Genomic DNA, 576,716 nt, shown 5'->3' with positions numbered 1-576,716 from the left:
AGGCTCTCCCCTGAGCCACAATCAGTGAGGAAGACAATCGTGCCACAAAGTTTCCCCCACTGGCTTCACCGGGCAGGAACGATGAAAACAGCTGCTCTGACATCTCTCCACCTACAGCCCCCACCAAAGGAGGTGTCGCTAAAATGTAATCAGTGCGCGCTTCCGATGGAGATGGAATGGGAGGTCTATCTGTGGGAGGAAGCCAAAGATTCTCAGGGCTGAGCATTACTTCCCCTGGCAAGTCGGGTGTTCCCTCACCCATACTCACAACGGAGCCTTCAGTCCCAACTGGTTCTGGACCACCAGGCATGAACGATAAATTAGCTGCTGCTCAGGAAAGGGTGGGGGGTAATCAGGGGAAACACTCAAACCTTCCCTTTATGCTTTGACGGCATTTTTGGAGGTAAGTCAGAGGAAAATTTGGAGTGGCAAACACAGCCCACATCACGCTGCCATCTTGATTCCCCCCCACAGTGACAAACCTTTTATATGTATATATATCTATCAATAAGTAGAACCCTCCAGACCAGGAAGATAAATTCTCCCAGACAAGGAAGGAAGATGATCTTCAGCAATGCTTGGAAAAAGTTGGAATGGTGAGAATAGATAAGCCTCACTGGGGATAGGACTGAGTACAATAGACAAAACCAGAAAAATGCATTGCAGGGAAGCCAAAGAAACTGGTCTTGTGGGTGGGTGGAGAGGGGGTGGGAGAAGGCAGATGAGGGGCATGTTTATATTTCAGAATGCTATAAGATAGATCAGGAGAAGTTTATTTTATAGTTGGTATAGCAAATCAGTTTAAGCAACAGGTGCAGCAGCATAATTTCTAACAGATGGCCCAGCAGAAGCAGCAGTTCCAGTAACTAGGACACCAATAGCTGTGAGGTCTAAGGTGCCCTGAGCAAGTGTCTACTGGCTCAACAACAATGGTCTCAAGAAAGAGGTACATTAGATGTGGGTATATTACAGGGCTACAGTAATAGCCAAAATCAAAAGCAACTTCAGAGCAGAACTGATATTCAAAAAAATAGACCATGAAAATGATTCAGAGGCATTTTTTCGAGACTTTTAAATGAGTTGCAAGTCAGAGTCATCGTCCCATGGAAAAAGCAATGAGCAATTAGGTTAGCACTCTACCTAAATGAGGAAGTATAGGCTTTAGACAGCTTTAGTGAAGAGCAGACCATGCTCTATGCTGAAGTGAAAGTGATCTTTCTAGACAGATTGGGGTTAACCAACAAATATCACCAAAGAATATTTCATGGAATGTATATCACCCAGAGAGATAAATTCCAATAAGGACACACAAGTTTGAAAAACATAGCATAGAGCAGTGACTACAACCCTAAACAGAAAAGGTATAACAGCTTTGGGCTTCCAAGAAGACTGAGGTACATGGAGGGACCATGGTTGAAGCCCAGACTTCAGTGAGCAAAATATATACACTGGATAAGGAAAGATACCATACAAGCAGTCATGCTGTACAGCTGGCAGATATCCTTGCAATGTGGCTGGGAATAATTGGGCAGAATGAATGTGCTGCTTTGTCCTTTTCTGTAGTCATCTACAAAGTTTGTATGACATAATAAAAAGATGAAGTAGTACTGTCAGTAGTTAAGTCATATAATATGCACTCACAGAATATAATACCAATAGTCATCGCTTCTTTTTTTCAAAGGTAAGTGATATATCGCTTTGATTTGTCAAAAGTAAGGCGGGTCATCAAATCTAATTAATTAATTAATTAAAGTAGCATTATTCTATGGGTAACAATACTCCAAGTTTAATACAAGCCTTTCTTCACCAATTCATCAGTAGTCAAAGTTCAGAGCCTAGACAACATATACAGAAAGACTTTTTATTTTTAACTGCTTCAAGTAGGTACCCATCCTTAGCTTTAACATACAACTTTGAGAGTTCATCCAAAATATTTCAACACCAAAGATCATTATTATTGTTTTCTTTGTACTATGATGTAATCTCTAGTATTCAGCATCTTATATTTCATTCAATTCTAGTAACTCAGTACAATTTTTACCTGAATAGTGCTGTGTATTTACTCTATGGTTTTGAAGGGGAAATGGACAAAAGACTAGCATATTGCACAAGTATAACAGAAATCTGATTGGCTGGCTGTTATAATAAATGGAAACAGAGAAATGACAGCAGAAAAGATCCAAATGGTCCATCCATTCTTCCCAGTAAGCTTATGATAGTATCTGCTGCGATGTGTAGGTTACTCCATGCTTATCTGTTTCCCAGACCATAAAAATCAAGGTCCTCTTTGGTTGTTGTTTGAATCCAACTCCTTGTTATCCCTGTGCTTATCAGTTTCCCACATCGTAAAAGTCAGGGCCCTCGTTAATTGCTGTTGAATCCAATTCCCCATTATGCCTTGACATTGAATCAGAGAGCAATGTTTGAATTGCATCAAATTATCAGTCTTATTGGTTAAGGGTAGTAACGGCCACATCAGCAAGTTACCCCCCATACTTGTTTCCCCAATCGTAAAATTTGGAGCCCTCATTCGTTGTTGTATGAATCCAATTCCCCTTTTCACCCTGCCGTTGAAGCAGAGAGCAATAATGGAGTTGCATCAACAGTATCAAGGTTTATTGTTAAGGGTAATAACCGCCACACCATCAAATTCCTCCATGCACTCTTTTCTTCATCGCCATCCTTTAGCCTTTAGGGATCCACGGTATTTATCCCATGCCCTTTTGAATTCATTTAGGGGCGGATTTTCAGAGCACTGCTCGCGTAAATCCGCCCGGTTTTGGGCGGATTTACGCGAGCAGGGCCCTGCGCGCCGGGAAGCCTATTTTACATAGGCCTACCGGCGCGCGCAGAGCCCCGGGACTCGCGTAAGTCCCGAGGTTCTCCGAGGGGGGCGTGTCGGGGGCATGTCGGGGGGCGGTCCCGGTCGTCGCGGCGTTTTCGGGCCGTGTCGGCAGCGTTTTGGGGGCGGGTACGGGGGCGTGGCTACGGCCCGGGGGCGTGGCCGCGCTCTCTGTACCCGCCCCCAGGTCGCGGCCCGGCGCGCAGGAGGCCCGCTGGCGTGCGGGGATTTACGCCTCCCTCCAGGAGTCGTAAATCCCCCGACAAAGGTAAGGGGGGGGTTTAGACAGGGCCGGGCGGGTGGGTTAGGTAGGGGAAGGGAGGGGAAGGTGAGGGGAGGGCAAAGGAAAGTTCCCTCCGAGGCCGTTCCGATTTCGGAGCGGCCTCGGAGGGAACGGGGGTAGGCTGCTCGGCTCGGTGCGCGCCGGCTATACAAAATCCATAGCCTTGCGCGCGCCGATCCAGGTTTTTAGCAGATACGCGCGGCTCCGCGCGTATCTACTAAAATCCAGCGTACTTTTGTTTGCGCCTGGAGCGCAAACAAAAGTAGGCTATTCGCGCTCCTTTTAAAATCCGCCCCTTACTGTTTTGGTTTTCACCACCTCCTCCGGAAGGGCATTCCAGGCATCCACTACCCTCTCAGTGAAGAAATATTTTCTGACATTGGTTCTGAGATATCCACCCTGGAGTTTCATTTCGTGACCCCTAGTTTTATTGATTTCTCTCCAACGGAAAAGGTTTGACGTTTGCACATCATTTAAACCTTTCAAGTATCTGAAGGTCTGTATCATATCATATCCCTGCGTCTCCTCTCTTCCAGGGTATACATATTCATATCCTTCAGTCTCTCCTCATAGCTTAGCTCTTTCTTGGTCATATCTTGCAATGTTAATATTTCTTAACACATTCTTATCACACCCAGATTTGTATCTTTTTAGAAAGACCTCACTTTGTTTCGTTATCAAGTAAATTTTATTCTGGCATGAATTTAAACCTGAAATAGTTTATTATGATCTTTAACATCTTGATCTTCAAGAAGATGCCTCCATGGTGTATGTATGTACTGATGATATCGTGCTAAGTGCAGAGAGCAGGGGACAGAGAAAGATCTGGAAAGATGGGTACAATGTATGAAAGAAAGATGACTGAAAATTAGTAGAACAAAAAGACAGCATAATATAGCGGCAACTTTTAGGGACGGTGATGAGATGAAATGTATAAAAACTGGAGAGGAGAAACTGCATACAGCTGAAAAGCGTAAGGCATGTAGAAGCAACAGTAAGTGCAAACAGATCAGACAGAAGACCATGGCTGTACAAGTAAAATGCAGAGAAGAGAGTGATGAGGGAATCACAGCCTGGTTAGAAAGAAAGGCAGATAAGACAGTAATAAGACCAGTATTAGTATATAGAGAAGAAGGTCAGAGTACAAAAGAAAGAAGGTACAAGCAATGTGGGTAACACAAATAAAAATGCTAGACTGGATGCTTAGGGTGACCCCAGAGTCAAGGTCACAAATTTAAAAAGTTAGAAAAAAGTTGAAAAGGGGCAGAGGTAGCTGAGAAAATGAAGGAAAGAAGTTTAGTGTTGCTTGGACATATGGAAAAAGAGATGAAATGCAGGTGGATGGGAAAGGTGCAGAAGAAGGCCTAAGAAAACATAGATCAGTACTATTCACCAAGATATTGAGGCCCATGCTACAACCAAGACAGCTATGCTTGACCAGTGGGTAATACATTTAAGAAAAGAAAAGGTCTTTAAAATCTTCAATTTAAAAAAAGGAAAACTACAAGTACGTTATGGAGTTTGCAGATGTTAAAGCCAAGTCCTCCTTTCCACGGTGAGATGTAATCACCTCACCGTGCGCTAAGATGATAAATTGATTCCACGGGGTAGCTTAATTTGTCTTTTGCCAAAGTCCTGAAATTAAAAAGTATTTCCATTATTTGAAATATTAAAATCATTAGGTGAACATAGCAATGAAATTAACTTTCTACATTTAAGCGCTAATTCAGACCTTGTATGCAGACACAAAGACCATATACAATAGAAGAGCTGTGCACGTTAGAACATGAAAATTGGTCAACTAGTCAAGACAATTTGCTTACGGTTTGAAATGGGACTCAAATGTTTAATGTTCACTGTAAAAGTCCCATGAGGTACAGAGTACAGTCCTATTCAATCTTTTAGAAAAATTCTTAAATGAACAATCTTTAAAGTAAAAAAAAATAATCATCAAATCATGGAACACTGTATATCTATGCTGAATGCTGTTTTACAGTTATAACACTTGGTTGAAAACAGAAATTGATAGGACTGAAAAAGGTTTCCGATTGGCTTATAGCAGGGGACCCCAAACTCAGTTCTTGAGGGCCAGAACCCTGTTATGTTTTCAGGATTTCCACAATGAATATATAGGAGATCTATCTGCATACAATGGATGCAGTGCATGAAAATAAATCTCATGCATAATCATTGTTGAGATCCTGAAAACCCAACTAGGTTGTGGCCCTCAGGGACCACATTTGGGGACCCCTGGCTTAGAGTAGTTGGCAGTTATGAATAAAACAATCTTTATGACTACATGATTTAGCTCTAATTTTTCTAATCACCACCCTTCACATCCATACATCCAGGAAGGAAAAAGCTCTATTAAGCAGCTATCAAGCAAAATGACAGATTCATCATAAAATGTTTAGTAACCATCTTGGAACACCAACTACCCGAATGGAAAAAACGTCTCCCTTTTCTACGTTTCCACATTCTTTTTGGTCATTTTCAGTATTTCAGTTGTTGCACGTTCCGGGTATTTGAGGAGCTACTGGAAATGTTTGGGTCATCTGTGACTTAGAGTTCCATTTTGGAGGTATCTTTATTCCTGCACCAAATGATTTTTTAAAAATCATAGAAATCATTTGTTACACTCATTTCTACCTATAGGAAGCTATGATTTATAGTTTTCAAATGGCAAGGAACAGATGATAAACAAGCTCGGGGAAATTAGAACTTCAGTTGTGATCAGCTCAGAAAGCATGGACCCTACAACAAACACAGCAGCCTGCTAACACACATCTTTTCTGCCAGAGATACATTAGCTTTCTGGGCTCTCTGATGGCAGAACCGAAAAATGCCATTTTCTGATCAAAATAAAAGGCTTAAAACCTCATTTAGCAGTAGGTTTAACTGTAATTAATGTAAATATTAATTGTGATTTTTTAATATACTACTAGCAATGTTTCCATAAAGATCTGTGAGCAACTTTTCTCCTTCATGTTAATGGTCTCAATGTGGATTACTGCAATTTATAATATTTTTGCCCAAACAAAATACCTAAATAATGCACAAAAGTGGAATTATAGTTGCTATTATTTTCACTCTGTAAGGTTCGTTGTTTAAAGTATTGTCAAACAAAATACCTAGCATAAGTTTAAAAATATACACTTCAACAGATTGAGGATCATTTTGTAACAGCCCACATAAGAAAACTCGACAGATGCGCACAAGTAATACCAATTTTCAAAACAACTTAACTTTGAAAATTATCCTATAAAAGCTACCCATGGCACAATTACACTTGTCAATTTGGGCACAGGAAACTTTCAGGAAAAATGTACACTTGTACTTTTGAAATCCAAAAGCATGCACATTAGACCTAACCTCGCCCCCTGGGAACGCTTCCGCTCAGTCCCGACAAACTCATGCACGAACAGGACACGTGCACCTAAGCTTACCCGCATATAAGGTGGGCAATTTTACAACAAGCTCTATCCACTGGAAAAGCACCATTTTGCTGGCAGAAATGCCTTTGAAAATTATCCTCTTTATAAATGGAACAACAAGTAACAATTTGCTCAGTCATAACAAAGTGTAGAGTCTTCTCAGGTGCTTGCAATGCACTTCAAGCACATGTATGGGGCTTTACAGCTGCACAGCCTGCCATGCATTAATGGGCGGGCCCCCCCAGCATGAATATGCGGGTGCCGCGAATAACCAGGTGCCCAATGCATCCATGTGAGCGGCCGCCCCCACCATGCCTGGCCTAATTACCCTGGGTGTGGATAATGGCGACGGCATTATGCTGCTGGTATCACAGGGATCTCCTTCACTGTGGTGCCGCTGCTGCTCCTCTGGGTTGGTCCGGTGTCAGGAGTGATGATGTCATCAAAATGTGCCCTGACACCAAGGCCACCTGATTGGAGCGTAGGAGCACGTGCTGCTGCCACTATCGGGGGGTGGGGGAGAGGGACTGCCGTCAGGAGATTTAAAAACCACCGGCTCCTCTCAGCTCCAAAGCGGAGCTCATTCATGCAGCAATCATGTATGACCAGCTCCATTTCTGCAGGCTGTGGGTTCGAGACCCGCCAGGTGAGTAGTGCTGATTCAGCACTCCCACTTTTTAAATGTAAAAAAAAAAAAAAAGAGTATTCTTTCTTGTTGGGGACTTTTAAGCAGCAGAACATATGGCTGCTCAGCAGGTCCAGCAGGCTCAAAAAATTATAGAGCTGCCGCCACTTTTGCCATTTGTCCCGGTTCCATAGACCACGGTCCTTTAAAAAAAAAATAATAATAATAATTCCTTGTAATTGGCTAAGATTTGGCCGGTACGCATCAGGATCACATCCAATTGTAGGAAGGCGCTGTCAACATTTGTGACAGTTGTCCCTGAGGTCCGACTCCTCGGCTGTGGTCCCAGCACAGTGCGATACAGGGGTTTTAGGCACTCCCGTCCTCGAGGTGACAATAGGTCCGGAACCTTTAGGTCCTGACTCTATGGCCCTCCTGACCACTGGTGTTTCTGACCGGAGGGGAGCTAGAAGCCGACGAAGAGGAGGTAAGGCACCTGGGCCGCCTCGAGGAGCAAAAGTGGTTAAGAAGGGGCCCGTGAAATGAGGGGAAAAGTTCAGAAAGCCCCCAAATGGGAAACAAAATTCAGCTAATTCTGCTAGACAAAGGGGCCAAGGAGGAAAAGCGCAGGGAAGTAGCAGTGGCTGTGTCAGTGCCACAGCTCGTTCCCAATGAAATTAAGGATTAGGTGGTTCTCCAGGCGGTAGTCGTCCCACATATCCTCCCTATTAGGGTGCCGGAAACAGGTGCACAAAATCCTTCCAGCCTTGTAGAACATGGTTTGACACCTTCCTGTGAGCCTAAGGTCAGGAGTAAGCATAGCCCAAGGGAGGCATGTTATAGATCCCCATCCTGGCCGGCTTCCTGCTCACCTTCTGAGTGTTTCCACGAGAGTCTAGATCAACAGGCTATACCAGTGGCCCTCTGACAGTGGTCGCCCCCGCCCCCCCCGCAAAGGATCCAGACAGCTTCATGCATTGAGGGAATAGGCCTTTCTCTGTTGATCCCAGGCCCGGGCAGGAAAAATGACCTTGCTACTATGCAACTGCATTTAGATCTCCACCATTCCCCTACCGGGATTTTTCAACATATCCTAATAGCAGTAAGGAATCCGGAGTGCGCAGTCACTAACTTGACCAATACAGACACAGGCATGGTCACAGGGTACATCCTGCAGCATCCCCTAGCAGCCTGCAGTGGTATGAAGATGGCAACACATGCAGTCAGTGGCAATACTCGTCATCGGAGTGTTCAGCCGTGTCCCATCCCAGCGACGCTGGACGCAGATCCTTGACACCGAATTCACCAGCAAAGATCCCTGCATCGGTGCCGCAGCCTACCGAAGAACAGGGTAAGTCTGACACGCAAACCATAGATACATTTTCTCAAAAGCAGTGCAGAGGCAGGGATCGACGCAAGCATGCGAGGCGCGGGTGGTCTTCGTTTTCCTCAAATGGAGGATCTTCCAGTTTGCCTTCCTCTTCCTCCCAAAGTTCGGGTTCCTCATGTATGGCAAGTCGACTAGACCAAGAGGACGCTGTTCGCCCTGCCGAACTGCCGCAAACGGAACACGAACTTTGGTAATTGGTTCCCAAGTCCCTCAGACATCGCTTCAGGAACAGGCACTACAATGATTTGTTCCAATTTCTGGAGAGAATAGGAAGCAGGGCCAGACTATGCAGAAGAGGAGAAAGGAACTGGAGGCAGCCAAGCCCACACAGAGAGAGATTATAAATTGGGCGCAAGCATTTGCGCAAATGGCTTCAGTGTTGGTGAATGCAGAACCCGCAGCAGAACAGTCTTTGTTCACATTCTTGGACACTGTTCTGGGCGCTTATAAAGAATACAGTGGATTGACATGGCTAAACTACAACAAGGCCTTTCGTGAAAAAATAGCCAGTATGTCTACCATGTCTTGGGGAAAACAGGATTTCAGTCTGTGGCTCACAAAAATGAAGTCTCGGGCATTTGACTCCAAAACGAGTTTGCGGCCCTTTTGCAGCAAGCAGGCATGTGGCGGGCAAGCCAAGCGAATGCAAGGCCCAAGCAGTGCCTGCTGGTAATACAACCAGGGAACCTACTCCACTGGAAATTGTGGATATAAGCAACCCTGCATGCAGTGTGCAGCACCCCCACCAGGCAAACAAATATATGCGTAATGATAAGTAAAGGGCAGGGACAGGTTATCACCCCAACCACTCAAAAGTGGCAGGCAAGCTTCCCTGGTTGGAGCGTTAATCCAATAGAGTAGGGGTGAATACTATACTGAGCGGTTTCCAAGATGGTTTTCTTATTCCAGACTACCAAGTGACAAGTTAGCGAAACCGACCAATCTGGTGACTTCCACCATGCACAGTAGGAAAGTCACGCTGAGGCACATGAGGTCCCTCATAGGCAGCCTAGCCTTTGCTGTACGAGTCATTCCCATGGGTACGAGTCATTCCCATGGGTAGGATCTTCCTGCACTGCCTAATTCAGTCCACAGTAGATCTGATTCGTGACCAACCATCACTTGTGGATTAGCAGGACTATTAGGGAGGACCTGGCTTTATGGTCCTGATTCCACAGGGAGTTTAATGGTGACTCAATGTGACATCCTAGTCCAGTCAGCAGCGATGACCTACAGCTATACCCTGATGCATCAGGAGGCATTGGATTTGGTGTATTTTAGAGGAGCTTGGTGCGCCGTGCAATGGTCAGACTGCTGGACGACATTTGGCCTAACCATGAACCACATTTCTCAAGCTTTTCCCTATCATTGTCTGTGTACATCTGGGGTGAAGAGCTTAGTTGTCAAAGGGTGGTGTTTTGGTGCGACAACTCGGCAGTGGTTCAGTCAATAAACAAACAGACTTCCAAGTATCTCCTGGTAGCAGAGTTGCTGAGGGAATTCGTGTTATGCTGCCTGTGCATGAACATTGTGGTGCGAGCAAAGCATTTTCCTGGAATGTGCAATGAGATAGCGGATTCTCTTTCTTGTTGCAAGTGGCCCCTGTTCAGGAAGCTGGTGCCGCAAGCCGAGTTGAATGGCAGAGAGGTCACAGAACAGCTATGGTCCTTCGGAACTGGACAGCATACGAGATGCTGCGAAGATCAATTGCCCCATCCACATGGAATGCCTACATTCGCAGCTACAACAAAGTGAAGGCATTTCTCATTGCGAACCGGCTGATCTGGTCACCAGGTTCCAGAGGACCTCTTGATTAGCTACATAGTACATGCCAAACAGGAGGGGCTGTCCAGGAACATGGTTCGTTCACAACTTGTGGCTCTAGCGTTCTTTCTCTAAGCTGAAAACAGGCCAGAGGGAGCAGCACAGGGAGCAATATTTTGCTGTTAAAAGGGTAATGCTAGGTTGGTCTAGGGAGTCCCTACCTCGGCACAATGCATAGAGAGCACTGACTCACAACCTGCTGTTACGGCTTTGACACATCCTGCCCTCGCTAGCTACAGACAAGTTTGAGACTACACTCTTCCGGGTCACATTTACGCTGGCATTCTTCGGGGTCTTACGTATTAGCGAGTTCACAGCACCTTCACAGAATGCATCACTGCTACGTAGCCTACTGGTGGAGGTCATCAATGTCTCAAACAGCGCCTTATACCTAAGACTGAGAAGGTCTAAGAATGTCATCACACTAACAGCAGTTACAGGCCTGGTAATATGTCTGGTCGTGGCCCTATACTTAATTCTGTGCTCAAAAGGGAATGGTTTGTTTTGGCGATAAATCTCCATTAAGCTGTTATCAGTTTTTGGCAGTGTTCAAGAAAGCCCTAATGTAGGCAGGGCTTCAGAGTAAATGTTTTGGCACTAACTCATTCTGAATCAGTGCCACTTCCAGTGCTGCCACTGCCGGCATCCCGAAGGATGTTATACAGCAGATGGTTCCCCTGTGCCGGCGCCAGGTCGGATGTGCTCTAACATCTAAGTTCTTCTTTCACTGACAGCTGCAATTCGATGTCATTCTGCCTGGATCATAGGCCACTCATTCATCACGCACACCCGAAAAAGGGCCAGGAGTGTGAAATTTGGGCACGACCTCAGGTTGTCGGGAAAAAGCTGGACAATCAAATGGCTGGGTCAAGTAGGCATACGTTGGCACCAGCTCTGGCCCATGCTGCAGTTGGAAAGAGTGAGTCTGACACCGCCAGATCTCATCATCATACACCTTGGTGGCAACAACTTAGGCAATGGCGTCGGCCTCGCACTGTTGAACATGATCAGGGATGACTTCAGCTGCCTTGCCTCAACCTGGCCGTCCTCAAAAGTTTGCTGGCCTGAAATCATACCTCGTCAAAGGATGATGTACTCTGGATAGTGGGGAAGATACTGAGCAAGTTTAATCGGCAGGTTGCCAAAGCCATCCAGCACTAGAGTGGTTATCATTTGAGACAAGAATGGGTAGACGTATATTGTGTAGAACTGTACTCTCTAGATGGAGTATACTTGTCAAATTTGGGAAATGATCTGTTTCTTCAAGCTAGTCAGAGGGCATTTGGATTGATGCATGAGCCATAGCCATTTAGTTTGGGGGGAGCCAGTCACGAGTGGGCGAAAAGGTTCATCCTTGCCCTCGCATGCCAGGACCCCTGTGGCAATGGAGACCAAGTCCAGGAAAGCCTTAACTCGAGAGGCATTGGTAGGAAGCGGGGAGGTGCCCCTATGGATGAGAGGTGCCTAGGGGCCACCCCTCGGTTTGGCCCTGAATGATCAATGTCGGGCCTGGGGTTCCGGGTCTTATCAGATCGACGGCTGGATACGTGGGGAGGGCTCAGATGGGGCTTGCTGCATGGCAGCCGGGACAAGACTCCCTCTAGTGTTTATGCTCACGACGCCTATCAGGGGAGCTCGCAGGGAGTGAGATCCCTGCAGTTCCACCTGGTCAGAATGAGTCAGCGTTAGCAGCACCTGCCTGGCTGCAATATGTAGGCATTATTGGCAGGATTCAGCACCTAAATTAGACTCCTCTGTGTCACATTTTTCTTGTGTGTTTAATTGGAGGCGTCTGGCTGGGCTGGATGAGGGTGGGATAGAGTCATGAGTATCTGGGCTGCCTGGTTGTCACTTATTCACAAAATGCAGCAGCCATCAATATCCAAGTTTTGCATACATTCAGCTGGCATTGTTTACAAAGGGATGTTGGTTTTGACTTGAACTGTGAGTGTCTTTGACAGAGAGTGTGCTGCCTGAAAGAGCATTATATATCCTGAGAGAGAATGCTTAGAGATACATGATTGTGAAAAACAAACAGTACAGCCCCATAGGCCCAAGTGAATCCCCATAGAACAAAAGGAATCTTATTTATGCATTTAGGGGCGGATTTTAAAAGGAGCGCGAATAGCCTACTTTTGTTTGCGCTCCAGGCGCAAACAAAAGTACGCTGGATTTTAGTAGATACGCGCGGAGCCGCGCGTATCTGCTAAAAGCCTGGATCGGCGCGCGCAAGGCTATGGATTTTGTATAGCCGGCGCGCGCCGAGCCGCGCAGCCTACCCCCGTTCCCTCCGAGGCCGCTCCGAAATCGGAGCGGCCTCGGAGGGAACTTTCCTTTGCCCTCCCCTCACCTTCCCCTCCCTTCCCCTACCTAACCCACCCGCCCGGCCCTGTCTAAACCCCCCCCTTACCTTTGTCGGGGGATTTACGCCTCCCAGAGGGAGGCGTAAATCCCCGCGCGTCAGCGGGCCTCCTGCGCGCCGGGACGCGACCTGGGGGCGGGTCCGGAGGGAGCGGCCACGCCCCCGGGCCCGCCCCCGGAACGCTCCCGACACGCCCCGAAAACGCCGCGCGATTCGGGCCCGCCCCCCGACACGCCCCCTCCGAAAACCCCGGGACTTGCGCGAGTCCCAGGGCTCTGCGCGCGCCGGTAGGCCTATGTAAAATAGGCTTACCGGCGCGCAGGGCCCTGCTCGCGCCGGTAGGCCTATGTAAAATAGGCTTACCGGCGCGCAGGGCCCTGCTCGCGTAAATCCGCCCGGTTTTGGGCGGATTTACGCGAGCAGGGCTCTGAAAATCCGCCCCTTAATGTCTGCTTATTTTTATTTAATTTTTTATAAATAATAGCACATTTTTATTTATTTACTTATTTACTTACTTTTCCTTTGCCAGCAAAGGCATGCTGGTAGAAATTTCATGGTTTATTTATTTTTATTTAGTTTTCATTAAAATCATCAAATACTATTTATTTTTAAGTACTCTCTCTTTTGTGGAGTTTATATTCAGCTGCTCGAATTCAGAGGCGATGTTAGCACATACACTCTTGCCCACTGCTGTGTATATTCTATTGACTGGTCACTGAGGATGCTCTCGTATATTTTATTTATCATCTTGTGACAGGATATGGGCTAGTTGCATAGATTTCATACATTTTAATATGTGATATTTTACAATGTTTTTGTATTTATTCAGAAATTCTACTACATGTAATACAATGGCTTCAAATCATCAAGTGGCCATAAAATAATTCATGCTACAAAATCATAAAATAAATTCATATTTGTTTGTTATTTTATGGACCCTCATAAGCAAAGCATACCGTATGACATATAGTGAATATAGATTTACGAGCGCTTCAAAGAGAGCAAAAGGCCTTTCCAATTAAACCGTGTACACCTGTAAAATTATCAGCCGATGTCTTTTCAACTCCTGCTTGACACTGATTAGCATTTAACAGCGGCAGAAATTGTAACACATTTTGTAGTAATTTTATAACTGTCTGCATTGGTATAAGATCTGCAGGTACTTTCTACTCACGCGCTGTGCGCCAATACTCAAAGGGAAAGAACGGGGTGCATTTTCAGTTTGGAAATTACTCCAGGAATCTTAACTACCCAAATTTACACCTCCTAAGTCGTGCCTGTAATTTTTCCCAGAAAAAAATGAAGTGAATAGTTTTTGAAAATTCTGAAGCACCTGCATAAATGGAAACCCTCTGCACAGCCCAGCCCCAGGAATACCCGCTCACGCTACGAGAAAATTGCACGTGCAGTGGCACTACATGCCTAAGTTAATCCGCACGCAGCGACAGCGGTTTTCTTAAAAGCCTATTTCTGCTGGTAAAACTCTGTTTTCTATGGCTCTGAAAATTTCTCTCCTTGCTTGCATGAAAGCGCAGTGCACGATACAGAAAAACTCCTGCCATTATAGCATGGAATGCACTTGAAGTTAATCAAAGTGGCAATGGCAATACAATATTCAAACCACTCCCCCATTTTGTACCCTCAGGGATAGGGCCCTGCATATTTCAAGGGCAGACCAGAATGCTATCAATCTGCAAGGGGTGCTTACATTCAGCCAGGGCGGTTTACTTTGTATTTTAGCCGTGCACCAAGTAATACATTTCTGTGTGAGATCTAGGATGTGCAACAACCTTCTGATTGAGATAAGGAATGAGCTGAATCCGTTAGTGTTCAGGGGGGAAAAAGGAAAAACCTGGATTTTCCCTATTTGATTCTTAATTTTGGCACCTGATAAGGCTTGCTGGTAATTGTGACTGTAGATGGAGGAGGTTATTGGCTGTAACTACTCTGATGACTGTGGATTGGGGGGAGGGAAGGTTACGTTGCATGTTTTGAAGTTTATTATGAATATTATGAAAAATAGACTGTATATCGTTTTGGGCAATATATTAATCAGGAAGTTAGAAAAGAAATGTTTTATAAATAAATAACCAGCAGAAGTACTTACCTTTTACAGGTAGCCCATAAAAGTACAACTGTAATGCAAACGAGCATTGCGACAACTCCTATGGCAATGAACAACAGGTCGGCAACCGGCATAGCCACTTTGGGAGGCACTGTGGAATACAAAGTGATAATTCCCTCTAGATCAGAAGGTATCATTAAATCATCCTCTTTAGCACATTTTCAAGTTGAAAAAATGTCTACAGTGAAAACAGTTCTAAAGCACATTGCCATGCGAGCTCTATATCAGTACTCCATTGCTACTTTGCTCCTACCATAACGAGCAGATGAGACAGCAACTGGGCAATAAATGAAATTCTAATTAAAATGGAAAAGCAGCAAGGAAATTAGTTATGGTGCACTCTTGACATCATACTTTCTGGCTTCACCAAGACATGCCATCCTTCTAGATAGATACAATTCTCTCAACCACTGATGAAGCATGCAGTGCCAGCAAACATTATAATTTACTGCATGTAGACCATGAAAATATCGCCTGGAAAAAAAAACTTTTGCCAATGGGAAAAAAGGAGCTTCTATTCACCTGTAAAAGCTCCCAAAAAAACATTTATACTGACTACAACACTGAGGTCACAGCAATCGGGAGGTACCATTAGAAGGGGGTTGACATACGATAAATGCCCCAGTTTCAGTACTGTTCTGTTCCTAGCCTACCCAAAATGAATATTTTAAATATCCTATTAGCCAAAGCAAAAAAGCACTAGAAGTTTCTTACATGGACAGTGATTTCTAGACTTAAAAGTAGAGAGCAAAAAAAAAGTCAGAAAACAGTGTTATAGATATGGACCTTTATTGATGCCTTTTAAGGATTAAAAATCTATGGCCAAGAAAGTGATAGTAGATACCTTTTACTTGGCCTTTGAAGGCAGAGGTAATATATGGTTTTGCATTTTTCTTTAGAGAACTATCTCCCAATAATTTTGCTTTATAGACTTAGTGGTCATTTGTCCATTTTAGGTGAAAATAGTGATTAAATCTCTCTTTAGAAAAAAAAGTACTATGGAAGTTTACAGCATATTCAAAGAGAGGCAAAATTATATCAGGTGTTATCCATGTAAAAAGACATTTCTAAATCTTGTATATTAATTTTGATATAATAGCATTAATATTTGAACTACTACAGCACATAGTCTTCTTTGTTTGCATTCTACTTCAAGTTAGGGGGCTTAACCCAACCAAATTATTTTTTTACCTCCAGAGGTTGAATACAATCAAAAACCCAATTAGAAACTGTCATTAAAGCTCATATTCAGGAGATATTTACCAATTATGTTTAAATCTGTTTTATTAATTTTTCAACAACAGTCAATAGTAAAGAAACAAAACTCAGGGACACTGGGTGGCTCTTACCAGTGCTCCAACAGGTACCGAAAACCCCAACTTCCCAGTGTAACCCCCCCCCCCCCCCCCCCCAGAAGGCTACAAAAGAAGAAAACATTTCAAACGGGTCCCAGAGATTCAGTCCCAGAAAAGTCATGCAAAAGCAGGCTCCAAGTCCTATGGGGAAGTGATTGAATGTAGAGATCCCAAGTATTTGTCAATTAAAAAGAAAATAGTCCTTTATGTCCCAAGAAAAATAAGATATTGGGAGCACAAAGGAGGTGTCACCACCATAGATATTCCATTAATATCATCCACACTATTTATAGATGCTTATTCATCCAAATACAGCTGTGCCTGTTATTTGTCTCTAGCAGTCCTCAGACCCAAAGGTTTTTATTTCTACATGAGGACTGCAAAGGTCCAAGCTGGATCACTGCCATGGATGTTACACATACATCCCACTACTTCTTCCCAGAGTAACTTTGGAATTTGAAAAAAAAAAAAAAAATTAAGCATATGGAAAAATAAGAAAACTAGCTGGAACAATCTCACTTCTTTTACTATTTCCTTCATAGCGGTCAGTGATTTTATTTCTTGAAAGAGTCTAGCTAGTCTGTTTCTGGATTTTTGCAGAATATTAATCATAGTACAAGTAAGAAAATATACATAATACAGTATCTATTTTCCTTTGTGAGTTTCCCTACGGTGATTAGATGTGTCCGAGAATTTAACATTCTTCCTCTTAGGTTGACATGTTCTATCAGGCTGCTATGAATAATAACGAAGACATCCTCATTTTCTAAAATTCTTTCTTCTAAAACTGCCAATCTCATCTAGTCTTATCTCCTTTTAAGTCCACTTTGTCTTATACTATCTTTAACAAGTTTCCCTTTGATTAGGCTTTCAACGCTAATCAGTTCTACGGGTTGAAATGACTTTAATTGAAGTGTTTTCTTGCCATTAATATAGTGAGCTAAGCATCACATTCTTCACAGTTGATGCTCTGATAATATATGTGAACAGGATGAGACACTATTCTCTCTCTCTAGCATTAAATAATCTTGTCTTGGTAACAACCTGGCAGAGGAATATTCAATGGAAGTCAATTAAATTCTTTCCATGAATCTTGGGTGAGTGAATTAATCACTAATATTATGGAAAAAAAATAGTACTTTGAAGCAGACCTGTAAAATCATAGATTTAATGCCAGTCTTAGGTTTTGCCTATTATTGCTAGCCATACCTCTGTTTAAAGTCAACTCACTCTGTTGTAATTAGATTGGCTTTAGAATATAGAAGCACATGGCTAAGGTAGAGTAACAATATATCGTCCACAAAGGAGTGCAAAGAACAATAAAGGTCCAATTTTAATCTTCATCAAAATTATTTATTTATTTTAAATGTTCAAAGTCGCCACTCCAACTTTCAAAAACATGCACAATCGAATGACTGTTTCAGGGTCCCCCGACACGGACCCCGTGTTTCGCCCGTAGGCTGCGTCGGGAGGGACAGTCTGTAATTACAATAAAAGCTAAAAGGGAAAAAGAACAATAATACATAAATGTATAAGAGAGGACCAAACTAAGGGTACAAAATGTATCTATTGGTGCCGAGACACATACCTTCAAGACAGCTGTGGAATTCATACAGCTCAAGCAGCGAGGAGGGCGGGCGGCCAGACTAAACACTGCGTTTAAAAGGGGAATTTTGGCGCGATTTGAACCACCAATCAGAACGCAAAAGAGCTTAGCCAATCAAAATGGGACACCACTACATTTACCGAGGAGAACAGTGAAGGAATCAAAAGAATATAGATACATTTAGCTGATTATAAAAAATACTGCCATTCAATCTCATTATTTAATCCTGCTGGATGCAGGCTATTAAGTGTAAAAACCCGAAGAGAACAGAAGTGGATTTTTACACTTAATAGCCTGCATCCAGCAGGATTAAATAATGAGATTGAATGGCAGTATTTTTTATAATCAGCTAAATGTATCTATATTCTTTTGATTCCTTCACTGTTCTCCTCGGTAAATGCTCAGTATGTCCTTTTACTTCCTCCACCACTATTTTTGAACATCCTTCCACGCACAAAAAATTTCCTTTAAGATTTTCAACTACCTGTCAGTCACGAGGAGTAATCTATGTGATTTTGTGTCCCTGCCCGAAACTATATGTAGGAAAAACCACGAGACAGATACGCACACGTATCATTGAACACCGATCCAATATTCGTACTGGTCGTGAAACTGCTCCTGTAGTCTCCCATTGGCAAACAGCTGGACACACTGAGGATGACCTAAGATTCCTTGTGATCGATACGCTTCATCCGCCTAGTCGGGGTGGTAATTTCTCCGAAATGCTTACCCGAAGAGAACAGAAGTGGATTTTTACACTTAATAGCCTGCATCCAGCAGGATTAAATAATGAGATTGAATGGCAGTATTTTTTATAATCAGCTAAATGTATCTATATTCTTTTGATTCCTTCACTGTTCTCCTCGGTAAATGTAGTGGTGTCCCATTTTGATTGGCTAAGCTCTTTTGCGTTCTGATTGGTGGTTCAAATCGCGCCAAAATTCCCCTTTTAAACGCAGTGTTTAGTCTGGCCGCCCGCCCTCCTCGCTGCTTGAGCTGTATGAATTCCACAGCTGTCTTGAAGGTATGTGTCTCGGCACCAATAGATACATTTTGTACCCTTAGTTTGGTCCTCTCTTATACATTTATGTATTATTGTTCTTTTTCCCTTTTAGCTTTTATTGTAATTACAGACTGTCCCTCCCGACGCAGCCTACGGGCGAAACACGGGGTCCGTGTCGGGGGACCCTGAAACAGTCATTCGATTGTGCATGTTTTTGAAAGTTGGAGTGGCGACTTTGAACATTTAAAATAAATAAATAATTTTGATGAAGATTAAAATTGGACCTTTATTGTTCTTTGCACTCCTTTGTGGACGATATATTGATTGTGGAGTGCAACCAGCTCCTTCTCTTATATTTGGATATCTAAGGTAGAGTAACAGCCATGGTTCAGTAAATCTAGCTCTTAGCACAGTGTAGGTTCAGGTCATTTTATTCAACAAGCTGATTATCCAGCAGTTAGGACAATTTTTTTTTTTTGTTTGTTTGTTTTAATATACATTTTAAGGTGTTGGAGCTTTGGTGTGACATTTGCTATACTGACACAGTTGTTTAGTTTTGAAGAGCTGGGGGAGCTCACCAGGCTCAGCAAATTGTCATATCCTGTTGCTTCAATTTATATATTGCTGCTGCTGCACTATGGAATAAGATGAAAGTCTGAAAAAAAAGAAGGCTTGTGTAACAGCAATGAAAAAATCCTTGTATGTTATATTAGTTGGTGTTGTAATGTTTTAGCGGTTTCACCAAAATTGATACTTTTTCTATGGTGCCTTGCATACAGGGAAGCTTATAACTTGTGTCATTACTTAAGGGGATTATGTAATTAAACCTGCACCAAAACCCATGCAAAATGTTTGCAATGATTTTTACTACCATGCAGATTAAAAACATGCAGTCCCGCTCAATGCTATTTACTAATGCTATGCAAATCAAATCAGCACTAAAAATCCGTAGTCAGCTCAAAAAGCACACTACAACCAGCATTAAAACCAGCATGTAGAAAACCACTGTATAAAAGTGATAGTTTGAAAAATGCTGCAGTGTTCCCTATTGGTTGATAGAAGTGACCTAGGCTGACCTATGATGTTCATCTGTTTTCTTGGACAGTCCTTTGTCCATGGAAATAAAAGGCTGCATTTTCCAGGGCCATTTTTTCAGTGGTGGGTGGTGTTAGGCAAGCTCTGGACTAGGCATTGGAGGTTTTCTTGGCGTAGGAACAGTGGCTGTTCATGATTGGTGCTTTGTGATTGCTAAGTGGTGTCTTTTGTGCTGCTTGTTTTTCCCTTACTGTTTCCCCATCTTTTTGACTTTGTCTGTATTCTTGAGTGAATCTGATTGTTGGTCTATGATCGTCTTATTGTCCTCTTTGGTGCTTAGGTTCCTGAAAGAGCAGAGTGGGTGTTTGTGGCTGTGGAAAAAATGGAGCATGACAGAGAGGGCGCTAGTTGAGAAGCGGATGAGCATGACAGGCGGGCGAGTGGTGAGAGAGGATAAAAGGAGTGTGGTGCATGCATAAGTAGAGTGTAGCCAAGGAGGTGAGATGGAGGCAGGAGGAGAATGGCATGCATGAGCCAGAGGGGGCAACTAGAAGGAAGAAGAAAAGAAAATGGGTGAAGGGGTCAGAGGAGGAAGAGGGGGTAGGGGAGTGGATAATGGGAGTAGTGCTCAGGGAGATAGGGTCCAGTCATTATCTGGGAGTGACAAGCAGGCAGGAACAAGCAGCCAGTTGCTGCAGGAGAAGCAACAATGTAATCTGCGCTTCATGCAGGAAAAGAAGGATCTGCAAGAAGCACAGTGCACTCTTCAGGAAGAAGACATCCTCAAAGAACATGAAGATCATATGTTACATCATTGCCAAGGATATTAGCTATCTGTCACAGTGACAACCAGGTCAGGGGACCAGCTGAAGGATTCATGGCGAGACCCCAGGGCAAGTGTCAAGGCCAAGCTATCAGTCATCAAGAGGTCCAAGTGCCGGAGGGGAGGAAGTCCACCATGCAAGCAAGGTGCAACTGACACCAGTGGAGGAGCAGGTCCGCTGGACTCTTCAGCAGGATTACTATGTTGGTGTCCATACTGGTGGTATTCATATGGATGCTGTAGAAGTAAAAGATGAGTATGGCGGGAATGTATCCAAGAGTTGTAAAGGATTGGCTGAGGAGGGTCAGAAGAGTGTAATATTACTTGGCTCTGATATGTCTTTTCTTATTTTCCCCATGTGGTCATCGGTCCATAGCCATGGAGAGGCCAAAGATAATCAGCCAGCACCTCTAGATCCATCCCTAATGTAAACAGCAGAACTACTAACAGTCTGTAGCTGCCAAGCAAGATACTGGCACTCGATACACAAGAAGAAGACAGTCAAACAGTTGAGCTCCACTTCACATGGTCAGGCACATCCATGACAGACATCCTGGATGTACCAACAGGATCACTACTTTCTGGCACTGATGCAATGGCAGAACAGGTAGCTGCAGAACTGTTTGAAAGGCAGGAACTCATCAAGACCAGTGTGATGGCAGGATGAATGGCAATATACCAGGAGATGGAATGCATGAGGAAGGAAATGTGTTGGCTGTGGAGAAAGCCCAGACTGTCTGCAAGGAAGAGCATTACCGCAACCAATGTTTTGGCTGACCGAGTTAGAGCTTCATCAGATGATATTGACTTGTCCATACAGAAAATGAATAGGACCCTTACCCATGTTACCCCAGGAGGAAAACTCATCATCCAACTCTGAAAGCATGGAACGCAGAAGCACCCCACACTGAGCCAGAGGTGGGAACTATGGATGGAGGCCATATCCTCAAGGCAAGTTCCCACCATGCTGAACTGTTTCTGGACCTGACCCTATGCTGGTCCACCAATGACTCCATCTGGACACATCCCAACTCCACATCAGTCCACCAATGACTGTCCCACAGTCAGCTGCCATGCTGAACCACCAATTACAGCTTCAGGAACCAGCTTCCAAGGGAACAGCAACATAACTGCCACACTGGACCACCAATGACTGTTTCTGAACCCACCTTGCCCATGGCAGACCACCAATGACTATTCTGCACCAGTAGGATACAGTGCCCCAGGAAACACCTCTCATTAAGAACAGGAAAAAAGTCAACTGTCAAATGCCATGCCAGACCACTAATGACTGTCTCCAAACCCCATCTGGCCCATTCTGGACCAGCAATGACAGCTTCAGGAACCACCTTCCATGGGAATAACACCACAATCCAGCTTGTGGATCTTAGCTATCAACTGTCATCAGTAAACTGGAGTGGTGGCACTGTATCAAGGATGCTGGTGTCCAGGTGTCTGCTTACAATGGGATGTCAACCATACTGTGGTCTTCACAATTGCCATGAAGGGTTTCCCACTGCACTCACTGTCTTCTTAGGGCCGCATGATAGGAGAGGTTCTACTCTCTAGTGGTGTCATTCCAGGTAAACCTCACTTTGATGCCTCGTTTGAGTCATTGCTCACCCTGCCACTCTAAGCTGCTGAGGGTACTTGATGTAATCCCTGACCCATTTCATCATGGCTCTCAGTACTTTGCTGAAATGCCTTAAAATGTTGACTTTTCCATACCAGTCAACAGCCACTATAGACTGGAAAGAGCCAGTGGTAAGAAAATGCAAGGCTCCACGAAGCTTGACCAAGGTTGGAATGGTATGTCCACAATTGATTAGAGGATCCATATCATCTTCGATTTCTTCATAGAGAGAAAGAAATGTCCTCAAGCTCAATCTATATGTCCTCACCACATCTCTGTCCACTAACCCCAGTAGTGCTGTCTTCAGGTGAGATATGTACTACTTGCTGTTGTGCTCGGAGGTTCGCTGATTAATCTCGCAAACTGCCATTCTCACCTCAATCTCTGGGCTTCTCCATGAGGCAGCAAAACACCACCAGCAAGATGGCATCCTCCAGTGTGGTCCAATGCCATCAGTTCTGCACGAAGGAAGATACCACCATGCCCATCTGGCTGCATATCCTCTTAGGTGCACATGCCTGACCTCCTGCCTTTTAGAGGGCCTGCAGTGGGCAAAACTCCACAGCACCCATTGATGATATCAGACCCCAAGCCCTATAAAGAGCAAAGACTGGCCTTCCCTCACTGCCTCAGTAACAGGTCCCACTACTCCTGGAGTAAACTATGTTGCCTCAGCATCTTGTCTCCAGACAACCTTGTCTTCCATGTTCCTTGCCTGACCCTTCCTACCTATCCATCCTATCTTCTCCTTCAGTCGGATACCTGGTTTGACCTTGGCTTGCCACTGGATGTGTTTGACCACAATTTGTCACTGATCACCACCTGCCATTGGATTCGCTTGACTGCAGCCTGCCACTGACCACCGCCTGCCACCAGATATGCCTGAGTGCTGCTTATCTCTGACCCTGGTATCCAAGGGTGATCAGCTTTGCCATCTGCAGAGACCCTGACCTGCCAGCCCCAGTACCCAAGGAATCAACCTGAGGGGAATGAGGGCTGGTATACGCAAAGCTCCAGTTGGGTCTCTGCTTCTTCCAGGTCCATCTGCCGATGGTGGGAATCTGCAGGGCTCCTCTCTGCAGGTTGCACTAATCCTACTTTGGCCCAAGGGTCCACTAGCACAACATCTGCATACCCTTCTGTGATCTTGAGCCAGGACAGCCTGCTCCTCTGGGACCCTCCTTTCTTCTTCAGCAATAAAGTATTTTCTTTCTCTGTCTTCTTTACTCTAAAGCTTCTGCCATTCTAATTTTTTGGCTCAACCGCAAATGTACCAAACCATCCAAAAAAAGGTATGTAATCCTTGTTTGCCACAGAAAATCTCAGAGAAGCGCCTACACACAGCACCAAAATGGACTGAAATAGCCACCAGAAATGTGATTTAACTTTTACTCCTGCCTTGACTCAGTAATTAAATTTCCTGCATTAAAAAACAAGTGCTAAAATATCTCCCCCTTATCGTGACTCTCTATATTGCTCTGTAAAAGCTGATTCTTCCATTTTTATACGATTTGCATGCACCAGCACCAAACATATTGTGGGTTTTATAGCACAGGTTTTTTTGGTGTTAAAACCCATATTATATGCCTAAGTTCAGCACTAAAAACCCATGTTAAAACCGCAGTAAAAGCCTACGGTATGCTCAGCATGGCCTTACTACATTTTGTGCAGTGCCTACTAGGGACATGCAGCTGAAACATTATCATTTCAGTTATTTCTTCTTCTGGATTTTGTTTTCAATTCTTCTTCCCCCTCCCCCCCCCAAACAGCACAATCCAATCCAGGTTTTCCCTCGCTGCATGCATGGGGCCATCATCCTGACTTTCTTAGGAAAATCTGAATTAAAAGTTCATAGATACGTCATGATTGTGAAAATATGTTAAGTCAATTTTGCTTTACCAATCCTGACAGTGCTCATATCTGAATGCACAAGTCCAGGGTGGTTCAGTAAAAAGAGAGAGTTTAATAATAAGAGAGCCAGAATACAATTGTGAGTAGAAGATAATCAAGAAATTAACCATGCAGAGAAAAACAGCAGCATTCGTGATCGCGCCTTAGAGTCCTGTTAACATAGTTCATACCTTTAATACATTCATGATGACTCCACTCACTCCAGAAGCCATCATCGGCACAGTACATGTTCACTTGTCCTCTCACCCGAGCACAGAACGTATGGTTTAGCTTAGGTTCCAAAAAAGTAAACTCTGTTTCCATTTGGATTGGCATTGACTAAAAAAGAAGAAGTTATAGAAAGCTGGTAAAGTAAATCATATGCTTGCACTTCGTGCCATCAGAGGCGCTCAGCTCTTCCTGGCTGCCAGACAAGCTGGGTTCTCAGGATACCCACAGATGAATAATACCCGAGATATAGTTTCACGTTAGTGGGTCAAAAAGAAAACGGCTCATTCTCAGATTTTCAGACTCAGATGTGCTTGAGAGCCAGAATGATCAAAGATGAAAACTACTGCCTTACAATGGCTTTCCTCCTACTTTTATCTAATGAAAAAAAAGAAGCAAAAGGAATGTTGTTCTATAGCAGGAACACATCCATGGGGATTACAAACAGTAAGGCGCACGGGAAAAGCAAAAGGGAGGTATGCACCTAGCTGAGTATACAGTACACGATTACGGTTACTTTTTTTATGTGTGATCCCTGTCAAAGGCCCTCTTTCGGGGGATAGAACTGTAGAATTGTGAAAGTAACCCTTTAGATTTTGAAATCCCTGGCATCTGCTTTTCATGCAAAATGCAACAACATTAAAAAAAAACAAACCACAAATGTTGAAAACAATTCTAAGAAAATGGTAATGCACCTTGTGTCACCACAGTTTGAGAAGGGCTCCTTAAAGCCAACAGTATACCCTTCAACAAACAATACTGCCGTGTACTTTAAAAGAGAAAAAGAAATTAGTATGTGGAACATTTATGTTCATATCTGATAAAGCAAAAACAAAGAAGAATGACGATAGAGGGCCTTAGCTTCAAAAGGCTTTCTCCTATTCTGTGCTCAAGGCAGAACTTAGATTTTAAAGCCTCGCAGTTGTTTGGCATTAGTATAATTACTGAATAAGATGCAGGGTGAACAATGAACAAAAGAAAGCCTGTTCAATACTCTCATTGCAAGAGCTGAAAGTCAACGGTGGAATTCAAATGAGTCAGGTTTTACTCGGGGCTCAAAGTGAGTGTTTGCAGAAAGCCTTGGGAATCACAGGGAAAGCAGACAAAGGCTATCAACAGACACTAGGATAAAGGATAAAGAAGGTGAGTTTGCTCAACAGGAAGAAGAAAAGAGTGTGAGTGTGTGTGAGTGAGTGTGAGTGTGTGAGTGTGTGTGTGTGCAACACATCACATACAATGAGGGCTCCACAAAAGTAAGCTAATGTCATTTCTGGTGACAGATGAAACCAAACCTTTACAGCTGTATGTTTCGGGGGGGGGGGGGGGGGTGGTATGTCACCAGAACTACTCGATGGAACTGAAAGCCTCATCATCCTTTTTCTATATTTCAATGTAGTACATTTTTTGATCTACACAAGTAAAACATGAGAAATATCACATCAAGATTCCATTGCATTCTGTGCCCGCTGGTAGGGTTTCTCAGCCCTTCTCATGGACGGACACCTACCCAGTCAGGTTTTCAGAATTCCTGCAATGAATAAACATGAAGCAGATTTGCATACACTGGGTCTTCAATATATGCAAATCTATTTCATTCATGTTCACTATGGGAATCTTGAAACCCTGCCTGGTTAGCTGTGCCGCCAGGAGAGGACTGGGAACCACAGGGCCAGGAAGGATTACATTGAAAACTCCAAATATTTAACCAATTCCAGTACCAGAGAAAAATAAAAAGAGAAGGTACTTGGCCTCGATTGAAGCAGTCCCTTACCCTCACCACCACTATAATATGGTGGTTACAAAATGGACCTCTGTATATTTTAATGACATTATAGGTAAAAAGGTGAGAGAATATTGGGTTTTCCACTAATTTAAAAACATTTAGTATCTCTTAGAAATATTGTGACAACAGAAAGTCAAAACGCTTGTTTCGTAATACTGATGGCGTTTGGGCTTATTCATCAAAATACTCACAGGTTTCCATGAATATTCAAGAACTGCATTTATTCTCTGGTCTTTCCTGGTCTGTCTCCAAGGGTTTTATTTATTTTATTTTTTTTTTAAGTTTAATGAATTTATTCAAATAATATATATTTATAGTGCCTTTAAATTTAACACAAATCAGTCCAACATTATAATTTGGGCTTGCAAATACATTATTCAAAAGTTCATCCATCCCTAATCATGAAGTGCATACATGATTTACAAGACTAAGGCCTAGGTGCTAAAAACATAATTATGTCAGGCTTCATTTATAGTGGTCCAAGAAAACAAACCGGTAACCGATCCAAGATGGCTGACAGCAAACAAACACAAAGGTTGAATCGGTATAAAATGGACTTTATTGAATTTATTGGGCAAGATTCAATAAAGTCCATTTTTATACCGATTCAACCTTTGTGTTTGTTCATTTATAGTGGCACACTGTTTTCATTATTTAACACAGGTCCTTCAAGTTCTATCACATACTAAGTATGTGCTCATTTTTATTCATCTCACCAGTCCAGTATGATTTAAGAATTGTGTTTACGATTAAAGTAATGATGCCATAGGAGCAGCATGATGGCTCAGTGGTGTTGCATCATACTATGCAAAGAGCCTAGGTTTGATTCTTGGGCCCGGTTTCTGCTCTTCAGGCTGGCCAGAGCTGCGGTTGCTATGAAGGCAGTATTCACAGTCAATCAAACCTAGTGACCAGACGTGAGATCCACATTAGCTAAGTTTCAGAAGGAATCACCAGGTCATGGCCCCTGGTCAAGACATGTCCCTGTGATGGCGGGATGGAGTTGGAAAGGCAATATTAAAATATAAACGAAAACCTTGAGTTAGTTACAAATGACAGATTCATGGCACCATAGTCTAATAGGCCAGTTGCAATTCAACTGGAAGCCCCTAGGAGCACAGCAGGAAACAAGTGCAGGTATATAAAAAAAAAAAAAATTACAACTCCATTCTTTAAAATGAAATAACTTCCAGAATTGTACCATCTTCAGTTTTATTGAGTTGTGCTAAATAATTTGATTCTATTAGTAACAGTGAAATAATGCAAGTCAAGTTTCATACCTTCCAGGTATCAGCAGCAGCCTTAAATTGAACTTCATACTGTAAACACTGTGGGGGAGCTTCTCCTTCTGGAGGTTTCCATTCAAACACAATTTCATCAGGCTTTGCTAGGGATCTTGCTAATAATAATTGTTCAGGAGCAGGAGGCAGCACTACAAAAGATTCAGGAGAGTATTAGAAATTTGAAATGGAAAATGTACTTGTATATTTTTAAAGTAGCAGAACTTTACAATGGCACGTGCAAAATATGGCTGTCAACATGCATTTCTTCACAATTGGGCAACATTTTCTCCTTTCTTATTATTATTTCATTTGTCTTAGTCGGTAGAACTTTGATAGTGCCATAATGTTCTCTTCATATTTGATGATAGCATCTACAATATTCCCAAAACTCTTTCCCCATCATTTTTTATCCAGCCAGCAGCTACATATTGGAAAAAGCATTGCCCAGCATTTACATTTCAATTTGCCCTTTACACATTGGGGTAGATTTTAAAAGCTTGCGTGCGCACAAGGACATGCGATTTTATAACCTGCGAGCACAGGCATGCGCATGTTATAAAATCGGCGGTTGGCTCGCACAGGGGGGGTGCACAATTGTGCACCTTGCGCGTGTCGAGCCGCACTGCCTTCCTCCATTCCCTTCCCCCTTAACCTAACTTTACCACCCCTTCCCCTAAGCCCTACTCTAACCCCCCCCCCCCCAAATGTTTATCCTAACTTTTGCACTCGCCACTTGCCGGCACGCGAGCCACCAACACAGCGGCAATGGCAGTTGTGTCGGAGGCCTCAGGCCCCGCCCCACCCCTTTAGCAAAGCCCCGGGACCTACACGCGTCCCAGGGCTTTACGCGCATCGCCGGGCCTTTTGAAAATAGTAAATAATGGTAGAAAGACGAAATGGGCCACTCAGTCTGCTCGGTTGTGATAAATGGTAAATGAGCATATAAATTCCCACATTCTACTCAATATCAACTCTCCATCCCTCATATTTTTTTTAACTTGAACTTTCAACCCTTTCTCATCACTGCCCTCCATATCTCTCCCAGGCATCCCCGGGATCTGTTTACTAATAAGTCACAAAGCTATCAAAACAAGTGGGGCCATTGTTCAAAACATTTGGCCTCCCCATACTACCTTAATATACTATTTTCTTCAGAAGTTATCTATTCAAACACCCTGGACAATGCCTTCAACATTTTTGAACTGTGAAAAGCTATAAGATCTTTAATTCATTTTTTTGTTTATTCAAAAGATTTGTTACTTACGCGCTTCAAAGTTCGAGGTGGTGTATAACATAATAAGATTACTAAAACATATACAAGCAAATAAAAATAACATACTAAGGGTTGGATTTTCAAACGTGCGCATGTGAGCTTCCCGGCACGCACATATGGACGCTCCTATTTTCTAACATGCGCGAGCCTGGCCCACGCATGTTAGAAAATCTGTGGGCAGCGTGCACATGTGTGTGCCAGATTTTATAATCCGCTCGCATATGTGCGGGTGGCACGCGCAAGAGGGGAGGAATTTTGCAAATTCCGCGTGGTGACGCATTCCGGCTTTTCCCAGGTTCCCTATCCCCTAACTAACCTCCCTTCCCCTCTCCAATCCCTAAAACCTACTTATTCTTTTTTTTCTTTTTGTTTTATTACTTACTTCAGGGCCCGATCTGAAGTAAGTTGCACATGCTGGGAACCGACCTTCGGGACAGCGATCAATGGCAGTGTCCCAGCCGGCCACTCATCCCACCCAAAACACACACCCCCTTCGAAGAGGCCCGGCACTTATGTGCACACCGACATTTACTTGCATGGCCGGGCCCCTTTAAAGATTCGCCCAGCGTGCAAGGCCCAGCCATGTGCGTAAGCCCCGGAATTTATGTGCATAAGGCTTTTAAAACCCGCCCTTAAATAGACAAGGCAATAGATCTTAGCTTCATCAGCAAAAACAGAAGACCGTGTAGGAGTCACTGGAAAAAACTGATCAGGAGGAGTAGATTTCAAGAAGAGCTCTAAGTAATCAAATTATTTTGACAGATTAAAGGCCTCATTAAAAAGAAAACACTGGAGGGCTTTTTTAAAAGTCTGTGGGTCAACTGTAAAATGCAGATATTCAGGGACAGAAATCCACAACAAAGGCCGAGAAACTAAGAAAGCCGAATCTGTGAGATGAGCCAACTTTCAGGCCAATACAGAAGGGTGTGCTCGGCCGAGAGCATCATTAGCCCCCGTTTGGCTGCGCGTTTTTGATGCACTATTATTACCCCTTATACAGTAAGAGGTAATAGCGCGTGGAAAACGCGGCCAACCCCCCAAAACTGATAGCGCTCATCACATGCAAACGCATGTTGATGATACCTGAAAATGCGATTCCCCCGGTATCTAAAATATTTTATTTGCCGCAGTATAAAAGGGCTTCTGAAACCCAGCAAGGAGATGATCCTATACCATTAGTACCAGTGAGGGAATCAAGTATCGATGTGTCCACTGCTTGAAACTTCTGATATGGAGTTAGCTGTCCCTGCCCCGCTGATTGTAACTTTGACATTGGAACCGGATAAAGACTGGTTATTAAAACTGTATTTTCGTCATAGACTGAACAGTTTTTACAGCTTAAAATTAAAGTTTTTCCAAACGTCTCCAGACAGACCCAGAAAAAGCAGAGACAATTTTTGCTGTTGCAAACACAGGTCCAGCAAGTTGGGGGTGTATTTTTCCTTAAATTTCCATGCAAATGCATGATTAAGTTTCAACATAAGTCATATATTTTTTTATGATCCTCTCCAACTAACCCAGTTTTTGGTAGGGAAAACACAACCTGTTGTTTCTGATGTGAATCCCTAGTCGTAAGCCCAAATGTCATATCTCGTTATATTATGGCTGCTATTTGAGACTATAGCTTTTTTCTTTAATAAGATATTTCTTTAGGTTGTGAGATGGGTCCTCCATTATTGAGGACTAGAGTTTAAAGATTATAGAGAATAAGGGCATTGCCTTAGGGGCAGATTTTCAAAGGCTACGCGCGTAACATGAGAAAATCTGCCCCTGCGCGCCAAGCCTATTTTGCATAGGCTCGGCAGCGCGTGCAAGCCCCGGGATGTGCGTATGTCCTGGGGCTTGCAAAAAGGGGCAGCTCAGGGGTGTGGCTGGAGCAAGGCGGTGGCGGTCTGGAGGAGGGGTCGAATGCTCCAGCACAGGGGTCTGTGCCGGGGCAAGGCACGCCGGCAACCAGCCGGCACGCACAAGTTATGTCTGCCTCGGGCAGACGTGACTTTTGCTGCAAAGGTGGGGGGGGGGGGATTTAGTTAGGGATGGTGGATAGGTTAGATAGGGGAAGGTGGGGGGAGTCCAGAAAAAAAGTTCCCTCCAAGGCCGCTCCGATTTCGGAGCGGCCTTGGAGGGAACAGGGAAAGCCATCGGGGCTCCCCTCAGGCTCAGCGTGCGCATGGTGCACGTGTGCACCCCCTTGCGCACGCCAACCCCGGATTTTATAACATGCGGCAGATTTTTATGAGATGTTTAATATGCGATATATTTAAAAAAAGGGCATATAGGTCTAAGCCATGGTGACATACAATGCAAATAAGATGATTCTAGACTTGATATTAGTACATAAGAACATAAGAACATAAGAATTGCCATACTGGGTCAGACCAAGGGTCCATCAAGCCCAGCATCCTGTTTCCAACAGTGGCCAATCCAAGTCACAAGTACATGGCAAATACCCAAACATTAAATAAATATCAAGCTACTATTCCTTAATAATTAATAGCAGTTTATGGATTTTTCCTCTAGGAACTTATCCAAACCTTATTTAAACCCAGCTACACTAACTGTTGTAACCACATCCTTTGGTAATCAGTTCCAGAGCTTAACTATGCACTGAGTGAAAAACAATTTTCTTTGATTTGTTTTAAATGAGCTACTTGCTAACTTCATGGAGTGCCCGCTAGTCCTCCTATTAGCTGAGAGAATAAATAACCAATTTACATGAACTTGTTCAAGTCCTTTCATGATTTTGCAGACCTCTATCATATCCCCCTCAGTCGTCTCTTCTCCAAACTCAACAGCCCTAACTCTTTAGCCTTACCTCATAGGGCAGCCTTTCCATGCCACTTATTATGGTCGCCCTTCTCCACACTTTCTCCAGTGCAACTGTATCTTTTTTTTTTAGATGCAGCGACCAGAACTGCACATAGTATTCAAGATGCGGTCTCATCATGGAATGGTACTGAGGCATTATGACATCCATTGTTTTATTTGCCATTTCTTTCTTAACAATTCCTAACATTCTGTTTGCTTTTTTGATTGCCACAGCACACTGAGTCTACGATTTCAGTGTATTACCCACTATGACGCCTAGATCTCTTTCCTGGGTGGTAACTCCTAAGATAGAACCTAACATTGTGTAACTACAGAAGTGTTATTTTTCCCTATATGCTTCAGTTTGCACTTGCCCTCGTTAGATTTCATCTGCCATTTGGAAGTCCAATCTTCCAGTCTCGTAAGTTCCTCCTGCAATTTATCACAATTCACTTGAGATTTAACTACTCTGCATAATTTTGTCATCCACAAATTTGATCATCTCACTCATTGTACCCCTTTCCAGATCATTTATAAATATATTAAAAAGCACCAGTCCAAGGACTGATCCCTGAGGCACTCCACTGTTTACCTTTTTCCACTGTGAAAACAAACCATTTAATCCTACTCTCCATTTCCTGCCTTTTAACCAGCTTGCAATCCACAAAAGGACATTGCCTCCTATCCCATGATTTTTTAGTTCTCTTAGAAGCCTCTCATATGGGACTTTATCGAACACCTTCTGAAAATCCAAATATACATCTACCGGTTCACCTATGTCCACATGTTTATTCATCCCTTCAAAAAAATATAGATTTGTGAGGCAAGACTGCTCTTGGGTAAATCCATGCTGGCTATGTCTCATTAAACAATGTCTATCTAAATATTTTGTGATTTTCTTCTTTATAATAGTTTTCACGATTTTTCCCGGCCTTGAAGTCAGGCTCACTGGTCTATAGTTTCCCAGATCAGCCTTGGAGCCCTTTTTAAATATCAGAGTTAGATTGGCCATCTTTCAATCTTCAGGTACAACAGATGATTTTAATGCTAGGTGACAAATTAACTGAAATAGGTCTGAAATTTCAGTTTTTAGTTCTTTAAGAACCCTGGGGTGTGTGCTATCTGGTCCAGGTGATTTGGTGTCCACATGTACCATGACAGCCGGCTCCTCCCCAGCACTGTCTAAAATCCTATCTAGGTGATGTGTGAGGTCTGCCACCTTTACACCAGGTAGGCATGTTACCAGGCAATCCTCATGCCCACCAGCCACCCAGCTGTCTACATTCCTAATAATTGAATCACCAACTATGACGGCCGAACTAACCCTTCCCTCCTGGGAAGTAGCCCTGGGAGACATCCTCAGTGCGAGAGGAGAATGCACTACCTGGAGAGCAGGTTCTTGCTACAGGATCATTTCCTGCTGCACCAGGTTGATGCTCTCCGATCATGAGACCTTCGTCCTCCAAGGCAGCACCAGGACTGCCAGACTGGAGTTGTTTCTTCTTGCTTACTGTGTCCCTGAAGGTCTTATCTATATACCTCTCTGTCTGCCTCAGCTTCTCCAGGTCTTCCACTCTAGCCTCTAGAGATTGGACTTGTTCTTTGAGAAACACGAGCTCTTTTGCATTGGATGCACATGTATAACTTCTCACCGGTGAGTAATAAATCATACATTAACACTCGATGCAAAAGACTGAGACCCCCTCTAGCTGCTTGACTGCTGCCTTCATCTTAAATTTGTTCAGTTCCTAGTTAAGTTTTAGGCTGCTATCAGAGTAGGAATGTGTACAATTAGGGTCCTTTAAATGTATCAATGTATTCACTATATATCTGGTAGTGACCTACAAGAGAATGATTAAACTCTTCATAAGGTGTGAGGAATTTCTGAATTTAAGTTAAAAGGCGGATTTTTATATTTTTTGGGTGTAAAAGTATCATCTGCCTATGAATTAAAGGATGAGCTAGGGGTGGGAGGGTTGGGAAATACAAACACTCAAACTTCAGTTTTTTTGCCTCCCTTTATGACTACCTATTTAATGCAAAACACACAAACTTCTGTTTTTCCCTGCCTTTCTGACTACCTATTTAATGCAAAACTCACAAACATTTGCGTTTTGCCTGCCTTTCTGACTAGCTATTTAAAGCCGCGTTATGGGCTTTTCACATGCGAAAAACGCCTTAACGCATGGTGCGATGCTAATTTGGAAAAAGGGGGGGGGGGGAGAGAGAGAGAGACTAGTTATAAGGCCCTTATAGTAGTTAGGTATTTATACCTCTATATGAAAGTAGTAGTGTAGGGGGGTTAGGGGCCACTGACATTCAGAGTAAGGCATATGAACAGAACAGTACACTCTTGTGAAGATTTGATGTCCTTTGGAGTGAGGAAACTCACACAAAGATTAGATTTGTACAATGTTCATAAGAGTGTACTGTTCTGTTCATACATCTCACTCTGAATGTCAAAGTAGCCCCTAACCCCTACACTACTACCTAAACCTCACCTCGAGTTACTAGGTGGGCCTCATATAGAGGTATTTATACCTCTATATGAGGTATAAATACCTAGCTATATATAGAGGTATTTATACCTCTATATATAGCTAGTCAGTCTCTCTCCCCTCCCTCCCCCCCAGTGGTTGTAGGTAGGAATTGCAACAATTGTGGTACTTACTGCAAAGTGCAAAAAAGTTATCACACTCTGCAGTAATACCTATGCGAAGCACTATGATAACTTATTTATCGCAAAGTGTGCTATTACCATAAAACACACCCCTCTTCCTATCACATGCAATAGTTTGATGAATCCTGGTCTAAATAATATACCCTAATAGTTTATTTCTTCCCAATACTTTTAAGTTTTAAATATTTCCCCAAGCAGTACTTACCGATTCTTTTCAGCCACCAGCATGGTGATCCTCTCCTCGCAATGCTCCCACTAGATTGTGGGTTACTGAGTATGTTTTAACATTTTTAAATCTTCATTTCCGTTACTCAGCAGGATTGCAAAATGTCAGTAAATTCGTATTGTGTATGAACCTGAAGTCTCGTTTTTTTGTCACTTCCCAAATTTTAGTTTTTAAATATCATGCCTCCTCTTAAAATGTCCTAATTGCCTATCAAATTATAAAAATACTATCCAGATTTTCTCAGCAAAAAGTCATTTTTAAGAATTGGAAGATATTGCTCAATTCAGCCTAGCTTGATGGACTCTCTACCTGGGTAACATCAAGCTAAGTGGAGAGAACATTGCACAAATCTCATCTTTGGGTGAGTTTCCTCACTCCGAAGGTCATCAAATCTTCACAAGAGACCACTGTTCTGTTCGTACGTCTCACGTTGAATGTCAAAGTGGCCCCTAACCCCCTACACTAATACCTAAAACTCACCTCGACTTACTAGGTGGGCCTCCCATAGGGATACAAATACCTATCTAGGGAGAAGACATTATGGCTAGTCTCTCTCTCTCTTTCTCTCCCTGACCATTAACAATGGTCCTCCAGTGCAGGAAATACAACAGGTATGGCACTTTGCATAGGTAATTAACACAAATTGCAATAAACTGCATATTAGCATAAAACACACCCTTTTGCTATCGCATCTGATACTTATCACATTTTGATAAATCCAGGCCCAAATACTGTAAATAAATTAGGTAACAGCATTGATAACCAAATCAATAGCATTAATATGTTTTCAGGTACATTTTAATATCTAAATGAAAACTGGACCGTCTTTGAAAAAGCAAAAATATTGATACAGATGAAATTTTTTTACTGTAAGAACATAACAACATGCCATACTGGGTCAGACCAAGGGTCCATCAAGCCCAGCATCCTGTTTCCAACAGTGGCCAATCCAGGCCATAAGAACCTGGCACGTACTTTCACGTGCATCAATTTTCATACATATATAGCAGTCTAGAAAGCTGTAAACATTTTCTTTTACAGGATGTGGTGTAATTTAAACACTGCCTTAAATGCTTAACTTGTTAGGAAAACACTTCTTATAGCAATCCATAAAGCCTTGGCTATATATTTTCTTAATCTATAAAGTGTTACTGTACCTATTTAATAAGAGGGTTATTGAAATGTATATGAATTACAGCAAATGAATGCATTTAGGGCCGGATTTTAAGACATATGCGTGGGCGTACATTTGTGCACGCAACCCAGCGGGCATAAATGTATGCCTGATTTTATAACATGCGTGCGCAGCTGCGCGCATGTTATAAAATCTGGGGCTGGCGCATGCAAGGGGGTGCACACTAGTGCACCTTGAGCACGCTGAGCCCTAGGGGAGCCCCAATGGCTTTCCCTGTTCCCTCCGAGGCCGCTGCGAAATCGGAGCGGCCTCGGAGCGAACTTTCCTTCCACCCCCCCCCCCACCTTCCCCTCCCTTCCCCTGCCTAACCCGCCCCCCAGCCCTACCTTTATTTTATAAGTTGCGCCTGCCTCCGGGCAGGCATAGGTTGCGCGCACCTATTTGAAAATTGGCCTGGCACACGTAGGGCTTTTAAAATCTGCCCCTAAGTTTATAGTAAATTAAACCTCTAAGAAACTGAGGCCAACATGTCTGCAGCTGAAGTGCTAATTCCATCCCTGTGTTATAAGCAGGATAATAGAAAAACTGCAGCCATTACAGTTAAATATTTGATTTCTTAAGTCTCAGTACTGAGCGTCAGATATGTTAAAATATCTGAAGATGCTCAACACAATGCATTTTATTCCATGTTGCAAAGAAGATATCTGGACTGGCTGCAAGGATGTTCAGATCTGTCCAGTGGAGATTTACGCTTGTGCATAATTTTTTGCACACCTCAATTTCACTGAAGTAAAACCTTATTTATTTATTTATTTATTTATTTAGAACTTTTCTATACCGACTTTCCAATAACAGAATTACTGATCAATTCGGTTTACATTTTGAACAATAACAGTGACAAGCAAATGTCTTACAGAGAACAGGAAGAATAACTTGGAAATGAATATATGGGGTTAAACAAAGAAATACAATATACATAGCCTAATATAGGCAGAGGCATATAACTTCTGTGTGGGGTTGTGTATAGCTTTTAAGACTGTCAGGAGGTTGGGAATTGCATTTTGTACTTTTGGGCTGCCAAGGAGTTAAAGTTGAAGAATTCTTTGGGGAATTCTTTGTGATGTTCTATGGAATTCTTTGTGTTTAATTCTTGTTAAACAATACACAGTATTACCATTTCCACTTCACAAGGCCCAACAAGTAGTATATTTTTTTAACAGTGATTTTATGTATTATACAAAATAGCTGCATGTGAAAATATATTCTGGATGTTCTACTTTTATGGACAGATGGTCTTACTCCACAGGTTTCAAATATGTGATGTTTTTATACAGGTAAATAATGCACTCAGCAGATGATTTTTAAGTCCACTTTCATTATAACTGCTTATTCCTGAAAAGCATATTTTCAGGGTATTCATATCTACCATTACCTATATTCTGAAGCTTCAGTAAGGAATATGATGATCTCAGTGGAGTTGACTCTGGTGATCCGGTGACACAGAAAAATATTTCAGTATATGTTACCAGGTCCTGGTTTTGAAAAATGCATCCTACGTTGATCTTGTTAGACTGAGTATAGTTTGCACATGGCATTGCTCGCTCCATCCCATAATACCTGAAACAAATGTTAGTAACACAATTATTTTACAAGTTTTTATCACTGTATCATCTCTATTTTATACTCCAACTAAGTATTTCAGAACTGGATGAAATTCATTCAATGATACTAAGAAAATGAAGTAAAACAGAGGTGCTGTACTCAGTATTTAAGCAATTAAATAGAAAGTGAGAATAGGATGGCAGAAAAGGACCACAAGACCCATTCTAGTCTGTCCAATATGCTTTCTTTTGCAATACGATAGACTAGAGTATCTCTACGTTTCACTTCACTTCTTCACAATTAAAGATCCCCTATTTTATTTTATTTCTTTAGCAAAATCAACGAAGGCTGCTCAAAGCAGTGTATGCATTCGGTGTCCGGAGAAGAGTGCAGAGCATTTTTTGTCTGAAGTCTGTTGATCAGTGGCCTAACATGAACCATTGGAGGATGGTTTGTTTTAGACCATGGCTTAGCTGGCTGAAGAGCCTGATTTTCAATTGGTTACAGAATGCCAAGTACTCATGATTAGTGTCTCTCAGGGAAAGGAGAATAAGTTCTGAATCTGGTTTTCTTCAACTGGATAGAGTTGTTTCCAGGAGGAGCGGGTGTTGCCCTCTCACCTTTTTTTTTGTCAGCTAAGAAGGGCTGATGCCTTGGCTTTTTCAGTTTGAAGATGAGATTATTTTGAATTAGATGCTTAGAGAAATAGGAAGCCAGTAAAGTGAGGCTGTTCCCCTTTTCCTCTTGCCGGAGATGGTTCTAAGTAAAAGCAAAGTCAGTGCAAGGGAATTAGGCGCCCCAGGCAGCCATCGACCTTGCACCTACCCCTGATTCTTACCTATCGGCTGCAATCCCTGTGCTCTTCAGTGCCAGAGGGACGGACACTGCTGATGACCCCAGACCTTCTCCCATGATTTTGAAGCCCCCCCCCCCCCTTCCCCAAGGTGTTAGGCAACTGCCTAATGGCTCCGAGTGAAGACATTTTGTTTTGCCTGAGGTGTGGTAAGTGTCTTTTCAGATAAGAAGATATAAATTGGTACTGATTACATAACTGTTCGTAATCATTTGGTTGGAGAAAGAGCCATAATTGTTTTCCGATGCAGAGGTAAGACCTCCAGGGCTGGACACAATACTTAAGGTGAGTTCTCACTTTCAATCTATAAAGAGCCATTATATGTCCTTTTTCAGTAGGGAAGATTCAAGCTTGGTCATGATCACATATTTTCCCCATATTCAGAAAAGGACATAACTCAGAACCAGGCAACTGTACTATATCCCATTGTAAAGGTGGACATAGCTGCTCTTATGGAAAAAAGGAAATGTTTAGCATGAAACCGCATGATTTCAGAAGCAAGAGTTCTTACCAAACTAACTTTACTAAGTTTTGCAAGAATGTAAGCAACATACATGGCATGGGAATGAAGACCAATGTAGTTGAGCTGGATTTTTCTAACACCTTTGATATAGGAACCCCATGAAAGGCTCATTTTCAAATTACAGAAGCTAGCATTTACAGATGCCAGTGGAACTATCCTGCAACTATTGCCGTAAATCCAAGGCCACAAGAAGGGGCGGAAAATCCGACCCTTCCTGCAATATTTTCTGGTCCTTGTGGAATCACTAGGGGAGTACCAAGTGCCTAGCAGGTCAGGGAGGTGGCAGCTGGCCATCAGCACATTTCCCTCTCCCCACCTCCCTTCAGCAACTGATAGCCTCTCTACCTCTGCATTGATGGAGCCACCAGCAGAAGGGTTTGAATAGCTACGTCTCAGGTGCATCTTCCTCCTCTGCCCCACACACACCTTCAGGGCTGGCTTTTGCGGCTGCACAGGGTGCCCATGCTTTAGGGGAGCACTGCATCCTCCTCCCTCCCACTCCTTTCCATATGATGGCTGCAAGCAGGAGGTTCAGGAATGATGTGCAGGAGGAAGGACGTTTCTGTCTGTGGTGGTAGGTGAAGGATCAGCCTGCATGGAGGAAGGGGAGGAGGAGAAGGGGAGGAGAGAAAAAGGAGGGGTTGTCGCTAGGCAAGTAAGGGGGAGAGAGAGGGAGAGAAGAGGATGCTAGGGGATGAGAGAAAGGGCTGCCGGTCTCTGTGGGAAGGGGAGAAATTGGCACTGGGTAAAAGGGAGGGAGGTTTGTGGGGAGGAGAGATGTGTACACTGTGCCAGAACCACTTCCACCGCTGAAGGAGGGAATGCCGCCAATCAATTTCAGTTTTTGCACAGGGCACTGGTTAACCTAGAGCCAGGTCTGTGCATCTTCTCCTCCTACTGCTGGTCCAATAAGCGTGGATGGGGATACCAATGGGCTAAAGAGAGGCTGGAGGGCATTGGAAGGAGAGATTTGTGAAAGGGGGCTGGGGAATGGGAAGTGTGCGAAAGAGAGACTGGAGAGGTGGGGTTGTGAAAGAGAGGCTGAGGTTTGAAAGGGGTCTGTGGGATTGGCAGGGAGGTTAAGGTATGAAAGACAACTGGGGGAATGGTGATGTGAAAGAAGGGCTGATGAAAGGGGGAGTATAGAAATGGGCTGGGTGAGAGAGGAGTGACAGAGGTGCTAGATTACATGTATATCTAACACCTTTTTTGGGAGCAGTTACTCCCTTCAGGGCACACAACTAATTTATATCTTTGGGGCTTCTCAGGCTAGGAATTCCCCCTCCTCTCGGGGAGGAGGGGGATTCTTTTGATGGGGGTAAGCTCTTGCTTGTGGCTCAATGTTAAAAAGCTCCCAGTATGTGTATAGTCTATTTGTGCTTCCCATGAGGTTAGAGGCTGTAATGAATAGACAGGACCAGGCTCTGGGTGTTAAATAAAAGATATGGGGTGTATTTTTAAAAACAGCGCATGCACGTCCATGTGCTCGCGGTTCCTGACGCGCACATGGACGTGCCGTTTTTATAACATGCACGCACCGGCATGCGCATGTTACAAAGTCTGATGGTCACACGAACATGCACACTGGATTTTAAAATCTGCGCACACATGTGCAGGTGGCCCGCGAATCGCGCATGCAGGAGGGTAGAACTTTTCAATTACACACGGCGACACGATCGGCCTTTTTTCCCAGATCCCTCCCCCAGTCTGCTCTAATTAAGTAGCAGACTGGGAGGGAAACTTCCCTACCCCATTCCTAACCTTCCTTCCTCTTCCCTTCTCCTCCCTACCCCCTAAACCTAATATAACTAGCCCCAAATTTTTTAATTTGGTACTTACTGCTCCTCTGGAGCAGAAGCAATCTCCTTGCTCTGGCCAGCTGCCGGCACGCGCTTCCCCAGGACAGCGTTGAATGGTGCTGTCCGGGCCCGCTCCCCACCCAGACTCCGCCCCCTGGAGAGGCCCTGCACTTCGGCACGTACCGGGGTTTACGCGCGTGGCTGGGCAGAATGTAAGATGCGCTCGGCGTGTGCAAGACCTGGCCACACACGTAAACTCCGAAATTTACGCGCATAGCCCACTTAAAATTTACTTGTTACTGATTGGTAATCATAAATTAAAATCCATTGTCCAGAATTGTGGATTTACATCTGAATGAAGGTACACGTATATTTTTCTTCTTCAGTTAGGTGTCCTTTAATCAGACCTCAGGTAGAGCCTATGGTGATATTTCATGCACTAAATCTCACAACGGCTGTCCAGGAATCCTAGTGGAAGGGTCCCCAACTTTACCGCAAAAATCCTACCTTTGGTCATCTTCTCCTCGGTCATTCTTGAATGCCTTGGTTTCAGGGAGTAACAAGGGGCACACCCATCCTCGGGGAGGCATGGTACCCTGGAGCAGGTCTATGGCGCAGTCGAATGGACTGTGTTCCGGAAGGGTCTCGGCTCTTTCCTTAGAAACTTCATCTGCGAATTTGGCGTACTGAGAGGGCAAAGCCAGGGGGGTCATAGTTAGCGTCACCTCAGGACGTTGTATCATTCAGAGGAAGGTGGTTTGGCAGAGTTGTCCCCAAAGGCCAACTGTAAGGTCTCCCAATCGATGGAGGGGGAATGCCCTTTGTAGCCACGGTAGGGCCCAGAACCACCAGATGGGTTGCCTTCACGAGGATGAGAAAGGAGAGATCGTCTTCATGAGATTTCGGTACGCGGGCACACAGGGGAGGTGATCAGTGTGATCCGGCCAGGCAATGGGTCCCCACGGATAGAGGGGATCATAAGAGGCAGATCTCTGGGTAGCAGGGGCAAGGCCAGGTGCTTAACCATGTCTGACAGGATAAAAGTTCCCTCCGGCGCCGGAGTCAATCAGTGCCAGGGTGGTGAAGGTGCCATTGGACAGGACGAAGGTAACAGGTACTGTGAATTGAGTAGGATTGGCACAGTCCAGGTTCAATTCCCCACTGACAACCTAGGCTCGGGATTTTCCTGGCCTCTCTGGGCACTGCACCAGCATGTGGCCCTTCCCTGCGCAGTAGAGGCAGAGCCCCAACATGCACCTCTGTTGTCTCTCCTCCGGCAAAAGGCGACTCCGGTCTAGCTAACCAGAGGGAGGCGCCATGGGCCAGGAGAAGGAGGGTGCCAGGGGCATGGGCCTGTGAGGCGTCCAAACCTCATGGAGGCACTGCTAGAGACGCCAGTCTATTCGACCGGACAGGTCAATAAGAGCTTCCAAGTCCTCAGAGGTGCCCGAGCAGCCAGTAGAGATGTGCAGCGATACTGCACTTTGGTTCAGGCTTCATTTTTGGCCTGCCGCAGGAAATTTCGTTTTTCACACGGTTCAGGCTTTTTTTTTCAGGGGACACCGATTTTCAGGTTAGTGTGCACTAACTCCTTTTAGCGCGCACTAACATTTTAAAGTTAGCATGCACTAACCCGAAAAATGAATTTTTCCAAAATTTCAGAAAAATTGCATTTGTTTTTCGGTTCTCCTAAACCAGGACGAATTAGACAATTTCATTGAAATTGTCTAATTCGTGAAAAACTAATGCACATTCCTAGCATCCAGCTCATCCTTGATCTTAGAAGACAAACCCTCCAGGAAAATACTCCTCAGGCTGTCCTCTCGCCAGCCCAGCTCAGAAGCCAGGGTACGGAATTCAACCGCATATTCTGCCAAGGTCCTGGAGCCTTGGCGGAGGTGGAGCAGGTCAGAGGCTGCTGTGGTTTACAGACCGGGTTCGTCAAAGATCTGGTTAAAGGTGTGCACAAAGTGCTGTAGATCCTGCAGTAAGGGATCTCCCTGTTCCCACAAGGGGGAGGCCCAGACCAGGGCCTTGCCGTCCAGGAGAGAGAGGATAAAGGTGGTCTTGGTAGTGTCACTGCTGAACTGAGCTGGTTGCAGGGAGAAGTGGTTTAGAAAACCATGACACTGCCTGGGATTGCCAGCATAACGAGGCGGTACTGGAAGATAAAGAGCCACAGTGGAGGCAGGAGGAGTCGGTACCACTGGGTGACCAACATTGATGGAAGAGGAGGTGTCTAACCAGTAACCACGTTACCTGGCACTCAACAGTAGCTGCTAACATGTCCAGACATTGCTGCTGCTGCAACTGCTGGGCTAGGCCAGGAATGGCCTGTAGGCTGGATAGGTCTGCCGGGTCCATGGCCTCAGCAAACTGTTGCAGGAGCATGGACCTCTGAGCCGAGAAGACATTGACACCAGCTATAGGGGGAGCCCCTATAGGCCCTCATCGTCGGGAGGCAGATGCAGGAGAAATGGAGACCCAACTGGACCTTCACCTATACCAACCCATGTTCCCACAGGTTGAGCCCTTGGGTACTGGAGCCAGCAGGACTTAGGAGCGGGTCTCTGGGTGAATACAATTCAATGAAGGCAGAAGACAGCAGCAAAGTCAGATGTACCAGAGGTCAGGGCCGGCAGCGGACAGGAGAATCCAAGGACAGGCCAGAAGTTGGGATAGGGGGCAAAACGGAGAGGCGGTAGGCAGGCAGGAGGTCAGGGCGGCCAGCAGACAAAGCGAAATCCAGGGACGAGCTGAGTCAGGAACCGGGAGAGCATGCTGAGAGAACGAGGAGCTGGAAAGGAAGCAGGGGCAGAACCAAGGTGCGGAGAGGAGCAGGAGCTGGAGCAGGAACACAGGCCAAGGAACCAAAACAGAACCAAGCAGGAATGTAGCAACTAGCACTCACGAGGGAGTTGTTGAGGCAAGAGAGAGATAGCAAGGCAGAGTATTTATACCTGCCTTGCCTGACATCATCAGTCTGGGCCACGGGGACTTCCTTGCCACTGGCCCTTTAAATGAGGGGAGATGGCACGTGCGTGCGCCTGGGAGGACCTTGGACAGCAGCTTCTGCCTTCCCTATGTCAGGAGACATGGGGAAGGCAGAAACAGGCCGTGCCTGCCAAGGTTGGCGTCGGGAACAGAGCAGGGCAGGAGTGAGACTTCTGGACCCTGAGGTGAGGGGAACCTGGTGCGTGGGTCTGCGGCTGGGGTGCCTAACATCATTACTAAAGAGATGTCGTTATTGAACAGTATAAATCCCTGATTAGGCCAAGTTTGGAAGTGTGACATTCAGTTTTGGACACTTGCCCACAAAAAGGATATCCATAAAAAGTACTCCAAACCTCCTACTAATGCATTAGGTATAAGGACTTACATATCCTGTATGTTGAAATATTGTCCAGAGTGGATTTCTTTTTCTTGTAAGAGAAACAATGGAAGGAATTTACTAAGTAACAATGAACTCTACAGGGAGGATTTTTTTTTTTTTTAACTGTTGGTGGGATGATCAATAGGGCATCATGTCATGATAAATGAAAACAGATTTCACATTCTTCATTTAAAAGACAGTGAAATTAAATGAAAACAGATTTCACATTCTTCATTTAAAAGACAGTGAAATTAAATGAAAACAGATTTCACATTCTTCATTTAAAAGACAGTGAAATTATATCTGTTACCACAAAATAAATTGTAAAAGAAAACTGGAAAACATTTTGGAGGAAAAAAGAGAAAGTTTGGGCTCATATCTTTGAAAAGCACTGATCTTGCGCAGATGGAATAGGCCAATCCTCTTTATTTGCCATTATCTGGTATTTTACCATGCTAAGAATTTAGCTAACCTCTATGTTTGGTGTCAGGAAGCAAGATTTTTTTTTTTGCACTGTGCTGCAGAAGGACTATGGATATAGTTTTGATCTTCCTCTGGATTATCACATACAGATAGCTGCTAGGGATGAATTCAGTAAACCTCTGTTCTTTCAAACTAAGGGCCTGATTCACTAAGACTTTTCTGTGTCTATGGAAAAAAAACAAACCTTAGTGAACATGTTGCTAGGTGAAAATGTATGTACAAATTCAGTGAACACCTTAACCAGTAAATAGCAGGCATCAAATCAACTAAATTCTTGTCAACAAGTCTATCCTATCTGCTCCACTCCATTTAGAGCTGTTCATATTCTTCCAGTTCAATTATCCCATTTACATTTAGAGTACTTCTTGTGTGGGTTCTTAAAATGAGACAATTAAAATCTTTCAAGAATGTTCTTTAAAAAAAAAAAGTACTGTAACAGTAACTTAAATAGCAGTCACACTTAGTCTCTCTGTTCCTAACTTCACTCTCTAGCACTGGCAGGACTCAAAAAAAAAAAAAAAAAGAAAAGAAACCACCAGAATTCTAGCTGGTCACAGCGTGAAAAGGACATCTCTCTCCAGCGTTTTTTCTGGTCAAGGTGCTACTTGCATTAGAAAGTAGATCTTCCCTCCTCCAGTCAGTCTGGGGACAGCTGTCATGAATCGGGAAAGCCATGGTACTGAAATGGATTGGTCAAAGTCTGCCGATACCGAGAGCTGCAAAGTCCTCCTCTAGCAGCAAGAACAGCTAAGGGAAACTCAAGCTTAGAAGACAGATGGGGGAGAAAGTCAGGGACAAATTGGGTTCCTTTCCTGAAATCATAATTGCTCTGCTTCTACTAGCGAGTAGAATCACGGCAGTAATGATACAGCACGTCCAACTGGCAGGGATGGCATGATCCGGCAAGGAGACAGAGGAAACAGAAGTCCTAAATGTGTTGCTGGATATATTTCAGCAATAACCCAGCTCTGTCCCAAAAGCCCCCTGTCAGGCAACATGCTGCGTACGTATGTGACAGAACTTGCAGCTGAGGCTTGAGTAGGTGGAATACCTTTGCCACTGCAGATTTACTGCGGCCCTTGAATGAAGCGTATCTTCTTTGGAAGAGGTTTCTGTCATTGTTTTTGACATGATTTTTTCTGCTGCTACTACATTTTCTGCTTGTATATCTCCTACCACAAAGTCCTCTTTTTTGTATGCAATTCAATCTGGTGACAACTATTTCACAGCAAAACAAACATTACTGAATGATCCTGGCCTTGATATACATACATTTTGGTCAGCATATAAGACACTGATGATAAAATGTTGCTGGAATTTTTACCACTGAAGCATATTCTACAATTGCCATAGTTGAGAATTACTGACAAAAAAAATAGGGTAAAATCAACATGTAGGACAAACCATTTGTGCATTGGCAGGAGAAAAACACCATCTGGTAATGTATTCATCTGATAATGTGTTCCTATCTTGTCCACTATTAATTATCTTGAGATACTATTTATCAATACTACTGACTGATACTACTGGTCAGTGACCATTACAGGCACTTGGTAAACAGAAATTTGGAAAAAAAAAATGCTTTCATACAACTCTTCCATCTCTCTTCTCTAATATAGTATCAGAGTCCTTAAATCTTATCCTATATAGCTTTTAGTGCAGATGCTGCTCCATTTTAGTAGATGGTCCTTGTGTTGGACCGATTTTGGGCAATATTGGCAACACTTATGCAATAATTTTTAATATTGCGAGTTAACATGGTTTTATCAGGCCAGAGAACAGACTCCAGGGTGGGCTCTGGCACCAGTCTTTATAAGCTTCTTTATTGTTAAGCAACAGTAAACAAAACAACTTAGCTGGTTTGTGCCCTTCTACAAAATAATTGTAACTTACAGCTCATATTCTCGAAGTTTCTGTCTCTGTCCCTGGGCCTCCCCTCATCCCTATGGCCCTGGTCTCTTATCCCCACTTACAGTGATGCACCCTATCCCAGAATCCCTTACTGGGGTGGGTCCGCTCCACGACCCTCGCGTCCCGGCCCTTACCTCAAAGTTCCAGCTGGGCCACTCGATGCCCAAACTAGCTCCGTGAGCGTCTCCGCGGGGGAGACGCCATTACCCTGGGCTCCTTAGGCGTGCGCGTGCAGTCACGGTGCTGATATAGCCCGTTTCCCGCCAGAGCACGCTCCGCCCCCGTTCCTGATGTCAGACGCCCAGCCCTACTTAAACTCCCCACGGACCCCGCTACAATGCCTTGCAACCGGGTCCCTTGCAGGGCCCTGTTGCCCAGAGACCCAGCGTGTGACTCCTTTGCACGCTATTCCTGCCTGCCTGCCTGGTCTACTTCGTGACTTGCTTGTACTACTAACCTTTGGTTCTTGCCTGCTTTAGCACCTGTCCAGGTTCCTGCCTGGTTTCGCTCTGCCTGTCTTCAGCTTGCTACAGGTTCCTGCCTGGTTCCGCTCTGCCTGTCTTCAGCTTGCTACAGGTTCCTGCCTGGTTCCGCTCTGCCTGTCTTCAGCTTGCTACAGGTTCCTGCCTAGTTCCGCTCTGCCTGTCTTCAGCTTGCTACAGGTCCTGCCTGGTTCCGCTCTGCCTGTCTTCAGCTTGCTACAGGTCCTGCCTGGGTTCCGCTCTTGCCTAGTCTTCAGCTTGCTACAGGTCCTGCCTGGTTTCGCTCTGCCTGTCTTCAGCTTGCTACAGGTTCCTGCCTGGTTCCGCTCTGCCTGTCTTCAGCTTGCTACAGGTTCCTGCCTGGTTCCGCTCTGCCTGTCTTCAGCTTGCTACAGGTTCCTGCCTGGTTCCGCTCTGCCTGTCTTCAGCTTGCTACAGGTCCTGCCTGGTTCCGCTCTGCCTGTCTTCAGCTTGCTACAGGTCCTGCCTGGTTCTGCTCTGCCTGCCTACAGCTTGCTGCAGTCCTTGCCTGGTTTCTCGCTGCCTGACTTCAGCCCGCCGCAGCTCCTGCCAGGTCTCCTTCATCTGCTTCAACACCAGTCTACTCAAGAACCGGACCAGAGATCGCCTAAGTCCCAGCGGCCGGGTCCCCAAGGGCTCCTCCCGGGGGAGTACCAGCTTCCGGGTGAAGCCTACTGTCTGCATCAGCCTGGTCTGCCTACCGGCCTGCTGCCCTGAGACCATAGTCCAACTACCCCAGGTCTCCCGCAGGCCGGCCTAAGGGTCCACTGTCTATCTAAGTCCCCAACACTTAAGGAGAAATGATACAGATAGCTGTACCTGGGCTTTTAAGATGTTCTGAGGGAGTTCCTTACATGTTTCTTCACACAGGCATTGCCCCATTATTATGATTTAGTAAATAGGTTTCTTAATGATCTAAATATTTATACCTGTGATAGAAACATGCAAATACCTCAAAGATATAAATCAGGTACAAGAAGCAAATCTTTTTCAGAAAAAAGAATGTTCTAGAACAAGAGGTCATGGTACAATGTGCGAGAGAATAGGATTCAGTAGCAACAAACATTTATTTACTTAAAGGGTGGTAGATGTATGTGTGGCAGTCAGTTTTATTCTGCTATAATATGATTTGTACCTAATACATGGGACAAGGTGCTAGGTTAAATTTTACAGACCAAAAACCATGTAACTCATGCTAACTACAGAAGGGAATAAAGATGGAAGCTATTTGGATGATATACTGACTATTTATAAATGTACTGGCTGCAGGAAGATAGCAAAAAGAAAACATATTTGCTGAAACTGCAAAGAACTGTCTACAATTCCTGTGTGCATGTAGATCCTGTAAGGCCATTCTCCTGTTTTTTGGGACGTGCAGGTATAATAGTATGTTGGAATTATTTATAAAGTGATGAATTATGAAAAGTATATTGAATGAAGTGTTTACGAATTTTGTGAAATGTTTTAGAAAGCCCTGTGGATAGATGTTGGATACATAAGCAGTGGGAGATTGTTGAAAAACTCTCCTGAAGAAGCCTGAGGGAAGGCGAAACATGTAGAGAGAAGACAAAGAAGGATTAAGAGGATTGACGTTCTTGTAACGCATGAATCAATGTGTAATGCGACTCTTTCTGCTTACAAAACAGATTGGGGTAGATTTTCAGACGAGCGCGAACAGCCTACTTTTGTTTGCGCTCCAGGCGCAAACAAAAGTACGCTGGATTTTAGTAGATACGCGCGTAGTCGCGCGTATCGGCTAAAATCCTGGATCGGCGCGCGCAAGGCTATCGATTTCATATAGCCTGCGCGCGCCGAGCCGTGCAGCCTACCCCCGTTCCCTCCTAGGCCGCTCCGAAATCGGAGCGGCCTAGAAGGGAACTTTCCTTTGCCCTCCCCTCACCTTCCCCTCCCTTCCCCTCCCTAACCCACCCGCCCGGCCCTGTCTAAACCCCCATCCTACCTTTGTCGGGGGATTTACGCCTCCCGGAGGGAGGCGTAAATCCCCGCCGCGCCAGCGGGCCTCCTGCGCGCCGGGCCGCGACCTGGGGGCGGTATGGAGGGCGCGGCCACGCCCCCGGGCCGTAGCCACGCCCCCCGTACCCGCCCCCAAAACGCTGCCGACACGCCCCCCGCAAACGCCGCGCGCTCCGGCCCCGCCCCGACACGCCTCCCGACACGCCCACTCCGAAAACCCCGGGACTTACGCGAGTCCCCGGGGTTCTGCGCGCGCCGGTGAGCCTATGTAAATAGGCTCACCGGCGCGCAGGGCCTGCTCGCGTAAATTCCGCCCGGTTTTGGGCGGATTTACGCGAGCAGGGCTCTGAAATCCGCCCATTGTATCTAATTTGGATAAGTGTTGTGAAAAGATTTGTCTTTGATGTTTAACTTGAATCTCTGAAAATTGAAGAATATAAGGATTAGTGAGATTTGTATGAATGGTATGTAGAGTGTATGGGTTGTGTATGGGTATGATGAAATAGTTTTTAAAAAAATAATATCTATTGTGAGGGGTATTATGTATTAAATGTGGGATGTTTTATGAAATTTTCACCAATAAAGATTGGAAAATGGGATTGATGTCACAATATATTTATTAGTTGTTAATTGGTTTGTGATATATGAATAGTTTGCCAGGATTGGGTATCCTGTCATATGACAGGGCAAAGGTAGCGCCGGCGCCATTTTGGTTCCTGTCCCCCGACGTCACGAGCGCAGGAGATTGCTCCCGGAACCCCGCTGGACCCCCAGGGACTTTTGGCCAGCTTGGGGGGGCCTCCTGATCCCCCACAAGACTTGCCAAAAGTCCAGCGGGGGTCCGGGAGCGACCTCCTGCACACGTTGCCATATTGCAAAATGGCGCCGGCCGTATAGCCGTATTGCAAAATGGCGCCGGCCGTATGGCTGTATGGCCGGCGCCATTTTGCAATACGGCAACGAGTGCAGGAGGTCGCTCCCGGACCCCCGCTGGACTTTTGGCAAGTCTTGTGGGGGTCAGGAGGCCCCCCCAAGCTGGCCAAAAGTCCCTGGGGGTCCGGGAGCGATCTCCTGCGCTCGTGACGTCGGGGGACAGGAACCAAAATGGCGCCGGCAAAGGTGACAGGGCAAAGGTAGCGCCGCCGCCATTTCTATTAACGCAGCCGTGGCCCGAGAGTGGAAGATCACACCGGGACCCCCCCACTGGACTCCAGGTAATTTAAAACATTTTGGGGGGGTTCGGGAGGGTGGGGATTTATTTTAAAGGTCGAGGTGGGTTTTAGGGTTTGTTTTAAGTGTGCCGGTTTTCCCGCCCTCCCCCGATTTACGATTTAAACCGATTTAAAAAAAAACAAAACCGCGACGATCAGATTCCCTCCCCCCCCCCAGCCAAAATCGATCGTTAAGACGATCGATCACACGATTCACATCTCTAATATATATATATGAGAAAGGAGAAAAAAATTTTGCATACCTCCAATCCCTGACAATCTCAGGGTGACTGGAATCTAAAGTTTCCAAGTTAGGAATTATTAGGAAGGGAATGGTGAATAAAATGGAAAATGTCATAATGCCTCTGTATCGCTCCATTGTGAGACCGCACCTTGAATACTGTGTACAATTCTGGTTGCTACATCTCAGAAAAGATATAGTTGCGATGGAGAAGGTACAGAGAAGGGCGATCAAAATGATAAAGGGGATGGAACAGCTCCCCTAAGAGGAAAGACTAAAAAGATTAGGACTGTTCAGCTTGGAGAAGAGACGGCTGAGGGGGGATGTGATAGAGGTGTTTAAAATCATGAGAGCTAGTTACAATGGGTAAATGTGAATCGGTTATTTACTCTTTCGGATAATAGAAGGACTAGGGGGGGTCACTCCATGAAGTTAGCATGTAGCACATTTAAAACTAATCGGGGAAAGTTCTTTTTCACTCAACGCACAATTAAACTCTGGAATTTGTTGCCAGGGGATGTGGTTATTGCAGTTATTGTAGCTGGGTTTAAAAAAGGTTTGGATAAGTTCTTAAAGGAGAAGTCCTTTACCTATTAATCAAGTTGACTTAGAAAATAGCCACTGCTATTACTAGCATCAGTAGCATGGGATAGACTTAGTTTTTGGGTACTTGCCAGGTTCTTGTAGCCTGGATTGGCCACTGTTGGATATAGGATTCTGGGCTTGATGAATCCTTGGTCTGACCCAGTATGGCATGTTCTTATGTTCTTAAGTATGGAGAGCAAGGGATTTTTTTAGCCTTAGTTTTAATTATTGTGTGTTATTTGATGTGTCTGCTGTTTTGAAATATTTTATTGATTAGAAAATAAAAATAAATGTTATATAGTTTTTATCATTGGATGTTCTAATCATCAGCTGCTTTGACATTTATTCTTTTTATGCATATTGTTTTACTATATATTTGATGGTTTATATAAAACTTGATTTTATTGTTTGATGATGAATGGTGATGTTTCTGTTTTTCCATTATTGCACTACATACGGAGTCTTATGGTTTCCAACTAAGTTTTTGTTTGCATGTTTCTAGTTAAACTTTATTGTCTCTTTAATCTATATTTGCTAAGAGTCTGTGCATTCTGCATGTGCAACTCATGTGAGGTATTCTGCTACTGTGTAGGGATCTATAACAGCTTGACTTGTTCTGTTTTCCTAATATCAGGTGTATTGGTGTTTTAGGGCCTGATGTAATATTTGCAATGTTGCATTTTCATAGGTAGGGTTGTTACTGTTTGAATGCTGGCAGTTAGTGCTGTTTTTGTAAGAGAGGTTTACTATGTTGTAATTCAGTTTACTCTTTGCTTTCTGAAGGCCAACACGTTTTACAATAGACCTAATAATATATTGATGCAGGTGCCTTTTTTTGCAAAGTGTTTTTGTTGGTACTATAGCAGTGCATGTAAATAATATACATGCTGTAAGCCAGAGCTTTCCAAACTTTTCATGTTGGTGACACACTTTTTAGACAAACATAATTTCGTGACACAGTAATTCAGTCTACCAGCAAACCAGAAGTTAAAGGTTAAACGAACAAAATGTATTTCAACAATTTATGTATGTTTCCTTAAATATATACATAAATAAAATGTTTCACAACACAACCTATCTCATAATAAATATTTGCAGGCTTCCACTTCCTCCATGCTGATCTCGTACATTGTGAGATCGGCATAGAGAAAGTGCTACTCTTGCACATTCCCAAAGATTACATGTGCCAATCACTAAAAAGTAATTTTTTTTTTTACCTTTGCTGTCTGATCTTAGTTTTCTAATCGGTTGGTCACAGGCTTTTTTTTCCAGCTTTCCTTTCTTGTTTTTTTGCCAATTCCTTTTACAGGGTCTTTTTTTCTATTTCTTTTCTCTCCATCTGTCTTCCCTCAAACACATAATCAGGTTCTCATTCTCACACACATAGGCTCTCACTCACATGCAATCTCACACATCCACAGCTCTCACATGCCTCTCTCTCGTACATACATACGTACTGTCTCTCTCGTGCACATGCTGTCTCACTCTCACACACACAGGCTCTCTCACTCCTACATGCTCTCTTGCTCAAGCACAGGCTCTCACTGGCACATTCTGTCCCTCCGCACGGGTTGCCGAAGGATGGGCTCTTCAGAGGCCCTGATCTTCCCTGGCCGTGACATGGGATCTGCAGCGGCCCTGCTATCGGGTTTCCTCCTCTTCTCGGGCTGCCGCGACGTGGGATCTGCAACGGCCCATTAATGCTGCTCTTCTTCTGTACGCAGCAGATGCTCCTCCTCCTTCCTGCCCACACGGCTCCGGCAACGTTTTTCTTCCAGGGCTGCACAGGCAGGAAGGAGGAGGAGTGAACGTGACCCTTTTCTTCGGGCCGTGGTGATGTAAGCTCCACCACTGCCCGCCGATTTTCCTGCTATAGTTCCCTGCTTCCGCTGGCCCTGTGGACCGGGCGATACACCTCCACACTACAGGCGACACACTAATGTGTCCCGACACACACTTTGGAAAGCTCTGCTGTAAGCAATGTTCCCTTTAAGGATTGGGTTGCTGTGTGCAAAACGTTTTGCTTGTGAGCAAAAATGTTTTGTTTCATTACCCTGTGAGCACTACTTTCTTTGATGCAAAAAGCCTATCAAGTTTATTCTCACAGCAACTCAGTCCTTAGTTGGAACATTGGAGCAGCATGCACACAAACTTTCTTACATATACACACTTACATACTCACTCTCATATTCTCTCTCACATATGTACGCTCATTCTCACAAATACACACACACTCACTTTCATGCTTCTCATTCATTCCCCAGACTCTCATACAAACTCACTCAATTCTCCTACTCTTACACACACACACACACACTTATCTCAGTAACTGCAAACCCATCACTGCCAAAACACTTTGAAAAGTAAAACAAACCCCTGCAAAAAAAAAAAAAAAAAAGCACCTAGAACTTGCCATACCTAACCATTCTAGCACTATCTCAGGACTCAGCCTTATCTATGACACGGCAGCAATGCAAATATTATTCCATGCCCTAGAACATTAATACACCACCTACTGCTCCAAAGCCCCACAGAAAAACTACATACCAGTAGCCATACCGCACCTCAGTCACACATGCAGAACACAGACAGACCCTTACCCAATACATAATAAGGGACTACAAATTAGAAACAGAAACAGGCAGACAAAAATACAATGGAAAGCCCGAGAAAGAGAAACCAGATTCTGAACAGTAGAACACTGAAGAAAGAACAAAATAATATGTAGTGCACATTCCCAAAGATAACATATGCCAATCACTAAAAATTTAATTTTTTTTTTTTTTTACCTTTGTAGTCTGATCTTATTTCTCTAATCGGTTGGTCCCAGCCTTTTTTTTTTTTCCCCATGTTCCCTTTCTGGGTCCTTTCCCAATTCCTTTTACAGGAACTCTTTTTTTTCTCTGTTTCTTCTCTCTCTACCTGTTTCTTCTCTTCCTCTCTCAAACACACACTCAGGCGCTCATTCTCACACGCTGTCTCTGTCTTTCTCTCAAATGCTCTCATACATACAGTCTCCCACTGTTACATGCTGTGGCTTACACACGGCTGTCACTTTCACTTGCTCTCTTTCTCTCATACATATATACCGGTTCTCTCACATACTGTCTCACACTCTCACACACAGGCTCTCACTCTGACTCCCACACAAACATATACCCAGGCAAGCTCCCATTCATTCTCTCACACATACACCCCAGGCAAGCACATATTCATTCTCACACACACACACACACACACCCCCCCAGGCAGGCACCCATTTTTACACAGACCATAGGCAGGCACACACTCTCACATACATACAGATCCCCAAGGCAGGCACCCATTCAGCTCACACACATACACAGACCCCCATAGGCAGGCACCTATTCATTCACACACCCAGGCAAACTCTCATTCATACACATACTTAAGGAAGGCCCCTTCTTTCTTTTGCCAGGAGCCTCTTTCACTCTGCTGCCACTATCACTGCTCTGCATAGCTGTTGGGAAGGAGCCAAATCGCTGCTACTGGAATTGAAGCCTGTGCAGGCCCCACAGTTTTAAAAATCTTCAGGGCTAGCTCTTCCTTCATGCTGATCTTGTGCATTGCGAGATCAGCATAGAGAAAGTGCTACTGTAGCGAGTTTTTAATACTGCAGGGCACCGGGCCAAAGCTTTGGGAGTTTTGTCTGTGCTTCGGGCCATGGTGGGTTGAGCTCCACCATGGCCCTGCCGGTCTTACTGCGCAGGGGTAGAAAAGTTTTGCACAGCCTCCATACAGCTTAGAGGGAACATTGGCTGTAAGTGATATCATCACTTAGAATACTAAATGCTCTTTTTCATGTAAAATCTGTTACTTAATGCATAATGCTTAATTGTGGTGGAAAGGTGGAGCCAGGTAGTTTGTGCAAGGCGGGTTTGTTGGTATTGACCCTTGCCCCAGCCCTGGCTCTCTACAAGAGAAAGCAGGATTCCATCTGGAGCTGTGCTACTTTGGTTTAGTGGCTCTCCCCAGTCTCGGCCAGGGTTTAATTTTCTCTTTTTATAAGCCCAAGGAACATTATGAGTCACTTCTGTTCTCCCCCCCCCCCCCGGAGTAGGTAGGTGGAACAGAGCCTGAGGAATCATAAAAGCAGCAGACCTTGTAGCCTGCAGTCAATGGGAATGCACTAGCGTGGTGGGAGGGTGGCAGAGAAAAGGAGGCAAGGACGTGGGCTTCACAGAAAACAGAGCTTCATGGACCATAAATTCTGGATCAAACTCTCTCCAATCTGCTTTCAATGTAAATTTCAGCTGATATAATATCAGTTTATACATACCAATAATATAATTCATAGTTGGCCTCAGGAGGAAGATTTGTCCCTGGCTGCCAAGTGCATTCTACATATACCCAGTTATAAAAGATACAGCGGAAATTTTTAATTTTTGACTCCAGAGTTCCTGTTAATGACAAAAATTCAGTATTATACATATCAAAAAATGAATACTCTTGCTGTATGAACAGTATCTTGCAACACCATAAATTATATACATAGGTTAATCTGCAGACTCATTAGAAAAGAAGGGGATTGTTAGGTTTGCCTACAATTCATTCTAAGTGGTACACTCAAAAAATCTCTTTTGTTTCTATTTGCTTTCATAGATGTTCAAATAATACCCTACAGATTTATGCAGTTGTTTGGAAGATGTGCACAGACTTTAAAAAGTGTCATTCAAGCCCTTTAATGTATTAATTGGTAATGGTCTAAAGCAAAGGTAGGCAACTCCGACCTCAAGCACTGCAAACAGGCTTGGTTTTCAGGATACCCACAATGAATATGCATGAGAAATATTTGCATACACACTGGATTGAGGACCAGCACAGCCTGTTTGTGGCTTGTGAGGACCAGCATTGCCTGTTTGTGGCTTGTGAGGACCAGCATTGCCTATCCTACTCCAAAGAGAACTCCAGTTTGTGCAAACCATGAAAGTAGATTGTTCAACACATTTATAATTGCTCAGTGTGTAGGGTCTTACACTATGTAAATCAGCATGCACCCAAAACCTGCATTACAAGATAGATAAAAAAAAAATGTGGACCTAGAGGCAGAGGGGTTTCTTTTCTTTGGACCCAGCCTAACTGAAACATTAATATTTCTGTAATAGTCCTATCTCCATGCAGCATGATACTTCTAACCTCTGGCATAGTCAAATATATTAAAGATAGCCGTATGATACAATGCAATGTTTTTGTAGCTTTATATAAATGGGACTTACATTGATGCTGCACCATTGAGGAAAGCTAACTTTTTAAAGTGAATACTATACCAGAGTTTTCCCTTTACCTTCTAATGAAGGCCAGAATGTGGTCTCAATCCATTTGCTCTGCATTTCAGACACATTTGGACAATGCCCCTTTAACAACGTCTGTATCTTTGCCACGGCTCCTGTGTTGAGGTCAAATCCAGCACTATGGTGCAAATTTGTGGTAATCAAAGCCTAGTTTTAAATAAGAATTAAAAAAAAAAGTACACAATGAGAAACTGGAGGGCTCTGTTTTCAAATTTGAGAATAAGCAAATGCCCAAGGCATGGGCTTACATCACACGCTGCTCTCTGCCATTTATGCGCTTATAAGGACACATGTTTAAATTTTAAAAAATACTATTAAAGCTACATTCTTAGCAAAAGGCCCGTGTACTAAAGGTTATTATGCTTGCTAAATTGTGAACTATGGAAACTGACAGTAACTTTCATAGCAGAACACTGGCATGCATTTGCGTATTCGTCAGCCTGCACCCAGGGACACGGCCATTTTATAACATACGCGTGTCTATGTGCGCATGTCATAAAACAGTCTGACTGCGTGCATATTTGCACACAATTTTAAGTGGACATGTGCTTGTGCGCACAAATGCCACATCTACCGCGCAAGTGGGGGAATTTTAAAAGCCACGCATGCTAATGCCATTGACCATTTTCCCAGTGTGTTCCCAGTTCACCCAGTTAAGGGATAGGACTTCCAAACCCCCCTGTTAGCCCCGACCTTTAAAACTCCACTGATCTGCCTAGATTTTTTTGTTTTACTACTTACACACCATCCATAGCAGAAGTAAAGTTTCACAGAAGGGACCCCGGCTCGTGACAGTGCACGTAAGTATTTAAGTGCTATTTCAAGTTTAAATCCAGGAACGCCCATGTCTTGCCCAGATCATGTCCACGTATGCCCCTTTTTTGAACTTTTCATTTGTATGCACAGTGGCAAGTACACACTTATCAGTTGGCTTAAAATCTATTTGATGTGCACCAGCCCAACATATTCACGCATCCCATAACTTTGGCACAAGTTGAGCTTTTAGAATTCACCTCTAAGCTCCTAGAATGTATACTGCACTGGTTTCTGAAGAGACCACACTAGACCTTCCCACTATCTCACTGATGGAAATATACTGGGGACTGAGTTAGTGATGGGCAAAGCCCCTGTCACATTTATTTTAAATATTTATATTCCGCCTTTATTGGCATTGCTGTGCTAGGCGGATTACAGCAGGATGTAAGTCATGATACAATACAAAAAACAATCGCAGTCAAATACAATATAAAATCAATTTTCCTAAAGTTAACCGGATAAGTATAACTGGCTAATCCCATATAATACAGAAATTGGAAGTGATAAAGAGTGACATGCATGCAAGAGTGGAAATATTTCTTATCATCTAGTAATCATAATACAGCATAACATTGAATATTTCAGAACATTCCCCTGACTCAGAATCTTTATTCAAAACATGGTCCCACGTCAGGGATGAAAACATTAAAGAAAGAGTGAAGGGGATAAGCATTGTTTGAATAAATGTTATTTGTAAAAAAAATATATATATACATAAAACAATATTGTGAAATTTGGACTTGATTGTAGGTTTTCAAAATATAGGGGTAGGTTTTCAAAGGGTTACACGCGTAACCCCCGAAAACCTACCCCTGCGTGCGCCAAGCCTATTTTGCATAGGCTCGGTGGTGCGCGCAAGCCCCGGGACGCGAGTATATCCCGGGGCTTTCAAAAATGGGTGGTCCGGGGCGGGGCCGAGTGCTCCAACACAGTGGCCTGTGTTGGAGCATGGTGTGTTGGCAGCTGCCGGCAGGCGTAACACGGCGAAAAAAGGTAGTTGGGATTTAGGTAGGGCTGGGGGGTGGGTTAGATAGGGGAAGGGAGGGGAAAGGTGGGGGGGGGGTGAATCTAAAAAAAGTTCCCTCCAAGGCTCCTCCTATTTCGGAGCGGCCTTGGAGGGAACAGGGAAAACCATCCAGGCTCCCCTTGGACTCAGCGCATGCAAGATGCACAACTGTGCACCCCCTTGCGCGCGCCGACCCTGGGAACATAGGCCCTCAAGGGGCGAGTACCCGATCCCGTCCAACAATCTGAAATCAAGAAGAGAGAGCGGGGCCCCCGAGGAGCAGGTACCCCTAGGTGAGTCTGTAGAGGCAGAGCAGCGGAGAAAGGATTCCCCAAGAGTTGCGAAGAAGGGGTTCCTACCCTTGTCCTTGCTAACTCGAATTGAATTAGCAATCAAAGACCTTTTATGTTGGAAGCGGATGACCATCACTATGAGGGGGACGCCCCCGAGGTTCGCACCCTTGCTGGTACAAAGTCTGGAGCATGCGCGCGCCCTTACGTCATCAGGAATATGGCAGATCCATAGCGTCATGCCAGCCCAGGGATTCCAGGAAGAAAATGGCGAAGAGAAGCCGCGGCCACATCTGTCCGTCAGAGCCGAAGGGAGTCGCCACAAGGTAGAGAGGGTGGAGCGACTGTGCGCATGTATAAAATCGGGTGTACATTGTGCGCGCCGGGTAGTGCGCACAAATGTACCACACGCGCGTAAAATTTAAAATCGGCCCCATAGAGCCTAATGTACCCAGTGCGACAATCCTTTTGATATACTGATATTAACAGGAATCACTATTTACAATGGAATTGATTTATTGGACTTTTCATTTGGGCACACTACAATTAACACATATGCGCATGTAAATGAAGGAGGAACGACATATACAAGTGAAGCTTTAGCAAGCACACACCAAATAGCTTGGTACACGTACATTGATAAGGCCCTAAAATTTAACTCCCACCTCAGAGCAAGTGTTACATTTTTAGCTCAAACGCTATTTCAAGGTTTCAGCTGTTGCATTTGTGCCTATTCTCGCCCCTCGCTCCACTCTCTCTACCTTGTGGCGACTCCGTTCGGCTCTGACGGACAGATGTGGCCGCGGCTTCTCTTCGCCATTTTCCTTCCTGGAATCCCCGGGCTGGCATGACGCTATAGATCCGCCATGTTCCTGATGATTGTAAGGACGCATGCATGCTCCAGACTTTGTACCAGCAAGGGTGCGAACCTCGGGGGCATCCCCCCCGTAGTGATGGTTTCATCCGCTTCCAACATAAAAGGTCTTTGATTGCTAATTCAATTCAAGTTAGCAAGGACAAGGGTAGGAACCCCTTCCTCAGAACTCTTGGGGAATCCTTTCTCCGCTGCTCTGCCTCTACAGGACTCACCTAGGGGTACCCGCTCCTCGGGGGCCCCGCTCTCTCTCTTTTTGATTTCAGATTGTTGGATGGGATCCGGTACTCGCCCCCTCGAGGGCCTAAGTTCCCGAATACTCAGGAAGACTCCTATTGCCTGGAGGCGATCGCAGATGTGAACACAGTGAGTCCTATCACAGACAAGAACCGGTACTCACTCTACGAGGGCCCATGTTCCTAACTCTCAAGACTCCCTTCAGTCCAAGACGTTATTGCAAGTACGGAGATCGTGACATACCATTGCAGATAGGAACCGGAACTCGCTCCACGAGGGCCTATGTTCCTAAATTTCTCCTAGCCTCTCTTCTATTCCAGAAACCATCCCATACACAGTTATTGTGAGTTCTATTTCAGACTGTCTACAGGAACCAGTATTCACCTGCGGCTCCTGTTCCTGAATACTGAAGACTCTCTGTTACATAAGAAGACATTACAGATATCTACAAGTGTGAGTGTATCATCTACCACTGGTTGTATGTCCAGCATACCCTGTCTATTCACTACCTATAGTCTCTCCTTACAGCTCAGCAACTCAGAGATCGTGATTCCAGTATCTGAGGGACTTCAGCCCTGTGGGGCACATCAGCTCACTACTGCCACCTCTGGTGGTTCTACTTCCAGTCTAATAAAGAACTATCTGTGTTTGTCTCAATACTCCAGCCTAGCCGGTGGTCCCTCTCAGGATCTCCACTAGAGGGCGCTGTCATCTGCCCAGGGATTCAGTATTTCTACTACGTGTTACTCCTTACACTAATAGAGCGGTATCATCTTCTGCCACTCTGTGGGATCCAACCCACATCAGACCATATCAGATAGCCTACTCCCCGTAAGGATCATACAGGTTGCTGGCTCCTCTTTCTACAGGAACAAAGCATAATACTTTGCCAACTCCTTCCTTCTGGGGGAGCAAAGCACTAACAGATTACTAACATCTCCTCCTACAGGAGCCAAGCTTATCAGATTGCCAACTCCTCCCCTCAGGAGGAGCTGATCACTATCAGATTGCTCACCTGGCAGGGTGAGCGCTATCAGATTGCTAACTCCATCCTCCTGGCGGGGTGAGCGCTAACATCATCTAACAGCATACATTGGAGGGTACCGATGAAGGAGATGGAGCTGTTAGAGCTGGAAAGGTGGTAGGAGGTGGTGGTGCAGAGGACATGGTGAAGATGAGTAAGAGAGAGGGGGAAAGAAAGGAGGAAAGAACCCAGAAAGGAGAAATTTCAATGCATATAGAAGGACTTCCAAACATTCCACAAGGAATTTGGACAAGGAAACATTTTCCCAAATGCTGCAGTAAAAACTGTATTGAGGTATCCTACAGGAATTTCTTTCTATTACAGCATAGATTCAGTTTAAGATACTCTTCTCTAGTATTTCGGATGTTACAAGGAAAGGGGCCCACTTATTTGAGAGAGAAATTGTCCTGTTAATAGACCTTAGCGTGAGCTGCAATGCAGCCAGGAAGTGTTGTTGGAAATTCCACTTGCCATGCCATTTGTTCCTGTTGTCCTTGATCTCCGTAAACCTGTTAGATAAATACCCAACCTTCCCCCCCCCCCCCCCGAATCCACCCATATCCCCCCCCCCCCTTTGGATACAACCTAATCAAGGCAGACTCTTCTCTATCTCACCCTTCTCCCTACCCCTACTGTCTCCCTGAGTCCCTTGCCTGGGGCACTAAGGTCACAGTGTAATGCTTTGGGCCCCCCTCCCCCACCCTCAACAAGTCTATTACAACAGAATGAGCAGCAAAGATATAACTGTAGAGACTATAGCCATCCGGCAGATATGGGCTCCAGCAGTAATCATCCAATGGTAGCTGTTCTGTCTGCATTGGAAAGGAAGTCATGGGTTTATTTATTTATTTGAGTTTTTTTCTATACCGGCATTCGCGATGGGAATCACATCATGCTGGTTTACAATTAACAAGATGTGACAAAAGGAAAATATTGATAACATTAACAGGTGCTAAAAGAGAGAGTAGCAGTTACAATAAAACAGGGACGTAATACAACTTGGAATGGTGAAGAGGCGATAGTAATTTAACTGAGAGAACGAAACCTGCCAAACCTGGCAAAGATATTGATTACCCTGTAGGGTGGTCAGAGTTTATTAAGGTGAAATATTGGTTCAGTTGGTGTCTGGAAAGGCTTTCATAAATAACCAGGTTTTAAGTCTTTTCCTAAATGTTGGAAGACATGGTTCCTGTCTCAGTTCTGGCGGGATGGAGTTCCACAGAGTGGGTCCTGCTGTGGAGAATGCCCTGTCTCTGAGGGTTATGTGCTGAGAGGTACAAAAGGTACAAAAGCTTAGATTGTAAGCCCTCTGGGGATAGAGAAATACCAACAGTACCTGAATGTAAACCGGTGTGATATCTCAATTGAGATTGAATGTCGGTATATAAAAATAATAAATAAAATAAATAAATAATATGTGGAAAGATGCTCGCTTATTTATTAATAAAGAATCTCCACCACACTTCAGAAGGAGATAATCATAAGAAATAGCAATGGTTCTTAGTTCCAGCAACTTTTGGACTCCCCCATTATGTTGTTGAAAAGGAGAGTTACATAATGATCTATTGTTCGTAGACCAGTCACCAGTTAGAAATATACTCAACGGCTTAATAACAAAAGTGCAAAAACTGAGGAATGATGTGAAGAAAGTATAAACGCTAAGTCTTAACAAAGCGCCACAAGAAGCAGTCCGTGGCCTTGGCATCAGCCACAGTAGAACTTCAACATTAGCTGAGAGGCCTGCAACTCAAGAGCCCGCGCATTCACCTGATAGGCTCTGAAGGAAATGCCGTGCTTCCTCGGGAGTGTTGTAAATATGAATGCGGCCAGAGTGAGTGATACGCAGTTTAGCTGGGTATAATAACGAGAAATGGATCTTTTTTTGGAATAGTTCCATATCGGGGAAAAGGTCTGCCGTAATCTTGCCAGCTTAACCGAATAGTCCTGGAATATCAGTATTTTCAGGTCTTCCATGTGGGGTTGTATACTCTGCCGTACCACTTGCAATATGACTGCCTTCTGGTTGAAGTCTAAGAAGCAGGCAATGACCACATGGGGTCGAGTAGAATTCTCCTGGTGCAAGCCTATCCAATGTGAACGCTCGATATGTATTGGCCTGATCACTTCAGGCAGCTGCAGGGCAGTAGGAAGCCATTTTATAAGGTACTCACGAAGTTCGTTGTCAAGGATCGTTTCAGGAAAGCCGATGAAGCGCAAATTGTTGTGCTGTGAATGATTCTCGAGATTGTCTATTTTATTTCAATCTCAAGTCTGTGAGCCATGCTAGAGGTTGTTGCATTGGTGCTGCACATCTCCATCCTCTAAGGTCGATATGCATTGCTCCATTTTGGTGAGTCTGTGCGCCATCGAGGCAAAGGAACCAGTTAGTTCCTCCAGCTTCGCAAATACTCCTTCAAATTTCCCACCTAATTTGTGGTCAAGGGTTTTTCCACTGCCTCCATTACTGCAGTGATCAGCCTTTCCATTAGGGCTGGTTCCGGCATAGGCTCGGCTTTCCTGTTTGCCATCTTGGAATCTGCGGCTCTGACTTTGTCTCTTTTTTTTTTTCAATAGCCGGCTCGACATAATCATCAAAAAAGCTTCTCGGGTCAGAGAATATACTCGGTACGTTGTATACAGGTGCTAGGCAGGGTCAGATGTGCTGGGGTTCAGCAGGTCAAGGGCTGATCGTGTGTAGACCTGAAGGGAGCTAAGCCAAAATGTGTCTCCCTTCACAGAAGCACATGACCTCTCGTGTTGTTGGAAATTCCAAAAACTAAAACTATGAGGAAATATAGGCTTAGAGCTGGATCCCTTCTAATTGTGGGCCCTATTTTATGGAATAAACTTCCCACTGAGGTTCAGTTGGAATTAAACCAGTTGACATTCTAGAACAGGGGTCAGGAACCTTTTTGGCTGAGAGAGCCATAAACGCCACATATTTTAAAATGTAATTCCATGAGAGCCATACAATATGTTTAAAACTAAATACAAGTAAATATGTGCATTTTATGTAAGATCACACTTTTAATGTACAATAAGTCTCTGAAAATATTACAATAATAGCCTTAACCTTCTTCTAGAATCTAGAAGAAGGTTAAGGCTTGGCATTTTCTGTGCTTGGTCTGGTATAGCTAGGTTTTTGGGTGCATTGCTTTCTCTGTTTTTATACAGGTTTTCAATGGCTTCTAGGTTCTCTTTCTTGTTTTGTTTTATGAAGGATATTTGTTTGCCTGTGTCACATGGAGGAACAGCCTTGTTAAAGCAGCAAGCCATGACCAGGAAAATCAGAGTTCAAATCCTGCTAACTCTCCTTGTGACTTTGGGTAAGTCACTGCACCCTCCAATGCTTGGGTACAATCAAATTGTAAGCCATCTGGTGACAGGAAAATGCTTTCAGTACCTGAATGTAATCCACTTTGAAATGTAACAAAAAGTGGAATGTAAATAAAAAAAATTGTGAATATTTAGAACGGCCTCTGCACTGTATGGAACATGTTATGAAGTCACAGATTCTTGAAGGTCTTCCGCCAGTGAATAAGAAAGAAATCTGTTTCTCATCCACAGAGAGATCTGATCAATCTTTCCACAGTGAAATTTCACCCCCAGATCCAGGAACATCGTCTGATCAACTATTGACACTATTAACTCTATACAAGTATATAAAAGTTACAGTGCTATAGATTAGTGTGCTTGCTAATAGTATTCACTCACTTTTGAAGCTATTGTTAATTGAATGCAGTAAAATATGTGGCACAATACATAGGAAGTGATATTAGCATTTTTTTTAGCACACAAATGCTAAGATATTTTTGGTGCCCGCACACGTTCTGAAGTGGTATTGCATGAGATGGTGACAGCCAGAGAGGTTCAGACAGGTTTGAACAGCAGAATACCATACGCAGAACAGCTAAGTCGGTAAAGCAGGCTGCAAATACTTCAATACTACAAGGTACTGCCATTAACAATACTGTCATGAGTGAGGATCATTTGACAGAGCAGTCCATTGACTACCTTGTGAGAATTAACCCGGTAAGGGAGAGAGGGGGTCTTAATGGATATTCTGTAACTTCATACCTTATCTTTTGAATCTACAAATATCAAACTTTATAATAAAAGCCGCAGGGTTTGTTTGTTTTTTTACTCCGTATTTTGTTTTCACTTTGGTATGTAGTTAATGGGACTGGAGGGAGGAGAGGTCAGCCAACATGTGCCCATGAAAGAGAGTCTCAGGCTAAAATGAATTATGAACATTAGCTTTAAAGATACTGTTGTGTCCGTCGGTTCCCGACGCCCTCCTCACCTCTTTGGCGCCTCCCTCTTCGCCCGAGTGAAGATTGGCTGCCGCGGCATTCCTCTGCCGAGGTCCTCCGGTGTCCCCGGATGGCTCCACGCTGCTAACCGCCATGTTTCCTGGAGGCCTAGGGGCGGGCTGCGCGCGACGCAAGCCCCATCTGAAGTACCGGCGATGGCGCGTACCTCGGGGGTGTCCCCCGAAGATGACGTCACTCGCGACGGATATTTAAGGTCTTAGAATTTGCTAACACATCGAGTTAGCAAGGATAAGGAATGACAACAGATATGGATTCGTACTACCTAAGCTACTCTGCCTCCTCAGACTAACTAGGGGTACCTGCTCCTCGGGGGCCTTGCTCTCTCTCTTACTTTGTAGATTGCAGTCTGGAACCGGTACTCGCTCCTCGAGGGCCCTTGTTCCCGGACTTCTTCGAATTCACTTCTGCCTGGAAGTCAGCACTGCCTACTACATCAGTGAGTTAACCATCGCTCTCTCAGAGCTTTCCCCTGGAACCAGGTACTCGCCCCTCGAGGTCCTATACATTCCAGCTCCTGGGCTTCTATGAGACACTGTGTGAGTGTTACCATCTGGTTCAGTACATGAACTCTGCTTACCCTGCCTACTCACTATATTTCAGTTTCTCTACAGCTCAGCCTCCAGGGATCGCTGTTCCAGCTTCTGAGGGACTTCAGCCCAGCCGGGCATTCCAGCTCACTACTGCCACCTCTGGTGGTTCAGTATACTGTTTAATAAAAGAACTAGTGTATGTCTGTCTCCATACTCTGAGCCTGACCAGTGGTCCCTCTCAGGGTCTTCCCCGGGGGTGTGGTCATCTGCCACTGGTCCAAGGATCCACCCACAACTCTCCTAAATACCACAGATTGCTAACTCCTATCTGATTGCTCCTCCCATCAGATAGTGGTTTCATTACAGATACTGACAAGCTGATTTAGCTAGTTGTACAATTTGATGCTTAGCTGATAATCTACAAAGCATGAAGTGCATGACTTGTTTTTTTCTAGGAAGTATTTCAGCTTCTGTAAACATCTTATTGACTTTAAGGAAGATGTTAAAGCATCTGATAATTATTGGATAATTATTTGGATTCCTTTTTTGGTATTTCAGATTTATTTACTCACCTTTTCCAACTCTGAGCTCAAGGTGAGCCACAATTAATGTACTGTAGTTATTTGGATCAATAGTGACAAATTAAGTATATTTTTTAGGATTAAGTAAATATGATACTTATTCCTTACCTCCCACCTTTGGGAATCAGTGTTCCGATATTGTAATTTGTATCTTACTGTGCAGTCACTCAAATTGCTCAGATTACGTGGAGCTTGCCACTGTATATTCAAATAACCTAAGTATCCAGGATCAACAATCTGAAAATCTTCTGGAGGATTAACTGAAAGAATAAGTGAAAGCAATACAAATGTTTATAAAGAAACACATTTTACACACAAAAAACTTTACTTAATACACCATTAGGAAAGCAAGCTTTCTGGAAAAACAAATGACACTTTTTAAACAAGTCACCTTGAAAATAAATAAAACCCCCAAAAGTTAAACATTACTTAAAGATGTGGGTTTGTTTAGTGGATTCCTGCGAAGTAAGTCTGAATAATGTAATCAAAGCATGAACGTTTTCTACCATTTGTATCTCTGTGGGAAAAATATTTAGCACAGATGGCACATAAGCCTCTTGCCTATTTTTCTAGCCTATCGCAAAGATTTCCCCCAAAGACTTATCAAAGTTTAGATGGACAGCTTTTAGTTATGGCCAAGACAAATGTTATGAAAAGCAGATGGCTAGGCAAGGAAAAACACGTGGATATGATAATCATTTTCTTAGCACTAAATTTCATTGTGATCTACCAATAAAAAAGTATTATCTGAGTGGCCAAAAATTATTATAATGTATTGTCATCTGAGAACAGCCCCAAATATGAGGCATGTAAAGCTCACGTCAGTCCTTTGGGGGAACTATATAAACCCCTCCTGGTGGGTCCTTATAACTATTCTGCTAATCCAGTAAGATAACAATGAATGAATGGCTGACTCATTCCTCCGATTTATTTATTTGTTTATTTATTTATTTAGCCCCATCGTGTGCTGCAAAAACCATTCAGGGATGCCACAGGTCCAGGTCCTACTCAGGTCTGAATGGGGGAAGAAGTTAATCTCCAGGGCCCTTGGCATGGTCACCAAAATAAGAGCAAGGGCATCAAAAGTGGTATTCAAGATAAGGTCTTCACTGCATCCAGTCCAACATCACAAAAATCAACATCAGCATCAAAAACAATGATCAGAGCGGAAAATGGTTTCCTTGTCCTTAGTCAAAAATCCCAGAACGTGGGTCAACTTTTAACTTGTAATCTAAACTTCTCTTCTCTTCTCTTAGCTTCTTTTCACCGCAGCCTTTCCCCTGCAGCTTGGGCAAAAAGTCCAAAACCACACTTCTCTTCACCCTTGGTCTTCCGGTCACTTGGGCAAAAAGAACCTTTGATCCAATCTTTTGGGATAAAGGGGCAGGGCCCTTCCATTTGGACTGATCAATACACAATCTCTCAATCTTTTCAAAATCCAAAAATCACTGAATTACTGGGTTGAGATCCTGAGGGCATCTCCAGGTTCTGTCTCTTCTCCAAAAATCTCCAACTTCTCAATAGCTATCGTGAAATGCTGATGGGATCTCTAGCTCCTTCCTTCTTGCTTCTACAGCCACACCTAACCCTCTAAAAAAAAAAAACCGGGCATGCTCCAAGGGGTGTTATACCCCCAAATAGCCTGTTCCCTAAAAAGGGGGAGTTTTGGCAAGGGTGGGGGGAGATTCAAAAATCTACAAAAACCCTTCCCACTATCTCACTGATGGAAAAATACTGGGGATTAAATTAGTGATGGGCATTGCCATGCTAAACAGATACATAAAACAATCACAGATAAATACAATATAAAACCAATAATCAAAGTTAACCCAAAAAGTTTAATTGGCTAACTTTAGGACAGATGTACGGGCCAACCAGAGTCAGGCAGATAACTTATCCGGCCAACTCCGAATATCAGAGTTAACTCAATAACTTATCTGGTCAAGGCTGGCAATCAGAATTGAATCAGTCCACAGCCACTTTGCCTGAATGGAAATCATTCATCACTGTAGATTTGAATTGTTTCTGGATTAACCTGAAGAATTTTAAAAGCCTGAGTTATAACGGTTTTAATTTGTAAGCTACATTTCTAATATGCTATAACTCACTGAGTGAATCTTGCATTCAAAAAGATGGAAAATAAATACAAGTAAGAAATGATACAAAAGTAAACTTCTTGAAAAGAAAGTGCACGTACCATTTATGTATGTAAAAAGCTTGAAAGAATTGAAGATGCTGGACATTATGGGGTATACCACCATCCCTCACCAAAAATGGCCCACCTAACCTCAAGAAGAGACCGATCTCTAACAGTGGTAGGTCCAACACTCTGGAACAGTCTACCACCTCAAATCAGGCTCGACCCCACAACCCAATCATTCAAAAAGAACCTTAAAACATGGCTCTTCAAAAAAGCATACCCAACAACCACCCATCACCACTACCAACCACACTAAGATAAGCCCTCCTCCCCCACCAGCACACATATCACTCCCCTCCCACAACACCCCTCTCAGAACCGCAAAATTCTACGTTGTGGTCAACCCCACCAACTCAAGTTCTCTTGTTACACATGTTACAAAGTTTTAATGTTCTTCACTACCTCTGTTATAATTTCTAATGACTCTCCACAGCCCAATTGTTTCTCATGTTACAAAGTTTCTCTGTTACTCATTTGTTCCAATTGTTACTCATGTTACAAAGTTTCAATGTAAAATAAGAAGTCTATTAATAGATTCCTCTGTTACTCTGTAAAACGGTGTGACATGTCTAATTGAACATCGGTATAGCAAAAACAAATAAACAAATAAATAAATAAATATTGGGCCGGATTTTAAAAGGGTTACGCACGCCAGGCCTATTTTAAAAAGGCCCAGCGATGTGCGGAAAGCCCCGGGATGTGTGTAAGTCCTGGGTTTTTATACATTTACAAAAGGGGCGGTCCGGGGGCAGGGGGTGAAGGGCCAGAGGCCTCCGACAGAGCACCCATTGCCGCTGTGTCAGAGGATTGCATGCCGGCAGGCTGCCGGCTCACACAACTTGCGCCTGCCCAGAGGCAGGCACAAAAGGTAAAATAAAAATTTTGGAGGGGTGTTAGAGTAGGACTAGGGGGAGGAAAGGTTAGGGGAAGGGGTGGGAAGGTCAGGTTAGGGGGAAGGGATTTCGGAGAAGCCTGGGAGGGAACGGGGGAAGGCAGCACGGCTCGGCGCACACAAAGTGCACAATTGTGTACCCCCTTGCGTGCAACAACCCTTGATTTTATAACTTGCACGCGCCTGCGCAAGTTATAAAATCAGGTGAACATGTGCATGCGCTCCTTTTAAAATCTACCCCAATTATGAGCACTGAATGAACATACTGTATCTAATAAGGAATTTTGTTTCACCATCAACAGACAATATTGCCTAATTCTAAAATTTCTTCTAAAGTTTAGAAGTACTGCCTGCTTCATAGGCTTCTTTAAATTTCCAAATACATTTTGATTAATATTTATCAGAAAATTGCTTTAACAAGACCAGGACAGCAAATTTTACCACTCCAGTTTTCACGATTAGTTAACTGGATATGCATATAACCATCTAAGGGTCTGATTTATGAAGGCTTTTTCCCCATTCTGTGGCTATGGGGAAAATACTCAGTTAATCAGGCCCTTAAATTATCTAGGAGGTTAAGATGAAGCTAATTTACATCTATTGTAAGAAAAAGAATACATGTGTTTCTTTTACCTGATATATATTTAGTTGAAGAACATAGAAGGCACAGTATGATAAGTACAAAGACAGCATAAATGTATTGAATATTCATATTCCCTCAGTATATCAGAATCTTCTCCTAAAAGTTGTAAAATCAAAGAAAATATGGTGCTCAATCCAAGAAAGATATCCTAAAAAAAAACAAAAAACAAGATTGATTAAAATGTGAACTGAAACATGAGTCACAGCAAATAGCCTAAAAGTAAAATAAATACATGTGTAGTCCTGGCTTTAATTTTTAAGTTATTCTATTCTATTCTTGACTTGTACTCCACCTTTCTAATCAAAAAACTGTGCAAAGTGACTGGGAAGTTCAATGTTAAAACAAACAAAAAATCTGTGGAAAAAAGATTTTTCCACTCATTTTTCTCCTCTGTACTATAACAAAGTCATTTTCCACTGATTTTGTTTTTGTTATAACATTGAAATGCCAAGGCAAAATAAAATAAAAACTGACAATGACGGTCCTCTGTGAATGCAGTATGTCAATTGCTTCCTCCGGAAGAGGATATAGCTTTATCCATAGCCTTGCTAACTTGCAATCGCAGATCCGGGGCATCCCATTCACTGTATAGCAAGACCGTGGCAGAAAAATAAAAAGGAAAGGAAGTAGCCGGGCCCCTCAGACCCAACAACCCTGGGTCCAAGGCCCCTAGCCTGGACTCCTCTGGCGGCCCATCTATGCCTAGCTCTCCGAGTATGGCAAGGATAAGAGGAGCCAACTCCTCCCTCCTAAACAGACGGCCCACCTTAGGGTCGTCTCCTTCCACAATGTGAGAGTCTCGTGCTGGATCCTGTGGATGTTGATCAGGGTCTGTATCCACCCCCATCGGAGGCTTGCCCTGTGGGTCCTGGTCCCCTGGGTCCGTATCCTGATCCGTGGAATCAGTGTCGGTCTGATGAGCCCCTGTACGCAAAGGGCACTTAGCTTTGGAGGACCCAGAGACTCTCTTAGACTTCGACCGCTTTCGAGAAAGAAATTTAAGACCACTAGAGGAAGTTTTAACCCCAGCCTGCTGCTTCCCTTCCCTCCTGGCTTTAAAAGCCTTATGGAGAAATAAAATAAACTCCGAGGAGAAGGAGGAAGAGGAGGAGTCAGAAGCCCCTATGAGGCTATCCTCCATTGCAGGTGAGAGAGGCTGTAAAGGTTCACACCCTCCAGGAAACCCTGGCTGAGGAGAGAGAGGAGGTGGGAGAATCCCCTCCCCTATAGCTGCACGAGTCGCTGATCTAAAAGACTCCAAAATGGCTTCCATTCCTGCTGTGCACAGGAACGGATCTGCCTCAGCTGATCTCGGTACAGCTAACACTGAGCAAACTTGAGCAGCCTTGCCTTTAACCATTTTCGTGGTCCGGAGGATCCCTCCCCCCCGGGAAGACATGCCGAGCACAGCCCCTCCCGAGAAAGATGTGCGCAGGCTGAGCTACATGCGCGCACCGGGCCTGAGAAAGCTAAAATAATCGCGGTCCCCCAAGCGCCAGTGACACTGACAGAAAATGAAAGAAAATCAAAACTTTTTTTGTTTGTTTGTTTTAAAGACTTGCCCGGCTGTGGTCCACGGTCCTGATCCGGCGGGGTGGAGTGAACCGGGCTCCCTGGTGTCACACCCAGAGCTGCTAGTTTGAAACAAGAGGGCCCTCGACCCTGTAATGCAGCTGCCTCAACAACCAGTGGGGGATGGTCCCCTCAGGACCTTACAAACCCCCTGGGAGTCTCAGGACAGAAACTGTTCCTTTTTTTTTTTTTTTTTTTTTTTTTTTAAATCAAGTTTTTTTAAATCAAGTAACGTTTTACAGACCGAAAACTCTCTAAAACTCACAGAACTCACTACTCTAACTCCAATGAGCAATCAGCAAAGACTGTAGGCCTTGCACCTCCACCATCTGCTGGAGACAGAGAAATACTGCCGGACTGTAGGTGGCACTAACCTATATAAGGCGGAGTTTTGTTTTGAAAACTTCTCTGTCTCCATCTGCTAGAGGCGGGTAAAACCCAGGAGTCTGGACTAATCCGGGTACGTACAGGGAAGGTCCTCTATGAACAGGACATCATGTTGTAACACAGGAGACACTTTGCTATTTTATTAGTACCCACTGTCCCATATCACACACTAAATCAGAGGAGCAGGAGGAGAAGAGTAAAAAGTTTTAAAAAATTGACTTTAAGTGGACTGCAAAAACACTTTTTTCTATAATTGTTGAAAAAATAAGTCAACATTGATTTGTACTTAAATGTATAAAAACCGTCTGTGCATTCACAGGCTATGAACAAGTACAATACATTCAATAAATAATACAAAAAAAAACTAAATATAAAATAAAATACAAAAAATATAACAAATGCAACCAACAGCTAACATAAATGTATAATAATAAAATTAAAAATAGAGTTTAAATAACAAAATCCCAGGTAATAAAATATCAAAATAAAACTGAGATAAAGAAATTCAGAAGGATCTGAAGCATTTGAAGCTCATATTTAACCTTAAAATCAATTAAAAGTAATTAAACAAAAAGTGTTGCCCATCTTCTTGAAAACTAAATCTTTATCATTTGAGATTTATTCCAGATATCAGGTCCCAAATAAAAGAACACCTTTTTATGTCTCCAGAAGCTGAAACTATTTCAAAGAAGGGATCTCCAAAAGAAGCTCCTAAAAAGGGTGAAGAATTCTACTAAATTATAAAATTATAATTTCTCTGTTAGGCAATGCTCCCATATAAATCTTTCAAAACTGAAAAAAGTCTTAAACTGGATGTGAAAACATACTGGTTACCTGCTGGGATCATTTTGGTCTTTTAACTGCCTACCTAGAATGTAGTAGCTGAAAATATATTTGCCTTTGGTTAAATAATGTAATAGGTACAATACTATGACAACCATAATGATGGCAAGTAGTATGCTACATTTCATGGGTCAATTTTACATTTAAAAAAAAAAATATATATATATATATCAATATTAATGATTCAGGCACAATCACCTTCTCTTCCACCTATAGGAGCTCAGTCCCCTGCAGAACTGTCTCCACAAGGGAGTGCAACCTTCTCTTACTTCTCAGTTGACGCACTAGGTGGAAAGTGGTAGGAGGGAGGGAGAAAACATTACATCAAACAGCATCCTCCTCACTGTTACCAGAGCTCTTCAAGCTGGAACTCTCGCTGCAAAATTTCTGCACTTTTGAACAGGAGAACAAATCCAATCTATCTTGGGTGCTTGCTACTTCTGAGCATGCAATGATTAGGGCACTCGGTATAGAAAACAATCCCACACAGTAAAGGAATTGTTACTGAGGCAATCAGATGTGAAAAAAGTAATGTTCACATTAGTATATATATATGTACATACATGAATTAACACAACCTATTTTCACAAAATGTAATGTAGAATAGAGATGTGAATCGTGTCCTCGATCGTCTTAACGATCGATTTCGGCTGGGAGGGGGAGGGAATCGTATTGTTGCCGTTTGGGTGTGTAAACTATCGTGAAAATCGTTAAAATCGTGAGCCGACCCCCTAAAACCCACCCCCGACCCTTTAAATTAAATCCCCCCCCCCAAATGCTTTAAATTACCTGGGGATCCAGCGGTGGTCCAGAACGGCGGCGGTCCGGAACGGCCCCCTCAATTGAATCCTGTTGTCTTCAGCCGGCGCCATTTTGCCGCGAATCATTTTCCGTACGGAAAATGGCGCCGGCCATACGCGTATGGCCGGCGCCATTTTCCGTACGGAAAACGATTCGCGGCAAGAAATCGCTCCCGGAACCCCGCTGGACTCCCAGGAACTTTTGGCCAGCTTGGGGGGGCCTCCTGACCCCCACAAGACTTGCCAAAAGTCCAGCGGGGGTCCGGAACGACCTCCTGCGTCGAATCGTTTTTGGTCTATGGCCGCCGCCATTTTGCGGCGGCCATTTTGCAAAATGGCGCCGGCTGAAGACAACAGGATTCAATTGAGGGGGCCGTTCCGGACCGCCGCCGTTCTGGACCACCGCTGGATCCCCAGGTAATTTAAAGCATTTGGGGGGGTTCGGGATGGTGGGGGATTTAATTTAAAGGGTCGGGGGTGGGTTTTAGGGGGTTTTAGTGTGCCGGTTTTCCTGCCCTCCCCCTTCCCCCGATTTACGATTTTTTAACGATAAATCGGGGGAATTGGTATTGTATCGTGGCCCTAACGATTTTTGACGATTTAAAATATATCGGACGATATTTTAAATCGTCAAAAAACGATTCACATCCCTAATGTAGAATACTCTGCTAGCAGTGGATTATTTAAATTTGCAATCCTATAATTTTACTGACCTCAGTTCCTTGGCTCTATAGATGAATACCAGTTCAATTTGATTTGTGTGTGCAAAGGTTTTTGCAAATGCAGGCCTACTGTGTCCATTCAGGGATGAAGTTTCAAACAGCAGTGGGGGTAGGGAATGGGCAGTTGCTCCTCTTGCAATTTGCTTGCTTGCTTCTCAGCAACTTTAGTATACCCCCCCTTTATCAAACAAATAATTCGATTAGGGCAAGGCCAGTGTTTCCATTAGGTAAACTAGGTGGTTGCCTAGAGTGCCTCACCTTGAGGGGGTTCAAAATCATGAGAGGCAGCCCAGGGCCACCAGCAAAACCCAGTCCACCAGTGGCTGAAAAGCTTAGGAGCTACTGCCAAGTAGGTAAGTCTCAAGGGCGCCTAATACCCTTACAGCGGCCCTGGATTAGGACCTTCCACAACCTTTTATTAAGAGCTGGTTTAGCCCCTATGGTCAAAGTGCTAGCCAATAATGGCACAGTCCACTTCAGTGTAGGGCTGGGAGCCACATAGCCACTTAGCCAGTCAATGGCAACCTGCCCTGGGTGTCGTGCTCCCCAACAACAATCCCGGTCCACTGAGTTTTTAATTTCTACCTATACTTTGATATGGATTAAAGCTTAGCCTGCAGTAGAAAAGCTACTAGCTAGCTCTCTGCACAGTAATGGCTTCTTTCACTTGAGCAGCTGATGTCTACTCTAAACCATGAGTTCCCATATTTAAGCGAAGGGCCACGTGTGACATTTCAAATCCCTGATGGATGTGGGGTATCCTCTTAGAGTTTTGGTGAGCTGGGGTTGGGTGGAGAGATCTCGCAGAGGAGCAGCAGCAGCAGTATGGACTCCCTCTTCTTCTTCTTCTGCTGCTGCTCTCGGTCAGGTCATGCACAGGTCTCTTTTTTCGCTTTCAATAGGATGGGGTCCTCTGGTGGCCACATGGGCCTCTTCTTTCTTATTCCATTCTCGGGTCCCTTCTCCACTTTCACCGCTGCTGCCCCCACTGGGTATGCTCAGCTGCTCCGTGCAATTGCACGGTTTGTGCACTTGCTAGCACCAGGGGTGGGGGGGGGGGGGGGGGGAGTGAATGGCAAGGTAGTATGTTTGCGACTCCCCCAATACACTCATTTTCTATTTCCCTCTCCTTTTTAACTCTTTTCTTCCACCTCCTCTCCCACTACCATCCCCTCTCCTCCCCTCACTTAAAACTCCTTCCCTTCACACCCCTTCCCTCCTCTCTTCATTCTCCCCTCTCCCCTCCCTTCCTCTCACCCCTCTCTTACTCACCTCCCCTCTCACTCACAGCTCCTTGCCTTTTATCTCCTCTCACTTTTCACTCACACCATCCCTCACCTCGCACTATGCTTCCTCTTCTGCTGGCAGAGGTTGAGGACTCCAGCACTGCAGGTTTCACTGTGCCAATGCATGATACTCCCAGGATTTACCATGCTGGCGTACAGGATTTCTAATAATCACCATGCTACTACACGGGACTTCTGCAGGTAGAAGTTGCTAATCTCATCAACACTGAAGCATTCACCACCACCTCATGGGTATAATATGCCTTGGAGGGGTGGTGGTCCTGGGTTTGGGACCTACTCAGCAGGAGCCCCTCCTTGGGCATGCTTATTCGATTTTTCTGGGTTTGGCACTTACAGAAAAGTAGGGAGGAAGGTGTTAGTTGGAGCTTTTCCCCTCTCTTCACCGCAGCACAACCCCAAAACAGCTGGGATCATAAGCAAGGCAGGCCATAGTTGCAAGTATATACAAGTTTTATTATACTACACAAGGTCAATATTCAAGCGCTACTTAACTGGATAAGTAGGACCTGTCTGGCTAAGTAGCGGCCACCAAATATCCAGCGGCTGCCACTTATCTGGCTAAGAGGCCATTGCAATAAAAAGCACGGAACATGGGCAGTGAAAAGTCAGTGCCCGCTTTCTTAATGTGCGTGTGGTGCCCGCAAGGGGGGGGCACCATGCTATATGCAAATTAGGGGGGGGGTCGCAGCTGCCGGTTACAAAAACAGACGCCGGTAAACTCGGCATCGGTTTTCATAACCAGTCATCTACCAGTGGCATCCGTTTTCATTACTGCTTTTCTGTACTTCTTTTACATGTGCTCAGCTATTAACGCCTGCTCCAGGCAGGCGTTAACACCTGAGAGCTAAATGTGCATCTGAGACACACGCTTTTTTTTTTTTTTTTTAATGCGGAGTGAATGAGTACTAGCCTCATTCACATGCATTTGCATGTATTGAGCGCTATTGCATTCACTTCGCGTCGGACTCGCGTTAAATAGGCGCTAATCCCCCTATTGCGCCCAAGTGCGGGTTATACAGTGCGCTCAGCCGAGCATCGGCCCCCATGTTTATAGCCAGATAACTTGTGGGCAGGCAATGGGCATAATCAAGCAGGTCTAAACTTAGATGGAAATGACTAAGTAGCAATCTATCCAGGAATATTCAGCTGCATAGCCTTGCAGCTGAACATCCCGTCTAAGGCCTGGATTTATCAAAATACGACAGGAAAAAGGGTTTTATGATAATAGGCAGTTTATCGCAAAGTGCACTAATACCTATGCGAAACGCTAAGCTTATCACACTTTGCGATACATTTCAGAATTCTATAGAAATGCATAGAGTCATGAGAGTAGACATTCAAAACATAGCTGGATATTTAAGTTAGCCAGTATTCGGCTAACTTTTGGGGTCATTTATCAAATCGCGTTATGGCGTTTTCGCATGCATTAAGTGCCTTTAACGCATGCGAAAATGCATTTAACGCATGCGATAGCACCATAACGCATGGTGCAAAGCAAATCTGAAAAAGAGGAGGAGTTAGGGGCGGGAGTGGGCTGGGCTCACAGTTTTTCTCACTTCGAAGGTGCTCAAATCTTCACAAGAGAGCACTGTGCTGTTCGTATGTCTCACTTTGAATGTGAAAGTGGCCCCTAACCCCTACACTACTACCCAAACCTCACCTCAAGTTACTAGGTGGGCCTCCCATAGGGATATAAATAAATACCTATCTAGTGTGAGGGCATTATGGCTGAGCTCTCTCTTTCTCTCCCCCCCCCCCCCCCCCCAACCCAATGATCTAAACTGTAGTGCAATAGGTAACATTTAAACCACTGATAGGGATGTGTGAAAATGAGTCAGCTCAAATTAGACAGCCTGGATGAAGTCTGAGAAAAAATATTTAATTATCTGTGATCCGTGGGGAAAATACATCTAATATTTTGCCAGAAATCTTGAATAATTTACTTAGAAATCTGCAGTGGCTTAACTGAAGATTTGAAATTTTACTTCTGCTTTATATACATATTTGTTTCTTGGCCAAGCCAACCAAGAACTATTTGTTTGGACTAGATGGCTTTTTTTTTTTTTTTTAAATCCATATTCATTTCTTATGATGCCCCTGATAGAGTTCAAGGGGGAGCTAAAGAACAATTAGGGATGAAGTTTAGGAATGAAGCAACATATAAAAGCATTACTCACTTACCCGGGGGTCAGATGTACCGAAAGATTTATCTCATTTTGTGTCTACTGGAAAAAAGCTTAGCATTCCTTTCCTATTGTTGAACAGAAAAATTCAAATGGAAGTAGCTCATACTGCCCTGTCTATTTACCATGCCACAGTGCTCGTTAACCTGCCTTATTTGAAACTCTGTTGGCAGTGTGCTCTAAAAAATTGGCAGCCAGACCTGACCCTCCCCCTCCACTGATTAAACTTGTACCTTAAACTTGTTAAAACTCGTTCCCTGGCTTCCCCATTCCCAGGGTCCAGATGGAGCAGGAGCAACCCCCAGTTACTCTTGCCCCTCTGGCATCATAACTCATACTGGCACAGGTTTAAGCGATCGGAAAAAGGAGGGTACTGAGCACTAATAAACTTTTCACCAGTTGTAAGATTGGGCTTGTACTTGAATTATACATACAGGCAGAACTTTATTCCTGTCAGTAGCTGACTGGACTTAGTTTCAATAGGTTTTGGGTTTTTTTTTTACTTCTGCATTAGCCCCTGGAAAATGACAGGAAGAAAGGGCTGGTTTAGCGAGCAGAGTAGCTCTTCTTTGCTCTGTTCTGTCTGCTCCTCTTCCCCCTCCTCCTGATCTCTGCAGGCTGCTTTGTGAGAGGGCAGGGTGTTGAACAGAGCAGGAAGCAGAGGGCTGTTCTATGTAGTGTACTGGCCAATAATTGTGTACACAATCCCAAAGGAGTGCAAAAATACTTATAGGTCCAAGAGTTGTATCATCAAAATATTTATTTTAAACGTTCAAACGGAACCACTCCTTATTTTTAATCCATACATCAATTAATGACTGCTTCAGGGTCCCCCGACACGGACCCCGTGTTTCGCCCGAAGGCTGCGTCGGGAGGGACAGTCGATAAATTTTTAAACAATAGCTTAAAAACAGCTGAGGAGTTCTCACAGCTAAAGCGGTACGCTTTAGCTGTGAGAACTCCTCAGCTGTTTTTAAGCTATTGTTTAAAAATTTATCGACTGTCCCTCCCGACGCAGCCTTCGGGCGAAACACGGGGTCCGTGTCGGGGGACCCTGAAGCAGTCATTAATTGATGTATGGATTAAAAATAAGGAGTGGTTCCGTTTGAACGTTTAAAATAAATATTTTGATGATACAACTCTTGGACCTATAAGTATTTTTGCACTCCTTTGGGATTGTGTATATTAATTTGGAGTGCAGCTTTGCTCCTTCTCTATATTTCAATAATTGTGTACGCCATGACCAGGGAAAGTACAGAACAGCTTCAGAACCTAGCAATTACCCATTCTGGAGCCTGTGATTTTAATTACTATTAGCACTATTGAGTATTTTTCTACTTTATTCTCCTTTTAAACACGTTGAGGCCAATCTTCAAAAATGTTTGCCAATCACAATTCGTGCTTGTAAATGGACGTGTGAAGATTTATGCAAATATTTTATAAACTGTGGGGCAGGTGCCATGCGTTTCTTCCCCAAACCTGCATGGGTATGTTATAGTAAACTTGTATATTCTGAATGCCAGAAAATGCTTACTTTCTCTACCTATTTTATAAACATACGTGTATATATTTTGGGCATGTAAAAATATAAAACGTCTATCAAATAACCCAGATATAAATGCGGGGCATGTATTTTATAAAGTACGCCTGAATACCATTCTCAAAATACTTGGGTACTTCGCTACTTCCCCCAATTCACCCATTGATACTTCTCCAGTTCACCTAGACCTTCTAGCACCTCACTAGTCCCCCGTCCCCCCCCCCAGACCTCCCACCCAAAAAGTGCAGACACTAAATAAGTCCGATTTCAATTGTTCGAGTCCATTAGCAGGTATAAAAATGTTTGGACCAGCTGGGTAACGTACGTGCGTATACCTCTTACAAAATAGCAACTAGCGCACATACTTCTGAAACCCCGCCCAGTAATATGTACACAGCATACTGCAAGAACGCATGTACTCTTGGGGTTTATAAAAAAGCATACGTGCCTGCTTAGGCATATATATATATATATATATATATATATATATATATATATATATATATATATACACATACATACACACACTATTTTTACACACAAAACCCCTTTGAAAATTCACTCCTTTATGTATTACTTTTGTCATGTCAACATAATTTCCCAAACAATAAACCTGAGAAGAGCATTAGTGGAGGAGGGAGAGAGAAAGAAAGAAAAGTACCAGTGGGGAAGGGAGCAGAGAGAGAGAAAAGCTTTCAACCTCCTTCCCCCCACGGGTGCTTTTCCCATTCCAGAGGAGGCGGCAGCGAGGAAATTCGCCTCTCTCTTCTGCTTCCCGCCAGCAGGGGAAGGGGGGGGGCTGAGGGAAATTCTGCTGTGTCTGAACCCTGCAGCCAGGTGCAGCGGGCGGGATTACTGGGGTGGGGAGATGGGGGTTGTGTGCAGGGCACTCATTCCCCTGCCCTTCCCTCTCAGCATGGTCCTGCATCCACATGCTTGCCTTTTTCTTTTTACCACATGGGGTGCACAGTTTCAGCTGTTATTCATTCCAAGTGTCAAATGCCCGCTGCAAAGTACGTGCTGGGCTAGTTCTAGCTCAGGTTCGGAAACCTAGCTCTGCACCACCATCAATTGCTTGGGTCTACGCAAGGGCCAGGCACACAGAGTGATCAAAAGGATTGAAACAGCAAGTTTTTCAGCACAGTGTATATGTACAACCAGCCTAAAGAAACTTCGACCTCTGGTTCAGTTCTCTCTCTCAGGCCTATCCAGTACCGAGCGGTAGGAAGAGCTGCGTTAGTGCCTACGGCACCCGCGGTTACCGCCCGCACAGTGCAGCTCACCTACCGCTCGATCCTGAACTCTAATTTCATGCAAATGCATGCCGCGGCTAATAAGTGCCCGTGAAGCGTTAGGCCCGCGCAACCCATTTTACTGGATAGAGCGCCTATACAGTATCCTGGGTGCGCGGGCCTAAGGCTTCACGCCACACTGGTATCTGTCATTTCAAATGTCATTTGAAATGACAGATACCAGGAAGTTGCTTCGCCGATGTCAGTGTCTGTTCTCCCCTCCTCCCGGAGCAGGGCGCGAAAAGCAGCCTTGCTCCGGGAGGAGGGGAGAATAGACACTGAGATCGGCGAAGCAAAAAAAAAAAAAAACGAAAAAAGCCCCGGCCGCAATCATGGGTGCCGGTCTCCGTGGCAGCCCCAGTCCTCTCCCCTGCTCCAGAAGCCAAAAAAATAAAACGAAAAAAAGCCTCGGCCGTGATCATGGGTGCCGGTCTCCGTGGCAGCCCCAGTCCTCTCCCCTGCTCCCGAAGCCAAAAAAAAAAAAAAGCGAAAAAAACGTTGCAGCCCCCCTCCGATGTCCGGACTGGGGCTGCCACGGAGCTGCAAAGGCGAAGCACAACGGCGACAATTTTGTTTTTTTTCCAAAAGCGACTTACTTTTGGGATCAAGATCCCAAAAGTAAGTCGCTTTTGGACGCCTGCATAACTTACTTTTCTGAAGCCATCAGCAGGAACACGATCTTAGCTCCTCTTAGCTCCTCAAGACAAAGATGGCCTCCTGCACGGGGGAAGCGTACAATTGGCCGCTCAAGACGTGGCGTCACATTCCGTGACGCCAAACGTCGTGACGTCACGTCTTCAGCGGCCAATTGTACGCTTCCCCCCGTGCAGGCGGCCATCTTTGTCTTCGTCGGGAGGAGCTAAGAGGAGCTAAGATCGTGTTCCTGCTGATGGCTTCAGAAAAGTAAGTTGTGCAGGCGTCCAAAAGCGACTTACTTTTGGGATCTTGACAGATCCCAAAAGTAAGTCGCTTTTGGAAAAAAAACAAAATTTTCGCTTTTGGAAAAAAAAACCAAAATTGCTTTTGGTTTTTTTTTTGCTTCCCCGTTGTGTTTCGCCGTTGCAGTCTCCGTGGCAGCCCCCGTCCGGACATCGGAGGGGGGCTGCAACGTTTTTTTCGCTTTTTTTTTTTGGCTTCGGGAGCAGGGGAGAGGACTGGGGCTGCCACGGAGACTGGCACCCATGATCACGGCCGGGGCAGGTGAGCGGGGGCTGGGGGAAAGCTTGCCACCTACCCTTACCCCTGCCTCTACCGCCTGGGTCAGGGTAGGCGGTAAGTTTGCAGGTTAAACGCGCGACAAAACGGCGCGGAAAGATAGCGATAGTTGGGGCGCAGGTTACGGGATGCTAGGGAATAGCTAATTCGCTTGTTTGCATGCAATATCGAGCTAATTCGCTCGTTTGCATGCAATATACATGCCGCGAGCGGAAGGGGTTGCCCGGGGAATTTAGGACATGGTAGGAGTAGGTTAAAGGGGATTCGGGATCGCAGGAAGGGCTAACGCGGCCGGAAACGGAGTAAAAAGCGGCTTAGGAGCAGGGTAAACGCGGCCGCACTTTACAGGATAGACCTGCCTGTTAAGTCTCACACTTAAGGGAGCAGATGGGAGAAAGTAAAAGCAGCAATTCCAAGGTTACTGCTTCCAAAACAGAAATGTTTCTCAATACTGAGGATGGGGAGGACGCGGTTAGTCACGCAGACAGAGATAACCTGCTCCAAAACTATAGTGAGAAAGCGCACCAGTAATACCAGGTGTCAGGGGAAAAAAGTAAAATTAAATCATGTCCTCGGATTGCTGAACCCAAGAGCCACTGTTAAAGCAAACTGCTGCTTATAAAATACAAAAACACTTACACCAAACTAGAGATAACTTGGGCACCACCAGCAACAACTCCTACTCTGCTCCACACTTGAATAAAATTCACCCTGCACTATGAACGTTATTCTGGGCACAAGAACCTTTTTGCTAGCAAGAATCAATGAAGTTACTGTTATAACTCAGTGCTCACTCTGTTAATATGCAAATATTGAGTTTATATGGAAGGATGCTCCTGATTTAGTGCTGGTCTGAGATTTATCATTCTAATTCACTTTGTGTGTCACAATTTTATTACAATCTTGTTATCCACTTTTACTATTTTATTTAGCATTTTACTGTTGCCTGTAAATGCAAGTTGGCCTCAGGGCACTAAAGGAGAAAGGCAGATATAAATTTAGCAGTCTTTTTAGCATTACCCATGTGCAAACATGGATGCACCATGCATTTATATACTTTTCTTTTCTAGTGAAAAGCAGAATCCCATCTCGATTCTACCAGAATCCCACCACGGTTACCTTCTCTTAGCTAGTACAAGAATCCTGCTTCTGCTTATGAAGAAAGTTCAAAGCAACTAAAATGAGTTTTGCTGCAATTGTTTTTTTGTTTTGTTTTGTTTTTTCATTTTAAAGATTACCCTATATATCTGTGCATCGATACATAGGGTTACCAACTTTCAAACGTTAAACTTCCAAACCCTTGGAGATGCTGTTTAATATCTTCACCGACTGGGTTTTCTCACATGCAATTTCCATTGCTACTTTTCGTCATTAGAAAAAAAACAGAAACACAGAATATAATAGCAGATAAGTAGCCCTGTACTCTGCCTAGTTTTTACTTCCTGGTACAGCGCCGAGCTGATTGCTGACTTTCCCCTTGCTTTTGTGCAGGTAATGATCCTGTTTTGGAATAGCAGTTAAGCTACAAACAGGGCCATAGCAGAATTGCAGTTCTTAGAGCTTGTTCCACTTCCCCTGTCTCTCTCTCACAAGAGGCTTTCCCCAGGGCCCAGGTTCTTCACTGGTGGGCGGGAAGGGGGGGAAGGATTTTCTCCGTGAAGACCCTGAGTGGCAGAGGTGGCACGATCTCTTTCACCTGGGGAGGTACACCTTCTTTTGCACTGAGAATGATGCAGATGCCAAATAAACCTTGCACAAAACTCAGTGTCCACAAATAAACCTTACCGACGGCACATTTCACTTGGTTCTTTTCCTAAGATGGCCGTTCGAGTTCTCACTATCTGTGCAAGGGTCTCTTATTACCAGGGCAAGGGACACCCTCACTCTCCAGGGATTGGAAAGTGAGGTTCCCAGATGGGCAGGGGTAATCTTGTTGGGCAGAAAAAACAACTCCAACTGGTTAAAAAAATAAATAAATAAATTTACTATTTCTGCACGGTGAAGACTCCAAGTGGGAGTCCTCCAAAAGATCTTAAACAGGTTTTCCTCACTGTTCTCCAAAAGTCTCTTTCTCAAATGCTTCAATGGAAAAGGATCCACTCAAGAACAAGCAGGTCTCAGATGTTCTTCTTCAGGGTAGGAAGGAGGCAGGAAAACTCTTCTTCCCAGGGCTTTTCACTGGTGGGGAGTCCCCAAATCACCAGAAGGTCCTCTGAGTAGGCCACTACCTTACCTCAGTCCTCCAGGAGGGGGCAGGTCTTCCCTAACCTGGGCCCCCTCACAGGGGAAAGGTTTCCCCATGACCTCTCTCCAGGCAACACCTAGGAGTCTCGCAGGCTTTCTTACAATGAAAATTTCAGCAAAAGCCAACACCACCTGGAATGCAAACGCTAAGAGCCGATCCCCGACCTCCCTCAGAGACACCAGGCTGGAGTGCCTGAACCCCCAAAGGTAGGCCCCAAATATCCAAAAAATGGCAAAGCTCCAACCCCTTCTCTAACTCCAAAAGTTTGACTGCACTGCCCCAAGCTCTCAGGGAGAGCGCTGCCTTTATTATCTCACAAGGGGGGCGGTCATCCCGGGAATGGTGCCTCCCCTAATTTCTAGCCTATTCTGTTCCTAGCTAAAAGGAGTTAACTAGGCGCCTTTTAGTAATGAACCCCAGGGGCTCACCACACTTGTCCCGTTCTTCCTTGTTCTTGCCTCTGTCACCTCCACGGGGAGGCTGTTCCATGCATCTATCAGCCTTTCTGTGAAGAATTATTTTCCCGAGTCTTTCCCTTTGGAGTCTCATGTTATGACCACTAGTTCTAGAAACTTCTTTACTCCCAAAAAAGATTTGCTTTTAGCAGCCTAAAAGCCAAACTACTGTTTTGTAAAATGTTTAGGCCTCAGATTCAATTGTGGATCGAAGCCTGTGTGACACAAAATAGATGTAACATATCACAGAAGGTACAACTTGTTTCCTAATACAATTATTCCTACATCACATAAAGGAAGCATTATTGGCTTTATTAAAAATAAACCATTTATTAATACTTTATTGTATACAAACAACGTTTAATTTAAAAACTGCCCCCCATGCTCCCTCTTATAATCTCATCCACACCTCCACAGCATTCATACCACACTTATCTTAAAAACCGCAATATCCCCCCTCAATGTCCACCCTCAGGCAAGCGCGGCGTTTTTCAGACTGCGTCAGTGAGGAGGGAGCTGTGGAGAGGAGTATAAAGTGGCGCGGAAGACATACGAGGTACGCGTGTTTAGACGTTTAAGGAAGTGAAATGCGTAGAGACGACTGAAGAAGCAGCGAGTATGCTCGGAGTAACGGAAGAAGTTGCGATATTTATGGCGCAACATCCGGTTGGGTGGGGGGGGGGGGGACCGGGTGTTGGAGAGAAATTTAACATACGAAGTCTTGGTTTTGGCAGTTTTCGGGTTTGAGAGGAGATTTGAAAAAAACAAAACACATAGATCCATCAAGTCAATAATGAAGTTGGGGGATTAGGAGAATTTCTGAACAACATGGAATTTAAGTGTATACATGATTGAAGAACATTCGGTAACTGTTAATATCGCAAATGAAGAAGAAATTAATCTAAGAAGCACTGAATGTGGGCAAGATGTGTAAAAAGCTGTGAGATTTAGTCCCCGAGGAAACCTTGGGTGGGCGAAACAAACAGGATCCTATATTGTTGGACATTGAGGGTGGACATTGTGGATATTGAGGGGGGATATTGTGGGTTTTAAGATTATAAGTACGGTATGAATGGGTGTGGATGAGATTATAAGAGGGAGTATGGGGGGCAGTTTTTAAATTAGACATTGTTTGTATACAATAAAGTATTAATAATTGGTTTATTTGTAATAAAGCCAATAATGTTTCCTTTATGTGATGTATAAAATAAATGTATCCAACACATGGAACAAAGTACATGCTGTACTATAGAGTTGCAGGGGAGGATCAGACGCTGAGCTAAAATCGAGTCATTTCCAAATATTTTATCCTTCCCTCTTTTGTTTGTACAATCCCCCCAAAATCTGTACAGTCCAGTAAACATCAGGACAGCTGGCAACCCTATCAATACAGAATCTAAAACTTTTTTTTTTTTTTTTTTAAAGAAACAAGGAATGCTTTAATTGGTTTTTGTTCTGTAACAGATTTCTCTATTTTTCTTTTTCATCTACTAAGATTGAGCCTTGTGCCAGAAGAATGTGTGAGTTCATGTAGATTTATAGCAATGAGTCATCGGAGTAAAGTTTGCATATGCATCGAGTTGTTTTCCTGGAAACAAGAGCATCGCCATTGCTTCTGCAGAAGTGAGTCTAGACAGGAACTCCTAATGGAATATCCAGTTTTACAATGCAAACTGCAAATCAGAACAACAGCACGACACCAACGGCACTGCTTTCTCTGTCAGGACACCCCCTCTGACTGACCTGAAGATTTCCTGTTATGGCGAGTTGCTTCAGAATACCTTCCCTAGAATCAAACGTAGTCTCATTTCTCTTGACCTTGGAAAATCCACACGCTGCTTTCCATGAATCACTTTCAGATGTGTCCATCCTTCATTGAGCATTTTGTAAACCTCCAGCAGAATTCTTCACACTTACTCATCAGGTATTAAGGGGTGGGAATACTGTTAAATGGTTACTATACTTTGCATATTAACAGTAAAATTTGCTTAGAAAGAACACCACCAATAGTGAACAGATCAGGGTTCAATCAATTTGAAGCACTCAGGCAGAAGTTAGCGCAGAACAGAGTTCAGTGGTGGGGAAGGTGCACTACTAACTGAGCTCACATATCTTACCATTCCCATCCACATAAAAATAAAACGTGGGCCCTTATGTTAGCCCACAATTCTCAGTACTACAGGCATTGAAAATCATGAAGAGATACACTTATGCTCAAGGGCTTTTGCCTGTTCTTTAAAACAAAGGTAAATCATGTGTTTCTTTAATTCTGACAATCCCTTTCTTCCGTAAGCTTTACTTTTCCTGTATGCCCATCTGTATGTGACAAGAGGCCATTTTTTTAAGGATGCAAGGGCATCTCAAGATTTACCACAAGTGCGTTTTAAATGGGAAGGTGACAACTAAAGAAGTGAGCATAAAATATAAAGGAATCGGGTATAACGTGTCATCTACAGAGCAGGAGAGGCTTTCTTCACTGTAAGCAGAACAGTACTTTAAAAGTCTGCCCTTCTAAACCATTGATGTTTCATAGCATAGGGATTCATATTTATGAAATTAACCAATGACTGCTTCGTGTAACAAGAAGAGAGTGGACCATACTGGATTTGTTTTGTCCCCAGAGGTATAGACATCCAATAAGCAAATGGGTGAATGTCAGGGATCCTAATATCTACTATTGTAATTCAGCCACTATTTGCATGCTCTCTAAATACTCCACAATTTATTTGGGCAGACCCAAAAACAGAATGCATAGAAGGTGGGCCCGCCAATACACTCCATTCTTAGAATCTCCTCTGCTCCCCAAAGCAGGGTTTCCTCTGTTAACAAAAAAGGAAATGGAACTGTGGAACATAGAGGGGGGAGGAGCTGGAGGAGATGGAGTTTCCAGGTTGAGGCCAGGGCAGGGTGTGGCTTGTGTGAGGGGGTGGGGCCAGGGCTGGCTGTGAACTCTCTCCTAAACACACACACACACAACCTTTCTCCTCGTTATGACAGTGATTCTTCATCCTCAGTCCCCCACCCAGGGTAATAAGCACTAGTGGATGAAGGACATCAGGGGTCACTGGAGGTAAGGGTTACTGAGGTAAGGAGGAGGAAGGTAAAGAGAATGGGGGCCATTTTTTTCTACCCTCCTCCTCCTCCTCTATCCTGGCAATAATAGTTCTCCATCTCAAGCCCCAGTGATTACTCCTGTGGTCCGAAAGCCCCCAAGTCTCTCCCCCACCCAATCCCTGCTGATCCTTGAGCACTTCCCGATGGTCACTAATGCTCCTGCCCCTCCCCCTGGAAAATTATCCTTTTCAGTAACTCTCCTCCTCTCTCTCTCTCTTCTTGGCCAGTAAAGTATAAGCCTCCTCCTTGAGCTGGAATCAGCTGACTATCTTCTGCCTTGGTGGGTAGGGGCAGACTGGCATACAGCACCTGCTCTCCATAGCCTCCTCAGACAGGGTAGGAGAGGACCTGGAATTCAAAAGTGCATCTTGAACTTTACCTCTTTGGGGGGAGAAAGTAAGGGAGCGCCACCATACGATCTCCTTACTCATGCGCTCTTCTCTCGTCCTCACAACCTCCTATCCCTATCCCTCCACTCATTTACTCTCTCTCTGTCCCCCCTCCAATCACTCCACAGACTGCCCTCCCACCTAACTGTCCCTGCGCTCCCCTCACTCACTCTTCCCTCCAGTCTCCTCACTCAGGGGCCGATGTGATACGTTGCAGTAGACCTGCCGCAGGGTTTTGTACGTGGTATTACACGTGTAACCTTTTCTTGGAGGATGGCACAAACCCTAAAGGGCCATAAAAGAATTTATTATACTTGGTTAGGTCCTCAGTTTCTTGCCCCAGATTCTTTTCCCCAAGGGGTGAGTCCTTTTATGTGAGGGGAGGGGGGGGGGGGAGGAAAACCTTTTTGGCCCAGGCAGGGCTGTGAGGTATTCCATAGGTTTGTGTTACCCTTGCTCTTTGGGACAGGGACACTTACAAATCAGGCCAGACTCTATGGAAGGGGTTCTTAAATTAAAGTTTACTTTGACTGAGTTCAAAATAATCAAGAGGGGCAGCAAATAAAATGTCCATTTATATCCAGAGTCCTTAGATTTGCCTGAGCCAGGATTTAATTGATCTCTGCCTCTGTGGATGTTTTGCTCCAGGCAGGGGCTTGAAGCTGGCTTATCCTCCATGGCAGGGAGTGAAAAGTGTCCTAACCGTGACGGATACCCTACCCAGTACCTGAGGTCCAGGAAAAATCCCATCCTCCCACCAAGCAGTGTCTTGTGACCCAGGGGTGGAAACTCCTTTGGGACATCTCCAGATGTCCTATTTTCTTCCTCTGAAATTCTCTTCAAAACAAATGCAGCCTTCCAAGAGGAAAGGCCAGCCACTTAAAGGAGTCCTCCCAGCTTCCAACTTAGGGCAAGGAAGAATGGCAGAAACAGCTTCCTTCCCCTTTTGGTAAAAACAAAAACCAATCTCTGATTAATGCACTTCTCTTCTCTCTCTGCACGGTCACAGCGGCCTCCTCTTGAACTGGGTGAAGAGGCACCCAGCTCCTTCCTGACCCACTGAGCAGGGGATTCTGCCCGTCAGAAGGCCCAGGGCAGAACTGAGAGAAAACTTCAGAAAAACAGCATAAATCTTTCTGCTTCTTTCTCCTTCCTCCAGTCCACTTCTGGGGACCTGGCAGGGCAGTGTCGCTCCTTCTCTGTGCCTAGCCGAGGGCCTAACTTGGAGAACACACGGAAAAACACTCTTTTGAAATCAGATCTATCTTGTCCCACCCTCACAAGAGCTCAGCCCACCCCTGGGAGATCATCCAATCCATAGGCAGCCTCTGGGGGAGGGCCTATGCAGGAATACTGTCTCTGTTTCAGCTGATATAACTCCTAAGGCTGGGGAATTAGGGTCAGATAGCAGCTGACCCAAGGTCCGGTCACACACGCATTTTCCCTCAATAATCTTACATGTGTATGCAATTACGTGGTTAGTGTGGAAAAAACACACACACACAAACCCGCTGTGGCTGATTCAGCGCAAGTCCATGCTAATGCCATGCCAAGAAGGCAATTCGCTATTCATGGGCAATGCAGAGAGCCGCGCTGGAGTTAGTGTGGGATTTTTAAGTGTGTTTTTAGTGCTTGGGTCAGGGCAAAAGTTAAGAGTGAGCACCTGTCTGGAGGTTGAAAAATTAAGCAGCAGAAGCCAGAAGAGGGAGAGGGAACAGGCACAGGTCAGAAATGCTGAATGCTTTTGTAGCCCCTTCCAAATCTTTGCTGTATATCCCCTGCTCACTGGCACCTGCTATTATAGCTTCCATACAGTCTGTGATGGATCATGAAGGGGTCAGGCATTGCTCTACCCACCTTCTGTCCCATTCCCGGACCACTAATTTACCTTATGGTCCCTTAAAGGCTTTCAACTGAGAATCAGTCATGGGTCACCACATTAACGTGGGATTATGCCCGGTTTATTGCATAAGAGCCTTCAGTGCCTGTTGTAGTGTGCAAACCTGCACAGATATGTCTGTTGCGTGGATTTTCTGTGCAGATCTCATTCGCATGCTGTCCCCTTACTACATCCCGCGGAGGCACCCGGTTTTGCTGCATGTGCTAAAAAAAAATATATGCTCTGAAAAACAGCGCCAATTTCACTGTGGGTCTTATTACGTTGGGCCCTCAGTCTTTTGCCCTCCATAATTCCCTCATGCTTCTCCATCCTATTTCCTCACTCAATCTTTTGACCCCCCCCCCCCCCGTATCCCCTCACTCACCTTTGCCCTTCTCTCCACCCTCACTCTACTTCCCTGCGAACCCTTCATTCATTCTTCTCTCCAACCATCCCCTCCTTCACTTTTTTGACCCTTCCCTAATATGATCGCCAGTGGCAAAGATGGCAAAGCCCAGGAAGCCAGCACAGTGAGCAGCAACCTGACACACCCAGCAGTGGCAGAAGCAGTGAGGCTGATGGGTATTCACCTCGTGTCTTTTTCAATCTCGGCCTTTATCTCTCATGGCCTCTTCAACTGTGCCCGGAAATTGCACAAAAATCACGGCCATATGGTTGCTCAGTTCCAACACACTCTGCTCTACCCTGGGAACTGGAGGGCCAGAAATGATATCTGCCACCAGCGGATCTGCTCCATTTCCTCACGGGAACCAGAACTGATTTTCACCACCAGCTCTACTCTGCTTCTTTGGTTTCCAGAAAAAAAAAAAAGGTGGCAGAATGCCATTCTGGGTTGTTCCACCAGAAAGTAAGGCCTGGGTAACAGACACAAAAAGGGGATGAATCAGTACAAGATTGAATCTGTGAGCTCTAGTGCCAGTCATCAAGGCCGTGGCTGAAGCCTTGTTTACTGGTCCTAGGGCTCACAAGTCTTTGCGGGTGTGCTCTATGCTCTGCAGTTTCTGCTTCCCTAGAACTGGAGGGGAGGGGCTGAATTAGGGAGCAGGGTGGCTGTTCTCTGCTCCATCTATTCAAGAGCATGGCATGAAATAGGGAAGCTGGGGAAAAAAAATTCCTGTTTTGAATCTGGTTCTTGCAGCTCTGAAAAAGACAGCAGCACGTCAGTGGAAGGGCCTGTGCACTTATCGTTTGGGAGGACCATTTTGAATAAAAGGTACAGGCACTTTGCACAGACGAAACATTCCAAGCTTATTTCTCACAAATACAGCAGGCCTGTATAAAAAGAGTATGAAGAATGGCGCTTTCCTGTCCACTTTGTCTAAATAAGATGGCTAGGAATAAGTAGTACACAGCACTCTACATCAGAGTCTCCTGCAACAGTGGTTTCCATTCCAACCCTGTCCTGAGGACCCTCAGCCAGTCAGGTTTTCAGGATATTCACAATGAATATGCATGAGATAAAATTTGCATAACATGGCGGGTCCCCAGGACAGGGTTGGGAACCACTGTCCTACTGCATATTATTTCAGCCCAAGGCAGATTTAGAGATGCTGAGAGAGTGCAGCGAGACCTCATCTGCTGAGAGAAGCTGCATGGATGTCTAGCCTCCCATAAGGAGCACCCTCATGGCTTGACCATTGAGGTGAAAGAGATAATTCCTCTATGTTATCTGCAGCAACAAATTTGTATTTCCACTCTAAGGCATGAGGACAGCAAGCTGATTCCCATTGCCCCCCCCATACAGACACAACCAGCCAAGAGCTTTCTCTGGAAGGTGTGTGGTGTTTCAATGTTATGACACAGCTGATGAGACTTTTAGATGTGACCGTGTTTGTCTTCTATTTAAGAGGTTTCTCCATCGAAGGTGCCCCCAGTCATATTTCTCTGTCCCTTCTTTTCTGATGCTATTTTACCCTGGTTTAAATTGTATAGGGGCTCGGTCGCTCTTACAACATTATAAATTATATATCAAATTTCTTGCACATTTCCAGTGTGCAAATGTAAAATAAATATTTGTTTGGTTGTTATATTATTGTCCAATATGCCGCACATTTTTTGTTGTGGTTAAGTTGTATAGGAACAGTCCAGCCTCTCCAGTATTGGAAACATGGAGGACTGCTTCCTCAAATACATAAAAAGGCATGATTAACCAACTAAGTTATGCATGTTATGCCTAGATAACCAAACAGTTCTTCATCAGATGTAGTGATAATAGAGATGTGGTGTGCACTGTAGGCCTGCTCCGGCACCTTTGCATACTACTTCCCTCTGCCCAGTACATAAAACTGAGAGAACACAGTATGAGTCATCAGGCAGTCTTCTTTGTGGAAAATTCAGGCCACAGCTTTATTTAACATAAGAACATGCCATACTGGGTCAGACCAAGGGTCCATCAAGCCCAGCATCCTGTTTCCAACAGTGGCCAAACCAGGTCATAAGAACCTGGCAAGTACCCAAAAACCAAGTCCATTCCATGTTACTGTTGCTAGTAATAGCGGTGGTTATTATCTAAGTCAACTTAATTAACATTCAAGGTACAACATCTTATGAATCCTAACTGACTAACTAAGGTTTGGCTTACAATACATATGTATATAATTCAGTCAAGTAATTGGTTAACCTACATTGTCCCTCGCAGTTGGCCTGCCTGCCCAGCTGCCCTCGACCTGCCAGACCAACCCGGCCAAGACAGGAAGCACATAGCCTGCCAGACGAGCCTGGCTAAGCCTGCTCAATATTATTCTTGTCGCTTGTAACCCAGACCACTTTTTGAGTTACTTATAGGTCTTGCAACAGTCTAGTGCAATTAGGGAAATAATTAGAGAAGTACCCATTCATGAACATCCCTCCCACTAGTGGAGCTGTAATGGATACCCTTGTTCCTGAGGTTTGATAGCAGAACTCTGGAATAGGCTTGGGGGGGGCAGTCTAAGTTGAGAGTTAGAGTGAGTGAGTGAAAGAGGTTGCATTTTCTTAAGTTGGATTTTGGGCCTACCTGAAGCCTCAGAATCCCTCCAAGACCCCTCCAGGATAGGTCAAAGGGGGCTTCTCTGCTGTACTGTCCTCACAAGGTGCAGAGTGGCTTCTCTGGGGCTAATTTTGGGATTTTGATCATTCATTTAAAGGAGACCCGCTGAAGGACTGGGCCTGTTTGAAATCCAAGAAATGGGGAACCCCGGGCTGAAGACATCCAGTGTTTTAGAAAGATCTGTTCAACAAAGGTGGTGACCCGCAGTGGAGTCCTGCAGTTATTTAACTTGGGGAAGAAGATTTGGTTTTCAAGATCTGCCCCTCTTCCTGCCCATCAAGGGGACTGGCAAGAACTGAAGTCTGAAAGGATTCCTATTACCAGGGATCCCATCAGAAGATTTAATCTATTAACTGTGAGTAAAACATCTACACTCACGAGAGGGCAACCATCTGCTATCCACAAAGAGCCCTGAGGGATAGAAACATTAGCTCTCTGACAAGATTGATTTTTGTGCAATCAGGAGAGGTTTCCTGACCGTCCAAGGGGGCCTGGCCCAGAGGGATCACTGCACAATCTAATCCAGAACTGTGGAGGATTCCTGGCTTAATAAAGACTAACGCACAGATAGAGGAGAGAAGGTCTGTAATTAAGAGAGAAACTGCAGAGACTGTGGTGGGTGATTTACCATATTTAATTGTGTCATTCAACAAAACTGTAACAGTAAAGCATTATTTTGGACACTGCCTACGTGGTCCAAGTGAGGATTGTTTTGGCACACAACGCACAGTGCACAGCAGAAAGAGAAAACTCTAGCACAGCTTTACTAGTCAGCCTGTACCGGGACGTGTACCTTGGAATGGAAGGAGAAGTAAAAGCTAGCCAGCATCCCTTCCCCAAAGAACTTACAAATAACTTTATGTCTCTCTCTCCAAACCAGACATACTTTAAGGAGGGGTTACACGTTTTTTGTGCGCAGCCTGCCAGACCAACCTAGCTGCTTTTCCGCTTGTGTCTACTGTTTTTCACAGCCTGCCCGACCGATCCAGCTGCGTGCCTGATTGAGTTGGCTCAAATTATGCACCCTTGTTTGGGCCTATTCCTGGTAGGCCTTAGAGCATTGTTAAGTCCTGTAAATTTGTCCATCTCGCTACTGTCCTGCCCAAACCTGTGATCAGAGTTATCTCCCACATCATCTCCCTCATAGTTTTTCTTATGTTCTTAATTTGTTTCACATGTCTGTTTGTTTCCCCGCATGTTCATTGTACCTATGTTTCATTGTATCCGCCATCTGGCGACAGTTCAGTTTCTTGTAAACTGGTGCGATATGTATCCTATACAGGAGCATCGGTATATAAAAGTTAAAAATAAATAAATAAGTAAATAAATAGTTTATCCCTTAGCTGCGACAACTCGCCTATCTACTCTGCCGAAAAAGGAGGCGGATGAGCGGGTGCTTCCTTCGACCTGTCGCAGAGAAAAGGAAGCTGCTTTCAAAGGGGCCTCCCTTTAAGCCACGGCAAGGCTTTCCCGCCCTTTACCCAGCACATCAGCCGACATGTCAGCAGACATGATCGAGGGCCCTTCCATGCCGGGCCAGCCTCGCAGCCACATTATTGCCTCATGGCCGAGCCCAGTGAGGCTCCTATGTGTTTGCTTCTAAAGGCTACAGCACACAAAGCTTTGAAATTTTTAAAGCCACTGATGGTCATGTTTGCCCTGTAATAAACATTTTTCCTGATGTGCATGAGGTGTGCTGGGCTTTTCCTTACTGAATTCTTGAGATCCAGGGCAAATAAATATTTCAAAAGGAATAAAAATTAAGCAATGTGGAGACTGAAGTACGAACAGGCAATTTTTTGTTTCTTGCCTTTGTGGTCAGCTGGTCTGCCCATTCCTATTAATCAGGATCAGAACTGGATGGGTGCATCAAGGACCCCCCCAGCACCTCCAGGAGAAACTCTGAATGTGACGGAGAAAATGACTTGGCACTCTTCAACACTGTCCATGCTATAAATGGTAACAATTAATTGCAAATATAGGCCTCTAGTTACCCTGATTGACTGTTTAGAGAGGGTACCTGTGTGAAAGAAAGCAAAAAAGTAGACATGGGAGTGTGAGTAGTTGCAGATGTAGAAATGGAGGATGTGTGCGCGAGAAAGTCCAAGGTAGTGAAGGGAGATTTATAAGCCAGATATGGTAATGGGGAGAGGAGGGTGACAGAGAGCCAGAGGTACAGTGGGAATGGTAAGGGTAACATCCAGAGGTAGTGGTTAGGAAGAAGAAGAGTTAGAGAGATAGACACACACACACACGTGCACACAGAGGGGTGATGAGTGTGGTGGGTGTGAGAGTCAGAACAGGTGATGTGGAAGAGCAACTAAGACAGCCATGAAGGGTACTTTGGGGAAGAGAGGAAAGCATGCAAAAGAATGATTGGGGTGAAAGTGAATCAGAGAGTGATGGGGTAACATGAGGGAGGACAATTGGGTGATAGAGTCAGAGCAGGGATCGTGGCGTGAATGAGTCAGACTGCAAGAGTTGGGAGAACATGAAAGGGAGTGAATAAGATGAAATGGTAAGAGTTATGGTTAAGGTAGAGATACAAAGTAGGGATGATGGGGAGTGGTGAGACAGTCAGAAAGGGAGTGGTTGTTGGGGGTAGAAGGGAAGATAACAAGAGACTGGGCAAAAATCCAGAGAAGGGCCTGAGAGGGTGAATGAAAGAGTGAGGGAGTGAAATGTTGGAACAAGGGCAACTGGAGAATGAGAGATGCTGAAGTAAGGATCAGAAGTGTGGAAAAGGAGGGGTGTGATCCAGTAGATAGAGAGGATAAAGAAATGATGATGAGAAATTTAGAGGCACAAGAGGGAGAAATTGAGGAATATGCAATAAATGGGAAAGATTAATATCATAGAATGAAGTAGGAGAGGAAGTAATGAAGACAGGAGAAGAAAAATAGTAAAATGGAAAAAAAGAACCTAGAAGAGGATTTAAAAGGCAGGCAAGAGAAACGCAGAAAAGGAGACAACGCAATTAGGAAAAAAATCCCCACCCAAACAACAAAGGTAGAGAAAAGCATTTCATTTTCAATTTAGTGACTGGAATATGAAACAGTAATCTCGTAGCTGTACGGCTTCTAAATTAAACTGAATTCTCATAGACTGTAATAGATTTTTTAATGGATCAATGTTAAGTATTATCCAAAAATACTGTACATGAACTATAAAGCCCACAGAGATATGAATGTCTCTGATGAAACTTCTGAAGACGGGCCCTATGTGCTTTCAAAACCTCATTTACAATATTATTAGACAATTCTTATAATGACCCAGTAACATATTTCAAGCTGTCAAGATTCTTGTGATTAGAATGTAATTTTCAGTATTATGTTGTTATATGTTTTATCTACCTTTTATATTTTGTTATATGAAGAAAGGTGGAAGAGGGTTAAAATATTTTGTGAAAGCAAGGAGTTTTTCACCACTTGGAACAGAGCTGGCAGTGGTGAGAATCCCTTGATAAGAAACTGGAAACCCATCAATGATGATAAGAATCAATCAGCATGGTGTATCTCCTTGGCTATTCCAGGGCTTTTGCCTGTGGTTGCTGCACATAAGGCCAAGTAGGATCTCATTTTTATTCTCGTTTGTTTTTACAGTATTGTTGTCATGAGAAGGGGCCTTATCAATACTGTTGCGTTTAATTATCAAAATCTCAAGAGGGGGCCCCGTATGGGCGCAGACCTCAATTCTTAAGTACCTAGCAGTGCCTTGGCTTCTACAGCTGGCATATGTCCTTTGAAATGCAAACCAGAAGAACTAGGTAGATTAGATGGACCAATTGGTCTCATCATCTATTATGGTACAATCAGTATCATGTTCTCCTTTTTCATGTAAAATAAATCTGTAATTATAAATACAAAATATGTATTCATATTAATGCACAGTATTAACTTTCAAACGTTTGTCATGAAAGGGGGAATATATGCCACCCTGAAGGTTTGCCTAGGGCACTTAATTCCCTTGCACCAGCCCTGAACAGGTGCAGTGCAAGGGAATTAGAGATGTGCATTTGCTTTCTTTTGCTATTTTACATGCACATGTTTTTGTGCGTGTACAATTGTACTCCCACACAAACTTTTATTTCCACACATAAAATCAATGTTATTTATTTATTTATGGGTTCTTTTAAACCACTAAAGCAGGAACCAGATTTGGTCAAAGTGGTATACATCATTAAAGACATAAAATAAAAACAATAGCTAAAAATAAAATACAATAAAATAGAACAAAATCCTAGCAGAACAGGCAACATAGGCCTGGATTCACTAATGCCGCAAGGCTTAGTGAATCCCGGCACTAACGGGGGCGAAGCGGGGGGCGGTCCTGCGCTAGCCGGCAGCGATCGCACCGCCGTGGTGCGATCACTGCCGGCGTCGCGAAATAGGCAGTGAAAAGGCTCCTTACCTTTTCGCTGTCAGCACCGCCTTCGCGGAGTTGGCCCCGGTGACGCCCCGACGACTCCTCTTCCAGGGCCGACTCCGCCCCAATTTCGCTAGCGCAGGCCTGCGCTAAGCTTTCTAACTATCGCACACTTGCGCTGGTAGCGCAAGCGTGCGATACCCTTAGAAAATAAGGCCCATAGTCATGTAAGACCAATAGTAACAATATAACCCCAACCCCACCAATTACAATGCAAACGGCCTTTACTCTTCTACTGAAATGCAAATAGTTTAAGTCCAATCTCATTACACATGGAACTGCATTCCATAGCTCTGGCCCTATTACAGCAAATATCCGTTTCCGATACACCATCTTTCGTATCTCCTGCCTTGAAGGAATTTGGCATAAGGTTTCATTTATTTTAAATGTATTTTGCACACATAATCAACAAAACAAAAATTTTAAATGCAATAAAATAAACCCAGGAAAACAAAATGAGATGAATAACATTTTTCCCATGCACAACCCTAATATTTAGAGGTGGAAAAGGAGACTTCTATGGAGGGAACGATGACATTTCTTCAGCCAATGGGTGTATGTTATATTATTGTCATACACCCATTTAAGCATTTATAATATTCAGAATGCAGATAATTAGACAGAGCATACTAACAATGAGAAATAACAATAATCAGGAACTCTGTAGCAGAGTGTATGAATGGATTGTTGCTGAGAGAGGATGTGAGTGTATTTGGCTACCTGCTGATACACGGGATTTCTTGAGTGAAATTCTATGTAGCAAGGTCCTTAAATGTCATAATTAAACTATCATAGTAATCATGAAAGTGGATGTCTCTTCCTTGCTCTGCCTTTCACCTTCTCTTTGCTCTCTCCATCCCTCCTTCAGTCTTCATTTTTGAAACTCAGTTTACATGCTGAGTTGCACAACACTGGAATCTTCAACACTTATATTGGTGCAGGGAGTTCAACTATTACCTCAAGAATTGCTCAGATGTTTGCTCAGAGAATACACTCTTCACCTAGTCATGGATTTTTTTTTTGGGGTGGGGGAGGGGAGGGAGGCAGATGGTGGGCTTGGATCCTCCACTCAAGACAGGGAAAACTACAATCCTCATCCTTCTTAACACAAAAAGGAAAGTTCTAGTTAATTTATAGTCTGCAAATAATTCAAATGTAAATTGCTGTCTCCTGGAGTAGTGAATACAGCAGTACTAGATATGGTAAAACTTGTGCGATAAGGTACAAAGTAATGCTGGAATCTGAAAATAGAAATGGATACTAGGGATGTGCATTGGTTTTTTTCATTTGATTTCATTTAGTGTGCACTAAAAAAAATGAAAAAAAAACCCCAAAACAAAAAGTAGGAAAATTTAGAAACAAACCAAATTGAACATTTTTTTGGCTGCATAGCCCTTATGAATGGATACTTATATCAAATTTGTAATATTCATCACTACAAAAAACACATATTACACAGGCACACAAGCATATCAATTTCAGTCATGCTATAGACAGAGTGAAAAAGGGAAAACAAAAACCAGGATTCTCTATATATAATATTGAAAAAAAAAACAAAACCTACTATTTTGCTACAGGCAATAAATAGGGGAAATCATTTTGAAAATATAATTACCAAAAACAAACATGAAAACCCTTTTAGTACCTTTGGCACCTAGTGTTTAATCTAATATTCTCTGCCAATATTATCTTTATGGAGAAACAAGATAAATTATTTCAGTTATTTAATACTTTAAGGAAACATATACAGTATTTATACTTTGCAATATAAACATTACAGCATTGTAATGCATGCATTAAAAAATGCCACTAAGCAATGAGAAACAGAAAGCCTATTCATGTGGAAACAGAGGTTACACATACCAAATTCCCATAGCTGAAAACTCCTAGGGCATGGATGTGAATGAAGAGTAAAGTTGATCTGGTTGACTTTTATTTATAATGCAGAGCAGAAGGTGTGGCTTACTGACTCATTGATACAACACAACAGATTTAGTAATCTGGCTGAAGTTTTACAATTGGGAAAGAGTTGCAGAATGAAACAAGTGTTAAATTGCATTTACACAGATGACAAATATATATTTTCAGCTTTAGGAAATATTTCACCAAAACTGTAATCTGCAACCCAGCATAGAGAGCTCTCCAAAAGCCTTCTGCCTGGCCTAAAATTAGTTGAGCAAAAGCAGACATTTCTAAAGAATCTATGTATTCTGGTTATGTGATGATATACCCCAAGCCTGTTTATACGATTTAGAAATAATTGCCATAATATTGGTAAAGTACTTAAATCGTTTTAAAATATCTCTCCATAGTTTTAAAATATCTTTCCTGTCCTCCAGCTCCCAAGTTTTTCGCTCCCTGTTTGATGTAACTTTTACCTTCTACATAGTTGTTAATTGGTTTCCCCTGTTCTATTGTAAACCGGTACGATAAGACCGCGTCTTGAGGATCGGTATAGTAAAAGAATTTAAATAAATAAATAAATAAATCCTACCTAATAAACGAAGGATGACCGACGTGCCGCAAATGCGCAGTAGAGACCAGCTCTACCGCGCATGTGCGGGCGAGCACGTCGGTCTGAGCCGAAAAAAAATGGCGGCGTCGAGTGGCAGCGGCGTCCGGTGGTAGCGGCGGCGTCGGGAGGCAGCGGCGTTGAGTGGCAGCAGCGGCGGCGGCGGCGGGTGGCAGCGGCGTCGGGAGGCAGCGGCGGCGTTGAGTGGCAGCAACGGCGGTGGCGGGTGGCAGCGGCGGCGGATGGCAGCGGCGGTGGCAGCGGCGGCGGCGGGTGGCAGCGGCGGCGGCGGCAGCGAGGGAGGAGAGAGAGAGGGAGGGACTGACAGAGAGAGGGAGGGACTGAGTGAGAGGGACTGAGTGAAAGGGAGGGAGTGGGACTGAGTGAGAGGGGGGACTGAGTGAGGGGAGGAGAGAGAGAGAGAGAGAGGGGGGGAGGGAGTGGGACAGAGAGAGGGAGGGGGAGGGAGTGGGACAGAGAGAGAGGGAGGGAGGGAGTGGGACAGAGAGAGACAGGGGGGAGGGAGTGGGACAGAGAGGGAGGGGGAGGGAGTAGGACAGAGAGAGAGAGGGAGGGAGTGGGACTGAGGGGGAGGGACTGAGTGTGAGTGAGAGGGAGGGAGAGAGGGGGGAGGGAGTGAGACTGAGGGGGAGGGAGTGGGGACTGAGGGGGAGGGACTGAGGGGGAGGGACTGAGTGTGAGTGTGAGGAGGGAGAGAGGGGGGAGGGAGTGAGTGAGAGGAGAGGGAGGAGTGGGTGAGAGGGAGGGAGGTAGGGGGTGGGTGAAGAGTGAGGGGAGAGAGAATGAGGGGGAGGTGAGAGACAGAGGGATGTAGCCCGTTTTAACGGGCTTAACGGCTGTAAATAAATAAATAACAGTTTTTCAGAAAAAAGAGATATGGTCATTAATCAGTCCTAGGTGTAATAAATAGAACATTTCCTGAAGGAAGAAGGAATTGTTCTTGGAGGTACCTCTGTGGGAATAATTAACTGTAGAGCTCTCTTAATTGAATCATGTTCTCTTTTTCATGTAAAATAAATCTAATTAAAAATGCAGAATTTGTATTCCTATTATTGCTCAATATTAATTTTCTAAAGGCAGATGAATGGTCCAAAAAGCCCAGCATCCTGCCTCCAAAAATGGCTAGTCCAGGCCATTTGGGATAATCCAAAAGATCCTAATAGGAAAGTATACACCCTTAGCGCACATGCCTAGATAGGGATTTGCAGGCAGAAAGAAAAATTGTTTCAGTTTTGTTCTCAAAAAGGAAAATGGTGCTGGCCATACTTGAGATGAACACCAAAGTGATATCACTTTGGAACCATCTGGCAGGCCAGAGGCACAATTTTTAAATAACTTAGAGCCAGAGCAGGAGTGAGTGAGCATTACTCCTGCCTGTGCCTGAATGCAAAACCCCATGGATAAGGTAACTGGGGCCTAGGGAGGTGCCCTGTCCCAGAAAGTTTTAAGGGGTTAGAGAGCCCCAAGAAGGCCCAGCTGGCTAGGGCCGGGCCCCAGTCTGCATTCTTATTGATGAGGATGGGGATAGGGGTTAGAGGGATCTATGGAGCCACAACTGGATAGGCCCGAGCCCCTGTTTGCCAGGAGGGAAGGGGATTAGAGAGCCTCAGGAAGGTCCATTTTCTTGGCTTTATTTTGTTTCTTACCAACAACAAAAATACTACAAAACGTATGTAATGAACTAAAAATGGCCTCACTTGTCTTGTTTTACCCATTTGGGTAAAAAGAATGCAAATCCTTACACCTAAGAACATGCCATACTGGGTCAGACCAAGGGTCCATCAAGCCCAGCATCCTGTTTCCAACAGTGGTCAATCCAGGCCATAAGAACCTGGCAAGTACTAAGTCTATCCCATGCTACTGTTGCTAGAAATAGCAGTGTCTATTTTCTAAGTCAACTTAATTAATAGCAGGTAATGGACTTCTCCTCCAAGAACGTATCCAATCCTTTTTTAAACCCAGCTACACTAACTGCACTAACCGCATCCCCTGGCAACAAATTCCAGACTTTAATTGTGCGTTGAGTGAAAAAGAACTTTCTCCAATTAGTTTTAAATGTGCCACATGCTAACTTCATGGAATGCCCCTTAGTCCTTCTATTATCTGAAAGAGTAAATAACCGATTCACATTTACCTGTTCTAGACCACTCATGATTTTAAACACCTCTATCATATCCCCCCCTCACCCGTCTCTTCTCCAAGCTAAACAGTCCTAATGTTGCGATCCCGGTCGCAGCTCTCGCAACCAGGCTCTTACCTCCCTTGCCTGCCCCATCGATCTGCCGGCCCCTCCAGCGTGATTCTAGTCCTGCACAGGTCTCTCACTGCTACGGCACGAGGGAGATGCCATCGAGATTCGCCCACTGGGTACGCACGTGCGCAGAGAGGCAGCTTTTAAAGCTACAGGTGCGGGAAACCTCGGCCGGCCCCCAGATTGACGTCAGACGCCGGCAGGGTATTTAAACCCAGGCCCTGCTCCAAGAGATCGGCTTGCAACGAGGTTCACTCCTGTGTGAGTATCCAGTTGCCGTTCCTGCTCCATCCTTGATCCAGCTTTTGTTCCTGCTCCAGCCTTGATCCAGCTTCCGTTCCTGATTCAGCCTCCCCTCCTGTTCCAGCCTCCGTTCCAGTCTCAGCCTTGCCAAGCCCTCGGACTGTCTTCTTGGTTCCTGACTCGGGTTTGTCTATTGGTTTTCCTTGACCGCCACCAGCCCTGAACTTAGACCGTCCTTCACGCTGCTGATCCTCCGTTCCGGGAGACCCCTCCTAAGTCCCAGCGGTCCAGGTCCTCATGGGGGCCCCTCCCGGGGGTCCTCGGGCTACCAGGGCAAAGCTCCTGATCGGTCTCCCGGCTCCGTGCCGCCTCCCGGACATTCCATCTCTGCGGAGCCCTCTTCACGATCTGCCTTCACTCTGCACGGCCGGCCCAAGGGTCTACCACCCCAGTCACAACACCTAACCTCTTTAGTCTGCGGTCTCACCATGGAGCGATACAGAGGCATTACGACATTTTCCGTTTTATTCACCATTCCCTTTCTAATAATTCCAACATTCTGTTTGCTTTTTTGACTGCCGCAGCACACTGAACCGATGATTTCAATGTGTTATTCACTATGACGCCTAGATCTCTTTCTTGGGTGGTAGCTCCTAATATGGAACCTAACATTGTGCAACTATAGCATGGGTTATTTTTCCCAATATGCATCACCTTTCACTTATCCACATTAAATTTCATCTGCAATTTGGATGCCCAATTTTCCAGTCTCAGAAAGTCTTCCTGAAATTTATCAAAATCCACTTGTGATTTAACTACTCTAAATAATTTTATATCATCTACAAATTTGATTAACACATTCGTCGTATTCCTTTCTAGATCATTTATAAACATATTGAAAAGCACGGTTCCCAATACAGATCCCTGAGGCACTCCACTGCCCACTCCCTTTCACTGAGAAAATTGTCCATTTAATCCTTCTCTGTTTCCTGTCTTTTAGCCAGTTTGTAATCCACGAAAGGACATTGCCACCTATCCCATGACTTTTTACTTTTCCGAGAAGCTTGTCATGAGGAACTTTGTCAAACACCTTCTGAAAATCCAAATACACTACATCTACCAGTTCACCTATATCTACATGTTTATTAACTCCTTCTAAAAAGTGAAACAAATTTGTGAGGCAAGACTTGCCTTGGGTAAAGCCATGCTGACTTTGTTCCATTAAACCATGTCTTTCTATATGTTCTATGATTTTGATGTTTAGAACACTTTCCACTATTTTTCCTGGCACTGAAGTCAGGCTAACCGGTCTGTAGTTTCCCGGATCACCCCTATAGCCCTTTTTAAATATTGGGGTTACATTAGCCCCCCTCCAGTCTTCAGGTACAATGGATGATTTTATTGATAGGTTACAAATGTTTACTAATAGATCTGAAAGTTCATGTTTTAGTTCTTTCAGAACCCTGGGGTGTATACCATCTGGTCCAGGTGATTTTCTACTCTTCAGTTTGTGAATCATGCCTACCACATCTTCTAGGTTCATATGAAAACCTATAAGCATGCTGGAGAGCTGGCGCATGATAGTTGTCAACCTTCGTATCAAAGATAGCTCTTGATGATGATAAAGCTGGTGATGATTAAAAACATGATTCCTTTTTCTCTAGAAGACCACAGGAATTTTTGTAAATATATTCATATGCTTGACTTGTTACTGACTCACATTTGGTATTAATAAGATACAAGAATGAAAATAGGGACTCTAAAGAAACATCTTTCATATTAATTCAAAATTGCAAAACAATATATTGACTGACAATTACATATGAGCAGTACTTACCGTAACTAGATTTCCTTTGTTCACCTATTAAACAATGAGTAAGCGAACAAGATATGACTCAAGAAAGGTTTGCCTTTCTAATGTATCTTTTCTTTATTTTTTTTTTAATCAAAATTATACGCAAAGACAAGACAAAACAGTTATATCAAGAGATTCAGGGCCAGAAGTAGGGCAAGAAAAAAAAAAAAGAGTTTGATCTCAGCTCTTTTATGTATTTTTAGAACATCCAATTTGTAGAAAAGTGAAAAAAAAAATCCCCAGAAAATACTGTGCAAGCTAAAATTTGTGCAGAAAGCTCTGAGGAACAATTTCCTGACCCTTATATGTAGCTTTGCCCAATAAAAAAAAAATCGCAGAGCACTTTGTGCACACATTTTTGCTTGCACAATGTGGATTTTTCTGCCTTTCTAAAGTTGCTGGAGTTTAAATCCCTTTGACAAAAGACGGCTGTTTCAAAACCAGGCAACAAAAGAAGAATTCCAGGTAAAGGAAGGTAACTGGGCACACCTCATCCCCCTGGGTGACATCCCCTGACTTACCAGGCCTCCTGGCTTTGTGCTGCCATTCAGAGGGGTCAGTGTCCAGACTGGGAGGATCCGCCGTATCCAGTCGCATGGCAAACCTCTCACTCTCCGCAGTAGTCCATGTGGCAGTCTAGACTAGATGGCCACATGTTTACAACACAGTGTCAACATTCGGGCAGCTGGCCAGAGGAACATGAATAGGCCAGCTGCCATGAGAAGGAGGCAGAGCTGGCAGTGTTTAAAAGGAGATAAGTATATCTCATTTCCCCTCTCGGCCCCTGTCCAAATGAACTTCAATTTGCCAGTTCATTTAAAGGGTCAGGCTTCTACATTATCGGAAAAAAAAAAAAAGGTGGGGGGACCTCTCAGTAGCTGTAATGCAATGGTGTACATATTAGGGTCTCTGTGGCCCAGTTCTTAAAGTCAGACCTTTACATTTAAAAGAAATCAGGAAAGTGGGAGGAGAGCAAAGGAGCTGCCTTTACAGCTTCCCCCCACTCCCCTATTCCCATTGGATTGCCCTAACCTCTTCAGCCTTTCCTCATAGGGGAGCTGTTCCATCCCCCTTATCATTTTGGTTGCCCTTCTCTGTACCTTCTCCATCGTAACTATATCTTTTTTGAGATGTGGCGACCAGAATTGTGCACGGTATTCCAGTTGCGGTCTCACCATGGAGCGATAGAGACATTATGACATTTTCCGTTCTATTAACCATTCCCTTCCTAATAATTCCTAACATTCTGTTTGCTTTTTTGACTGCTGCAGCACACTGAGCCGACGATTTTAAAGTATTATCCACTGATGCCTAGATCTTTTTCCTGGGTGGTAGCTCCTAATATGGAACCTAACATCGTGTAACTACAGCAAGGGTTATTTTTCCCTATATGCAACACCTTGCACTTGTCCACATTAAATTTCATCTGCTATTTAGATGCCCAATCTTCCAGTCTTGCAAGGTCCTCCTGTAATGTATCACAGTCCGCTTGTGATTTAACTACTCTGAATAATTTTGTATCATCCGCAAATTTGATAACCTCACTCGTCGTATTCCTTTCCAGATCATTTATATATATATTGAAAAGCACTGGTCCAAGTACAGATCCCTGAAGCACTCCACTGTTTACCCTTTTCCACTGAGAAAATTGACCATTTAATCCTACTCTCTGTTTCCTGTGTTTTAACCAGTTTGTAATCCACGAAACTCAGGAAAAACTCTTCACAAAAATGAAGAAACTCTGGAGTCCTCCTGCAGTGAGTTACCTCAGATCCAGCCCCTTCAGTGTGAGTTGGAAAGCTTTGGGGTCTTCCCTACCCTCGATCTAACTTAATTGCTGGATAGCCCAAAATCCTCCAGCCAGGAGGTTCCAGGGTTCTCACCGAAGGAATCTTCAAAAGTGTCAAAAACATCCAAAATCTCAACCAAAATGTAGAACCAGCACCCAGGAAAGAACCAGTCTCCTTTCCACTAGAGTATTGACCCAGGCTGTGAAACCCAATGCCCAATCAGGGGAACAACTCCTCTTCTCTAACTCCTAACCAAAATGCCACATTGTGAAATGCCGCACACTGCAAAGGGCTGGCCATTCCAGCAACCTCAGTGGAGCTTCTCAATGGGGCACCCCTCCCTCCAGTAGCTCACAGAGTTCAAGACCAGACCCATATTGTGATGATCCCAAAGCATCATCATGTTGGTCAGCTTGTACTCACAGATAGAGAAGTTCTCTCGATGAAATCAGCTCCAAAGATGTGACAAGGAGTCAGCTGTGGTGTTCAACTCAAAAATGTGCTTAAGTTTAAAAAGCAAAATCCATGCAAGCATGGCAAAAATCATAAATAGCATCAGGAAAATCATATTCATAAAAGCCACAGTCATCATCCATGCCACAAGGTCCGACAGCTCCTCTACTCTCCTCTTAACCAATATCCAAGCAAAAACTTTCCTCAAGAAGGGTGGGAAGTTTTTCTTCTTCTGCCAACATGTGCTACAAGGGAACAAAATCCAAAAATACCTCTCATATCAAATGGTACAATATCTCTTTCCAAAATAGCAGCTTCCAGCAGTTTCCACCCTCTGTTGACAGGTCATGGGCAGGCAACCACCAGCCCTTTCCCACAAGGGGGAAAACTGGCCCATGCATCAGGAACTAGTCAAAATGTAGAAAAATCCAAATGTTCAAACACCTCTCGATAGCACTCCACTAGGGATCAGAGACCCACCAAAATCTCCGCTCATGAAAAATCTCCTACTCTACATGGGGTTCTCTCACTGGGGACCTCAAGCAGCTACTCCAACTCTTTGAAACATAGAAGTGACAGCAGAAGAAGACCAAACGGCCCATCCAGTCTGCCCTGCAAGCTTTCACACCTATTTGTTTTCATACTTATCTGTTACTCTGACCGCTGAGGTCAGGGCCCTTATTGGTAACTTTTTGGTTCCAATTCCCTTCCACCCCCACCATCGATGCAGACAGCAGTGCTGGAGCTGCATCTAAGTGAAGTATCTAGCTAACTGGTTTGGGGTAGTAACCGCCGTAATAAGCAAGCTACTCCCACGCTTGTTTACACTGCCTGTGCAATTCAGTCCTTGTCGGTTGTCTGAATATAAATCCTCTTTACTTCATTCCCCCCTGCCGCTGAAGCAGTGAGCTGTGCTGGATATGTATTCCAAGTGAAGTATCAGGCTTAATTGATTTGGGGTAGTAACCGCCGTAACGAGGAAGCTACACCCATGCTTATTTGTTTACCCAGACTATGTAATTCATTCCTTGTTGGTTGATGTCTGAATATACATCATCTTTTCTTCATTCTCCCTGCTGTTGAAGCAAAGAGCTATGCTGGATATGCATTGAAAGTGAAGTATCAGGCTTATTTGGTTTGGGGTAGTAACTGCGGTAACAAGCAAGCTACTCCCCTGCTTTTTTGTGGATGCAAATTCTTTTTTCCACATTTCCTCTTGCCATTGAAGCATAGAGCAATGTTGGAGTCGCATTAACTGTGTGTATGTTTTTTGAATAAGGATATTAATCTCCAGGTAGTAGGGATGTGAATCGTTTTTTGACAATTTAAAAAAATCGTCAGATATTTTTTAAATCGTCAAAAATCGTTAGAGTCGCGATACAATAGAAATTCCCCCGATTTATTGTGAAAAATCATAAATCGGGGGAGGGGGGAAAACCAGCACACCAAAACAACCCCTAAACCCACCCCGACCCTTTAAAACAAATCCCCCACCCTCCCGAACCCCCCAAAATGTTTTAAATTACCTGGTGGTCCAGTGGGGGGATCCCGGCATGATCTCCCGCTCTCGGGCCATCGGCGCCATTTTGGCTGCCACTAATATAAATGGCGCCGATGGCCTAATAAAAAAAACCCACCCCGACCCTTTAAAATTACCCCCTTAGCCTCCCTCACTCTTACGACCCCCCCCCCCCAAACTTTTTACACATACCTGGTGGTCCGGGGAGCCGCGGGGAGCGATCTCCCGTTCCCAGGCCATCGGCTGCGCTAAAAAAAAATGGTGCCAATGGCCCTTTGCCCTTACTATGTGACAGGGCAAAGGTAGTGCCGGCGCCATTTTGAATATTGGCAATACGGCCTGAGTGCAGGAGATCTCTCCCGGACCCCCGCTGGACCCCCAGGGACTTTTGGCCAGCTTGGGGGGGTCTCCTGACCCCCATAAGACTTGCCAAAAGTCCAGTGGGGGTCCGGGAGCGACCTCCTGCACTCGGGCCGTATTGCCAGTATTCAAAATGGCGCCGGCGCTACCTTTGCCCTCAGAATCGCTTTTTTTTTTTTAAACCAATAGAGAGTGGTATCAGAATAGATAGTGCTTTCAATCTCATGGGCTCTTGCCCTTACAGGGCTGCAGCCCCTCTTCTGTGATAACCTCTCTTATTTTTACTCAAACTTAAACTTATCTCTTATGTCAAGTCACAATCGCTTTTCACGTTGGTATTTTCTGGTTCACCCGCCCGACATTGACAATGTTTCGGCGCTCTCCTTGCGCCTGCTTCAGGGGCACTCAACTACTCTCCTACAAAGAAAAAACAATTTTAATGATCCTTTTCTTAATTCAATTTAATTTTTATATGACTAACGCAACGGGACTTACGATTTAGCTCAGCATGACTTCTCCCGACTTTGTCGTACATTCAAATATGGCGCTCAAATGCTATCTTTCTCCTTTTACCGGAAGTCTGCTATTTTGTAGGCATGTCATGAATAATGATCTGTTGACATAAGAGATAAGTTTAAGTTTGAGTAAAAATAAGAGAGGTTATCACATAAGAGATAAGTTAATATATGGTTTAAATGGGTAGGTGAGGTGTGCGTTTTAAACGGGGAATTTTAAATGGGAGGTTTTTGCACAGTAAAACAGAATTAAAGTGAAAAAATGCAACTATAAAAAATAACAAAATAAAAAACACCATATGGGAAGTGGTAAGTGACGTGATCAAACAGTGCTCATACAGGAGAGGGGCTGCAGCCCTGTAAGGGCAAGAGCCCATGAGATTGGAAGCACTACCTATTCTGATACCACTCTCTATTGTTTTTTTTTTAAAGTATCTCACAATAAACATTGGTAAATATAAAATCTGCCAGTTTGCAGTTTTCCTCAAGTCTTTGAATTTATGTTTTAGTATTAATTTGAGGAAGTGAGCCATTAATTTAGTAAATTTCATTTGATTCGGGAAGAATACAAAACCTTATAACCTTGCATAATGCCCAACCACCCCCCTAACCTCCCCCCTCGACCTGCTCCACACACAGATAAGAGTTATACAAACTGGTTAAAAGACAGGAAACAGAGAGTAAGATTAAATGGTCAATTTTCTCAGTTGAAAAGGGTAAATAGTGGCGTGCCTCAGGAATCTATACTTGGACCGCTGCTTTTTAATATATTTATAAATGATCTGGAAAGGGGTACAACGAACATAAGAACATGCCATACTGGGTCAGACCAAGGGTCCATCAAGCCCAGCATCCTGTTTCCAACAGTGGCCAATCCAGGCCATAAGAACCTGGCAAGTACCCAAAAACTAAGTCTATTCCATGTTACCATTGCTAGTAATAGCAGTGGCTATTTTCTAAGTCAACTTAATTAATAGCAGGTAATGGACTTCTCCTCCAAGAACTTATCCAATCCTCTTTTAAACACAGCTATACTAACTGCACTAACCATATCCTCTGGCAATAAATTCCAGAGTTTAATTGTGCGTTGAGCAAAAAAGAACTTTCTCCGATTAGTTTTAAATGTGCCACATGCTAACTTCATGGAGTGCCCGCTAGTCTTTCTATTATCCGAAAGAGTAAATAACCAATTCACATCTACCCGTTCTAGACCTCTCATGATTTTAAACACCTCTATCATATCCCCCGTCAGCTGTGTCTTCTCTAAGCTGAAAAGTCCTAACCTCTTTAGTCTTTCCTCATAGGGTAGCTGTTCCATTCCCCTTATCATTTTGTTAGCCCTTCTCTGTACCTTCTCCATTGCAATTATATATTTTTTGAGATGCGGCTACCAGAATTGCACACAGTATTCAAGGTGCGGTCTCACCATGGAGTGATACAGAGGCATTATGACATTTTCCGTTTTATTCAACATTCCCTTTCTAATAATTCCCAACATTCTGTTTGCTTTTTTGACTGTCACAGCACACTGAACCAACGATTTCAATGTGTTATCCACTATGATGCCTAGATCTCTTTCTTGGGTTGTAGCACCTAATATGGAACCTAACATTGTGTAACTATAGCATGGGTTATTTTTCCCTATATGCATCGCTTTGCACTTATCCACATTAAATTTCATTTGCCATTTTGATGCCCAATTTTCCAGTCTCACAAGGTCTTCCTGCAATTTATCACAATCTGCTTGTGATTTAACTACTCTGAACAATTTTGTATCATCTGCAAATTTGATTATCCCACTCGTCGTATTTCTTTCCAGATCATTTATATATATATTGAAAAGTAAGGGTCCCAATACAGATCCCTGAGGCACTCCACTGCCCACTCCCTTCCACTGAGAAAATTGTCCATTTAATCCTACTCTCTGTTTCCTGTCTTTTAGCCAGTTTGTAATCCACGAAAGGACATCGCCACCTATCCCATGACTTTTTACTTTTCCTAGAAGCCTCTCATGAGGAACTTTGTCAAATTTGATCAAATTTGCGGATGCCACAAAATTATCCAGAGTAGTTAAATCTCGAGCGGATTGTGATGAGTTGCAGGAGGATCTTATGAGACTGGAAGATTGGGCTTCCAAATGGCAGATGAAATTTAACGTAGACAAGTGCAAAGTGATGCCTGTAGGGAAAAATAACCCTTGCTGTAGATACACAATGTTAGGTTCTATCTTAGGAGTTACCACCCAGGAAAGAGATCTAGGCGTCATAGTAGATAGTATTTTGAAATTGTTGGCTCAGTGTGCTGTGGCAATCAAAAAAGCAAACAATGTTAGGAATCATAAGAAGAGAATGGAAAATAAAACGGAAGATGTAATAATGGCTCTGTATCGCTCCATTGTGAGACTGCACCTTGAATACTGTGTGCAGTTCTAGACACCGCATCTCAAAAAGGATATAGCTGCACTGGAGAAAGAGCAGAGAAAGGCAACCAAAATGATAAAGGACATGGAACAGCTGCCCTATGAAGAAAGGCTGAAGAAGTTAGGGCTGTTCTGTTTGGAGAAGAGAAAATTGAGGAGAGATATGATAGTCTACAAAATCATGAAAGGACTTGAACAAGTTAATGTAAATCTGTTATTTATTCTCTCAGATAATAGAAGGATTAGGGGGGCACTCTATGAAGTTAGCAAGTAGTTCATTTAAAACAAATTGAAGAAAATTCTTTTTCACTCAGTGCATAGTTAAGCTCTGGAATTCATTGTCAGAGGATGTGGTTACAGCAATTAGTGTAAATGAGTTTAAAAAAAGGTTTGGATAAGTTCTTAGAGAATAAACTGCTATGACAGCAAGTAATAAGCAATAGTAACTTGTGATCTATCTAATGTTTGGGTACTTGCCAGGTACTTGTGACTTGGAATGGCCACTGTTGGACACAGGATACTGGGCTTGATGGACCCTTGGTCTGACCCAGTATGGCATATCTTACGATATGTACACATACACACCCATCCCAGGCAGCCTTTCATTCACATGCGCAGCTTAATCAGTACTTCTCGAAAAGAACACATTACCCCAATCTTATACTCTCTACATTGGCTCACAATTCAATATAGAATACAATACAACATTCTCTCTATTATACACAACTTGATGTATGATTCCTCCACATGGTTCTGTCTCAACGTTGCATTTATCAACCTAGAAGGAACCTATCTCTGCACAAAAACCTATTACAAGTTCCAACTGTTTGCCTAGCCAGGCTTGATATTACTAGAAGGCGCGCGTTTTCAGTTGCTGGCCCTTCAATCTGGAACTCCATCCCAGATGACTTAAGGCAGGTATCTTCACACAAAGAATTCTTATTTTCTTCAGACAAAGACATTCTTATTTTCAGCAGCTTTCAATTCACTTACTTCTACATAATTTCTCCCATGCTTGTCCTCAGCGCTTAAATAGCACAAACCCGTACCCGTATTGACCATTTTCAGACCTCATGGCACTATGATTGCATACTATGTTATCGATTTTTATTTGCTGCTCATAGGTTAATGTTTTATGTTTTTATGTTATTTTATCTATGCATGTTAGTCAATCTTTAAACCATTTTGACCGATGTATGTTGTAAAAGCAGTATATAAACATTTTTAAATAAAATAAACATACATCCAATTCCAGGCAGCCTCAAATTCACACACACACCCATTCCAGGCAGCCTCCCATTCATTCACACACACACACACACACATCCCAGGCAGCCTCCAATTCTCTCACACACACACACACACATACACCCATCCCAGGCAGCCTCCAATTCATACACACACACACACACCCATCCCAGGCAGCCTCCAATTTACACACACACACACACATCCCAGATAGCCACTCATTCTCTCACACAAACACACACACATTCCAGGCAGCCTCCCATTCACACACACACACACCCATCCCAGACAGCCTCTTATTCTCTCTCACACACACACACATTCCAGGCAGCCTCCCATTCACACACCCCCATCCCAGGCAGCCTCCAGTTCACATACACATCACAGGCAGCCTCATTCACACACACACACACGCAGCCTCTCATTCACACACACACACATGCAGCCTCTCATTCACACACACACACACACACACACACAGACCAGGCAAGTCAGGGTCCATGGGCCATTCCTCCTCTGCTGCTGCTGCCAGCCTGTAGCATCATTATTGGAGAGAGTAGCTGTTTTGCAGCTCTTCCTGCATGCTGGCCCTGTTGTAATTCAACACTCGCGGTGCTAGCACTTCCTTGTATTCACTCGTGAGATGAAAATACAGGAAGTGCTAGCACTGAGAATTACCGCAGGGCCAGCACCCGAGAAGGAGCTGCAGGACGGGCTTCTTCTGCCACCAGCAGGATGGAGCCTGCCGGCAACCACATGAGCTCCCTGCTTCTTTTGCCGCTGGTGGGATGGAGTCCACTGGTGGCCACACGGGCCTCCTGCTTCTTCCACAGCAAGCTGCACAGGCCTCCTGCTTCTTCCACCGCCAGTGGGATCGGGTCCACAGGCAGTAGAACGGGCTTCAACCTGCTCCTGATTCCGTCCTGTCCAATTGCACAGTTTGCACACTCGGTGGCACCGGGCCTGATCTTACCCCCCTTTTGCGGCGAGCTGGTTGCAGCTACCTAGATTATCAAATTGAAAGGGGAAGCTGGAGTAGCCAGCTATTTGCATTCTGTGTGTTCTCCTAAATGTAGTGTTTTGTATACTGCATCTTAATTAAAAGACAATGATCCTGTCTGATGAGCGTCTGAAAAATGAGAGAGAAAATGTAATAAGGAGACTTAAGAGCCTTGAATGCTGTTACTTTGTTCTATTTTCCAGTCTAAATACTGAAAAGATTTGTGCGTAAAAGGGATAGAGAGACTGTATGGGGAACTGAACTGGTGTTAACTAGATTGTTTTGGATTATGAACAATAAAATTTGCATTGGTGGTTATGAGGAAATTACTTAAGAGAAATATAAGGAGAGTTGTTTTGATGTGCTTCTTTTTTGATGTTGGTTTGTAACTAGAACAAACCTAAGGTAAAAAGCTCAGTTGTATAGATTAGTATTCCAGATACTTAGGGCAGTTTAATAGCAGTCCTAGACTAGATCCACCTGGTCTAATAAAAGGATAGAGGGAAAATGCAAGTTTAGAGCACAGGGTCAGCTGATAGCACTAGGGGAGCTACTTATGGCAGTGTCTTAGGCTTAGCGATATGAGGAGAAGGTTTGAGGACCAAGAGAGGTAGCGAGATCTTGCTTGAAGCTTTGATGGCAGTTGATGACCTGGTTGTGCTGGCATAGGCTATCGTCATCTGCGTCAAGACTCCTGAACAGCCCAACAGATGGACTACAATGCACCCCTGCACCTGGAGCTGCTTCACCCAATATAATTATGCAGAAAAATTCCCAATCAAATCTCTAATATCCACATATTTGTCTTATGCTTTTACTCTCTAAAATGAGGCAATTTGTTGAAGTTAGATGTTTGGCAAATTGAAAAAATGCAATTACACAGGACAGCATCTATAAATATAAAGTATGTAGATGCCTTACAGTAATGTAATAGGTATTGCAAGCCATAGCTCTTACAGTCCAGTAGACAGTATTACATTGCATGCTAACTACAGATGATGAAAAAACCTTTCAGCATCACATCTGGGAACCCTACTACTAGAACTCCAGTCCTGGCAAAATATTTTTGCATGTTTTAATCTGCTTAGAATATAGTATAGTGCTTTGGGAATTTCCTGTAGCTTTTCAGATACAGGATGACTTGCTTGTTGTAAAACACTGCAGGGGTTCCTTTAAACAGGCTGGCTGAGCCAATTTGTCTTTGCCATCATCTACCAGAGCTTTTGCAAAAAAAAACAAAAAACTAGAAGCTTGGTTTCTATGAGAAGGAGTTCAGTTAGGGCTCTTCTTGGTTTCATTGAAAATTTGGGGTCTCAGATTAAAATTAGAATTTTTTGGTAATTTATGCTGGTTTTTGATACAATAAAAAGAAGGTCTGTTCAAATTATTGATGTGTGCATTTTTATTATTTTTTTTTTTTTATTGTTTTGGAATTCAAATCCTGCTGCTGCTCCTTGTGACCTTGGGCACGTCATTTCACCCTTCATTGCCGCAGGTACATAGATTGTGAGCCCTCTGGGAACAGAAAAATACCTGCACAGTGTAATCGGCTTTGAAATGGATGACAGGTGGAATGTAAATTAAATAAATACAATAAAACATTGTTTAAAGGGGGGCCATTAAAATTGACTTATGCAGTATTTTATTATACATTTGTTTGTTGTGTTTAATGGCTCTGTATCTGAGGGCCTCCTGGTTTAATACAGGTTATCATATGCAACTAAATAAATGCTACTCTAACATGAGACCAGGTCTTAGAAAACACATTATTTAAACTGCTTCAATGAAGCAAACTACCTATAAAATGTTCACTAGAATATTCTGTCCACTATCCCCATAGTACTTTGAAAAGACCCAGAGGCTACAAAATGATATGAGGTCCATAGTTTGACAAGACCTGGTACTTCATGCCCCCATCTGCCAGGAAATCCCTGATCTCTCCTCAAGTCCTCCTAATACAACACCATAATTGCATTTCAGTTCAACCTATATTTTACCAGGACTTTCTCTTCTGAAAGCCCTGAAGAGTAGTAAATCACCTGGACCGGATCGTATACACCCCAGAGTTCTGAAGGAACTAAAAAATGAAAATTCAGACCTATTAGTAAACATTTGTAACCTATCATTAAAATCATCCATTGTACCTGAAGACTGGAGGATAGCTAATGTAACCCCAATACTTAAAAAGGGCTCCAGGGGCGATCTGGGAAACTACAGACCGGTTAGCCTGACTTCAGTGCCAGGAAAAATAGTGGAAAGTGTTCTAAACATCAAATTCACAGAACATATAAAAAGACATGGTTTAATGGAACAAAGTCAGCATGGCTTCACCCAAGGCAAGTCTTGCCTCACAAATCTGCTTCACTTTTTTGAAGGAGTTGTTAAACATGTGAATAAAGGTGAACCGGTAGATATAGTGTACTTGGATTTTCAGAAGGCATTTGACAAAGTTCCTCATGAGAGGCTTCTAGGAAAAGTAAAGTCATGGCATAGGTGGCGATGTCCTTTCGTGGATTGCAAACTGGCTAAAAGACAGGAAACAGAGAGTAGGATTAAATGGACAATTTTCTCAGTGGAAGGGAGTGGGCAGTGGAGTGCCTCAGGGATCTGTATTGGGACCCTTACTTTTCAATATATTTATAAATGATCTGGAAAGAAATACGATGAGTGAGATAATCAAATTTGCAGATGAAACAAAATTGTTCAGAGTAGTTAAATCACAAGCAGATTGTGATAAATTGCAGGAAGACCTTGTGAGACTGGAAAATTGGGCATCAAAATGGCAGATGAAATTTAATGTGGATAAGTGCAAGGTGATGCATATAGGGGAAAATAACCCATGCTATAGTTACACAATGTTAGGTTCCATATTAGGTGCTACCACCCAAGAAAGAGATCTAGGCGTTATAGTGGATAACACATTGAAATCGTCGGTTCAATGTGCTGCGGCAGTCAAGAAAGCAAACAATGTCTGGAATTATTAGAAAGGGAATGGTGAATAAAACGGAAAATGTCATAATGCCTCTATAATCGCTCCATGATGAGACCGCACCTTGAATACTGTGAACAGTTCTGGTCGCCGCATCTCAAAAAAGATATAATTGCGATGGAGAAAGTACAGAGAAGGGGAATGGAACAGCTCCCCTATGAGGAAAGACTAAAGAGGTTAGGACTTTTCAGCTTGGAGAAGAGACAGCTGAGGGGGGATATGAGAGAGGTTTTTAAAATCATGAAGGTCTAGAATGGGTAGATGTGAATCGGTTATTTACTCTTTCAGATAATAGAAAGACTAGGGGGCACTCCACGAAGGTAGCGTGTGGCACATTTAAAACTAATTGGAGAAAGTTTTTTTTTTACTCAACGCACAATTAAACTCTGGAATTTGTTGCCAGAGGATGTGGTTAGGTGCAGTTAGTATAGCTATGTTTAAAAAAGGATTGAATAAGTTCTTGGAGGAGAAGTCCATTACCTGCTATTAATTGAGTTGACTTAGGAAATAGCCACTGCTATTACTAGCAACAGTAACATGGAATAGACTTAGTTTTTGGGTACTTGCCAGGTTCTTATGGCCTGGATTGATTACTGTTAGAAACAGGATGCTGGGCTTGATGGACCCTTGGTCTGACTCAGTATGGCTTGTTCTTATGTTCTTAAATATTTCAAGATGAAAACATTCTGAGGGCAATAACCCTCAGAATTGCTGCTTAATGTACCATCTGCCTGCTCTTGGGAATTCCTGCAAGCAATGCAGGAATAATTGCCGGCTTTGTAGAATGCCAACATTGAGGGTGGACAATAATCAATGCCCCAATTTTTGTGGGAAAAATGCTGGTTTTGATTATTGCTGTCTTCCCCCCCCCCCCCCCCCCAAAGTCTGATATCTCTTCCTTTGCAGCTACTGCTGTTTTGCGTATTTTTACCTTTCTCTCTCCTGCTTGCTCTACTCTGACCACTGCCTTTCTCATTCATTTCTGACTTGTAGCCACAATGACTCAGAGCTCCATACTGACAAATTCCATTTGTACACCTCTTTGACTTAAATTAAAATGCAAGATATTAGAAAATGTCAATATATAAATAGGAATTTATAGCTTGCTGTATTTTCTACATAGTAGGTTTATCAGGCTGTAATAACATCCTGAAGCAGGCATTAGTATTCTGACAATGTTCTCCTAGTGATCTGTCATTCTGATTTGCACCTGAGCATTTAATTTAATAATTTGGCAATTTCGACATGCTATGTACATATCCTCATATTCCAACTCAGTACTTATATAAATATGTGAAAAAAACTATTTTGTATTGCCACTGCCATATCACATTTCTTCCTCTAAGAAACAAGACGGTAACTTTCAGACCAGTGCGCGGGCATACACTGGCGTGTATGCACTGATGCGTGCCCAGGCACATAGAGATTTTATAACTTGCGCACACATATCTGCGCATGTTATAAAATAGCCTGAGCATGCGTACATGTGCACCTAATTTTACGTGAGCGTGTGCCTATGCATGTAAATCCCATTTCTACCACGCAAGTCAGGGTATTTTAAAAACAGTGCATATCCATGCCATGACCTGTTTCACCAATTCACCCAGTGTTGAGTTAGGTCCTCAAAACCAGCATGATTAATAGTCTGCACTCCCCCAGATCCTTTAAACTGCTTCAAAGTGGCTGGCTTGGGTGGGGTTTTTTGCTTTGTTTGTTTTATTTTTTATGTTTTTTTACAACTCACCCAGTAGAAGGAAACTTCCGTGGCAGTGGGCCTGGGCATGTGGCAGGACATGTAAATATTTCCACACACATCTCTTGGTCATACCCCAAAATGCCCATGCCCCGCCCCTTTTTAAAAGTGAGTGATGTGTGCGTGCACAACAGGAGATATGTGCACATCTGGGCAGGTTTTAAAATTTGGTGGGCATGCATGAGCCTGACTTGCATGTTTGCCGGGCTTTTAAAAATCATCTTGAAGATGAGAAAACACCTTCACAGTTTAATGAAGAGACTGTAATATCTGTTATGCAAAGAACAAAAGGGCAGAAAACAGAGGATGCTAGTGATAATGATATACAAAGCTTCCAAAATGTAAGCAGTGTGGATTACCTCTTGGTACAAGAAAATGACATTGTTTAAAGAGCTCTTCTATGACAGTCCCAACACAATAAATATTTTGCATCTTCTTATTGCAGTTTAGTAATAATCCCCTAACTGATTTCTACATGAAAGGAAAAGCATGAAGTTTCTGCAGTAGTGGATCAGTCCCAAGACCAACAGATTCCAAAGAAAGCAAAGTTACAAAAATAGCTGACAAACTAAACGTGACCTCATTTACTTATCAGTAGCACTTCTGTCCTTGTCAAAGAACATTTTGAGGCTGTGTTAGTTCTCAGAGCAGATAATACTGCAAATCTTAGCAAATTTCCATTGAATGTGTCTATTGTTCTAGTTTCCTTTAACACAGTAATGCACCTTTGTGCAATTTAGGAAGCATAGGTCATCACTTAAAAAATGCTGTTAAATTATAACTTTTACATTAATTAATTATACTACCAGTAATCCCCCTAAACTAACTATATTATGCCTCTTCCTGCAATCAGCTCTCAATACAAACCTTTTTCCTCACAGTCCCTTTTGTCAGCTAAACTTATTCTGGATTCCAATCTCTTTCTCTGACCCCTATATCTCTGGAACAAGCTTCCTCTGGCAACACACCATATCCTCTCTCTCTCAGCTGAATTAACAGTTCTTCAGCGGCATTCCACAGCTCTCCAAAATAACCCATTTCCAACTCTGTGGCCCAGTCCTGTCTCTCTAACAATTGTCATCTCTTGCATGTCTTCTCGTTCTTTCCTCTTTAGACCTCAAGCTTATTACCTCCTGCAGGGCTTTCCAAACATTTAGCCAATGTGACCTCATTTTAGCACTTGAAAATTCACAGGACCGCAGAGGATAACCAAACAACAGATCGATACTGTAACGTGCGGTTGAAGATTTCCTGTCTGTAACGTGCTGGGAGCGCACAATACAGACGAGTAAGGCCATCCAGCGATACAGTCTCCAGTTTCACGCGTCCTTAGCGCTTCCTAAAACAGACGCATAACCCTTTCCGCACGCAGCATGTATATATGTAAATGAACGAATTAGCTGTATAATGAAGGAATTAGCTATTCCCCTCCGATACTGTGACGCGCGCTCAGATTATCTGCTTTGTAACCCACTATTTTGCCGCATCCTTAACCTGTTAGTTTACCACCTACCCTCTACTTGGTGTTAGTGTGGTGTTCGAAAATTAAAACGGGAATAAAGTGTAAAAATGGGGGTAAAACCAAAGGGAGTAAAGTGTAAAAAGTGTAAAAAAGTGTAAAGTGTAAAAAACCATGGACGACCTCCATATTAACATTGCAGCGTAAGTTGTTTATATATATGTATAAATACCTGTCACTTTCCGAATCCCCCAGGCGTGCGGTCATCGAGGTGGCTGCGGGAGCCGGCGGGCGGGTGGGGGCCCGTTCATCCAGGCGGCGGCGGCGGTGGGAGCCGGCGGGCGGGTGGGCGCCCGTTCATCCAGGCGGCGGGAGCCAGCGGGCGGGTGGGCGCCCGTTCGATCCAGGCGGCGGCGGGAGGGTGGGCGCGCGTTTATCCGGGAGCCGGCGGGCGGGTGGGCGTGCATTCACTGCCGGCGGAGGGAGCCGGCGGCGAAAGCGGCCTCCGGCAGCCCCCGCCAGCAGTGAATGAATGCGCGCCTGTGCAACCCGTGCGATTTCGGCGCTCAAGGTGTGACGTCATGACGCTTTGTCATGATGTCAAGAGTGCATTGTCCAGCAACAATCACTACCCTCTCACACTCCCCACATTCCAGCTCATCCACTCTCTCTCAGCCTCCATCATCTCCAGTTAATTTCTCTCAACCTACGCCCCCTCCAGAGGATGTCCTTCAGGGGCGGCTCAAGGTAATCTGCTGCCTGAGGCGAGGGAGGGGTGAGATGGCATTTCTTTCCTCTTTAAGGCACAGCATAGGTTTAATCCAGGCCTGGCGCCACCTTGTGTGCAAACCATGCAATTGCACGAGGCAGCACACCCAGTGGAGCAGCATCGGGAGCAGGGAGAGGCCTGCGTTGTTGCCGGTGGACCTGATCCTACTGGCAGCGGAAGATTTTCGCTTTTTCTGCCACCGGTGGATCAGGTCCACTGGCAGCAGAAAAAGCAGGAAGCAGTTTTGTATCGGGGGGGGGGGGGGGGGGGGGGGGGGGGGGGGGGGGGAGAGCATGTCACTTTGATCGGCAGGGCTGTGGTGCAGCTCAACCATGACCCGAAGAAAAAATCAGTCCAGGTGCCCCTACTCCTTCCTGCACACGCAGCTCCCGGAAGAAAAACGTTTCTGGAGCCATGGAGTGATATAGAGGCAGCATGACATTTTCTGTTTTATTCACCGTTCCCTTCCTAATAATTCCTAACATTCTGTTTGATTTTTGACTGCTGCAGGACACGAGCTGACAATTTCAATGTATTATCCACTATGATGCCTACATCTTTTTCCTGGGTGGTAGCTCCTAATATAGAACCTAACATCGTGTAACTTCTGCATGGGCTATTTTTCCCTATATGCAATACCTTGCACTTGTCCACATTAAATTTCATCTGTCATTTTAATTATTTGATCTTTTATTCAACAGCATTTTTTGAAATATGGTTTTAGTATTATGATTATGTATTTTTTGTCTTGATTTTATTGATTGATGTTTGAGGAATGGTGATGATTCTGTTTTTTCATTGTTGCACTGCATAGAGTATCTGGCTTCTTGCGGTTTCCAGTTCAGTTTTTGTCTGCATGTTTGTATTTCTGCTTTATGGTTGCCCTATTCTGTATTTAGTGAGGGCTGGTTTATGTTCTACATGTGTGACTGAGGTGAGGCATTCTCCTAATAGTTGTGGGGCTTTCAGAGAGTCAAGCCCACACCCAACACACATCGCAATAGGCCTAATAGCATATGGGTTCCAAATGTCTTTTTTGCAGGGTTTTCTGGTTGGCTTCACAGCAGTGCATGTAAATATAATACCCTTGCGCCAGCCATGGGCTCAGGGGGGAGGGGGATGTGTCAGTTTTTAAAGTTTATACCACTGAAGGGAGCTGGGCGGTTTTTTGGGTGATCCCAGTACAGAGAATGAATGGGGGGGGGGGGGGGCAGCAAAAAAGCTAGCACCAGCCCTGGTTAAATCTGGTTAAATCATCAAGAGAGACAAGTTTTGTTTTTTTTTTTTTTTGGGGGGGGGGGGGGGGGGAGAGTGGGTCCCCATGTTATCTGCGCCTTGTGGTTATTTGAAATGCCGGGATGGGGGTAAGGGGTGGGGGAGACAGTGGTCAGGGTTCCCAGAGGAGTGGCAGAGTATCAATGGCAATAATTCTAGGAATCTGGCAACCCTACCCCACTCTCAGGAATCCTCCCCACCTGCTTCCCACTCTTCCTTAGTATTTGCTCCCTGGGAATGTGGGAAACAGGTGAATGGTAGGGTGTGTGGGGGTGCCATACTCTCTCAGGGCTGGAACAAAAGGTGTTAGGTGCCCTAGACCAATCTTGCAACCATGTGCCATCCCCCCTCCTCACGCACAATTAAAATCTATGCATTTATTTTAAAATTTCTTATTAACCAATTCCCTGACACAAACAGGGAGATTCTACATGAAAAAGGATATTCAAAGCACAGTCTTCTGAGGTAAAATTATCACTTACATGTATATTATATTATATTATATATATATATATATAAATCAAAAAAAACCCCCAACGTAATTACGTGGGAGATATCTAGCACCCCTTACATATGATAATCCAATTTAAATACCCCACAAAATTTAAAAATATCAACTTTTTATTAGTGTTTTGACATGCACCTTACAGATATATTAATACAAAATTGTATCACATACATTATTATTACATACATTAAAATATCTAGTTAGTCCAATGAATGTTAGCCCTCAATTTCTCACCTGATTGCTAAACTCAATCTTACCCTCATTGGACTATTATCCTCACTGTAACGTTGTACTTGGTCTCCTGTAAATGAATTCACCACTTAGTTATTAAACAATTTTATCTGCATAGCCTAATTACCACTGCTATGCCCATCAATCTTAACAGAAATTAGTGGCGTATTCCACTAATACGCCACTAATTTCTGTTAAGATTGATGGGCATAGCAGTGGTAATTAGGCTATGCAGATAAAATTGTTTAATAACTAAGTGGTGAATTCATTTACAGGAGACCAAGTACAACGTTACAGTGAGGATAATAGTCCAATGAGGGTAAGATTGAGTTTAGCAATCAGGTGAGAAATTGAGGGCTAACATTCATTGGACTAACTAGATATTTTAATGTATGTAATAATAATGTATGTGATACAATTTTGTATTAATATATCTGTAAGGTGCATGTCAAAACACTAATAAAAAGTTGATATTTTTAAATTTTGTGGGGTATTTAACATAGAAACATAGAAACATAGAAATGACGGCAGAAGAAGACCAAATGGCCCATCTAGTCTGCCCAGCAAGCTTCACACATATTTTCTCTCATACTTATCTGTTTCTCTTAGCTCTTGGTTCTATTTCCCTTCCATCCCCACCTTTAATGTAGAGAGCAGTGATGGAGCTGCATCCAAGTGAAATATCTAGCTTGATTAGTTTGGGGTAGTAGCCGCCGCAATAAGCAAGCTGCACCCATGCTTATTTGTTTTACCCAGACTATGTTATTAGCCCTTATTGGTTGTTTTTCTTCTCCCCTGCCGTTGAAGCAGGGAGCTATGCTGGATATGCGTGACGTATAAGTCTTCTCCCATGCCGTTGAAGCAGAGAGCCATGCTGGATGTGCATCGAAAGTGAAGTATCAGGCCCATTTGGTTTGGGGTAGTAACCGCCGTAACAAGCCAGCTACTCCCCGCTTTGTGAGTGCGAACCCTCTTTTCTTCTCCCCTGCCGTTGAATCAGAGAACTATGCTGTATATGCATTGAAAGTGAAGTATCGGCTTATTTGATTTGGGGTAGTAACCGCCGTAACAAGCCAGCTACTCCCCTCTTTGTGAGTGTGAATCCTTTTTTCCACATTTCCTCTTGCTGTTGAAGCTTAGAGCGATGTTGGAGTCAAGCCTGTGTATGTTTATTTAATAAGGGTATTGACTCCAGGCAGTAGCCATCATTCTGGCGAGTCACCCACTCTTCATTGGCAGCCTCTTGACTTTATGGATCCACAGTGTTTATCCCACGCCCCTTTGAAGTCCTTCACAGTTCTGGTCTTCACCACATCCTCCGGAAGGGCATTCCAGGCATCCACCACCCTCTCCGTGAAGAAATACTTCCTGACATTGGTTCTGAATCTTCCTCCCTGGAGCTTCAAATCGTGACCCCTGGTTCTGCTGATTTTTTTCCTTAGGAAAAGGTTTGTCGTTGTCTTTTGATCATTAACACCTTTCAAGTATCTGAAAGTCTGTATCATATCACCTCTGCTCCTCCTTTCCTCCAGGGTGTACATATTTAGATTCTTCAATCTCTCCTCGTACGTCATCCGATGAAGATCCTCCACCTTCCTGGTCGCCCTTCTCTGTACCGCCTCCATCTTGTCTTTGTCTTTTTGAAGGTACGGTCTCCAGAACTGAACACAGTACTCCAGGTGAGGCCTCACCAAGGACCTGTACAAGGGAATAATCACTTCCCTTTTCTTACTCGATATTCCTCTCTCTATGCAGCCCAGCATTCTTCTGGCTTTAGCTATCGCCTTGTTGCATTGTTTCGCCGACTTCAGATCATTAGACACCATCACCCCAAGGTCCCTCTCCTGCTCCGTGCACATCAGCCTTTCCCCCCCCATTAAATACAGTTCATTTGGATTTCCACTCCCCATATGCATGACTTTGCACTTCTTGGCATTGAATCTCAGCTGCCATATCTTCGACCACTCTTCCAGTTTCCTTAGATCCCGTCTCATTCTCTCCACTCCTTCCGGCGTGTCCACTCTGTTGCAGATCTTAGTGTCATCCGCAAAAAGACAAACCTTACCTTTTATCCCGTCCGCAATGTCGCTCACAAAGATATTGAACAGGACCGGTCCCAACACCGATCCTTGCGGTACACCACTTAAAACCGCTCTCTCTTCAGAGAAGGTTCCATTTACCATCACACATTAAATTGGATTATCATATGTAAGGGGTGCTAGATATCTCCCACGTAATTACGTTGGGGGTTTTTTTGATTAATATATGAGCAGATAGCACTTGAGGAGACGATAGTGCCAAAAGTTTTTTTTGTTTGCTATATATATATATATATATATATATATATATATATGTGCACTGCTGTGGTGCGAACCAGAAAACCTTGCAAAAAAGATAGATGGAGCCCATTTGGCATTCGGCCTATTTTAAAATGCATTGGATGTGGACTTGAAAAGTTTTGAGTAAACAGAATTACTTTAATAATATAGTAAACTTCCCATATTGAACCGAGCTAACAGCCAGCACTCAAGCAATAACAATCCTACAGGCCGATACAGTACAGTGCGCTCCGATGGAGCGCACTGTTAGCCGGCATTTGGACACGCGTTTTCAATGCACTAGCTTTACCCCTTTATTCAGTAAAGGATAATAGCACGTCCAAAATGCGCGTCCAACCCCCCCGAACCTAATAGCGCCCCCAACATGCAAATGCATGTTGATGGCCCTAATAGGTATTCCCACGCGATTCAGTAAGTAAAATGTGCAGCCAAGTCGCACATTTTACTTTCAGAAATTAGCGCTTACCAAAGGTCCAGTTGAAAACTGGACGCTCAATTTTGCCGGCGTCCGGTTTCCGAACCCATGGCTGTCAGCAGGCTCGAGAACAGACGCCGGCAAAATTGAGCGCTGGCTGTCAAACCGCTGACAGCCGCCGCTCCTGTCTGAAAAGAGGCGCTAGGGACGCGCTAGTGTCCCTAGCGCCTCTTTTTACCGCCGGGCCTAATTTAATTAAATGTATTTACTGTATCGCGCGCACAGGAGAGTGGCCTTGGCGTTCGCCTGCTCTCCCGCGACTTTTACTTTATCGGCCCGCTAGCATGAAAAGGCAACACTGTAAATATTACACTAGGCCCTAAAACACCAAAAGGTCCTATAAGGAAAACAGAACAAATCAGGATACTATAGATCCCTACACAGAAATTATAAGCTAGCAGAACACCTCACTCTCACATATGGAATACAGATAGACCCTTGCCAAATACAGAATCGTGAGACCATAAAGTATAAACAGAAATGTGCAGATAAAAACTGAACTGGAAATCGCAACAAGCCAGACTCTGCATGCAGTGCAAAAATAGAATCACCATCCTCATAAAACAAAATCAAGACATATAAAACATCAATCATAACAGTAAATCCATACTAATAAAAAGAATGAGGTCCATTTTCAAAAGCCATTTAGATGGAGAACTTAAAAGCTGGTCCATGTTAGCTATAATATTTCCAGAGCACATACCAGATGTATACAGTACTGTACAGACATACATAATCACAAATACCACTTACCTTGTGTGAATCCATCCTACCCTATTGTGTATGATGTAATATTTGATCTGCTTCCAAACATGCAGGATTCAAGGCAATCACAAAACCGTAAAACCAATGACTTCATAGTACCAAGCTGAATATTACTAATTTTCAAACAATTTAGAGTACACAAATGGAAAGGTTATGCTGTTATATTTATGCTACTTTGAAGATATATTTTAGAAAGGCTGGCAACAAATCATATGAATGAACAAATAAAATAAACTAATGGTTAGTCTGGCAGAAAGTATTTACAGGTTAATTCTGAACTACCGATTATGCTCAAGTGCTGCCATAGCTGTTTTTCTGAACAATACATTTATTTAAAAATAAATATTAATCACCTTCCTAATACATATCTCCCAAGGCAATTTACAACACTTTTCATAGTACAAAAATAAAAACTCATTTTTTTATATTTTAACCCCACCTTTGCTATTAGTACTTTATTTTATTTATGTAACAAAGTATATACTGCATAATTATCCAAACCACAAAAGCAGTTTATAATACAATATTAATATAATATTATGCCCAGGTTGTGAACCCTTGGGCCAACGGGAGGATGGTATACCTGAGGAAGTGGATCTGTAGGTTCTCCCATCGGATGGCAAAGCAGAGCAGAAGATGCGACCAGCTGACCCTCGGCACTGAAGACTGAGGCGACAGTGGAGGCTATGAAGAGTCGTGACATTTGAGGAGCGGAACTGGTCTTCGCCACTGGAAGTCCGCGGTCCCCCCCAGGAGGAGTCCGTAGGGACCTTGACCGCTGGGACTTAGGTGGACCTTTGAGAGGTCAAGGAGTCGAGAGTCGGTGCAAGGGCTAACTGGAGCTTCACCCCTGGAAGCCCGCGGTTCCCCCGGGAGGAGCCCGAAGGGACCCGGGCCGCTGGGACTTAGGTGGGCCCTTTGGAGACGACGGTCCAGAGGAAATCCTAAGTCAAGTGCCAGAGGGTCGTCGCTTACCAGATCGAGGTCTTACACCAAGGGATCGCCGCTTGCCAGTCCGAAGTCACACACCAGGAATCACCGCTTGCCAGTCCGAAGTCACACACCAGGAATCACCGCTAGCCAATCCGAAGTCAGGAACCAGGAACAAGGATCCGAAGCCCAAGAAGACTCACCGAAGCAAGCAGAAACAGCGCTACAAGAGATGTTGCCAAGTCAAGGAATGAGCAGAGGAAGTCTCCTTATATACTTCCTCTGCTCTGGCTCATTGGAATCAGCTGCAGGTAGTTAAAGGATTGAGGTCCCTTTAAATCTTAGAGGGAGGCACGGCCTCGCGCCTAAGATGGCGGCGGCCATCTTGGATTGGGCCGCAGAGGAGAGCTGCCTGATGCCACATGGGAGGAGCAGGGACGGCTCCTGACCTGGCAGCCAACTCAGAGACCCGCGCCGGCGCGTGGGGACAACGAGGACTGACAGCAGGCGTCTCCCCTGATGCTGCCGCGGCGGGTTGCCATCGCGGTAAGGTAGGGGCACGCGGCCACGGGCACCCGCGGAACACAACATATAACCCAAAAATCTATAACAACAAATATAGCCAAAATAAAAACAAATATATAGGCTGTGACACACTGCATGAGAATATCAGACAGGAAAAGGTGCTTCCCACCTATTCACAAAACCATATTCTAGCATGGCTCTTTTGGAAACAAGACCAGTCTTCACAAATTTGTGAAACTTTAAATAATTTAGTTCAGATCATTCACCAACTGGAAGATTGTTATACAAACTAGAGGCCATTGATGAAAATGTTCGACTATAACAACATTTAAGATGTATATTCTGCCCTGAAAAGTGGTCAAAAGACAGTCCTGAGAGGACTTAAGCATACATTCAAGGTATATACCAGGTAATCCTCTCCCATAAATACTTAGGACCATTACCCCTCATGATTTCAAAAGTATAATAAGAAACTTAGGCCGGGATTTTCTGACGACGCACAGCTCTATGAATCGCGAGGTGCAGGGGGGAGAAGCAGGGGGCGGGCCTGCGATAGCCAGCAGCAATCACACCTCCGCAATGCAATCGCTGCCAACTTTTGCACCCAATAGCACCATCTTAAAAGGTGGTGCTATTGGGCGCGAAATTGGAAGCGAAAAGGCTCCTTACCTTTTCGCCATCCACACTGTCTTTGCGGCATCCGCCCGGGTGCTGCCCTGACTCCTCCCCTTCCAGTGGCTACTCCTCCCTGACTCCTCCCCCCTCTAGCTATCGCGTGGGCTAGCTTTAGAGAATAATCCCCTTAAACTCAATTCTTTCAACAATTATCAGTCAAAATAGACCTGACCTAAATCCTATCAGTAACTAAAATGGTTTTATGAACCTTCAAAACCTACACATAGAGCTGAAAGTAAGATTTGAATTGATTTCAATAAAAATATTAGGGATGTGCAGAAGGAAAATATTTTTGTTTCATATTTTCGTTTTGTGGGGACCCAAATTCATTTCATTAGTTTCATAGGGAAAAAAACCAATTTGTTTATTAGTTTCATTTGTTTCCGTTTGCCATTAATGTCAATGTGGGAAGTATTTGCACCCTATTTTTGGCTGCAGAATTGGGGTTCTTATCAATTCAGATGAAACTTCTGTGGAGCAATCATCAGAATGAGAAAAGAGCTCCAAGGTACTTAGACTGTGGCAAAGTGGCACCAAAGTGGCATGAATAGCCTAAGGCACTGTAAAGGGGCAAAGGGGTACGAGGAGTGGCAAGAGTATTTTAACAGAGGTGCAAAGCAGCAGTGAGAGTGTCAAAAACACACCACAGTTTCAAAAGAGAGCACCGATAACAGTTGCATGAGCCCTCGAAGGCAGCATGAAAGGCAAGGTGGCAAGATAAGTGGCATCAACATCCTACAGCACAATGAAGGTGGAACATAGCAAGCAGAAAGGGTGTCAGAAAAAGCCACAAGGCACCGATAAAGGGACAAAGCAGCAAAGAAAGACTAGCACCAACACACTGAGAAACCATGATAAGAGGCAAGAACACCACAAGGACCAGAGTCATCTGGTGTATGGCAGCAAAGCAGAGTGGCACAAAGTTGATAGGGGCAAAACAGGCTGGCAGAGCTGAGGTAGTCAGGTTGCTGTGGGGTTGATAGGTGCAAGACGGGCTTTCAGAGCTGAGGTAGTCAGGTAGTCAGGTCGCTGTGGGGTTGATAGGGGCAACACAGGCTGGCAGAACTGAGGTGTGGGGGGGGTGCTATTCACGGAGCAGGTAGAGATCGGCAGGGCTGCGGGGGATGGTCACAGGCAGAGAAGAAAATCTAGGGGATGGAAAGGGATGAACCTGGGGTGGGGATGTGTGTGTGTGCGTACGTACACCCAAGAGAATGGATTAGCGCCGGGTTTACGTGCTCACGGCAGACTGGCCAGGCTATGGAGCGGGACCCGGGACCGGATGGGGCACACATGGCGTGCCTTACCGTGTGTGCCCGAATGCTCTCACATCCGCTCATTGACCCGCAGGGCGGTGGCCGGCGGTCACTGCATACGCTTCTTTCCTCCTGCCACCCTTGCGCCCCCTCCCCCCCGGGCATTGCTTGAACCCTGTGGAAGGAAAGGTGAAAATCGTAAGGGGGTAATGACAGAGGCCTACAAAATTACCAAGGGACTCACACAGGGGAATGTAAATGGCTTGAGGGACTGGGGGTCACTCCACAAAGCGAGTGTGCAGCTCTTTAAAAAAAAAAAAAAAAAAAACAACAACAAATCGGGGAAATCTAAAGGCTACTAAGAAAGCACTATGAACCAAATGAAACAAACTAATATGATGTTTTATTCATGGGGGATCGCCATGTGTTTCGCGGACCCCGGAATCAAACGAATTGGGACCTATTCGTTGCGGATAACACATTCGTTGAAAATGAATGCACATCCCTAAAAAATATAGTGGCACCTTAATTTTAGTTTCTTACCTAATCAATTCAGAACTGGGTGTGAACTGTAGAATCCATTGTCTTCAACCAACATGGAACACTTTTAAACCTGGTTTAGAATTAGTTTCAAAAGGACTGTATGAAAGTTGCATGAGAAATGTAGTACAGAACAACTGATACTGACTATTCCAGGATTGGCATTAGAACTAGAGATGTGCATTCGTTTATCATGAATTAGGCAATTTTTTTGAAATTGCCTAATTCATGGGTTTGTACGGGGGGAAGGGCACATTTTATTTTTTTTAAATAAAAAACTACCCCAAGCATTAAAATTTACTATAATACAACCCCCCACCCCACCACCACCACCATCCCGATCCCTCCCAAAGACTTACTAACATCCCTGGTGATCCAGCGGGGTCCCGCGAGTGATTTCTCCCTCCGTGCTGTCGGGCGTGCCTCTCATCAAAATGGCGCTGATAGCCTTTGACCTACTATGTCACAGGGGCTACCAGTGCCATTGGTCAGCCCCTGTCACATGGTAGGAGCAATGGATGGCGGCGCCATCTTGTGCTCCTACCATGTGACAGGAGCAAACTGGGAGGAAACTTCCCTACCCACATAACCATACTCCCTCCCTATTCCCCCTCTCCTCCCCACTCCCTAAATCCTTTTGCCTACCTTTTTTTTTTTTATTGCTTACTGCTCCATTGGAGCAGAAGCAACTTGCATGCACTGGCCGACTGCCGGGGTGCACTTCCCTGGGACAGTGACTAATGGCCGCTATCCCAGCTGGCTTCCGCCCCAGCCCTCCCAGACCACACCCCTGGCCCGCCCACTTTTCAGGGCCTGGCAATTATGCACGTATTGTCATTTAAGCATGTGGCTGGGCCCTTTTGAAAATGCGCGCGCCATGCACAGGGCCAGCAACGCGCATAAGTGACAATATTTGCGTGTGTGGCCGATTTAAAAGTCATCCGTAAATGAATAGATCCCAAGCTACTAATCCTTATTGATTAATAGCAGTTAATGGACTTCTGCTCTAGAAACTTATCCAAACCTTTTTTACACCCCGCTACACTAACCTCATGATATGGTTGCTGCCTCAGCAGTGACTTCTTTAGTGTCTTGGCTGTTTCTCCATGCTAGCACTTAGAACCATGTCAAAGGGTGCTACGATTGTTTATGGAATTTTCCTCCAGAAACTTGTCCAAACCCCTTTGAAACCTCGCTATGCTACATTCCTTGACCACATCCTCTGATGACAAATTCTACAGCTTATTTGTATATTGACTGAAGTAATGGTTTTTCGGATTTGTTTTAAAGATGCTGTTAGCGTCATGGAGTGTCCCTTAGTCTTATTATTTGAAGAGATAAATAATCATCTCCTGTTCCACCCCACTCATGATTTTATAAACCTCTTATATCTCCCCCCCCCCCCCCCCCCCCTCTGTCTCTCTCTCCAAGCTGAAGAACCCTAATCTGTTTAACCTTTCTTCATAAGGGAGCCGTTTCATCATCTTTGTAATTTTTTATTGTCCTTATTTTTATCTTTTCTAGTTCTGCTTTATCTTTTTTACATGATCATATCAGAATTGCATACAATTATCAAGGTATGATCTCACCATGAATCAATATAGAGTCATCCTCTGGCAATGAATTCCAGAGCCTAATTATGCATTGAGTAAAAAATAATTTTCTCCAAATTATTTTAAATGAGCTACTTGCTAACTTTATGGAGTGCCCCCTAGTTCTTGTATTATCCGAAAGAGTAAATAAGCAATTCACATTTACTCATTCAAGTCCCTTCATGATTTTGTAGACCTCTCATGTCCCCTTCTCAGCCATCTCTTCTCCAAGCTGAACACCCCTAACCTCTTTAACCTTTCCTTATAGGGAACCTGTTCCATGCCCCTTATCATTTTGGTCGCCCTTCTCAGTACTTTCTCCAGTGCAACTATATCTTTACTGAGATGCGGCAACCAGAATGTGAAAGCTTTGTATCCCACACATACTATCAGTTACTAAAATATTGGCCGGGACAGCCCTCAGACCTTTTCATACGCTTAGGTTAAGATAGCATGATCCACTATAGCAGTTTTTCTTTGCTGTTCATCTGGCAGGGAAATATCCTTTTGCTGGGTTCAAAGGACAAATTTAACAAACTGCTTTCAAAGATAAACACTTCAGGTTTGTTGAAACTGACAAATCAGCAAACACTTATTTAAATTCAACTTCTTTGTTAAGATAAGGAATGTTGAGATAAACCTTCTTGGATCACCTCACCATTCTGTGGAATTTCATTCTATTTCAGATGAAAACAAGAAAATTGCTCACCAAAAAAATTCACAGGAGCTTGAAGAAATAATCTTAGAAATTTGAGGTAGGCTGAAGAGTCAAGTCAATTAAGATAGAATATAATACAAATAGCAGAGACAAAACAGTCAGAATATACCGAGTTACATTCAGTGGTTCTTAACCTTTTTTCTGTCGGAACACACCTAACAGATGATTCTCACATGTGTGACACATTGAACATATGACTGTCATGAGGCTAAATGTAAACATATACTCTTTATCTACAGGATCCACCCTGACCCCCCAATAATGGCTACAGAACAGATCTAGGACATTCCCCGTTCAATTTACCATAAGAACATGACATACTGGGTCAGATCAAGGGTCCATCAAGCCCAGCATCCTGTTTCCAACAGTGGCCAATCCAGGCCATAAGAACCTGGCAAGTACCCCAAAACTAAGTCTATTCTATGTTACTGTTGCTAGTAATAGCAGTGGCTATTTTCTAAGTCAACTTAATTAATAGCAGGTAATGGACTTCTCCAAGAACTTATCCAATACTTTTTTTAAACACAGCTATACTAACTGCACTAACCACATCCTCTGGCAACAAATTCCAGAGTTTAATTGTGCATTGAGTGAGAATGAAAACTAATCAGAGAAAGTTCTATGTGCCACATACTAACTTCATGACGTGCCCCCTAGTCTTTCTATTATCTGAAAGAGTAAATAACTGATTCACATCTACCCGTTCTAGATCTCTCATGATTTTAAACACCTCTATCATATCCCCCCTCATCCGTCTCTTCTCCAAGCTGAAAAGACCTAACCTCTTTCGTCTTTCCTCATAGGGGAGCTGCTCCATTCTCCTTACCATTTTGGTTGCCCTTCTCTGTACCTTCTCCATTGCAATTATATCTTTTTTGAGATGCAGCGACCAGAATTGTACACAGTATTCAAGGTGCAGTCTCACCTTGGAGTGAAACAGAGGCATTATGACATTTTCCGTTTTATTCACCATTCCCTTTCTAATAATTCCCAATATTCTGTTTGCTTTTTTGACTGCTGCAGCACACTGAACCGATGATTTCAATGTGTTATCCATTATGATGCCTAGATCTCTTTCTTGGGTGGTAGCACCTAATATGGAACCTAACATTGTGTAACTATAGCATGGGTTATTTTTCCCTATATGCATCACCTTGCACTTATCTACATTAAATTTCATCTGCCATTTCGATGCCCAATTTTCCAGTCTCAGGAGATCTTCCTGAAATTTATCACAATCTGCTTCTGATTTAACTACTCTGATATTTCTGGTGTTATCTCAGTAACAGCAACATAAACACTCTCTCCTACCAGGTGGTGGGCGGGTTTCATGAGGACTGACATCTTGCTGTCCTTGGAGAACACCTGTCTCGGGTAAGCAACTCTGCTTTCTCCAAGGACAAGCAGGATGGTAGTCCTCACACATGGGTGATTATATAAATACAGGCTGCTCCCAACACAGGCAGCATAGAACAGTTACAACATGTACAACAAGTAGAGCTGCTAGAACCGGGGGAGCAAGCCTACACCCAAGGAAACGGACCAAGGCAGGAAGAGTTGGTTTTTTATGGCTGAAAGATTATAGAGGACCAACTGACCAAAATAACTGTCATGTCGTCAATCCTTGTCCAGACAATAATGAGAGGTGAACATGTGGAGGGAACTCCAGGTCGCCACCCTGCATATCTTGTGAATGGGGACAGCATGCAAGTAAGCCACCAAAACAGACATGGCCCAAACGAAATGAGCCTTGATGTGACCTTCAAGCTGTAGGCCCGCTTGAGAGTAGCAAAAGGAAATACAGTCCGCTAGCCAGTGAGATAAGGTCTGCTTAGATACTGCGACTCCCAACCTGTTTTTGTCAAAGGAGACAAAAAGGTGAGTGGACAGGCCGTGAGGTGTTGTCCATTCCAGGTAAAAGGCCAGGGCCCTTTTACAATCCAGAGTATGCAGTGCACATTCATGTTGAGGGGGATTAATGCCCTCTCAATGTCAATGCACTACCAGTAGTCAGTGCAGCTCCTGTGTCCTTCAATGTGGTTGCCTCTAATGTCGATTTGATAGGCCAGACTTGCCTCTCCTGAAGAGCTTTTCCAAGAGCTTCCACCAGGAATGACATCATCTATGGGTCAACTTCTCACACAGGGAGAAGTCTTCCGCCTGGCAAAGTACACATCTATCATGGGGTAAGTGATTAATATAACCCTTTCACTTAAAACCACTGGCTGCCTTCTCCTTTTGGGGGATCAAGTGAAAAATAAAACTAGGTGAAATCAAACAACTCAAATATGAAGGAAAAACTGTGACCCGATGCCCTGATACTGTGCTCCATGTGATCAACAAAAAAAAAACAAAACAAGAAAACTTACAAACGAGCAATATATATACCTAGGAGAAGGTGTAAAACACGATTGTGGGAACCCTAGAAAAAACTGCTCCTTTGTCTTTGTAAGAACCCTTGACAATAAAAGAGCAAGAGAAAAACAGACTTATGGGATCCATGGAAAAGATGAAATTGAAGGGGTCCTGCACATGCGCAGTGACTTGGGTTGGGCTGCACATGCTTAGTTGGGCGTGCTCGAACCTTTTAGATGTCACCCACCTGAGAGAACTTCCATCCTGCTTCTCCTCAGAGAATTCATTGGATTCCTGGGTTTGATGAACCTGAAGACAAATTCCTGCCTTCACAATTTGTCTGTAGATTTGTCACAGGCATTATACAGGACTATCTCCAGAAAGGATTTATGAGTTGTCTGAGGAGATAAGTGAGAAAGAAGAAAGGGAAAATAGCAAAATGGAGAGGGTTTTTTTTGTTTTACAGTTTGTATTATGAGTACATGTTTTTTCCTCTGTGCATATACATACATATGATGCTTGGAAAGATGTCAACAAAATGTATGTAAATACAGAATATCAATAAGATTTAGTTCCAACAATATGTCAATATTTTACTCTGTTGGATCATTATATTAAGCACTACCGGTTGACTTGATCTTCATTGTTTTACATATAACCTTCATTCCTTATGTGCCACCTTTATTTTTGTTTTTTAGCTTTAGCAAATAAAAGTTTTCAAAGCAACTTATCTTATGATAATTTCTTAATGTATTGAAATCCCAAAGTCCCTTTGTGACAACTCTGCCTATGAAAAGGCAACACTACAAATATTACACCGGGCCCTAAAACACTAATTTGGAAACCAGAACAAGCTAAGCTGCTATAAATGCCTTCACAGCTTTGTCATCCCTTTGGGATTACAAAGCATTAAGAAATTATCATAAGATAAGTTGTTTTAAAAACATTTTCTTTGCAAAACAAAAAAAAAAGTGGCACTGATGATTTTATGAAAAGCAATTAAGATCAAATCAACCGGTACGCTTAATATGATGTCCAATCATAAAAAAACTGACATTTTTGGGACTAAGTCATTGATCTTGTATATTTACATACATTTTATTGACATCTTTCCAAGCATCATTATATGTATGTGTGTGTGTGTGTGTGTATATATATATATATATATATTTTTTTTTTTTTTTTTTTTAAGAGGAATGAGGAGGGGTACAGGAGTAAAAAGCAGGAAGGATGGTGGCAATTTTCCCTTCTGAACTGTGGCATAAAGCAACTCCTCTGTTAAAAAAAACCCCCCCAACAAACAAAAACATGCCAATGGACTGCAACTCTGCCCAGAAACACTCTGAAGGCCTGGCCCCAGTCCCCCCCTCCCTTTTCTATGCCCCCTACCTCACTGTCCATAATCATTTCTTTTTGTCCCGTTCCTCAAGAATTTAAATCATTCCAAAAGGGATAAGTTGAGACTAAAACTGGTGAAATGCATAGCTCCACTTTTCTTTTTGTAAATAATTTGAATCCATCAGAGCATTCCATAAACCTGCTACAGATTAAAGTTTTATTGCTGATGCTTCCCCAAAGTGAAAGTTAGCAAGTGTTGCTTACCTGTAACAGGTGTTCTCACAGGACAGCAAGATGTTAGTCCTCACATATGGGTGACATCATCAGGATGGAGCCCAACCACGGAAAACTTGTCAAAGTTTCCAGAACTTTGACTGGCCCCTACTGGCACTAACCCTGCAGCCAGCAGGGGTCCCCCTTCAGTCTTATTTGATAGCTACAGGCAGTGCCGAAAAAATAAAACAACAAAACATTACGAACCCAACACCGCGGGGCGGCGGGCGGGTTTCGTGAGGACTAACATCCTGCTGTCCTGTGGGAACACCTGTTACAGGTAAGCAACACTTGCTTTCTCACAGGACAAGCAGGATGGTAGTCCTCACATATGGGTGAGTACCGAGCAGAGGATGTCCGAATATGCACCAAATGTACCCAACGGCGTGCAACAGGCACAACAACTGGGGTGGAATTTGGTAGAGGGCATCCTGAACCCCACCGGGCAGGCAGAATGGTGTTGGTACGTCACGTTGGAAATAGGTTATGCAGGACAGATTGTCCGAAGATGGAATCCTGTCTTCCAGCTTTGTCCAAGCAATAGTGGGCTGCGAAAGTGTGGAGAGAGCTCCAGGTGGCAGCCCTGCAAATGTCAGGAAGCGGCACCGATCGTAGGTGTGCTACTGAAGTTGCCATGGCCCTTACAGAGTGTGCTTTAACACGGTCTTGGAAAGGAATGCATGCTTGCTGATAGCAAAAAGATATGCAGTCTGCCAACCAGGAGGAGAGAGTCTGCTTACCCACAGGTTGCCCTAATTTGTTGGGATGGAAAGACTAATAACTGAGTGCTCTTCCTGTGGGCAACTGTATAGTCTAGGTAGAACGCTAGAGCCCGTTTACAGTCAAGGGTATGCAGAGCCTGTTCCCCTGGGTTGGAGTGGGGCCTGGGAAAAAAGATAGGTAGTATGATGGATTGATTAATGTGAAACTCCGAAACTACCTTAGGCAAAAACTTAGGGTGAGTGCATAGTACCGCCTGGTCCTGCAGGAGTTTAGTGTAAGGCGGATAGGTAACTAGGGCCTGTAACTCACTAACCCTGCGAGTTGAAGTGGATAGCCAAAAGGAAAATCACTTTCCATGTGAGATATTTTAGGTCACAGGAGTGAAGAGGTTCGAAGGGTGGTTCATGAGCCGCCCGAGAACCAGGTTAAGGTCCCAAGAAGGGGCCGGAGGACGTAAAGGTGGCTTGATATGGAGCAAGCCTTTAAGAAAACGTGTTACGAGGGGTTGTACCAATATAGGGACATCACCGACACCTTTATGGAAGGTCGGCTACCACACTGACATGCATTCTGATGGAAGAGGTCTTTAGACCTGATTCCGATAAATGACAGAGATAGTCCAAAAACCTTGGGATTGGACAGGAAAAGGGATTGCGAAGAACACCATGATGTATACCTTTCCATTTATAGGGAATAAGACTTTCTTGTGGAAGGCTTCCGCGAAGCAATCAGGACACGAGAAACCGAATCTGAAAGGTTAGGTGGTTGAAAGGATTAACCTTTCAACATCCATGCCGTAAGGGACAAGGCCTGAAGATTGGGATGGCGTAGACATCCGTCGTTCTGAGTGATCAGAAGCGGGTGCATTCCCAAGGGAATGTGCCTGCCGATGGAGATATCTGGAGTATGGGAAACCACACTTGGCGTGGCCAGTGAGGGTGCTATCAGGATCATGGCTCCCTTGTCCTGACGGAGCTTCACGAGAGTCCTAGAGAGAAGAGGAAGTGGAGGGAATGCATAAAGCAGACCGGCTGCCCCGAGAGGGAGAATGCATCTCTGGGCTGAGAGTGCTCGCTCCGAATGAGGGAGCAGTAAGTAATTGTCCACTTTGTGGTTCTGAGGGGGACGCAAAGAGGTCTATTTGGGGATGACCCCATTGCTGGAAGAGAGAGGTCGCTACAGAGGGATTGAGAGACCACTCGTGTGGTTGGAAGACACGACTCAGTTTGTCTGCCAAGACATTGTGCACTCCCGGCAAATAGGTGGCCCTGAGGTACATCGAGTGGGAGAGTGCTTCTGCCCAAATCTGCGCAGCTTCCTGACACAGAAGGAAGGAGCCTGTGCCTCCCTGCTTGTTGATGTACCATATGGCTACCTGGTTGTCTGTCTGAATCAGGATGATGTGATTTGATAGGCAATCCTGAAAGCTCTGAGAGCATATCGCATTGCTCGAAGCTCCAGGAAATTTATCTGGTGTTTGGCTTCCTCTGGAGACCAAGATCCTTGTGTCTGTAGATCGTTCACATGAGCTCCCCACCCGAGGTTGGAAGTGTCGGTGGTGAGAATGAGTTGAGGATTTGGTAGGTGAAAAGGCAGTCCCTGGAGGAGATTGTTCTGATATTTCCACCAGGCGAGAGACAGACGGAGTGCGTCAGTGATGTGGACAATGGTTGACAGAGGCTGAGTCGCTTGAATCCATTGTCACCTCAGAGTCCAATGCATGACTCTCATGGCCAGACGGGCCATTGGTGTGAGATGGACTGAGGACGACATGTGTCCGAGAAGGACAGGAATTGTCGAGCTATTGCTGTATACTGAGACTGCAACTGGTGAGCGAGGGACACGAGGGATTGCACTTGTTGTTGAGGTAGAAAGGCTTTTGCCTGTAAGGTGTTGAAGTCTGCCCCAATGAACGACAAGGTTTGAGATGGGATTAAATAGGATTTCTCATAATTGACAAGAAATCCTAAAGAAATTAGAGTGTGTAGGGTCATATCTAGGGACGATCGAGCAGCCTGCTGGGTTAGGGCCCTGATTAACCAGTTGTCTAGATAGGGGTAGACGTGAACACCTTCTTTCCTGAGAAAGGCTGCGACAACTACGAGACATTTGGTAAAGACTCGTGGTGCTGATGCTAAGCCGAATGGAAGCACCCGGTATTGATAGTGCCTTGGGCCTACTAAAAACCAGAGGTACTTGCGATGAGCTGGAGCTATCGCAATGTGAGTGTATGCGTCCTGGAGGTCCAGAGAGCAGAGCCAGTCTCCTTTTTGTAGAAGAGGTAGAAGCGAGCCCAAGATTACCATCTTGAACTTTTCCTGCTGGAGGTACTTGTTGAGGGCACGTAGGTCCAGAATTGGACAAAGCCCCCCGGATTTTTGGGGGATCAAAAAAGTACCGGGAATAGAACCATTAGGCCTTGTTGCGAAAAGAGGGACGGGTTCTATTGCTCTTAACTGGAGAAGAAGGGAAACCTCCTGCTCCAGAAGGACAAAGTGGTCGGTTACTCTCTACGCTTGTAGAGGTGGTGATTCCGGTGGAAGAGCAAGAAAGTTCAGGTGGTAACCATGAGCAATGATTGCTAGCACCCATTGGTCGGTTGTGATTGATTGCCACATGCCGTGAAAAGTGGCACAATCGACCTCCCACTGGTATGTCTGGCAGAGGAATCAGGCTGCTGCTCTCCAAGGGAAAGTCAAAAACCTGAAGCAGGCCCCGGCTAGGGAGCTGTTTGTGGCTTTTGCTTCCAGGGCTAGCGAGGCTGAGATTTTTGATAAGACCTCGTAACTCGGGACCTTGTTGGTGGAGGATAGTAATTCCTAGGGCCAGAGGCCTCTGACACAGCAGCCATTGCCGCTGTGTTGAAGGATTGTGTGCCAGCAGGCTGCCGGCAGGCGCAAAAGGTAAGAATTTTTTGGCGGGGGTTCGAATAGGGCTGGGAGGGAAAGGTTAGGGGGAGGGAACGAGAGAAGGCAGCATGGCTCAGCGCATGCAAAGTGCACAATTGTACACCCCCTTGCGTGCACCGACCCAATTTTATAACTTGAGCACACGTTATAAAATCAGGCATACGTGTGCGTGTCGGGTAGTGCGCGCACATGTACGTGCCATGCGCACCTTTTAAAATCTACCCCATAGATTCTACTGAGCATTTAGTCTCTTGTATGATCTTTATCCTGTTGGACTCCCTGGACATAAGTGCCACAACCCCACCATGTTGATTCTCCCTATCATTGCAATATAATTTGTACCCTGATATAGCACTGTCCCATTGGCTATCCTCCTTCCACCAGGTCTCAGAGGCTCCCGGCACAGCGGCCATTTGCCGCTGTGCCGGCTGAAGTAAGTTTTAAAAAAAAAAAAAGAAAAAGGTAGGGGAGGGGAGGGTAGGGTAGGGAAGGTGGGGTGGGGGGTAGGGAAGTCCGATTTCGGAGCAGCCTGGGAGGGAACGGAGAAAGGCAGCGCAGCTTGGTGCGCGCAAGGTGCATAATTGTGCACCCCCTTGCGTACGCCGAGCCCTGATTTTATAACATGCGCACGCCTGCTATAAAATTGCGTGTCCATGTGTGCTTGCGCACATGGACGCGCGAGTTTCTATTAAAATCTACCCCTTTGTCTCTCAGATTAGAGCTGGTTCTATGGCATTTGCCAACAGAGAAGTTAGTTCTGGTTTCAGTACAGGTAACTTTTACTAACAAATTGGTATGGAGAGTGGGGAAATGTTGGTGGAAGGGTCTGAAAGTTGAAAAAGAATGATGTTGAGAACCCTGTAGTGATGAAGGCCCACTGGTGATAGAAAAAAATGTAGTTTTCCCACCACTGGAAGGCATTTTCTTTATGGTGTTTTGTTTTTTTTAGTGAAGGTAACCCAGGAGAGCTTATGTCTTCCACTGCTTTGTGAGAAGCCAAATCAATGACACTATTGTGGAAGAGGTCTGAACTCTTTTTTTCAATCTAACATTCTGAAAAACACCTTTATTCAATAAACCTGTGAATACTTGCAGCTATCTAAAATAAAAAAATAAGACTGCAAAGTATAAAGGAATAATATGACCACATAAGAATTTTATGAAACAGTCTGTATTTATACACGGAATATGTACAGAATCTTCTGGTTTCAGACATGTGAGTTTTATCCATGCAAATTTAGTACAAAACTATTTACACAAACAGCAGAATTGTTTTTGAAGAAACATATACAAGTTGGAAGCGCCAGCAATAATGGAAGTCCAGAAAAATAACTTGAGAATACAGTACAAGGTGCTGGGTTTAAAAAATTAAGTAAACAGTTAACAGGATGCAATATGTAAAATGATTTAAAATGCAATATTGAATACATTATCAGATTTACAAATATTTACAGTTTAAGATTCTTTAATTTTTATATGTACTGTAAGTTTCCCTGGTCTCTTTCTCAAGCCTTTTCATACAAGTCCCTATGTAAAAATAAGATCTTCAGTTTTCTATGTATGGTTGTTTAATGAATTTCAGGTCATATCTGCTCAATTTGCTATTTAAAAACAACAACTTTGCATACTTAGTTATTGTATAGTTACAATGGATGAGAAAATTTAGGCTTACTTCCAGAATGGACACAATTAAACTCTGATTTTTGCATTCTACTGCAGTGACTTTCACTGTTGGTCCCAACTGTTATCTAGTTACAATTCCCAACAGCATAACATGGTTTTAAATTTTTTTTTTTAATTTTGACTCATCTCATATTAACATGAAAACAACACAGGAAAATTAACTCTTGAGGCATCAGCAAACTTTGAAGATTAATATATATTAAGAAGCAGCTTGATGCTGCAGAACATTAAAATTCAGACAAAGCTGATATATAAAATTTAAGGGGTCAATTTTCAAAAAATGTCTACTTGGACATGTAAATTTAGGCCTGCAAATCATGCGCTATATTTAGGTGCCTAGTTAGCTACCCAGTGCTGAAAATCAATGCTAAATTCCCAACTTTTTTCCCTACCCTAATTTCACCATGAAAGTCACTCATTTTCACATACCTAAATTTAGTTACCTAGTGAAAATAAGCTCTTAAATTTAGACACTCAGCCCTAGTCAGTTTTCAAGGAGGCAACTTTAGATGCCTGACTCTCAACCCTGACTCAAACCCTTTGAAAATTTACTTGACTTGCAGGGCTTGGTCAACTGTTAATTCTTTCGTCCATTTTCTTTCTGGCACCGATAGGACAGCTGTGACCAACAGATAGCAGAACACTGCTGAGCTTGTTGCTGCAATGTCTATTTAAAAATAATATTTATAGCAAAGTTATTGTTGTAACATATCTGGTATCAACCTTCAAAACAGTACATTTTTATCAAAAAGCACGTCAACATGAAGTGCTCCCTTAATATCATGTTGAAACTGATAGAAAAAAATAGCTTCCAAGGCCCATTAAAGAGTTAATGCATTAATTTTGCCTATATATGAATAAAGTAAGAGAGACATGCTTAATCTACATATATGATTAGAGGCTTACAAATGGCTTAATGAAAATTTACAATAGGGAAGTAATGACAAACATTTGATCATGAATTTATCAATCACATTTCTTAAATTAATTTAGATAAAAATAAACAAGAGGGTACAAAGTAAAAATGGCTTTATGAATTGATATTTCAATGCACTGCTTTGATCATTACATTAAAAAGTATCATAGATGTTACATTATTTGAATTTTTAAAGTTGCAGTAGCAAAACAAGTAGTTCAAATCAGCTACCAGTCAGACCCTTAACAAGATAGCAAAATAATATTACTGTAATTTTTTCATTGCTTCACACCAGGTTATGTTTTCCTCAGGTCCCATTGCTTTTCCAATGAAGTAAAAGGAAGTGGCCAGTCCAGAATTGAGGTTTACAAACAATTCATTTCAGTCATGGTAACAAAAATAAATACAATAAAACTTTAAAAGTTAATGGTTATTTAAAAAGAACATTTAAACAATATACCTTTGTTTGTGATTACTAATGTCTTGCAACTAGTCTGATGACTGAAAGATTGCGCATTACTGTGTGTTTGCTGCTACATGCTTTCTCAATATATACTGTATCATACAGTTCTACTTAATATATTCCATCAGTCTGCATATCAGAGTATTACTATACATTACTTCAGAGCTTAAGAATGTTTCAGCAATGCTAAAAAGCTCTGCATGCACCAAAACTGAGAGGCACGCAATTATGTCTGGTCGGTGCACGCCATGTAGATTTTAAAAGGCTCCCAGTGTGCGCACAAATATGTTGCAAAAAAAGGGGCGGGGTGTGGGCTAGGCGAGGCATGGGCATTTCTGCATGAAATGTGCTAGGGTCCCCTGCTGCGTAACTTTACTACTGCTATGGATGGTGTGTAATAAAATATCAAATTCTAGGCTAGTCAGCAGGGTTTTAAGGGTTGGTGCTAACAGGGTAAAAGGGAGGCTATTTAACTAGGGTGTTAGGAAGTCCTATCCCTTACCTGAACTAGGGAAATTGGTAATTGCATCGGCACACATCTACTAAAACCCCCAGCATTTGTGCACATGTATGCATATACAGTCTATTTTATACCAAGTATGCATATACGTGCGTATGTTATAACATGATCTGCCCTTTAGTATGAGCCAGATACGCACATACATGTACATCTGCGCGCTGGTATCAAAGTTACCGTCCCTGTCTTTTCACACAAAATCACTACACTTTCAAGGGACAAAGTACCATAATTACAAATAAAAAATAGTTTCTGAAGTCACTTAGAAGGAACATCAAAATATTACTTTTGAATTTACTAATGGGGCTGATGGAGCCAGGGCTCTGACTGCCCATGATAATATGCAGGGTTTACTAGGATAGGAGTTTGGGTTCACTGGGGAGGATCCCCTTGCTCCTCTGGGGCATTCAAAACAAGCAGGAGCTGCTTTGGCTTTGTGATTAATGGTGTCCCAGGGGAGCTAGGAAAAGGTAGTCATTCCTTGGGATGGGTATAAAGGGAGGGAGGCCTCTGGTATTTAATCTTTGCATTGTTCCTGGGCTTGGGTTGTTGCAGCTGGAAGGGTAATGCAGATGGATCGTCAAAGCAGGCTGAATAGTGAACTCTGGAGAAATCTGTTTGTATTTGGTGTGATTGGGAGCAGTCACATTACTTTGGGGCTCCTTGCTGGGAGATGATGGGGGCCTCATAGAGAGACAGCTGGCACTGCTGGGTGACTACAGGCTGAGTGGTACATCTTGCTGGGATGTAGTGGATGCCCACCATGGAAAGTCTGGAGGATGTTTGCAATCTGTCATGCTTGGGTATCTTGGGTGTTGTGTTACTAATATAGTTGTGGTCTTCTTGATTCCAAGAATGTTGTGTGGTTGTTCTTTGTTGTGAGTGTAAATACATTTGTTGTAGGAGACTGGGTGCAGGGAGAGGCCTAAAGGCATATTCTCTATTTTAAACTTAAAAAATGAAAGGCAAAATGCCATATTTCTGCTCAATGGGAAGCATTTTTGAGAAAAAGGTTTGGGATATTCCTGAAAACCAAATATGATCACCTACAGAGTTATATATCTCAACAGCATTTTGGTAAATATATTTCATAAAAATGACAACACATTAGTCAAAAGTACTAAATTGCAGCATATACAGATGAGAGATGAATTAGATCATTATATTTCAATAAAATTAATTTTCAATAAAATTTCCAGCTCCACAGTTTTTCCAAAGGTGCTGAAGGTAGATCATGTAAGGCTCTCCCTCTTGCTGCAAAACCTAATAGCATTAGAAAAACTCCATAAGTAGCTAACTTTGGTATGTCTGCCATGTTGTACAGATCTAAAACAATCAAAACCATTGGAACATTTGACACAAACTAAAGCGTAGGAATTGTGTGTTTACTACTGAAGAGTATCATTCCTGAGTGTTCAAAATTACAGTAAATTAGAACACTCTGAAAATTGAAAGAGGACCCTCTTCAAAAAGATTTTCTCTCATGTTTGTTTTTCACAAGACTCATCGGCAAAAAAAAAAATTTGTTCCTAGATAATTCCTAAATTTAAGCAAATTATTTAAGATAGGGCATCTAAGAGAATGCATAATGGTTTCAAATGACATTTTTCTTTCAAGAGCACAGTTAACATAATGCAGCTAAACATCAGAAAAAAGTGTAGACAGCTTCCTCACCTATCTTTTTCTTTCATGAAATCACTGAATAAAATATAGTTTTAACAGTCACCCAAAAAGTTACATTTTTTTGGTTATTTGAAGGATCAAAATGTTTTGAGAACTTATTATACTGTATATAAAATATGGTTTACTTCTTACAGTTGGGAACAATACTTTGTACAATTTGTTAATTGCAATGTTACAAAATTGAACTTTTCCTATAGGAAAATTTCAAGATATTTTTACCGCTCTATAAATGTTCATGTGACATTGTAATATATATACAGTGCAGATAAGAAAACAGAATACAGCTCTGAAACTTTTAACCCAGCTTTTGATCAAGATTTTTTGTCTTAAAAGATTAAAATAAAGGTTTTACAATATTTTTGGAGTCCAGATTAATGGCAGCTAACTTATGTTATTTAATAGAAGCATATCCTGACAGAACATTTTTAATTCTTCAGTTTTTCAATTACACCACATCATCCTACAAAATTCTTCTCTGGACTTGCCATTAAATGGATGGCTTTAAAAACTTATCTTCAGCAGTCCATGATATGCACAAGATAAACATCTGCAGTAACGTCTTCAGCTTAAAATGTGTTATGTAAAATAACAGATAAACATACTACTAGTAATATATAATGCTAAATCATTTTGGATACTTTTCAGCTGCTGACAAGAGAAAACAGTACCTTCTATGTATTGTGCAATATTTGAAGAGTGCATACAGCAAGAACTAAAAATTTGTCCTTTGTCATTAATTTAGAAGAGTTTAGCTCCTCTCCTGCAATTCCTCCAAGCTCCTGAAAGCAGGTAAATGAACTGAGTTGGAATAGGGTCTAACTGGCTCAAGCTGTATGTGTGATGCCATTTGTTACATTGGCGTTACCAATCAATTGCAATGTATGAGTTTGAGACCCTCTTGCTAACATGGCTGCTCCAAGAGCTTTTGAAAATTTACAGGGGGAACTACTTTAAAAGTCAGTAAAATTTCTAATGTAGAAGGCTAATGCTACTTTCATGTATGCTAATGAAACACTGGACATCCTGCATATATAGAATGCAAAGATGACTTAAAGTTGAGCAAACAAACCATATACTGTATACATACCACACATTGAAAATAACAGGACTTGTGTACTTTGTACAAAATGCAAATGTATTTGTTTTAATGAATAACGTTCTGGGACGACCCATGAGTCAAGTTGTACAGTAGAAATGCAATACTGTAAGCCCTATGGTCAGCAAAATTGAATACTTTGAACTAGTTATTATGGTTTCCTCATTAATGTAAAAGAAGATGCCATATACTATCACCAGTGCCTTGATTAAAGAAAAACTATTTGCTTCAGATCAATTGGTTATAAAAGTAAGCAGCTACTGAATCAAATACCTGTTCTCTGTTTGGCACAAAAAGATTTACTTAATTGTGCAACATAACATAAGGTATATAACCAGAGAAAAAACTATAATTTTTGTGTTAGGAAAAACATCCATTTGACTAATTTGTAAGAAACTAATCAGTTCATTCAGAAGAAAAATTAAATTAACATCTTTTTACTTATTAGGTTCAGCATTTAAGGAAACAGAAAACTGCTAAGAAAATATTACTTGGAGGGTTATCATTTTTTAGTTATGTTTAAATATATTCAGATGACAGATAGAGGCTGGCCAATTTGCTCACCAATCCCATAATGTCAAGTTTTTCCAGCAGTAGTTTCAGGCGACATGGTGATCCCTGAATGTAATTAAAAGCTTGCCATCCCTGCTGGTACAAAAACAATGTGCTGTCAAAGAAAAAAAAAGTAAAAACAAAAGATCTGGAAAAACCACAGTTTAAACCTGAGATTTTGGCAATTTTATCAAAACATCGGTGATATTACATCACTAGCTTCCAGAATACTTACTTGTGGTGTTATATTAAGTTTTGCCTTTAAAATAAGATAAAAATATTTTTAAAAAAGAAAATGTTAATATACTAAAAGAGAAGTAATCATGTAAGTAGTTTAACTTAAATAGCATAAATATAATGTATTTACATTATTTTCCAAACATAAATCATTTAGGTAATATAATAGTATAACCAATTAAAAAAACTGTGCAACCAACAAAATTAAAAACATCCAACACCAAAAATATGAGGATTGTTTAAATCCTCACTGATTACTGACCATATAAAAATTATTAAAATATTTTTAAAATGTTCTATTGTATCTATTCTTTTATGTAAAGAACTGGGTTGAAAAAAAGTTTTAAGACTATCAAGAGTCATCAGTTACACAGGCACTTCACATGTAAACAATCTACAACTGAAAATAGTTTGGCACAAACTTAGGCAATTGTGAAATTAAAAAAAAAAATGAAAAGAAATGAAAAATAAAACAAAGTCCAAAGAAAAACTTTTTTTTGTTTCGCATAGTTACTATACATATAGATTCAACTAAATACCAACAATTTTTAAGTGTATAAATTACAGTTTAGAGTGCAATAAATAATCCAGAACTCATTAGTTGAAATTAGTTAAATGTGTTTACATATGATCACACATTCAAATGTTCTTCATTACATTATAGTTTTTGGATATCTGTAAACTTTCTCAAATGACCAAAAGGAACACCTTCCAGTGAGGTTTTTGAAAGAAAAAGTTTTAGGATGTCAATTTTCAAACTTAAAAAAATTAGGCTTATAAATTTAAGTGGTATGATGAAGTACTTGGCTTCCACTGGGAATGGAATTTGGGTACGAACAATATAAATGAAATGTAGTTGTCAGCTTGTTAGTTTGACCTCCAAAGTTCAAGACATCTCTGCATCCTGGCAGAATCTATAAATACTCAAACGTTTTCACTGAAGATTGAGATGTTTGTGATCTTATTGTGATGTAGATGCTGGGTTCCAAAAAGCTGTTCTGAGGCTATTATTTTAAACTGAAGACAGCTGAGATGCTTTAGATGTAGGTAATTCTAGAAGAGCCTGAACTGTAACACCAACCTTCACTAGACCTCTTTCTTCCAAAATATGATGAGGCAAGCAAAGCCTATCCTGGAAAACAAAACCAAAAAGATGTTACGTCCTGTATTACTTTATTTGAATCAGGTACTGCTTGCAACAGTTATTTTCATTATAATCTAAGAATGGATGGTCTAATTAGGAAAACTTGACTTTGGCTCCAAAGTCATTGCAAGCATAACAAAATCTAATTCAATGAGTATAACTTCAAAAATATTAATCTGCTAGTATAAGTTAGACAGAGATGTACAGTAAATATTTTAAATTTCCTCAATAAATATTTTAAATTTCCTCAATGGCAATTTCTGAACTTTAACAAAATTTGAAAGCTCCTGAAAACTATAACTACTGAAAATATATACTGTATGTATGAACTAGTTAAAAGATAGGAAACAGACAGAAGGAATGAATGGTCAGTTTTCTCAATAAAGGAAGGTAAATAGTGGAGTGCGCCAGGGATCTGTTCTGAGATTTGTGCTTTTTAACATATCTACAAATGATCTGGAAAAGAGAACAATGAGTGAGATGATCAAATTTGCGGATGATAGAAAATTATTCTAAAATGTTAAATCAAAAGTGGATAGTGAAAAATTGCAAACTGGGCACCCAAATTGCAGATGAAATTTAATGTGGACAAAAACAAAGTAATACACATATGGGCAGATTTTCAAAGGCTATGCGGTGTAACATATGTGTGTAACCTGAGGAAATCTGCCCCTAGCACGTGCCGAGCCTATTTGCATAGGCTTCCGCAGCACGCGCAAGCTCCGGGACGCGAGTATGTCCCGGGGCTTGCAAAAAAGGGCAGGATCGGGGGCATGTTCGCGGGCGTGGCGCGTTCTGGGGGCGGTCCGGGGGTGCAGCCTGTGTCGGGGGCCTGCACACCAGCAGACATTCGGCGCGCGCAAGTTACGACTGCCCGGAGGTAGGCGTAACTGTCCTGGATAAAGGTTAGGAGGGGGGATTTAGGTAGAGCTGGGGGGGGGTGGGTTAGATAGGGAAGTGGAGGGGAAAGTTGTGGGGGAGGCAGAAGGAAAGTCCCTCCAAGGCCACTCCAATTTCGAGATCGGCCTCGGAGGGAAGGGGCAAGGCACCGCGCAGGGCCTCGTGCACGCAAGGTGCACAAATGTGCATACCCTTGCGCACCGACCCCGGATTTTGAAAGATATGCGCGGCTACGTGCGTATCTATTGAAATCCGGTGTCTTTTGTTTGCGCCTGTGCGCGAACAAAAGTACGCGCTCGCGCTTTTTTTTTTTAAATGTACCCCATAGAGAAAAATAATCCAAACTGTAGTTGTACAAAGTTAGGTTCTACATTTGGAGTCACAACCTAAGAAACCAGATCTAGACATCTTTGTAGACCATATTTTGTAAACTAACGCTCGGTGTGAGGTGGTGATGAGAAGAGCAAACAGAATGTTAGGAATTATTATTAGGAATATAATGGAGAATAAAAACAGAAAATATCCTAATACCCTCTGTATTGCTCCATAATGGGACCACACCTAGAGTACTGTGTGCAATTCTGGTTGCTGCATATCAAAAAATATATAGTGGAACTAGAAAAAATACAGAAAAGGGTGATCAAAATGATAAAGGAAATGGAATGGTTCCCCTATGAAGAAAGGCTAAAGAGGTTAGGGCTCTCTAACAAGGGGAAGAGATGGTTGAGGAGAGATTATGATAGAGGTCGATAAAATCATGAGTGGAGTAGAATTGATAAATACAAATTGATTTACTCTTTCAAAAAATACAAAGGGAGATACTCCATGAGTTACTAAGTAGCACATTTAAAACTAATTGTGGAAAATATTTCTCACTCAATACATAGTTAAGCTCTGGAATTTATTGCCAGAGGACACGATAAAGGCAATAAATATAGCTGGATTTAAAATAGGTTTGGACAAGTTCCTGAAGGAAAAGTTCATAATTAACCAAGTAGACTTGTAGAAAGCCTCTGCTTTCCCTGGGCATGATCATGGAATCTATCTACTATTTGGATCCTGAGAAGTACTTGTGACCTGGATTGGCCACTTTTGGAAACAGAATACTTGGCTCGTTGGATCCTTGGTCTGACCCAGTATGGCAGTTCTTAGCTTTCTTGATGTAGGCACAATATAGCCACAAATCTGACGTATGCCAAGAACCATTTTCTCTGAGCCAAACTAATATGGAAGACTGAAGCAAGGACTTTGGAGTTTCAATTCAATCTTAAGACTCTGAAAATGCAGACATTACAGAAAAGATTGTAAACCTTGTTCAATGAGGCCCCCGCGGGAAATATCTATCTTTTGGCCTATTTGAAGTCAGAACTCCACATGGATTGAACACTAATTATCTTTAAGCATTCCTAAGTCCAAGCAATCACATATTCCAAGATGAACTCTTCACTTCTCAAATCAAAAAAGGAGCATCCTCCAATCTACAGTGAAGTTTGGTCTTCACCAATTTTTATGTACTCTTCCCTGTTCACATGCTATAAAACAGAACCCAGGAACAAGACAGCAAAGGAGCTCCATTATCATCAGCAGGGCCATTAACATCAGCAGATTCTGCCATCATCCTGGGGCCCAGCCAACGAAAGAACATGCCTTAGAGATTAACATTGTCACCTCTGGTACTCAAAAGATCTCTGCCAGCAGACAAACGCTGACAAGAGATCCCTGTTCTGAAATTACTGAGCTGAAGATTCCCATATAGAAACTGCATCTCTGTCGTAACTCCTGTGATCAGCCTACAGACAGCTAATTCTGAAATTCCTATACCTGATTCTGTATTCCTGTCCAGCACTGAGGCTTCTTACACAGAGGGAGAGAGACTGTATCCTGCTTCAATCACTGTCAGTATGATAAGAAAACAGACTAACACAATAGTGCTGGTGGTAATTAGCTAGTAGGATTTGCATATTGGTGAAATCTGTGCATGTTTACAACTGATATATCAGTTGCCATAACTTAGAAACTGTAAAAGTCCAAACATTCAAGGGTATGTACATTTTTGAACAGGACCATTTTATTATTTCCTTACTGCTAAGGGTTGTTTAATGATTAAAACTATTATGCATAACAGAATAGCACAATTTAAAAATAACAGAAGTATTTTGTTTGATCAATTATGTTTTCTTCAAATGCTACATATCTTATAATTTCTGCTAGGGGTATGTAAACTTATGAACACAACTGTATACATTTGCACAATACCTAATCAATTATGTTTAATTGACAAAAACCCATTAACCAAAAATTATTGGATCTTGACAAAGCAATGTATCTGAAGCTGGACCAGAAAATAAATAAAAACTAAGATAGACATTCTTGGGTTGTAGTTTTTCTCCCAAATTGATCAATCATAAATAATCTCTAGGGAGATGTATGCGTGGCCATTGGGAGACCCAAAAACAATTCAAGATATAGCAACGAAACTAAGTTACTAGACACAAATGCTGTGTTGAATATCCAGTTATAATCTATTTCTATTACTTATTCACTGCATGAGCTAGACCAAGTTGCCTGGCATCTCTAAACTATCTTTGTTCTTTTCTAATTCTTGTGGCAAAGACTTAACGTTATCGCATCTTGAAATAAGTATCAAGCACATCAGATATACTTTATTTAGCAGGTATTTAGAACATTACCTTCCATGCATTCTATCTGTATTCTTAGTAGGTGGTGATATCTTTAAACACCAACAAAATAAGCTGCTTTATGCTAGGAACTTTTGAAACTACAAAGATCCCTTCCCTTTAACATTGTGAAAATACATTTCTTCCACACAAAAATCTGCAAACTTGGCTTTTATCATAAAATTAGTATTAGTTGTCTAAGTCTCTGTATAATTGGCAAAGAGATAAAAAAAAAATGTATAGTAGTGAATATATGCAACCTGGAACTTCAGACATTTCATTTGTCCAGGATCCCCACCCCAATTAGTTCTCTAGTTTAGTACACCTTCAGAATGTTTTGTTCATGATCAATGATTTCATAAGCAAAATGTATACTGAAGGAAAAAACGCTACTATAGATCTGAAGGCTCCCAGAGGTGATGAAAAAGGGTATATACACTGAAATAATCATTTATAGGCAGGAATCAGATTAGTTTGGTTTTTTTTTTTTTTGGTTTTTTTTAACAATGAAATACGATTCTGCTATATGGTGTATATAGGATTCTGATTTTTTTGTACGTTTGCTATATTTATATAATATTTTGCATATATCTTGTTCAGTATTATCATGTACAAGACTGGAAATGTACCTCAAGAAAGCACTACATTTTTAATTGATTAAAATATGGTCAATAGATAAAGCAGAGGAAAGCACAAACCTATGTACAGCATTATCTAGGCTTGACGTGAAAATCCCCCCAAAACAAAACAAAAAAAACAATTTAGGGTATTCTATTCAATTCATCAATTTCCTCTCCTTCCCTTGTCATTACCCCTTCCAGATTCCCTGCCCATATCTCCATTCATCTTTTACTCTCTTTTCATGCCATTTTTTCTTTTATATCTTTTTTCTAGCACCATTCTCTCAAAATAAATTTTGTCCTTTCTGTAAACTATTAACTTCCTTTTATCTTTCCCCATTATCTTCTCCCTCTCTCCACATTCTTCTTTTGTTCATTTCCCTAACCTCTCTTCTTGTGTTCTTCTCTCCTCTCTCATGTTTAACCTCCATTGGGCCATGATAAACACAGTGCTTCTAAATCCAACAGCTCCTCCAAGTTCTCATTATGGTTCTTTTCTAAACAGGAAGCAGTTAGGGGAAGGAGAAGAGATTTGAGAACCAGAAAGGCGTGCTCAGTGTGTCCCTGCATTACCAGTTACAAACAATGAACCTGCTGCAGCCCAATAAAGATGAATTGGAGCATAAATGATCCTGCATCAGCTGTGGAGCCTTTCTATGGCAGCTAGTGAGAGAAAATGTACAAGTCTCATCCATCTCTCCTCCTCTCATGGGTTAAAGTTGGTCAAAGGGTGAAAGACTGGTATATACTTTGAGCTATGAAGTAATCTCTTTTTAGCTACTGAAAGCATACTTTATGGAAAACTTCTCTCATGGAATAGATTTCTTGGGCAGAACTGCATAACATTTGCTCATTAGCTTTGAAAGTAAAGATCATTGAAAATTTCTGTCTTGCACTCATGGAATAGATTTTGAAGGATCAAGTATAAATAACTGGGGCTGATAGAAGGGGAAGATCAAGATTACAGATGATTGCAGTATCATCTGGAGTGGACAGGCACATAAGATTAGATCATTTCAGTATGATACAGTGGAAAGCCTATTATGATCTAGTTAGCATGACTAAGCTATGTAGGGATATAATCCCATTACAACTGCTTGCTGGAAATCTATGGAAGGGCTGTATAGAAAGTAGTCTGCTGATATTATTAGCTGTTGATTTTTTGAACCTACATCTATATCTTCCTGGATCCAAAAACTGGCTTTTAAAATAATCTGGTTCTAAGACAAAGATGGGAAACTGATGCATACTATAATATAAAAACTTTTGTTTTATAGTTATGTTTATTCCTCCTAAAAGGCTTTCTATGCAATGATATTGAATTATCAGATTATATGAGTGTCAATAGCATTTATTTATATATTAAATTTATGAATTTCATAACTTTGAGATCACTATGCAATTTACAAAATAAAAAAGAGAAATAAAATTACAACTTACTAACATAATTTACAAACAAATCCATAGTACATAATCCAAACCTATTGCAATAAAGCAGCATAGAACAAAAACAATATATTATAAAACAAAATTAACAGCTAAAATCAAGAAAAAACAGGCTTTTAAAAGTTTTTGGAATCTAGCAAGCTCTGTCGATCTAAGCACCACAAGGAGAATGTTCATAAGTTTAGGACCTGCAATAGAAAAGTCTGGATGTTTCTTGATCTCTAATCTCACTACTCTAGCTTCAGGAACAGCAAGAGAACTGAACTGAGAAGAACGCAAAGGCCTTAGCTGAACATACTGACTCATGCTTTTTTGACAGACATAACAACTGCCCTACTGGGTCAGACTGAGGGCCCTTCAAGACCAAGTATCCTGATGCCAACAGTGGACAATCCAGATCACAGATACCGGACAGATGTGGGGAATCACAAATATAGGCCTAGTTTGTTTCTCTTCTTCCAACCACAAACAATGAATCTGTTGCAGCCTGCTTCATGAAGGGCCATTTCACAGTAGGCTTTAAATATCAACACCAACCATTTAACAGGGAACCAGTGAAGTTTTTTCATCAGAAAAGGCACAGAATCCCTCATTTTAAAACCTAGCTACAGTGTTCTAAATCAATTAAAGGCATTTAAACTGTTTCTACGGTAATTACAAAAAACACTATAATAGTCATTTCTAGTTATAAAACTGAATTACTATCCTCAAATCTTTAGGGGACAGATATAGTCTCATATGCCATATAATCCACAAATGAATAGAAGCAGACTTTACCATTGATGAAATATGAATTTGCAAAGATAAGTCTGAATCATGTCACACCCCCAAATTGTGCAATGCTGAGCTCAATATAAGATCATGGTAATTCTCCAACTCAGACTGAACCCCCCTCTAATAATAACTTGGTGGTCTTAATTTTATGCTTCAGGCTGTTAAGTCTGGTGCTATATTCTGATATTTTTAAAAAACAATCATTAAAGAATAGCAGTTCATCCTTAATTTGAGATTTTATTGGAAACAATTTGAATACTGTCAGCAAGATATATTAAGGCCCAACAACTTCAATAACCTATTCAAAGGAATAATAAAAATTGGAAAAGGGTATGAAATTGAACTTTGAGGGACCACATAAGGGGCCAGCTAAAGAGAACAATATCTCATACTCAAGGAAATCATCAGTTGTCTATTCTGCAAATACGAGAAAAACCATGGGAGCAATGTACCTCTTATTCCCAACACCTTCAACTGACTGATCACAACACATGGCCAACCATATCAAAGGCAATGGAAAAGTCTAATAGAACCAATATCGCCCTTCTTCTGCCATCCAAGATACTATGAAGAATGTCTAACAAAGAGGATAGTACTGTTTCTGTACTAAAATATTCTTGAAAGCCAGACAGATAAGTATCAAGACAATTTATAGAAGATAAAAATAATTTAACTGTGATACAACTACCTTTGCTAAAGTAAAGACTAGAAAGAGGAAGATAATTATCTTCATCTAATGAGTCCAAACCCTCTCTTTTCAGGAGGGCGTTCACCACTGCTCTCAAACAATTTAGGAAAAATTCCCTCCTCTCTCCAATAACGATCCATCTACCCTTTAAAAAAGCCCAGAAGGGCAAACATCCAATTGAGCATAAGCTTAATCCTACCTAAAACTAACTTCAGAGATTTATTTATAAAGCAAAATTGCTTTCCTTGTAATAGGTGTTATCCCAGGACAGCAGGATATAGTCCTCACATATGGGTGACGTCACTGTTTCTAGAAACTTTTGACTGGCATACTAAGCCCACTGAGCATGCCCAGCATGCCATGATCCCTCGAGCCACAGGGGTCTCCCTTCAGTCTCGTGTGTAGCAATAAGTGTTAGCAAAAATAAAATAATAAAACGTATCGGACCCAACTCCGCGGGGTGGCGGGTGGGTTTCGTGAGGACTATATCCTGCTGTCCTGGGATAACACCTATTACAAGGTAAGCAATTTTGCTTTATCCCAGGACAAGCAGGATGCTAATCCTAACATATGGGTGATTAGCAAGCTATAGGCTGAATCATTTTGTAGTGGACCAACAGGGAAGTATTGTTGGAAAAATTGAGGCAGCCTGAAATCACAGCAGGTTGGATGTAGAAGGAGTTGGGATTATACTGGAAACAAGTTCTTTAAGACAGATTGTCCGTAGGCTGAATCTTGTCGTCCTTCTTTGTCCAAACAGTAATGAGCTGCAAAGGTGTGAAGAGAACTCCATGTTGCAGCTTTACATATGGCAGCTATTGGCACTGAACAATAGTGTGCTACTGAGGTTGACATTGCTCTTACTGAATGTGCCTTTACTTGCCCTTGGAGAGGAAGGCCTGCTTTTTCATAGCAGAACTCTATACAATCTGCTAGCCAGTTGGAGAGAGTTTGTTTGCTCACTGCTTTACCTGGTTTGTTTAGATCAAAAGAAACAGAGTTGAGTGGATTTCCTATGGACTAAAGTGCAGTCCAGGTAATATGCAAGTGCACGGTTACAGTCCAAGGTGTGCAAAGCCCTCTCACCTTGGTGAGAGTGAGGCCTTGGGAAGAAACGTGGGCAAAACTATGGACTGATTCAAATGGAATTCCATAACTACCTTGGGAAGGAATTTTGGATGTGTACAGAGTACCACTCGGTCATGCAGGAATTTTGTATAGGGTGAGTATGTGACAAGTGCTTGTAACTCACTAACCCTTCTAGCCAATGTAATGGCTATTAAGAAGATAGTCTTCCATGTGAGAAATTTAACATTGCAGGAATCCATGGGTTCAAAAGGAGAACGCATGAGTCTTATTAATACCACATTAAGGTCCCATTCTGTGGCTGGTGGCCATATTGGGGGTTTTAGGTGAAGCAAACCTCTCATAAATCTACTGACAAGAGGTTGCCCGGATACTGGTGTATCTCCTATTGTATGATGGTAAACTGAGAATACACTTAAGTGTACTCTTACTGACGAGGTCTGGAGACCAGAGTCTGAAAGGTGCCATAGATAGTCTAATAAAGAGGTTGTGGGGCAGCAAAAAGTGTCTATACCTTTTTGTGTGCACCATATGGTAAATCTTTTCCACTTCGAAATATAGTTTTTGTGTGTGGAAGGCTTACGGGAAGCTACAAGCACTTGAGAAACATTAGTTTAAAGATTAAGTGGTTGCAAGATTAAGCTTTCAACATCCAGGCTGTCAGAGATAGGGATTGAAGTTTGGGATGGCGCAACCTGCCCTGATCCTGAGTTATAAGAGTGGGATGTATTCCCAGCTGAATTGGTTCTGTGATCGAGAGGTCGAGAAGTATGGGAAACCACATTTGTCGAGGCCAATACGGGGCTATGAGTATCCTTGACCCCTTGTCCTGTTGTAGCTTCACTAGAGTTTTGGTTATTAGCGGTATCGGGGGATACGTGTATAGAAGACCTGAGTTCCAAGGGCAAGCAAAGGCGTCCTTGGCTGACTGGTGTTTCTGTTTGTGCAGAGAGCAGAATTTGTCCACTTTGTGATTCAGCTCAGATGCAAAGAGGTCTATTGTTGGTTGACCCCACAGTTGAAATAACTTGGTCGCTACTAATGGATCTAGAGACCATTCGTGAGGTTGGAACTGGCGACTGAGGCGATCTGCAACTACGTTGTGAATGCCCACCAGATAAGTGGCCTGGAGAAATATGGAGTGTGTCAGGGCCCAGTCCCAAATCTGTGCGGCTTCTTGACAAAGGAGATACGAGCCCATACCTCCTAGTTTGTTCAAGTACCACATGGCAACTGTGTTGTCCGTTTGCACAAGTACAGATTTGTGTGAAAGGCAGTCCTTGAACGCATGCAGAGCATAACGTATAGCTCGAAGTTCCAGGAAATTTATTTGAAAAGTTGCTTTGAGTGTCGTCCAAGTACCTTGGGTTTGGAGATTGTTTATGTGAGCTCCCTAACTTAAGGTGGATGCATCTGTAGTTAAAGTTATCTGTGGAATTGGTTGTTGAAAGGGTAGGCCCTTACACAAGTTGTCCTTGTTTACCCACCATAGGAGAGATGAACGTAGCTGGTGGGTTATTTGAACTGGAGATGACAGTGGTTGGATGGCTTGTATCCACTGTGATTGTAATGTCCATTGGGTTATTCTCATGGCTAATCTGGCCATAGGAGTGACATGAATTGTGGAGGCCATGTGGCCTAGCAGAATTAGAAACTGATGAGCTGTGGCCTGTTTCTGCAAATGTAGTGAGTTTGCTAATGAGGAAATTGTTTCCACCCGGTCCTCGGGTAAGAAGGCTCTTGATAGTATGGTGTTTAATTCTGCTCCTATGAATTGCAGTAGACAAGACGGAATGAGGTGGGATTTTTGGTAATTGATGAGAAAACCCATCGAGTGGAGCAGATTGATTGTGAGCCTGAGAGAGGCAAGAGCTCCTTGTTGAGACTGACTTCTGATGAGCCAGTCGTCCAGATAGGGAAAAACGTGTACACTTTCCTTGTATAAGTATGCTGCTACTACTGCTAGGCATTTCGTGAAAACTCTGGGTGCTGAGGATAGTCCGAATGGTAGAACCAGATATTGGAAATGCTGATGACCCACCAGGAAATGCAGGAACTTGCGATGAGGAGGGAATATTAGAATGTGAGCGTAAGCGTCTTGTAGATCCAGCGAACAGAGCCAGTCTCCTGCTTGAAGAAGGGGAAGCATGGTGCCTAAGGAGACCATTCTGAATTTCTCTTTTCATAGAAATTTGTTGAGATTTCTAAGGTCTGGTATGGGGCATAGGCCTCCTGTTTTCTTTGGAATGAGGAAATAACGGGAGTAGAATCCTCTGCCTTGCTGAGGCTGGGGAACTGGTTCCACGGCCCTGGCTCTCAGAAGGGTGGATAATTCTGCTTGCAGAAGAGTGATATGGTCGTTGTTTATCCAAAGAGACTTTGGTGGAGAGTCTTTTGGAATTGATAGGAAATTGAGTTGGTAGCCCCATGATATAATGGTGAGTACCCATTGATCTGTTGTTATCCTTGACCAATGGTTGTAATAGGAAACTTGACCTCCTACTGGTATGGTTGGGGTTGTTGAGTTGGCTGCTGTTCTCTGGCTTTGTCTCAAAAACCTGCAGCTGGATCTGTCTGTGGTGGCGGTTGAGGCCTAGCGGTTCTAGGGCTGGGATGGGATCTTTGTTGTGGTCGGGAAGATCTGCCCCGAGGTACTGGTGGATAGTACCTCCGCGGCCTGTAGTATGGCTTCCTTGTATCTTTTCATGGCTGACGGCGTGACACTGTGGAAGAGTCTTGTGGGACAGCAGATAATTGACGCAGTGTCTCTGTATGTTCTTTAAGTTGGGCTACTGCTTCCTGAACTTTTGATCCAAAAAGGTTGTCGCCCACACAAGGTAAATCTACCAACTTGTCTTGGACCTCAGGCCTAAGGTCAGAGGCTTTAAGCCAGGCCCAACGGCGTGACTGATCCAGGTAGCTGCCACTCTTGAGGAAGTTTCGAAACTGTCGTATGCAGCATGAACCTCATGTTTTCCTGCTTCTAATCCTTTATGGATAATTGCATTAGCTGAGTCCTGATATTGCTGAGGCAGGGATTCAGTGAGTTGTTGCATTTGTTTCCAGAGATTTCTCTGGTATTGCATCATGTAAAGTAGGTAAGACACAATCCTGGAATTAAGCATTGATCCTTGGAAGACTTTTCTTCCTAGAGTGTCCAGGAATCTGTGTTCTTTCCCTGGCGAAGTAGATGAATGAGGTTGTACTCTTTTAGATTTTTTCTGAGCCAACTCAACCACTACTGATTGGTGTGGTAGTTGTGCTCTTTGATAGCCAGGGATGTGCTGTACTAGATATGTAGTGTCCATCCTTCTATTTACTGGTGGAACTGAACATGGATGTTCCCACAATCTATGTTGTAGCTCTACCAGGACCTCATGAATAGGCATAGCTAGAACTTCCTTAGGGGGATCTACAAATTGTAGATCCTCTAAGGTTTGCTGTCTCATATCCTCTTCAGACACTAATTTAAAAGGAATAGTGTCTGCCATGTCTTTTATAAAAGTGGTGAAGGATAAGTCCTCTGGGGGTGACTTCTTTCTTCCTTCAGGAGGAGATGGTTCAGACATAAAACTTTCTGACGAGGAATCAGTGTTTCTATCCTCCCAGGAGTCATGTGATGTTTGCTTGGAAGGAGAAGTAGGAGAAGGCCTCGGTGGCATCGATGGTGTAACTGGTCTGGACAGTCCTGAAGGTCCTGGTTGAGGTTCATAGAGTGGGGACATACCAGAAGTAACTCCCATACCTGCTGGTTTAGTAGGGACAGGCTGTATAGCACCGATGAGGCCATCGAGTTTTGTCATTAGTGGTTGTAAAATCGATATATCTGGTTGTATTGGAGTCCCTGGTAGCGGTACAGGCACTGGCATTGGGGACGGCATTGGAAACGGTGATGTCTTGGTGATGGCATTGGCGCTGGTCCAGGCATCGGTGATGGCACAGGCATAGACAATGGTGTCTGCTTCGGTGAGAGCACCAGCATCGGAGGAGTCATCGGTGTTGATGGATGTAAGTCCTGAAGCGCTTCTCACACTACCTGGCGGATGAATCCGCTTAGTTCCTCCGCTATAGCTGATGTAGTTAGAGCAGCTATAGGTGGTGGCAGTGAAGGTGTCATCAAATCTACCATAGGGCCCTGTGGTGGCTCGATGCCTGGCACCTCTAGAGGTGGGGAACGCCTTGGGGTAGCAGGCCTCGGTGACTCTTGTGGACGAGATCTTTTGGCTATTGGTTGTTCTGGTGATAACAGGGCCTCCGGAATTGAAGTGTGCCGATGCCGATGTTTTAAATGATGTTCGGTGGCTTTTTCAAGCCCGGACATTGATTTTGTCTATGCCGCAGATGGGGTCGGTGACAACCGGTCTCCCGAGTCCTCCACTCGACCTTTTCGGATAACTAAGCGTTTCGACGCTCTGGCCAGAGACGAATTAGTCGACGTGAAGGCATTAACTGGATGTGGAAAAGATGTTCCATCTTTTCCTAACGTGCCTTTCTTCCTTTGGCGGTCATTTCCATGCATTTTGGACAGGAAAAAACATCATGGGATTGCCCTAAACATAAGACATACTCAAGGTGTGGATCAGTAATCGACATAGTTTGATTACATTTAGGGCGTTTTTTAAATCCCGTGTCCATAATAACCAAGACAGCCGTTGATGGCTTTCTGACCAAAAAATTTTTAACTCAAATCGAGTCGGAAGAAAGAATTTAACTCACCAGGCTCCTTCTCCGTGATGCTAACTGCAGCGCGGAAAAACGAAGACTGAAGGGAGACCCCTGTGGCTCGAGGGATCATGGCATGCTGGGCATGCTCAGTGGGCTTAGTATGCCAGTCAAAAGTTTCTAGAAACTTTGACAGAAAGTTTTCCATATGTCCTGCTTGTCCTGGGATAAAATTTATAGCCCAATCCACAAATTTCAATAGGTTACAATAAATGGTGAATCAAAAGGCTGAAATTTCTCTCATGTGGCCATCATAGCAATATCTTCTGAAATCTTTCCATTGGATGCATCAGAAAGCTTGGCTATATCCATTTCATCCCTAATCTTCAAAACTTTATGCCCAAATGTGAAGCAACAACATTACAAAGAACGAGCAAAATATCTGCAATAGAGGAAGATTTAACAGAAGAGATCAAATATAACTGCACAAAAGTGCTCTCTAGGTCTATTGCTAGCCGTGTCTAGCTTCTGAAGGATCCTTAGCAGTGTCCACATATTACAATGAGCAAACTTTATACACACATTTCTTAGAGAAGGATTTGGTCTTCTATCAGGTATGTACTAGTCTCCTAACCTCACATTTCATAGATCAAAGCTCAGATAAGCACCACGGGACTAGATTTTTCCCTTTGACTAGAAGCTTATTTTTCCTGGGTGTGATTCTAAGACCAACATAATCATCTTTTCCCAAAGAGAGGAGAACATAAAAGCATCTTTACCTTGATATTCTTCAGGCATTGGATCAAAATACTCATTAAATTCATTAATTGTAGGGAAATTAGTGAACTGATAGACCACCATCTCTTGATTTTTAACCAGCAATAAAATCATCAAAGGTAAAAGGAATTCAATCAAAAATGATCCATCCATGACTTAGGAGACAATATGTCATTAATGGCTCACTTAGAAGTAGACTGATATAAAAGATTAAATCTGGGATATGATCTTTAAAGTGTGTAGAACTAATTAACTGTTTAAATCCTTCTGAGAAAAACAATTTTGAGTCCTCTTTTACAACCTGAATATTGAAATCCCCAAAGACAATTATATCAGAAAAGTCAAAGGAGACTTCTGCAATCAGTGAGTGTTCAACCTGTGCAAATTCCTTATTGGGTACTCAATAAACATACTCTTAAAGGGGAGTTAATTCTAACAAGTAGGAAAACAATCAACTGAAAACATACCTTGCCTTCCTCAGTCTTGGTGCAGATTCACAAACATAACCATCTAGGCAGAGTTGATTACAAACATCCAATTCTTTTACCCAGTATTCAATTATTCCCAAAAAATCTACATTATCAATGATTAAATCCAAAATTATTGTACTTTATTCCTTAGAGTGAACATTAATTAGTGAACTATGAATAGCTTTAGCCAGAGAACCATTTAGCATTGATCTATATCTGTTAGATACCACTTTCCTTTTAACAGATGTGAAGATTATTATGGCTTATAAACTGGTTAAATAAATGCAGCTTAAATTTCCTATAAGCCTTGTGATGAATTACCACAGAAATATTAGACTGTGTTTGTATTATAATGTAAGAAGGGATGGTCTAATTATATTCTGCTAGATATAAGATAATGGCTTTCCACTATAATGACCAAAACCCACTGAAATTAGAATAGCATTCTACTCCATGCCCCTAGAAGAATATAATGCCAACAGCGCTATTAAAAAGTTATTACTAGCTGTTCTACCCTTTATAAATCCAGTTTGGTCCTGAGACACCAGCACCTGAATCATACAATTTAGTATGGAAGCCAAAATTGCAGCCAAACTTTTTGTCTTGGTTTAATAATGATATTGGCTGATAGGCCTCAGGGTACCTCAAAAATCCTTTCCTGGTTTAGGTAGCAATACCACTGTTCAAACATGGCCTTGAGGGGGGCAAGAGTCAGTTTGCCCAAAATTTTATAAAATTCCAGCTCCAAGTCATCTGGATCCAGTGTTTTTGTTAGTTTAAGCTGTTTGGTAGCAAAATTTATTTAATTTTCATGGATAGGTACCTCAAGATCATTCCACTGAGCTTCACTCAACTGAGGAAGACAAATCCCCAAAGAAAAAGGCTGTCTCAGGTGTTCAGAAGGATCACCCACTGAATACAAATTCTTATAATATTTTCCAAAGGCCTCTAATATCGATGTAGTAGTTGTGCAAGATTGAGAATTGTATACTAGACATGTTATTAGACCTTTTGCCTTGGAGCTAGATTTTACCAATCGTGCGAGCAATTTTTCCAATTTATTCCTCCATTAATATAATTTATATTTTTAACAAGTCAAATTCTGTTGTGCTTTAATTGTCAACATTGAATCCAATTCTCTTCTTACCCACAACAGGCTTTCTCTAGAGCAGTGGTTCTCAACCGGTGTGTCGCAACACACCAGTGTGTCGCCAAGATCATGCAGGTGTGTCGCCACACTTCCCGGTCCCTTGCTGACCCAGCTGCTCCCCGGTCCTCCTCCGCCCAGGCTTAAAATGCTGTCAGCCCGGGTGGAGCGTGGCAGAACAGCTGGAGTTAGCGGCACCGGCATGGTCTCTTCTTCCCGGCCCCCCCCCCCCCGCGGCCGGAAGAGGAAGTGGTAAGCATCGGGTGCGTGCGCGGGAAGAAGAGACCATGCTAGTGTAGTCAGCGTCGGCCCGAAGAACAGAAGAGAGGCACGGTTTGAAGAATGTGCAGCGCGGCTCAGAGGAAAATGAAGAAGAACATCAACCCCCGCGGCCGATGGGACTCCTTGCTCCGCAAGGGCTGAAAATGGAGGAGGCTGCTGCTGCCGCTAGTTCCAGGAGGATGGGGGGAGGGAGAGAGAGTGAATGAGCACGCAAGCATGTGTGTTTGAGATCCTGTGAGAGTGAGATAGCATGTATGTGTGTGATTGAGAGCCTGTATATGTGAAAGAGAGTATGTCTGTGACTGAGAACCTGCCTGTGAGAGAGAGCATGAATGTAAGTTTATGATTGGGAACCTGTATGTGTAAGTTTGTGATTGAAAACCTGTTTGTGTGAAAGAGTATGTGTGTATGATTGAGATCCTTTGTGTGTGAGAGAGATCATGAATATGTATGATTAAGAGCCTGTGTGTATAAGTAAGAGAGAGAGTACGTGTGTCTGTGTGTGACTGAGAGCTGGTTTAGGTGAGAGAGCATGTGAGTATGCGATTGAGAGTCTGTGTGTGAGAGAAAAAGATAGCATGTATGTGTGTGATTGAAAGCCTGTGTGTGTAAGCGTGAAAAGATAGACAGCATGTGTGTAAATGTGTAATTAAGAGCCTACAAGTGAGAGAAAAAGCATGTGTATATGTGAGTGACAGAGCATGTGTGTATAGGTGTGAAATTGAGAGCCAGTGTGAGAGAGCGCGCTGGTATGTGACAGAGAGAGGAAAAAGTTCCAAGCAAACCACCCCCTCCTCCTGCTAATTCAACAATCTCAGGACACCTGGATATCAAACATTTTCAGGTATGCAGAGCAAAAAACATTTTTGTATCCTTATTTTTCATTACTGGGTCTTTGTGTCTGCTATTTTGAAATATTTTATTGGTATCTAGAAATTTTTTATATGAGTTTTTAATTATTGGATATTCCACTCATCAGCTGTTTCGAAATCTGTTCTTTTTGTTAGTATGGTTTTACTGCTACTGATTTTATATTTCTTGATTTGTTTTATAAGGATGGGTGGTTTCTTTTTTCCTTTATTACACTGCATACAGAGACTCTGGCTTGTTGCAGTTTCCAATTCAGTTTTTTCTGTATGCTTCTAGTTATGCGTTTTGGTCTCTTTATTCTTTGTTAGGTGAGGATCAGCACATGTGTACGTTAGTTGTACAGTTTATAACCCAACTAGATAGAGATACAGTACTGAAGTTGCATGTTAAACATCAGAAGAGTAATTTCTATGGTCAGTCTATAAGGATCTTTCCGGACATAGTTCGTTCCACTCAATTAAGACGTAAGAATTTTATAACAATGCGATCTGAAGTGCTATCACAAGGAGCACAATTCTATTTAAGATACCCCTGTAAATGTTTAGTTAAACATGGTGATAATAGATATGTTTTCACTCAGCCGGAACAACTAAGAACATATTTAGACACACACTCTTAATAAGCTATGCAATATGGGAAAAGTTATTTTTTGATATGGGATGGAATAAGTAATAAGTGTATATAAATTAGTAAATTTCTATTATGGGATGCTCCTAATTTCTGTTGAACCCAGATTTTCAACCTTTTCTTCACTCAATTTCCTAAGTACAGGATGATAATAAGTAAGGTAATAAATGTTTCTATGATATAAATCTATGTATAAGATTGATGTAACTTATTCATCTATTTTATGTATAAATTGAATAATGCAATAAAAATAAAAAAAAAATAAAAAAGGTCCTTATATGTGAATAAATGGACCTTTGTCCATTGTGAGCAACACATTTTAAAAACTGCAAATTATGTGCGTATATGTGCATGTACAAGTTTAAAAAAATATATAAGGGAAGTGTCAGGAGGCGGGGCCAAAATTTATACATGAAAATCCGTATTTTAAATCCAGTAGCCAGAGTGTGTGGTGAGTTATTAGCCACGCATGTTTACATCTGCGCTTGATGAGGTGTCTGTATAAATATTTGTTTAGGCTTAAAATGATTGGGTGAGGGGTCTGGATCAACTGCAGGCTGAAGAACCAGATGGGTCTGGATGACCTCTAGAAGGACTGGGCAAATTGGTGGCCTAATTAGTAAAACTGGGAATGTCCTTCATGTGAGCATGTTTTATAATCTACTTACCTGCACATATTAAAGCTGATAAAGGCCTAAGTAAGATATGCGAAATACCTGTGCTTGAGTAACTGCTTAAAATTAAGAGCACACATGCACGCAGTAGGTATATTTTAAATCAGATGCGCTCACTATTAAAAATTCCAGCATCTGTGCACTTGTACACTTATATGCGCATGTATGGGGGCCCACACACACTTTTTAAAGTTACCATCCCTGTTTTTTCACAATCTGTAATCACTGAAATCTGATATAGCCCTTATAGCATGACAGGGTTTTAAAACTTCAGTTGATTTAGAAATTATGATTTTATTTAGATAGGAGGGTATTTAGAATGGTTATACAAATGGTGACATAGAAACTGGACTATTGTGCACAGGCCTCCTCGACTCAAGTGGTCCAGAAACAGCTGCTGGAACAAAATAAAAAATAAAAAAAAAAAATTATCAAGATTTGCAAATTTATACAAAAGAAAACCTTTGCACAGAAATTCAAAAGATTAACATTGATAGTGTTTCATAGTTATATCATTCACATTACAATTCAAACAGAACAAAATATGAGTCTTAATCCTATCCTGTACCTCTTCTTACGTAGGTAAAATGGAGAGGAAAGAAATTAAGGAGAATATTAGGAAATCAAATAACACATTAGAATAAAACTGCCTAGATCTTCAGGTATTTTAAATTATAGAACCCCACCTATATCATGCAGGTTGTTGCACCCGAGCTTCAAGAAAAGCCTATAGTTGTTTCGGGCTAAAAAATATATTTGTATTCCCAGAAAGTTTTATAATGCATTTACAGGGATACCTTAAAACATAGGTACCACCTAATGCCAAAACCTCTGAGCGCATGGCAATAAATCTTTTCCTGCGCATTTGCGTGGATTTTGCTAAATCCGGAAAAATCCAGACTTGACCACCCAAGAATAAAGACTTAATATTCTTAAAATAATTCTTCAATAATTAACCCAACATAATTTTCGGAGAAAAAGGTTACAAACCCTGTCATACTATAAGGGCTATATCAGATTTCAGTGATTACAGATTGTGAAAAAACAGGGACGGTAACTTCCATATTAGGTGCTACAACCCAAGAAAGAGATCTAGGCGTCATAGTGAATAACACATTGAAATCGTCGGTTCAGTGTGCTGTGGCAGTCAAAAAAGCAAACAGAATGTTGGGAATTATTAGAAAGGGAATGGTGAATAAAACGGAAAATGTCATAATGCCTCTGTATCGCTCCATGGTGAGACCGCCCTCTTGAATACTGTGTACAATTCTGGTCGCCGCATCTCAAAAAAGATATAATTGCGATGGAGAAGGTACAGAGAAGGGCTACCAAAATAAGGGAAATGGTCTTTCCCTCTTTTAGTTTTTCCTCCCCTATGAGGAAAGACTAAAGAGGTTAGGACTTTTCAGCATGGAGAAGAGACGGCTGAGGGGGGATATGATAGAGATGTTTAAAATTATGAGAGGTCAAGAACGGGTAGATGTGAATCGGTTATTTACTCTTTCGGATAGTAGAAAGACTAGGGGGCACTCCATGAAGTTAGCATGGGGCACATTTAAAACTAATTGGAGAAAGTTATCTTTTACCCAACGCACAATTAAACTCTGGAATTTGTTGCCAGAGGATGTGGTTAGTGCAGTTAGTATAGCTGTGTTTAAAAAAGGATTGGATAAGTTCTTGGAGGAGAAGTCCATTACCTTCTATTAATTAAGTTGACTTAGAAAATAGCCACTGCTCTTTCTAGCAACAGTAACAATGTGGAACTCTGGACTCAAGAAATTCTGAGATGAAGTAATTCTTAGCAATGGTCAAGGCACGGAGAAGGCAGGCGAGGTAGCAATGGTCAAGGCACAGAGAAGGCAGGTGTGGTCAGGCGTAGCAGAGGTCAGACTTGGAGAAGGCAGGCGAGGTCAGGCGTGGAAGAGGTCAGAACCAGGTAGTTGATCCAGTACACAGACGAGACGAACACAAGGAACAGGAACCAGGAATCATAGGAACAAGACAAGTGCAAGGCTACTAGAACAGTTAATATAGCTGTGTTTAAAAAAGGATTGGATAAGTTCTTGGAGGAGAAGTCCATTACCTGCTATTTCACTCAGAGGCTAAATTTAGCCACTCAAAAAGTGTGATACGAGATTCTTGGAGGAAAGTCCATTACCTGCTATTAATTAAGTTGACTTAGAAAATAGCCACTGCTATTACTAGCAATGGTAAGATGGAATAGACTTAATTTTTGGGTACTTGCCAGGTTCTTATGGCCTGGATTGGCCACTGTTGGAAACAGGATGCTGGGCTTGATGGACCCTTGATCTGACCCAGTATGGCATTTTCTTATGTTCTTAACAAAACAGACCTCTCAATTACTTCAACCCCAGAAGTTTCAAGAAAATTGGACAGATTAGACATATCTATCCCTAGATTAGGCAATATAGAGGTGCTTTTTTGAGGTAGGAAGAATATTTTTTTTAATGAAGGAAATTTATCTGGGGCGATTTAAGGATCTCAATCATATAAGTTTTAAAAGTTTGAAACGGTAGCTCTCCCATCACTTTTGGGAAATTGAGAACACTTAAATCTTGCAATTTTTTTACCTCTTTGATTACCTTCTCCATAGCGTTCGTTTGATCCAATTTCTCTTGGTTGTGGTCTAGTTCAAATTTATCCATTCGTCTTGTAACTGTCTCCAGTCTGAAGGCTTGTTCATCAAGCTTCGTCGCATTCCCTGCAACCGAATCCCAAAGGGGTTCGAGTGTTACCACCGCTGGTTTCACAATTCTCCTCGGAGAATTGTGCCAAACTGTTGCCCTTCTCCGGCATCTCTGCCGCTCGATGTTACCGAGAAACTGAGTGCCTCTTCCTCCAAACCTCTCTCTGGGGACTCAGCAAGGACTTGGTTGACTCCTCCCTCTGCTCCGTTGCCAACGGCGCCTCCCGTCTGAACCCGCTCGATAATTTCTCCCATCGGCGTCTCAGCTACCGCTGCCCCGGTTAGTGGAGAAGCCTGCAGCGGTATCCTGGGATCCGGAGGCGTCAGGGATAATTCCCCCGGTGAGTAAAGGGCTCCTTTCCCCTCCACTCCAATGGGGCTAGATGTCCTTGATCCTGAGATTTGGGTCGCATATTGGGATATTAACCGCTGCCCTTCAAGGTTCTCCAAAACGGGAGGAAAAACTCGGATCTTCCCCTTTCTTTTATGAGGCATTTCTCAGTAGAAAACAGCGATTTGAAGAGGCACAAAAACGAAGCAGCTCAACATGAGACCTCTCTGGCAGCCTTCTTGTTTCCTCTCTCCATGGAACAATTTTTATTTGTAACGAAAAGGCGTTCCATTTGGCCCTTTGCAGCACACACTGCACTTGCTACCTATTTGGTTGCATCTTCAATTTAAAATTCTCTGTCCTGTTTTTTTGTTGGGTTTTTTTTTTTTTTTTTTTTGAGTATTGAGATCTGATGGCCCTGGTTATTTGAGGGAAAAGCTGAATTGGTATGGATTGGAGTGCTTGGTGAGATCTAGCTAGTGGGCACTGTTGGAGATCCCCTCCTTTAAAAAAAAGTAAGGTGGATAAATCTTCAGTCTTATGCTTTTTCAGTGGTAGGGCCTACATTATGGAACAGATTGGGGTGGATTTTAAAAGGCCCGCGTGCGCCTATTTTGCATAGGCCGCCGGCGCGCGTAAAGCCCCAGGATGCACATAAGTCCCGGGGCTTTCGAAAAAGGGAGGGAGGGGGCGTGTCCGGGGGCGTGGTCGAGGCCTCCGGAGCAGCCCCCGGGACCGGAGGACGGAGTGGGGCTGCTGGCCGACAGGCGTAACTTTGCCGACAAAGGTAGGGGGGGTTTAGATAGGGCCGGGGGGGGGGTGGGTTAGGTAGGGGAAGGGAGGGGAAGGTGGGGGGGAGGGCGAAGAAAAGTTCCCTCCGAGGCCGCTCCGATTTCGGAGCGGCCTCGGAGGGAACAGGCAGGCCGCGCTGGGCTCGGCGCGCGCAGGTTGCACAAATGTGCACCCCCTTGCGCGCGCCGACCCCGGATTTTATAAAATACGCGCGCCTACGCGTGTATCCTATAAAATCCAGCGTACTTCAAAAGTACGCGATCGCACAAGTATTTAAAATCTGCCCCATTATATTTAGAGCTGAGGTAAAGTGGGTGCTATTTTTCCTTCTGTAAAAAGCTGAAGGCGTGGTGTTTTCTATGGTGAGTTTACTGAGACTTTATTGGCAGTGGCTGGATTGCTAAGAGAAATTTCGGGGATTCCTAGTAGAAAGCAATTTGGCTTGGTTTATTTTCTGTTGTACACTACCCTGGGTGACCTTTAGAAGGCAGAGTGCACAGCATAGAAATTAAAATAAATAAAAACTTAGGAACCTAAAGTAGCTGAAACCAAGGTGGGAGATTGTAAGTTAGGAAATTGTCACTGATTTCCCATGTTAGGCACCTAATGTCTACATTTAAGTGTGTGAATAGTAGGCCTAAAATTAGGTGCCTTAGACAATTTTGCAGCATATAATTTAATTATCTAACTTCAACTCAAATTTTGTCAAAATTTAGGCATCTAAAACTAAGACACCTAGTTCAGGCACTGAAAATAAGCTTGTACATTTCCATGTTTCTAATAAGATTACAAGAACATATCTTTTTCGCTGTTTTATTACCAGATTTTTGATTAAAGGAAGGGCAGGGTGAGAATTTCATTTCTGACTTGTCTCTGCTAGTAAGCTGGCCAGCAGATAAATTTGTGGTTTACTTGCCAAGCATTTATATCCCTATATCCTTAGAACAGGAAGCCAGAATTTGGTTACACTCTGCCTAACTACTTGAAGTATCCTTAACTCCAGATGATAAATTGTGGCTCCCCTCTTTTCCCCCATCCCTGCGCTGATTGGAGCAAAGATGACTGAGTTTGGGGCTCTCCCTTGCTGGTTGTGTGTTCTGGTGCCCTTGGAAGGGAGATTTCAGGCCATGTTACATCAAAGAGACTTGTAGGACATTGAGAACTCAAGACATTGAGGACTCAGGAGCGCACTACTGTACAGTACTATCTGGAAGAACAGCTGTTGTGGCAAATTTCTCTGCTAGCATGTCTGGAGGAGACTTTTACACCAAGAATAGGATATTCTGTCCTCATATATGGGTGATGTTAACAGAGAGCCCAGGTCAGAGCAGTGGCTGTCAAGCTACTAGAGCACTTCACTGAGCATTTGCGAGTTTGTCATGCATCTCAACGTTCATAACTGGCCCCCCTCTTCAGTCTGTTTTTGTCTGCAGAGCCAACGGTTGGAGAATTTTTCACTTTGGTTTCTCAATTCTCTTGAAAGTTTAAAAACTTAGTTTAGCAGTGAGCCTCTCTCAGTTTGGGTTTCTTGCCCTTTTAGTTTCCTTTAGGTTTCTCATTGGTTTTTGAAGCTTTCTTTCTTTTTTTGTGGCAGCAAACATGCACCAATGCATGTGTACTGAGTAGCATCATATGGCCTTTTGTTTTTGAAAACGAGCTATTTGATTTCACTTTGTTCAAGACAGAGAAGGTCAGTGGCTTCCAGAAGTATGCTCAATACAGTCAGATAATGTTGGCAACTAACCCTCATGATATATGCCTGCTTTATCTGGATGCTGGGTATGATATGCTTGGTTGTAACACATATCAGAAGATGTCTTCTAGGAGTCTTTATAATCATCAAGCTTTGTATAGGATGGATAAGTCATTGGGGCCTGGAGCTCACCTACTCTATGTGCCAAAGTGACTGCCATTAAAAAAACCGAAAACTTCCAGGTCAGGTACTTCAGCTCAGAGTCCATTCAAGGCATTAATTTAGGGTTTAATTTTTTTTTTTTTTTTTTAAACAGCCTGCACAATAAAATCAGCAAATGCACATATAAATTGCACCAATTTTCAAAGCAAATTTATGGGGTCATTTATCAATCATGGTCATTACACGATAACGCCATAACGCATGTAATAAATACCGCATCGCAAATTGTGTAGACAAATTTTTCATTTGTATTCAAGTGGGAGGAGTTTGGGTGGAGTAAATGGAAATGAGGGTCAGTTAGCACGGCGTACGATAAAGCACAATGATGCAGGTTTTAACGCTGGAAATAACGACATCTTTTTCTTGTGCATTGTGCCTGCATTAGCTGTGCGTTACTGGCCGAAAATGTTTTTATCACGCATTGCGGTTCGGAGAGGGAAGAGAGGAGAAGAGGGGTGGGAAGTGAGAGAAAAAGCTTCTGTGGAGGCTCATTTATTTCTGAACTTTTTATACCACTGTAAGAAGGGGCATTATGAACTCAGGGTGAGGTTTGGAGGGGGGTGAGTTGAGTTTTGGGGGGCAGTTTTACATACACAGTCATACGTAAAATCTTCACCGATGGTAACTGTGCTGTTTGTACATATGACTGTGCATGTACTCTCTCTCTAGCCAGCAGCCCAAAATGCCAATTGCGATAAAAGCCTATCAGGTAGAAACGCATGAGATGGACTTCTCAAATACCTATGTAATGTGGAACCAGGAAAATTTGCCTAACACCCCCCCCTTTTTTTTTTTTTTTTGTAAATCACAGGTGCTATTTTTGCTATATTTATAGCAAAATGATGAAGCTAGGCCTTAGGGTGTATGTTTGCTTTGAAAACTACCCCACCATAACTATTCGCACACAATTATACCAGATGATTAGTACACGGAACGTTTTCAGGAAAATGTAAGCACATACTTTTAAAAATCCGAAATTATGCTTCTAAGTTCAAACTCTTCGCCAACTCTTTCCCTAGGAATACCTCCAATCAGTCCATGTAAATGAATGCACATACATGCATAATATAACCTGCATATCGAGTGGGCAATTTTATAAACATGCTATTTTAGTGGATAAAACGTTTACCCAAAGAAATGTCTTTGGAAATTACCCTCTTAATGAACAGCTACTACACGGCCTGTCAGCAATAGAAAGTGGAATTCATGAGCCACTAGCACAGAAAGTACAATATATAATAACATTATTTCACTCATACTATTGTTTAACATTTTTCACAAGTGGTGTACATGAGGTCCAAGACTGTCACATGACTATCGGAAGAAGGGAGCCTATGTGGATTCAAAAGTTCATACACAGCAGAGTCTTGGATAGTTCTTATGTTGATACAATGCAAGGTATCACAACCTGCAGAGAATCTAGCTCTCTTTAGGACTAATATGGCTACTAGAATTTTGCATTACAGAATTTTTAGGCAAAAAATATACAGCAAAATAATGTGCCATATATCTAATGTGCATTACTGCTACCTTTAAACTAAAAGCCTGAGAAACAATAAATATAGTAACACTTTTACCTCAGGAGTAATGTACGTATCCATAAATTTCTCAGATTAAATAAAAATGTATGCAACTTAAACACAACAGTAATCTCATTAGAAACATCAAATTATACTACTTTTTAAAACAATTCTAGACCATTCAGATGAGGTACAATAAAGTTAAGACACATTAATATAAAAATGGATGTTACCTGTGGAACACCAAGCTTCTTACAAGCCTCAAGAAAGTTTTCAACATTTCTTCTGCATTTTGCCATACTTAGTTTAGGCTGAAAATAAAACAAAGACTGGTCAATACCCGACAAAGTACATAATTATTTTATTTAAATTCAAATATAATTATTAAAAGTTAGAACTCAGTCTAAAGAATCAGGGAATGCAACATGTGGCTGTGAATTTGCAAGTTTTGGGTGTTCTTCTGTCTCAGTTTATATAGTTCATTTATTGCAACTAAGTCTTTCTAGTTTAGAAATCACAAACTATGTAAAAAAAAATTATAGAAACTATCAGAAAATGAAATTCTTAGCAAATTGTTTTGCTGAGAATCTATGATCAAGCAAGGTATACATTTTGAAATTAATATTCCAAAACTAGAAACTACCAGAAATGATACATTGACTTAAACATCTCCCCCAAAAACAAAATTATCTTATTGATATGATTGCCCCATTTATTCTTGATTTTTCAAATGTTCATTTCTTGTAGCCCACAAGTTATATATAATAGCACAATAAAAACACCATTATTTAACACATCAGAATTCATTTTTTCAACAAATAATTAAAAAAAAAAAATAAAATTTAGAAATCCATAGTAGTTATTCAATGACTTACCACTGCTGGTGATGGAACATGGATACTGGCAACAGACCGTGGCCTTATGTGGTTAGCTAAATGGCACAGTACCACCCCATCCATCAATGCTGCTCCAATGTCATCTGGCAAAATTACCTTTAATCTTGATTCAGATTATCTACAGAGAGGGTAGCAATTTGTCATTTGCTGTTCTAACAACAAATATCTATAATTGTTCCACAAGCTTTTATGATATTAATAACAGATACAACAATGTGACAATATGCTTTATTATAGCTACTATAAGCACTCAACTTTCCACTTCATTGAACAGAATACAGAAGAGGAAATCAATACTTCTTAGATGGAACTGCTCAGGCCTGCCAACAGAAGAACCTAAGGGACTATAGAGTATTTAGTACCTATGAAATAGGGACCTGAGTGCAGATCCCAAATTCTGGACCAGCTTCCTGTATCTCTAGCTAATCAGACATAGAAAGGCTTCTGAACAATTTGTAAGGCAAAAGAATTACACTTATGAAAAAATAAAGGTATCCAAAAAAAGCACATACTATCTCATGAAAAAAAGCTAGATCCTACTCTCTTCATACAGAAAGTAGCTGAAATACTTGGCTTGAAACTGTATATGGGCAAAAACATAGGCAAACAGCACAAAATGGTTTTGTGGTCAGATCCAAATGAACAGAAGTATGACAAGAAAAAAAAAAAGCAAGGGAACTGTAAAATTCCAATTTTGTCCATATTTATTGTTGCAATCATGAATTTTCTTCACTTATTTTTCCAGCCCTAATCACAATCAGCCTCAATTATGCATAATGCTATGTGTCCATTTCTTATACTGAACAGACAGCTGTGTGCTACTTACTACTTATTCCCTGCTGCAGCTGTTTATATTCTTTTGATTTGATGTGTGGCCTCATGACATACTTGTACAGCCACAATAAAAAGAGGCTCAAGGATTTTTCTCTTCATACTTTAGTCCAACTAAGATTACCTGCAACCTTCCATAGCCAAGAAATCAGCTCTCTCAATGCATATACTGTATTTATATACAGAAATAAATGCTTTTCTATGGATAACGTGGTTAATTGGAAAGAGCCAGCACGGCTTTAGGAAAAGTCAAGCCTTACTAACCTAATGGAATTCTTTGAAGGTGTAAATAAGCATGGGGTTAAAGGAGAGCTGATTAATACAGTGTATTTGGATTTCAAGAAGCGTTTGGCAAGGTCCCTCATAAGAGACTTCTCAGTAAACTAAAAAGCCATGGGATAGGAGGCTCTGTCTCAGTGTGGATGGGTAATCAGTTAAAAGACAGGAAACAAAGAGTAGAACTAAATGGTCAGTTTTCCCAGTGGAGAAAGGTGAATAGTGGAATGCCCCAAGGATCTGTCCTGGGACCATTGCTATTCAACTTATTTACCAATGAGCTAGAAAAAGGAGCAACGAGTGACTTGTTCAAATTTGCAGAAGACACAAAAATATTCAAGGCAGTAAAAAAAACACAGGCAGAATATGAGGAACTAAAGAAGGACCCTGTGAGATTGGAGAACTGGGCATCCAAATGGCAGATGAAATGCAACATGGACAAATGCAAAGTGATGCCCATAGAGAAAAATAACCCCAATTTTAGATATATGATGATGGGTTCTGCATTAGGAGTAATCATCTAAGAAAAGAATCAAGGATTCATTGTTGACAATATGTTGAAATCCTCAGCTCAGTGTGAAGCGGTGGACAAAAAGCAAACAGAATGCTAGGAATTATTCGTAAAGGATTGGAGAATGAAAACGAGATAATCATAATGTCTCTGTATAGATCAATGGTGTGGCTGCACCTGAAGTATTGTGTGCAATTCTGGTCACTCCACCTCAAAAAGGATATATAGGAGTTAGAAAAGGTATAGAGAAGGGTGACAAAAATAAAAAGTTGAACAGTTTCCTTATGAAGAAAGACTAAACAGGTTAGGGCTCTTCAGCTTGGAAAAGAGGCAATTGAGGGGGGATTTGATTGCAGTCTACAAAATCATGACTAGAGTAGAGCAAGTAAATAGGGCATGGTTACTTACCCTTTCAAATAGTACTAGGACTAGGGGACACTCCTTTAAGATGACATGTACAAGATTTAAAACAAATTGGAGAAAGTATTTTTTCATTCAACACATAATCAAGCTGTGGAATTCGTTACCAGAGGGCATAGTTGGGTTTAAAAAAAAATGTTTGGACAACTTCTTAGAAGAAAGTTAATAAATACTTAACAACCAGGTTAACTCATAGAGATACACCACTTGTGATAGGGAGTGAACAGGAAGAAAATAAATTTATTTTTAGGGATTGGCTACTGTTGGAGAACGGATGCAGGGCTCAATCGAGCTTTGATCTGACCCAGCAAGGAACTTATGTTCTTAAGATTTTCTGTAAGACTTTGTTCTCTCCAAATAGAACAATAAAGCTCTTCTGTAGTCCAATGTATGAAGAACCTGTTTGCTCTTATGGGCATGTGATTTAGGAAAGAATATTGGCAACACAATGGATTTATTTAAGTGGAACTGAGTGATCATGTTTGGTAAATGTTTAGTATGAGTTTTCAATACTCTTGTGGAAAATTTGGGTATAAGAGGATGAGATTAGGACTTGCAATTCACTTCCTCTTTGGGCACAGGTAATCTTCCAGGAAAGGAATTTGAGGTCTGCTCTCACTGAAAGCTGGAATGGTGTTTTCATAAATTGAGCTAGAACCACACTGAGATCCAAGGAACAGGAACAGGGCCGGTGCAACCCACTGTGCAAGCCATGCACAGAGCAGTAGTGAGTGTAGGGGCTGCTGGTAGACCCCAACCTGCTGGTGGCCAAAGTCAAGAAGAGGTCACTGGGCTGCTGGCGCACCCCAACCCACCAGTGGCCTGTCAGTAAGAGATCATGAGGTCGATGGTGCACCCCATCCACCAAGCAGTTAAAGACTAAAGGAGGCCGCAAGACCAATGGCACCCCTCAATCTGCCAGTGGATGAAGACTAAAGGAGGTCATGGGGCCTCTAGTGGCCAAAAGCTGAAGGAGGCCACAGAGCGGCTAGTGCACCCCACCCGCTTGTGGCTGAAGATTAAAGGATTCCAGTGCCATCAGTACACCCATCCTGTCAGGGGCCTGAGTGAGGAGGAGGCTGGATGACAGACTCTAGGTTAAAGAGAGTGACAGGGAATGTGGGCATGTGCACGTGTATGTGTGATAACCTGTGTATATGAAAGAGAGGGGAACATGTATGCGAGAGTGTAAGAGCATGTGTGTGTGCATGCATGGATGAAAGAGAGAGGAGGCTAATGTGTGTGACCATGTGTGGAGGAGAGAGACTGTGTGTGTGTGTGTGTGTGTGTGTAATACAGAGAGAGAAAGAGCGCATGTGTATGAAGGAGTGAGACTGTTTGTGATAGCTAATGCATATGAGAGAAACAGAATACATATTTGAGAGCATGTGTGTATGACAGAGGGTGCATGTGTGTTTGTGAGAGAGAATCATGTGTATGTGTGTGTGAGAGAAAGAGAACTTGTATATGTGCCTGAGTGGGTGAGGTTGAATATATGCATAAGAACATGTGTGTGCCTCTCCTTCCAACCCCACTAATCCATGACAATCTCATGGGGACTGGAAATAAAAAATTTCCAGATATGGAGAGGGGGGAATTTTTAAAATCCTTATAAGTTAATTGTTGGCTGTTATTAGCTGTGTCTGATGTTTTGAATTATTATGTTTGGGAAATTTTTCAATAATTTATGTGTTTTTAATTATTGGATATTCTATATGTCAGCTGTTTAGAATATTATTTTAATTAGTATGGTTTTATCATTATGATTAATGTATTTATTATATTTCATAATTTTGTTTGTTTTATGAGGAATGGTAATGTCTCTGTTTTTCTATTATGCACTGCATACAAAATCTGGCTTGTTGCAGTTTCCAGTTCATTTTTTGCTGCATATTTCTATTTCTATTTCTTGGTAGGGGTGGCCAGCCTTTCCCATGTAAAGAGCCACAAAACCATAATTTACATAGGCAGAGAGCTGCCATGCTTTTAAGGATGGGTGAGAGATTACATCCAGTCTCTCTCCCTCCGAACATACACACGAAAAAAAAGACCAACCCTCTCTCTCAGATTCATAGACATACATACACATTCTCTCAGAAACAAATTCTGCTGTTGTGCTGCTACTTATGTGCTCATTCAGCAAGTGCTCTCACCCCCGGCCCAATACTGCTGCATTATATAAAGTTCTTGCTTGCTGCTAGGCCTCATCCATCTCAGGTGCAACCGCCTCTTCTTGCCTATCTATAATTAATCCCACCCTTATCCCATGTTGTCATATTTGTAAAAAATCAGTCAGTCCATTATTCGAAAGAAGATCTTTATTGGATGGATATGACCGCAACATATGTTTTAGCATACAACTATTATATTACAAAACAATTACTTACATTCATTCAATTTACAAGACATCAATTACTAAACTATTCTCAATTCCCAGGGGTGACCATGCCCTCACCTACTGAATTTCAATTCGCTAAATGGTCCATAGGATCCTGCTATTGCAATGTAGCACCATTGCAGATACAGGGCCGAAGCTGTGCTCCATTTTCATGCTACAGCAATGTAGCACCATTGGGGGACACAGGGCCTTTGAAGCCTTGCCCCTCAGGCTGTCTTGCATTCGATCCTGATTACCAATGATGTTCTTAGCAGTGCACTGAAGTTCTGCTCTGTAAAAGAGCCATTGCCACTCCTTAAGCATGCCAACACACTTTTGGGTGGTGCGCAGGCCAATCCCAGCCATCAAAGCCGAAGACTTGACAGTCAACTCATCTTGCTGCCACCTACCGATACAACAGAAGAGCAGGGAAACAATGCTACTTGGTATTCTCTACCCAACCAGCTTTCCAGAATTGCACATGCCATGCACTCCAGGTCATGGTCAACCTCCATCACAAGCCCATGGTAGCAACACTTCACTTGCCATGGGAACCTCACCAATCTAGCTGTGGCCATATCTTGCAACCAATGATGCTGCCTAGCACTTTAACAATTCTTAAATGCTCCTGTTCAATATCTTACCCTAACTGCATAATGCTCCAGAGATAGCATCAACCCTCCAAAAACCACAGGAGAATACTGCATTCAACCTATGTGATTGCTTCTATTCTGGAATGTGCTGAATATCGCCATGTACCTGTCATGCCCATTATTCCGAAACCTATGGGGTTTATTACATGGGATGTGCTGTATGCAGTAATAATTGAATGGGAATATGATAGTCCCGAATCACCTCAACTGCTGGGGGTCCATTAAGCTCATTTCTAGAACACAGATGAAAAGTGCTACATTGCCTAGAGTTTGGTCTGGAGATCTTGCCGTAAGAAACGTAAACTAACAAACAAAGTGGTTAAGAAGGTACGAAATCCCACACTGGTAAGAATATATCTGCTCAATTAGAAGGTCTGCAGACCCTGCAGTAAGGAAAATAATAAGCTATCATAAAAGGCAGCATTGGAAATGCCGTGAGGACTTGCAGTAAGTTCAGGGAGATCATGTGCTCATCATATTACATGGTAGGTGACCTCTAACGCATACCAATAATGTGGACTAGAAAAGGGGTGTGCACAATTCACACTGCCATTCGCCTAACAGAACAAGTTGATAAGAACATAAGAAATTGCCATGCTGGGTCAGACCAAGGGTCCATCAAGCCCAGCATCCTGTTTCCAATAGAGGGCAAACCAGGCCACAAGAACCTGGCAATTACCCAAACACTAAGAAGATCCCAAGCTACTGATGCAACTAATAGCAGTGGCTATTCACTAAGTAAACTTGATAAATAGCCGTTAATGGACTTCTCCTCCAAGAACTTATCCAAACCTTTTTTTGAACCCAGCTACACTAACTGCACTAACCACATCCTCTGGCAACAAATTCCAGAGCTTTATTGTGCGTTGAGTGAAAAAGAATTTTCTCCGATTAGTCTTAAATGTGCTACTTGCTAACTTCATGGAATGCCCCATAGTCCTTCTATTATTCGAAAGTGTAAATAATCGATTCACATCTACTCGTTCAAGACCTCTCATGATCTTAAAGACCTCTATCATATCTCCCCTCAGCCGTTTCTTCTCCAAGCTGAACAGCCCTAACCTCTTCAGCCTTTCCTCATAGGGGAGCTGTTCCATCCCCTTTTTAATTTTGGTTGCCCCTTCTCTGTACCTTCTCCATCGCAACTATATCTTTTTTGAGATACGGCAACCAGAATTGTACACAGTATTCAAGGTGCGGTCTCACCATGGAGCGATAAAGCGGCATTATGACATTTTCCGTTTTATTAACCATTCCCTTCCTAATAATTCCTAACATTCTGTTTGCTTTTTTGACTGCTGCAGCACACTGAGCCGACGATTTTAAAGTATTATCCACTATGATGCCTAGATCTTTTTCCTGGGTGGTAGTTCCTAATATGGAACCTAATATTGTGTAACTACAGCAAGCATTATTTTTCCCTATATGCAACACCTTGCACTTGTCCACATTAAATTTCATCTGCCATTTGGATGCCCAATCTTCCAGTCTTGCAAGGTCCTCCTGTAATGTATCACAATCCGCTTGTGATTTAACTACTCTGAATAATTTTGTATCATCTGCAAATTTGATAACCTCACTCATCGTATTCTTTCCAGATTTTATATATATATATATATATATATATATATATATATATATATATATTGAAAAGCACCGGTCCAAGTACAGATCCCTGAGGCACTCCATTGTTTACACTTTTCCACTGAGAAAACCGACCATTTAATCCTACTCTCTGTTTCCTGTCTTTTAACCAGTTTGTAGCCCACAAAAGGACATTGCCTCCTATCCCATGACTTTTTAGTTTTCTTCTTAGAAGCCTCTCATGAGGGACTTTGTCAAACGCCTTCTGAAAATCCAAATACACTACATCTACCGGTTCACCTTTATCCACATGTTTATTAACCCCTTCAAAAAAATGAAGCAGATTTGTTAGGCAAGACTTCCCTTGGGTAAATCCATGTTGACTGTGTTCCATTAAACCATGTCTTTCTATATGCTCTACGATTTTGAACTTGAGAATAGTTTCCACTATTTTTCCCGGCACTGAATTCAGGCTCACTGGTCTATAGTTACCCGGATCGCCCCTGGTGCCTTTTTTAAATATTGGGATTACATTGGCCAGTCTTCAGGTACAATGGATGATTTTAATGATAGGTTACAAATTTTTACTAATAGATCAGAAATTTCATTTTTGAGTTCCTTCAGTACCCTAGGATGCATACCAGGTGATTTGCCACTCTTTAGTTTGTCAATCTGGCCTACTACATCTTCCAGGTTCACAGTGATTTTGTTCAGTTCGTCTGACTCATCACCCCTGAAAACCATCTCAGGAACTGGTATCTTCCCAACATCCTCATTAGTAAACACGGAAGCAAATAATTCATTTAGTCTTTTTGCAATGGCCTTATCTTCCCTAAGAGCATAAGATAGCATCAATGTGCATAAGATAGAATCAATGTGCCACCATCCATGATTACTTCTAAATGCACACTAAGAACTCCCATGTCTGGCAAACCAGGTCATTAGCTGTAGCACATGCTCATGTAACAGAAAAGGAAACTGGTGTGAAAAGAGCTACTACCATTAGCGACTGTCCAAGAACACCTATAACAACACCTGACTAGTTAGTGCCACACCAACCTCATAATGAAGAATAGCTGCCTAAATGCAGTAATCTTTTTCTGCGAAAGGATCAATACCCTACTTGGCCAATTCACTTGGGAACTAGTGATAGGACTAATATGGGCACTAGAAAACAAAATGCCCCAAATGTGATGAACATCCTACAGACCAGAAACTGACTGTGATTTTCATAACATTGCCATTGAAGACTGAACATAAGTGCGTGCTGACTGAAGACTAAGGGACCCTTGTGCTCCTGCCATGGGTGAAATACATCAAGTGAACAGACCCGGAATGCCACCAAATGATCTACTAAAGGAAAGCAAGAACGACCTGCAGAACATGCCAACATGCGAGTGTTGGAGGTGTAACGTCTGAACTGTCCAATATTAATCAGACATTAGCTGAGGAAACAGACGAAAAGCAATAATTGTTCAAAGAAATGCAGATGGTTAGACCTGGAAATATAGTAGCAGTTGAGTGGCATTTTGCAGACCTGTTAAGATAATTGGGGTCGACACAAGCAAAAAGGAGCCACCAAATGAGGCAAGCACCTTAGTAACTGTATGGAAATATTAAAGCATTAAAGCTGTATTAGACAAAGTAGCGAGAAGCATCACTGTGTCACTTCATCCACCTGTACTAATGTGTGTCATCCTATTCAGCCAGAAACATCGGAAAAGTGTAGCCAATCCTACCTGAGATTGTCTACCAGAATAATTACAGAAGGAATATATGATTGACGGCCATGTAGCGCTACTACCACATGATGCTATGGCAAGATGCAGGACAAGGCGTGGAATGCCAGGTTTTGCAGCTGCTGGTTGTAGCTCCTGGGGGATAAAGCTGACCGTTAACTAGAATTGAATTCAGTAAAGTGGAAACAGCTTATCAGGTTATTGCTGGGCCTGTACGGAGGAGCCACAAACCATAGTTGAGCAAGTCACCACCTGTCTGTTACTCAATGGACAAGAAAGAGTTGCTAACCTTCTCCGCTATCATTCCGGCGCAGCTCAAACAGATAAAGCACCGGATGCAAGTTGCTGCCCTTATGTCTGAAGGATGTGTAGGATGAAGACGAACTTGTGAAGCAGGAAAATGTGAATACCTAGCTGTCCTAGCATGACCTAATATTGAAAGAGAAAGGATGACAAAGAAATGTTGCCCTGCAATTGCTTGTGGTGGGATCCTTAGCACAACCTGACCCAAATGTCTGAGATTGATCGGTTATTAACTGGGCGAATGTAGCCAACTATCAAAGAATTGTTCTAGAAAGCTGTATGAGGCCATTTGTTGTCGAATGGCAGATCTAATTTGTCATCGGCTGCCATGTGAAATGTAGAAATAACATAAGAAATTGCCATACTGGGTCAGACCAAGGGTCAATCAAGCCCAGCATCCTGTTTCCAACAGTGGCCAATCCAGGCTACAAGGACCTGGCAAGTACTCAAAAACTAAGTATATCCCATGCTACTGATGCTAGTAATAGCAGTGGCTATTTCTAAGTCAACTTGATTACAAACTAATCCAAACCTTGTTTAAACCCAGGTATACTAACTGCAATAACCACATCCCCTGACAACAAATTCCAGAGTTTAATTTTGCATTGAGTGAAAAAGAACTTTCTCCGATTAGTTTTAAATGTGCCATGTGCTAACTTCATGGAGTGCCCCCTAGTCCTTCTATTATCCGAAAGAGTAAATAACCAATTCACATTTACCTGTTCTAGACCTCTCATGATTTTAAACACCTCTATCGTATCCCTCCTCAGTTGTCTCTTTCTCCAAGCTGAACAGCCCTAACCTCTTTAGTCTTTCCTCAAAGGGGAGCTGTTCCATCCCCTTTATCATTTTGGTCACTCTTCTCTGTACCTTCTCCATTGCAACTATAACTTTTTTGAGATGCAACAGAATTGTACACAATATTCAAGGTGCAGTCTCACCATGGAGCGATACAGAGATATTATGAAATTTTCTGTTTTATTCACCATTCCCTTCCTAATAATTCCTAACATTGTTTGCTTTTTTGATGGCTGCAGCACACTGAACCGATGATTTCAATGTATTATTCACTATGACACCTAGATCTCTTTCCTGGGTGGTAGTTCCTAATATGGAACCTAACATCGTGTAACTACATGGGTTATTTTTCCCTATATGCATCACCTTTCACTTATCCACATTAAATTTCATCTGCCATTTGGATGCCCAATTTTCCAGTCTCATAAGGTCCTTCTGCAATTTAATCACAATCTGCTTGTGATTTAACTACTCTGAATAATTTTGTATAATCTGCAAATTTGATTACCTCACTTGTCGTATTCCTTTCCAGATCATTTATAAATATATTGAAAAGCACGGGTCCCAGTACAGATCCCTGAGGCACTCCACTGCCCACTCCCCTCCACTGAGAAAATTGTCCATTTAATCCTACTCTCTGTTTCCTGCCTTTTAACTAGTTTGTAATCCACGAAAGGGCATCGCCACCAATCTCATTACTTTTTACTTTTCTTAGAAGCCTATCATGAGGAACCTTGTCAAATGCCTTCTGAAAATCCAAATATACTACATCTACTGGTTCACCTTTATCTACATAATCTTGAGATTACTACTGGTATTGAAATTGAGTCAATTCTAAAGAAAATGAAACCAGCTTTCCACCCCACAGACATCTTACCTACTAAAATTCTTCTTTCAATACGTTCTACAATAGCAAAACCTATTGCTAAGATTCTTAACAAATCCATCACCACAGGCATAGTTCCTTCTATACTTAAACATGCTATCATTACTCCAATGATAAAAAAATCTAACCTAGATTCATCTGATCCAGCAAACTTTCGACCAGTATCGAACCTACCCTTCCTTTCAAAGATCATGGAAAGAGTCATCAACAAACAATTAACTGATTATTTAGATGATCATCAAATACTTTTCCCATCCCAATATGGGTTCAGAAAGTACCACAGCACGGAAACACTTTTGATATCACTTTCTGAGGTGCTACTAAAAGCTTTAGATGCTGGCAAATCATACCTCATCGCCCTTCTTGATATATCAGCTGCTTTCGACACGGTGAACCACAACACCCTTATTACCCGTCTTTCTAAAATAGGTATCTCGGGATCGGCTTTACTATGGTTTCAGTCATTCCTGAGCAATAGAACATACAGCGTTAGATGTGGACGAAGTGAATCCAAGCCAAGAAATCTCTCTCAAGGAGTCCCCCAAGGATCTTCTCTCTCCTCCACATTGTTCAATGTTTACCTCTCTAAATTGGGTCTTCAACACTTCATCTATGCAGATGATGTTCAAATACTCATACCCATAACCAGCACAATCACAAATGCACTGAGTACCTGGAAGATAGCCTTATTAGAAATTAAAACAATCCTCACAGACAACCAATTGGCTATAAATACCAATAAAACTGAACTTATCATAATTTTACCTCCAAAAAACACAATACTGATCAACTCTGATATTTCTCAAAACAACTACCCTATTTCACAACAAGTACGCAGCCTTGGTATCATCATTGACAGCAATCTCACGTTTAAAAAATTCATCGCGGATACGGTAAAAAACGGTTTCTTTAAGCTACTCACGCTTAAACGTATTAAATCTCTATTACACCAATATGATTTCCGCACAGTATTACAAGCAACTATTTTATCAAAGATTGATTACTGCAATGCTCTGTTACTAGGTCTACCTAAAGCCACCATTCAACCTTTACAAATGCTGCAAAATGCAGCTGCCCGTATTATCACAGACACAAGCCGCCATGATCACATCACTCCAGCTCTTCAGTCTTTGCACTGGCTACCCGTGGCTTACAGGATAATTTATAAATCTATGCCATTCAAAACAGAGAAATGCATTGGTTCAGAGATCAACTATAATTCAAAACGTCTTCCCGCCCAACGAGATTCCAGAATTTAGCTAAATTAAACATCCCTGCACCCAATCTGACTAAACTCTCTAGTACAAAAGAACGATCTTTCATCATTGCTGGATCAACAATATGGAACACCATGCCCTCTGAATTATGCCAGGAACTCTGTCACAAAAAATTTAAACAAAACCTTAAAACCTGGCTATTTAAAAAAGCCTACTAACAATAATCTGAATCCTCAACTACTCTTCCTAACTTCCACAATCTATCATATATTGTTTATATGCTATTAATACAAAGTTATATACTGTATTGTATTCAAGTTACCATGTTATATTGTAAAGCGCAATGCTGAATTACTGTTTGTATGTAAACCGAGGTGATGTTATTTACGTACCCCGGTATAGAAAAATCTATAAATAAATAAAATAAATAAATAAATACATGTTTATTAACCTCTTCAAAAAATATGAAGCAGATTTGTCAGGCAAGACTTGTCTTGGGTAAAGCCATGCTGACTTTGTTCCATTAAAACCATGTCTTTCTATATGTTCTGTGATTTTGATCTTTAGAACACTTTCCACTATTTTTCCTGGCACTGAAGTCAGGCTAACTGGTCTGGATTGCCCCTGGAGCCCTTTTCAAATATTGGGGTTGCATTAGCCACCCTCCAGTCTTCAGATATAAGGGATGATTTTAATACTAGAGTACAAGGGACGATTTAATGATTTCGCTGTTCTCTGCTGCTTGGAAACATTTTATTTCCATACTGAGCCAGCATATACGTTAACCGAAAGCTTAAAATCCAAGATATACAAACAAAATTGGCTCCAAACCACCTACATCAGCTTATAAAGAGCACTAGACAACTGAAATCTAGATATGGATACATACATACATCCACTAAGTCCTTCCATAAAGTGAATGACAGAAAAAGGAGTCCATGCTGCATACCGAAAAAACTCTGGCTGCAGCTTGAGAATTTTCAATTAAAACCACACATTTTATCTATTAAGACTATATCTTGAATGTTCTTTTTATGTAAAATCTATTATAAATACATACAATTTTATTGCATGTGAAGAGGGCCATTGGGGGGGGGGGGGGGGGGAGGCAGAGACACAAGGCTATAAAGTTAACTTAGGACACCTAATGCCCTTGCATTGGCTCTGATGTAAAATATCCTGGAACCCAGTTCAGTCTCTGACCAGGGCTCATCTCCCACACAGAATTTAGATTTTTTTGTTACTTATTCTTTAATGATTTGTTTTTGAATTTACATATTGATAAGAGTTGGATTTTGTTGGCTGGTTTGAATTTTTCTTGTGCATAATGAATTCCCTAGTATAGGCCATACCGGTCAGCCTTGAGGCTTTGTATTGAGGTTAAAATATTTATTAGTTACAAAATTCAAAGATTCTGCTTTTTAGGTACACTTTGAGAGCAGATTACCAGACAAATGAACTACTTGCCTCCTATTGGCACTTAAGGGAAGAAGTGTCCTAAATTTGCACACCTTAAATCAGGAAGCCTTACTCTAACCTCACCACACCTCTAAACGATATTCAGATATAGTTATTGTAAGGAAAAAAAAGAGAAGTCCATGAATGGTACCATTAGAACCCATGGGGGGCACAGCACATGAATGAGATCGATTTGTGTACAATCAAAGCTGTGTATGCAAATCTCTCTCATGCATAATTCATTGTGGATACTCTGAAAAACCAGGCCTGTTTGTGGCCCTCGAGGACTAGAACTGGCCATCCCTACCAAAGGGGCCAATACAATACTGAGCGCACTGTATAACCCGCAGTGGACACGGGTTGCAGAGGCGCCCACTAATCCCCCTTATGCAATAAGGGGATTAGCGCCTCTACAATGTGCGTCCAATGTGGAGTAAAACTAATAGTGCTCATCACATGCAAATGCATGTAAATGAGCCTATTAGATATTCACTCCTGATGCAAGAAAAAAATGTGCGTCCAGGATGCACATTTTTGTGATCAGAAATTAACGCCTGCCTAGAGCAGGTGTTAATTGCTGAGCACTCCTTGAGCTAGTACAGAAAAGCAGAAAAAACTGCTTTTCTCTACTGCCTCCTAGTTAATATCGCTGTGCTATTAAGTAGGAGAAAAAACATATCTTAATTAACTTTAAATAGTTAAAAAAAAAAACAAAAAAGCGCTGGCAGTCGGGTGCAGGAAACGGACACTCAATTGACAAGTGTCCCTGGCTGTGCGGCATTTAGGAAGACAGATGCAGATAAACTCTGTGTCGGTTTTCCTAACTGGTGGACGGACCACGCTGATCGGGCTCTCGTTAGCAAGGAGGTGCTAGGGGTGCGCAAGACCCTAGTGCCTCCTTGTTAACGTGACCCCTAATTTAAATATTGCATGGCGCCCCCAGGAGGGGAGCCTGAGGGCACATTAAGAAAAGTGGGCACTGACTGTTCAGTGCCTGCTTTCTGTGCAAAATTATTGCATCGGCCCCACAGTGTGAAGTGCTGGAACCTTTCTCCACTGGAAAGCTGTTTTAAATCTAATAAGGAAGCTTGTTTGTGGTCAAAATTGGATTAGATTTTGGTTGTGATTCTTGCCTAGATTTGGGTTGTACTCTTTCCTTAGCATAAAGCCTGCTCTACTATGGGCTGCTGAAAAGGGTAAAGTTTGTTACTTTCTTCTTGAATAGCACTGCTGCTGTAGTGCTGGGGTTGACTTTTTCTACTTGTTTATGGTTGCTGACAGGGTAAGGAGAGCAAACCAGAGAAATGTAATAAGATCCACAGATTCTTTTACTTTTTCTACAAATATCAGCTGTGTATGGAGCAACAAGTTTTTCACAACCATATTCTCTTAGACCTGAAACTTTTTTTCAAAGCTGATTCTGCTACTACAGATTCATGAGATAGTTGCACCTTTTGACGATCAGAACAAGGCTTTAAAGATCCAGCTTCCTTGCTCTTGGCAGCATAGACAAGGACGTTTGCCACACTCCTGTAATACTCTGTAAACTGGAACCACTACTCCTTGTTTTAGGACTTGAATATGTTTTAGAACCTAGAGATCAAATATCTAGTTTGCTATCTCTTCCTGTAAAGTGACTGGAATTACGGTGGCCATTTTCTGAACAAAAGTAAGATATGGCATTCTCAGATGGGAAAGTACTTCTGGGAGACTGTGGTCAGGGATCCAAAAGGAAGACTGATGGACTCATTACCATCAGAACAGAATGAGAGAAGTGTATGATGATTTGACTTTTCTTGTGAGTCATAATATTACAGGAGAGATTTCTGAAGTTGTTCTATTCTTTCAGGAAAGTGAACCATAAGACAGACTGTGATTCAGTTTGCATTCTTTTTATCTGCATTGATATAGTGGAATAGTGGAAGCAATTTCCACATTAGGGGTCACAGATTCCAAAATGGAAGATATTTGTTGCAATTGCGAAGGTGACAACAGAGAATGTGGTACATTAGCAAAATAGTTTTTGATGAATTCAAGCCATATTTTCCTTAGAAAGGGATGATGCTCCTTTATGAGGGGAGGACGATCTATCAAATTCTACAGCTAGAATTGGAATAGACTGTTTTGGCATGAGTAACTTCAAAATGAACTGCCTTTTTTGAATGTCCAGCACAGACACTTGTTTCTTGATACTTAGAAACTGATTGCCACCAACGAGAATACAAAGCCTCTTTCTCGATGGTGCCGGTGAATATCCTGCACTGTAAATAGATGACTCTGAAGGCATCTTTTTTGCATTGATATGTTGTCTGCGCTGACAGGGCCTGCCTTGGCTCTTGTACGTCCCTGTTTGCTTGGGGGAGGAGATGCAAGGGTGCTTGTAATTAGATTTTTCAGAGTTTTGGCACAAGTATGAGAGGATTCTGCCTTTTTTGATACAAGCAAAAAAATCTCATGAATATTTATTATAGAAATCCTGAAGCCCAGAGCTTTTTCCCTGGGCCATGAGGAGAAGAGTTCAAACCTAGTATAATTGATTATATATTTAGGGAACTTATATTACATTACTTCTGAAATTACATTTTCTATGTACTGTTGTATATCTGCCATAGAAATATCAAACTTTCTTCTCCTTTTTCCAAGTTCAAAGTCTCTTGCTGGCACATGAATGCATTTACATTTATAAGTACCAGTCACAGTACCATAATAAATAGCCATAGCACTCACATTACGAAGCTGTTTTATTTGCTCCCTTTCTTCCCTTAAATGTTCCATTTTCCGTCTCATTGTAAATCCAGGATCCACTGTCCCATATTCTTGACGAGATGAACGGCTGAAAGCTGGGAGAAAAAAAATCAAAAACTCTTATGAAATCAAAATGCTGGAATTTAGACATGAACAATGGAAGAATCAGAAAACAGCACTACCAGTGAATAATAAAATACTGGAACAATCAGATACCATAAGGCTTAATTAGCTTGGCTAAGACTTGAGAAAGCAGAGTTGCTTAATTGTAACAAGTGTTCTCCGAGGACAGTAAGATGTTAGTCCTCACACATGGTGATATCATCTGATGGAGCCCCAGTCCGGAACTTTGATCTCAAAGGCTCTAGAACTTTCAAACATGCCCTACTGAGCATGTGCAGCTGTAGTTATCACTCTGCCCTCTAGGCAGTCCCTCAGTCCACTATATAGCTAATACATGGAGAAACCAACGCCTAGGGGAGTCGGGTGGGTTTCATGAAGACTAACATCTTGCTGTCCTCGGAGAACATCTGTAATAGGTAAGCAACTCTGCTTTCTCCGAGGACCAGCAGGAAGGTAGGCCTCACACATGGGTGATTCCCAAGCTATAGGCTATTCAAGCAGGACACCACACAGTGCTGAAAGCACCACCTCTCTCCCTTTTGCCTGTGAGGCAGCCAACCCACAAAGGGGAAAAGAGTTGGGTTCTACAAAGAGAAAACCATAGAAAAGACAGACACAAAAACAAGAAAAACTCCACATCATGGAAAAAATTACAAGCAGGGTTTCGGATCAGTAAATCCTGACAATAACAGTAGGTCTAGAACCCTCCTGGATACAGGAAAAAGTCTAGAGATGTAAACATGAGAAGGACTCTTGGACGAAGACCGCATACGTTTCCTTTGATGTTACAAGACAACCGAAAAACCAACTGGGACCTGAGGGCTCCCTAGAAAGAAACTGCAGTCCACTGGCATCTGAAGGACAGAATGTCTCTGCAGAAGTGTGCCCATGTTTGGCTGATAGGCACAATGGGCAGAAAACCCATCCTGTCTACAGGATAGTTCAGGTGAGCAGGAAGGCACTTTGGGTAACCTAGTGAAGTGAGAAAAGCTAAAGGCAGTACTGGTCAGAACTTGGCAAAAATATAGGGAAAAGTGGTATATCTTTCTCTGCAGGTATATACCAAGATATACCATGAAAGCCCTAGCTTTTCCTCCCCTCCCCTTGACATTCCAACTTCAAGTTGGAAGGAGCAAAGAACACAAGGAGGCAGACCGCTGGACTGCAAGGATAAGAACAAGTCGCTAGGTTGTATATCTCAACCCCAGGCAAATAACTCACTGCTGATTCCAGTAGGGAATTACCCACCGAGATAAAGCCCTCAGTCTGCTTGGAACAGCTGAAACAGAGCGAATCCCCCAGGGGAGAAATCCAGAAACACTCCACCAAGAGACAGGTAGCCAGGGTGCTGCAAGTGCAGACCTCTGTTGAACAGAATTTCTTCACCAGGGAAGGGTCAGTGTGATCTCAGAACAGATTGCCACAAATATGTCTTGGGTATTAATACATCATAGCCATGATAATAAACTTCCCCCAAGGAAGCACGTGGTCCAGTAAATGGAAAAATCGTTGCATGAACCAGGACCCCCCTGTCCGCAGACAGGATTCTCCCTAAAATGGGAAAGTACAGTTTGCAAGCCACTGTAACCAAAGAGCAGCACCTCTGTTGCGGGTCCCTCGTCCTCCAACACCCTCAGCCATGGATATAGCGATAGGTTGAAAGGCATACTTGCCAATTAGATGGACTACAACTTTTCACTGAGGTAGGGTCGCTGAGACGAGAATGACTGGCAATAGTGGTCCTCATCAAAAAATGCCCATTGAACTCAGCAGGTATCAAAGGTGACTCCTGGATGGGAAAAATCCCTAATCTTCACAGGGGAGCTACTCTGGAATGGCTCCCTCATGAAACAGACCTGCCGTGCCTTAGGACAACCAAAGAGCTATCGCTCGACTGGCTCTCGAAGCCCGCAAAGAACCGAGCACAACCACCAGTCAGAAGCATCCATTCTTTAGGACATGGAGAATGAAGGACACCCCTTATAGGGGTGGACAATCAGGCATCCAGAGGGGAACCCATAAGGGTTGCCCTGGAACCCAGTCAAATCTCCCTTTCCTGAAGGTACAGGAAAACAACAGGAATCAGGGCTTCCTGATCCCAAAAAATCTTTCAACTCTCCAGTTGAGTGCTGAGTTACAATCACTGATTGCTGAGGTTCAGAAGTGACCAATCTGCCACTGATAGCTACCATCATTTATTACCATGGGGCAGGCCACCATGGTAATAAATGGAGTTAATTCAGCAAAAACAGTCCAATGACTGCTGCTGCTGTTCCCCAATCCTGGACTACTAAGAAAGGCATTGATTCAAAGAATCAAGGACCCAGTCTGGCAATAACCTGCAAGGGACAGAATCCCAGGGGCTTCCCCACAAAGGGGATTTGTGACCCAGGAAGGGTCAAAAGACCTATTCCTTTTCTGAGGAAGGAGAAAACTCCTGACACTACTCTCCTAGTGTCTACTCCCCTAAGAGTTCGACCAGGAATACAGTTCTAGGTCAGTCCTTTGGCTGTGGTGCACAACCTGTGCTCGCCATGAGGGAAACACACATACACACACTCATATAGTAGAGGGCAACTAGAAGAATAGAGCCCTCCACCTTAAAAGCACACTGACTGGTACTCATACAGTGGTTTCCCATTTTACACACCTACGAACCCTCTCACCGTGCATGTGCATAGAATGCCAGGGCAGAGCAAGGACTGAGTACCATCTGCTAGAGTCACTGGCTGCACGCTACCAAAAAGCAATCACAGAGTGTGTGATGATGCCTTCCTCACCAGTGCTCCCCAGCACTTTGTGTTCCAGAACTGATGAGGATGCTCATACCTTGATGCGACGATGGCAGAAACCTGACATGGCTGAGTACTGCACAGACTAAGAGAATGCCACCTGCCATGGCCTAAGATGCTGGGAGAAGATGCATTGCTGTACCCGACCACACATGCTGCACTCCACTGACACATTAACTCCCAGTGGAGTGACTAGGAACAGTGTGACGATGGCATTCGCAGTACCACTGGGGCTCTCGTTATAGCATGGTAGTGGGTGGTGTTCTATGGCATCAACCCTTTCAGTACCTGATAACGCTCTAAGAGGCTGGAAAAATCCCTTGAAATTATGTCAGGAATGGCTCATCACTGTTTCTCTCATGGAACAGCAGCAGTGAAGCACATGGCGACCGACAGTGCCCATGGTGCTCTATGGTCACATCCTGCGGTATCCAACCACATCTATTGGTGCCCACTGTGGTGATGGTGCCTGTAGGGCCAATAGGACTCACTTTCACCAACGATGGATCATATCAAGGGCACCAAATGATGCTGCGCCATCCCCGGTATAGCGCCCAAGGACATTAAGAACCCCGCGGCACCAATGGTCCGGCGGCAACCAAGGATGCCAGGAGTACCTGCAGGCAGAGGTTCTGTAGCCCCAACATAGCCCTGACACATCTCATGATGCTCAAAGGAACTGATGATTGCCAGTACCATCGAGAGCCCCCACTGCTCACCTGTCCATCTGAGAGCGTTGATGCTGTGAGCTTGATGGTGTCCCTAGCTAGGGTCTATAGCTGATGATACTCACTAGCACTCATTAGCACCAATGGTGCACAAATCCAGGATGGGCCTCTGGTGCCCTGCCCCCCCCCCCCCCCAATCCCAGCAGCTCAGGCCCCTGAGACCATCTATATCCATGTTGCCTGATAGCTGTAGGCCAGTGATGGGACAGCAGGATGCTCCCTGGTGCTCTGACAGGACACTGCAAGGAGCCTTGAGTGGGTGGAGTCCTTGGCACTCTATCCATCCAGAGCCCAAACTTCTGTTGCCCAAGGGCTTCAGTGGCACTTGAGGGTTCTCAGGAGCCCCTTTGGTCGATGACCTCGAGGAGGACCAGGGCGCTCAACAGCGATCCAAGTGCCCCATTAATGGTGCTCGTCCTCGTCGAGAGCAACGAATGCTATTGGTGGCCAACATGCCCGATGGCCTCCATGGCGGCCCCACACTTCATGGCATCAAGGCAGTTCTACAGCGAGATGACATCAAGGCCATGCACCTCAATGGCATAGAGGGTGGCCATGCACGTACCTTGTTGGGATGGAGGGTGTCAATGGCATCGATGGCCTCGATGTTATCGATGATAGCTCCGATGGCATTGAGGGGGCCCATGGTTTTCAATGGCAGTCCTGGTCCCCGACAATAGAGGTCGTGCCACTACTCCGCCACATCAAGGCCCAAGGCGCTCGATGATTCCGGTGCATCGAGACAATGCCTGCGGCACAGAAAGCCCTTGCAGCATTGAGGATGCCCTGACATTTTGATTGTGTCCAGGGTGACCATGGCGCTCAATGGAAGACTTGGTCCTGACATCGACACGTCAGATCAACAGTGTGACCACAGATACACACAGGTAACTGTTACTGGGCATGGCACCGAAGTTGTCTCAGTAAGCTGCTTGCCCAGGCTCCTGCTCACCCTCTCTCTCAAGGACACTGCACTGCCAACACAGGCAAGGAGGAGGGGAGGCTATGTCGTACTGGACTCCTGCCTGTGGAAACTAATTCCTTTGAATGTGGAGAGGATGAACTGCCACCACCACAGGAATGGTGTGGTCCTCGATCTCTTCACTGACAATCTCCATTGATGCCTTTCCACTGGTGAAACGACATGGATTCTGACCGAGTAGAACTCAGACAAGTCCCCAGGCTCAGCAGCCTACATGGATCATCCACAGACTGCATTCAGTCAGTCTGTCAGTACCTGACAAAGGTTCAAAAACAGACAGAGCAAGGAGAGGACAGATACTAAACTTCAGGTGCAGTATTATTTAAGAAGGGATAGCAATACATTGCCAGACTGCACTGTGACTAAGGCCCATCATGTGGGCTGGCAGACAGTGGAAAGAAGAGGAAAAAGGAAAAGAAAATAAAACTACTGAGAGGAAAAGGAAAGAAAAATAGCTGCAGCTCTAGAAAAAATAATTTATAAAAACTGTGATGAGAGAACAAAGCTGAACACCTGGCTCCCGTGACCACTTGGCTCCACGGAAAAAAAGAGACCGACGGACTCTGCCTAGGGGGCAGGATGATAACTAGAGCTGCACATGATCAGTAGGACATGTTTAAAAGTTCTAGAATCTTTTTGATCAAAGGTCCAAGACAAGGGCTCCAACCAATGTCACCCATGTGTGAGGATTAATATCCTACTTGTCCTTGGAGAAAATTGTATTAACATAAATATGTAGTAAAATTCCAGAAAATAATTAGGTTTCTATTTTAGTTGTTTATAAAATGCAAATTTAGGTGTTTATTTTTCAGCTAATTAGGGGTTCTTTGTGGGTACTGAAAAACTGGTATTTATCAGTGTTTTCACAGGGTAGGTACTATTATTGGATTCCTTTCCTGTTTGAAACAAATATATATATTTGTGCAGCTGAGGCACTGTAGGAAAAGCAAAAAAAAAACCAAACCCCCCTAAAAAAACAAAAAATCAGAGTGGTGGATCCAAGGAAAGCAAGAGGAGGGGATAAGAGACTACTATGAGAAGTGGTGTTTTCCAAACACCTTTTAGACCAAAGTCTATTTTATCCAGCATCTGACCTGGGTCACAAGTACCAGGCAAATCCCAAAAAATAGATCCATTTCTTGTTACTCACTCCCAGGGACAGCAATAGCTTTACTTAGTCTATCTGGCTAATACATTTTATGGACTTTTCTTCAAGGAACTTGTCCAAATCTCTCTCAAATCCTGATATGCTAGGCTCCATGACCACATCCTCTGGCAACAGATTCCTCAGCTTGAATGTGTGTTGAGTGAAAAAGGTACTTTCTATAATTTCTTTAAAATCTGCCTGATTGTTAGTTTCACAGAATGTCTTCTTGTTTTAGTATTATATTAAAGGGTAAATAACCATCCTTTATTTACCTGAGTAAGAGAAGAGTGTTAAATATAGAATTGTCAAAAAATATAATTCTCTGCAATGCAGAGTAGCACATTTCCAATCAGATTTACAATGAGTATTTTTATCACAAGTGTTTAGGACAAGTTCAATGAAATCAAGGCTCACAATCCAAAAAGTATTCTGCTCTGGGGAAACACTTGGATGGCACCTACTCTTTTTAGACAAAGAATAACCCCAGATATAATTTAGGGTGTTTTGCAAATTTAAATACGATAAAATTTCAGATTTAATCATGTATCATTTTTATAGAAATACAGCAGATAAAGGACCATACATCCCATTCAGCTGGCCCATCAGGGTTAAAATCCCTTTCTCTCCCTCAAAAAGCCTCTTGAGCTTGTCCCATACTTTCTTGAATTCTGATACTATCGTCTCTGCACCTCCACTGGGAGATTGTTCCATAAATTTACCACTTTTCTGTAAATAAATATTTATTTATATTACTCCTGAGTTTACTCCTTTTCATGCTCATCATATGACCCTTTGTTCCAGAGCCTCCTCTCTGCTGAAAGAGGCCTGCTTCCTATACATTTCATCCTTGTAGATTTTTAAATGCCTATCATATTGTCCCTTCCCTTCCTTTCCTCCAAAGCATGCATGTTTAGCTCCTGTCAACGTATGCTTTATGATGAAGACTGCTTGTCTATTATATTAGCTACCCTCTGGACCAACTCCATTTAGTTTATATCCTTTTGAAGATGTGCTCTCCAGGATCCATACACAGTACTACAAATTAAATCTCACTGGAGACTTCTACAGAGGCAATACCATTTCCTTTTTCTTGCTGTCAGTTCCTCTCCCTATGCACCCAAGCATACTACTGACTTTTGCAATCACCTTAGCTACCTGTTAGGCTACTTTAAAATCATCAGATATGATCACAACCAGATCCTGCTCTTCTTTTGTGCACAAAACTTCACCCCAAGTACAGTATTGCTCCCTTGGATTTTTGCAACCCATATGCATAACCCTGTATTTTTTTTTTAAGCTTAAAACTCTTAGCTGCCAAACTAGTGACTATGGGTTTGATTCACTAAAAATGATTCTCCATAGACACAATATGAGAAAAAGCCTTAGCGAATCATTCCCTAATTGTATTTAGAATATCTACCAACCTTGCTACCCATGATTTTTTTTTTTGGTAAATAGGAACACATTTAAGGAGCTGGCCTGTAATTCTTCTCAACACAATCATGTTGGGAAAGGGGTGTCCAACCTTTCCATGTGAAGGACTACAGTACAGGTTTTTTTCCCACAAGACCTGATTCGCAATTGTCATACAGACATTAATTCAAAGAGCCAAAATTTAGATATTCTTTGTATAATGTAGTGTAAAATATCCTTTACACTACATTATAAAAAGAAGTAGTTTTTCAACTGTGCTTTTGATATATATATATATATATTTATTTATTTTTTTTGAGTAAGGAGGTACCTGTTTGGTTGGTAAAAAAGGATTTCAAGTATCAACATAGAGAGGGCATTTCAGTGATAGTGAGGAGGAGAGGAAGAGAGGACCAAGCATGGAAAGAGTAGAGGGAGAGGGTTAGAAATTTGAAGACCTGGCTGATGATTTCTAAGTTATAAATTATGCTCATTCTAATTTGAAACCAGCAGCAGGAATGTTTGCTTTGTCCTTGGAGTATTTGTCTGTAATGATATTTTCTGTATTATTTTTTTTGTATGTTGTCTTAAACTTTGTTGTACATCACTTTGGAAGATTTTATTGTAAAATCTTGAAAGCAATTTATACATTTTATAAATAAATACTTTTTAGTTTATTATTTTTTTCATTTTAAAGAAATGAAAAACAATATATGGAAAAAAATGCCTGTGCACACAGTCACATTAGGTAATTTTCCTCGGTTTGGTCAGCACTTGTGATTAATAATAGATATACACCCAAGCAGTTGTGAAAGAATGCCTGTGTAGAATACTATTAAACAAACCACAGAGCACTCATTCATTACTGCGCATAAAAAAAATCAATCTCACAAATATGAAGGTAAGATCGTTATTTTTTACTCTCTTATATTGATATCACACTCCCAAATTGTTTGGACTCTTGCATCTTTTCTTATCGAGTACTATATTCATGTAGAGGTTAATATTCAAAACTAAATATTTGAAACATAGAAACATAGAAATGACGGCAGAAGAAGACCAAACGGCCCATCCAGTCTGCCCAGCAAGCTTCACACATTTTTTTTCTCATACTTATCTGTTTCTCTTAGCTCTTTGGTTCTATTTCCCTTCCACCCCCACCATTAATGTAGACAGCAGTGATGGAGCTGCATCCAAGTGAAATATCAAGCTTGATTAGTTAGGGGTAGTAACCGCCGCAATAAGCAAGCTACACCCATGCTTATTTGTTTTACCCAGACTATGTTATTCAGCCCTTATTGGCTGTTTTTCTTCTCCCCTGTTGTTGAAGCAGAGAGCTATGCTGGATAAGCGTGAAAAGAAAATTATTCCTTACCTGCTAATTTTCGTTCCTGTAGTACCATGGATCAGTCCAGACGGTGGGTTATGTCCCCCGTCCAGCAGATGGAGTCAGAACAGAGCTCGAGAGTCCCGCCTGATATACCAGGGCACCCTCTGCCGGAGCTCAGTATCTTGAATAACAAAGCCCAAAAGAGCAAAACAACACAATTTGGATCAAGAGCCCTAACGTAAGGCAACAGGAAGAACAATAAACAGGCACGACCCAAACCAGGTCGAAACAGTCAACTTGTGAGGAGCTGTACAACCCCTATAGAAAATAGGAGCGGAAAAGACAGACTACCTAAACGAATCCGAGCAGGAGCTGAGCATCTCATGGCGGTGGGCGTCTGGACTGATCCATGGTACTACAGGAACGAAAATTAGCAGGTAAGGAATAATTTTCTTTTCCCTGTACGTACCAGGATCAGTCCAGACGGTGGGATGTACCCAAGCTTCCCTAAACCGGGTGGGCCCCTGAGAGCCCTGCTTGGATAACCTGATCGCCAAAGTGCCCAGGAGCCGAAGGTGCCAGGTGTAGCCGATAATGCCTCGCGAAGGTATGCAGCGACTTCCACGTCGCCGCCCGGCAAATTTCTTGCGGAGAGACGGCACGAGACTCCGCCCAAGACGCAGCTTGAGAGCGCGTAGAATGAGCTCTGACGGCCCTAGGCGGATCCCGACCGGCTCCAATATAAGATGCCGAGATGGCATCCTTGATCCAGCGGGCAATGGTCGTCTTCGATGCGGAGGAGCCCTTCTTAGGTCCCGACCAGAGCACAAACAGGTGATCGGAAATCCGGAAGGCATTGGTAACCTCTAGGTAGCGGAGTAAGACCCGCTTGACGTCCAAGTGACGAAGAGACCTCGACTCCTCTGGAGAGAACGCCGGAAGTTCCACCGTCTGATTCATGTGGAATGAAGAGACCACCTTCGGGAGAAAGGAAGGTACAGTACGCGAGATCCCCGCTTCCGAAATGCGAAGGTAAGGCTCCCTGCAGGAAAGAGCCTGCAGCTCCGAGATGCGACGGGCAGAGCATATCGCCACCAGAAAAACAGTCTTCATAGTGAGGTCTTTAAGCGAAACCTCTTGTAGGGGTTCAAAAGGAGCGCTCGCCAGAGCCCTGAGAACCAGGTTAAGACTCCACGACGGACAAGGGTCCCTGACCGGTGGTCGTAGATGTTTGGCCCCCTTCAGGAAGCGGGCGATATCCGCTTGGAGAGGCAGGGAGACCGCCGTCTGTACCAGAACATTCAGGGCCGCTACTTGTACTCGCAGGGAATTGTATGCCAGACCCTTATCCAGTCCGTCCTGCAAAAACTGAAGAATCAGAGGTACCGACGCCTCCGTGGGTCGGGCCCCATGATCGGCACACCAGGCCTCGAAGACCTTCCACACGCGAACATAGGCAACAGAAGTAGAAGGTTTGCGAGCCCGGAGCATCGTGGAGATTACCGCCTCCGGATAGCCTCGGCGGCGGAGGCGGCGCCGTTCAAAAGCCAGGCCGTAAGACAAAAGAGTGCCGCCTGCTCGAAAAATACCGGTCCCTGCTGCAGGAGCCGAGGAAGATGACTCAGACGTATTGGACCGTCCACTGCCATGTGGAGTAGGTCTGCAAACCAAGGGCGACGCGGCCACTCCGGAGCTACGAGAATCACGGGGCCGCTGTGATTCTCTATTCTGCGAAGTACCTTGCCCACTAAGGGCCAGGGAGGAAAAAACATAGAGCAGCTGACCTGCCGGCCACGGCAGAGCTAGAGCATCCGCTCCCTCTGCGCCGCGCTCCCTTCTGCGACTGAAGAAGCGCGGGGCCTTGGCGTTGAGGGCGGTCGCCATCAAGTCTAGTCGCGGCGTTCCCCAGCGTCGAACCAGGAGATCCATCGCCTCGTCGGAAAGGGACCATTCGCCGGGGTCCAACCTCTGTCGACTCAGATAATCCGCCTGGACGTTGTCCACGCCGGCGATGTGGGAGGCCGCAAGCCGAACCAGATGAAGTTCCGCCCATGCCATCAGAAGCGTGGTTTCGGCGGAGACCTGTTCGCTCCTCGTCCCGCCTTGACGATTGATGTAAGCCACCGTGGTTGCGTTGTCCGAAAGAATCCGCACCTCCCGGTTCCGAACCAAGGGGAGGAAACGGTGAAGAGCTAGACGTACAGCTCTGGTCTCCAGACGATTGATTGGCCACTTCGCCTCCTCCGGAGACCACGTCCCCTGTGTGACGCTTCGGTCGCAGACGGCGCCCCACCCCACGAGGCTGGCGTCGGTGGTCACTACTACCCAGGAGGGGACTTCGAGAGAGACGCCGCGGGCCAGGTGAGCCGGGACCAGCCACCACTCCAGACTGTCGCGCGCTGCCTGGGGAAGGGGCAGAATCACCTGATATTCCTGCGACACCGGTTTCCAGCGTGAGAGCAGGGACGCCTGCAGTGGGCGTAGATGTGCAAACGCCCAGGGCACCATGTCGATGGTGGATGCCATCACTCCCAGAAGCTGCAGGTAATTCCAGGCAGTGGGTTCCGACAGGGACGCGAAATGACGCACTTGCTCCCTCAAGGAGAGGGCCTTGTCCGCACGCAGGAAGACCATGCCTTGTTGAGTGTCGAAGGTCGCCCCCAGAAAATCCAAGCGTTGAGATGGAACGAGAGAACTCTTGGGAAGGTTCACAACCCAGCCCAGGGAGCGAAGCATCTCCAAAACTCTGGCCACCGAGGCCTGCCCATGTGAGAACGACTTCGCCCGCACCAGCCAGTCGTCCAGGTAGGGATGCACTAAAATTCCCTCCCGTCGAAGGGCCGCCGCTACCACCACCATGATTTTGGTGAAAGTCCGCGGGGCTGTCGCGAGGCCGAAAGGTAGGGCCCGAAACTGAAAGTGCTGACCAAGGACTTTGAAGCGTAGATAACGTCTGTGTTCCGGACGTATGGGGATGTGCAGATACGCCTCTGTCAGGTCTAGGGAAGCCAGAAACTCCCCCTGGTGGACCGCAGCAATTACCGATCGCAGCGTCTCCATGCGGAAACGGTTGACCCGCAGCGAGCGGTTCACCTCCTTCAAGTCCAGGATGGGTCGGAAGGAATCGTCCTTTTTGGGAACGACGAAGTAGATGGAATAATGGCCCGAGCCCACCTCGGCGAAAGGGACGGGCACAATAGCGTCTATGTCCTGGAGTCGGTCTAATGTCTGTTGAACCGCCATCCTCTTGAGATCGGAGCCGCAAGGAGAGAAGAGAAACCTGTCCCTTGGCGGACGGACAAACTCCAAGGCGTAACCGTGTTGTATGGTGTCCAGGACCCACTGGTCCGAAGTTATGCGTACCCACTCCTCGAAGAATTCCGAGAGTCGGCCCCCGATGGGTGGACTGGAGGAGTGGGTCGCTCTGGCATCATTGGGAAGATTTGGTGGGGGGGTTCCCCTGTCCTGAAGCCTCTCTCGCGGGCCGCCGCCCGCGAAAGGAACGCAACCAGGGCTGTGGTCTACTGGAGGCTGCGCGAGAGCCAGGTTGCCGGTACGATCTGTAACGCCGCTGTGCCCTCGCTCTGGTCCTAGTGGAGGCAAACGCCCCGTAAGGACGCTGCCTATCTTCGGGCAGACGATGTACCGAGTTCTCCCCTAAGGACTTGATGATTTCGTCTAGGTCGTTGCCAAAGAGAAACTTCCCTCGAAATGGAAGGGATCCCAGGCTCGACTTGGAGGAGGCGTCCGCAGACCAATTACGCAGCCACAGGAGCCTCCGGGCTGCTACTACCGAAACCATGGACCGAGCCAGTACACGGAAGAGATCATACAGAGCATCTGCCCCGTAAGCAATGGCAGACTCCAGGCTATCGGCCTGGGCAGCTTCCTCCGGAGGTAACTGCTGGGACGTTAGGAGCTGTTGGACCCAAAGGAGACTAGCCCTTTGAGTCAAAGAACTACACATCACGGCTCGCATTCCCAAGGCCGAGACTTCAAACACCCTCTTGAGAAACGTCTCCAGCTTGCGGTCTTGCGTGTCCCGTAGGGCCGTCCCGCCCGTGACGGGGATCGTCGTCCTTTTCGTCACCGCTGAGACCGCCGAGTCTACCTTGGGAAATCGGATGAAATCCAAGAAATCCTCCGGCAAGGGATACAATTTTTCCATAGCACGGGAGACCTTCAACGACGCCTCAGGAACGTCCCACTCCCCAGTAAGGAGCTGCAGAAAAGACTCATGCACCGGAAAAGCCTTTGCCCTGGGCCTGAGGGCGGCCAGCACTGGATCCCCTTTTTTGGATGATGTCGCAATCGCAGGCGCCACTGGTGCCGGAGGATCCGGAGGCGGATCCAGATCGAGCTCCTGCAGAGTTTGCTGAAGAAGGTCCTCCAACTCCTCCTTGTGAAAAATTCGCAGGGCGCGTGGATCATCTCCCTCCGCCTGTCCCTCCGTGTGTGCAGGATCCGGCGGGTCCGAGGGGTCAAACCCCGACGGGAAAGCCCCTCCCACCGCACGCGGCTGGGATGGCAAAGCAGAGGTCCCTGTGACTGCCCCAGCCGGGGTCAGGGACCCGGGGGGCGGGACCGCAATTTTCGGGATCTTGGGCGCAGGAGGACTCGCTGAGGCACCCCCCGGATCTGCCAATCCCTGCAAATATGCAGTGTGCATTTTCAAAATAAAATCTGGGGAGAAAAACGGCAGACCGGGAGGCGCGGCAGCAGCGAGATCCTCTTGTGGCCGATGAGCGGGCCGTCCTTCCTCGGGGCTTCCGTGCCGGCGGGGGGGCCCCTGAACTGTGCGCCTTCCTTCTCCTGCGAAGTTGCTGCGCCCGGATCCCCCTCCAAAATGGCCGCCCTTCCCGCCATCGGCGAGGAAGTGGCCGGCCCACGCTTCCCGGGCTGCGGGGAGGGTGGCGTCGGGACGGAACCCGAGGCGTGCGCGTCCCCTTCCCCGTCGGGGAGGCAACGAGGACACACTCCCTCCCTCGAGAAACAAGACCCCGGGTCGCCGCAGGTCTCGCAACGCGAAAAGCGCGGCATAGCGATGCCGCCGAAGAAACAGCGCCTCGGGGGGGGCCAGAAACAAAAAGCGCACCGCGGGGGAGCCCAAGGGCCCTCCGAGCAACCCAACCAGTCCACAGACGCCGGCGGGAAAACCCCTCTGCCGGCGCGCCCAGGCCCGAGAAAAATTTGCCGGGCCGCGGGACCGCTGAAGTGCGCCGGAGCCGGCTTTACCGGCAAAGGAGAAAAAAAGCAGCTGAAGAGAAGAAAATTCACACAGAAACCACACTTACCCCCAACGGAAGGAGAGGGAACTGCAGAAGGAGGCAGAAGAGAGGAAAGCACGCCTCCTCAAAAATCAAACTACTTTTAAATTTTTTTTTAAATTTCAATAACTTGATCCAAATTGCTAAAGAATATGACAGACAGAACTGAAGAAAAAGGTCAAGAAAGAACCAAAAAACCTGTCACTCTGGGGAAGCACTGTTTCCCCAACTCGCATCTGCTGGAGTCAGAAAGATACTGAGCTCCAGCAGAGGGTGCCCTGATATATCAGGCGGGACTCTCGAGCTCTGTTCTGACTCCATCTGCTGGACGGGGGACATAACCCACCGTCTGGACTGATCCTGGTACGTACAGGGAAGTATCAGTTTTTCTTCTCCCCTGCCGTTGAAGCAGAGAGCTATGCTGGTTATGCGTGAAGTATCAGTTTTTCTTCTCCCCTGCCGTTGAAGCAGAGAGCTATGCTGGTTATGCGTGAAGTATCAGTTTTTCTTCTCCCCTGCCGTTGAAGCAGAGAGCGATGCTGGATATGCGTGAAGTATCTGTTTTTCTTCTCCCCTGCCGTTGAAGCAGAGAGCTATGCTGGATATGCGTGAAGTATCCGTTTTTCTTCTCCCCTGCCGTTGAAGCAGAGAGTTATGCTGGATATGCGTGAAGTATCAGAAAGGATATCTTGAGTTAGATGGATAACTTTCATAATTTGTGAGTTATCCATCTAAATGGCTTTGAATATTAACCTCATATTTAATATAAAATAAACTGTCTATTAAATGTTCAGTCAACCTTCTTCAAGCTAGGAAAGATAAGATTAAATGGCTCTTTTAGATGCAATTATAATCAGTCAGTTTTCAAGGAGTCAAGCTTAATTAAAAAAAAAAATCATGTGAAAGCAACTATTTGAGAGCTGGACCAATGTATCATACAATGGTGATTTTACAATGAGCACCCAGCTGTTGAGCTTCCAACTCAGCCACCGCATACCCCTTCTCATAAAAAAAACTGTCAAAATGTCCTAACTCCTCTGGACTTCCTTCCCCCCACTCCAGTGCAAAGATTCTCCTCCAATCTGCAGGACTTCATGCTCCATCTACCCCCTGCATGCCTTCACTCCACCCCCCCCCCCCCCCCATCACTTCCAAACCAGGGGAAAGTGTGGACATTAGCCTGGTGGTAACAACAGCAATTGCAACTGCCCCTCACTTTAATTTCTATTATAGATAAGAAGCTTGTGCATGAAAGGAGGCAAGGCTACTGCAGCAACACTGAGCATGCAATGCCTCATTCTCCACACTCACGTACCACCTGCTGCTGTCACTATCAAATCAGAAACAGACCCAATAGTGTTTTCTGCTTCAGGAGCAACAAGGGGAAGGCAGAAATTAAGTCAGAGAGTCTTGAAAGGGATCAGAGTAACATGCATGTGTGCGAGCTTGGGGGCAGCGGAGTAATGTGCATGTGTGTGTTTGGGGGGGGGGGGGGTTCAGGAACATGTCTGTGTGTGTGGAGTGGGAAGATGGTGTGTGCTGATAGGGAGGCAGGTTGTCTGGTGACTGCCAGTAATTTTACTGCCTGGTTAAAAGGTCTTGAGGGTCACTGGATTTCCTTAATTAAAACACTGCAAGCCTGCCAGAGACTAGCCAATTGGAAACTATATTCATCTGTTAACTATACTTTAGCTTTTTGTCAAAAATTATGTAAAAAATTGCTATGGGTAGAAATTTTCTGCCTTATTGTTTGGAGCCAATCTATTTCACTTTGGAAAACTGACTTCCTTTAAAAACAAAGATTTTTTTTTTAAAGGAGTCAGAAGTATTCGGTTTCACCGCAGTAATGAAGAGCTGAATATTGGAGTCATCATAAAATTTGCCTTGAAACAGCTGGTAGGCGAAATGCTGGCCAACTTCAGCATTTTGGCATTCAACCCAATGAATATATGAGGCATAGGCATTTTGGCATTCAACCCTACAAATATATGAGGTACAGCAATAACAGATACTTTTCATTCTCTATATTTTTTATTCTACAACATATAGAAAAACAAAAAAAGAAAAGACATTGGGACTGTATATATAATAAAAATAAATCTGGATGGTTTGGAGGTTTTTTAGACCCCTGATTGTATTACCCGATCATATGCTTACAAGTTCCTCATGTGAACAATGCATATGGGGTTCTGAGGTCTTTTACTCCTATTGAATATTATTCGTCTGATGCTCAAAAAATGTTTTTCAAAAAATTTGTGAAAGCAATTTTCTGTGGTCATCCTTTAAAAACAAACAACTTAACCTTCATGGTGGACTAAGTCAGCCTAGCCTAAAATATAAGCCCCAAGACTGCATATGATCTGACCACTGTGCTCAGACATGGATAGTGCATGTGGATATATCCCACACCAGGAGAATAGCGAAACAGTACAGGTGGAGTCAAGAGATGTCAGACTGTTTAATGGTGAGGTGAAAGAGGCAGTTAAAGCCAAATGGGCATCATTTAAAAAAAAAAAAAAAAAAGGAAAGCAGACCCAAATAAAGAAAATGGGCAAGAGCATAAACACTGGCAATTTGGATGTTAAACAGCAGTAAGGCAGGCCAAGGGAGAATTTGAGAAGCTTGCTAGAGAGGCAAAAGTAAAAAGCCTGCAAGGGAGTCAGCTGGACTGCTAGATGACCCAGGTGGTAAAAGGGGTGCTCAAACAAGATCAGGAAATGCCAAAAAAATGGAATTAATATTTTGCCTTGGTCTTTACTGAAGATGATGGGCACATCCCCACACTAGAAACATTCTGATATTGAGCAACTAAAACAAATCTCTGTGATAATGGAGAACATAATAGAACAAATTCACGAAAGAATAACAAATCACAAGGACTAGATGGTATCAAATCCAGAGTCCTGAAATAACCCAAACATGAAATTGCAAACCTGTTGCTAGAAATCTGTAATTACCATTTAAAACTGACAATACCTGAAGACTGTAGGGTGGCCATTGTAATGTTGATCATAAAAAAGGGTTCCAGTGGTGATCTGGGAAACTACAGACCAGTGAGCCTGTCAGAGCCAGGCAAAATGGTAGAATCACTATTTAAAATCTAAATTACTGAATATCTAGACAGACAGTGTAATGAGAAAAATCAATATAATTTTAGCAATGGGAAGTCTTGCCTTACAAATGTACTAGATTTTTTTAAAGGTATAAATAAACATGTAGATAAAGGTGAGAGCAGATGTATTGTATTTTTTTATTTTCACAGGGTATTTAACAAAGTCTCCTATAAGAGACTCCTCAGAAAATTAAAAAGTCAAGGGATAGAAGGCAGTATCCTGTTGTGATTGGTAAACAAGAAACAAATGGTTGGTGCTGGAACATGTGCTGTTTAACATATTCATAAATGATCTGGAAAAGAGAATGACTAGTGAGGTGATAGATTTGCAGATGACACAAAATTCTTTAAAGATGTTAAAACAGCAGCAGATTGCAAGGAATTGCAGAAGGACCTTGCAAGATTAGGAAACTAGCATCTGAATGGCAGACAAAATTCAATACAGAAAACAGCAAAGTGATGCACATAAGAGAAAAATAATTATAAGTACACAATGCTGGGTTCCGTATTAGAAACCACCATCCAAGAACATGACCTTGGAGTCCTTGTGGTCTTCACACTGAAATTCTCAGCTCAGTATGCAGCAACAGTCATAAAAGCAAACAATGTTAGGAATGATCTGAAAAGGAAGGGACAATAAAATAGAAATTATATTGCCTCTTTACAGAGCAATGTTGTGACCATACCTTGAGTACTGTGTGCAGTTCTGGTCATCTACAGCTCAAAAAAGATAGGGACCAGAAAAGGGGAGGGTGATAAAAATGCTGAAGGCTCTCCTGTGATGACAGGATACACAGGTTAAGGCTTGGAAGAGACACAACTGAGGAGGGATAGGATAGAAGTTTATAAAATCATGAGTGTGGTGGAACAGATAAAGGGTGGTATTTACCCTTTCATATACAACTAAAACAAGGGGACATGCCATAAGATTAACAGATTTAAAGCAAATCAGAGAAGTATTTTTTGCTCAACAAACTGTGGAATCTGTTGCCAAAAAACATGGACATGGCAAATAGCATAGTGGGATTTAACAGAAGTTTGGACAAGTTCCTGGAGGGAAAAAGTCTATACAACATTATTAACAAAGAAGAGTGAGAAAAAGCTATTGTGATCCTTGAGAGTGAGTAATAAATCTACTTTGGGATCCGGACTGGCCATTGTTGGAGATAAGACCCTGGGCTCTGCGGATCTTGATCTGATTGAGCATGGCACTTCTGATGTTTTTATCTCAGCCCCTGTGGTACTACAGAGAGCGTATCAGGAGATAAGTAATGAAAAACCAGTAGAAACTACAACATTTTTATTAGCCTCAGTTAAACACCCAGGCATTTGTTATTCCATCACCAACAATTTTGCACAAAGTTTACAAAGTGCAACATTAATATCCCCCATACAAACTTACCTCCATACAAATGTTTTGGGGAGCTAGGTCCGTCATTTTAACCTCCCATGTATTTCTTATAGCAAAACTGTCTCACTGCTGTGCCCCCTTAAACTATTCTCCATCTCTGAGAACTTCAAGTTCTGATGTCCACCCAATGCCTTACTAGCACACCAGTTTGGTGGACCTAAGTCTAGTCATTTCCATCTTACAGTTAGTGTGTGTGTGTGGGGGGGGGGGGGGGGGGAGGGGGGGCAGGATACAAAAACTGCTCACACAGACATTTACTGTGTTCTAATAAACTTCTATTCATATGAACAAAGGCTAATAAAAAGTGATATGTAATTCATTACTGCAAACAGCATGTAACAAATGAACCAACTCAGCTGTTCAATAGGTACGCTAGAGAACACAAAATCCCTCATAGAAGCATGGAGTTGCAGGCTTGAGAAACAGAGTCTATATTCAAGAGCAACTGGGTAGGAAGCAGATACTACCTTGTTCCTGAAAACTGCAGAATAGATTTGATTGCTCCTGTGTTAATATAGCCTGGTCAAAGAAGGACTCCCACTGACAAAACGAAGGCAACAGACTTTCCTACAAAGCTTGATATAAGGGGAAGAACTATTTTATTGTTATGGATTAAGTTAAAGAGGGGGCCTCAAAAGTTGCTTCCTTTTTTTTTGCTTTCCAGCATATGGAATGTTGGAAAGAAAAATGTAAAATGGATTAATATCCATCTGTAGGCAAAATAACTTTCCAGAAAAGGAATAGAAATTCATCCTATTTGGCATGCAAAGAAAATATGACTCTCTCATAAGATTTCAAACAGCATAAACAGCAAATCAGTATTTTCAAAGAACTGAGCATCCAAAAAAGAAAAAAAAAAAAAAAGGTTCCAATCGCTATCTACGGGAAACTATTAGAAGTTGTTCCTACTTTTAGAATGCTGACCAGCCTCCACTCCAAATGCCAAATGCCTGTGTTGCTCTGTCACTCTGTGACAGAGCAACACAGGCAAAGACAGAGACAGGGAAAATAATGGAAGCAGCATGCAAAGAACGGACAAAAAAAGAGCTTCTAAAGTACACATATCCACCAACCCCTATAACACCCACACCTCTATACATGCTCCCCACATACACACTTGCTCCCATCCTTCCCCACAACCACAGGTAAAATAAATGAGACTGCTTCAAAATTCTCTCCTCTCTCACACCCGTATACACAAATATTTCCCTTGTTCCATTCTCCCATAACCCCACACCCATACTCTCCAGCTATACATACGGTACTCCCAACCCTCCAAAAAACTCCACACCTCAAACTCCCACTACACATGTAAACCTCCCAAAGGCCCTCACCCCATAAACCTGCTCAAATATACACATCCATCTTCCAACACACACCCTCTTATACTCAGCTACACATATGTTCATACTCATATGCGGTAGACACACCTAAACAAACAACCAACACATCCAAATTACACACAACCCCACCCACTAACATCCACACTTCCTAACGACCATATCTGCTACCTACAGACATACCACAAAAAAACTCCACACATAATGCCCTCCTACCCTCCTCACCTACACACTACACATAGTGCCACACCCTATTCTCAAATACACACCCACCTATACACCTCCCTCATATATCCATACCCCATGGCAACCCCCATCACCACTATAGCCATACACCCCTTCTACAAATCTATGTTGGAAAGCAAAAGCCATGCCTATGCAAGTTCTCTACTTTTTAAATACATTTTACAAATTATGATAAAAAATCAACCCTGAAATAGACGAAAACCAAAAAAGTAAAAAAAAAAACCCTCTCCTTCCAGTCACAAAAGGAATTTCTTTGGAAACAAACAAATAGTAGAGGAGTAGCAAGGTTACAATTCAATCAGATAACCAAAAACGTTTATAAACTCATATACATTATAAGAAGCAAACAGAAAAACGCAATGTTTAAATGTCATATTTAATTTTCTCACTCTGATGCAGCTTACACAACTTACTTAGGTCCCAAAATACATAAGAAAAATCCTTTAGTTTTAATTTATACCTTGACGGATAATATAACAAGCTCTCTACCAGTCTTCAGTATGTCAACTTTTAACGCCAAACTTCAGCCTTCTTCACTGAGTAGCTCTTGAAACATCAGAATAAAGTCAATTTAAGTAAAATTATTCTCAATAATCAACTCTGGTCTGTTTCAAGGAAAAAGATGATCAACAGCATTCTTTTAGCAAATCACATGAAATTCAGAGCCTTAATGCTAAATGAAATCCAAAGACAGGTTCACATCATGAACAGAAGTTGACAATTTCTCTGACTTTTAAAAAAGATAGAGGAGAAAACCACAGGAAAATTAGTAATCTGTATATTGCTGTACATTAATGAATTTTCAAAATTGTCTATCCTCCTTTGCAATGCCAAATTGTTCTGTACTAATTTATTGCTCACTCCTATTAAATTCAACTTTCTATTCTGATATCTCCCTTCTGTTTATTCTTTTTCAGGTATCTTTTATTCTGTAAACTGCCCCTTTAATTCAACTATAATTTCTTCCAAAGTCTTCACATTAAGGACCAAAGTATGCTTTATTTCCACAATGGCCTGCCAAATTTCTTTTAAAGATACTTTGCTACTGGTTCTGGAATTCGTGACTAGCTGTTCTGCTCCTTGAGAGAAGATTGCTGCTGCTGATCATTTGTCCACTTTTGTGCTCTCACAAACAAAATCATTTCCTTATCACCATCAACCTCGGGGGTCTTCAGAGTCCAGCAAGGGCTCAAGTCTAAAAAGGCTCCCACCTCCAGAAAGCCTTCTTTGACAAACTGTCACAGCTAGTTGTTGAGGTTAATTCATTTTGGACTCCACAGACACAGTGAAAGTGTTATGTAATGCTCCATCCGGTGCTATGTAATGTTCTATCCTGCAAAGTCCCCCCATCTGAGTAAGGAGGGCATTATCCAACCAACAATTGCCTTGTCTTTTGAAGATCCACAGAGGGGAAGGTGTGACTCTTTCCCTTCCTCTTCATCACTGGGAACACACAAAAATAAAAGGGCTGGAAAGCCCCAAGTTCCCTCAAAGATCACAAAAAGGTAGATACTCAAGGCAGCATTATCTGTATTAGAAATCATTTTGTCCTATTCCTGGGAACTATTTCTTTGCACATTTATTTACTATTTATTTAAAATTCTTTTATTCTGTCTATAAAACACTATTAGTCTAAGTGGATTACAGAATAAAACATCAAGCAATATTACACTAACACAGACAGAACATAAAATCAAAGTGAACCAAAAGCTTTGCTTAAAAGAGCTGCTTTTACATGTTTCTGGAACAAATTAAAATCTGCCAATTTTGTTGAGTTGCTTGAATAAATGTGCCATCAATTTGTAACCTATTTCAAAGGTTTTTTCAAGGGCCAAAGAGATCAGAGCTGTTTTGTATTGTGCCTTCTAAAATAAATGCAGTGCCTTCTGAAATAAAGAATGCTAATTTCGTACCTTACTGACTATACCTAGCTGACATTGCACAACATGCTTCGTGTCTCTTTGTCACGTAAGTAACAGCGCTAGAGAGACTGAAGAATGGTATGGTGTTAAAGAAACTCATGCATGGTTTTCTTAAAATGAAAATTCATAACACCAAGCAAAACACTTATATTGGTCTTGACCTAGCAAAAACACATGTTGCATATGGTTTACACATTCATAGCACAGTAAAGAAACCAGCACATTTATTCTATTGCCACACTGGGTAGTAACAATGGGCAATCGCGACCAGAAACAATGAGTGGTCTAAATCCCATTGCAATGGTACTCAAGGAAGATTAAAAAAAAAAAAAATCCAAACAAATTTCTCTTTTAGATGAAAAACAGGAACATTTTGGGGCAGATTTTTCAAGGGATACACGTGTACCCCCAGAAAACCTGCCCCAAGTTCCCCCTGCGCGCGCCGAGCCTATGTTGAATAGAGTATTGGATACAGTTTCCTATAAGAGCTGCACAAACTGCAGCTCCTTTTGTTAAAACTTACATTTTACTGCAATACAAGCAGCTAGTTTTGTTTTGTTTTTAATCAACATACCACTAAATAATTTGGAATTTATTATGTTGTTCTTTACCATCTGTTCAGATTCTTGGCCATAGATGCCTAATACACTTAAGGTTATGCTTTTTAGTTTAGTTTTTCTTTTTTTAAACCACTGAGGGTCACAAAGTAGAAAGATCACATAGTGCACTGAAAAGATTAAGAATGAAACCACTCAGCACATATACAGTGGTTTCTCAGAATTAGAAAACAAACTTTTGTATATATCCTTGTTTTCTGGGAAGGAAGAACCATACAAATATCAATCTGGCAGCATGGACAAAGCACTAAAGCTTAGCAAGCAGGTTAATGCTTATCTGAACACACTAAAATAGCATGATATCCATTAACGCCTTAAATAATACATAGAAACAGAGAAAAAGAAATGCAGTAGAAAAGGACCAAATGGTCCATCCAGTCTGCCCAGCAACTTATGGTGGCACCAGCCATCCATACAGGTCCCCCCCATAAATGTATCATCGGGGGGTGGGGGGTTGCAACTGCCATGCCATACAAGTTACTCCCATACTTAGTTTCCCAAACCGTTAAAGTCACGGCCCTTGTTGGTTGTTGTCTGAGTTCATTTCCCCATTATATCTTACATAAGAACATAAGCTATGCCATACTGGGTCAGATCAAGGGTCCATCAAGCCCAGTATCCTGTGACCAACAGTGGCCAATCCAAGTCACAAGTACCTGGCAAGGACCCAAACATTAGACAGATCACAAGCTACTATTGCTTATTAATTACCGTAATAGCAGTTTATGGATTTATCCTCTAGGAACGTATCTAAACCTTTTTTAAACCCAGTTACGCTAACTGCTGTAACCACATTCTCTGCCAATGAATTCTAGAGCTTAACTATGCACTGAGTGAAAGAATTTTCTTCAATTTGTTTTAAATGAGCTGCTTGCTAACTTCATGGAACACCCCTTGGTCCTTCTATTATCCGAGAGAGTAAATAACTAATTTACATTAACTTGTTCAAGTCCTTTCATGATTTTGTAGACTTCTATTATATCCCCCCTCAGTTGTCTCTTCTCCAAACTGAATAGCCTTAACTTCTTTAGCCTTTCCTCATAGGTCAGCTGTTCCCTGCCCCTTATTGTGGTCGCCCTTCTCTGCACATTTTCCAATGCAAGGCGGTGACCAGAACTGCACACAATATTCAAGGTGCGCTCTCACCTTGGAGCGATACAGAAGCATGATGACATTTTATTTTCCATTCTCTTCTTAATAAGTCCTAACATTGTTTGCTTTTTTGATCGCCTCAGCACACTGAGCCGACGACTTCAATGTATTATCCACTATGATGCCTAGATCTCTTTCCTGGGTGGTAAATCCTAAAACAGAACCTAACAGAGTAACTTAAAGCAAGGATTATTTTTCCCTATTTGCATCACCTTGCACTTGTCCACGTTAACTTTCATCTGCCGTTTCGAAGCCCAGTCTTCCAGTCTCGCAAGGTCCTCCCTGCAATTCATCACAATCCGCTTGAGATTTAACTACTCTGCATAATTTTGTGTCATCTGCAAATTTGATCACCTCACTCACTGTACCCCTTTCCAGATCATTTATAAATATATTAGAGAGCACCAGTTCAAGTACAGATCCCTGAGGCACTTTTTCCACTGTGAAAACGGACCATTTAATCCTACTCTCTGTTTCCTGACTTTTAACCAACTTGCAATCCATAAAAGGACAACACTTCCTATCCCATTGATTTTGTAGTTCTCTTAGAAGCCTTTCATGCGGGACTTTGTCGAACGCCTTCTGAAAATCCAAATACACCACATCTACTGGTTCACCTTGTCCACGTTTTTATTCACCCATTAAAAAAAATGTAGAAGATTTGTATGGCAAGACTTCCCTTGGGTAAATCCGTGCTGTGTCCCAAACCATGTCTATCTAAATGTTTTGTGATTTTATTCTTTATAACAATGCCAGGAAAAATCATGGAAGCTAAAGTCAGGCTCACCGGTCTATAGTTTCCTGGATTATCCCTAGATCCCTTTTTAAATATCGGGTTACATTGGCCATCTTCCGGTCTTCAGGTACATTGGATGATTTTAATGATAGGTTACAAATTTTTACTAATAAGTTTGAAATTTCATTTTTTAGTTCTTTCAGAACCCTGGGGTGATTTACTACTCTTCAATTTGTCAATCAGGCCTACCACATCTTCCAGGTTCAACTTGATTTGGTTCAGTTGATCTGAAACATCACCCATGAAAACCTTCTCCGGAACGGGTAAATCTCCAATATCCTCTTCAGTAAACACTGAAGCAAAGAAATTGTTTAATCTTTCCGTGATGGCCTTATCTTCTCTAAGTGCCCCTTTAACCCCTTGATCATCCAACTGACTCTCTTGCAGGCTTTCTGCTTCGGACATATTTAAAAACGTTTTTATTGTGAGTTTTTGTCTCTATGGTCAACTTATTTTAAAATTTTCTCTTACCCTGTCTTATCAATGTCTTACATTTAACTTTCCAATGCTTATGCTTATTCCTATTTTCTTCTCATGGATCCTTCTTCCAATTTCTGAATGAAGATCTGTTGGCTAAAATAGCCTCTTTCACCTCACCTTTTAAACCATGCCAGTAATTGTTTTGCCTTCCTTCCTTCCACCTTTCTTAATGCATGGAATACATCTGGTCTGGGCTTCTAGGTCGTTTTGGGCTTTTTTTTTTTTTTTCAATGTCCATGCCTGTTGCACACTTTTTACCTTTGTAGCTGCACCTTTCCGTTTTGTTTTCTGTTTTCACTTTTTGTCAACACTTCCCTTTCGAAAGTTTAGCGCTAGAGCCATGGATTTACATACTGTCCTCCTTCCAGTAATTAATTCAAATTTGATCATATTATGATCACTATTGCCAAGCGGCCCCACCACCGTTACCTCTCTCATCAAATCCTGCGCTCCATTGAGAATTGCTCCCTCTTGTCGGCTCCTCAACCAATTGCTTCTTAAAACTGTCTTTCATTCCATCCAGGAACTCTCTCTCTCTAGCATGCCATGATATTTCACTTACCTAGTCAATACTGGGGTAATTGAAATCTCCTATTATTACTGCACTACCAGTTTGGTTAGCTTCCCTAATTTCTCTTAGCATTTTCACTTACTGTACTGTAAGAACTGGTTAACGTAGCTATTAAAATTTTAGAAAAGATCAACACCCACCAAATTTATTTAAATGGTTATTTATATCAAATTATTTATGCTTATTATGAGTTCTTATGGTTTCTCAGTATGACAGGACCTACTGACTGGACACATCAAACAAGGTAGGTTAGGGGACATTAAATGGATCAAAATCATATTACATTCATCCTTCAAGGACAATAACCACAAACTGATTCCAGGCAGTTGGTTTTATTATATGGCTTAATTATGATAATGTGATAAGAAATTATACATATATAGGTAATAATACTAATAATACAGTGTAATATTCTTACGTAAAGCTGCCAAGCACAGGGGCATAGTGTGTTCTATAGTCCATCTGGGTGGCTTTTTTATTCTTCATCTTCTTCTCGCTTGAGTCAGTCCTTTTATCTACTGTTTTGCTGTATTAGTGGGCTGCCATGTGGTTAAGGGCTTCTGTCAAGTCTATTAAGCTAAAATATTAGGTATGTGTGTCTTTTTGCCAATTTGTGTCAGAGGTCAGTTACCTTATGACCTCTGTGTAGTATCATTCTGCTAGCAGAAAGCCAATGTGAGGATATGTAAGTAGAAGGCAATTGTGTCAGGGATTAATCTTTTAACCTCAGAAATGGGCTTGGCTTCAGCTGAGACAGCAATGGGGCTAGGGACATGCTTCTACATATCTCTGTATATTCTCAAATTGCTGTAGGGGTTTCTGTGTGGGCTCTGAGTTCAAAGAGCAGTCAGACTTTATGCTAAATTGAATACTTCAGATCTGCTTTGATTTGATCACCAGGATTTCATTACTGAAAGGGTGGTTGATGCATGGAACAGAATGCCAGTGGTAGTGGTGGAGAAAAGGACAGTATCTGAATTCAAGAAAGCATGGGGGTAAACACAGGGGATTTCTGAAGGAGCGGTGGGGATGGTAGAGCTAAGAGTTGGTATAGCTTGGCCATGTGGTCTTTTTCTGCCATCATGTTTCAATGTTTTCTCCACCCTACAAATATTGTCATTAGTTTACCCATGCATCAGGTGTTTAGATGGGAAATCACCCTATCAGTATCCATCCTCAGCCTAGCAGTTGACCATCCCTAACTCCCCGCTCCACACTTCTTCCTCCCTTCTCCATTCTGCCCACTGATGACTGAGTTGGCAGGAGGAGGAGAATGTATTGCACTAGTCTGATCCTTCTGCTTTGAAGCTCAGGCCTGACGTATTTTGAAAATTGTGCATGTGCCAACCACAGATGGGGGAAAAAGTGTGAAATGTGTGCAAGTTGGGAGGGCTGTAGAGTATATGCTTATGCCAGCCATTGTGTTGTGTGCTCAGAGGACGGGGGGACAGATGCTAAACGCTGGTTGCGGAGTGAGTTTTTTCCAGCTGATGCTGGGAGGAGTGGGCTGGGGTGTGCGATTTTGCTAATAGCAACTCCTGATGCTCTTTGTGGTCTTTTTTCATATCTGCATAGTGGAAGATTTATGTAAGGAAAATTCCTTGCTGTGGGAAATTTTGCAATTAAATTTCCTACCCATGAGCTTTATATGTGCATATTTTGCAGGTTATGGAATTTTCTACATAATTTTCCACAGCTGGAAATTGTGTATGTCAACTATCGGCACATGCGCACAAATGACAGATGGACATCATTGTTAGGCACATAAGGTGTCCCTACAGTACTTTACTGTAAAAAAAAAAAATGCCTAAAAACAGATATGGCTTCATCTGAATAGAAATTCACCTACTACAATACAAACAACAAAGCTGAGTTATTTTGGTATTATGGTATAAGTACATTTTTTGAAGATGAAAGAAAACATTTAATAGAATATGATTTGACCCAGCACTTACCTGATCTAGGTTTCAAGCCAAATGGAATATGAGAATTACTGTCTGATGTTCTTTCATACTCCTATTTCAGGGAAAAACACAAAGTAAGGCAATATGCACTGAAGGTTAGATTGTATCAACACTGAAAAGGGGGAAGGGATTTCTTAGGAAGTAAAACTGTGTGAAAACAATGAAAAAAACAACTATATCTATATGATCTTGCAGTGTACTCAGTATCTAGAACCAAATATATATGGATGTAAATACATATGTTTACTCTCTGTCGTGTGAAAATGCAATCTCTACCACAAAATGTGATAATACCTTACTAAAACAGACTCAAACTAATAAAAAACCCCCCACAAAAAAACAGAAGAGAACAGAAGCAGAACTAACAAACATTTTATCTCCAGTATTAAAACTTGAACTGTATCTTTTTTCTTAAACATTTTATGCCAGATTGTAACATTAAAAAATGTTAATCTCCATCTGTTTATAGTTTGTGAATTTAGTTTATTCTGTTCCTATGAATCCTGAACTTCCCCTTTTAAGGGAGGAAAAAGTAATAAAAAGAAAGAAGAACTGTAACTTAAAATGCTGACATCTGAATTCTCTTCCAATAGGTATAAAAATTAAGAAAATGTCATAATGTGCAGCATATCAAAACATATGCTTTGCTTATAAAACGCCTGTCAAATTAGATAATGTTCTTATGAAAGAAAATGTTCTTAGGAAGGGATGTGACTATCTTATAGGATGGAACATCACTCTGTGACATGTAATTGTATACCAAGGTCTTATAACAAAGGCCCTGACTTCCTGTAGTGTCTCGGGGTAGATTTTGCAGCAAGGTTTAGAACAGTATGCATCCTAGGTTTTACAATTCTGCTTATTTTTATGTAGATTACATTAGTAAACTATTAATTAAAAATCCTAGCTTTAAATATTACCTTAAATAAAATGTATTTTCTAACATCTTTTGTAAGTGTCTACATAATTTAAATCTTTAAAACAAAGTTGCAATAGCCAAAGGGACAGTTGCTAATTATAAACACAGAGGAAGGAAATCTCATTACAAGCATCCACAATAGATGTAAGATGCCTATTTCCAAGCCCATTGGTACTACAGATTCTTACTATGCTTAAACTTCTGGGATTTCTACAGAAGCTGGCCAGCTGACATGGGATGCTTCTACCCAAGTTCTGATCACAATTTACTGGAACTGAAGAATGTGCATTACAGTCAAGGATACTTAGTCTCTGGATAGCATTCAGCTGTTGGATTCGCTAAGGAAGCAGGAAGTGGTGATGGTCAGACTGAGGAGCATCCAAAAACAAAGATTTCATTAATAGGTTATACATGGAGACCTCAATAGCTATGAAGAAGAGTCATCTGAAGAGGACAAGAGATGAAGCAGAAGAAAGCAAGTGTTGCTTACCTGTAACAGGTGTTCTCACAGGACAGCAGGATGTTAGTCCTCACGTATGGGTGACATCACAGGATGGAGCCCTGTACGGAAAACTTTTCTGTCAAAGTTTCTACAAAGCTTTGACTGACACTGGCACACTGAGTGCACTGAGCATGCTCAGCCTGCTATTATCCCTGTGAGCCTCAGGTGTCTCCCTCAGTCTCATCTTATAGCTAAAAGCGCAAGCGAAACTAAAATAAAAGTAAAAACGTATACAGACCCAACTCCGCGGGGTGGCGGGTGGGTTTCGTGAGGACTAACATCCTGCTGTCCTGTGAGAACACCTGTTACAGGTAAGCAACACTTGCTTTCTCACAGGACAAGCAGGATGGTAGTCCTCACATATGGGCAAGTACAGAGCAGAGGATGCCCGAGAGTGCACCAAATGCACCCAAGACGCGCGAAAGGCGCAATGATGGGGTGGAATTTGGAATGGAGGGCATCTTGAAACCTGTAACGGGTTGGTGGAAGGATGTTGGGTAGGTAACCCAAAAAGAATAAGAGTAGACGGACTGGCCAAACATGGAGCATGCCAGCTAGTCGTATCTAAGCAATAATGGGCTGCGAAGATATGGAGAGAGCTCCAGGTTGCAGCCTGATAAATATGTACAAGCAGCAGCGGCCGAGGGGAAGCTATCAAGGCTGGGATGGATGCAACAGAGTGTGGTTACACACAGTGTTGTAGTGAAATGGCTGCTTGTTGGTAGGAAAGAGATACAGACCGTCAATTAGGAGGAATAGGTCTGTTTGCCCACTGGAACTCGCAGCTTGACTCTTGCCACAGAAGGAAAGAGTTAGGTGGAATTCCTATGGAATGCAGTGCGATCTAGATAGAATGCAAGTGCACTTTTACTATCCAAGAAGTGGAAAAATCCTCTCGCTTTGGTGAGAGAGAGGTGTTGGGAAAAATGGGCAGAGTATATTCTGAGTAAGGTGAGATGCAACGTCTACCTTAAGAAGGATATGAAATTGAATACGTAAAACCACTTGGTCACGGAGGAACACAGGGTCGGATGAGTATATAACAAGGTGTGTAACTCACTGACCCTGTTGGCAGAAATGACAGGAATGGAAAGGCTCGAACAGAGAACCTATGAGACTTATAAAGATAAGATAAACGTTCCATTCTGTGACTAGTGAAAATAGAAGCGGCTTGATCAGTGGATAATCCATGGTAAGCTGACTCAGAAGGGGTTTACCGTTAATCGGGTATCCCCACTTCCAAACGATACACCAATTGGAACAGAGGTGTACCTATGTGGAGGATGTCTGGGGAGCAGAATCCGAAGGAGGAAGAGAAAAGAGTGGTGTAGAAAGAAGAAAAAAGGTAATATCCTTTTGTATGCATCATGTGGTAAATCATGCCATTTTGAATGGTAGGATTTATGTGTGGAAGGTTTTGTGACGCTACCAGTACCTGAGAACATCAGTGAGTCTACGATTTGAGACTGACTTGTGAGAAGGCAAATTGGTTTCTGGTGTGATGGATTGAGAAGTATGGGAAGCATACTGGTCTCAGCCAGGACGTGGGTCTGAGGAACAGTGAACCCCGTCCCGGTTCAACATTAGAAGAGTGCTGGCTATGAGAGGCAGCGGAAGAGACACATTTAAGAGGCCCTTGATGGAAGAAAGGCATCTATGGGAACACATTGGAAACATGTATAGAGAGTAGAATTTGTGCACCGTATGATTCGATTCAGACGCAGAGGGCAAGTTCGGTTGACCTCAGCGTTAGAAGATTTTCCTGCTACACATGTAATCCGAGACCATTCGAGAGGATGGAAACCTACATGGAGAAGGTCTGCTAGTGCATTTAGTAAATCTCTTAGATAAGTGGCCTGAGGATGCATGGAGTGAGCAAGGGCCAAGGGTAGAGCTGCGCAGCTTCCTTGCAGAGCAGCTAAGAGGTTGTGCGTGCTTGTGTGTTGGAAAGCACATTGTCCCTATGCTGTCTGTCTGCATGGACAAAGATTTGTTGCAGAGGCAGTACTGGAAGGCATAAGGGTATAACTCATGGCTACAAGCTCCAGGAAGTTCATGCGAAACTGTGCCTGGAGCGGAATAGACGCATATTGGGTTGAGAAGATTTTTAGTCAAACTCTACAACCCTGAGAAAATGCGAGCATGAGGAGAAGCAGACTAGGTTTTGGTTCTAGATCTGCAATATGGATGAGGGATGAAAGCGGTTGAACAGCTTAGACCCACTGATAATGGAATTTCACTGAATCTAACCCATAGCAGTTTTGGATCTATGAGGACAGTGCATAGTAAAAAAAAACCCTATGGCCCGACAGTGAAGAATTGAGGGGCTGAGGTTATGGAATATGCGCGCAGGGATATGAAAGAACTTATTAGAATGTCTGCGCGGTTTCTGGACAGGAAGGTCATTGTGACTGTGGTGTCCAGAAGTGTTGTATAAGGGATTTATGGCAGTGACAGTAATCCCAGGTAGTAATTTTTAGTGAGTCATGTAGAAGTTAGAGCTCCTTGCGTGGACTGACTGTAGTTATGCAGCTGTCCATGCAAGGAAAGTGTGAATGATGTTGCATTACGTAGAGAAACAGCAGTCACAGATAGTGATTCAATGAAATACCCCAGTTGCCGAAGCTGGTGCAACCGGCAGAGCTTGGGATTGTAATATTGTTGACTCACCATGAAGCACATAGAAAGATTAGAGGTAATGTACTTACTGCGATACGGAAGCTTGGTGACGAGAGATACCATTTTACCTGTGCCTTCTGAAGAAAATTGGTATTTCTGAGGTTCAGGATGAGCGGAGTGTAACTACTTTCTGTTGAAAGAAAGAATAGTGAAATTAAAACTCCCCAATCCCCCCTCCCCTCATGCGCTTTGTAGCGTCTGGGGGAGTGTACTGGGAACCTTGGTACAAAGTGGGGTGGCCGCTCTGATATCTGGCCAGTTGGGAGACCAGGTGGTGACCAACTGGAGGGGCTGATGTACTCTGGATATCATGTAACCTCCCAAGGGAGCATGAGCGGTAAAGTTTTACCCGGATTTCTGTGTGCTGTACAAGGAGGCACCGAGACCTGTCGTCAGGCTTCGAGGTGGACTTGCACTTGAGGCAGTATATGCTGGATCTCATGTTTAGCAGATCAGCGAATGCACCTGGAACTTTGGTTCTGAATCAGGAACCAGAAGCCAGAGCATTAATCAGTACAGAGTCTTGTTGCTGAAAACGGGAGGATGTCTTGATGCAATCCCAAAGAAAGATAGAGAGGTTCTCTTGGTATTATGGCTGACATAGCTGGCATAGTGATATGTGACACTAATACGGTTCTTGGAAGGTACATGACCTAGAACTTTTCAAACCATGTGGCTCGAATTAGAGAACACATCTCAATGGGAATGCTACAGAAGCGGGTACTTACCATCCGACGTGGATCGCCGAAGGACGAGTCTGTGAAGATTGATGGCTCCGTGGATTTCAGGAGTCATCGAGGGAGTAGACGCCTGGTATGGTGGCGCAGGTATAGAGGAGACAGGCTGAGCAAGGCTGGCACTACCACCGTAATTAGTGGAGGGCCAGAATCCCGCACAGATGTCGGTGGGGCACGCCTCGGGAACAGGGGAGCAGATTAATAGCTCGTGGACCCGGCCCTCGTCGCAGCGGCTCGATGTCTCGTGATGCCAGTGCAGAATTCTTCGGAACTCGTTCCGGTGTTTCTGGAGCACCAAGGACTGCCAATACAGTGCAGAACAGTGTCGATGGCAGTGGTGATGTTACTCAGCCCGAGCATTGTCCAGCATCGAGAAGGATAGCACCGATGGATGGCGTTGTTGGCGGACGGTCACCGTGTCGGTGACGATGCATGCCACGGTACTCGGCCCGGTCTTTCCCCAGCGCCGAGATGGATGCCCTCGCTGTCTTGGATGGCAACTGATGACGGACTGTCAGCATGCCTGCACTGCTCCTGGCACTATGTAGTGTCGCAGGCTAATACGGGGCTTTAATAAGAACCCAAAGCATGGAGCACTGTGTTCAGGCGAGGGCATTACGTGGCAGTGCTATGTCGGTATTGACAGTGTTGATGGCGGCCGAAGCGGCCTCGAGGATATCGTCAAAAATATATACATGAAAAAATGTCGATGACTCTGGCAGAGCAATGAAAACAGTGACAAAAGCACTGACGGCATCGGTGTAGGTATCTATGGGAACGATGTGGCATCAAATAATAATAATCGAAAAAACATCGTTGGCATAGGAAAAATGATACCGGCATCGACCCGGGCAATCGATGGCCGCATCGATGGAATGGACTTGGGCAATCGATGGCCGCATCGATGGAATGGACCTGGGCATCGATGGAAATGTCCTGGGCACCGATGGAAATGACCCTGGCATCGATGGAAGTTCCCTGGGTGACAATGACATCAACCCGGGCATGGATGGCACCGACGACACAAAGGTGAGCGTTGATGGCATCCATCTGGGCAATGATGGCACCGATGAAACCCAAGGAAAAATCAGTGCCATGGATGGCACTGATAGAAACGATGCAGAGATGATGGCATCAGAATACCATGGGGGGAGGGGTACCGATGGCATCTAAGAATCCAGGATGGTCTAAAGGGGGTACCGATGGTAGCAATGGGGGCATCGACTAAGTGAGGGTACCGAGGAAATCGACAGGGAACCTGGCAGCAACAGAAACCGTGGACGTCCCTGTCCCACTAGCGCTAATAACCAGGCAGAGTGTCACAGAGGGACACTCGCAGGCTATGTGTGGCTAACTGAAAACATAGGGAGAGGGAAGGCTGCAGTCAGTTGGCAGGCCAGGGAGGTGACAGGAACCGACCGAAAAAACAGGGCATAGTACTCACCGAGTGTCAAATAAACGTACGCGAAGGGAGACCCATGCAGGAAAAAGTGTTTGTGAAGTAAAGGTTCAAGTATTTCCGTGAGGAAAAAGTGTTAAAATTTCTCACAGAGAGGAAAAAAGAAGACTGAGGGAGACACCTGTGGCTCGCAAGGATAATAGCAGGCTGAGCATGCTCAGTGCACTCAGTGTGCCAGTGTCAGTCAAAGCTTTGTAGAAACTTTGACAGAAATGTTTTTCCTACAGGGCTCCATCCTATGATGTCACCCATATGTGAGGACTACCATCCTGCTTGTCCTGTGAGAAAGGGGAAACATTGCTTATAGCTACACAGAAACTGGAACATAACCACTTCCAGCAGCAGACAGCATATCACTACCAAGTCCCCTTACAGAATCAACATGCGGTCACAGAATCACATGCCATACAAAGAAAAGGGGAAGAAGAGCATTCCAGAGGCCATATCGAAGAGAAGGTGGGTGGATGTTGGCAACTCCTTTTTACATGGGACAGAGGGATTCATCTACTGACAGGAAATGCTCTTCACAGAGATGTGCTATCTGCCAGAAGCTTAAATCTGGGACAGAGTAGAAAGATTGCCAAAGCTCATCACGTCCTCTTACTAAAACCCCATGCTGCCCATCCATGTGGGTACCAATTATACCATTAGATATGAAGCCGAACAGATTAAAAAATGAATGACTATATTGTACTTGGAATATAGGTCAAAGAGGCAGGGGCACAAGTAATTTTCTCATCAATCCTTCTTGTCAAGGGCAAAGGCATGGAAAGAGATAGACACATCCTGGAGATAAACATCTGGCCGTGTGAATAGTGTTAACAGGGATTTGGTTTTTCGGATCAAGACATGGTATGCCAAGATAGTCTGTTGAGTAGAGGGGTTACATTCTGCAAGGGATGGAAACACTCTCTTTGCTCATAAACTCTACAAATTAGTGAGCAGGGCTTTAAATAAGGTTAATCAAGGGAGAAAGGCAAAAGTGCACAGGTAAGCAGGAGACATAGTAAGCAGAATGAAGTCATGGGACATGAAAGGTACACAAAGTCCTATATTAGAATATGGATACACTGATGCAGTAATATATTGGAGGTCATTTAAAATACCAGATGGATATTGGAAGACTGTAGATTGAGGTGAGCAAAAGGGCATGTCAGACAAGAGAGGGGTGATTTGTGATGTTTCTAGTAAGGAACAGTCAAAAAGGAGGGGGAGGTAGAAAAACAACTTAGAAAGTCAGATATGCAAATGTTTGTAGTTTATCACATCATTAACTTAGAAGCCATGATGGTGGAAGAGAATATAGATGTACGTAGTTGCAGTCACTGAATCATGATTCAGTGATAATCAGGACTGGGAAATAACCAATACCATGTTATACTCTTTTCAGAAAGGACAAACTAAGAAAAAAAAAAAGGGGGAGAAGCAGCTTTAAATAATAAAATAAAAACCATTGAAATAAAAAGTGAGCAAGAAGCAGCCGAGTTGCTGTGGACTGTCTTGAAGAAACCAAAGGGTCAAATATTTATATAAAGTGTAATCTCTAGGCTGCCATCACAAAGGAAACATAGATATGGGCAGGAAAGAAGCCAAAAAATAGGATGCAAAGCAGAAGTGTTATTAAGATATTAATTCTACTAGATGTAGATTGGAGCGTGCCACCTGCAGAATCTACTCAAATCAGGAAGTACTAGAATCCTTGTAAATAGTATTTCTCAAGCAACTAAGAGAGGAGATCACTGGGCCTGATAGAAACATAGAAACACGATAGCAGAAAAAGAACATTAGGGCCAATCTAGTCTACTCATCCATACCAAATACTCAACTAATATTACAAATGGAGACAAATGTCACTGAGATTAAAAGATAGGAGCTGACCTAAGGTTAAATGATCATTATAATGTATGGTTCAATACATATACTTAATCACAACCAAACTTTACTAAAACATACATCCTTCAGAATGATCATCTTTAAGAAAAGGAATTATGTTAAGGGAACCTAGTCAGAAGCATGGGATATATGGTAGCTCTAGAAAGTAAAAATAAATGAGAACTACCAATTTGCTAAGTGAGGTAGAGAGACCTTCATAAGACAAATTTAAGCATTGCAACTTTGCTCGATAGTCTCTTCAGTTGCTCTCTTGCTATGATATGTTTTTTAATGATTAGTCTTGCACACTTTTAAATCACTTTCTTAAATGTTCAATTGCAAGTACAAAGTGAGCATATCAAATCCACTATATATAATAAATGTGATAGTGGGGAAACTTATCTTAAGTGAAACTTCCTTCCAAAATGTCTACCTGTTGTTGCCTTATACCCTGGGAAGTAAAATACATTAAAATGGTGTGTTTTCCCACATATTCATGCATCCTAGCTGCCAAGTGAAAAATATATTCTAGACTTCCTTAGAAAATTAAGTAGAAATTAAAAAAAAAAAAAGGGAGTAGCTTGGCTTGACACATGCTCACTCACCTTGTACTTCTGTAGCAACTGTAAATATTTAAAGCTCTGGTGTAACCAAATGACTTCAAAAGCACATACTAAGTGAATTGGCCCTGCCAGTATTAAATTGTACAGAGTCACATGATGACAGGATAAATTTAGCAGTTCCTGTTGGTTCTCTGCTGGATAGTGCATTTCAAAGCTAAGACCCAACCATGAGCACCAAGGAGCTGTCGAGAGTACCCCAATACAAAATTGTGGAAAGACATGGATCTGGGGTATAAAAGAATATGGTCACGACAATTAAGAAATGAAAGGTGAACAGCACCACCAAGACCTTGCCTAGATCAGGCCATCCCTCCATACTGGATGACCAAGCAAGGACACAGATTAAGGAGGCACCCAAGAAGCCAATGGCAACTTTGAAAGAGCAACAATCTTCCGTGGCCAAGAATGATTAAACTGTGCATATGACGGCAATATTCCAGGAACTCCACAAATCTGGTATGTATAGTAGGGTGGCAAGAAGGAAGCCAATACTCAAGAAGCCCACCTTGAATCTCATTTGAAGAATGCAAAGAAACACTCAGGGAACACTGTAGCCATCTGCCAAAAACTTTCTGTGGACTGACAAAACTAAAATAGAACTTTTTGGCCTGAATACAAACCATTATGTTTGGTGCAAAGCAACACAGCACACCACTCAGAGAATGCTTTCCCTAATGTGCAGCATTGGTGGGGATGTTTCTCATTGGCAGGGACTGGGGCACTTGTCAGGAGAGAAGGGACAATGAATGGAGAAAATATATAGAAAATTCCACGAGGAGCCTGTTGCCCTCAGTAAGAAAGCTGAAAATAAGATAGAAGTTCACTTTTCAGCATAATGATCTGAAGCACACAAGCAAAGCTACACTGGAGTGGCTAAAGAACAAAAAGATAAATGTCTTGGAGTAGCCAAGTCAAAGCCCTGACCTCAATCAATATTTGTGACATGACTTAAAAATTGCTATCCATCAATACTCACGAGTAACTTTAAAAAACTTCAACAAAGTTAGTGAACACTTACCACAACAGATTCACAGCTGTAAATGCTGCCACAGGTGCTTTTATCAAATAGGAATTGGGGGGGGGGGGGGGGAGAGAAACTTATCCAACTGTTGGATTTCAGTTTTGTTTACACATATATACTTTGCCTCCAAATAAAATATTTTTGGCCCTGAAAGATGTGCTAATGAGTGGGAAAAAAAATGTAAGTCTAACACACTGAGACAACAAAATATAAAAAAAATTCAAAGGGTATAGACTTTCTATAGCCAATAAATTCTGTTTAAACTATTTTTCAATGCAACAGTAACTGCTACTTTTAAGATAAGTTTTGCCTTCTATGATACATTAAGCCTTGCCCAATACATATATCCCTATTTTCATTATCATTGTTTAAAAATGTGATCAACTGATGGTATGAAAGTTGCAGTGAGATGAGCAAGAACAGAAGATGGATAGCCATTTTTCAATTAACTGTTCTTTGAATTTACAGTGCATGTATTCAGACTGTTTTATATTACTGTACATCAGTGTTTCTGATCTGATACTCATAGCCCTCAAAACAGGTGGTTTTCAGGATATTAACAATGAATAGGCATGAGATATACTTGTGGCTATGTGGTCTAAGACCCAGGTTAATTTGCATATTTTGATTGCCCAGAAAGCCAGATTTGTGTAGTGAGTACAAGGATGGATGTGAGAACCATTGCTGTATATATACAGTTTAACTTTGTAAGTCGTGTCAATACTGATGCTTACAAATGATTATTATTAAAATCAAGCAAGTGTACCCATGCTAGTAGGCATGAGGCAAAGACAGCTCATACAAATAGATATTTCAACAATGTTTTTACCCCCACATTAACACTTAGAAAAACGTTTTCAAAACACATAAGTAGCAGTTAACACCACACATTCAGCAGGCAGTAACTGACAATAAAAGCTGGCTGAATTTAATATTCCAATTTCTAATTTTTGTTAGAAAATGTATTTTAGGACAGCAATTGGGCTAACTGCAGCCTTTCAAAGCAAATAGTCATCTCTCACCTCTTCATTTTCATTTCCACTTGAACTCTTCCTAGAAGACTTGTACTTTAAAGAAGACAAAAAAAGTCCATTAAATGCCCTGTAATTATGTAGAACATCTTAGCTACACTATCCCTCTTTATAAAAGCAGAGGAAAATTTATCAGTATATTCTAGTACTGTAAAGATTAATGTATAATGTACATAAGAACATAAGATATGCCACGCTTGGTCAGTTTAGGGTCCTTTGAGCTCAGCATCCTGTTTGACAGTGACCAGTCTGGCTCCCAAGTAGCCTGCATATCCCAAAAAGTAGGTCTATTTCCTTCACTCACTCACACCTAGTCATTTAAGTCAAACACTGAAGCAAAAAACTGCAAACCTGTGCATATCTTAACCTAGCTCTCTCTCGCTTTATAACATTTATTTTTGCTAGCAGAATTTAATTACCAATTACTGCACACTGAAAGGCATGGCTATTTTTCTCACAAGTTATCAATTTCAGAATACAAATGTAGGTGTGGTTTATACTTTGAAGACCCTATGACACATGATTTTTAAAATGCATCTTCTACTAAAACTTCCACATAGCTATTATACGCATTACTTTTAATTGAATTTACGCAAAATCTTCTGCTTTCCACAAAATAATCCACTAAATCAAAAGAAGAATTTTTTACAGTATTTGTTTTTGAGAAATAAGAAAAGATTTCAAAACACCCCATACATTTGCATAACACATTGTGCTCTGCTCATTCTTTCAGCATGTCTTAATAAGGGCAGTATTAAGGGTAAAAGTGCAGTTTCAAGTTAGTTTTACACTGTGCATTGCTATTAATTGTAAAATATTTACTAGGAAAAAAAAATTTTCTACAAGGGCAAATAGGTTTTGACCAATGTTTTAAAGAAAATTCTGTTATTTATAGCAGTACAAGCCGTTAAGCCCGTTAAAACGGGCTACATTACATTTTTTTTCAGTCCATTTTCTAACAGCACCCTTCTACACTTTTTCTCCCTCTCTCCCCCTTCCCCTCGTTCACTCCTCCCCTTTCCTCCACTCAGTCTTACTCACCCTCTGTCTCCCACTGCCTTCTTCCCCTCACTCACCTCCCTCGCCTTCCCTCAGTCACTCCCCACCTCTCTCCCCTTCCCTCAGTCACTCCCCACCCTCTCTCAATCCCATCCCCTTCCCCTCAGCCCTCCTCCACTCCCTTTTTCTCTGCTCCACAACTTCTTACCCTTCCACTTACTCACATCCCTGTCTCTCACCTCTCCCTCATTCTCCCCTCTCCCCCTTCCACTTACTCACATCCCTGTCTCTCACCTCTCCCTCATTCTCCCTCTCCCCCTTCCACTTACTCACATCCCTGTCTCTCACCTCTCCCTCATTCTCCCTCTCCCCTCACTCTTCCCCACCCCCTACCTCCCTCCCACACACTCACCCACTCCTCCCTCCCCCTCCCTCAGTCCCTCCCCCTAACTCTCCCTCCCTCTCACTCAGTCCCTCCCTCCCCCTCCCTCTCACTCAGTCCCTCCCTCCCTCTCAGTCCCTCCCTCCCTCTCATTCAGTCCCTCCCTCCCTCTCACTCAGTCCCTCCCTCCCTCTCACTCAGTCCCTCCCTCCCACTCCCTCCCTCTCACTCAGTCCGTCCCTCCCTCTCTCTCTCTCTCTCCTCCCTCCCTCGCTACTGGCCGCCGCTGCCGCCGCCGCCCGCTGCCACTCGACGCCGCCATGTTTTTTTTTTTTTCTGACGCTGGCTGACACCGACGTGCTCGCCCGCACATGCGCAGTAAAGCTGCTCTCTACTGCGCATTTGCGGCACGTCGGTCAACCTTCATTTATTAGGTTGATTTTAACAATGCCAAAATAGTTGGCAGTATTAAAATGCCCTATGGACATAATTTCCAGCAATTAAAAACTAGCATGTTACCTTTGATAATCAAGGTGAAGGAATAGGAACTATCTGTTAGTGCATAGCAAGGATAGAAGACCTATCATATAGCACTCAGGACCTCATTTCCTAAGCATTTTTGCCATAGACACAGAATGGGAAAAAAGCCTTAGTAAATCAGGCTCTCAGTCCGAAAATTACCTTCTGAAATGGACCAGCAAGATTCAGAAAGTAGCTGAAAAGCAGGAATAGGAAATTGGACCAAAGTTCACAGATGTGATATTTTAATGTATTTATTTATTGGGTTTTTTTATACCGGTGTTTGGAATTACCGTCACATCGTTTACAGCAATGTACAAGGAATATAACATTAACAGCAATAATATAAAAAATACACAAAGTAAATAAAATCATAAAACTCAATAAAAATAATAGCAAAACAGGCAATAAAACAATATACCTAAATTAAACTACTGTTCATTACAAAATAAATAAGGTAAAATAAGATAAGAAAATAAAACAAATATAAATGAATAATATTATATGTATATGTTCTGTTGATCTCCAAAGAGATCACTAAACTTCATGACTGTTGGTGGGATGGAAAGTTTGAACTTGCACCTGAAACTAGTCCTTGGGAAGAATTAACTACTGCCACCACTGCATAAACCCTCAACTACTGGAAGGAGGACAATGGTTGGGAAAAGGAGCAGTTGACAATCTAACAGACCGATTCAGTAAAATATGCGGGAGAGCCTGCTTTCCCGACATGCGCCCAGGCACTTCTCCTGGGCGCCCGATTCTCTATTTAAATTAGATGTCGCGCTAATAAGGAGGCGCTAGGAACAATAGCGCATCCCTAGTGCCTTCTTAATAGCGGAAGTGGCAACTGTCAGAGGGTCAGACAACCAACGCTTGATTTTACCGGTGTCAGTTTTTGGACCCGCTGACAGCCACAGGTTCGGAAAAAGAACACCGGCAAAATTGAGCGTCCATTTTCGAACCTGCCGATCAGCGGGCAGATTTTTTTTTTTTTTTTGGGGGGGGGGGGGTTATTTTTGGTGCCTCTGACTTAATATCGCTATGATATTAAGTCGTAGGGTGTACAGAAAAGCAGTTTTTTCTTCTTTTCTGTACACTTTCCCGGTGCTTTCTAAGGTTAACGCCTGCCCTTGGGTAGGTGTTAATTTCTGAGAGTAAAATGTGCGGCTTGACCGTACATTTTACTTTCAGTATTCCGGGCTAATAACTAAAATACTCATCACATGCATTTGCATGTGATGAGCGCTATTCGTTTCGGGGTGGTTGGCCGCGCGTTTTCCACACGCTATCACCCCTTACAGTAGAAGAGGTAATAATAGCGCGTCTAAAACGCGTGGCCAAACGGGGGCTAAACGGTGCGCTCAGCTGAGCACACTGTTCTGTATTGACCTGCCAGTGGGGTGTTCTAGCCCAATTAATTTTCCTACCAATACTACAGCATTGAAAGCAGAGGCTTCTGTCTTTTGAAAAACATCTGGGGCTCAGTTTTCAAGTATTTTATTATAGACACATAAGGCTACAAACCATTTTGAAAACAGGACAGTGAATTACGGAGTAACAATCCCTACTCGGGAGCCCCAAAACTGTTTCTGAATAGCTTTGTAACATACATGCTATGACAGGAATGAACTTTTGTGCCTGTGAATGCCACGAGTTGTTTGGATCACAAACTTAAAATGAAAAAAAGATGCCTCACGAGAACACTAAGCCTGAAGTGTTAGACACCAGAGGAAGTGGCAATCTCTGTTAAATTGTTTCCCCCTAAGGCTGTGTTTGCTGAAAACCTCTGCTGGTAAACAAATATTCAGGCACATCTGTTTTAATTTTATTACTTTGTTTCAGTAAAAAGTGTTGGGAAAACTTTATGAACCAGTTTTACTACTACCATTGCTATTTATCATTTATGAAACACAACCAGATATATGCACAAGAGTTGCAAACATCCAGTTTACATCACTATAGCTACAAAACAAGCCACATATTTCTATTTTGAAAAGTCCTTATTTGCTGCTGAGTTCAGTCACACAGATTTATTTGTATTCCACCTATCCACAATCCTGGGTGGGAAATAAGTTAACATTCATAATTTAAAAAACAAAACAAAAACAAGAACAAAACAGTAAACGTTATATTCAAATAGTCCTGCATGGGATAAACGAACAGCAATTAAGCATAAAGTGCAGCTGCTTACCTGTAACAGGTGTTTTCCTAAGACAGCAGGATGTTAGACCTCACATGTGGGTGTCATCATCTGATGGAGCCCGGCATGGAAAACTTTTGTCAAAGTTTCTAGAAGCTTTGACTGGCACACTGAGCATGCCCAGCATGCCACTATCCGCGCGTCCATGCACAATCTCTCTTCAGTCTCGTAACATAGAAAAAAATACGAGCAAAAAAACCCCAAAACAAAACGGAAGGAGAACCCAACTCCGTGGGGATGCGGGTGGGATTCCTGAGGACTATCATCCTGCTGTTCTAGGAGAACACCTGTTACAGGTAAGCAACTGCGCTTTCTCCTAGAACAAACAGGATGGTAGTCCTCACATGTGAGTGAATACCAAACTCCAGGATGTCCCCATTAGCAGGTGAGATCAACAGTTACCGAATAAAGTGCCAACAACTGCGGTGCTGTTGGTCGGTCGGGGACTGCCTGGCTCCAACCAGGAAGAGTTGGGTTCAGGTCTGGAAAAGATTGTGTAGGATGGACTGGACGAAGGCACTGCCCTGTCAACCATCTTTGTCTAAGCAGTAGTGGGCCACGAGCATGTGAAGGGAACTCCACCTTGCTGCACGACAAATTTCAACAGGAAACACTAGCAGACATTGCCATGGCCCACACAGAGTGAGCTTTGATTCAGCCCTTCAGCTGAAGGCCCGCTTGTGCATAGCAAAAGGCGATGCAATCTACCAGCCATTGGATAAAGTCTGTTTACCAATCGCCACTCCCAGTCTGTGCAATCTAAATAGAAAGCCAAGGCCCTCTTGCAGTCCAAAGTATGAAGAGCCCATTGCCCTGGGTGGGAATGAGGCCTGGGAAAGAAGGTGGGTAAAACAATGAACTGATTGATGTTGAAATCAGTCACTACCTTAGGTATGAACTTAGGTGTGTGTACGCAAGACCACACGATCATGAAACAACCTCGTGTATGGCAGGTATGTAACCAAGGCCTGAAAGCTCACTGATTCTACGAGCTGAAGTAATCGCCACTAGGAATATAACTTTCCAGGTTAGGAACTTCGCATCGCAGGAACACAACGGCTTGAAGGGATTACACATGAGCCGCGCCAGGACAATGCTGAGGTTTCAGGATGCAAAAGGAGGCAGAAGAGGGGGCTTCAACTGCGGCAAGCCCCTCAAAATGACCCACTAAAGGCTGCACCAATATGGGTGTGCCAACGACACCCCGATGGTGCGCCCTAACAGTGCTAAGATGGACCCTGACTGAGTTGGTTTGAAGCCCAGAAAGGTGCCACAAGTAGTCCAACAGCTTGGGAAGGGGGCATGTGAATGGATCTAAGTCATACCCTGCACAGCAGGTGGAGAATCTTCTCCAATTCAAACTATAAGACTTCCTGGTGGAAGGCTTTCTAGAAGCCACCAACACCTGGGAGACACTGCTCCACAGAGCTCAAAGCACCTTTCTATACCCTGTGGTCCAACTTCTTCTGAAAGTCCGGTGAAGCCAGGACTGAAGGAGGGTTACGAGGTGTCACCAGTGTCTCCACTGTCCTCCGAGGTGGTACATGCCCGGCACAGATATCGGTGGAGAACACCTGGGACACCCGGGTATATCGGAGGATGGGGCCTCTGGGTTGCTTCAGTGGCAGTTCAGCAGCTGCTGGTACCACACCAGAACCGGAGCCAAGTGCAGATGTCGACCAGTATAGATGCTTGCGGGGGATCTCCCATGGTGCTCGGCTTGGTCTTTCCCCGGCACCGAAGAAGCAGAGGAAACTGGCGAGATCATAGAAGACTGCTCATCATTCCCTCTGTCCTTTGAAAATACAGGCAGAGAAGTAGCGAGGGGGAAGCTTGTCGAGAGGCTCCCCCTGACACCCAGATGTGAAGGACTGTGACGTGGATGTGGATGGAGTGGACTTTTTAGATCCGAAAAGTTTCTTCATTTTATCCAGGCTTGCACAATGGCCATCATCAGATGGAGCCCAGCACAGAAAACTTCTGCAAAGTTTCTAAACTTTTGACTGGCACAATAAGCAGGCCCAGCATGCCACTATTCACACATCCACATGAGGTCCCGCCTCAGTCTTGTATCATAGAATTCCCCAAAATAAAATAAACACCAATGAAAACCAACTCCGCTGGGTGACAGGTGGATTTCGTGAGGACTAACAACCTGCTGTCCTAGGAGAACACTTGTCACAGGTAAGCAACTCTGGTTTCTCCTAGGACAATCAGGATGATTGTCCTCACACATGGATGATGAATATGTAGCTACAGGCTGCTCCCAACTATAAAGAGGCAGCACTTAGTAGGTGCCAATATACAAAACAACCCATGCTGTGACAACCTGGGAGACAGCCTGAATCCAACCCAGGGCCCTAAGGTAGGCACAATTGGGTTTCATGAGTGAAAAAGTTTATGGAGGACCAATTGACCACAATTACTTTCACATCGACCATCTTTATCCAGGCAGTGTGTGGCAAAAGTATGGAGAGAACTCCAGGTCGCAGCCCTGCAGATCTCTCCCACCAGCACATCACACAGGTGGGTAACTGATGCTGCCATGGCTCATATCGAATGAGCCTTAACATGGCTGCCAAGCTGCAGTCTCGCTTGTGTGTGTAGCAGAATGAAATACAATCTGCTAGCCAGCTCGATAAGGAATGCTTGGACACTGCAACTCAGAGTCCATTTTTGTCAAATGAGACAAAGTTGTGTTGATTGCCTATGGCCCGCTGTACACTCTAGATAAAAAGCTAGGGCCCTTTTGCAGTCCAGGGTGTGCAGAGCCCACTCGCCCTGGTGCGAATGCAGCTTTGGAAAAAAGGTGGGTAGGACAATATACTGACTGAGATGGAAGTCCATCACCACCTTAGGAAAGAGCTTAGGATGCGTAAGCAGAACCACCTTATCATGAAACAATTTTGTGTAAGGAGGGTACAACACCAGAGCCTGAAGCTCGCTGACCCTGTGTGCAGAGGTGATCACGACCAGGAAGATAACCTTCCAGGATAGATACTTCAGGTCAGAACATCGCAGGGGCTCAAATGGGGGTCTCATCAAGTGGGCCAAGACAACATTGAGGTCCCATGATACCGCCGGTGGCCTAATCGGAGGCTTGATCTGTAGTATGCCTTGCATGAAGCACTCCACCAGCGGCTGCATTGAGATGGGTGAGTCACCTACCCCGTGGTGGTAGGCCCCAATAGCAAGGAGGTGGTGTTCAGGCCAGTGTCGAAGAGATGCAATAGGTAGTCCAGGAGTTTTGCGGTGCAATAGGAGAACATGTCCAACCCATGTCTCACATCAGATTGAGAACCTCTTCCACTTCAAACTAAGACTTCCTAGTGGATGGTTTCCTGGACTCCACCAGGATCATAGATACTCCTTCTGAAAGATCCAGGGCCCACAAAGTCATCCTTTCAAACTCCAAGCTGTTAGAGCTAAGGCCCGGAGGTTGGGATGGCGCAGCCTGCCCTAATCCTACATGGTCAGATCTGGGGAGGTCCCCGGGCTGATCGGCACCTGGATGGAGAGATCCTGCAAAAGGGGAAAGCAGATCTGCCATGGCCAATAGGGCGCGATTAGGATCATGGTTCCCCGATCCTGTTGGAGCTTCAGAAGAGTCTTCAACACTAGTGGAGGCAGTGGGGACGCATATAGGAGGCCAGTGCACCAATGGTGTGCGAAGGCATCCGATATCAGTCCAGTGTCCCCCTTCACCAGGGAGCAAAACCATCCATTTTTACGTTGCAAGGGGAAGCAAAGAGATCGAGGTCTGGAGTCTCCCAGAAGCGGAAGATTCGATCCGCAACCTCCTGTTTGAGGGATGATTCGTGGGGCCGGAATGAGAGACTTAGAACATCCACCGTCACATTCTCTGCTCTTGGCAAGTACATGGCTCGAAGCGTTATACCCTGGGATAGTGCCTAGGACCAGATCTGGACCGCTTCCTGACAGAGGAGGAACGATCGTGTGCCTCTTTGCTTGTTCAGGTACATCGCCACCTAGTTATCGGTCTGAATCAAAACTACCTTGTTGGCGAGGTTATCCTGGAAGGCCCACATAGCATACCGGATCGCATGGAGCTCCAGCAGGTTTATCTGATTTTGCTCTTCCTGCTCGACCACCGGCCTTGGGTGCAGAGATCCGCAACATGAGTTCCCCAACCCAGATGCTAGGCATTGGTAGTGAGGGTGATCTGTGGGGACTGAACCTGAAAAGGTAGCCCCACTTTAAGATTGAATTAGGTCTCCCACCACGATAAGGACGCTCAAAGTGGCGGTGTGACACTGATGCATACCTGAGGTCCTGGGTGGTCTGACATCACTGGGACCATAAGGTCCACTGTGCCATGCGCATGTGTAGCCGAGCAAATGACATAACATGGACTATCGCCGCCACTGTGAACCAGCAAGCGCAACATCTTGCGCATAGAGACCTGGTGACTCCTAGAGATTGATCCCACCAGGTACACCGGAGTCAACACCCGGTCCCAGGGCAAAATGGCTCTGGCTTGGTCTGTGTCGAGCCTAGCCTCGATGAAGTCCAGCTGTGGTGATGGTTACCAGTTGGGACTTCAGGTACTTGATCAGAAATCCTACGGTCTCCAAAATCCATATGGAGGATTGGAGAGACTGCAAGGCCCTGTGTGCCTGGTGTTGCTCTTGATGAGCCAGTCGTCCAGGTAGGGGAAGACCTATACCCGGTTGCTTTCTGAGGCAGGCAGTCACCACTGCTAGGCACTTCATGAAACCGCGGGGTGTGGATGCTGGGCCGAAGGGCAGTACCTGATACTGGAAGTGTTTATCTCCCACCAAGAATTGGAGGTACTTCCATGGTTGGGAAAGATGGCAATGTGGGTGTAGGCATCCTTTAAGTCTAGGGAGCAAAGTCAGTCCCCCCAGTGAAACCATTTTTTATTTTTCCCTTGCAAGGAATTTGTTCAAAGTCCTCAGGTCCAGGATAGTACGGAGGCCTCTTGTTTTCTTGGGAATCAGAAAATACCTGAAGTAGAACCCGGTGCCTCACTGATTTAGAGGTATGAGTTTGACAGCTCAAGCTGTTATAAGGGCGGAGCGCTCTACTTGCAGTATCTCCTGTTCACTGAAAACCCCCATGAGGGACATGGAGGGGATTTCAGGGGGACCATTTGAAAGTTTAGTCTGTATCCCCGAATGATGGATAAAACCCACTGGTCCGAGGTGCATGCCCACCAGCGGTGTGCAAATATCTGCAGGCACTCTCCAACCGAAGAGTCGTTCGTTGCGGGGATAGGCTGTTGGCTTAAACTCAACCAGTCAAAATCCAGTGGCGGGGCTGGTTGTGGCCGAGGGGCACGTAGCTATCGCATGTGTGTTCTAGGCACAACACGCTGTGACCTTGCTCTATCTGTTGGAGGGTATTTCCTCAGGTGGTAAAAGGGCAGTCTCGAACCCTGCCTTAATGGCTTCTTGCTAGAGGACTGAGGGTCAGAGGTACTGGCCGACAGACAATGGAGAGTTTCGTGATAATCTTTCAACTGTGCCACTGCTTCCTTGATTTTATCTCCAAAGAGATTTTTGCCAGTACAAGGGAGGTCTGCAATGCTCTCCAGCACTTCTGGCCGGAGATTCGAGGCCTGAAGCCAAGCCAGGCCAGGCGGTGGGCACCTATACCTGCAGCAGCTACCCTTGCCGCTGTTTCGAAGATGTTATAAGCAGAACGGACCTAGTGCTTGTCGCACTCCAATCCTAGCTGAATCACCTTTAGGAAATCTTTCTGAAGTTGTTGTGGGAGGCGTTCCACCAGATCTTGAACCTGTTTCCAGAGGTGCCTGGAGTACTGACCATAATAGCTTCCGGTAGAGGCCGCCTTCAGTGCCCCATGCGGCATCAAGGGCAGCCGGGGTATCGGGATAGGCTGTGTCTGTAAGGTTCTGAGCAGCAGATCCAGACGCTCAAGCAAGGGAGTGAGCATTGATGGAGCCAGTTCCGGTGGCAGCCCTGAAGAAACTGGCAGTTCGATGCCTTGCAGGGCACGACAGATTGCCAACCATACACGGCACGCCAACTCCTCCTCAAATGCTAATGAGAGGACAACTTGAGGAGGAGAAGGTGGAACCAAATCCCCATCAGAGCCCCGAGGGGGACTGGTGCCCACCACCGAAGCCAGTGGGTCACCTCAGGCCTTCAGTCTCGAGCAGATTGTGTCCTTTGATGAGAGAAGATTACTGCTGTTGTTGCATTCATCTATTATTAATCCTATTTGGAAAAGCACTCTCTAGACATGCTAGATTGTTCAAGTTATAGACCAGTTTTGAATATTCCTTTTGTTGCAAAGCTTATGGAAAAAGCAGTCACTTTGCAGTTAACATTTTTGGAATAAACTGATAGGTTGTAATTTTTTCAGACGGAATTCCAATCGTATCATAGCACAGAAACGGTATTAGTTTTTCTTTGTTATGAAATATTAGGATGGATTAATAATGATCAGGAGGTGATTTTGATTTTGTTAGATCTGTCTGCTGCTTTTGACTTGGTGGTGCACAGTTGGGCATTGTAGGGAAGGCTTGGCAGTTGATCAATTCTTTTTTATCAAATGGGTCCTCAAGGATTTATGTTAATAGGAAGTTGTCATTTGCCATTACGTTTGATTGTGGTGTCCCTTGGGATTCACTACTGTCCTCTAGGGATGTGAATCGTGTCCTCGATCGTCTTAACGATCGATTTCGGCTGGGAGGGGGAGGGAATCGTATTGTTGCCGTTTGGGGGGGTAAAATATCGTGAAAAATCGTGAAAAATCTAAAAATCGCAAAACCGGCACATTAAAACCCCCTAAAACCCACCCCCGACCCTTTAAATTAAATCCCCCACCCTCCCGAACCCCCCCCAAATGAGTTAAATAACCTGCGGGTCCAGCGGCGGTCCGGAACGGCAGCGGTCCGGAACGGGCTCCTGCTCCTGAATCTTGTTGTCTTCAGCCGGCGCCATTTTCCAAAATGGCGCCGAAAAATGGCGGCGGCCATAGACGAACACGATTGGACGGCAGGAGGTCCTTCCGGACCCCCGCTGGACTTTTGGCAAGTCTCGTGGGGGTCAGGAGGCCCCCCACAAGCTGGCCAAAAGTTCCTGGAGGTCCAGCGGGGGTCAGGGAGCGATTTCCCGCCGCGAATCGTTTTCGTACGGAAAATGGCGCCGGCAGGAGATCGACTGCAGGAGGTCGTTCAGCGAGGGGCGCCTCGCTGAACGACCTCCTGCAGTCGATCTCCTGCCGGCGCCATTTTCCGTACGAAAACGATTCACGGCGGGAAATCGCTCCCTGACCCCCGCTGGACCTCCAGGAACTTTTGGCCAGCTTGTGGGGGGCCTCCTGACCCCCACGAGACTTGCCAAAAGTCCAGCGGGGGTCCGGAAGGACCTCCTGCCGTCCAATCGTGTTCGTCTATGGCCGCCGCCATTTTTCGGCGCCATTTTGGAAAATGGCGCCGGCTGAAGACAACAAGATTCAGGAGCAGGAGCCCGTTCCGGACCGCTGCCGTTCCGGACCGCCGCTGGACCCGCAGGTTATTTAACTCATTTGGGGGGGGGGGTTCGGGAGGGTGGGGGATTTAATTTAAAGGGTCGGGGGTGGGTTTTAGGGGGTTTTAGTGTGCCGGCTCACGATTTTAACGATTTATAACGATAAATCGTTAGAATCTCTATTGTATTGTGTTCCATAACGGTTTAAGACGATATTAAAATTATCGGACGATAATTTTAATCGTCCTAAAACGATTCACATCCCTACTGTCCTCCTCATTGTTTAATATCTTTATGCAGTCTTTTAGAAGAATGTTGGATGACTTGGAACTGAGGTGTTATTTGGATGCAGAAGACATGCAAATTGTGGTGTCCTAGAGAAAGAATACGTTAAAGTCTGTCTTGGATTTAAATTTAGCAATGGCAAGGATCTTAGATCGGTTTGCAGAAATAATTCTGAATATTAAAATGACAAAGTTATTAAAGGTGGGAGAGAAAATATTTCATACATTGCCAGTTCTGGTGAGGGTGGATTCAGAAGTAGGAGAGGAAGTAAAATCTGTGAGAGATTTAGGGGTTTACTTAGATAGGAGATTTTCTCTAGATTGTCATGTGTCTCAGATTGTTCACATAGAATTTTGGAAACTGAAATCTGTAAAGAGGTTATGCCCATATTTGACTGATAAGGCCTTTAAGACAGTTATTTATTTTTTATTTAAAAATTTTTCTATACCGTCGTTAAGTTAAATACCATCACAACGGTTTACAGAAGGGCACGATAAAAAGAAATATGGATAGTATAGATTACAAATTACTCGTGTGCCATCATAGTATGGTAACAATCTACCTTATAAATGGCCTGTGACCGACGGCCCGCAAATGCGCAGTAGAGACCAGCTCTACCGCGCATGTGCGGGCGAGCACGTCGCTCTGAGGCAGCTTCAGAAAGAAAAAAAATGGCGGCGTCCAGTGGCAGCAGCGGGCGGCGACGGCGGTAGCGAGCGGCGGCGGTAGCGACGGCGGTGGTAGCGGCGACAGCGGGCGGTAGCGAGGGAGGGAGAAGAGAGAGAGAGGGAGGGACGGACTGAGTGGGAGGGAGGGACGGAGAGAGAGAGTGGGAGGGAGTGACTGAGTGGGAGGGAGGGACTGAGTGGGAGGGAGGGACTGAGTGAGAGGGAGGGAGTGGGACTGAGTGAGAGGGAGAGGGGGGACTGAGGGAGGGAGTGGGACTGAGAGAGGGAGGGAGTGGGACTGAGGGAGAGTGAGTGGGACTGAGTGAGTGAGAGGGAGGGGGGAGGGAGGGGCTGAGTGGGAGGGAGGGATTGAGTGAGGGGGAGGGACTGAGGGAGGGAGTGGGACTAAGTGAGAGGGAGGGAGGGAGTGGGACTGAGGGAGAGGAGGGAGGGAGTGGGACTGAGGGAGAGGACGGAGGGAGTGGGGACTGAGTGAGAGTGAGTGGGACTGAGTGAGTGAGAGGGAGGGAGAGAGGGGGGAGGGAGTGAGTGAGACTGAGTGGGAGGGAGGGACTGAGTGATAGGAGAGGGAGGGTGGGGAGGAGTGGGTGAGGGAGGGGGTGGTGAAGAGTGAGGGGAGAGAGAAGAGGGGGAGGTGAGAGACAGAGGGATGTAGCCCGTTTTAACGGGCTTAACGGCTTGTTTAAAATAATAAACTAGGTGTGTAAGTTAAACCTGATTGTTAGGAACAAATTAGGCAGTTTGATTTTAACATTAATATGCTTATGTAGGTTACTAAAAACGTCTAGCTTGGTGCATCCTTATCGCTCAACTATTTTTCTCCTTTTATCTTTATAAAATGCTTGTTTAAAAAGCCAGGTATTCAGATTAGTTTTGAATAATTTCAGATTTGTCTGTAGTCTTATTTCGAGTGGCATGGTATTCCAGAGTACAGGATCAGCCAGTGACAGTGCTCTTTCCCTTACTTGCGTGAGATGTGCTGATTTGACAGAGGGGACAGTTAGTAGAGCTTTATTTGCAGATCTCAGGTTTCTTTGTGGTACGTGCACGCGCAGTGCCATGTTAAGCCAGTTGGCTTTATCATCGTGGATTAGTTTATGGATTATACAAAGTGCTTTATATTGTATTCTTTGTTCAATTGGAAGCCAGTGGACTTCAGCAAGTGTTCCTGTAATATGGTCACTTTTTTTTGCCTGTCAAAACTCTGGCAGCGGAATTTTGAAATATTTGCAGAGGCCGAATTGTAGATTGAGGTAGTCCTAAAAGCAGGGAGTTACAATAATCTGTGCTAGCGAATATCATTGCTTGTAGAACTGTGCGAAAATTGTTAATTGTTAATAGAGGTTTTAGTCTTCTTAGGATCATTAGTTTTGCATAACCTTCTTTTATTTTCTGTGAGATGTGTTGTTTCATGTTTAGCTCAGGGTCAATTATTACTCCTAGATCCCTAACTTTTGTTGCTAACTCGGTGGTTTGAATATTTTTGATTGTGAATGTTGGTTGTGTGTGGTGAGTGTTTTTACGTTCAAGGTGTAAGAATTCAGTTTTGTCAATGTTTATTACCAATTTCATCTGGTTTAGGAGCTGTTTGATTATTTCTAGGTACATATTGGCTAGTTTCATTGTTTCTTCAATGGTGTTTGGAATGGGTAACAGTAATTGTATATCATCTGCGTAAATGTAATGTATGATTCCCAGTCCTGCTAGTAAGTGACATACTAGGAGGAGGTAGATGTTAAACAGTGTTGCAGATATGGCTGATTCCTGTGGGACACCAGTTAGCAGTTTGACTTTGTCTGAAAGTGCATTTTTGATTTGTACCTGAAAACATCTATTGTTTAAGTATGACTCGAACCATTTTAGTGTTTTGTTAGAGTCCTATTTCTTTCAGTCTATTGATTAATATTCTGTGATTTACAGTGTCAAATGCTGCAGAGAGATCTAATAGAACCAGAATGTAGTGTGTTCCTGTATCGAATCCTCTTAAGATATTATCTGATAGAGCTAATAGCAACGTTTCTGTACTGTAGTGTTTGCGGAATCCATGTTGTGCTGGATATAGTATGTTGTTATTTTCAAGGTGGTTCGATAGTTGTTTTTGAACTGATTTTTCGATTAGTTTGGCTATTAGGGGTAAGTTGGAGACTGGTCTGTAGTTGCTAAGATTTAAGGGGTCAAGGTTCTTTTTCTTAATAATTGGCTTGATTATGGCTCCTTTCAACGTATCCGGCATTACTCCTTCGTCTAGTGAGAGGTTGATGATTTTAGTTAAGGTTGGGGTTATTGTGTCGGCTATTTATTTAAGTTCTGTAGGGTGTCGCTTTTGTGGGTAGCAGGGTTTAATTGCCTAATCATTTTTTCTACTTCAGGGTGTGATACCTCCTCAAATTCAGACCAGATACTGAAGTCTCTAGTGGGCATCCTAATCTCTTGTTTTGTAATTACGGGGATTTTTTTCCTTAGATTCTCAATTTTGTCTTTAAAGAATTGGGCTACATCATTGCATTGATTTTCTTGTAGGGTTAGATGATTGATAGTGTTGTCGCATGTTAGGTTGTTTACTATATTAAATAGGGTTCTGGCGTTGTTTGCAAATTTTTCTATTTTTGAGCTGTAGCATTTTTTTTTTTGGTGTCTAGGATTGTTTTTTGTAGTATGCTAGTTGTTTTCTGTACTTAGATTCTCGGTTGATTTGTTGTTTTTCCATTCTTTTTCTTTTTTTCTAAGTATCCGTTTTACATCTTTGATTTGTTCACTGTACCATGGATTGTTTGACTTTGGTTCTTTAATGCGGGCCGTCTGTAGAGGATTTAATTTGTTAGCTAAAGAAGTTATTCTGTTTAGCCAGTCAGTTGTAGCGTAGTTGATGTGTGTTAATTCTTTGGATAGTTTGTCTTTAAGAATTTCGGTGTTATAAGGGGGGCGGTATGAGAATTCGGCTGGTTCCATGTTCTGTTTTTTTATGGGTCCTTTGTGCTTTATCTGGGAGTTAATGAGGAAGTGGTCTGACCATGGGATTTGTGTGTATTCAGTTTTTATGTTTTCAAGGAGGCTACTGTTAATAAAGGTTAGATCTAATGAGTGGCCTGCTTTATGTGTTGGTTGTCTGTGATCAATTTAAAACCTAGTGCAGTCATTATCTCTAATAGTATTTGGCAGGTATTAGATAGGGGGAGAGCATCCATGTGTAGATTAAAGTCACCTAATATTATTGGGGTTTAGAGGGATTTAGATGAGTTGTGAAAAATTCTATTAGAGGGGAGATATTTAGCTCAAGGAGACTGGGAGGGCAGTATACCAGGCAGATTTGAAAATGACTGGTATCAAAAAGGGCAATTTCATGATTCATTGATGTTTTGATTGAGAGTAATTTAGTTTTAAATATTTTTTCAATGATTAATAATAATCCGCCTCCTCTTATTTATTCTTGGGATCGAGAAGACCAAGTAGGTTTTGTTTGGTAGTTGATTCTTTAGAACTACATCTGATTTTTTTAGCCATGATTCTGTTATTGCTATAAAATTAGGTTTTGTGTCATATAGCAGGTCTGTTATGATGGGAAATTTTTTTGTTCCTGATTGTGCGTTAACTAGAAGAAGAGAGATCATTAGTATGCTGTTTAATTTGGTACTGATGGTACGTGTTACTGGAATTAGGTTATTTGTAGTTGTATCACTTTGTTCTTTAGTGCTGTGATGGTGTTTGTGTTGATGCTTCTGTGTGTTTGCATACTTACCATTTCCTGTGCATACTTAGATGGTGAAAGTGGAAGTGGAGCTTGTGGTCGTTGATAAAGTCCTGTTGTCAGGTAGTTGTTGTCTGTATCCATTTTTTTTTTTTAATCTCTCTGGGTGTACTAGGGGCTGTACGAAGGGGCGTACAAAGGGGCCTGCCCCTTTGTTGCACGCCACCGGCGCCTGCCGGGTCCCTGGCTACATCTCATCTGGACTACTGTAACAGTCTATGTGTGGGCCTCTCTGACAGGCCCATCCATAGACTGCAGGTGGTCAAGAATACAGCAGTCTCTGGTTGTTCAAGGAGTGGGTCCATATTTCTGGTACTTAGGAAGTTACATTGGTTTCCAGTGAGGGCACAAATTTAATTTAAGATCCTAATGTTAACTTTTTAGTCTGTTGGGGCGGTGGGGGTCAGATCTTAAATATTTGAAGGATAAGTTGATTTGATATGTGCCAAAATGACAACTGAGATCAAGTCAGGGTCTGTTGTTGGTGGTTCCATCGTTCTAGATTATTGGTAAAAGTAGGTTGAGAGCAAGGGCATTCCAGGTCATCACCCCATGCTTTGGAACTCATTACACTGGAAATCAGGGCTGAGAATTATTCAGGTTTCTGTAAGAAAGTTAAAACATGGTTGTTGGGCAAGGGGTAGTTGGTCCTGAAGGAATATATGTAGATAGGAAGAATGATGCCGCTTTACTTTGGTTTTATTTTTACTTTCTTGATTTTATGTGATGCGAATTTTTATGATTTTGTCTGCTTTCATTATGAATATTAATATTGTAAATCACGTTGAGCAACCCTTTGGGGTTGGGGATATGATTAATAAGAATGTTTAAATAAAATAAATATTGCAGCACAATGCTTTGATTTAATTGCAGAAAAGCTGTCGAACAAATTAATAAAAGCTAAATTAAACTATTAGTGCAGGCTACCTGATGTCTATTCTCCTCCAGGGCCTTTTCACTGGGTGGTAGCAAGGTTTTCAATAAGGGCCGAAACATCCATCTGCAGGAACACTGATGCCAGTGCACAAATGCTCTGCATTTTACAATCCAGGGCCTCCTGGATTTACCTGTCTAGCATCTCCTCAAAAATTATGACAACATGGGCTTAAAAGCAGGAAGAAAAACCACATCTTCCTAGGATACCAGAGGTGCATTAAATACACTGGATTAGTATTTTTGTAGAATCAAGCCTCCAAAAATTATCAGTGATAAAATCTAGAAGCTTAACCACTATAAAGCAGCACAAAACTAATATTTTGAAAGGAGACCATCATTCCTGGATATCATCAGGAGCCACACTGAACTGTTGTTCATACTTCTAAACAGTCTCCATATCATTTTTTTTTTTTTTAATAAATTATCATTTTTTAAATATTTCATATAAAACATATTACTTATCTTTTTAGAAGGCACCAAAAGGCATCTTTAGCATCACCTCCCCCACATTTCCAAAATGGCAGAGACAAACCCCAAATAATCATCACACTTCTACCCCTAACACACCTACATAAAGCAAACACTTACAACACCCGCTCCCCAAAGAAACAGGGAAAAGAGCTGATGCAATTGTGGAAGAATGTTGCTGAAAGATGCCTTCTAAGTTACTTGCCCACCCGCCATACACACCCATTCCCTCAACCAAACCTCAACAACCAAACTCTCCACTGACATACACAGTCATATCCCCAAAACAAACACCCTCAATTTCACAAACCTTTAATTCCAAGCCTATATCCCCTAACTAAACACATACCCACCCCATAACTCACAGCTTCCAAACACCCTCCTACCCAACTATCTTCTATCCATCCTCTACACACACTTTCATAACCATATCCATACATACACTCAGCCATGTTCCCAAAAAACACATCATAGCCGCCATACACACAAATACAACCTCCACAAACCCCACCAATAACTTACTCCCCAAACGTCTATCCCCACATAGCCCTGTAATGCCAAATGTTCCCAAACGTCTATCCCCACACACACACACACACACTTCCAAATATACTCCCTCACATACACATAGTTACACACAACCTCTCTGTCCACATATCCTTCCATACACAGTCCCTACACCATGCCTACAACCCACATTGCCCCCAAACACACCCAACACAAATGCTGAAACTCCATACACCTTCCACAAATATATGTTGAAATGCACTTCTAAAACCATGCTTCTGTATGCTTTTCAACATACAAAATGTTGGAAAGAATTATAAAAGAGATCAATGTCTGTCTTTTAGTCTGTCTACCAGCATAAAAACTCTCAAAAAATGGACAAAAGTTCAAATTTGGCATTTGGATAAATTTTAAGATTAGGAACATCAAGTCAGTATTTTCAAAGAACAAAGCATTAAAAAAAATCCTCATTGCTTTCTATGGGAAAAAGTTATAGGCTGCAGAATGTTGACCAATACCCTATTCCAAATGCCCTCCCCTATCCATCACTCTTCAATACTTTAGCACAGAGCAGCATAGGCAGATTAGGAGCAGAGGCAGGGAAAAACAACAAACAGCTGGTGAAGGATGGCACCAAAAGAATCTTTCAAAGCCATCTTCTCCACACTTCCAAAGTCACACATCCCATATCCCTATACCTCTCATAAATGCCCCTCTACACACTTGGTCCAGCACCCCCAAATACACACCTCAAAAGACAGACCATGAAAATAAATGCCATCTATTTATTTATTTAAAAGCTTTTATATACCGCTATTTGTATACATCATAACAGTTTACAATGTTTGTAATTATCTAACAGGTAACAGACCGAAGATGATACAGAAAGGCACATTCCTAGCCACCTTCCCATCAATTCTCAATTTACAAATAAGAACATAAGAACATGCCATACTGGGTCAGACCAAGGGTCCAGCATCCTGTTTCCAACAGTGGCCAATCCAGGCCATAAGAACCTGGCAAGTACCCAAAAACTAAGTCTATTCCATGTTACCGTTGCTAGTAATAGCGGTGGTTATTATCTAAGTCAACTTAATAGCAGGTAATGAACTTCTCCTCCAAGAACTTACCCAATCCTTTTTTAAACACAGCTATACTAACTGCACTAACCACATCTTCTGGCAACAAATTCCAGAGTTTAATTGTGCGTTGAGTGAAAAAGAACTTTCTACGATTAGTTTTAAATGTGCCACATGCTAACTTCATGGAGTGCCCCCTAGTCTTTCTATTATCCGAAAGAGAAAAAACCAATTCACATCTACCCTTTCTAGACCTCTCATGATTTTAAACACCTCTATCATATCCCCCCTCAGCCGTCTCTTCTCCAAGCTGAAAAGTCCTAACCTCTTTAGTCTTTCCTCATAGGGGAGCTGTTCCATTCCCTTTATCATTTTGGTCGCCCTTCTCTGTACCTTCTCCATCGCAATTATATCTTTTTTGAGATGAAGTGATCAGAATTGTTCACAGTATTCAAGGTGCGGTTTCACCATGGAGCGATACAGAGGCATTATTACATTTTCTGTTTTATTCACCATTCCCTTTCTAATAATTCCGAACACTGTTTGCTTTTTTGACTGCTGCAGCACACTGAACCAATGATTTCAATGTGTTATCCACTATGACGCCTAGATTTCTTTCTTGGGTTATAGCATCTAATATGGAACCCAACATTGTGTAATTATAGCATGGGTTATTTTTCCCTATATGCATCACCTTGCACTTGTCCACATTAAATTTCATCTGCCATTTTGATGCCCAATTTTCCAGCCTCACAAGGTCTTCCTGCAATTTATCACAATCTGCTTGTGATTTAACTACTCTGAACAATTTTGTATCATCTACAAATTTGATTACCTCACTTGTCTTATTTCTTTCCAGATAATTTATAAATATATTGAAAAGTAAGGGAACCAATACAGATTCCTGAGGCACTCCACTGCCCACACCCTTCCACTGAGAAAATTGTCCATTTAATCCTACTCTCTGTTTCCTGTCTTTTAGCCAGTTTGTAATCGACGAAAGGACATCGCCACCTATCCCATGACTTTTTATTTTTCCTAGAAGCCTCTCATGAGGAACTTTGTCAAATGTCTTCTGAAAATCCAGGTACACTACATCTACAGGTTCACCTTTATCCACATGTTTATTAACTCCTTCAAAAAAGTGAAGCAGATTTGTGAGGCAAGACTTGCCTTGGGTAAAGCCATGTTGACTTTGTTCCATTAAACCATGTCTTTCTATATGTTCTGTGATTTTGATGTTTAGAACACTTTCCACTATTTTTCCTGGCACTGAAGTCAGGCTAACCAGTCTGTAGTTTCCCGGATCGCACCTGGAGCCCTTTTTAAATATGGGGGTTACATTAGCTATCCTCCAGTCTTCAGGTACAATGGATGATTTTAATGACAGGTTACAAATTTTTACTAATAGGTCTGAAATTTCATTTTTTAGTTCCTTCAGAACTCTGGGGTGTATACCATCCGGTCCAGGTGATTTACTACTCTTCAGTTTATCAATCAGGTCTACCACATCTTCTAGGTTCACCGTGATTTGGTTCAGTCCATCTGAATCATTACCCATGAAAACCTTCTCCAGTATGGGTACCTCCCCAACATCCTCTTCAGTAAACACAGAAGAAAAGAAATCATTTAATCTTTCCACGATGGCCTTATCTTCTCTAAGTGCCCCTTTAACCCCTCGATCCTCTAACGGTCCAACTGACTCCCTCACAGGCTTTCTGCTTCGGATATATTTTAAAAAGATTTTACTGTGAGTTTCTGCCTCTACGGCCAACTTCTTTTCAAATTCTCTCTTAGCCTGTCTTATCAATGTCTTACATTTAAGTTGCCACGTTTATGCATTATCCTATTTTCTTCTGTTGTATCTTTCTCCCAATTTTTGAATGAAGACCTTTTGGCTAAAATAGCTTCTTTCACCTCCCCTTTTAACCATGCCGGTAATCGTTTTGCCTTCTTTCCACCTTTCTCAATGTGTGGAATACATCTGGATTGTGCTTCTAGGATGGTATTTTTTAACAATGCACACTTTTTACTTTTGTAGTTGCTCCTTTCAGTTTTTTTCTAACTATTTTTCTCATTTTATCAAAGTTTCTCTTTTGAAAGTTTAGCACGAGAGCCATGGATTTGCTTACTGTCCCCCTTCCAGTCATTAAATCAAATTTGATCATATTATGATCACTATTGCCAAGCGGCCCCACCAGCGTTACCTCTCTCTTCATTGCCTCAGGGATAAACTCAGATTATAAACTCTGTGGGGACAGGGAAATACCTACTGTACTTCAAGATAACTCACCTTGAGTGACAAATGAAAATTTGCACACACAAGAGCTCCAATTATATCCCCTCACACCCCCACCAACACAGTCATACCTCCAAAAATACACTTCCTATAAATACTACTAAACAACCCCCACATATTTATACCCCTACACAAGCCCCAATTACCCACAAACACATCTCCCTCATTCCTGAAGACATACCCCATACACACAACACCCTCACAACCACACCATCTACACACTCCCCATAACTGATCCACACAAATTATCCAACACATAACCCCACCTACATAACCCTTTACCAGCCAAGCACACTCCTCACACCAACCCACATGTATACACAACCCACACACACAACTTTCCACAAACCCCAACCAACATACAATCCTCTACCCACCCAAATACACCTTGCCCAAACATAGCCCTATGTCCCCCCCATTCCCACACAACCCATTCCCATTTCTATAAATATGGAAAAGCTTTCCCAAAGCCATGCTTTCATCCCTTTCTTGCTTTTGAAAACATATCAATAGCTGTTTCATTTCAAATGTGAATAAACTGTGCAACATGTATTACAAATTTGCAAAAATTACACAAGATTATTTTGTTAGGAGGGTTTTCTGGTTTTCAAGTAACTATATGAAGCATCCCTTTGTTAGCTTTGAACATTCTAGTCTTCAAAATAATTAGTAATTTAAGCAATATCCAAATTATCTATAAAAAAAGGAAGGAAAATCTGGACAGCTGTACTGTTCTCAATATTACTGTAATATGCTGTTAGCTCTAGGGGAAATGTAGTGATGCTGACATCTAGTGACTATTATGGACACTACAAACATCACAGAGAGCACGTTTTCTATACAGCCTTAAAGACTTTTCTTACCCAAGTTATAGTCACAAGTCATACATTCATATTTGTGCATGTTAAACATTCCTGCTTAACACAAAAAATAAAGTATGACAGCTTATCCTCATGTGGGGAGAGCATAAAAACTGCATTTCCAAAAAATTAATCCAATAAAAGATATCACCTTACATTTTTTTGTTTGTTAACCTTTATTTTCCATGCATTCCATTGGACTAATACATTACCCACATTCCTTATCCAAAATACCTTGAAATATTCCTTCTTAATTTGTTTAGATCGCCTTCTTTCTTCATTCTGCCAAATTACAGGTTGTGTTTCAGGCCAGTGCTCCCCATCTGCTTGATCCTTTTGGTTTTCTATTGACTAAAAATATAAAACAAAAGATTAAGATTTTTCTCTTATTTTATTTATACGGTATTTTGGTACCATTTTACATTTTTTTCTGTTAGTTTTGTGTGGAATACCTTTGCTTTTTTAATTTTAATTTTTATTAATTCCAGGTCTTAACATACAACAGGAAAGAACAATAAATTATCTTACAAAGAGATTAATTACTCCATCAAAAATATTTCTAATACTGGATCCTGAAAGGAAAACCACAGAGGAAATCACAAGAAAGAGAATTAAAATTCATCATCAAATTCCATGCATCAAAAACCAGTGGATGCTAAAATATAAATACCATATTTTTTGCTCCACAAGACACCTAACCGTAAGACGCACCTAAGATTCAGAGCGTGAAAATTAAAAAAAATATATGGTGTGCTAAACCGGCTCTGTTCCCAGGCGTCTGTGCGTCTTATGGAGCAAATTAGGGGCGGGCATAACATTTTTTTTTGTCCCCATTCCCCATCCCAACCCTTTAAATTTAATTAACTATAACCTCCCACCTTCCTGACCCCTCCAAGACTTGCCAAAAGTCCCTGGTGGTCCAGCGGGGGGTCCAGGAGCGATCTCCTGCACTCAGGCTGTCGGCTGCCAGTATTCAAAATGGCACTGATAGCCTTTGCCTTTACTATGTCTCAGGGGCTCCCAGTGCCATTGGTTGGCCCCTGTCACATGGTAGGAGCAATGGACGGCCACGCTCCACTTTAGAGGCTCCACTTTAGAGGCCATCTTGTGCTCCTGTGAGGAAAAGACAAAATGGTGGATGCCACAAAATAGTCTTTTGTTATTCGCTGAAAGGAGACGAACCGCATCGGTATACATAGAATTGATGTAGGTATACGATTGATCTTATCCGGACCATCACCTGAACACTGCTTTGTGACTAAAAAGCCCCTGAGGCAGCCACCCTTGGTGGCGAAACTCGGCCAGAGTCGGGCATATACATAAGATTCTGTACATCTCCCTGAATAAATATTGAAAAAGACTATTGTGTGGCATCCACCATTGTGTCTTTTCCTCACAGCTTCACTGGATCGCCTACCCTGCTGTTTTTTGGGCCCATCTTGTGCTCCTACCATATGACAGGGGCCGACCAATGGCACCGGTAGCCCCTGTGACATAGTAAGGGCAAAGGCTAATGGTGCAGTTTTGAATACTGGCAGCCGACGGCCCGAGTGTAGGAGATCGTTCCAGGACCCCCGCTGGACCACAGGGACTTTTGGCAAGTCTTGGGGGGGAGGGCCAGTCAGGAGGGTGGGGGGTTTTAGTTAGGTTTTTTTTGGGGTTTTTTTTAATATTCACTCCACAAGACGCACAGACATTTTCCCCCCACTTTTGGGGGGGAAAAAGTGCTCTTATGGAGCGAAAAATACGGTATACATTTATAATTAACAGAAATCAAGCAAGAAAACAGGCACAAGTAAAATAATTAGTTTAATTCCAGAGGCAGGAGATAATAATCATGGCCCATATTTGCTGCACTCTTGTCATGCAAAATAATGATTTGATCTGGATCAAAATTATGCATGACCTTACACATAGCAGGGGTATATAGAGAAAACTGTGTCCCTAGCATCATATCTTGGCAATAAAAAAGAAAAAAAAACCCAACTAAAAATTCACTCCTCTGGGCCTGATTGGCCCTAGAGACATTCTTATTTCAACAATATTTATTATGTATTGAATTCTTAACCAGTCCAGTGGCTTAGAGACCCGGGTTCAATTCCCAGTTCAAGATTCCTGTTCTCCGGGTCAGCTGGGGATGCTGTGGATGCAGCAGTTACAGACTCTGAAAAGGAGGGACCTGTAGTCAATCATGTAACGGTGATACCTAGTAGCCAAATTTAAGGCCCATGATTACATGGTTTAGGAAGGAACCGTAGTGCATGATCTCTAGCTGAGGACTGTCACTGCAATGACTAGACTGTGAAAGGATATAAAATAAGAGACAAAATTCCTGGGAAGTCTGAATGCAAAGCTTATTGCCAGATCCCAACTCAACTTTCACTGCACTAGGAGCCCAAAGGAGTAGAAGAAATTGCCAGGTTAAAAAAAAAAATCTCAAACAATATAAATGCAGTTATAAGTCCTGTTCAAGAAAAACATTTGGACATTCACTTTTTGGTTATTTCTATGTATTTAGTTAGGAGCACAGACCAAGTACTTTTATACTTATTGTAAAATTAGAGATTGTTTTATCTGCAAATATTAAGTTTTTGTCCATTATAATCACTTGCACTTTCCTAATGCTTGTAGTCCCAATGAACTGTTTAAACCCAAGGCAAATAGACCAACTGAAAAAAAAACCCAACATACTCCTGATGACAAGGAACAGTTCAAAGAAAGCATGGATACAATACTATAAATATTACCAAGTTTGTGTGACCTTAGTCAATGCAAAACAGCTGTTTGAGATTCATTAGCACATAATATTTCTGATAGAAATGTTCTTCACACAGTTTTCTAAAGTACATTTTATCCAGCCCTTAATTTCCTAAGTTACAAAATGATATACTTCCTACCTGCAATAAATGTGAAATAAAAATGATTAAGATTAGAAAGGTCTGCTCCATAAAATACAAAAAAAAATTCCAAAGGCATTCTTTACATAGACTATTGTGTTATTTATTTCAAATAATTGTTTTATATATATAATTTTTTTTGTTACTTTTGTGCTGTTTTTGCAAGGGCTATGCATGAGAACAGTATTGTAAGTGGATGGGTAGTGTTTGGGGAGGTTATAAGAGTGACGTGCGAGTGTGCATAGGGAGCTGGGTTTGTGTATCTGGGTAGGGGGGGTTAGGGTTCTGCTTATGGGGGTAGGATATGAGTTGCATGGGGTGTACATACGGTGGGGATCGGTAGGGTGGTTTGGGAGTGGGCAGGGTGTGTGGTGTTGTGTGCCTCTAAATTCTTATGGGTTTAAGTACCTGATCTGAAAGGTCATATTTTGGTTGGCAGGTCATTTCAGCATTCAGATTCAGCACTCCAGTTTCATTACAACAGGGCGGTGCTGTGCACTCACCCCAAGTTTCTGTTTATGGTAGTGTCAGATTGCCACCTTAACCAGTCAATCATCTTGCCAACATTGTTCACCAGGTTACATGTTCAGAGAGGTGAACAAGCCTTGCACAGTTTAGACTATAAAAGAGATGTCACCTTCTACTTAGAGCAGACGAAAGCCTCAGAAAGTACAACCGTTTTGATTCCTTTTACCCCCAACAGACCTGGGATTACTGTAACCAAATTGATTTTTTCTAATTGGCTCACAGATTCCTTCTTCTTTCATTATGCCCAAGCATATCTGGCTTTAGAAGGGCATTTCAAGGCTCATAATATTAGTGCCATGGCCCCATAAGTTGCCCATCTAATATCAACCTACATTGAAGAGATCTGCAAAGCTGCATGTGGATTTCGGTCAAACCCTTTACATTTCATTACTGATTAGACACTGACTCCCAACATGACAGTAGGTTTGCTCAGTTTATTACCCAAGGTCTCTGAGGGGTAGAATCCAACTCCATCTTTATTAGGACATTTATGTTATTTCTTCTTGTCTTCTAGGTATTAAAAAAGGCAAGAGTGTACAGATTTTACCAACAAAAATATGAATCCGCTCATTGGCAGACTTGACCCATCCCTCTTTTTTTTTGTTGGAAGACATCACTTAGCTAGGGACTCTAAAGTTTGTGAGTGGGTTTGATGTTATAAGTTTGTGCATATATAGGTAGTGTGTGCATGTGTATCTTTGGCTAATTTGTCCTCCAGTTCTAACTGCTATTGACTGTATTTTTAAACTTATGTGCATAAAATTTCCTATTACCAAGTTTTTGCACATGTGCAGATGCAAAATCACACGGACAACAGGCAAGTACAAAACATATTCCTACAGTACTTTACTGTAAGAACATCTAAAAATGGTTCACAAAAACATGCATAGCTACATAAAATGATTAAAAGAAAACCCAAGATATATGTAAAAAAAAGAGCATTCTCAAATAATGAAATGCTTTAATTTTCAAAGCTGAACAGGTTTTTAAAAGAACCATTATTACAGAAAAATAGCATACAAATCAATCAAAATGTCAGTCAAGTTACTAGATGAGAAGCATCTTTCATTAAAACATGTAAAGGCATTGTACAAAATACCAGACTAAAATATAAATAAGCTGAATCAATTCAGTAAGGCAAAAAACTGCTACTAAATCTTTGTCACCAAATGAAACCAAGGCTCCAGGCATGGTTGCCTTTTATTAAATTTAGAATTTGGATTCTGCCTGCACTGTATATGTTTTAAAAAATTTCTGTGAAAAAGTCACATTATGGCCCTGATGAATCATATAGCTCCTGAGCCTCAGGATACCCATCACTGAAGTACAGTTAGTATCCTATCCTGAGGGCTGAGACAATAAAGCAATTTTAGTGGTCACAGTTTTAGATAGTACTTCCTTATAAGATTTAGCTACATTTTGATGAAATTGATTGAAAATAAAATAGTTAAATAAAATGACCAACGGGGATACACAAGACACAGTAGACTAGTTATATAGTGCCAACTTTTAAAAAGGCAAGGCTCCACTTTAGAGGACCTGTAGATAGCTCTATATAATGTAATAAAACTATTGTGGGTTTTCCATAGCCATCAATAAAACTCAGCAGTTTTTTAAGTTAGTACTGTATGGCCAATAACCTACAACAAGGTGAAGCAAAGAATTTAAAGTTTAGGGTAGTCCTTTATAGCATCATAGTATATGAAGACTAAAATATACATGGAGGGTATTTATACAAGTCAAAAGGATGTCTGACAATTGCTGCACTAGGAAGAGGCATTCCTGGGATAAGGGGATGTTCAGATCTGGAAAGGAAAATAATACATGCAGATTGCAATTTAAAGTCTATATGCATCATTTTTTATGGGAAAAATATCCACAGAAAAGGCAGATGCAAATGTCTGCAAATACTTTGTCCCCAAGGCAATTTTCAAAGTGAAAGTATACATGTACTTTCTGAAAACTAGTACATAGATGGTGGATAAATAGCTGCAGACTTTACAGCAATGTGGTCATTCTAAAAGCTGCCACCTTAAAGTATGCCTTTTAAGAAGTACCTATGTTTGACAAAAATGTTTGATTTCAGTTCCAATAAATGGAATTTATAAAGAAACAATAGGCCAAAAGTCAGTTGTGCCTTCCATCAACCCTAAGTGCAGCTCCCCTGATTTTCTTCCCACAATATACACTCTCCTTTCACCTTCTCCAAAGGTGTTGCTAGCACCTTCTCTGGAACAGCTGTTTTCTTCCAGCACTGTGTGGCTCTCAGCAAGTTCGTGCGCATAGTGCCTGAACTCCCATGCTATTCTCACAAGAACGTGAGAATAGTGCAGTGCAGGAAGAAAACAGAGCATCTGTTCTGAAAGTGGAACCAGCAGCAAACCTCAGGAGAAGGTAAGGGGGGGGGGGGGGATTACACTAGGTGAGGAGCCGGCTTGAAGGGAATGAGGGTGGGACCAGTAATGTGGAGGCTGATTGGTAGAAGAGGTGGGACTTGAGACTGCATGGGGTAGGGTTGGGGGAAAGCATGTACTGGAAGAGATGAGCTGGAGAAAATGTTTTGGGGGAGATGAGCTTAAGGAGAAGGGGAAAAAAAAAAGAGTAGGGTAGAAATGAGCTGAGGGAGCATGAGGGGCAGACTATTTTAATTGCACAAGTTGCACTAGGTGCACTGGAGCAACCAGGCCTCAAATATCAGCGGTCCCAGCTTCACTAAGCAATGAAATCCAGTTTCAAAGTTTTAGACCATTACAAAGATCTCCCATTAAATATGGCTCATGAGACCAGTGGCAACCATAAAAAACTGATTTGATCACCTGTTTTCAACAGCTGGTCAAATAACCACAAAGTCTGAAAGGGATTGCACTTAATGAAGTTTTTATCCACAAACTATAAATAAAAGTAATTTGCAAATTGAAAACCTGCGGAAAGACAATATAACAGATATGAAATTCAAAAAAAGATCAAAATCCATACTACATATAGTAACTGATTTTTAGTTGAAATTATTTTAATGAGAAAATTGATTCATGAAAGTATGAATCACTAAATGCTAGTAAAAATACAAGTTCAGGATATATTTGTGTTGCAGAAACATGCACATCAGGCAAAAAAAATGCACACATAAAAATGACAAAGTATTTTCTTTATACTTACTTGCCAACTGCATGGTGATAATGGTGAGTTAATGTCATCTTCTGAGTTACTAAAGAGTAAAGAATATTTGTCTTGAGTTTAATGTAGTTGCATTTTGGTTTAGGAAAAAATATATTCCTTTCCAAACTTTATATAATGGTTTAACACTACTAGTAGGCGCTGCATTGAAAATTCAACTAGAAATTAAAACAAACCATTTATGCATATATTTACAAAAGTTAAAAGGTCTATAAAAGTTCTCCATTTCAAAAACTAAAAACTTCCTCCTTGAGTTTAAGGAAATTGTTACACTAATTTTTTTTAAGAATATAGAATAACCTTGTTATAACTTGGAAGAATTTACTTACACATTCAAGAGCTGACTTACTTTGCCTATACAGCTTCTGATAAACCCTATTATAGGAATATCCATGTAAAAACATCCTCTACACAGAAGAAATTCCTTCTTCAGTTGTAAGGTGGCTTTTAAGGCCTTGAAGTCTCATGTACTACTGCATATTTTTTTGTTGGTCCTTTAAAAGATATCACAACCTACAAATACTCTAGAAGATATTAACATTACAATCAAAGTATTTGTTCAAAAATTCCAACATTTTCAAACTCTGGTTTACTACCTTAGATCTAAGCTGAACACTGATATTCAAGACAAAAGGCAAACATTTAGATACATTCTTTTCACTACAGCAGGGGTGGCCAGCTCCTCGAGAGCCGCAAACAGACCAGGTTTTCAGGATATCCCCAATGAATTTGTATGAAGTACATTTGCATACAATGAAGATAGTACATGCCAATCTCTCATATGCATATTCATTATGGATATCCTGAAAACCTGGCCTGTTTGTGGCTCTCGAGGAGTTGGCCCTTCCTCATTTTATTGCCCTTTTCAGCATGATTTTTTTTTAATGCTAATATAACGTTTTTGAGATGGGGGGTGACCAGAACAGCAAACAATTCTCAAGGTGCTGTCAACCATGGCTCAAGTACAGAGGCCTTATTATATTTCCTGTTTTGCTTTCTATTCCTTTCTGAATAATTTCTACCTTCTATTTGCTGTTTTGGCCAATGTCACACATGTTTTCCTTGCTACTTCAATAATTTACTTCAAATTTCTCTGTTATCCCGCCTTTTTGTGTTAGTTCTCTGGATGCTAATATATAAAGTTCAATTTATTACATTTCTTTTCTGTATAACACGGTGACATTAAAAAAAACAAAAAACAAAAAACTTACCTGTTAATTTCTTTCCTGGAGTCCTGTCAGACCAGTCCAGATGCTTAGGCTATGACTCCCTACCAGCAGAACATTTTTCATGCTTACATCATCCTAATTATATAGCCCAGACCAGGCGATGTCTGCTATATCTTCTTCTTAGGCACGAGGCTCTCACACAGGGAAGGACAACCAGGTTCACAGAGAATAAAGCCAATTGAGTCGCAGTACTAAAATTTCTTTCAACCTTTCTTCCCTGGCACACCAAACAGCAGATCCCTGAAAACTAAACTGGCTTCCGGATGTGTTCTGATCTGTCTGACAGTACTCAGGGAAAGGAAATTAACAGATAAGTTTACAGTTCACCTTCCTTATCATCCTGCTGACAAGTCCAGACATTTGTGATGCAAGCTATAATTAAGCTAAGCAAGAGGAAACAAAGGTTGTTTTCAGAAAGCCAGCCTCAAAGGATACATCCTCTTTGGCTTACACATCCAATCTGCAGTGCTTAATAAATGAGTGCAAGGAGTGCTTGCAAATATCTACTGGTGGAACCAATCTACATTCCACTCTTGAAGAAGCCTGAGTTCTAGCTGACTGAGTCCTCAATCCATCCAGATCCGCAACCCCTTGTCGACATAGGCTGAAGCAATCGCTTCCTTTATCCGATTGGCGATGAAGTCCTTGGATGCAGCCTCCCAACATGATCTGGTTGAAAGGAACAGCCAGCCTGTGAGACTTTTGGAAAGAATTAGTGACCTTCAGATATTGTAACACCACCCCCTGTGAACACCTAAGGAGTAGAAATTTGTAGTCACACAGACACACTGAGGTCTTAATATTGATAAAGAAATTACTTGTTTAAGACGAAAGTGCAAAACCACTTTGGGTAGAAAAGATAAAACGAGATGGATCATGACTTTTCTTACAGAAAACCAAGTAGGGATACCAGCAAGACTGAAGCTCTGAGATCTTTCTAGTGGAACAGATGACCACTAGTAATACTGTATTTAGGGACAGATCCTTCAAAGATGCCCCCCCTTAAGTCTTCATAAGTTGGTATTGACATAGCTCTAAGAACCAAGTTGAGGACAAACGGAGGTAGTAAATGCCACAACAGAGACCCGCACTTGTGCAACCTTGTCCTCCTGAGGACCAGAACATAAGACAGAAAGAGGTGGTGTCCTCCAAGGGAATCAGACCTTGATGAAGTAGGTCCCTTAATGGAGGAAATCTGAGAGGCTTCCCCCTCTTAATTCTCATGAGATCAGCACATCACAGAATCTGGCCCAATTTGGAGATACCAGTATAACCTAATTTTTTTGGATCACCTGCCCTATAAGAAGCATGTCAGAAACAGGTACAAAAGGCAATCCTAGGGGGCAAAGGCTGTGCGAGTGCATCCAAACCCTCAGACCCCTTCTTCCACTTGCAATTGAAGAATCTCTCAGCTTTGGCATCATTACAGGTCTCTCTTAGATCACACTGAGGAAGCCCCATCTGTCACCAATCTAGTTAAATTCTAACGCAGCCAGTTCCCTTCCACTAGGTCTTGCAAATGCTTGCTCTGCCTGAACGTGGTTCACCATGTGATGTGAAACACTGACAAATCCTTGAGATGCCTTTCCGTCCAAACCACGATGAACTATGTTATTCTTGATATGTGCGAATTTCTGCTGATTCACATAGGCCACTGCAGTGATGTTTTCTGACAGAATGCTGCCCTTTTCCTTATTGATGGTAGGATTCTGCAGACAGCCAGTCTGATAACTGGCTTGATCTATGGACCAAAAGGTCCATAGATCAAGATGATACTGTTGTAGATCAGATTCCCTGTGGTCTCTTTTGTCTTGTATGCTTGCCTTGATCAGATTTTAAGACTACTGAGCAGGGATTGTCTCTCATGATTTTTCTACAGTGTTGCATGTGTCAATTAGTACTAGAGAAATGATTATTAGTAGTAATTAGTAGTAATGTACATGTAATGTATATGGTTTAATGGAACAAAGTCAGCATGGCTTTACCCAGGGCAAGTCTTGCCTCACAAATCTGCTTCACTTTTTTGAAGGAGTTAATAAACATGTGGATAAAGGTGAGCCGGTAGATATAGTATACTTGGATTTTCAGAAGGCGTTTGACAAAGTTCCTCATGAGAGGCTTCTAGGAAAAGTAAAAAGTCATGGGATAGGTGGCGATGTCCTTTCGTGGATTGCAAACTGGCTAAAAGACAGGAAACAGAGAGTAGGATTAAATGGGCAATTTTCTCAGTGGAAGGGAGTGGGCAGTGGAGTGCCTCAGGGATCTGTATTGGGACCCTTACTTTTCAATATATTTATAAATGATCTGGAAAGAAATACTACGAGTGAGATAATCAAATTTGCAGATGACAAAAAATTGTTCAGAGTAGTTAAATCACAAGCAGATTGTGATAAATTGCAGGAAGACCTTGTGAGACTGGAAAATTGGGCATCCAAATGGCAGATGAAATTTAATGTGGATAAGTGAAAGGTGATGCATATAGGGAAAAATAACCCATGCTATAATTACACAATGTTGGGTTCCATATTAGGTGCTACAACCCAAGAAAGAGATCTAGGTGTCATAGTGGATAACACATTGAAATCATTGGTTCAGTGTGCTGCAGCAGTCAAAAAAGCAAACAGTGTTCGGAATTATTAGAAAGGGAATGGTGAATAAAACGGAAAATGTCATAATGCCTCTGTATTGCTCCATGGTGAGACCGCACCTTGAATACTGTGTACAATTCTGGTCGCCACATCTCAAAAAATATATAATTGCGATGGAGAAGGTACAGAGAAGGGCTACCAAAATGATAAGGGGAATGGAACAACTCCCCTATGAGGAAAGACTAAAGAGGTTAGGACTTTTCAGCTTGGAGAAGAGACGACTGAGAGGGGATATGATAGAGGTGTTTAAAATCATGAGAGGTCTAGAACGGGTAGATGTGAATCGGTTATTTACTCTTTCAGATAGTAGAAAGACTAGGGGGCACTCCATGAAGTTAGCATGGGGCACATTTAAAACTAATCGGAGAAAGTTCTTTTTTACTCAACGCACAATTAAACTCTGGAATTTGTTGCCAGAGGATGTGGTTAGTGCAGTTAGTATAGCTGTGTTTAAAAAAGGATTGGATAAGTTCGTGGAGGAGAAGTCCATTACCTGCTATTAAGTTCACTTAGAGAATAGCCACTGCCATTAGCAATGGTAACATGGAATAGACTTAGTTTTTGGGTACTTGCCAGGTTCTTATGGCCTGGATTGGCCACTGTTGGAAACAGGGTGCCGGGCTTGATGGACCCTTGGTCTGACCCAGTACGGCATTTTCTCATGTTCTCAACTTGACTCCGAGAACTAGAAGGTATTCAAGCAGTTTTGTGTGAAACTGGAGAAAGGATTTAGGACCTTTTCCTTGCACCACACAGTAAAGATCTTCTACTCCAAACCATAGCATTTCCTTATAAAACCCTTTTTGAAAGCCAGAAGAATGTGACACACATCACTGAACAAATTCAGGGGTTGCAGGGCTACCCTTTTAAATACTAGACTGTGAAAGACAGATACCCAATGTTGGGATGGTATAGAAGCCACCAATTCTGAGCAATCATTGGGGAATTTCCTAGCCTGAATGGATCCCTAATGGACATCTCCCAGAGGAGTGAGAATCAAAACTGTCTTGGCCAAAAGGGAGCTATGAGGATCTTAGTTACTCTATCTTCTCTGAGTTTCTGTAAGGACCTGTAAAAAGAGGAATTGGATGATATGCTTACAGAAGACCCCCAACCGCAATCTAGGGCAAAGGCATCCAAGGCTAGTTGCCATGCACTTCTGTCTTGTAAGAGAAATTCACGGACCTTTCTGTTCAGAGGAAATACAGAGGTACCCTAGAGGTATGCTTCCCCATGTGGAATATGCTACTCCTCTATCTGGGGACCATATGAAGGATTCCAGGATCTACTCAGTCAGTCCTGGATAGTCTCCTCACACACCAGATAGGTGTTTTTGAATACCATTCTGTGAGAGATGGCCCAGTGCCACTTCTGGGCACTTACCTGCCACAGGAGTATGAACCCATTCCTCCCTGCTACCCAAATGTCTGTTTGGACAAGGACAAGTTCATTGACCTATTGTATCCTGAAAGCCTTCAGAGCAAACAAACCACCCTTAGCTCAAGGAAATGTATCTGATAAAATTCCTCATGAGCAGACCAAATTTTTCGTATGGAGCTCCTCTTTATGAGCTCCCTATTCCAGGTTGTACACATCTGTGGTTAGGACAATTTGCACCAGAGAACTTTCAAACAAATCAACTAAAGGGTCTCTCAAAGGCTGGGAGATGTGGATGTTGTCCCGAAGTTATTGAGTGGCTAGAATTCACTGAGATCTTAGGGTCCCATTGGCTCTTGGATTGTGAAGGCACATCATAGAACTAACACAGTCAAAACCAACCTATCTAGCAATCTTAAAACCTAAGTGGTTTGCTCATTAATTCTGTAGCACCTCCTTGAGATAACAGATTAATCAACTGATCATCCAGATAGAGAATTCTACACCCCCAATTTGCATAGTTGCACAGGCACCACAGCAAGGCATTTTGTAAAGCAGAGTTGCTTACCTGTAACAGGTGTTCTCCCAGGGCACATCATCGGATGGAGCCCTATCACAGAACACTTTTGTCAAAGTTTCTAGAACTTTGACTGGCACACTGAGCATGCCCAGCATGCCACTAACCCTGCATTCAGCAGGGGTCCCCCTTCAGTCTCGTTTGTAGCAAAAAGTACAAGCGAAAAATAAAATAATAAAACATAAACAAATCCAACTCCGCAGGGTAGTGGGCGAGTTTCGTGAGGACTAACGTCCTGCTGTCCTGGGAGAACACCTGTTACAGGTAAGCAACTCTGCTTTCTCCCAGGACAAGCAGGATGGTAGTCCTCATATGGGTGAAGAGCAAGCTACAGGATGCCTGAATAGAGTGAATCACACAGCACCCAACGACGTGCAACAGGCACAACAACAGGGCTGCTGTTGGTTGTGAGGGCTGCCTGAATTTCACAGTGGGTCGTAGGCAGGACGTTGGGTTATTAAACTGGAAACAAATTACGTAGGACAGACTGACCAAAGATGGAATCTTGCCTGACAGCCTTGAGACAATGAGCTGCGAAGGTGTGGAGAGAGCTCCTTGTGGCAACTCTACAGATGTCAGCAATAGGTACGGAATGGAGGTGCGCCACTGACGTTGCCATGGCTTTAACCAAATGCACTTTCACGTGTCCCTGTAGCGGAAGGCCTGCTTGTTGGTAGCAGAAGGAAATACAGTTCGGCAGCCAGGTGGACAGGATCTGCTTGCCCACCGGATCTCCCAGTTTGGTCTTATCAAAGGAGACAAAAAGTTGGGTGGACTTCTTATGGGCTGCAGTGCGGCCCAAATAAAAGGTGAGCGCAAGTTTACAGTCCAAGCAATGCAGTGCCCGCTCACCTGGGTGTGAGTGAGGTTTTGGAAAAAAGGTAGGAAGTATTATGGACTGATTTAAGTGGAAATCAGAAACTACCTTTGGCAAAAATTTAGGGCGAGTGCGGAGTAGCACACGATTGTGGAGAAATTTGGTATAAGGTGGGTATGTTACCAGTGCTTGTAGCTCACTGACTCTGCGAGCCAATATTATAGCAACTAGAAAGATCACTTTCCAAGAGCGATGTCTGAGATCGCAGGAGTGTATGGGCTCAAACGGAGGTCGCATGAGCCGTGCTAGCACAACATTGAGGTCCCATGCAGCAACTGGGGGATGCAGTCAAGGCTTCAGCTTGAGTAGGCCTCTCATAAAGTGCCCTACAAGGGGTTGCGCCGAAATTGGGGCTTCTCCTACACCTTTATGGTAGGTGGCTATGGCACTTACATGTACCCGGATGGAGGGAGTTTGTAGGCCAGACTCCGAGAGGTGCCAGAGGTAGTCCAGGAACCTTGTTGTGGGGCAGGAAAAGGGATCTATTTCCTTTGTCGTGCACCACATGGAGAATCTTTTCCACTTTGAACGGTAAGAATTCCTAGTAGAAAGTTTCCGTGAAGCTACGAGGACTTAGGACACATCGTTAGAAAGGTTAAGGAATTGTAGAATCAACCTTTCAACATCCATACCATCAGAGACAGGGAGTGGAAGCTTGGATGATGCAACAGTCCGTTGTTCTGCATTATTAGAGTTGGATTTGTGCCCAGGCGAACTGGTTGCTGGACTGAGAGGTCACGTAGTATTGGAAACCAACTTGTCGCAGCCAGTATGGGGCTATGAGGATCATTGTGCCCCGGTCTTGTCGTAACGTCACGAGAATCTTGCTGATGAGTGGAATAGGAGGGTATGCATATAGAAGACCTGTTTTCCATGAGTGGGCGAAGGCATCCATTGGTGGTAAATCGTAGCTGTGGTGTAGAGACTAGAATTGGTCTACTTTGCGGTTGTGAACTGATGCAACGAGGTCTATGTGCGGGCAACCCCAATGGTGAAAAATTGTGTTCGCTACATTGGGATCTAGGGCCCATTCGTGGGGACGAAAGGTTCGGCTGAGACGGTCTGCCATCACAATATCCACGCCCGCCAGGTAGATTGCTCTCAGTAGCATGGAAAGGGAGACAGCCCAAGCCTATATCTGCACCGCCGCTTGGCATAGCAGCTAAGAGCCTGTGCCCCCTTGCTTGTTGAGATACCACATCGCTACTTGGTTGTCTGTTTGAATTAGGATTACCTTGTTGGATAGGCAATCCTGAAATGTGAATAGGGCATACCGTATCGCCCAGAGCTCCAGAAAACGTATCTGGTGGTTTGCTTCTGCTCTGATCCAGGTGTCCTGGGTTTGAAGGTCATTGACATGGGCTCCCCAACCCAGGTTGGAGGCATCTATGGTCAATGTAATCTTAGGATATGGAGATTGAAAGGGTAGTCCTATCTGAAGATTAGACTCTTGTATCCACCATGCTAGTGAGAGGTGAAGCTGGCTGCTATATGGACAATCTGTGACAGATGTTGGTTTGATTGGAACCACTGGGACTTTAAAGTCCATTGTGTTACTCTCATGGCTAGTCGGGCCATTGGGGTAACGTGAACTGTAGATGCCATGTGCCCTAGCAAGGTCAGCAGGTGACGAGCTGTAGTGGTTTGGCAAGTCTGTACTGCTTTGGCCAAGGTTGACAGTGTGTTTGCTCAATCTTTTGGGAGGAACGCCCTGGCTTGAATGGTGTTTAGATCTGCTCCGATGAATGAGAGAGTGTGTGATGGAGTCATATGTGATTTGGGATAGTTTATGAGAAACCCCAAGGACTGTAGCAGTTGTATGGTAAGACAGAAGGATTGAAGTACTACCTCCTTGGATCGACCTCTGAGCAGCCAATCATCTAGATATGGATAGACATGGATACTGCGCTGTCTTAGGTAAGCTGCTACTACTGCCAGGCATTTTGTGAATACTCGGGGTGCTGATGCCAGGCCGAACAGCAGCACTCGGTATTGGAAATATCTGTGACCTACTATGAATCTGAGATATTTTCGATGAGGAGGGGATATGGCTATATGGGCATAAGCCTCCTGAAGGTTAAGATAGCAGAGCCAATCTCCCTTTTTGCAGAAGAGGAAGCGTGGTGCCCAAGGTAACCATCCCGAACTTTTCCTTGCGGAGATGTTTGTTTAGGGGGCGGAGGTCCAGTATAGGACGGATGCCGCCCTACTTTTTTGGAATCAAAAAATATCGAGAGTAGAATCCCTTTCCTCGCTGCAGTCGGGGAACTGGTTCCACGGCACTGGACTGCGGAGAATCAAGAGTTCTGCCTCGAGAAATGGAGTGTGGTCAGTTAGATTCCACGTCGGATGCGGTGGAGAGTCCGGTGGTAGTGTAAGGAAATTTAGATGGAAACCATGGGCTACCTTAGAAAAGACCCATTGGTCAGTGGTGATTGTGTGCCATTTGTTGGCAAAATGGCACAGGCTGCCTCCCACAGAAAAGATAGTTGGAATGGGGATTTGACTGCTGCTCTTTAGAAGGAAGTCAAAACCCTGATGCAGGACCAGTCTGAGGAGCTGGTTGGGCTTTTGGGGGCCTGTGCTGACGAGGCTGACCTCTGTGAGAGGGTCTGATAGGTCTAGCCTGGGATGGAGGAGGGTAATACCTACGTGGTTTATAGATTAGCCTTCTAGATTCTCGTCAAAATGTTCTTTTGGTGGTACACGAGAAGTCTGAGGGGACAGTGGACAGTTGGCGCAAGGTTTTGTGGTAGTCTTTGAGTTGCGCTACTGCCTCCTGAATTTTTTCACCAAATTGTCCCCTGTGCATGGAAGGTCTGCTGACCTGTCCTGGACTTCTTGGCATAAGTCAGAGGACTTGAGCCAAGCCCAGCGTCTGGCACTTATTCCCGCTGCTGATACTCTGAAGGCAGTGTCGAAGATATTATATGCTGCTCTTACCTCGTGTTTGCCAGCATTGAGTCTCTTCTGGAGGATGGTAGACAAACCTTCCTGGAATTCTTCAGGCAAGGTCTCAGTGAAGTCTGGACTTGTTTCCAGAGATTCCTGGTGTCTTGCGTCATGTATAGCTGATAGGCTGCTAAACGTGCCATCAGCATAGATCCCTGGAAAACTCTTCAGCCAAAGGCATCCAAGAACTTCTGCTCTTTGCCAGGAGGGGCAGAAGAATAAGGCCGGGATCTCAGCCTTTTTCTGGGCAGATTCTACCACTAGAGTGGTGGGGTAGCTGGCTCTTTTGAAAACCTGGAGCTGACTGAACCAGGTATGTAGCATCGGTCTTTCTGTTGACTGGTGGCACTGTTCCAGGGTGTTTCCAGGTATGGTGTAAGAGGTCAAGCAGAACTTCATGGACCAGAATTGCCATTACCTCTTTGGGGGGCATCCACGAATTGAAGCAACTCCAGCATTTATGCCTGGCATCCTCCTCCGTTTGCAATTTAAAGGGGATGGTTTCAGACATCTCCTTTATAAAGCTGGCAAATGATAGGTCCTCCAGAGGGGAGTGGCGTCTTTCTTCCGAGGGTGAAGGCTCTGACAGAAGGTCTTCAGAATCATGAGAGTCAGAGGAATCACCCGAAGGGTCGTATGGTGGGTGTCCTCCACCCTGAGGGCCTTCAGATGGAGGCAGAAGTCCAAATCCAGCTGGATCAGGTGGTTGCACCAATGGACAAGGCGGAGGCACAGAGATAGGAGGAGGTGATACCGATGGCATCAGTGTTTTTGATGGATGTCAGGGTACAAGTAAACCTGATGGCCCAGGAATCGGTTCTGGCATCGGTGGCTCCCGGGAAGGAGAATAGGCACGGTCCGGTTCTTCATCGTCTGAAGATAAAGGAATCAGGATCGATGCCAGAGGAGGGATCGATGGTTTCGGAGGCGCCAATAGTCCGGAAGGAACGGGCACTGATGGAAGTGCGCCGACCAGGGTGTCCAATCTTTCGATGAGTGGAGCCAGAATAGTAAGCACCGGATGAGGCGTTACTATGGGAGTCGGCGCCGGTGGTGACTGAAATCCTTGAAGTGCCTGAAGGACTGCCTCTTGGACCATCCGGTCCAATTCCTCCCGGAAGGCTGGTGTTGGTAACACTGCAGCCGGGGTTGGAGGTTGAGCAGGCGTTGCCGAGGGTCCACAGGAATTTGTGGAGTCTCGGCACCTGGCACCCCTGCAGGTGGGGAACGCCTCAGTGTCCCGAGTCCATAGGAGGATGGGAGCTCGTCTCCCCGGGATTTCTTGGATGGTGGCTCAGCCGAGGTCGATGCCTTGTCGGTGCCAGCACTGGATGAAGCTTCACATCGGTGCCGATGACGGTGCTTCTCACGATGCTCCGCCTGGTCTTTCTCTGGTGCAGAGGATGTCGAAGCCTTTAAGTGGGAAGATGCTGGTGACGGCCAGTCACCGGTGTCTCAATGTTGTCAAGACGTCGATGGAGAAGGAGTCGAGTACGAAGAAAGCTTCCAGACTCGGTGCGCTTTTGGCTGGAGTCGACGGAGACGAGCGCTTAGAGGCTAACAGGTGCTACATCTTCTCCAGGCGGGTGCGGCGGCCTTTAGGGGTCATTTGGGCACAACTAGTGCACTGTTGGACGTCGTGGGCAGGCCCCAAGCATAAGACACAGACGCCATGAGGGTCCGTAATGGACATAGTCCTCGGACACTCGGGGCACTACTGAAAACCGGTCACCATTCAAAAAAAAGGGTAGTGCGCGGTCGGTGGTCATCGGTCCCCGATAGAAACACTGCTGGGAACAGACCACAACAAACATGGTAAACTTACCGGCGTTAGCAAAGGTCGGCGGTCGATGGGGGACCCCAGGATGGGGAAAAAATTTGTAAATTTTTAAGAAAAAGTTCCGTGAGGAAAAAATTGTGAGAAATTCTCACATCGCTCCTAAGAACCGTGAGGTAATTGCTGCGCGGAAAAAAAAAAAAAGAGAGACTAATGGGGGACCCCTGCTGGATGTAGGGTTAGTGGCATGCTCAGTGTGCCAGTCAAAGTTCTAGAAACTATGACAAAAGTGTTCCGTGTTAGGGCTCCATCCGATGATGTCACCCATATGTGAGGACTACCACCCTGCTTGTCCTGGGAGAAATACAAGGGGTGCTGTCGTGGGGCTGATAGGCAACATGATATTGGAGATGGTGATTCCCTACTGTGAATCTGAGATACTTCCTGAGAGCTGGAACGATCTCTGTGGGTATAAGCATCCCTTAAGTCTTTAGAATACAGCCAGCCCCATTTTCCTATTAAAAACAAAATCCAGGTATCTAGGGAAACCTTTGAGATTTCCCTTAGCAGGTATTCGATTAATGTCCTCAGGTTTATGATGAGACTGAGTACCTCAGCCCTTGGAGATTAGAAAATACTTGAGAGTAGAATCCCATCCTTTTATTCTTGAACCAGGTTTGACCCCGATGGAAGTCCAAAATAGAGGATAGCTCCTCTTGTAGCAGTTCCTGATGCTAAGAGGCTGTCCAAGCACTTCTCGGTGGGCAATTTGGATGAATATCCAATAGGCATACTCTCTTCCTTGGTTATGAATGGTGGATCTGAAGTGGCAGTGGAAAAGATACACGGTGGTTTTACCACTGAGCCATCACTTTTTAACCCTATTGCCAAAAAGATTCTCTTCATTATATGTATTCAAAACAAAGGTTGATTAGACCAAGCATTTTTCACACTCCAGCACGTCATCCAATAGGGACTTTAGATAGTCACGGTGCTTTGAAGGAGCTGCTCTGATGTCAAATCAGTTTGCATCAAATCTTGCATGTACTGGGATCTGGAGGTTATGCAAGCTTTAAGCATAGTCACCTGCAATTATTTCTTCCATGGAGTGCCAAGAATAGTAGATTGAGTTCTAAATCTCTTGGTGTTCTTGAGAGTGGATTTGACTTATTCAGTAGCTCTTTCCTCTTGAATCCTGGAGCCTGGACACAAATCATCAAATGCACTTTAACAGTAGTCACAGAAAGTGGAGACACCACATTCTTATCTAGGTCTGTTTGAGAATCTCATGGACAGGCACTACCAAGATATTCTTGGAGGGATACAAAAACTGGTCCTGGACTCTCCTCCTCTCATAATTCAAACAGAATGGCATCCATAATTCTTTTCACACTCTCAGAATTATCCTGTACAAAACCCATGGTCAGGACAGGGCAAAGATCAGGATCTTACCTGGCTAGCAGGTAATGCTCCAAAGAAGAGCATTGCTAACTGTAAGGTTCCTGCCCTCTGGATACTTACAAACAAGGAGAATGGCTGTGGTATGCTCAGACTGAGCCTAGGTCAGGCTGGAGACACTGAAGAGTCTGGCATGTTACACACAAGAACAATAGTGGGCTTGAGTACCAAGCTGCAGTACTGGTCAAGAACTAGAGTCAGGAACGGTTCACACAGAAGCAAGTTTAACTCGGAAGCTGGCTTTACAGGCCAGAAGCTGGAATCAGTAACAAGTTCAGAAAGAGGAAGGCTTGGATAAAAAGCTTTGACTTGTAGGCAAGGAGCTGGAATGAAGAGCAAGTTGTACCTTCAAGAAGTAGCAAGTTCTGTTGCTGCAAACAGTTTCCTGCTTTCCAGCAATCCCTGAGCTCTAGCCAATCCCTCTGCCTGGGGTGCAGCCTCCAGGGCTCTCTGAGCCAGATTTTTCTCCTACAACTTTTGCTCACTTCAAGTTCCTGGCTAGTCCTAAAGGTTAAGATTCTAGTCCTAAACTTTGGAGCAAATACCAGTTCAAGCCCCCGTTAGGGTCTTGTCCTGACACCCGTGGAGGCCAGTCCAAACATTTGTTTATTTTTATTTTAAAAGTTTTAGACAGACATTCGTTGGGAAACATCACATCGATTTACAAGGAACAAGAAATGCAGCGTAGGTGCTTTACAATGAACTGGTAACAATACAAAACGAGGGCAGGAGGCTTAAGTAACGGGGCATAATACATAACGGGGCAACAATATATAATGAGGGCGGGAGGCTTAAGTAACGGGGCATAACAACATGAAATAACTGCAATACTAAGATAACCAGGTAGGGGAAAAGGAAAAGCTTGGGTAAGAGGGGGGAGAGAAGGTACTACGATGGAGGGAAGTAGAAAGAAGGAGAAGTAATAGGAACATTTGGAAGAATAAGAAGACTAGGGAGAACATAAGATGTAAATTGCTAGATGCATAAGTATTGCTAAAAGCATAATAGGAAGGGGGAGAGCACAATAAATAGATTGCTGGATGGATGAAATTGATAGTTGCATAAATACAAGGTACTCATAAAATTAACCAGCTGAGAAGGATCCAGGGCAGTAATGATAGAAGAAGTGTTGTAGGGCAGGTAGGTGTGGTAGAGAGGGGAGGATAAAAGGGAAAGGAGGGGGATGAAGAAGTAGAAGGGTGATTGAGGGGGAAGGAAGGGATCAGGTGAAAGCTTGTTTGAATATTCAGATTTTCAGTTTTTGTTTGAATTTCTTTGGGCAGAGCTCTTGCTGTAGGTCGGTGGGCATAGAGTTCCAGATTGTGGACCCTGCAATGGATAGGGCACGCACTTTAGTGGTAGTGAGATGTGTGAGCTTAGTGGGAGGTGTGTGTAGCGTTGCCAGGTAGTGAGTTCGAGTGGGTCTATTAAGGGTGTAGAAATGAAGGGAGTCATTGAACCAATGCATGTAGAAACATATAGAAACATAGAAATGATGGCAGAAGAAGATCAAACGGCCCAACCAGTCTGCCCAGCAAGCTTTCCCACTTTTTATTTTTCTCATACTTATCTGTTACTCTTGGTCCTTTTTAGTAACTTTTTGGTTCTAGTTACCTTCCACCCCTGCCACTGATGTAGAGAGCAGTGCTGGAGCTGCATCTAAGTAAAGTATATGGCTTAATTGGTTAGGGGTAGTAACTGCCACAATAGGCAAGCTACTTCCACGCTTATTTGTTTACCCAGCCTGTGCAATTCAGTCCTTGTTGGTTGTTGTCTGAATATAAATCCTCTTTTCTTTATTCCCCCCTGCTGTTGAAGCAGTAAGCTGGGCTGGATATGTATTCCAAGTGAAGTATCAGGCTTAACTGATATGGGGTAGTAACCGCTGTAACAAGTAAGTTACACCCATACTTATTTGTTTACCCAGACTATGTCGTGGCTTTATAAGGTTTTGTGTATGAGGGAGAGGGTCTTGTAGTGAATACAAGAGGCAATAGGGAGCCAGTGTAATTCCTTAAGAATAGGGGTGATGTGAGAAAATTCATTAAGAGAGTAGAACAGACTTCCAGCAGAGCTCATAGGAGCCAAAACAGTGGCAGACTTAAATATGCATTAGACAGACACACTCTAGTGGTGGAGGGAGAGAAGGCCATAGATTAAGTAAGACCTGAAATAAGCACAGTAGAAGATGGGTGACCCAAATGACCCCTTCCTGCCAACATCTACTTTGTTTTATATGCAATGTTGAAAGTTTCAACATATAAAAGTGTTTTTCAGTTCAAAGCAGGCCAGTAAGGAGAACTAAACCTGCTCAGAGAAATGTATGGCAGCACAGAGAAAGAAAAATCATGGAATCAAGTACCTACATTGAAATGATTTTAAAATACGCGAGAATAGCACACTACTATTTCAGCACTCTGAGAAGTCATTGATTGGATTTTTTTTTTCACTTAAGACAATACAGTATTTTTAATCATTAAATATTAAAATAATCTGTATACCTTTTATCCGATTCCTTGGTCTGCTTTGACCTGTCTCTTGAGCTCACAGAGGTTGAGTGATTAAGAAACCTGGAAACAAATCAATAAGATCTCTTTTTAAATGCACAGTAATATCATTCATGATTTAAAAGAATGTTTAGAATTATACCAGATCATCTCTACAAAGTCTAGGTCATGCACCCCACAAAGGGACTTTAAACCTTGCCATGACCATTGCATATTAATTGAAATGATTTTAATAATTTCACTATCAACTATGGTAACTTTTCGGTATGTCTGTCAATTTAGGCTAAACGATTTCAACCAGAAAATTAAAGGAGGATCAGAAACCACAATGTTAGCATGCTAAGCCCTAGCAGGAAAAGTATTACACCTACCTTATTTTAGGACAGATATGCTCAAGCCTATCTATTTTTCTACTTATGGCATATCCATTTCTTAGAAAAACCATTGATAATAAAGTTTTAAAAATTTGAAAATACAGAGAAAGCTTATGACCAATTAAATGTTCAAATATTTAAATTAGGACCTTTATACCACCCCCATGGATGCTGAATATTTTTTATCATCCAGTATTTTCACTGCATGAGGCCACTTTTAATCACTGGTCCAAATTTTCAAAAAATTCTTAACTTATTATCAATGCTTTTTCTAAGAATTCCTTATTCTCATTGTGTGAGATTTACTAGACTTTTTTGTGATGTCCATTTCTTACCATATTTAAAAAAAAAAAAACAGAAAAAAACCCCATCAATAGGGATAGTGTAGCTGTTTAACTGTAATGGATATTATATGAAGACACTAAAATCAAAATGTTTAAAGCCTGGCGCGTGCAAAAACCAGAAGGGGGGAGGGGTATACACCTGTGGCCGGGCAGTGCACGCACCGAGCACATTTTAAAAATAGACTGACCATGCACACATCTCCCGATATGTGCTGAAGTGCCGGGCTCCTTGAAAGGGGTGAGCCAGGGAGGGTCTGTGCGGGGGCCAACCGGGGCAGCAGCCATTAGGCCCTGTCCCAGGGAAGTACACGCCAACAGCCAGCCAGCCAGCATGCAAAACTCCTGCTTGGAGGAGCGGGTAAGTTACAAAACAAAAAAAATTATGATAGGATAGGTTTAGGGGTCAGGGAGGAGAGGGGAAAAGGGAGGAAGGCTAGGTAGGGGGATAGGAAAGTTCCCTCCCAGTTTGCTCCTTAATGGAAGCAACTGGGAGGGAAATGGTGTAGGCCCAATTGCGTCACTGCACGTTATTTTTTAAAATCCCCCCCTTTATGTGTGCGAGATGCCACCCACCCACACATGTGCACGCTGATATTAAAATCAAGCACGCATGTGCACGCAGGAATTATATTTTATAACATGCGCACAGCGACACACATGTTATAAAATTGCCACGTCCATGGGCGCATGCCGGGAAGCCACGTGCACATGGACGCATGTACAGGCCTTTGAAAATTTACCCCTAAGGGAATATACTAACAAAATAAGGAAAATAACTCTCAAAGGAATACAATATCATCCAAAGGAATGAGAGAGCAATACTTGTACATACAATTAACTTTTTTACAATTTATTATACAATACGCAAGGTAGAATCTTTATGGGTTTAGTCTTCTGCAGGATCTTTATCCTGTTGGACTCTATGCCATCCCTAACAGAAAAGCACCACTCCCCTTCCAAGTTCATCCACCCTAGCACTGTGATATAATTTGTATCCTAGTATAGCTCTGTTCCACTGGTTATCCTCCTTCCATCAGGTCTCTGAGATGCTAATTATGTCTACATCTTCATTCTATACATTCTAACTTCCATCTTAAATTTTAGACTTCTGGCAGTAGCACACAGGCATTTTAAAGTATGTTTTTTTTGTTTGTATTAACAAATCTTCTTATCAGTTAACAGAGGTAATTTGGAATCTTAACTCAGGTGGTTCTTGACTTATAGGAACATGGGTTACTTTTGCTTTTATTGGAACCTCTCTATCAAGATGCCCTAACTTCTTTGTTATTTTAGTATCCTTTTAAGACCCCTCACTCCAAACCAGGCACTGCTAAGTGATTGTCAGTTTTCCCCCATGTTCTAGTTTAAAAGCTGCTCTCTCTCATTTTTTAAGGTTAAGGCCAGCATCTTGGTTCCACCCTGGTTAAGATAAAGCTCGTCCTTTTGGAATAGGCTCCCCCTTCCTCAAAATGTTTCTCAGCTCCTAAGTAAACTAAAGCCCTCTTCCCTGTATCATTGTCTCATCCACGCTTGAGACTCTCGAGCTCTGCCTGCCTCTGAGGTCCTGCACATGGAACAGGGAGCACATCAGAGAATGTTACCCTGGAGGTTCTGGAGTTCAACTTTCTACCTAAGAGCCTAAATTTGGCTTCTAGAACTACCCTCCCACATCTTCCTATTATGTTGGTGCTCAATGTACAACAAAAGCTGGCTTCACCCCATGCACTGTCTAAAATCCTATCAATTGATCTGTGAAGTCAGTCACCTTTACAAGCTACCAAGTGATCCTCACGTACACCAGCCACCAACTATCTACATTCCTAATAATCAAATCACCAACTATGATGGCCAATCTAACCATTTTCTCCTGGTCACTAACCCTTGGAGAGACATCCTCTGTGTAAAAGGATAATGTATCACCTGGAGAGCTAGTCCATGCTACAGGATCACTTCATGCTACAATAGAGTGATGCTCTCCAACCAGATGAACTTGCTTCTCCGAAGCGGGACAAGGGCTGCTGGACTATAGTTGGGACTTAGCTACTATGTACCTGAAGGTCTCCTCTATAAACCTCTCTGTCTGTCTCCAGAGATTGGACCTGTTCTCTGAAAACCGGGAGCACTTTGCACTTGGTACACACATACAACCTCTCAACAACTGGTAGGTAATTATACATGTGGCACTCTATATAAAAGATTTATCTATAATTACTTGGACCAATGCTGAAGATTTAAAAAAATTGGTATTACATTGGCTACTTCCTGTACTCAGATGCAGGGGAAGATCTGAATGACAGGTTACAGATTAACAGTAGCAGGTTCCAGTGAATTGATACCATTTAGTTTGCCAATTTACTCTAGCACGTCGCTAAGGCATGCAGCTCATTTACTGTGGGTTGAAGTTAATGCCATAATACAACTTTTCAAATGACATATTTGAGTCCATAAAGGTTCAACCGAGTAAGAACCACACTAACAGTGTAAGTAGTATAATGGGAGGTTTCAAATTAAGCAAGCCTGCACAAATCTGACAATTATGAGTTATACAGACTAGATCCACGCCAACTGCACTGAGATATAGCCTAACAAAATTGGCTTTGAATTCACACTCAAGCAGTTTGTGTGTGGGACAAGAAAACAGATCTAGGAACTTCATACAGTAGACAATCTCCTCCATTTGCAATCATGGTGCAATCCTTCCTAGAAGCCATAAGTCTTTGAGATACTTTATCAGTGAGAACACAGGAATTGCATCACTTCCCCTTCATTATCCAAGCCAAAGGATGAAAATTAGAGATTCGGATGAAGTAAATTTGCCTGGTTCTGTATAATCAGTATTGAAAAGGGTCCAACTTGATTAGTTTCCTAATGGATAAATCCTGAATTTTAAACTAAGTCTGTCATGACCAAGAGGGGGCTAAGAGAATCATTGTACCTTAACCACTTCTGAGTTTTACTAAGGTTTTTGCCATTAGCAGTATCAAAAAATACACATACAAGAGTCCCTTTCCCCAAAATAAAGAGAAGACATCAGCAACTAGCTACTTTCTAATCCCCTTCTAGAGTAAAAAGATGGCACTTTCCAATAATATTCTGAACTGTGGCAAACAGATCTTGGGTGTTCCTATCAAAGAAAGATGCTGCTTGCTATAATGTGACTCCAAGACCACTCATGAGTGTAGCTGGTGACTTAGCTTGTCTGCTAAGTGTTTTTTTGTCCTTGCCAGTAGCTCTTAGGGTTTACTGTCCTTGCTAAGTAGCTGTTAGGTTCATCCCATTTGAGACAGCCCGATGCTACATTATGATAACTTACTGACAGATAAGGTAAGGTCCAGTTCCCCCTGCTTGTTAAAGTAAAACATGGCTATTTAATTGTTGGTTTGAACTGGTTCAATTAGAAAAAGCATCAGCTCATAGCATACCACCCTTAACTCAAAAAGGCTGATGAGGAATCTTATCTCCTGGAGGGACCAGGCACCCTGGGTATGGAATCCACTTAGGTGAGCTTACCAACTCAAGCTGTACTTATCTGCAATCAGAAAAATTAAGCGAGGATGAATTTGTAAGGGAATGCCCTTAGTTAAATTAGAATGGGAAATCCAGCCTGACAGGGAGTCTTTAAGCTTCTCTTGTTCTCTGATGCATTCCTAGAGCCCTAAAGTGGTTTAATTCAACTGGAACTTTAAGATCCATTGGGCTTGTCTCATATGGATACATGCCATGGATATGACGTGGACTATTGATGCCATACAACCCAATATTCTCCACATAGTCTAAACTGATGTCTGCTAAATCTGCAACACTCCCTCCCTGCAAACATTATTTCTGAGTCCCTGCTGATAAGGAGAAATGTCAGGGATTGATCCACATTTAGCAGAGTCCCTATGAACTCAGATTTGATATAAGTGGATGATGAAACCTAATAACTCCAGCAATTAGACTGTGCTATACACAGATTTGTCTGCTTCTGTCTCAGAAATACCCTTAACCAGACAATTGTCCAGACCTTCATTCTACATATGAATGCTGCAACTAATGCTAAGCACTTCATGAACAGCAGGTTGGTGATGCTAGACTAAATGGTAGAAAGTGGTACTGGAGGTAGTACTTCCCTACAACTAATCAGATATACCGCCGGCAACTTGGATGTATTTCTATACGAGCATAGGCCTTTATATTTAATCCAGAGAACATAGCTAGTATCCATGTTTAGTAAGAGAATTACAGTACCCTATAACAACCATCTTGAACTTTTCTCTCTTGCAGTATTGTTCAGTGTCCTTGGGTCTCGGATGTGATGAAATCCTCCAATTTCTGGAGGGGAAGATCAAAAGTACCTGAAACAATCTTTGCCATCTCTCCATGGTGGGATATGTTCAACCGCTTTGACCTACAAGAGGGAGGAGATTTCCAATCTGAGCAGGTCCTCGACAAGCATCAATGCTCTTCTGGAAAGGCACTTCAATAGGCATAATTTGTACTTCTCTTATTATCCAAAAGATCCAACTATGACAATGGTTTACTTAAAAACACAATTGTTGATATAAAATCTTGGTCTCCTTCTTACATCTTGAAGTAATGAGGCATGTGTCTTTGGCTCTTTGCCCTTTCCACGACTGATATGACGACCACAAACTGGTGCAGCAATTAGGACCAAAAGAATCACTCAGCCACTGTATTTAGTATTGTATGTCTAGTTTGTGGCTTTTCCTATGTTTGAAATACATCCTAATAAAGAGGGTAGTGTTGCGTCCGGTGGTCACAGACGGCTGCGACCGCTCTGCCTTACCTCTTTTTTTCCCCTTTCACTCTCTTTGGGCAAGATGGCTACCTCCGGTACAGAGGGCCTCGGCGTTTCCGAACCAGCATGGGCGTCCCCATCCACCATGCTCACTCCTGTGGCCTCCTAGGGCGCGAGCGCGCACATCTCCTATGCTCAAATACATGTCATGGCGGGAACCTCTGGGGCAGCCCCACTGCATGACGTCAGTACCTCCGGGTATATCTAGCCCCCGCCTCCCTACCACTTTGAGTTAGCAAAGACTTCGCTCCGCTATTCTGACTGCTCTAAGCTGCCAGCTTAGACACCGCTTTCATGCTAAGGATCTCGCTCCAGTAAGAAGCTCTAGACACCTGCTCCTCGGGGGTCTCTCGCTTCCAACTTCCCTTCAGGGTTCCTCACTAGCTAAGACAACCGCTCCTCAGGAGTCTCTCTCTCTATTCTACTTTCAGGATATTGGACCATTGAGTACTCGCTCCTCGAGGGCCTATCTACCTTATATCCTGCACCACTGACCTTCGGTCCCACCATTTTACCACCAGGAAGATGCCTTCATTCTGTGAGTACCTCTATGATCCGGCACTCCAACTCCACCCACCAGCCGCAGCATTACCCGCACTGCGGGCTCCCACCTATCGTGAACATCTGGGTGAGACTATACTTCTGAGCCTGTTGAACGTATTGGCACTTCGTGGATCAGTGCCTTACCTTCCTGCTTTCACCATCTATCTACAGCAGTACAATAAAGACTCTATCCATACTGTGTCTGCTATCTGTGTCAGCCTATTGCAGTCGTTCCCCACGGGGCTCCTCCCCATGGGCGGAGTCATCTCCATTGCGACCAAGGGTCCACTATGCCTTAAACACAACAGGTAGAAGGGTACCACCAACTCTTATTCAAGGTACTTTGATTTGAAGGTTTAAAGGGTTGTCCTCAGTCATTACCTTTATTAAATCAAAGGCAGACAGTTCCTCAGGTGGGGTCTTATTCCTTGCCTGTGGAGCTGAGAGTTCCAAGGGAAGGTTGGGTGACTATTCTTCCTTAGAACCAAGCTCATGTGACCTATATAAGGATCCCCGTGACTCCTCGGACTCACTTTCACAGAAAACTAGAGATCAACGGTAAATGGACATGGACCCTTCAGTCAACTGTCTTTTCGCACCAAATAGTAACCCTCAGAACTGGTTAGTGCTGAAGAGCTGTAGACGCTTCCTCTCTGAGCCCAAATCAGAGCATCTGCAAAGAAAGCCTAGTATTGGTGCTGAAACAGTCAGTGCTAAAGGGGAAGCAAGCACAGATTAGTCGCTCAGCACTCCAAGAGGGGAGCAACTTGTCAACGCATGTCATTCTGCACTTTTTACACACTGCGCTACCATCTCCATTATTCTCAATTGGTGCTCTTGCTGAAAAACTGCAGAATCAAAGGTGTAATGGGACTTGGAAGGTAGACCAAGTTTCTCTACAGGTTAAAGCTAAACTTTTGAAAACCATCATGACGAGTGCCTTGGATAGAGGGCAGAGATAAATTTTAGAAGCAGTTGCTTGAAGGTCAGAAAACAGCCTCCAGAATCCACTAGATTTCAGAGCCATACATCACTGAAGATCAGTTCCAATGCTCCTGCACCTACAATCAACTTTTGGTGCCATCTTTCTTTGGTTTCATGCTCAAGTGCTCAGAGTCTGATGCTCGGGCTGAGTTGGTGACAGCAAAACTCATCTCTTGGGCCTTTCCTTGGGTGCTGAAGGAGTGGTTGGTGTGGCTCAGTGATCCTTTATTTTCACCTTCAGCACTGATTCAATTGATCCAATCTTTCAAAGTAAGACAGACCTCCAGCTAATTTTGCAGTACCTGCAAAATTAGCTTGCCCATGGTTACATCATAAAGCAGATGTTACAAAGAGTAATTTTCCCTTTCCAATCATTTAAAGCAGATCTGGTGATGGCTCATGTCGTCAGTGGAGTTGTCACCTAGTGGTTAAAGCAGTGCAGTATTAACCAGGGAAGCCAAAACCCACTGCTACTCCCTTGTGATCTTGGGTAAGTCATTTTACCCTCTATTGCTTCGGGTACAAGCTTAGGGGGTCATTTATCAAAGTGCTATATGGCGTTTTTGCATGCGTTAAGGCGTTTTCACATGCAAAAAAGTCTTAATGCATGCGAAAATGCAATTAACGCATGCGAAAGCACCATAACGTTTGGTGCGATGCAAATGAGAAAAAGGGGAGGATATTGGGGATGGGAATTTTGGCCAAGTGGGCTGGGCTCACAGTTTTGCGAAGCCATATCGCACGGCTGTAACGCAAATTTTAACTACACCTTTTTCATTTGTGTAAAGCTGTGTGATAGGGCTTTATCGTGGTTGTGATGTTTTTCGCCGAGCCCTCCTGGGGGAGAAAGAGAGAGAGAGAGAGAGAGAGATGGACTTCTCTACCTGGGTAACATCAAGTTAGGTTGAAAGAACATTGCACAAATCTCATCTTTGGTTGAGTTTCCTCACTCCGAAGGTCATCAAATCTTCATAAGAGAGCACTGTTCTGTTCGTCTCACTTTGAATGTCAAAGTAGCCCCTAACCCTTACACCTATACCTAAACCTCACCTCAAGTTACTAGGTGGGCCTCCCATAGAGATATAAATACCTATCTAGCGTGAAGGCATTATGACTAGTCTCTCTCTCTCTCTCTCTCTCCCCCCCCCCCTCCAGTGGTTGTATGTAGGAAATACATCAATTCTGGCACTTATTGCAAAGTGCGAAAAAGTTATCACAATTTGCGCAAATTGCAATAAACTGACTATTACCATAAAACACACCCCTTTTCCTATCGCATGCGATATTTAGTGCATTTTGATAAATCCTGGCCTTCAGTTGAAGCCCTGTGTGGATAGGGAAATACCTAAAGTGCCTGAATGTAATCCACTTTGAAGTGCTAAAAGGCAGAATTTAAATCAAATCAAATTAAATGTTTTGTTAGCACTTGAGGCAAAACTTGAAGCTATTGGTGGTCTTTTTAGACATGACATATAAAAAAAACAATAAAATGAAAAGAAGAAATGTATGTCTCCATTAAAAACAAAGTAACTCAATGAGTGGAAGACCATAGAAATATATTTTAAAATATTAAACTACATTGTGGTTAGAAAAATTTAATCAAAAAAATATAAAATAATGGTGAAATAAAAACAACCAGATGAAACCAAAGCTAAGATCACTACTTTAGAAAGGTCCATTTTTACAAACAGAAAATAACCAAGTATTTTATAGGGACAAAATTTCTCAAAAGTTTCCTAACACTTTGAAGCAAGATCTGTAAAACATGCCATTGGCATTGAGTGCAATTATGTTATCCACACATGTGATCAATGATTCACTTATCTTCAGAGAAAAGAATATATTATATATATATTTTTAAGTGTCACTTTTGAAATAAGTAGGGCCCCCTTTTTCTAGGATGTTTGATTTTAAGAATTTTTTTTTTAAGGCTAGTACCAGGTCTCTTCTCTTACTGACTATATATCTGCAGCTACTCAGACAGCTCTGATTCATGATACAAGGGGCCCTTGGCTTTCTGGAAAGCGACTTAGAACACCAACAGTGCTGCCTGCTCTGTGCAGAGCTCTTCTGGCAGTTTATTAACAAACTGCCTCAAGGAGCAAAGAGATTGTTTAATTACAAAAACAATTTGGCCTAGTCTTTTAAAATCCATCCCTATGCTCCCTAAGGACCCTTTAAGTAAAAATGAAAGGGAGTCTACCGATACTTTAGGTAATGTTACTAAGATTGTCACATCCTTTAAGCTCTTTAAAATTAGTCTTGAGTTGTTAAGAGCTACAAATAAACTATTATGAATATATTTACAACCATACAGATAAGCAACATACAACACCACCTGTAAAGATATGCAGCATGTGACCCCCCAAATGAATTAAAAAGTGTGTGTGATAAGCTCAAAGGATCCTTTTTGGCAGAGAGAATGGTAAAGAAGCACTGGAGGTAATCTGCACAGAACAGCAGTTGCAGCCTAAAACTGAAGTGGTATAGGAGCATCAGGCTTCCAAGAAAGTAATTGGTAGCCTATACAGTATGTTGAATACAATCCTAACAGTAGTGGTGCAACATCAGGTTTCCATGAGAACTGTAATAACCTGCATGGAAGGAGCATGATTAAAACTTCAACAGGCGTGGGAAAACTGGATTTTTTTTTTTGACAAGAAATGGAAGGCATAAGTGAGAAAGGAAAAAAGGAGGGGAAGAGGGAAGTCATGGAGTAGGAGAGGGCAAGAATCTACTTTTTTCCCATGCTAACTAGTCTGCAGAGAAGGTTAAATAAATGGGGTCACCAGTATGCGTCTATGGTTATAAGAATTTTTTTTTTTTCTTAAGAACCACTACAAGTTGATGATGCAATCTGACAGGCTACTCCAGAGGACAAATAGTGCTCATTATCAATACTAACCATGGACCCTCCACTGGTGAGATCCAGTTTTGTTTTGGTTTTTTTAAATCACTATCAGCAACAATAAAAACAATTATTTGTAGGTCAGTTACTCCTAGAAGAGAGCAAACTTAAGTACTGGACAAATATTGTTGATGTATAAACCACAATGTTGGGAATTCAACCTGACAACGCATCTTTAATTTTATTTTAAAAAAAATCTAAAGTAGGAGTACTTGACATTATAGTATGCAGTCTGAGGAATGTTACATTAAAGGTAGCACTAAATGACTATACATTCCTACTTCATGTCTTTAAAAAGAATTTGCATTAACCTTAAAAATGACAATGGTGCAACTGCAATGATTCAGATTTTAGAGAGCAATTTTAATTAGTTCTCTGATTTTAGTAAGCAATCTGATGCCCCCCTTTATTAAGAAAAATCAAGATTGCTTACCATAAATGATGTTTTCCATAGATGATAGGATGAATTAGCCATTTCAGGCTCCACTGTGAGACGAGGATCTACTGTGACTCCAGATAGATTTACACAGTTCCTCGATTTCAAGGGCCCTAGACCTCTGCAAGTGCAAGGACATATGTCCACAGGCACGGCAGTTCTGGTCATCATCCAGCCCAAGGCATTGATAACATGATTCGTGGCAGTTGGTGAGGCTAGAATGCTTACTAAGTAACTGCACCGCTGAAATCCTCATTTTGGGACTCCCCACATGTAATGGCTAATTCAGGCTGCTTCTCAACAGAAAAAGCAAATTTGCTTACCATAAACAGTGTTTTCCATAGACAGCAGGATGAATTAGCCATGGAATACCTACTTGCCTCTTTGAAAGTAGACTACATAGTCAGATTAGCTCTGGTATGGACTGAGGAGACTCATGAGGCAAAACCCATGCAGGAACTCCAGTATATGATCAGTAGAGCTCAAAGCTCTACTAGATTGGAGAGATGAGTCCATTCAGTGCTGTCAGATGATATCACCCCATATGTAATGGCTAATTCAGACTACTTATCGACAGAAAATAGTTTAATACCAAAGTCCTTCTATCCTTACCACAACCACATATAGTGAAGAACCGTAGCATATTAGACAATCAGAAGGGCCCTTAAATTATTCTGAAATACTGACACTAAGAAGATTTGCATTTTTAGATGACAAATTATATTAATTTATATCATCAAATTGTTTCATGGCTACCATGGGAAACTTAGAAAGGCTGTTTATTGTTTTATATAAAAATAATTTAAAAAAATACACCACATTAATTTAGAGAAAATAATGGCTACCCATTAATTTGTCAATTATTTTTAGAGATGCAAATGTTTTACTATCAACAAAGTTGAACACAAACAAAATTATCCAATTCATGCTTGACTGAGGTCCTACTCACAGTTTAACCATACTTAGATATGTAAAATTAAAGCTACATCTTTCTTGGCAAAATACTCAGGTAATTTTACTTTGCCCAGCAAGGCATTTTTAACAGTTTAAGTTCAATTAACACAAGATACCTTGATGCACGTCCTGCGGCCCTGGTCCTCTGGAACAGTTTTTCACTGAATGATGTTCTATAACTTAATGGTCTCCGTCTGTTTTCACATTTCACGTACACCAACCAAACACAAAGATGAAAGGAAGCAGAAGATGAAGGTGGGAGAGGATGGAGGAGTCATTAGTATATAAAATTAAAAAGTAAAGGATGGAAAGAATTAAAATGTTGAAAGAGTAAGTGCTAAAAAGAGGGATAGTAAATCGTTATTATAGACTAGGTAGAAATTCAAGAACATGCAATTCCAAACGGTGCCAAATGACAAGTTATTCTACATAAATTGGAAAAAAAAAAAAAAACTGTGAACACAGAGTATGTCACCAACTATGCAGGCACCAAACTACAGCACAATTTTTTCATATTTTAAGACCGTGCTAATATATAGCAATAGTTACTAATAAAACACAGAAAACTCATCAGAATTGCACAAAAATTCATTTCATTTATGAAGTATTTGAATTTCTGTCATATTCTTCCTCATTTTGTATATAGTGCCTTGTAAAAGTTCACACCTTTGCACATTTTCCACTTTCTGCTATTAAAAATTATAAATCAAAATGCATTAAATTAGAAGTTTATTTCACTGATCTACAAAATACTCTATACCAGGTGTAAGCAACTCTGTTTCCTGGAGTGCCACAGGCAAGTCTGGTTTTCAGGATATCTACCATGAATATGCATGAGGCTTGTTTGCATGCATCTCATGTATATTCATCGGAGATATCCTGAAAACCTGTTTGTGGTATTCCAGGACCAAATTGCTTATCCATGCTCTACACTAATGAAAGAACAAGTATAGAAACATTCCAAAAAACAGTCTGGATTGCATAAATCTTCACACCCTTTGTCATAGCAAAGACACATTTGTTCCAGTTCAAAAAACTGCCTTAATCGTAGTAGAAATGATCTGAACACTCCTGGATGAAAAATCAAGCTGTTTCTGCTGTATGAAGTAAATATGAAGCAAAGGCCAAAACATTCTAAACAAGGAGCTGCCAAAAGAACTCCAGGATAACATCATTCAAAAATACAAATTGGGGGAAGGCTGTAAGAAAATTTCAATATGTGCGATAACCCTTGAGGCACTTTAAAATCCATTATTGTAAAATGGAAACAGTTTGGCACTACCAAGACACTGCTGCAATCAGGCTAGAAGTTAGAAGCTGTAGGTTAAGGAAACTGCTTCTGTGGAAAATCATTGTGAGGCTTCAGATTACTTTAAAAGCACTACTGAAGTTTGAATGAGACAGAGGAAAATTATGACTGATCAACAATTTCAAGATTACTCTACAAACAGGGCCTGTATGGGAAGATGGCAAAAAGTATGCTACTGCTAAAGAAAAACCATATGATGTGCCACATAGCATTAGCAAAGAAACACTTAGGGGACACTGCACATATATGGAAGAAGATTTTGTGGTCTGATAAGACCATAGTGGAACTTTTTGATTTCAATGCTAAGCAATGTGTGGTGTTAACAAAACAGTATATCACCCTGCTGCACCATCCCTACAGTAAAGCATGGTGGTGGCAGTATTATGTTGTGGTGATGCTTTCCAGTAGCAGGGACAGGGTGATTTTTGAAAACTGAGGGAAAGATGGATGGTGAAAAGTACAGGCAGTTCCGGGAGGAAAATCTGTTCCAGCATGCCAATGATCTGAGATTGGGGAGAAGATTCACCTTTGAGGACAATGATCTTAAGCACAAAGGAAAAGCAATAATGGAATGGCTTAGCAAGAAGAAAGCAAAAATCTTCAAATGGCCCAGTTAAAGCCCAGACCTGAATCCATTTTAATATTATTTCAAAAGTGTATATTTCCCTTTATAACAGAGCCACACAAGCTGGATTAAATAATAAAGAGGAGACCTGCATTGCCGGTTTGCAAACTGTACCCCACCCCCTCCCTCTCTGTACTTTCCAGCTCCGCCCCCCTCTCTGTATAGCACTTGAGCCCAACCCAGAATAGAAATAATGGTGACAGTGGACAGCATATTTATTCTCTCTCAGCCTCCCAGACCTTCTCACTCAATGGCTACTACTGGCCAAAAAAGAGGGCGGACAACAAGGGCTGTCTTGCAGTGCCATCGGCTCATCCTCCCTTGTCCCCTGTTGGACCATGAATGGCACCCTTTGAACCCCATGGCTCAAAGCAGGCTGCTCGGGCCCCAACAGGAAAGGAGGGAAGATCTGCTGGAAACAATGCAAGACCGCCATCCCTCTCCTCTTCGGCCAAAAGGAGCTGGTGAGTGAAGGGATTTGGGGGGAGGTGAGCAGGGAGAGTGAATGAGGGATCACAGGGTGTGGGGAACAGCATGAACAGATCAGGGATCTGGGGTGGGGGCAGGGAGTAAGTGAATCTGGGGAAAGGAGGAGTGAACGGGGGTAACTAAGGGGTTCATAGGTAGGGGGAGGGAGTGAACCAGGATGAATGAGGGTAATAATCCAGGGTGACTGAGGGGCTCGTGGGGGCAACTAGGGTGAGGGGATCAGGTGTTTGGAGTAAACCTGGGTAAGTGAGGGGGTTGTTAGGGGAACCAGTGTGAGGGAGGGAATAGGAAGTGAAAAAGGGAGAGTAAGGGGATCAAAAAGGCTTTGTAAGGGGGATAAAGGAAAAAGGAAATGAGGGTTTGATTCTACCATACATCTCAATTATACACTTCCTACATTTCACAGAATTTCCTCTTCCTTGGATGGGCTTTTACTATTGGTTAGAAAGAAAAGTTGATTACACAACCAAAAGATGAATGCAAAAATTTAACACCTATACACAATACAAAATAAGCATGCAATCTCAAACAATAACCAAATGAGGAAAAAAAAAATAAGATAGTAGGATTTTATGAACAAAAATGAAAAGCAGAATACATTCTATATAAAGAAAAATGGATAAAGATCTTTGCAAATTTGTCCCACGTGTCAGTCCAAAGGCCAGCTACTAAAATGGACAATTCCCTGAGAAAAGGAGGAAAAGCGAAGACATGATAGATATTTAAATACTTCCAAGGAATAAATGCACAAGAGGCAAGTCTCTTTCAATGGAAAGGAAGCTCTGACATGAAGGATCACAAGATAGACTCAAGAGTAATCTAAGGAAATATTTCTTTACAGAAAGAGTGGTGAATGCATTGAAGAGCCTCACTGAGGAAGTGATGGAGACCATAACAGAAATTAAGAGAGCATGGGACAAGCACAGATAATTTCTAAGGGAGATAAAGGAAATATAAAGCCAAACAGGAGATGAAGGTGGGCAGACTAGATGGGCTGTATGTCATCATGTTCTATGTTTCTATGAGGGGAAAATAAGGATTCCAGTGAAGGGTCAGAAAAGGAAAAGGACCTGTTCTGGTGAGAGGCTGGGGCCAAAAGGAAAAAATTAACATACCAGAAGGAAGTAAGAACATAAGAACATGCCATACTGGGTCAGACCAGGGGTCCATCAAGCCCAGCATCCTGTTTCCAACAGTGGCCAATCCAGGCCATAAGAACCTGGCAAGTACCCAAAAACTAAGTCTATCCCATGTTACCATTGTCGCGAGCATAGCGGTGGACCCTTGGACCGGCCTAACGAAGTGAGATGGTGTGAGAGGAAGTACACTCCGCTGAAAAGACGTAGGCCGGGAGGCGGTGCCAAGCTGAACATGGAACTGAAGTCTTCACCCGTGAGATCCCGGACCGCTGGGACTTAGGAGATCAGTGAGAGGAAGATGGATGGATGTGACTAACCTTGGTCGAGGCAAGTGGCAAGTGCAAGAAACAAAAACAGGCCAGCAGCAGAAACCAAGAAAACAAGCTGAAGATCCTGAAGCTGGAACTGAAGCTAAAAATCTAAGCTGGAGTGAAACAAAAACAAGAAAAAATACTAATTGAAGATCCTGACTAAGCAGAGCCAAAATGCTGCAGCCAGCACAAGCACGAACCTTGTTGCCAAGCAACTAAAAACAGTCAGATGCCGGGTTTAAACATTACCGGCGTCTGACGTCACTCCCAGGGACGGCTCACAGTCCAACAAGAAAAGCCGTTCAAACCACCCCGCCCCATGCGCACGAGCGTCCAAAAGGGGAGGGGTCAAGCCTCGAGACTCGGCGGCGTCTCCCTTGTGAAGACGCCGCGGCGAGGCAACCAGAGCAGGCCCGACCAGCAGCGGGTCCTGCCATCGCTGTAGCGGGGCAGGAGAAGAAGGCCCGAGCACTGAAGCCCGACGTCGGCGCCCCGGGGATGAAGGTAAGGGCTCGGTCACAAGACTTGCGACCGAGACCGCAACAAGCGTTGCTAGTAATAGCAGTGGTTATTATCTAAGTCAACTTAATTAATAGCAGGTAATGGACTTCTTCTCCAAGAACTTATCCAATCCTTTTTTAAACACAGCTATACTAACTGCACTAACCACATCTTCTGTCCTGTGAAAACACCTGTTACAGGAAAAAGAAGAATCCCAGATGGAATTTTTTCCAAAGGAAAAGCTCAAGAGCAAAAAGTGGAAGAGAAACCATTCTAAATAATCATAAGAGCGATATAAAAGAAAGAAGATTTTAAGATCACTGGAACAGGAAAATGTCTGACTGATGAAGATGATGAAAAAGAAAAGTTAGAGTAACTGATACTGGACAGGGCTATAATGGTCTACCAACTGGGCAACACTTACCTCCCTTCAAGAAATATAGGGAAGTGTTTTTTTTTGCTTTTACATGCAATCAATATAAAACAAAAATTAACAAAAAGGTCAATTATGGACCAAAGATTAAACAGCACCCATATGCACCAAAAGGTGAAAAAATATATTAAGTAACCTCGGCATGGGTGTTATGATGGCCCCTATATAAAGAATAACGTTTTTGCATGATTATGGTACAGTGATGAATTTAAAATATAATAGCACATCAAGTGCTAATCGAATGTAAACTATCAATTTAAAGCATAGGAATTGTTTTTATTTCACTAAAATGTAATGCTTATTTTCTTCCTATTTATATGGAAATGGCAGAGGTTACTGAAATTAATGGGAATGGCTCTAGATTCTCAACTTACATTTGTTTTGATGAAAACAGTGTAGGTTTACTTGACTTAAAATAAGGGAAAGGGATGATTGCTGGGCCCTATAGACATAGATCTTAAAAGTGAGGTTAAGAAATGTTAAATAGTAAAGCAAATGTTGCTTACCTGTAACAGGTGTTCTCACAGGACAGCAGGATGTTAGCCCTCACATATGGGTGACATCACAGGATGGAGCCCAATCACGGAACACTTCTGTCAAAGTTTCCAGAACTTTGACTGGCCCCTACTGGGCATGCCCAGCATGGCACTAACCCTGCAGCCAGCAGGGGTCCCCCTTCAGTCTTGTTAAAAAGATACAGGTAGTGCCAAAAATAAAATAAGAAAACGCTACGATCCCAACACCACGGGGCGGCGGGCGGGTTTCGTGAGGACTAACATCCTGCTGTCCTGTGAGAACACCTGTTACAGGTAAGCAACATTTGCTTTCTCACAGGGTAAGCAGGATGGTAGTCCTCACATATGGGTGAGTACCAAGCTGAGGATGTCCGAGTGTGCACCAAATGTACCCAGGTGTGCAAGGCACTAGGCCTGGGATGAAATTTGGCCGAGGGCATCCTGAACCCCACTGGGCAGGCGGAAGGGCGTTGGTACGTCACAGTGTAAATAGGTTGCGCAAAACAGACTGGCCGAAGATGGAATCTTGTCTTCCGGCTTTGTCTAAGCTGTAAAGGTATGGAGAGAACTCCAGGTGGCAGCCCTGCAAATGTCAGGAAGTGGCACCGAGCGTAGGTGTGCTACTGAAGTTGCCATGGCCCTCACAGAGTGTGCTTTAACACGGTCTTGAAGTGGAATGCCCACTTGCTGATAGCAAAAGGATATGCAGTTCTTGGAGGAGAAGTCCATTACCTGCTATTAAGTTCACTTAGAGAATAGCCACTGCCATTAGCAATGGTTACATGGAATAGACTTAGTTTTTGGGTACTTGCCAGGTTCTTATGGCCTGGATTGGCCACTATTGGAAACAGGATGCTGGGCTTGATGGACCTTTGGTCTGACCCAGTATGGCATTTTCTTATGTTCAGTCCACCAACCAGGAGGAGAGAGTCTGCTTACCCACAGGCTGCCCCAGTTTGATAGGATGGAAAGAGACAAACAACTGAGTGCTTTTCCTGTGGGCATCTGTACGGTCTAGGTAGAACGCTGGAGCCAGTTTGCAGTCAAGGGCATGCAGAGCCTGCTCTCCTGGATTGGAATGGGGCCAGGGAAAAAAAGGTAGGTAGTATAATAGATTGATTGAGATGAAATTTCGAAACTACCTTAGGCAAGAATTTAGGGTGAGTGCGGAGTACTGTGCGGTCCTGCAGAAGTTTAGTCTAAGGCAGATAGGTAACTAGAGCCTGTAATTCACTAACTCTGCGAGCGGAAGTGATTGCCAAAAGGAAAATCACTTTCCATATGAGATATCGAGGGTCACAAGATTGAAGAGGCTCGAATGGTGGTTTCATGAGCCGACCCAAAACGAGGTTGAGGTCCCAAGAAGGGGCCGGAGGACGGAGAGGAGGCTTGAGGTGAAGCAAGCCCTTCAAAAAACGTGTTACAAGGGGTTGTAATGAAATGGGAACATCCCCGACACCTTTATGGAAGGCAGCTACCGCACCGACATGCATTTTGATGGAGGAAGTTTTTAGACCTGACTAACAAGTGCCAGAGATAGTTCAGAAACTTCGTGATTGGACAGGAAAAGGGGTCAAGGGACTGAAAAGAGCACCATGACGTAAACCTGGTCCATTTGTAAGAATACGATTTTCTCATGGAAGGCTTCCGTGAAGCAATGAGGACACGAGAAACTGGTTCAGAAAGGTTAAATGGCTGAAGGATTAATCTTTCAATATCCATGCCGTCAGGGACAAAGCTTTAAGGTTGGGGTGGCGTAGGCACCCGCTGTTTTGAGTTATTAGAAGCGGGTCCTTTCCCAAGGGAATGTGTGCCTGCGAATGGAGAGATCCTGAAGTATTGGAAACCACACTTGGCGTTGCCAGTGAGGTGCTATCAGGATCATGGTTACCTTGTCCTGACGTAACTTCACGAGAGTCTTCGAGAGAAGTGGAAGTGGAGGGAATGCATAAAGGAGACCGGTTGTCCATGAGAGTGAGAACGCGTCTCTTGGCTGATAGTGTTTGCTGCGAGTGAGAGAGCAGAAGTTCTCTACTTTGCAGTTTTGAGGTGACGCAAAGAGGTCTATTTGAGGATAACCCCATTGTTGGAAGATCAAGTTCGCTACTGAGAGGTTGAGAGACCACTCGTGCGGCTGAAAGGTGCGACTTAGCATGTCTGCCAACACATTGTCCACTCCCGGCAAGTAGGTGGCTCTGAGGTATATCGAGTGGGAGAGGGCCTCTGCCCATATCTGTGCAGCTTCCTGACACAGAAGGTAGGAGCCCGTCCCTCCCTGTTTGTTGATGTACCACATGGCCACATGGCCACCTGGGCTGTCCGTCTGGATTAGGATTAGGCGATCCTGAAATACCCTGAGAGCATATCTGATTGCTCGAAGCTCCAGGAAATTTATTTGGTGTTTGGCTTCCTCTGGAGACCAAGATCCTTGTGTCTGCAGATCAGCCACGTGGGCTCCCCAGCCGAAGTTGGAAGCATCGGTGGTGAGTGTTATTTGAGGGTCTGGAGCCTGGAAGGGCAAGCTTTGGAGGAGATTGTCCTGATTTCTCCACCAGGCGAGAGACTGACGGGGAGAGTCTGTTACGTGGACAATGGTCGACAGGGGCTGAATGGATTGAGTCCATTGTGACCTTACAGTCCACTGCATGACTCTCATGGCCAATTGGGCATTGGGGTGACCTGAACTGAGGACGCCATGTGTCCCAGGAGGATGAGAAAGTAGTGTGCAGTCGCGGAGTGCTGAGACTGCAGCTGGTGTGCAAGAGACACGAGAGTGAGAGCTCGCTGTCGAGGCACAAAAGCCTGCCTGCAAGGTGTCCAAGTCTGCCCCAATGAACGATAAGGTTTGAGATAGGACTAAGTAGGATTTGTCATAGTTGACGAGAAATCCGAGTGAAATTAGAGTGTGTAGGGTAAGATGTAGGGATGACAGAGCAGCGTGCTGAATGGGAGCCCTGATTAACCAATCGTCTAGATAGGGGTAGAAGTGGACACATTGAGTCCTGAGGAAGGCTGCAACTATGAAGAGGCATTTTATGAAGACTCGTGGTGCAGATGCGAGGCCGAATGGAAGCACTCGGTACTGATAGTGCTTGGGGCCTACTAGAAACCTCAGGTATTTGCGATGGGATGGAATTATCGAGATATGAGTGTATGCGTCCTGGAGATCTAGAGAGCAGAACCAGTCTCCTCTTTGTAGAAGAGGAAGAAGAGAGCCCAAGGTTACCATTTTGAACTTCTCTCGCTGGAGGTACTTGTTGAGAGCACGTAGGTCCAGGATTGGACGAACGCCTCCCGATTTTTTGGGGATTAGAAAGTATCAGGAATAGAACCCTAGGCCGTGCTGAGAGTAGGGTACTGGTTCTATTGCCTTGGACTGGAAGAGGAGGGAGACCTCCTGTTCCAGAAGGACAGAGTGATTGGATGTTCTCCACTTCAGTAGAGGTGGGGAGTCCGGTGGAATGGAGAGAAAGTTCAAATGATAACCCTGAGCAATTATTGCCAGGACCCACTGGTCTGAGGTGATCGAGTGTCACATGTTGTTGAAATGGCACAATCGACTCCCACTGGTATGTGGGGCAATGGTAGCTGGCTGCTGCTCTCTGTGCAGGAGTCAAAAGCCGGAAGCAGGAGCTGGTTGAGGAGCTGCTTGCGATTTTTGTTTTCGTATCTGACGAGACTGGGTTTTTTGAAACGGTCTCGTAGAACGGGTTCCAACTGATGGCGGGTAGGATTTCTTCGGGCGGAAGAATGACTTCTTAAGAGTCCTTTCGGAAGGGCTGTTTTGAAAAATACTCAGAAGGCATCAGAGAGAGCTGTCTTAGGGTCTCATGATGGTCCTTGGGTTCCGCCACTGTGAGTTGAATCTGCTCGCCAAACAGATTATCTCCTACACAAGGTAGGTCAGATAATCTGTCTTGTACTTCAGGGCGAAGATTGGAAGACTTGAGCCAGGCCCATCGTCTTGCCGAAATAGCAGCTGCAGATACCCTGGTAGCAGTGTCAAAGATATGGTAAGATGATCTGATCTCATGTTTGCCTGCCTCAAAACCCTTGTTTACTAGGGTTTGGAGTTGCTCTTGAAATTGCTGAGGCAGGGAGTCTGTCAAGTCTTGTATCTGCTTAAATAAGACCTTATTACATTGAGTCATATAGAGCTGATAAAGAGGCAATTCTGAAGATGAGCATTGATCCCTGGAAGACACAGCGACCAATGGTATCTAGAAATTTCTGTTCCTTGCCTGGGGGAAAGGAAGTGTGAGGTTTTGATCTCCTTGCTCTTTTCTGGGCAGATTCTACAACCACAGATTGGTGATCCAATTGAGGTTTGTGAAAGCCTGGAGCTGACTGTACGAGATAGGTGGTGACAGCTTTCCTGGTGACTGCAGCAACAGAGCCAAGATGTTCCCAGTTCTTTTTGAGGAGATCCAGAAGAACCTGGTGGATAGGGATGGAGGTTATTTCCTTGGGAGCATCCAGGAATTGTAGCAACTCCATCATTTGATGCCTATCATCTTGTTGCATCTGTAATTGGAAGGGAACCAATTCAGACACCTCCTTCACAAAATTTATAAAGGAAAGGTCCTCTGGAGGAGAACGCGTTCTGCTTTCAGTAGGTGAAGGTGGTGAAGGCAAATCATTGGTGTCTGGTGAAGAATCATCAGTCCAAGTATCATAGGGATCAGCAGCTGCTCCTCTAGGGACTAGAGGAGGACGGGGTGGTGGGATCCCTGAAGGTTCTGGTCGAGGTTCAGAAGGACTCGAAGGAATAACTGGAGGCACCGATGAAGGCATCGAAGGCACCGGCGCAGGCATCGAGGGCATCAATGGATGGCTTGGTGGTGGACATATCGGCACCGATAGATGGATCAGTGGCACTGACAGACATATCGGCATTGATGGCTGAGGCATTGGCAGAACTCCCGATGGAGGGAAGCGGAACAGCGTTTCTTCCCCCGATGACAAAGTAAGCAGGGAGGGCACCGGAGCCATCGGTGACCCAGGGTCTATCTGTGGAAAAGCGGCCATGAGCGCTTCCATCCTCGAGAGCAGCGGTGCCAATGCTGCTGGAATCGGGTCAGTGGTCGGTTCCGCAATCGGTACCGGTATCTGAGCTGGAGGAACTTGTAGTCTATGCATCGCCTTGTTGATGGCCTCCTGAACCATCCAGTCCAGTTCTTCTCGGAGACCTGGAGCAAGCAGCCCCGGCTCCGGAACAGAAGAAGGAGGCAGAGGCATAGCTGGAGGGACCACCGTTAAAGGTGGAGTCGCAGCTCCCCATACCCTGTCGGATGAGGGTTGCATCAGTGACCCGGTCGCCGAAAAGGTCGGTGCCTTTTCTGGACGGGGTTTCTTCGACGGCGGCTAGGACAATGGCGAGGTCGATGATTTTGCTCCCTCGATGGTCCGAGACTTTCGATGCCGGTGGCGATGTTTATCTCTATGGTCCCCATGGTCCTGAGGGGGGAGTAGAGGGTGTTAAAGGCTGAGAGGTCGTCTATGCCGGACGGTCACCGGCCGGTGGTCGATACTGGCGCAAAGTTGACGGTGCCGGTTCTGACGACGTCGATGCAATGGACGGCATCGGGGTTTGAGCACGGCAGAGAAGTTCCATCTTCTCCATTCTGGCCTTGCGACCTTTTGGTGTCATAAGGGTACATTTGGTGCAGGATAGGACATCATGCTCACATCTGAGACACATTACACAGACTTTGTGAGGGTCTGTGATGGACATGGTGCAATTACAGTCCGGGCACTGGCGGAACCCCGACGCCATGGCCATGAAAAAATTGAGCCGCGGTACGGTCGACGGCCAGTAGGCCGCGAGGGCCAAACTCGACAGTAATCAACAGAAAACAGGTTAAAAACTTACCGGAGTACCGCGGCTTGAAAAAGTTGAAGGAGGGACCCCTGTGGGGTAAATTAAATTTTAGTAATTCCGTGAGGAAAATTCCTGTCAGGAATCTGTGCAGAGCTCCTTAACCGCATGGCTACTGCATGCGTCCCCCAGCCCATGGTGGAAGCATCCATAGTAAGCACAATCTGGTACGGAGGGGGCCTGAAAGGTAACCCCCCCCCCCCCCCGCTCCAGGTTGGGCAGACTCTCCCACCATGACAAGAAGGTCTGGAGAGATGATGTGACTCTTCCCTATGTGCTGAGCTCCTGGGAGTTTTGCTGTCACTGCAACCAGAGTCCACTGAATGGTCCACATGTGTAAGTGGGCGAAGGGGGTAACATGGACAGATGCATGTGACCCAGTAAACAAAGCAGCATTTGGGCTCAAACCCTTCAGCTGCAGCACACCACACTCACCAGACCAAGCAAGCACTTGGTCGCAAAGAAGAAAGGCCCGAGCCTGGGTCATATTCAGGCAGGCTCCTAAAAAGTCCAACTGATTTGATGGGGTAAGATGGGATTTCGGGTACTTGATAACAAGCCCGAGAGATTCCAGCACCTGAATGGTTAGATATAGGGAGCAAAGGGCCCCTTTACGTGTGGCACTCTTGATCAACCAGTCATCTAAGTAGGGGAAAACGGGCACCCTCAGATGGCAGAGGTGTACACCCACTACTGCCAGGCACTTGTTGAAGACCCCTGTCAAAGCCCCTCGGCCCCAGCACCAAAGGTACTGAGGGCATCGATGGAACAGAGGGCACCAATGGAACAGAGGGCACCAATGGAACAGAGGGCACCAATGGAACAGAGGGCACCAATGGAACAGAGGGCACCAATGGAACAGAGGGCACCAATGGAACAGAGGGCACAGAGGTCCCTGAAGGACTGGGGGTCAGACCAGGCAAAACTGGGCATGGTACCAAAGCCCCTGATGGTGCCCTTACTTGGGAAACATCGTCCTCCTCTGAGGATCCCACAATGGGGATGACTCCGGAGGGAGGACGACGCCAGAAGCGGCTGCGTGCGCAGGACACCCAAGAGGATGTCTAAGCGCTCCAGCAGTGGCAAGCTCAGACACTGGTGGAGCCAGTGGTTCAATACCCTGAAGGGCTCGGAGCACCGCCTGTTGCACCCTGCGGTCCAGTTCCTAATAGAAGTCCGCCGAAATGAGGACTGATGGAGAAGAAAGAGGAAGAGGGGCCACCGGAGCCTCAGGGAAGCACTGTGCCCGGTACAGATATTGGTGAGGAACGCCTAGGACTCCCGAGTATGATAGAGATCGATGCCTCCTCTCCACATGGTGTCTTTGGGGGCATCACGGTGGACACCAGTGCCGTCCCGAGTCCGGCGCCGTGTGACAACATTGACCGGTGTCTATGCTTCCGAGGCTTCCCACAGTGCTCGGCCCAGTCTTTCCTCAGTACCAAGGATGAAGATGAACCTGAGGTCCTGGAACGCGATGATGCCAAAGAGGGCCTATCCCTGGCCCCTCGTTCCTGTGAGGGCCCTAGAGGAGGAGCAAACACCGATGGACCCATGTCCATCGGTTTCCCATGGCCCCAGGGAGTTGAGGCGCCCAACACCAGAGCTGAAGGATCAGATTTTCTGATCCGAAGAGCTTCTCCATTTTGTCTAATCGAGCCCAAAGACCCTTGGGGGTTATTTGATCGCATAGACATCCCCAGATGTCGTGCAATGCCTCCAGGCAGAGGATACAGACCTCATGCGGATCCTTAATGGACCTGGTCTGCGGGCATCGGCGAAAACCTGACACCATGAAAAAAGCCTGCGAGCGGATGATGACCAGCGGTCACCGAGGAACGGCACTGTTGGGAATCACCCACAAAAAGAAAGAAAAAAAACAAAAAAACTTACGCCACTATCGAAGCGCCGAGGAGAAGGGGGACTGAGCACAGAAAACTACCGAGAAAAAAAACACTCAAAGCAGCAGAGCTCCACAATTGTGAGGCAAACACTTTGCGGAAAAAAGAAGAGACTGAAGGGGGACCCTTCATAGACATGCTCAGTGTGCCAGTCAAAGTTCTAGAAACTTTAACAAAAGTTTTCCATGCCGGGCTCCACCTGATGATGTCATCCATGTGTGAGGACTACCATTCCTGCTTGTCCTAGGAGAAAATCCTTAGTAAATCAGACCCTTAATGTGAAGCAATTAAATCCCCTAACTGAAAGAATCAAATTTTATAGGGAGCTCAATAAGGAAAAACTGGGGATCTATTTAATGCAGGAAACACATTGTCATAAGGAAAGAGAATTTAGCCTTAAAAATAGATCTATAGAATGCTCTTACCTGGCTTCTGCAAAGAAGGAGAAAGGAGGACTGGGTTTACTTATAACAAAAAGAATTCACTTTTGTATGAAAAAACAAAAGATCTAGATGGCAGGTACATCCTTGTGAAGGGGAACTACAAAAAGATCACATTGTGATTGGTGTAGACACCAAATGAAGGTCAACTGAACTAGTTTCATTATTTCTACCAGAACTAGAAGGAGCTGTGATCCTGGGAGGAAACTTCAATTTTGTTCCCAACCCTAAGTCACACAAAATGAGATCAGATGAGTACCAGGACAACAAGATATGCAGAATTATTCAGAAGAAACATGAAAAATGTGAGCCTCTAGGAGATACATCATCCACTGAGTAAGGAATAAATATTTTATTCCATACCTTGGTTACTCCTACTCATGTATAGACCTGATTTATGGTTGCAAAAATTGTATGTTAGCAGTTCAATCAGTATCAAGAAGGGGCATAGCCTACTCTGAACATGCACCAAATACTATTGAACTCTCCAAATTGTTAAACTCAATTACAAAGACATCATGTATTGGGTGACTCATTACACAAAGACCTAAACTGCAGGGACTCATCTCTCAATATAAATGAGTATTGTGAATTTTAAGAAAATATGATGCTCCCAAGAAACTAATTTGAGATACAGCTAAAGTAATCTTTTTCTTTTTTGAGGGGGGGGGGGGGGGGGGGAGGGGCAGTTAAGTCTAAAGAAAGTGATAACTAAATACAAGGGAATATTGAAGGTTAAACAAGATATGATTTGAAGATAAAAACAACCCTTTCATGATTTTAAAAAGAGTTTTACATAAGCAATCCTTACTGAATTTGCTAATTAAAGAAAGTATAACATACGTAGAACATAAAAATATTATAACAAAAGGCATAAATCTGAAAAGCTCCTTGCATAAAAATGATTTAATTATCCAGAATAATGGAATGATTAAGGCTTCAAGCATAGGGAAATATACAATATCCTCAAACTCTAAATGACATGTGTAATGCTTTTGCACTATATTACCAAAGGCTGTAAGCCTCAGAGATATAAAATCAATAATGTGCCTCTGGGAGCCAAGATGGCATCACAGCAGGAATAGTGTGGGGAACCTGGCTCAGTTTCTTTTACTTTCAGTTTCTTCATGTTGCTACGGGGAAAATCAGGAATTACCCTGTTATCCCAGTTTCCCGTTCAATATCAGAACCAATGGATTCATGTCATATACATGCTATCTATTGTTGGTGTTCAGTGTTCATTGGGAAGTTCGGGGGAGACAGCTCTCCCAGACATATTGCTCAGCCTAGACTTGAAAGAGCCACCAAGTGAGCCCACAGAAATTCTTACATTTGTGTATGTGGCGGTGACAGCACTGACAGAAGACCTCAGGAGGTCATTGAATTCAGCAGGAACAGAATGTTGAAGCTTCTATCAAGCACTGAAGAAACTGAAAGGAATTTGGTGTCGTTAGTGATCATAGAGACAAAATGGATGGAAGGAGCCTCTGTTTCCTCATATGCTGCAGATATTCTTCAAGCTTCCCCAATGTGTTTCCAATTGGATACACCAACTATATTTTTGACGGAAGAAATTTGGAAGACTATATTTTATTTGGCTAAGTCCCTTTCTGCCCAAATTTCTTTAGTTATTAATAAACCTAAACTTCTTGAAAATAACTGAGAAGCAAGAAGTTGGAAAAAGTACCTAAACAGATGGATTTGGTTGAAATCCACTTGAGAAAGTTTACAGAGATTCAAGAAAATCCTATAAACAATTTATATCTTTGTTCAGAAACTGGGTACCTAGAGAATATGGAAAGGCGGCAAAATTTAGTTTATAAAAACTTTCACCACTCGAAGTTGATTTCTGATAAAGAAATGTTTACACGATATTTGGTGGAAATATTAAAAGTTCCTGTGAATCTATACTCCCTACCCTGAAGGGCCACAAAAGGATCTGGAAAACGACTGGCAAAACTATCAACAGTTTCTGAAGACAGTTTGAATATTACAGCCCTTTGGAAGCTTCTGATCAGGTGATGTCTGTGTCAATCATGATAGTGACTTTGGTACTAGTTCCAGATAGGGATTGGTTTTTTAAGCTTTATTTTATTTTATTTTTTTTAAAGACATGGAGGAGCAGTTTCTTAATTGTAAAGTTATTATATTTCCAGATGTCCCCATGGTAACTCAGAGGAGGCATAAGCAGTTTCTGCTGCCCTGCCCTCGAGTTCTATAATTGGATACAATTTTCAAATTGCAGTTTCCTTGCAAATGTTTTGCCAAACTTAACAATGTTTCCTATTTATTCTTTAAACCTTCTCAACTGAAGGTTTAAAGAACCTTGAATGATAATGCTGGTTAAGGGCTGTTAGGGTTTTGTTTGTTTGTTTTTTTTAATCATATTGCCTAAATTTCTCTTTTCAGCCATTTGTGGTAATGGCTTACCCTACTTAGGGGACATATTTTAGATGGCAAGAAAATCAAACAGCAAAAAATATCTGCCAATCTTTGATTTCTTTGTGTGATATACTTGATTTTTGTATATTGATAAATGGTATAATAAAGTTTTTTAAAAATATGCCTTTGAAGCTTTTCTAAATGAGGTGCCTCAGCTGGTGGTGAGTCCAGACGGTGCTGCTTGCTTAGGGGTAAGAACAAGCATGGACATTTAATTGATTATTAAGGCAAATAGTTTGTCAAAATGTCCAAGAAAAGATGGACTCATCCTAGCCTTCTTTAGGGCTTCCTCCCAAATTCTGTCTTCTAAATTGGCTGAAATACACAAGAGTACTAAAAAAGGAAGCCATTAGCAAAAAAATGTGTTAGCTACTTTAACAGGAGTACCCAAAGACAGGAAAAATTCCAGCTCATATTACCCACCAAATCTCTATGTTAAACTACTATAGAAAAAGTCTAGCCAAAAGTTCTAGCAACTGATACATAAAGACCAAGTTGAATTTAAGGGATGAAAGAGTTGACAGTGTTAGAATAGTAGTCAATTTACTACATACCATGAAGAAGACAGATCCAAAAACCCTTATGATCACCTTAGAAACTGAAAAGGCGTTCAAGTCAAGTAGAACTGGACTACCTATTTGTAGTGTTACAAAATCTAGGCCAGGGAGAATATATTCATATGTGAATTAAAGTATACATGAAGATCCTAAAGTTCAGATCAAAGTTGACAGAGTATGAAATCCTTCTTGGGAAAGGGATCAAGGAAGGGCTGCCCCTTACCCACCAAGCTTATACAAGGTCCGAGTCTTTTTAAAGGTTATAAAATAAATAAAACCAAAGTGCTTGACAAATGTCACCCCAAAAACCAAAATTAGAAATAGAATCAATATTTTGATTCATATGGTCTCCAGGTTATCTAAAATACTAGGGGTCAGCATACTCACCAACTTAGATATGTTATATTCTCTAAATTATAAATCTCTCCTTAGAAAAATGATGACCTCAAAATCTGGGCCCCTTACCAAACTTCCTAGATAAGAAGAATGGACAAAGTAAAGATGAACATCCTCCCTAGATTACCATTCATGTTGGAAATGCTCTCAATAAAACTATTGAGAGCAATTCTTTGGAGAACTTGATAGATTAATCACTGAATTTCTATCACAGGATAAAAACCCAAGAGTAGCCTTGAATATTCTGACTAGGCCTAAAAGAAAGGCATATTAGGCCTTCTTAATTTTTATATGTAACACTCATATGGTTTGGAATACAGAAACCACAGACACCGTTTTGCTTCCTGAAAAATGGAATTTTCATTTACTAGGATGTCTATCAAGTCACGTGTCACAGAGAATGATCATCATCCTTTTGTGTCTGCTATGCTAAGTATATGAAACATAGCAGCTGTCTAAGGGGTCATCACATCAACTCCTTCACCCCTGACTTCTGCATGGAGAAACAGTAACCCTCCCTCACATTTTACTAGTACTAATTTTCCCTATGGAATGATCTGCAGGGACAAATGTTTCAGGGATAAACAGCTTATGATGCTTCAGTAGTTAGTTGTCTATGAGACGACAGGCATAATAAAGTTTAAATATCTTCAGTTAAAAGGTCAAATAACTAAGCATCCCTCCAAGAAGAAATATAGTCAGGTTCTCACTAGGTTTGAAAAAAATGGTACGAAGACACTAACATTTGCAAGGGATTAGCAGAGAAAATCATATATTATTAGAGGATGTACAACAACCCTTGCTTAAAAAGAAGAAAATATGAAAAAGAGCAGTAGAACATGAGGTATCAGAGAAGAAATGGTTACAAATATTTACAACAACAAGTACAAGTATTTTCATACATACTACACAGGAAAACGACTATAAGCTGCTGTTCAGATGGTACTATACACCAGATAGACTGAAAAAGATTCATCAAATTTGGTGGATGTAGACCACCAAGAAATACAGAGCAGACATTTATAGGATATGTAGGATTATAGAAGGTCCAAACAGTACCAGATTCCTTGGTTATTTTACTAGGACTTCCCCTCAGGGAGTCTAGTCAGTATGGAACATAATTCAATTCCTTTGACTGTACATTTGCAGGATGCAGCTAGGTATGTTGTTGCCCATTATGTAGATGCTTCTAATGGAATTGTGGTTTTGTCTTATATGGCAAATAATGCACCATAGAGATAACCACACACCATGTTAGGGACCATTATGGCATTAAGAAAACATGGGAGCCCTTCAGGATAATGACAGATAAAACATTTATTGCTTTACAAAGTTCTAAAGACAAGAAAGGATTATGAAGCATATGGCAATTGTTAAGCAATGCCCTCTATTATGATGTTGAAAGTTTTATATTCATCAAAATTGTGCTCACTGCTATATAGTTTACATAACTTGCTGTATCAGTCTATTACTTTTAATGGTTTGAGCAGGTGTAAGTTGTAATTGTTTTTTAAATTGTGTTCGTTTTCTCTTTTCTATATATTGTATTGACAGAATGCTCAATAAAAGAAAAAATGTAATTAAAAACACCAATACCAGATCTTTTCTTTTAGCCCTTCAGCAATATCGCTTATGAAAACTTTAAATGAAATTGTCTCCTCCCCAGAACAATCCTTGTAGCACCCTACTGGCCTCATTACGCTGCTTAAAGTGAACTTCACTTATCATAGCCCTTTGTTCTCAGCATTCTATTTCCAACTCTTGTTATTCATTATAACATATACACTTCTCAGCTTGCTTTATCAATCTCCTGCGTAGAACTGTGTCAAGAACTTAAATGAAGTCTAAACAGACATCATCCCTCATTGAATTCTCATTTTCCTGCTTCCTTCTGCTTTTCCATCTAGTTTCATAGTCCTTTTTCTTCTGTTAATGCAAATCCTTTTTTCCCTTCCCTTTTCAATTACTTTTTGAAAGCATTCTTTTTTTTTTTGCTTCCTTTTTCTTTTCTAAGATGTGCATTTCCCCTCTAATGGCTTTCTTTGGTCATGCCAGTTGTTTTACTCACCAGATTACCCTCCTCTTCTTCTACCCTAGGAGGTTCTGAAGTGATCCTCCATCGAAAAGAAAAAGGCAATTAAGATGATTTTTGGTTTATCTCCCAGTAGAATCATCCAAAAATAAGCCTAGTACTATTATTTAATGAGAAAAGATGGATAATTGTGTTCTTATTTCACAGGCTTTCAATAGTCACTACCCCAAAAGAAATCTTTCACTTTCTAATTCTGTAGGCTGTAGTAAAATCAGCCGCTTTCCTCCTGAAAGTATAACCCACCAAAAAAAAAAAAAAGTTGAACAGTGAGTCTATCAGAGGAAGTAAATTCTCTTGGAAAATAATTTTTCTAATTACAAAAATGTCACACACAACAGTGTCAAAACACATTATTAGGTAGTATTAAAATCTTTGTAAGATGAAACCCAATAATGAAGGTATTGCAGAATAAGATAGAATCTTAATTTAAAACAACCCAATAATACATATTTTCTTATATTATCCTGAAGTTTTGACTATTACACAAAGTTTCTTCAGAGAAAATAGTAAGCCTGGGTTAAGTTTCTTAAAAGTTAATGTTTAAGAATAATTTAAACGTAGGGGTCAACTTAGTAAGATTTATCCCTCCTGTGATAAAAGCCATAGAAAGGATGTGTGTTAGTAGACAGAACAGTAAACTAATATAAGTTAGGACAGTTTCTGATAATCCAGCCCAAGTAATAAATAGAGGTTAAAACTCACATTTTTAGCACAGATTTTCATTTAATTATGTGGTAAAAAAAAAAACAACAACAAAAAAACAAGCACACACTAGTGTGGGATACAGTAAGCCAAAGGACCAAGAGTTAAAGAAATATTCTAAAACAAAAAACACGTTAAAAATGTGAGTAAATTTGAAAAGGTCTGCTAAAACTTCAATAATACAGAAAAGTGCAGCAAAACCAGAAATAAAGTGAGGCAGGTGCTGGAAAAAGTTGGAAAGTATAACCAGGTGTCCACTGCACAAAGCTTATGCTTCAATTATACTTGCCATGCCTAGCCAAAATGGCCTTACATGCAAAATTGGGCATAATTATGGCCCACAGTGCTACATTATACCTACCACAGCTGTCAATGGCAAGAAAATGCAAGGTACTCTTAACTTGGCCAAGCCTGGTATGACATATGCACATGAAGAGGATCAATATGATTTGTAATTGATTGGGCTGGCACCATACTGGAAATTTAACTCCTGGGTCTGAGGTGAAGTAATAGTTCATTCACATTTCTGGTGTCCAATGTTATTCTATTGCTGTGTCCATTGAGGTAGGAGGGATTACATTTCCAGCATTAGAAAAATATGCCTTAAGCAGTTTGCCCTTTAACATGTCTTCCTGCATTGCGGGGGAATAGCCAATGCTTTCATTAATGTGGGAATTTGCATGTAACCATGCTATACTTAGTACAGGTTTAAACTTGCATTTTAGTGTGGATTTGTCACACAAAAACTCCTGTTGAATAGCAGGTTTAAGTTGGCACTGAAAAATCTGCAGTATAACAAGTTAAATCCGGGTCAGTGTGCCTTATTACATGGGGTTCTACGTTCACTATAAGCAAGTCACTTTTTCTCCCTGCATATCAGTTTAACCAACTTTAATAACAGTGGGATAATAATAATAATCTTCCACCCCTTTTAGGAGTTGATATGGCAAATAGGTGCAAAACCCTTTCTAATCATATTATATACTTCTGAAGTATTACAAGCTGGAAAGTTTGCTGGAATCCCATTAGGCTGAAAAGCAGACAGAACTATTACTAGTGACAAGAGGCCCTTACAATAAAGCAGCATTCACAAAAAGGAAGTTTAACTGGATAGCTGCCATCTTTCTCACTAGATTTTCAATTTGTGTAATGTAGAAATAAAGATTAAGAAACAAAGGAAACTAGTAATACCTTTGTATTAGACTAATAATGCAATTCTAAACTACCTTTCAGGAGTTACATTCTTGAAGGGAGAGTAACTCTCAAAATTTAGTCAAAAATGTATTGTTAGTCCAATTTTATTTATTTATTTATTTCTTTCTTTTGTATACCGACATTCGATCGAGATATCACATCGGTTTCCAGACAACAGGTTGAATAGAGCCGGAACTGCCCTATTTTACATTGTAACAAGAGAACAGTTGATTAAACAATAAATATAAGGAACATTGTAACATATGAATAAAATTAAAATTAAATATTAGATGTGGGTATATAGAAATGGCATATAGCCTAAATACAATATGTACAATATGACTTGGTTATGAGTAGGGTGGGGGACAGGGAAGACAATAAGTAGGTTATGAGTAGGGTGGGGGACAGGGAAGACAATAAAAAGATATCAATAAATGAGTAGGGTGATATCAATAAATGAGTAGGGTGATATCAATAAATGAGTAGGGTGGGGGACAGGGAAGACAATAAAAAGATATCAATAAATAAAAGAAAATAAAGTGATCTTTACTTCCATACATTTAATGGACTAAAGGGGCAACCACATTACTATATCCAATTTGTGTTAGAAACCATATCCAAAAGAACTCTGCAGTTAACTGGCAAACAGCACCTTTTACGAGTTTATCTTGTATTCCTCACATTTTGTATCTGGCTCATTTTCACCTGCTGATTTATAATGGACTGTCTTTTAAGTGCATCTGCACAGCACTTGGTGTGTCCAATAGTACTTCGGAAATAATTAGTAGTAGTAATAGCAGTACTAGGTTATGAGCATTATAGCAAAGTAGGTGTAACAAACAAAGCAGTTCAAACTTAAGTGCCTTCCTAACATGCAAATAATGAATTAACAATATCTATTAGTGTTTAACTTGTGACATATTTAGTAATTAAAAAAACAAAATGGATCTGCACTCATATCATAAGCAGCTAACAATGTGCCTTCAATATTTGGGTTATTTCAGTCAAAGCTTATATAACAAAAACAAAGCAAGATAAAAAAAAAATCTCTCAACTTTTCTTAGTCCTCTCAGTATCACATAATAACAAACATTAAAAAATACCTGTTCTGCTTCTCTTGCTGTAGTAACTGAGCTGCTATCTTCCTTAAATCTGTGACTTCCTTAAGTTCATCATCATCTTCCTCCTCTTCCTCTGCTAGCAGCTGTTCTTTATGAAGCCTGTAAAAAAAACAAAACAGAATATTTATTATCCTAAGTCATATTTAATAGTTATTAAGCATCAGGTGTAATAACCACTATGTCAAGGTATTTCCAGACAAGTCATTACAACATGTAAATTGAAATACTCTTTTTTTCTCTGGAGGGATCTTAGGATCTGGATGACAAAATCCTATTTTTTTTCCCTTTTTGAAAGGGCAAAGAAAAAGGAATGTTGCAACTAAGGACAACTGAAAGGTTGTAATCAAAATCTTTCTAATTTAAAGCAAAGATCCAGCACAAAAGGGGAAAATGTAGACAGTATTTCATCTGAAGTTTTTTAAACAAATCATATTCAACTAAGTAAAAAGGTACTCCCAGAATGTCCTGACTGAACAAATACATCTTAAAATGGGGCATGTTTAGATAAAATCTTTAAGCTTGGTTTTGGTTAATTTTTAAATAAATATGCCTTCTTTGGATCTTATAAAAGATCAATTAGTTGTTTAGCTGGATAATTTTATACTTTGAGAGATGGAATTAAAAACTTTATGACAGGCCCACAAGGAACTTCAAAAGGCAATGAAAAATCTTTAACAAATGCTAAAGACTAACTTGTTCTTCTGTTAATAAAACAATGTGACAATAATACAACTAAACTCATTTTCTTTAACCATTAGCAAAACTTTTGTATTTTAAAATGCTGCAAACTAACAATAACTACAAAGTTTCAAGGTAGTATACAAATAATTGAAAGCAAAACACAAATAAGAAAACTAAACCTGAGCAGTGAAAATACAGAACAAAAGAAATGATAGCAATCTAAATCCAGCTCAGAAAGTAGCCATTAAGGGATATATTTGCTATCTTGATAGCTCCAAAGATGGAATCCAGCAAAACAAAAAAAAAATGTCTGCCAACCAAACAAATCTGATTAGGAAATGTAAGCAGGTTTTCCTACTCTGTCTCAAAAGGAGGGAGGAGAGAGAAGCCTATGCTATCCAGAAGTTTCTCAGAAAACAAAATTTGCTTACCTGTAATAGGTTTTTTTCCCCAAGGACAGCAAGATATCATGGGTTCACAGATGGGTGAAGGTGGGTGATTTCAACTGATAGGCCAGTGCAATGACTTCAGAGATTTTAGCATACTCAGTTTAGCATGTGTTGGTCACCTCCATCCCCCCTGTTAGCTGTATAGCTACAAATATGAGTAAAAGTCTAGGCACACCTGATCAAATGATGTTTCATTGAATCTTTAAGTGAACAGAAGTTGATATGACTCTACAGGGCACAAAGTTAAAACACATCTTTCCACAAATTTTAATGCTCAATTACTATTTTTATAGTTTGTTCTTTTTTAAAGATTCAAAAAAAATAAAATAGTGAATATGGCGCGTGCAAACGTTTGTGTGCCCTTTCAGTCAGTACTTTGGAATAAACCCCTTGCTAGAAATAACAGCATCCAAACATTTCCTGTAGCCAGCCAAGAGATTTTTAATTCTTACTTTTAGGATTTTTTCCCCATTCTTCCTTATAGAACTCTTCTAATTCAAAATTATCTCAGGTCTCCTTGCATATCCTGCATGTTTGAGATCTCCTCACATATTTTCAATAATGTTCAAGTCTAGGGACAGTGAAGAGCATTCTAAAACCTTCATCTTTTATTTCTTGTTAAGTACTTCACTTTTTCTTTTTTTTAATTATGTTTAGGATCATTGTCTTGCTGAAATATCCAACTTCTTTTCGGCTTCATATTTATTCTCTTTCCATGGGACTAATTTCTAGGATATGTTGATATTTACTTGAATCCATTCTTCCATCCACTGGCAAAATATTTCCTGTGCCACCGGCTGCCACACAAGATCAAAGCACAACAGATCCTCCCCCGTGCTTTACGGTAGGCAAGAGAAAAAGTAAACCACACTATAGTTACATGATGTTGCGTTCCATATTAGGAGTTACAACCCAGAAAAGGGATCTGGGACAGTTTTGCAGAAGGCATTTCAATGGAGCATAGGAAAAGGTTAATTTAGCCCCTTATGAGAGTAAAATACAGTTTGGTTGAATAACAGTTAAAGCGCACAGTTGCATATGAGTTCTCTGCTGTCTCTGTAAAAACATATTGTGTCAGGCAGCCCTCCCTTTCTTCGAGTCTAAGAAAGCAGGCTGGAAGAGTCAAGGACACAGACAGAGACACACAGAATACAGCATATTGGGCAGCTTGCCACACACGTATAAGAACATAAGAAATTGCCATGCTGGGTCAGACCAAGGGTCCATCAAGCCCAGCATCCTGTTTCCAACAGTGGCCAATCCAGGCCACAAGAACCTGGCAATTACCCAAGCACTAAGAAGATCCCATGCTACTGATGCAATTAATAGCAGTGGCTATTCCCTAAGTAAACTTGATTAATAGCCATTAATGGACTTCTCCTCCAAGAACTTATCCAAACCTTTTTTTTTTTTTTAACTCAGCTATACTAACTGCACTAACCACATCCTCTGGCAACAAATTCCAAAGCTTAATTGTGCATTGAGTGAAAAAGAATTTTCTCCGATTAGTCTTAAATGTGCTACTTACTAACTTCATGGAATGCCCCCTATATATAGACCTAGGCAAAGACATTGTGCACATGTGTATAACAGATATGGCAATTCCCTGGCAGTGTAGCTAAACAGCAGCAAAGAAGCCATTATGGGACAGCTTCTCTGATATTTGCTGCTACTGGACAGAGGTTACTGTCCAAACCGAAAAATTCAATGCTGCTGGGAAGCAGAGACTACTTAAGGACTGAACAAAGGAAAGGCGGGCAGACTCCTTCACAGCACACCAACTCCAATAGAAGTTGGGGTCCTCCCAAGAATTGCTTGCAATCACAGCTCAGAAGTCAGAGGATGCTTTTTGAGGTAAGTTATTGGCGATTAGCGCCTGCCTGTAATATAGATATTGCTTTCATTTTTATTACTGCTGTCTTCTCTCTCTCTGTCTCGTGCATATTATGTGTGCGCACTCTCATAATTGAGGATTAGGTTTATATATTTGTTTGGGGAAATTGTTGTTAGTATAATATATTTTGCATATATATATTTTTTTTTTCACAATACATATCTCAGATTATTCACACCAGTTTTTGGCTCTAGTGGTTGTTTGCCTGCTTCATTTCTCTCAGAGACTCCCACCTGCAGGAACCCACAATACATTGCTTGTGGGAAGGAGAAAAACTCCTTTTACCTTATCCTAATAACTCTGCCTTTTGGCTAAATCTGAGACAGGGTGACATCTTGAACAATAGATTGAAATCCTTGGCTCAGTATGCAGTGGTGGTCAAAAAGAAAAGAGAATGTTAGGAATTATTAGGAAAGAAATGGAGAATGTCACAATACCGCTGTATCACTCCACAGTGAATCTACCACCCCTAGAGTACTATGTCCAGGTCTGGTTGCTGATCTCAAAATAAGATATAGCTGAACTGGAAAAGGCCGAACAAAATGATAAAGGGGATGGAAAGGCTAAAGAGGTTAGGGATCTTCAGCTTGGAAAAGACACAGCTGAGGGGGAATATGAAAGAGGTCTATAAAATCATGAGTATAATAGAAGGGGTAAATGTCAATTGGTTATTTAACTCTTTCAAATAATTCAAAAATTAGGGGGACACTATGAAGTTATTAAGTAGCACATTTAAAACAAATCATGAGAGAATTCTCTCTCACTCAATGCACAATTAAGCCCTGGGATTGTAGTAAAGGCAACTCACATAGCTTGGTTTAAAAAAAGGTTTGGACAAGTTCTGGAGGTCTGTAAACCATTATTAACCACAGACAAATTTGGGAAAAGCTACTACTTATCCCTGGGCGGTAGCAGCATGGGATATATCTATTGTTAGGGATCCAGCGGGTACTTGTGACCTGGATTGGCCACTGCTGGCAACAGGATACTGTTGGCAATTGGACTGACCCAGTATGGTAATTATGTTTACTGTATATGTTCTTCAAACATTTCACCCTTTTTTCTCCAAATGTATCTTGTGTAGTTGTGACAGAACAGTTCAATTTTCCTTTCATAAGTCCAAAGTACTTTGTTCCAAAAAGAAGCAGGCTTATCAAGATTTGTTTTGCATAATTTAGCAATGACATTTATAATGTGGTCATAAAAAAAGGATTTCTTCCTGACAACTCTCCCATGCAGATATTGCTGCGTAAGCAAACTGTACTTTGGGCAATGACTCCAGTGGCAGCAACTTATCTGCCGCTGGCCCATGGTTCCAATTTACAAATCTGACCACTTTTTGGGCTGCTGTATCGGAGATTTTTCTTGGTTTCCAACCTTATCATGAGCTCAATAGTTCCACATAACTTCCATTTTTTTAACAATGTTTCTGAAATTGCTAGCCAGAAGCAATTTAGACATTTTTGGGTGGTTTTTTTTGCTTTTCTCTGCTTAGTAAGAGAAATTTATGTTCATTTTCAAATGCTGACAGCTGCTTAGAGGAGTCCATGGTTGTTTAAAGCAGATAGAACAATCAGAATCAGAGTATTCATTAAAGCATGGAATTGTCTTCACCTGACTAATTCAAGGCCTATAAGTCTATCAATATTTTGGGACTTAATAATAACTTAAAAGAAAATGTAACAATCAATTGGGTGTCCAAACTTTTGAACATGCAGTATATGAAAATTATTCCTTACCTGCTAATTTTCGTTCCTGTAGTACCATGGATCCGTCCAGACGGTGGGTTATGTCCCCTGTCCAGCAGATGGAGTCAGAACAGAATTTTGGGAGAGGTTCTATATGACCTCATCACTCTGGTCTCTAACTTCAGTATCTAGTCTAGCAAAGCCAAACCGAAAATAACAGAGGGATCAAGTAAATATTCCCTAGAAAATTACAAACTGTATTGAAGTTCAACATTAACGGTAATATGGAACTTGCCAAAAAGCAGAACTGATAAATAACAGACCCTGGTGAAAGAAAACCAGGAAAATCAGAAAAGCCAGGAGAGGATAGTCGAGCAGAAGTGACCCACCCAATAATATCTTCAAATGAAAAAGGGAAGGGTGTCTGGACTGATCCATGGTACTACAGGAACGAAAATTAGCAGGTGCAATGCCGCTACCTGCTCCAGGTGTTGCTCCGCCTAAAGAATCAGCTCTTGAGCCTCCTGGGTCACTGCCTGACTCTTGGTTCCTCTCTGCTGATTGATGTAGGCTACTGTTGTCGCATTGTCCTACAGGACCCTAACCGACTAACCTCATACCAATTGCAGAAAAGCAAGTAAAACGAAACACATCGCTCTGGTTTCTAAGTGACTGACAGACCAGGAAGCCTCTTTCGCGGACCAGATGTCCTGAGTAGACTGCCGCTGACAAACTGCTCCTAATCAAGATAGACTGCATCAGTTGTAGGAATCACCCAATTTGAAACCCTCCAGCTCCACACCACGAACCAGATTGGAATTTAGCAGCCTTTTGAGAAAGCAAATGTTGCTTACCTGATGTAACAGGTGTTCTCACAGGACAGCAGGATGTTAGTCCTCACAAATGGGTGACATCGAGGATGGAGCCCAACCACAGAAAACTTCTGTCAAAGTTTCAGGAACTTTGACTGGCCCCTACTGGGCATGCCCAGCAAGGCACTGACCCTGCAGCCAGCAGGGGTCTCCCTTCAGTCTTGTTTCAAAGCTACAGGCAGTGCCGAAAATAAAATAAAAACTAACCCAACACCGCGGGGTGGCGGGCGGGTTTCGTGAGGACTAACATCCTGCTGTCCTGTGAGAACACCTGTTACATCAGGTAAGCAACATTTGCTTTCTCACAGGACAAGCAGGATAGTTGTCCTCACAAATGGGTGAGTACCGAGCTGAGGATGTCCGGACATGCACCAAATGTACCCAACGGCATGCAACAGGCACAACAACTGGGGTGAAATTTGGTAGAGGACATCCGCACCCTACCGGGAGATGGAAGGGTGTTGGTACATCATGCTAGAAAAAGGTTACGCAAGACAGACTGGCCGAAGATGGAATCCTGTCTTCCAGCTTTGTCCAAGCAATAATGGGCTGCAAATGTATGGAGGGAACTCCAGGTGGCAGCCTTGCAGATGTCAGGAAGCGGCACCGATCGAAGGTGTGCTACTGAAGTCGCCATGGCCCTTACAGAGTGTGCTTTGACACGGTCTTGGAAAGGAATGCCAGCTTGCTGATAGCAAAAGGAGATGCAGTCCACCAACCAGGAGGAAAGAGCCTGCTTACCCACAGGTTGACCTAACTTGTTAGGATGGAAAGAGACGAATAATTGAGTGCTCTTCCTGTGGGCAACTGTACGGTCTAGATAGAAAGTTAGAGCACGTTTACAGTCAAGGGTATGCAGAGTCTGTTCCCCGGAGTTGGAGTGGGGCCTGGGAAAGAAGATAGGTAGTATAATGGATTGATTAATATGAAACTCCGAAACTACCTTAGGTAAGAATTTTGGGTGAGTGCGGAGTACCGCCCGGTCCTGCGGGAGTTTAGTGTAAGGCGGATAGGTAACTAGGGCCTGTAATTCACTAACCCTGTGAGCTGAAGTGGTAGCCAAAAGGAATAACACTTTCCATGTGAGATATTTTAGATCACAGGAGTGAAGAGGTTCGAAAGGAGGTTTCATAAGGCGACCAAGAACCAGATTAAGGTCCCAAGATGGGGCCGGAGGGCGAAAAGGTGGCTTCAAATGGAGCAAGCCTTTAAGAAAGCGTGTTACAAGGGGTTGTACTGAAATAGGGACACCCCCGATACCTTTATGGAAGGCGGCTACCGCACTGACATGCATTCTAATGGAAGAGGTCTTTAGACCTGATTCTGATAGATGCCAGAGATAGTCCAAGAATTTAGAAATTGGACAGGAAAGGGGATCAAGGGACTGAGAAGTGCACCATGATGTATACCTTTTCATTTGTAGGAATAAGATTTTCTTGTGGAAGGCTTTCGTGAAGCGATCAGGACACGAGAAACTGAATCCGAAAGGTTAAATGGCTGAAGGACTAACCTTTCAACATCCATGCCGTCAGGGACAAGGCTTGGAGGTTGGGATGGAGGAGGCATCCATCGTTTTGAGTGATCAGATGCGGGTCCTTTCCCAGAGGAATGTGCCTGCGGATGGAGAGATCCTGAAGTATGGGAAACCACACTTGGCATGGCCAGTGCGGTGCTATCAGGATCATAGTTCCTCTGTCCAGACGTAGCTTCACGAGTCTTCGATAGAAGAGGAAGTGGAGGGAATGCATAAAGCAGGCCGGTTGCCACGTGAGGGAGAATGCATCCCTGGGTCGAGAGTGCTGGCTCCGAATGAGAGAGCAGTAATTGTCCACTTTGTGGTTCTGAGGGGACGCAAAGAGGTCTATGTGAGGATAACCCCATTTCTAGAAAAGAGAGGTCGCTACCAAGGGATTGAGTGACCACTCGTGTGGTTGGAAGACTCGGCTTAGCTGGTCTGCCAATACATTGTCTGCTCCCGGGAAGTAGGTGGCCCTGAGGTACATGGAGCGGGAGAGGGCTTCTGCCCAAATCTGCGCAGCTTCCTGACACAAAAGAAAGGAACCTGTGCCTCCCTGCTTGTTTATGTACCACATGGCCACCTGGTTGTCCGTCTGAATCAAGATGACATGGGTCGATAGGCAATCTTGAAAAGTCCTGAGAGCATACCGTATTGCTCGAAGTTCCAGGAAGTTTATCTGGTGTTTGGCTTCCTCTGGAGACCAGAATCCTTGGGTTTGTAAATTGTTTACATGGACTCCCCAATCGACGTTGGAAGCATCGGTTGTGAGAATTAATTGAGGATCTGGTAGGTGAAAAGGCAAGCCCCGTAGGAGGTTGGATTGATTTGTCCACCAGGCAAGAGACAGACGGAGTGCATCGGTGATGCGAACAATGGAGGACAGAGGCTGAACAGCTTGGGTCCATTGTGATCTCAGAGTCCATTGCATGACTCTCATGGCCAGGCGGGCCATGGGAGTCACATGAACCGAGGAGGCCATGTGCCCCAGGAGAATGAGGAATTGGCGAGCTGTTGCTGTGTGTTGAGACTGCAACTGGCAAGCTAGAGACACAAGGATTTGGACTCGTTGATAAGGAAGGAAGGCTTTTGCCTGTAAGGTGTCCAAGTCTGCCCCAATGAAGGATAAGGTCTGAGATGGGACTAAGCAGGATTTCTCGTAATTGACAAGAAACCCTAGAGAAAGCAGAGTTCGAATTGTCAGGGTCAGGGAGGACCGAGCGAGTTGCTGGATTGGGGCCCTGATTAACCAATCGTCCAGGTAGGGGTAGACGTGGACACCTTCCTTCCTGAGAAAAGCTGCAACCACCACGAGGCATTTGGTAAAACCTCGTGGTGCGGATGCCAGGCCGAAAGGGAGCACTCTGTATTGGTAGTGATTTCGGCCTACTAAAAAACGGAGGTATTTGTGATGAGATTGAGCTATCGCAATGTGAGTATAGGCGTCTTTTAGGTCTAGAGAGCATAGCCAGTCCCCTCTTTGCAGCAGAGGGAGAAGCGATCCCAGGGTTACCATCTTGAACTTCTCTCTGTAAAGGTATTTGTTGAGAGCCCGTAGGTCCAGGATTGGTCGAAGACCTCCTGACGTTTTTGGGATTAGAAAGTACCTGGAATAGAACCCTAGTCCTTGTTGTGAGGGAGGAACGGGTTCTATAGCGTTTGACTGGAGGAGAAGGGAAACTTCCTGCTCTAGAAGAACGGAGTGATCGGTGAGTCTCCACGCCTGTAGGGGTGGGGAGTCCGAAGGAAGAGTCAGGAAGTTGAGGTGGTAACCCTGTGCAATTATCGCTATCACCCATTGATCTGTGGTGATGTGATGCCATTTTTCTAGAAAGTGGCTTAACCAACCCCCTACTGGTATGATAGGAAGAGGGATGTGGCATCTGCTCTCTAACTGAAAGTCAAAAGCCCGAGGCAGGGCCAGGTTGTGGAGCTGCTGCGGGCTTTTGTTTATGAGACTGGCGAGGCTGAGATTTATGATAAGGCCTCGCAGACCTAGACTTGGCTAGTGGGGGATAATACTTCCGTGGACGGAAGAATGACTTTTTTGGGTCCTTCTTAAACGGCTGTTTAGAAGGTAAGTCAGAAGGAATGGATGAGAGCTGTTTAAGTGTCTCATGATGATCCTTCAATTCAGCGACAATTTGCTGAATTTGCTCCCCAAACAAATTGTCTCCGAGACAGGGCAAGTCAGAGAGCCTGTCCTGAACTTCCGGGCGAAGGTCAGACGACTTAAGCCAAGCCCAGCGTCTGGCGGAGATGGCCGTAGCAGAAAGTCTAGTGGAAGCATCAAAAGCGTCATAAGCTGTTCTTATCTCATGCTTCCCAGCTTCAAACCCTTTATTTAGGAGGGATTGAAGTTGTGGCTGGAACTGTTCTGGTAAGGCATCTGAGTACTCCTGTATCTGTTTAAGGATGACCCTATTGTATTGGGTCATATATAGCTGATAAGAGGCTATTCTGGAAATCAGCATGGCTCCTTGGTATATTTTCCTACCTATACTATCTAGGAATTTATTTTCCTTAGTAGGAGGTATGGAAGAATGTGGCTTTATTCTTTTAGCTTTCTTTTGAGCTGATTCTACCACAACAGAGTGGTGGTCTAGCTGTGGTTTCTGAAAGCCAGGTGCTGACTGTACAAGATAGGTAGAGTCAGCTTTTTTGTTTACTGGAGCAACAGATCCAGGAGATTCCCAATTCTTTTTTAGAAGGTCCAGAAAAACCTGATGAATTGGAATAGAGGTGATGACTTTAGGGGCATCCAAGAATTGGAGCAACTCCATCATCTGGTGCCTGTCATCTTGCTCCGATTGAAGCTGAAAAGGGACCAACTCCAACATTTCCTTCACAAAATTTATGAAAGAGAGGTCCTCAGGGGGAGAACGCTTTCTACTTTCCGGAGGAGAGGGTGGTGAAGGCAAATCATCGGTGTCTGTAGAGGTATCATCACCCCAGGTGTCATAGGGATCAGGTTGCTGACCTGTAGGACCATGAGGGGGCTGAATACCTGAAGGCCCCGGTTGAGGCTCCGAGAAACTCGAAGGAATTACCGGGGGCATCGAGAATGTCCTCGATGGAATCGGTGTCGGCATCGGTGCCTGTGCCGGCATCGAAGGAATCTGTGCCGTCATCGGTGGAGCTGATGTGCGTATTGTCCCCGAGGAATGTATCAGTGGCGAGGGACGACATGGCACCGATGGAACTACCCCCGAAGGGGGAATTCGGTACGGTGTTTCTCCACCTGATGAGAAAGCTGTCGGTGACCCGGGTCTTGCCGGTGGAAGGGCAGTCATGAGCGCTTCCATCCGGGCAAGCAGCGGTGCCAGTGCCGCTGGAATCGGGTCGGTGACCGGTTCCACTCTCGGTGCCAGAGGAGTCTGGAACCGTAGCATCGCTTTGTCGATGGCCTCCTGGACCAGCCGGTCCAGTTCTACCTGGAGACCTGGGGTAACAAGACCCGGCTCAACGGGAGAGGGAGGCTGAGGCTGAGGGACCACCGTCGCCGGTGGAATCGCGGCTCCCAAACCCCGAAGGGGTGAGGGTTGCCTCAGTGTCTGCGAGACAGAAGTGGACGGTGCCACTTCTGGTCGAGACTTCTTCCAGGAGGCTCGGACAGTACTGAGGTCGATGACTTCGATTCCTCGACGGTCCGAGACTTATGACGTCGATGGCGATGTTTCTCTTTCCGATCCCCTCGATCTTCGGGGGAAGGGACAGGAGTCGATGGCCGTGAAGTCGTCGATGGCGGACGGTCACCGGGAGGCTGTCGATGATGATGAGACTTCGACGGTGCCGGTTCCGATGACGTCGATGCAATCGATGGCGGAGTGTGAGCATGGAAAAGGAGTCCCATCTTCTCCATTCTGGCTTTGCGACCTTTTGGTGTCATTAGGGCACATTTGGTGCAAGTCAGGACATCATGCTCACTCCCTAAACACAAAACACAGACTATGTGGGTCTGTGATGGACATAGTACGTGTACAGTCCGGGCACCGACGGAACCCCGACGCCATGGCCGTATGCCAAAAATTTAGCCGCGGGATGGTCGACTGCCAACAGGCCTCGAGGGCCGAACTCGTCGGTAGCCGACCAAAACTTATGGCAAAAACTTACCGAAGTCCCGCGGAGGAAAATTTGAAGAAGAGAGACCCCTGAGGGGCAAATTTTTCTTCAAGAATTAGTTTAAAGAATTCCTGTCAGGAATGTGGTAAGAGCTCCTTAACCGCGTGGCTACTGCTACGCGGAAAAAAGAAGGCTGAAGGGAGACCCCTGCTGGCTGCAGGGTTAGTGCCGTGCTGGGCATGCCCAGTAGGGGCCAGTCAAAGTTCCTGAAACTTTGACAGAAGTTTTCTGTGGTTGGGCTCCATCCTCGATGTCACCCATTTGTGAGGACAACCATCCTGCTTGTCCTGAGAGAAACACCTTGCCCTTTTGTATGTCAAATCAAGCTCCAAGATACTCCAGGGACTGTGATGGCACCAGGCGACTCTTTGCCAAGTTCACCATCCAGCCAAGCAACTCAAGGTTATTGATCACCTTCTGCACTGACCGGCAACAAAGGTCCTCCAACTTCACCCTGATAAACCAGTCGGCTAGACAGAGGGGTACCAAAACTCCTTCCCTATGCAACGCTGCAGCCACCACCACTATAACCTTCGTGAACTTAAGATGTGCTGTCGCCAAACCGAAGGGAAGAGCCTGAAACTGAAAATGCTAACCCAGAACCATGAACCGTGGGAACAGTTGATGATCTAGCTGAATGGGAATATGTGCAGGTATGCCTATGTCAAATCCAGAGAAGCCAGAAACTCTCCCTTGTGCACTGCCACTATCACCGACCTCAGGGTCTCCAACCAGAAATGCAGAACTTTGAGCGCTGCACTTGCCCTCTAAGTCCAGAATTGGCCAAAAGTTGCCTTCCTTCTTTGGAACCACAAATTTGTTGTCAGAGGATGGGGTTAGTGCAGTTAGTGTAGCTGGGTTCAAAAAAGGTTTGGGTAAGTCCTTGGAGGAGAAGTCCATTAACTGCTAATAATCAAGTTTACTTAGGTAATAGCTACTACTATTAATTGCATCAGTAGTATGGAATCTTCTTGGTGTTTGGGTACTTGCCAGGTTCTTGTGGCCTGGTTTGGCCTCTGTTGGAAACAGGATGCTGGGCTTGATGGACCTTTGGTCTGACCCAGCATTGCAATTTCTTATGTTCTTAGTAAATTGAATACCTTATCTCGTCTTCCTCTTTTCGAGAGATTGGAATTACCGCCCCTAACTTCCACAACCGGTCCAGCATCTCTCACACCACAAGTTCCTTGTCTAAGGATCTGCAAGGGAAACTAGAAACAAATCTCAGACGGGCCAAGCAAATTCTAACGCGTAGCCATCTCTTACTATACTGAGGACCCATTGATCCTGGATAATTCTGGCCCACTCCCTGCAAAACTGTGCTAAGCGACCTCCTATAAAAGAAATGGAGGAATGGACCAACCTCGCCTCATTGCAAGGACTTAGTCCCAGCTGCGCCACTACCTGTGGTGTGGTGGCCCTGAAGGGTCTTCGGTGACCTCAAAAGGACTAACCTCAGGACTGGCCCAGGAGGGACAATTGCTTCTGTCAACCTGTAGTTCCCCCTTGTTGAGTGAGACCACCTACTATCTCAAAAATGGGACAGAGCCTGAAAAAATCTCTTGCCTTTAGGCTTATCCTCTGGCAACCTGTGTACCTTATTCTTGCCCAGATTCTTCATCAACTGTTCCAGGTCCTCACCAAAAAGTGCCAGCCTTTGAAGGGCAGAGACTGCCAACTGAGACTTAGATAACACATCCGCCGACCAGTTATGCAACCTTAACCTCCTGGATGATACCTCAGATGCCATAATTCACAATGAAGTTCTGACCAGGTCATATAAAGCATCTGCTATATATGTCACAGGTTGCCTCTAACCGGTCAGCCAGGGAAAGCCTCCGAGGAAAATCCCCCCTCCCTTCTATGACAAGGACTGCATAAGAACTAAAAATGACCACTGTTCCTTCGCCGACGGAAAAAGTATCCTCGACACGAGCAGAACCCCGGCGCGCAGGAGGAACAGCCACAAGAGACAAGCACCTATTCTTTGTGGCCACCGGGCCATTAGACAGCCCTTTGCTACCCGACAAACAATCAGAGCATAGGCCAAAACGATTCAGGCATGCACAAGCCGAGCACCATAACATCTCCAGTGGGAAAAGCACCTCGCAACGCGACTCAGCCTGCTGATGCAGCAACCACGCTGGCTAAATCACTAAAACTCCCCAGCCGCCAAGACAGCAAAGGCAGGGAGCTGTCCTTTCAACCTACTCAGATTTCCTGTTTGTGCTACTCTGTTCCCCCCCCCCCAAAAAAAAAACTTTACCAAGCCTCCTTCCTAGGATGGAACAAGGAGCTGCTAACAAAAAAGAAAATCAGCCAAATTAAAGGACAGACTGAAAGAAAAACCATCTACCCTGAGCCTGCAGCCATCTCAGTGGTCTCTTGAAGAGGAGGAATCTGGACCACAAGATTTACACCCCACGGAAGCAAGAAGCAAACATACAAAGGGGTCATCAACCCCCAACTCGTCCACCTCGACCAGACAGGGAAGGATCCACTAGAACCCAAAAATCCCCCCGGGAGGAAGACTCGTACTACCAAACTAGTCTCCTGACTGCAGAACTGCAGGTTTTGCACCATCTACGGAAGAGAGAGAGAAATACTGAGGAGCTGCAGGTTGCACTAGGGGTTACGTAGCAGTGTCAGTAAAACTTTCTCTGTCTCCATCTGCTGGTTGGGATGCAAAACCCAGGAGTCTGGACTGATCTGAGGGGAACAAAAGTTAATTCTGTGGTCTTAGTTTAATGGGCGAAACATTTTTACATCGTCCATATTTCTCTCATCTCCTCTCGCTTAAATGCTGTTTTTTGCAGGTCTGCAGAAAAGAATTGTTTCTCTCACCCTCATTAACCTCTCTCTCCTAAGGGAAGTGAAGCCCTATGTACAATAACACTGGTAAACAATAACCTACAGGAGCAATAGCATAGACACAGAATGCATAAAAAAAACTATGGACTAACTAGAGTCTCGTAGCCAAGTATGTTAGTGAATGAAATAGCAATGATCAAAGAAAGGTGTCATGCTGGAATGATTAAAGCAAACAATGGACTCAAAATTTTGGAAGACTAAACATACCTCTTTTCTTCCTCCCACTCTTCGGTGTCTTCCATTTTCTGGGATTTCTCAGATTGTTTGCCTCTTTCCTTGAAAACAAAAGAATTAACATTTAATTTATATTTGCAGCAAAACAAATGTTATTTATTTTGTTAGCAGTTCTTTTATTCCCTTACCTTAATATAAGAAACAAAGGGTCCACTCAGATGCACATCTCCTTGTTCAGCAAGTGCTGCATCATCTGTACTGGGGTCAATATAGTCATACAGCTCATGGTCTAGTGATGCTTTACAGAAATAGGAAGACAGTCCATTATCTGGTTCCTCATCATAGAAAATGTTATCTCATTACCAATAACTGCTACAGACAGTAAAATGCAGCTGAAACAGAAACTGATATTACCTTTCTGTGTGTCAAGTTTACTTCCTATCACATGATTGTCACTTTTCAGCATCTGTTCCTTTGCCGATTCTGATACCTGAGAGTGAAGGCTGACTGTATCATCATCTGAAGGCTGACAAGGACAATTCCAATTAGAATGTCATGTACATTAAACATGGAAAACAGAGGATTCAGATTACTAATATAGTGAGAACCAGCCCTTTAACTCTTCCATTATAAAATGGCTCAAAGAAACAGAATAATGGAACCAGAAAATGTGATACATAGTCTCACAGCTACATATTTTTCTGTGACTAAATAGCTAAATTAGGAAAAAGAAAACACAAGTACCAAGAAATCAGACACTTGGGGGTATGTGTTAGTAATAGTATTCTTTACATCTCAGAAGATTATTTTGAAGTTAAGCCTTATGCCTATATACCTTTCTATAGTCTAACATATATATATTTTTTAAAGCTTTTAATTCTATAATTAACAACCTTATAACCAAAATATAATTAACCATACAAGCCTGCAACCATCTTGTCTCATCTTAGATTTGTTTTTCCTCACAAGAAGTCAGAGAGAAAAAATATTTAGAAAACTTGGGTGCCAGGCAACATTTTTTAGATGTGAAAGCAAACATGTATTTTTGCTTGTGATTTTTTTCTCTTGTGTCTATTATTTGGACTTTGTTGCTTTTTGGGATTGTCTATTTTAGATTTTGTTTTTCATTTTTGTTCTGTCTTTTTTTTTTTTTCTTTACTTTCTTGCTTTTGTTTGTCATTATGGGGGCTTTTAATTTTTTAGTATATTTGTATTTTAAAAATGTTTTTGCTTTTTTTCCTACCCTCCCTCCAGACTATGCTGGCAGAGAGCAGCTAAAGGCTGCAGAAACTCCTCCTGGGCCCAGCACAGTAGCGGTTTTCAGACAAGGCTAGCAGGAGGGTACCCAGAGTTAAATTTTTAGGTGTGAATTTTCCACCCTGCAACATGTTATATAGGATCTCTTCAGTGAAATATATTTTTATCCTTATTATCCGTTGCTGCTAACTAAATCCAGAAGTTTTTAAGGACTTAAAACAAAAACAAAATCCTAAAACCCCGAAACCTTTTATTCTCTAGCAAATGATTCCAATCTATGAAAGAAATGTTATAATTAGCTAGCTTGAAAGATAGACTAGTTTGCAGCTGGAAAAGAGCCAAAGACCACAACTAAGTTTTAACTGAGATCACAGGAGCTTGTTTGCAATCTGAATGGTCATCTGCTGGGTATGCTGCTTCTTACAAGAAATAGTCTAGTAAGGACATGTTGAAATATTATCAAAAAACCCAGATATACAGACTCAGTCCGTGAAAGGAAAAGCAAACAAACATGCCAATAGGCTGGCAACATGCCTTGGATAAAGTCATAAAAGCCATTCAGTTAGAAAAAGCAAAAATCTTAAAAAGTGATACTGTTTCAGTTGATATACAAAAGTACAAAAATATCCAATGTACCTGTTTCATTATGTAGCACAGTGGTTCTCAACCGGTGTGTCGCGACACATTAGTGTGTCGCCAAGCACCAGCAGGTGTGTCGCGGCTCCCGGTGTTCCACTCCCCTGCTTCTGCTTCCCTTCTCCCCAGGGGCGGGGATGAAGAATGGAGAGACACTGCGCGCCACCGCTGGAGGCCAGGCCAGCGGGGCCGAAGAAAGAAGAGACACTGCGTGCCACTGCCGGCGGCTGAAGAGCGGAGAGACCTGCGCCCCGACGCCAGCGAGGCCGAAAAATGAAGAGACCTGCGCGCCGCCGGCAGGGCTGAAGAATAAAGAGAGGAGAGACCTGCGCGCTGATGCCAGCGGGGCCGAAGAACGAAGAGACGCTGTGCGCCGCCGGCGGCAGCTGAAGAGCGGAGAGACCTGCGCGCCGACGCCAGCGGGGCTGAAGAATGAAGAGAGGAGAGATCTGCGCGCCGACGCCAGCGGGGCTGAAGAATGAAGAGAGGAGAGATCTGCGCGCCGACGCCAGCGGGGCTGAAGAATGAAGAGAGGAGAGATCTGCGCGCCGACGCCAGCGGGGCTGAAGAATGAAGAGAGGAGAGATCTGCGCGCCGACGCCAGCGGGGCTGAAGAATGAAGAGAGGAGAGACATGCGCGCCGACGCCAGCGGGGCTGAAGAATAAAGAGAGGAGAGACATGCGCGCTGATGCCAGCGGGGCTGAAGAATGAAGAGAGGAGAGATCTGCGCGCTGACGCCAGCGGGGCCGAAGAACGAAGAGACGCTGCGCGCCGACGCCAACGGGGCCGAAGAATGAAGAGACTTGCGTGCCGCTGGCGGCTGAAGAGCAGAGAGACCCTGCGCACCGTGGGAGGCGGCTGGAGAGACGTTGTGCACTGCGGGAGGTCAGGCCAGAGGCAGCTGAGAAGTGGAGGCCAGGCTTATTGGGCCAAACAATGAGAAGAGGCTCCATGTGAGCTTGTGTGCCTGTGGTAGAATGGGTGCATGAGTGAGAGCTTGTGTGGGAGTGTGGTAGAATGGGTGCCTGGGTGCATGAGTGAGAGCTTGTGTGCCTGTGGTAGAATGGGTGCCTGGGTGCGCAAGTGACAGCTTGTGTGCCTGTGGTAGAATGGGTGCCTGGGTGTGCAAGTGACAGCTTGTGTGCCTGTGGTAGAATGGGTGCCTGGGTGCATGAGTGAGAGCTTGTGTGCCTGTGGTAGAATGGGTGCCTGGGTGCATGAGTGAGAGCTTGTGTGCCTGTGGTAGAATGGGTGCCTGGGTGCGCAAGTGACAGCTTGTGTGCCTGTGGTAGAATGGGTGCCTGGGTGTGTGAGTGAGAGCTTGTGTGTGTATGTTAGAATGGGTGCCTGGGTGTGTGAGTGGCAGCTTTGTGTGTGTGTATGTTAGAATGAGTGCTTGGGTGCGTGAGTGGCAGCTTTGTGTGTGTGTTAAAATGGGTGCCTGGGTGCGTGAGTGGCAACTTTGGGTGTGTTGGAATGCATGCCTGGGTGCATGAGTGAGAGCTTGTTGTGCCTGTGGTAGAATGGGTGCCTGGGTGGTGAGTGGCAGTGTGTGGTAGAATGGGTGCCTGGGTGCATGAGTGAGAGCTTGTGTGTGTGTGTGGTACAATGGTGCATGAGTGGCAGTGTGTGTGATTGTAAGTGACAGAGTATGTGTGAGATTGTATATAAGTGACAGAGCATGTGTGTAATTGAGAGAGACTGGTCAGGGAGGTGACTGGTGTGTGTGTGTGTGAGACAAAGACTGGTCAGGGAGGTGACTGGTGTGTGTGTGAGAGACAGAGCCTGGTCAGGGAGGTGACCGGTGTGTGTGTGTGAGGAAGAGATACTAGTTAGGGAAGTTACTAGTCTGTGTGAGACAGAGACTAGTTATGACTGGTTGTGGGCCTTAAGGAAGAGGACTGTGAGGACATAGCTTCAGCAGCCACTGCTGCTTCTGGTGAGTGCTATTGGCCTGCAAGGGAAAGGAGTAGGAGAGTTGCTGGAGAGGGTAAGTAAAGGCAGCTTTTTAAGTTTATTTTTCTTGATTGACTGCCATTTTAATTATTGGGTATTATGTGATGTGTCTGCTGTTTTGAAATATTTTGATATTTAGACAATTTTTATTAATTTTTATGAGTTTATAGTTGTTGGATGTTATTCTGTTCATCAGCTGTTTTGTAACATTTATTAGTATAGTTTTACAATTATTTCTAAGTGGGTATCTATAGCAGCTTGGCTTGCTCTGTTTTCCCAATAGGAGGTGTATTAGTGTTTAGGGCCTGGTTAAATATTTGTAGCGGTAAATTACTGTCTTTTCATAAGGAGGGGTATTGTGCCTGTCAGTAAAGAGAGTTTGTTTTGCTTTTACTGAGATGTCATCAGATCCAGAATATCTTTTTTTGTATGGTGAGCTGTACGGGTAATGCCCTAGTTCTGCTCTGCACCCATTTTTGGGGGTTGACGTGGTTTCTGAGGATGCAGAATGTATATTTACATTTTGTCCCGTGACGGTCACATATTCAGTGTGTCACGCACTTGAGAACCATCTGTCAGGTGTGTCCCGGCCGAAAAAAGGTTGAGAACCACTGATGTAGCATACAATGTCCAATCACTTACTTAGCTTTTCCCACTATCTTGGGGGCCAATATACAAAACATATGCTAAACAATTAATGTACATTCAGCTCCTCTTCTGGTCTTTATCCTTGAAGACAGTGGTTCACTCTTGGTCCCAGGGCTAAGCCACCTGACCAGTCCTAACAGCCCCAGGGCAAAGATTCTTCAATAGGGAGGAGGAAGAGGCTGTGCCTTCAGTGCCCAAAATGTAAGGAGTTAACCTCTTTTGGCGTGTAGATATCAGCAAAGGAGGCGTACATGGATGTATGTACCAAAATAACCAGTCTGGACTCTCAGAATGGGTGTTACAACTAAAACTTTACTGCTGTAAGTCTTCAAAAGTAATTATTTGACATCACACACAATTAATTCTGGTAATATCCACTGTTCCAAATCTATTCTACAAATATCTCTCTATCTATTGGATTTTCAAATTCTATAATGGGTCATCCTCTTAGGTTCAATAATGATTTAATATTTTGTGTTTTGATTTGTATTATTTCTTTATTTATGATTCTATGGGGTGTTACTTTGTTTTGGCAAATGCACTGTTCAGTTTAGAATTCTTTTTTTTTTTTTTTTTTGTTTATATGCATTGCTTGTAGTATTTTGAAATGTGAATTCTTCACTATTAACCAATCCCATAGTGTTGGTATCCTGAAATGTTCTCACCATTTAGGAAATGGAATGGCAAAAATTCCAGGTGGACCAGAGTCTCCTAGATGCAGTGGAAACGTTTCCCAAACAATACCCAAGGTCCAAATGAACTTCAGTCTCTTCAAAACGCCCACCTTTTCTGTTCTCCCGGGGTAAAGATTCCACTGGAGGTATCCAGATTAATGAACCATCTTACGCTCACTTCTCCTCTTCAGATGACAGCTTAGGATCTTTCAGAATGAAAGGCCCAGGGCAGCAAGGGGAAAAAAAAAACCCCTTATATCCTTTCCCCACTCAGGCAGATGGCAGCAAATTTCCTCCAGAAACAAAAAGGACAAAAATCTTTGCAAAAAAAAAAAAAATAGTCATTCAGCACAGAGTCACCCCTTCCCATCCACAGGGTATGAGATGGAACAGAAAATCTTCCCTCATCCTATCCTTCACAGAGACAGAGAGATTTTCCCTTCTTCAGCAAGGACCAAGGGATTCCACAAAAAATACCAAAAAGTAAAAAAAATAAAAAATGCTCAACAAACTGCAAAAACTGAGGCAACATTTACTAGCCAGGTTGTGGACCATAGATCAAACTGCCCTACCTATCGGGGCAATCTAGGTCGTGAGGCCCAGCATATCAGGAATAGGAAATCCACAGAAAAATCACTGCTTCTCCTTGAACTACTAACTCAAAGGCCACAATATTTCTGTAAGTCCAACAAAAAATGCCACACCGATCTCCCATTCTGCCTACCTAAGAGCCTACCTAAGAGCAGATAAGAGCTCACCATTTCCCTTGTAACTCCATCTAATGGAGATCCCAGTAGGTCACCATACACAATTTTCTTAGCATGTGTTAAAACATCACTTTACTACATATTATGCAAAGTAATCATATTCATGGCACATAAAATGTATGCTTTCAAGAACACATCAAGCATAGTGTGGGTGCATTATACTGTATATAGCGTTAAAATTAATACATAAAACCTGGTAGTGGTTAAGTTACATTTGAGTTATCCAGATCACTAAGGAAAGGAAGCCACTGACAAACATGGATGCCAGGCCAGTAGGAGTTATGGTTGTGTCCTCCTGCTGACTTAGTATTACGATCTTTCATAGTCAGGGGAGGGGTCATGGATCAAGGCAGTGGCTGGGGCATGTTTATGACTATTAGTGGATGGGAGAAGTTATTATGAGGCAGGGCACATTTAGGTTTTTAAAACTGCTGCTGTTGGAATTTGAGGGGAGAGGCTGAGGGCATGGCATCCACCCAGTAGCAAACTGCTTGTGCACCTGTTTAGCAGTTTATTACTACTCTCTCACAGATGCTAAATTTTAAATACTAAGCATGCTTTATATTTAGCTTCTGTTTTGGGAACCTTAGAGGTAGATTTTAAAAACATACGCGCACGCTAACAAAAGTACACCGGATTTTATAAGATACACGCGTATCTTATAAAATCCGGGGTCGGCGTGCGTAAGGGGGTCCACATTTGAGCAACTTGCGTGCACCGAGCCCTGCGCGCGCTGCCCGTTCCCTCCGAGTTCCCTCCGAGGCCGCTCCGAAATCGGAGCGGCCTCGGAGGGAACTTTGTTTCTTCCCCCCCTGCACATTCCCTTCCCCTACCTAACCCACCGCCACCTCCCCCGGCCCTATCTAGACCCCCCCTACCTTTATCGGAAAAGTTACTACTGCCTCCAGGCAGTAGTAACTTACACGCGCCGGCTCGGCAGGCCCCGACACAGGCCGCTGTGTCGGGGCACTTGGCCACACCCTGGACCGCCCACATGCCCCCGATCCCAAACCACGCCCCCGACCGCCCCTTTTTGCAAGCCCCGGGACTTACGCGCATCCCGGGGTTTGTGCGCGCCGCCAAGCCTATGCAAAATAGGCTTGGCGCGCTCAGGAGGGGTTTGGGGTAGGTTTTCGGGGGGTACACGCGTACCCCTTTGAAAATCTACCCCTTAGTACAGGGGTGGGCAATTCCGGTCCTCGAGGGCTGCAAACCAGTCGGGTTTTCAGGATATCCTTAATGAATATGCATATGAGAGACCTGCATACACACTGCCTCAGTTGTATGCAAATCTATTTCATGCATATTCATTAGGGGTATCCTGAAAACCCGACTGGTTTGCAGCCCTCGAGGACCGGACTTGCCCACCCCTGCCTTAGTATATAGTAAGTACATAAATGACTAATGAAGTTATTAACATACTATGTACCTGTTTAGCAAACGCTATCCTGTTAAAGTACATCAGTATAAGGGCAAAATAAGTTTTTTGTCATGGCCATTCTACATAGTGCATTAACACATGTTTTAATAGGAGTTAGAGTGAATTAATTTTAATGCACATATATGAGTTTTCCTTGCATACATACTGTTTTATCTAGGTTACTCATTAAAACATTGCTATGGAGCCCTTACTCTTGAAGGATGAATGATTTTTGGGACATCTGCAGCAATGACAAACTAGCAGGCTGATTAAATAAAAAACTGCGGGAGAGCCAGCACTCCAAGGTGAGTGCCCGCTCTCCTGACACGCGCCCAGGAATCTCTCCTGGGCACGCAATTTAGTATTTAAATTAGTGCCGGCGCTAATGAGGCATTAGGGACACTAGCGCGTCCCTAGTGCCTCCTTATTGGTGGAAGCAGCGGCTGACAGTGGGTCTGACAACCGATGCTTAATTTTACCAGCATCTGTTGTCGAACCTGCTGACAGCCATGGGTTCAGAAAATGCCGGCAAAATTGAGTGTCCGTTTTCCAACCCGCTGGCAGATTTCTTTTTTTTTTTTTTAAGAAGTTTTTTTTAAAAAAAAAATTTTAATTTAATTTTTTAAAAAATGTCATTTTTTAATTTTTTTTTAATTTTTTTTAATTTATGATATTAAGTTGGAGAGTGTACAGAAATGCAGTTTTTTCTGATTTTCTGTACACTTGCCCGGTGCCTTCTGAAATTAACGCCTGCCTTTGGGACATTAATTTCTGAGAGCAGCTTGGCCACACATTTTATTTTCTGTATTTCGGGTGACTAACTAATAGGCTCATCAACATGCATTTGCATGTGATGAGCGCTATTAGTTTCGGGGGGTTGGCGTGCATTTTCCACGGGCTATTACCCCTTACAGTATAAAGGGTAATAATAGCGCGTCAAAAAAGCGTGGCCAAATGGGGGCTAAACGGTGCGCTCGGCCGAGCACACTGTTCTAATTCGGCCTGGAGGGTAGCAAAGTACCTTTTTAATGTATAAAATGTATCAATTTTTTGAAACCATTCAAAAGGCATATACATCTATGAATACTATAAAATAAAACTTGCTTAATCATTTTTACAAATGTCTGAAGGACAACTCTTCTAATGAGATCCACATACAGCAATTAGGTCAAATAAAAATGGAGTTTTTAATTATTTACAAAACACTAAAACTCTGATTCCAAAGTGTTTTCTTCAAAGTTATAATACACACTACATTAATTCCTTTGACATTAGTGCATATCCTTTACTTTTTCCAAGTTTTTGATTTCTTTGTATCAATTATGTGAACCTTTATTTTCATCCCCAGAGAAACTACCACATTATGTATGTCATTTTGTTCTGAAAGATCCTAAGCTGTCATCTGAAGAGGAGAAGTGAGTGTAAGATGGTTCATTAATCTGGAAACCCCCCAATGGAGTCTTTACCCCGGGAGAACAGAAAAGGTGGACGTTTTGAAGAGTCTGAAGTTCATTTGGACCTTGTGTATTGTTTGGGAAACGTTTCCACTGCATCTAGGAGAGTCTGGTCCATCTGGAATTCTTGCCATTCCATTTCCTAAATGGTGAGAACATTTCAGGATACCAACACTATGGGATTGGTTAATAGTGAAGAATTTGCATTTCAAAATACTACAAGCGATGCATATAAACAAAAAAAAAAAAAAGAACCGGTGTAGAAGGCACTGGACCCACCGGTGCTCTCGGTTCTATTGGAGGCAGGGCACCGATCAACTCATCCAGTCTACCCAGTAGCGGTGTGAGCACCATGGGAATCGGATCGGGGACCGGTACCAGCATCGATGGAGGTGGGAAGCCCTGAAGTGCTTTACCAATGGCCTCTTGGATCATCCAATCCAATTCCTCGCGGAAGCCTGGGGCATGGAACCCCAGTACCGGAGTAGGAGGCAGCACTGGCGTAGCCGGAGGGTCCACCGGTGAAGGTGGAATAGCCGATCCCGGCACCACTGAAGGTGACCCGGTCACAGAAGAGGATGGGGCCTTTTCTGGACGGGGCTTCTTTGTCAGTGGCTCTGTCGACGTCAATACCGAGGACTTGCCTGGATCGACGGACTGAGCCTTCCAATGCTGGTGTCGATGCTTTTCGCGATGTTCTCCTCGGTCCTTTTCTTGAGGCGGCAATCGACACCTTTGGAATCGTCGACGCCGGTCGAACAGCAGCGGTGTCCCGGTGCTGGTAAGAAGTCGATGGCACCGGCTCGGACGACGACGAAGCTATCAATGGAGTCGGGGTTTTTAACTGAAAGAGAAAGTCCATTTTCTCTAAACGAGCCTTATGGCCCTTCGGTGTCATTTGGGCACATTTGGTGCAAGTTGGGACATCATGGTCGGACCCCAAACATATAACACAGACATATAACACAGACCCCATGATGGACATTGTTCGAGTACAGTCGGGGCACAGACGAAAACCCGACGCCATGGCTCCGACAAAAATTTAGCCGCGGTGCAGTCGATGGCCGGTAAGGCCCCGAAGGGATAACTCAACAGGAATCAACTGCAACAAGGGTAAAACCTTACCTTTCCACCGTGGAGTATGGATATCGATAGGGGGACCCCTATGGGGTAGAATTTTTTTTGAAAAATTTGAAAGAAGTTCCGTGAGGAAAAATCCTGTCAGGAATCTCAAGAGAGCTCCTTAACCCGCGTGGCTACTACTGAACAGAAAAAAGACTGAAGGGGGACCCCTGCTGGATGCAGGGTCAGTGCATTGCTGGGCATGCCCAGTAGGTGCCAGTCAAAGTTCTAGAAACTTTGACAAAAGTGTTCCATGATTGGGCTCCATCCTGATGATGTCACCCATATATGAGGACTACCATCCTGCTTGTCCTGTGAGAATTTATTTTTATTTAATGGAAATAAATGTACCAAATACACAATTAAATTAAAATGGTTGCTAAAGGGAACAGGCAGAGCAAGCAATTCAAGGTTTAAAAAAATGTAAACTTCACTCAGTACATTCAAGCAATACAATCATACATCGCTGTTATGCCTTTCTGAATTCTACAGTGTAAGGTATATTTTAAAAGCCCAGGACGCATCAATCGAGAGATGCGCACACTAGAAGGGCTGGTGTGCGCCAACCGAATTTTAAAAGTCGCCCAGATACATGCATTATCTCCTGTTGCACGCACATGTCAAAAGTTTTCAAGAAAAGGTGGGGCATGGTCATTTCGTGCATGAACAAGAGATGTGCATGTAAATACTTATGCACCTGGGTGAGTGCCCAGGATCAGTGGTGCCTAAGTTTACTTCTGCTAGGGACGAGGTGTAGGTTAAAAAAATAAGCAAAGAGCCATTTCTCAGGGGTTTAAAGGGTAGGGTAATGGAGGGTTGCAGACTGTCAAATCCAGGGGTTTGGAGGACCTAGCTTTTAACTGGAAGAACTGGTTAAACTGACAATGGCGTGGATACACGCCCCTATTAAAATTTTCTGACTTGCATGGTAGAAGTGGGATTTATGCACATGGGCACACATATGTATATGCGGTCAGGCTATTTTATAACATGCACGCATATATGTGTGCAAGTTATAAAACGGCTGCTTATCTGGGCATGCACCAATGCCCATACTTCAAAGAGAATGCGCATGCCAGTTTGAAAGTTACCATCTGAAAATTAATCCTTTTCCCCTAATCAATGTGTCCTTCCTTGCAGTATTCTGTGTTTTCTTTCCTTTGCATTTTCCTCTGCAACTGAACATATGACTTATGTCGTTAGATCAGAATCAAAGATTAAAGTGCTTCTGCGTGGACTGAAATCACTGAATTTACAATAACAGTCTTCAGCTGCATATTACTTCACCCACAGTTTAAGTATACCTAAATACAGGTAGTTAAACAAGTCATTAAGAAAATGGAAAAGATATGTTGAAAAGGTTTGTTAAAAAAGACTAACTCGTTATCTTTTTTACACATGCATTTCACAGTCCATTCTGAAACACTAAAACAGAAATGGCACCACTTAATCACCCTAATGCACAGCAACCAAATTATGCAACTTTTCCATTTTTGTCTATGAATGAGAAATAATCTCCATTTTATTTCTCCTCTTGGAATTGTGCTGCATAGTGCAGAATTTGTTCAGAAATTCCCATCCACGCAGAATTGTAGGTTTTCTGTGCAGATTTTGGCAGAAAACCAGGAAGTATGCTAAACGCTATAGTCAACATGTCAAGAAAGGGCACACACTGCTCCTGGAGTCAGAAAGAGGCAGAGCAAAGAGCATCAACTCATGTGGTCAGAAGTAGGGAAGTAACTACTTTAGTGACTTGGGCCAGAAGAAAAAGCCTCAGTGCGTACAGCCTACATGAAAGGCAGCTATTGCTGAATTGTTCCACGGCTGGTATGGAGGAAGGAGCTGTGGAGGTTGATCTTGGCAGGGGGTTTGATCATGGAGAGGGGAAGGGCTTGGAGTCTTAGACTAGAGGGAAGAAAAGTGGTGGAGCAAGCAGAGTTAAATCTGGGAGAGGAGAAAGAGTTGGGGAAGTATAGGTTGAGTTTGGGTTGAAGGGAGGGTGGGACAGAGTATGCTACAGAATAAATGAGCATTGGATGAGTAAAGAGACAGCTGAGTAGGACTGAGCCTGATGGGGTTGGAGAATGAGAGAAAGCAGGCTAAGACAGGGTGAATTTGGTGGGGGGATGAGGGAGGGACAGCTGAGGATTGAGGCTGGGAGAAGGGAAAAACAAGATGTTGCAGTTGCATCAAAAGCATGATGGCTTATTGGTTAAGGGTAGTAATCCCATGCTTCTATTAATGGTAGTAACCACTGTACTGTGCTGGTTTCCCCCATACTCATCAGTTCCGCAGATTGTAAAAGTCAGGGCCCTTTATGGTTGCTGACTAAATCCAATTCCCCTTTTTCCCCTGCCACTGAAGCAGAGAGCAATGTTAGAGTTGCATCAAAAGTATCGAGGTTTATTTGGTTAAGGATAAAGCAGAGTTACTTTACCTGTAACAGGGATTCTAAGAGTTCAGCAGGATGTTAGTCCTCACATGCTGGTGACATCAAATGGAGCCCGGCACGGAAAACTTTGACTGGTACACTGAGCAAGCCCAGCATGCTATTATCCATGCGTGGTCCCTCTTCAGTCTCGTAACACAGAACTCAGGAGGGAAAAAATTAAACAAGACGCAGGAGAACCCAATTCCACCGGGTGGCAGGCGGGTTTCCTGAGGACTAACATCATGTTGTCCTAAGAACAGCAGTTACAGGTAAGCAACTCTGCTTTCTCCTAGGACAAGCAGGATAGTAGTCCTCACATGTGGGTGAATACAAGCTACAGGCTGCTCACGGATATAACAATGATCAACAGCCCCTAACTGGGTGCCAATGAGCACAAGAAACTACAGTGCTATTGGTAACAGAGGGAGGTAAGCCTGAACCCTAGCAATGGGCCCCAGGGAGGGAGAGCTGGGTTTAAGGCTGGAAAAAATTGCGAAGGACAAACTGGCCAAAGCCACTATCATGCCAACCATCCTTGTCCAAGCAGTAGTGGGCAGCGAACATGCGTAAGGAACTTCACGTCTCAGCCCACAAGTGGGCTACTGACCCCGCCATAGCTCTCACAGAATAAGCCTTGACACGGCCTCCAAGCTGAAGGCCCGCCTACGCATAGCAGAAGGAGAAACAATCTTCCAACCAGTTGGACAGAGTTTGTTTGCTCACTCTCTGCAACTCCCAATCTTTTCTTGAAGGATATGAAGAGTTGTGTGGACTGCCTGTGGCCTGCTGTGTGTTCTAGGTAGAAAGCTAAGACCCTCTTGGAATCCAAGCTGTGCAGCATCCATTCGCCCTGGTGTGAATGAGGCCTCAGAAAGAAGGTGGACAGAATGATTGACTGACTTGAGATGAAAATCAGTCACCATCTTAGACAGGAACTTACGATGCGTATGCAATACCACCCTATCATAAAAGAATTTCATGTAGGGTGGATACGTAATCAGCGCCTGAAGCCCACTGACCCTGCATGCTGAAGCAATCGCCATCATGAAGAGAACCTTCCAGGTGAGGAACTTCAGAACGCAGGGGCTTGAAAGGACATCACATGAGCCACGCCAATACCACGCTGAGGTCCCAGGACACAACAGGAGGCTGAAGGGGGAGGCTTCTGCTGAAGCAGACCCTGCATAAAACGCTCTACTATGGGCTGCACAGAGATGAACGTACCAGCAACATCCTGATGGTAAGCACTGATGGCACTCAGGTGTATCCTGACCGAATTGGTCGTCAACCCAGCCTCCGAGAGGTGCCACAAAAAGTCCAGCAGCTTCAGAGTGAGACAGGCGAATGGATCCGCGCCATGAGCCTCGCACCAGACGGAGAACCTCTTCCTCTTCAGTCTGTAACACTTCCTGGTGGAAGGCTTCCTAGAAGCAACCAGCACCTGAAACACATCATCAGAGAAGTCAAGGGACTGCAGGACTAGCCTTTTTAACATCCAGGCTGTCAAGGATAATAACCTGAGGTTCGGATGGTGCAGCCTGCCCCAATCCTGTGTAATCAGATCAGGGGAGGTCCTCAGACTGCTTGGATCTCTGATCAACAGGTCCCACAGGAGCAGGAACCAGACCTGTCCTGGCCAACAGGGAGCCACCAGGATCTTGGTCCTCTTGTCCTGCTGGAGCTTCAAGAGACTTCATTACCAGCGGAAACGGAGGATACACGTACAGGAAACCCTTGCCCTAATGGCAGGCAAAGGCTTCTGAGACTGGTAGTCCATCTGCCCTGAACAGGGAGCAGAAGCAGCTCACTTTGCTGTTGCAAGGGGAGGCAAAGAGGTCCACATCTGGGGTTCCCCACAGGTGGAAAATCCGGTCCGCTACTGTTGGATCCAGTGACTTGTGCGGTCAGAACGCTTGACTCAGGCGATCACAGCAACCACATTCTCTGACCCAACTAGGTACAGTGCTCACAGGAGCATGCCTTGTCACAGGGCACAGGACCATATCTGTACCGCCTTTTGACAGAGGAGGAATGAACCATTGCCACCCTGTCTATTTATGTACCATAATCGCCACCTGATTGTCTGTCTGGATCTGAATTGCTTTGTGGGACAAATGATACCGAAACACCCAAAGAGAGTAGCGGATCGCCCGAAGCTCCAGGAAGTTGATCTGGCATTGAGATTCTTGAGGTGACGAATGACCTTAGGTATGGAGGCGGTCCATGTGCGCTCACCAACCCAATGGGAAAGCATCGGTTGGGGCAGGGGAACTTGAAATGGGACCCATTGCTCCAGATTGGACAGGTCCTCTCACCAGGACAGGGAGACCTGGAGAGGTGGCATAATGCAGATACCCACACTGAGATCCTGGGTCGCCTGCGTCCACTGAGAACGCAAAGTCCACTGTGCTCTGCACATGCACAGCCAGGCCAGGGGGAGGTAACATGGACAGATGCTGCAATGTGACCCAGAAGACGCAGTGGAAAGAGGGCCGGAAACCTGCAGGCTTCAGCGGACCAAACTCACAAGGGATAACAGGGCAAGTGCTTCATCATGGGGCAGAAATACCCTGGCCTGCACTGTGCCAGTCTGGCCCCGATGAATCCCAGGTGTGGCATTAGGATGATATGGGACTTGGAGTAATTGATAAACCCCAGAGACTGCAGCAACGCAATGAGTGGCATTCTTGACCAGTCGGTCGAGATAGGGGGAAACGTGTACCCCCTGATGGCGAAGGTGCACTCCCACAACTGCCAGGCACTTGGCAACTGGAGGGTATGGCCACAAGGGTACGGCAGTCTGGCTCATGCTCCCCTGCTCCCAGTCAAAACCCATTAGCAGGGCTTTGCTGGGGGGCTGGCTGAGTCCTGGGGGCCCTCTGTTGCCTGGAGCGACCCCGGGAAGCTGCGCATGGCATGCATGCCCTCGAGGCAGGAGGGTAATATTTCCTCTGGTGATAGGACTTCCTAAAGCCCTGTTGAAAGGATTATCTGACTGAGGATGGTGGGTCAGAGGTACTGGCAGAAAGGTGCTGAAGTGTCTCCTGGAGGTCCTTCAGCTGGGCTACTGCGTCCCTGACCTTATCCCTGAAGAAATTCTACCCCTCGCAGGGCAGATCTGCCAGCTTCTCCTGGACCTCTGGCTGGAGGCCCGGAGCCAGATCATCGTTCGGGTGCCAGTGCCCGCTGCAGCCACCCTAGCTGCTGTCTCAAAAACTTTGTAGGTGGATTTCACCTCATGTTTACTCGCCTCCAGATCCTGCTAAACCACCACCGAAAAAGCGTCCTGCTGCTGTTGAGGAAGGTGCTCTGACAGTTCCTGTACTTGCTTCCACAAGTTCCGGTTGAACTGGGTCATATACAGTTAGGTAGGAGGCAATGTGGGCAATGAGCATAGCACTCTGGTAAACCTTCCTACCCAGAGTGTCCAATATCCATTGCTCCCAGCCTAGAGAAGCAGAGGCATGGGTGCAGGAGCTCTTGGCTTTTTTTGAGGGTGGACTCTACCACCACAGATTGAGGTGAGATATCGCCTCTCAAACCCCAACGCTTGTTGTACCAAATAAATGACATCAGCCTTTCGATTGACCGGAGGAATGATCACAGGGGGTTCCTAAATCCTGAGGAGTAGCTCCTTGAAAATATCATGGACTGGGACCCCCAGTATTTCCTTTGGGGCATCCACAAACTGGAGGACTTCCAGCATTTTGTGCCAGGCATCCTCAGTGAGGAGCTGAAACGGGATGGCCTCCGCCATCGCCCAGACAATGCCTGCAAAGGAAAGATCTTCTGCGAGGGGGACCTACGCCTCTCATCAGGTGGAGACTGTTGCGAGAGAAGGTCACCTGAGTCGTCCAAAGAGGACTCGGAGCTATCGACCCCCATGGATCATAAGGGGGGTCCTCTTAGCTAAGGTTTCCTGAGGGCTGACTCAGAGGGTCCCTGTCCAAACCTCTCAGTTTGGGCACAGAGGGCACCGAAGGCACCACGACCCCCGATGGCCCAGGGCTGGAATCTGGGAATTGCGGCCGTGGAACTAGCACCCCCACGGGTGTCGTTGGCCACAGTGATTCTTCCTTCTCCTCGGACCCAATGATGAGAATCGCTCTGGAGGAGGGCATGGGTGGCTGCTGAGGCACCGATGGTGCCCCAGGCACTGGCTGTGTCGGAAGTACGCCCAAAAGGACTTCTAAATGCTCGAGCAGGGGTGCCAGAGACAGCACAGGCTCTGGCACAGGCATGGGAACCGGTGCCAATGGCAGCTCAATACACTGCAGGGCTCCTCTTGAAAGTCCTCTGAGGAAAGGACAGACTGAGGAGGAGGAGGCGGCGGCGTAACCAGAAGCTCCTTGGAGCCCCGAGGTGGCTCAGAGCCCAGCTCCGACACCAGTGCAGAATGCCTAGGACTCCCGGGTCTGATAGAAGCTAAGGCCTCCTTCTCCACGGGGTCCTTCGGTGCTGGCACAGCTGAAACCAGACCACACCTGACCCGGCACCGTGTAGAGACGGCGACCAATGCAGATGTTTATAGGATTTCCCTCTGTACTCAGCCCGGTCTTTCCCCGGCACCAAGGAAGACGAAGATCCTGATGCCTTGGAAAACGAAGATACCGGAGGCATCCTATCTCCAGCCCAGAAAGAGAGAGAGAGGGGGAGAGGGGGAGGGAGATAGAGGGAGAGAGAGGGAGAGAGAGAGGGAGAGGAGAGGGAGAGAGGGAGAGAGAGGGTCTTGATCAGTGGTTCTCAACCCTGTCCTGTGGACCCCCCCAGCCAGTCGGGTTTTCAGGATATCCACAATGAATATGCATGAGAGAAAATTTGCATACACATTTTCTCTCATGCATATTCATTGTGGATATCCTGAAAACCCGACTGGCTGGGGGGGTCCACAGGACAGGGTTGAGAACCACTGGTCTTGATGGAAGAGTACAGAGGACTGGTGCATCTAGCGGCTCCCCGCAGCCCCCCCCCCCCCCCAGAGTCGACACCCCAGATGCTGGAGTAGATGGGTCAGACTTTTTGAACCCAAAAAGCTTTTCCATTTTATCCAGCCGGGCACGACAGCCTTTGGGGGTCATTTGATCACAGAGAGCGCACCCCCGGTCGCTGTGCAATGCCCCCATGCGTATCAGTGATTGACATGGTCCACGGGCACTGGGGGCATTGTGGGAAAACTGGACACCACCATGAAAAACAGTCAGCAAGTGGTCGAAGGCCAGTGGCTACTGGAGAGCGACACGCTGGGAATTGACCACAACAACAGGAAAAATTTCAACCTATCGCACCACAGGAAGAGGGACCCGGCATGGAGGCCGCTGAAAACATTTTTCAAAGTTCTTCTGTCATTTATGTTATGTTATTATTATTTATATATCAACATTCGATCCGAGATATCACATCGGTTTACATTCAGGTACTGTAGGTATTTCCCTATCCCCAGTGGGCTTACAATCTAAGTTTTGTACCTGAGGCAATGGAGGGTAAAGTGACTTGCCCAAGGCCACAAGGAGCAACAGTGGGACTCGAACCCTGGTCTCCTGGTTCATAGCCCACTGCTCTAACCACTAGGCTATTCCTCCTGCCCCAAAATAAATGAAAGAGCAGAGCTCCAGTACCATGAAGCAATTACTTCACAGAAGAAAAGAGACTGAAGAGGGACCCTGCGTGGATGCGCAGATAGTGGCATGCTGGGCAAGCTCAGTGTGCCAGTCAGTTTCTAAAAACTTTGAGAAAGGTTTTTTGTGCCGGGCTCCATCTGATGTCACCCACATGTGAGGACTACCATTCTGCTTGTCCTAGGAGAATAACTGCCGCAAAAACATGAATGCTTTCTTAGTTTCCTTTAGGATTTCGCCATAGAAGCAGTCCTGTGCTTTTTCCTTTATGTCATGGAAATCTGGGCCCTCAGTTGTCATCTGAATTAAATTCCTCTTATCCCCCTGCAATTTAAGCAGGGAACAATGTTGCAGCTGCATCAAAACATCAAAGCTTATTGGTTAACGGTAGTAACTGCCATACCAGCAAGTTACCCCCATGCATGCTTATCCTCATTTCCATCTTCTAGCCTTTAGAGATCCACGGTGTTTATTCCATGCCCCTTTGAATTCTTTGACTGTTTTCTTTTTCACCACCTCCTCCAGAAGGGCATTCTAGCCTCAACCATCCTCTTCATGAAGAAGTATATCCTAACATTGGTTCTGAGCTGTCGCCACTGGAGTTTCATTTTGTGACCCCCAGTTATCCTGTTTTCTTCCCAACGGAAAAGGTTTGAAGTCCATACATCATTGAAACCTTTTAGTTATCTGAAGGTCTGTATCATATCTTCCCTGCTTCTCCTCTCTTCCAGGGATACATATTCAGATCCTTCGGCCTCTCCTCATAGTTCTTCTGCTACAGACCCCACACCATTTTCATTGCCTTTCTCTTGACCGCCTCCATCCTGTCTCTATCCGTTTCGAGATACGGGCTCCAGAACACAATAACTCCAGGTGAAGCCTCCCCAAGGGCATCATCACCTCCTATTTCATACTGGTTATTCCTCTTTCTATGCAGCCCAGCATTCTTCTGGCTTTAGCTATCGCATCATGTTGTTTCATCATCTTCAAATCCCCAGACACTATCACACCAAGATCCCTCTTTTGGTCCATGAACATCAATTACTATTAAAGTCAAAAATGGAAGAAAACTGACATTTGGTTAAGAGAAATGGTGCAAGCATATTCAGCACAGATCTGCCAGTTTCCAATGATCATACACCTAGAACAAATATACTGGTTTTTTATCCTAAAATTAAAGTTGCAGCTTTGCTGAATTCCATTGTAGTCCTGTGACATGGCCACAGTTTTTCTATAAACCAAGCTGGGAAAGGCACAGTCATGTCACTGTTGGCATAAACCAGCTTTTACAAGTTTATGTTTTCAATAAGGGTTAGTTATGCATGTCTACACAATGAATGGCTTCACAACTTTTTATACTTTTTCTCTTGACTTCAGCATTGGCACATACTATCTCTTATATACTAAGACATTGAATTTGTTAATTAGAGTCGCTATGGTGAATAGTGCTCACATAAATATTTCTCACATTGATAAATTTGCCTCTCCAAATAAGGGCTCTGGGCGATAACATAACAAGCAACATAAAAATAAAAACATAGTACTCCTCCACTTTTTAGTTAGAGTTCAGGTGACACAAGGAGGGAAAAATATCTTGGATTAAGATATTTAGCTACTGAATTTTTAATTATTATAGCCCAATAAAAATCTCCCTATAGATGAAATGGAGGATTACAGCATAAATACTGGCTTCCTTTAACTCTGTGTGCTTGTTTATTTGTAGCTTATTCTGCACTGCATGCCATTGTGTTTCGATTTTCAGCACTCACTCTTAAATATTTCATGTGGATGCTTTTACCTTCTTTTAAGTGGCAGTTTTATTCCCTTTTTGAGCATGTACAACTCCCTTCAGTGGCTGTAGCAGAAGAAAGTGAAGGTGCTATTATGGTCATCACAGTCTCCTGACCTCAACATTATTGAGCCACTTTGGGGAGAACTCAAACATGCAGTCCATGCTAAAACAACCAAAAAATGTACAGGATCTGAAGGCTTTTTGCCAAGAGGAATTGGTAGCTTATCACATGACAAAATAAAGGGCCTTATTTACAGCAATCACAAAATACTACAGAAGCAGTCATTGATGCATAGGGGGGCAATACACGATATTAAGAACTAAGGGTATTCAAACTTTTGAACAGGATCATTTTATTACTAGCAACTGTACCCGTTCTACGCCCAGGCGGCAAGCCTTTTTATTGGCACATCTGCTCTTGTTTTGAGCAGAATTTCCCTAGAAATTCACTGTAAGAGTGTCCCTTCCACATACACACACCCTCAATACAGGCTCCCTCACTCTCAGGCACACACACACATTCCCTCATATAGGCTCCCTCTCTGAAACCCACACTCAAGCATCCCGCATACTCCCCCCTCTTACCAACCAAGCTGTCTCTCGCATTCCCCCACACACCCTTCTCCTCTCTCACACACACATTCTCTCTCACTGGCATCCCCCTCCCCTCACATAGGCTCCCTCTCTCTGAAACCCACTCAAACATCCCCCCACCCACTCTCTCTTACCTCCCATGCTCTCTCTCACACCCTCCCCACCCCCTCTCACCAACCATGCTCTGTCACCCCCTCACTCACACACACATTCTCTCTCACCAGCATCCCACCCCCACGTTTTTATTGGCACATATGCTCTTGTATAAGCATCCCCCGCACTCCCCTTCTTACCAACCAAGCTGTGTCTCGCACTCCCCCACACCCCCTTCTCCTCTCACACACACATTCTCTCTCACTGGCATGCCGCTGGACCCGTGCTGTTCGTGGCAAAGATGAAGGCCCGGGCGCGCCAATCGCAACACACGAGAGCCTTCCCATTTCGCCGCAAATGGTGCGCCGGGCCTTCATCTTCGCCGCGAACTGAGTGTGTGTCGCGGGACGTGCTCCGTTCGCAGCATGCTAGGGTCTCCTCTGCTATATTCTGCCTGTCCCACGATGGCCGCTGTCCTTCGTACCTCTGGCGTGTTTGAGCCTCCAAGGCGGCCAGGGAGCCGCTAGCCCCATCTATCGGCAGGCTGGGGAACATTCGTGAGCACTGACAGACACACTACCAAGCCCGATATATTATGGATTTCCTTTATTGCTATGGTTTGTTTAATGATTATGCTATTCTGTGATGCATAAAATACCCCTTGAAGCAAAAGCCATTTTTTGGATAAGATAAAGACTAGTGTCTAGGCTATGAGCTGAATAAACTCCCTTTCTTTGTCTTCTGGATGAGTTTTGAGACCCTGAAAAATATATGGGGGTTAATGCCCTTATACTCAACTTTACTGGGAACATAATTATTTTGTAACCACTAAAAAAATTCACTTTGTACCACATGGGAATAGTTTCCACTAATCATTACTTGTTGGAACTTGATCTTGAGGAAGTTTTCGTATTTTGTATCTACTTGTCTACTTTAACTAGGGATCTGCTCACACCATAAAACTGACAAGACTGATTCAAGAGGACCTATTGTTTCTGAACTCATGTTGGTAATTGTCAAGTTTTCCCTGACTTTAAAAGAAAGATTGTCAGATTGTTTTCAGAATTTATAGTAAATGAACAATGTGAATCACTTATAGGAGACTGTGAATCTGAAAAACTGTTTCGATATTAAGTCTTTTTTTTTTTTTTTTTTTAAGTTATGTAATGTTGTAGTGGAGGGCATGGCTTCTGATTTGCCAAATTTTAAACATTTTTTAAACTACCTTGCTGATCAAAAAATATGACTGCCTAAGGCTAAGACTTGAGACCCTGTACAGGATAAAATTATCAAAATCAACAGACTAACATAAAATTGATGTTCCCAAAGGGTATAATCATTCCTGCAGTCACAATGCAGCCCTAACAACAGAAACCTAAGATGGAAATAACCAGGTTTTTACTTTCTTTCAAAACATCAAATAATTAGATTCTGACAATGTCAATGGGAAGTTTGCTCCAAATTAAGGGTGCAGCTACTGAAAACATCTGGGCATATCTTGACTTCTTGACCATCTTACAGGTAGGCATAACCAACAAAGCACCCTGAGAAGATAGCAATGTTCTCTGAGGCATGTATCCAAGAAGTTGGCTCTTTCAAATACTGAGGACCAATAACATAATAAAAGTCTAAATGACAGCATTAAGATTTTAAACTGTTCCCTACACCTAAAAGGCAGCCAGTGTAGACAGTGCAACAAAGGGGACAATGGAGTCTCTCTCCTCTAGTCAAAACAAGCTTAGCAACTATATTCTAGACCACTTGGAACCTTCCCATCAGCCTCAAAGGGAAGCCGAAGAGCAGGCTACTGCAGTAATCCAGATATGATAGCACTAAGGTCCTCAAAATCAACTGAAAAGATCCTCTGTCTGATAACGGCTGTAGCCGGCACACCAAGTGAAGCTTGAAGTAGGCTGACTGGACCATTTATACAATCTGTTCCTATAAAACACATAGGAATCCAGCTTCACAATCAGAGATTTAATTTCCAAAAACAGGGAAAGAAGAGGACCCAATATCCATTATAGACAATTGAAGACTGGGCAAAAGACTTCAGTTTTGCTCCTATTGAAGGCCAACATGTTGCCAGAAAGCCAGTCAGCTATAACCTGAATGGAGAATTTAAGTTGTAACAAGGATCCCAATAAATCAATACCCCCAAGGGATAGATCAATTGTACATCACCTGCATAGATGGGGAGGGGAAGGGAATTATGCTAGTTGGATTATGGGGGGGGGGGGGGGGGGGAAGAACTAGGGAAGGGAGGGTGATTAGTGTGGAGGGAGAGGAAGGTGATTATGCCAGGGAGGTGGGTGGGGAGAAGAAAGTGAAGATGATTATGTCAGTGGCAAAGTTGACTTTAGGAGAATGTGGGCCCCAAGGTAAAAAAAACTGTAGCAGGGCCCTAGAATGCTAAAAACATAATATTTGGGCTACCAATGTGGTGCAAAGCACTTCAAAAGTGCAGGGCTCAGAGCAGTTGCCCCTATTTGCACCCTCTAAGGACAGCCCTGGCCAGTCAGATGGAAAGGGAGAGGGAATAGAAGGTGATTATAGCAAGAGATGTGAGGGAGATGGAAGGAATGGCAATTATGCTAGAAAGGTGGGGAGAAGGGAAGGTTAGGTAAGGTTATAAGGTACATTTACTACATCTCCTACTTTAAATGTCACTGCACGCCACTGAAATAATATTACTTTCTTTCGTGAAATAAATTCAGTCAGTGAAATTGTGTCTCTGGGCATGATTCATTAATTCAGGAATAATGAAAACTATTTCTGGTATTCTTCAAATGTCAACAAATAAATTACTTAAAAATTTTTTATGTACAATTGAATACCTTCACAGAGAAAATGTTGACTATTTTTAACCTTTAAACACACATAAAATATCTACTGCCTTTATTACGCAAGTATTTTGATACAGTTCAACACATCTTCCTAACATGCCTGACTGAACCAAAGGGAGTAGATTTTACTAGTAAAGCTTGCTAAACTATTAACACTTAAGTTACAGAAAATTATATTCTTGAAAAATGACTTTGCATTAATTTTTTCTAAAGCTGAGAGGTTAGACTGTTTGCTTTCGGGGACTTTTGTATACCTCAAATACATAAAATGGCTTTGGTGCTAACTCAATTAAGCAACATAAGAGACTTACTTCAGTAGTTGATAATCGTTTATCCCCATTATCGCTGCCAATGCCTGAGTCAGGACCATGATTTTTATTGGGATAAAAGTCTTCCATACTGCAAAAAAAGAACAAAAGAAATATAATGAAATCTCTCACTATATTTTTCAAAGAGGTAATTTAAAAGAGCACAATCAAGAATAAACAAACTAAGGAGCTGATGTAATAAGCTGAGCATTAAATGTGTACACTGAAATTCAACAACTTTTTTTTTTAAACTCCCAATGCAGTAAGCTAAACGTATGCTAATCCATCGAGAGTTAAAGAAATGCGCATAAACCAGAAAATATGAGCAAAGACTTAATGCGCATAAAAACAATTTATCCTCGTATTTTATATGTAGAAAACATGTTTTATGTGCATGGTTTTCTGCATATAAAATACAGACTATAGGTCATGGCACCGAAACTCCAGCTTCCACCCACAGACTAATAGCCCTGGAAATTTTATTCCACTTCAGAATAAGCTAAGAAAACATAAGGTAAGCCATCATACCTCTCTGCATCGGTGAGGAGGGGGTGATGGCTAATAACTTCCATTACCATTACATTTACATGTTTGGTGCAAAAATCCTTGCTACAAAGGCAGTAAAGTTTGTGCACAAAAAATGTGAGCATGACTGCCAGTTAAAATGTATGCACCTTATTACATTGGCCCCTAGACTGGAAAGTATATGGCACAGTAAATACTGCTAAAAGTTAACTATTTCTTCAGAGTCATTACCTAGGTAAGTGTTTCTTTGAAAAACCCACTGAAGGTCCACAAGTAGTACCATCGAATTACTGAGCTTGAAGATTCACAGGTACTACTTCTAATTACAAACCTAGTGAAAATTCCCCCTTAATATAAACTGAAATCTTAGTTATTCAAGACAACACAATAGAACAATGCAGGTCTTTCAGGATATGAACATATCAGTGTAAAGTAATAAACTGCAAAATGCATATTTACTGAGATATTTAAGGAATTATTCTTCATTCATATCATGGGTTTTGCTTTATTTAAAAGAATAACATTAAAATCATTTCAGGTTTTATAGACTAATGAAATACTTTACGTTTAAATAATTTTTTAATTCAACAGTCATTTTATCAGGTGAACACATTTTTCTGGACAACCAATTTGTTAAAACAGGTTAATTTATGGGAAGCCTTATAATTTTAGCTGTATTTGGGAACACTGCTTAAGTAACTATGAAAAACATCAGTACAGTCAGTGGAGAAGCAGGGAAAAATTAAAAACACATTTAAGTGGTCTAAACAAATTTGTTATGTGGTTAGTGCAGTTAGTATAGCTGTGTTTAAAAAAGGATTGGATAAGTTCTTGGAGGAAGAAATTAGCCACTGCTGTTACTAGCAATGGTAACATGAAATAGACTTAGTTTTTGGGTATTTGCCAGGTTCTTGTGGCCTGGATTGGCCACTGTTGGAAACAGGATGCTGGGCTTGATGGACCTTGGTCTGACCCAGTATGGCATTTTCTTGTTTCTTGTGTTCTTATGTTACTGAGATTTGATTGTTTTTATTTTTCCCTTTTTAATTCTCCATTGACTATGCTGTTATCTGACTGTCTTTTTTTTAAGTTTAAGGGAAAAAAGGGAGCTTTCTCAAAACAAAAACTTGTTTTCTCTTCCTGAAGGCTAACCAATTTATAACATTTTTCTATCAATAAGCAGGACAGAATTAGCCAAAACATGGGTAACATCATCTAGCAACAACAAATGGACAGCTAGTACAGCTTTTGCTCTATTCAGCAAGTGTGGGAATTCCTGCTCCAGCATTGTCTCATGAGCCACTTCAGTCTTTTTTTCTTCCAAGCACTAGCACAGACATGTACTTTTCTCTCTGGGTTTTGTTTTTTTGTTTGTTTTTTTTAAACAATTCTTCAAAATTCTCTTTAAAATTGCCTCACTGCCTCAGCAGCCCCCTAACAGTTCCTTTCAGTGCTTTCACAAAAAAAAAAAAAAGATGTTTTCGTCCAAGTCTCTAAGAAAACAACCACAGTAAGTTGATTTACAGAATGTATTTGTGAAAGAAAAATTTCTATTACTGATGGATATGACCTCTGCTACCATTATCTAGGTCTAGAGCATGACAAAGCCAATTATTATAATTGTGGACAAAAACTTACTAGACATTCCATTAATATGCTTACATGTCTAAACATCACAAGAAGAAGAGCATTCTCAGCAGCTGGCCCACAACTATGGAACTCATTACCTGCTCCCCTTCGTCAAATCTCAAATCCAAAAGAATTTAACCTCTCTCTCTTTGCAAAAGCATTTGTCACCCCAGATAAAAATCTTTCATAACTACATTATACACAGCATTCTTCATCATGTACTCCCTATCCAATTTGAATTGTCTTTCTTTTCTTGTTTTTAAAGTTAGATATTTTTTATTATTTTAAAATTTTTATAATTTTAATATAATTTCATGATCGTATCTTTCTTCTTGCTTGTATTTGTTTATGTATAATGCACACCATTTTGATCAATACTTTATTGCTAAACGGTATATAAATAATTTTAAATAAAAAATAAATGAATAATAAATAAGTCTTGAGAACTGCTCCATCTAATTTGCGGTTCTGTAGGTTTCCCCAATTCCATTGCTGATGATAAACTTCAAGAGATCCTGGAAAAATGGCTGTCTGAGGAACTGGGTATGGCATATCTTGTCAACCGCCTGAGAATAGAATGTGCACACAGAGTGGGGCCAGTGTCGATAGACAAATCCAGATCGCAGGTAGTCCTAGCCAAAGTTTTAAACTTTGCCTATAAAGTGCGGATCCTGCAGGTGTAATGTCGATGCAAAGAACTTACCTATGAAGGGCACAGTGTGCTTATTTTCCAGGATTACTTGGCACGTGTTTCGGCCATGCGCCAAGAATTTGGTCCAACCTGTGCACAACTCAAGATCTGGTCTGTGCATGAGCTCTGTTGGTGTGATTCTGTCAAGCAGCTAAGGACTTCCTAACTTCCCTGCCACCACATACCACCAAGGTGTCTCAGTGCTGAAATAGCCCAATGGCGTTTGAGTAGTGAATGAAATTTTCTTTTCCTATGATCAGCTTGGATGGGGAACCTGATCTCTGTTTAAGAACCTAAGAACATTTTCAAATTTTTGAACTTACACCCAAGAATAAATCTTGTACAGCAAAATTGATGTTTGCCATTATCCATAACTATTACAAGAAAAATAATAGATGAAAGATCATCATCAGGTAATTATACAAACATCATAAATTATAAGACTATTTAGAGGCGGAACTATGAGCGCAAATTTAAGGCAAACATAATTATAATTAATTTAACAACCAAGTGATGCCATTACATTACATTACTAACAAGCCGAGACATGAGGGGATGCCTCTTGGGTTCTGGCTTCTATGAAAGCCCTAAATTGTGCGGGCTCTAAGAAATTATACATAACACCAGAATGCTTCACACAGCATTTATATGGGTACTTTAAAATAAACACCCAACTGAAGTACTGACGAACGTATATTTAGAAAATCTTTTCGTCTAGTTTGAGTTGTTTTAAGCACGTCAGGGTAAATCCAAATTGGATAACCATATACCTTACTTTGTCTGTTTCTAAAGAATAGTTTCATTACATAATTGCGATCAGACAAGAATGCAAATGAAATTAATAAAGGTTTCCTTTGGGTTATCTCACTATCCATAGAAATTTCTAATATATCAGATAAATCTATCATAGGTGTTTGAGTCTCAACTGCTTCCAGTCCTTCAGTTTCTGTCCGCTGTTGGAGATAATAAGCCTTTGTAATCACTGGCAAAGCAGTTTCTGGTATTTTAAGAATTTTTTTCATATAATTTCGAAATAAGTCCATCGGGGAAAACAAAGCAACAACTGGAAAATTCAGAACCCATAAATTATGGGCTCTGAGAGCATTTTCAATATTTTCTAATCTTTTGTTGGTAATATTATCTGATATTATCAATTTTTGCTGCACATTTTCAACCTTTAAAACTTTTTTGTCCAAATCTTCAACCTTTTTCCCCAAAGTTGGAAATAAGGTTATTATTCTAAAGTTACAGCAGATAAACTTTTAATAGACAGTTCAATTGATTTTAATATTGCCCATATCCCATGCAGTGTTATAGTTTCTGGGGTAGATATAGAAAAACCCACAGCTAGGGCTCTCAAATGACAGTCTCCCGCTTCCTCCTCAATGCTCACCAACCTTCCTTTGCTGTCTGATGTCATTGGCTTCTCCTTCTTCCTAGCCCCCAACGAGGATTCCGGAGTTAAAGTTGTCAAAACTCTTTCTGGGCTCAGAGCCACTGCTCCTACCAGCCTACGGGTCTCTCGGGGGCTATCCTCCCGGTCTGCAGGGTCTCCTCCAGTCAGGTCTAATGCCGAAGGACTCCCCACTTCTTCTGGGGTTTCCAGGAAGTATCGCGATGTTTCCCGGGTGAGCTGGTCTCCTCGGCTCCCCGGGGCTTAAGGTGGTATCACAGGTCTGGGGAGGCTGTGCGCGCTCCTGCACTTCGCTCCCAGCGACCAAGCTATCCGGCGAGGATGTAATGGCTCCCGCGAGGAACCCTTCGATTCGAGGCTGTCTGGGATCAATAGAGGGCGAATCTTCTCTCACCTCTCTTATTCTCCCCTTTCTTTTAGTGTGCGGCATTTCTCTGTAGAAAGAAATCGTAAAGGTAAGAGCCTCTTCTCTAAGCGTTCACTCCGGACTCACTTGGCGGCCATCTTGCCTCCTGCAAGAACCTAAGAACATAAGAAACTGCCATACTAGGCCAGACCAAGGGTCCATCAAGCCCAGTATCCTGTTTCCAACAGTGGCCGGGGCTGACTCTTGATTCAGCGAGATGACAAGTTCATAACTTAGCCGTTGAGGCTTTACCAGCACGCTTGCCTAGTTTGTTGACACTAGGTATATTTGCAGATGTGCCGGAGACATCAGCTATACCTGGTAATCTCCAACTTAGCAGACTTTATTCGCAACAGAGAGTTACCTCACTGAATATGGTCCTGTCGACGGACTGCAGAAAATATCACTGCTGAGCTATCCAATTTTTTGTAGTGATGTTTTGCCACAAAAGTTTTCAATTCTTACAATTACTAAGGCTTCTTTTTTGCCTTCTTATATCATTATGCCTTCTTACTGTTTATATCTGTGAAGGAAGATTTTAGTTAAATGTTTGTACCTGCCTTCTTAATTTTGCATTTGATTGCTGGAGGGAAGGCACCCAAATGCATCCGGAATCTTGTTCCCTCTCTAACCATGTTCTGGTGGAAGAGGAGATGGGGGATCGGGGGGGGGGGGGGGGGGGAAGGCAGACTAGAGAGAGAGGATTTTGCGGTAGGGAGTGGTAGGAGTATCTAGAGATTAGTTAGTCCTGGGGAAATTCTACCACTATACAGGGTAACCATGAAAGGACACCTTAATCAGGCTGAGGACAAAAGGTAGCCCCTTTTTATGTAAAACTTTACACTTGATAGATACCTGGAGGGTGCTTCACCCTGGAGATAAATATTTCACTCATTATGCCCGAGTCAGTGATTCTAAACTCTGATTAGACTGTGTGTTAATTTCCGAATTCCTATTTTCTCAGGTAGCTCGGTCAAAGATTGAACCCCTTGTTATTTTGGATCATTGTCCAGACTTGTGTGTCCTCCAGAGGAAGAGACTTCTCAATATGGAAGATGTCCCACTGGCTTGTGCAGGATAAATCTTTTGCATAATACTTGCTGTCATGATGGTGAGTTTTTTTTGTTTTTTTTAATTTAGATTTTTATATTCCGCTTTTTTCAGCACTTCAAAGCAGATTACATTCAGGTACTGTAGATATTTGAGCATCATAATGCCCAATATAAAGAGAAATCTATTTTATTTTGGGAAACCGCGAAGATTGTGCTTCAGGGAGATATCCTTAGTTATATTATTGCAAAGAAGCAGAAACTGAATAAGGATATCCTGTCCCTTAAACAGCTGAATGATTTAAAACGGCAATTATTGAACTGCCCTTCTGACTCGGTCAGACCTCAGTTTCTCTCTATTCAAAAGGCATTGAATGACAATATCCATATGAAGGCAACCTTCTCTCTACTATCCTTAAAGCACAAATTATTTCTATATGGGAACAAATCAGGTAAGCTACTTGCAAACCTAGTGTGGGGACAGCATAGGTCAGCTTTTGTTGCGGGGTTTTGCTCCCTCGAGGAAATCTGGTCACTATGAATCAAGGTATTAGTGCACTCTTTAGGGAGTATTATGCCACTTTATATGCAGCAGAAGGGGAGGATGTCTCAGTGAAATGTCAATTTCTGAGTATAATTAAGGTTCCTTCTTTAACTCTATCGAATTGACCATTTTTAATGGTCCTATCGCAGAAGCAGAAATACTGTCAATCAATCTTTACCTAATCTTAAAGCACCAGGATTTGATGGTCTGACAGTTCATTTTTACAAGGTACTAGCCACCCCAGTGCAGGATAGTTTGAGGGAGTTATACACCACCATGATTCAAAGAGGCGTGATGCCGGAAACATTACGTATGGCACATATAGCTGTTCTCCCCAAACCAGGCCATGATCCACAGTTGGCATCTTCATATTGCCCCATCTCCCTATTAAATGTGGACATAAAAATGTATGCAAAATTATTAGCCAACAGACTAGCAGACATAACGCCTTGTCTTGTTTCTCCTGGCCAAGCGGCCTTTGTCAAGGGTCATCGCTCTACCATCAATATAAGGCGGCTTCATATATTGCTGGATTTATGCAAATATTGCACCTTTGTAGACCCTGTCCTGGTGGGATTTGATACAGAGAAAGCCTTTGACAGGGTCTCCTGGGATTTCCTGCTTAGTACATTGGAGTTATTTGGCTTCTCGGGGTTTATAACTCAAGTGATTAAGGTGCTTTATAGCAATCCGATAGCTAGGATATGTGTTAATGGTGTTCTTTCTGTACCATTCCAGGTGTCCCAAGGGACTAGACAGGGGTGCCCTCTCTCCCCTTTGTTATTTATTTTAACTATGGAGGCCCTGGTAGAGAGAGTGAATGGGTTACTCCATCCCTCTTTTGCCCTCATTTTTGTTTGTGGACGATATTCTTTTATTTATACTATGCGATAAATGTTTACTCCCTAAGCTATTAGGAATTTTTGAAGAATATGGGGTTTTTTTGGACTTAAGTTAAATCTGGAAAAATCAGAAGTACTAAATATTTTGGGGCATTTACATGACAACTGGGGACCCTTCTCTCTGAGGTGGGAGATACCTTGCATTAAGGATTTAGGAGTTTATATTCATAGAGATCCTAAGGAGTGGTATCCAGCTAATGTACCTATTATAATTAGGAAATTTTGAAATCACACATTAGGTTGGATGAATTTTCCTTTATCTTTAATGGGACGAATAGCGCTGCTTAAAATGTCTCTTATCCCTAAATTGCTATACCATTGCAAATGTTGCCACTAGTGTTGTCCCGAAAGGATTTGCAAATTATAATACATATTTGTTCCAGATTTTTATGGAATAGCCAAAGGACTAGGGTGTCCATAGGAAGATTAATGGTACCCAAATTTATAAGAAACACTAAGTTGCCAGAGGAGACAAAAGAGAGGAGTTAAACATTCAAGAAGGCGGCAGATAATGCAGATCTTTGAGGTACTCCTGAAACTATAGGGATCCAGTCTGTAGTAGTAACAATTTTTTTATCTGCTGATAATGGTCAGAAATATATGAAGAAAACCAAGCAAAGACAGAACCTGATATACCCATTTCAAAAAGAGGAGAAAGTAAGATGTGTGATCTAAGATATTGAAAGATGAAGAAATATGTAAGAGAAAATAGCAAGTACTAGAGTCAAAACCATGGTGAACAGAATCAAGTCTAGAGATGAGTAAAGATTCAGTACTATGAAAAAAAAAAAAACAAACTGGTTCTGGTCCAAGGCAGAGTATGCATCAAAAAACTGAGTGAGTTGTTTCAAGATGGAAGGTTTGGCCAATTTGGCAAGTAAAGGAATTGAGGAAATAAGACAATAATTAGATAAATCAGAGTTGAACACTAGATCAGCTAATATACCTCCCCCATAATCAGAATAGGCCGAATCCTTGGGGTCAAGTAAACATAGTCACCAAGTATCAAAGAAAAGGAGATGCCACTCTGTGGAACTGCCAGAGCAGCGAGCACCAAAGAAACAGAGGCTTGAGTGCACAAGCCCCACTGATGCCTTCTGCAACATCGGTGCACAAAACTCCATCAGCACCAGACACACTAATGAAGCATAAGACCCTATCACCATTGGTGCATAAGGCCCTGGTGTCATCGATGCAAATGCCACTGATGCACAAGTCCTCAATGCACTGTACCTGGGAACATCACCTTTGCCTATTAAACCACTGGAAGCATCAATGCATCATGCCACACAGATCTTCCTACATAGCTATATGCTGATCAAGGAGCAGAAGAAGACAGGATATCTTTTCCTCCACCAAGAGCACTCTTGCCAACAAAATTACTATCAGAGTTTGCATCTAGAAACACCAGATCTTATTTGTTCTCTGGTGCCTCTTATTTCTAATTGGCCTTCAGTTCAAATTCTGCAAAGTCCAGAAGATATAAGAGCTTCCATTCTAGTTTCAGAAGATGATTACTACCCATACCAGGTCAGAGGATGTCAGCCACTTGAACAAGTAGTGGAGTTGGTGAAAGGTTTATCTCATTAATGGCCATGGATAAGGAGGGTATCATGTAACCTTTCTTTTCTAGGATGTCATCTTTACTTCCACGAGAGGAAGTCCCAGCATCCCCCAATTCACGTGGATTCTCCATAGAATTCCCACAAGGTGCTTCTAGTCCATCATATTCAACTGCAGCAGACTCTAGCCACTTACAGGATTGTCCAGGAGTACAATCCTCTGAGGCAACAGAGGACCCCTCCTCAGTCACCAGTTACCTCACTGGAATCCTAAATCAGTGTTTACTCAACCTTAGGCTCTAAAGAGGAATCAACTGGCATTCCCTCCAACCTCCCCCCAGAACCAACACTCATCTCCCCCGGAAGACCTTTTATACTCCAGGATTTTGGACAAATGAGGAAAAGCCCTTGCAGTAAATATATGTAAGAACAAAGATTCTTGTGTAGACATCTTGGGCCTCCTCCAGGTTCTGCAAGCTCCAGCAGACCCAGCAGATATTCTGGTCCATCATATCCAAAAGATTTACAAATTTAAATGTGGGAAAATCCAATTTCCTGTGCTCTAGTAGCAAGGAAACTTGACTTCAAATACAGAGTTCAAAAATCCCCATCAATCAGTAGTGATGAAATCAGCTCAAAAGAGCAAAGAAAACATGAATATAATCAATATGCCACCAAGGAATGATTGCAGACTACTGGATAATTTTGACAAAAAGATGTTTCAAAGCTCCATACTTAATGCACAGATCACTGCTCATCAATTCTATATGGTTCACTATTTACATTTATTTATTTATTTGTTGAGTTTTATATACCGTCATTCGGTAAAGCCATCATAATGGTTTACAAAATTTAAATTGTAACTCTCTTAACAACTGTGGAAAAAGTATAACAATGTGTATATTAAACAGAGGTTAAACATTTCAAGTCCAGAAAGTATCAATATGTGGGAGGAGGAGGGATTGTTTGTTTTGGTTGGAGAGAAGTTATTTTGAGGTTTTTGGATGAAAGTTCGATTGGGAGTTAGGATGTTCAGAAGTATGAAGGTCAGTGTAGAATTTGCGAAACAGCATGTTTTTAGGTCTTTTTTGAACATTTTGAGGTTGGGTTCTCAGATCTTTAGGTAGGGAGTTCCAAAATTTAGGGGAGGCAATGGAAAGGCTCTCTCTCTTGTTGTTGTTAGATGCGCATCTCTGATGGGGGGATGGTTAAGCATCCTGAGTTGTTTGAACGTAGGTTTCATACATGATTGTATGCAAAATCTAAAGCCTTTTCTTCTGGCTGGAGATGGCAGAATCGCATAAACTCAGCCACTACTGGATCCTGGAAGTGTATATACCATCTTCTGCAATCTGTCTACAAGACACTTAATACAACCTCACACTCCTTGTTAAACTCCATTGCAACTCGCTGCATGGCCTGGTTGAGAGCCATTATCCTATCCAAGGATGTCCATGAGAAGTTGGTGGATGTGCCCTGCCTGGGTGATAACCTCGTCAGAGAAAAGCTCAGACACAGTGGCTCAAATAAAGGAACAGCACATGATAGCAGAGTCCCTCTCCACTGGACCAGAGCAGCAGTATTCTATGCTTTTAAAAGACCATGTTTCCAGAGACAACCTTTCTGGCAATTCCAGTGTTACCGGATGCCATCCCTACTTCTGCAACATCAACTTCCAACTCACGTTTGACAGCGTGAATGCCATCAACCAAAAGCAGAGCATCAGTTCCTGCCTAAGCATGGGTCTGATAGGAGGAAGAATCCATCATTATCTAGAAGAGTGGTGCAATATCACCAAAGATCACTGGGTTCTCAAGATTGTGGTCTAAATACCACTTGCATTTTGTTCAACTTTCCATGCTTTCTCAACACTCAGTCTTAATATGGATCCATCTCAGTCGACACAGCTCCACTGGAGGTTGGACTCGCACCTCATACAGCAGGCGCTAGAACTGATTACTCCTCATGTCTGTGGCCAGGGGTTCTACTCCCATTATTTCCTCATCCCCAAGAAACCTGGGAGACTGAGACCAATCCTGGATTTAAGTAGCATGAAGCAGCATATACTTGGGGAGAAATTCAAAATTAATTCCCTCCACATAATCCTCCCCTTCATCCAGAAAGGGGAGTGGGTGGGTGTTCTGGATCTACAGTAAAAGATACTTAAGATCATATTCCCATCCACCCCTCCCAATGGAAATACCTGCACTTTATGGTGTAATTTTCTCACTATTAGTACAAAATGCATCCCTTCAGCCTCTCAGCTGCACCAAGGATCTTTACCAAATGCCTAGCCATAGCAGCGGTGCATCTATGCTTCCAGGGGATCCAGGTCTTCCCTTAACTGGATGACAGGAATTTGCTGTAACAAGCCAAAGAGGGCATTCTAACCTCCCTGGAGAAATCAATACATCTCCTACAATCACTGGGCTTCCTCATGAATTTTGATATTTCAACTGATTTCCTCCTAGAAAATCAAGTTCATTGCAGTATGGATAGATAGATTATCTGTAGAAGACAGCTTTCCATCCTTCAGATCAAGCACAAACTCTCCGGGCACTTTCTCACAGTCTGTTGAACACAGATGAGTCAATTGCCAAAAAGGTGCTGGTTGTTTTTGGTTACATGGTGGCAACATAGTATCACTGACCTGCCTGCACATACATCTCCTTCAGTGGGGCCTCCATTTTCATTGGGACCAGCTAGCTCAACACCTAACAAGTAAAACAGAGATTTAATCAGAAATGAAACAGGAATTAAGCTGATGGCTGGACTCCTTCATTCTACAAAAAGAGTACTACTATGACTAGCTCCTCACCAAGTAACCTTAGAAACGGATGCCTCCACAAACAGTTAGGGAGCTTACACAGTCCCTTTTCGAACTCAAGGGACATGGTCTTTCCACGAGAATCAATTCAAGATCAATTTCCTCAAGCTGAGAGCCGTAAGATATGCTCTAACAACTTTAACTCGCCACCTTCAAGGCAAGAGCATTCTCATTTAAACAATTAAGACACCACGTTCTAAGTGAACAAATAAGGCAGTACAGGATCTTGGACCCTGTGCCAAAAAGGGATAAAATTATGAGAGCGGGCATGCCAATATCAAGCTGTACTGCAAGCAACCTACCTTCTCGGAATCTCCAACACATTGGCAGATAGCCTCAGCAGAATTTTTCGTCCATACACATGATCCTTTCAGCAATCAACAGCCAACAGACTATTCAATCTCTAGGGATTTCCAGTAATCGACCTATTTATATCAGAACAAAATAGAAAACTAGAAAAGTGTTGCTCCATTCTTCCCAGCAAACTCAGGTCCACGCAAGATGATTTTCTACTTGATTGGAATGCAGATCTCATGTACCCTTTTCCACAGATTCTGCTAGTAGCCAAAACAGTGCAAAAAGTACTGAAGAACTAGGCCCATCTAATCCTTATAGCTCCAGCGTGGCCCAGAGAAATCTGATTTGCATATCTAGTTCAGCTCTCCAGCCATCCTTCCATTCCTCTCTGGTCAAATATATACTTATTAATTTATGAAGAGGGATGTTAGTTTCAATCGACCCTTCCCTCCCTCAACCTGACAGCTTGGATGTCGAATGCTGAATGATACAAGAATTGCCTTTACCTAAAGAAATTACCAAAAAACTGTCAACTAGAAAAGTTTATCGATTTAAGTGAAAAAGATTCACAACATGGTATCAATGCAACTGCATGGATCCATTCGCATGTGAACCAAAAGTTACTGATTTATCTGCTCAGGCTTTGCCACATCATCAGTAAGCGTACATCTCAGTGCCATAGCAGCTTACCATGTACAAACTGAGGGTAGGCCAATCCCTGCTCATCCACTAGTATCCAAATTCATGAAAGACCCATGATATACTAAAACTACCAGTTTTAAAACCTCCAGATCCATGGGATTTGAATGTGGTCCTGGCACAACTGATGAAGCTGACCTTTGATCTTGAGAGAAGCCTTCTCCAGCATTGAAAGTAACATTCCCAGTAGTAGTAACCTCAGCCAGAAGAGTAAGCAAACTTAAGATTTTAGTTCATTATCCTCCTGATATGCAATTCTTCCACATTAAAGTGGTGTTCCTTACCCACTCAAAGTTTCTACCAAAGGTAGTCTTATCTTTCCATATTAATCAAGCCATCTTGCTAGCCACATTCTTCCCAAGAATGCATGTTCATGAAGATAAAAAAGTCCTTCATACCTATAAAAACACAGCCTCATCATTAAGCTTCCCAACAATTTATCTCTTATAAAACCCAACAGACTGGGAATAGTAGTAGCCAAACGTACATTGTCCAACATAAATTATAAATTCCATCAAGGCTCATCAAGTTAGAGCCATGGCTACATCAGTAGCTCATCTGTAAGCCATGCCTCTCGAAGACATTTGCAAAGCTGCAACATGGTCATCAGTTCATACCTTAACGTTCCATTGCTGACTGGACAACTTCTTAATGACTGACAGTAAATTCAGACAAGTAGTTCTGTGTAGTTTACTCACCACAGTGGGGACCAGGTGGCTTATTAACTAAATACTCCTCTGCAACCCTCTGCTTTGAACTTCCCACAAGTAATGGCTAATAGAGCCATGCTTACTGACAGAAAAAACATGTTTGCTTACCATAAATAGGATGATAAATCATGCTTCCATAGATAGCATGATAAATTAGCCATATTATATACTCACCCACCTCTCTGGAGAGTCAACTACCTAGCTAGACTAAACTATAACATCTACTGAAGAGACTCACAAGGCAATACCCAAGCAGGAATTCCTGCACTTGCTCAGTAGAGCAGAAGCTCTACTAGGTATGAGAGATCCATTCGGTGCTGCTGGATGTCATCGCCCACATATAGCCATCTATGGAAAGCACCATTTATCCTGCTATCTGTGGAAAACACTATTTAAGGTAAGCAAACTTGCTTTTCTTCCAAAGATGACTGACAACAAAGAGGCTCTTGGCTGGATAGGAATAAAGCATATCCCAAGTGCCAAACTAATTATAAAACAGAAATTACTATTTGTTTTTATATACCGATGTTCAATCTGGCATATCACATCGGTTTACATTGTAACACAGATTCAATAAGAATTATGCTTCTTCTTTTAACATTATAACTTCGTATCATCTGTAACAATATAATTTGGAAGGAAATATGGGTAATAATGAAACTACCAATGCTAAGCTCTTAAAGAACTTTGTGACTGCAATTTAGAAGTGTTGCCAGGAAGGAGAAGAGGCAGGAATTGTAAGAGGAGATGGGTGATTTGACAGCTCTCTTAGTTATGCACAACTTGATGTAAGGACACCTACGCAAGGCCACACAGAGGCATTTCTTGCCATCCATTGCAGCTTTTCCCCCTAGGAAACAAATACGCCGCCTTAATGGTTGTGCTGGAAATGGTTTCATGTATACATACTATCGCATACTTTAAAAACTTTTATTTTGTTTTTTTGTTGTTAAAACCCAGATTATTGAAAGCTCAATTCAACCAGTACATACTTTCAAACTTTGCTAGATCAGGTTCTCAACTCAAGTCTTCAGGACACATCCAGCCAGTCTAGTTTTCAGGATATCCACAATGAGCATGCATGAGATAGATTTGCATACAATGGATGCAGTGCATGCAAATCTCTCTCATGCATTTTTTGATATCCTGAAAACCAGACTGGCTAGGTGTGCCCTGAGGACTGGCTTGAGAATCACTGTGCTAGATACCTGTTGTACATTCAATAACTTTATAATATCAAAGAGAAAATGCAATTCAAGATTACAGTAGAAAAAACATTACAGCTTACTTAAATAATGTAAAATGTCCTTATGCAGGCATATTAATTACCTGTCAGTCAGTGGCTGGGATGGGATTCTTTTGCCCAGGGATGGCAGATCCAAAGAATCAGGTTTTTTATCTATTCTGCAGCATGCTTGAATATAAAGGAATTTAAATATATGTACTCTACCCTTTAAACATATCTGTAAAAAAAACAAAAAAAAGAAAAAGAAAAATTATTTCACTATTCAGTATATTTGTACAATGGATTATCTTTAAACCACTTTTCTATGTCTACAATAAGTAATTTCCTTTAAACCATTTTCCATTCTATTATTTTCTCTTATCACATCAAAAAAGTCAAAACATCATAAACTAAAACATTTTCATATGATTCTATGATGTTTTTCTCAAGCGGTAAAGTCTCCAAATGGGTTTGTTTTGCATATGCTAGTAAACCTTATACAAACTTCAGTTACCTGAGCAACACACGTGAAGTAAAACCAAAAAATGACTTCAATTTCCTTAACCTGAATACAGAGTACTACATTACTTTTCTATAGTAATTGTATACTTATTGCCACTGCAGACTACTCAAGTTAGTTGAACTGGAGAAACACCAGCGCAATACATTCAACCTCCTAAATACACTCTTGAAAGATTACTGTAATGTGGTTTTTATTTCTTTAAATCTCTAAATAAAATTACAGTAAAATATGCAAAGAGTATACAAGTTTTGCATGAAATGGAATAGGTCATGCTTTTCTTTTACATCAAATACAAGTTATCACTGCAGAAAGATAGAGATATGCTAAATTATGGACTTCAGAATTCCCAGGATGACCAAAATATGTAAACCAACCTGTTTACTAAATGAAATGCACACCAATATAGTTCATGATTATTCATTGTGCATATTAAGAAAATCAGATCTTGTAAAGGGTTTTGAAACACTGTTCTTGTGTCTCAGAATAAATCCTTGGATGCAGAGGCAGGAAAAATTTCAAGGTACAACTGAAATGTTATACAGCTGGCATCTTATAGTCTGCTAATTTTGTAAGCAAGCAGGATTTTTTTTTTTAATTTGTCTTTATTGAGTCATTAAATGCACATCCAAAATACAACCACAAGACAGCCCAAAACAGTTTCATTGGCTCACAAAACAACTGTAATGACCCAACTTTTAGTTACCCCGCCCAGCCCAAACAGAAACAACCACCTACAATTATAGATCCATTCGCAGCCACAGACACATCCACTCATAATCAATCACACACACCCCTACCAAGTACAGCTCACATCATATTAAAAGGTACCAAGCGGCACGTGTCCAGACACAATTGACATTGTTAATGGGCAAGAAGGACCTTGGTCCCAGAGAACAAAATAGCCTTTCAGGAAGAGAAGAGACTTCTGGGTTGCCAGGTCTCTTTTCTGAAATAATTCCAACCACATAATTCCATTGAGCAAATAAAGGCGCCTCCTCCAATTTCCAATTTGTCAAATAGGCATTTTAGTGAGGAGGTATTTTCTTGATAGATCAGCAAAGATATATACAGAGTTTCAATTAACTTGTTCTGAATCACCACCAAAAGCTTCAAAAATAAGGGATTAAGTATTTGAATTGATGATAGAAGGGATGATCCCAGAAAATCTCTGTATAGCCTCTGAAATTTGGAGATAGGGAGAAAAAGAAATCTCAGTCAAGGAGAGCTTAATTTCAGACTAATCTCTTTTTTGCAGCACAAGTATGCAAAATATGCTACAAGCAACTATCTAGATATCAGTCAATTGACATAGTAACATAGTAAATGATAGCAGAAAAAGATCCAAGTGGTCCATCCAGTCTGCCCAGCAAAAATATTTTTATGGTAGGTTACTGCCACTGCATGCAAGTTACCCCCATGCCTTCCGTTAAGGGTAGTAACTGCCGCTCCATGTAGGTTACCTCTTTCCATCCTTTAGCCATTAGGGACCCTCTGTGTTTATCCCAAACCCTTTTAAATTCCATTACCTTTCTTATCTTCACTACCTCTTCCAGGAGGGCATGCCATGCATCCACTACCCTTTCCATGAAGAAATATTTCCTGTTGTTGCTCTTAAGTCTACCCATTTGGAGCTTTATATTATGGCCTCTAGTACTATAGCTTTCTTTCCACTGGAAAATGCTTAATGCCCATGCATCATTAATAACTTTCAAGTATTTAAAAGTCTGTATTATATTTCCCCTGTTCCTCCTCTCCTTCAAGGTTTACATTTTTAGTCCTTAAGTTTCATCTGATAATTCTTCTGGTGCAAACTTCACACCATTTTGGTTGCCGCACTCAGGACTGCTTTCATCCTGTTTCTATCTTTCTTGAGATACAGTTTCCAGAGATGAACAATGTACTCCAAGTGGGGCCTCACCAAGGACCTGTATCTCCTTTTTCCTACTGGTTATGCTTCTCTCTATTCAGCCCAGCATCCCTCTTGCCTTAGCCACATTGCTTCAATGCCTTGAGATCAGACAATATTACCCCTAGGTCTGTGCACATCAATTTCTTTACTACCCCCCACCCCCATCACATAGATCTCGTTGGATTTCCACACTCCAAATACATGACTCTGCATTTTTTGACACTGAATCCCAGCTGCCAAACCTTTGACCACTCCCTCTAGCTTTCTTGGATCACTTCTCATTCTCTCTACTCCTTTCAGGTATATCCACTATGTTGCAAGTCTCAGTGTCATCTGCAAAAAGCCAAACTTTTCCTTCTAACCCTTCTACAATATTGTTCACAAAGATACTGAACAGAACTGGCCTCAAAACTAATCCCTGAGGCACTCCACTTATCACTCTTTTTTTCAAAGAGTAGATTCCATTTGCCATTGCTTGCTGTCATCTGTCAGTCAACCAATTTGTAATCTGGTGGCAATTTTAACTGCTCTGTGATGGAACAATTTCTTAAAGGAGGAAAACTGAAAAAGGAGGGATAGAGAATCCTTATTTGTTTCAGGTGAGGCAGAGTAATTTTGCTTGACAATATAAACTGTGGAATGCTATCTTCTAAGAAGAGACAAGACTTTAAATGGCCACCAAAGAAATAACTGGTAGTATAAATGCACAATGATCAATAACTGAGTGCTCTTGAGAGTCTATCAATCTGACATTGAGCTGGAGAAAAATTTGAGGTATTAAAAAAAACCACATAATTAGTACAGGTGATTCCTAGGAGGAAATGGCAATTAATATCTTTGCAAAATAATGCTTTTTATTTATCCTTTAACTCAACACCATCAGCATTATGAATGAGGTTTTCTTAAATAATAAAGCCAGAAAAATATTCAACAATTATGCAGTAACATTGACAAAATCAACTAAAGGACATGAACAAAAAGTACATATTTTCTTGATGAACATGTTACACCAGCAGTAAATATTTGTTCTCAATCATATTTTAATTAAATACAACTTAAAATATTAGTCACTAAGTTTAGTTGCAAAATGATCATATGCAAGAGAAGAAAGCAATTTTGCTTACCATAAACGGTGTCATCTGTAAATAACAAGATGAATTAGCCATTACAAATGGCTAACATGAGCTGACGGCACTAAATGGACTTCTCTCCAAGATAGTAAAGCTTTGAGCTCTACTAAGCATGTGTGGGAATTCCCATGCAGGCATTGCTTCATGAGTCTCCTTAGTTTATATCAGAGCTAATCTAGCTACCGTATTTTTCGCTCCATAAGACGCACCTGACCATAAGACTCACCTAGGATTCAGAGCGGGAAAATTAAAAAAAAAAAAAAAAGGGTGTGCTAAACCGGCTCTGTTCCCGGACGTCTGTGCATCTTATGGAGCAAATTAGGGGAGGGTATAAAATGTTTTTTTTGTCCCCATCACAACCCTTTAAATTTAATTAACAATCAACCCCCCACCCTCCTGACCCCCCCAAGACTTGCCAAAAGTCCCTGGAGGTCCAGCGGGGGTCCGGGAGCGATCTCTTGTACTCGGGCCGTCGGCTGCCAGTATTCAAAATGGCGCCAATAGCCTCTGCCCTTACTATGTCACAGGGGCTACTGGTGCCATTGGTCGGCCCCTGTCACATGGTAGGAGCACAAGATGGCGCCAGCCGTCCATTGCTCCTACCATGTGACAGTGGCCGACCAATGCCACAACTGGGAGGTTTTCTTGATGTGACTGAGGTCATTTCTTGTAATACGCTAAGGCTCTTTTGCAGTCCAGAGCATGTAGGAAAGAGGTAGGCAATATGATGAATTGATTGATATGGAAAGTCGAGACAACCTTTGGGAGAAAGTCTGAATTAGTATGAAGAATCACACTAATGTGGAAAAATTGCATAGTGGACAAAAGCTTGGAGTTCGCAGACTCTCCTGGCTGAAGTCACTGCAACAAGTAACACCTGACATGTTAAGTAACGTTAAGTACTTGAGAAGCTGACTCCAATGGTTCAAAAGGAAGCTTCATTAGTTGGGAAAGTTCTATAGTAATGTCCCTTGGAACAGGTGACTTATGTACTGAGGGTTTGATATGCCATAGGCCTTTCATGAAACAAGATATTAGCTGATGGGCAGAGATAGTTTTGCTGTCTACTTAAGTATGGTAAGCCGCTATAGTGCTGAGGTGCACTTTTACGGAAGAGGCGGCAAGGCCTGAGTTAGAAAGGTAGAGCAAGTATTTCAGAAAATGCTTGGGCTTGCAGGAAAATGGGTCCAAAGCATTTTGATGACACCATTTGGAATATTTGTGACATCTGAAGGCATAATTTCTCCTAGTGCAATGTTTTCTAGAGAGGAATATGTCCATAATGTATTTAAGTGAAGATACTCAATCACAGAGTACTCAATATCCAAGTTGTGAGGCTGAGGACTGAAAAGTTGGGATGGTACAACATCCAGTCTTCCTGTGCTAACAGGACAAGTTTTGTTCCCATATCTATGCAAGGATGACTGGAAAATTAGACAAGATATGCATATCAGATCTGCCTAGGCTACGAGGATTAGACAAGCACAGTCCTGAAGAACCTTCGGCACTGTTCTGGCGATAAATGATTGTAGAAAAGCATACATGAGGCTTTGCCCCCAGTTGAGGAGGAAAGCATCTTGAGTTAGCCTGTGATCACTTGGTAGAATTGATTTAATTTTGTGCTCTGCTGTTATGTTAACAGATCTGATAGTAGACCCCCATAAGCTGAAGAGTTTGTCAGTCACTGATTGCTGTAAAGACCATTCATGTAGTTGAAACACTCTGCTGAAATGATCTGACAGCATGGGGGAGTTGCCCAACAAATAGGTAGCCTATACAGCAGCTGAATTTATTTCCACCCAATACAGATTTTTAGGGCTTCCTGGCACAGAAGCCATGATCCCGTTCCTCCTTGTTTAATGATGTAAACATAGCAACCTGGTTTGAATTAGGATGCTCTTTCCTTGAAGATTTGCAAAGGTTGACAGGGCATACTGACTGCTGTCAACTCTAGAAGACTGATTTGATTGTGGCTCTCTAAGAATCCAGAGCCCTCATGGTCGAAAAGTGCAGGTATGTACTCCCCACCCTTTGGGTAGAGGCATCTGCCACCAGAACTACTTGGTAGGAGAGTGAGTGAAGAGGGGCTTCTTCCTTCAGAACTCAGTTAGCCATCACTGTAATTCTCATCTCATGGTTGTTATGAGATGTGCTGAAGAAAAAAGTGATTGAGTTAGCTTGTTCCTACTGGGTATGTAGACCTCACTAGAAGTAATAGATATGAAGAGGAGTCCAAAAAACCACATAGATGGCCTCTGCCAAATGACAATGACCTACAAGGAGCAATCTTGAGAATGAGCATGGAGAAAGAGAGGAAGTTGTGGATGAGCGACATATTGGTGTTTGCTCAGTTGATGGGTAGGAATGCTCTTTTGTGTATCAAGTTTATCCAAGCCCAGGTGAATCTGGTTCTTTGAGTGGGCTCTGTGCTTGATTTCTCAAAGTCAAGAAGAAAACCTAAGTGTTGTACAAAGCTATAATCAAGTCCAGAGAACACAGCACTTCATCCCTCAAGTTCGCAGGTATAGAAGACTTGTATTCCCTGGTGTGGAAGATGAGCTGCTACTACCACAAGGCAATTCATAAAGACCCATGAGGTTGGCAAGAGGGCAAATGGGAGTATTCTGTACTGGTAGCAGGAAGTATCCACCTGGAAGCAAAGGTAGCTCCAAAGTCAAGGGTGGATAGATATGTGAGCATATGCATCCTTTAGATCCACGGTACACATCCATATTCTTCTTCTGTATATCAGGCAAAACTGTGCTGAGGGAGTACATTTTGGTTTGAGTATATGTTTATTCAGGTGTCAAGTCAAAAATGGGCCAGTCCCCTCATTTTCTAAGGGATAAAGACATATCAGGGATAGAAACCCTGTGCATGCCGAGATGCTGGGAATGGTTCTAATACTCATTGCTGAAGTGATTGGAGTGTAGTAATAAGATCGATCCAGATGGAGTGCTAAACAATGTGAGAGGAATGGAGGCCAGGAGAAATGCAACCAGTACCCAGATTGCACAATTTGGAGTATCCAGGGGGTCCTTGATGATCTGATGCTATTCTTCTACGAAATGATTTCTTCCCCTATGGGGAGACTCGGAAACAAATTTTTCAAAGGGATTCAAAAACTAGGCCCCAATTTGGACTGAGCCTGTTATGCAGGTTTCTGTTGACGGCATTCTCTTTGTAAAGACCTGGCCTGAATTGGCTGTTGATGAGGGGCCATAACGGGCAGTAAATGGTACTGTTGAAAAGACCAGTACAGCTTCCTCTGGAAGTTTGATTGATTGTATGGACAGAGGTGGCATCATGCTGTGGGTGGCTGTTCTGTAGCCGTCAAAAATGACTGCACCTCCACATTCTGGTCCTTAAGCTGAGCGACTATCTCATGAAGCTTTGACCAAAAGGACTGTCCCCCAAGCAAGGGAGGTCTGCCAGCTTTTCATCGACATCCTCACAGATACTACTTCTTCGAATTCATGTCATTGGTCTAGCCCCAAAAGAGGCAAAGGAGGTACGTGAAACAGAATCAAAGGATTTGTATACTGACTGAAGTATTTATTTATTTACGTATTTGTTTTTCTATACCGGTGTTCGAACTGTAATATCACATCGGTTTACAGTGTAACTAGGGTTTTTTAGAAGACTGGTGCTACTTATTATACATTGAAACTTTATAATACATTGATACTTTTTAATATTTTACATTGTATTTCAGCTGAACAAGGGGGCAATAGTATGTCCTGTAAGGTTTCTAGCATTCTAACAACATAGTATATGGTAACTTCAATATCTCTTACATTATTTTTAAATGAGAGTAAGGGGAGCAGAATGTCATGCAAGGTATTTTACAAGGTAATTTACAGTAGATGGCAGATGCCCTTTTCCTCATCTAAGAGTGGTTGTGGATAGTAATTACCTTGCTCTACAGGACATAAGAAAGGCTTCAACTTTTAAATGTCATGAATGTACTGCCCCTTATAGAATTGCTGGATGGTGATGCAAGCAGATTGCATTGCACTTTCAAAAATTGTCTTGCCAAAATTACCTAGAAATTTGTGGTCTCTTCCAGGAAGAGAATGTGAGTGAATCCATGTCTTCAGTTTTTTTCAAAGCAAATTCAGCTACTATGGATTGGTGAGGCAGAAGGACAACACCAATGCCTGGTGAGTGCTGAACTCTGAAGTCTAACTTTCTAGCTGTAGGAGTGACTGAGTTTCTCACATTCTCTTCTGTAAGACATTAATAATGTTGTGAACTAGAGGGTCACTGGTTTGGCAGGGGTATCCAATATTTGAAGTCTAAGGAGCTCAGAGCTGGGGGCTTTGCGACATGGATGCACAGTGTACCCATCTTTTCCACAAACTTAGAATAGATAAAAACATAAGATTTGCCATACTGGGTCAGACCAAAGGTCCATCAAGCCCAGTATCTTGTTTCCAACAGTAGCCAATCCAGGGCACAAATACCTGGCAGGATCCCAAGGGGTAGCTAGATTCAATGCTGCTTATCCCAGAGATAAGCAGTGGATTTCTGCAATTCCACCTTAATAATAGTTTATGGACTTTTCCTCCAGGAACTTGTTCAAGCCTTTTTTTAAATGCACCTACACTAAGATTTCACCACATCTTCTGACAATGAAATACAGAGCTTAATTATGCATTGAGTAAAAAAATATATTTTCTCTTATTAGTTTTAAATGTATCACTAAGAAACTTTGTGTATCCCCTAGTCTTTGTATTCGTTGGAAGAGTAAATAAATTTACTTTTACTCATTCCACTCTACTACTTATTTTATAGACCTCTATTATATCTCGCCTCAGCTGTCTTTTTTCCAAGCTGAAGAGACCCAACCTATTTAGTCTTTCCTCATAGGAGAATCGTTCTGCTATATCTTTTTGGAGATGTGGTGACCAGACCTGCACACAATACTCAAGATGAGGTCACACCATGCAGCAATACAGAGGCATTATGATATTCATCATTTTATTTTCCATTCCTTTCCTAATAATTCCTAGCATTCTATTTGCTATCTTGGCAGCTACTGCTGCTGCACACTGAGCAGAATATTTCAACATATCTATCAATTATAACTCCTAGATCGTTTTCTTGAATGGAGACTGCTAATGTGTAGCTATAATTTGGGTTATTCTTCCTTAAGTGCATCACTTTGCACTTGTCTACATTAAATTTCATGTGCAATTTGCATGCCCAGTCTCCCAGTTTTACAGGCTCCTCTTGCAATTTTTCACAATCCTCTTGTGATTTAATAACAGTGAATAATTTTGTCTCATCGGCAAATTTGATCACTTACTTGTTATTCCTATTTCCCAGTGATTTATAAATACATTGAAAAGCTGTGGTCCCAGAACAAATCCTTGGGGTACTCCACTATTCACCTTTCTCCACTGAGAAAAATTACCGTTTAGCCCTACTCTCTCTTTTTTTTTTTTTTTTTTTTTTTTAATCATTTAACTAATTCCCAATCCACAACAGGACATTGCCCCCTATCCCATGACTTTTTAAATTTCCTAAGAAGTCTCTCATAAGGAACTTTGTCAAATGCTTTCTGAAAATCCAAATATACTATATCAACTGGCTCACCTGTATCCATGTTTATTTATGCCCTCAAAAAGGTAGCAGATTAATGAGATAAGACTTCTCTTGGTTAAATCCATGTTGGCTTTGTTTCATTAAACCATACCTATCTATATGTTCAACAATTTTGTTCTTTATGATAGTTTCCACCATTTTGCCTGGCACAGATGTCAGACTCACTGGTTTATAGTTTCCTGCATCACACCTTGATCCCTTTTTAAAAACTGGTCTTACATTGGCATCCACCAGTCTTCAGGTACCATAGACTATGTTAATGATAGCTTAAAGGTTACTGTCTACAATTTCCTTTTTCAGTTCTTTCAGCACTCTGGAATGTATACCTTCTGGTCCAGGTGATTTGCTACTCTTTAATTTGTCAATTTACCATATTACATCTTCCAGGTACACAGATTTATTTCATTTCTGCTGAATCATCATCTTTGAATATCATTTCTGTCATGGGTACCTCTCTTTAGTGAATACAGAAGCAAAGAATTAATTCTCATCCCCAAGTGCCCCTTTTACTCCTTGATCATCTAATGGTCCAAATGACTCCCTTGCAGACTTTTTACTTCGAATGTACCTGAAAGTTTTTTGAGTTTTTTCTTCCATGGCAAGCTTCTTTTCAAATTCTCTCTTTGCCTTTCTTATCAGTGCTTTGCATCAAATTTGCCCTTTTCCATTTCTGGAAAGATGCTCTTTTAGCTATTAAAGCCTCTCTCACCTCACCTTTTTACCATGCTGACCTTCCTTCCACTTTTTCTAATGCGAGGAATACATCTGGTCTGGACTTCCAAGATGGTATTTTTAAACAATGTTCCAAATAATGCAGGGGTGTGTCAAAACAGATGAATCATCTACAGGCACAGAAACCGTGGTAGAGTAGAAAGGGTGTTTATTCACTCAAAATAATTGTCAGGCAGACATATCTTGTATTTGAAAACAATGAGGTAATTAACTGTAATGTTGTTGTTAGTCCCCCAACATGACCATGTTTCGCACTGGCTGCAGTGGGAGGGACAGAGCAGGAGATCAAAAAGCTGATCTTCACCAATGTAGTTAACAAGGATTTAAAAAGTAGATAAGAGACAAATACCCGCAAAGAACTGCAAAGTTGAAAAGACAAATGGGGGGAAAAAAAAGTGTATAAGGTCACTGATTTAAAAAAGGTTGCAGCTCAACAAATTTTGATAATAGGGACTGCACGCACATGAGCCACCGACGTTGCCATAGCCCACACAGTGTGGGCCTTCACTCTGCCAGCTAGTGGAAGGCCTGCTTGCACATAGCAGAAGGCGATGCAGTCCACTATCCAGTTGGATAAGGTCTGTTTACCCACTACTATACCCAGCCTATTGGTATCAAAGGACACAAAGAGCTGAGTGGACTGCCTATGGCTGGCTGCGCAATCCAAATAGAAGGCCAAGGCCCTCTTGCAGACTAGGGTATGGAAAGCCCGTTCCCCTGGATGGGAATGAGGCCTCGGAAAGAAGGAGGGTAACATGATAGACTGATTAAGGTAGAAATCAGTTACAACCCTGGGCAGAAACTTAGGGTGTGTACGCAAGACCACACAATTGTGGAAGAACCTCATGTATGGTGGGTATGTAACCAGGGCCTGAAGCTCACTGACTATGAGCCGAAGTAATCACCACAAGGGATATAACTTTCCAGGTGAGGAACTTCAGATCGCAGGATTGCAGTGGCTCAAAAGGAGGGCGCATGAGACATGACAGGATGCAACAGGAGGTCGAAGAGGGGGCTTCAGCTGGAGGAGGCCCCTCATGAAACGGCCTAAGGACTGCACGGAAACAGCGACACCCTAATGGTACGCACTGACAGAGCTAAGATGAACCCTGACCGAGCTGGTTTGGAGCCCAGAATCGGAAAGATGCCACAAGTAGTCCAACAGCTGGGGGAGGGGACATGAGAAAGGATCCAAGTCATGCCCCGCACACCAGATGGAAAATATTTTCCACTTCAAGCTGTAGGACTTCCTGGTGGAAGGCTTCCTAGAAGCCATGAACACCTGGGATACACAGTTCGAAAGAGCCAAGGGCTGAAGGACTATGCACTCAACATCCAAGCCATCAGGGCCAATGCCAGGAGGTTTGGATGGCGCAGGGCGCCCTGATTCTGCGTGATCAGATCAGATGCTGTCCTCAACCTGATGGGGCCCCGTACTGATAGGTCTTGCACAAGCGAGAACAAGACCTATCGGGGCGAAAAGGGTGCCACAGGATCATGGTCCCTGTGTCCTGTTGGAGCTTCAGCAGTGTCTTGAAGAGGAGCAGTAGAAGAGGGTATGCATACAGCAGGCCCCTCCCCCAGTGGAGGGAGAAGGCATCGCATGCCAGATGTCTGTCCCCCGAGAACAGGAAGTAAAACCTGCTCACTTTGTAGTTATGAGGGGAGGTGAAGAGGTCCACATCCAGCGTATCCCACCAGCGAAAAAGCTCGTCCACTACCTCCGGGTTGAAGGACCACTCGTGTGGCTGAAAGCAGTGACTCAAGAGGTCTGCCAGCATATTCAGATGTCACGGCAGGTATGCCACTCACAGAGACATCCCCTGTGAGAGGGCCCAGGTCCATACTTGCACTGCTTCATGACAGACGAGGAACGAGCCCGTGCCTCCCTGTTTGTTGATATACTACATTGCCACTTGGTTGTCCATCCAAATCAGGACTTCCTTGCGTGACAACCGGTCTTTGAATGTCCACAAGGCATAACGGATTGCCTGAAGCTCCAAAACGTTTATTTGACAGCGGTCCGGAGACTCTGTGTGGATGCCTTCCACATGGGCTCCCCAGCCCTGAAGAGAGGCGTCAGTTGTGAGGATCACCTGAGCCAGAGCTGTGTGGAAGGGAAGTCCCCTCTCCAGGTTGGAGAGGTATTCCCACCAGGACAGAGCCACTCGCAGAGGTTCCGTGACTGTGATATGAGTCTCAAGGTCCTGGGAGGCCTGTTGCCATTGAAAACGCAAGGTCCATTGAGCCTTCCGCATCCACAGGCAGGCGAGAGGGGTGACATGGACGGAAGCCGCCATGTGGTCCAGTAGACAGAGCAGAAGGCGGGCAGGTACCTGCCAGCTGTTGCGGTTGAATGCTGCCAGCGAGACGAGGGCGAGAGCCCAATCCCTGGACAGAAACGCTTTTGCCTGCGCCTTGTCCACCCTTGCCCCATGAAGTCCAGCTGAGGAGATGGGCAGAGGTAAGACTTGGGGTAGTTGATGATAAACGCCATGGCCTGAAGCATCTGCACTGTCAGGGTGAGAGCACACAGGGGCCCCTGAGCGGGAATTGCTCTTGACAAACCAGTTTGTCTAGGTAGGGGAAGTCATGCACCACCAGACATCTGAGTTAGGCCGCCACCACCGCCAAGCAGTTGGTGAAGACACGGGGGGCTGAGATCAACCTGAAAGGAAGCACTCTATACTGATAATGGGCATTCCCCACCACAAAGCGGAGATACTTTCTGTGGTTGGGGAAAATGGCTATGTGAGCATAAGCCTCCTTGAGGTCGAGGGAGCAAAGCCAGTCTTCTCTTTTGAGGAGGGGAATCAGCGTGCCCAGAGAGACCATCTTGAACTCCAAGAACTTGTCCAAACATTTTCTAAACATAGATACAATAATATATTTCACCACATCTTCTGGCAATGAATTATAGAGCTTAATTATGCATTGACAGAAACTTGTTCAATACAGAGGTCGAGGATGTGGTGCAAGCGGAAAAGAAGAGACTGAAGGGGAACCTTGCGTGGACGTGTGGATAGCGGCATGCTAGGCATGCTCAGTGTGCTGGTCAAAGATTCTAGAAACTGTGACAAATGTTTTCCATGCTGAGCTCCATCGGATGATGTCATCCACATGTGAGGACTACCATCCTGCTTGTCCTAGGAGAATAGGTTTTCACTCAATGCATAATTAAGCTCTTTAATTCATTGCCAGAAGATGTGGTGAAATATATTATTGTATCTATGTTTAGAAAATGTTTGGACAAGTTCCTGGAGGAAAAACCCATTAACCATTAAGGTACAGTTGCAGAAATTCACTGCTTATTCTAGGGATTTTTATTTATTTTATTTTATTTAAAAATGTTTATATACCGCTTTTACAATTCAAAAGAATTACTCAAAACGGTTTACAACCTAACATACATAATAGATAAGCAGTTTGGAATCTATCTACCCCTTGGGATCCTGCCAGGTACTTGTGACTTGGATTGGCTACTGTTGGAAATAGGATACTGGGCTTGATGGACATTTGGTCTGACCCAGTATGCCAAGTCTTATGTTCTTGTGGTGTAAACTCTTAACCTATGCAGCTGCTCCTTTTTCCTCATATTAACATACTTACCTTTTTGAAAGTTAAATGCTGTCGCAGTACATTTCTTTAGAGTCCTCCCTCTAGTTATTAAGTCAAATTTCGTCATGTGATTATTGCCAAGTTGCTCCAACATTGTTACTTCTCATACCTAATCCTGTGTTTCAATAAGGCCTAGGTCTAAAATACTTTCCCCTCTTGTTGGTTCTTGTACCAACTGCTCCATGAAACAGTAATTTATTTCATCAAAACATTTTAACTCTCTAGTATGTCCTGATGTGACAAATGAAATCACCCATTACTACTGTGCTGCTGATTTTGTAAGCTTCCCTAATTTCTTTTAGCATTTTGTCTGTTTGTTCATTCTGGTGGTGAAGTCTGGTCTGGAGGATCTGGAAGAAGGTCACAGTGTATGCCAGTAGAGGCTTCATCTGAGCCTTAAGGTATTGGGTAGCTAAACCACAACTCCAATGACAAATTGGGTGAACCAGGAGGAGCCTCCAGTTGACTCTGAGGAGCAACAGCCTGGTCTAACACCTCTGACCTGCTAGAATCCACTACAATGGATGATGAAGAACCCCTAAACAAGGCTTCCGATAATGAGATCATCCCTACCGTTGATATCTAGACTCCGGTCTGTGGTATCACCATAAGGATAGTAGAAAGAGGCTGGAACGCTCTATTTCCTTGGTCAGAAAGATAAAAGAAACTCCTCATCAAGTCTGCAATCTGGTCAAGTGACTGATGTGTCCTCTGGCTTGGTGCAGATGGTAGGATATCTTCCTCCAAGAGCAGGACCGGCTCCTGCATGAGGACGGGCAGAAATACAGAGGTCACTGGTTCTGCAGTCTCCAGGCAAAGTCCTTCTACTATTAATCTAAATACCCTAGTTATTGGCAATGGCAGGGATAACCTGACCCCTTTTCCCGCAGATCTAGGATGGGATGTGTAAAGCTGTGTTGGCAAAGCAGCTTGAGAGACTGAAGTCTCAGCCGCATGCATTAATGACTTCAATGGAGTAGCACATTTGGACACCTTGGATGCTTTGGTATGCTTTGACAGCACAAGTTGATAATACGGCATCAGATGCATTGAAGCTATGCCAGGAGTCTTTCCACTATGTAGGATTGTTTCATATAAGATCCTGAATACTGTGCAACTGCAGGGAGATGCATTGTTATGTATGGAGGCCACAGGCTTCCATGCATCAGAACATCGCATTTCAAGTGCACAGTGCATGGAGTACATTGGTACATTGTTTTGGTATGCCTTGCATTGGAGCTCCATGCATCGAGTCTCAAGCCAGTCGATGAACCATGCGTCACCAATACTGTTGGAGCAGATGGCACTAATGGCGGCTGCGCAGATAGTGCTGATACTACCTGCTTAGAATGTTTGATGCAGGCTGCAATGGCTCTAATGATTGATGCTGCTTTGTTTTCGATGCTAGGCGGGTGATAGAAACTCGATTCCACGACTTTGGCCTGAATGGATGAAGACAGTTTTTGAGGAGCTCTTGCTAAACTCCTTTCCCAGCGAGGCAGATGATGCTGCATTGCAGAACAAGGGCCTAGTGCAACTCCAGAGAGATATACGCAGTTCCTTGATGCAAATCACCTTGGACCTCTGCAAGAACAAGACATCTCTCCACAGGCATAGAGGTTTTTCTAGTCATGTTCTGGACTGACTGCCATCGGTGAAGGACAATCTTTCCATAGATACAACTTTTGAAACTGCTCACAATAGTTAATTTCTTCTTTTGACTGGACATGGTGGAAGAGAAGGCCACGCTTATTTGGGGGGGGGGGGGGGGGGGAGTTTAGTAGCACTGCAAAGTGCTGTTCTGGGGCTGTAGAAGCAGAGAAGCGACTTAAAAAGAAAACTGAAGAAAATCATCAAATTGAGGTTTTAAGGATTTATACGGAAAAATAAAGGAGAGAAAAGAGTTCATGTCCATGCTGTGCTCAGACAAAAATATTACTAAGGAGTCTCATGAGGCAAACCTTGCACATGCTCAGTAGAGGTCAAAGTTCTATTAGCTTGAAAAGACGAGCCCATTAGGTGCTATCAGATGACATCCCATGTAATGGCTAATTCAGCCTACTTATTGATGGAAAATAACTTTTTCGGTCCAGGTAAATAGTTCAACAGCATCACGAAAAATGTTTAAATCAATGTCTGATAAGAATGCCTGTAGCAGGACTACAGAGTTATTGGCTCTTTTAAGCTTAGTCCACTGGTCGAATCAAAGAATAATTATATATAATATGGCTTTGTCAGAATTGACCTTCATATTGACAATTCATATTCTGGAATAGAGGAGTAGCCTAGTGGTTAGAGCAATGGGCTATAAACCAGGAGACCAGGGTTCGAGTCCCGCTGTCGCTCCTTGTGACCTCCATTGCCTCAGGTACAAACTTAGATTGTAAGCCCTCTGGGGATAGGAAAATACCTACAGTACCTAAATATAATCCACTTTGAAGCACTGAAAAAAGTGTAAAAAGTGGAATATAAATCTAAATAAATATTGAGAATAGACTGATTTAGTGACTCAGCTGCAGTGAAATCTCAGATCTGTTGATATGTAAGTATGGTACAACAAACATTCCTACCACAGTGAAAGACAAAAATAATTCTGCTGCAGGGATGAGCATTGTTAGCACTTGTGTGGCAGATCCTCCCAGTTTGGCCACCAGAGGTCACTGTCCCTGTAGTATAACATTCTAGTAAGGAACCATCCATAGCCCTCAGTCTTTTGCACTTGGAATTTTTGCCCAATCATTTTAAGACAATGGAATCAGTTTTAGGAAACAGGTGATGAGTAAGGATGTCTGATTTTTACACCCTGGTGAGGCCTCCCAGCTTCACTCAAAAGGAGTTTCTGTTGGAAGTGATAACTCATCGTGCACTCCCTGCCAGAGGGTCCTTCTCCTATTAATTTAGAGAGATACATTTTTAAGCCTGATATCCTTTAGAGCAAAAGGGCTCTCACCAGGGGACCAAAGACCTGTAAGCCTACTCTAAACCCTAGGTAAGAAAACATCTGCTTCGAGAGACAGTGAAGGCAGAAGATGTAGCCATTTTAACTTTTAAAGTATTTTTTGGACTTTAGCAGAGTAGAGAGGTTTTTGGATCCCCCTTCCCCACTGGCATTGCAGTGCTGAGAACTAGCCTGATCCCCTGACATTTTTCCCAACAGAAGTCCCCAGAAATATTAATAAACAAAGGATGGAAGAATAAGAGGGAGACCACAAACACTCCACACACCAAGGGACCAGGACGGGCTGAATGTCCTAGGAGAAGATGTCCAAAGGTAGAATTTTTGCAGTAAAGATGGGGACCACTCCACTAGGGTTTCCCTCACAGCCGCTGGTTATGCTGCGCGCATTAAAAATCACCATGGGGCTACCTAGATGTCTGAAAAAAGGACACCTACCTACCCAGAACCACACATGTACCAACATTCAGATGTAACTTCAATATTATGGATGGATGGATTTTAATTTATGAGTATTAATCAGTAAACTTAACACCCAGACCTGGTGCTGTCTGAGTTATTACAGCCTCTCACTTCATGGGAAGCACCACTACAGTATACACATACTGGGAACATTTTAATAGGGATGTGACTCGTTTTTTGACGATTTAAAAAAATCATCAGATATTTTTTAAATCGTCAAAAATTGGTACAGTGCGCGATACAATAGGAATTTTCACGGGAAAACTGGCACACCAAAACAACCCCTAAACCCACCCCGACCCTATAAAACTAATCCCTTACCTTCCCCCACCCCCCCAAACCCCCCCAAAACCTTTTACGAGTACCTGGTGGTCCAGTGGGGGCGCGGGGACTGATCTCCCGCTCTCGGGCCATCGGCACCATTTTGGCTGCCACTCAAAAATGGCGCCGATGGCCCGATTAAAAAAAACCCCACCCGACCCTTTAAAGATGACCCCTTAGCTTCTCCCACCCTCCCGATCCCCCCAAAACATTTTTAAATTACCTGGTGGTCTAGTGGTGATCCCGGGAGCGATCTCCTGTTCTCGGGCCGTCGGCTGCCAATCATAAAGATGGCGCCGATGGCCCTTTGCCCTTACCATGTGACAAGGTATCCGTGCCATTGGCCGGCCCCTGTCACATCATGGTAGGAGCACTGGCTGGCCGGCGCCATCTTTAAAGATGGCGCTAGCCAGCCAGTGCTCCTACCATGTGGTATCTCCGGGGCGGCGAATCCCCGGGCCTGTCGTCAGCGGGAATCCGCCCCTGAACACACCAGTGTGTCGCCACATTTCTCGATCCCCTGCTGGGCTAGCTGCTACCCCTGCACCAGCAAAATAAGAACTTATCTTCCAACTGGGCTTAAAATGCCGGAGTCAGCAGCACCAGCATGGTCTCTTCTTCCCACTTTTGCAGTCCGGAAGAGGAAGTGGAATGCAGCTGCCGTGCAAGGGAAGAAGAGACCATGCTAGTGCGGGCAGCATTGGCCCTAAGAAGAGAAGAGTGGCACAGCCTGAAGAATGAGCAGTGTGGCGCGGAGCAAAAGAGGAGCAACTTCAGCCCCCATGACCAATGGCACTCCTTGCTTGTGGCCGTGAGGGCTGTAAGTAGAGGAGCCTGCTGATGCTAATTTGGTGGGGGGAAAGAGAGCGCCAGTTCGGTGTGGGTTTGCCCGGATGGGCACGGTGAAACTGGAGGAGGAGGGTTTTATCCAGGATGTATTGGGCTGGTTCTCACGAATTCTCTTCTGGGCCGTATCCCTCCCAGGAGAGGAGGTATTCCCACCAGCGGCCCCTTTGGCAAACATCAAGAACTTCATGGACCTTGTAAGTGGTGTAAGACTCCACAACCAGCTGAATGGTTCAGGAACCTTGCGCAAAGGCCAGGATAGGATTACTAGCTTCAGAAGTGACACATGGAAGGTAGTGTGGATTCCCTAAGTTGGTGGCAGCCGAAGCTGATAAGTAACAGGTCCAACATGACGAGCAACTGGGAAAGATCCGATGTATCTAGGTGCGAACCTTTGGGAAAGTATCTTAAGACGAATATATCGTGTACTCAACTTTCTGGCCAGGAAGTAACTCATGAGCAGAGCGTCAATGAGTATCAGCAGATTTCTTGGCCTGGGTTGTGGCTTGGCGTAGGCGAAGATTAGTCTGATTCCAGGAGTCTTGAGGGCATCTGCAGTAGCTTGTGCAGCAGGAGAAGGTACTGACAGCAGTATGGGTAGAGGTGGTCGAAGCTGCTTACCATAAACAATGGAGAAAGGCGATGTGCCTGTGACAGCGGCAATATGGGAGTTGTGGGAGAACTCCGCTCAAGAAAGGACTTCGGACCAGTTGTCTTGACGGTCATTTATATAGGCACAAAGAAAGGCCTTCAAAGAGCGATTCATACGTTTAGCTTGTCCGTTGGCCTATGGATGGTAAGATGTTGATGCCAAACTTACTGCAGAGCGCGCCAGTAATGGGCGACAAACTGCGGACATCTGTCCAAAACAATGTCCTTGGGTAAGCCGTGAAGACGAATTATGTGGAGGAAGAATAGGCATGCCAATTCTGAAGCAGAAGGTAAGCCCAGCAATGGAACAAAATAGGCCATTTTTGAAAACCTGTCGATGGTAACCCATATGACCGTGTGACCTTTAGATGGTGGCAAGTCCACAATGAAATCTGTGGAAAGATGTGTCCACGGTTCTTTGGGAGCAGGAAGTGGTTGGAGCAAACTCCAAGGTCAACCGACTGGGGATTTCTGTTGAGCGCAGGCATTGCAGGAATTGACGTACGCTCTTGCATCAGAGACCATAGTGGACCACCAGAAGAATCTCTGGAGCAGAGATAGAGTTTGCGCTCACCCTAGGTGGCCAGCAAACTTGGAATAGTGTGCCCATCGGAGAACTCTTTCTCTGAGGCGACGAGGCACAACAGTTTTCCCAGCTGGGACTGGATGAGTCGTGGGCAAGCAGATATAAGCTGGGGCAATGATATGACCGGGTTCTTTGGGAATGTCTTCAGGTTCGAAGGAATGACATAGGGCATCTGCCCGGAGATTCTTTTCAGCTGAGCGATACCAGAGTTCAAAGTTGAACCTAGAAAAGAACAAAGCCCATCGAGCTCGACAAGCATTGAGATGCTGGGCATGACTCAAATGTTCAAAGTTCTTATGATCAGTAAACATCGTAAATTTATGCTGAGCGCCCTCTCACCAAGGGCGCCATTCCTCCAAGGCTAATTTAATAGCGAGTAATTCTCAGTCTCAGCAGGGGAGAACTTGTGAGAATAGAAAGAATATAGAACCAAAGATCCGGATGTTGAATGTTGGCTCAGAACCGCCCCGGCCCCAATAGCAGACCAGGAAGGGGCGGTTTGGGTCAGGATGATGAAGGCAGGGTCCAGCAAGGAAGGCCTCTTTGAGGTGCTAAAAGGCTGTGATGGCTTCCAGGGTCCAGTTCCAGATATCTTGGTCCTTATGGGTCATCAGTGAGAGGAACCACCAAGGTCGAATAATGGGAAATGAAATGGCAGTAACAGTTTGTAAATCCAAGAAATCGTTGTAATGCTCGGAGGCCTACAGGCCAAGGCCAGTCTTTGATTCCTTTACGGTTTTCAGGATCCATAGAAAATCCTTGCTGCAAGATTATGTACCCCAGGAAGGGCAGACCAGACTGTTTCAAAGAGTCACTTGTCCAACTTTGCGAAGAGATGATTCTCACAGAGATGTTGAAGGGCCATGTGCACATCTTCATGGTGCCTAGCCAGATGCTTAGAAAAGAAGTATATCATCAAGGTATGCTACAACCTTGACGTACAAGAGGTCTCTGAAGATCTCATTAATCAGCCGTTGAAATACTGCTGGAGCATTACGAAGGCCGAAGGGCATCACCAGATATTCGTAATGCCCGTCGTCCCTGGTGTTAAATGCCATTTTCCAGATATCTTCGGGATGGATGCGTACCCAAATTGTAGGCTCCGCGTAGATCTAATTTGGTGAAGATGGAAGCTCCTTGTAAAGGGTCAAACAGTTCTGACATCAAGGGCAACGAATACCTGTCTTTACGAGTGATGGCATTCAAGCCACAGTAATCGATACATGGCCTTAGGGATCAGTCTTTCTTCATGACAAAGAAAAATCCCGCTCCAGCGGGAGAAGTTGGTCGAATGAACCCTTTAGCTAGGTTCTCTCGGATATACTCCGTCATAGCTTTAGTCTCTGGTAGTTACAGAGGGTAAGTCCGCCCTCAAGGAGGCGTAGTTCCAAGCAAGAGCTCAAAAGGACAATCAAACCTCTGAAGAGATGGAAGGATGTCTGCCTTCAGCTTTGAGAAGACATCTTCACAGTCTGCATAAGGAGTTGGTATGCCAGAGGAGGTGGTAGCCAGGAGAACTGCAGGAGGCGGTACTACCTTTTTCAAGCAGATCTGGTGGCAAGATGGACTCCACTCAATCAGCTGGAGCGACCTCTAGTCAAACTGGGGAGAGTAATGTTGGAGCCAAGGTAGTCTCAGGACTACGGATGAATCGATTTTTCCAAAACAAGGAGTTTGATTTCTTCAACATGGAGGGCGCCAGTGAGGAGACAAACTGGCTCTGTAGTCAAGGAGATCCGGCCAGGTAATGGCTCACCATAAATTGATGCAGTGCACAAGGAAGTTTCCAAGGGACGGGTATCAATACCCAATAGCTGAACTAGATCCTTAAGAATAAAATTTCCTCCTACTCCGGAATCAACCAGAGCAAGGACTGGGAAGAACCAGGAGTCCCAGGTCAATGTAATTGGTAAGGACAACTGAGGGGCCGGTGAGGTTGTGCCCAAGTTCAGGACCCCTACTGAACTTAGGCCTGGTAGTTTTCTGGATGGACTGGGCAGGTCTGAAGACGGTGGCCTGGTGCTCCACAATACAGACACAGGCCTGATTGTCTCTTCCGGAGGCGCTCTTCCGGGGACAGCCGCCCACGGCCCAGCTGCATGGATTCTTCCTCTTTGGCCACCAGAGGACCCTTACCGGTGGCAGGGCTGGTGGTCGGAGGTGAGCAGGAGCATCCCTGAGTGGTTCTTCTGGGCATCCGATTCTCCCGATGGCACTCTTGGAGACAATGGTCAATTTGGCCAGTCAGATCGATAAGATCCTCAACTGAGGGAGGGAGCTCCCGGGCTGCCAATTCATCCTTCAGCTAAGGAGATATTCCATCCAGGTAGATAGCTCGTAGGCAATCTTCTTGCCAAGAGAGCTCGGTGGCTAAGGTCCAAAATTCAACTGTGTAGTCAAATAGGCTCCTTTGGCCCTGTCGAACTTGAAGCAGATTAGCACTTGTCACAGCATGCCGCCCGGGATCGAAGGTACGACAAAACACGGCCACAAAGCGAGACCGTTCTTGCAGGAGCAAATCTGAGCGCTCCCATAAGGGCGAGACCCAGGCCAATGCCTTCCCTTCCAGACGATACAGGATAAAGGTGACCTTCGTAAGTTCATTTTGGAAGATGGAGGGCTGCAGAGCAAACTGCATGTAGCATTGTTTGATAAACCCTCTGCAGAGCTTGAAGTCACCATTGAAACGAGATGGAACTGGTAGTGCCAGCAAGGCCCTGGAGGTAGAGGGAGATGGCTGTTGGTTGTAAGAACCCGGTGCTGGAACTGGATTACCGGATTGCGCATCAAGCCGGGTGTGCAGACGCTCAATGGAAGAGGTCAGTGCCTTGAGAAATCGTTGCTATTCTTGTACCTTTGAAGCCAGGCCACGAATATCCTGGAAGGCACACAGCTCCACCGAGTCCATGGCCTTTGCAACCTGTTGTGCGGGAGGTGGACCCTTGGCGCAAGGTGGGGTTGACCCTACCCATAGGAGGGATCCTATGGGTCCCCACTGTCGGCAGGCGGAGTGGGCTGACTGACAGAGGCCGGCTGGAGTTTTGCCAATACCAGCCCTCGTTCCCCACAGGTTGAGCCTTTATGTTCTTATAGGTACCGGGGCCGGCTGGAGTTAGGTGGGCTTCCGTGTGTAGTTGAAGAGAAGATGGAGAGGTCAGCGCAGAGGCAGCAACAGTGCAACTGAAGAGTCCGTACTGGACGAGGCAGAGTCCCGGAGACCCAGGCGCCAATAAGAAACCAAAGTCTGACAGGGGACGCCCGAGCAAGAACAGGCCGAAACCTGAAAGGCCACGTCCAGGACGAAGACAGTGGAGGCATCGTAGAACAAGCTGAAGTCAGGGCAGGCGGCTATCAAGGAGTAGTGGCAAGGAAAGGCTGAGGTCAAGTTCAAGAGAGAAGCAATAGCGTGGTCAAGCGAAGCAGAGGTCTGGACTAGGAGATGATCAGTCGCGTGCTCAGGCGAAGCAGAGGTCTGGACTAGGAGATGATCAGTCGCGTGCTCAGGCGAAGCAGAGGTCTGGGCTAGGAGATGATCAGTAGCGTGGTCAAGTGAAGCAGAGGTCAGGTCCAGGAGAAGATCAATAGCATGGTTAGGTGAAGCAATGGCCGGGTCCAGGAGAAGATCAATAGCGTATGCAGGCAAAGCGGTGGTCGGGTCCAGGAAAAGATCAATAGCGTAGTCAGGCAAAGCAGTGGTCGGGTCCAGGAGATCAGTTCATAAGGAAAGCTGGTTAGCATGAACACGGGAACGAAGACGACAAACCAGGAACAGGAACTTGAAGAAATCAGGAACATGAAGGAATCACCAGGAGGCAACGAAGTACACGACCAGCATGGAGACCTGTTGCATAAGCGACTAACAGGAGCTGAGCCCGGTCTTATATACCGGAGCCTCAGCGACATCATCCGGGGCCGCAGCCAAGTTCCCGCTGCAGGCCCTTTAAAGGAAGCAGAGGGGCGCGCGCACCTAGGGAGGAGCGTGGAGCTGGATGGTGGTGTCTCTCCGCAGACCACGCGGAGAGGCTCACTGCGGAGCACAGGAGTTCATCATAGAACCAGGAGCGCCGGGGATGGAGCCGGCACCCTACAGCCATGAGGGAAGTGGAGCCAGACGCTGGATTAAGGCAGCAGAGGTTAAGAGAGCCTGGCCACAGGCCTGCCGCAGCCGGCACACGCAACAGTGGTTTATTGTTTGAGTGCTGGAAATTGGTGCTGTTTTGGTATGGGAAGTTTACTATTTATGCAATTTCTGCTCAGAGTACTTATCTTTCCCTTGTGTCATTCTTAACAATAAAAATACTGGGCTTTTTTTTTTTTTTTTTAAATTTCCACTGTGAATTGTAATGAGCAGAATGTCAGAAATGTGAGCATGGGAAAAGGGAAATTTGAGCATGAGAGCCATTGCTGTAGTTGGTATATAAGACCGGACTCAGCTCCTGTTAGTTGGTCGTGCTGTAGACAGTAGTCCTCTGCTTCCTGTTCCATCAGCTCCCTCTCCCTCCCAAGCAGCAGCCTGCAGAGATCAGGAAGGGAGGGGTGACACAGCAGCAGACAAAATAGAGAAGAGAATAGCTACCCTGCTCACTAATCCAGTCATTTCCCACCTGTCATTTCCTAGGGGTTGATGCAGGTGAATAAAAGGTATAGGTATTGTCAAGTACAGCAGAAAAAAAGCCCAGCTAATCTACAATCAATATTTACTAGCACATAAAATCTGTGTAAAATCATATGCAAAAAAAGGCGTGATTCTATGTTAGCAATAAACTGTTAGATCAGTTATGCAAGCCCTATCATAAGTAAGTGTTACAGAATGATTACACTGGGGATCACAATTTTCATTGAGTTAGATCTGACATTTGTTTTTGACTAACATTTGACATCTGAATCCAAAAATGACCCCAGTTTTTCTGTATCACATTAACTTTTTAAGGTACAGGATACCCTTCCTTTGTCCCAAAAATCATACAAAATGTACATACAAAGGAAATTAAAGAAAAAATTAACTGAATATACTGTTAGATTTATTTTATTCATACAAAGGCTATATATTGTTACTGTAAGTCAAATTGTGTACAAGTAGTAAAGTTCTGCTACCAAACATACATATTAAGGTAAAATTTATGCTTATAGCTTTCCGGCAGCGTTCAATCTGTGGACAATCTTGCCTGATGCTCCAACAATAGTGAGCCATCATATGTACATCCCATCTACCCTGATATCGTGCCTCCATTACCTTCAAATCTTGGTGGAATCGTTCACCTTGCTCATCATGGACTGCACCAAGGTTTTTCGGGAAGTCAGCAAGATGGCTATGCAGAAAATGCACCTTGATGTTCATGTTGCAACGAAGCATTTTGAAGCTCTCCAAAAGTTTCTGGACAATTTCGGTGTAATTATGTGCTTGTGTATTTCCAAGAAAGTCCTTGACAAGGTTTTTGAATGACAACCAAGCATTCTTTTGGAGTTCTGACATTGTCTAGATGAAATGTTCATCTTTAATGACCTGCCGAATCTGTGGACCCATGAAGCACACCAGCCTTTATCTTTTTGAAACGACAGGCTAGGAAATGCCAAAATGAGATACTTGAAACAGTCTCCTTCAGTTGGCAAAGCTTTAACAATTTGCTGCATGAGACCCAGTTTTATGTGCAGAGGTGGGAATATAATGTTCTGTCAACAAGTGGCTCATGTAGAATGTTTGGATCACCAGGTTTGAGGTCATATCTTGCAGGCCAATTCGATAAACAGCCTATTACCATAAAACACGCCCCTTTTCCTATCGCATGCAATATTTAGTGTATTTTGATAAATCCAGGCCTAAGATAGGCTGTAGAGAAAAAACTTGATGTGATAGAAAAAAACTAACTGCAGTTTTGAAATCAGCATGCCTATTTAAGTCTAAAACAGCTGAAAAATCAAACTCAACAGGAATTATGTTAAAAAAAATTTCCCCAGTGTTATTGTAATACTAGGGAAAATAAACAGAATTCAAATTTTGCAAAAATGTTTCTGTGAGAATAGTGATGGAGTCCAAGAGGAGCTAGTACTCACCCTTTACTTCATAAATTGCACTAGTTGCTAGTGGCCGAGTGGTTAAAAATTAAAAAACATTTTACTGGTTTTCTGGGCATTGGTGGGGAAGGGTTTACATTATGAAATAGACTGCAATAATAAATCCCTAGAAGGAAGTTACATTCCAAGTCCCCTCTGTTCAGATAATAAAATCAGTCTATTATAGAGTACAACCTCTCTCAGCAATTGCACTAAAGTTATGGAATGGCCTCCCCTAGAGACAGGAATGAAATCTCATCTTCAGGAAAAAGATAAAGGGATTTCATTTTCATCTTTTCAATTAATGCTATCTGGAAGTAAAAACTGATAAGGATTTCTAACTAGGGTGTCGAAGCTGGGTAGTAGCTACTCATTGATACTGGTATGGATAATATGGTCTAATAGATGTTCAGGGGATTTATGGGATGAGAAGTGGATGATGGGTGATTTTGACCAATTACTTTTTATTCTGGTATGCTAGGTGAATACTATGGAAGGTAATTTCATTGGCTGGGTGGTGAAGAGATTAGCTATTTTGTTGATTGGACTGCATGTTAATACACAGAGCATTCTGATGTATTATCTAGTGGATTGTCTTAGGAGGAGTGATTTTATGTAGCAAAACATTTAAGTAATGCTTGTTTTACTTTTCTATTTTATGTCATGCATTTTTTGTACATTTTTTAAACCACCTCAGATGTGAATGACTTCGGGAGGTGGTATGGAAGGATTCATAATAGATAGATAAATATGGATATACTTCCTTGCTTATCAATGAATATAGTTAAAATGAAGTTTCTGTCATGGATTAACAAGCTATTTACATAGGGCCATACACAGGATAAGCAATAGTTTGCTCACATTTGCATCTAAAATGTCAAAATAAATGTTGTTTATAAATACCAACCTGCGCCGGAGGTATCTGCATGGGATTGTTATCCAAAATAATTACTTGAAGATGACGAAGCTTCCTATAACAGACCGGAATCTCAGTAACTTTGTTACATGAAAAATCCAATTTTACCAACGGAAGTGCTGCTAATTCTGTTAAATAAACCAAAATGAGAGGTTATAATGTTTACAACATTAGGATGTATATATAGAATAGTAACAAAGCACAAACATCTTACCCTCTGGCAACATCTGGAGATTATTTCTTCTTATATTTAATTCCCTAAGCGAGTGCAATTTTCCTATCTGATGAGGAAGGATCTGAAGTTCATTGCAACTAATATCCTAAGTGAAACAAAAGGAGTCAAAAAATGTAACAAATGCTTTGCTTGAAACCCTCTTGCCTTCCAAAATAAAATTCAAAAAAAGTCAATCAGCACAAATTAATACCTAGTATGTAGTTAATACTGTAAATTACTGGCAACTAAATAAGATTTATTTTCACAGTTCTCTATTCTCCTAATCTACTGGAAATAGCATAAAAAAACAACCCACACACAGGTGTATCAAATGGGAATTTTTCTGTCAACTCCAGTTCTATTAACTCTTACAGTATCAGGGCCTATGGACTCCTCTGCTAAATAAAAGTAATTAGGACCAGGAAATTCAAACCAGAAGCTTCATCATAAGAACTTCCTGTCCCATCTTTCAGCAATCCTTCCCATCCAGGCTGAACACTTCTCCAGTAATTCATGATATGGAATAAATATATCAGTAATGACCTTTAGTACCAGCCTTATATATTTAGAGATCTTCATTTTTAGTTTTTATTTTATTTTTCGCAGGAATTCATCAGTGTTTATTATACCCAATAAAGAGAGGAGAAAATGAGTGGGAAAAAAATAAGGAAAATTGGTTCTTACCTGCTAATTTTCGTTCCTGGAATACCACAGATCAGTCCAAACAAGTGGGTTTATGCATCCCTACCAGCAGATGGAGGCAAATAACAAAACTTTGAGGCACTGCTACTTAACAAAGAGTGCTACCTGCAGGCCCTCAGTATTGACCTGGTGAATACCCAAACACCAGGAAAAACACCAGGAAAAAAAAAACACTCCCCTAAACAAACCTGGGTAATGAGTTGGAATGCCCAACCAAACTGACCCTTGAACTATGGTCAATATAAAAAATGTTGAATCTCAACAAATTGAGAACTATAGACAACAGCCTGCTGCAGAAAACAAAATTCTACTTTACTTCACCAACAGCATCCAGAATCAAGTGAGGTCTTTTGAAAGATAATCAAAAAGGGACAGGCATCTGGACTGATCTGTGGTATTCCAAGAACGAAAATTAGCAGGTAAGAACCAGTTTTCCTTTCCTGTTCATACCCCAGAGCAGTCCAGACAAGTGGGATGTACCCAAGCCCCATTATATTGGGTGGTTGGGATCCCGAAAGACCTGCACGCAGCACACTTTCCCCAAAGGCACCCTTCCTCTGGGCCCCTGACATCCAAACAGTAATGTGTAGTGAAAGTGTACAAAGAGGACCACTTTGCTGCCCGACAAATTTCCTGAAGCAACACCAAGTGCCACTCCGCCCAGGAGGCTGCCTGTGCCCTAATGGATTGTGCTCACAACCCTTCGGGAATCGGCCAACCTTTACTAATGTAGTCTGAAACGATAGTCTCCTTCAACCAACGAGAAACTGTACTCTTAGATGCCTTGCCACCTTTCATTGGTCCGCTGCATAACACAAAAAGATGGTCAAAAGTCCGAAATTCATTAGTGACCTTGAGATCTCTCAGCAGAACCCGAAGCATATCCAAAAGATGAAATTCCCTCGCATGAGGCGAATCGGACGTCAGATGAGAAAATCCTGGCAACTCGACTGTCTGGCTAAGATGAAAAGCAGAGACCACCTTGGGCAAAAAGAAAGGAACCACTCGCAAGGAGACTCCAACATCAGAAATCCCCAGAAAAGTCTCCCTGCACGATAATGCTTGGAGCTCAGAAATCAGTTTTGCCAAACAAACTGCCACCAGAAAGACTATCTTCAGAGTAAGATCCTTCAGAGAAGGTCTGCTCAAAGGCTCAAGGGGAGAACCACACAGAACCCGCAGAACCAAGTTAAGACTCCAAGATGGACACAGCCAACAGACTGGAGGACACAAATGTTTACTCCCCTTAAGAATCGCTGTACATCCGGATGCGAAGCTGAAGGTTTACCCTGTAACCTTCCCTCTGAAGCAGCCCAAGGCTACAACTTGGATTCGGAGCGAATTATAGGCTAGACCTTTAGACAAGCCGTCCTATAAGAATGTGAAGACTTGGGCCACACTAGTCCAAAAGGGTTCAGTGTTATGGACCCCACACCAGGCCTCAAACACTCTCCAAACCCTGGTATAAACCATGGAAGTGGAGGATCTTCTAGCCTGAATCAGAGTAGAAATCACCGGCTCAGAATACCCTTTCAAGTGGAAGTGTCGCATTTCAAAAGCCAAGCTGCTAGACAAAGTGATCCGCCTGTTCTGACAAGATGGGTCCCTGCCACAGCAGTACCCCCAGGAGGCTTAGTCGATCGGGCCTGTCCACCACCAGATGAACCAGAACCGCAAACCATGGATGACGAGGCCACTCCTGTACTACCAGGATTACTTGTCTGTGATGTTGGTCGATGCACCGTAGCACTCTACTTATGAGTAGCCACGGGGGGGAAGACATACAACAGAATCCTCTCTGGCCACGGCTGAACCAGAGCATCGATCCCTGCAGAGCCGAACTCTCTTTGGCAACTGAAGAACTTGGTCACCTTGGCTTTCTGTCTTGTTGCCATGAGTTTGAACTGGGGCTCTCCCCACTTGTGCCAAAGAAGGGCAAAGGTTTCACCAACAATTCCCATTCTCCTGGATCCAGCCGCTGCCTGCTGAGATAAGCCGCTTGCACATTGTCTGCCCCGGCTACGTGAGATGCTAAGAGGGCTGTGAGATGAATCTCTGCCCAGGCAAAGAGCTTGTGAACTTCCTGGGCCACCAGGTGACTCTTCATACTGCCCTGTCGATTGATATATGCCAACATCATTGCATTGTCTGAGTACATCCGAACTGCCTGTCCCTGAAGCCAAGCGAGGAAGAACAGCAGTGCTCTCCGAAATTCTATAGTTTCCAAACAGTTGATCGACCAGGATGACTCCTCTGGGGACCACTGGCCCTGAGTCGCTGAACCCTGACACATCGCTCCCCAACCGCTGAGACTGGCATCTGTAGAGACTACCACCCAGTCCAGAACCTCCAGAGGTTCTGGACTGGGTGGTAGTCGCTACAGAACCTCCAGAGGAACTCCCTTCTCCAAACTGGACTTCGATAGCCACCAGAAGAGACTGGACCTAGCTTCCTCCTGGAGCGGTAATGGTAGCTGAAATTCCTCCAATATTGGGTTCCAACGGGACAGGAGAGCTTTCTGCAAGGGATGCAGGTATGCAAAGGCCTTTGGGGACCAGATCCAGTGCAGAAGCCATGGAGCCTAGGACCTGCAAATAATCCCAGACCTTGGGAATCCGCAGGTCCCACAAGCGCTGGACTTGCAACTGCAACTTCAGAATCCTCTCCGGGGTGAGACACCCTGCCAATCCGGGTATCAAATCGCACCCCAGATAATCCAAGGACTGGGACGGGTTCAGCTGACTCTTTGCCTGGTTTATCACCCAGCCTAGGGACTCCAGGCGCTGCACCACTTGTTGAATGGAAGCGAGGCACTCCACTTCCGACTTCGCCTTTATGAGCCAATCGTCGAGATATGGGTGGACAAGAATCCCCTCTTTTCTGAAGGCTGCCACCACTATGCCCATCACCTTCATGAACGATCTCGGCACTGAAGCCAGCCTGAAGGGCATAGTTTGAAACTGAAAATGCTTTCCCAGTACAGAAAAGCACAGGAAGCTCTGATTGACTCTGATAGGAATGTGGAGATAGGCTGCAATCACTGTTCTCAATGCTTCCATTCGAAAATGTGGAACTCGCAATGCCGCATTGACCTTTTGCACATCCATGTTGGGCTGGAAGGAGCCCTCCTTCTTAGGAACCACAAAGTAAACGGAATACCTTCCCTGATCGAGCTCCCCTTGCAGTACTGGCAAAATAGCCTCCAATTGTTGCAGGTGCAAGAGTGTGTCCCGCACTACTACACGCTTGGTGGGTGAGGCGCACCGGTATACCACGAAGGCATCTTTGAGGGGCCAAGAAAATTCTAATGCGTAACAGTCTCTTATGACTTCCAGTACCCACTGATCCGAAGTAATCCTGGTCCACTCCTTGTAGAAGGGGGATAATCTTCCTCCTACCGCCACGAGGGAGGAGTGGACCAGCTTGCCTTCATTAGGCGGACTTAACAGCTCCAGAGCCCTGTCCAGAACCTCCTCTGGATGGTCTGCGGGTTCCTCAAAAGGACTGCTGCCTTTCTGATGCTTGCTTTTGTGAAGAACTTGACGAGGTTCTGCTGGCGAGAGACCTCCTCAGCTCACGGAAGCAAGACCATGGTGGAAAGGTCTTCTTAGAACCCTTCTAATCCTCTAGCAACCTATTTCCCTTGGAGTTGGCCAGACATTTCATCAGCTTCTCCAGGTCTTCACAAAACAATAACTGGCCCTTAAAGGGGAGGTTAGCCAGTTGTGTCTTTGACCAAACATCCACCCACCAGTTGCGAAACCATAAAAGCTGTCTCGTCGCTACTGCAGAGACCATATTTCTAGCGGAAGTGTGGAGGATATCATAGATGGCATCTGCCACATAAGCCATGCCCACCTTCCAAGCGAGCATCCTGAACCGCCTTTGAAGCAGCGCCGGCCATGTCCTGTGCCTTCTGCACCCAGCACAAACAAGCTTGCTGCATAAGGCTAGTGCAGATAGCAGCTCTAAGGATCAGAGCAGAAACTTCAAAAAGCCTCTTCAACAGGATTTCCAGTTTTCAATCCTTAGCATCCTTCAAAGCCTGACCCTGCCACCGGAATGGTCATCTTCTTGGTGACCACCGACACCGCTGCATTCACCTTCGGCAATTTCCACCTCTCCAAGATATTCTCGGGCAGGGGGTACAATCTGGCCATAGCCCTGGCCTTGCGCAAGCCAACCTCCAGGGAATCCCACTCCCGGTCAATAAATTTCTGCATCTGCTTCGGCAAAGGGAAAGTCCTCAGCAGTCCACACAGCCTGTCCAACGGAGGGTTTTCCCCCTCCGTATCAGAGTCTTCTGGTGTCACTCTGGCCCTGAGCTATTCCAGAACCTGAAGGATGAGGGGCCTCAATTCTTCCTTGCGAAATAATCGGACCACCCTAGGGTCATCTCTTTCGGCTAGAAGAACCTAGTCCACATTCTGGTCCCCCCAGCACTCCAGCCCCCGAGTCTGCACCTTGACCAGCAGCCTGGTCCATGGAAGGATCCTGCGGGTTAGGAGTTGTCTGATCTGTGCCCTCTGAATCGTCTAAGGAGATATCATCCCCCTCCCAGGCATGGTCCAGCCCCAAAAGGCGCAAGATGCCTCTTTTCTACGAAAGCGCCGTAGTCAGAGGCCTCTTAAACCCACCTTGGGCCAGCCTGGATGCTGGACACTTAGCTGCCAGCTCCTGTCTGGCAAGATAAGCCTCGTGTATAAGCAGAACAAAATCTGTGGAAAAATCATCGTGGTCCGCCAGCTCTACGGGCACCGAACTGGCATACGTGCCTATAAGCACCTCGTTACCCCTCTCCCCCTCCCCCCGATGCCTGCAACGGAGAAAGCGGGGGAGTCCCTGCCTTCCTCATCCAAAATAGGGTTCCTGCCACGTGGAGCTAAAATGGCTGACTACTTCACCCCCCTCCCCCGCTGGGGCCTCCAGCCTGGGGACTGCAGCACGAGTGCAAGGCCTGCTCCTAATTGTCTGTGAGGTTCCCACACCTCCACTCACATGGACCGGGCAAAGAAGGGCCGCGTTGAGGTGAGAGCGCCTCTCCTCAATGGCCCGACAGGATTTCCCACGCGCAACAGGAATCGGCATGGCGTCAGCAGCCAGGCTGAGAGCTAAAAATAAACAAGAAAGCAGAAAAAAACCACCATTGCAGCTGCGTCGCTGTCCAGACTCCTGGTGCTGAACAGACAGCATGAGTCTCTCCTCCCCCAATCCTAAATAGGCACAGCAACAGGAGAGAAAGAAAGAACCTGAAGGCCCTGACTGTCTCCCAGGCTCCCCAGCCCCCAAAGAACACATAGAAAAGGTTATCTCCTGCTTCTGGGGCTCCAGGAAGCTGCAGCAGGCCAGTCAAGGAGGAAGGCCCACAGGGGGCGCGAGGGAACCAGGGACCCCTGGCTTTCCCTCCCCCTGGAATCAAGGGTCGAGCCTAGCTGGGGATATCCAATGCCCGGCTCGCCCTGCTTGACCATAGGGATGGCCCACAAAGGTGTCTAATACCTCTAGGTGCTCTGGTCTTCTGTCTTCAAGTTCCTACACTAATCTAAGTTGGGGTTTTTTTCTTTTTTTTGTATCTAACAGACTGCAGGTTAGCACCTCTACCACCTGCTGGAGGCAGAGAAATACTGAGGGACTGCAGGTGTCACTCTCGGTTAAGTAGCAGTGCCTCAAAGTTTTGTTCTCTGCCACCATTTGCTGGTAGGGTGCATAGACCCACTTGTCTGGACTGATCTGTGGTATGAACAGCTCAGTGACCTGCAGCAGTCAAAAAAGCAAACAATGTTAGGAATTATCAGGAAGGGAATGGTTAATAAAATGGAAAATGTCATAATGCCTCTTGAATACTGTGTACAATGCACACCTTGAATACTGTGTACAATTCTGGTCGCTGCATCTCAAAAAAGATATAGTTGCGATAGAGAAGGTACAGAGAAGGGCAACCAAAATGATAAAAGGGATGGAACAGCTCCCATATGAGGAAAGGCTGAAGAGGTTAGGGCTGTTCAGCTTGGAGAAGAGACGGCTGAGGGGGGATATGATAGAGGTCTTTAAGATCATGAGAGATCTTGAGCAATTAGATGTGAATCGGTTATTTACACTTTCGGATAATAGAAGGGACTAGGGTGCATTCCATGAAGTTAGCAAGTAGCACATTTAAGACTAATCTGAGAAAATTCTTTTTCACTCAATGCACAATTAAGCTCTGGACTTTGCTGCCAGAGGATGTGGTTAGTGCAGTTAGTGTAGCTGGGTTTAAAAAAGGTTTGGATAAGTTCTTGGAGAAGTCCATTAACGGCTATTAATCAAGTTTACTTAGGGAACAGTCACTGACATTAACTGCATCAGTAGCATGGGATTTTCTTGGTGTTTGGGTACTTGCCAGGTTCTTGTGGCCTGGTTTGGCCTCTGTTGGAAACAGGATGCTGGGCTTGACGGACGCTTGGTCTGACCCAGCATGGCAATTTCTTATGTTCTTAATCTTTCTCCAGTTTGTGTTCATTATAATAAACACTGGCAAATTCCCAGGAAAAATAAAATAAATACTGAAAATGAAGGTCCCTACCTATGTTCTATAGTGCTTGCAGACTGTGATACCTTTTAGGAGACCAACAAAAAGTATGTTGAAGAGGCCTTGTAAGCTCAAATATGACATCTTTTTGATTGGCCATTTAATAAGTATCACAACTTACAGATATTCCAGTTTCTCAAGAATCAATATGGCTTCTAAAACGCTACAGCTATATTTATTTTATTTATTTATTTATTTTAATTTTTTATATACCAGAATTCCTGTATACAATACAAATCAATCCGGTTTACAATAAACAAATTAACCCTGGTTGGGGCGGTCCGACCTGGGCTTATTACAAGGAACATTGAAAGTAACAATAACATTTAACAAATAACAATTTGTTAAATGTTATTGTAACATTTGTTAAATGTTATTGTAACAATTTGTTAAATGTTATTGTAACAGGATTTTAACAATGCACTTGACTGGGGTATGGATTTTTCTGGCAGGTAAGATGGGAGTGGGGAATTGGGTTGTTGGTGGAAGAATACATAATGAGCACATTTCTTCCCCCGCCCAAATACAGCTTTTTCTGTCTTTGCCTCATCCAAGTACAGTCCTCTGCCCTACTCCTTCACTCTCCTCTTCTTTTTATGACACTATCTTCTCCCTCTCCCATAACCTGCCATGACCCTCTGTGTCCTCTTTGGCCCTGATTGGATATGAAGATGTGACGTATTGCTGTCAGCACCCCAAGTGAGGCTGAAGATGCTGCCACCTTACCTGCCAAAAAATATATATAGATATGATTGAATGGAGCAGCAAACATGGAGAACACTTTTCATCACTGGCGAGTAACTCCTCACCAGTGTATAAAATGTTTCAAACCTTGTCTATATACTATATAAACCAACAAATCCTGCATACATACAACAGGTAGTATACCTGAAACATTCATGAGAGGATTATTTCTGACTGCTGATGAGTTAATGGTGCAGGAATTTATAGTAAGGAAAATTTCCATTCTATTTCATGACCCAAACGTCATGTGGAAAGTGGCATAGCATTATATCATAGTGTTGGATTCACAATGGCTTACAAATGCCACCGCAATTAATGCCCATTTGTCAACTCTGTTCTGTTAAAGTATGAATGAAATCCACATAGCTACTTTGCGCATGTCTCTTCCTGGAAGGCATAAACCTTTTTCAACATATAAAATAGAGATTGCTTTAATTGAGCATGCTCATAAGAAATTAAAAAAGGTTTTATGGATTTCCTTGTATGACTTAGCAGTACAAGCTCAAACATCTCAAGCAAAAGCCTGCTAACAGGTAGACCTCTGTAATAGGTTCTTAACAAGATGAATATTTGTCTAGCTTTCCTAAAGAGCACCAACTTTCTTAGGTAATACATTAATGTCCTCTTGGGAATCATAGAATCAAGTTTCACTTCCTTAGAATTGATGACTTTTGTACAACATAGTAACAAAAGATGATGGCAGATTAAGACCAAACTAGCCCATCCAGTCTGCCCGATTAAGATTTTTCCACTTTAGGTAGTTACGCACATAAATTCTCATATGCAACCCAATACCAATTTCCCCTATCTTGTCTTCTACCCAGCCCTATACCTACCATTGCTCTCCATCTCTCTCCCAGACATGCCTAAAAACTGCTAAAAGAGCTGGCCTTCACCACCTCTGCTGCTAGGCTATTTTAGGACTTGTCATTTTCATCTTTAATTCTTATAAGACCAATACTCAGTACAACACTTCAGCCCCATTCCATGTCTTATTTCCCAGTTTGTACTAATGCCTACAATCACCAAAATTAGTGAAATTGCTCAAAAACATCCAGCTTCTCAATGCTCATTGAAGTTTGGGTTTTAAACCATGGTTCCTCCAGCCAACCTGGAAGCCTACAGAAGTCATACCACTGCTGTTTTAGTTGTAACTGCTGCTCCTTGCAGGTTATTCCAAAGCTTCTTTACAATCTTCCTTAGCAATTCATTTTTTAATTTTGTTATCCTTGTTCTTCACTGCCAACTCCAGGAGTACATTCTATGCATCCACCAACCTTTCTGGAATATTTTTGGATATTGCTCCCAAGTCTTCTCACTGGAGCTTCATACTGTGACTTCTTGTTCTAGAGTATTTTTTTTCTTCTGACAATAGTTTGCTTCTTGTGCTTGATTTACACAATTTTGAAATATTTAAATTTTCATATCCCTGTCTCTCCTTTCCTCTAGGGCAGGGATGGTCAATTCCAATCTTAGAGAGCCTTCCTATTCAAGCTACCTTCTACAGACAGCAGGCAAAAACATTCCATCTCAGAAGCTTGAAGCCTGATCCTGTAAATGTTAAAGCAGCTCCTTTTCTGACTAAGCTTTCTCTTTATCAACCATAGGAAAGCCTTTTCCATTTCTAAGTGACTTACTGGTATGCCTGCAATGAAACCTTTCAAAGGGTGTCACCTGGGAGATCCTGTGGCTCTGTATAACCCCCCCCCAAGGTTGCATCACCACCAACTTCAGAGACCAAAAAGAACAGTAGTTTTCAGGCGTGCTGCTGTTCTTTCCAACAGAAATCCAGCAAAAGCTTGAGCATGAAGAACTACATGATGTGGAAGCAGCAGGACAGTAGTCTGATACAGCTTCAAGTTTGAAGCTGCTGATCTCAACAGCATTCCCTAAGCAATAGTGCCAAGAAGTCATAACAACTGGGAAGTGTAGCTATTGCATATCCACAGTTATTTTCTAGTAACACTGCATTCTATCTTGGTGGTAAGGTACTCCTATGCTTTTAACTTTAGACAGTGACCTTCTGAGCAAGGATCAATATCACAAAAAAACTGAAATATAAAAAATAGCACTTAAAACTTTCCAATAATTGATAGGGAAATAATAATACAGAGTAGGTTAAAGCTCTATGGTTAAATTCTAATGCTCTTTTGCATTAATTCTATAGTTTCTGTTCATATCCCAAAACATAGGCTACCTACATAAAGTGAATTGCAACAGTAAAATGAATAATCAGTAACTGGTTTCAAAACAGAGCACCATATAAATCCTGCTACCTTGGAAAGCTAAAGCAGCATAATTTTATCAAGCTCACAAATTGTACTAATATTATTTAGTAGTATAACTAATAAAAATATAAATTTTCTGGCATGCCAACTGAATTTTAGAGAGCAATACATGCAGGTTACACAATTATTGCTACAGTAATACAACTGGTAATCACTTTTGAAAAATACAAAAAGGCTGAATAATTCATATCTTTCATAATGAAGCCAACCCTCAAGCCTTCACAATTAACTAATGAATGTGAAGTGTATTGTTAGTAGAATTGGAACTTGTATGTACTGTTAGTTCGACTAAGAAAATATATGAATATGAACTAGATTATATAGTACCTAGTGTGATATCCTAGAATATTTATGGTTATGAATTTGAATATGTATACACTATGATGTTGAACTAGAAGGCGAATATGTTGACACACAGTATGTGATCATTGACCAAGAATATGAATGCAGATATCCCTTGTGATCTTTTGGTATGATGGTATATAAAATGCCTAAATAAATAAATGCAAAAATTACAGTATCACAGCTATCATACTAGCCTTGATACTGTCTGGAAATGCAAAGCATTAGGTAAATATCTAATCCATTATTTTATTAACATAACAAGAATGTGAAAAATAAGGTAATCTTTTACATCAAAGAAAATAATTCAAAATTATATAAATTCAGAACTGTACATTCAAGTTAAAAGAAAATGTACACACCAAATAGGAGAAAACTATTTATGAATTAGCTCCAGCAAGAGCTTTAACAAATGGCAGACATGATGGTGAGATGCTGCCCATCTCCTATGATTGAATCTCTCAAATTGTTGCAAAAAGCAGCTGCTTGGATAATTACTTCCTGCCCCATCAGAGAATATCTCTCCCCTGCACTGTGTCTTCACTGGCTCCCTGTTAAATACAGGATCCAGTTTAAACTTATGACTTTGGTACATATTTATTTATTTATTTAAAGGCTTTTATATACTGATGTTCATGTACTAGTACATATCGCGTCGGGAGGTTCTTTATTCTGTTTGTCCCGTTGCTCTGGCTAATAAAATTACTCTGTATATTCCAGTGCAGTCCCTATGGGTGGCAGCCAAAAATCTACTTCGTTCCAAGGCTTTTGCTGTCTCCGGTCCCACACTGTGGAATGAGTTGTCCATGGACTTGACATTAGTAGCTACAGAAAAGATTGCATACAGTTGGACCGTATCAATACCCCTAGCTCTTTCCATTGACAATCAGGACAAAGAATTGACAAAGCAAAGAGTTTGGGATTCATTATTGACTCCAAATTATCATTCACATCACAAATGAAATCTGTGGCAAGAGCCGGTTTCTACAAACTAAGGGGGTTATTTTCTAAAGATTTATCGCGGGATTCATCATTCTGCGAAGAATGATGAATCCAGCCCTCAGTCTGTTATGCTCACTTGTTCCATTGCTTTAACCTAATGACTTCCGATCACTAGTTCAAGCTGTTGGAAAAGTGGACCCTTGAGCTGCGACGAGGTTGTTTCTACCTCCAGGGGATGGCCCTTGGAGGTCTTCCTCATCGGTGCGGCGGTTCTGGGAGGGTAGACCCAACAGGAGCTTCACCAATACCAGCCCTCGTTCCCTGCAGGTTAAGCCCTTGGGTACCGGGGCCGGCAGGACTTAGGCACGGGTCTTCCCGGGCGTGGAACCAGCAGGCGGGGAGAGACAGCATTGGAGGAGTCCAGGTGTAGAGGCTGGCGGAGATCAAGCAGAGTCAAGTACCAGGCAAGGCGTCAGAACCAAGAAAGCAATCCAAGGGACGAGGAGCAAGGCAGGGACCGGAGGCAAGGAGCAGGAACACTGGAGCCGGAGACCAGGAATGAAGCAAGGCTGAGTCAGGAACGCAGAAATCAGTAAAACAGAGAACTCACACTCTTCAGGAGAGCAGGAGCTGTTGCTGAGGCGAATTGGGAGCAGAGGGGCAGGGTTTAAATACCCACCTAACCTGATGTCATCAGCCCGGGCCACAGGTAACTTTCCTGCTGCTGGCCCTTTAAATCCCGTGACTCGGCACGCGCGCACACCTTGAGGGGAGACCATGAGAAGCTGAAGTCGGCGGCATTCGGGGCGCCGCAAGAGCAGGCCACTGGTGGAGTCAGTGGCTGGGAGCAGCAACGGCAGAGCCTGGCCTCTGGCTGGCGCAGGTGAAGGGACTCTGTCGCGGGCCAGCACGGCCAAGGTTCCTAACACAAACTCTGATTATGCCTTTGCTTAACTAATTCAACACTTTGTTTAGTGGTCTTCCGTATAGCACAATTAAATCACTGCAACTGCTTCAGAATGCAGCTGCTAGGCTCATTTCATGTCGTTCACATCAGGATCATATCACTCTAGTGTTTTCAAATCTCCATGAGCTTCCCGTGAAATCCAGAATTAAATTTAAAATTGCCCTTCTAGTTTATAATCTGTTAGTACTAGTTTCTTTTCCTTAGATTAATGGACTTTTGAAATCCTATATCCCATCTAAATCATTACGTTTCTCACAGAAGGCATTTTTAGAATTTCTTTTGGTACATCAAGTACAGCTTTCTGAGACTTGTCAGTGCACTTTTTCAGTAGTAGCCCCTGATCTTTGGAATAGGTTGCCCTCTGATTTGAGATTAATTTCATGCATTAAATTTAAAAAAAAATACTTTTTATGTTTACATCTATTTTATTACTTTTTGCCAACATTAATATAGTAAAAATATTTTAACAGAATGTTGGGCAAATGGTGAACTCTTCCATTGCCCTACTCAACTTAAACAAGGATTCTGCTACCCACAGACCTTAATATCCCTCCCAACCCCTTTCCCTGTTCACTTACACGAAGTCCAACATACGCCTCAGTTATGTGAAACTATTAACTGGAGAGCCCTGTGGCTGAATAGGCAAGCAGCCCAAATTGAGTGGCCAGTCATCATTGTTGATGGGATGTCACTTAATCTCTCTCCTCTCCAGGTATTATAGATCTTGGCTTTTTATTGGATTCAGCTTTCTGCTTAAAATCTCAGTTGAGATGAACATTCTTCACGCTTCGGGTTGTCCGTCCCTTAAAATATCCTGTTTTTAGAATAGTAGTGCAAGCATTCATATTAGATTACTGTAATTCATCCTATGTAGGACTGCCAAATTATATGATTGAATCTCTCGAATTGTTGCAAAAAGCAGTTTCTTGGATAATTACTTCCTGCCCCATCAGAGAATCTCTCTCTCCTGCACTGTGTCAACTTCACTGGCTCCCTGTTAAATACAGGATCCAGTTTAAACTTATGACTTTGGTACATAAGCCGCTTTATTCTGTTTGTCCCATTGCTCTGACTAATAAAATTACTCTGTATATTCCAGTGCAGTCCCTATGGGTGGCAGCCAAAAATCTACTTCATTCCAAGGCTTTTGCTGTCTCCGGTCCCACTGTGGAATGAATTGTCCATGGACTTGACAACTCTGATTATAAATCTTTCAGAAAAAAATCTGAAAGCCTATTTTCTTTTGGCTTTTTCTTGAAGTATTATTTAATATCTATTCAATTGTTATGATGCTTTTGTATTGCCTTGTTTTAATTGTTCACTGCTTGGCACAATTTTCTGTTATACTGGTATAGAAACATCTGTAAATAAATAAGGAACGAACCAGACTTCATGCTCTTTGCGACAGAGATTACAAATAAAGATCCCAAACACGCAGAAAGTCCTTCTTGAAAAGAATAATTCTCCTCATACTGCGCACAGAGGCACATCTGTCAGTAATGTAAAATAGTTTTCTTTGCCTGAAGAAGTGCCTTACGTATCCCATTGGCATACATTTTTTTTTTTTAATGCTTATTCTTAGGATACTTTTATTGAATGAACGGTTTCAAGGGTCCTGTTTCTATTGTGTTTAGAGATGATTTTAAGATTGTTTCATGATCGTTTTAAGATGATTTCGTTCAATTGTAATGAAAGATTATTTTATGTTTTTAATACTGTAGAAGGGTTTTTTTTGTAACACATGGCTGGTATTGATCTTAATATGTGTGTTCTTTAGTTAGCCGCTTAGGGTTTACGCATGAGCAGCATATAAATAAGTAAACAAACTGTCAAAGTTTCATATTGTTTTATGAAAAAATGACTGAGCAAGAGAGCAAGAAAAGAAAACTGTTCATAAAGAAAGTGTATATGTAAAAATGCATCCAAATTGTTTCTCTCAGGAATGTTACCATACAATATAACTCACACTAGGCTACTTAATCATGTATAATGGAAAAAAACGCTCTGCTCCATCTCAGTTTGAGGGCCTGCATAGTTTGTATCAATGTATTAGGAAACTGTTCCAGACACTCAATCCCTCTGAGAACAATACTGCACCACTGCATTTCATCTAATGTCCCCTACCCAATTTCTATTTTAATAATACATACTGCTGCAAACATGCAATCAACTAGACCAGTCGTTCTCAACTAGTGTGTCGCAGCTCCCATGGTCCCACAGCCCTAGTTATACTTCCCTTTACCTTTTTCCTGCCCCTGCGGGCCAATGAGAAGCCTCCTCCCTTCTTCCTGTCCCCATGGGCCAATCTGAAGCCTCTTCCCTTCTTCCTGCCAGTGGGAGGAGGAAGCCACTGATTGGCCAGTGGGGCAGGAAGAAGGGGGGCATCTCACAGCCCAGGAGTGGAGTGGTTTGAGGGGGGCTGGGAGGAGTGGCAGTGTCCAGGCCTGTGGCAGCCACGGGCTGGAAATGCTGAAATTAAATATAGTGGTGAGCCACAAAGAAAAGAGGTCAGCCGCGCCAGGATTTCCCACTTCCAAAGTGGAAGGGAACCATGATAGAGTAGGGAGTTTCCAAAGCGGCAGTAGGTCACAATCACGAAGAATCCGGTTGCTCCGGGGATTCTCCCCCCCATTGCAACAATGAGCGCGGCAAAGCCGCGACTAAAGTAAAAGTGGCACTCATTGTTGCAATGGGGGGGAGAATCCCCGGAGCAACCGGATTCTTCTGTAGGAGGTGAATTAGTGTTTAGGACCTGATTTAATATTTGTAGTGTTGCCTTTTCATAGATAGGGTTGTTATGTGTTCCATAACGCAGGTGTAACTTTGTGCGGGTTAGTTTGTGTGCATTATTGCACATCCTGTGACTGTGTTAGGTGCTATATTTCTCTTTCCATTTCTCCAGATTTGCACTGCATGCAGAGTGGCTTTTTTGGGTTTTCCATTCCATTTTGTCTCCATATTTATAATTTGTGGTCTTTCTGTACTTGGTGAAGGTCAGTTCTGTGTGTGTGTGACCGAGGTGAGATATTATACTAGCATGTAGGCAATTGTATCAATCTTATTTGTTGTGTTTTCTCAATAGGATGTGCATTAGTGGTAAATTATTGCCTTTTCATAAGGAAGGCTCTTGCGCCTGGTAGTAAAGGGAGTTTGTTTTGCTTTTACTGAGATATCATCTGAACCAGAATATCTTTTTTTTGCATGGTGAGTTCTATGGGTAATGCCCTAGTTCTGCTCCGCATCCATTGTTGGAGGTCGAGAGAGTTCCTGAGGTTGCAGAGTGTATGTTTACATATAGCCCCATTACGGTCACATGTTCAGTGTGTCACATATGTGAGAACTATCTCTCAGATGTGTCCCGGCCGAAAAAAGGTTGAGAACCACCGAACTAGACTACTGAAGTCTTTTCTAATGAGACAGAGGGCTTGCATCACTGAATTTCACATGCAAGTCTGACAATACTGGAGTCCAAATTAAATGATACCTCTATAAATGTGACGCAACTGCTATCAATACTTTATGCACTGCAATATTGCACAATCATGATCATACTTACCAATTCCATTAGGTCTTTTAACTTTCCTATCTCCTCTGGAATAGACACCAGTTTATTATTACTAACAACCAATACTTTAAGTGGTAGATCAAACAGGTACTTTGGCAACGTTGATAAAAGATTTCGACTGAAAATGAAAAAAAAATGACATTAATAAAAAAAAATTTCAAGCATAATTAGCACCTGTAAAAGAAAATGAAACATAACCAGCCAACTTTCTAAATGGATATAAATTAAATATTGAAATATGGTATAAAAATTTAAACTATTGAAACAAACTGTTATCCATTTAAACGATAAATATAAGAAAAGCCGCCTGTGGCTATGAGTAGGGCCCACACACCCTCAATATGCCTGTATACTCCCATCTTCCACTTCCTCTGACATAGACCCACACACCCTGCTCTGGCCCAAAGCAGTCCAGTCTGCCCTAATGCAGGGAGCCCCATAGGCCATGTGTAAAGGGGGACACAGAGGTCAGCCATAGGGCTGGCTGGAGCCTGTTCCTGGTTCCCTGCGGCAGCACTGGAAAATTCCAAAAGGTTAAATGACTGAACGTAAGGTTTTACATATGTTTGTTTAACCATTACAGCAGTGGACTGAAGACTTAGGAAGCCACGCTTGAAAATCCCACTGATGCTCCTTGTGACCTTGGGCAAGTTACTTTGCCCTCTATTGCCCTAGACACCAACAGATTGTAAGTCCTCTGGGGACAGGGACCTACCTATTAAATCTGAATTGTAACTCTCCTTCAGCAAAGATTTGGAAAGCCCAATAATTAAATCCAAATGTGGTATTGTGCAGAGTTGGGATGGAGAAATTCAACAGGGTACTCAAGTGGGGGGGGGGGGGGGGGAGAAGTAAGTAAAACTGAATTCAGGAGGGAAGCTGAGCTGCTTACCTGTAACAAGTGTTCTCCATATTCAGCACGATGCCAGTCCTCACACAAGTGACATCATCGGATGGAGCCTGGCCCGGAACTTTGATCTCAAAGATTCTAGAGCTTTCAAACATGCCCCTTCTGAGTTGTAATTATCACCCTGCCCCCTAGGAAGAGTTCCTCAGTCCGTGATATAGCTAATACATGGAGAAACCAACTCCCAGGGGAGGTGGATGTGTTTCGTGAGGATTGGCATCCTGCTGTCCTCTAAGAACTCCTGTTACAGGTAAGCAACTCTGCTTTCTCTGAGGACAAGCAGGATGGCAGTCCTCACACATGGGTGAATCCCTAGCTAAAGGCTGCTGAAAACAAAGCAGGAAGTCCCCGTGCTGAAAGCAACACCTTTCTCCTATTTGCTTGCGAAGAAGGCAACCCAAAAACGGGTCTACGCAGGAGAAAGGTTGGGTTCTACAAAAGGAAAGCAGAGTTGCTTACTTGTAACAGGTGTTCTCCCAGGACAGCAGGATGTTAGTCCTCACACGTGGGCGACGTCACTGGACGGAGCCCTGTCATGGAAAACTTTTGTCAAAGTTTCTAGAAAACTTTGAATGACACTGGTACACTAAGCATGCCCAGCAAGCCATTATCCCTGTTTCCACAGGGATCTCCCGTCAGTCTCGTGTGTAGCAAAAAGTGCGAGCGAAAAATAAAATAATAAAACATATAGGGACCAAACTCCGCGGGGTGGCAGGTGGGTTCCGTGAGGACTAACATCCTGCTGTCCTGGGAGAACACCTGTTACAGGTAAGCAACTCTGCTTTCTCCCAGGACAAGCAGGATGGTAAGTCCTCACATGTGGGTGATTAGCAAGCTTCAGGCTGACTCATATTACACCAGGCCAATAGCAGATAACCTGTGCAGAGGCACAATAATTGGGGAGCTATTGGCAATGAAGAGGCAGCCTGATATTACAGCAGGTGGTTGTAGGAGTTGGGGAGCATAGTGGAAGGAAGCATTCCAAGACAGATTGGCCAAGGCAGAGTCTTGATAGACTTCCATATGTAAGCATTAGGGGGCTGTGAATGTGTGAAAAGAGTTACAAGTCACAGCCTGTCGGCAACTGGTACCGAACGATAGTGTGGTACCGAGGTTGTCATGTTCGTTAGAGAATGAACCTTCATTCACCCCTCAAGAGGAAGGCCTGCTTTTAATAGCAGAATTCGATACAGTTTGCTAGTCAGTTAGAGAGAGAGTCTGTTTGCCCACTGGAACTCGCAGCTTGTCTTTTGCCAAAGAAAGAAAGAGTTAGGTGTAATTCCTATGGAGTGTAGTGTGGTCTAGATAGATTTTGCTCGCTACACATGTAGTCACAGAGACCATTCGAGAGGATAGAAACATCTATAGAGAAGGTCTGCCAGTGCGTTTGGCAAGTCTATTAGATAAGTGGCCTGGGAATGCATGGAGTGTGCAAGGGCCGCAGACTAGAGCTGCGCAGCTTCCTGGCAGAGCAGCTCAGAGGTTGTGCATGGTTGTGTGTTGGAATACCACATTGCTACTATGCTGTCTGGGTGCACAAGGGTTTGTTGCAGAGGCATAAAAGGCATAACTCATGGCTTGAAGCTCCAGGAAGTTGATGTGAAACTCTGTCTGGAGCAGAACAGATGCATATTGGGTTGGGAAGATGTGGATTCGAACTCTTCAACCCTAAGTAAATGTGATCGTGACCAGGACCATCTGAGGATTTGGGTCTAGATTGGTAATATGTATCAGGGACGAAAGCGGTTGAACAGCTTAGAGCCACTGATAATTGAAAATCCACTGAATCTTACTCCTAGCCAATCTGGGCATATGAGTAAAGTGGATAGTGAAAAAACCCCGTGGCCTATCAATGAAAGAATTGAGGGGCTGAGGCTATGTTGCATGCGCGCAGAGATGTGTAGGAATTTGACAGTATGTCTGCGCGGTTGTTGGGCAGGTAGTTCGTTGCGACTATAGTGTCCAGAACTGCTCCATATGGGATTCATGGTAGTTCAACAGCAATCCCAGGTAGTAAATTTACAGTGAGTCGTGTAGAATTGAGAGCTCCTTGCTTGGATTGACTCCTGTTAGGCAGTTGTCCATACAAGGAAAAGCGCGAATGATGTTTTACTCCGTAGAGAAACAGCAGTCACTGCTAGGCATTTGGTGAAATACACAACTTGTCGAAGCTAGTGCAACCAGCAGAACTTGGCATTGGAATATTGTTGACTTACTATGAAGCACACAGAAATACTAGAGGAGAGAGGCAACCCACTTACTGTGGTAAGAGAAGCACGGTGACGAGAGACACCATTTTACCTGTCCCTTCTGAAGAAAGTTGTTGACATTTCTGAGGTCCAGGATGGGCGGAGAGCATCTGTTTTCTGTTGAAAGAAGGAATAGTGGGATTAAAAACTCTCCCCCACCCCCCCCCCCGCGCCTTGTAGCGTCCAGGGGACTGTACCCCTGTACCCCAAACCCTGGTACTAAGTGGGATGGCCACTCTGATATCCGGTAAGATTGAGAGACCAGGAGGTGTCCAACTGGTGGAGCTGATGTAATCTGGATATCAGCTGGTCTCCCGCGGGAGCATGAGCGGTAAAGTCTTACCCGCATCTCAGTCTGCTGTGCAAGAAAACATCGAGAGCTGTTGCCAGGTCTTGAGGTGGGCTTGCAATTGAGGCAGTGTCTGCTGGATCTTGTGTCTAGCAGATCAGCTAATGTATCTGGGACTTCGGGCCTTAATTAGGAATCAGAAATCAGAGTAATATCGAGGACAGAGTCCCGTTGCTGACAACGGGAGGGTCTCGATGCAATCCCAAATTATTGGTAGAGAGGTTCTCTCTTGGTGTTGTGTCAAACATCTCTAGCAATAGCGATATGTGACACTAATATGGTTCTTGAAAGATAACACGACCTAGAACCTTCCGAAACCATGTGGCCCGATTTAACGACCACGTCTCGATGGGACTGTTGCTGAAGCAGGATTAGAGTCCTTACCATCCTTCGTGGTGGATCGCAGAAGGACAAGTCAGTGAATATCGATGGCTCCGTCGATTTCGGGAGGCATAGAGGACAGCCTGAGGGACGTAAACGTCCGGCTCAACTCTGTAAGCTGGTATGGTAGCGCAGCTACAGAGGAGACAGGCTAGGTGTTTCTGGCGCTTCCACATTATTTTGTGGTGGCTCAGATCCCGGCACCGGTGTCGGAACGCCTCGGCGCCTCAGGTGCAGAGGAGCACAGGACTCATGAACCCAGGACCGCTTCACAACTGGCTCAAAGGACATTGACACTGGTGCAGAATAAGTATTCCTCGGAGCTCGGCCCAGTCATTCTCCAGCACCGAGGAACTGCCATTGATGTGCGGAACAGTGGCGGTGGCAGTGGCAATGTCTCCCTCAGCGCTCGGCCTGGTCTTTCCCCAGTGTAGAGGTGGATGCCCTCGCTGTTTCAGATGGAAAGTGGTGACTGACCGTCAGCATGCCTGTACTGCTCCTGGCACTGTTTAGTGCCCTAGGATGATACGGGGCTTTGGTTAAGAACCCGAAGTATGGAGCATTTTGTTTAGTCGAGCGCACTGCGTTTAGGTGCTACAGTAATATTGACGGTATCGATGGCGGCATTGAAGGCGGCATTGAGGGTATCGTCGAAAGTATCATTGGAATCGATGGTGGCATCGACACGGGCATCGACGCACGGATGGCATCGACCTGGACATCAATGGAATTCATGGAGGGATCAGTTTCATGGATGTAAACATCGATGGCACTGACAGAATCGATGCGGGCATCTATGGAACCAAAGGGGGCATCGATGGAGGCTGGACGGCATGGATGCAGGCACTGACGGGGACATCGACCGCAACAAAGGTACCAAGGGAATCGATGGAGGCATGGATTCGACAGCGGCCCTGGCGGCAACGGTAACCATGGACATCCCTAACTCTCTAGCCCTAATAACCAGGTGGAGGATCGCAGGAGGACACTTGCAGGCTTTGTGGGGCTAACTGAGAATGAAAACATAGGGAGAGGGGAGGCCGCAATTCGGTTGGTAGGCCGGGGAAACCGTTAGTGAGGTGACAGGAACCGACTGAAAAACAGGGCATAGTATTCACCGAGCGTCAATTAAATGTCCACGAAGGGAGACCCGGTAGGGAAAAATTATTTGTGAAGTAAAACTTCAAAATGTTTCCGTGAGGAAAAGTTGTGAGAAATTTCTCACGGAGCTCCTGAAAGCGATGCTAACTGCAGCGCAGAAAAAAGAAGACTGAAGGGAGACCCCTGTGGACACAGGGATAATGCCATGCTGGGCATGCTCAGTGCCCTCAGTGTGCCAGTGTCAATCAAAGCTTTCTAGAAACTTTGACAGAAAAGTTTTCCGTGACATGGCTCCGTCCAGTGACGTCATCCACATGTGAGACCACCATCCTGCTTGTCCTGGAAGAAACCAAAGAACAGACAGACACAAAACCCTGATGGTAACAGAGGTGCCTATGGCAGGGTCATAATGCAAAGTCTAGCAAGAAGCATACTTTGCCTCACAGAAATATTATAGACAGGATTTCGGGTCAGGGAACCCCAACAAGCAAAGTAGGTCTAAATCCTCTTGTATACAGAAAAAGGTTTAGAAAATCAACCAAGAGAAGAACTCAGACAAAAAAGGCTTCCTTAGGTGTCACAAGACCATTGAAAAATCCAACTGGGGGCAGAGGACCCTCCAGAAAGAAACTGTGAACATCTGAAGGCCAGATGTATTTTCCAAAGTGCACCCAATGACTGGCTGATAAGCACAATGGGCAGAAAAACCCAAGCAACATTTGGAAGCAGCAGCAATAGCAGCCAAGTTTGTACCAGACCTTACCTGCCAAACTACAAAACAGATCTGACTATCCAGGACAGACATAAGAGTGTCAAAGGATGAAAGGCAATCCCTGAACAGAATAGCTAACCCAAAATCTCCCGAGTAGGGAGTTAGGTTAGGCCTGAAGCTCACCCACACATTCCACCTTGTCAAAGGTAGCCTACCCATCCTATCCACAGGATAGCTCAGGTGAGCAGGGAAGCACTGATCATCTCAGTGAGTATGAAAAATTAAAGGCAGTACTGGCCAGAACTTGGCAGAAAAACAGGGAAAAAGTGATATACCCATAAAGTGGGAAGGAACGAAGAACACAAGGAGATAGACTCGGGGACCACCAGGATAAGAAAAAGCCGCTAGGTTGTATTTATCAACCCCAACCAAACACCTCACTTCTGATTCCAGTAGGGAATAACCCACCCACCAAGGTAGACAACTCAGCATTGTAAGAACAGCCAAAACTGAGAGCAAATCTCCCGGGAAGAAATCCAGAACACTCCACCAAGAGACAGAAAGCAAGGATGCCACTAGTGCAAACTCCTATAGGAGCAGCATTTCTTCACCAACCTGGCAAGCCGAAGGGCACCAGGCAGGGTCAGTCTGATCTTGGAACAGACTGCCCAACAACCTGGCCTAGGTATGAGATCAAGATCATGTGGTCCAGTAAGTGGAACAAGTGTTCCATGAACCAGGACATCCCTGCCTTCAAATGGGTTATCCTTAAAAAGGGAGGAGGGGTATAGTTCGCAAGCCAGTGTAACAAAAATATAGCATGATTGTTGCGGGATCCTTCATCCCCTAACTCATGCAGCTATGGATGTCTCAAGAGGTTGAAAGGCATACCTGCCAACTGGGATGCAAATGGACCAGAACCCTCCTCCGAGGTAGCATCCCACATACGAGAATGACTGGCAAGAGCAGTTATGTGCGAGAATCACATATTGTGCTCAGCAGGTATCAAAAAAGTGACTATGTGGGAGAAACCCCTAATCTTTGCCGGGGAGGTATCACAAAGGGGAGACCTTGGGTACGACAGGGGACACCTAATCTGGAATACCTACTTCACAAAAGGCCTGTTGTGCCTTAGGATGACCTAAGAAAGAGCGCTAAAGCCCGACTTGCTCTCGGATCCCACGGGGAACAGAAAGCGACAACCAGTCAGAAGTAAGGAAATCCCTTTTTCAGGACACAGAGAATAAGAAACATCCCTTGTAGGGGTGGCCAACCCAGCATCCAAGGGGGAACCCATAAGAGCCACCTCTGGAAAACCCAGTCGTATCTCCTCTTTCCAAAGGGCCAGGAAAGCAATAGAAATTGGGGCCTCCTAATCCAGAAAAACCTTCTTACTCTCCAGGGGAGAGGGTTACTGCTGCTGATCGCAGAGGTTCATAAGCAACCAAATTGGCCACAGATGTCTACCCAATCAAACGGGGCAGGCCACCACAGTAATCCATGGACCAGCAAGAACAGTCCAACAACCACTGCTGCCATCCTCCCCCAAAGCCCGCAGATCCCAGCCTGCAAGGAGATGTACGGTTTCAAATGAATTGATATTCCAATTTGGACTTGCAAGGGACAGAGCCCCAGAGGCTTCCCGCCCTAAGGGGATTCAACATAAGCTAACATGGGAGGGGGTCAGAAGACATACCCCTCTTCTATGGGAAGGAAAGACTTAACACTACCCTACTGGTATCCATGCCCCTGGTGATTTGACTAGGAACGCAGTCTTAGGTTAGTCTTGTGGCAGTGGTGCATGTGTTGTACTCACCATGAGGGAAACACACACACATCTATACTAAAAGGCAACTGGAGGAATTGTGCCCTTTGCTTTTAAAAGTGTGATGACCAGTACTCATGCAGCAGTACCCCATCTTGCAGATGATGGCAAACATGTGCACCCCATCGCCACGCTTCTGGGTAGAATCACGAAGAACAGCAGGGATTAAGCACCATCAGAGTCGGCATCTGCACAATGCCAAAAAGCAATCCAAGAATGTATGTTTGTGCCCTCCTCGCTGGTGTCTCATTGCAGCCTAAGCTGGAAACAGATGAGGAAGCTGATACTTTGATGTGAAAATGCCTGTCCTGCTATCTTTGGCATGGTGTGCATGGCACAGACAGAGAACACCACCTGTCAGCACTAGAGGCATTTGGAGGATTAGACGACCCCCGCTGTAACTGACCACGCATGATGAGCTCCACTATTGCACTCCTAATGGAATCAGCATGTACAATGTGACAAATGCATCCCCAGTGCCACTGGGGTTCTGACTATGCCAGTCTCTGGGGGTGGGCAGCGTTGCCCCCATGGTACTTGACAAAGCTTCAAGAGGCTGATTGCAGCCCTTGAACTGGGGTCGTGAATGGCTTCCTTTCTGTCACATAACAGCGGAAGGAAAGCCTATAGTAACAGACAGTGCCCATAGTGCTCTGCAGTGCTGCCTGGCAGCATCTGATCATTTCCACTGGTGCCCACGTGGCAACGGTGCTCCCAGTACCAATAGTGCCCTCTGTGCTCACATGCAATGGATCGCAAATATGGCACCAATGACACAGCGCCTAGGGCTCTGACTGCGCTTGACCATGCCACAGGCACCTGGCATGCTCAAAATCACGCACCATCGATGGCATCCCAGGCACCGCAGACGACAGCTGGGCAGCACCCTTGGCGAACAAACGCGCCGATAACTAGAGAACTCCACAGGCTGAAAACATCCGCGTGCCTGGCACATCGATGGAGATTGATACCCAAAGGCATCAATGGTGCGGCAGTACTGATGACGCTCACGGTGCCAGAAGATGGAGGCTCCGAGGCACTATGCCGCATTAGTGCCCAAAGGAACAGATGACAGCCTGTGTCCTCGAAAGTTCCTCTTGGCTCAGCTATGCGCCTGAGAGTGCTGATGCTGCAGGCTCGATGGTATCCATGCCGATGCCTACGGCTGACAGCAGCACTCAGCAACTTCGGCAACAGCACCAATGGTGTTCAAAGCCTTTTGTGAACATAAGAACATAAGAAATTGCCATGCTGTGTCAGACCAAGGGTCCATCAAGCCCAGCATCCTGTTTCCAACAGAGGCCAAACCAGGCCACAAGAATCTGGCAATTACCCAGACACTAAGAAGATCCCATGCTACTGATGCAATTAATAGCAGTGACTAAACTTGATTAATAGCCGTTAATGGACTTCTCCTCCAAGAACTTATCCAAACCTTTTTTGAACCCAGCTACACTAACTGCACTAACCACATCCTCTGGCAACAAATTCCAGAGCTTTATTGTGCGTTGAGTGAAAAAGAATTTTCTCAGATAAGTCTTAAATGTGCTACTTGCTAACTTCATGGAATGCCCCCTAGTCCTTCTATTATTTGAAAGTGTAAATAACCGACTCACATCTACTCGTTCAAGACCTCTCATGATCTTAAAGACCTCTATCATATCCCCCCTCAGCCGTCTCTTCTCCAAGCTGAACAGCCCTAACCTCTTCAGCCTTTCCTCATAGGGGAGCTGTTCCATCCCCTTTATCATTTTGGTTGCCCTTGGTCTTTGATGCCCCATAATCCCAGTGTCTTTGGTGTTGTATGGCGGCTCCAGGCAATCCAGTAGGAACACAGAGGAGAGGATCACCTTGCCGGTGGCTAAAAAGAATCAGTAAGTACTACTTGGGGGAAATTTTTAAAACTAAAATTAAAACTATTGGGGAGAAGTAAACTATTGGGGTATATTATTTAGTGTGTTTGCGTGTCTGTATCGATTTTGCCTGCCTTTAATCAGAAAGGCAGGCAAAAACCAGGAGTTTGTGTGTTTGTATTTCCCAATCCTCCCACCCACCCCTAGCTCATCCTTCAATTTATAGGCAGGTGACATTCTCATACTGAAAAAAAAAATACAAAAAAATCAATAAAATACCAAAATTAATCAGCCTTTTAACTTAAATTCAGAAATTCCCCTCACCTTATCAAAAGTTTAATCATTCCCTTCCAGGTCACTACCAGATATATAGTGAATACATTAATACATTTAAAGGACCCTAATTGTATGCAGTCCTTCTCCCATAGCAATCTAAAACTTAACTAGGAACTGAACAAATTTAAGATGACGGCAGCAGTCCAGCAGCAAGAGGAGGGCCTCCCAGACTTCTCCATCGAGTGTCACGTATATAATTCTTTACCCGCCAATGAGAATTTGTATGTGTGCATCCGATGCAAAGAGCTCATGTCTCTCAGAGTGGCCGACCTGGAGGAGATGAGATCTTCAAGAACATCATAGCCAAGTCCCAACTACAGTCCGGCAGCCCTGGTGCTGCCTTGGAGGAGGAAGGTCTCATGATTGGCATGCATCAACCTAGTACAGCAGGAAATGATCCTCTAGCAAGGACCTGCTCTCCAGGTGGTGCACTGTCCTCTCTTACTGATGATGTATCTCCCAGGGCTACTACGCAGGAGGGAAGGGTTAGATCGGCTATCATACTTGGTAATTAGATTATTAGCAGTGTAGACATTTGGGTGGCTGGTGGACGTGAGGATCGCCTGGCAACATGCCTACCTGTTGCGAAGGTGGCAGACCTCACGTATCACCTAGATAAGATTTTAGAGAAAACTGGGGAGGAGTCGGCTGCTGTGGTACATGTGGGCAACGACGACACAGTAAAATGTGGGAGGGAGGTTCTGGAAGCCAAATTTAGGCTCTTAGGTAGAAAGCTGAAATCCAGAACCTCCAGGGTACCATTCTCTGAAATATTCCCTGTTCCATGCGCTGGTTCCCAGAGGCAGGCAGAGCTCCGGAGTCTCAATGCATGGATAAGACGATGATGTAAGAAAGAGGGATTCAGTTTTATAAGGAACTGGGGAATTTTTGGGGAAGTGGGAGTCTTTTCCAAAGGGATGGGCTCCACCTTAACCAGGGTGGAACCAGGCTCCTTGTACTAACCTTTAAAAAGGAGATAGAGCAGCTTTTAAACTAGAACAAAGGGGAAAGCAGACATTCGCTCAGAGGCACATGGTTCAGAGGTAGGTATCTTCGAAGGATACTAATGAAGCATTAGAGTTAGCACATCCCAACAGAGATGTTCCAATAATAAGAAAAGTAGTCCAAGGGCCTATAATTTAAAAACTCAAATGAGTTAAAGTTTCCAATTTATCCCATCAACTGAAAAGCAGAATGTAAATACAAACAAAAAACACACTTTGAAATGTTTGTATGCTAATGCCAGAAGTCTAAGAAGTAAAATGGAAGAATTAAGAGTATATAGCAGTGAATGATCACAGATTTAACTGGCATCTCAGAGACATGGTGGAAAGAAGATAAACAATGGGACAGTACTATACCAGGGTACAAATTTCACAATGACTGAGAGGAGCATCTTTGTGGCGCTTTATGTTTGGGATGGCATAGAGTCCAACAGGATAAAGCTCCTGCATGAGACTAAATACACAATTGAATCTTAATGGGTAGAAATCCCTTGTGTGTTGGGGAAGAGAATAGCGACAGGAGTATACTACAATCCACCTGGCCAAGATGGTGAGACAGACTGTGAAATGCTAAGAGAAATTAGGGAAGCTAACCAAATTGGTAGTGCAGTAATAATGGGAGATTTCAATTACTCCAATATTGACTGGGTAAGTGAAACATCAGGACATGCTAAAGAGATAAAGTTCCTGGATGGAATAAATGACAGTTTATGGAGCAATTGGTTCAGGAACCAATGAAAGAGGGAGAAATTTTAGATCTAATTCTTAGTGGAGTGCAGGATTTGATGAGACAGGTAATGGTGGTGGGTTTACTTGGCAATAGTGATCATATGACCAAATTTGAATTAATAACTGGAAGGGGGACAGGACAGTAAAGAAATCCATGACTATAGCACTAAATTTTCAAAAGGGAAACTTTGATAAAATGAGAAAATAGGTTAAAAAAATTTTTGAAAGGTGCAACTACAAAGGCATGGACATTGCTAAAAGAAGTACCATCCTAGAAGCACAATTCATATGTATTCCTCACATTAAAAGTGGAAGAAAGGCAAACCATTACTAGCTTGACCAAAAAGTGAGGTGAGAGAGGCTATTTTAGCCAAAAGGTCTTCATTCAAAAGTTGGAAGAAAGATTCATCAGAAGAAAATACAATTAGGCATAAGCATTGGCAAGTTAAATGTAAGACATTGATAAGACAGGCTAAGAGAGAATTTGAAAAGAAATTGGCTGAAGAGGCAGAAACTCACAATAAAAACTTTAAATATATTTGAAGCAGAAAGCCTGCGAAGGAGTCAGTTAGACCGTTCGATGATCAGCAGGTTAAAGGGGTACTTACGGACAATAAAGCCATCACAGACAGTTTAAATGATTTCTTTACTTCGGTGTTTACTGAAGAGGATGTTGGGGAGACACATGCTCCAGAGATGGTTTTCAAGGGTGATGATTCAGATGAACTGAACCAAATCACGATGAACCTAGAAGATATGGTAGGCCAGATTGACAAACTAAAGAGTAGTAAATCACCTGGACCGGTTCTGAAAGAACTAAAAAAATAAAATTTCATTAAAATCATCCATTTTGCCTGGTCAATGTAACCCCGATGTATAAAAAGGGCTCCAGGGGTAATCCGGGAAACTATAGACTGAGAGCCTGACTTCAGTGCTAGGGAAAATCGTGCAAGCTGTTATAAAGAATAAAATCACAAAACATTTAGATAGACATGGTTTAATGGGACACAGCCAGCATGGATTGATCCAAGGGAAGCAAGCCTTGTCTCACCAATCACCTACATATTTTAGAAGTGGTGAATAAACATGTGGACAAAGGTGAACCAGTAGATGTGTTGTATTTGGATTTTCAGAAGACTTTCACCAAAGTCCTGCATGAGAGGCTTCTAAGAAAACTAAAAAGTCATGGGATACGAGGAAATGTCCTTTTGGGACTTCAAACTGGTTAAAAGACAGGAGACAGAGTAGGATTAAATGGTCTGTTCTCACAGTGGAAACATGTAAACAGTGGAGTGCCTCAGGGTTCTGTACTTGGAACGGTGCTTTTTAATCAATATAGATAAATGAGCTCTGACCGAAGTGCCGCGAATACGCAGAAGAGAGCAGCTCTCACAGACATGCCGCAAATGCACAGGAGAACACACATCTCACCCGTGTTAACGGGCGCAACGGCTTGTATATTTATAAATGATCTGGAAAGGGGTACGACAAGTTAGGTGATCAAATTTGCAGATGACACAAAATTATGCAGAGTAGTTAAATCTCAAGCAAACTGTGATAAATTACAGGAGGACCTTGTGAGACTGGAAGATTGGGCTTCCAAATGACAGATGAAATTTAATATGGACAAGTGCAAAGTGATGCATAGAGGGAAAAATAACCCTTGCTATAGTTAAACAATGTTAGTTCTATTTTAGGATTTACCACCCAGGAAAGAGATCTAGGTGTCATAGTGGATAATACATTGAAATTGTCGACTCAGTGTGCTGTGGTGATCAAAAAAGCAAACAGAATGTTAGAAATTATTAGAAAGGGAATGGCAAATAAAACGAAGGATGTCATAATCCCTCTATATCGCTCTATGGTGAGACCGCACCTTGAATATTGTGTGCAATTCTGATCGCTGCATCTCAAAAAGGATATGCAACACTGGAGAAAGTGCAGAGAAGGGCGACAAAAATGATAAGGGATATGGAATGGCTGCCCTATGAGGAAAGGCTAAAGAAGTTAGGGCTGTTCAATTTGGAGTAGAGACGACTGAGGGGGATATGATAGAAGTCTACAAAATCATGAAAGGACTTGAAAATGTTAATGTAAATCGATTATTTATTCTCTCAGATAATAGAAAGAATAGGGGGCACTCCATGAAATTAGCAATTAGCTCATTTAAAACAAATCAAAGAAAATTATTTTTCACTCAGCATATAGTTAAGCTCTGGAATTCATTGCCAGAGGATGTGGTTTCAACATTTAGTGTAACTGTGTTTAAAAAAAGGTTTGGATACGTTCCTAGAGGAAAAATCCATAAACTACTATTACTGTAATTAATAAGCAATAGTTGCTTGTGATTTATCTAATGTTTGGGTTATTTTTCCCTAAATGCATCTCTCTGCACTTGTCCACATTAAATTTCATCTGCCATTTGGAAGCCCAATCTTCCAGTCTTGCAAAGTCCTCCTGCAATTCATCACAATCCACTTGAGATTTAACTACTCTGCATAATGGCATTAAGGGTGACAATGGCGCTTTTTGGCAGTCCTGGTCCCCGACACAGCCCAGACCACAACCCTCAGATCGGTTCCATTCCTCCAGCTCAACAGCATCTACAGCACAAATTCAGTGGCCACCGATGCGTACAACACAGAAGGGCTCCCACCCCTAGCCAGGGCAATTGACAGCATGCATGGCACTCAATGGCCCTTATGGTGTCAAGGGCGGTCGCGTACCTCGATGGCATTCAGGGTGACCATAGCTCTCTATGGCAGTCCTGGTCCCCAATGCAGCCTTGACATCGATATGTCAGACCATTGGTGTGCTGGCATCAGGTCTGCACAGGAACTAACAGTGCAGCAGCAACACCGCTTCCCCAGGCTTCTGCTCACCTTCTCTTAGGAAGAGACTGGATTGCCAGCACTGGGAAGGAGGAGGTGAGGCTGCATCGTCCAGGACTCCTACCCATGGAGACTAGTCCCCTAGAATGTGGGAAAGATGAGCTCTACAGCCCACAGGAACGGTGCAGTCTTCGATCCCCTCACTGTCCGCACTTCCATCAACCGACTGATAGGCAAAACGACATGGAACTGCTCGGGTTGAACTCAGGCATGTCCCCAGGCTCAGCAGCCAACACGAATCACTCATTGACTGCATTCTGTCAGCACAAACACAGAGCGAGCAAGGACATGATACAGAAACTAAACTGCAGATGCAGTATTTATTAAGAAATAAAATTAGACTCTGCCAGGTTGCACAGCGATTAAGGCTCACCATGCGGCTGGCAGAAAGTTGAAAAGAAGAGAAAATAAAATAAAACACAAAAACTATTGAAAGGAAGAGAAAAAGAAAAACAGCTGCAGCTCTAGAAAAAAAAATAAACTGTGAGAAGAGAGCAAAGCTGAATACTGTGACCACATATGGCTCTGAGGAAAAAAAAAAAAAAAAGACTGAAGGACTCTGCCTAGGGAGCAGGGTGATAACTGTAGCTGCACTTGCTCAGTAGGGCATGTTTGAAAGTTCTAGAATTTTTTATATCAAAGTTCCAGACCAGGGCTCCATCCCATGTCACCCATGTGTGAGGATTGCCATCCTGCTTGTCCTTGGAGAAACAAAATTCCCATACCCATAAATGTTAGCAGTCTAATGATGGTCAAATAATATATGAAAAACTATTTAAAAAAAAGGAACTATTATTAATGAACACACCATGGCAAGATCAACATTCTAGCAGCAGCATGTTGCAGTTTGTGAGTAAGTACTATAAACATGAAGATGCGAGAGCATTAAGAATTTATCAATTCCACATTACAGAGGATTGTGAATATGCTGCTGTTTGCATGACTCTGCAACATTCGAAACTACCACGCAGAATGAAAAAAAGGCACAAGCTAAGAATGTACCAAACTAAAATGTGTGCTTTCTGAAACAAGGCTACTAGACCCTATAAAATATTTAAGGTAATAAATAGCTTTTTTCATGGGCAGAAAAATGTTACCAGAAAAATACATGAACATAAAAGCAGAAAGAACAGTAATAGATTTTCATAAATTCTCTTTTTACTGCAAAGGAAATGATGAATATGTAAATCTAAGAGCATACAAGTGAATTACTTTCATGCACCTATGGAGTTATCACTGATGATTGACCCTTATTAAAGTATATCAACAGAGCAACCACAATACTTTGCTTCAGTGCACGATAAATTTATAATTTTTGTGCTTCGAATACCAGCTAGCATATTCAAAACTGTAGCTGTAAATTATTTTTTAATAGAGTAGTATTTAACATATAGTTCCCAGCTCTCTATTTCCTTTTTTTATTACATGTGAAAAGGAATATAAAATGAACATCTTTCAAAAACCTTTACTATTATGTTAACTTTCTCAAGCTGGATTTCCACAGTAATATAAGTAGCCATGTGCACAATTGTTAAGTAATTTTTGGCATTAGCAATTTATGTTAATCTTATCATTACAGTCATTATCTTGTTGGGAAAAATAAAGCACACTAGGTACATGAATTAACTCATTAAACACCAATTTCAAGCAAGATCAGAACTGTAGTGACTGTATATAAGGTAAACGAGTTTGGTGGTACTGTGTTAGCAACATAAAAACATGACTAATATAAACCAATATTAAAGTGAAATAAAGTTCATGATATTAAATTGTGCAAAATAAAACAAAATCATTCAGAATATCATTGTATAACAGTAGTTCCATATGTGATTTCGCTTAACTTCCACTTATCTTAGGATTTTATGTCTGGTTGCTTGCTTACCATATTTTTCGCTCCATAAGGCGTACTTTTTTTTCCCCCAAAAGTGGGGGAAAAATGTCTGTGTGTCTTATGGAGCGAATATAAAAAAAAAATAATAATAATTAACTACAAACCCCACCCTCCTGACCCCCCCCAAGACTTGCCAAAAGTCCCTGGTGGTCCAGCGGGGGTCCGGGAGCAATCTCCTGCTCTTGGGCAGTCGGCTGCCAATAATTAAAATGGCACCGGTGGCCGCCCATTGCTCCTACCATGCGACAGTGGCCGACCAATGGCACCGGTAGCCCCTGTGACATAGTAAGGGCAAAGGGCCACCTGCGCCATTTTAATTATTGGCAGCAGACGGCCCAAGAGCAGGAGATCGCTCCCGGACCCCCGCTGGACCACGAGGGACTTTTGGCATGTCTTGGGGGTGTCAGGAGGGTGGGGGGTTGTAGTTAATTAAATTTAAAGGGTTGGGGTGTGGTTTTGTTTTTTTTGTTTTTTTTTTCCAAAGAAAATGATAAAAGTTTTCTGATCCAGGGAGTCAAAATGGCCTTCCCCAGACCCGAAAACGAAATGGGGACAAAAAAAATTGTGTGCACACCCCTAATTTGCTCCATAAGATGCACAGACGCCCAGGAACAGAGCCAGTTTAGCACACCATTATTATTATTATTTTTTTTAATTTTCCCCCTCTGAATCCTAGGTGCGTCTTACGGTCAGGTGAGTCTTATGGAGCGAAAAATACGGTAATTATCAAACTGAAAAAATTATAATGAAATCAAACAGTGCTGGTTGAAGTGTGATGTAAATAAGCATATCTGGGTCAACTATAAACAAGTTAGCTGCAGTCTTTTCACTACTATTGCAACTATTAAAAAAAAAAAGTATTGCATTAAAAACTGCAGCTGCCTGATTTAAACAATATAATATCCTGAGAAAAACCCAGGACAACTTTCTTTTTCTCTGAATTTTCTGATTTTATAATGCTGAGTATAGAAAGGACAGGAAGGCTCACTAAAAAGAGGGAGTAGCCAGCCTACTGGTTAGAGCAGCAGATTAGGAATCAGGGAAACCAGGGTTCAAATCCCTCTGCTGCTCCTTGTGACGACCTTGGACAAGTCACTTTACCCTCTATTGCCTCAGATACAAACTTAGGGCCAGATTCATTAAAGCTTTTCTACCATTTTGTGTCTATGGGGCAAACCCTTAATAAATCAGATACTTAGACTGTAAGCCCTCTGGGGATAGGAAAATATCTACAGTATCTGAATGTAATCCGCTTTAAAGTGCCAAAAAGCATAATATAAAAATCAGATAAATAAATAGTTACAAAATATTTGTGAGTGTCTTTCAAGCTCCATGCATAGCTTAGCTTGCGTAACCTCCCTGGCTGTTATATAGATAACAGTGTATCTGTTCACAGACAAAAAACTTATTACACAAAACATTTATCAGTAAATACTCTGCCGCAGTTTTTAAATCAGAAGGAAAGGCAAAATTTATCAGTTTAAGTGTTCTCTATGGCACTTATAAAGGGTAAAATGTTGATTTGTAAACAAAATATTCTAAAAGTAGTGTCCTCGATTCATCTACAGTTTTGGAAGACAGTTTTAAAACATAATTTACAAAGCTCTCATAATTTATGAAGAATGGTGACATCGTGCAAACCCATGGCTGGTATATATAGTTATAATATATGGCACAAAGTTTGCATTACCAATTCTATGCTGCAGTATTGCTCAGTAGAAAAAATATTTATTATAAAGTACTGTGTTCTTATTCCAAGTCTGAGCTATTCAGATCAGAGTGCGCACCAACTGAACTAACACAATGGTCAAGTGATTGAAGGTAAGAAACACATATAGGATATGTATGTTGGTGACACTATTTTGAGCATAGTAGAATATAATAAAAATGACGAAAGTGATTACTTACCTAATATTAAGGTATGTTAACATCTGCAGATTTTTAATGGCTTCAGGAATGGCCTTGATGCAATTGTGGTACAAATTTAAGGTCTCAAGTGGTGCAAATGAGCAGACATCTGGTGGAATTTCAGTAAATCTGTTTTTTGATAGATCTAAAAAAAAAAACAAAAAAAACCCATCAAGGTCATAAATATTTCAAATTTGAAAAATAAGGGTGGGACAGGTAAATGGATCAGTGGCAGTGCTCTTGGCAGGACATTTAAGCTTGATTTACTAGTTCACATTCTGCTCATTGGCTACCCAGAGATTCCAGAACATAACAGGGTTCACAGCCCCCAATAGAAAAGTCTCAACCATTACAAAAGGGTGAAATCTAGTTACCAGATTCAGGGAGCATGCTTGCTGGGTTTCAAAAGGAGCCATAGTCGGGGGCCCTTAGTCCAAATACCTCTGCTGATTAAGCTATGCAGAGGAAGTTAAAAAAAAACAAAAAAAACAAAAAAAACCACACAAAAACAGAAAACTCCCAGACACTTGTAAATAAAAGCACTATTCAACCTCTGAAGTTTAGCTCGACTGAACCTCAAGCCCAAAGCAGTAGAAAACTGCTGGGCCAAAAACAAACATGGAGTACCTTTTAACATCTAAAGGGATCCCTTGAGATCAGGCACTCTAGCATTTCATTGTGGAGGTAGACTATATACTTAATTGAACTGAAACATTTAAAAATAATCATCACCAATTACTACCTTCCTGTGACTTTAGGATCAACACTGCTATGTACATCAGCTCATTTGTTTCTTTGTTTTCATGGCCATGACAAAGGAGATCAGAGTTTAAATAAAACTATAAATTTATTTAGCAAATGCAAAAACATTGAGCCAAGCAATAACTTCCTCGTTAAATGAGTTCAAAGTTATTAATCTGCCTCTTTGTAGCAGAGACACTCCTCTATAAATATACAATACAAGCCGTTAAGCCCGTTAAAACGGGCTACATCCCTCTGTCTCTCACCTCCCCCTCATTCTCTCTCCCCTCACTCTTCACCACCCCCCTCCCCCACCCACTCCTCTCCACCCTCCCTCTCCTCTCACTCAGTCACTCCCTCCCTCTCTCCCCCCTCTCCCTCACTCCCTCCCACTCAGTCCCCCCTCTCTCTCCCTCCCACTCACTCAGTCCCCCCTCTCCCTCCCTCCCTCCCACTCAGTCCCTCCCTTCACCCGCCTCCATTTCCTTCCGACGCCGTACTCGCAACTCCTCGCAGCCCACACCCACCTCCATTTCCTCCCGGCGCCGTAAGCGCGACTTCCCGCAACCCTCACCCGGCTCCATTAACTCCTCCCGCTCCTGCCGGCAGATCTCGGGGGGGGGGGGGGGTCACTGCCGCGCGCGCGGGAGTGACACCCCCCCCCCCCGAGATCTGCCGGCAGATCTGGGGAGGAGAAGTAGCGGCACCGCGCGCGCGCGGCGCCGCTGCTTCTCCTCCCGCTCCTGCGGCCCCACCGCCATTTATTTTTTCTGACCGACGTCCTTGCCCGCACATGCGCAGTAGAGCTGTGCTCTACTGCGCATTTGCGGGCCGTCGGTCACAGGCCATTTATAAGGTAGATACCGTAGTTTGTCTCCCTCCACAAGTACAAAATGGGTTCGTTCTGAGGCCCCAGCAATGCCTTTGCATGTGTTGAACTTGAAGTCAACAAGTAGGTAAGTGGTGTTTGACACAAAATAGCAGAGTTGCTTACCTGTAACAGGTGTTCTCACAGGATAGCAGGATGTTAGTCCTCACATGTGGGTGACATCATCTGATGGAGCCAATCACGGAATACTTTTGTCAAAGTTTCTAGAACTTTGACTGGCACCTACTGGGTATGCCCAGCATGGCAATAAACCTGCATCCAGCAGGGGTCTCCCCTCAGTCTTATGTATAGCAAAAAAGAGCATGCGAAAAACAACATAATAAATCGCAAGCGTAGCCAACTCTGTGGGGTGGCGGGTGGGTTTCGTGAGGACTAACATCCTGCTGTCCTGTGAGAACACCTGTTACAGGTAAGCAACTCTGCTTTCTCACAGGACAAGCAGGATGGTAGTCCTCACATGTGGGTGAATAACAAGCTGAGGATGCCCGCGCATGTACCGAAAACACTCAAAGACGTGCAACAGGCACAACAACAGGGGTGCTTCTTTGGTAGACGGGCAGCCTGAATATCCCAGCGGTTGTAGAAAGAAGTTGGATATTACGCTGAGAATAGATTGCGTAGAACAGACTGTCCAAAGATAGAATCTTGTGTTCCAGCCTTGTCTATGCAATAGTGAGCTGCAAAGGTATGAAGAGAACTCCAGGTTGCAGCTTTGCAGATATCAATGAGAGGTACAGAATGAAGGTGCGCAGCTGACATTGCCATAGCCCTAATGGAGTGTACTTTAACTTGGTCCTGAAGCGGAAGGCCTGCTTGCTGACAGCAGAAGGAAATGCAGTCCGCCAACCAGGAGGACAGGGCCTGCTTTCCGACCGGGGGTCCCAGCTTAAGTTTATCAAAGTAAACAAAGATCTGGGTGGATTTCCTATGGCCTGCAGTGCGTTCCAAATAAAAGGCAAGCGCACGTTTACAGTCCAAGGAATGGAGAGCCTACTCAGCAGGAAGTGAGTGGGGCTTCAGAAAGAAAGTAGGCAGCACAATGGATTGATTTAAATTAAACTCAAGATACCACTTTCGGTAGAAATTTAGGATGAGTGCGAAGGACCACCCAATCATGAAGAAATTTCGTGTAAGGAGGGTATGTAACCAGATCCTGCAGTTCACTGATCCTGCGAGCAAACGTTAACACTAGAAGGAAAAGGACCTTCCAAAGTCATATGCCGCAACTCGCAGGCATGCAGAGGCTCAAACAGAGGTTTCATGAGCTACGCCAAAACCACATTAAGGTCCCAAGATGGAACCGATGGATGAAGAGGAGGCTTCAGGCTGGATTGAGAGAGAGACATCCCCTGTACCTTTATGGAAGGCGGCCACCACACTGACATGCACTCTGATAGAGGAGGTTTGTAAACCAGATTCCGAGAGATGCCAGAGGTAGTCTAAAAACTGATTCGTGGGGCAGATAAAAGGATCTAACCCTTTTAAAGTGCACCACAATGAGAATCTTTTCCATTTTGAATGATAAGACTTTCTCGTAGAAGGCTTTCATGAAGCTACGAGGACCTGAGATACAGATTCCGAAAGATTGAAAGGCTGAAAGATCAACCTTTCAACATCCAAGCTGTCAGTGACAGGGCCTGAAGGTTGGGGTGGCGCAATTGGCCGTTCCTCTGAGATATCAGGGACTGGTCCGAGAATAGAGGAATCTGTGGACACAGGGAGAGATCGCGAAGGATCGGAAACCAAGCTTGATGTGGCCAGTAGGGGGCTATGAGAATCATTAGACCCTTGTCCATGTGTAGCTCCACGAGAGTTTTGCTGATGAGAGGAAGTGCTGGGTAGGCATAAAGGAGACCTTCCCTCCAGGACAGGGCGAGCACGTCCCAAGGTGGAACGTTGCGACTTCGATGGCGAGAGCAGTAGTTGTCCACCTTGCAATTCTGTGGAGACGTGAATAGATCGATGGTTGGACGCCCCCACTTCCGGAATAGTCTGTCCACAACTACAGGGTTGAGGGACCACTCGTGGGGCTGAAAATCCTGACAGATTGTCCGCTAGAACATTGTCCACACCTGCCAGGTAGGTCGCTCTGAGAAGCATAGCCTGAGATAGAGAAAAAGCCCAAATCAGTACCACTTTTTGACAAAGGAGGTAGGATCCGGTTCCTCCTTGTTTGTTGATGTACCACCATTGCTACCTGGTTGTCTGTCTGGATCAGGATTGCTTTGTTGGACAAACAGTCCTGAAACGCAGAGAGAGCATATCGGATTGTTCGGAGTTCCAGAAAATGTATTTGCTGTTGTGAAGCCTCTGCTGAACAGGTTCCCAGAGTCTGCAGGTTGACGACATGTGCTCCCCAACCTAGATTGGCAGCATCGGTCATCAAGATTATTTGATGTTCTGGAGCTTGAAAGGGCAGACCTTGAAGTAGATGGGTCTCCAGGATCCACCACGCCAGTGAGAGACGAAGTTGCCTGGTGATGTGGACAATGTTGGACATTGGATGATGTGCCTGTGACCACTGGGACTTTAATGTCCATTGAGTTACTCGCATGGCTAGATGAGCCATTGGGGTTACATGGACCGAAGATGCCATACGCCCCAGCAAGACTAGTAGATAAGCCGTTGTGGTTTGACGAGAACTTATGTTCTACACCAACAACGCCAGTGTGTGAACTCTGTCCCTGGGAAGAAAAGCTTTTGCTTGGATCTTTTAGGTCGAGAGAGCAGAACCAATCCCCCTGCTGGAGAAGTGGAAGCAAAGAGCCCAAGGTTACCATTCGAAATTTATCTTTTCGAAGATGTTTAAGGTCCTTAGGTCTAATATTGGGTGAATTCCTCCCATCTTTTTGAGGATTAAAAAGTATCGGGAGCAAAATCCATGACCTCTTTGGGCAAGAGGAACTGGTTTCCATAGCATTTGCTTGCAGCAGGGAGGATATCTCTTGCTGCAGTTGAAGACAGTGGTGGGAAGAGGTCCACCCCGGCCAAGGTGGAGTATCTGATGGAATGGAGAGGAAATTTAGATGGTAGCCTTGAGCGACGACTGCTTGCACCCAGCAGTCTGTGGTGATGGTTAGCAACTTGGTGGAGAAATGGCATAAGCGGCCGCCCACAGGTAGACTGGGCAATGGAGGATGACCTTTGCTCTGGTCAGTAGTCAAAATCCCATTGTAGGAGCAGGTTAGGAAAGAGCTTGAGCTTTCTGAGCTCGAGGCTGGCGCGTCGTGGACTTCTGGAAATGCCGGGACGGGCGACCTCGAGACGCCGGTGGATAATATTTACGGGTCAGGTAAGTCGTCCGTTTAGTGTCGCGTCGGAAGGATCGTTTGGATGGAGTGGAAAGATCCGCCTGAGCTGCCGAGAGCTGACGAAGCATTTCACTATGGTCCTTCAGCTGGGCCACCATCTCTTGGATTTTATTGCCAAATAGGTTATCCCCTGTGCAAGGGAGGTCGGCCAAACGATCCTGCACTTCAGGACGGAAATCAGAGGATTTTAACCAGGCCCAGCGCCAGGCGCTGGTACCAGCCGCAGATAAATGGGAGGTTGTGTCGAAGACATCGTATGTCGAGCAGACCTCGTTTTCCCGCGTCGAATCCCTTCTTTATGATGGAATTCAGCTGGTCTGAAAGGGACTCTCCAAACTCCTCTAGCTGTTTAAACAGGTTACGGATATACAGGGTCATATATAATTGATATGACGCTATGTGCAGATAAGCATGGCCCCGTGAAATAACCTGCAGCCCAAAGCATTGAGGAATTCTGCTCCTTCCCAGGTGGAGCTGAAGAATGGGGTTTTGGATGCTTGGCCTTCTTTTGAGCGGACTCCACCACCACTGACTGATGAGCTAGCTGTGTCTTCTGAAATCCCAGAGAAGGCTGGACTAGGTAAATAGCGTCCATCTTATGGTTTACAGGAGGAACAAACCCAGGATGCTCCCAGTTGCGCTGCATCAGGTCCTGCAGCACTGGGACGGATATGATTTCCTTAGGGGGATCCAGAAATTACAGGACTTCTAGCATCTTATGCCTGGAATCTTCCTCCATCTGCAGTTGGAAGGGGATAGTCTCCGCCATCTCTTTATAAAATTAATAAAGGAGAGGTCTTCCGGCAGAGACTTGCGCCTTTTGTCTGGAGGAGACAGCTCTGACGGAACTTCTGTTGAGTACTGGGTATCCGTGGAATCATCCATCCAGGGATCATAGAGCTGATCCCCTGCATCCCTCGGTGGTCCATGGGGAAAACTTGGAACTTCTCCAGAGGTTGAGGTTGGACAAGTATCTGTGCGGGCATCGAGGGTCCTGGTCTTGGCATCGAGAACTCAAGATCCAACATCGGTACCAGGCGCCTAGGAACCGATGGCATCGGGGATTTCATTGGTGGCCTCGATGGTGGTACTCCCGATGGCCCCAGAACCGGCTCCAGCAATGTATCCTCCTCTCCCGATGAAAGCGGGATGGGCATCAATGGAATCATCGGTAACTGATTTTCTCAGTGCCCCTGTAGGGCACCGATGAGCAGATCCAGTTTATCAAGGAGAGGCAGCAGCATCGGAGGCATTGATGCCTGTTCCAGCAGAGGCAGCGGTGCTGGCGGTGGTCATGGAAGGCTTTGGATCGCCTGGACCACAGCCTCTTGCACCATCCGGTGCAATTCCTCTTGAAGCACTGGGGTTGTGAGCCCAGGTCTGGAGTGGGAGGCACTACAGGCAGTACCGGAGGGTCCTCCGATCCCGGTGGAGTCTCGGTAGCCCCTTCCACCGAAGGCGCGGGATGCCTCAGTGCATCCGGCTTCGAGGGCCCTGGATGCTCCTCAATTCGGGTCTTTTTCATCGGTGGTTCTGTCGACGGCTCCACCGACGTAGTGGAAGCGGAGGGCACCAGTCGTCGATGTTTATGTCTGTACTTTTCTCGACGGTCTGCTCTCCCCGATTCCGGCATCGATGATGTAGACGCTGAGGACTAGGACAGCGATCAGGTGTCAGGTGTCTTCAGCCTCGGAGTGACGTCGATGCTTCGGCAAGGATCGAGTCGATGGTACCTGCGGAGATTGGCGATGGAATAAAAGTGCCATCTTTTCCAATCGTGCCTTACGGCCCTTCGGGGTCATTTGAGCACAATCTGTACACGTCTCCACATAGTGCGACGGTCCGAGGCATAAAACAAAGACTAAATGAGGGTTCATGATTGACATAGTCCTCGGAAAGTCAGGGCACCGACGAAAACCCGTCGCCATCGTGGCCATTGAAAAACTTAGGCTGGCCGCGGTCGGTGCCAACAAGGCCTACAGAGGTCCCCGCCGGGAACAGACCGAAAAACAGTGGTAAACTTACCGCACTACCCGGTATTCGATGGCGAAGAAGGGAGACCCCAGGGGGTATAAACTTTTACAAGTTTTGAAAATAATTTCCTGAGGAAAATTTCCAGTCAGGAACTGTGAAGAGCTCCAAAAATCCACATGGCTATTAGCTGAGCGGAAAAAAAAAAAGAGCCTGAGGGGAGACCCCTGCTGGATGCAGGGTTATTGCCATTCTGGGCATGCCCAGTAGGTACGAGTCAAAGTTCTAGAAACTGACAAAAGTATTCCGTGATTGGCTCCATCAGATGATGTCACCCACATGTGAGGACTAACATCCTGCTTGTCCTGTGAGAATTCTACAATTTGGTAATTTTTTTATTTTTTTTATTTATTTTTTTTTAAGAGGGCCCTCAATGTGAATCCCTAAACTGTAGCTTGTTCCTAAATCCAGCACTGCAAGAAGCTTGTTCATTTATTTTCTATCACACTGATACAGAACGGTGCGCTTGGCCGAGCACACCGTTTAGCCCCCGTTTGGCCGCGCATTTTTGACGCACTATTATTACCCCTTATACTGTAAGGGGTAGTGGTAGGGCGTGGAAAAGACACGGCCAACCCCTTTCGAAACTAATAGCGCTCATCACATGCAAATGCATGTTGATGAGCCTATTAGTCACTCCAAACACAGAAAGTAAAATGTGCAGCCAAGCCACACATTTTACTCTCAGAAAAACTGCTTTTCTGTACCCCCTCAGACTTAATATCATAGCGATATTAAGTCAGAGGCCCCAAAAATTAAAAAAAAAAAAAAAAAAAAAAATCTGGCTGCAGGTTGAGAAACAGACGTTCAACTTTGCTGGCGTCCATTTTCCACCCGTGGCTGTCGGGGGTTCAACAACAGACGCCAGTAAAATTAAGCGGCGGCTGTCAGACCGCTGACAGCCGCCGCTTCCGCCAATAAGGAGGCGCTAGGGATGTGCTAGTGTCCCTAGCGCCTCCTTATTAGTGCGGGCCCTAATTTAAATAAAGAATCGCGCACCCAGGAGAGGTGCCTGAGCGGGCACTCGCCTCGGAGAACCGGCTCTCCTGCGGACTTTATTGAATTGGCCTGTATGATTCCCATTACAAATGACAAAAACAAGTGAATAGACTACTACAGGCCACCATTAAAAAAAATTAAATTATTTAACACCACAACATAAGTAGAAGTAAAGCACAACATTAACAAATAGTCATTTGCATAATTAAACAGAATGCTCTAGATAAGCACAAAGTACATCCCAGAGAGGCAAGTCTATGTAGGAGGTGATATAATAACCAATAGGCTGATATACTGAATGTATGTTAAAATTCCATGTAATCCCCATCACTGGGCATATTAATTGACATATGTACAAAGGATCCCCAAACTTGGGAGAAAATGTATTGTGTGGCTTATATGCTGATGCATTAAATGTTAACACACTGCCATATATATTAAACAGGTATATAATATGATAATAACCTCATTAGTTATTAATATGCCAAGTACAGCCGACCCCAGAGCAGAAGATAAATTTTAAGTGTTTTCTATCAGAACCTAGTAGTAAATTATTAGAGAACCAATCCAGCATGCTAGCCATTAACCACAGAAGTGAGACCATGATCTCAGTCTTCACCTTCTAAAAAAAGCTAATCTCCCAAACCCTTACTATATTTTCCCACAAACATAAAGCTATCAAGCTGTGGGATATAAGGCTGTCTGGTCTCCTCCTGCCAATTCAACATTAAAGACATCTGATGAGCTTGTGAGGGTGGGGAATGATTTTTTCCAAATCAGGACAGCAAGGGAATGTGGTGAATTTTTTGGTACTGAGTGGGTGGGTAAACTGAATGGTTTGGGGGAAGACTAATTCCCCCAAATGCAACGGTTAAAGATCTCATTTGCTATCAACAGAGCTGCCAAAGTCCACTTTTAAATACATGCTTGATGTGCTTTTCAGAGCACTCATGCACTTGTTTATTTATTCATAAGCATTTGATATTCTGCCTTTTCATAAAAGTAAACCCAAGACAGATTACATAAATTGACAAAGCACTGAATACGTAAGTAATGGATACAAGATATAAAATACAGATATGAGGTAGATTGCAAATACATATATAAGTGGGGTACATTAGGTAGGAATAATAAAGTGAATAATTTACTTATTTAAATCTTGTAGTCCACTACTTCCAAGTGTGTGTGTTTTTGTGTAAGTCAGAACAATTAAAGATCTCATTTGCTATCAACAGAGCTGCCAAAGTGCACTTTTAAATACAGAACAGATTTGCCATATAAGGACAACTACCAGAAAGTGCCAACACCTTTCTCATTACTATTTTTAATATACTTGGACCTCCCTGCCACTACAAAATTTTGACAGAAAAATAATCCCAGCAAAATTAAAACAGCCTTTACATTTTAGTAACCACATTGCTTTAGATGAGAACCCAACTTGATTCAAACCATCTGTCTTGGAAATGAAAAGCTATTTTAATCATTCTAGTACTTTACACTTTCCAATAAACCAAACCAGGAAACATAATATAAATATAAAATAAAAGTATCTTCATTACTTATGATTTCTTCTTTATTATTAAAAACTGCATTTTTGAACTGAACAACTCATTGTAAATTATACAATTAATTATTTTTTTTTTATTTTTATTTTTTTTTATTTTTTATTTTTTTTTGAAAACTTTACCTTCTACAGGTTTATACACCATGTTAAAGTTACTATCTTTTCTTCTTCTTACTCCCAGTTGCATGTTTCCTTGTTTATTGTAACTGCATTTATAATATGTATATTACATATTTGTTCTTGGTTCCGGTTTTTACCCCATTGTTTATTGTAAACCGGCTTGATGTGATGTTATCACGATTGCCGGTATAGAAAAAATTAAAATAAATAAATAAATAATTACAGTACATTTTTATTTATTTATTTAACAGCTTTTAATATACCTGTGTTCGTGGGGCACATCACGCCGGTTTACAATAAAACTTGAGAAAGGAGGAAATTACAATAAACAGGGAGCAGGTGAGAGAGCAGGCGAGAAGGGGGATAGACAGAAGAAGGGATAGCAGCAGGGAAGATAGAGAAGAGTAACCATAACTGAGGAGAAAGTTATTTACAGCAGAAATTATTTACAGCAGAATAACTGCAGAGGTGAAAGTATTTAAAGCAGGTTATAAATTACAAATTATTTACAGCAGAGTATAGGATACAATTAACTTATGGCAGATTGTTAGATACAAAAAATATTCAGATAGCATGCTAGTGAGAAATTACATCCATAGGAGCATACAGATATTGCGAAGGATGAGGAGAAGCGGGGGGGGGCAGGTGTCTATGGGGGGTTGGTTTCAGGGTAGGCCTGTCTGAAGAGCCAGGTCTTAATGCCTTTTTTGAAATTGGGCAGGGAGGGTTCAAGACGGAGGTGTGTGGGAAGAGAGTTCCAGAGGGCAGGGCCTGCGATGGTGAACGCTCTTTCCCTGGTAAGTGCTACCTGAAAACTAGTCATTATTTCTTAAATAAACCATTGTGATTAACTCTTTGCAAGACTATTATACTGGAATAGACAATTTGCTAGGTGTTGCTCTCATGTAATGGTTGGATTTTCAGGATACATATACACTGCAAGTCATAGCTTAATGACATTTTAAAAATCTGCTGTCCAATTAGTGGACAAAATTTAAGGATCTGGATGGCTACTACAGTGTAATGAGAAACCCTGGGAAAGAGTCACAGTCAGACATGCATGTACATAAGTAGTACAAGAACCATATGTAAGAAAGCAGAATTTGTGCTGGATCCGTGCACCACTATAAGTGTATGAGCTATATAGGTTAGTACTGTGGCATTTTAGCTACCAATTGAGAACAATTTTCTCTAATATCTTGCCTGTTTAACAATGGATACTGCTATGTTTTCTTGGATGTCCTAGACCAGGGGTCCCCAACCACCTGTCCGCGGACCGGGCCGTTGGGGGGTTTTTGCCGGTCCGCGGCGCCGCTCTCCCCGGCTACCGTTCATTGGCTGCCGCTGCTGCGGGGAGGTGGGGCGAGGCTGGAGACCCGCCTCCTCCAACCCCAAAAGGGAGGAGGCACGACCCGAAAAGCAAGATCATCAGCAGGGCTGTGGTGGAGCTCACGTCACTACGGCCCGAAGAAAACAGTCGCGTCTAAACGTGCAAGTGCTCCTCCTCCTTTCTGCCCACACGGCCCCAGAAGAAAAATGTTGCCGGAGCCGCACGGGCAGGAAGGAGGAGGAGCATCAGCCGCGTGCAGAAGAGGAGCAGCGCGGCCCAAGAAGACCAGGGCCGCTGCAGAGCCCATCCTGCAGCGGCCCGTGAAGAGGAGGCCCAGAGGTGAGAGAGAGGCTGAGGGCCTGTAGAGTGTGTATGTGTGTGTGTATGAGATGAGTTGATAGACTGTGTGTGGGAGTGAAGACCTGAATGTTTGCAGAGACAGCATATGAGAGCCTCTGTGTGTGTGAGACTCAGCATGTGCCAGTGAGAGACTGTGTGCATGAATGATTGTAAGAGAGAGCATGTGAGAGTGAGAGCCTGTGTGTGTGTTTGAGGGAAGACGACAGATGGAGAGAAAAGAAATAGAAAAAAAGGCAATATAAAAAGAATTGGCAAAAAAATAAGAAAAGGAAGGTAGGAAAAAAAAGCCTGTGACCAACCGATTAGAAAACTAAAATCAGACAGCAGATGTAAAAAAAATAAATAAATTACTTTTTACTAATTGGCACATGTAATCTTTGGGAATGTGCAAGAGTAGCACTTTCTCTATGCGGATCTCACAATGTACGAGATCAGCATGGAGAAAGTGGAAGCCCATGGGGCCTGCACAGAGGAGGCAGCAGAATGGGCTTCAGTGCCAGTAGCAGCAATCATCACCTCCCCAATAGCCACGCGGCAGCAGTGACAGTGACAGCAGAGGAATGAGAGAGGCTCTGAGGTTGTGAAGGAGCCAGTGAGAGTGAGAGCACAAGTGTGTATGAGAAAATCCAGGGGAGTAAGAGTGTGTGTGTGTGGGAGGGGTGTGTGTGGAGGGGAAGAGAGAGTATCTTACAGCCTGAAAGTGTGTTAGTATCTGTGAGAGCGAGAGGTTATGGTGGGTATAAGAGCATGAATGTATATGTATGTGACAGTGTATGTGTGAAAGAGAATGGACATGTGACTATGTGTGAGAGAGGATAACCTCCTAATTCTCGACAATATCAGGGTGACTAGAAATAAAGAGCTCCCATGTATGGACAGCAGGGGCTTTTTAAAATCCTTATTAGTTTTAATTATTGTGTGTTATTTGATATATGTGCTGTTTTGAAATATTTTATTGGTGTTTGGGAAATTGTCAAAAATGTATATGATTTTAATTAATAGAAATTCTATTTATCAGTAGTTTTAAAATATTCTTTTATTATAGTTTTACTATTATAACTGATGCTTTATGTGTCTTGATTTTATTTGTTTTATGAGGAACGGTGGTTCTGTTTTTCTATTGTTAATACACAGAGTCTGGCTTCTTGGGGTTTCCATTTCAGTTTTTTCTAATTTGTGCTCCTTTATTTTGTATTCTATATTTGGTGAGGGTCTGTCTCTGCTCTGTGAGTGTGACCATGATGAGAGATTCTGCTAGCATGTAGTGTCTGTATAGGGATCTATAGCAATCGGGTTTGTTGTGTTTCCTTAGTAGGTGGTGTATTGTTATCCTAGGACCCAGATTAATATTTACCCTTGCTTATTCACAGGTAGGGTTTTTGTTATTTGAGTCCTTGGTGTTATTACTGTTATGTTACGATGGGATTGCAGTATAGATTTTAAGTGTCTTTTTTTGAGGGGTTTTGTGTTAGTTCACAATGTGCCTGGCAGTGGAAGGTGTTTGTGCTGCTGTTACTGTGAGGTGACACCAGAATTTGAAAATATCTTTTAGTATGATGAGCTGTAAGGGAAACATTCAAGCTCCATTGTTTGGGGGAATTTCAGTGGATGCACAGAGTTAGAGAACTGGAGGTGCAGGATTTATAAATGTCATAATTAAATAAGTATGCACTAAAATCCAACCCCATCCATAACCCCGCCCCCATATGACCAAAGCCCTGCCCCTGCCCCACCCCTGCCAGGCCATGGAAAAATGGTCTTGCTTGAAGCCGGTCCCTGGTGCAAAAAAGGATGGGGGGGCCACTGTCCTAGACTACTTGATAGGGAGACTACTGTAAACAAGTACTGTGGCATGCAAGGTATCAGGAATTACTATTAAATGGACAGAGGGGTCAAGTATCCTCATTCTGCTAGAGCCGAGACATCAAGACTTCCTGAATAATTTAACAATCTAAAAATGAAATACGGACTTCCAGTTACTCTACTAATATACTTGCTCATTTATGTGTAGCTTGGGTATTAATGCGACGGTAAAAAAGACCAACTGTAGTTTAAGAGCAATGAAAACAGAAGTTAGTGCAAATGTATTAAGAAAGATGATAATAGACTTTAATAGGTCAATGGAGGGTAGCAAGACCGTGAATACAATGAATTATTTGCCACTGGAGATTCCCTCCAAGGAATGCTTGCTACATAAATAAAAACAGCCTGATGTTCTTAAAACATGCTAACCAAAAGTAAAGAGCATGATGCACATTTCAGAATAGTCCCTGCGGCATAATAAAGCTTCATATTCAGGGTTACAGCTCATATTTATTTTGAGCAGATCAAGAGGTTTCTATCCATGTGAAATAGGTTTGGAGCACAGAGTTCCTACTCCTACATTCTTGCTATTGCTTTTATTATTTTATTGCATTTATTTGTATTTATTAAAATTTCTTAATCGCTACATGCGTAAGCTCTGAGCAATTTACAGTATTACTGTATGTTCTGTGTTCTTGTATTTGCTGTAATGTTTATTTTTCTATTGTAGCCTGCTCTAAGTGGCTCCATAAGGACAGGATAAATATCCAAATAACGAAAGAATATATGAATGTCTGAAATATGTTCAATAAAGAATTTCTGCATTTACTGAAGACTGTACGCTGTAATGATTTTCAGCAAACCAATCTGCACCCTTGCATTTGGACTGACCAAGTATGCTACATGAAACATTATAAAAACTGCTTCAAGTACTCCAGAACTCACTGATTCTGTAACTGATAAACAGTGCCTTGTTTAAAAAATAAAAATAAAAGCCCACACACACACACACACACACACACCTTTGTACAATTTGTCATGTTCATGTAAGGGCTAAAACAATACAAATGAAAATACAAGGAAGTCTGTTTCACTGATCTACACAACAATCTGCACTTTATTTTTAAGCAGTTATACATTTAAACAAAGCTCAATAATTTGCATAGTAACAAAAACAAAGTAGTATATAATAATTCAAATAACATAAGTAAGATAGGTTCATCGAAATATTTAGTTTGTGCTAGTAAGTAAAAGGGGAAGAAAGGAAAAAAAGATTGAGAAGAAAAAAAATACAGTAATGGCCTGAAGTCTCAGAGCTCTTAAAGTCAGGATTACTAACCCACAGTGGAAAAGCGATGTTATAATACCTCTCCTAGCATCTAGGAAGGTTTTAAGTTGGTCAGGAGAAAAAGAAATATGAATTATTGCAAAATAAGGGGCATGGAAAGCATGCCCTATGAGGTAAGGCTAAGGACGGTAGGGCTGTTCAGTTTGGAGAAGACTGGTGAGGCAGCTGACGCTTATCAAATCTGGCAGCCTTCTGGATGGGGGAGATCCCGTACACCTTCTTGTTAATGGGAGACACTGTGAGGGAGTGTTCCCATATCCACAGCAGCAACTCCTTAAGGATCTTGTGTACCTGGACCGCCACGACCTATTTAGGAGACTCCAAGTAGTGGAAGGTCTCAAGCATTTTGTGCCTAGCAACCTCCTCTGTCAAAAATTGAAATGGGATGGCCTCCGCCATCACCCTCACAAACCCTGCAAAGGTCAAGTACTCAGGCAGGAACTTCCTTTGTTCATCTGGAGGAGAAGGGGCTGATTGGAGACCATCAGAGTCCTCGGAGGAGTACTCAGTCAGTTCTTCATCCCAGGGGGATGAGGGACCTTCATCCTCACTGTATACTACAGGGGATGGGGCCCTAATTGCTCGGCCTTCATCCAGGCACCAGTAGAACTGGATAGAGGGCTACAGACCTCGGCGGAGCTTTCTCCTTGGAGGAACCAGCAACAACTACCATATCAGTAGGGAGAGGCCTCGTGCCCCGCTGAGAACTAATAATGTCCCAGGAACCGGCGCCAGCTTGGTTGGTAATGCTCCGATGAGCACATTGAGCTTCTCCAGAAGTGGTACGAGGACAGGCACCAGGGTCTGGTGCAAAGACTGAAGTCCTGCAGCACCCGCTCACTGCCAGCTGGACTCGGCGCTCCAGCTTCTCCTCAAAATGTTGCCAATGCCAACACCAACTGGGAGGAAGGAATGGTGGTCAGATCTTCTTCGGACCCACAAGGGGATCAGCGACTGGAACCAGGACCAGTGGAGACCAATGAGGACCTCCGGCACGATAGAGGATGGGCTCTCCTCGCCGTGGAGTTGCTTCAGGGGCATTGGAGCAAAAGCCAGTGCAACCCCACGCCCAGCACCATGCATCGACGGGGTGCCAATGCTTCTTAGACTTCCCTTGATGCTCAGCCCGGTCTTTCCCGTGCCGAGGTCAAAGTCGTCGAGCCCATCGTCCTCGGCCCGGAGAATATAAACAACGGTCAGTCTCTGATGCCCCATCCGTTAGCGACATCGATGGAACGAACGGTCCTGCCGATGTCAATGGGTGGTATCCATCGGTGCAGCTCCAAAGTCCCTTCATGCAGATGCCACCGATGCTGATGGCTCAGACGCTCGACCCAAATAGCTGATCCATCTTGTCAAGTCAAAGCAGACATCCCTTCAGGGTCATTTGGCCGCATAAGCAGCAAACCCGAATCATCAGTAATTATGCGATGCCCCCAGGCAGAGGATACATACCTCATGAGGATCAGTGATAAGACATGGTCCACGGGTACCGAGGTATTGCCACCACAGGGGGGGTGGGTGTTGAACGTGAGGGACCTGGCAATGGAATCGAAGGAAAAATTGCAAAAATGCAAAGAGCAAAGTGAGCTCAATCACACTGCGAGGCTTACAGCTCCAAGGAAAAGAGGAGCCTGAAGAGGGACCCTGCATGGATGTGTGTATAGGGCCTGCTGGGCATGCTCAGTGTGCCTAGTCAAAGTTCTAGAAACTCTGACATAAAAGTTTTCTGCATTGGACTCCATCTGATGATGTCACCCATGTGTGAGGGCCACCATCCTGCTGGCCCTCAGAGAATTCCTGGTGTCCAGAGGGATCACAATCTAAGCTTTTTGTACCTGAGGCAATGAGGGTGATATGACTTGCATAAAGTCACAAGAAGCAACAATGAAATTTAATCCTTGGTTTCCCTGGTTACTACGCCACTGCTCTAACAGGCTACTCCTCTATTCCACACAAGGGTACTTTAGGCAGAATATAATAAATTTAAAAATAAAATTTGGTGGTGCAATCCCACATGAACCCTTTCATCTGAGTGTAAGAAACTTCTCTGCATCCCTGCTACTAGGGATTATAAACTTCAGCAAACACGAGCCAGGGCATTTTCATATTCATCCCCAGTTCTATGGAATGCTTTGCCAGATAAGTTACTAGAGGAAAGGGACATAAAGGTGTTTAGAAAGCAGATTAAACAATTTTGTATAGGGAGGCATATGGATGCTAAAAGTTAAATTTATATTGTGTATATTGGGGTTTTTTTTGTGTTTTATGGTTTGTTTTATAGTATTATTGTATTATGCATTGTAATCCGCTCTGAATGCTTTTTAGCTGGAAGATAGTGGAATATAAGATTTTAAATAAATAGATAAATAAATAAATAGATGTGCTAGCTTTCTTAACTGTTTTGTCATACTAACTGCATTAAGATTATTAGCACATCTTCAAAGTAGTAAGTATGACAAGCAGTTAGGAAATATAACATTTGGGTGTATAAAGAGAGGTATTGCTAATAGAAAGTAAGAGAAGTAATATTGCCTCTCTACAGGTATCTGGTGTGTCCCCACTTTGAGTACTGTGCACAATTCTGGAGACATCTACAAAATGGAATATTAAATTTGAGTAAAAGAAATGTCACTTTCCATTAACATCCCAAAATGGAGTACAATATAAATTAAATTATATATAGATTAAAAAGTGGAGGCAATTCAAAGAAAGGCCTTCAAAACAGTGCATGGTCTGCACTATAAACCTTATGCTAAGGATATACTCTTGAAAAGAAAAGAAAAAAAGAGGGAGGGGAAGTTGATCTGGTACAAACATTCAAACATTTAGCAGTTTCAAGAAAGTAATAGAAGGTAGATTTGCCATATAATAAAAAAAAACTCAAGGACAGAGGTTCATCATATGAAGTTGAAGGAATAAAAAAAAAAAAATCATGGAGAGGATAGTAGACACCTGCAACAAATTTCCAATGTTAGGAGCCAAAATAGTGGCAGAATTCACGCATTAATAGGACAGATGCAAAGGGTTCTTAGTGACGGGGGAAGGAGAAAGGAAAAAGAAAACAGATCAAGTAAAATCTATACAGTTAGCAGAATGGGTGGATAAAGTAGTCCTTACTGCCGACATTTTGTTTCCTGAGAATTTTCCTATCTTACGCCAATGAAATTGGATATAGTAAAAGAAATTGTGTAGCAGAGGCTGGCTCTTGTTATTTTCCATGAGAAAAAATGAAATAAAAAATACCATTTTTCTCCCTAGAAGTAAGAGCGATAGAAACAAAAAAAAAAAAAAAATGGCGGCTGTCTGGACTGACTTTTCCTATGAGCAGAAGTAAATATAGTCTGAAAAATTGTTTACATGGTAGATGAATAACTGTTTGGGTATAGGAACAGAGATGGAGAGAAGCCCAATATTGGAAAGTATAAACAGGATCCGCCTCCTGCTCAATCTAATATCTTATAGTGAATAACACACAGCAGTAGACCATGAATCAAATAGTTTGCTAGCTATTGGCTGTCACAGAGACTGCTCATACAGATGGAAAAATCTGCTGAGTCTATTACCTGGTGTGCAGGAACCTCTTGGAAGGTAAAAAGCTGACACAATGGCTTGAATCCTGTGGGGCCATTGTCAGATATGCAGTACTTCCTGGCTCAGAGTCCCTGACCCTGGGCATCCTGTTTGTCATCAGAAAACATGGTGATTTTGGTTGTTAGTCAGAATCAAGGTGCTCTTCCTCTGGGGAAGATGCAGGAACCTAGACAGAACATAAATGATTGTTCGCAGCATCAGTCAATTAATGTAAAGATTTTTTTCGAGAGACCAAGTTCCTCAGGTTCAGAAAGATCACGTAAGGGCAACCCATCTTTTGTTGAGGCGTCCATCGCCAAGGTTACTTTATAGAGGCAGCTTTGATGCACACTTTGAAGTGCCGAAAAGTGAAATATAAAAATCTAAAGAAATAAAAATAAATAAAATACATACTAAATGGAGCTCCCTCTTGAAGTATGTGGGGGTTCAACCACTAGCATAACTCCTATTTTGCGACTCTGGATATTTGCAGTATACAGTACATCAAGGAATGAGTTAATTGTCCCATGGACAGTACAAGCTTCACTGTAATGGCAAACCTGGAAGTGGGTTGTGGAGTTTACACAAGTGAACGCCATCATATAACCTAAAGAAAATGTAAAAGCAATGAAAATTGTTCTGGTAGTCGAGCACTGCAAGGTAAGTAACCTAAGAATGAGTGATCTCATACTGCTTCCTCGGTCAGACAATAGAAGAATGCTCTCTCCGTAGTGAAGCTATTCATGCACCCATAAATTTTAGTTTCAGGATCTGCATTAGATCTGACTGTCCAAATTTTACCAAAACCCCAACTGCTGCAGAAGCCAAATTTTTCTTTGTAAGGATACCAACACGTTTTCTCAGGAGCTGGTTTTGACTAGCCAATAGACCAGGTAAGGAAGAACTGGATCCCCTGTCACCGTAAATGTGCTGCTACCAGTGTCATATGTCTAGTGAAGACTGTCAGATAAGATGGGTCAAAGGGAGAAAGGAGAAGAAAACACAGTTGCTTACCTGTAACAGGTGTTCTCCTAGGAAAGCAGGATGTTAGTCCTAACATGTGGGTGACATCATCCGATGTAGCCTGGCACGGAAAACTTTTAGCAGAGTTTCTAGAAGCTATGACTAGCACACTGAGCATGCCCAGCATGCTGTTATCAGCACATCCATGTGAGGTCCCCCCCTTAAGTCTCGTAATACAGAAGAAAAATACGAGTGAAAAAAATAAAATAAACTGAAAGGAGAACCCAACTCCGTGGGAAGGTGGGCTGGATTCCTGAGGATTAACATCCTGCTGTTCTAGGAGAACACCTGTTATAGGTAAGCAACTGCGCTTTCTCCTAGGACAAGCAAGATGGTAGTCCTCACATGTGGGTGAGTACCAAGCTGCAGACTGTCCCTAGCCACTAGAGGGACCACAGCGATCGTCCAAAGTGTCAACAAGCACAGCAACAACTGTGTCACTGTGGGCAGAAAAGGGACTGTCTGGTTCCCACAGAGCATGGAAGGAAAAGTTGGATTCAGGACAGTAACAGGTCGCGGAGAAATGATAGACCAAAGGCACTGTCCTGACGCCCGTCCTTGTCCAGACAGTAATGAGCCGCAAACATGTGAAGAGAACTCCAGGTTGCAGCCCAGCAAATCTCAACGACAGGGACTGTGCGCAAATGAGCTACCGACACCACCATGGCCTGCACAGAGTAAGCCTTTACTCTGACAGCGAATGGGAGGCCTGCCTGCTGACAGCAAAAGGCAATGCAATCCACCAACCAGTTAAACAGGGTCTGCCAAAGGTTTCCCCCTATGAGACCTCTCAAGTCTCAACCAGGCTTGGCTGAAAGCCCAGGAGCCATCTGCCAAGTCCTGTTCTGCTTGACCCCCTAGGTAACCTAGAGTCTCATAAGAGAACCTTGAGAGCCACAATCCAGGCCCTGTTCAACCAGGCCCCAAAGGAGCCATGATGTAGGCCTGCTCCACTAAGGGAACCTTAGGAGCATAGATCCTAGTCCTCCCAAGGAAAATAGCATGCAAGCTGTTGCCCTGGAGCAAGCTCCACCTGGGACCTGGCCAGAAGACCAGGGTCCTGGGAGCCAAGGATTCTTACTGCATCAATCTAGCATGTGTCCACCATCTGCTGGAGTCAGAAAAATACTGGCTATTGCTAGTGCAGCACCAACCTAAATACCAAGTGATTATGGTGTGTCCTATGTCAAACTTCTAATAGGCAGAGATAACCCACTAGTCTGGACTAGTGTGGCAGTATGATAAGGAACTGCTTTTTAGATAAAGAACTGTACACTTGTTTAAATTTAGACACTATGTCCTCCAATGTAATAAGGTATCTAGGCTGTGCGCATATGTCAGTTAATGGTTCTGCATAGATTTTTGTGCACAGGACTGTATAACCTATGTATAGATTTTTGTGCACAGGACTGTATAACCTATGTAACAAGGCGTTTTATGCACAAAATATATATGCCAGGGCAATAATGCAGCTAACCTAATAGGAGTGGGTGCACGGGCAAATGCATCACTTAGAGCAGTGGTCCCCAGCCCTGTCCTGGGGGCCCACCAGCCAGTCGGGTTTTCAGGATATCTACAATGAATATGCATGCGAGAAAATTTGCATACACTGCCTCCACAACATGCAAATTTTCTCTCATGCTGGGAACCACTGCTCTAAATGCTGAAAATTAAACTCCTGGTCAAAAGTGGCAAAATGTTTTTAGGGATAGTGTTAGTATACGGGACATAACCTGGAGTCTGTTGTGCCAGGGTCCTGTTCTCGACATTTATACGCATAGACTATGTATTTGCGCACACAACTCTTAGGAGCTTGACATGCTCAGAAATCATTTTTTCTGCATAGAATAAATATAAACCATGGTTTTTCTCCTAAATCATGTTTTGTGTGTATTAGCCATGACTTATGTGCTAATAAACCATGTGTTATGCTCCTAAAATCATGGTTTGTACACTCATGGGGGGTTTTTTTTTTTGCATATTTAGGTTTATTTACCTCTTTTTGTAAACTCCTGGTACATTAGTATAGTATTAGCCTACTGCAATGGGAATTTTTTTAAAAATTTACATTTCAGTAAAGAAAATGTGCACTGAAGTTCAGCACGCATAGTTTACTCATGTCTTATTATATCAGAAGCTATATTTCTTTATTGTAATTTCTCTCCATCAAACAAACATAGCCTCAAGACAGATATGCCTACACTTGTGTTCCCTGAATAGCTACAAGTTTATTTTCTACATTTATCTATATTCCTGTCAAATAATTTTTCAAGGTAGACTGAAGGCCAAATTTAATCTGACCTGACATAGTAATGAAAAGTGTATTTTCCAGAAACATAGATATTCATTCATAATATTGCTTAATTAAAAAAAAGATTTCCAACTTAACATGTTATTTCAAATAGGAAAGCACTTTTTTGTTTGCTTATTCAACAATTTTGTTAAGATAAAAGAAAAACCAATCATCTGTCACAAAGTCCTGAAAAATGTATTCTTATTCAGTAATATTTAATAGCATTATAGCCAAATATTACCAGAAATGAAACAATGCTGATACTTCTCTAAAAGAATTTTATTTTAGTGGGGAGCAATTTCAAACCACGACAAATGTCATGGCACTTGGTTTTACACAATTCCAGGACCTTGGCAATTGCGACACAATACACACTTCATGCCATTAAATCATGGTCACCACCTTTCCTTTCCTCCCTACCATCCCCCCAAAATGTCAAGCGCTACAATGTTTGCCTTCTCCCAGTCAGCAACACTCACTTTCTCTTCCTCACCAGCATTGCCACTGCTTAACGTGGTTTACTTATAAATTCTGAGTGGCATAGCACCACAATACTTCTGTGTAACTTGTTCTCCAAAACAGAGAAAAATTCAACATTGTGCAGCACAGACAGAGTAAACAAAATTATACTGTACAGGTCTTGAGGAGAAGACAGAAAAAGAAGAGAGAGAGAATAAATAATAGAGAAGAGGCAGGAAAGGAAATACCTGGAGGTAAGTGGCACACTGGAAAGCCAGAGGAGAAAATGGGGAAGTAGTACAAGATAAGAAGAAAAAAAATCTTTTGGAGAGATGAAAAAAGAAAACACTTAAATGAGTGGAGTTAATGGAGAAAAAGAATAAAGGAAGAGAATAAAGCCAAAGAAACAATATAGAGGGGGGAAATTAAATGGAGAAATGAAAGTATTCAAATGCACAAGAAAGGCTGAAAACAATTTAAACAAAGATGTTTACAAATTGAAAGATTTTCAGTAAAAATATACACAAAAAGTTTAATAATTTAAGATGCATGCTAATTTATAAAACAGAAGCACAGCAGAATTCCACAATTAATAATGCAAAAATTCCTAACCATTGCCAGAGTTAGCCCATATGCTGGTTCTGGGCAATGTACAAGAATTATAACATGTAGAGTACATTGCATTAACCAAATTAAAAAAAGTATCAATTCTGAAATTCAAGATACTGATTTTCATACTTGTATTTTCTGGCTGGTTGGTTTGTTTTTTGGCCCAGCAGTTTCCTCCTGCTTCTTTGTACTTCCAGCTCAGTAGAACCAGGGCTGGTATCATGAGTTTTCATTCCTAACCACCCAGGAATTTTTTCCCTCTTTAGACCTTGGGCAAGTCACTATTTCCCATTGCCTCAAATACCCTTACATTGCCTCAAACGTAAACTCTTTAAGGCAGTGACTTATTGTGCCTGAATTACTAAAATGTTATAAGCCACCTTGAGCATATTTGGAAAGGGAAGCTAAAATCCAAATTATCACCATTGTTATTTGTTGCAAATAAAAGCTCATTGGCATTGGATTTCCAGTCCAAAGGAAACTGCTAAGCCCAAAAAAAATATACATATATTTCAGTGAAACTTCTAAAACAGAGGGAAAACAGACCAGTTACAGTATAAATATAGAGTTCATAAATATGTGCAAAGTGGTCTAAATTTTCTTTAAAACAAAGAACATGCTATTTTCCATTAATAGTTATTACTGTAGGTGTCAAAGCAAAATGTTTTCTTCTGGTCTGTAACATGACATTTCCAAATATCTTTTGTAACTGCAGTATTGAATACACTACATAGCTGAGGTGCAATGCTTTAGTAATGTTGGTAGTGCACTACATTATCTGCCTCATATTTAACAAGTAGTCTGTCACTTTTTGCAAAACCCCCTTTTAGAAGTGGTCCTATTCAGTCATTTTTATCCTTCCTTCCCTGTCTGAAACAAGACACGCTACTGTAGCTTTCACCATAAACATACTGAAACTAAAAATGATCATTCTGGCTTCCTTGATTTAAAAAAAGAACACAAAAGAGAAGTACTATGCATCTAGAACCACAAGGAACTAAACTACATATTTTTTCAACAGCACCTTACTACTAAAGCAAAGTAAAATTAGCCATAATTGTTTGGATTATCCAGTCATTTAATTGACCCAGTGTACTTTTATACAGCATCTTTCTTCAGAGTATGTTTTCACTTAACTGTTCGCCATACAGACAGAGAGTTTAACTACAGAAGCAGTGATGGCTCGAGGTTAGAAAGAGCAGCAGCCGCATAGAATAGAGGAACAGGGGCTGTTAGGAGTTAGCATGAGAGCCAAACAGCAACTGTGGCTGAGGGTCAGAGGCTAAGAAGCAGCAGCAGGTGGTATGTGTACATCGTGGATGAGTGAGTGGGAAAGGACACAAACAGGGCAGCTCTCAATTTGCAGAACAAACCACTTTAATGTCAATGAGAGCAAAGTCTATCTTGGATGTATTCTGGCATTTCAAAGAGAAAGGCAGCACGATGGCTATAAATATGCAGCTTCTAATGTTTAGGAACAAAGTTACAATTTAACAAATTTGCACGGGGGGGGGGGGGGGGGGGGGGGGGGGAACGGGACACTTATTTAGAACTTCCATTTAAGTAAACTCAGTTTTTCTGTTTTAATAGACATAAAGCAAGTTTGTTTACTGACAAAAGAGGGGAAAAAAAAGGAGACAGACTGAGCCCTGCGACCTTTATTTATTTATAGATTTTTCTATACCCGGGGTACGTAAATAACATCACCTCGGTTTACATTCAAACAGTAATTCAGCATTGCGCTTTACAATATAACATGGTAACCTTGTACCCTTTTACACTGGACAGTTGGACTGTTTATATAAAGGAAATATTACACCGTCAGGTGAATTTTAAATGCCCGGCACGTGTCAAAACAAGGAGATTCATGCACAAGTTGGGCTGGCACACACCAAGCGGATTTTTAAAACTGCCCAAGTACGCACATACTTGCTGCTACACGCACAAATGAAAAGCTCCAAAAAAGGGGAAGGGCGTTGGCATGATCTAGGCACAGCATGGATGCTCCTGGATTTCTCATTGAAATTTAGTGCATAAACACTTACGCGAGCTGGAGTTCCCCACAGCAAATTCTAGGAAGAGCAGCAGGGTTTTAAAGGTGGGGCCTAACAGGGGAAAATGGAGGCTATTAAACTAGGGGGTTTGGGAAGTCCTATCCCTTACCTGGGCAAACTGGGAAAACTGGTAATGGTGGCAGCGTGTATATCAATTAAAATCTCTCCATTATGTGGTAGAAACAGCATTTCCACACAGTGGCATGCATCCAATTAAAATTGTGCACTCATGCACATGGTCAGACTATTTTATAACATTCACGCATACAAGCGCATGTTATACACAGCTATACTAACTGCACTAACCACATCCTCTGGCAACAAATTCCAGAGTTTAATTGTGCGTTGAGTAAAAAAGAACTTTCTCCGATTAGTTTTAAATGTGCCCCATGCTAACTTCATGGAGTGCCCCCTAGTCTTTCTACTATCCGAAAGAGTAAATAACCAATTCACATCTACCCGTTCTGGACCTCTCATAATTTTAAACATCTCTATCATATTTCCTGGCATCTTTACAGTTACATGATCAGTGACCAGCAAGTATGAATATACATGACTTTGTAATATTTGGTTCAATGCACCTTGAGGGTCAAGCAAACTTGAAAGTATACCCTGATATAAAAAAAAAAAGTTTGAGAAGCTCTGCTATAGAGAATATCTGTTCTGCGATCTCTGCCACTAATCTAGGCGGGTTGAGTGCTCTGGTTATTGGAGGGAGCAGGGGCAACCTGATCCCTTTTCCTACAGATCTAGAATGAGCTGTGCTGAAAAGCAGCCGGATAAATCAAAGCCTGAGGTAGATGAATCAGTGGCTTCAATGGGGTGGAGGGCTTGGATATCTTAGAATGCTTCAACAAGTCTTTGGAGACAGAGGAATTCGATGCAGGACAATGATATTGCGTCAGCTGCATTGGAGATGCATTATGTCTCCTCATACTGTGCATCATGGGATCATGTGGTATAGGATCCTGAGCACCATGTAACCGAAGAATAAAAGCATCTGTATGCATTGAGGCCAATCACTTAAGTGGGAGAACATCAAGCGCACCAATGTGTCAAGTGTATCGGTCCATAAAATTATCAAAGGAGGAGGTCTATGCTTCATTCATGAGGAATACCAATGATGGTCACATTGATGGTGCCAGCACAACTCCCATACAGTATTGGTGTTTCTTTGACAATGGCTGTGATGGCTCCAGTGATTGATGATGCTGTGTCACTGATGCAGGACAGCTGGTGGAACTCAACCCTGCGACATCAGCCTGAGAGAAACTGGGCAGTTTTGAGGTCCAGAACAGTGCGCTCCGAAGCGCACTGTTAACCGGCATTTGGACGCACGTTTTCGACACACTAGCTTTACCCCTTTGTTCAGTAAGGGGTAATAGCATGTCGAAAACGCGTGTCCAACCTCCCCCAAGACTAACAACGCCCGCAACATGTAAATGCATGTTGATGGCCCTATTAGTCATTCCCGCGCGATACAGTAAGTAAAATGCGCAGCCAAGCCACACAATTTACTTTAAGAAATTAGCGCCTAGCCAAAGGTAGCTGTTAATTTCTGCCAGCAAAGTGCACAGAAAAGCAGTAAAAACTGCTTTTCTGTGCACCCTCAGACTTAATATCATGGCGCTATTAAGTTGGAGGCCCCAAAAGTTAAAAAAAAGTAAAAAATAAAAAAAATTTAAAATGGGCCCGCGGCTCGAAAACCGGACGCTCAATTTTGCCGGCGTCCGGTTTCCAAACCCGTAGCTGTCAGCAGGCTCGAGAACAGACGCCGGCAAAATTGAGCGTTTGCTATCAAACCCGCTGACAGCCGCCGATCCTGTCCAAAAAGAGGCGCTAGGGACGCGCTAGTGTCCCTAGCCCCTCTTTATCGCGGACCCTAATTTAAATGAATTAATTTACTGTATCGCGCTCACAGGAGAGTGTCCTGTGCGCGTGCCTGGAGAGCGGGTGCTCGCCCGCTCTCCCGCGATTTTCACTGTATCGGACTGATTGTGCAAGGGTTATTTTTCTCTATATGCATCACCTCGCACTTGTCTTTGAAATGTATCTGGTGAATCTTCTGAAATTAGGTTGAGTATATGGCTTGAATATATAGGTTGAACATATTGGATTCTGAGGCGAGATCCTCAAAGAACAGTGCCCCATCACTTATGGAGGAGTTTCTTTCTTTATCTTTATCTGGCTGTACCTGCCTGTTACTTTGGGCATCCAATTCAATTGAAATCAGCCTCCACTGAGCTATGGTGCCATGAGACTTCATTCATAACTACCCACAGATTATTCTATTTTTTATAGTCCCCTTTCAACTTAGCCACTGTAGTGACTGTCCTTAACTGGAGGCTGAATAAACCATGGCTCCGTCCAGAAGCCAGCTAATGTGGAACAAGCCAGCCACTAGATATCAGTATTGCGTTAAATTACCCCACTCCTCCACCAGCTGTGAACACTACCTTTGCAGCATCCCCAAGTCCTGGTCAGCCTGGAAAACAAAAGCCTGGTCACTGAACCCAGATGTTCAGCATAGCAACACACAGCGCTCACCACTGAGCCCTCAGGCTGATAAAACTACAGTATTTTGTGATGGCAACATTATTCAGGAGCCAAGATAATGAGGAGAAATACTAAATTCAGAAGTGAGAAATTTAAACTAGTAACATACTGTAGTAGATGTCAGTAAATAGGGATCAAATAATACCATTCTCCCCAATCTGCTCAGTTTCTCTCAGCTAAAGCAGTGTAACTGGGTTCTGCTTCCACTTGTCAGCCATATAGGCTTCAGCCACCTGTAGGAGACTATTCCTCTTTTTTTCATCCTTAGCAGGAAAAGGTTGCCAACTCAACCTGCTGTCCATGCATGAAATTTGCCACCTATCCTTGATTATATCTAAGAATGTGCCAAAGCCCAATCACTACTGCATGCTTCTTGAATTTGCCTCTTCTTGGCAGCTAGACAAAGCCATATGGCTGCTCTATGCTAATCTGCTTTGTCTCCCCTTTCTGGCCCTCTAATAATTATGGGTAGATAAGCCTGCAAGTTCCTGCTTCTAGTCCTATACCTACCACTTACATCCACACCTTACACTTCTTTCACCTTGACGCTCTCTACCCCTGATCTTATCACTCCCCTGGGCCCATCCCAATCAAGCTTAAATTATGTAAGAGTTTTGGTGACTACTACTTTAATAGTCTATTTCAGCCATCTACCACCCTTCTCAGAGAAATAGTATTTCCACATATGTTTTTTGAGCCTCACTCTCTCCAACTTCTTTTTTTTTTTAGTTTCTTCTACTAGTTATTTTATAAGGCATTTTGCTACAGATAAAGAACAGATGAGGACTCCTTTAAAGCCTGCTTAATATATATAAAGTTACAGAACTACAAAAATTAAATAAAATGCACTAGAAAACAAATGATTCACAAACATTTTCTCCTTGCATATTTCACTTTACCTTGCCAATCTACAATATACTTTGGCAAATTTTTTTTAAAACTTCAAATCACAGGAATAAAAAAAGGCATGTCTGAGATAAAGTCAATTTAATAAAGAAGCCCTCTTCATGTACAGATTTTGTAAATTAAAAAAATAAAAAGCACAGGAAACCAAATTATGCAATTAACTGATATGCTCCTTCATCAATTTTCAGACAGAGTCACCATGTCCTGTTCCAGTCTATGAAGCAGAGGAAATGTATTTTCTCATTTTTTACTCATACACAAAGTTCAAGAAAAGCAAGTTTGCTTACCGTAAACGGTGTTTCCGTAGATAGCAGGATGAATTAGCCATGCTGTCATGGGATCTGTCAATCAGGTCCGGGAGGCGGAGCTTTACCAAGCAGAGTTTTAGATTTTGGCTCTCTGCGGCTGCGCATGTGTTCCCGCGCAGGAAAGTAACAGATTCTCCTCAGTCTGTAATTAAGCTGTAGTGTAGTCGAAAAGACGGTGACTGCCAGGGAGGAGGGTGGGTCAGCATGGCTAATTCATCCTGCTATCTACGGAAACACCGTTTACGGTAAGCAAACTTGCTTTTTCCCCATCGATAGCAGGGCTGAATTAGCCATGCTGTCATGGGAGTCCCAAGCTCCCGATCACATTGTTTATGGTATATATATATATATATATATATATACATATATATATATATACATATATATATATATATATACATATATATATATATATATATATATATATATATATATATATGTTTGTACGTGATCATGAACAGTGTGGCAGTCACTGTGTACAAGAGGATACAGATTGGAAGATTGCGTGCTCTATCTTCGCATTAGCGGCTGCTTGTTAATCAAGGCAGTAGTGCGATGTGAAGGTATGGAGCGATGACCATGTAGCTGCCTTACAAATGTCTATGGGTTGTACGTGTTTAAGGTGTGCCAAGGAGGCCGCCACTGCTCTGACTTGATGAGCTTTGGGAACAGAATGTAGCTGTAGCTTCTGTTTATCGTAGCAAAACTTGGTGCACGGTGCTATCCAGCTGGAGATGGTGCGTTTAGCCACCGTAGTCCAGGCGCCTTCGGGTTGAAAGAGACAAAAAGAGTTGAGAAACTCGGGAGTCTTTGTAGTATGCTAAAGCTCTTTTGCAATCTAGTGTATGCAGTAATTTTTCCCTGTCATTTGCATGAGGTTTAGGGAAAAAGATGGGTAATTCTATGGTCTGATTGAGATGGAATTGAGAACCACTTTTGGTAGGAAGTAAGGGTGGGTTCGGAGAACCACCTTATGGTGATGAAACTGTAAATACGGAGAATAATGGACCAAGGCCTGTAATTCTCTGACTTGTCGTGCTGATGTTACTGCACCTATGTTAAATACCTCACCTTCCATGTGAGGTATTTAACATATGCTGAGTCCATGGGCTCAAACGGGGGAAGCATAAGCTGTTCAAGAACTATGTTGAGGTTCCATGGAACTGAAGGCTTGGAGATCAGAGGACGAAGGTGATTTAACCCCTTGATGAAACGAGATAGTAAGGGGTGATTGGAAATAGGAATATTGTTAAGTGGTCTGTGATATGCCGCTATGGCACTGAGATGAACCCTAATGGATGATGTTGCAAGACCAGTTGTGTACAGTGTATGTAGATAATCCATGAGTAACTCAGGTGAACAGTCTAATGGTGGTACACTGTTAGAAGTGCACCAGGTCCAGTATCGTTTCCATTTATAGCTATAGATTTTCCTTGTTGAGTTTCCTGGATTCTAACAAAATGGACTGTGCCGAAGTGGAAACTCCCTGTTCTGTTAAAAGAAGCCTCTCAATCTCCATGCTGTCAAATGGAGAGATGAGTGTAGCGGGTGTAGAAACGTTCTTTGATCTTGGAAGAGAAGATCTGGGCGATTTGGTAACCAAATTGGGTCCGAGATGGATAGTCTGAGAAGGAAACTGTACCACGATTGCCTTGGCCAGGCTGGAGCTACGAGTATCAGTTCAGCCTTGTCTGCTATGCACTTTTGAATTGTCCTTGTTATGAGTGGTATGGGAGGAAAGGCATACAGGAGGCCTGTCGTCCACAGAATGAGGAAGGCATCCTGGGCGATCCTGGACTTGGTCTTATCGAGCAGAATTTGGGAACTTGAACGTTGATCTCTGTTACAAAGAGATCTATTGCAGGCGTCCCCCACTGAATGAAGATGTCTTGGGCTACCTCTGAATTGAGTGTCCATTCGTGAGGATGAAAGATGCCACTTAGCCTGTCCGCTCTTGTATTTGCTACTCCTGGTAGGTAATTTGCTTGCAGATGTATGCAATGTTGGTGAGCAAGTTTGAAGATTGTCAGGGTCTCCTTGCAAAGGGACCATGAACCGGACCCTCCTTGCTTGTTGATATAAAACATTGCCACTTGATTGTCTGTGTAGATCATGACCCTGCGGCCCTTTAAGTGACCTTGAAACACTTGCAACGCATTTCTAATTGCTCTGAGCTTCAATAAATTTATCTGCAGGGTCTGCTCTGAGATCGTCCATAACCCTTGGGTTTCGTAAATCTCAAGATGTGTTCCCCATCCCCTGCGAGACGCATCTGGGGTTAAAACTGCATTGTGAGGAGGATGACTGAATAATGCCCCTTTGGACAGGGTGGAGTCTAGGAGCCACCATGTTATGTCCAGTTTAATCTCCGAGGTCAATGATAACTTCTGTTCAACGGTTGTGAGTGTTGTTTCCATTGACGTTTCAGTCCCCAATGCAGGCACCTCATGTGTAGCCTAGTGTTGGGAACTGTGAAAATAGCCACCGCCATGTGGCAGAGGACTACCAAAATTTGTCTCACCGACGGCCTTTGAGCGTTGTTCAACGAGTAGAGAAGTTGACGTAATTGTGTTAATCTTTCTGTTGGGAGATATGCCCGGATGCGAACGGTGTCCAGGCCTGCTCCTATAAACTGTAGTCTTTGTGTTGGTTGGAGATGTGATTTCTGAAAATTGATCACTAGCCCCAATTCCTGTAAGCACTGTATCACCCGAAGGTGATCGAGTAAGATGTCCGGGGTCAAAGCTATTATTAGCCAATCGTCCAGATATGGAAAGATGGTCATACCCTGTTGTCTGAGATGAGCCACCACCACAACCATGCATTTGGTGAAAACCCTGGGTGCAGCCGATAGTCCAAAGGGAAGAACCTTGTACTGGTAGTGTTGATGGCCGTAGCGAAAGCATGAAAGCATAGGTAACGCCAAGAGGATGGATGGATTGGAATGTGTGTGTAAGCATCCTTCAGATCGATGGAACACATCTAGTCATTGGGTTGAATTAGAGGTAGGATCGATTTCAACGATACCATCTTGAATTATTCTTTGGTCAGGAATTTGTTCAATTCCTGTAGATCTAATATGGGGCGAAGGCCACCCGACTATTTGGGTATGAGGAAGTATGGGGAATAAAACCCCATCTGTCGGGTCTTCGGGAAAATTCGAATGGCCTGTTTGCGAAGCAAAGCAATTTCCTCCCCCAGTTGTGGTTGGAGGCTTTGACTCTTTAGAGTGGAAAGGTGAGGTAGTATGGGTTTTGTGGTAAATTGGAGTTGGTAGCCATGTCGTGCTCTCTCTAAAACCCATTGATCGGTTGTTATTCTCTCCCAGGCTGCCAGGCAAGAATGAATTCTGCGAGGTGGTGCTTGATGTAGTGGTGGTGGCTGGGTTATTAAAAAGATGGCATTGATTTTACTGCAGCAGCTGGTTGTTGTGTCTGCTGTCTTTGGTTATGTGGCTTACCCCTACGTTGAGTTGGGTTGTGTTGTTGCGGCCGAAGATGCTGGTAACATGGATACGTCTGTGTACGAAAGGATTGATAAGACCTGTAAAGCCTACGGGCATAGGATTGTCTATGAATAGATCCTACATAACTATGCTTGGTCAAGTAGTGAGGTTGTGATGTTAAGGATTGAACTGCTAGAGCTTCCTCTTAATTTGCCAACTGTGTCTTGAAATCGTTCTCCGAACAGGTTGTCTCCTGTACACGGGAGGTTCGTTAGTTTCTCATGTAAATCTTCTTGTATCATACTAGAACGTAACTATGCCATCCTACATGCTGCGATGGCTGTTGCAGACGCTCTAGAAGATGTTTCAAATCCCTCATATATCAACCGCAGAAGGTATCAAGAACACTCTTCCATGTCATGAAGAGGTGGTGGTATCTGATCTGCCATCGAGGAAAGCATACCTTTTGTGGCTTGTATGCACTCATATAGGTATTGTACCATGTAGAATCGATGGTGCATAATGCGGGCATTCAACATTGAGTTATAGTACATCTTTCTGCCAAACACATCTAAATATCGGTTGTCTTTGCCTGGTGGATATGAGGCATGTGACTTTGCTTTTTTGAATCTTTGCATTGCAGACTCTACCACAATTGAAGCATGTGGTAGTTGTGGTACAGAGTAAGGCGATGTTTTCCACATGCGAAATTTTACATCCGTTTTCTTTGAAACCACTGACAGAGAATAAGGTGTTTCCCAAGATACAAGTTCTTGTGCTGGGAGAGAAGTTGGTTCTCCCAGAGCATCGAAAATCTTTAGGAGACCCAAGGTTTCTGATCTAGGGTCTGTCTCCTTTTGTACCTCCAGACGTAATATCGTGCCCAATTTTTCTAAAAATTTTGGATGTGTCAGGTCCTCTGGAGGGGAATACGGTTCGTGCGGTTGTTCCTGCGGATCCGATGGAAATCCGGTAGATGACGATGGGGATGTTTGCTGTTGAATTGGTGAAATTGGACGTTTTGTTATTGGGGATGCCAGAGGGTCCACCTTCAGTTCTCTAGAGGTATGTATACTATGTGTTCAGGGGAACTCACAGATAGTTCATTAAACATCTTAAAAGATGATTGAAGTGTTTCGTAAAACCTTGCCAACGATTGGGATAATTGAAAAAATGCCTCTTTTGTTTGAGGAGGCATTGTTGAACAACCAACTTGTTTTGGTAACTCACATGCTTTAGGTTGCACTGGAGGAATTTGAGGGGGACGTACTTGGCACATCAAACTTCTTCCCCATCTTGCCCTCTGTGGTCCTAACAGAATTATCTGAGGATGTAGATGCAGAAGTGATTTGTATTATGTCTCTATGAGATAGGGTGACTGCACGTAGTGCGTGCGATAACCTAGAAGTAGGGCTCACTTCCCATGTGTCCCTCGCCTTCACAGCTTTTCGATGTGAGTGATGTGATCGCCTATGGTGATGGTGTCCTGTGTGGATTCCACTTCCCGACGTCGATCATCTTATACGTTTTGATTTCACCTCTGTAGAATTGGAATCTGATGTCTTCGTTTTAACCTATGAGGTATTGAATGATATGGGTTTTTGGACTGTTGTATTCCACTGTGCTTCGATTTCTTTGCTGCCATGTGCTCCAATGCCTTCGGCGCCATGTGCGCAGATGTTTTCTGTAGATTGTGCGCATATGGTGACTTGCACGCAGACGTCTCCGGCACCTTGTGCGCCATTCCCTTGTGCGCCGATGTTTTGGGCACAGAAGGTACTTTGGGCGCATAAAGTTGTAGGCGCCGAAGTTGTAGGCGCCGTTGTTTCCTTCGCCAATCGCTGAGGCTGCCGGTCCTCTCGGATCCGGTGGCCTATGTTGTCTTGGCAAGTCCTTACCTCCAAGTCTGGAAGGTTGAGGATCCCACGACGACACTCATTTTTTTTGATGGAGCCGTTGTTGTCGAAGGGCCAGGCGAAGAATGAGCCTCCGATGGCTCCGAAAAACTGAAAAGTTCCCGTATCCTATAAGCCCGCTGTTTTGGGGCTCTTGGGGACATTCGGGCACAAAATTCACAATTTTGTAAATTGTGCTCTGGCCCCAGGCATCGGTAACATCTGTTATGGCCATCCATGACCAACATTATCTTGCCACAGGTACAGGGTTTAAACCCCAATTTTTTTGACATTTCTAAGAAAAGATAATAAATGCTGAGGAGAAGTCAGCCCCGCATGCAATCCCGCTCGCGGAAAGAAAAGACTGAGGAGAATCTGTTACTTTCCTGCGCGGGAACACATGTGCAGCCGCAGAGAGCCAAAATCTAAATCTCTGCTTGGTAAAGCTCCGCCTCCCGGACCTGATTGACAGATCCCATGACAGCATGGCTAATTCAGCCCTATCGACGGGAAAACAAATTACTAATAAGTTTCACCTCTGTACATGAATGTCTTTGCTTGAAGGTACTATTTATTTTATTTATTTTATTTAACAGTTTTTTTATACCGACATTAAAGTACACATCATATCGGTTTACATAATAACAAAAGGTGGAAATTACAAATAACGGGGGGAGGGGAGGGGGGGAAGGGGTATGCCAACCTACTTGCCCCAATAGCTTCATAAGACGACCTAATCAACCTCATATCAAATGTCTCATAAAAATCCAGGATTCCTCTACATCAGAGAAATGCTTGAGGAAAAACACCCTGGCTGCGACTCCAAGACTGTCTCCACCATTAGCTTCAGCTTCTGACCTGAAACATACAAGTACTATACCATATACAGCTGAGGCGCTGCAATTCATCCACTCAGCATGGAACTCCTTCCTACTAGGTCCATGGTGTTCTGGTCTTTTCCTGGTGGTGTGGAAGAATGCTTCCCTAAAGTTTGTATCAGTTTAAGGACATGTCTGCCACTATGGAATGGTGGGGAAACTGGACTACATTACTACATTGAACGATGGGGAGGGCTGAACTTTGTATTTAAGATCTAGCTTCTGTACTACCAGTGAGCAGAAAAGTGGGGTTCCCCCACATCCTGAGCTGAAGCTCACTCAAGAGCCTATGGATCAGCACCAATGAGGACCCAGTGGGAGGTATAATCATTGCAGTGGTCTAAAAGCATCTGCTCTTTGGTCCTCCACCTTCTTGAGGTTGATGGACAAAACCTCTGTCATCCTCTACAAGAACAATGGATAGTTCAGATCCTCTGGTGGGGTTGTGTCCCAGAACAGGTATGGGAAGGGAAGGACTCAGATGGTAACCCCCACAATGTTTCCATATTTCCACCAATTGAAAGCACTCTCCAATAAGTATTACGGGATGGCTTGAGGCCCCATAATGCCTTCTGGGGGGAGGGTGGGGGGGTGGAAAACATTCGCCATGCGAGTCTACATCTGATGCACCCTTTCCTCTTGCTCCCACAGGATATCTCTGAAGAAATTCTTTTGTTGAAGGAGAGGCATTTGGAACAGAATTTGGGTAGGAGGCATCGTCCTCATAAAAAAAAAAGCACCAGCTTGTACCAATGTTGGGGACTGTGATTTATTCCAGTGTTGCTACCACTGGTACAGAGTAGACAGGCACCACAAAATTTCTTCTTAGGGATGTACTCAGCACCTCGGCACCCAAAAAGAGGGGGGCCTTCTACCTTTGAGGGAGGCCACAAAAGCAGATTTCCCCTTCTCATGCCTCTCCTTCCTTCACAAAGCCTCTCTGCACAAGGTCTCACTCCAGGAATGGCTGCAATGAAGCTTTTGTGGGATCTAAGATCTAGGACAACATGTTGAATCCTCAAATCAGTGAGTGGCAGTGGTGTTTAAAAAAAAAAAAAAAAAAAAAAAGCAAACAGAAGGTTAGGAATTTAAGGAAGGAAACAAGAATGAAACAGAGACTACCATAGTATCTCATGGTGCAACCGCATCTAGAATACTGTGTGCATTTCTGGTTGCCACATATAATAAAAAAAAAAAAAAATATATATATATATATATATATATATATATATATATAGCAGCTGAGATTCAATGCCAAGAAGAGCAAAGTCATGCATATGGGGCGTGGAAATCCTAATGAACTGTATTCGATGGGGGGGGGGGGGGGGGGGGGGGGGGGGAGGCTGATGTGCATGGAGCAGGAGAGAGACCTTGGGGTTATAGTGTCTAATGATATGAAGTCTGCGAAACAGTGCGACAAGGCGATAGCAAAAGCCAGAAGAATGCTAGGCTGCATAGAGAGAGGAATATAGAGTAAGAAAAGGGAAGTGATTATCCCCTTGTACAGGTCCTTGGTGAGGCCTCACCTGGAGTACTGTGTTCAGTTCTGGAGACCGTATCTACAAAGAGACTGAGACAAGATTGAAGCGGTGCAAAGAAGGGCGACCAGAAAGGTGGAGGGTCTTCAACGGATGTCATACGAGGAGAGATTGAAGAATCTGAATATGTACACCCTGGAGGAAAGGAGGAGCAGGGGTGATATGATTCAGACTTTCAGATACTTGAAAAACTTTAACGATCCAAAGACAACGACAAACCTTTTCCGTCAGAAAAAAAAATCAGCAGAACCAGAGGTCACGAGCTGAGGCTCCAAGGAGGAAGACTAAGAACCAATGTCAGGAAGTATTTCTTCACGGAGAGAGTGGTGGACGCCTGGAATGCCCTTCCGGAGGAAGTGGTGAAGTCCAAAACTGCGAAGGACTTCAAAGGGGCGTGGGATAAACACTGTGGATCCATCAGGTCTAAAGGATGCGTATAAAGAGGAGGCAGCAAAACACTGCACAGAGCGGCAGTAGCCACAGAGGCATTCACGGAGCGGGATGCCAGTGGCCAGTGGTTGGTGTTCCACCTTCACGGAGCGGAAGGATGGAGGGCTGCCATCTCCAAATTAAAAAAAGAAAAAAAAAAAAAAAACAGGGATGGGTTCATGGGCTATAGGTATTACCAATTATTAGGCTTATTCAATTACCAATTATTAGGCATTTCAATATTAGATGATAGTTAATGTGACCTTCAAGGCATACTTCACTTTCAATGCATATCCAGCATTGCTCTCTGCTTCAACGGCAGGGGAGAAGTAAAACTAATACGTCACGCATATCTCTGCTTCAACGGCAGAGAGCTATGCTGCCGCTTAACCAACTAATCAAACTTAATATTTCACTTGGAAGCAGCTCCATCACTGCTCTATATATATATATATATATATATATAGTGGAACTGGAAAAGGGTGACTCAAAAGATAAAGGGAATGAAACAGTTCCCCTATAACGAAAAGCTAAACTGATTAAGGCTCCACAGCTTGGAGAAAAGACAGCTGAGGGCAGATATGATGGGTGTCAATAAAATCATGAGTGGCATGGAATTGGTAAATGTGAATCAGTTATTTACACTTTCAAAAAAAAAAAAAATAAAAGATTAGGAGACACTTCATGAAGTTACTAAGTAGTACATTTAAAACAAACTGGAGAAAACACTTTTTCACTCAACTCACAATTAAACTCTGCAGTAAAGGCAGCTAACATAGCTGGATTTAAAAAGGGTCTGAATAAGTTCATGGAGGAAAACTCCATAAACCGTTATTAACCACAGACTTGAGGAAAGCCACTACTAATCTCTGGGCATAAACATGGAATCTATCCACTATTTGGGATCCTTCTAGTTACTTATGACCTATATTGGCCATTGTTGAAAACAGGATACTGAGTTTGATGAACTTTAGACTGAACCAGAAAGCAAATGTTGCTTACCTGTAACAGGTGTTCTCACAGGACAGCAGGATGTTAGTCCTCACATATGGGTGACATCATCAGGATGGAGCCCAATCACGGAAAACGTCTGTCAAAGTTTCCAGAACTTTGACTGGCCCCTACTGGGCATGCCCAGCATGGCACTAACCCTGTAGCCAGCAGGGGTCCCCCTTCAGTTTTATATGAAAGCTACAGGCAGTGCCGAAAAATAAAACAACAAAACGTTACCAACCCAACACCGCGGGGCGGCGGGCGGGTTTCGTGAGGACTAATATCCTGCTGTCCTGTGAGAACACCTGTTACAGGTAAGCAACATTTGCTTTCTCACAGGACAAGCAGGATGGTAGTCCTCACATATGGGTGAGTACAGAGTTGAGGATGTCCGAACATGCACCAAATGTACCCAAAGGCGTGCAACAAGCACATCAACTGGGGTGAAATTCGGGAGAGGGCATCCTGAACCCCACCAGGCAGGCGGAAGGGTGTAGGTATGTCAAATTGTAAATAGGTTAGGAAGAACAGACTGGCCTAAGATGGAATCTGGTCTTCCTGCTTTGTCCAAGCAATAGTGGGCGGCAAAGGTGTGGAGAGAACTCCAGGTTGCAGCCCTGCAAATGTCAGGAAGCGGCACCGATCGCAGGTGTGCTACTGAAGTCGCCATGGCCCTCACAGAAGGTGCTTTAACATGGTCTTGAAATGGACTGCCCGCTTGCTGAGAGAAAAAGGATATGCAGTCCACCAACCAGGAGGAGAGAGTCTGCTTACCCACAGGCTTTCCTATCTTGTTAGGGTGGAAAGAGACAAACAATTGAGTGCTTTCCCTGTTGACAGCTGTACGGTCTGGGTAGAACACTAGAGCTCGTTTACAGTCAAGGGTATGCAGAGCCTGTTCTCCTGGGTTGGCAGGGGGGGCCTGGGAAAAAAGGTAGGTAGTATGATGGATTGGTTTAGATGAAAATCCAAAACTACCTTAGGCAAGAATTTAGGGTGAGTGCGGAGTACCGCCCAGTCCTGCAGACGTTTAGTGTACGGCGGATAGGTAACTAGAGCCTGCAATTCACTAACTCTGCAAGCTGAAGTGATAGCCAAAAGGAAAATCACTTTCCATGTGAGATATCAAAGGTCACAGGAGTGAAGAGGCTCGAACGGTGGTTTCATGAGCCGACCCAAAACCAGATTAAGGTCCCAAGAAGGGGCCAGAGGACGTAGTGGAGGCTTGATATGGAGCAAGCCCTTCATAAAACGTGTTAGAAGGGGTTGTACTGATAAAGGGACATCCCCGACACCTTTATGGAAAACGGCTACCGCACTGACATGCATTCTGATGGAAAATATCTTAAGACCTGACTGACAGATGCCAGAGATAGTCCAGAAACTTTGAGATTGGACAGGAAAAGGGGTCAAAGGACTGAGAGAAGAGCACCATGACGTGAACCTTTTCCATTTGTAAGAGTAAGATTTTCTCGTGGAAGGCTTCCATGAAACAATCAAGACACGGGAAACTGGATCTGAAAGGTTAAGTGGCTAAAGGATTAACCTTTCAACATCCATGCCATCAAGGAAAAGGCTTGAAGATTGGGATGGCAGAGGCGCCCGTCATTTTGAGTGATCAGAAGCAGGTCCTGTCCCAAGGGAGTGTGCCTGCGGATGGAGAGATCCTGTAATATTGGAAACCACACTTGGCGTGGCCAGTGAGGTGCTATCAGGATCATGGTTCCCTTGTCCTGACGTAACATCATGAGAGTCTTCGAGAGAGGAGGAAGTGGAGGGAATGCATAGAGCAGACCGGTTGCCCATGAGAGGGAAAATGCGTCTCTGGGCTGAGAGTGTTTGCTGCGGATGAGAGAGCAGTAGTTCTCCACTTTGCGGTTTTGAGGATACGCAAAAAGAGGTCTATCCGAGAATATCCCCATTGTTGGAAGATGGAGTTCACTATCGAGGGGCTGAGAGACCACTCGTGCGGTTGAAAGATGCGACTCAGCTTGTCTGCCAGTCATTGTCCACTCCCGGCAAGTAGGTGGCCCTGAGGTACATCGAATGGGAGAGGGCTTCCGCCCAAATCTGCGCAGCTTCCTGACACAGAAGGAAGGAGCCTGTGCTGCCCTGCTTATTGATGTACCACATGGCCACCTGGTTGTCTGTCTGAATTAGGATGACTTGATTTGAGAGGCGATCCTGAAAAGCCCTTAGAGCATATCTTATTGCTCGAAGTTCCAGGAAATTTATTTGGTGTTTGGCTTCCTCTGGAGACCAAGAGCCCTGGGTCTGCAGATCGGCTACGTGGGCTCCCCACCTGAGGTTGGAAGCGTCGGTGGTGAGAATGATTTGAGGATTCGGAACCTGGAAGGGAAAGCCCTGGAGGAGATTGATCCGATTTTTCCACCAGGCGAGAGACAGACAGAGTGAGTCGGTGACGTGGACAATGGCCGACAGAGGCTGAATAGCTTGAGTCTATTGAGACCTCAGAGTCCAGTGCATGAGCCTCATGGCCAAGCGGATCATTGGTGTGACATGGACTGAGGACGCCATGTGTTCCAGGACGACGAGAAATTAGCGTGCAGTCGCAGTGTGTTGAGACTGCAGTTGGTGAGCAAGAGACACGAGAGTCAGTGCTCGTTGTCGAGGCAGGAAAGCCTTTGCCTGTAAGGTGTCCAAGTCTGCCCCAATGAACGACAAGATTTGAGATGGGACTAAGTAGGATTATTAGAGTGTGTAAGGTTAGATTGAGGGACGACAGACCAGCTTGCTGAGTGGGAGCCCTGATTAACCAGTCGTCCAGATAGGGGTAGACGTGAACACCTTGTGTCCTGAGGAAGGCTGCGACAACTACGAGGCATTTTGTAAAGACCCGCGGTGCAGACGCTAGGCCGAATGGAAGCACTCTGTATTGATAATGCTTGGGGCCTACTAGGAACCTCAGGTACTTCCGATGAGCTGGACTTATGGGTGTATGCGTCCTGGAGGTCCAGAAGCAGAGCCAGTCTCCTCGTTGTAGAAGAGGTAGAAGCGATCCCAAGGTGACCATCTTGAACTTTTCTCACTGGAGGTACTTGTTGAGGGCCCGTAGGTCTAGAATAGGACGGACACCTCCCGATTTTTTGGGGATTAGGAAGTACCTGGAATAGAACCCTACGCCTTGCTGAGAGTATGGAACAGGTTCTATTGCTCTTAACTGGAGAAGGAGGGAGACCTCTTGATCCAGAAGAATGGAGTGATCGGATGTTCTCCACGTCTGTAGAGGTGGGGAGTCCGGTGGCAGGGCGAGAAAGTTCAGATGGTAACCCTAAGCAATGATTGCCAATACCCATTGGTCAGATGTGATTGAATATCAATAACTAGCTATGTATTGGTTGCCGAGGGTAAACTTAATTATCGCATTTATCTTATGATATCGCACTTATCTTATGCCTCAGGGTGATATGGTCTGTTTGACCGCCGCCAACGAGGCCGACGTTTCGCAATGGAAAATGCTGCTTCAGGGCGGGCTAAGATTAGCCCGCCCTGAAGCAGCATTTTCCATTGCGAAACGGCGGCGGCGGTCAAACAGACCATATATCACCCTGAGGCACGGAAGCGCAGTAATTTAAGAATTTGGATACAAGCGCCAGATAAGTGCACGGGTTTAAAGTTTCTTATTTAATGTCGGGATTATCAAAGAATGTTGGCAACAGACAATTGATCTGCTCAAATTCAAGCAGTGGCAGTGCGGTTAAAAAAGAGTTATACATCGCAAGCATCACACTTTATAAAGATTGCGACAGTGTGGTTAACAAGAATTATATACCACAAGTGCTATTCATTTGGGAGAAGTTTGAAATAATAACACATTTTTGATACCATGATGGGACTTCCCAAGTAGGGCTATCAAAAATGTTTAATACTGATGTCGTGGAGTAAACCATTAACAAAGTCACGTGATTATCATAAGATACAATAGTTAATGGTTAATATCAATGATAATTAAGAAGGATATTTCTGTCAAAATTTTGAAGACACTTGGTGAGATTTACAACAAAAATTATATTCTCTTCAATAACAGACAATAATTAACCAACACTAAATCACGATGACATCACATTAACAATGATAAAAAAAATCTATCAACATAGTCATTTTGGACAATTTTTATTAAAATAAAAATGAGAGAACATAAGACCGGTGACTGAAACAATTGGCTCCTAAGAGGTTTCCGGTTTCGGATATCCCGCCAATACTGAGGGTCTTTTCTCCACTATAAAAAATATAATAAAATATAGAATAATTTTTGTTACAATAAAAAATAAAGTTTTAAGTTTTTAAGTGCGATAATTAAGTTTACCCTCGGCAACCAATACATAGCTAGTTATTGATTTTCAATTTATTGTATACTAGTTATTCCCCAATTACATTTCCAGATGTGATTGAATGCCACAGGTTGGGGAAGTGGCAGTCGACCTCCCACTGGTATGTGTGACAGAGGAATCTGGCTGCTGCTCTCCAAGTGGAAGTCAAAAACCTGAAGCAGGTCCTGGTTGAGGAGCTGCTTGTGTTTTTGTTTTTGGGCTTGAGAAGACTGTGGTTTTTGATAGGGTCTCGTGGCACGGGATCTGGCTGGTGGCGGGTATGACTTCCTTGGATGGTAGAATGACTTCTTAGAGTCCTTTCTAAAGGAGAAGTCAGAAGGCATCAAAGAGAGCTGTTTTAGGGTCTCATGATGGTCCTTTAATTCTGCCACCGTCCGTTGGATCTGTTCGCCGAACAGGTTATCTCCCACACAAGGTAGGTTGGACCGGTCTTGCAATTCTGGGCGAAGGTCAGAAGACTTGAGCCAGGCCCACCGTCTTGCTGAAACAGCAGCTGCAGACACTCTGGTAAAGGTGTCAAAAATATCATAAGATGTTCTAATCTCATGCTTGCCTGCCTCAAAACCTTTGTTTACAAGGGTTTGTAATTGTTCTTGGAATTGCTGAGGCAGGGAGTCTTAGAAATCCTGCATCTGCTTAAAAATGGCCCTGTTATATTGGGTCATATAAAGCTGATAGGCGGCCATTTGGGAGATGAGCATGGCCCCTTGGAATACTTGGCGACCAATATTGTCTAGGAATTCTGTTCCTTTCCAGGAGGAACAGACGAGTGAGGTTTTGACCTTTTTGCCCTCTTTTGTGTAGACTCTACCACGACAGAGTGGTGATCAAGCTGTGACTTCTGAAAACCTGGGGCTGACTGTACTAAATAAGTAGTGTCAGCCTTCCAGTGTACTGGAGCAACTGTTCCAGGATTTTCCCAGTTTTTCTTGAGAAGATCAAGAAGGACCTGATGGATGGGAATATAGGTTATTACTTTGGGGGCATCCAGGAATTGGAGCAACTCCATCATCTGGTGCCTATCATCCTGTTCCATCTGTAACTGAAAAAGGAGCCAATTCAGCCATTTCCTTCACAAAATTTATAAATGAGAGGTCCTCTGGAGGAGAACGCTTTCTACTCTCAGTGGGTGAAGGTGGTGAAGGTAAGTCATCGGTGTCTGATGAGGTATCATAAGGATCAACATTCTTCCCTCTAGGAAGTAGAGGGGAACAGGGTGGTTGGGTACCTGAAGGTCCCAGTCAAGGCTCCGAAGGAATCTGAGGAATTATCGGAGGCACTGATGATGGCATCGAAGGCACCGATACAGGCATCGAGGGCATCAATGGATGTCTCCGTGTTGCCGGACGGGTCGGTGGCGAGGGATGTATAGGCATCGATGGCTGAGGCAGAACTCTGGATGGAGGAATGTGGAACGGTGTTTCTCCTCCCGATGATGCTGTCAGTGGGGAGGGCAGAGCCATCGGAGACCCGGGATCCATCGATGGAAAGGCAGCCATTAGGGCTTCCATCCTGGCTAGCAGCGGTGCCAGCGCTGCCGGAATCGGGTCGATGATCTGTTCCACAGTCTGTGCCAGTGTCAGTGCCGGAGGAACCTGAAGACGTTGCATCGCCTTGTCGATGACCTCCTGAACCATCCGGTCCAGTTCTTCTCGGAGACCTGGAGCAAGCAGCTCCGGCTCCAGAACAGAAGGAGGCAGAGGCTTAGCCGGGACCATCGTTAAAGGCGGAGTCGCGGCTCCCGATCCCTGATCGGGTGAGGGTTGCCTCGGAGACCCGGTCGCAGGAATGGTTGGTGCCTTTCCTGGACAGGGCTTCTTCGACAGCGGCTCGGACGATGGCGAGGTTGATGATTTCGTTCCCTCGATGGTCCGAGTCTTACGGTGTCGATGGCAATGTTTCTCCCTGCGATCCCCTCGATCCTGAGGGGGAGTAGAGAGTGTCGATGGCCGAGAAGTCGTCGATGCCAGTCTGTCACTGGTCGGTGGTCGATGCTGGTGCGAAGTCGACGGTGCCAGTTCTGACGACGTCCATGCAATGGACGGAGTCGGGGTTTGAGCACGGAAGAGAAGTTCCATCTTCTCCATTCTGGCCTTGCGACCCTTCGGTGTCATTAGGGCACATTTGGTGCAGGTTAAGACATCGTGCTTGCGTTCTAAATGCATTACACAGACTTTATGGGGGTCTGTGATAGACATGGTGCGAGTACAGTCCGGGCACCAACAGAACCCGGACGCCATGGAAAGAAATCGAGATGCGGTATGGTCGACAGCCAGTAGGCCACGAGGGCCAAACTCGACACTAATCAACAGGAGACGGGTAAAAACTTACCGGAGTACCGCGGACTGAGAAAAGTTAGAGGAGGGACCCCTGTGGGGCAATTTAACTTTTAGTAATTCCGTGAGGAAAATTCTCATCAGGAATCTCTTCAGAGCTCCTTTACTGCGAGGCTACTGCTGTGCGGAAAAAAGAAGACTGAAGGGGGACCCCTGCTGGCTGCAGGGTTAGTGCCATGCTGGGCATGCCCAGTAGGGGCCAGTCAAAGTTCTGGAAACTTTGACAGAGGTTTTCCGTGATTGGGCTCCATCCTGATGATGTCACCCATATGTGAGGACTACCATCCTGCTTGTCCTGTGAGAACGGCAGTTATGTGCTTCAGCATAAAAGCTTTGTCCAGCTCGGAGGGATTATCTGGTAGGCACAGTGCATCTATTTGGTACCCTCTAATGTCAGACTCTGGGAGACATCTTGGCACTGTGTGGGTAGCTGTAGCATCCAGGGCCGGCGGAAGCACTAGGCGAACTAGGCGATCGCCTAGGGCGCTGAGCATTAGGGGGCGCCGAGCCGCTGACGGCCAATGGCCGCCGGTGGACGTCATCCCAATGGCAGATACACACAGCAAGAAGATCGCAGGGCCGTGGTACAGTCGCGTCTAAACATGCTGGTGCTCCTCCTCCTTCCTGCCCGCGCGGCCCCGGAAGAAAAATGTTGCCGGAGCCGCGCGGGCAGGAAGGAGGAGAAGCAAGGAGGAGGAGCATCAGCCAATGCAGGAACTTCTCCTCCTTCCTGCCCGCGCGGCCCCGGAAGAAAAATGTTGCCGGAGCCGCGCGGGCAGGAAGGAGTAGAAGCAAGGAGGAGCATCAGCCAATGCAGGAACTTCTCCTCCTTCCTGCCCGCGCGGCCCCGGAAGAAAAATGTTGCCGGAGCCGCGCGGGCAGGAAAGAGGAGGAGCATCAGCCGCGTGCCGGAAGGAGGAGGAGCATCTGCCACGTTCAGAAGAGGATCAGCGCGGCTCGAGAAGACCGGGGCCGCTGCAGAGCCCATCCTGCAGTGGCCCGTGAAGAGGAGGCCCAGAGGTGAGAGAGAGAGACTGAGGGTTTGTACAGTGTGTATGTGTGCGTGTATGAGATGAGTTGAGAGACTGTGTGTGTGTGTGGGAGTGAAGACCTGAATGTTTGCAGAGACAGCATGGGAGAGCCTTTGTGTGTGTGAGAGACAGCATGTGGTAGTGAGAGCCTGTGCTTGAGCAAGACAGCATGTGGGAGTGAGAGAGAGCCTGTGTGTGTGTGTGTGTGTGTGTGTGTGTGTGTGAGTCAGCATGTGACAGTGAGAGCCCGTGTGTAGGAATGATTGTATGAGAGAGAGCATGTGACAGTGAGAGCCTGTGCTTGAGCAGGACAGCATGTGGGAGTGAGAGAGAGCCTGTGTGTGTGAGTCAGCATGTGACAGTGAGAGCCTGTGTGTAGGAATGATTGTATGAGAGAGAGCATGTGACAGTGAGAACCTGTGCTTGAGCAAGACAGCATGTGGGAGTGAGAGTTAGACAGCATGTGCAAGAGAGAGACGGTGTATAAATGATTGTATGAGGGACAGCATGTGAGAATGAGTGCCTGTGTATGTGAGAGAGAGAAAGCATGTGAGAATGAGAACCTGACCGTGTGTTTGAGGGAAGCAGACAGATGGAGAGAAAATAAATATGTTATAAAAGGAATTGGCAAAAAAATAAGAAAGGGAAGGTGGAAAAAAAAAAGCCTGTGACCAACCGATTAGAAAACTAAGATCAGACAGCAAATGTAAAAAGAAATAAATTACTTTTTACTGATTGGAACATGTAATCTTTGGGAATGTGCAAGAGTAGCACTTTCTCTATGCGGATCTCACAATGTACGAGATCAGCATAGAGGAACTGGAAGCCCATGGGGCCTGCACAGAGGAGGCAGCAGAATGGGCTTCAGTGCCAATAGCAGCAATCAGCACCTCCGCAATAGCCATACAGCGGCAGTGACAGTGGCAGCAGAAGAATGAGAGAGGCTCTGAGGTTGCTGGCAAAAGAAAGAGAGGGGGTCTCTGCCTTTAGTGTGTGCATGTGTATGAATGGGAGTCTGCCTGGGGGTGTATGTGTGTGAATGCATGGGTGCCTGCCTGAGGGTGTGTCTGTGAATGAGAATGTATGGGTGTCTTCCTGGGGTTTGTATGTGTGAGAATAGGTGCCTGCCTGTTTGTGGTGTATGGGTGTGTGTGAGAATAAATTGGTGCCTGCCTGGGGGTCTGTGTGTGTGAGAATGAATGTGTGCATGCCTGGGGGATGGGGAGGGAGTGGTGTGAAAATGAATGGGAGCCTGCCTGGGGTTCAGTGTGAGAATGACTAGGAGCTTGCCTGTGTGTGTGTGTGTGTGTGTATGTGAGGGAGCCAGTGAGAGCATGAGTGTGTATGAGAAAATCCAGGGGAGTAAGAGTTTGTGTGGGGGTGTGTGTGGAGGGGGAGAGAGTGCCTTAGAGCCTGAGTGTGTCAGTGTCTGTGAGAGCGAGAGGTTATGGTTGGGTATAAGAGCATGAATGTGTATGTATGTGACAGTATATGTGTGAGAGAGAATGGACATGTGAGTATGTGTGAGAGAGAGAGGATAACCTCCTAATCCTCGACAATATCAGGGTGACTGGAAATCAAGAGCTCCCATGTATGGACAGCAGGGGCTTTTTAAAATCCTTATTAATTTTAATTATTGTGTGTTATTTGATATATGTACTGTTTTGAAATATTTTATTGGTGTTTGGGAAATTGTAAAAAATGTATATGATTTTAATTAATAGAAATTCTATTTATCAGTAGTTTTAAAATATTTTATTAGTATGGTTTTACTATTATAACTGATGCTTTGTTTCTTGATTTTATTTGTTTTATGAGGAATGGTGGTTCTGTTTTTCCATTATTAATACACAGAGTCTGGCTTCTTGGGGTTTCCATTCCAGTTTTTGTCTAATTTGTGCTCCTTTATTTTGTATTCTGTATTTGGTGAGGGTTTGTCTCTGCTCTGTGTGTGTGACCACGATGAGAGATTCTGCTAGCATGTAGTGTCTGTATAGGGATCTATACAGTTTCCTCAGTAGGTGGTGTATTGTTATCCCAGGACCCAGTGTAATATTTACCCTTGCTTTTTCACAGGTAGGGTTATTATTGTTTGAATCCTTGGTGTTATTACTGTTATGTTATGATGGGATTGCAGTATAGATTTTGGGTGTCTCTTTTGCGGTGCTTTATGTTAGTTCACAATGTGTCTGGCAGTGGAAGGTGTTTGTGCTGCTGTTACTGTGAGGTGACACCAGAATTTGAAAATATCTTTTAGTATGATGAGCTGTAAGGGAAACATCCAAGCTCCATTGTTTGGGGGAATTTCAGTGGATGCACAGAGATACAGAACTGGAGGTGCAGGATTTGTATTGACATTCTGTCCCTTCCTATATATTCCAGACTTCATTCTCATAATCATATAGAATTAGTTGAATGAGGCTATCAAATAATTTTATAGTAGTTTTACTAGAAGTGTGAAACTGGCCAGCTTTTTAAAATAATGCAGAGGACCCTTTGGACTTTTTTTAACAACACTTTTTTTTATAACCAATTTTAAAGCAGGATCCATGCTATAGAGGTGGGTGTGATGAAGAAATGTCATTTTGGCTCCCCCCCCACCCAAAACAAATTCTTCTGTCTAGAGATGCCACTGATTTTCTGTGGCACACAAATGCATTGGCCCCTGGGCGCTGGAGACCCTTGGTGCGCCACTGGGTGCGAGCCATATGGGGCCGCAAGTGGTGGCAAAGAGGAGTGGAGATTTGGCGGGCTGCAAGCAGTGCCCAATCTGCTCGCGACCCAGAAAACCCCAGTCAGCGGGCGTGATTGAGAATGAGGTAGGAGTCGGGGCCGAGACCGGGGGGGGGGGGGGCCGCAAGGAAGAAGGCTCGCCTAGGGTGCCAAATCCCCTTGCACCGGCCCTGGTAGCATCAGGTATGGTATTGGTGCCTGGGACCAAGGCACCAATAGCATACCTTATGTGGGTCAGTGGTGGATATCTTCCACCTGCAGTACAAGGCCTTAAATGCATCGGAGTCCAGCATGCTAGTCTGCAACTATTTTTAATCTATTAATTATTTGATGAAATAATTAATTGAGGTAGCAGCAATACAAAAATATGAAAAGAAATAGGGTCTGCATCCATGCATAAGCGCAGATGAAAAAAAATAAAAATAAAAGACTGAGGTGCTTCTGACACAATAGTCAAATTAACTTTTGTACATGCTCTGAAAAAACTTTTGGGTTTTTCTAAGATTTGGAGAGCTAGCCCATGTTGGTGCCATCAGATGACATCACCCACCAGTATGATCAATTTCCTCTTGCTCATCAACTGATAATTCCACTCTTTGTCCCCCAACACACACACTTCCACTCCAACCTATACCCAGCAACAGTAGTCAATGCATGGCCTGTGAGCAAAAGAGCTTTCATATACCTTGTCACCTCATCCTGCGCAAGCTTCCTGTTAGCATACACTGACCTCAGTCCCAGCACTGACAGCTGTTTTTCTGAGAAGTCTACTATTTTGTTTTAGCTGTTCTATGGGGTTGTGTGAATTTTGAAGTGTTAAAATGGGGTCACATTGGTCAGCATTGGTCTAAGTGTTACCATGTGCAAATCTGGCCAATAATTCATGCAAAATGTGATTCTCATAACTTCAATATAGACAGTTAAATATGGCAATTCTAATTATCACAATGTACTAACAGCTTAATAACATTTTTACCATGGCATAACATAATTTTTCTTAGTGCCAATCCCAGTTGAGCCCTATTACAAACACAAATTGTATAATTAAAAGGGCTCAGAGACTTAAAAGTAAAAACCATTGGTCTGAATCTGCACCCAGTATGTGTACAAGAGAAATGAATTACATTTTCAGCATGTCACCTCTTCCTACATGTGCCCAGTAGTGTTGGGATCATGTTAAATCATCCATAAAGGATTATTCTGTGCCAGCAAGTCAGAGACAGTCTTAAAAATATCAGAATGTGGAGAAGCAGCTTTGTGGTTAGAGCAGCAGTTGAGAACCAGGGAAGCCAGGCTCCAATCCCACTTCTTCTACTTGTGAAGTCACTTCACCCTCCGTTACCTCAGATACAAACAAACTTTAAGCCCTCTAGGGCAAGGAAATACCTACTGCACCAAAGTTGCCTTAAGCTTGGGTTTGGAAAGGCAAGGAAACAAATCCAAAAATCCAGACTGAAAATTTGACAAATTCTTAAACAGGCCCCTTTTTTAAAAAATGTATTTTTAAGTTTTCTTTGCATCTAGGCGCCAGACTTATGCATGCTGGAATTTACTTCACAAACAAAACCTTATACTACCTATCGACTGCACATGTGTACAACAATACCAGAGAGCTTCATATTGTCAAAAGACAGGAGGACCACCAAAAGAAAGCTGTGAGCTGCTAGCCCTATCTCAACTTTCCCCCTCCTCCTCCCCATCAGTCTCCTTCTCTCTCAACCCCCTACTCATACTTAACTATCTCTCTCTCTCTCATATCTCATCTTCAGCTGTCTCTCTCAACCATTCATCTTGCCCTATGGTGTCTCTCCTTCAACATGTAGCAGCAATTGCTTCTCATCTGAACCAATAATGAAGATACTTCTTTCATCTCTGTGGCATGGAATGCTGACATCACTACCTCTTCCTCCTTCCCCCTTCAGCCTGTGCAGGGTCAATGTTGATGATGTTGCTGTTGCTTATTTGCCTTTGGGCCATGTGGATCTCTGCTACCATCATCTCAAGATAGAAGATGATATTCCTTTCTTACACAGGCCAATGTCATTATTCCTGCCTTCCTCTTTGGCCTGTGCAGGTTGATGGCACCACCACCACTGTTCTCCCCTCCCCCCCACCAACTCTGGCACACACAAGTTGATGGCACTGACACATCCCCCCCCCCGCCTCTCTCTGGCTTATGAAGAGCAATGTTGGCTCCAATGCTTCTCTCCTCCTCTCTGGCCCACATGGGCAGATTTTGCCATTATCTCCCCAACACTCCAACCGTGCTCATAGTAGGAGGTGGCAACATCAATCTGCACATCTCCCCACCGCTCCTTCCCCTCCTCCATCAGTTACTACCATCTCCTATCTCTTGCTGGCACATTAAGGTGAATGGTGTCACTGCCTTCCCCTCCTCTAACCAACTGCTCCCTCCTCTAACTTCTCCCACCATTTTAGTGTTTTATTCTGTAATGTATTATTAAGAGTGTTGATCTTAATGTTATATTTTTGAAATTTGGAATCCATCTTGTACAGTATTTACAAAAGGTGAAATGGAAATATTAAATAAATAAAATATGAACTCAAGGAGGGCAATGTTCAGTCATGTCATTTAACATAGGTAAACACCTTTTCTTTTTTTTCTTTTTTTTTTAAACAAAAAAAAAAATTTTATAACCACAGAACTTCATTTCGTTTTCACACAGTATATACAATATCACAAAAGCAAACATTCAATTTAACTCCCTTTAAACATCTTATATAGTTCTGCCCTCTTCCCTCTCTTGTTCTTCCATCTAATTTCCACCCCACTACCACCAATTCCTTATAGAACACATTTTATTGAATGATTAAGTTTCCAACAAATATGCAAAAACATTGAAAAGGTCTTCAAAATGAAGAAAACCCTTTTGCAGGTTAAGTCCTTAATCACTGTACAAGTCGAGCAGAAACTTCAGCTAGCTGGTAGGGAATGAAACAATTATGCCAGGTCTGCAGATGGTTGAAAAATTGAATCAGAACATATCTGTCCAGCTGGTTACAGATTCATTTCATGCCAATCTTTCAACAGCTATTTATGCTTTACAGAAAAGGTTTCATAAGCCATTAATAAATTTGGCTCAAACATTTCATTAACAATTCCAAAAAAGATTCACAGAAAGCGGCATGCCACTCTCTGCTTCAAAGAAAACAGAAAAGTTTTCTCCAGAAACAGGTTTCAGAGAAAACAAAGCCTCTCTCCTGCTACTTCTGAACAAAATACAATATATACTTAGGGTACCGTATTTTTCGGACTATAAGGCGCACATAAAAACCTACGATTTTCTCAGAAATCGGAAGTGCGCCTTATAATCCGGTGCGGCTTATATATGAACCAGGATGCATTAGCGGGCGCTTATTGATAATGCGCCTTATAATCCGGTGCGCCTTATAGTCCGAATACGGTAATCATTTTTTAGAACTATCAGTCTAAAGCAAAGCATGTAATTTATACATACACACAAGAAATATATAGCTATGTATTCAGTTTCATCCAAAGGCACACAAATTGGAGAACACTTGTTCAAAGTGCAGCCAACAAAAATCAGACCTGTGATTTGCCTCCCTAGAGATTTAAAAAAAAAAAAAAAAAAAGCTGCCAATTCCCATTCTTTTATCTAGTTTATTGATGCCCTTATTCAAGGAACCTTACACCATCTAACTAATCCAGTACGATAAGCAAAAATAAATTTCACTCTATGTAATGCACACAAAAAAGTTTAAAAGAAAAAAAATTATATTGTCTAATGACCATCATAAACACTCAGACTGCATTAATATCTTTAATGACTTGTCTCTCACTCAACTTGCATGTGAAGTTTAATCATTGGTCATTAGAACAAAGTGTCTTGTGAATGATACCACTATAATATTTTTCATGGGTTTATTTCTCTTTTTGGGGTGTTTTCTTTTTGTTTTGCTTTTTTTTTTTTTTAGAAAGCACATAAAATTATTTTAGAAGAGAGCAATGTTGGAGTTGCATCCAAAAATATCAGGCATGTTGGTTAAGGGTAGTAACCGCCACACCAGCAAGTTACCCCCATGCCTATTTGTTTTCCCAGACCATAAAATCCAATGTCCTTGTTGGCTGCTGACTGAATCTAATTCCCCTTTTCCCCCACCATAAAAGCAGAGAGCAATAATGGAGTTGCATAAATAGTATGAAGGTTTATTGGTTAAAGGTAATAACCGCCACACCAGCAAGTTACCCCCATGCACTCTTTTCTCCATTTCCATCCTCTAGCCTTTAGGGATCCACCGTGTTTATCCCATGCCCCTTTGAAATCTTTCACCGTTTTTGTCTTTACCACCTCCTCCAGAAGGGCATTCCAGGCCACCCTCTCCGTGAAGAAATATTTCCTGATGTTGGTTCTGAGACGTCCTCCCTGTAGTTTCATTACATGACCCTTTGTTCTGATTTCTTTCCAATGGAAAAGGTTTGTCAATTGTGCATCATTAAAACCATTAAGGTATCGGAAGGTTTGTATCTTATCTCCCCTGCACCACCTCTCCTCCAGAATATACATATTTAGGTCCTTCAACCTCTCCTCATAAGTCATTTGATGGAGGCCCCCCACCACCATTTTTGCCACCCTTCTCTGGACCGCCTCCATCCTGTCTCTGTCCCTCTTGAGATACGGTCTCCAGAACTGAACACAATACTCCAAGTGAGGCCTCACCAAGGACCTGTACAAGGGTCTATCACTTCCTTTTTCTTACTGGTTATGCCTCTCTATGTAGCCCAGCATTCTTTTGGCTTTAGCTATCGCCTTCTCACATTGCTTCGCTGTCTTCAGATAACTAGACACTATCACCCCCAAGGTCCCTCTCTTGCTCAGTATACAGCAGCCCTTCACCCCCATCCTATACATCTCTTTTGGATTACCACACCCCAGATGCATGATTCTGCACTTCTTGGCACTGAATCCCAGCTGCCTTTTCTTTGACCACCATTCAAGCTTCCTTAAATGATGTCTCAATCTCTCTACTCCTTCCAACGTGTCCACTCTGTTACAGATTTTAGTATCATCCACAAAAAGACAACTTTGCCTTCAATGCCTTCCGTAATATCACTCAAAGATATTGAACAGGACCGGTCCCAACACTGATCCTTGTGGCATTCCACTTTACATTGCTCTCTCTTCAGAGTAGGTTTCATTTACCATCACACGCTGTCTTCTATCCAACAACTAGTTTGTAATCCAGGCCACCACCTTGGCGCTCACTCCCAAGCTTCTCAATTTATTCACAAGCCATCCATGTGGGACCGAATCAAAAGTTTTGCTGAAATCCAAGTAGATCACATCGAGAGCTCTTCCTTGATCCAATTCTTTGTCACCCAATCAAAAATGCCAATCAAATTTGTATGACGAGACCTTCTTCTGATGAATCCATGCTGCCTCTCTAGTCCAGCAATTCTTCTGATTGTAGATCTCACTATTCTTTCCTTCAGCAGCATCACCATTACTTTTCCCATCACAGAGGTAAGACTAACCGGCCTGTAGCTTCCAGCCTCCTCTCTACTCCCACTCTTGTGAAGCAAAAGACCACCACCGTTCTTCTCCACTCGGCATCATGCCTGTTTCCAGGGATCTATTGAACAGATCATGAAGCAAACCCGTCAGCACATCTCTGAGCTCCCTCAGTATCCTGGGATGAACCTCATCAGACCCCATGACCCTGTCCCACTTTCAGTTTTCCTAGCTCTTCCCATACATTCCCTTCTGTTAACAGAGTTTTGTCTATTCCACCTCCCTCCATTTGCTTATTTACTAGCGATGGTCCTTCTCCAGGGTCTTCTTTAGTGAACACCGAACTGAAGTATTTGTTTAATATTTCTGCCATTTCTTCATCTCTCTCCACATAAGGATCCTTTTCACCTTTCAATTTCACTATACTACTTTGGACCTCTCTCCTTTCTCTGATGTATCTGAAAAATATTTTGTCACCTTGCTTTATCTCTTTGGCAATCCTTTCTTCCGCTTGGCTTTTTGCTTTCTTGATTACTTTGTCTCCCTCAGTTTCACCAGATATTCTTCCTTGTTTTCCATCCTTTGGGATCCTTTATATTTCTTGAACATTCTTTTTGCTTTTATCAGCCACCTTCTTTGAGGACCAGACAGGTTTCTTATTTCTCTTGCTTCTGTATACTTTTCTAACATATAGATTAGTTGCCTTTGTAATTGCTCCGTTTAGTTTGGCCCACTGTTCCACCTCTCATTTTCTCCCAGTCTTCTAGTTCTCCCTCCAGGAACTTCCCCATTTCAACAAAGTCTATTTTTGAAATGCCAAACTCAAGTCTTCGTGTGACTTCTCCATATCCTAATTTGTGATATCAAACCATAGGGGAAGATTTTAAAAGATGCGTGTGGGAGTACATGTGCACACGCTACCTGGCGCGCACACATGTACGCCTGATTTTATAACATGCGCGCGCAGATGTTATAAAATCAGGGGTTGGCGCGCACGCAAAGGGATGCACAATTGTGCACCTTGCATCGAGCCCGCTCCAAGCCGCGCTGCCTTCCCACCTTCCCTACCCCCTGACCCCCCCACCCCACCTTCCCCCCTCCTCCGGCCTTACCCCCCTACCTTTTTCTTTTTTTGTTTCTTGTTCTAAAACTTACTTCAGCCCTGGGGCTAAAGTAAGATGCGCGCGCTGGTCAACTACTGGCGCGTGATCACCCGCATAGCGACAAATGGCCGCTGTGCCGAGAGCCTCTGGCCCCACCCCCGAACTGCCCCTTTAGTAAAGGCCCGGGACTTACAAGCGTCCCGGGGCTTTAGGCCAGGCACACGTAATCCTTTGAAAAATCCAGCCCATACCGTTTGATGATCACTGGTGCTGAAATGGGCACCCACCCAGACAGAGACATTATCCCAGTTAGTGAGCACTAAATAGAATATAGTTCCCTCCCCTCATGGGCTCCATTACCATTTGTTTGAACAGAGCCCCTTGCAGGGCATCCACTCTCTCTCTACTTCCATTAGATTCTGTAGAAGGGATTCTCGAGTCTACAAGCAGCAGATTAAAATATCCAACAATCACCACTTCTCCCTTCTTTCCCACCTTTTGGATGCCTTCAACCAGATCTCTGTCTAGTTCTTCTGTTTGATTTGGAGGCCTGTAAACCACTCCAGCAAAAATGGATGCACCTTCATCGTTTTTAGGACCGCCCATAATGCTTCTTTTTTACCCTATCTTCCTTGCAGCTCAGTTGCTTGGACATTGTTTTTGACAAAGAGCTATTCCTCCCCCTTTTCTTTCCTCTCTGTCCTTCCTTAACAAGATATAGCCCAGTATGGCCGTATCCCAATCATGAGATTACATGAACCATGTCTCCATGACAGCAACAATGTCCCAGTCAACTTCACCATTAGGGCTTGCAGATCTGGGTTTTTATTGCCCATACTATGAGCATTTGTGCTCATACCTTTCCAGCTTTTCTCGTTCAGGTTACTGCTTTTCTTGGACTTCTTTTGTGTCTTATTCAGGTGACTTTTGTTATCCCCTTCACTCATTTCCTTTGTATTTTGGGGGTGACATTCAAATTTCCTTCTGCCACCCCCGTCTAGTTTAAATGCCATAAGGTATAAGATTTGAATTTATCTCTTAGGATCCTTTTTCCTGCCACAGACAGATGTAAGCCATCTTTGACATACACACTTTTACTGTTCCATACATGGCCCCAGCCTCCAATACAGCCAAAACTTTGTTTCTTACACCAAGTTTTGAGTCATGCATTGACGTTATCCATATGGCTTAGCCTCTCTTTCCCTTTTCCACGAAAAGGTAACACTTCTAAAAAGGCAATAGTCTTTGCCATGTGACTAATCTGCTTCGCCAGAGATCGGAAATCTCTCTGTACCACTTGGATGCTGTTTCTAGCAAAGTCGTTGGTTCCCAGATGGATGATATCAACTTTAGAGTCTTTGCTTTCTTCTTTGATTGCCTTGACTATTTAAATAGCATTTCTACCGGCTGATGATCCTGCAAGCCTTTTAACTGTAGTGTTTCCCTCAAAAAGAATACCCAAATTAGTGCCTCTGATGACTGAGTCACCTAGCACAAAGAGCTTTCTCACAGCACAAGCAGGATGGTAGTCCTCACATATGGGTGACATCACAGGATGGAGCCCAGTCACAGAAAGATTCTGTCAAAGTTTCCAGAACTTTGACTGGGCCCTACTGGGCATGCTCAGCATGGCACTAACCCTGCAGTCAGCAGGGGTCCCCCTTTAGGTCTTCTTTTTTCCGCATAGCAGTAGCCACGCGGGTTAAGGAGCTCTACAGAGATTCCTGACAGGAATTTTCCTCACGGAATTACTTCATAATTTAATTCCCCACAGGGGTCCCCCTATTGAATTTTTACTTCCACGGTGCTCCAGTAAGATTTTTACCCGGTTCTGGTCGATTACTATCTAGTTCTACCTTCGTGATCTCCTGGCCGTCGACCACACCGCGGCTAAATTTTTTGAGAGGCCATGGCATCGGGGTTGCGCTCGCACAATGTCCATTATAGACCCCCACAAGGTCTGTGTAATGTGCTTCGGGTGCGAGCATGATGTCCTTACTTGCACCAAATGTGCCTTAATGACACCAAAAGGTCGCAAGGCCAGAATGGAGAAGTTGGAACTTCTTTCGGTCTCAAACCCCGACTCCATCCATAGCCTCGACGTCATACGAGCAGACACCATCTACGTCATGCCAGTAATCGGGCACCGGCCGGTGTCCGACCAGCATAGACTTCCCGGCCATCGACCCATTCTGTTCCACCTCAGGAGAAGGACCAAGGAGAACATCGTGAGAAACATAGACATCGACACTGAAAGCCTCAGACCATCGACGTAGATAACCCCTCGACGTCACCATCGTCCGAGCCGCCGCCGAAGAAAGCCCATCCAGAAAAGGTACAGTCCCTTTCTGAGTTCAGGTCACCGAGGCAACCCTCACCTGGACAGATGCTGGGAGCCGCGATTCCGCCTTTAACGGGGGCCCAGGATGGCACTAACCCTGCAGTCTTATTTAAAAGCTACAGGCAGTGCCGAAAAAATAAAATAATAAAACGTTATGAACCCAACACCGCAGGGCGGCAGGCGGGTTTCGTGAGAACTAATATCCTGCTGTCCTGTGAGAACACCTGTTACAGATAAACAACATTTGCTTTCTCACAGGACAAGCAAGATGGTAGTCCTCACATATGGGTGAGTACCGAGCTGAGGATGTCCGAACATGTACCAAATGTACCCAAAGGCGTGCAACAAGCACAACTGGGGTGGAATTTGGTAGCCCGCATCCTGAACCCCACCGGGCAGGCGGAAGGGTGTTGGTACGTCACATTGGTACATCACATTAGTACGTCACATTGTCTGTATGAAGGACAGACTGGCCGAAGATGGAATCTTGTCTTCCGGCTTTGTCCAAGCAATAGTGGACTGCAAAGGTGTGGAGAGAACTCCAGGTGGCAGCCCTGCAAATGTCAGGAAGCGGCACCGATTGTAGGTGTGCTACTGAAGTTGCCATGGCCCTCACTGAGTGTGCTTTAACACAGTCTTGAAATGGAATGCCCACTTGCTGATAGCAAAAGGATATGCAGTCCACGGGAAACTGGTTCAGAAAGGTTAAGTGGCTGAAGGATTAACCTTTCAACATCCATGCTGTCAGGGACAAAGCGTGAAGACTGGGACAGTGGAGGCACCCATCGTTTTGAGTGATCAGAAGCGGGTCCTTTCCCAAGGGAATGTGCCTGCAGATGGAGAGATCCTACAGTATTGGAAACCACACTTGGCGTGGCCAGTGAGGTGCTATCAGGATCATGGTTCCCTTGTTCTGATGTAACTTCATGAGAGTCTCCGAGAGAAGAGGAAGTGGAGGGAATGCATAGAGGAGACTGGTTGCCCATGAGAGGGAGAATGTGTCTCTGGGTTGAGAGAGTTTGCTGTGAAAGAGAGCAGTAGTTCTCCACTTTGCAGTTTTGTGGGGACGCAAAGAGGTCTATCCAAGGATATCCCCATTGTTGGAAGATGGAGTTCGCTACCGAGGGGTTGAGAGACCACTCGTGCAGTTGAAAGACGCGACTCAGCTTGTCTGCCAGCCCACTGTCCACTCCTGGCAAGTAGGTGGCCTTGAGGTACATCGAATGGGAGAGCGCTTCCTGACACAGAAGGAAGGAGCCCGTGCCTCCCTGCTTGTTGATGTACCACATGGCCACCTGGTTGCCATCTGAATCAGGATGACTTGATTTGAGAGGCGATTCTGAAATGCCCTGAGAGCATATCTGATTGCTCGAAGTTCCAGGAAATTTATTTGGTGTTTGACTTCCTCTGGAGACCAAGACCCTTGTGTCTGCAGATCGGCCACGTGGGCTCCCCAACCGAGGTTGGAAGCGTCGGTGGCGAGAGTGATTTGAGGGTCTGGAGCCTGGAAGGGCAAGCCCTGGAGGAGATTAATCTGATTTTTCCAGCAGACGAGAGACAGACGGAGTGAGTCAGTGATGTGGACAATGGTCAACAGGGGCTGAAACGATTGAGTCCATTGAGAACTCAGAGTCCAGTGCATGAGTCTCATGGCCAAGCAGGCCATTGGTGTGACATGGACTGAGGGCGCCATGTGTCCCAGGACGATGAGAAATTGGCGTGCAGTCGTGGAGTACTGAGACTGCAGCTGGTGAGCAAGAGACACAAGAGTCAGTGCTCGATGTCGAGGCAGGAAAGCTTTTGCCTGTAAGGTGTCCAAGTCTGCCCCAATGAACGACAAGGTTTGAGCTGGGACTAAGTAGGAATTGTCGTAGTTGACGAGAAATTCTAATGAAATTAGTGTGTGTAAGGTTAGATTGAGGGACGACAGAGCAGCTTGCTGAGTGGGAGCCCTGATTAACCAATCGTCCAGGTAGGGGTAGACGTGAACACCTTGGGTTCTGAGGAAGGCTGCGACGACTACGAGGCATTTTGTTAAGACTCGTGGCGCAGACACTAGGCCGAATGGAAGCACTCGATATTGATAGTGCCTGGGGCCTACTAGAAACCTCAGGTATTTGCGATGAGCTAGAGTTATCGCAATATGAGTGTATGCGTCCTGGAGGTCCAGAGAGCAGAGCCAGTCCAAGGTGACCATCTTGAACTTTTCTTGCTGGAGGTACTTGTTGAGGGCACGTAGTTCCAGAATAGGACGGACGCCTCCCAATTTTTTGGGGATTAGAAAGTACCGGGAATGGAACCCTAGGCCGTGCTGAGAGTATGGTACAGGTTCTATTGCTTTGGACTGGAGAAGGAGGGAGACCTCTTGAGCCAGAAGAATGGAGTGATCGGATGTTCTCCACATCGGTAGAGGTGGTGAGTCCAGTGTCACGGAGAGAAAGTTCAGATGGTAACCCTGAGCAATTATTGCCAATACCCATTGGTCGGAGGTGATTAAGTGCCATATGTTGTGGAAGTGGCACAATCGACCTCCCACTGGTATGTGAGGCAGAGGAATCTGGGTGCTGCTCTCTAGGTAGAAGTCAAAAACCTGAAGCAGGGCCTGGTTGAGGAGCTGCTTGTGGCTTTTGTTTATGTGTTTGATGAGACTGCGGTTTTTGATAAGGTCTCGTGGCACGGGATCTGATTGGTGGCAGGTAAGATTTCTTCAGGCGGAAGAAGGACCTCTTAGAGTCCTTTCTGAAGGACTGTTTTGAAGAGAAGTCGGAAGGCATCAGAGAGAGCTGTCTTAGGGTCTCATGATGGTCCTTTAGTTCCACCACCGTCTGTTGAATCTGTTCGCCAAACAGATTGTCTCAGACACAAGGCAGGTCGGATAACCTGTCTTGTACTTCCAGGCGAAGGTCAAAAGACTTGAGCCAGGCCCACCGTCTCGCCAAAACAGAAGCTGCAGATACTCTAGTAGAAGTATCAAAGATGTTATAAGATGTTCTGATCTCATGTTTGCCTGCCTCAAAACCCTTGTTTACTAGGGTTTGTAATTGTTCTTGAAATTGCTGAGGCAGGGAGTCCAAGAAGTCCTGTATCTGCTTAAAAAAAGACCCTGTTATATTGAGTCATATAAAGCTGATAGGCGGCAATTTGGGAGATGAGCATTGACCCTTGGTAGACTTGGCGACCAATGGTATCTAGGAACTTCTGTTCCTTGCCAGGGGGAACAGAAGAACGAGGCTTTGACCTCTTCGCTCTCTTCTGTGCAGACTCCACCATGACAGCGTGGTGATCCAGTTGTGATTTCTGAAAACCTGGGGCTGACTGCACCAAATAGGTAGTGTCAGCTTTCCTGTGGACTGAAGCAATGGAGCCAGGATATTCCCAGTTCTTCTTCAGGAGATCCAGAAGGACCTGATGGATGGGAATAGAGGTGATTACCTTGGGAGCATACAAGAATTGGAGCAACTCCATCATCTGGTGCCTATCATCCTGTTCAGTCTGTAATTGGAAGGGAACCAATTCAGACATTTCCTTCACAAAGTTTATAAAGGAGAGGTCCTCTGGAGGAGAACACTTCCTACTTTCAGTGGGTGAAGGAGGTGAAGGTAAATCATCGGTGTCTGTCGAGGAATCATCAGCCCAGGTATCATAAGGATCAGCACGTGTCCCTCAAGCAACTAGATGGGGACAGGGTGGTGGGATACCTGAAGGTCCCGGTCTAGGCTCCGAAGAAATCGGAGAAATATTCGGAGGCACCGATAATGGCATCCTGCTTGTCCTGTGAGAAAGCAGAAGTTGCTTACCTGTAACAGGTGTTCTCACAGGACAGCAGGATGTTAGTCCTCACGAAACCCGCCCGCCACCCCGCGGGGTTGGGTTCGTTACATTTTCTTATTTTATTTTTTTGCACTTACTATAGCTTTTAAACAAGACTGAAGGGGGACCCCTGCTGGTTGCAGGGTTAGTGCCATCCTGGGCATGCCCAGTAGGTGCCAAAGTTCTAGAAATCTGACAAAAGTGTTCCGTGATTAGGCTCCATCCTGGGATGTTACCCATATGTGAGGACTAACATCCTGCTTGTCCTGTGAGAACACCTGTTACAGGTAGGCGACTTCTGCTTTTTCTTATGGTTATTGATTGTATTATGGAATTTCTGCATGCATTGGGTTTCTTCTCTCTTTTCAGATACCACTTCAATCTCTATCGCAAGAGCTTCTTCACTATCTAATACAGAGAAGGCATTTTGTACTTGTGTTACTTGAGAGAACGTGTATCTCCACATCACAGTTCTTACTCTACCAGAGCCCACTGTAATCCAGTTGTTCTTGGATTCTTGTACGCTCTGTTTAAGTGGGGGTTGACAATTGTGAAGAATGGGTGTCTGAGTCTCAGGTCTTATCCTACCTGAGCCCACTTTACACCCCTTTTTCTGGGCTTTTGATTTTTCTGTGGTAATGGGGAAACGATTCCTGAATACTGTAAAGTAGGAGAGGATTTTTTGGTGGTTTCTGATACATTTACTGCAGCTAATTCAGCTTTAATTTGAGCCACCTCCTTTTTCATGGAAGACAGTTCTGAACAAATGAGGCAAGCCCTAAGCTTCCAGATGATTTGCCACGAAATAAAAGGCTCCACAATTGTTACAATGGATAGTCCTCATTTTGCTCAATTGTTTTCATGGAGAATACTTAAGGAATTACCAAATTATCTTGTTTTCAATTATGTATCCAGGGAGACAATATTAGATGAATAAACCCAGAGGTGTGTAAGAACTAAACAGTTAACTCTCACCCATGGCTGTTCACCAGACTCTGTATCTGCTATTGAATTTGAACAGCTCCTCCCCCAGACAAGCTGACTACTGAGAAAAAGAGAGATCACAGGGCTTGCACTACAGAAATGCAGAAGAATATCACCAAAATAGCAGTCTAACATAAGGCTAACTAGTTTTATTTTAGTTAACTGGCCACAAGAATCTGTAGTTATGGGTGTCTCCTTGGAATCCAAAGGAGACTGAGGAGTTCTTTATGGCCCCCCTGAAATGCACTGAGTCACCTGCACCAAAGAAGAAATGCCCAATGCAGACACTTTTGCAATTAACCACCACAAGTATACATATAACAATGAGTAAACAAAAAAATCACTTAGTGAGTTCTCAAAGGCTACTAATCTGGATCAGCTCACTGGTCCAAGGACCCATGCTAAAACAAATTTTCAACCCATAAAAAAGGGAAGTTTTGAAACCAAATACAAGCAAATACATTATATTATCCAGGAGTTATTCAATATATATATATTTTTTAAATACTAGTGTTCTCTACCAAGCAAACTTCCTCCATTTACAATTTTCAAACCTACATTACACAGCAATGTATAAATTAGACCAGTATTTCACCAACCCTCTTCTGAAGGCATACCTATCCAATCAGGTTTTCAGGATTGCCACAACCATATGCACAGCTTGGGTCTTCAATGTATGCAAATCTAGCTCATGATATTCATTATGAATATCCTAAAAAGCAGAATTGGTTAGATATGCCTCAGGAGAGGATTGCGAAACACTGAATTAAACTGAGAAATACATAAACAAAACTGCTAATGCTTTCACCAAATCTGATAGATACACAGGACAAGCAATTTTTTCTACAATTCAGTTAACTTCACTATCAGGTTCCTTTGCTCAGCTTCAATGGCATCTCTGAAGAGGACATTCAGGGCAAGATGTACTAAACAGTTTTTCCAATTGTGTGTGTGAATGGGGAAAATGCTTAATACATTTTCACTCTCTTTCAGATGTCTCACCAAGACAGCATTTTCAAAGTATAAACATTCCTTTGTTTTTATTCAAACATACCCTTCTATAGTATTTTTCTTTAACAGTATATGGCTTTCCATGAGAAGGGTGTTAATTGTTTAATACAATCCTGCCAAAAATGGTTTACTGCCTAACTTTTAATCAACAGTTATCAGAAACTATACTTGCAATAGTAAATTTTTTTTGTAACTAATGAAGTATAAACCTTGTAAATTTCACCACTAAATACAAGCATATTTCTACTAGCCACTCTTATAAAATGTATATGGACTAGAGATGTTAAAGAGTCCGTTATACATGGGGATGGTAACTTTGAAACAGCCCCATGGGCACACATGCACACACACATATAAGAACATAAGAACATAAAATTGCCATGCTAGGTCAGACCAAAGGTCCATCAAGCTCAGCATCCTGTTTCCAACAGAGGCCAAACCAGGCCACAAGAACCTGGCAATTACCCAAACACTAAGAAGATCCCATGCTACTGATGCAATTATTAGTAGTGGCTATTCCCTAAGTAAACCTGATTAATAGCAGTTAATGGACTTTTCCTCCAAGAACTTATCCAAACCTTTTTTGAACCCAGCTACACTAACTGCATTAACCACATCCTCTGGCAACAAATTCCAGAGCTTTATTGTGCGTTGAGTGAAAAATAATTTTCTCCGATTAGTCTTAAATATGCTACTTGCTAACTTCATGGAATGCCCCTTGTCCTTCTATTATTCGAAAGTGTAAATAACACATTCACATCTACTCGTTCAAGACCTCTCTCTCATGATCTTAAAGACCTCTATCATATCCCCCCTTAGCCGTCTCTTCTCCAAGCTGAATAGCCCTAATCTCTTCAACCTTTCCTCATAGGGGAGCTGTTCCATTCCCTTTATTATTTTGGTTGCCCTTCTCTGTACCTTCTCCATCGCAACTATATTTTTTGAGATCCGGCAACCAGAAATGTACACAGAATTCAAGGTGCGGTCTCACCATGGAGCGATACAGAGACATTATGACATTTTCCATTTTATTAACCATTCCCTTCCTAATAATTCCTAACATTCTGTTTGCTTTTTTGACTGCTGCAGCACACTGAGCCGACGATTTTAAAGTATTATCCACTATGATGCCTAGATCTTTTACCTGGGTGGTAGCTCCTAATATGGAACCTAACATTGTGTAACTACAGCAAGGGTTATTTTTCCCTGTATGCAACACCTTGCACTTGTCCACATTAAATTTCATCTGCCATTTGGATGCCCAAACTTCCAGTCTTGCAAGGTCCTCCTGTAATGTATCACAATCCGCTTGTGATTTAACTACTCGGAATAATTTTATATCATCCGCAAATTTGATAATATGACTCGTATTCCTTTCCAGATCATATATATATATATATATATATATATATATATATATATATATATAGATATAGAGAGAGAGATATATATATATATATATAGAAAAGCACAGGTCCAAGTACAGATCCCTGAGGCACTGCACTGTTTACCTTTTTCCACTGAGAAAATTGACCATTTAATCCTACTATCTGTTTCCTGTCTTTTGACCAGTTTGTAATCCACGAAAGGACATCGCCTCCTACCCCATGACTTTTTAGTTTTCTTAGAAGCCTCTCATGAGGGACTTTGTAAAACGCCTTCTGAAAATCCAAATACATTACATCTACCGATCCACCTTTACCCACATGTTTATTTACCCCTTCAAAAAAATGAAGCAGATTTGTTAGGCAAGACTTCCTTTGGGTAAATCCATGTTGACTGTGTTCCATTAAACCATGTCTTTCTATATGCTCTACGATTTTGATCTTGAGAATAGTTTCCACTATTTTTCCCTGACACTGAAGTCAGGCTCACTGGTCTATAGTTTCCTGGATCATCCCTGGAGCCTTTTTTAAATATTGGGGTTACATTGGCCATCCTCCAATCTTCAGGTACAATGAATGATTTTAATGATAGGTTACAATGTTTAACTAATAGATCAGAAATTTCATTTTTTAGTTCCTTCAGTACTCTAGGATGCATACCATCCGGTCCCAGGTGATTTGCTACTCTTTAGTTTGTCAATATGGCCTACTACATCTTCCAGGTTGACAGTGATTTCGTTCAGTACATATGATATAAAATCAGCTGTATGCACCTTTTGCAATTTTATATGAACACACATGTGCATGGAAATGCTGGTTCTACCGTATAAGTGGGGGGATTTTATTAAATATGTGCGCCAACGCAATTATCGTTTTCCCCAGTCTGTTCCCAGTTCACCCAAGTAAAGGATAGGACTTCCTAACCCCCTAGTTAATATGCTTCTCTCTTACACTTTTAGCCCCAACCCTTAAACCCCGATAACTAACCTCGCTGTTTTGTTTCATTACCATAGCAGAAGTAAAGTTACATGGTAGGGGACCCCAATGCGCACATTTCATGTTACATACCCAGACCGTCCATGTCCTGCCCAGACTCCGCCCATGCCCCACCCCTTTTTTTGCCTTTCCCATTTGTGCACTACCGGGAGATATGTGGGTACTGAGGCGCTCCTTAAAATCTGCACTGGCCCAAGTTACCCACATATCTTCCAGCTTTGGCGTATGTAGGGCTTTTAAAGTTTGCTCTAAAGGTTGTTGCTAGACAGAAACAACTGATTTTTGAGCTGGTAAAGATTGCATGGAATTGTGGGTCGGGACATAGGAGCCTGATGGATTGCTCCTCAGTTTTTCCATTTTTTCTGCCCTTTGCCTCCAGGCTCAAGGGGACATCCTACTGCAGTCGCGAAAGGAGGCCTGATCATGGTCCGGCCCCAGGCAAATGTAGCAATAATTATGTCCATCTGTGACTGACAATTTTGCCACATTGGCAGAACTTAAACCTTGGTGCCTTTGGTGCCATGTTAGCACTTAAAAGTGCTTTTTTTTGGGTAACACAAAAGTGTGTGAAAGAAGAAAAAAAATAGAAAAATAGGCGCAAGAGGGACTAACCACAACCGTGAGCTGTGTGGGAGAAACGAAACTGACGAGAGGAGAGTGATCACGTGGGAACGGCCAGGCAGGCAGGCGCACAGAGCACAGCGCTATATATTTTGAGAAAGTTCCATGTTGGGCCACCGGGGAAGGGGGGGGGGGGGGGGGAACGGCCCAGAAAGTATGGTTAATTCAGCCTGCTTATCTACGGGAAAATATTGATAACACTGTAGCTGAATTTTACAAATTTGAGGACCATAAAACCACAAGATCAAAAAGCAAATTTGCGGCAGAGTGCAAGTAAATGGGATACTTGTGAATTATAAGGACAACAGAAGGTACTGAAGTACTTAAAGAATATAGGCCCTGATGCAGATGGAATCTTCAAAGCCTCAGATCTATGTTGGCAACACACACAGAGAGACAACATATTAACAATATGCTTTATATTTATTCAACACATTTTAAATCACCACTTATCTAAACAATTAAAAACTTTACTAACACACACCTTCCATGCATACCATTTAAAACACCAGAAAATATATTGTACAGTATTTGTTATTGCACAGTTTTTTTTAACTTACAAAAACTATTACAAAAACTTCTATATTCGTTACAATTGATTATTTCTTATTGTAGTCACTTGTTAATAACTGTTCTTTACGGATATCAATATTTTCTTATCTTCATCTTCAACTGCCCATTTCCATTCTCATGCTGGTATCATCTCGACTTTAAATATCAAGTCCAACAAAGATATCTTCGTTTCACCCCCGTTCATGAGGGCTTCCTCAGGGACTGTAAATTCTATCACAGTATTTCATCTTCCAATTACATTCTCATATTGTAACTGTTAAAAATCTGATGCCTGATGGAGGAGCAATCAGATAGGAGTTAGCAATCTGTTATGTTGGCTCCTAAGGAAGGAGGAGTTAGCAATCTGATATTGATCTGATGCTAGGAGTAGCAATCTGTTATGAATAGACTGCTGTAGTTGTGGGTGGATCCCTGGGCCGGTGGCAGATGACCACGCCCCCGGGAGGATATCCCGAGAGAGACCACTGGCTAGGCTTGAGTATGAAGACAGACACACATTAGTTCTTTTATTAAACAGGTTTTTAGAAACCACCAGAGGTGGCAGTAGTGAGCTGATACGCCCGGCAGGGCTGTAGTCCCTCAGGTACTAGAACAGAAAGTGAGTAGGCAGAGTTCATGAACAGAACTAGATGACAAAACTCACATAGGGTCTCAAGGAAGCTCAGGAGCTGGAAAGGTTTAGGCCCTCAAGGAGCGAGTACCTGGTTCCAGGGAAAGCTCTGAGAGAGCGATAGTAACTCACAATTGTTTGTAGTAGCGATAGCTTCCAGGCAGAAGAGAATCTTCAGAGTGTCCAAGAACATGGGCCCTCGAGGAGCGAGTACAGGTTCCTATCTGTAATCTGAAAGTAAAGAAAAGAGCGAGACCCCCCCCCCCCCCCCCCCCCCGAGAAGCAGGTACCTCTGGTAAGTCCGAGGAGGCAGAGTAGCTTGGATAGCCGAAGCGAGTTCCAAGTCAATCCTTGCTATCTTGATGAGATAGCAAATTAGAGACCTTTAAATATTGGAAGCGGATGACGTCATCTCAGGGGGACGCCCCTGAGGTTCGCGCCCTTGCTGGTACTTCAATCAGGGCGCGCGCGCGCTCTAATTGTTCAGGCAACATGGTGGATCTGCAACGTCGAGCCGGTCCGGGGATGCTGGAGGGAGACGGCATGGAGACACCGCAGCAGCCAGCCATCCATCAGACCCGGAGGGAGTCACCACAGGGTAAAGAGGGCAGAATGAGGGCATCGAGCAGCGACGGTCGCAACAGTAACAAAGTAACTCACTTGACCAATTCACAATGTAACCAATGTAATTCCAATCCACTACTCCGAGTATTCAAGCGAAACCACTTTCTTGCAGTGCCACACTTCAAATAAGAAATAATCAATTGTAACGAATATAGAAGTTTTTGTAATAGAGTTTTTGTATGTTAAAAAAACTGTGCAGAGGGAGGTGGTCATTGAGTTTACTGTTGTGCTACACAGTGTTTCAGTTAAATATTGTTTAAGATGAAGATGAATATAATCTTTTGAATCCGCTTAATTAATGGTTCTCCCCTATATTCTTTAAAGTGGATGTGAAATACAATCTGTATAATTTGTGTTATATTGACGGAAATTTTCTCCTTTTTTGCATCAGTGGTGAGCAATACCCAGGTTGGTGGGGATAGCCTTACTCCCTTGCTCAGATGGTCTTCTTGTAACCACCACTGGAGCTGGGTCCGTGCCTCTGCCGGTAACTGGAGGTGAACGGCGTAGTCCTGGGACATCGGGTTCCAGTGTGACAGTAGGGAACGTTGAAGTGGTCGCATGTGGGCCCTTGCCCATGGGACGACTTCTAGGGTCGATGTCATGAGGCCGAGGACTTGGAGTCCCATACCTTGGGCCGAGCGCAGTTCAACAGTTTTCGCAACTGGTCCATCAATTCCCTTCTCCTTGTAAGGGGAAGAACGGCCTTGTCTTGTTTGGTGTCGAACCGGACTACCAGGTATTCTAGTGATTGAAAGGGCTGCAGGCAACTCTTGGTTGCGTTGACGACCCACCCGAGAGTCTGCAGTAGATTCTTGACTCTGGTGGTCGCCTGGTGACTTTCCTCTGGTGATTTTGCCCTGATCAGCCAATCATCCAGATACGGATGTACGAGGATTCCTTCTTTCCTCTGTGTCGCCGCCACTACAATCATGATTTTGGTGAACATCCGAGGGGCCGTGGCCAGTCCGAATGGCAGTGCCCGGAACTGGTAATGATGGTCCAGGATCACGAAGCATAGAAAGTGCTGGTGGTCGTGATGGACCGGGATGTGGAAATAGGCTTCTGACAGATCCAGGGAGGTCAGAAATTCTCCCGGCTGTACTGCCCTTATGACCGAGCATAGGGTTTCCATGCGGAAGTGTGGTACCCTCAGGTAGCGGTTGACGGACTTGAGGTCCAGGATGGGCCAGAACGTTCCCTCTTTCTTGGGGGACGATAAAATAGATGGAATAGTGTCCAGTATTTTGTTGGTGCATGGGCACCGGTGTTATAGCCTTTAGGGCGAGTAATTTTGTCAGTGTGGTTTCCACTGCCATCCTCTTGGAGAGGGAGTGGCAAGGGGATTTCACAAATTTGACTGGAGGGATGCTGTGGAAGTCCAGGTAGTATCCCCTCTCGGATGATGGTTAGGACCCACTTGTCCGACGTTATCTCGACCCATCTTTGGTAGAATAGGGCAAGCCTGCCCCCCTATGGCTTCTTCCTGTGGATGGGTCTGTTGATTCTCATTGTGGGGTGCGGCTGGGGCCTGGACCTGAGCCGGCTCCCCTCTTGTGTCTGTTCCGAAAGGACTGGCCCCTGCCTGCGGGGCAAGGTGCTTGGTATGTGTCTTTGTATGGTCTAAAACTCTGCGATCCACTGCCCTTGGGTGCTCGGGGAGAGGGGGATTGGCTTCTTTTGTTCTTGTCCTCCGGTAGCCGAGGTACTGGGGATTCGCCCCATTTGTCGGCTAACTTCTCCAGTTCACTGCCGAACAGGAGGGATCCTTTGAAGGGCACTCTCATGAGTTTCATCTTGGAAGTCGTGTTGGCTGACCAACTTCGGAGCCAGAGTTGCCTTCTGGCTGCCACTATGGATGAGACGCCCCTGGCTGAGGTGCGCACCAGGTCGGAAGTCGCATCTGTGAAGAAAGATATCGCCGGTTCTAATGTTTCGACGGACGTGGTTGCATCCCTGGAAAGTGACAAGCAGGCACATGTCACCACGGCACAGCTGGCAGTGATCTGCAGGGACATAGCTGCGACATCAAAAGACTGTTTAAGAATGGATTCCTGATGTCTGTCCTGGGTATCCTTGAGTGCAGCTCCTCCTTCGACTGGGATGGTAGTGCACACGGCATCCACTTTGGGGAACCCCAGGAGTTCTTTAGCTGAGGGTTCCAGGGGATATAGGGCTTCTCGCACCTGTCCTCCTTTGAAACTGGCCTCCGGTGTATTCCATTCCAGGTCAATCAGTTGTTGTATGGCCTGTAGCATTGGGAAATGGCATGAGGCCTGACAGAGCCCGACCAAAACAGGGTTCGTCTTTGGCTCCGCTGCAATGCTTGTGCCTGGGATGGCCAGCATCTTCAGGCTCAAAGACATGAGATCTGATAACACGTCTTTGCAGAAGAAGCACATCATGGTTCAGTATGGTTCTGTTCCTGGAGGGATTTCTCCTTCCTCCAGGGAGTCTGGCTCTTCCTCAGAGGTGTCCGTGTCCCCTAAGGGGAGACTTTTGTCTGGAGGGGGCATGTCTCGGAGAAGCCGAGAGGTGCTTGGAAGAAGAAAATTATTCCTTACCTGCTAATTTTCGTTCCTGTAGTACTAAGGATCAGTCCAGACTGTGGGTTATGCTCCCAGTCCAGCAGGTGGAGTCAGAAGCAAAAATTAGAGGGGGTTCTATATGACGTGACCCCCTGTGCCTCAATCCTCAGTAACTAGACTTAAAAAGCCAAAGAGAAGAGACGGAGGGATCAAGAATAACAATTGTTCAACAATAATGAACGAAGATTAAACTAATAACAAACAACCTACAAAAGGAACTTGTCAAACCGAAACTGTGTAAGAACAGAAAGTCCTGAAACCCCAGGACGAGCTTGAAAGAAGAAGCAGTAGAAATGATAGGAGTGAAGAGCAGAGGCTTATCCCAAAAAAACCCTTAAATTCTAGGGAGGGCGTCTGGACTGATCCTTAGTACTACAGGAACGAAAATTAGCAGGTAAGGAATAATTTTCTTTTCCCTGTACGTACAAGGATCAGTCCAGACTGTGGGATGTACCAAAGCTTCCCTACTCCGGGTGGGCCGATACCAGCCCTGCTCTCAAGACACTATCTCCAAAGGAACCGAAACCCGGAGCCCGAACATCTAAACGATAGTGTCTAGAGAAAGTATGTACAGATTTCCAGGTGGCCGCTCTACAAATTTCTTGAGCAGACACCAAAGAACTTTCTGCCCAGGACGCAGCCTGCGCCCGGAGGGAATGTGCCTTAACCCCCAGAGGTGGTTGGCGCCCTTTCCCTATGTATGCAGCAGAAATCGCACCTTTCAACCATCGAGCAATGGTTGTCTTAGAAGCCATATGACCCTTCCTGGGGCCAGACCATAGAACAAAAAGATGATCCGTGAGACGAAAGTCATTGGTAGATTCCAAGTACTGCAAGAGACATCTTTTAACATCCAGACTACGTAGTTGTCTGGAATCAGACACGGAGAAAGAAGGGAGTTCTACCGACTGATTCAAGTGGAAAGAAGAAACCACTTTTGGAAGAAAAGAGGGAACAGTCCTTAGGGAAATACCGTCCTCTGAAATACGGAGGTAAGGTTCTCGGCAAGACAAAGCTTGGAGTTCTGAAATACGACGAGCTGAACTTATGGCTACCAGAAAGACAGACTTTAGAGTGAGGTCTTTGATGGTGGCCATGCGTAAAGGCTCAAAAGGAGGTCCTACAAGAGCCTCGAGAACCAAATTGAGACTCCAAGAGGGACATGGCGATCTGGAAGGAGGATTCAATTGTCGCACACCCTTAAGAAAACGGAGTATATCTGGATGAGAAGAGAGTGGAGAAATCATTCCCGTCTGCAACAACGCTCCCAACGCTGCTACTTGCACCCTAAGGGAGTTATATGCAAGACCCATGTCAAGGCCATCTTGAAGGAAAGCTAAGACTTGAACTACCGAGGCATTAGTCGGTACAATGTCACGAGCAACACACCAATCCTCAAAAACTTTCCAAACTCTGATATAAGTGACCGAGGTGGAAGTCTTTCTAGACCGCAACAGAGTGGAAATAACCGCCTCAGGATATCCTTGATGTCTCAACTTGCGCCTCTCAAAAGCCAGGCCGCAAGACAGAAGCGATCTGCCTCTTCTAAAAATATTGGACCCTGTTTGAGAAGACGAGGAAGATGACTGAGACGTATTGGCCCTTCGCGAACTAGAAGAAGTAGGTCCGCGAACCATGGTCTCCTTGGCCATTCCGGGGCTACCAGAATTACCGGTCCTGGGTGAACTTCTATGCGATGAAGTACCCGTCCCACTAGGGGCCACGGGGGAAATACATACAGCAGAATCTGTCTGGGCCACGGGAGGACCAGAGCATCTACCCCTTCTGCCCCGTGCTCTCTTCTGCGGCTGAAGAAACGAGTGGCCTTTGTGTTCTTGGCTGTGGCCATGAGATCTACATGGGGGGGACCCCAACGATCTTCTATGAGAATCATCGCCTCTCTGGAGACCTCCCACTCTCCCGGATCCAGACGTTGTCGGCTGAGAAAATCCGCCTGAACGTTGTCTATGCCTGCGATGTGAGAGGCAGCTATCCGAGACAAGTGTTGTTCCGCCCACTGCATTAGCCTTTCCGCTTCCCACGCAACCAGGGGACTCCTCGTGCCTCCCTGACGGTTGATGTAAGATACCGTGGTTGAATTGTCCGAGAGAATCCTGACTGCTCTTTGACGAACAAGAGGAAGGAATCCCTGTAAGGCAAGGCGAACGGCCCTTGTCTCCAACTGGTTTATGGACCACTGACTCTGTTCGTGTGTCCAAATTCCTTGAATGGAGCTCGACTGGCATACCGCCCCCCCAACCCGTGAGGCTGGCATCCGTGGTGACTACTAACCAATCCGGTGTCTCCAAGGATACTCCCTGGGCCAGATTGTGAGGATCCAACCACCAAAGGAGACTGAGTCGAGCTGCCGGTGGAATTGGAAGAACCGCACTGTACTCTTGAGATGTCGGTTTCCAACGGGATAGCAGAGCCTTCTGTAGAGGTCGAAGATGCGCAAAGGCCCATGGAACTAGATCGATCGTGGAGGCCATAGTTCCCAGTACTTGTAGATAATCCCAGGCTGTTGGAACTTGGAGAGTCAAGAAACGAGAGACCTGTTCTCTCAATGCCTGCGCTCGCTCTGGACGTAAGAACACTTTTCCCTCTCTCGTGTTGAAGTGAGCGCCCAGAAAATCCAACGACTGAGATGGAGTAAGACGGCTTTTGTCGTAGTTGATTATCCAGCCCAGGGACTGAAGCAGGGACACTACCCTGTCCACTGCAAGGATCCCATGTCTTCGGGACTTTGCCCGAATAAGCCAGTCGTCGAGATATGGATGAACCAGAATTCCTTCCCGACGAAGGGCCGCTGCGACTACAACCATAATCTTTGTAAAAACTCGAGGAGCTGTGGCTAGACCAAAAGGTAGCGCCTTGAATTGGAAATGCTGCCCTAGGATTTTGAAGCGGAGAAAGCGTTGAAAATCCGGATGGATCGGAATATGGAGGTACGCCTCCGTTAAATCCAAAGAAGCAAGAAATTCTCCTCGATGGACCGCTGCTAACACCGACCTGAGCGTTTCCATGCAGAAACGAGGTACCCCGAGTGCCCTGTTGACGGTCTTGAGGTCTAGAATGGGTCGGAAAGATCCCTCCTTTTTGGGAACCACAAAATAAATGGAGTAGTGACCTCGACCCAGCTCGGTGACGGACACTGGTCTTATCGCTCCTAAAGCCCGCAGACGCTGAAGAGTCTGACGGACGGCTTGCTGCTTGTGGAGAGAACCGCAAGGCGAGAAGAGAAATCTGTCTCTGGGGGCGTAGACAAAATCCAATGCGTAACCTTGACTTAGGATGTCCAGAACCCACTGGTCCGATGTGATGCGAGCCCACTCCCTGTAAAAGAGGGAGAGCCGGCCCCCCACCCACGGGGTCAGCTCGTGGGCTAATTTGGCATCATTGTGATGGTTTAGGGGTTGAGCGAGAGGCTGTAGCCTCTTTGCCCGTTCGCCTACCTCGAAAGGACCGATTCCAGCCTTGAGAGCGATAAGAAGGAGTCCTTGAAGCTGGCTGTTGCCTGTTTGTTCGAGCGCGACGCTGGTTCCGAGATCGGTTTCTGGAAAAACTAAAAGACCTAGTCGAACGAGGTCTGTCCTCTGGAAGCTTATGCACCGCATTCTCATTCAGGGACTTGATTATCTGGTCCAAATCCTCTCCAAAAAGGAACTTTCCCTTAAAAGGTAAAGAACCCAGACGTGTCTTGGAAGAGGAATCCGCCGACCAGTTGCGGAGCCAGAGAAGACGGCGGGCCGAAACAGCTGAAACCATTGACCAAGAGAGAACTCTAAGAAGGTCATAAAGTGCGTCCGCACCATAGGCTATCACAGACTCTAGCCTATCTGCCTGTTGAGCTTCAGCAGTAGGGAGATCCTGCGAGGTGAGTAGTTGTTGAATCCAACGTAAGCCAGCCCTCTGCGCAAGAGCAGTGCAGATAGCCGCACGCACTCCGAGAGCAGAGACCTCAAAAATTCTCTTAAGAAAAACCTCCAACTTCCTATCCTGCAGATCCCTCAGAGCTGTACCGCCCGTTACAGGGATAGTGGTGCTTTTAGTCACCGCAGAGACCGCAGAATCTACTGCCGGTACTTTTAAAAGGTCTAGAAAATCCATAGGAAGAGGATATAACTTTTCCATAGCTTTGCTGACCCTGAGGGAGGCCTCTGGAGTATCCCATTCTCTAGAAATCAGTTGTAAGAAACTGGGGTGAGTAGGGAAAGCCTTTGCCATGGGTCGAAGGCCCGCCAGGAGAGGGTCTCCCTTCTTAATTTTAGGGTCTGAGGGTGTTGGGTCCGGAGGAGGATCAATGTCCATCTCCTGTAGAATATGTGGAATGAGACCTTCCAACTCCTCCAGCTGAAAAATGCGAAGCACACGGGGATCGTCCCCTTCCAGCTGAACTGAAAGAGAAGGATCATCTCCTGCCAAATCCTGTAGAACATTTCCCTGTGGAGTAACCGGAGAATTCCGTGGTAGAACCACGGGAGGCTTGTTAGGCAGTGGAGTAGCACTTGTAACTTGGGCCACACCCTGTGCCGAAGGTCCCCCTAATGAAGGATCCAAACGTGGTAACTTGGCAGGAGGAGGACCCCCGGCCGTACCCATAGGCTGACCGCAGCTCTGTAAAAAGGCGCGGTGCATTAAAACTACAAATTCCGGGGAAAAACCTGGTAGTCCTGTAGGTAGCCCCCCCGGGGGTTCCCCTACCGTAAATGGGTCTTCTGAGCCGACCGTGGGTGTCAGAATGGCCGGTGGATGAGAAACTGAATCCCCTGTGTCCTCACAATCAGAAGCGCCGGTTTCTCCCTCAGAAAACAAAATGGCCGCCGTTCCCGCGCTCAACGGGAACGGAGCCTGCCGCTGACGAGAAGTGCCGTCCTCCAAGTGGTGTCCTGTGCCTTCCCCTGATGGTGTGCTAACTTTCTCGGGGAGGGTACAATTGGAGCACAGCCCCTCGGCAGAGAGGCGGCTGCCCAAACGCCCGCAGGAAGCACAAGAAGGAGTACGCGACATGAGGGAGGAGTTTCTTCCCTCAGGGAGGCAGGAACCAAACGGCGCGGCAGAGACCTGAAACAGGTACTATTAAATAGCGAACAACGCTAAAAACACCCTCCTTCTTCCTACCAGCCCAAGCACTGCCGGGGAAAGGGCCTCCCAGCAGGCAGCAGCCCCGCGGAATGGCGCGTCGCGGGACCGCGGGTAGGAAGACACGACGGACTCGGGAGGAGGGTGGTGAAACTGACAGGAAAAAATTTTTGTCAGAAAGTTGTCCTCCAGTGCCGCCCAAAAACGGCAAGAGGTAAAATTCACTGTTTCTGAAAGAAAAAAAGTATTAAAACACTTACCCCAAAGTTTCTTCCCCCAAGAGAGAAAGAGAGAGGAAAGGTGTTCAGAAACAGTAAGTTAACAAGGTCCTGTCAGTAGCAGACAAAAGTCTGAAATAAAAGCTTTAGCCAAATAAAATATTAAAATTATGAAGCTCTTTCCCTTTTTTTTTTTTTTTTTTTTTTAATTTCTTGATCCCTCAAGAGAATAGGAAAAGACCTAAAGAAGCTGTGCTGGGGACTGAACAGTCCCCTGCTCACACCTGCTGGAGTCAGAAGATACTGAGGATTGAGGCACAGGGGGTCACGTCATATAGAACCCCCTCTAATTTTTGCTTCTGACTCCACCTGCTGGACTGGGAGCATAACCCACAGTCTGGACTGATCCTTGTACGTACAGGGAAGTTTTGGTCTTCTGGTGGAGGCTGTGGCTGTGTCTCCGGTGGCACCGATTGTGCCTGGACAAAGGTTTGCAGCCCTTTGAAGAATTCTACCCAGGAAAAGGTTCCTGGGTCCATATTGAACCCAGCAGCGTTCCCCGAGGGGCCCAACTGAGGAGGGGCCAAGCCGGGGATAGAGAGGTCCGGGGTACTATCGTTGGTGGAGTCTGATTCCTCTACTGGCAGGAGGGAGCCTTGTCCTGGTTCCCCCAGGGCCTCTTCGCACTGCAGGCACATGGCAGAAGCCACTTCGTGTTGCGCAGCTCTCAGGTGGCAGGCTGGGCAGAGGGCTTGTCCCTTGGCTTTCTTGGCCGGTGGTGCCATGATTTGAGCACGTGGAGTCGTTCAAAACTCGTCTGTGCTCCTATGTGCGTGCAAGCTGCGGAAGATGCGCACGCAGGCCGCTACGTGCGCCCGGCACAGATGAGCGGCTCAGTTTTGCGGACAATACGGCGATCAAGGGGGGGAGAAATGATGCCGGCGACCAAGCGGGCAAGATGGTGGCCCCCCCGGAGGATCTCCACGTGGGAGGACCCTCGTACCGAATTGGGGTCTAGCCCGGACCGGGCTGTTCAACCTGATGGGACAGACGCCAGAGGCTATCCAAGCCTCAGAGACCGGAGACTTTAAGAAAAGTTTTCTACCTTACCTTGTCTGGGCGCTTCCCGGTCTCATGCCGGGCGGTCTCCGGCTGCGGGGGGAGATGGGAATACCTTCACTGCCACGCTCTGTATTGCTCCCGCTGCTTCTCAGCCACTCCCATTCCTGGAGGCTAAGTCCACGCCGGGAACCGGCTACCGGACTGAGGCTTACCTCCGAGGGATCTCGGAAATCACCTCAGGAATTCTCGACTGGGGGAGAGACCCTTAAGTATCACCGCAGGAGAGCGGGGCTAGTCTTGTAGCGGTAAGATTTTGGAATTTTCTTTCTTCTATGGTTTGAATTTCCTAACACTGAGCAAGTGGGTGTAGAGTTCCAAACTGCTAAAGAGACAGAGAAATACTGAAGAGCAGAGCTTCCTGCACGGGTATATGTAGTGCTGACGTCAGATTGAAATCTGACTCCATCTCCAACTGCTATCAGGAGTACACTATACCCATTGGTCCTGAGTCCATCTGCTACACGCTAGGAAAATCATATTAGAAGTAAAAGGTTTTTATTCTAAGGACCTTTAAGGACTTCTGGAAGTGATTATGCATTAAAAGTTTTTGAAGATGCTTTTCAACAAGAGTGCATCAAGCAAATTTGAAAGAATGTTTCCTTACATTTCAAGATAAGAGTTATTTTTATTTTACCTTTTTTTCCACATTTATTGGCATGCAAAAATGTGTGCACATTTTTACTGAATTTTAAAAAGTGGACAAAAAAGTACATTTGTATTAATGGACTGTTGACAACACTATTGAGGCTGTATGAAAGTTGCCAGTTGACCTTGTAGTATGATGGTCTTAAAAAAAAATTTTTTTTTTAATTCAACTATAGTGTTAGTAATATTTTTCACAGTGGTTTCACGTGTGATTACATTTTTTAGGTTATTTGCCTGGTGAGTGGCTCTTTTTATTTTTTTTTTTTAGAAGGTGGAATCTGCATCAATCATACAGTGACATTTTTCCTGGAGGATGTTAATTTAGTCATGTTAGTAAAACTAAAAATTAACCATTTGTTAAATTAAAAGCTTCCAATAAGATTTGAACCTTGAGACTATAGTGACAGATTAATTCAGATCGCACATCAGGTCTTCCTAGACTACCTAAACGTTAGGTAAAGAAGGCCTTAAAAGAGGTTTACAGACAATATCCTCAGCTGTAATTTTTGTTTCTACTTCTAGGGTGTGATAAATAGCCTTTGGTGGATATGATGAAAGGCCAGCATCACATTCTAACAAGCACTAGTTAACAGCCTACAGCAGATTGCTTCAATTAGCTCCAAAAATTGTGACAGATGTCAAGAAGATAAACAGTAGGAGGTTGTTCATGACTCAAACTGCTATAAAAGAACTGGCAGAGACCTAGTGAGATTGAAACAACTTTAAATAAGAATCTCTCTTATACCTCTTGTTATTTGGCTTGAGCAACCATCAACAGCTTAAATAGTATATTTTAAGACACTGCATATTCTGTGCCATAATTCACAATTGCAATACACAAGATTCTGAAAATCCACTTACCTTGAGTGTGGGGTTTTCACAAATGACTGAAGTATTCAAGGTGCAAAAATTGGTAGCATCATCTTCAGTCCCCTACTTGAGACTGATTATGTCATTTTTTGTTCCCAATCATGGCCAGGAACCTGTGGTATACCTTCAGCATCCAATCAGGTCCCCAGAAGGGAGGTAAGGGGGTGCACAGAGACAGCCTCTTTGATCCCAATCACAGCCAGGAAAGCAACAAGTCAGCAAGGAGAAGGAGAGACTTGCCCCTCGGTGGAGTGGGAGATGGAGAGAGGGAGGGAGGAAGTGGAACACGAAGGAGGGTCAGAGGGCTGCAGGAAAGAGACAGGAGGAAGAAGAGAAAGCACTGCACCTGGGTGGGGGTAGAAATCATGCCAAAAATTATGATGGGGAAGCTCTGGCACAGAAGTAGGTGGGGGCACAAGACAGCTGTCTGTCTCACCTGCCTATTTTCACTGCACTGTGTGCACATGATGGAGAAGAAATGCACTTACTATGCCTGCCCCCTCAAAGAAAGCAAACTGGGGAGAGAGAAGAGAGAGGTGGGAATCCCTGGCAATACAATTAAGAGCATTTGAAAAATTAGGACTAAGAGTTTTCTTTATTTTGCTAATATGAAATGCACTTAAGTTATTGCTTTAAAGAAACAATAAGGCTATAAGAAAAAATGGGCACAAGAAAAATGCTGATAACTATTATGAATATAAATGACAGACTAACCAATTTATTGAGGCATGAGCTTTTGAGGAAAGAGTCCACTTAGTCAGATGTAACTATGAACACAATATACACCAAAAACTAAAAGAATTTTGAAGGACAGTGTTAGTAATATTACAATGTAATAGTTTTAACAAAACTGTGCTCCTACAATTTTTGCTCTATACTATGTAACAGATTTGGAATTTCAACAATACATTGTGTACTGTAACTGTCATGCTGTCTATAGTGCTCACTCTCCATCAACCGAGGTCCTATAATTTTGTCTATTATAGAAATAATGTATTACTACAGATTATAAAACAGAGGTCACAAACGCACTATTTTTGGTGGAGATTTTCCATTCACTATTCATTCTACAATTACTTTTTTTTTTTTTTTTTTTTTAATTATATGTTACCAGTTATATCCATGCTGTGTATTAATTTGTCTTATTTCACTGGTAGTATTATTCCATTATTTATGTTGTTGCAACTAAATTTTCTATTGCCTTTAACTTTGATTTGTTGTTCATGGTTTCAGTAGCATACGAAGTTTATACAATTGTTTCAATTTTGCATTTAAGTTTTATGATGTTAAGAATTCCAAATCCTTCTTTTTTCTAATATCATTGCTCTTGATGGCAGAAAAAGACCGAATGGCCTATCTAGTCTGCCCATCCACACAACTAATTCAACTTTATAATTACCATCACTCCCTCAGAGATCACCTGTACTTATCCCATGCTCTCTTTAAAATAGTGGTTTTGTCTCCACAACCTCCACAGGAGGCTGTTCCATGCATCTATTTATTTACAGTATTTCTGTACTGCCTGTACCAAGGCTCTAGGCAGTGAACAAAAACATACATACAAAAACAGCATACATAAAACAGTAGATAAAGATCAGAGAACTGAGCATGATGGTTAGAAATGCCCCCCCTCCCCAAACATTGCATTTATGTCTGCTTAATAAAATGTATTCAAAAGGAATTTAAAAGGTTTTACACAATCCATCTGTCACATCTCTAACAAAGTGTATTCCAAAAAGAAGGCGCTGCCACTGAGAATGCCCTTTCCCTTGTCTCGACCAATTGAGCATGCTTAGGGGTACATTTTAAAAGACAGTGTGCGCGCGTACCTTATAAAATCCGGGGTCAGCGCGCGCAAGAGGGTGCACATTTGTGCAACTTGCGCGCGCTGCCCGTTCCCTCCAAGGCCACACCGAAATCGGAGCGGCCTCGGAGGGAACTTTCCTTCCCATCCCCCCCGCACCTTCCCCTCCCTTACCCACCCTCCCGGCCCTATCTAGGACCCCCCCACACACACACACACACCTTTATCTGAAAAGTTACTACTGCCCGGAGGCAGTAGGCCACTGTGTCGGGGCACTCTGCCACACCCCCGATCCGAAACCATGCCCTCTGGCCACACCCCCAACCGCCCCTTTTTGCAAGCCCCGGGACTTATGCAAAATAGGCTCGGCGCGCGCAGGGGGGGGGGGGGGTTTAAAAGGGTTACGCGCGTACCTTATGTGCGTATAACCCTTTTAAAATCCGGCCCTTAGTGGAGGAAAAGTCTAACAAGCCTCTCCGTTGAGATGAAAAAGTTTCAGCCAGGTTGTAGATCTTCAATATAGTAATATATAATATCCAAGGGATGGATTCTAAAGAGAGGAGTTGTGCACCAGTGTAGTGATTTCATAGTTAATCCTCCACTGGAAGTCAAATTATACTGACATATGTTCTCATTCACAATACAGAAGCCAAAATCATCCTCTCTAGGTTTGACTATATGTTGTCTCATGCCATGCCCAGAAATCAAGCAAGCAGCATCATTTTGCTCAAGTTGTAAGGCATGAAGCATCTTTAAATGGAAGGCCTAGATACAAAGAATTACAATAAACTAAAGCGCTCTCTAAAGAAATATTTCCTAAGGTAACTCCTAATTCTGCCCCCTTGCACCCTCGGCTCTGGCCAGTTTGAGAAATGGAAGTCCCGTCCTAGAAATTGAATCTAGGTCCTCCGTATGGTAGTGCACAGCACCAGCCTACATGCAGAGTTCATAGGTGAAAAGTCCAAATCATAAAAACCATTTAATCTAATCTTTAGCATATAGGGGCCAATGTAATAAGACCAGTCGTGAAACTGGTGCTGGTTGTCTGCGTATATATATTTTTTTTTTAGCATGCATGACAAAAACAGGTGCCTCCGCAGTATGTAATAAAGGCTGGTTATGCAAACAGATGCGTGCAGAAAATCCGTGCTAAAGTAAAAAATGCATGAAACTGCATGCAAATACACGCGCTAATGTTCCCAATGTAAAACCGCGCAGAAACCCTCATTAATGTGGTGTCCCACGAATAATTCTCAGGGGTGAAAGTCTTCCCCATTCATAAAAAAAGTGAAGTAGCTAGTGGTCTAGGAGTGGGATTGAAAATGGTAGAGCAAAGTGTATCCCCTTCATGTTCTGTCTCCAACTGCATGGCAGCTGTACCGGCAGATACCGCTAAGTACAGGAAAAACAGCAGAGATTCTTCAGCTGACCTGCAAAATGTATCATAACATCTGGAAAAAGTCATCCATTATTACCCCCGAGCTGCATGGACACACAACCACTCTAATGCCAGCAATGGAGCAAAACGACCTCTAAACACGAGCTTTAACTTAACTCCTGCTCTGACCCAGGTGCTAAAAAGCCTGCGTACAAAAACCTGCACTAACCAATACTTGGCTCCCTGCAAAGCCTGCGGATAGTTAATTGATTCCTTTGCATGCCATTTGCATATGACTCCAGTTTGCTGTTTTACATCTGCTGTCTTACATCCACTGGGACCGATGCAATAAATATGCGCAGAAAGCGGGTGCTGGACAGTCAGCACCCGCTTTCTTAATGCACCCCCCTTGGGGGCACCATGCAATATTTAAATTAGGGAGCCGCATTAACAAGGCGGCAGTAGGGTCGCTTGCCCGCCCCAGCACCTCCTTGCTAAAGAGAACCCGATCGGTGTCGGCTGTCCGCCGGTTAGGAAAACAGGCACAGAGTTTATCGGCTTCTGTTTTCCTAAACGCCGCACAGCCAGGGGGGGTTCAGGAAACAGACGCTTGACAGTTGAGCGTCCGTTTCCTGCACCCGACTGCCGGTGTTTTTTCTTTTTTTGTTTTTTTTTCCCCCACTTTATTTAGTTTTGTTTTTCCTCCTACTTAATATCACGATATTAAGTAGGAGGCAGTAGAGAAGAGCAGTTTTTTCTGCTTTTCTGTACTAGTTTTAAGAGCGCTCAGCTATTAATGCCCGCTTCAGGCAGGCAATTTCTGATCGCTAAATGTGAGTCCTAGACGCACATTTTTTTTTTGCATTGGGAGTGAATGCCAAATAGCGCTCATCACATGCAAATGCATGTGAATGAGATTATTAGTTTCACTCCGCATTGGACGCGCGTTGTAGAGGCGTCAAAGCAGTTTGCTGAGTGGGAGCCCTGATCAACCAATCGTTGAGATAGGGGTAGACGTGGACACGTTGACTCCTGAGATAGGCAGCTACCACCACGAGGCACTTGGTGAAGACTCGTGAGGCAGATGCTAGGCCGAATGGTAACACTCTATATTGGAAGTGTTTTGGGCCTACTAGGAATCGCAGGAATTTGCGATGTGACGGAGTAATTGAAATGTGTGTATAAGCGCCCTGTAGGTCTAGATTGCAGAGCCAGTCTTCCCTTTGAAGAAGGGGGAGTAGAGAACCCAAGGTCACCATCTTGAACTTTTCTCTTTGTAGGTATTTGTTTAGAGTGTGAAGATCCAGTATTGGGCGCAACCCACCTGACTTTTTTGGTATCAGGAAATACCTGGAATAGAACCCCTGCCCCTGTTGGGAGAAGGGCACCGGTTCTATTGCATGTGATTGGAGGAGGAGGGATATCTCCTGCTCCAGAAATGGTGAGTGGTCTGACTTTCCCCACGTCAGTCGAGGTGGGGAATCCGGCGGAACCGAAAGTTGAGATGGTAATCTTGAGTTACTATCGCCAGTACCCACTGGTCTTTGGTGATTGTGTGCCACACGGTGGAGAACTGGCACAATCGGCCCCCCGACAGGTATAGTCTGAAGTGGAGGCTGGGTACTGCTCTCTAGGAAGGAGTCAAAAGCCAGACGCTGGACCTGGTTGAGGGGCTGGCTGTGACTTCTGTACTCTAGGTTGCCTGGATTGGCCTTTTGAATAAGGCTTAGAAGGCCGACCCCTGGACGCCGGGGGATAGTATCTCCTCTGCCGGTAGACTTGTCTTTTGGATTCTCTCTTAAATGGTCTTTTGGAGGAGGAATTGGAAGGCAGCAAGGAGAGCTGGCGCAGAGTCTCTTGGTGGTCCTTGAGCTGCGCTACTGCTTCTTGAATCTTTTCCCCGAAAAGATTATCCCCGCACAGGGCAAGTCAGCTAATCTGTCCTGTACCTCTGGCCTGAGGTCAGAAGATTTTAGCCAGGCCCATCTTCTCGCACTGATACCAGCCGCTGACACCCTGAAGGCGGTGTCAAAGATGTCATACGCTGATCGCACTTCATGTTTGCCAGCATCTAAGCCCTTTTGTGCTAGGGCATGAAGTTGGTCTTGGAACTGCAGGAGGTAAGGCTTCATCAAAGTCCTGGATTTTTGTAAACAAGGCCCTGTTGTATTGGGTCAAGTACAATTGATAGGACGCAATGCGAGAGATGAGCATTGATCCATGGAACACTCGCCTTCCAAATGCATCCAGGAATTTTTGTTCCTTTCCTGGGGAATGGAAGACGGCCCTCTTCTAGGCTGACTCCACAACCACTGAGTGATGATCCAATTGAGTTCTTTGGAAGCCAGGGGCTGATTGAACTAGATAAGTGGCATCTGCCTTTCGGTTAACAGGTGCCACAGAGCCAGGGTGTTCCCAGTTTCTCTTTAAAAGGTCCAATAGGATGTTATGAATGGGGATGGACATGATTTCCTTTGGAGCAGCAAGAAATTGTAGAAGTTCCAGCATCTGATGTCTAGAGTCCTCTTCAGTCTGAAGCTGGAATGGGACAGTTTCATACATCTCCTTTACAAAATTAATAAAGGACAGGTCCTCTGGAGGAGAACACTTCCTTTCATCAGGAGGAGAGGGCTGTGGAGGCAGATCATCAGAATCCTGGGACAAAACATTGGTCCAAGGATCATAAGGGTCATCACCCACTCCCAAATGTTCTTCAGAAGGAAGTAACAGAGTTATTCCTGAAGGCCCTGGCCTAGGCATCGATGGCCTTGAAGGAGGAACTGAAGGCATCAATGGAGGTATCGAGGGTCTCGATGGTGGCATCGAGGGAGGCACCAATGGCTTGTCTGTGGCGGCACTCCTGATGGTGGAATGAAGAGCAGTGTTTCTTCTTCCTCTGATGACAATGGAATCTGTGAGAAGGAATTGGGTCCATCGGTTCCAACGGTGGAAAGGCACTGACTAACTTCTCCATTCTTGCCAATAACGGTGCAAGCGCCATAGGTATCGGATCGTTAGCCGGAGGAGGAACCGGCATCAATGGAGGCTGGAAGTCTTGGAGTGCTTTGCCAAAGGTTTCTTGGATCATCCGATCCAATTCCTCACAGAAACCTGGGGCATGGATACCCGGTTCCGGAGGAGGCAGCACTGACATAGTCGGAGGGTCCACCGGTGAAGGTGGAATCGCAGATCCCAGCACCTGTCCAGGTAGGGAATGCTCTGGGACCCAGAGACAGAAGAGGACAAGGCCTTTTCTGTACGGGATTTCTTTGTCAGTGGCTCAGACAATGTCGATGCCGAGGGCTCACCTGTATCGGTGGCCTGAGCTTTACGATGACGGTGTCGATGTTTACCTCGATGCTTTTCCTGAGGAGAAACAGAGGGGGGGGGGGGGGGTCGACACCCGTGGAGTCGTCGAGGCCAGACAGATAGCTGCGGTTTCCTGGTGCTGGCGCAACATGGATGGCCCTGGTTCAGACGACGTCAAAGCTATTAATGGAGTCGGGGTTTTTGGCCAAAGGAGAAGTCCCATCTTATCGAGCAGAGCCTTGCGACACTTTGGTGTCATTTGGGCACATTTGGTGCAAGTAAGGACATCATGGTCGGACCTCAAGCACATCACACAGACCGTGTGAGGTCAGTGATGGACATCGGGGCACGGACGGAAACCAGACGCCATGGCCTTGACAAAATTTAGGCATGGTGCAGTCGATGGCCGGTAGGCCACAAGGGGAAAACTCGACAGGAATCGACCGCAAACGGGTGTAAAAAAAAAACAAAAAACAAAAAAACAAAAAACTTACCATTCGACCACGGAGTAAAGATATCGGTAAGGGGACCCCTGTGAGGAAGAAATTTTTGAAATTTTCTAACAAAGTTCCGTGAGGAAAAATTCCTGTCAGGAATCTCTGAAGAGCTCCTTAACCCGCGTGGTTACTGCTGCGTGGAAAAAAGAAGACTGAAGGGGGATCCCTGGTGGATGCAGGGTTGGTGCTATGCTGGGCATGCCAGTCAAAGTTCTGGAAACTTTGACAGAAGTGTTCCGTTATTGTGCTCCTCCCTGATGATGTCGCACATATGTGAGGACTACCATCCTGCTTGTCCTGTGAGAAAACAGTACTGCTCCCATAATAACAGGTAAGCTTTAGCTTTGTGACTGAGTAATTTGTAAGCATTTTCTTTATGCCACTAAAATAACCAGTGCAACTATAAAATGTCAAGAAAACATGAAAAGATAAGCAACAATTTCTTTTAAATAAGAATATTTTGTTTTTGACTTAGCAGCAAAAGATTTAATTTTCAAAATTGTTTCACATCTGACTAGCCAAACAGGACAGAAAATTTAAAAATGTTTATTCTTCAAAGAAAGAATGGTAGAATATTCTCATGCAACTGTCTTATGAGACCTACAAATTGTTAATGACTTCGTAAAGAAGTCTGCTGGTAAGTTGCCATCTGCTATAAACAGCAAAAAGAAACAAGAAGCCAGGAAAATGAAAGGAAAGGCACAGGAAATGAGATAGTACCCATAAATTGCAATTTAAAAGAAATACTTCTAGAATCTATACTAGACTGGTTCCATCTACAATAGAAGGTCTATGATGCATGGAATAGTCAACCTTGTAGCAACCCAGAGCATTTTTCTGAATCTCCAAGAGCAAAGCACTGTTTCTGTGTGTGTTCATACATTTTTATTGAATTCACCAGAATTTTGTGATACAATTTGCAAATAACCAATTCATCTAGAAGAATGCCACCATCATATTGTACAACATAGTTTATCTATACATCATTTTAATATCAGCAACCAACACATCAACCAATTCCAAATTTCTACAACTGAATCCTCTCAGAACTATGAACTCTAAAATTACTTTAGAACAATCCTCACAAGTTACATTCAGAAGACATGTAAGAGGAATATACTTTCAACCTTTCCTTCCTACAAAAGATCTTTTTATCCTTCCAATAGATTTAAAAACTGATCTATCACAAAGGCTCATCTCCCATTCTGTGTCTAAAGGAATGGGGATTGCACAATCAAGCCTTCCATATTGGAATTAGTCCTTAAGAAAACTAATCACATTTTCTGTTGCACACATTAACTTTCCAGTCTCACCAACTCACTTATTTCAGACATTTCTGGAGGGTTTTTTTTCCTTCATTATAAAACATCTATCCTTTCAGTTAATCTTAATTCAACTTAAAAAGCATACTGTCATCATGAACCATTTCCTATATCCACGTCTCCAAATCAATTCCACAACATTCTTCAGAACATACAATCCACTAGTGTAAACTTTATATAGACTATCAGTTTGTTCAAAACCCAAAATTTCAGCATGCCTCACATTACATAGCATTTATCCCCATTAACATTACAGATATTTTGTTAATTACCTTTAAGAATATCTTTGTTTGAACCTCTAGTCTCTCCAATGCTATCTCCCCTTATGGTATCTTAAAACCCACGAGTACAATTTTATAGCTCATCTAATCCAGAACATCTTCCAATATGATCCCCTCTACACAATGCAATTTTAAGGCCTCTCCTCTAAATTCTAAAACAGAACAATGGTCATTAATAGGTTTCAATGCACCATGTTTAAAATCTAAAGATGTGTTGACTAACAGTTGCATGAAAATGTTGCTACTCCACATATTTCCTCTATTTCTCAGGAATTCCATGGAAGCTTTTATAACTTGCAAATAAAGGAATGGGGTCCTTACTATTAACATCATTTATAGACATACACAACACTATTATAGATACACAGAATTTACAATTTAGTCAAGATAAACATACGTGAAAAAAGCTTTAGTGCAAGACTACCATAAAAACTTGGATTACTACATTTCTCTATCCCATTACATTTTAAATTTACTCTCTTCAGATTTTTTCACATTGTATAGGGATACTAAAGGACACCTATTTTGTTTTTATGATAAACTCAATCAGGCTTCAATCTTCAATGACAAATCTACCTACAGACCTTAAGTTCTCAAACTATATAAGCTTCATAAATACTCAGATTTTGTCAAATTAATACAGCTGTAGTCAGCAATCAGATTGTAAACCCTGTGGAGATTTGGAAATATCTATAGTACCTGAATGTAATCCGCTTTGATGTACATGTTGAAGTGCCAAAAAGCAGAATATAAAAAAATCTAAATAAATAAATCTTATTTAAAACCAAACCCATATACATGGAATTTTGTTCAAGATTTTAACTGTCCAATTCAGGAATTAGCTCAGCCAGGAATATGGAACATAACTCTCACCCTGGTATTTTTCATTTGTCACCATCTTCTGCAGATATGAATCACTGAAGAATGAAAATTCTTTCCTTTCCACAGTACAGGTGACCTACTTTAATTTGTCAGAAGTTCCAATAATCGAGGATCTCTCAAGATATAAATCACTATTAGTCTTGAATATTTTTTGAAGCTGTTTTTATGTTCTCTTTCAATTTCAAAGACTTTCATTAACTGAAATTCCAGAAATGTTTCCATACATTTCACTTAGATCATAACCTTCCATTCATTTGAAACCCACCAAATTATCAGATTTTCCTCCAATTCTTTATTATTTGCATCTTCAAAGATCCTTTTCATTGATTTTATCCTGCAATGTCATTATATTTAATTTTATTTATTTTAAAATGTTTTTACTGCTCTCTCAGACAACTGTTCAATGATATTTCATGCTGAATCTGACAAAAAAAAAAGTCCACCAAGCTCAGCATCTTCCAACAAGGAAGATCTTGCATCCAATTAATCTAGTCTCCTTTGAAATAAAAACTGTGCTGTAAGGGAACCCACCTCAATTTTAATTTATTTAGTTGCAACATGATTCTCTTATCATTAGTACATAAGACTGCAAATCCTTTATGATCAAGTTAAGAAAGATTTTATTTAGTTCCTTTCCCAGCAGACATTTTCTAAGGTGATGGAGGGTCCTATTGGTCTTTGACACCATATGACACTACAAAAGCCACTTCTATTCTGCATCATAGCCACTAGTTATGGCTTTTCTCATAGGATAAGTATTTAGAAGAGACAGGAATATTATTTGCAGGTATACTGATTTTTTTACCTGCTCCTGACAGAGCAGCTCTCTCACATCTACCTGGCAGCAAATTCTCTCCCCAAATAGCACAGGATTTTAAAATGCACTTTTCTTCCCTGACTGAAAAGTCATTGCTCTCAACGGAGAAAAGTAAATAGTAGTGCCCTAGGGATCTCTAATAGGGCTGGTGTTTTAATATATTTATAAATGACCTGGAAAAGGAAGTGATGAATAAAGTTATCAAGTTTACAAATGACACAATATTATTCAAAGTAGTTAAATACCAGCCAATTGCGAGGAACCTTGCAAGACTGGGCATTTAAAATGGCAGATGAAATTTAATGTGGGTAAGTGCAAAGTGATGCATATAGAATAATAATTCAGAATATATGTGCATAACGCTGGGTTCCATATTGAGCGTCATCGTGGACAATATTTTGAAATCATCAGCTCAGTGCGCTGCAGTAGTCCAAAATGTAAATAGAATGTTACATATAAGGATAAAAACAGGAGATACCATAATGCCTCTGTATTGATGTATGATGTGAGCGCATCTTGATTATTGTGTGCAGTTCTAGCTGCCCTATCTCAAAAGACGCAAGGAAAACAGAAAAGACAAAGATAAGGGCAAACAAAATGATAAAGGGAATCAAACAGTTCCCCTATGAGGAAAGGCTAAACAGGTTAGGACTCTTCATACCTTACCAGAAGGAGTCAGAGCAGAACAGGACCTACTCTGCTTCCCTAAGCTTCTCAAGACATTTTTTTGCCCTTGCATTCTCAGAATAATGCTCGTTTGGGCATTCTGTTTTCACTTAGAACATAAGAACATAAGAAAATGCCATATGGTTAGTGCAGTTAGTATAGCTGTGTTTAAGAAGGGATTGGATAAGTTCTTGGAGGAGAAGTCCATTACCTGCTATTAGATTCACTTAGAGAATAGCCACTGCCATTGGCAATGGTAGCATGGAATAGACTTAGTTTTTGGGTAATTGCCAGGTTGTTATGGCCTGGATTGGCCACTGTTGGAAACAGGATGCTGGGCTTGATGGACCCTTGGTCTGACCCAGTAAGAACATAAGAAAATGCCATACTGGGTCAGACCAAGGGTCCATCAAGCCCAGCATCCTGTTTCCAACAGTGGCCAATCCAGGCCATAAGAACCTGGCAAGTACCCAAAAACTAAGTCTATTCCATGTAACCATTGCTAATGGCAGTGGCTAATCTCTAAGTGAACTTAATAGCAGGTAATGGACTTCTCCTCCAAGAACTTATCCAATCCTTTTTTAAACACAGCTATACTAACTGCACGAACCACATTCTCTGGCAACAAATTCCAGAGTTTAATTGTGCGTTGAGTAAAAAAGAACTTTCTCCGATTAGTTTTAAATGTGCCCCATGCTAACTTCATGGAGTGTCCCCTAGTCTTTCTACTATCCGAAAGAGTAAATAACCGATTCACATCTACCCGTTCTAGACCTCTCATGATTTTAAACACCTCTATCATATCCCCCCTCAGTCGTCTCTTCTCCAAGCTGAAAAGTCCTAACCTCTTTAGTCTTTCCTCATAGGGGAGTTGTTCCATTCCCCTTATCATTTTGGTAGCCCTTCTCTGTACCTTCTCCATCGCAATTATATCTTTTTTGAGATGCGGCGACCAGAATTGTACACAGTATTCAAGGTGCGGTCTCACCATGGAGCGATACAGAGGCATTATGACATTTTCCGTTTTATTCATCATTCCTTTTCTAATAATTCCCAACATTCTGTTTGCTTTTTTGACTGCCGCAGCACACTGAACCGACGATTTCAATGTGTTATCCACTATGACACCTAGATCTCTTTCTTGGGTTATAGCACCTAATATGGAACCCAACATCGTGTAATTATAGCATGGGTTATTTTTCCCTATATGCATCACCTTGCACTTATCCACATTAAATTTCATCTGCCATTTGGATGCCCAATTTTCCAGTCTCACAAGGTCTTCCTGCAATTTATCACAATCTGCTTGTGATTTAACTACTCTGAACAATTTTGTGTCATCTGCAAATTTGATTACCTCACTCGTATTTCTTTCCAGATCATTTATAAATATATTGAACAGTAAGGGTCCCAATACAGATCCCTGAGGCACTCCACTGTCCACTCCCTTCCACTGAGAAAATTGCCCATTTAATCCTACTCTCTGTTTCCTGTCTTTTAGCCAGTTTGCAATCCACGAAAGGACATCGCCACCTATCCCATGACTTTTTACTTTTCCTAGAAGCCTCTCATGAGGAACTTTGTCAAACGCCTTCTGAAAATCCAAGTATACTATATCTACCGGTTCACCTTTATCCACATGTTTATTAACTCCTTCAAAAAAGTGAAGCAGATTTGTGAGGCAAGACTTGCCCTGGGTAAAGCCATGCTGACTTTGTTCCATTAAACCATGTCTTTCTATATGTTCTGTGATTTTGATGTTTAGAACACTTTCCACTATTTTTCCTGGCACTGAAGTCAGGCTAACCGGTCTGTAGTTTCCCGGATCACCCCTGGAGCCCTTTTTAAATATTGGGGTTACATTTGCTATCCTCCAGTCTTCAGGTACAATGGATGATTTTAATGATAAGTTACAAATTTTTACTAATAGGTCTGAAATTTCATTTTTTAGTTCCTTCAGAACTCTGGGGTGTATACCATCCGGTCCAGGTGATTTACTACTCTTCAGTTTGTCAATCAGGCCTACCACATCTTCTAGGTTCACCGTGATTTGATTCAGTCCATCTGAATCATTACCCATGAAAACCTTCTCCATTACGGGTACTTCCCCAACATCCTCTTCAGTAAACACCGAAGCAAAGAAATCATTTAATCTTTCCGCGATGGCTTTATAAACCATGTCTTTCTATATGTTCTGTGATTTTGATGTTTAGAACACTTTCCACTATTTTTCCTTGCACTGAAGTCAGGTTAACTGGTCTGTAGTTTCCCGGTTCGCCCCTGGAGCCCTTTTTAAATATTGGGGTTACATTTGCTATACTGCAGTCTTCAGGTACAATGGATGATTTTAATGATAGGTTACAAATTTTTACTAATAGGTCTGAAATTTCATTTTTTTAGTTCCTTCAGAACTTTGGGGTGTATACCATCCGGTCCAGGGGATTTAGTTTGTCAATCTGGCCTACCACATCTTCTAGGTTACCGTGATTTGATTCAGTCCATCTGAATCATTACCCATGAAAACCTTCTCCATTACGGGTACCTCCCCAACATCCTCTTCAGTAAACACCGAAGCAAAGAAATCATTTAATCTTTCCGCGATGGCCTTATCTTCTCTAAGTGCCCCTTTAACCCCTCGATCATCTAAACAGTCCAACTGACTCACTCAGAGGCTTTCTGCTTCGGATATATTTAAAAAAGGTTTTTACTGTGAGTTTTTGCCTCTACGGCCAACTTCTTTTCAAATTCTCTCTTAGCCTGTCTTATCAATGTCTTACATTTAACTTCCCAATGCTTATGCTTTATCCTATTTACTTCTGTTGGATCCTTCTTCCAATTTTTGAATGAAGATCTTTTGGCTAAAATAGCTTCTTTCATCTCCCCTTTTAACTATGCCAGTAATCGTTTTGCCTTCTTTCCACCTTTCTTAATGTGTGGAATACATCTGGACTGTGCTTCTAGAATGGTATTCTTTTTAACAATGACCACGCCTCTTGGACAGTTTTTACTTTTGTAGCTGCTCCTTTCAGTTTTTTTCTAACAATTTTTCTCATTTTATCAAAGTTTCCCTTTTGAAAGTTTAGCACGAGAGCCTTGGATTTGCACACTGTTCCTCTTCCAGTCATTAAATCAAATTTGATCATATTATGATCACTATTGCCAAGCGGCCCCACCACCATTACCTCTCTCACCAAGTCCTGTGATCCACTGAGAATTAGATCTAAAATTGCTCCTTCTCTCGTTGGTTCCTGAACCAATTGCTCCATAAAGCTATAATTTATTCCATCCAGGAACGTTATCTGTCTAGCGTGTCCCGATGATACATTTACCCAGTCAATATTGGGGTAATTGAAGTCTCCCATTATTAGTGCACTACCAATTTGGTTAGCTTCCCTAATTTCTCTTAGCATTTCACTGTCCGTCTCACCATCTTGACCAGGTGGACGGTAGTATACCCCTATCACTATAGTCTTCCCCGACACACAAGGGATTTCTACCCATAAAGATTCAATTTTGTATTCAGTCTCATGCAGGATGTTTATCCTGTTGGACTCTATGCCATCCTGGACATAAAGCGCCACACCTCCTCCCGGGTGCTCCTCTCTGTCATTGCGATATAATTTGTATCCCTGTATAGCACTGTCCCATTGGTTATCCTCTTTCCACCATGTCTCTGAGATGCCAATTAAGTCTATGTCATCATTCACTGCTATACTGGTCTGCATTATGATTTTGAAAATAACGGTTTACTCTTTTTTAATTAACCTGACTTGGAGCTTTTATGATTTCTGGAGTATATTACTTGTAACGTATTGTGAATGTGTATTTAACGTGATTTACCGTAAATATTTTTTGTAACTCACTCAGATTTGTAGATCAGTGGACTATAAATTTTGTAAATAAATGGACGGCTCAGAGGAGACAAGATTGAGGTTTATAAAATCATGAGTGGGGTAGAACAGGTAAATAGGGAATAGTTATTTATCATTTCTAAAAGCACCAGGACTAGGGGACATTAATCTATTAGGCAGCACTTTTAAAAGTTTCTGGAAGAAGAGGCCATAAACCATTAACCCTGGGATAAGCAGCACTGAATCTATTGACCTTCTGGGATTGGCCATTGCTAGGAACAAGATACTGGATTTAATGGACTTTTGATCTGACCCAGTATGGCAAACTTTATTTTCTTAAATCGGAGAAAGTATTTCCTTGACTCAGCACACAATTAGACTGTGGAATTTTTTTTGCCAGAGGATGTGGTGAAAGAAGTTAGCATAACTGGGTTTAAAAAAGATTTAGAACGTTCCCGGAGGAAAAATCCATAAGCTACTATCGACTATGTAGACTTGGGAAATGCACTGCCTATCCCTGGTTTTGAGCAAGAAGGAATGGACCTATTCTTTGGGATCTTACTGAACACTTGTGATCTGGATTGGCCATCAACAGACAGGTTGCTGGGCCTGATGGACCTTTGGTCCGACCCAGTGTGGCATTTCTTATTATCTTTATGTGGCACCATCTGGATCCCCACAGTGCTTTTTAAGACACAAAATGGGCCAGTCAGTGGAGCACAAATATGAAATTGGCTTATTTATGAAAAACTGTACAAAAGCTGCTGTGAAGCATGTGCATATGGTCATATCTACCAGCAAGCAGTAATTCCAACACCTAAGAGAAGCACTTAACATTAAACCAGATACATAAGCGAGGGAGAAGTAGCCAGAGCACCAACCTAGTAACAACCATCTAGAAATGTATTAATGTTCTGAAACAAAGTCTATAACAAATATTGCAACACTGTTGTCAGGCTAAAGAGAGAAGAGTATTGTCCATTGTGTTCAATCATGTTCAGCTCCCAGTCTGACAGCTTCCTAGAGGCAATCAGGGGAAGTCAAAAAAGAAACAGTTTGTCATAATCAAATGTGTTTCCCAATGGGAAACTCTCTTCATCACACAAAAAAGGCATCTCCATGGATCAGCATCATGTTTTGTCCTCTAGAAACTCACCAAGCTGTTCCTAAATGTGCTTCCTATTCCTAGCTAGGATGACTTCCTCCACAAACAAATACAGTTATTATTCAATGTTTAAAAGACACTTCAACTGCTAGAGGTCTACATTTTCCATGCACTCTCCCCTCAACCTGAAAGGAGGAAAAAAAAGCAGCTCCCCAAATAAATCACTTAAATGACTAATGTAGGTGTATTTTACATTTATATCCTTCTTGAAACTCATGTTTTCTAAGGAAAAACTATAAAAATTGTTAAGAAATACATAAGAAGCCAAATCTGGTAAGTTTTTCTGTAAATACAACCCTATAATCTTTTTAAATTGAGTTTCCTTGTGCTGCATCTTTCCTAGAGTCTTGATGTGACTTTAGTAAAAACAAAACACCACATTCAAATTATCAAAGTGCACACAAATCAATCATTCCTGTTACACACAAATTAAGTCACACCCCTTCTCTTTTACCAGCTGAGCCCAATCCCAAAAACACAGAGTTTAGCCAGATCTTAATTAAACAGATCCAGATGGTTTTAACAGTTTAGAGATAGAATCCACACAACACTAAACTGAATCTTCCAGAGTTAGCAATAAAAAATTCATACAATGTAACATTACCCTTAAAATATAAATGTGGACCAGCTGACTCCTCATATCTAAATTGTGGGAGATTTCAGAATCAACTACTGATTTTTCTTAATATTGATTATTGCAATTCACTTTTACTTGGCCTTCCTTTTTCCACCTTATGTCCATTACAAATTTTACAGAACACAGATGCTAGAATCTGATAGGAAAAAAGAAATTTGATCATATAACTCCAGTTCTAACTTCCCTGCATTGGCTTCCAATTAAATACCCGATAGACTTCAAAATATCTACTAGATAAGGGAGCCCTGACCGACGTGCCGCAAATGCGCAGTAGAGAGCAGCTCTACTGCGCATGCGCGGGCAAGCACGTCGGCCAGAGCAGAGCGTGCCCGAAAAAAAAAATGGCGCCTGCTCCTTAGAAGCAGGAGCGGCGGCGGCAGCAGCAACGAGCAGGAGTGGCGGCGACGAGCAGGAGCGGGAGGAGCAGTAGCCGCGGCGGCGACAACAACAACAACAAGCAGGAGCGGGAGGAGCAGCGGCAGCGACGCAAGGTAGGGAGGAGCAGTAGCGGTGGCGCACGCGGGAGGGAGTGACACCCCCCTGCCTGCCGGTTGTGGATGAGCTGAAAGGGGAGGGGATTGAGAGAGGGGTGAGGGAGGAGAGAGTGAGCTGGGAGGAGAGAGTGAGGGGAGGGGGAGGGAGGAAGTGGGAAGGAAATGGACCGAAAAACATTTTTTAAATGTAGCCCATTGTTACGGGCTTAACGGCTAGTTATGTATATTACATAAAATCATCTATGGTGAACAGATTGGTTAATGCTGCCATTTGGCTTCATTTTCCTCAATGAAACCTTAGATCTGCAAGTAAAGGCCTCTTAACTATTCCCTCAGTCCGTTCTGCGCACCATAGTCAAGTCAGAGCACGAGCTATCTCACTTGCCAGCCTTAAAATTTGGAATTCCCTTCCATCTGAATTACGATTACAACCGGATTTAAAATTATTTAGAAAAGAATTAAAGGCATGGCTATTCACCAAGGTTTATCAGGACACAGATTAATCTTGCTTTGAGGCACCTAGTATTCTTCTGGTCGTGAATCATGATGCAGTGGTATGTTCTACCTTTTAATCATTTTATATCTTTTCTACTGCTATGAAGTAAATTGTAATTTTCTGATTTTATGTATTCTTTTATTGTATCTTTTTTTTCCCTGATTCTGACTGTAAATATGTAAACCATTGTGATGGTACATCTGAACGATGGAATAGAAAAAACTAATAAATAAATACTTGCTACAGTGGCTATTATTCCTTTCATTAGACTTATTATTAGTGTTTTACTCTGTGTGTGCTCAAAATACACAACCCACTCCCTTAATTTTGGGATCCCCTTGACAAATGCCAGAAATCAAACACTCCATTAAGACCCTCCACTCTACCCCTAATCCAACCCACACTTATATGCCATTTGACACCCATCCCCCCCCCCCCCCCCGCCGAGGCCTTCACCCAAATATATTTATATTAACTTTTTGGGCCTACCTTTTCCACAAATACAGTACAGTTGTGTACAAAAATGTAAGAACCCCTCGTCAAATTGTATGTTTCAATTAATCTCTGATCTGAAGCTGACAATCTTTACATAGTATGAATTTAAATGCTGCATCTTTCTGCAATTAATAGAACATAATTTATGCCATACTGGATCAAACCAAGGATCTGTAAAGCCCAGTATCCTGTTTCCAACAGTGTCCAATCCAAGTCACAAGTACCTGGCAAGTACTTAAACATTAGATAAATCACAAGCTACTATTGCTTATTAATTACCGTAATAGTTTATGGATTTTTCCTCTAGGAACTTATCCAAACTTTTTTTTAAACCCAATTTCACTAGCTACTGTAACCACATCCTCTGGCAATGAATGCCAGTAATGAATATGCTGAGTGAAAAATAATGTTCTTCTGTTTTAAATGAGCTATTGCTAACTTCTTGGAATGCTCCCTGGTCCTTCTATTATCTGAGAGTAAATAACTGATTTATATTAACTTGTTCAAGTCCTTTCATGATCCTGTATCATATACCCCGTCAGTCGTCTCTTCTCCAAACTGAACAGCCCTAACTTCTTTAGCCTTTCCTCATAGGTCAGCCGTTCCATGCCCCTTCTCTGCACCTTCAGAGCAGCTATATCATTTTTGAGATGCGGTGACCAGAACTGCACACAGTATTCAAGGTGAAGTCTCACCATTGAGCAATACAGAGACATTATGACATTCTCCGTTTTATTTGCCATTCCCTTCCTAATAACTCCTAACATTTTGTTTGCTTTTTTGATCGCCACAGCACACTCAGCCAACAATTTCAATGTATTATCCACTATGACCCCTAGATCTCTTTCCTGGTTGGTAATTCCTAAGATAGAACCTAACATTGTGTAACTACAGCAAGGGTTATTTTTCCTTATATCACTTTGCACTTGTCCACATTAAATTTCATGCCATTTGGAAGCCCAATACCACAGTCTCGCAAGGTCCTCCTGCAATTCATAACAATCCCCTTGAGATTTAACTACTCTGCATAATTTAGTGTCATCCGCAAATTTGATCACCTCCCTCATCATATCCCTTTCCAGATCATTTATAAATTTATTAAAAAAGCACTGGTTCACTGAGGCACTCCACTGTTTACCTTTTTCCAGTGTGAAAACTAACTATTTAATCTTACTCTGTTTCCTGTCTTTTAACCAACTTGAAATCCACAAAAAAGACATTGCATCCTATCCCATGACTCTTCCAGGACGTTGTTGAATGCCTTCTGAAAAACCAAATACACATCTACTGGTTCACCTTTGTCCACATGTTTATTCACCCCTTCAAAAAAATGTAGGAGATCTGTGAGACAATACTTCCCTTGGGTAAATCCATGTTGGCTGTGTCCCATCAAACCATGTCTATCTAAATGTTTTGTGATTTTATTCTTTATAACAATTTCCACAAAATTTTCCCAGCACCAAACTCAGGCTCACTGGTCTATATTTTCCAAGATCCCTTTTTAAATATAGGGGTTACACTGGTCATGTTACAATCTTCAGGTACATCGGATGATTTTAATGATAGGTTACAAATTAATTGAAATAGGTCTGAAATTTCATTTTTTAGTTCTTTCAGAACCTTGGGGTGTATACCATCCAGTCTAGGTGATTTACTACTCTTCAGTTTGTGAATCAGGCCTACCACTTATTCCAGGTTCATCGTGATTAGGTTCAGTTGATCTGAATCACCACCCATGAAAACCTTCTCCAGAATGGGTATCTCTCCAACATCCTCTTCAGCAAACATTGAAGCAAAGAAATTGTTTAATCTTTCCTCGATGGCCTTATTTTCTCTAAGTGCTCCTTTAACCCGTTGATCATCCAATGTTCCAACCGACTCCCTTGCAGGCTTTCTGCTTCAGATATATTTTTAAAAGATTTTTTTGTGAGTTTTTGCCTCTAAGGCCAACTTCTTTTCAAATTGTCTCTTAGCCTGTCTTATCAATGTCTTACATTTAACTTCCCAATGCTTATGCTTTATCCTATTCACTTCTGTTGGATCCTTCTTCCAATTTTTGAATGAAGATCTTTTGCTAAAATAGCTTCTTTCACCACACCTTTTAACTATGCCAGTAATCATTTTGCCTTCCTTCCACCTTTCTTAATGCGTAGAATACATCTGGTCTGTGCTTGTAGGATGGTATTTTTAAACAATGTCCATGCCTATTGCACGCTTTTTACCTTTGTAGCTGCACCTTTCAGTTTTTTTCTATTTTCTCATTTTATCAAAGTTTTCGTTTTGAAAGTTTAGCGCTAGAACCTTGGATTTACTTACTGTCCCCCTTCAATTCATTAATTCAAATGTGATCATATTATGATCACTATTGCCAAGTGACCCCACCACAGTTACCTCTCTCACCAAATCCTGTGTTCCACTAAGAATTAAATATAAAATTGCTCCCTCTCTCATTGATTCCTGTACCAGTTGCTCCATAAAACTGCTTTTTATTCCATCCAGGAACTTTATCTCTCTAGCATGCCCTGATGTTTCACTTACCCAGTCAATATTGGGGTAATTGAAATCTCACAACAATAATCAATAGAGTCAACAAGGTTACCCAAGCAAGTATATATCTCAATCAAAAAATTGGAATACACAAATCGAATATTAATTAGCCTTAATGAAGGTGTCAGCAAGCCTGTTGTATTTCTATCGAAACCAGCTGGTCTTCTCGATAATTCACCTTCAATCCCTCTTTATTCTATATGCTTTTTTTGGATTTTTTTCTTTTGTAGATTTTTCATAAAAATATTTTTGCCACAGTCCAGAAACTCTTTAAGTGCCCAACACGGCCGCGTTTCACACAAGCGGTGCTTCGGGGCATTTAAACAAGTATTTCAACGTATCATTCTCGTCTGGACCGGCATCTCAACAGTCTTGCAATCTGAACGGAGGGCTCCGTTCAGATTGCAAATCCAAAAAAAGCATATAGAATAAAGAGGGAATGAAGGTGAATGATCGAGAAGACCGGTTGGTTTCGATAGAAATACGAGAGGCTTGCTGACACCTTCATTAAGGCTAATTAATATTCGATTTGTGTTCCCATTTTTTGATTGAGGTAATTGAAATCTCCCATTATTGCTGTACTACCAGTTTAGTTAGCTTCCCTAATTTCTCTTAGCATTTCACCATCCTTTTCACCATTTTGGCCAGGTGGACGGTAGTATACTCCTATCACTATTCTCTTCCCCAACACACAAGGGATTTCTACCCATAAAGATTCGATTGTGCATTTAGTCTGATGCAGGATCTTTATCTTGTTGGACTCTATGCCATCCCAGACATAAAGCGCCACGCTTCCATCAAGATGCTCCTCTCTGTCATTGCGATATAATTTGTACCCCGGTATAGCACTATCCCATTGGTTAACTTCTTTCCACCATGGTCTCTGAGATGCCAATTAAGTTTATGTCATCATTCACTGCTATACACTAATTCTCCCATCTTACTTCTTAGACTTCTGGCATTAGCAAACAAACATTTCCAAGTGTGTTTTTTTGTTTGTATTTACATTCTGCTCTTCATTTGACAGGGATATATTGGAATCTTTTAGCTAAGGTGAGTTTTTTTAATTATAGGCACTTGGACTACTTTTCTTATTAGTGGAACCTCTCTGTTGGGGTACCCTAACTCTAATGCTTTCATTAGTATCATTTAAAGATAACTCCCGCCGAACCATACATTGCTGAGTGACTGTTGTCTCTCCCCTTTGTTCTAGTTTAAAAACTGCTCACTCCTTTTTAAAGGTTAGTGCCAGCAGTCTGGTTCCATCTTGGTTAAGGTGGGGCCCATCTCTTCGGAAAAGACTCCCACTCCCCAAAAGGTTCCCCAGTTCCTTACAAAACTTAATCCTTCTTCCCCGCACCATCGTCTCATTCACGCATTGAGACTCCTGAGCTCTGCCTGCCTCTGGGGACCTGCTCGCGGAACAGGGAACATTTCAAAGAATGCTAACCTGGAGGCTCTGGATTTTAGCTTTCTACCTAAAAGCCTGAATTTGGCTTCCAGAACCTCCCTCCCACATTTTCCTATGTCGTTGGTGCCCACATGTACCATAACAGCTGACTCCTCCCCAGCACTCTCTAAAATCCTATCTAAGTGACACGCGAGGTCCACCACCTTCGCACCAGGTAGGCATGTTACCACCAGGCGATCCTCACACCCACCAGCTACCCAGCTGTCTACATCCCTAATAATCGAATCACCATCTATGATGGCCGACCTAACCCTTCCCTACTTGGCAGTAGCCCTGGGAGACACATCCTCAGTGCAAGAGGACAATGCACCACCTGAAGAGGAGGTCCATGGTACAGGATCATTTCCTATTGCACCAGGTTAATGCTCTCCAATCATGAGACCTTCCTCCTCCAAGGCTGCACCAGGCTACCAGACTGGAGTTGGGACTTGGCTACTATGTCCCTGAAGGTCTCATCTATATACCTCTCTGTCTGCCTCAACTTCTCCAGGTATGCCACGCTAGCCTCCAGAGATCATACTCATTCTCTGAGAAACAGGAGCTCTTTGCATCAGATGCACATGTACAATTTCTCACCGGCAGGTAGAAAAAATCATACAAGTGACCTCAATGCAAAAGACTGGGAGGCCCCCTTCATCTTAAATTTATTCAGTTCCTAGTTTTAGGTTGCTATGGGTGTAAGACTGCGAGCAATTAGGGTCTTTTAAATATTAGTGTATTCACTATATATCTGGTAGTGACCTACAAGGAAATGATCAACTCAATAATATGTATGGAATTTCTGAGTTTGAATTAAAAGGCTGATTTTTTTTTTAATTTTTGTACGTGTGAAAGTACACCTGCCTATAAATTAAAGAATGAGCTAGGGGTGGGGGAAAAAACACACACACACACACACTGTTTGTTGCCTGCCTGACTACCTATTTAAAACAAAACACACGAACACACTAAATAATATCCTAATAGTTTACTTCTCCCCAATACTTAAGTTTTAAAAATTTCTCCAAGCTGTACTTACTGATTCTTTCCAGATACTAGCAAGGTAATTCTCTCCTCTTAGTGATTTTTAAGATTGAAAATAAAATAGTGAATATGGCATGTGCAAACTTTTGAGTCATGAATTAAAAAAAAAAAAAAAAGTTAAGTAGTAATAAAGCTCCGAAGATAGACTGACTTGTTAGGCCTTCAGTTAGTCAGATGACAATTACATAGTTGACCAAATATTCTGACACTTCGAACGTCTCAGGTTAAGAGATTGTTTGTCTACTTTCAACAACATAACTCCTTAAAGCAGCTGTCTGAGCATTTGAAAATAAAGATAATTCACTCTTAGAAATTAATGGAAGGTAATAAGAAATATATATCTTAAAAGCTTCCAGGTAGCAATTTCAACCCATCAGAAACATTAACTAAGAACATAGAATTGATTTAGTCAAGATTTGGAAGACCAAGAAAATTTCTGATGGAACTGCCCAAAAACTGATTATATCTGCAAAACAGAACCTGACCTGCTGAAAAGATTAGCTAACACAGGCATAGTTGTCGACAGGTCAAATAAAAAAAAGTTTCAGCATCTTGTGTGGTCATCACGAGAAAGAGAGCATGAGCGAGGGAGAGACCCCAATATGAATCATAATAGCCAAAATGGATACTGACAGGCCAGAAAGGTCGTCTCTGCTGAAACCAGAAACTTTGCCCAGATGACAACTTTAACCAGAACTAAAGGATACTTATCAAGACCTGCTTATTGTAAGCTCCTCTGCAAATAAACCAAGGCGGAGTGAATGCACCATTCTATCTCAAAGCATAGAAGTCACTGAACATCCAAGGCAAGTCCAGGGAACAAGATGACACCCCCCACCCATGAACAAGGGAAGGTAGCAGAAAGGATAATTGCTGATGTGGCAGATAGCACTGGTCCAGAAGTGGCATGACCCCCACCAAGAAAAGAGGAGAGGGGGCAGAGAACTGCAATGCGGCAGAGACCCTCCACCCACGGCATGATTCGGCAGGAGAAACTGTCTCAAAGCAGCCCCAACACCCCCTGCTATCGAGGAAGAAGACTGGGTGTGGCTAGGAGATGGGAGAGAGGAACGACTGCCTGAGACCTGGGAGCCAAGCCGGAAGCCTGGATCCACCAAGAGCAGTGGAAGAGAAGCCCTGCCAGTACCCAAGAACCCAACCAGTTCCAGAACCAAGAGAAGCCAGACCACCCCGAGGACAGCACCAGAGACCTCCAGCCCAAGACTGCTTCAGAGGGAAATCTCCAGAAGGAAGTGGGACTAGTAAATTAGCAGTAGGTATTAATCTTCCAGGCAGGCTAAGGTCTATGGCATGTTTAAACTGCTAAAGGTGCAGGGCTGTATTTAGACTAAACTGGTGTTAAGTAGCAAGGATGTTAGGGACATGAATTATCTTCTAAATGCTAATCCTGCAAAATCAGATAAATAAAATTCTAATTCTGTGGATAAAAACGCTGTCTTTTCCTGACTTAGGACTGCGAGGTGAGGGTAGGAGGAAATAGGGAGAAACTATCTGAAGCACTACCACCCCCAAGGAGGGGGAACCATAAATGCACTGTAGCAGACAGTTCCTGAACCCCTAAACTTACCTACACTTGTGTGTATGCCTGTGAAAAGAGAGCGAGACTGGGAGCCTGCTTGGGTATGTGCTTGTGAAAGACAGTCTACAATCTCAGGGTGAGTGGACTGAAAAGTTTCCAAGTATGGAGAAGGGAGGGGGAACATTTTTTTTTATTCTTATTAGTTTTAAATTATTGGGTGTTTGATATACATGCTGTTTTAAACATTTGATTGATTTTTGGGGAAGTGTTTAAAGTTTTTTTATCCTTTTTCTTCTTAATTATTAGGTGGTCTATTTGTCATCTATTCTGAAATTATTTATTAGTACAGTTTCCTCACTGTTATGTGTGATTTATATTTCTTGACTTTGTTCTGAGGAATGGTGATATTTCTGGTTTTGATTTATTGCACTGCATATGAGTCTAGCTTTTAGTAGTTTCTAGTACAGTTTTTTGTCTATACCTTACTATTTATACTTTATGGCCTGCATTTGTGATTGAGGTGAAGTGGTCTGCTAACTGAGAAAATGCCTTGTACCTGTTGGGTTGAAGGGTTTTTCTGATTTTGGTAGAGGCTGGGCATCCATGATTAAAGTGGTTCCTTGGGTGTTAAGTGATGAAAAGGAGTTGATTTATACAATGCAGTTAGGAAACAATGCAGTGTATAAATCAACTCGTTAGAATTTTCATCACTTATAAAGTAAAAAATTCTTTAATAGCAATTTTACAATGGATATTTCTGAATGTGTCAGTAACACCACCCCCCCCCCCCAACCCACCTCGAATCAAAGCATCTCCCTTACAATGGTCCATATATAGAGTATCAGACTGAGCCTTATAGTCTCTCTCTCTCCCCTGATGTTCACCGGATTCCTGCGCCTAAGAAGGAGCTGTAGCAAAGTGATGCACGTCAGCTGAGGAAAATTAGAGTTATACGCATCTGTGCTGGTCCTGCCTCCAGAAGGCCTATGCCCCTTTTCCGCCTACTTTTTCCTCAGTGCTCGTACCTCAATGTACGCACACCCTTCTCAGCTTTTTAAAATTTGTGTAGCTCCCACACGGCCCACTTATGCATGTATGTGGCCATTTTTGTCCACTTAAAGCTTTTAAAATCTACCTTTAAGTTTTAGAGATTTAAGTAAAATCATTGCTCAATACTCAAACAGCTGCTTTAAGGAACCCATGGCTGTTGAAAGTAAATAGAAAATAATCTCACAACCCAAGTTTGAATTAGAAGGATCAGAGTATTTGTTCAACTGTGGAATTGTTTTCATCTCATTAAAGGCCTAACAAGTCAGTCAACTTTTTGGGCCTTAAAAACTTTAAAAAGTAGTAATAGCCCAACTGAAAGGGTATCCAAACTTTGGCACATGCCATAATAGCAAATAAAACAGTAATGTTGTATTAAAACATAAAAGAATGATACCACAATACTTACAGTCACAGAGGACAAAGAAAAAAGCAAAGAGCATGCACTGTTGCACAGCTGGATCTGTGTCAGATATTTAAACACCAGAGCATCTACCACACCAGTATTCACACATCAACCACAGGAAGTGAAACTTTATGCCTTGTACAGGCAGCCACGGTAAATAAAGAAAAGTATACAAAGGAAAATATTCAAAAGGGGTGCTATCCAAGACCTGCCAGAGTGGTCATCCAGGTCCTCCTATCCAACCATTTGGCTGTCCTCCAGGCCAGCATGTCCTACTCCTACTCTTAGACCAGAAGCAAGGCAATCAAAAGGTCTGGGTCAATCTAAAAAAAAAAAAAAAAAAAGAACGAACACACTAATTAGTTAATGAAGTGCAAACAATTCATAGCAAACTATTAATACATACTCTCACTCTGGCCAAACATATTGGACACATCAACAATGTGTGAGAACCAACAAACGATAAGAACTAAGACAAGGATACTTACCAGAATCGCCAAAAGGATCTACAAGGTTAATCTCGGGATTCCCCAATACTAGTCCTGGAATACCTGTATGTAAAATGGCTCAAAGAAAGGAGGAATGGCTAAAGTAGCAGTGGAGATTTTTCCCTGATGCCACTGTCATTCAGTCCAGCAACGATTTATGTGATGCCTCCATTTTTATATCATCCAGTGCTAAGGCACATTAGGAGTTATTTAAAAGGAACAACAGTCTTTGAAAAATCGGAATTGGCGACAATGTAATGAAGTGGTTCTCCTCATTCCTATCAAAAGGTCATTCCAAGTCAAACTGGGCAATCACATGTCCGACACCTTCCCAACTGATGCAGGTGGACCCCAGGATTCATCTCTCTCGGCAACTCTATTCAACATATATATGCTTCCTCTATGTAAACATTTAAATGAGCTAGGAATCACCTTCTACCTATATGCCAATAACATTCAATACTATTTACCATGCACCAAATTTATTAAAAATGCAAAATTAACTCGTGACACATGAACTATTCAAACTTAAACTAACTCTAAACACTACAAATCATTCTATTGAGAAGAAATCTATCTACAGTGATTCCTCAAACACTTGACATGGGTAACTTCAGCATTACATCCTCTGACCAGATTGACGAAAACATAACAATGGAAAAGCACGTAAGTAAATTAATCAAATCAGGATATGCCAAACTATGCTTTCTACATAGACTAAAACCATTGCTGACTCACCCAGACTTCCGCACAGTCCTACAGACCCTCATCTTCTCAAACTCAGATTACTGTAACTCACTTCTACTCTGAGTTCCCAACTGTCTTCTAAAACAAAACTACACCTATTACAAAATGCTGCAGCTAGACTCTTAACTGGTTCAAGGAAATTCGATCACATTCGCTGATAGCTCTTCATTGGCTACCTGTACAAGCCCACATCAACTACAAAGTCCTAACATTAATACACTCCACAATCCATTCTAACAACTCTGGTTTGGTTGATGTAGCTCTACAATCATACAGGCAACAGAGATCATTAAGATCTGAAAACAAAGGACTACTAGCTGTGCCATCATTACAGAATACTCAACTAACAAAAATAAGAGAGCACATGTTTTAAATAGCTGGCCCAATGCTATGGAACTCTCTACCAGAGTATCTAAGACTGACCCCAGAAACAAAGAAATTCAAATGTGTCCTTAAAATATGGTTATTTGAAAATGCCTATAACCTATCTTAAAAATCACCTGAACACAGAGCATTCACCCTCAAGGACAATGTTAAGAACCTATCTTCTAATCTAAATACCTTATCCCAAGTACCTGTCAACCTTTAATGTGTATGTTTGACAATTTCATTGACTTAATGAGGTCAATGTATATTATGTACATCATGTTGTAAACCATTGTGATCTTTATTTGGAATGACAGTATATAAAATGGCTAAATAAACATGTCTATGCTCTACTGGCAAAGGCATCATGTGCTCTTCTCACAATAAATTGCAACCTTTCAAAATAGGCTAAGGAGAGTGAAAATGAACAGTTACCTCCACCCCCTTTTTCTGGCTCTAGATTTGTCTATTTCCTTGTACATGGCCTGGTCACTCATGTCTGCTGACATGTATCCCTGAACAGAAAAGAAAAAACAGTTTGAGCAGTACTTTCTTTCACATAGGTCACTTACTCTGTGTGGGTGATAGATAGGGCACATCATCTCCCAGCATCTATGAAGACAAGCTTCTTTATTACATGAGTGCTGGGAATGCTTTCCGGTTACTAGTGCAGAGATAGAGCCTCTGAATGTGACAAATGAGTCTCCATTGCTCTATGGCCCTACCCTTGCTGTCCTGTATTGAGGTGTTGCATGCTGTTGTGTGGTAAGAGGCCATGAGAGCAATGCAGGAATTGGACATTAAATGGTGAATGAAAGGGAACAGTGTGTTTTGCCGATGGTGTACATTCAAGGTCATGACAACTGTCATTCTATGATAGAGAATAAAGATTGGGTAGATGAGAAAATGTAAAAATATACTTTTTCAACACACTAGCTTGGTATGGCAGCGGTTTTTCATGTTCTATAACTTACGAAACCACTAGCAGAAATTTTAGGAACTGTAAGTAGTGGATACACATATGTGTTTGACTGGTATTTCTCTACCAATTGATTCATATGGAGCAAAGACAACTGAGTGTTAAAATACTAGCAAATTAAGCAGGGCTGTGATTTAAGTGTGGGCCCATAGACTGTGCTCAGCACATACGGCAAGTATTCTACATGCACTTCATTTGTCTTCTTCTAGAGGCATATCCAAAAAGGGAGAATGACTTACCTATATTTTAATGAGACCAATAACGCATTCTATGCCTCAGGGAATGATCAGTCTAAAACACGCAATACAATGTTTTACCTATTTGATAACATTCAACTCACCAAGTTAATTTCTTTGCTCTCAGGTGGTTAAATATTTCACCTTCCCTTGTAATCAACAGCTGGGCAAATCAAGCTCTATGGTTTTACAATAGTTTTAAGTAAGACATGCATCATTTATGATGACTATTACCTCCTCTTGTTTTAAACAATTCATTCTTTACAGATATCATAGTGGTACCATCTTAGATTTACTGGAGTGAATTTTCAAAGAGGTCCCGCGCATAAAAATAGCATCTACGTGTATACATACTATTTTATAAATATCAAGAGTTCATGATAGTTACAGTTTCCATGTATATTTTACTAGGGGAAAAGGGGGTGGTTTGGGACATTCTAAGGCAGGGATGGCAAACTCCAGTCCTCGAGGGCTGCTAACAGGCCAGGTTTTCAGGATATCCACAATGAAAATGTATGAGAATGGTCTGCATACACTGCCTCCATTGGATGCAAATCTCTCTCATGCGTGCTCATTGTGGATATCCTGAAAACCTGGCCTGTTTGCAGCCCTCGAGGACTGGAGTTCGCCATCCCTGTTCTAAGGTGAGGTTCAAATGAACACATGGTAGTTGTTATTTTGTAAGAGATATGCATATACATTACCAAACATACATACAATTTTACACCTGTTAAATAACTAGTGCAAGTGAAATCAGATTTGTCTGTTGTCTGCAGTTTTGGGTGGGAGGTCTGAATGAACTGGTGGGGGTTCAAGGTGAAGAGTTAGAGAATCTAGATGAAATGAAGTATGTCTGAGTCAACTGGTAAAGGTATTACTCCTGGGGGAATTCTGCACACAAACTTATAATTCTGCAAACTTTATATGGTCAAAAAATACATGGCAGTCTTTAAGTAATATACTGTGAATACTCGTTTTTTCTGAGTTGAGGATAGAATTATTACGAATTATACAGAACCGCTTCAACAATTAAAATTATTGAATTTTTCAAATTTGCATTTTTCAACACAAGAACCCATCATTCATATACCAGGTGTGGTTATTATAGACCTTCATACCATCCCACAGTTTTTGGACTTATCTGCTCCTTGCTCAAACGCTTATGGGAACATCTTTAATCAATCATCGGTCTTTCCACCACGGTGCCAATTGCTTTTTGTTGTTTTTTTCAGAAGTTTTTTGTTTATGTAAAAATATGCTATATGTAATATTCTTTTTCCAAGCGGGTATTAGATTCCTCTTATCATTTTGCTTAAATAGAACTGTACCCTTATCAGCTAAAGGAAAGTATCCTGAATTACTTCTATTTAAGCAAAAGAGGAGCAGCGTCAGCCCCGCAGCGGATGGGAGTCCTTTCTCGAGGCCGCGAGGGCTGGAATTGGAGGAGGTTGCTGCTGCTCTTAGTTCGATGGGAGGGGGTGGGAGAGAGTGAGTAAGTGAGCAAGCATAATGTGTCTGAAAGTGTGTGAGTGTGTGTAAGACAGACAGCATTGTGTGTAAATGTGTAATTAAGAGCCTATAAGTGAGAGAGAAAAGCATGTGTACATGTGCGTGATTGAAAGCCTATGCGTGTGTGATTGACAACCAGTGAGACAGAGGAGAAAGTTGCAAGCAAACCATCCCTTCTCCCGTGAATTCAAAACAATCGCAGGGCACCTGGATAACAAATTTCCAGGTATGCAGAGCAAAGCAATTTTTTTTCCTTATTTTCATTGGTATTTGTGTCTACTATTCGAAATATTTTATTGTATCTAGAAATTTTTGATACGCGTTTTTAATTATTGGATTCTATTCATCAGCTATTTTGAAATCTGTTCTTTTATTAATATGGTTTTACCGCTATAGATTTTATTTCTTGATTTGTTTTGAGGAGTGGTGAAGATTCTCTTTCTCCCTTATTACACTGCATACAGTCTCTCTGGCTTGTTGCGGTTTCCAGTTCAGTTTTTGTCTGCATGTTTCTAGTTATGCTTTATGGTCTCTTTATTCAGTGAGGGTCTGCACATGTGATTGAGGTGAGGTTTTCTGCTGGCATGTAGTTTCTGTGTAGGGCTCTACAGCAGCCTAGTTTGGTCCGTTTTCCTAATAGGTGGTGTATTGGTGTCTTAAGGCCTGGCGTAATATTTTCATGTTGCCTTTTCTTAGTTAACATAGTTACTGTTTGAGTGCTGGAAATTGGTGTTTTGATATGGGATATTTACTATTTATGCAATTTCTGTTCAGAGTGCTTATCTTTCCCTTGTGTCATTCTTAATAATACAAATAATTAAAAACAAAAATAAAGATCCAGTATTATTTCCGCTGTGAATTGTAATGAGCAATGTGTCACACATGTGAGCATGGTCTATCAGTTGTTTCATGATGGGAAAAAGGTTGAGAACCACTGATCTAAGAAACGATATAAAATCCTGAAAAAAAGAAAAAACAAACACTCAGGACGACATAGGTAGCAAACCTCAAACCTGCCATACCATAGCAATACTAACTTTCAGAATTCACACAAACATCTCTAACCTATGAAAGGGCAGCACTGCAAAGACTGCACCAGATTGTACACCAAAAATGCATCTCCTGTTGGGAAAACACAATGAACAAGACTGCTACAGACCCCTACACACTAGCAAAATAATACATCAGCTCACCTTGATCACGCCAAATACAGAATAGTTGACCACAAATTAAAATTGTTACCTCCACACAGCCAAACAGCCAGCCTCCAGCACATTCAGTGGGATCTATTCATTTAATGTTTAGGTACTTGTGTTCTGAAGGAACTAAAAAATGAAATTTCAGACCTATTAGTAAAAAATTTGTAACCTATCATTAAAATCATCCATTGTACCTAAAGACTGGAGGATAGCAAATGTAAGCCCAATATTTAAAAAGGGCTCCAGGGGCGATCCGGGAAACTACAGACCGGTTAGCCTGACTTCAGTGCCAGGAAAATAGTGGAAAGTATTCTAAACATCAAAATCACAGAACATATAGAAAGACAGGGTTTAATGGAACAAAGTCAGCATGGCTTTACCCAGTGCAAGTCTTGCCTCACAAATCTGCTTCACTTTTTGAAGGAGTTAATAAACATGTGGATAAAGGTGAACCGGTTAGATATAGTACTTGGATTTTCAGAAGGCGTTTGACAAAGTTCCTCATGAGAGGCTTCTAGGAAAAGTAAAAAGTCATGGGATAGGTGGCGTGTCCTTTCGTGGATTACAAACTGGCAAAAGACAGGAAACAGAGAGTAGGATTAAATGGATAATTTTCTCAGTGGAAGGGAGTGGACAGAGGAGTGCCTCAGGGATCTGTATTGGGACCCTTACTTTTCAATATATTTATAAATGATCTGGAAAAAAATACGATGAGTGAGATAATCAAATTTGCAGATGACACAAAATTGTTCAGAGTAGTTAAATCACAAGCAGATTGTGATAAATTGCAGGAAGACCTTGTGAGACTGGAAAATTGGGCATCAAATGGCAGATGAAATTTAATGTGGATAAGTGCAAGGTGATGCATATAGGGAAAAATAACCCATGCTATAATTACACAATGTTGGGTTCCATATTAGGTGCTACAACCCAAGAAAGAGATCTAGGTGTCATAGTGGATAACACATTGAAATCGTCGGTTCAGTGTGCTGCGGCAGTCAAAAAAGCAAACAGAATGTTGGGAATTATTAGAAAGGGAATGGTGAATAAAACGGAAAATGTCATAATGCCTCTATCGCTCCATGGTGAGACCGCACCTTGAATACTGTGTACAATTCTGGTCGCCGCATCTCAAAAAAAGATATAATTGCGATGGAGAAGGTACAGAGAAGGGCTACCAAAATGATAAGGGGAATGGAACAACTCCTCTATGAGGAAAGACTAAAGAGGTTAGGACTTTTCAGCTTGGAGAAGAAACAACTGAGGGGGGATATGATAGAGGTGTTTAAAATCATTAGAGGTCTAGAACGGGTAGATGTGAATCGGTTATTTACTCTTTCGGATAGTAGAAAGACTAGGGGGCACTCCATGAAGTTAGCATGGGGCACATTTAAAACTAATCGGAGAAAGTTCTTTTTTAATCAACGCACAATTAAACTCTGGAATTTGTTGCCAGAGGATGTGGTTAGTGCAGTAGTATAGCTGTGTTTAAAAAGGATTGGATAACTTCTTGGAGGAGAAGTCCATTACTGCATATTAAGTTTCACCTAGAGAATAGCCACTGCCATTAGCAATGGTAACATGGAATAGACTTAGTTTTTGGGTACTTGCCAGGTTCTTATGGCCTGGATTGGCCACTGTTGGAAACAGGATGCTGGACTTGATGGACCCTTGGTCTGACCCAGTATGGCATTTTCTTATGTTCACAGTCAATATTTTAAAATCAAAGCACAATACAATCATTTCCTTTGAGTAATAATTCATTTTTTTGTATTACATTTGAATTACTACTCAAAGATGCAGAATTCCCCCATGAGTACTGTAAAATTACAATCAGGCTAGAAACCAGGGCTGGATTTAGGCACAGGCAACACAGGCACGCGCCACAGGCACCAAATTCTAGACAACCACAAACTGGGACTCCCCAGGCTCAACATCCAATTTGTCTTCTGCCCTGTGCCCTTTCCTCCACTCAATGACCTGCCCAGTTTGTTCCTGCACCCTCCCCTCCAATGCCCTACCCAATTTGGTCCCTGCCCCTTCTCTCTGCTCAATGCCCCTGTCCAGTTTGTTCTCTGCCCCATGCTCATCCCACTGCTCAAGCTCTGCCCAATATTTCTCTCCCTGCCCTGTGCCCCCTCCATCCCTTAGCTTCAGGGGTCAGGAGACCTATGGACTCCGCGAGCCAGATGTGGCTCTTTGATGGCTGCATCTGGCTCGCAGACAAATCTTTAATAAAAAAGTAAAATCTAACAAAACCCCCCACCATCCTGACACCCCCAGACCTGCCAAAAGTCCCTGGTGGTTCCAGCGGGGGTCCGGGAGCGATCTCCTGGAACTTGGGCTGTCGGCTGCCAGTAGTCAAAATGGCGCCGACGGCCCTTTGCCCTCACTATTGTCACTGGGGTCGACCAATGGCGGCGGTAGCCCCTGTGACTAGTAAGGGCAAAGCCTTTGCCGCAAAGGGCCGTCAGCTGCCAGTAATCAAAATGACGTCGACGGCCCCTTGCCCTTACTATGTCACAGGGGTTACCGCTGCCATTGGTCGACCCCAGTGACATAGTGAGGGCAAAGGGCAGTCAGCGCCATTTTGACTAACTGGCAGCCGACAGCCAAGTCAAGGAGATCGCCCCGGACCCCCCGCTGGACCACCAGGGACTTTTGGCAGGTCTTCGGGTGGGGGGGTCAGGGGGTGGGGGGTTGTAGTTAGTATGGCTCTCACGGAATTACATTTTAAAATATGTGGCGTTCATGTCTCTCAGCCAAAAAAGTTCCCGACCCCTGCGCTTAAGCTCAATGCCCTGCCCAGTTTGCCTCCCTTCCTCAGTTTAACCATCCAGTTTGCTTTAGGTTACCCTTTTCCGGCTCCAGCAGGCTGACACCAGTCCTCCCTCCCCTCTCTTCTGCCTAAAGCAAAGCACCTGCTTGCTGCCTTCCCCTCTTTACTGCAATGACCTGCAGCCTCAGGCCTGCTATACACGGGACCACACAGCGCAGCTGCCTTTCTCTTCTGACCAACTCCTCCCTGCATGGAAGCTTCTGCTGCTCCTCGCTTTGCTTCTGGCCAGCCTCCGCGCAGATTACTCTGCTTCCTGCCCCTCCTCCCCCTGCTGATGCAGCCCCCTACGCAATTTCGAAGGCTTCAGCTATTGGCCTGCCTGTGGAGTCACCTGGGTCAGTTGGGCTGGCTGCCTGTGCCAGAACAGGATGTTTTAGGTCTTTTTTTTCCAAGTCAGCTATGTCTGGCTGAATCCACCTGCAACTCAGTTCCTGCTCTCTGCTACATGTATAGAAGGCCTTTTGTTAAGCTGTGCTTCATATCCCTGCCAGCTGCAGCTCAGATAAGCCCCCCCCCCCACGAATTCTTTTTTAGATAGTGGCGTGCCAGCAGGATTGCATCGTCCGCCTCGCTCCCCACAAATCCAATTTTAGACTGCATGTGCCATCAACGACCGCAACTGTCTGCTCCCGAGTCACCAGTCCCGTAAGTGCTGCCCACCCACCCCCCTAAGTGTGCTGCCCCCGTGCAAATGCACGATATTGCACACCGGGCCTGGTACTCTCTCATCAGAAGTAAAATAAAATCTTATTTTATCAGTTAGAACTGTTGAATGAATTCTTAAAAAAAAAAAAAAAAAAAAAAAAAATCGCAATCCTTTTCTTTACATATGCACAAATATAATGTGATACATATAAAACTTAGAGTACCTTAAATACACAACATATTACTATTCTTTTCAAAAACATAAAATTAGATTAACTCTAAATATATTAACCCATGCCCCAGAGTACATCTGCTGTCAATAAATGATCATTCATTTGTAGTGAAAAAGTGCAAATATCTTTTGGTGAAGTAAATTAAAAGCTACAACTCCTGTACTCCATTAATTAACTAGCAAGAACAGATTGGCAGGAGAGGTGGAAAACAAGTTAGGTCTACTGAGTATATTTAAAATCATTAAATACTTCCACATCCTGCAGCTTGCAAAGTAGACCAGTTCTGCCAAGCCTTGTCCTCAGAGGGCAAATAAAAATGGCTTTAAGTGTTGATGCACTGTCAACACCTCAAACAAAGTTGAAACAATTTTCAACTAAAAAATTTTTCAAGATTTAATCTTGTGAAAGGTCACAAACAGCCCTGCAGAGGAGACAAAAACCATTGCAGACAATTTTATACCATTTTTAAATCACTAAAACAGTTTATATTTGGTGCTTTCCAATCAATGAAATTACTTACAGCTTGGATAGGATCAATATAAAATATACAGCACTGCTACTGGTTGCAAATAGTGACAAAAATTTTCAACTAGCATGGGAGTTAAATCTCACCCTTCTGTAAGTGTCACTATCGCTATGTCAATATGTTCATGAACTTAACCATCAAGAGAGGGGAATGTTTTCTAAACTTGAAATGAAATCCCTAATGAAGCAACAGTGAAATAAATGCAGCGTGGAATTTGGTGTTCTGTCACATATTTATTTCCAACAAACTGTATAATTTCTATGGATCCTCAGCTCAGATTAATTTTATCTGGAGAGAAATGTCCTATGTGCAGCTATTGTGACTTCTTGAGGAGCAACTTGTTTTTGTTCCTGAGGGTATAGAAACTGCAACTCAAATAAGGCCTCCGTGAATACTGTGAATTAGTGTGGGGTACATGAAAGTAATTCCAGCTTTCTTTCCTTTTTCTTGTCTAGTTCAGTTTTTGTTCTCTGAAAAGACTTCTAGCTGTTACTGGGCCACCTGCCTGCCAACTCACTAAATCAGTGTTTTTGTTAACAAGTCGGCATTTCTATATAAATGGGGTTAACAGGGCTACACCACATTTTAAAGGTAATGTAGGTGCATGCATTACCTTTAACCCAAGTGAGCAAACTGGTAATGAGCTGCGCTACATGCAAACATACAAATCAGCTCATTATCTGCGCAAAGACTTAAAAGTAAATCACAGTAGCTTGATAATGGTATAACAGCCTACGCAAAAAAAATTTACAAGTACTGCAGATTATACAATATGCTGAGGCAAGATTAATTATGGGATGTATCATGGGCTGCTCATATAACACATTTTATATAATTTACATTGGTTATCAATACATACATGTACACAATTTAAAATGATTATAATTCATAAATTACTGTAATCTAAAACCCTGTGTACCCTTAGAAAGAGACTGTTGAATTATGTTCCTACTCATCAAGTTTTCAGGAGCAAAACTCTTAACCTTAACTTTTAAATCGGAAATATAGGTTACAGCAAAACAGGCTAAGGGCATTTTCATATATAGGTCCAACTATGTAGAATGTTTTCCCAAGGCAGCTAAGGGAACAGCAAGACAAATTGTTTTAGAAACTAAATTACGGATATTTATTTTATTGAGGAGTATAAGAACAATGTTAGTTTTTATAATTATGAATGTGTTCTATCGTGATTAGGTATTTTGTGTTTTAATTTATTTATTTATTTATTATTATTAAAGGCTTTTCTATACCGAATTTCTTGATACAAATCAAATCAACTCGGTTTACATCAAACAATTAGGAACTATAACCAACCAAACAGTAAATACAATTTGAAGGAGAGTAAAGTTACATTATAACAAGGATGTATAACTTGGAGGAGGAAAAATAAGAGGGGGACGAGAGATTAAGATATACATTGGGGTATGCGAAGGTGCAGATAGAATACCTCATGATAAATGTGTAATTATGTTGAAGGATGTACTCCGCTCTGAACAAATCCACTGAATTTTATGCAGAAGAGATGTTAAATAAATAAATAGATGTGTGTGAACCCAGCCTGTAGCACAAAAACAATTATACCTCTTGATCTCTCCTCATCTATTACCAGTCCTGGGCATGGATGGGATACAGGAGAGAATGATCTAGGGAGAACATGGGTACTCCGAGTGCCATTAGTGCATTCAGAGGCAATGGTGCCCTGCTATTCAAGGCTGGGATGGCAGGAGGTACTTTTGGGCTAGTAGGGCCTGCTCTCCTGGGTGGGTGAGTAGGAGGGGGAGATTCACTGAGCCCATTCTTTTGTTCCAAGGAGTGAAGCTAGCATAAGGTACATTGATTGCCTCCCCCCTCCAACCAAAAAAAAAAAAAAAAAAAAAAAATCAGAGCTAGATTTAGCTCACTTTTATGCATTACTAGCAACAGAAATGGAGATTTCTTACTGGCCAAAGTAAATCCAATTTTATTTATTTAAACATTTTTATATACTGACAGTCATTGTGAACATCTCATCGGTTTACATATAACAAAATGCAGCAATAAAGCTTAACAGAAAACAAGGAACTGGGGTAGCAAAGGCTAACAAGGCAAAGATTAGGAAAGCATAGGCAGCAAAATTGTACTAAAGAGGGAATAACTAAACAAAAATAAAATTAATATTAGTAGCAAGGGATTGTGTAATAATTAAAATTAGGGGCAAGGTGCTGGAGAATTAAATTAAGGGCTAACAAGGCAATGTAATCAAATTACAGGCTAACAAGGCAAGGAGTATAACAACATTTTTACAGAGTTTTTACAGAACAGGGGAGGAGCTAAGTAATAAATGACGTACAGCTCGATACAGTAAAGTGGGGCCGCGGTTACCCCGCTCCTAACCCGCTTTCTACTCACTTTCCGGCCGTGTTAGCCCTTCCTGCGATTCACTATCCCCTTTAACCCATCCTTACCGCCTCTTTAAATCCCCGGGTAACCCCTTCCGCACGCAGCATGTATATTAAATGTAAACGATCGAATTAGCTATTCCCTCCCATACAGTAACGCGCGCCCCGACTATCGCTTTTTTACCCTGTCATTTTGCCCCGCGTTTAACCTGCTAACTTACCGCCTACCCTTACCCCTGCGTTAGAGGCAGGGGTAAGGGTAGACGGCAAACTTTCCCCCAAAAGGAAACCTCTAAAAACCTAAAATCCCCTCCTCCCGAAGCGACTCGACATTTTCTTACCTTTTGTTGCTTTTCAGCCCCTTCCCTTCTCTGCCGCCCTCCGGAGGGGGCAGCCGGCGGCGAAAGCGGCTCGCAGCGGTTCCCCCCGCGCAGGTCCCGGTTCTCCTGGCTCGGCGTGAAGTGCCCTCTCCGGCACGAGCGAAGTGAAGCCTTCTTTCGTTGGCCGGAGCGCCCAAATCGACGGGCCCTCCGGCCAATGAAAGCGCGCCCGTCTGTGCTTTCATTGGCCGGAGCGCCCAAATCGACGGGCCCTCCGGCCAACGAAAGAACGCTTCGCTTGTGCCGGAGAGGGTACTTCATGCCGAGCCAGGAGAAACCGGGACCTGCGTGGTGGGGGGGGGGGGGGGGGGGAAGGAACGCTGCAAGCCGGATGGAGCCCTAGCTGTTGTACTGCTGTTGCCGAGCCAGGAGAACCGGAACCTGCGCGGGGGGGGGGGGGGGGGGGGGGGAGGAATGCTGCGAGCCGCTTTCGCCGCCGGCCGCCCCCTCTGGAGGGCGGCAGAGAAGGGAAGGGGATGAGAAGCAACAAAAGGTAAGTTGGCACATGTCGAGCCGCTTCGGGAGGAGGGGATTTTCGGTTTTTAGGTTTTCCTGGGTTAAAGTTCGGATCCACTTCCTGGCTCGGCAACAGCTTTATTAAGCGCCTATACAGTAAAATAGGTTGCGCGGGCCTAACGCTTCCCCTAACGCTTTGCATACGCGGCTTGCATTTGCAAGCAATTTAAATAGAGTATCGAGCGGTATGTGATCAGAACAGTGCGTAGGGCAAATGAGGGTGCGCCCGACACTGCCGCACTCTAACGCGGCCTTACTGTATCGACCCGGTAACGAGCAAAGGTGATAAAAGGCAGAGGGGAAGGAGGAGGAAGGACTTATAGTTCTAGGAAAGGGATTTATAATTGATGGACATGGAGAGGTGGGGGTCAACTGAGCAGAGTAGAGGAAAGTATGTATCACATTAAATTCGAGATATCTCATTAAGGAGACCAAGAAGAAGGGGGGGGGGGAAGAGACAGAGGGGGGTATGGAACTGTATTTCACGTATAAGCCTGTTTGAAGAGCCAGGTCTTAAGGTTCTGTTTGAATTTCTTTGGGCACGATTCCTGGCGAAGTATGGAGGGCATGTTGCTCCATAGGGTAGGACCTGCTATGGTAAGCGCCCGGTCTTTGGTGAACGAAAGTTTAGTAAGTTTGGGTGAAGGTGTGTGTAAGGTTGCCAGATATTGGTTTCTGGTGGGTCTGGCAGGGGTGCAAAACGTAAGGGACTCTTTGAACCGGTTCATATTTTTGTTGTGCAGTGATTTATGGATGAGGGTGAGAGTCTTGTATAGGATCCGTGATGTGATTGGCAGCCAATGAAGATGTTTGAGGACAGGGGTAATGTGGTCATTTCTGTGGGCGTTGGTGAGGATACGGGCAGCGGGATTCTGGATCATTTGGAGGGGTTGGATAGAATTTTTGGGAAGGCCTAGGAGAATGGCACTGCAGTAGTAATTTTAGCATGATACCCAATAAAAGCATCGCAGTAACGCAGGTTAACCAAGTTTATTAAGTAGGCCACACAGTCAATTTACAATACATAGCAAGAAAAAGGAACCTGAGATACAGACTCTACAAAAACTTGCATAAATGGATCTTTTAGTAGTAGCAATAGATTTTGAACACTCAGCTGCATCTTACACTGTACTGGATATATTTATCAACATGTTCATGACAACTATACAAGTACTGTTATTCTATTTCTGTTAACAGAACCTTAAAGATGGAAAAACACTGCAAATCTTATTCTCCATACTTCAACATAATCTCAAGGTATCTCACCCAGGCTCACATGCCTAAAATATCATTTTGAAGCTGAAAGAAAAGCATTTTTCATTGACACTTAAAATTATTTAATTTTATTCTTGAAATTCAGCAAGCTTTTTCATTCACTACATAAAGAGGCATTTTTAAAATATGTCCATCAAAACAATTTGTTTAAAAGACACATTCTGTAACTTAAGCAATTTTGTCTTCCTCGCATCTACAAGAGATAATATCAGATACATGACAAAAATTGACCCAATAAGATTTTAAAATAACGCATACCTTACTAGATCTGCATACTGGAACAGAATGTGTCTAACATGACACAGAGATACATTAAGGCTAGAACTGATTATTTAAAGTAACCTACCCATCTAAGAAACACTTGAAAACGCATCTCACAACAAAGAATACTCAGAACACAGTCCCGACAGACCATGGGAGAAACAGGTCAGTCACAGATGAATGAAAGCAATAGAATGGAAAGACCCTCATTCAAAATGATAAACCAATCACCACCACCAGTACTATGACAAATACTGCTTCAGTTACCCAAAATAATTTTCTTAACAGAAATAACCGAATAAGATCGTAATAAAATAGAATACGATGTATCTATCCCATTTCTCAAAGTTATGACTTGATTACTAATGAATGCTCGTCAATATTACATTGTCTAAATGTTCCCCAAGACTCCGGGTTTATATGCTCCAGCTCTCGCTGCGGGTGACAACCCTAACAAACCCAGCTACCTGTTTAATAACAAAAATTAAAAAAAAAAACCCTCTTCCTCCTTTTTTCAAAGATTTAAAATAACAACAATGAAACGAAAAGAAAGCAGAGCGAGTGCCGCAGGAAGGAAGCAGGGAACTGCTCCTTCTGGAGCTGCACACAAAGGGGGCAAGTGCCGCAGTCTGCCGGGCTTGTGCCGAGCATGGCAATGAGGGGCAGCGGGCGCAGGACTGGATCCCGGCTGGAACCTGTCACCTGGCGCGAGACAGAGCGGGCGCGCGAGGTTCGGGCTGCCCTGGAAAGCGAGCGGCGGGGGCGGGGGGGGGGGGGGGGGGGGGGGGGGGCAAGGGATGGTCGCGGACGCCTACCTGCTTGAGTGGTGTCGGTCAACTCGTATCCGCTCCCGGGGAAGTCTCTCAGCTTGCGGCCGCTCAGGTTCAAGATGCCCGTGTTCACCGCCTCCTCCAGGGCCCGGTCCAGGCTGCGGACGGTGTGGTGGGAATGGGAGACGGTGCCCGTGCTCCACTGGGGTCCGTTGGGGTAAGGAGGGGTGGGGTGGAAAGGTCCTGCTCCTGGTGCCGGCACCGCTGTTGTTGCCGCTATGGCAGTGGTGGCCGCCGCCGCTGCTGCTCCTCCTCCTTGACTCGCCGCCATTTTTTTTCTGAGAGAGAACGGTCTCGACAATAATAACGCGGCTGAGGCGAGCGCCGCAGACCGAGCATGCGCACTGGCTGCAGCGGCGAAGGAGGATGGGGGTCCTGGGGAGGAAGGGAGCTGCAGTTAACTTTTGGAAAATCATCACATATTGACCGCCTAGACACTGAATAGTTAAGAACAAAAACATATCTTAGTAAGCTAAGGAAAGCACCAACAAATTTTCTTCCGTTACATGACTGGCGGAGATAACGACATCAGTTTCATCTCTACCAAACGGTTTTGTACCCACTCTCCTTATCGTTGTAGCAAATTGAGAAGGTACGAGTGAAATAGGGTTTGTTTTTTTTTATTTGTATTCAGTTATTTATTTATTTTACAAATGTGTAGCCCGCTAATCCACAGACTTTAGCGGGTAACAAGAATTGCATACATAATAAAACTAACTACTAACTAATAAACTAATAAAACTAGTAAATTACAAACAGTGCAAAGTCTAATACGACTAGACTAAATAAAAAAAATTAGATTAAAATCTTAAACAGCAAAAGATTGTTAGTCATCAACCATAGGTAAGCATAGTATAATCCCTTTAAGTAACTAGGTAGGGAAAGCTTTAGAGAGAAGATAAGTTTTTAACATCTTTCTAAAAGGTCATATTCCATTTTTTAGTGGTTCTGGGAGACTATTCCAAAGGGTGTAAGCTGTGATGGCGATAACACGAGAACATGACTCAGCTAAGCGAATGGGCTTATGTGTAGGGATCACCAATGATCTACGATCTAACAAGCACAAATTGCAAGGAGGATAGTAGAAAACTGGTTGTGAAAACGAACTGGTAACAAGGCCCTTAATGGCTTTAAAAATCAGAGTATTTTAAAATGGATCTGCTGCTCTATTGGGAGCCAGTGGAGTGCAGCCAAAACTGGGAAGATACCTGCATATAACAAAGTGCCAGAGGCCAGGCAGGAGGCTGAATTTTGGATAAGTTGTAGCACATGAATTGTGATTTTTTTTTTTTGCAGGCCTTAATAGAGAAAATTACAGTAATCTAGTGAGCTCATGATCAATGTTTGAGTTATCTTAAAATCTGAGAGACTTAAGAATGGCTTAATAGAATGTAAAAGGCAGAGTTTATGGAAAGAGCTCCTCACCAAAGATTATATATGAGGATGTAAAAAAAAAGCTTAGAGTCAATCAAAATGCCCAGATCTCTAACTTCAGACCTGATAGGAATAGTAGTACCATTAAATAACCATCTATCTGGGACATTGTCCGGTTCAAACAAGAGAGTAACAAAATCTCTATCTGATTAAGATTCAGGGCTAGATTGTTAACAGAAAGCTAACTGCTAATGTGAGAACATTTCAATGTATTATCCACTATGACACCTAGATCTCTTTCATGGGTGGTAACTCCTAAGATAGAACTTAACATTGTGTAACTACAGCAAGGGTTATTTTTCCCTATATGCATCACTTTGCACTTGTCCACGTTAAATTTAATTTGCCATTTGGAAGCTCATTTCTTTTCACCTCTTTCGAATAGTTGGAGGAGTCAGCAGAAGAGGAACAGAAAGGTCATCTACATACATTATCTAGCATCTCCAGAGAGAAGATCCGAGAGGTCAACGCGAGCATTCCAAACTCCACAGCCCCAGCTTCTTACACTCCTTGCAGCAGAAAAGGACCAGAAGTGTGCACCATCAGACGTGCTTACATCAAAGCTCTTAATGTAAATTTACTATAGATTTTATACAGAAGGTATTTAATTCAAAACAAGAGTCAATAAAGTGAGTAGGTAGTTTTAAATAGATTAATTGTAGTGATTTGAGGGTCATTGACAGACAAATATAAAATAGATCAATAGACTAAAAGTACTTTAAATTAGCTTTCCAACCCTACTCCCATAGAAATTTTAGCTCAATAGCACATTAAAAAAAATGAAAATGAGATAGTAGTCCAGCAGCAAGAGGGAGGCTTTCCAATCTTTTTCACTGACTGCCACGTTTGAATCTCCCAGCTGGCAAGAGGTTGTATGTGTGCACTTGGTACTAAGAGTTGCTAGCTCTCAAGAGACTGAGTCCAATCTCTGGAAGCTAGAGGGGTGGCCATGGAGGAGCTAAGGGAGACACAGAGTTATTTAGAGGAGACCTTTAGGGACATAATAGAGAAGTCCCAATTCCAATCTGGCAGCTCCTGTGCTGCCTTGGAGGAGAAAGGTCTCCTGGAAGGAGAGCATCTCCTTGGTCAGGCAGGAAGCAATCCTGTAACTAGGACCTGCACTCTCACACAGCAAATGTCTCCAAAGGCACATGCCAAGGAGGGAAGAGTTAGGATGGAAGATGTAGTTGGTGATTCGATTATTAGGAAGGTAGATAGCTGGGTGGCTGGTGGATATGAGGATCATCTAGTAACTTGCCTGCCTTGTGCAAAGGTGGCTGACCTTGTGCTTCACATAGATAGGATTTTAGATAGTGCCTGGGAGGAAGCATCTGTCTTAGTAGTTGTGGGTACCAACGACATAGTAAAGTGCAGGAGGGAGTTTCTGGAAGCCAAATTTAGAATTTTAGGTAGAGAGTTGAAATCCAGAACCTCCAGGGTAATAGTCTCAGAAATGCTCTCCAATCCACATGTAGGACCCCAGAGGCAGGCAGAGCTCCAGAGTCTCAATGCATGGGTGAGACAATGGAGCAAGGAACAGGGTTTTAAGTTTGTTAGGAACTGGGTATCATTTTGTGGAAGGAGGGGCTTTTTCTGAAAGGATGATCTCTACCTTAACCAGAGTAGAACCAGGTTGCTGGCACTAACCTTTAAAAAGGAGATAGAACAGCTATTAAACTAGATGATGGGGAAAGCCGACAATCACTCAAATGTGCATGGTTCAGAATGATGTATCATTGAAGCATACTAAGAGAAAGGGCATTCCAGTAAAGAGGTTGCAGTAAATGGTAAAGTGGACCAGGTATCTTTAAATAATGAGCAGACAGAGCAGAAAGATTCAAAGTTATCCTTGTTAACTGATGAGCAGGTTGTTAATATAAACAAAAAACATACTTTGAAATGTCTGTATACAAACACTAGACATCTAAAAAATAAGATGGGGGAATTAGAGTGTATATCACTGGATGAAGAGGTAGATATAATTGGCATCTCAGAGACCTGGTGGAAGTAGGATATCCAAAGGGAAACTGTGATACCAGAGTACAAATTTTATCAAAATGATAAGATGGATCAAACTGGTGAAGGGGTGGCACTATATTAAAGAGGTTAACCAACAGGAACTGTAAAATGCCGATGTATATAGTAATACTTAATTCAAAGAGAACATCACAAATAGAACTGTGTTTTCAAGCTGTGATACCTCATATACTTCTAGAGCCTCTCAATGTTTGTCAGAGGGTGCTCTCATAAAGTCATATTTCAAGTGTTAACTGCAATATGTAGACAGAGTTATACGCTGTGCAGACTTATTTATAATCACTGGTATCAACAATCCCTTAATTTTAAACAATGCTTTTGCAATTTTTTAAAATACATTTTTCATTTAAAGATAAGATGGAAAACGATCACTTATCATTATATGCTGAGCGTGCAAGGGTGACAGTTTTACTGAGAAACACTGGTATGAACCCGACACGTCCGTGTTTCATGGACTTCTTCAGGGGTTTTAATTTTTCAGCGGTGTATGTTGAAAGCTTGTCCCATCATATAGATGCTTCGTGCAGGGATCCTGCTTCTTTAAGCTGTGATCATGCACGAAGCGTCTATATGATGGGACAAGCTTTCAACATACACTGCTGAAAAATTAAAACCCCTGAAGAAGTCCACGAAACACGGACGTGTCGGGTTCATACCAGTGTTTCTCAGTAAAGCTGTCACCCTTGCACGCTCAGCATATAATGATAAGTGATCGTTTTCCATCTTATCTTTAAATGAAAAATGTATTTTAAAAAATTGCAAAAGCATTGTTTAAAATTAAGGGATTGTTGATACCAGTGATTATAAATAAGTCTGCACAGCATATAACTCTGTCTACATATTGCAGTTAACGCTTGAAATATGACTTTATGAGAGCACCCTCTGACAAACATTGAGAGGCTCTAGAAGTATATGAGGTATCACAGCCTGAAAACACAGTTCTATTTGTGATGTTCTCTTTGAATTAACTATATTAAAGAGGGCATTGAGTCAAACAGTATAAAAGTTCTGCAGGAAACAAAATGCAATGTTGAATCTTTATGGATAGAAATTGCAGGTGAAAAGGGGAATAAAATAGCAGTGGAGATGTATTGCCGTCCACTTGGCCAGACAATGACATGCTAAAACAAATTAGGGAAGCTAACAAAATCAGCAGCACAGTAATAATGGATGATGTAAATGTCATATCAGGACACATTAGAGAAGTAAAGTTCCTAGAATAAATAAATGACTGTTTCATAGAGCAGCTGGTACAAGGACCTACAAGAGAAGAAACTGTTTTAGACCTAGTCCTTAGTGTAACACAGGATTTGGTGTGAGAGGTAACAGTGCTGGAGCCACTTGGCAACAGTGATCACAATATGATCAAATCTGACTTAATAACTGAAGGGAGGACACTAAAGAAATCTACTGCAACAGCATTTAACTTTCAGAAGGGTAAATATGAGGAAAATGGGTAGGAAAAAACTTAAAGGAGCAGCTGCAAAATTTAAGAGTTTAGATCAGGCATAGACATTGTTTTAAAATACTGTCTTGGCAGTCCAGACCAGATGCATGCATTAGAAAAGGTGTAAGGAACGCTAAACAACTAACGGTGTGGTTAAAAGATGATGTGAGAGAGGTTATAATAGCTAAAAGAACATATATCAAGAAATAGAAAAGGGATCCGAATGAAGAAAACTGGAAACATCATAAGCACTGGCAAGTTAGATAAAAAGCATTGATAAGAATTTGAAAAGAATCTTGCCATGGCAGCAAAAATTCATAATAAAAACCTTTTCAGGTATATTCAAAGTAAAAAGTCTGCAAGGTAGTCAGTTGAAACATTAGTTGATGAAAGGGTAGAAGGAGCACTTAGGGATCACAAAGCCATAGCAGAGAGACTAAATTAATTCTTTGCTTCAGTCTTCACTAAGAAAGATGTAAGAGAGATACCCATATAATATTAACAGACTCAATCGTTATTCGTAAACCAACGAACTCAATAATGAAAAGATCTAAATACGTTAGGTTATTAGAATTTCTCCACTAGACATAAATGGTACCGATTCATAAATGTGCTCATGAGTAAGTGACTCTCATACCATCCCGCTAGCTTTTGGCATATCTGCTCTCAAGCCGCATTAGGGATCATCTTTAATCATTGGTCACTATTTTACCCATGTGTTTACAATTTGTATTTTATTTATTTTGCCTTTTTTCTTTTTAAGTAAAAATGACAGAGATACTTCCCTTGTGAGAATCAATGTCCGTGGAGGGTGCAACCCTTCCAAATGGTTTTAAATGCAGTCCAGAGTACATCAGTGCTGGGGGGCCACCCATTAACCAGGCAGCCAAGACAATCATGGCTCTATTCCGCTGCTGCCCAGCCTAGCTGCACTCCACCAATTACAAGGAAAATGTAACACATAATTTGGATGAAATGGCTGCAGTTGTTATTAGAGTCCCTAATGGGAGTCTAATTTAGGTGCCGAGTCCTGTCAATAATGTCTACAAATTGCCACTGGGCAGGTGCTGATAACTCTGATTTTCTGCCCAAGCAGAACTGCGGGGTCTCACACCCCATGAGCCCCTGGACAGGCATCGTGACCGCCAAACACTGGATGGGATCTCAGCCCGGCCACCCACACAGCAAGCCCCGCCGGAGCCCCTCCCCATGTGTTCAGCCATTGATCCATCAAGGCCCCAAACACAGGGCCTGACATTGATCATCCATGGCAAAATGAGCGGTGGCCCCTAGGCCTCTCTCGTAAATACAGGCACCTCTCAGCTTCCTTCCTCTGTATTTACAAATCCTTTCCTGGACTCAGTTGCTGCAACACAGGGACCCAGCACACGTGGACCAGGAACTACCCTTCCATCTGCATGTGATGGGCTTCCCCTAAACAAACAGCTGCAACTCATGTATCAAATCCATTGACTAACCTCTGAATATCTTGTAGAAACAGATCATTTCCCAGGCTTGACAAGTGTACTCCGTCTGGAGCATATAATTCCGCACAATGTCCGTCCACCCATTCATGTCACAAATGATTACCCTGGTGTTGGATGGCTTTGGCTACCTGCTGAATTAACTTGGCACAGTAGATTCCCCACCAACCAGTGCACATCACACTATGTCGAGGTGTGATTTTGGACCAGCAGTTTTGAGGATGGCCACAATGAGACAAGGCGGCTCAAGTCATCCCTTATTGTGTTCAGCAGAGAGAGGCTGATGTCTAGGGTGGCCCTTAGTTGTATATGATTTTGTGAACTGAAATATTTTTCATCTCCCAAACCCCAAAATTGTTCCAATCTGTGTAAAAGTACTCTGTAAAATTTCAGCTCAATCAGATAATATTAAAATGGCCCCCAAAGGTCCTGAAGTTTCAGACTTTAACAAAATCAATATTTTTTATATTAAACTGCTTTTATCTTCTTTATCATACTTTTTTCAAAATAAGTATAAAATATGATTGAAAGAGAATTTAATTTGCAATAAAAAATGCTTTTGGAAGCTTATAGAAGGTTGTGGAAGGTTCTAGAACCTTCTAGAAGGTTCTACAACCATCAAGAAAGTTCTGAGGCCTATATATATATAGATGGCTTCACTGAACAACTCTGTCAGTTCAATTCAAGTCTTACAGCCAGTAAAGTAGTTTTCTAAGTTCAGACACAGATTTCAAATTACAGTTCTATTCGTTAAGATTTTAGTAAGTTCTCATATTAGTGAGTTTGTGCTCTGTGAAGATTAGTTCATTTGTGCGATATAATGGCATCATCATCATCATCAAAGTCCACTTCAAGACTTTCACGTTGTAAATTTTTGTCATATCATTTTGTCCTGAAGTATGTATACTTAGCCCCACTGTAGATGTTAATTCAAAACTGTCCCGACATGGGCATGTTTCAACTGTTTCCAGTCTTCTTCAGGGGATGCCTTGTATCTTAATCTCAGTTTCAAATCTTATTCTGCCTTTCCAGCGCTCTAATCAATCAATTTGACAAGTTAAGTTCTGCCGGTTTTACCCTTTTGCAGTAATGGCGCCTCGGCGTTCAGTTTTGAATTAACATCTACAGTGGGGCTAAGTATACATACTTCAGGACAAAACGATATGACAAAAATTTACAGCGATTGTGATAGTGACAGTTTTGAAGTAAAATCTATTGGGCGGTTGAATATATAAATCTTAGGATTGAATGATATCAAAACGTAGTGTTATTAGTGACAAATTATAAATTTTAGGATTTAGTACACTAGTTTTTTTGGTTTGGGGTAAAAAATAGAAAATAAAGAATAAAAAACCTTTTTAATTAAATTGAATAAAATGTTATGAGTAAAATAAGGAACAACACCAAATGATTAAAAACAGAGTGCTTGACAAACTGCTGAAATTGCCTGCGGCCCATTGCGTGGCGAGAGGCGGTGGATTAGACTACAGTTGCACTATTACTGATGGTGTTGTTCCTGTTAATTTGTTATTAAAATATTAAAATAGCAATAAAAACAGGATAAAATATATTGAATATATCCTCTCTGTTTAGATTGATTTAATTATTGGGTGAGGATACAGAGCTTCTGTGTGGTGACTTTTTTATGTAAGTCATAAGTTGAGAATTGTAATGCCCAACACTACAATATGTAAAGAAATACCCCCGGTGCCAGTGAACATGCGGCTCAGTCAGGCCAGGTAGGCCATGCTCCCCGCTGCCTTCAGCGTCACCGCTGCTTGTAGATGATGTTGGTGGGCGGGCAGTGAGTGGATCAATTGACTTGACACCGGTGACTCTGTCCTCACCTCGTCATTCCGGGGGCGGGGGCGCCCTCTGTGCGTCTCTAGTGCTACCCCCGGTGCCAGTGAACTGGCGGCTTCGTCAGGCCAGGTAGGCTATGTTCCCTGCTGCCTTCGGCACTGCTGCTGCATTTAGATGGTGTCTCTGGGCGGGCAGTTGGTGGGCCAGTGAACTCGGTGCCGGCAACTCTCTCCTCACCTCGTCATTCCAGGGGGTGCGCCCTCAACGCTTCCCTAGCGCTACCCCTGGTGCCGGTGAACAGGTGGCTCTGTCAGGCCAGGTAGGCCATGTTTCCCACTACCTTCAGCATCGCTGCCATGTTTAGAAGGTGTTGGTGGGTAGGCAGTGGGCGGGCCAGTCGACTCGGTGCCAGCGACTTTTTCTTCACCTCGTTGTTCTGGGGGGGGGGGGGGGATGACAGGAAATAATCAGTAAATTTTATTTGAACACTCAGTCTGTGTCCAGTCTGACTGTTCCTGAGGAAAATAGTACCAGAATTGTACATACACTTAAGTAGAAATACTCCATCACCTGGGTCAAGAAGGATTTCCTTCCCCCCCTACAGCAAGAACTCCCCCCTGGGATCTGCAGAGAGAGGGAGTATGATAGAAAGAGTAGCCCTGAGAGCATATGATGTTTTATTGTAGTTATGATTGTAACCCTTTGGGGGAAACAGAAAACTCCCAAAGGGTTACAATCATAACTACAATAAAACATCAATAATCATAAGAATTGTACCTTAGCACAATTTATTACATCAGGCCCATAATCTGGAGACAGAAAGTAGGACAGAACAGACATATAGAGAAGCAGAGATAAGCTAGCTGCAAGAATGGCAACAGGTGCAGAACAGAACAAGGGTAATTCATATTACAACCCAACATACAAAAAAAAAAATAATTCAAATTCTGCTATCACCTCAGTAACAGCAAAACAAACTCCCTCCACTGCCAAATACTTTCTGAAGTAAGACAACCCCCCCTACAAAATGGAAAAGGCACCTAGAACTTTGTCATTCCATACCATATCAACAGTAACTCTCAGGACTTGGCCAGCAGCGACCTTATCTACGAAAATGCAGCAAGGCAAACATTACATCAGGTGCTAGATGAACACTAATGCACCACCTATTTGGCAAATAGAACAAGCCGGACTGCTACAAATCTCTACAGAGACAGACTCTTACCCAATACAGAATAAGGAACTACAAATTAGAAACAGAAATATGCAGACAAAGCTGAAATGAAAAACCCAAGAAACTAGACTCTGTGAACACTGGAATACTGAAGAAAAATAAAAATACAAATATATAAGAGATGCACATCCCCAAAGATGACATATTCCAATCACTGAAAGTCAAAATAATTGTTATTTTACCTTTACTGTCTGATCTTATTTTGCTGACGGTTAGTCTTAGTCTCTTTTTTCCCAATTCATTTTTCAGGGAATTTTTTATTCTTTCTTTTTCTTCTCTCCTGTCTTCTTTCCTTCCTCCCTCCCTCCCTCCTATACACACACAGGCTCTCTCTCACATGTGCTTTCTCAGACACATGCTTTCTCTCACATGGACTCCCATTCTTGCATGCTTTCTCTCATCCACAGGCTCCCACTCCCAAACAAACACTTTCACAGAGGCTCCCACTTTCTCTCTCGCACACACACGCTCTCTCTCACACAAGCATTCACACACAGGCTCTCGTTCTAATTCTCATATGCGCTCTCTCACACATTGCTCCCATTCCCATACATATAGGCTCATACTGTCACATATTTATTTATTTATTTAAAGTTTTTTTATAGACCGACATTCGTTGGGAACATCACATCGGTTTACAAGGAACATAAAAGGCTTTACAAGGAACTCTTTCCCACATGCAAGCTCCCATTCACCCCACACGCACATACACACACACACACACAGACAGGTTCTCACTTTAACATGCTCTTTCACACGCAGGTTCACATTGCCACACAAACACACAGGCTCCCACTCTCATATGCTCTCTCTTATATGCAGGTTCCAATTCCTACACACACATACACAGGCTCTCACTCTCAAGTGCTCTCTCTCTCACACATACACACACAGAAGCTCTCACTCTCACGTGTCCTCTCTCATATACAGGATCCCATTCCCAAACATACAGACACTTGCTCTCACATGCAGGCTCTCATTTACCCCCCTACACACACACACACAGGCTCTCATACTTACATGCTCTCACACATACAGTAGGTTCACATTCCAACACAAACACACAGGCTCCCACTCTCAAATGCTCTCTTTCACACACAGGCTCACACACACACACACAAGCTTTCACATGCTTGTAAATGTAGGCTCCATTCCCAAAAACATACACACACACACAGGCTCTCACTCTCACATGACCTCTCTCATATGCAGGCTCCCATTCCCACACATATAGACTCTTGCTCTCACATGCAGGCTCCTACTCCCATATACACATACACACACACACACACACACAAGCCTTCACTCTCCTGATAATTCAAAGGATGAGGAAGGGAGGGAAATCAAAACACCTAAACTCCTGGCTTCTGCCTGCCTTCTGACTAACTATTTAATACAGACACACAAACACAGTAAAGAATATGCCCCAATAGTTTATGTCTCCCCAAAACTTTTTAAGTTCTAAAATTTCCCAAAGCAGTACTTACTGATTTTATTCAGCCACTAGCAAGGTAATCCTCTCATCTCAGTACTCAGTGCTACCAATCAGTTCACAAGAAATGTACTTAATTTGTTCTGTTGTAGTCTAGCTCCTCCAATAAAGAACACATGTAATGAATACAAGCAGTATGTTTAATAGAAGCATCTCAGCTATGCTTGTATGAGAAATATCCTGAAGCCCTTCTTAAGAATAGAGTGAGATTTCTGAATTAAGATTATGTGAATTGAACTGGTAAATGGTGGCTTTGGGGCATTGCTTTTCACTGAATCAGAATAACCTCTCAATTGGCCAACAATTCACCTATTCCCTAAGATATATGCCAAGGCTTACTTTCAGGTAGTATACTAAATATTTCTAATATAAAAACTTGCAGCTTCCCTACAACTAAGAACTTATCATCTGAGCTGGAACAAATAGAGAGATAAAAGCAGGATAGCCAACTGTCAGTAAAAAAAACCAAAACAACAATGAACAAAAATGATATGTCCATAGAAAAAAATGTCATGTCAGTACAAACATCATGAGGAAAGTGTCTGTGTACCCAAAACTGTGAGACTGTAGTACTCAGAAGTCTGGGACTATGTCTTATTGCATAAAAGGGTGAAACTTGGCATAGTAAATCCAGCTATGCAAAAATGGCAACCAGGACTCTCCAGCATGGGACAAAGAGAAAGTGTGCCCTTGCGGTGTGAATGGTCCAAGTCTGGGAGTCAGGAGCATGAAACGTAGATGTGGAGCTTAGAACGTAGACGTAGAGCTTGGAACGTAGACATGGAACGAAGACACTGATGAGAAGCTGAGATGAAGACAGGAAACAGGGATGAGCAAGACCCTCAGGCGCCCTACACAGCACGTGGGGCTGGTCACGGACTGCACTGTCTCCCTCATGCCCTACACAGCCGGACGGCTGGTCGCAGACCATGAGGAAAGCGGGACAGGCTCAGGAAGTCTCTTAGTGCAGGATGCAGTAACCCCTTGGATCCTCCAGAGTCAGGACTAGGAACTTGGAAGATAAAACTTGGAACTTGGAAGCTCAGATAAAAAGCAGGGAATCTCCTGAGGCATGGGTCCTACAGAACCTGAGCATTAGGACCAGATACATTACTGAACTTGGGATTTCATAGAACATCAGGACATTCCAGAACATCAGGAGGATCATGGAACATCAGGACAGAGACCAAAAAGATACAGGAAGTCCATGGACGAAGATCAGGATGCCTGGTTAGGAGCTGGAGACGAGAAGTCCTTGGGAGGACTAGCACCTTGCCGAAGCCAGTTAGAACTGATTGAAGAGCCCTTTTATAGGGCTGAAAAAAGGCAACTCCCTGGGAGGACTCCAGGAGGGCCACACCCAGCTGGCCCTTTAAGTGTAGAGAGAAGCCACGGGCCCGCCCCTTAGGAAGAAGGGGCAGGACTCTGGACAGCGGCCCTGCTGCCGCTGTGAGGAGAGGAGATGGAGCAGGCCTCAGGGCAGGCCCGATGAGGGAGTGGCGGTGTCCAAGCCGCAAGAAGGGTTCCGGGAGCAGCTCCTCTGCTGCAGGAAACATCGAGGGATGCAGCCTCTGGGCCGCGGGACCAGATGGCGGCGTCAGCGGCTCCTAGGCCGTGAAGACAGGCCAGTCGACGGCGTCGGGTGAGTTGAGCTGGCTGGAGAACACTCGGGCGATTCCGGAGTGCAGGCAAGGTCGGGGCTTCTGCGGCCTCCGGGCCGAAGGTAAAGGCCTGCTCGTGGCCCTGCCGCGAGCAGAATTGCAACACTAGGCTGTACTGTTTCTAGACTGTGCACTAGCTAACATTGTATATCAATTACACTAAGCCTCTATTATGAAAATTTTTGTATCCAGGGATTTAACTTGTGTACCTGCAATTCAATCACTATTCTGCACAGGAGTGGAATCTATAAAACAATTGATAGGGGAGGGTGGGAGAGTCGTGCAAAGAGAGGTAATGCAGAGCGAATACAAAATTCCTTTAATCTGCAAACATACCTAAACAAATACCTCAATTTAAATGCAACATCCTCATTTTTTGTTGCCTCACTGAAGCTTGCATCATTTTCCAGCAATCTAAGGGGGTCATTTACCAGATGGATCGCACGCAATAAGGGACGTTTCGCATGCAAAAAGTCCCTTATCGCGTGCGATACCAAGATGGGGGCGGAGTCGGCCCCAGAAGAGGAGGAGTCGGGGCATCACCGACACCTTGCACTTCTTCACATTTAATTTCATCTGCCATTTGGATGCCCAATCTTCCAGTCTTGCAAGGTCCTCCTGTAATGTATCACAATCCGTTTGTGATTTAACTACTCTGAATAATTTTGTATCATCCGCAAATTTGATAACCTCTCTCGTCATATTCCTTTCCAGATCATTTATATATATATTGATAAGCACCGGTCCAAGTACAGATCCCTGAGGCACTCCACTGTTTACCCTTTTCCACTGAGAAAATTGACCATTTAATTCTACTCCCTGTTTCCTGTCTTTTAACCAGTTTGTAATTCATGAAAGGACATCGCCTCCTATCCCATGACTTATTAGTTTTCTTAGAAGCCTCTCATGAGGGACTTTGCAAACGCCTTCTGAAAATCCAAATACACTACATCTACCAGTTCACCTTTATCCACATGTTTATTAACCCCTTCAAAAAATTGAAGCAGATTTGTTAGGCAAGACTTCCCTTGGGTAAATCCATGTTGACTGTGTCCCATTAAATCATGTCTTTCTTATATGCTTTACAATTTTGATCTTGAGAATAGTTTCCACTATTTTTCCCGGCACTGAAGTGAGGCTCACTGGTCTATAGTTACCCAGATCGGCCCTGGAGCCTTTTTTAAATATTGTAAGGGGTAATAGTGTTTGGAAAATGCGCGGCCAACCCTCCCCCCCCCCCCAAACTAATAGCGCTCATCACATGCAAATGCATGTGATGAGCGCTATTAGTTATACCCGCAGGATACTAAAAGTAAAATGTGCAGCAAAGCCACACATTTTAGTCTCAGAAATTAATGACTGCCCAAAGTCAGGCGTTAATCAGGGACAACACTGGGAAAGTGAACAGAAAAGCATAAAAAAATGCTTTTCTGTACACCCTCCAACTTAATATCATGGCGATATTAAGTCAAAGGTCCCAAAAAAAAAAAAAGATGTCCGCTAGCCCGCAGGTTGGAAAACAGATGCTCAATTTTGCCAGCATCCGTTTTCCGAACCCCGTGGCTGTCAGCGGTTTCGACAACCTACGCTGATATAATTATGCGTCAGTTGTCAGACCCGCTGACAGCTGCCACTTCCGCTAATAAAGAGGCGCTAGGGATGCGCTAGTGTCCCTAGCGCCTCCTTATTAGCGCAGGGCCCTCATTTAAATAAAGAATTGCGTGCCCAGGAGAGGTGCTTGGGCGCATGTCGGGAGAGCGGGCGCTCGTCTCGGAGCGCCCGCTCTCCCGCGGAGTTTTTTGAATCGGCCTGTTTATCAGAAAACTGTGCTAAGCATTTTACAAGATTTAAAATACAAGGCAAATAATATAAAATAATCATAGTACAAGACATAGAACAAAACTAAAATCACACATTATGCATAAATCACAAGAACTTAGGCAAAAGCCACCTGAAAGTAATGCGTTTTCAATTGTTTCCTAAAAAACGTTTATTCAGTAACATTTCCAACTGCCATAGGTAGGGCATTCTATAGGCTAGGGCCGATAACAGAAAAAACTCTTGCACGAACAGCTTGCAGATGGAAGCTTTTCAAGACTGGAATAGTCAGAGATCTTTATCAGCTAATTTAAGGGAAAGCTAGGGACCATAGCTAACTAGTTTATTGGCCAGATACCCTGGGCCATCTGAATATGCTGTTTCTGTGCTTACATGTAAGTCTTATGACATGCCTAGCCTATAAGTAACTATTTTGTGGATCATGTGAGAAATTTGCCTTGCAGATAAATATTTGTGGGAACTGATCTATATCTCGTGAGTCTGGTAATCAGTGTAACCTTTTAAATGAGAAAAAGAATAATGCTTAAAGGGAAGAAGAGATCAGACTGAAATTTAACCATGGATGAATTTGCAAAGCTGATGTTATCCTGCTTCAAGTACTTTCCCTATTCATTTGTTTTTGTGTTTTTTTTACTTTGATGTGTTATGTTTCAAGTGCTAAAGTCGTAAGCATATGGGCTGAGGCTTGATGTTTATAATTCAATCTTTCTGAAAACTCAGCAAGTGTGTAAATAGATAAATTTATATCATATTCACAAACACTGCACATTTGACCCATTATGACAATACATTCAAAATTAGGTGCTGACTTTTGAAATCATCCACTAGCAAATAGTAATGCATGATAGTTTAAAGGAATATTTTAAAATGTTAGATTTCAACAACCTTGACAAAGCATTAGTGATAGCAAAATGTGTTTTTTCTTCTTGCTTATCTATGTAAAATTTAGAACAAACATTACCTACACTCCTTTTCTTTTGGTTTCCACTTATTCTTCATGGAGAAATAAATATTGGTTTTGAATGTTCTGCCTAGTATTATAGAACTCAATGTATCAGGCTTCTGCTTTGCTTTTCATTAGTATTAGAAACCTGTGTTAGCACTACTTTGATACATACAAAGCATAAATACACTAACAGGCCGATACAGTACAGTGCGCTCCGACTGAGCTCACTGTTAGCCTGCTCCTGGACGCGCGTTTTCCCTTACCCCTTATTCAGTAAGGGGTGGAAAACGCGCGTCCAACCCGCGGCACCTAAAAGCGCCCTCAACATGCATATGCATGTTGAGGGCCCTATTAGGTATTCCCCGCGATACAGAAAGGAAAATGTGCAGCCAAGCCACACCTTTTACTTTACTTTAGTTGTAGTCTCAGGGACCTCGACAGAGGAACCCTTCTCACCCCGTTGGTCTTGGCAGTTTCCAAAGTAGGTTTCCCAGCAAGGAAGTACTGTGGATGAGAGAGACTGAGAGTTAGAGTACTTACTAGGTGTTTGCTGTAGATATGCGATTCCACCAGGTTGTAAAAGGAAGTGCAGGCAGGGAGAGCAGGCCCTCGAGGAGCGAGTACCTGATCCCTGTAAGGCACCTGAAATAAAGCAGAGGGCCCCCGAGGAGCGGGTACCCAGGTTAGCAGTTACCCTGAAGGGTAGAGAAGGAGCTTCCAGCGGCAGCACGGAAGTGGTGGAGTAGCGTAGACAAGAACGGATTCGAATCCGGAGACAAGTCCTTGCTAACTCAACGAGCTAGCAAAATAGCATAGGTTAAATACCTGGATGGCGTGACGTCAGCAAGGAGGAACGTCCCTGAGGTTCGTGCCAAGGTTGGAATAAAGATGTGGGTGACGCGTGCACACCCTAGTAGGTACCTGGGAGGAGCATGGCAGGAAGCTGCACCATAGCCATTCCAGGGACCACAGAGAGGTCGGCTTGTAGACGCGGCGGTAGCCTTCTTTCCTAGGTAAGCGGGAGGAGCCATGAATGAGGTGAGACAAACGGGGCAAAGCCGTCTAGCACCGACGGACGCAACACACTATACACGCCTTTAGTATGACTGTTAGCAAATTTGTTAAAGCAATGCCCTCATTTTGCAAAAAGGTGTACAATTTATTCTAAGCAAATGTAATTATGCATGAAATAAAATTATTCTGGACAAAGAGAGGGATAAGAGCTATAAATAGTAACAGAGGAACAAATATAACCCAAAAGAATTCAGGAGAAAACTAAAATACTATTTAAGTGCCATTGCTTTCCAGCTTAATAACCCTGAATAATGCTTTTTACCCCCTACTCCATTCTTAACTCGCTGATTGTTTAAATGTTTTTAACTTTAAGTTTATTTTTATTCTTGACTATATTTTTACCTTATATTATTTACTTCCATTTTATTTTGATGTTGTTTATATTTTAAAGTTCTCTTTTATTTACTATGATTTATGTATGTTTTATGCCTGTAAACCACGTAGACCTCCACCCAAGTTTAAGTAGTATACAAACATTTTTAAATAAATAAATATATGTCAAGAAACAATTAATTTGATACACTGAATAAATTAGTACTGCGTTACTGTGTAAAGTGGGGCTTCAGCTCATACACTAAAATCCTTCACCATCAGGCCGATCCTATAAAGTTCACCCAGCCAAGCGTACAGCTTAATGAGCAATTGGATGCACATTTTGGATGTGTATCCATAACCCCTGATTCAATAAGGGGATCAGTGCATCCAAAAGTGTAGCTAATAGTGCTCATCACATGTAAATGCCATGTAGATGAGGCTATTAACTATTACAGAAATATACAGAAGCAACCTTGCATATAAGCAAGTACTCAAAGTCACTGGTGCAAGTGAAAGGATAAAGTCCCATTCAATAATATAAGAAATTTTTTAATCAACAGTTCATAAATCATTCAATACGGCAACTCCATGCAAGTAGCGGTGAAGCATTTAAAGTCCCCCGACACGGTCCCGTGTTTCGCGGCGGCTGCATCGGGAGGGACCAGGAGAATATTTTTTTCAAATCTGCAAAATAACATAAATAATAAGGAATAGAACAAAAACTGCCATAAAAAGGAGTACAAATATAGTGCACATACCTATTAGAGTATCCTCAGGAGCGCAATCGCCCTCTGATTTTCACAAACATTTAAAGAACAAAAAAGGCGTGAAGGCCAACTCTCGCGAGATGCTGTAATTAGCAGAAAGACACCTGTGTTCGTAACATGTTAACAATGTTAATAAAACAAATACCACTCAATGTCTTTATTTAAACCATTGGGGAAAACTGTATTGAGGGTATAGATCCATCGCTGCTCCCTCCGACCTTTCTACTCATCCTATCATGCCCTTGTTTTACACTCTCCCAAAAGTCCATAAATCCCTGGAAAACCCCCCGAGCCGTCCCATTGTGTCCGGCAATGGATCTTTATTGGAACCCCTGTCCCAATTTGTGGATATTTTCCTGAAACCACTGGTACCTCAGATCAGGTCCTATGTGCGGGACTCGTCTCACTTTATGTCGATACTATCAGAAATACAGGTTCCACAGTCCGCGATATTTCTTATCACACTAGATGTGGTTTCACTTTACTCGAATATTCCCCAAAGCGAGGCCCTTAGAGTCATTGAAAAATGTTTGAACACACGTCCATTACCACACAGGGTTACTACATCTTTTTTAGTTCAACTTGCTGAATTAGCATTAACAAAAAACTTTTTTCAGTTCCAGGATACTATTTATCAGCAGGTTAAGGGGACCGCAATGGGGGCCACAATGGCTCCGAGTCTCGCGTGCCTATACATGGATGAATACAAAACATCAAATATTTATTCATCTGTTTGGTATCAATTCATCCATGTATGGCTACGCTATATTGATGACATTTTTATTGTCTGGACGGGGTCGGACATCCAGTTTTTTATGTTCCTTGATTGGGTCAATTCGCTTAACCCTCACATTCAGTTCAATTACTGTATCCACCCTACTCGTATTGCTTTTTTAGACATTACCATCATTTGGGTGGAGGACCATTTTGAGACCACTCTTTTTCGCAAAAATACCGATCGGAACACTCTGCTTGCTTACAATAGCTGTCACCCCAGGGCACTTCAGGATAACATTCCTACGGGGCAATTCTTAAGACTTCACCGCCTGTGTTCCACACGGCTGGAATTTCTTTCTCAATCCCGTGGCATGATTACCCGGTTTATTGAAAGGGGTTACCCAATGCGGGTTATTAAAAAGGCTTTTAAGCGAGCACTGTATACACACCGTGACTGGCTTTTTACACCCTCCACACATTCTGATGACGTCACTTATAACTGTATCCTCCCCTTCTCTACTGTAGGAAGAGCCATAGTTAACATGATTAAACGGCACTGGTCAGCCCTGTCCCTGACTGATTTAATGCATGGTCCCCCACGGTTTACTTTTAAACGCGCCACTAATTTAAGAGATCGGCTTGTGCACACAGCCTCGCCCACACAGAGCTTACCACGTGCGAGTGGTCATCACAATCCCTGTGGCCACTGTACGATGTGCAGCCACACGGAACCCTTGACAACATTTACACACCCTTTGACCGGACGTGTGTTCAAATTGTATTCCCAATCTAACTGTTGTACAAAAGGTGTTATTTATGTGGTTAAATGTCCTTGCCCACTGTTATATGTGGGCAAGACCTCTCGCATGATCAAGACGCGCATCATAGAACACTGCTCCAATATTAGATCTTCTAGGATTGACGAACCTCTAGTATCCCATTGGCTCCAGGCTGGACATTCCATCGCTGATCTCTCCTTCTCAGTATTAGAGGTGGTCTCGCTCCCCTCGCGGGGAGGAGATTTAACCGGCATGCTGGGTCAGAGGGAGCAGCGATGGATCTATACCCTCAATACAGTTTTCCCCAATGGTTTAAATAAAGACATTGAGTGGTATTTGTTTTATTAACATTGTTAACATGTTACGAACACAGGTGTCTTTCTGCTAATTACAGCATCTCGCGAGAGTTGGCCTTCGCGCCTTTTTTGTTCTTTAAATGTTTGTGAAAATCAGAGGGCGATTGCGCTCCTGAGGATACTCTAATAGGTATGTGCACTATATTTGTACTCCTTTTTATGGCAGTTTTTGTTCTATTCCTTATTATTTATGTTATATTGCAGATTTGAAAAAAATATTCTCCTGGTCCCTCCCGATGCAGCCGCTGCGAAACACGGGACCGTGTCGGGGGACTTTAAATACTTCACCGCTACTTGCATGGAGTTGCCGTATTGAATGATTTATGAACTGTTGATTAAAAATTTCTTATATTATTGAATGGGACTTTATCCTTTCACTTGCACCAGTGACTTTGAGCTATTAACTATTACCCCACAATGCAAAAAATCTCCATGCGCTCAAGGCGCACTTTTTAACCTGTAAAATTTTACACTTGCCTGCAGCAGGCATAAAGTCTTCCCACACATAAAGGGCTCAACTTAAAAAAAATGCTTTTCTGTGGTTCTTTCTACTTAGTATTGTCACAATACTAGAGGAGAAAACAAGGAATATCATAATGACATAATGAAAATTTGCATGCACTGCCTCCATAACATGCAAATTTTCTCTCATGCATATTCATTGTGGATATTCTGAATACCAGACCGGCTGGGGGGTCCCCAGGACAGGGTTGGGAACAACTGCTCTATACAGATCTATGGTGCAACCATACCTTGAATATTATATGCAGTTCTGATTGCCCATCTCAAAAAAGATATAGAGGAACTAGAACGCACAATGAAGCTTTGGAATTTGTTGCCAGAGGATGTGGTTAGTGCAGTTAGTGTAGCTGGGTTCAAAAAAGGTTTGGATAAGTTCTTGGAGGAGAAGTCCATTAACAGCTATTAATCAAGTTTACTGAGGGGTAGATTTTATAAATATGCGCACACGCGTACTTTTGTTCGCGCCTGGAGCGCGAACAAGAGTACGCGGGATTTCAATAGATACGCATGTAGCCACGCATATCCATTAAAATCCGGGGTCGGCGCGCAGCCTGCCTTCGTTCCCCTACCTAACCCACCCCCCAGCCCTATCTAACACCCTCCCCTACCTTTGTTCAACAAGTTATGCCTGCTCGAGGCAGGCGTAACTTTGCACGCACTGGGCCGGCTTCCGCGTGCCATGTTCTGGTCAGGGGCTGGTCCGGAGGCCGTGGCCACGCCCCCGGGCCAGAACCATGCTCACGGCCCCACCCCCGGATGACGCACTGGCCATGTCACCCCCCCCCCCCCCCGATGACGAGCGAATCGCGACATGCCCCCAACACGCCCCCCCCCCCCCAGGAAAGCCCCGGGACTTATGCGCATCCCGGGGCTTTGCGCGCGCCAGAAGCCTATGCAACATAGGCTCGGCGTGTGCAGGGGGTGTTTGTGCCAGGTTTTTTGGGGATACGTGTGTAACTTACGCGTGTACCCCTTTGAAAATCTGGCCCTTAGGGAATAGCCACTGTTATTAATTGCATCAGTAGCATGGGATCTTCTTAGTATTTGGGTAATTGCCAGGTTCCTGTGGCCTGGTTTGGCCTCTGTTGGAAACAGGATGCTGGGCTTGATGGAACCTTGGTCTGACCCAGCATGGCAAGTTCTTATGTTCTTAGAAAATGTTCAGAGATAGGCATTCAAAATTATAAAGAAGATGAAACTGCTCTTTTTTGAAGAAAGGTTAAATGGCGTAGGTTTGTAACAGTTTATTATACCCTGCCTGCAGTGAAATATAGTGTGGGTAATAAGTGTTTAAGACAAACAGGTAACAGATTTTAAACAAATCAGAGAAAGTATTTTTTCACTCAGCACACAATTAACAGTGGGATATGTTACCAGAGGAGGGATATGTTATCAGAGGTGATCAAGGCATCTGGCATAGCTTGGTTTAAAAGGATTTGGACAAGTTTCTGGAGGAAAACTCCATAAATCATTCTTAGTCAAGTAGACTTGGGAAAGTCATCATTTATCCCAGGAATTGAGTAACAAGAAATGAATCTACTTGTTGGGATCAGCTGGGTACCTGGGAGCTGAATTGACTGCTGATGAAGACAGGATGTTGGGCTTGATGGACCTTGCGTCAGACCCAGAATTGCATATCTTATGTTCTTATGATTCAATGGCTCAAGGGAAGCATTACAGAATCAGTCACTGGTTCAAATCCAGCTCAACTCAGAAGCAACTTTAAAAGTTGGTCTATGTGAAATGAATTGGCAATCTCAGTCCATTGACAGAGGCTACAGCAGAAATATTCATATCACAGCCCCTATCAAATTCCTATGAATCTGTGACAAAGACATGAAGATTATACAAAAGTGCCTCTATACATACATACATACATACATGTATACGTACACATACACATAAATATTTTTTTGTTTTAACAAATTAATTTTGTAAGCAACAGGACTGATATCAGAATAGACCATGAGCATTACTCTGTGAAAGAATGGCCTTATTATTGCTCCTTAACCTGTGGAGGACCAGGCTAAATGCTTCGTCCACCTTAAGTCCCTACAGAGGGAGAGAGCTCTGTGGGTGGGACCCCGCTGAGTAGGAAGAGTCCTGTGATTGGGACCCAGCTGGGCAGGTTAAGAGGCAGAGCTCTCCAGTCTCGATGAGAAGGAAAGCTCAAATATTTCAGTTAAGCCATTATTGAAAGAATTTGAGTCCTAAGTCTCTCTTAAAAATTTCTGCTTCAATAATTGTTATGCCTCATACAGCCAGTAAAAGGCAGGCTAAAGAATGTGCTGGCCCTGGAGCTATTCCTGATTCCTCTCTGACTAGCCCAGTGGACTCTCACATTATTAGGGCTGGGCAACAATCGGCAATTGAGCTGCATGGGGGAGATAATCTTGCTTTGAGCAGAATCTCTCCCGGGGCATTGACATCTCACTCTCGCCGATAATGAGGGAAGCCCCAGAAAATCCTGCGTTGCAGAGAAGCCTGGAGGAGGAAGTGGCCACAATGTCTGCCGAAGTTGCAGACAAAGGGAATGGTCAGCCAGGGAACCCATCTCCGGGAGACAACATCGATGACACCGCTCAGAAGAGTAGCGGTGATTTTGCCGGCAGCATAGCCTTGGGAGAATGTGGTGTATCTAGACAAAAGATTTCCACACCTAGAAGGATAGCTTCGGACTTTCAAATGATTAAACCTAATAATGTAACACTAGATTCACTTTGGGAGGCTTTAGAGGGATCTAGGCAGGTGTTGGAAACAGGATGCTGGGCTTGATGGACCCTTGGTCTGACCCAGTATGGCATTTTCTTATGTTCTTATGTTCTTAAGTATATCTCAGGGCAAATTGGTTCATATTCTGAGAAATTACAAGATCATGAAGATCGTATTTAAAGATTGGAAAAAACAACAACTAGTTTGACCCATCAGAATCTTGATATTTAGTAGAATCTAGTAAAAATATACAACATACTTTAGTTAAAGATAACTTGAATTTACAGGTTAAATTAGAGAATATAGAAAATACATTAAAGGGGAAAATTTTGCGTTTTGTGAACTTCCCACAATTACCTCTTATATGCCCCAAGGAGATGTATAAAAGATATGTAAAAGAAATCTTGAAAGTACCAGAAGAGAATATTCCACCATTCACTAGGGTATTTTATATACCCTATAAAGATCAGAAAAATGATATAGTCAGAGATGTGAGCAGAGAGGCTAAGGCAGATCAAGGAGAAATAGTTGCTAGATTAAATTTATCTGAAATGCTTGAGACATCTGATTCAATGTTGGCTAAACCAGCCACCCTGATAGTTATATTTACATTAGAGCCCGATAGAGATTGGATTTTAAATCTATTCTTTAAAAATAGAATGTAGACTTTTTATTAAGTATGCAAATTAGGATTTATCCTGATGTTTAAAAAATTACCCAAAAGAAGAGAAAGTAATTTCTACTTCTTAGACCTCTAGTTTTACAGTTGGGGGTAACATTTCAACTAAAATTTCCCTGTCGGTGCTTGGTATCCTATAAAGGTAACACATTTTTGTTTTTTATACCCTCTCAGCTAGCTGAATTTCTAGACAAGAAGAAAGTAGAAATAAATAAAGAACAGAGTAGTGAGAAAAGAGACTTAAGGCCTCATTTTCTAAACAGATCGCACGCGATAAGGGACGTTTCGCACGCAAAATGTCCCTTATCGCTTGCAATACCAAAATGGAGGTGGAGTCGGCCCCGGAAGAGGAGGAGTCGGGGCATCACTGGGGCCGACTCCGCGAAGACACTGCGGACGACGAAAAGGTAAGGTCCTTTTCGTGTCCGAGTTCGCACCCAATAGCTACACCTTCTATGGTGACGCTATTGGGTGCGAAACCGGCAGCGATCGCAGGTCCGCCCCTCATTCCCTAAAGTATCGCAGGCCTGCGATACTTTAGAAAATGAGGTCCTTAGTTTCATGTACATAACATCTCTATTACAAGGTATGCTTTCCCTCTAGATTAAAAAAAAGCTTAGCTATTTGCAAATTAATGGTGTCAAATTATTTTATGATATTATATTGTATAATTTAATTTGGATTTCCTTCTCTTTAGGACTTATTTTGAGGATATTGATCAAATGTATTAATTTTCTTTAGTATGTTAAGAAGTGGTATGATTCTCTTGTAATGATCATAGACTTCAATTTCTAAATCAAGTAAAAATTTTCTTGATTGTAAAATGAATAATGAATAAATTAAAAATTAAAAAAAAAAGAGGCAGAGCTCTGCCAGGATCAGGAGAATCCTGCTTCTCCTGAATACACTATTGACCTAGCCAAAGTTGTAAATAGAATGTTGGAAGAAAGCAGTCTGTACAAAGGAGAAGTCAGCTCCTAATTACATTGCTATCCTAACTGAAGCTGTGAGTACTACTGCTGAAGGTAAGACTTCTACTGTGATTGCATATTGAGAAATGTAAATAAATCTGCTAAGGAAAAGCTGGAGTCAGTGTGATTTCTGTTGCACTGGAGGTGGACCCTTGGGCCGAGGTGGGGTTGATGCAACCCGTAGGAGGGGTACTACAGATCCCCACCTTTGGCAGGCGAAGTGGGCTGATGTACGGAGGCCAGCTGGTGCTTCACCAATACCAGCCCTCGTTCCCCGCGAGTTGAGCCTTTGGGTGCCGGGGCCAGCTGGACTTAGGTGGGGCCTCCGTATGGAGGGTTCGAGGTCAGCCCAGAGACAGCAGCAGAGGTATGGTACAGTCTTGTACTGGACGAGGTAGTGTCCCGGAGACCCAGGGGCCAGAGGAACAAAGTGAGACAGGGGGTGCCCGAGTAAGAGCAGGCCGAAGCCTGAATAGGCCAAGTCCAGGACATAGGCTGAAGAGGCGTCGTAGAGCAAGCTTGAGTCAGGGCTGGTGGCAATCTAGAAGTAGTGGCAAGCAATGCAGAGGTCTGGGTCTGGAGAGAGGCAACGGGGGTAGTCAGGGAATGCAGAGGTCTGGAGAGAGGCAACGGAGTAGTCAGGCAATGCGGAGGTCTGGGTCTGGAGAGAGGCAACGGAGTAGTCAGGCAATGCGGAGGTCTGGGTCTGGAGAGAGGCAATGGAATAGTCAGGCAAAGCAGAAGTCTGGGCTTGGAGAGAGTCAACGGCATGGTCAGGCAAAGCAGAGGTCCAGGCTTGGAGAGAGTCAACGGAGTAGTCAGGCAAAACAGTAGTCCGGGCTTGGAGAGAGTCAGCGACGTGGTCAGACAAAGCAGAGGTCCGGGCTTGGAGAGAGTCAACGGCGTGGTCAGGCAAAGAAGAGGTCGAGATCCAAGAAGGCAATCCGAAGGTAGGTAGGAGAACAGGAACACAGAAACGAGGAAACCAGGAACAGGAGTCAGCGAGGATCAGGAACACAAGAACGAGACAAATCTCTTAGGAAGCAATGACTACTGACCAGCGAGGAGACCTGTTGCAAAGGCAAAGCTAGGGAGCGGAGCCTGAGTTTATATACCAGTGCTCCGCTGACGTCATCATCCGGGGCCGCGGCTCGGTTTCTGCCGCGGGCCTTACTTAAGCTTCAGTGATGCGCACACGCCTAGGGAGGGGCGCAGCGCCGAGTAGCAGCGTCTCTCCGCGGGCCATGCGGAGATGCCTGACGTGGAGCAGCAGAAGCTAAAGCTGGACTGGAAACACCAGGGTCTGTAGCTGAGCTGGAGGCACCAGGGGTGGCCCAAGGACGGAGCCGGCGGCCTACCACCACTAGAGACGAGGGACCAGGCACTGGAGACACTGGAGAGAGGTGAGGGGGCTGTGCCGCAGGTCTAACACGGACGGCACGCATAATAATTTCTGCTTCCATCTTTAAAAAGTTGCTTGGTCATCTCACATTCTTCTACAGCAATGCTAGTAGTTTAACCTACCAGAGGCAATACTTGATACAGAGGGAGCTGTGTGCTTGTAGTGCGGCCCCAGTGGTCTTTGCCATTTGGTAATGCTGGGAGAGGAGGGAGGGAGGGGTGAGAGGAGAAGGGGGCTCCCTAAAATGTGATAGTGTTTGGATACTTGTCAGGTTCTTGTGGCCTGGTTTGGCCTCTATTAGAAACAGGATGCTGGGCTTGATGGATCCTTGGTCTGACCCAGTATGGAAATTTCTTCTGTTCTTAACATTTGAATTACCAAGGGGTAACCCTGACCCACTTCCTCTGCCCTTCCAACCAGATACTTTTTAACTATATTTTAGCAAGCTTGAGGATTGCAAGACACGAGTCTGTTGGTCTGAATTTGAAAACCACCTGGAGTGAGGGAGGCCCTGGTTGCCAGCCAGGACATGAGGTTTATTTTTACATTTATTTATTTATTTATTTGCCATCGGTCAACGCTTATGCAACTGTATTCTTTGAACATAACTACATAAAGGTTCAAATAATCTGGGAGCAACTTTAAATTTTCTTTTGAGGCCAGCCCAAGTTAAGAGAAAAACTTAATTGAGCTTACTCCAAATATCAGAGTTAGCCAGATAAGTTTCCCAGTAAACTCATTCTCACCCTGGCAAAAATTTAGCTGGATAAGTACCACCAGCATGCGAACATTTGCATTTATCTGGATACTAAAAAGTTATCCAGAAAAATGCCTTTGATTATTGGCCTCATAAGTATTTTATTGTTGTTGTACTAGCCATGGGGCAGATTTTAAAAGCCCTCAGGCGTAAATCCAGCTGGATTTACGTGCGCAGGGGGGGTTACGTGCGCCGAGCCTATTTTGCATAGGCCCGGCGACGTGCGCAAGCCCCGGGACACGCGTATGTCCCGGGGCTTGAAAAAAGGGGCGGGATTGGGGGCGGTCCAGGGTGGGGCAGGAGCGTGGCCAGATACCTCGGTAGGGCTGCTAGGCCGGGGGATCGCGCACTGGCACTTAGCCAGCGCACGCAATCTACGCCTGCCCAGAGGCAGGCGCAACTTGTAAAGCAAGGATCGGGGGGGGTTTAGGTAGGGCTGGGAGGCAAGTTAGGTAGGGGAAGGTGGGGAGGGGGGGGCAGAAGGAAAGTTCCCTCCGAGGCCGCTCCGATTTTGGAGCGGCCTCGGAGGGAACGGGGAAAGCTATCAGGGCTCCCCTAGGGCTCGGCGTGCGCAAGGTGCACTAGTGTGCACCCCCTTGCGCGCGCCGACCCCGGATTTTATAACATGCGTGTGGCTGCGCGCACATGTTATAAAATCGGGCGCACATTTGTGCCCACCGGGTTGCGTGCACAAATGTACACCCGCCTGTACCTCTTAAAATCCGGCCCCATATGAATATTGGTGTTCTGTTGCTCATGATTTTAGAATATGCTGTGATATTCTTTGTACAGGAATTTACTTGAAAAGGCAGAATATAAGAGGTCAATATTTAGTGACTCAATGAGTGGCATACTTATTTGGGCAGAGTTATGCGTGTAACATTTCCTAGATATTCAGATAGACTTACTAGCACAAGTCTCCCTCTGCATATACTTGGATAAAGTTATGTATGTAATTTTATCTGAGTAATGTTAGGCTTCAATTTTGTTTTACCAGACTTGTGTACATAACTTTAGCTGGAGAGCATTCAATATGTGCCCTCACCAGTTAAAGTTTAGCCCCACTCCTGGAATACTTCCATTGACTCCACTCTTTGTCCAGATACAATTTGTATGCAGTCAGTAGGGGGAAAACATAACTTTTGTGCACATAACTTTAAAGTTATCTGTACAAAGGCTTTTGGATATTGGCCTATAAATTTGTACAATTAAGGGTTTTTAGAAGCTACAAGAAACAAAAAGGGTTTTTTTTTTCTTTCAAAGATTTACAGCTTTCACATTAGTAGAGATGTACATTTGTTTTAAATGAATTAGACAATTTCAATGAACCATGACGAATTAATGCTCTGAAACAAAGGAAATTTTTCCAAAATTTTGGAAAAATTCACATTTCATGTTAGTGCACACTAACATGAGATTTGAGAACCAGGAAAAAAAAAAAAATCCCGAACCGTGGAAAAAAACAAAATTACCCTGGGGGACCCAAACTGAACCACGAACTGAAAAACCCCCCAAAATGATATACATCTCTACAAATTAGTGCACCTCATTCATTTTATCTCAAGCATAGCTGAAATTCAGGAAATGTGAAGCCTTTTTCGGCAAAGGTGTTTATTTAAGTTTTTGCTTCTTTAAAGTGTCTAAAATGAACATTTTTGAAAATATTACAGCTCTGTGTGGAATGTAGCAACAAGATGATTTTTCTTCTGGTAGCTGAGAGTGGATTTAACATAATGTCGCTACCTGAGACACTACATGTGGAATGATAAGAATGCCATCCTTCTATGTAAAGTATTCTTGTCAGCTGACTAAAACAAATCTTTTTAAAGCAGATGTCTATCAATAAAAATCATAGTAAATAGCAACATAGTACAGTAAAATAAAATGGCAGATAAAAGCCAAAATGGCTCATTCAGTCTGACCATTTGAGATTTGTTCACATTGGGGTAGATTTTCAGACGAGCGCGAACAGCCTACTTTTGTTTGCGCTCCAGGCGCAAACAAAAGTACGCTGATTTTAGTAGATACGCGCGTAGTCGCGCGTATCGGCTAAAATCCTGGATCGGCGCGCGCAAGGCTATCGATTTCGTATAGCCTGCGCGCGCCGAGCCGCACAGCCTACCCCCGTTCCCTCCTAGGCCGCTCCGAAATCGGAGCGGCCTAGAAGGGAACTTTCCTTTGCCCTCCCCTCACCTTCCCCTCCCTTCCCCTACCTAACCCACCCGCCCGGCCCTGTCTAAACCCCCATCCTACCTTTGTCGGGGGATTTACGCCTCCCGGAGGGAGGCGTAAATCCCCGCGCGCCAGCGGGCCTCCTGCGCGCCGGGCCGCGACCTGGGGGCGGGTACGGAGGGCGCGGCCACGCCCCCGGGCCGTAGCCACGCCCCCGTACCCGCCCCCAAAACGCTGCCGACACGCCCCCGCAACGCCGCGCGCTCCGGCCCCGCCCCCGACACGCCTCCCGACACGCCCACTCCGAAAACCCCGGGACTTACGCGAGTCCCGGGGTTCTGCGCGCGCCGGTGAGCCTATGTAAAATAGGCTCACCGGCGCGCAGGGCCCTTCTCGCGTAAATCCGCCCGGTTTTGGGCGGATTTACGCGAGCAGGGCTCTGAAAATCCGCCCCATTGAGCAGATGCGCTTAAATTTCCAGATGCAATCTGACACCACTTTGCACCATGCCTTCTACCTGACCTCTCACCCCTATTCCCCATATGTGTCCTATGCATGCCCAAAATCTGATACATTGATATTTATTTTCTTTACAAATCACAAACTTGTATAAAAATCTTATTCACTTTGCAAGATACACATAAGAGACACAGGAACAATATAACACCCACAATATACATAAAAAAACACTCATACAACCATCCATACAATTTAAAAAATTGCGACTTTTCTTTTCTTTTTTCTAGAAATCTCCAGACATGTTTCGCTGTCAAAGCTTCTTCAGGGAAGTGCACACCTAGTCACATAATTAGTGTTCCTGTTCATTTAGAGGGCGAGCATTCTCATGCTACTTCATCTTAAAAAACATGTAATTCTTCTGATAGGGGCGGATTTTCAGAGCCCTGCTCGCGTAAATCCGCCCAAAACCGGGCGGATTTACGCGAGCAGGGCCCTGCGCGCCGGGAAGCCTATTTTACATAGGCCTCCCGGCGCGCGCAGAGCCCCGGGACTCGCGTAAGTCCCGGGGTTTTCGGAGGGGGGCGTGTCGGGGGCGGGCCCGGTCGTCGCGGCGTTTCGGGGGCGTGTCGGCAGCGTTTTGGGGGCGGGTACGGGGGCGTGGCTACGGCCCGGGGGCGTGGCCGCGCCCTCCGTACCCGCCCCCAGGTCGCGGCCCGGCGCACAGGAGGCCCGCTGGCGCGCGGGGATTTACGCCTCCCTCCGGGAGGCGTAAATCCCCCGACAAAGGTAAGGGGGGGGTTTAGACAGGGCCGGGCGGGTGGGTTAGGTAGGGGAAGGGAGGGTAAGGTGAGGGGAGGGCAAAGGAAAGTTCCCTCCGAGGCCGCTCCGATTTCGGAGCGGCCTTGGAGGGAACGGGGGGAGGCAGCGCGGCTCGGCGCGCGCAGGCTATACAAAATCGATAGCCTTGCGCGCGCCGATCCAGGATTTTAGTGGATACGCGTGGCTCCGCGCGTATCTACTAAAATCCAGCGTACTTTTGCTTGAGTCTGATGCGCAAGCAAAAGTAGGCTGATCGCGCTTCTTTTAAAATCTACCCCATAGCGAATTATATACGTGTATCTTCTCACATCTATCTCAAATCAAGGTCCTGTGGACTCAAAAGTATCCACAAAGGAAAGGCTACCCTTTATTTTTCATGTAATCCACATCAGGGAGCTTAAAGTAAAGCTGCGTCTTCCAGCGTCTACCACATCAAGATCGCCATACTGCTCAGGATATCACCTTAATATGTTGATACTATTGCTGTGAGATATATATACAAAATTGCCATATTGTTTTGCAAAATCTGTTACAGTCATGGTGTATCCCAGTGCTTTCTTGGAGACCGGATGCAATCACAGCACTGCTGTTTAGGGTTGTAACCATAGCTTGGTGCATATAAACCTAATGCCCTTCATGGAATTAGTCATACCATTGTTGTTTTGGGCTAAATTGCCACTCCAGGCAGGTTACCCCTATGCTTCATTTACTTATCTTGCTTTTTTTTTTTTTTTTTTTTACTGAAACTTCAAGGTTGTTTAAGTAACTCTGATCTGTGACAAGGATGTTACAGGATAAATCTGCCCAATTTACTGTTAAACTCTGGTGGTTTAGTGTGCCCATGGGCCTCAGCCTGACCCAGACCTTCAAGGCCGAGCCAAGGGTTGACGGTGGCTCCGCATGGCTGACGGTCTACCAGGCCATGGATGTTGGCCATGGGAGCTTGCCAGGCCGGCAAGCTCCCATGGCCAACATCCGAGGATGTTGAAAGTTGAATGGTCCTCCGACCATTCTGAGCCCTTTCGGACCTGCTGCGAGCAGCATGGAGCAGCAGGCCTGGCCTGAGGTTGAGGGCAGACGGACCTTGACACGTAGACAAGAAGACGGATGCAACGGCATCACATGGCACGAAGACTTGGGTTGATGCGACGGCATCATATGGCACGAAGACTAGGGCTGAAGACATGACACCAGGACTATGAAGACGTGACACCAGGATCGATGCAACGGCATCGCAGACAAGACTTGACACCAAGGCTGATGCGAAGACATCACGGACCAGTGGTCGATGCGACGGCATCCTGGACCAGGGTCGATGCAACGACATCAGAAACATGACGCTGAAGTGCAGAAACAACGAGGAACTTGGAATCCAGATGAGACGAGAAGCAAGGAAGGCAGACACTGGCACTGTTTCTCAGGGCGCCCTATTCAGGCCACCCGCGGGACTGAGTCGTGGACCACCCTGTCCCACTGCACGCCCTACACAGCCCTTGCAGACTGGTCACGGACCACGAGGAGAACGGGACAGCGCAGGAACAAACAACCAGGACATGACGGCTCAGGAGCACAGGACAACCGTCCACCAGCAGGCTAGTCCTCTCAGGAGTACTTCATCTGAGGGACCCCCGGCCTACCGGACCAGAAGGCTCGAGAGCGTTGAAGGCAAGACGTAGGAATGAACATCGAGGAAGGCAGGAATACCAGGACGTAGAAGATCAAGACACCAGGACACCTGGACGAGGACCTCAGGCACGAAGACATGACATGGCATGACGAGAAGACATCACAAGATGAGGAGCTCCACAAGACAAGAAGACCTTACACAGGCTCTGGCAGGCAGGAGCCTCCAGAGTGAAGACACCACGATGCAAGGCCAGGAACAACTGACGGAGCAGCCCTTTATAGGGCTGGTACAGGAAAGAGTCAGCAAGGTGGGGCCAGGACACTTCCTTTGTCTGGCCCTTTAAATGTTGAGAGAAGACGCGGCCGCATGCTTAAGAAGAGAGCAGGAGCTGTGCAGGACCGCGGACAGCGGCTTGCACTGACGCAGAGCGTGAAAAGAAGCAGGACTGAGCCTGGGCGCAGGCTCCGACGTCGGCGGCGGCAACAGCCGCTGCAGGAGGCCTCGGGGGCGGCTCCAGCCGCTATTCCAGCCCGGGGCTTTTGCAGCCTCCAGCCGCGAAGATGGAATCAATGTCGGGGGCGGTCCCAGCCCCGTGGAGAGACGCCGGAAGGCCGCGGCTCCGACCGCGGAGCAGGAGCGAACCGAGACGGCCTCCGAGCCGCGGGGGAGAGCACAAAGTCCGTGGCACCGGCCAGGTGGAAGGCAGACGGCGGCGTCCTGCCGTGTCGGCAGAAGACACAGCAGCATGGGGTGAGTGGCCTGCTCGCAGGGGGGTCCCGCGGGCAGCGCGGTTCATGACATTTACTCATTAAAAGATATATTTTAGGACAAAAATAAAAATTGAGATCATGCTTTCAGGAACTGACCTCACCAACAATAGCATCCTACTAATGTCAGCTTCTGGAAGTATCAAGACCTTTGTATTCTGTTACAATATTTTCCTTCAGCGGGGGCCACTGGGTGTCATTTAAAAAAAATGTAGTAGCCACCAGATTTTTCAGATGTGATTATAACAGTCCTAATACTGTGCACCTGAAGCCTCGAAGGAATCACATCAGTATACTTCGGTTAATTTTTTGCAAGACTGGGCCTTGTCTAATAATAATACAGCAGTAAGGCAGGATTTCTAATAACCTCTACAAATAAAACCAACAATCTTATTTTATAAAGAATCTTTCATACAATAAATATACCAAATGCTTTGCAGTCACATATAATATGCATGTTCTGTAAGTATATCACTATATGTTAACAGAGCAGAGTAAAAACTGGCATGTGCGGGCAAGACATAAAAAAGTGTGGCTCGAGACAGAATTGGAAGACTGGAATAACATTACTGAGCGAGGGACCGAGGTCCTTCCAGACAAAGGAATATAGAAGACAATAGAAATAAGGTTAGATCTTGGTAAAAGCTCGTCTATGAAGGAATTTGGAAACAAGAAGGACAATTTTTATGTGGTTCTGAAAGAAATGATAGCAAAAAAAGATAGTCAAGACATAAGATTTAGGCCTATATATGATTTCTAAGGGCTTTATATTGTTAAAATATTGAAATATAAATTCCTTAATTATTGTTGGTTAGGTTAAAATGCTGAAATAAGCTATACGCCACTAACAAAAAAAAATGCTTTTTCTACAAAATGATATTCTTCTCTATAATTTGCAGATTTTTGTCTGCCAGGAACTCTGTGTTCTCTTCTTGGCACCACGCTAACCCCCTGCAGAGCTTTTCAGGAAACCCACACACCCATCAGTTGTTCCTATTGGCTTTAGGAGGGATTAGAACATAACATTGTTATGGAAGACCTACAGTTCTGAAGAAAATACATTTTTATTATAAAAATGTTTCCTCCTACTAAGGATAAATAAATCTATATTATAACTTTCCAAATCAAAAATTTTGGAATTGGTCAGCTCTGTGCTTTTGGACTTCCCATTGGTGAACAGCACCAGATATTAGGAATTTTCTGAATAGCAACTCTCATAAATGGAAATGTTTGTGGATGAGAAACACTTATTTGCTACAACTTGACAATAAGGCACGTTGCTGGTGTACTGACGCTCCATTAATATTCTCTGCTGTGCACCCAACATCTCAGCTGCTTTCCTTTTTTCCCGTACAGCTCTTTATGCTCTATGAAAGGAAATGTGTCAACTTTATTTTCTTTTCCCTCTATTGAAAGTCATGGGACACATGTGATGCTGTATTTTTGTCCATTTAAACTTTTGCATTCCATTTATGGTATTTTTCAGCAGCCTCTGTCATTGCTTTTAAAGAGACTCTCTGCTGGACATCCTGGCAGTAGTTTTTTAAAAAAATGATTTGGCAAACCCTACTTTCTGCTCAAGCATCCTAATATTCTCCATATTTACATCTGCCCATACCCATCAATTGTGCCTCATCCTCGTGTCCTCTGACATACAAACACAATCTGTACTTACACTGTATACAAGCACTCGTACTGCAAGACTCATACCTATCAATTAGGCAGACAAACTAAATACTAATTTTCTACGGAAAATTTTTGAACATTTGTATTTTGGACTCTTTTAATGGCCCTTCCCAGGTTAGTGCTCTCTGAAGCTGAGTTGCAAAGTTCCCGTCATCACTTCTTCAGCTAAGTTGGTTCTCCTTGTCTTCTGGAGTGTCCCTCTCTTTCCTCTGGCTGGTCCCATCACCAGGGGAGCATGTCATGGTGGAGATGAGAGAGAGTCTTCCCTTTCAATGACTTGAAATGCTAGGAAAGTGGGCAGGCAGAGGTCAGAGCTCCCAGAGGAGTGGCAGATAAGAATGTCAGTGATAATATTTCTAGGAAGCTGGGAACTCCACCATCTGCTTCCCAACTTTCCCCAGCATTTGCACCCTGGGGATGTGGGAGATGAATGAATGCAGTTGGAGTCCCTCATTTGCATAAAAAGTTAGCTTTGCATACTCATTATCAAATTTGCCTACAAAAGCATAATGGGATAAACATCGCGTGCGTGTGTTAGAACCATTTTATCACGCGATGAGGGCCTAACGTGATTTAATGAATGAGCCTGAAAATGTCTTGGGTCCTGGAAGTTTGTCCTGCTTTTCAGAGAATCCATGCCAGGGCTACAGGACTGAGTTGGGACTGAGCCCTGGTATTGTGTGTGTGCCCCCGTTAAATGTTTGCACTTGGAAGGGGGGGGGGGCTACATGTTCATGATAGGACACTGCTGATATAATAATGACTTAAAAGCACAAACACCTTGTTCAATTAGGGGCAGATTTTAAAATGTACGCCCGATTTTATAACATGTGCGCACAGCCGCGCGCATGCTATAAAATCAGGGGTCAGCGCGCGCAAGGGGTGCACACCAGTGCACTTTGCGTGCGCCGAGCCCTCGGGGAGACCAGCTGGCTTTCCCCGTTCCTTCCTGCCCCCAGCCCGAAAAAAAACCAAACCCCTGTACCTTTATCTGACAAGTTGCGTGCGCTGGCTGAGTGCCAGCGCGCAATCCCCTGGCCCAGCGGCCTTGCAGAGGCCTCTGGCCACTCCCCCGTCTTGCCCCCAGACCACCCTGCCCCACCCCTGGACCGCCCATTTTTTCAAGCCCCGGGACTTACACTCGTCCCGGGGCTTTACGCACGCTGCTGGGCCTTTTGAAAATAGGCCCGGCGTGCGTAACCCCCCTATGCGCATAAATCCTCCTGGATTTACATGCAAACCCTTTGAAAATCTGCCCCTTATTGTTTAACAAAGTAAAGATTGTTATTCAATTTCGGTAAAGGTTAAGGATCAGATCTGATAGAGCTTAAGGATCATAACCATAGTACCAGAGTCATACATGGAAGGCTACTGACTTGAAATTAGGACACAGCAGATACATACAAGCACAAAGGTTAAGCACACAATCAGGGGCAGATTTTAAAAGGTATGCGTGCGGGGTACATTTGTGCACGCTACCCAGCGCGCACAAATGTACGCTTGATTTTATAACATGTGCGTGCAGCCGTGCGCATGTTATAAAATCAGGGGTCGACGTGCACAAGGGGGTGCACACTTGTGCACCTTGCGCATGCCGAGCCCTCAGGGAGACCAGCTGGCTTTCCCTGTTCCCTCCGTGGCCGTTCCGAAGACGGAGCAGCCTCGGAGGGAGCTTTCCTTCTCCCCCCACCTTCCCCTCCGCCCAGCCCAAAAAAAACAACCCCGTACCTTTGTTTTAGAAGTTACGCCTGCCAGAGGCAGGCGTAACTTGTGCGCGCTGGCCGAGTGCTGTGCTGGTGCACGATCCCCCGGCTGCTGTGTCAGAGTCCTCGCCATGCCTCCCGGACCGCCCAGCCACGCCCCCTGCCAGTCTGCCCCTTCCCGTCCCGCCCCCCTGCCCACCCCATTCAGAAAAGCCTGGGACATACGCCCGTCCCGGGGCATTACATGCGCCGCTGGACCTTTTGAAAATAGGCCAGGCGCGAGTAACCCCCCTACGCGCGTAAATCCTTGAAAATCTGCCCCTCAATGAACATACAGAGTGTAAAACCTGAACCTATATCAGACACAACTAAAACACCACATTCAGTCAGTCACCATGTGAAAGCAAACTTGCAACTATACACACACACACATCCGTGCTGGATGAGAGATATATAAAGTATAATACTTATTAATTGACTGTCCTCCTTTACATAACTGGAAAACTATGAGGTCTGTTTCCCAGTGTGTGACGAATATAATGTTCAGGCTCCTGGCATTCTAGCAGGATTGGCATATATGAAGGCCAACTTCCCTTTGCATGACAGCATGATTGCCAAAGATGCCCTGTATGGAGTCTTGTAGGATAGAAGTAACAGAGTTAAAACCCTACCCTTGCTATCTTGTGTGATGTCTTAGCTGTGAAGCCATGAAATAAATGCAGGAGCTGAGTATTTTATGGGCTGTGTAAGGGAAAAGTATGCTATGACTGGTAAACTTCCCATGGCAGGACAGCTGCCATTCAGTGAAGGAGAGCATGGATGGTATTGTAATGTTTTGATATATATACTGATCTTCCATGTTAGCAGTACCTTTAGAAACAAGTGTGGCTGTTTTTAGTGGATTCTAACAAAGCATTTTGTTAGGTGCTGGTTGCTGCCTTTTCCCCATTTATATCCTATAGAGCTAGGTCCCATAATTATTTCGTAGCATATGTAAATGAGGAAGAGTTCTGACTGAACTGTGGGAAGTGGTTTTGGAGTCTTAATCATGCTTATATCACTCCTTCAACATGCTAGCTGCCCCTCTTCCATCCAAATTCAGATGCAATTGATGGCATGAGAATGACTTTATTAGGGATGCGCAGCTCAAATATTTTTCTTTTTGTTTGTTTGCTGGTTTTTTGGGGAGGATAAGGTTTAATTTTATTTCATTTGTCAAACCGAAATAACAACATAATCCCTTCAAAAAACCAAAATTAAAGTGGGGCCTCCCTGGAAATAGCCCTGAAGTGGCCACCTGCCACTCCCATTAATAAGCCAGGGCTGGCTACGGCCTTAGTCTTTTTTTTTTTTCTTCTCTGATTCCAGTAGCTATCATTTATCATATACTTACAATAATAATTTCAGATATCTAACTTTTCCCATTATCTGATTTTACTCCAGGTCCTAAGATGGTCGAATTCAATATAAAATACTGAATGTTACATAATTTTGTTAGTGGAGTGGAGGAGTAGCCTAATGGGTAGAACAGCAGCTTATAAAGCAAGGAAACCAGGGTTTCAAATCCCACTGCTCTCCTTGTGACTGTGGGTAAATCACTTTACCTGCTATTGCCTCGCATACAAGCTCAGTATCTGATTCACTAAGGGGGTCATTTTCAAAGGAGTTACATAGGTAAATGTAAGATACTGTTGTAGCAATTTTCAAAAGCCATTTACTCAAGTAAAGTGCACTTACACAGGTAAATCCTATGGGCAATTCAATGGCATAGGTTGTAGAAATTTTCAAAAGCCCACTTACTCGTAAAGTGCATTTACGCGTGTAAAACCCAGTTTTATTCAGTTAAATGCTTTTTAAAATCAGGCCCTAATGGTTTTTCTGATAGACACAAAATGGGAGAAAAGCCTCAAAGAATCTGACCTTAGATTGTGAGCCCTCTGGGGACAGGGATATATACCCACAGTGCCCTAATATAATTAGCTTTGAAGTGCTGAGAAGCAGAAATAATATTGCCTTAAAAAAACAATTTTCTGTGTTTAAGGGCATGCCACCACTTTGCAGCGTGTTAATGCTAAGAACAGTTTATGGTAGCGCAAATTAGTTTTAGCAAATGACTTGCTAAAGGTCCCACAATGAGTAGTGGGCAGGGGCAATTGATAGGTTTTTCACATTTATCTCTTTGCTATAACCATCCTACTAAATTATGGTGCACTCTGCTTACAGCTGCTCAAATTCTTTACTCCACAGTAGATTACATAACTCAGGAAGTAAAATTATCCCTGGTAACTGCTATAATGAACGGCATGATTCAGATGGTGACTAAAGATGTTCTGTTTATAAAACAGAAGATACAACTGTAGGTGAAACATGGGTCTGTTTTCAAACATATTTAAAGAGTCAAATGATGCAAACCAAAAAAAAAAACCAGCACAAGAAATGTAATTTTACATGTGAACAGCAGAAAGGTGAAAATGTCCATATTTCTGGAAAAATGGTATAACAATGTGCGCGCTGTCACCTAAACAGTTTAGGACTAAGGAGCCTCTTCGGTATAAATAAGACACCAAAACATGGCCACATGGTCACCCGCCCCGCAAAACGAAACAAAGAAAAGCGCTTGAGTGAGAGGTGGGGGAAGAGGATTTAAGGGCAGCACTAGTGAGGAAGTCAAGACCTTTTTATTTCTTCGAGCTGGGCCATGGGGGGGGGGGGGGGAGGAGGGAAAGGCCTCAAGAGCCCCTCAACATGTTTACCTAGGCAGGGGAGCAATGCAGGCAAACACTGCCCGCTCAGCCCATGATACGGGGGTCCGGAAGGATCCCTGCCGCACGGCTCCTGACCTCAGGACCACTACAGAAATAAGCAGACTAGGAGCAAGACTGGGGGGGGGGGGGGAATCCCATCGCTGCTTCTAACCCAGCTGGAA

General features: G+C 43.3%; 2 protein-coding genes across 6 annotated transcripts; both read right to left on the bottom strand.

Annotated features, from left to right (window-relative positions):
- Positions 1-3,592: 3,592 nt before the first annotated feature.
- Positions 3,593-104,374, bottom strand: IL13RA2 (interleukin 13 receptor subunit alpha 2). 3 transcript variants are annotated; one of them, XM_029606514.1, is made up of 10 exons: positions 104,264-104,374; positions 69,434-69,591; positions 65,817-65,968; positions 56,010-56,163; positions 55,005-55,125; positions 37,079-37,263; positions 27,522-27,673; positions 24,422-24,569; positions 14,868-14,976; positions 3,593-4,760 (listed from the first exon to the last, which is right to left on the bottom strand). In XM_029606514.1, the coding sequence occupies exons 2-10, from the start codon at positions 69,510-69,512 to the stop codon at positions 4,697-4,699; spliced, it is 1,164 nt and encodes a 387-aa protein (XP_029462374.1). In that variant the 5' UTR covers positions 69,513-69,591; positions 104,264-104,374; the 3' UTR covers positions 3,593-4,696. The 3 variants fall into 3 exon arrangements, with proteins under 3 accessions (XP_029462374.1, XP_029462376.1, XP_029462375.1); XM_029606516.1 differs by lacking the exon at positions 104,264-104,374 and adding an exon at positions 98,724-98,769; XM_029606515.1 differs by lacking the exon at positions 104,264-104,374 and adding an exon at positions 77,256-77,392.
- Positions 104,375-143,008: 38,634 nt separating this feature from the next.
- Positions 143,009-538,414, bottom strand: LRCH2 (leucine rich repeats and calponin homology domain containing 2). Of its 3 annotated transcripts, XR_003857457.1 has the most exons (22): positions 538,115-538,414; positions 418,613-418,757; positions 400,468-400,594; positions 384,359-384,464; positions 384,136-384,272; positions 357,938-358,071; positions 343,357-343,444; positions 320,154-320,265; positions 319,928-320,037; positions 319,773-319,840; positions 305,455-305,571; positions 283,544-283,621; positions 272,078-272,146; positions 256,664-256,712; positions 250,317-250,433; positions 227,622-227,666; positions 216,779-216,839; positions 189,379-189,489; positions 173,576-173,714; positions 172,934-173,011; positions 147,672-147,722; positions 143,009-146,446 (listed from the first exon to the last, which is right to left on the bottom strand). XR_003857457.1 is itself a non-coding variant. In XM_029606513.1 (21 exons), exons 1-21 carry the CDS (start codon positions 538,398-538,400, stop codon positions 147,603-147,605), a joined length of 2,220 nt encoding a protein of 739 aa, XP_029462373.1. In that variant the 5' UTR covers positions 538,401-538,414; the 3' UTR covers positions 146,527-147,602. The 3 variants fall into 3 exon arrangements, 1 of the variants encoding a protein (XP_029462373.1); XR_003857458.1 differs by lacking the exon at positions 283,544-283,621; XM_029606513.1 differs by lacking the exons at positions 143,009-146,446; positions 283,544-283,621 and adding an exon at positions 184,008-184,021 and having other exon boundaries at positions 146,527-147,722; positions 173,576-173,699; positions 189,377-189,489.
- Positions 538,415-576,716: the final 38,302 nt, after the last annotated feature.

This window comes from Rhinatrema bivittatum, chromosome 6 (genome assembly GCF_901001135.1).
Source record: "Rhinatrema bivittatum chromosome 6, aRhiBiv1.1, whole genome shotgun sequence".
NCBI lineage: Eukaryota > Metazoa > Chordata > Amphibia > Gymnophiona > Rhinatrematidae > Rhinatrema > Rhinatrema bivittatum.
Note: the sequence above shows the minus strand (reverse complement) of the source record. Positions and strands in the feature narration are given on the sequence as shown.

What these genes read in the sequence shown, in the direction of transcription:
- IL13RA2 (XM_029606514.1), bottom strand. Translation starts at nt 69,512, where the DNA reads ATGAATATTCAATACATTTATGCTGTCTTTGTACTTATCATACTGTGC. An exon ending in TTCAACTAAATATATATCAG is followed by an intron (nt 65,969 to 69,433) that starts GTAAAAGAAACA and finishes TTATTCTTTCAG; the next exon opens with TTAATCCTCCAGAAGATTTT. An exon ending in ACTGAAGCTTCAGAATATAG is followed by an intron (nt 27,674 to 37,078) that starts GTAATGGTAGAT and finishes AATCTTTTGTAG; the next exon opens with TGCTGCCTCCTGCTCCTGAA.
- LRCH2 (XM_029606513.1), bottom strand. Translation starts at nt 538,400, where the DNA reads ATGGCGGCGAGTCAAGGAGGAGGAGCAGCAGCGGCGGCGGCCACCACT. An exon ending in TCCCAGCCACTGACTGACAG is followed by an intron (nt 343,445 to 357,937) that starts GTAATTAATATG and finishes CTTTTTTTGCAG; the next exon opens with TATGGAAGACTTTTATCCCA. An exon ending in AGAAGCTTGGTGTTCCACAG is followed by an intron (nt 147,723 to 172,933) that starts GTAACATCCATT and finishes TTTGTTTTCCAG; the next exon opens with GATAGGCTTTGCTTGCCTCA.